Raw genomic sequence first — 548,439 nt, forward strand, 5'->3', positions numbered from 1 at the left:
GATTTGTGGCTTTTCTAGCCGGAAATTTTTTTTTGCTTCCATACAAGCTTTTGATCCTCAATAGGAATGGGATCGATTGGCATCAAAAAAAAAGTTTGTCAAAAATGACCTTTTTCTCGCACTCTGTATGTTTTTTCCAAAATCTGTAAAAGCCAATCTTCATTGATTTGAAATCGAGGGAAGGTCTTCTAAGACCATTTTCTCGTAGCAGCACGGGATCTGGTAGCTGCCCTCACTGACCCAAAAAGAAAATCCACCCTGTATATATATATATATATATATATATATATATATATATATATATATACTATATATTTCGATATATGCATATAAGTATGTATGTAGTTGTGTATCGTGCAAAAAATTCCGGAAGTCTGTTAGTTGAATTGTTATAATGTTTGCCCTAGGCTAGGTATATTTTACAAAATACTACCGTGAAACACATTTAATATTAGTTATTATGTTAATACTTAAATTAGTACAATATTGCCGGTTTGCTTTTGAATCCTTCATTGTGTACAGCTAGATTTCTATCACATTGAAAACTGTAATAACTTCTCTTGCAACATGTGGAAATGTATAAAGGGTTTCGGACATATGCGTCATTTTCATGGAAAAAGGGATTCTAGTGCCAACAGCTCTTATGTAGACAACAGCAGTATTTGTATAGGAATATTGTCAAAAACGACGTTAACGCCATCTTCATTTAAGGTTATTTTTCCATAAAAGTGATATAATTTACAAATAGGGCTTAATAATAAACACATTTTGCAATAACTCCTCAATTATGTGAGGTGTAAATAGTTGTCATTGTGTAGCGGCATCATTATTATCATAAAAGGTATAAAATGGATTATTTGGAATACTTTACACATTTGCAGTTTGGGTTTATAGAGTGACAGTTTGAATCGAGTGATTGCGTCAGGCCGTCAGTCACGATGAGTTTCATCAATTTTGTTGTTTTTATTACAGTGTGCGTTAGTTATTCGATGGTAACTACATATGTGACATGATTTTTTTCCTAAATGTAATAAATATTAGGTATTTCTTTTGTTTAAATGTAACAATTAGGTGGACAATTAATTATAACTTTGTTGCATACTTATTTACTTTTATTAAATAACTTGTAGCTTTGAAGAAAAGGTACCTAGAACTTATTCCATAGTAAAATGTAGGTCCTATTATCAGTAACGTATGCCTATTAATATAGAGCACTTGTAGCTTAGCCGAGTCACAAGTCTTTACGGCTTCTAAACTGGCGACCGAGAGCTCGAGCCACAGTTAGTATACCAATACCAATAAGTAGGTACCATCAACTTATATAATTATTAATCACATTGTTCGAAAAATATTTTTACTCGTATGTAGGAATACATAGTGAGAAAACCGGGCCAGCTTAATCCAAATTATTCCAATGGCTTCTGGGTTGAGAGTTTTTTTTTATATTCTTTAAAAGTGGTTCCTCCTCCTCCTTTAAAGATAGCGAGTCTAGATAAAAACTCGGGTTAGCGTTCAGAAAACGAATTTCTTTTAATATTTTGTATATATCTACTCGTACATATTTTGTTCGTGTAATCTTACGTTTTTTTGGAGTTGTATCACTATACATGTATGCTCTCCTGACCGATTTCGGCCACAGCGACTGTGTGCTCTGGAGTAGGCAATTTTTAACTGGTGTTATTAGAGTGTAGCTGATCCACTCTCTGGTGCGCCCTTAGGTGGCTCACGTACCCTAATATCTTCTTGCTAAATACTCGAGCGCATTTTGGGCACGTCAGCACACCACCTATATATTTGTAGGAAATTGTAGGAGTACCACCTATATAATTTGTAGTTTACCTTTTGACTTATCTGACTGCCTTTTCACTGGTAGAGAATACCTTTATGATGCACATGTACTTAAAGGCGTTTTTGTTCAGGAAATATTCATTAAATAAGTAAATCAACATTTTGCAGGCAGCCAACGTCACGGACTTAAAGCTGAGGTACCTCCAATACGTGTTGGAGTGTGCCACTGAGCACTCCGTGTCCACTGAAGAAATAAGGGATTTGGCCACACATAGGGTCGTGGAGGGAGACAACATCAAGTGTATGCTGGCTTGCGCCTATAAAAAGACAGGGATGGTAAGTTTTTACTAACATTTGCCTTTTGAAAAGTGTAAGCTTTTTACTAAACAAATCTTGTCAGTAGAAAAAGACGTCAAATTTGCAAAATCTCGGGTTAGCATCACTACGTTTGAATTGTTCGAAAATCGCATGTCATTTATATCTTATCTGTGGAACTGTTTTGTGTACATTTCATCGTTGTTCGATGTACATTGCTGCTTTTTGTTCGTTTCCTAGGGATACTATAGGATAGGTTTGCTTTAGGTACATTGGTACTGACATATCCAGCTTGACATCACTACATATTATAAAACAAAGTCGCTTTTCCCTGTCTGTCTGTCTGTATGCTTAGATCTTTAAAACTACGCAACTGATTTAGATAGAGTGATTCAAGAGGTAGGTTTATGTATTATTTGTTAACCCGTGCGAAGCCGGGGCGGGTCGCTAGTACTATATGTAAAGTTCTATCTTAGTGCTGCCATGATCGCAATTTCACTCTTATTTTTTTCTCAACATAAGCTACATAAAACCGGCAATTCGTTGCAGTAATAACACTAATAACATGTTTCAATATTATCTTATTCGCGCATCACAAGCTAGAAAATCACTATAGGTATTACTCAAGGTATACCAGGTACGCTAAGTAAAACAGTCCTTATTGTTTCATATAAAAGTCCAAAGTTCGAACTCATTATTTCACAAGGTCGGCATGACGGCAATTACACGGTGGTGAACACCAGACAATACGAACAGCATGGATTATTATACATTATTAGCTTAATTTTGCAAAAATATTTTTCTATTGGAAATAATGGGTACATGGTACTGTATCGCCAAATGTATATAACACATAGAGAGTTTTAATTTGGTTCCCGTGCAACATAATCTTCTATATACCTATTACACACAGGAGTGTAATATAGTATACACTTTTCTGGTTATATAAAAAATAAAAACGTTCCAAATAGTCAAATTATATATGATGTGTACCTATTCCTTAATGTTCCATTACTTATTTTCCACTCTTATATATAGATATAGTTAATATATATCCCTATGTTTTAACCATTTAAAAACTTAGTTTCAGCACTTTTTACTTCTCTATAATTTATTTACGTTCCTTTTAAGCTTTTGTTTGAGTTTCACCTATCCTGCCCCGTTGTCAGTATGGTATCATTGTACTTAATCAAATCTTGCAGGCTAAATTAGACCCACTCTTCCTATTTTTCCGTTGAGCTAAAACTTTATATGAAAGTTGGGAGCTGGGAGACAATGCAATATTAAGGCTGGCGTCCACTAGACTCGCCGAGTCGAGTCGAAGTCGAAACGCGTTAGCCGCAGAAATTCGCCTGACGAGCAATACGCGCGGAGATTCGAATCGGCGCGCCGCGGCTCTTCGTCAATGGATGCAGTTGCATAGAAAATATAGGAGGCGAATTATTGCGATTCGATTCGATTCGCCTCGGCGAGTCTAATGGACGCCAGCCTTTATGGTACTTACTATCGATCTGATCTGATGATGGAGACCAGACGTGGCCATAGGAAGTCTGCAAAAACAACGCACTTCATGGTATTTGAGTTTGCTAAAATTGTCTCGATGTGTATTGGTTGACTGTGGAAATAAAAGTACAGTTAGCAACAAAAGCTTGTATAAAAGAAAAAAATACAAAAGTTAGGCAGGCACTTTATTCGTTTCTTCTGCATAATATAATTTAAGGGTTAAATAAACGGAACCCTTATAGGATTACTCGTTCGTCTGTCTGTCTGTCCGACTTTCCCCCTCTCCCCCCCCTTTCTTTATCTAAATTTTGAAAAAAATACACAAAATAGTTCTTTACCTAATATAGATGACAGGAAACCTATTAAACCTATTAATTTACGGAACCCTTTGAACGCGAGTCCGACTCGTACTTGGCCGTTTTTTTTTAATTTCCCTGAAAACTGTCAATTTGCAGACTGATGAAGAAGGAAAACTGTCAGCTGAAGGAATGAAAGAGATTGCGAAGACGGCGTACCCTGACGATGAGGCAAAAAGGAAGAAGAGTGAGGACTTCGCCAGAACGTGTTTACATGGTAATCTTCGTTAATTATTACAGGGTATTTGACTACTAGTCAAATCAGTTTATTTTTTCGAACAGTTGAAACGATTTTGCTACTATGGAATTGATATGACGACGATATGTGACGTCACAATCAAATAACATACTCTTTATAATTTAAACCGGATTTTAAAATAGAAATAGTGCCTAAAAATAACTGCTGTCTATTAATCTCTATTAATCACCTGGTGCTTTAATTCATGCATGGTGAAAAATAATTTATTTTAAATACTGACAAATACCCTATTGCACAAGACAAAAGGTTTATTTTTGAATTTGGGGAAATAAAATAAATTAAAAACAATGATACGGACATTTAGAAATAACTACCAAACTAAATAAAGTTTCTGCTGTAAGAATAAGTCATTTGCATAATCTGATCTGCCTACCTATTTCCAAATCCTTACAGTATGGTATCACCAAGAATCAGAAAGAGTAAATTGACAGCACTTAAACTACTAAAATATTTTGTCATTTATGCATTCATGTAAAAGAATGCACGTCAAACTGAAATGTTTGATATATAAAACTATCATAAGGCCCGTACTGGTGTATGGCAGCGAGACGTGGGCACTTACGCAAAAGAACGTGCATACCATTCAAGTTGCCGAAATGATGATGCTGAGGTGGATGTGCGGCGTTACCAGGCTCGACAAAATCCGCAACGAGTACGTGCGAGGCAGCCTGGGCGTGCGCGACACCGCCGACAAAATGCAGGAGAGTAGGCTGCGATGGTATGGCCACGTAAAGAGGAGACCACCTGACTATGTTGGAAATTTGGCACTACGACTTTCTATCCCCGGTAAAAGAGGCAGAGGTAAACCGAAAACAAGATGGAAGGACGTAGTGCTAAAAGATATGATTGAGTGCAGAGTATCCGAAAGCGACGTCGAGGATAGGGCGAAGTGGAAGCGAAAGACACGGAAAGCTGACCCCATCACCATGTGGGATATATAGCTTGGAAGAGAGAGAGATGCATTCATGTAAATGAGAAGAATTAGAACAATGATAAAAAAAAGTAACATTTATAAAGAGTCTAGGATTAAAACTCCTATAGCACAATACTGGGCGTTAGTTTTTTTCTCATTAATGGATACCACTGTAAATGTAAATTATAATATAATTTCTTTCGCTTCTAATATTTTCCTAACATACGTATTTATCTTAACGTATTACATATATTTTAACATTGTATGTACTGTACATGTATTATGTATTGTAGTAAACGAAGAAGAAATCATTGAAGAAAGGAAGGAATGTGGAAGAGCAGCAAAAATCTTCAAATGCGCCATCGACAATTTTGACTCGTAAGTCGAAGATTTTAATTTCGTACCGTAAAATGGGGTGAGTAGGGTCAAAACTGAAATCCAAATCTCGATAACATTTTATTTTTACATATGAAAACTGAATGGTGTATATAATAAGTGTCCCGGACGTTTGTATTTTAGTTTTTATTTTATTTGACGATAAAGAGGAAAACCCACCTCACCCCGTGCCCCGTAGTGCCTCGTATTTGGGGTGAGAGGGGTTTTCATACAAAGGTGATTTTGGAAGATTGTTGGATCGATTTTTTTTATTATGCGTATTACTATAGCTCCATTTTAAATAGGAATACATTATTTTTGTAGCAGTAGCCTTAAAATCCCTTCTCACCCCCCTCTCAAACCTTCTCTCCCCATTCATAACCCACTTCTCCCCGCGAAACCTATTCACCCCGTTTTACGGTAATTTTTTTTTTTTCATTTTCCGTCGTAAATCAAAATATCAAATTTGATAAATTTATTTGGAATGTATGTACAACTAGAGCTCTTTCAAATAATGCTTTTATCTAGTAAATAATAGAATTGTTGACCCAATAATTATTAACTGTTCTTGTTTCAGCGCTGTGTGATTCAACGGTGGGAAAAAATGAAAACAAAGTTAATGCAATTATTTAGAAAAATAAAACTGTAGATTTTAGTACTCAGACTAGTTTTATTATTTCTCAGGATTCAATGTACGCCTACGCCCCGTGATATGTATTTTTTGTAATTTTGCTACTAAGTAAGTAATGCAAGCAATTAAATGAAAAAACGTGTGTATTATAGTATAGTATTTAAAATAATAGTGTAATCAATTCTCTTCCGATATTTATCAAAATAATTTCAGGTATTCAGATATCTCAGTGACCCCGGCATGGTCAATGCATTATGTAGATTTTTATCAAAATAAACTCACGGTACGAAACTCATGATAAGTACCTATAGGTAGTTAAATTGAGATAAATACTAAAAATTTAAATAATATCGACATATTATAATTATACTTTGAAAAAGAGTATGATGTCTATAATAATTACGATAGCATCTAGTTTTGAGGTATTATAAACTGAGCGCTGATATTTTTATATCAATTCAGCCTGGCTTTCTGTGTCTGCAGTTATCAAAAAAAAATATAGAAAAAAAATGTTTTTGAACATGCTGTTTGTGCTGGCAATTTGCAGTAGTCATGCTTACGTAAGTTTTTTTGTCTGTTATTGATTTATGTAATATCTTTCAGCAGAGAAGACTGTATATTTGGTATAGAGCCTTTGTCTGGCAGATATGTTGTGTAGGGTCACTTATTTTAAATGTTCTTACAGTCAGCCATAGATATTGTCTGGCAAAGTGGCCAAATGTATCGGAACACATTCTTATTTTTATACTTTTGTTACAAAGGTGTGTAATATATTTTTCACCTCAGCAGCTCGAACAAGGGTACTTTGCTTCTTAAAAACAGTGAGCAAAATCGCATTTTGCTCACTGAGTGAGACAAAATGAGCAAAATGCGATTTTGCTCACTGTTTTTAAGTAGCAAAGCACCCTTGTTCGAGCTGCTGAGGTGAAAACTTAATTGTTGGTATATTTTAAGAAAACATGAGTGAATAGAGGTAAGATGATGAAGAAGGAATAAATTTTTCGGGTTCTCTAATATGTTCTCACTGCTGAGGTGAAAAGTTTTGTGAACTACACGAGATCAAAGTTATTTACATCTCGTGCGCTTTTGAGTCCCTTACTACGCTCAAGATTCTAAATTAGATTCACTCGCTACGCTCGTGAATCTAATATAGAATCTTTCGCTTGCACGGGACTCAAAATAAGCACTCGAAGAAATATTAAACTTTGATCTCTTGTTGTACAAATAACTATGCCCACTTCCGCCGTCTCTATCTATTTGGCGCTGACTGTAAAATTTAGTTTCAATTCTGGACGACATCGTACTTAGTCACAGTGGTGTCTTAAATAAGTTAAATAACTGTTAGGCACTGTCATTGTACTAAGGAACGATGCGGCCTACAAATTAAACAAATTGGTTGACTGAAATGTACTGTTTAAAAGTAATTATTGACTGAGTGATTGACTGTATTGAGATTTGAGAATCACCATTGCATATGCATATTTGAATTCACATTTTTAGGCCGCCATGACAGACGAGGAGGTAAAAATTCAATTCACGAAGTTCATAATGAAGTGTCAGAAGGACCATCCAGTCGAGATGAACGAGTTGCTGGCTCTGCAGAGTATGAAAGTTCCAACTAATAAGGAGACTAAGTGCCTTCTGGCTTGCGCTTATAGGGCTGAGGGTTCCGTAAGTTGGGTTTTACAGTTTTCAATAAGTAATAAGTCTAACATTTTATTAAGTAACTAGATAAATGATTAAGCTGAAAAATCTGCCAAACCTTCACTTTATCGAGCTTATAACATTCGGTTTTTGTACTTTTTCCTAACTTATTAGTCGACGACTACATTGGGTCCTGTAATACAGGGTTTCCTAGATCAGGACACAGGGACGTGATTTACTATGTCTAAATTTATACAATAAACTTTTTTCATTTTTTATTTTCATTCCTATTTTGACCACAGTGCCAGCTAGTCTTTCAACATTGTTCTACCGATTGCCTTCTAAAATAGACCACTTCTGCATTTTTCATTTAATTTTGCATTTTTTTTCCGTCTGATAAGTTTGGTTGACTTGTCATTTTGACTTCCACCAATGCGAACAATTATAGCACTGTGGACCACATAGGAATGTGGACAAGGATTTAGGCATGTTGACTAATCAGCAGGCCTCGGAGTTTTTTTAGCACGGTAAGACTAAGGAGAGCTATGGAGTCTTTGTTAACATTAAAATTAAATTCATACTCATACTCATCCTCATTAATTAAGTTCGTCCGAATCGTTTTATAAATACTTAGACTGCTTATATGTAATTAATTCTGTTTACATATATTTAATTAAATGTTATATTATAAAAAAGTAATAATATGTATATGTGTATGTTAATATTATTATATTACCCATATTGCAGTGTCATCGCCCCAATATTTTATTTAAGTACTTAACGTACCTACATACTATAATTACTGTTAAGATAAGGAACTATACGTTGTCACTGGCCGCTTTAGATAATGCACTTAATGCACTGTCAAAGGACTACCTCGTGAGGCTATATCTCTTAAAGATGAAGGGATGAAATCAACTGGATATTGTGAAGATTGCTGCCGTCACTATTGGTGTCTTGTAAATGATGCCCATGAATGCGACTTACGACGTTTATACTGCCCATTATGTGTGAACGAACTGTTTTGTAGACGTAAGGAAGAGTAACGCATAACTATTCTAAAATATTGTAGCTCTATATCAACCTTAATGAATAATAAACAGTTTTAATATCTATGGAATATCGTTTTAATATGTCGAATACGTATTACCAATGTTTATAATCATAGGTTGCATGTCTTAAGTACTTTTTTAAGTGATAGGCCACTTATGATTAAACCTCTTTACCTAAATATGTGTATGAGTAAATCAGATGTCACATTATGTCATGAATATATAGTTACGTATTTCGTTATTGTGATGATCGCTGATATTTATTAGGTCTAGAGCTGTACATAATTTACTTGTACTTAATTAATGAGGATGAGTATGAGTATGAACTTAATTTTAATGTTAACAAAGACTCCATAGCTCTCCTTAGTCTTACCGTGCTAAAAAAACTCCGAGGCCTGCTAATCAGAACAGTGGATCAAATTATAATGACAAGTTAAGAAAGTGACGAAATATGATTGTGGATAGATTTATAGCTAACTAGCTGTTGCCCGCGACTTCGTACGCGTGGATTTGTATATTGGTGGTTATATATTCTACATTAGCTTAGAACATTATGCAGGAAGAGATTGCGGTAGGACGGTTAATCATTTCTTAATTATTAATATTATACAACGCATGAGACTTTTCTTTCACAACCTACGAAGTTTCAAGCCCCTAACTGAATAAAATTGTCCTCGATGTAATCCCTCTAAACCCCCTTAGAAGATTTTCATGTCCTCTATTTAATAAAACCTACTACCTAACTACCTATTTACGAAGTTTCAAGTTCCTAGCTTTAAATAAAATTTGCACCCTAAGGGTTGAATTTCCAAAAACGTTGCAATTACTTTTTTTGTAATCGGCTATTATGCCTTTCTAAGAAGTTTCGAAGCATTTGTAATGGATTCAAACTTTCAACCCCTGTTTAACCCTGTTAGGGGATGAATTTTACAAAACGCTGAAATTACTTTTCCTGTATTTTAATAATATCCCGAAATACAAAGATTCTTGGCCCGCGTTCGAAAAAATGTTTGATATCCATACAAACTTTCAACCCCTTTTTCACCACTTTAGGGGATGAATATTCAAAAACGCTGAAATTAGTTTTCTTGTATTTTAATAACATATATTTTTACGAAGTTTCAAGTTCCTCGCTTAAAATAAAATTTGAACTCCATACAAACTTTCAACCCCTTTTTAACCCTGTTAGGGGATTAATTTTACAAAACGTTGAAATAACTTGTCCTGTCTTTTAATAATATCATCAAATACAAAGATTCAAGTCCCGCAATCTCAAAAATATTTGATATCCGTACAAATGTTCAACCCCATGTTTTACCACCTTGGGGGATGAATTTTTAAAAACGGTGAAATTTGTTTTCTTGTATCTTAATTTAATACCTTTTTGCAAAGTTTCAAGTTCCTAGCTTAAAATAAAATTTGCACCCTATGACGAACTTCCATCCCCTTTTTAACCCCCTTTGGGGTTGAATTTCTAAAAACGTTACTTTTTTTTGTAATCGGCTATTATGCATTTCTAAGAAGTTTCAAAGGATTTGTAATGGATTCAAACTTTCAACCCCTGTTTAACCCTGTTAGGGGATGAATTTTACAAAACGCTGAAATTACTTTTCCTGTATTTTAATAATATCCCCAAATACAAAGATTCAAGTCCCGCACTCTCTAAAATATTTGATCTCCGTACAAATTTTCAACCCCTTTTTTACCACCTTGGGGGACGAATTTTTAAAAACGCTGAAATTAGTTTTCTTGTTTTTTAATTTAATACCTTTTTACGAAGTTTCAAGGTCCTAGCTTAAAATAAAATTTGCACCCCAGGACAAAGTTTCATCCCCTTTTTTAACCCCTTAGGGGTTGAATTACCTAAATCATCGCAATTACCTACTTTTTTTGTCATCGGCTATTATGCCTTTCTAAGAAGTTTAAAAGCATTTGTAATGGATTCAAACTTTCAACCCCTTTTTAACCCTGTTAGGGGATGAATTTTCAAAAACGCTGAAATTACTTTTCCCGTCTTATAATAATATCCCCATATACAAAGTTTCAAGTCCAATACTCACAAAAATATTTGATCTCCATACAAACTTTCAACCCCTTTTTCACCACCTTGGGGGATGAATTTTCGAAAACGCAGAAATTAATTTTCTTGTTTTTTAATATAGTACATTTTTACAAAGTTTCAAATTCCTAGCTTAAAATAAAACTTGCACCCCATACAACCTTTCATTCCCTTTTTAAACCCCTTAGGGGTTGAATTTTTCAAAATCGCTTCTTATCTCTTGTACACTTTATAAATTCAACCTAGTGTGCAAATTTCAACTTTCTAGCTTTTGTAGTTTCGGCTCTGCGTTGATGAATCAGTCAGTCAGTCAGTCAGTCAGGACACTTGCATTTATATATATAGATAGACTAGCTGTTGCCCGCGACTTCGTACGCGTGGATTTGTATATTGGTGGTTATATATTCTACATTAGCTTAGAACATTATGCAGCAAAAGATCGCAGTAAGACGGTTAATCATTTGTTAATTATTAATATTACAACGCATGATACTTGTCTTTCACAACCTACGAAGCTTCAAGCCCCTAACTGAATAAAATTGTTCTCGATATAATCCCTCTCAACCAGAAGATTTTCATGTCCTCTATTTAATAAAACCTACTACTTAACTACCTATTTACGAAGTTTGAAGTTCCTAGCTTTAAATAAAATTTGAACCCTATACAAACTTTCAACCCCTTTTTAACCATTTTAGGGGATGAATTTTTACAAACGCTGAAATTACTTTTCTTGTATTTTAATAATATATATGCCTATATACAAAGTTTACAACGATTAAAGTCCCGCACTCAAATGAATGTTTGACCTCTATACAAATCTTCAACCCCTTTTTCACCACCATGGGGATGAATTATCAAAAACTCTGAAATTAGTTTTCTTCTCTTTTGATGAAATACCTTTTTACGAAGTTTCAAGTTTGTTTGCAACTTTACAAACTTTCAACCCCCTTTCGACACTTTAAGAGATGAATTTTAAAAACGCTGAATTTACTTTTCTCGTATTTTAATAAAATGCCATTTTACAAAGACTAACAAAAATGTTTGATCTCCATACAAACTTTTTACCCTTTTTCACCACTTTGAGAGATGAATTTTCAAAAACGCTGAAATAAGTTTTCTTCTCTTTTAATAAAATACCCTTTTAAGAAGTCTCGAGTTCCTAGCTTAAAATAAAATTTGAACCCCATAAAAACTTTCAACCCCTTTTTAAACCTTTTAAGGGATGTACTTTTAAAAACGCTGAAATTACTTTTCTTGTATTCTAATAAATGCCTCTGTACAAAAATTCAAGCCCCGCACTCACAAAAATATCTGATCTCCATACAAACTTTTACCCCTTTTTCACCACCTTGAGATATGAATTTTCAAAAACGCTGAAATAAATTTTTTGCAGTTTTAATTTAATACCTTTTTACGAAGTTTCAAGTTCCTAGCTTAAAATAAAATTCGAAACCCGTACAAACTTTCAACCCCTTTTTAACCCTGTTAGGGGATGAATTTTACAAAACGCTAAAATTACTTTTCCTGTCTTCTAATAATATCCCCAAATCCAAAGATTCAAGTCCCGCGCTCGAAAAAATGTTTAATATCAATACAAACTTTCAACCCCTTTTTCACCACCTTACAGGATGAATTTTCAAAAACGCTGAAATTAGTTTTCTTGTATTTTAATTTAATAACTTTTAACAAAGTTTCAAGTTCCTAGCTTAAAATAAAATTTGAACGCTATACGAAATTCAACCCCTTTTTAACCCTATTAGGGGATGAATTTTACAAAACGCTGAAATTACTTTTCCTGTCTTCTAATAATATCCCCAAATCCAAAGATTCAAGTCCCGCGCTCGAAAAAATGTTTGATATCCATACAAACTTTCAACCCCTTTTTCACCACCTTACAGGATGAATTTTCAAAAACGCTGAAATTAGTTTTCTTGTATTTTAATTTAATACCTTTTTACGAAGTTGTAAGTTCCTAGCTTAAAATAAAATTTGAAACCCGTACAAATTTTCAACCCCTTTTTAACCCTGTTAGGGGATGAATTTTACAAAACGCTGTAATTACTTTTCCTGTATTCTAATAATATCCCCAAATACAAAGACTCAAGTCCCGCGCTTGAAAAAATATTTGATATCCATACAAACTTTCAACCCCTTTTTCACCACCTTAGGGGATGAATTTTCAAAAACGCTGAAATTAGTTTTCTTGTATTTTAATTTAATAACTTTTTACAAAGTTACAAGTTCCTAGCTTAAAATAAAATTTGAACCCTATACGAACTTTCAACCCCTTTTTAACCCTATTAGGGGATGAATTTTACAAAACGCTGAAATTACTTTTCTTGTCTTCTAATAATATCCCCAAATGCAAAGATTCAAGTCCCGCGCTCGAAAAAATATTTGATATCCATACAAACTTTCAACCCCTTTTTCACCACCTTAGGGGATGAATTTTCAAAAACGCTGAAATTAATTTTCTTGTATATTAAAAATATATCTTTTTACGAAGTTTCAAGTTCTTAGCTTAAAATAAAATTTGAACCCTATACGAATTTTCAACCCTTTTTTAACCCTGTTAGGGGATGAATTTTACAAAACGCTGAAATTACTTTTCCTGTCTTCTATTAATATCCCCAAATACAAAGACTCAAGTCCCGCGCTCGAAAAAATATTTGATATCCATACAAATTTTCAACCCCTTTTTCACCACCTTAGGGGATGAATTTTCAAAAACGCTGAAATTAGTTTTCTTGTATTTTAATTTAATAACTTTTTACAAAGTTTCAAGTTCCTAGCTTGAAATAAAATTTGAACCCTATACGAACTTTCAACCCCTTTTTAACCCTATTAGGGGATGAATTTTACAAAACGCTGAAATTACTTTTCTTGTCTTCTAATAATATCCCCAAATGCAAAGATTCAAGTCCCGCACTCGAAAAAATATTTGATATCCATACAAACTTTCAACCCCTTTTTCACCACCTTAGGGGATGAATTTTTAAAAACGCTGAAATTAATTTTCTTGTATTTTAATTTAACACCTTTTTGCAAAGTTTCAAGTTCCTAGATCAAAATAAAATTTGCACCCCAAGACGAACTTTCATCCCCTTTTTAACCCCCTTAGGGGTTGAGTTCCAAAAACGTTGCAATTACTTTTTTTTGTAATCGGCTATTATGCCTTTCTAAGAAGTATCAAAGCATTTGTAATGGATTCAAACTTTCAACCCCTTTTTAACCCTGTTAGGGGATGAATTTTCAAAAACACTGAAATTACTTTTCCTGTCTTATAATAATATCCCCATATACAAAGTTTCAAGTCCCACACTCACAAAAATATTTGATCTCCATACAAACTTTCAACCCCTTTTTCACCACCTTGGGGGATGAATTTTTAAAAACGATGAAATTAGTTTTCTTGTATTTTAATTTAATACCTTTTTGCAAAGTTTCAAGTTCCTAGATCAAAATAAAATTTGCACCCCAAGACGAACTTTCATCCCCCTTTTAACCCCCTTAGGGGTTGAATTTCCAAAAACGTTGCAATTACTTTTTTTTTGTAATCGGCTATTATGCCTTTCTAAGAAGTTTCAAAGCATTTGTAATGGATTCAAACTTTCAACCCCTTTTTAGCCCTGTTAAGGGATGAATTTTCAAAAACCCTGAAATTACTTTTCCTGTCTTATAATAATATCCCCATATGCAAAGTTTCAAGTCCCACACTCACAAAAATATTTGATCACCATACAAACTTTTAACCCCTTTTTCACCACCTTGGGGGATGAATTTTCAAAAACGCTGAAATTAGTTTTCTTGTTTTTTAATATAATACATTTTTACAAAGTTTCAAATTCTTAGCTTAAAATAAAACTTGTTCCCCATACAACCTTTCATCCCCTTTTTAACCCCCTTAGGGGTTGAATTTTTCAAAATCGCTTCTTATCTCTTGTACACTTTATAAATGCAACCTAGTGTGCAAATTTCAACTTTCTATCTTTTGTAGTTTCGGCTCTGCGTTGATGAATCAGTCAGTCAGTCAGTCAGTCAGTCAGGACACTTGCATTTATATATATAGATGAAGTGGCAAAAGGACCATCCAGTACCTATTAAACATGAGTGAGTTGCTGGCTCTGCAGAGTAGAAAAATTCCCATTAGTAAGGAGACTCACGGCCCGCGGCCACGATTCAGTTTTTCAACCAATGACGTCACTTTTGACACTGACAGATCGGTATCGTATCGGCGTGACATCTTATAAGCATTGTGCGAATTGAGCCGTAAGTGCCTTTCTGGGTTGCGCTTATAGACCTGACTCCTGAGGGTTCTGTAAGTTGAGTTTCACAGATTTGAACACAGATTAGGTAATATACTTAGTCCTAAGTAGATGTAGGGCAAACACATTTTATTTATTTCAAGATACCTCAATGCACCTTAAGTAGTTTGGTCATAGAGAAAAAAATACATAGATTGCTCACTCCATACATCAGTTTTAGTACCAAAAAGACTATTAGCATCTAGCATCGAGTAGCGGAACTATCAGTACTGCTACTTGACAATAGATGTAGCAGTACTGATAGTTCCGCTACTCGATGCTAGATGTAGACACTGAAATTAATAGTCTAACTGATGTATGGAGTGAGCACTCTTGTCTTACTATATTTCTCTATGGTTTGGTTTTATTGAGGTGTGCAATCAAGAGTATTTGTATTGTTGAGGTATGTATCGACACCGACAGAAATTCTGACATTAAGATGATCTATATTACGCCTTCATGTCGTTTTCTTTTCCAGATGACTGATAAAGGAACGTACGATTTGGAACATGGCTACAAAGTTGCTGAGGTGACGCAGAAAGGCGACGACAAAAGAATTGCTAATGCGAAAAAATTGGCCGATGCGTGTTCTAAGGGTAATTTGATTAAACATTTTTATCCAGAGTTTTCAGGAGCTAAGGTTGTATTTTTACAAGTTTTTTTTAAATGCTCTTATTTAACTTGCAATGTATATATGTTTGTAAGGGTCAAATCTTGCCAGTAAAATTTGACCCACCCACTTCCCAACTTCCAATGAAGCTGAAAATTTGCATACGTATATATAAGTCGGGTGACAATGCAATATTATGGTACCATCGAGCTGATCTGATGATTGAGACACGAGGTAGCCATAGGAACTCTGTGATGAAACAACGCAACCTAATTGTGTTAGGGATTTTTAGAATTGTCCCGATGAGTGTGGAAAGTAAAGTACAGTCAGAGAAGTACCTAATGATTTTTTTGCCAAAATAGCATAGTGTTTAATTAAGCACAAAAATTGCTAATATCGATTTTGATATATAGGTATGAAGATTTCTTCTGCTGAACAAAGTGGTTTTCACAAGGCTTTAGGGGCTTTCACGGGGTTCAAACTGATTTTGTTATTTTTAAGGGGCGAATGTAGTTACAGGTCATACTTCAGTATTAAATGAAAGATTACTAGGAGTAGGTACAGAGGTACCTAGTACCTACTAGGTATGGGGTATGGGGTATGGGGCTAATAATATTTAGGTACTTATACATAATTATAATGTTTCATACATTTCGACGTTAGATGTTTTTTAGATGTAAGTAGGTATCCGGTATTTATAGTAAAAAATTGTAACCCTTGAAACAATATTTCGTTTCTAGTTAACGAGGAGTCAGTGAGCGACGGTGAAAAGGGGTGTGAAAGGGCTGCTTTGTTGTTCAAATGTATCGCTGAAAATGCCCCAAAGGTACGCAAACAAAAAAAATCTAACAACTATATTAAAAAAAATATATATTGGGAACTTTTTACAGGCCAGATCTCTCTAATGGCATTAATGGCAATTCAGATCAAATTTATATACTTACATGATATTTACTGATAAAAAAATCTATCTTTTTGATTACCTATTGATGTTGTTTCTTTTACAGTTGGGCTTCAAAGTTTAAATATTTAAACGCGAGAGGAACCGAATGCAGTTTTGTACTCCTACTACTATTCAAAGAGGTGTTAATAATGTCTGTAACTAAAATAAAAACAATCATGACTGCGTATTGAATTTAATTAATTTTGACGACTTACATCCTAATCCTAAGCATAGAGAAAAAAATACATAGAGTGCTCACTCCATACATCAGTTTTAGTACCAAAAAGACTATTAGCACCTAGCATCGAGTAGCGGAACTATCAGTACTGCTACTTGACAATAGATGTAACACCGACAGGAAAGTCTTATCTCAACAGCATAAGACTTTCCGGTCGGTGCTACATCTATTGTCAAGTAGCAGTACTGATAGTTACGCTACTCGATGCTAGATGGCGACACTGAAATTAATAGTCTGAACTGATGTATGGAGTGAGCACTCTTGTCTTATTATATTTCTCTATGTCCTAAGTTGTTATTCAACTGTAAAAACTAGAACTTCACAGAAATACCAAATGTTTAAATTTATATTATTGTTTATAGCGCCATCTAGACTGGCATTGTGACATTAGGTTGTGGTTGAGGCAGTGAGCACAGTATATACCCGTTGTTGAGCTTGTCACGCAGCGTTTGATTTGTATTTATACCCATAGATGACACCATGGTGCTTGAATTGTAAACCGTCCCATGTTCTAGACGGAACACTGTATCTCTGTTACACAATGAAAATCGTATAATACTATGACACGTAAAATTCCTCCCGGCTCAAAATTGGCATTGTCGGTCGACGTACGTAAAACAGCTAATAGGCAGGTATAACACACTGCCTATTGAATGTTTATCCCGAAAACTAGGTAACTATAAGTATTTAACCATAAACAGTAACTAAGACTAAGCGGTAAGGTAATTATTATTTAGTTTAACCCAGTATCTTCTTAGTAGTTTGTGGTTTAACCCCACAACCTTTTACCAATTTAATTTGGTCAATAATTACGCACACATACTCACGCACACCTACATATCCTGATAGAGCTTCCGGACAAGTTTTTTCAACACCGGCGCGAGCGCAGCGCACACATGCAATTGCAAACAACCAACCAATCAGGTGCTAACTTCATTCAAAACTACACGCGACATGCAACTGTCTTGAACCCAACTTCACTCCTTTCGTAAGCTAAACACCGTATGATCGGTACGCGCAGATGACGTTCGCTATAACAATTGACAGTTTACAGTTTGTTTAGATCGTTTTATCGAGAACTGTTGACAAAACTGTGTGTGGCTACTAATCTGTTCGTGTTTTTATTTGCATATGTTTGTGTTATAGTGTGTGCATTGTGAACTTTTTAGTTTAGGTTTTGTGTCGTGTGTTTTTGGAAAGTGTTTTCGGTCTTTGAGGGAGTTAACTGAACAGTAAGTAATTGTAAAGACATAGTTTTCATAAGAATTTATTATTTTACAACAATTAGTTACTTCACTTAAGTATTATTTCCAGATTATCACAGGAAATTCATTATCAGTCACTAATTAGAGCTAATTAGGAATAACATGAGTAACATCGAATCGAAAGTACCTACTTGCATTCAGAATAAAATAAAGATTACAAAAAATGCAGTAACTTACAACTCACATATCCATCAATGTTCTTTATTAAGCTTAAGAGGTATCGGTACAAATCGATTAATTTTTTCCGATTTCGAAACATGACCAGGGACTTTCTTAGCAAGCGATCCTTTCTTGCGCTTTCTATCGACGCTGTACGGATCTAGTGGCCAGTTTTCGTCAGATCCCGATTCTCCTGATATCTCGACGGTGTCACGTCTCCGTCGTTTCCCGGAGACGACCCCAAGTTGAAGCAATACTGGGTTGGTGACCAGGGCGGCTGCAGCGCCGAGTAGGGCGATGCCTGCTATGGGCCATAGCAACGCTTTTGTGGCCAGCTGTGAAACAAGTGAATTTATCGGCAGATGTTCGAGGGATCAGCTGTCGATGTTGTTGGTAAAAAAACTAAGTTGATCCTTAGGTCAAGGTGACCCATTTTTAGGGTTCCGTACCTAAAAAGGAAAAAACGGAACCCTTATATGATCACTCGTGCGTCTGTCTGTCTGTCACAGTCACAGCCTATTTTCTCCGAAACTACTGGACCAATTAAGTTGAAATTTGGTACACATATGTAAGTTTTGTGACCCAAATACGGAAATGTAACGTAAACAAAAGAATTTTAAATATGGAGGCCACTTTTGGGGGATAAAAAATAAAGTATTTCAAACTATGTATATCGTGATATCAAATGAAAGAGCTCATTGTGAGAATCTCAGATATTTTTTTTTTCATAATTTTAATATAAATAGTTTAGAAGTTATTTAAGAAAATAGGCAAAAATGTCAATCCCGATATCTCCGAAACTACTGGGTCTAAAATTATGAAAACCTATTAGAAATGTGCAGTCAAGCGTGAGTCGGACTTAATTACTTAGTTTTTGATCCGACCCCTACGGGTTTTTAATAGACATTTAAATCATGTTTCACATAAAAAATACATTGTAAAAAATTGTGTAATGTACAGACCCCTTGGAACGCGAGTCCGACACTTGGCCGGGTTTTTAAGGTTCGAATTTATCTTGTGTGTAGGTATCTAATAATCAAAGTGCACACGTTCTTAATTGTGTTCGGGATATGTTGAATGCTTCGCCCGCTACAACAAAAGTAAAAAGTTTACAAGACACCCGTTCTGAATAAAGTATGTTTTTGTATAATTGACACACCAGCACCACATCTTTAAATAAACCATCAACCTTAACTTTGAACGTAAAACTAGACGGGTTGCACCAGGTGGTAAAAAGAGGATAGGTAATAAACCAGTTAAGTAGCACCAATAAAAATAATCTACGTACCGACGTACCTACTAAGTAGATAGATATATATAGTGTGTCAAAGGACTGTCCCATTTCAAACATAGACAGAGAGAATCATGCTATCTTTATCTAACACTAGTACTAGCAGCCAAAAGAAAAGGATGAGTATAGTTTTTTTGGTTCCTATTTACTGACAAATTGGTTTGACCATCTATAGATAAACACTTTATTCATCAGTCAGTTTAAGAGACCCGAGAAGTTAAAGACAGTAGAACTGGCTGCACATTGTTGTGTTTCAATGGGATAATGTCGTCGTAAATATTCGGAACATTGCATAAATACCGCCTAAACAGGATACTGTGTGGGATAAAGCAGCTGCATAGGAAGTTAGTGGGTAGCACTAACCGTACATTTGAATATAGAAAGGAAATTTTGGATTCGATGATTAGATTAAAATGGGGTTGGTAACTAACTGTCAAAGGTTCGCATAAATGGCGCTCATAGCTTGCTGCTTGCCCCTTTCTCTAGTTTAGTTCTATGAGATTTGCCTTAAAGGGCTGGTATGCCTGGTATCCAAATCCATTAAAGGAACAAGAATTTGACAAAATTCTAGGAATTCATAGGGCTATACTGGCGCCATCTGCTAAATATTTCGACCGGCCAACCTCATTCCCATTCATGACCTTTTTTAACTTATTTGTATATCCAATGAAATGAAATGTTATTATGACTCTTTTTAAATCCTGACTAATGTTATACTGTATCAGGCACGTCTTCATTTTCGTTCTGTTACCCTAGACTAGAGGTTCAGGGCTTTAGACGCGTAAGCTGAAGATGGTTCGAAGTTCAAATGTGGGCTTTCAGTTTATAACAACAAAAGTCGTTCTATAGATCGTAATTTTCCTAAGCCAAGTCTCCATAACACTCACACGGCGTCACATAAGCAACAAACCTATTGAGATAGCACGGATGTGTTGTCACAGAATCATGTAACAATGAGATCCTGAGCAATGAAGAGCGGAACGGTCACGCTATCTCGCGATACAATAATGACTAATGATTACAAAACAAAGAAGACAATATTCATAATAATCCAAGAGGCAGTAACAGCCAGGCTAGGCGGGCAACTTTTATTCAAACGGGATGAATCCTGGTTTTCCTGGCTGGTTTTTAGGGTTCCGTAGCCAAATGGCAAAAAACGGAACCCTTATGGATTCGTCATGTCTGTCTGTCTGTCTGTCCGTCTGTCCGTCCGTATGTCACAGCCACTTTTTTCCGAAACTATAAGAACTATACTGTTGAAACTTGGTAAGTAGATGTATTCTGTGAACCGCATTAAGATTTTCACACAAAAATAGAAAAAGAAATTTGGGGGTTCCCCATACTTAGAACTGAAACTCAAAAAAAAATTTTTCATCAAACCCATACGGGTATCTATGGATAGGTCTTCAAGAATGATATTGAGGTTTCTAATATCATTTTTTTCTAAACTGAATAGTTTGCGCGAGAGAAACTTCCAAAGTGGTAAAATGTAGGGGGGGGGGGACCCCCTGTAACTTCTAAAATAAGAGAATGATAAAACTAAAAAAAATATATTATGTACATTACCATGCAAATTCCACCGAAAATTGGTTTGAACGAGATCTAGTAAGTAGTTTTTAAAGTACGTCATAAATCCCAGAGGAAACAAATCTGACACAATTTTATTTGTAGACGGGTTTTGTATTTTTGCTCGAATACGACTTTCTAATTTTCTTGATTGGATAAACTTTTCACCGAAGCAAAAAGTTACGAAAAAAGGTGGATCTATGTGTCAAAAACAGTCAAATATAAGTCCCCAACTCACACAATGCCAGCAATTATATTCGCAATGGGGAATATAATTTATAAATAATAGTACATTACATACCTAGGGACCTCCCTAAAAAACTAATTCACCTGAATTCGTGAATGCTCCAGATCACAGCTGTTTGTGGCCCGAACCGAAGGTGAGGACCATAAATATGCGATCTGGGGGTTTACGAATAACTGCCCGTGGTTTGTCTAAAGTTTTACGTCTTGCCTTGGCCAGGAAGTGAGATTTTCTCCTCGCGTAGCGGGGAGACGTAAATATATAAATTGTCCCTTACATGATGATGGTCGTGGTGTTTATGATGTCCGTGTCCCAGATGGTGTCCGAAATGTCCATGCCCACCGTGCCCATGTCCGTGTTCATGGCCATGTCCGTGTTCATGTCCATGTCCGTGCCCGTGTCCGTGTCCATGTCCGTGTCCATCGTGATCGTAATCGTGGTCGTCGTGGATATAGGCGTAGCCGTGGCCGTAGGGAGAACCGTCTTCGTAGTAGCCATCGTGTATTCCGTAACCTGGAATCATAACAGCATAAGTATTTATGATTTACTATTAAAAGGATCGGTTGCACAAATAATCGACGTGAATAGTCAGCATAGTTGGACTTGTAAAGTCTCCGAATGACACTTGAAAGCTCTTCGATCATCTTTTTTTTTAGATGTTTTTTAGCGGTACATCTTCGGTGCCGTCGTCACTTGCTACCAGGTTCTCATCTGAGGTCAATAATTGTCTAATTTGTATTAAAAATAAAACATAGTTTGTATCTAAAGATCATGTTGACTTCAGCCCCACTCACGCCTCCCAATCTGGGATACCTTTGAAAGGCATACAATTAAAACATACCTACAATCGCCATCAGATATATAGTAGCGACTAGCGACCAACGTAATCACAAATATCTGAACAAAACCTCAGTTCAGATATTTTTGAACACCTTGACCGTTGCGATATATCTGATGGCTATTCTATACCTACAAATAAGAAGTTGGGACTTGAGACATGTCCGGATGTCTTGCCCCTGTATTATTTCGGGTTGCAAGGGATCTTGCGCTTTTTAGGCATTGACGTATATCTCAGGACGGGCCTTACGGGCACTAAAAATGGTACTGGTTCAGCGGTGTCACTCACGAATTCGATCCAATCGTGCAGTCTAACGCAACAAGTTGCGACCAATCGCGCGCGTGATGTGAACTCATCAACCAATCGCGTTGTAGCGGTGTCACACCGCTGTACTGGCCCCATTCTTATTGCCCGTAAGGCCAGTCCTGAGATATACGTTAATGTTTTTAGGCGTTTTATTCAGAACCTGTTCTCGTTCCTGTCGAGAACAGCTTCTGAACCGGTCGCTAAAGGATTTACATCGCAATATTTTTATTGGCAAAATGTACCAACATTGGTAATTGTAATTACGTTATTATAAGTGTAACTATTTAGGTTCGTAGGTACTTATTCATTTAATCACGCGTGAGAGACCATCTGCAATTATTATTCAAGAGATAAATTTGTAAATTGGAATGCCTTATCCTCCTACGTCCCCATGTCCTTTTAAAAGGACTAATTCAAAACCGAATTTTGAACTATAATGGAATTAAAAAAGATTTCAAATTCAAAACTGCTAAAATGACTCGGGGACTTAGGAGGTTGCTCCCGATTGTCTTCGTAATTGATAATCTGGATTTTCCCAAGGAACAAACATTCGTGTTGCATCTTTTTCCTTAATGTGGTAAATGAAAGTGACACACCCACACATACTACACAGACGTAAACCACGTTGATTCCTTCGACGTTTCTTTCAAGATCGTGAGTAGCTCGTGTGACATAGGTACAGGTTACATTCCAATTACGACTGCAGCAGTGATCCTTGTGTAGCGTCGCAGCAGCGGGTGATGTGGCTTCCAATTTCCTTGATAAATTGAGTTATTGACGTTGCCGCATTGTTGCCGCGAATGGAACGTTCGATTCAACTCCGTCCCTCATTTTATCATTTTAGTAGATTGACATTTCCCATTTCTCGCTGCTGTTGCAGCTATCGCAACCGGACTTAACATGGTGATGAAGAACTTGAAATAATTAGCAGCCATACCTTCATGCCCTCCGTGGTCGTGATGCAGCAACCCTCGGCTATAACTTGAACTGGAGAGAGCGTTGTCCGGAATCTCCTAAAACATAAATGTAATAAAACTTAACAACTCTAAAGCAGATCTAAAAATGACGAAAAACCAACACAATTATGGCCATACGCGAGCTGATGATTAGTAGATACATGTACATATATCATTCTTTCCACACGCTTTATCACAAAATCTTTCGAAAAGGCGCTAGACGTATTCCTCAAAAGACATTCGATGAAATTGAGGTAAACATTTTTTTTTTATAATTAAATCCAATTAGAAGGCTGGGCGGCACGGTTGGCTGGCTCGATACGATCGTCTGGGCACTGCCCCTTCACACGGCCCTTCTCGATTGACGGAATAGTCCCAAGGGCCGAGCAGGGCCGAGGTGTCTTGGAGACGCCTTTGGCATTGTTGTTCTTAATATTATGGGAATCGCCTACGCGCGCAACTGTTTCGCGTAGAAATTTCTTTTAATTTTCCGTTTTTACCCTTAAATAGTTGGATGAAAAGACGTCCTTTATATTGAGCTTAATGCTGGAATAGCTTGATTTACGAAATAATCGGCGTTCCCCACAAAATAAAATGTGACAATAGTAGTTTATGCAACAGTGATATAATAAGGGTTCTTAAAATTCAAGGGTCGAAGTTACAAAACGAGACGTAGTCGAGTTTTGTAAAAAAAGACCCGAGAATTTTAAGAACCAATTATGAGCTGTTGCATACATTACTTTTTCTATGACAGCGTTATTATTAAAAAAAAAGAGTTATTATTAAAAAAAAAGAGTTATTATTAAAAAAAAAGAGTTATTATTAAAAAAAAAGAGTTATTATTTAAAAAAAAATGAGTTATTATTTAAAAAAAAAAGAGTTATTATTGTAAATGAAAACATACCTCTTTCAATCAAGATGATCGGAACTTGTATCTTTAAAAAAAATAAAGCAGTTGTATTATACTCATAAGATGACTGCTAGCAGTCATCTTATGAGCCTATAGACAAAGCATTCAAATGACATTGCTTTAGATATCACTGTCAGTCATTTAATTGACACATTTAAGTGCTGGAGTAGAAAAATATCATTATTATTCATTACCTAATCCATTTACTTGTATGTACATGCATTTGTTTGAATGAGTACGAGTACAGTCACCTGCAATAATATGTTACACAACGAAGGTCGCAAAAATATCTGACACGAACTTATTTATAGAGCCATAAGAGCGCGTCACATATTTTTGCGGCCTTCGAAGAGTAATATATGATTGCAGGTGACTGTACAATATTGAGCACCTTAGTTTAGTCTCAGCCATTAGTTATGCACTCGTTCGTGCACGCTCACGATTTATGAATTCAAAAAATATTCTATTAATTTGTAGTTTAAAAACATACAAAATATCCCTTTTACAACATCTCCAAATTATTATACCAAACTTCTGTAATTAGCTGCATGCTTACATTCTATATTATTTATACATATTGCAGATACAAAATGTATAGAAATACGACGTCATAGTTTCCATAGGCATTAGGCTCCATGGAGTCACCAATAAAGGAAATAAACAAAAAATCAAGACCTTCCCTTTTTAGGGTTCCGTACCAAAAAGGTACAAAAGGAACCCTTATTATTATCATAATTGAAAATGATAATCTTTTTTTTTATTGTTTCTCAAATATCCGTTATCCTACCAGGAACCAATGAATCAGCAAGAGGTCATCTCATTGCCTTGATTCATCTATACCGAGAATCTGATATTGCTAACCGTTCGAGGCCGCCGTCACGGGAAAGTGTTCCCCGCTATGCCGCGGTGTGATCCCACTTAGTGCGGCAAATTGCTGTGAATGCTGAGAATTTACACATTACCTTACAATACCACCTAATTTATAAAACGTTTTTAGTTTACTGTGAGCCTGAGCAGCTAGCATAATTTGACTCGAAGATCTGTGAAGGATTCTCCCGATAACAAATTATGATTCTATTAAATAATTGTGTGGTCGCGTACCTACCTATAGATTAGATTAGATTTATTTATTTCACAATATATGATTACATTACAAATTACATTAATGCCAATTTATAAGAATCTATATTGTGATCGTCAGAAATACATTTAAATAATAGCAAGACGCTTAATCCAAATAAATTCATAATATTAAAAAAAATCACCTGAGAAGGATCGTCAAATAATAACAATAATTAAACGAAAACAATGTCAAAAATAGGAACGCGATTATAAATTATACAGTTATGTCAAAAAATTCACTTATTGAATATAATGGGTTGTCCAGTAAAAAGTTTCTCAATCGACGCTTGAATGTTGTATCGGATGTTTCCGTCCTTATTCCTGCAGGTAATCGCTATATGAAATCTTTTAAAAACGTCGACGTCTATCTGTTCATTTCCTACAGGATCCGAGCTTTCTATATAAAATAAGAAAAAAATATAAACCTTATTCACAATTTAAGCATCACATTAAATATATTTTAGTTAGATTATAACGGAAACTAAAGGGTGAACTAAAGGATTTTAAAACAATAATCACTTCATAGCAGACGTCGTCTGTGGTTACACCTGAGATGAGGATCTCAGGCACCTACTACGTTTAGGAGGATTCGGAGACCAATCTTGTACTGGTCAGTAAGACGCGATGCGTATACAAATATAATATAACTAGCTGTTGCCCGCGACTTCGTACGCGTGGATTTGTATATTCATATTCATAATTATATTCATATTCATATTTTATTGATAACGTTAATTACATGTTAGGAGTAAGTACATAAAATAAAATTACATTTCACCAAATGTAAACTTACTTAACAACAAATAAAAGCAGAACAGTACGGTTACCATCAGTTTGTCACTGACATAAACGCCGTCGGGAACGTAATTTACTTTCTATACATCTCTCTCGCACTCGCATATTCGTGTAAACGGGATGTATAGAAAGTAAATTACGTTCTCGACGGCGTTTATGTCAGTGACAAACTGATGGTAACCGTACAGAAATACATATGTCGTGTCGATCATAATTATAAACTTAAAACTAAAATAATTCCATGTTTCGTTAAATAATTTTAAATAGTTACATTAAGGCTTTCTAATAATCCATATTAAAATATCTAAATTAAAAATAACATTTTACAGTGAAAGTAATGTCCCATCATGGTCCCATCGAAACAGTGATTTAGATTTTCACATTGTGTGTATGGATCAATGACACCCTGTCGAAGAATTCGTCGATCGTGTAGCAGGCCATCTTTTTTTAATCTTTCTAGTAAATGTGACATCACTAAGGGCATCTCTGATTTCAGCAAGTAACGTGTTGAACAGTCTGACGCCTAAAACACCAAGGGATTTCTTAGCTTTAGCGGTAGTATGGGCCGGTACCAGAATGAGACTTCCACCGCGCGTGCTTCTACCCGACTGCTGCTCACGTGTTTTATAAGAGCTTAGATTGCTTCTTACGTACTTACACGTACTTATTGTTACGTACTTATTGGTGGGTGGTTATAAATTCTACATTAGCTTAGAACATTATGCAGCAAAAGATAGCAGTAGGGACGGTTATCATTTGTTAATTATTATACAACGCATGAGATTTGTCTTTCACAACCTGGCTACGAAGTCCCTAACTGAATAAAATTGTTCTCGATATAATCTCTCTCTCAACCCCCAGAAGATTTTCAAGTCCACTATTTAATAAAACCTACTACCTAACTACCTATTTACGAAGTTTGAAGTTCCTAGCTTTAAATAAAATTTGAACCCTCTACCAACTCTCAACCCCTGTTTAAACTTTTAGGGGATGAATTTTTAAAAACGCTGAAATTACTTTTCTTGTATTGTAATAATATGCCTGGGGATGCGGAAAAACTTACATGCACTGGTTCTGCGTTTTCCTCCTTATAGAGTCTCCAGTCTCCACTGATTCGGCGGCACTTTATTTTGTTGTATGTATACTTAATTATAGGGATCCCTTTGGTTTCATTTTCTTCAACACACAATATATCGAATCGAGTTTTATTTTACATGTATTGATGTGACATGTGACATTTTTTTCTCTTTTTATTATCGCCTTGCCGTCTATATTGAAAACCCGACAAGGAGGTCAGAATTCATAGGTTAAGTATTTAATACGTGGCGCAAACATTCCCCCGGCCTTGAAAGGAATAGCTTTCAAAAAGTTATTTAAAATAAATCATTTACTACATAATAGCATCCTTATTGCTCAGAGAAAACTAAATTGACATAAACATATGAAGCCTCCATAACTTGAGAGAGATAACTAAATACTAATAGAAATATGAAATTATATTATTGAGAAGGCAAAGGACATAATTTGACCAAAGGTCTTTTAAGTGTGCCTGATTTTGTTTTAACCAAAGCAACTCTGGCAATACCGTCCTTGCCTGGAAAGAGTTGAGTTATAAGACCTAACGGCCAATGTAGAGGCATAACATTATCTTGAAGGATGACTACAACAGTTCCTTCCTTAATAGGCTGAGAAGGAGTATTCCATTTTTGTCTGGTTTGCAACGTGTGCAAATACTCATCGCGCCACCTCTTCCAAAATGATTGCGTTAAGCGATCTAATAATTGATATCTTTGCAAAAGATGATCAGATGTTACCTCCGCAACAGACGCAGCTGGAAGATATTTCAATGGAGTAACATTAAGAAAATGAGCTGGCGTCAATGCGGAAGGTTCAGCTGGATCAGAGCTTAACACGGATAGCGGTCTAGAATTTAATAAAGCCTCAATTTCACATAGAATTGTCATTAATTCCTGAAATGACAAGATTTGTTTACCTATCGTACGAAACAAATGTGATTTGACGCATTTAACGTTACTTTCCCAACATCCTCCAAAATGTGGAGCACTGGGGGGAATAAATCGCCAAATTATTTTATTGGCTGATAGTTCAGTTTCCCAAGCGTCTCGATACTCATTCGCAAGGAAATTATGAAGTTCTTGCAAATATGTATTGGCTCCCTGGAAGTTGGTTCCGTTATCGCTGTACATATATTTTACAGGACCACGTCTGGATAAAAACCGCTTAAATGCTGACATAAAGCTTGCTGTACTTAAGTCAGTTGCAAGTTCTAAATGAATTGCTCGCGTTGTGAGACATGTGAATAAGCACAAATAAACCTTTTGACTCTTCACGCCTCTTCGTCGAACAGGTGTACAATACAACGGACCAGCGTAATCACAGCCAGTATGTATAAAGGCTTTCTCAACTTGATTTACCCTGCACGCTGGTAAATCTGCCATCATTGGGGAGTTAGCCTTTGGCTTGGTCCGGAAGCAGTAATTGCATAAATGAATGCGATGACGAATAATACATCGAGCTGCTATGATCCAGAATCGATGTCGTATAATAGATATAAGAGTTTCAGGTCCTGCATGTAAATGGTGTCGATGATAATAATCGACCAGTAGGTTAATGATGTGATCACGACGTGGCAATAACAAAGGATGTTTATAATCGTAATCTTCATCAGAATTACTGAGACGTCCTCCGACGCGAAGGATTCCATCTTGAATAAATGGCTTCAGGCTTGCTAAAGCCTTTGTAAACCCTTTTTTCAGGGTCATATCTAAAATATGTTGACTGAAATAAACTCTTTGTAGAGCTCGTACGATTTCTAATTCGGCTGCTGTTAAGTCATCAGCATTAATAGGGCCTTTAGGTAATCGTTTTATAAATTTTAAGATATAGGCAACTGTGCGTACATATTTAACCCATGACGAGAACCGTTTAGACAAATCATAAATTAAGTTGTCGTTCGAATTGTCACAAGTCACTAAAGAAACCGTTTTTTCTTCAGGAACGTTGACTTCGTCTGGTATAAACGCCTGAATCGGCCATTCGTTTTTCGGGAGTTTCATCCATGGAGGGCCTGATAGCCATAGAGGATGGATCACCAGTTGAGCTGGAGTTAAGCCTCTAGACAGGCAGTCGCTTGGATTTTCTGTTCCCTTAATATGATAAAAATGATCGCTTGATAAGTTATCTTGGATCTTGGTAATTCGATTGGCCACAAAAGTTTGCCATCGATGAGGCGACGAATGAATCCAACAAAGTGTCACTGTTGAATCGGAGAAGGCCAACACAGAGTCGATTGGGTATCTGGTTGAGTAGGTATCAACCACCCTTTTTATAAGTTGTGACAATAGCAATGCTGCGCATAATTCCAGTCTTGCTAGGCTGACAACCTTCACGGGCGCTATCTTAGATTTAGCGCAAATTAAATTAATGACACCTCGGTCATCATTAGGAAAAGTGACGTAGGCATAAACCACTCCACCATAAGCTCTTTCACTAGCATCTGAAAAGCCGACTATAGTTAATGAACAGTTTTCAATGACACCAATATGTCTGGGAATGCTAATGTTAGATAGTAGCGGTAGTTCACCTTGGAACTGTTGCCATTGGCGTACAATATGATCAGGCGGCAATTCGTCCCAATCAATTTTCAAAAGCCATAACTCCTTTATTAGAAGCTTAGCGAACACAATTACAGGGGCAACTAGGCCCAGAACATCGAATAGTCGAGCTACCGATGAAAGAATGTTTCTTTTACTACACGGTCGATCGTCGGGACTAACCTGGAACTTGAATACATCTTCACCAGGATACCAACGCAGACCTAAAATCTTCAACGTTGTATCATCGTCGAAGGTGACACTTTGGGATAAATGTAGTCCTTTCGGTATTTCTTTCAGAACAGCTGCAGAATTTGACGACCACTTTGCCAGTTGGAATCCACCTTTCAAGAACAAATCCAGCAGTTGTTTAGTCGCTTGCACAGCTTGGTCTTCATCAATAACGGAACTGGCTACATCATCCATATAAATATCACGAGATGCAATTTCCTTTGCGAGTGGGTATTTATCACCTTCATCAGCTACTAACTGTTTGACAGTTCGCAGTGCCAGAAAAGGACTGCTACGTAGACCGAAGGCTACCCTATTATACTGAAATACCTTTATAGTTTCTTCAGGATTAAACCTATAAAGTATACGCTGATAAGGACGATCCTCCCCCCGTACGTCAATACACAGATACATTTGACGTACATCAGACGTGATAGCAATACCAAACAATCGTAAGTTTAGGAGAATGCAGAACAAGTCAGCTTGAAGACTTGGTCCTGCGTGAAGTATGTCATTTAACGATAAACCGCTTGTGGTCTGTGCACTAGCGTCCAGCACAATTCTAACCTTTGTGGTTATTCTGTCAATTTTGACAATTGCGTGGTGGGGTATGTGATAAGCATCATTTGACTTATCATTTGGAACCTCAGATAAATATTTTTTATCAATATATTCACGGATAACTTCATCATAAGCTGGTTTTAATTCAGGTTGCTTGACGAATTTTCTTTCAAGCGCTAAAAATCTGCGTTCAGCAGTCTTGTAAGAATCGCCTAAATTGCTTGGGTCCAATTTAAACGGAAGTGCTACTTCATAACGTCCGTCTTCCAAACGATTGATTGTATTCTTGAAAATATCTTCAGCTTTTTTCTCGTCTGGACTATGAATCACTCCTCCATCCAAATCTTCAATTTCCCAGAATTTTTGCATTAAATTTCCGACATCAACCGAAGTAAAATACCCAGCTGCTGAGTAGGAAGCGTTAACTGCGGGAGCATCGCCTAGTATGATGTACCCCAGTGTAGTTTCTAAAGCGTCAGGCAAACCAGGCTCGTTTTCAATTTTATCTGACATTAACAATTTGGTGAATAACTTAACACCAAGAAGTACATCAATTTCACCTGGAATCGCCCAAGAGTCATCTGCTAGATGTAAATTATCAAACAGATCAGTTGCAGATTGATCAATATGACAGGTCGGTAAATCAGGCGTGATCTCATCTAAAACAAGCGCTTCGATAGTATATTGATGTTTAGGATCATATCTTGACCTAAATGTTAAGTTGACAGTTCCTCGGATGGGTTGTGTTATCGTTGTTCCACCTAATCCATTTATTGACGTCACTGGGCTGCTGTGTACAGGAAGACCTAAATTCTTGCAGCACTTCAATGTAACGTAATGTTTCTGTGATCCTGGATCCAGTAGACATCTCAAAACCTTGTCCTTGCCGTTACGCCCACTAGCGAGTACCTGAGCAGTGGCGAGAATTTCCGTCAAGGGTGATGTAGTCTGTCCCGATGCCGAATGAGTACATACAGAGGCACCGTTGTCCTTTACGGATGAACTTGTGCTAGCTTCACTATCATCCTTAGATGAAGACTTGGACTCGTTGTTATTCATTGCAGGTTTTGAGTTTTCGAAGTGTAACGTTGTATGATGTTTGCCTTTACATTTACGACAAGTTTTCTTCGAGGAACATTTCGATGCAGTATGATGCGTGTTCAGACAATTAGTGCACGCATGAGTTTCCTTAACGAAATTAAATTTTTCGTTAGGCGTGAGTTTCATGAAATTATTGCAATTATAAAGTTGCGAGTGATCATTACTCTTGCACATAGCACATGAACTTCCGTTGTCATGCCCTTGCGTGCTAACATACGCTTGGGGCGTGCGAGGGAGGGGAGCTCGCACGCTGCTAGTGTTGGCAGCGGAGCCGCTTTCAGCCTTAGTTGGCGTTCGTTGCGATGTCCGATATAAAATCTTCACTTGTTCCCTAACGAAACAAATGAATTCGTCATATGTAGGCATTGTAGAAGAATTCCGAATAGACATCTCGAAATTCTTTGTGGTATCTGAATCTAATAACTTAAGACCCAGGTGAATGAAAATAAAGTCACTTAAGTTTTCGAGCTTGAGTTGTCTTATTGCTGAAATAGTAGCAGCAAACGAATCAATTATTTTTTCTAAATTAGATGCCGAAGGACCGTTGATGTTGACAGGTTTCATCGAAAACAGCTGGTTTAAATATGACGTAGCTAATGCGCGTTTATCATCATATTTCGCGATCAATGCTTCCCAAACTGTGTTGTAATTTTCTGCGGCAGGTATAACTCCCGCACAGATCGACTTTGCCTTTCCTGTCAAATGACTAAACAAATAATGAACACGCTCAGAATCCGTAAGTTTTTTATTCTCATGTATGACACGCTTAAATGTTTCATAGAAGAATGGGAAGTTTTGAATATCTCCATCGAAAGAAGGAAGTTCAATCCGAGGGATTTTAATGGAGTCGTCCTTACATGAATGGCTCGAATCCCTGGATGTCGAAGGGCTCGGAGCAGGTGCATCAATTTTTGAAATTTGACATTTGATTACGCAGTAGAGATCTTCAAACGCATTCATTGCGTTGTAGTTGACGATGTACTCCGGGTCCAACTCCAAGTTCAGAAGATTGACTTCATCCATCAACTCTATAAATTCTTTTCTCAGTTGATCGACCAATCGAGCTTGCGCGATGAACTGCGAGAAAGCCTTCTTGTCACTGCTTAACTTTGGAATCATGTCATAAATATTTTGTAAACGCATGAAACATTGAGCACGTTTTGCTTCCGCGAGCTTAAGTCGCGTTGCCATGGTTACCTAGTTATTACTATGACAGCACGAAAAAATATGAACAATTTGTGCTAAGATGCACAAATAATTATAAATTATATTCAACTTGTATAATACCTTAATGCAAGTCGAAGGAAAATGAAGTAAATACGAACGTTACGCTTGTATAATACCTTAATACAAGTGTAACCTTCGCAATAGGTTAATTACAGTTTATGAAAAACTGAGGCTTTTAGAAATAATTTACCCGTAGCTTTCAGTTTAGTAGAGTGTATTTAGTAACTTAAAATACACTGAAATTATATACTTAACGAATATGGTGTGCAAAAATGTTCCGTGAAAATTATGTCACAATATGACAGTTACAAAATACGAAAATTATTTGTAACGCATTTATAAGGTAGCGTGATGAATAATCCCACACGCTACGCGTAAATGAAATATGAAATAAAAATAACAGACAATAAAAATAAATTAGTTTACTGACCGTACTTTGAAATAGAATTATGACGGGAACATTTTTTTGAAAATTAAGAAACCGAAAGGAAATCCGAAATTATATTTTGTACCTACGCGATTCAGTGAGCAACAAGGTTATTATGTAATATTTTTAAAGGTAAATTTGGAAACCGGTTCAAAGGCCAAAAAATGTGGACGCGGAAAAACTTACATGCACTGGTTCTGCGTTTTCCTCCTTATAGAGTCTCCAGTCTCCACTGATTCGGCGGCACTTTATTTTGTTGTATGTATACTTAATTATAGGGATCCCTTTGGTTTCATTTTCTTCAACACACAATATATCGAATCGAGTTTTATTTTACATGTATTGATGTGACATGTGACATTTTTTTCTCTTTTTATTATCGCCTTGCCGTCTATATTGAAAACCCGACAAGGAGGTCAGAATTCATAGGTTAAGTATTTAATACGTGGCGCAAACAATGCCTTTATACAACGATTCAAGTCCCGCACTCAAGTAAATATTTGGGTTCCATACAAATTTTCGACCCCCTTCACCACCTTGGGGGATGGATTATCAAAGACTCTGAAATTAGTTTTCTTTTCTCTTAATAAAATATTTTTTTACGAAACTTCAAGTTCCTAGCTTTAAATAAAATTATAACCTATACAATCTTTCAACCCCTTTTTAACCCTGTTATGGGATGAATTTTTAAAAACGCTGAAATTAGTTTTCTTGTGTTCTAATAATATGGCTTTATACAAAGATTTAAGTCCCGCACTATCAAAAATATTTGATCTCCATACAAACTTTCAACCCCTTTTTCACCTCCTCGGGGGATGAATTTTTAAAAACGCTGAATAGGTTTTTTTGTTTTTTTAATAAAATACCTTTTTACGAAGTTTCAAGTTCCTAGCTTTAAATAAAATTTGAACCCTATACAAACTTTCAACCCCTTTTGGACCCTTATAGGGGATGAATTTTTAAAAACGCTGAAATTACTTTTCTCGTATTCTAATAATGTCATTATACAAAGATTCAAGTCCCGTACTTACAAAAAATGTTGACCTCCATATAAATTTTCAACCCCTTTTTCACCACCTTAAATGTTGAATTTTGAAAAACGCTGACAATAGTTTTCTTCTCTTTTAATGAAATAACTTTTCACGAAGTTACAAATTCGTAGCTTAAAATAAAGTTTAAATCCTATACAATCTTTTAACCCCTTGTTAACCATTTTAAGGGATGAAACTTTGAAAACGCTGAAATTACTTTTCTTGAAATCTAATAATATGGCTTTATACAAAGATTCAAGTCCCGCACTCTAAAAAATATTTGATCTTCGTACAAACTTTCAACCCCTTTTTCACCACCTCGGGGGATGAATTTTTAAAAACACTGAAATCAGTTTTTTTGTTTTTTAATTTAATACCTTTTTGCGAAGTTTCAAGGTTAAAATAAAATTTGCACCCCAAGACATAGTTTCATCCCCTTTTTTACCCCCTTAGGGGTTGAATTTCCTAAAACGTCACAATTCCTTTTTTTTGTAATCGGCTATTATGCCTATCTAAAAAGTTTCAAAGCATTTGTAATGGATTCAAACTTTCAACCCCTTTTTAACCCTGTTAGGGGATGAATTATTAAAAACACTGAAATTACTTTTCCTATCTTATAATAATATACCCATATACAAAGTTTCAAGTCCCACACTCACAAAAATATTTGATCTCCATACAAACTTTAAACCCCTTTTTCACCACCTTGGGGGATGAATTTTCGAAAACGCTGAAATTAGTTTTTTTTTATAAAATACATTTTTACAAAGTTTCAAATTCCTAGCTTAAAATAAATCTTGAATCCCATACAACCTTTCATCCCCTTTTTAACCCTTTTAAGGGATGAATTTTTAAAAACGCTGAAATTACTTTTCTTGAGTCCTAATAATATGGCTTTATACAAAGACTCAAGTCCCGCACTCTCAATAATATTTGATCTCCGTACAAACTCTCAACCCCTTTTTCACCACCTCGGGGGATGAATTTTTAAAAACGCTGAAATTAGTTTTCTTGTTTTTTAATTTAATACCTTTTTGCAAAGTTTCAAGGTCCTTACTTAAAATAAAATTTGCACCCCAAGACAAAGTTTTATCCCCTTTTTTACTCCCTTAGGGGTTGAATTTCCTAAAAAGTCGCAATTACTTTATTTTATAATCGGCTATTATGCCTTTCTAAGTTTCAAAGCATTTGCAATGGATTCAAACTTTCAACCCCTTTTTAACCCTGTTAGGGGATGAAGTTTCAAAAACGCTGAAATTACTTTTCCTGTCTTATAATAATATACCCATATGCAAAGTTTTAAGTCCCACACTCACAAAAAAATTTGATCTCCATACAAACATTCAATCCCTATTTCACCACCTTGGGGGATGAATTTTCGAAAACGCTGAAATTAGTTTATTTTTATTTTTTTATATAATATATTTTCACAAAGTTTCAAATTCCTAGCTTAAAATAAATCTTGAACCCCATGCAACCTTTCATCCCCTTTTTAACCCTTTTAAGGGGTGAATTTTTAAAAACGCTGAAATTACTTTTCTTGAGTTCTAATAATATGGCTTTATACAAAGACTCAAGTCCCGCACTCTCAATAATATTTGATTTCCGTACAAACTTTCAACCCCTTTTTCACCACCTCGGGGGATGAATTTTTAAAAACGCTATAATTAGTTTTCTTGTTTTTTAATTTAATACCTTTTTGCAAAGTTTCAAGGTCCTAGCTTAAAATAAAATTTGCACCCCAAGACAAAGTTTCATCCCCTTTTTTAACCCCTTAGGGGTTGAATTTCCTAAAACGTCGCAATTGCTTTGTTTTGTAATCGGCTATTATGCCTTTCTAAGAAGTTTCAACGCATTTGTAATGGATTCAAACTTTCAACCCCTTTTTAACCCTGTTAGGGGATGAATTTTCAAAAACGCTGAAATTACTTTTCCTGTCTTATAATAATATACCCATATACAAAGTTTCAAGTCCCACACTCACAAAAATATTTGATCTCCATACAAATTTTCAACCCCTTTTTCACCACCTTGGAGGATGAATTTTCGAAAACGCTGAAATTAGTTTTCTTGTTTTTTAATATAATACATTTTCACAACGTTTCAAATTCCTAGCTTAAACTAAAACTTGAACCCCATACAACCTTTCATCCCCTTTTTAACCCCCTTAGGGGTTGAATTTTTCAAAATCGCTTCTTATCTCTTGTACACTTTACAAATGCAACCTAGTGTGCAAATTTCAACTTTCTAGCTTTTGTAGTTTCGGCTCTGCGTTGATGAATCAGTCAGTCAGTCAGTCAGTCAGTCAGTCAGGACACTTGCATTTATATATATAGATAACAGCCACAAATCATATAAACTGAAACTTTATTTCGACTGTACTTGTACAGTTGAGTCACGTTTCCGCTGACAAGTTATCAGGAATGTGGAACGGCGAATGATATTCCCACAGTTCTGCATTTGAAATGCGATGAATGGTCTAAGTGTGACGGTAATTACACCTCAAACCGCCGCTATTATAAGCCTACGCGAGATTCTAGACTTAATAACAGCCTATTTACCTAGGGTTAATTCCTTGGGTGTAATTGCATCCTTCAAGTTGCGACAGTTATTAAATTAGTCGCAATTAAGACTGGGATGTCATATTAAAATAAAAGCAAGTGGTGACTTACAGTTAAGCTTATATATACCTGTACAATTAGGGCTGCGGCTGGTACGTACTTGTAGATACGACTAATTCATTAGATTTAATTTATGAAAATACAGTTGTAATTTTCAACGGCCTGCCTATACGTTGTAACTACAATATTTTTATCAATTGTATGTATATAGATACAACTGATTAAAATACAAGAAGTAAAAGGTCTTACCTTAAATCGTATTGGGTTGCGAATCGGAGCAAAGCTGGCATATCTGCCTACCTCTTCTTTCTGCAGGGTTTTCACATTAGTCGAGTTCTAAAATAAATGCGTGAGCAACTTTAGAGTAACACTATTAAACTCAGAATATTAAGGCCTAGGCTTGGAGCCGATAATTATGTTATAATAAGTGAGGCTATTTTACATCTAAGTATAATCGTCGACTGAAAATGACTACTCAACTATGAGGCAACCAGGACGGTAGAACTTTGTTTTACTGGCCTCACAGTCACACCTTGGATGCCAACTATAATGCCACTTCTAGACCTTCGTTTATTTTAACATCTACACCTTTCATGCTATTGTTTCATGTACTTACATCATCCTCCTTCACATAATAATCTCTAATGTTTGCGTTGAAAACATTATTCGGAAGTTCCTCACATGTCACAAAATTGTTCTCAATGTACACAAAATTCAACAACAAAATTCGTAAAAGGAATTCCCCGGATACACCACACATAGTAAAGTCCGGTTCTGCGGCTGTAACTCACAGAGCACGACAACGCGCAAGAAATATTGCCTGGGATCACAATACATAGCGGGCTGCCACTTCATATTGTACTTTATAAAATGTATGAAAGAGGGGGTTGACAATTTGATAGGAGTCTAAACAATGGTGTCGTCCAAGCCATCGCTACAGCCCGTTGGGTCTTGCGTAGCCGTTTCACCAGCTTTGTTCGTAATTTATAATGATGGTCATGTTTGTCGAGATTGTTTCACGGTGGATGATTCGCGCAGTCTTCGAATTGAAAAACCGGATCTCAAGTATCTGATGATGATAGATTTGCTCAACTTGAAGAGGTTAATGCAATGCTTAGCTAGACGCACTGTTATCTCGATGAATCTGCGCACAAAGAATTTCCGCATATGATTATATCGATCGAGTGCAATTCATGCATAACGCTGATGTGGGATAAGAAAAATACTGAATAATTGCGACCGTTTAGAAAGCCGTGCAGTGCATAAGTTATGGGAAATTAATACATTAAAGCGATAAGGTTTTTTACCTAGTAGACGTAAGGTGCATTATGGCCTGTAACTTTAATGAGGATTACTTCTGTCATCGTTAGCGTACCTACAATACGATTGTAGCTTGCGCCGGCAACCAATTGTAATCAACTTATGCAAGCCACAGATACTAATTGGTTTACTGCGCCTTGAGTAAGCCCCGCTTGCTATGTCGAACAGTAGATTACAAAGTAAATATCATTACGATTGGTAGATTGGTACTAGATTCAGTTGTCAATAGAATTACTTACGCCTTTGTTGGAAATTATTGTGCCAACGCACTCGTTATCGTGAGATTTTCATGTAATGTAAACGTAACACGTAGCATCGACTACCATCCAGCAGTTATAAATCTGTCAATATTGATGAAATGATGAATGATGTTTCAATTGTGGAAAAGTTAGCCGCCATTCATGGATTGGTTTATAAACTACAACCGCATATCTTGCTTCATATACGTTACGTAGTTACTACTGTTACTAGTTATCATACATTCATTATTCATATCATTGATTCTCTGGTATTCGCTGTATATTTTTAAAGAGTCATCAGAAGAGGTCAAAGAATGCCATCGCATTAAAGACAAATATCCAATTCAGCTACTATTACATTGTAAAATTGTACTCAAACAAAGTTATCTCGACCAATTCCCTAGACTCCAAAAGCAATCTACTTTTAAATTCTAGCCCAAGTCAATAAAATAAATAACAACAAATTGCGGTACAATAGCTTTCTCAATTTCTGGCAAATCACGTTCGGGAGCCGAAATAAATCTAGATAGCCCACCACCTCAGCATTACGAGAACGAAGTCGGTTTTATTAGTTTTAAATTATTTATTTCGCCACAACAGATTTACGATTGGCACCACGATATATCAGCAGCCCGCCAATAAAATTCTATTTACCGTGGACATAGAGCGTCTGAAAATGGCAACATAATCAAACAATGAGCCCAATTTGTTAGGCACGACATTTATTTTAGTTCTAGTCAGGATACATTATGCGAGGAAGCTGCCAGCTCTTGTCGCCACTGATGTCGACCAGTCCACATATTAGCTTGCTCTTTCTTTGAAAAGCTGAATAACGTTAGGAGTGTTAGGACCCCACGGGCCAAGTATCTCAACCCCAAGTGGCATTGGGTTACATTACATTATGACTCTTAGTTCAATAGACAGTAATATACCGGTTGCCATAAGCCTTCTAAAGATATTTCCATTGTTATCTGGCATGTGTTCCTTTCCTCCAGCTGAATATAAAGTTTTTTGTTTTTTATTAATCGATATTACGTCAGACGTCAGTGCACCGACCTTAATTTATTTAAATTTTATAACTTTAATTTTAAATTACATAAAAAAGTACAAATGCCCAATGTAATGAACTAATGGATGGATTTAAAACTTTATATGTGAACATGAACATGTTACGATAAGGAGTTTACATAATTAAACTACAAGTTTAAGTCAGGTAGGGTAGACCGAGGCGAATCGGATCATTTCGTGTTTGACGGTAAATAAATACAATTTTTAAAGGTGATACTGTTTTTATTAATATTCAGTTGGACAAATTATTTATTAATTAACATAATCCAAGGTTCAGACATATAGCCTGACCAGTAATATATGATAATTGTCAAGAGGGCGCTGTTATTCTCATGTGACAATTCAGTGTAGTATGAAAAAATTAGTTCCAGTGAAATTCCGCAATATGGCGCACCCTCAATAGATCCTGGTTCACCTATACAATAAAACTTAAATATGATTTATGAAAAATAAAATACTAAACCTCTAAGAAAATCCGATTCGCCCCATTTTTAGGGGTAAATCGGATCAAAGAAACTGGGTCATAAAATATAAATTAATAATATTTAACAACGTTAAACATTTGATTAAGAATCACGAAGGGCAAATACTTGAGATCAACTATAATTGGTGTCTTTAATATTGCATTTAGCATTAATTTTATTGTTCCTTTCTAGTTAAATTTTTTATCACACCGCAATATAAAGCGCAACATAAAATCACTCCTATATGCTACTATTAGGTATATGTTTTAACAATAAATCTAAAACATGCTAATGGCCTTTTAGCAACAAAAATGAATAACTTAAATGAAAATAAACAAAAAAATTTAACTTTTGCATACCAAAACTTGAACATCACATATAACCGATTCACCCCATATCAGAAAATTGGTTGTTTGTTACGGGATGATAATTGCAATAGTCGATCGGCAAATAACTTCTCGGCGTCTCGGTTTAATGTTGGCTGTCCACCACGGCTTTTTGCTATGCTTTGAGACATTGTGACTCGCCTTTTCAAGCTCGTGAACGGAACGTTGTACAACTCAGCCGCTCGACGTAGGGATAGCTGTTTAATTAGAACTTTATCAGCAGCTGTAGTCATATTTTCTGCCGACCATTCCCCCTGGTGGGTCTTCTTTTTATACGTACGCACCATCTTAAACATGCAAGCATATAATAAGCTAAACAAAACCGTCCAAAAACCTTGTTTTACAATGTGATCCTAAACGCCCCCCATCAGATGATCCGAATAACCCCATATCATAGGTTTGAATTATTTTCGCTTAACGGAAATATACTTTTAAATACAATGAAAACAAAAACAAACCAGGAAACACTATACATGATTAACAATAAGTAACAACAATTACTAACATTTAACCTTTCGCGTTCACTTTTATCACGGAATGTATTTGCACATTTTTTACATCGGAGTCAAAATCACAATACATACGAGGGACTCATCGGGAACCGTCACCGTGGCTGACGCGTGAGCCTTATCCAAGGGCAGTAAGTAACTGTGGCGGCTTGCGTTAGGAACTGAGCTAACCCGGAACGCTGATTGGCTGGCTGTAACTAACCACGAATTTTCAAATTTGATAAAAATGTTTATTTTGATCCGATTTCCCCAGTGATCCGAATCGCCTCGGTCGACCCTAACTCAGGTACCTTAAACATGCGAGACGTCATGTCATACCATGAAATACTTGGACACTAAGACAAAACATTCTGTCCAAAATCCCTAATTCTCGCAATTAAATTTGATATTCGGTAATTAGACTAGAAACTTATCGGTCCACACTTCCACCAACGAAGCGAAACGAATGTGCAAGAGTGCAACGCACCAATAATCAGATTAAATTTATTTAAATTCAAACTTAATGGGGCTAAGCGCTGTCAATGGTTTTAATATAGAGGACGCCCTTGGATTATTTGGTGCAGGAATCGCTAATGCTGGGTGTTAGCGCTTGATTTCTAAAGCCTTGAAGTTAAAAGTTAAAAGCCCTAAAGTGGTACGTTTTGTTTTGACCCTCGGAAAATAAATCCTGGCTTGTATAATTTAAATTAAGCAAAATCTAAAATAGTTCTTAGCCTAAATGGGTTAATTTAAACACTGAAAGGTGCGTAATAGGCGCTAAAGCCCGTCTAAGATAACTGCGCTGTTTTGAACAGAAAATGAGTGAGTGTTATTACTTATTATAAACTTCATATTTTCATAGAAAATTTACATCAATGAGGACATGAATATTAATCATTAATGAGGACATTAGGTACTTACTACATTTTATGTCCTATATCGCTGAGTGCAAGCTCTTGTTAGCAATATTTACCAATGTCATATCTAGTATCTAGGGAGATACTACATTTGTATCCTCTCGCTATTTCTAGGCATCGCCCTGCAGGTACGGTTCAAGCCCCCTTTATTTTACGATCTTAAATTCTTCACAAGCTCCATAGGTGAAAAAACTGGTGTGTGTACGAAGGAAATTGCGAAGAGGGTAGCAAGGTAAATGGCCCACAAATAAATCCCAGGGGTGGATTAATGTGCCGTACGATTTTAAATTATTTCCTAAATTGTTTTTATTTAATTTATTGGTTTGTACTTATTGCTGTCAAGTGTTTGGAAGTTAAGGTATCGTATTTTACTTTCGTAATAAGTATTTAAGTATGACATATTAGATTTAAATTGCCAATATAACGTTTCTTGTTTAGATTAGGTATTTTCTCAAGTACCGTAAAATGGGGTGAGTAGGCGCAAAACTGACATTCAAACCTCGATAACATTTTATTTTTACATATGCAAACTGAATGGTGTATATAATAAGTGTTCCGGACGTTTGTATTTTAGTTTTTATCTTATTTTGGGTAGTTCCATTTCATAACTTTGACGATAAAGAGGAAAACCCACCTCGCCCCGTAGTGCCTCGTATTTGGGGTGAGAGGGCTTTTCATACAAAGGTGATTTTGGAAGAATGTTGGATCGATTTTTTTTTATTATGCGTATTACTATAGCTCCATTTTAAATTGGAATACATTATTTTTGTAGCAGTAGCCTTAAAATCCCTTCTCACCCCCCTCTCAAACCTTCTCTCCCCATTCATAACCCACCTCTCCCCGCGAAACCTACTCGCCCCATTTTACGGTATAAATGCTGTTTAATAAAAACACTGAGATTGGCAGAGATTATCTTTTACAAGAAGTGGAAAGCCGCGGTTTTGCGGAGTTTAAGACGATCCATTGTTGATCGTTCGTTTTTATGTTATAAGCCTATTCTTAATGGGTAATTCGAGGGAGTTTCTAATTAGTGATTAAGCTTTATGTTGGGGTTAACCGGCCTTAACTTCAGATATCTCTTGAAATTTTTCATTTTTGAACAAAACTGGTGGTGGTGAACGAGATCACAGGCCGCGTAGCCAACATGCCAATCGCTTACGCTTTGTAGCAATCAAAACGCAACTGTCAATGTCGCACTAATAAGGAAGAGTAGAGAGACACAAAGCGTTTCGTTGTCGTAGCAATAGCGATTGTCATGTTGGGTAGGCCAGCTGTTGATTCTGTCGAAACAAGAGCTTAGGGTCAAATGACTATCATAAAAACATCTTATTTCAATCAGTCACCTACTAAATGCTAATCACGCAAATTGAACACAATATATTGTTTATGTTATTGTGAGGTTAATGCATCAATTATGAAATGGAAACAACTCTCACAAACTCCATAATCGTTAGCTCACTCAACAAATCGAAGAACCGTGTTCTCAAACCTAATCCCAAGCATCCTTACATCGATCAATGTCTCGCGACATCAAAGTACACAACCGGAGCCTAAGCAGGTGCCGTGAGATAGATTGAGCTCAAATCGAGTATCAATAGCGTACGATTTACGCGATCCGAGATTGCGTCACACCATTTAGAAACCGTTTGGTTTGAATGATCGAATGCAATTTGGATTGATGGCTGTAAAGCTATGTCCACATCATCCAATTGATGGCTCCTCTACACGATGGGCCAGCGCCGACCACTCCAAGGGACGCAGCCATTCGGTACAATGAGATAGCAATATCACTTGCTCCCTCTAACGGTTAAATGCGTCCCTTGGAGTGGCCGGCGCTGGCCCATCGTGTAGGCTGTAGAGGAGCCATGAAATAAGAGAAGAGCATCAGCAACGTCAATTCCAAGCCAGGGATTTCTATAAAAACTTTACCTTATACTACTTTTATGAATATCACCACAACAGTAGGTACAAGTGTAGGTAGGTACTTACCACAAGTGTAGATAGGTATTGGGGTGCTTTTACCTAAATTTTCTTAAGAGACACAGATATTGTCTCTTAAGAAAATCTCAGCACGGTAAATTAATTCCTATATGTCGTCTAGCTACACGTCATTTTTATGCAAAACCGTGCGCTAGCTATGTTAGTTAATTTGCTCTGTCGTTTCAAGCAATACGTTGAAGAAAGGCGAAAAAGGAGCCTTAGCTTTGCCGGTGTGAACCTAGCTTAATGGTTAAAGGCTATTAAAATAACAGAGTTTGGTGGCATGTTAAATAAACAGATTATTATGTATGAATCACACTAAGAGTGTTTAGAGTGATCTGAGAGAGCTTAGTTTTAATTTTAATTGGGTTACGTTTCTGTTTTGGGAATTGTGTGTAATGTAAATGAGTTGTGTTAATAGCTACAGAGTGTGTTAGTCAAAAATAAACGGCATAAATGATAGGCGTACTTGTGTTTGGGTGAATCGTTTTTGTAAAAAGATACCCTCCGATGTATATTAATATTAACATATTTTGTACCAGAATAATATATAAATTAAAAATAACAATTTGGTTTGGTGGTGGTTTGGAAGAGGTAGGTATACGTACTATCTATAATTAAGGAAGGGATAAGTACTTTACCTATTAGTAGCAGTGAGATGTATACCTATAGGGATTGGTGTTGATAATGATACTAACTTCAACGAACCTGCTCGTGACCATGGAAAGAAAGTTCTAACTAAGTTATAAAAAAATCCAATTCTAAGCAGCGCTTCAACGAAGCTTACGTAACCAGGTATCTGCTAAACTTTACATACCAAAATCCAGTCCCGTACAATACTCATGCATACATATTCCGCCTAGATGACGGATGCATTTGCCGATGACTCCCCAGCAATATGAGTAATGTGGGCTGAAAAATGCCGTAATACCGAGCACTGGCATTAACGCATCTGAATATGCGAGGGTGCAAATGTGGGCTTAAAATAGAAAGGGGGTGACTTTGAGACCTCTCGTACGCAGCCGTTGCGGTGAAAGGGTAGGCGTGTAGTGTAATGGAAGCCGTTTTGAAAAATGGGTGTTGACTTGGTGTGAAAAGAAAGTATCTAAGGTTGTCTCTCAGGTGTGTCAGAGTTAGGGGCTATTGACTGTCGAATCGACAAAGAAAAGGGTTGCTAAATAACTATAGTTTAGTCATGTCAAAATCATATACATAGATATATATATTATATACATAGATATTTTTCAGACATGACGCCTTTGCCGGACGAATTATTACAGTCCAATTTTTCCATAAAGCAAAACCTTAGGAAAGTTTTAGATAGTCATGCTAGAGTGACTTAAAATTTGATCTCTTTATTCACGCAACAAGTGTCCAAGTTTGATTTATGAGCATCAACATTTCTTCGACCGTAGTTACTCAAGTTGACGTGCCATTAACTTAAACAAAGGTCACTGCCCAAAGCGACCCGTAAAAACACTTTACCTTTGCACAATCGAAAAGAAAAATACCCGGAAATTCCAGGAAAAATTACCCTCGTTAAGACCAGAGGAATTGGCGTTAATAAAAAACCCCGTGTAATTCGGAAGTGCGGGCGTTGACAAATGATCAGCCTAGAGCTCTAATGAGACGCACCCTGTATCACCTGATGGCAAATAAAATGGAATAAAATGCCTATCTGATTCCTCGCCACGGCACGCGGTTCTCACTTGTTTTTGGGGTGAAATGGAATTTTTGCGTGTTCCTCATTTAGCAAGAGCCGCGGTAATTTGTAAATTTCAAATAAGCTTTCGCGTTATACGTTGTCATTTGTTAGATAATCCTCGGTGGAAACAGGAGCAAATGTCGTGCAATAGGTGCTGATAAATGATGTTCGAATTACAAGCCTATATTCCAATATTGGATTATCTGGATTAGTCTAATTAATTACAAAATTGTACACTGTTCGCGTCGTGTTTTATTTACCGTATACCATTACTGATCCGCGGCTGAAGTAAAATCTAAACCTTATTGGCATAGTTTCAAAACCTAGTTTTCAATGATATAAAATACTATATCCGTCGCCATACAATACACTCGTACCGGTAGGTGAGAGCAAATAAATTGCTAAACCAAAATGACACCCGAACAATCCGGTAATCCGGAATTCGAACAGACCCGGATTCAAATTTAGACTTCGCTCTTGTTTGTCGGGTCTTATTTATGTGTATTACCTGCGTTGTATCGGGTCTTCTCGTCGATTGGAGGTATATAGTTTGTATGACGATCGATAGCTTCGGTAATGGTTACTAGTTTCATACTCATACTGGAGCAGTTTTTCTGTTCTTACCTGTGAGGATTTCTCAAGGAAGAGTTCTGGAACAAGTGGACTTAAAACCCGCAAACGAGGTTTCAAGAGTTCGTGAAAAATGAGACTAAAATGTCGGTTCTCTTCTCGAAAGAGTCGAAAGTATACCAAAGTGCTTAATAAAAAATATGTTCCGTTCTTACCGTTTAGTTTTTAAGTAATTAATCAAAATTCCGCGCGCTTCTACCGTTTATCGATGCAAAGCCAAAACGCACTTCACAACGATACAATATTGACATTTTAGCCAATAGGATCGTCCGAAACTGCTCGGACGACACGCTAAGGACAACGCCTCAGCAGCGCCTCTGTTGGCGAAAACGAGAACTAGCGAAACGCCGCGGCATACGTTTCGACCGCTATCGATTTAAATCGCTTTATATGTTTTAAGCCTCCAAAACTAAGTGTTTTAGTGATATATCGTGCGTGACAAAAGGCCTAAGACTATTTAACGTACCGCCGGCCGGTGTGTGAAAGAAGAAAAGGTGCTGAACGTAAAAGAAGAACCAGTCGCATCGAGAGGATTCCGCCATTGCTGCAGCATAAGGTCAGTCCAGTGCGTGATATCCTTTGGTTATTTTATCGTATTGTACCGTTTATTACCGGCGAGTATAGATATTTATGCTCGATCCTGAATGTTGTGAATTGGCATTGCATCTCATACCAAAACCGCGCCATTTTGCAACATATGTTGGTGCCGAAACCCGGGAACGACCTTTTGACCTCTATTCACACTCGGCCTACCAAGTACCAATTTCACTTCGTAACCTTTCTAACATTGTCGTTAATACTCGTTTAATATCCTTTCCTACCGTGTAAACGAATTGCAACGCCAATCTATCGCGTAATTACGAAGTTAAAATCATAGTCTTTGGTTCATGTTGTCTCGCTTACTCCAGCGTCTACCGAATTTAAAACTGCTTAATCATTTCACTAAAACTATCGAAATATACCGAATCATTTATAACCGAATTGTTAAGTACCTAATCCTATAATTTTGTAACGAAAACTACAACTTAGGTACAATATTTCCTACCTACGGGTATTCTGAGAATTAACTTCCCAGTGTAACGAGACCTCCGTCTTACGGAGTTTTGTACGTAGTTCAATCACGCGTTTCGTTGGTCTTCTCCCTTTGTTCAAAGAACCACATAACTTGACCCCTCGTCCGAGGCGTAGCATACGGCGACTCGGGTCTTGAGCGTGTTTTGTACACAGGTGTTCGGAATTCTTATAACTCGACTAATTTTCTTATTTCTTACCGCTCGACTTACCGTATTGGAAATTGTAATTATATTTTGGAAATCCAACTTATCGTATTAATAACTTTAACGGAAGATAGGTATTGTAAACGTTTAATTAGGTATTCACTTTAGTAGTTCCGGATTTCTAAAATTAATTTCTTTTTATAACATTTTTATACTGGACTTTCTTTCATTTTATTTTCTATCGACTTTACCGATTATCGATAACCGTACCGAGTGCCTTTTGAGTTCATTTTCGTATAAATTGACTAAATTGATTAATTTTACTACATTAATTCCGCGAACTCGGGGTGCCGGTTTTAATAGTTGCCGCGTTATACAAACATCGACGCTGTTTTTATTGTGCTATCACTGATAACGTATAGTGTTTTTAAATACGAGCTTGTTGTTTTAGCGTATATTATTGCGTATTTAGTAAACATTGTTTTCTAACCTTAAACAATGTCTTACCTAACAAGGCGTAAATCTAAATCCAGTGTAGGTAAAAAAGGTACTGATACAACTTACACTGTCAACAATTTACCGAGTTTACGACGTAAACGAACTATAGCGTATAACCGTATAGCGAAGGCTTTGGAAATAGGGACCTTAGCCAATACCGATGATTCACAAGTTGAATTATTTCTTTCATATTGTCAGGAGATAAAAAATATCGCTGATAGTTTTCAAGAGTCTCATCTTATCATTTCGGATCTATTAGGGGATGGTGAGGTCGACGACAGTGAGAACGAAATTCAGGAACGATTCGACGAAGCGTATTTTAACGTAGTGGCCTTACAGCGTAAATTTTCACCGTGTTCGTCTCAACAACCGGGTATTTCGAGACAGGACATAACACCGGGTTCGCATAGTAGTAATATGCGACTTCCAAAAATTTCGCTACCGACTTTTTCGGGTACTATTAAGGAATGGCCCGAGTTCATCGCGACTTACAATGCGCTTATTCACGAATCGACCCTTTTGAGTGAAATTGAGAAATTTCATTATTTAGTGTCCGTTTTACGCGGTGACGCTTTATCGTTAATCAGAACGTTTCCTGTTGCAAGTGAACATTATTCAAGTGCATACGAGGCTCTCAAGTCCCGTTACGAGGACAAACGCGACTTAGCTTTTACGTGTTGGCGTGACATTTTAGATGTCAGTTTTAAAACGACTAGCGCTCAAGATTTTCGACACGCGCTAGATACAATCGATGAAAATCTAACTATTTTAAAACAGTTGAAGTTACCGACCGAACATTGGGACTTTGTCCTATGTTATAATATTCTAGCCAAGTTAGATACAAAGCTGCGACGCGAGTTTGAGGAGAAACACACCAACGTGGAGATGCCTCAGTACAAGCAAATTAGGGCATTTTTACACGCGAAAAGCGAAGCTTTGTTGCGCGATACGCACTTTACCGCCGTTACTTCTAAAAACGCGAATACTTCTAAAGAGGCAACGGGAACTTTACAGAAACCGAAGCGACATAGCGTCACGCATACACTCCTCTCTCCTACCGTGAACCCCCTTCCAAAGGGTGGTGACAAACAAGAGGTGAAACCGAAAGTTTCGGGAACTCCGAAAGTTGTCCGAAAATGTTCCTTCTGTGGTGAAGAGCACAACATATCAGCCTGCAAGGACTTTATAGCTAAATCGGTGGATGAACGAATGGCTATTACCACGGAGAGGAAATGGTGCTACAACTGTCTTAACGCGTCTCATTCAGTGCGACAATGCACATCGATATTCTCTTGTCAGAAATGCAAGCGGAAGCACCACACTCTGTTGCACCGAGAGCAGGCTGCCAGCAATCCTGAACCTTCTGGTGAAAAATCAAGCTCAGTCGTCTTACTGGCTAAAGAATCGTTGACTCCGTCCAATTCACCTTCGAATACGACCGTGCTACTGGCAACCGCGCTCGTCCAAATTCGTGATGCTTCAGGCGAGTTTCAGACATTCCGGGCGTTATTGGACGCCGGGAGTCAAAACAATCTTCTCACTACACAAGCGGCTCAACGGCTAAAGTTGGAGCCTACACCGACTAGTGAGGGGCCCTGCGGCCTAGGAGGTGCACCCGCAACAGTGACTGGCAAGGTCACATGCGATATAGGTGCCAAGGATACCGTACATTTTCGCCTGGAAATGTTTGTTTCACCGCACATTTGTGATGAACAACCAATCGGAAGACTCAATACGAGTGGATGGGAAGAACTCAAAACATTACCGTTAGCTGATCCTGGTTTTGATATTCCTGGTCCAATTGATGTCTTGCTCGCTGCCGATGTCTTTGCTGAGTCACTTCTCGACCAACGTTTGAAACGCTGCGTCAATAAACCGCGTGCTCTCAACTCTGTCTTCGGATGGCTGATTGTCGGAAGAATCCGACTAGCATCGTCGTCTTTATTAAGTGTACCTACACCTAATAAGGATGACAGCTTAAACAATATCGTTCAACGCTTCTGGGAAATCGATACCGTTCCACATTCTTCCCGATTAACCCCAGATGAACAGCTCTGTGAAAATAGTTTCACAAACGAGCATTACCGTGACGAGACTGGTAGGTACGTCGTCTGTCTCCCCTTCAAAGATAACGCTGAGCCTGTGTTTGAAGGCTCTCGGGAGATAGCGTTACGACGCTTCCATGCTATCGAAAAGCGCCTTTCTCGTGATCCAGACTTGAAACAACAATATGTTGATTTCATGACCGACTACATCGAAAGTGGTCACATGACTTTGGTGCCTGCTAAGCACATGGGTCAAGGCAAGTTTTATGTGCCGCATCACTGCATTTTGCGCCCCGAGAGCGCCACAACGAAGCTTCGCGTTGTTTTTGACGCTTCAGCTAGAGATGCGCATTCCAAATCGCTTAACGACTCGCTATTAACAGGCCCAAAGTTACAATCCAACATTGCGGAGATTCTTCTTCATTACCGGGAGCACGAAGTGGTCTTTATGGCCGACGTGCGCCAAATGTACCGTCAAATTACCGTTGCTCCGCATCACCGGGATTACCAGCGTATTCTCTGGCGAGTTCACCCAGATGAGCCTCTTCAGGAATACGTATTGAACACCGTAACGTACGGGGTCTCCTCGGCTCCGTTTCTTGCTTGCCGAACGATCCAGCAATTGGCCAACGATGAAGGTCATAAGTACCCGAAGGCCAAAACCGTTCTAACTTCCGATATTTACGTCGATGACGTCGTTACCGGAAGTTCTTCGCTGGATGACGCTTGTGACATCAAGTCACAGGTTATCGCACTTTTCAAGCTCGGCGCTTTCGAGCTACGAAAATGGGTAAGCAATCAACCCGAACTTCTTAAGGATTTGCCCTCGGAAATGTGTCTCTCGGACGCCATCGCATTTACCGAAGCCGAAGACACCACCGTTAAGGTCCTTGGCCTTAAATGGGAACCCGCTTCAGACTCGTTCGTTTTTAACGTCCAACCTTCCAATCGACCGTGTACCAAACGAACGATTCTAGGTGAGGTCGCCAGAATCTTCGACCCTTTGGGTTTCTTGTCTCCATTGACAATCCAAGCCAAAGCCTTGAACCAAAAACTTTGGATTCTCGGCTCTTCGTGGGATGAAACTCCTCCTCCGGAAATTGTGTCCCAATGGAGCAATTTCTCTCAGCAACTTCCTCAAGTTAGAGATCTGAAAATCCCTCGCAAATTCACCATCGAAGGTGCTCAATCGTATCAGTTGCACGGATTTTGTGACAGTTCTGAGGTAGCGTATGGCGCCGTCGTATATCTACGTGTCACCGAGTCTGATGGATCCGTTCGCGTCCACCTCGTTTGCGCAAAGGCGAGAGTTTGTCCCCTCCGGAAACAATCTTTGCCCAGATTAGAATTGTGCGCAGCAGTCCTGCTTGCAGATCTCATCAAGTTCGTCAAGGACACGCTGCGGCTGCCTGTCGAAGAAACTTACCTTTGGTGCGACTCAACCGTTACATTGGCTTGGTTACGCGCTCCGTCCTCTCGTTGGGTGACATTCGTCGCAAATCGTGTTAGCCACGTGCAGGACATCGTTCCTACCGCTTGCTGGAGACACGTTCCCTCTGGAACGAATCCCGCAGATATCTGTTCACGAGGGCAGATGCCTCGGGAACTTCTCACCAATACGCTATGGTGGGCGGGCCCAGAGTGGCTCTCTCACTCACCGTCTGAATGGCCAACAGATCTATCGAAAGATCGCAACACCGATAACGTCGTACTTTCCGAACAGCGTCGTGTAACTCTCGTAACAAGCCAAACCGAACCTATCAAGCAAACGTCAATAATCGATCAGCTGTTAGAGAGATATTCGTCGTTGGACAAAGTCTGTCGCATTCTAGCTTACGTGCGTAGGTTTTGTACCAACGCGCGTAGCACCGCTTCACGATCTGAAAGCTTGCTCATAACGGACATCGAGCGCCATCGCGCGCTACTAGAAATCGTCAAGCATTTCCAAGATCGTCATTTTTCCGATGTCATATCGAAACTTAGGTTGCGAAAACAGCTACCTCGTAGTCTTCGCAAACTAAATCCGTTCCTAGACGACCAAGGCATTCTCAGGGTGGGCGGACGACTCGCGCGCTCCGGCTTAGAATTCGAACATAAGCACCCTGCCTTATTGCCTAGAAAGTGTGTACTTACGACACGCGTAATCGAATCCGTCCATCGGAAAACCTTTCACCCTGGTCTAAATACGACTCATTATTTAGTCCTGCAACAATTCTGGATCCTCGCGGCTAGGCGAGCGATACGACACCAGCTTTCGAAATGCATCCGTTGCTATCGTCTTCATCCGCAGCCTCTGCAACCGTTCATGAGCGACCTTCCTGACTTTCGAGTCAATCAGGCTAAACCGTTCTCTGTAGTCGGCGTTGATTTCGGTGGTCCATTTCGCATCAAACTCGGATCCCATCGCGGTGCGAAAATCGACAAGGCTTACTTATGCCTGTTTGTGTGCCTAAGCACAAAGGCCGTGCACTTGGAGGTAGTGTCAACGCTATCAACCGATGGCTTCATCGCAGCCTTACGTCGTTTCGTTTCCCGCCGTGGCCGTTGTAACGTCATACATTCGGATTGTGGTACTAACTTTGTCGGCGCGAGCTCACAACTAGCGGCATGTATCGAACGAGCCTCGCACGCAGAACGTATCACTTTCAAACGCAACCCCCCGTCCGCTCCACACTTTGGAGGGATATGGGAGATCCAGATTAAGGCCGCCAAGACACATTTATATCGCATCGTTGGCGACCAGGTCTTAACCTTCGAACAATTATCGACATGTTTCACCCAAATTGAATCGATTATGAACTCGAGGCCTTTGTGTCCTTTAAGTTCCGACCCTAACGATCTGAACGTCCTCACACCCGGTCACTTCCTGACATTAGAACCCCTGACCGCAGTGCCAGACTCTGACTACGCGGACGTTAAACTTAATCGACTAAACCGATGGCAGCTCATCCAAGCGTTCCAACAGCAGTTCTGGAAACGCTGGCAAAATGAGTACCTACACGCCTTAACTCTGCGGGCAAAATGGACCAAAGACTCAACACCGTTAACCGTAAATTCAATCGTACTTATCAAAGACGAGAACCGACCTCCTCTTCATTGGCCGTTGGGACGAGTTGTCTCTCTCCATAACGGACCTGACGGAGTAGTTCGGGTAGCTACCGTGCGAACCGCGAAGGATAACTTAGTTAAAAGGCCCCTGGTCAAACTATGTCCCCTTCCATCCGAATAATCGCTCCCATTAACAACGTTCCCTAGTTTTAAGATTAGTTTCGTAAATCGTATTTTTACCAATAGTTAAGTAACGTTTTCTTTTTCATTCGGGAAAATCCCATTGGTATTTTGGTGGGCGGAATGTTCCGTTCTTACCGTTTAGTTTTTAAGTAATTAATCAAAATTCCGCGCGCTTCTACCGTTTATCGATGCAAAGCCAAAACGCACTTCACAACGATACAATATTGACATTTTAGCCAATAGGATCGTCCGAAACTGCTCGGACGACACGCTAAGGACAACGCCTCAGCAGCGCCTCTGTTGGCGAAAACGAGAACTAGCGAAACGCCGCGGCATACGTTTCGACCGCTATCGATTTAAATCGCTTTATATGTTTTAAGCCTCCAAAACTAAGTGTTTTAGTGATATATCGTGCGTGACAAAAGGCCTAAGACTATTTAACGTACCGCCGGCCGGTGTGTGAAAGAAGAAAAGGTGCTGAACGTAAAAGAAGAACCAGTCGCATCGAGAGGATTCCGCCATTGCTGCAGCATAAGGTCAGTCCAGTGCGTGATATCCTTTGGTTATTTTATCGTATTGTACCGTTTATTACCGGCGAGTATAGATATTTATGCTCGATCCTGAATGTTGTGAATTGGCATTGCATCTCATACCAAAACCGCGCCATTTTGCAACAAAATAGCTAAGTATAATTTTGATATATCCATCTCTATATGTATTAGGGACAATCGACATAAAATTCTGTTCAATGAACATTAGAAAAAAGAACAGTATTGATTGTTATGATGACCTCCGCCTAATTAAAAAAAAATTTAAAAAACAATTGAGATGCTTTGGATTTGTAGCACGAAGATGAAGATGATATACACCGTAGGAATGCTCATTGTGAAGAACACGTCATTGTTGTTTTTTATATAAACCCCATTCACAATAACCATTTGTTATCCTTATGCTGTTCTGTTATCTCTCGGGATATGGAAAAATGTGTCACGGGACGGGCTATCTTTATCAATGCATATGGAATATGCATGCTAATTATAACAAACTGCATAAAAATTACTAAGTTATACTATAATATTTTATTCAGTACCTAGTTATTGAAATTTGAGATAGGTAAATTATAATTTCGTTGACAAACATAAGTAGGTGGTACCTAGAGCCTTTGGCCTCGCCTTTTATGGTTAATTTTTTACAGGCTTGTTTTTTATTAAATGTAGCTATGTCAATGGGTCATATTTGGTCAATTACCATTTTATATCAAACTAAATTTAACATCATTTGTTTCACGACCCGCCCCTACTTTTTGATTGTCTACATTTAATCCCACATGACAATTATGACACGTTTTGGAGCGCGCCTCTGAATCCACAGCGAGTGTCACCGAATAAGGTGTGCCGCGGTTTACCGATGTACAGGATTATTGGGGACCATCGATGATCTGCAAATATGTCCATGTTAATACTATACCTATATATATAGGTATAGGTACATTGTACAGACAGAATTTAATTTCCGACCCATTTCGTACCTACCTTGTCACAGTGACAATCAATTTGTAAGTCGCTCGCTTCATATTATTGTCACCGTAACAAAGTACAAAATGGGTGGAATCATTGTCAAAGTATTTAATTTCTTAGGTACTTACCTAAGAAATTAAATACTTTGACAATGATTCACGTTTAATTATCAAAACGGTAATAATATTTTTTCTACTCCCGTACTTTTATTTGTCATTTAAAGGGTCGTGCACACACCTTTAAAACCCTACCTTATAGATGTCAAGACAAGTCTTTAGTCTATGCCCCAAAAAAGAATTTGTGCATACACGCAGTATATTTATGGCGATTTTACGATACTTCGTATAATGACCACTTTAAAAATATTGAATGAAATACAGTGTTGCCAACCTTATTTTAAATGTCATCTCTGACAAATAAGTGAACCATAGACATGTTTTTTTTTTAATTTCATTCATTCATTCATTCTTTTCCCGCCCGTACCCTCCATTTTTGCTAATTCTTGAATTAAAAATATTTGTTAAATTTATAATTTTATTTCAAAGTAAGTGCTTGGTCGTAGAAAAAGTATTGTATGCAACGTTGTTTAACTGAGTCAAAAAATACTCGTGGCGTCTTTATTAACAATTTTCGGCTTCGCCTCAAATTGTTACTCACGCCACTCGCCTTTTAACAATTTGAGGCGAAGCCGAAAATTGTTAATAAAGACGCCACGTGTATTTTATGACTCAGTTTTCTACGACCAAGCACTTACTTTGAAATATGTAAAATTGTAAATTTAACAAATATTTTTAATTCAAGAAGTAGCAAAAATGGAGGGTACTGGCGGGAAAAGAATGAATGAATGAATGAAATTAAAAAAAAAACATGTCTATGGTTCACTTATTTGTCAGAAATGACATTTAAAATAAGGTTGGCAACACTGTATTTCAGTCAATATTTTTTAAGTGGTCATTATACACGAAGTATCGTAAAATCGCCAAAAAGATACTGCGTGTATGCACAAATTATTTTTTGGGGAATAGACTAGAGACTTGTCTTGACAACTATAAAGTAGGGTTTTAAAGGTGTGTGCACGACCCTTTAAATGACAAATAAAAGTACGGGAGTAGAAAAAATTATAAAAAAACAGAATGAGCAACAACAAAAACATGGCGCTAGTGCAGGGTGGAGGTAGACGGGCTAGGTATGGCTGCACCGTCATTGAGACCGAAGAAATGTTGGATGGGTTTGAATTTGTGCCGTGTCCCACGGATACACATGCTGGTGGCTCGGATTGACTGTATCAGGGTTACCCAAACTTTTTCAGTCACAACAATATGTCCCGTAGCTCTTATGTCAGCGAATTAAGAAGTACGGAACATATTGTTCACTATATTTTGTACTAGAACGAAATAACAGGAAAATGTTTATCTGAAACCCATTGTATGGCGCGGTGAGAGAAAAAACACGGTTAATTTCTTAGTAAAAGGGTCAATCGAATCGTAGGAAGGTTTCCTCAAATGACTGTCATAAAACGTAAAATAACAGGGTTAAGTATTATAATGAAAGGTCCACGTAAGATTAACAATAAAAATATATATGTTTAGCCTGTTAAGAAATATGTGCTTTATTATCAGAAATCACGATTTTTAATCAACGTTTATTTACGTAATCTACAAGGAATATAAAAGTTTAGAAATAAAGACATAGGCAGGTGTGCAAACATGAATTTACATACGCAAATACATATTTTTATGACCGTCATTTTCCTAAAGTAAAACTCCTTCGACTAAAAGCCTACATTATAAAACATAACTCATATAACTGGGGTCCCCTTCGCGGCCGCTTTAACAAATTGCCTCTAAGATTAAAGCGTTTATTACAAGCACCCAGCTACCCTTGCTCTAGTAATAAGGCCCGAATTCGTGGGTATGCGAAAGAGTGCTGGTTTTGCTAAAAAGCAAGTAAAGCAGCGTGCACATTAGTCGCAATACCATCTGATGGTAATCACTTACCATCAGGCGTTCCATCTGCTCGTTTCCCAGAAGGGAACCGTTTTAATGATATAGAAATATCATTAAAAAAAACCGGCCAAGTGCGAGTCGGACTCGCGCACGAAGGGTTCCGCACCATCAACAAAAAATAGAGCAAATCAAGCAAAAAAACGGTCACCCATCCAAGTACTGACCCCGCCCGACGTTGCTCAACTTCGGTCAAAAATCACGTTTGTTGTATGGGAGCCCCACTTAAATCTTTATTTTATTCTGTTTTTAGTATTTGTTGTTATAGCGGCAACAGAAATACATCATCTGTGAAAATTTCAACTGTCTAGCTATCACGGTTGAGATACAGCCTGGTGACAGACGGACGGACGGACGGACGGACGGACGGACGGACAGCGGAGTCTTAGTAATAGGGTCCCGTTTTTACTCTTTGGGTACGGAACCCTAAAAATGGAATACATATGGCTATTGAGAGCCGAAAGTCTGAAGCTTTGATACCTTATTATTGACGACGACGATTCGAACGACCGTAGCATTTCATATCATGACATAATCCATTGTCAATTCTTACCACATATCTATTCAGTATAAGATCCGTGTAAGAGTATACAATAGAAACGTAATTTCCATTTATATATTGCTTACATTTCTCAAAAGTGATTTTTCCTTCAAGAGCCAGGTGTTCCATGTGATTAGCTATAATAAAGCGTAGACAAATGAAAAATAGTCCTCAGAGGAGGATGAGAAGGAAGAGGCTATCTGGATCAGACTGTAAAATGAAATAGGAAACATAAAGCGTGTAGTTTATCTACTCCCCAAACTTAAAATTCTATTGCGCTAAAACCTACGGAGCGATGGAAAAAGAAAGTTGGTCTCGTAGAAAAACAAACATACACCATTGGAATACACTAAATAATCTCCGTTAATCAAGTAAGAATACATTTCACATTCAGAAAGGGTACCCATATGTCCAAGCCCTTAGTGAACGCAAACGTAAGTGTCAGTCGGCAAAAGGGCCTGCATCCGGCCGTGCGTGAGTTATGTAGTAGCCGTAAAACGGCGCCAATTTGCGTGAGAGCTTCACAGACATGTTTAGATAGGACGATGGGAACACTTTTTGACACATAAAGCTTGGGCTTAATCAAAAAGGTACGCCTTAATCATGTCACCCGATACAAGGGTAGGAACTATTTATATATTGTTTAAAGTAGTGTCCAGGAAAATTTCAGTGGCTTGCACTTACGGCTAAAATATCAAAGGTTGAATGGATAAATGACAGTCCTTCGCATCTTACCGATTTTCAGGGGCTATAAAAGACCGGGGTCCACTTTTGAGAACCTAATCCCAAGAACGGCAGGCGTAGGCTCTGGGTTTGAGGACACCGATTGACAGTCATTAAAACAAGTGCTCTAGGATGTAGGTATGACAGAAACAAGTCTGAATTCTAGAGGTATAGTTAAAGGCAGTGTATAATAAATAACGGAAGAATTCACTAAGCTAACATAATCTAATCCAAAATTATAGTTACTGTGGTTTGAAGCTTTACTATTCATTGTAAACGCACCACATAGCATGTCTATGTGTATTGTGTAGGAAATATGCGAATTTCGTGAGTGTTAACAGTGATAGGTGGCAATGGGAGGGGATTATGCAGGCGGTTCGCGGCAGGGGACAATATTCATCATTTAGAGATGCAGCTGTGAATATTAATATTTGCGCGGTCCGTATTTGGCCCTAAGTTACCACCAAATGTGACGTTTGCCTTTTTATCCAAACCAAACGTCACTGAAATTTGTATGCGAATTGCGAGTATTAAGGTTTTAATATCTGGGTGACCGAGCTTTGCTCGGAAAACATATAAAAACTCGAAAATGCGCGTTTTCCCAGAGATAAGACCTAGCTAGATCGATTTTCGAACCCCCGTATAGCAAATTTCATCGAAATCGTTAGAGCCGTTTCCGAGATCCCCGAAATATATATATATATGTCGGAGCGAGACACCAGAAGGACGTATTGCAGTGTTACAGTTCATAGCTTTAAACGCCTGTATTATTTGCTTGTAACGGAACAATAAAGTTGCGTAGTGAATAACGCCACCATCTACTGGCATATTGTTGAACTAATGACAGGTAGAAGGCTTTGGAACGTCAAGAGGTGTATCTTGAGTGAACGTAGGCACGAGTGGCAATTTTTGTCGTTATGTTGGTAGACTTGTCAGGCAGGTTTACCAACTTGAATTGGAGGCGGGAGCGGTTGGCTCCGCCGCTGGAACTGGCTTCCTTCTTCTTGATCGGACCGCGCTTGAGATCGGACGTTAGCCAAGCTCGTGCCTAATTCGCTACGTTCCTGAAGGCTTATACCTGAAGGATTATTCTGAAAGCTTATAGATTCTCACGTTCTTTAACCGTTTAGTTAAGTGTTTCCAAGAGTTATTTTGTTTTCTTATGTGCCATTAGAAGCTTACTTTTGTAAAATAAAGAAACTATGTGTTGTTTTGAAAAGATATGTCCCGCAGAGTTTGTTGCCGGGTTAAATCTTCTCGGGTCAGAGGTGTAGGGTTGGAGCCGGTGTAGTTTGACTTAAATAAAGATTTGAACGATTTCATGTGATCTTTTTATTTTAACTGAATCCGATTCCATCGTAAGATCGTTTAGTTATTTTGATTATTTAGTACTGAAATATGGTAGGCACTAGTATGGTTAATGAGTCCGAATGTTTATTTCATGCGTTGGTAGCATACCTACTATTTTGGCTGTGAAGTAATACATCGAGGTACCATGCCCACCACCCGCTATCAATAGCCCCACACAATTAGCCCTCTCCCTCTTCGACATATATATAAATAAATAAATAAATAAACAAGAATTGCTCGTTTAAAGGTATTAGATAGATACAGAGCGTAGTCAAAGCAACACACGCAACAAACGTAATTGTAGAAATAAAAAGTCTATCCTACCTTATCACTCAGACAGAAATTCACAGACATGTATAAAAAAACCCCTTATCTATAGATCCACAGACATATCTCCCCAGCCGGACAAAGAGCTAGTAATCTCCAGTCTCGCGGACAGCTCACGCGCGGACATTTCCATATTTATTGCTCACGGCCACGATACATAAATGACTAGGAAGTTCTAGCTAATGTTGGACCTAGAAGGGCTTATCAACAAGGACAATGTAAACAGTAGGACATTCTACACACTGTGTATTGCGTTTATTTTATTTTTAGTAATATCAATCGATCGAAACCGGAACGAAGCCGGTTTTTAGAATATTTCAAATTGCAAAAACACAAAAATCGTTATTGGTCTTACGAAAATAAAGGCTACATCTGATGGCGACTGCAGCAGCGTTAATGTTGATAAATGGCGTGGCTTATTTTATCGTTACCTCACTGCTATTGCGATATTCGCGATTGACAGTAAGATCGCCTGTTCTTACTGTTTTAATGTTGCAGCAGTAAAACTCAGAATGTAACCTTGAAGAGAAGAAAAATATAATATCTAAAACACGACTTTGTCGCCCTAGCATACAAAGTTTCATTAGTTATGTAGGTATCGTATTTACTTGTGGCTTAGTCAAAGAGGGTGACTTTTTAGTTAATTAATATCGAGTGGCTAGTCAAACACGATAAAAACAATTCATAACTTAAATAGTTTTGTATGACACACTGCGTTGTGCAGTTTCAACGCGCCTGCAGATTAGGGATCGTTTTAATTTCAATCGCATGCAAATTGAACGAAATTACTTTTGAACACACAAACTGATGTGATAAAGTCCTGGTCTAAGGCTGAGACAAGAGGTAACATTCCATTATGGAATTTTCAGGTAAATTAATTATCAGTTGAGTACATTGAAAAGAATCCCTACTTAGCATTTATTTTTTAACCGAGACTTTGACCAACTTGCACATCGTATTTATTTTATAAAAGGGCAAGATACGCTTCGATAAATAATTTAAAACTTTTAACTGTAAAATGAGACCGTTTAAAATAAACTTGGGTAGTTTATCAGACCCGCACCGTTGAACTTTAAAGTCCTTAACAGCTTGAACTATATGTCTGCAATACTTTCTCGATAGTTTCAGTCTTTAACTTTGCTTACCTTTTCAAGCTGATATTGTAGTTACTTGTTACATCAAATGAGAATTTAAGTACCTATAGATTAATTGCTTGAGTAAAACTATCTTCGGGAAAATAAAATAATACATTAGGTTTTATACCTGTTAAGTGATTTGAACCTCGCTACAAGCATGTGTCCGTTTAAAAAGGAGAATACTAGAATTAGAAGTTTAACTAACATAGACTCTTAACAATAAAGTCGCGTCAAGATCATTTTGAACACCTCGCCCGCTTACAACTATTGCTGCTGACTGTACTAACCTAGTTCGAAATGGCTGTTATTTAAGGAGTTTTGCTTGAAGAATTATTTCTCTAGTTATTCGAAACATCCGAAACCCATGCACACACGCATACACCAATACCCACTATTTGTCTTCACCAGGATGCAGGATATAAACAAGGATTTCAAATAGAAATCAAAATAGCTCAACTAATTCTATTAAAGCGTACGAAGGAATACGTACACTCAATACTTCCTAATGTTCTTGAGTTACACGATCCGGGTGTGGCGTGAATTGCTTATATTTGTTGATGCTGGCTGCCCAACTGGTTCCCACGATCTCTGAGGAACTAGAAGAGTCTAAGAAAGTAGAGGAGAGTAGTAACTAGACGTACGTATATACACACTCACCCGATAGGAATTTGATACGAACACATGTAGGTATTTAAAGTTAAACACTGTAACAATTTAGTATGGAGAAAAAAACATAACCGTTATTAATCATAATCACGATTTCCAATGGTCTAAGAGCTAGCCACGTAAATAGGTATGCAATTTATAGAGCAACGAAACCCCTCTAGTTATTATGCCATACTATCATTATTAATTAATCCGGGCGCAAGGCAGCTGTTTAGCGGTGGGTGAGGGAGTGAATGGGCAACAAAGTGGTTGTAAAATCAATTGAAGGTGTGCAATTTATAGAGCTCTAATTTTGGTGTGATATAATAGCTTATTATGTATTTAATTCAAATATAAAAATGCCAGGCGTTTTAATTGGGGGAAAAGTAGTGCCAGGTGACTTACAAGATTTTGCGAAAAAGTACCAAAATAGGTTTGCATATATAGAGCAACGAAATCTTTCTAGTTAGTGTGCCATACTATCATTATTAATTAATCCGGGCGCCTGGCAGCTGTTTAGCGGTGGGTGTGGGAGTGGATGGGCAACAAAGTGGTTGTAAAATCAATTGAAGGTGTGCAATTTATAGAGCTCTGATTTTGGTGTGCAATAATAGCTAATTATTTATTTAATTCAAGTATAAAAATGCCAGGCGTTTTAATTGGGGGAAAAATAGTGCCAGGTGACTTACAAGATTTCGCGAAAAAGTACCAAAATAGGTTTGCATATATAGAGCAACGAAATCTTTCTAGTTAGTGTGCCATACTATCATTATTTATTAATCGGGGCGCCTGGCAGCTGTTTAGCTGTGGGTGTGGGAGTGGATGGGCAACAAAGGGGTTGTAAAATCAATTGAAGGTATGCAATTTATAGAGCTCCGAGTTTGGTGTGATAAAATAGCTAATTATGTATTATATTCAAATATAACAATGCCAGGCGTTTTAATTCGGGGAAAAGTAGTGCCAGGTGACTTACAAGATTTCGCGAAAAAGTACCAAAATAGGTTAATTTATAGAGCAACGAAACCTTTTAGTTAGTGTGCCATACTATCATCATATTTTACAACCCCTTTGTTGCCCATCCACTCCCACACCCACCGCTAAACAGCTGCCAGGCGCCCCGATTAATAAATAATGATAGTATGGCACACTAACTGGAAAGATTTCGTTGCTCTATATATGCAAACCTATTTTGGTACTTTTTCGCGAAATCTTGTAAGTCGCCTGGCACTACTTTTCCCCCAATTAAAACGCCTGGCATTTTTATATTTGAATAAAATACATAATTAGCTATTATTGCACACCAAAATCAGAGCTCTATAAATTGCACACCTTCAATTGATTTTACAACCACTTTGTTGCCCATCCACTCCCACACCGCTGCTAAACAGCTGCCAGGCGCCCGGATTAATTAATAATGATAGTATGGCACACTAACTAGAAAGATTTCGTTGCTCTATATATGCAAACCTATTTTGGTACTTTTTCGCGAAATCTTGTAAGTCACCTGGCACTACTTTTCCCCGAATTAAAACGCCTGGCATTTTTATATTTGAATTAAATACATAATAAGCTATTATATCACACCAAAATTAGAGCTCTATAAATTGCACACCTTCAATTGATTTTACAACCACTTTGTTGCCCATTCACTCCCTCACCCACCGCTAAACAGCTGCCAGGCGCCCGGATTAATTAATAATGATAGTATGGCACACTAACTAGAAAGATTTCGTTGCTCTATATATTGCAAACCTATTTTGGTACTATTTCGCGAAATCTTGTAAGTCACCTGGCACTACTTTTCCCCGAATTAAAACGCCTGGCATTTTTATATTTGAATTAAATACATAATAAGCTATTATATCACACCAAAATTAGAGCTCTATAAATTGCACACCTTCAATTGATTTTACAACCACTTTGTTGCCCATTCACTTCCTCACCCACCGCTAAACAGCTGCCAGGCGCCCGGATTAATTAATAATGATAGTATGGCACAGTACTTTTCCCCAATTAAAACGCCTGGCATTTTTATATTTGAATAAAATACATAATTAGCTATTATTGCACACCAAAATCAGAGCTCTGTAAATTGCACACCTTCAATTGATTTTACAACCACTTTGTTGCCCATCCACTCCCACACCGTCGCTAAACAGCTGCCAGGCGCCCGGATTAATTAATAATGATAGTATGGCACACTAACTAGAAAGATTTCGTTGCTCTATATATGCAAACCTATTTTGGTACTTTTTCGCGAAATCTTGTAAGTCACCTGGCACTACTTTTCCCCGAATTAAAACGCCTGGCATTTTTATATTTGAATTAAATACATAATAAGCTATTATATCACACCAAAATTAGAGCTCTATAAATTGCACACCTTCAATTGATTTTACAACCACTTTGTTGCCCATTCACTCCCTCACCCACCGCTAAACAGCTGCCAGGCGCCCGGATTAATTAATAATGATAGTATGGCACACTAACTAGAAAGATTTCGTTGCTCTATATATTGCAAACCTATTTTGGTACTATTTCGCGAAATCTTGTAAGTCACCTGGCACTACTTTTCCCCCAATTAAAACGCCTGGCATTTTTATATTTGAATTAAATACATAATAAGCTATTATATCATATCACACCAAAATCAGAGCTCTATAAATTGCACACCTTCGATTGATTTTACAACCCCTTTGTTGCCCAACCACTCCCGCACCCACCGCTAGACAGCTGCCAGGCGCCCGGATTAATTAATAATGATAGTATGGCATAATAACTAGAGGGGTTTCGTTGCTCTATAAATTTCATACCTATATACGTGGCTAGCTCTCCGTCTACAATGTCAGCAATATCCAAATAACATGGAAAATTGTCTTAAATCTACTCGTAAATAAAATTACAACGTCAAATTTGACATGGTTTTGAGTTAAGAGTCTTACTCTTTGGTCTAACTGTTAGACCAAAGAGTAAAGTATTTAGGCTTGACCTCTCGTGTTAAAACGATAGGTTAAATACAAACTAGGTTAGTTTTGAAAAAGTTTATTTTTTCAGGTTAGGTTTCTTATTTATAAATGCATTATTCTACTCTTCGTGTTATCCTTTATCTGAAAGGTAAATAACCGTTTTAGCCTAGCTTTATACCTCCATTTTCTTGATTTGTACCAATTTATAATAAAATATATCAACTTCTCTAGTAAAATTTTGCAAGTTCTAATGTTCGTCCTCAACGCATTGCAGCAACAACGACTTATGTGTATATACAATTTTAGTATATTGCAAGTATTAAAAAGAACTTCGTCTCTTCCAGTTTAAATTATCGAGCATCCCCCATATTCAAACGGTAAACGAATGTTATGCAGATGCCGGCAAATGGAATAAATATAGGAAGAGTTTCATCTTGTTTGATGTCAATGTTTACAAAAGCTGATGATTAGTTAGTCCAATATCTAGAGTCTGTGCGGAAAGAGAAGAGTCGTGGAATGTATTGGGCCCCATACATTCCACGACTCTTCTCTTTCCGCACAGACTCTAACTTAAATATTCTTGTACGTTGCGGACATGGTAGAGGTTGCGGATATCGGAGGAATGTATTTTAATGTTTTTATATCTGGTTTAAAGAGGTCTGATTACTTGCGTCATTTGGCGTTGAAAAGGCCAGCAGTTTAAAGGTTTGACATTTAAGTGACATACTTGCATGAGTAATATATATAATATGCTAGAATTTTAATTTATTAGTTTAAGCGCATAAACTTAAGTTTCGGTTCAGTTTTGTCACTCGGGAAATCTTAATACTTAGAATCAACTGGCACGAAAAGTAGGGAGGCAGTGAGTGATGGTATTCTTTATAATATGCTTTGCCGTTTTATGTGGTGTTAGCTTTTCACTGTTACGAAATTTTATGTATTAGGTGACGTGAATTCTCTTGCATTATAAGTTTGAACTTTGGATCTATGGTGTCATACTCTTATTGATAGCTTTCAATAAACAGTTACAAAAAGTTCATGCATCATTCTATCAATGTGTCTAGATTGGAGGCTAGTTTTCTTAATATTTGCAATACATTTTTGGCCCGTTAAGCTTCTCGTTTTAATTTTAATACCCACTTTAAACCATATACGGCTCAAGATATATTGAATTTGTACAACAGACCATTAACAAACACTTTCTTTTCCAGGATGAGCGATGTCGAACATCTGCCAACGGTACATCAGGCGGCACTGCGAGGAGAGGAGTGGCGGCTCCTATATGAAGGTAACATAAATCGATACTCATTTAACTTCAAAAGATGCAAAAGATGCTTCATACAAAAGATGGCGCCGGATTTAATATGAGAATATTGATTTTCAGTTCAGTACAAACAGCTCTTACAGATCAGCTCATAGCTACCAAATAATACGCTAAAACTCGTATACGCGTTCTTGGTGTTATTATGGGCAAAACCAAGTTAAAGGTGTTCAGTTCAATGGGTTAAGGGCGTATCCTTTTCGAAGAAGTACTATTAAACTACTACTTATTGCTATTTTCAAACTCCTCGCGTGATATGGACTCATAAAGTGGGGAGATCGAGTTCTTGATTAGACGCAACTTTCTGCGTTATGGATGATTATTGATTATGCCAGCCTCTTATAGGACTTTCGTAAGTTTAAGTTTACGCAATATTAAACTATAACATAAACGTGATATTTACCTATATTATGGTATAGCCTGCAGGTACAGATTTATAGATTTAAGATCAAATATAAAACGATTTAAATTGTTTATATTTTTAAGGCTGTTCAAGATTACGAAAGCAAATATTTTTGCATGCAAAAGTAAGCAAAGCTCTTACTATTCTACATATCCAACATCCAATTACAGTAAAGTAGGTAGAGTCACTGTCTCACAGTTCAAAGACGTCACAAAGTGCCTATGATCAAGCCAAGAGTTGCTAACTTAAAAATCGTTTGTAAGTTTTAATCCATGATTATATAGACAACACAGCCCATTTTGATCGGTAAATATAGACCGCAACAGCTTGCACATGCGCGCAGTATTTAGCCTCGCTGATAGCTTGTGTAATTCTTCTCATAAGCCGCATGCATGTGCTTGACATTTCCATTTCCTGCGTCCAGCGCCGATAGACACGCGCTGATAATGCTCTGTCCATTACGCACGTGCTACGACTGAGAGCGGAGGTGAATGATTCTTAAAACGGCATGTTGCCGAGAGGAATATTAAAGAAGATACATTCATTAAAGTCTTTGAACATTACCTGGTTACCTGTAAAAAATAAAACAAAAAGACCCTCAGTTATATTCTACGGTTGCCAATGTTCGGGACCCTTTTAAAATTTCAACTCGACAGTTCGCCGTACTAGAGTGGCTGAGAAAATAGTAAAGTTTGTGAATTAGGGATCATCTTGACATGATATGTTTGACCCCAAATCTGTTGCAATTGGTAGGTCAGATAGAGCGAATAATCATCATCTTCCTCGCGTTGTCCCGGCATTTTGCCACGGCTCATGGGAGCCTGGGGTCCGCTTGGCAAATAATCCCAGTAATTGGCGTGGGCACTAGTTTTTACGAAAGCGACTGCCATAGATCGAATAATATGAATTAAAATAATCTCGACAACAGCTAAAACCTAGTAAGATGCATTCTAGAAGCATTTTGTCCTTTGGCAACACTTACGCTACTGCAATGCTTATCAAGGCATCTTGCTTACTGTTGCTACACTAGAAAGTGCCTCTAGTTAATACATGTTAGTGATTTCGAAGTTGGGAAAAAGCATACTAATTATTCCAACTTACTCAGAATCTTCTTAATAAGATACATTCCGAGCGACTCCGTTATGTCTATGCTCCATGGTTGCGGACAGGCATGTTACGTTACAACATACGTACGAGTACATGTAATAGGTACCACTCCATTTTGTACTGTACCGAGTAGTTGAATTCTGCCGTCAATATCAAATAGCCTTGCATTTCCCAGTACATCTTAGCTTTGCACTGTAACTGAACCCAAGAGAAGTGATTTTAGGTATATTTTGTAAATCAATAGTGTCATAACATCATAGCTAGCCAATAACATCATATTAGCTACTACATTTCTAATGATTTTATTTTTTATTTTTTGTGTACGTTTAATTTTGTACATATTTTAGTTTTGTTCTGTTTCATGTTTATAATCTACTTGTAAAATATGTGTTTTTCCAGCATACAAATATAATCGATTTATCTATCTATCTAATAGTACCGGTACGATTTCTCACTATGCAATATGCATCCTTAGCTAAGATTTAATTGGATCAGTAGCATCACGTCTGTACCTAATGCTGATTCGTCTAGCTAGGCATAATCTTCGCCATAATTACAGGTAGATGAGAGCAGCTGCGCTTTCCTACACATGTAGACACATGTTGGGTTCACGCATGTATTCACCTATTGTTTCAAACACGCAGACGCACGGTAGCTGTCTCTGTCTCAATACTAACAATAACTTATTAAGCGCCTGTTCGACTCCGTGTAGCAATATGTAAGATGTAAGAGGTGCTAATCCATACGGTTGGGCGCTTTTGTTCATAAATAAATATGTTTTAGTCTTAAGTTTCATTTTAAATACAGGTTTTTATTACAGACTATTATTCCTTGAGTACGTTTTGATAAAGTTGCTTTGCTTTAGCAGTAAGTGGTTATTAGTATTTAAACGACCAATTTACTACAAAGCCTGTAGAAACACAAACAAATCAAGAGCTTTTGATATTGAAAGATGGAAAGTTTACACTTGAAACCCAAAAAGTCACTTAGCGCATCCAACAGGATGAATCTCAGAGTTTGTCAACACTCAGGGGTCGAAACGAAACTCATAATTCCAATAAAATTAAAGACTAGAAGCGTTCCGGCAAAGTTCACAAAAGGATCATTAAAAGTTCGCGATGAAATCATGAAAATTGCCCATTAGCAGGGGTCGTCAACAGCCGTGAACGTTTTCTAAGAAAACACCAGTGCAGGGATCGGAAACTCTTATTCTTGTTTGACGATTTGAGGTCCTCGCTCTTTTGGACTTGGAAGTCACTTCATTAGTGTTTGCCTTTGAGAATTGTATTAGCTCGTTAAGATTATTAAAATTTTAATGGACGATTGTTAATTAGTGGATCTTCAGAACAATATGCTTTAGAAAATTTCACTGTTTTTGCACTTCTGTTGATAAGACTTTGCTTCTTCTGATTGAAGTAAGCTGAATTTAGCTGGCTTCCAAACTTCACGTTTTTACCCTCGATGCAATATTGCATAGTTCGTTTACAGTACGAGATGCTGTTTGACTGTACATAGTATAGTACTTAATTAATTTCAAAAGAGTCATTTTGATTGACGTTGTGAATAAACCAACAAAAAGCGGCCAAGTGCGAGTCGGACTCGCCCATGAAGGGTTCCGTATTTAGGGGATTTATGACGTATTAAAAAAAACTACCTCGTTCAAACCATGCAACTTTCGGTGGAAGTTTGCATGGTAATGTACATCATACATTTTTTTTAATTTTATCATTCTCTTATTTTAGAAGTTACAGGGGGGGGGGGACACATTTTACCATTTTGGAAGTGTCTCTCGCGCAAACTATTCAATTTAGAAAAAAATGATATTAGAAACCTCAATATCATTTTTGAAGAGTGAAGACCTATCCATACATACCCCACACCACACGTATGGGTTTGATGAAAAAAAAATTTTTGATTATCAGTTCTAAGTATGGGGAACCCCAAAAAAAAAACTACTTACTAGATCTCGTTCAAACCAATTTTCGGTAGAAGTTTGCATGGTAATGTACATCATATATTTTTTTTAATTTTATCATTCTCTTATTTTAGAAGTGACAGGGGGGGGGGACACACACATTTTACCACTTTGGAAGTGTCTCTCGCGCAAACTATTCAGTTTAGAAAAAACTGATATTAGAAACCTCAATATCATTTTTGAAGACCTATCCATCCCCACACGTATGGGTTTGATGAAAAAATTTTTTTTGAGTTACAGTTCTTATGGGGAACCCCCAAAATGTATTGTTTTTTTTTCTATTTTTGTGTGAAAATCTTAATGCGGTTCACAGAATACATCTACGTACCAAGTTTCAACAGTATAGTTTCGGAAAAAAGTCGCTGTGACATACGGACGGACAGACAGACAGACAGACATGACGAATCCATAAGGGTTCCGTTTTTTGCCATTTGGCTACGGAACCCTAAAAAGGGACGTGATGGGTGAAATCTGCTATTCATCTACCAGGCTGACATAAACAAAAGGCAGATAGTTAGTAAACGGTAGCGGCGCCGTTCAATTTCCGACCGCACCGCAGAGCGGCGCCGCGCGTGCCGGCATACGTGTTGGACACTTTCCAGTTTGAAAAAGTCTTAAGTACTCTTAAATTATAGTAAACCTAAGCTGTTGTAAAAAGGATACACTTGACTATCTACATCAAATGGCATGAACCATTTAAATGATGGAGGATACCTAATGCATTGTACAGTTACCACTTACTAGCAGTTATATTGGAGCGGACAAGGTGTTCTCAAACATCTGAACAAAAGCTCTATTATTAAGATGTTAAAGTGCAACTTAGCTGCTCTGATATATGATACAACTGATGGCTGTACTATTAGCGTAAGGTTAATATGGTTTTGACAAGGCCTTTACATCGGCCTATTTTTTCTTTCATCTTTTAGAAAGGAACAAATAAGCTGCAAATAGGTAAAAATAAGAAAGGATAAATTAAACATTGTTGCGGTTCTTAAAGAATCTGTTTCTCCTCTGTTAGATTTATTTTTACCATTCCAATCATTTGTTGAAGGTAGATATTAGAAGAATTTTCACCTAGAAAAAACTAATCACAATCGCCTAAGCATTTCTTTGTAAGAGCGTAATTAAAAATTCCGTCTGCCTTTGCATTGTTGCCTTAATAAAGAGAATAAACAATGGCGGGGAATCAATGGGAAAATAACAAATACCGAAGCAAATCAGACGTGGCTACATCGCTTGCAAGGAAAAGTGGGGAAAGCGCGCTCTCCATCGGTTCGCTAATTGTCGTTAGGTTCCGTATTTAAGTTTTTTGTCCGACAGCGCAACGCAAAGGTGTTTATGTTTATCAATATATGTATGTATGTTCCTGTGGCACTGCACTCTAGAGACCAAACTCGTAGGCCGATTTTGATGATTGATTTGACGAGTTTGATATGAAAGCTAAACAATCAGGCGTCATATTGCGAAAAAGAAAAAAAACCGGCCAAGTGCGAGTCGGACTCGCGCACGGCGGGTTCCGCACCATCAACAAAAAATAGAGCAAAACAAACAAAAAAAACCGGCCAAGTGCGAGTCGGACTCGCGCACGGAGGGTTCCGCACCATCAACAAAAAATAGAGCAAAACAAGCAAAAAAACGGTCACCCATCCAAGTACTGACCCCGCCCGACGTTGCTTAACTTCGGTCAAAAATCACGTTTGTTGTATGGGAGCCCCACTTAAATCTTTATTTTATTCTGTTTTTAGTATTTGTTGTTATAGCGGCAACAGAAATACATCATCTGTGAAAATTTCAACTGTCTAGCTATCACGGTTCGTGAGATACAGCCAGGTGACAGACGGACGGACGGACGGACGGACAGCGGAGTCTTAGTAATAGGGTCCCGTTTTTACCCTTTGGGTACGGAACCCTAAAAACGACTTCGAATCATCAAGTAGGGTTTTGATAATTCCTAAATAGCTTCAAGTCTTCTCAAACCCAACGAAATCTTGACATTATAAAATTGAGTAACATAGACAAAATTAATTTACGAAGCTTTCGATGATTCATTAATTTTCATTGAAATACTGAAGAAGTGGCTTGATTTATTCTGCTTATTATTTTATTTATTTTATTTGATACAATAGCAGCTCTTGAAGGTGATGCGTGTATATTGAAGCACTTGTATTTTATTTTGCACTTTTTAAAGTTCTAAAATGTGTCCCCAGTCTATTTTTGAAAGTGTTGACCGATGGTGCACTAACAACAGTTTCTGGTAGAATAACCAGATTATTAATAAAATAAACAGATTCAATATTTTTTTTAAGAAGTGTTTTCTAGGGTTACTAGTAGGGTTTGCACGACGGATCCGAAATGTATGGGAAGATCCGCGGATCCGGATCCAGATCCGGATAATTTCATACATTCCGGATCCGGATTGCAAACCCTAGTTACTAGCTTTTTGTGCTTAAGATTTGTGTTTGTGTTGTGTTAATCGAAGTTTGTACGTTCTGTAGTTACTTTGGTTATAATATTTAAGAAGCGTGTCGATTGAGACAACTGATAGTGTAAAAAAGGTTCATAACCAATGGAACCCTGCAAGCCTCCCGTTTCCCGTATTGAAAATCCCCAACGACAGGCATCAATGCAGAACTTTCTTCATTTGCACCGCTGTAAACAACACCGAGTTGCCTATTAGTTGTTTCCAATTCCCGCTTCAGTCGGACTGAGTTTGTTTTTAACTTTTTATCGCGATGCATGAACACGAGCGAGACGTGTATTGTAAATCACAAAACATACCTAGGTACAAAGGTTGTTGTAAACACAAAACTCAAAACATGCATTAGTACCTATAATAACTTCCCCAAAAACTTATACAGAATAGCTACAATTTTACAAGCCTAAATCAGCACTTTCCAAAATGCCCCTCGTCAGACAAGCGTTTGTTATGTATACAAAAATCGGGTTAAGGTATTGTAGCAAAAAAATATTTCCCGTCTCTTCTTTTTTTGGGATTTTGAGAGTTAAACATAATAGGTAATAAGTGCTCAAACTAAATGACTTTGCTCTTTGTGAATTTTAAGCGCAAAGAAAATAAATACAAAATAAGTTCCACCTATTATTGAGCAGTCTTGTATTGCTTATTTAACTCACGTAACCCGCCCCGCCCTTTCTAATTCCGTCCATTCTAAATCTATATCCAAAACAAATAGCCCGTTTATAATTAATTTTGTTCACAAAAGGATTGAGACAAGACAAGACCCGTTTGTCTCTGTTATCGAAATGGTCTTTTATCTGTTTCCTATTTGCAATTTTATGTCTTTTTATTGTGGACGTAGACGCCATTAATTTTCTTCTGCGAGTTGTTTTATTTTTGCGATCGACATCGTCGTTTAATTAAACTGTCAAATCGCAGGATTGGACAAACTGAAGAGGGGTCTATATTATTTGGCATAGCAGTACTTGTCGCGTCGTAAAAATTGTTCAGCTCTGTCTAGTCTAGGTACATGGTGAGAGAGACGTTCGTATTTAGCCGTAGGTTAAAATTCAGCCGTCGGGAGACTCTCACCTTCTGATGTTTTTTAAATGAAATAATCTGTACTAATAATCGATATTACATTTATTAGTCGCATATTAGAAGAAAAGGAAAGTGATACTTATCCATCCATAATATCAATTTAGAGAGATTTTAAGGTAAAGAATTGTCTAACATAACAAGCCTCTCGTTACTCTACCTTCCTTATCATCATGAGTTTCTACGTATCTGGGGGCACGGCAGTGCCCCCGCCAAGTCGAGCGCGAAGCAAACACTGCCGTACCATCCTTTACTGGAAATGTAGTACCAATTAAATGCAGTATTTTAATTAGCGTGCCGCATTTAAAGAGATGAAGTATCGAGGCTCGTAATATTATATAATACAAATAATAGTACACCAGTACTCAAACAAATGAATATCTCACCTTCCTCGAAATGCGTCCGGAAGACTTCAGCGATCGATTACCGTTTTATTTGTTTCGGGCATGAAAATGACACTTTACCGTAACGGAACGCATTATTCATAAGCCGGCGCGGGGTGTCCCGGGGGACGCAGTTTAATGTCCAAATTTGCATACCGCAGTATCTGTAGAGAGCACAGATGAATTCAGAACGCTTGTGTGTAAACCGCATCGACTACCTAAGAATGACACCAAGGAAATCTGTGCACGGGTGCACGGTTTTGGCTGTAAAGTATCTTATGATCCATAGCAAAAAATACCTGATGTCAAACTACAGTAGGACCCGCTTAATACGATTTCCCGCGTAATGTACCTACTTTACTCTGGTCCCTGAAACTTGTGTTAGCTGCGCTCTCTCGACGGCAATAGAGTTTTCAAGCAAATTTTGAGTATTAGTTACTCCTCTTACTCATCACTTCAACAAAAACCCATCTTTGAATCGATAATCATAGTAAAATCATGGTTTGATTCTCAGACCAAAAGGTTACCTACCTACTAAGTCAAACTGCCCCTCCACTGCGTTATCTCAACCACACCTGCATACTGTAAAATGAAATATCATCTCATAACATTAAATGGCGAAAAGAAATATAAGTCCCGCGTCACCCGTCCCCGGCGACACTTCCAAACAATTAGACGGAGCTCGTTAACTTTACGCCGATTTCCACCGGTTTTTTCCCGTTTTAGTAGTTCATAAAAAGTAAATTTTGCACTCGGAGACTTGGCTCGTTTCGGGTGATGGGATGGCTGGTGCGACTGTCATTTGTTTTAATTTTGTGCGATAAAAATGCATGCCTAAATACTTGAACTCGTGACGTCAACTCGTGAGTGTACTGGGTTTTACAAACAGACGTCGTTTTTAAATTGAACTTCTTAACTTTAGTAGTCCAGTTTTTTCCGTGTTAGTAGTTAGTAGTTCATAAAAAGATATTTGCGAGACTTGGCTGTTTTCCAGAGATAAAAGTTTTGTTGTCAATTAAACTTTTATTGCAAAATGATCTGTACCTTCTTAGACCTCATTCATTTTATGCAATTATTTATTTCTTCTTAGTGTAACCACCAAATAAATATAACAAAAAAAATAACCGTATCTAATACCTTTAAACGAGCAATTCTTGTTTATTTATTTATTTATTTATATATATATTTCGGGGATCTCCGAAGCGGCTCCAACGATTTCGATGAAATTTGCTATTTGGGGGTTTTCGGGGGCGAAAAATCGATCTAGCTAGGTCTTATCTCTGGGAAAACGCGCATTTTCGATTTTATCTAGATATTATCTATTTAACCGTTGATTATTTACCACTGATTGCGGCAAATCACTAACCAAAAACACTTTTTGTCCTACTTTACAAAATAGAACAAAGGAATCAATAAAAATAACCTCTACGGCGTAGATAATAAAATACAAAAAGTAAGTAAACATTTTGATTTAGTGTTTTGTTAAAATTTCCATGGCAACCATTTGTGTACGCCTTGGTTCGTTGAACTGTTGGTAGGCTCAAAGGAAACGATGACATACTTAGAAACACTTAAATTATTTGTTGATAACTTGATACATACCTACATAGTATAATTTACACGATGAGTGATGACACATTAATATGATAGACAATAAACAAGTCTGCATTAATTTTTCTGAGAAATATATAAGCCTAACTTTGTGGTCACAATCACAGGACAATCAATTAGCATTAACACTAGTTCCTGAAAATCTATAGCGACCCTTATTGTACGTACAGGGTGTGCTAATAAAGGAATCGTCATAACGCAGGGTGCACGCGCCACCGCCAGCCGCGAAAGATTTTTATTTGAGCAACTTTTTACCCAGCCACCCTGTCTGCGGCCTCAGCAAATACCTTTTAGTACACATAGCTAGTGTGCTTGACGAACTTTGGGTTGAAAAAATAGTTCAACTGTACTTACATGAAAAAAATATCGCAGGATCAATCACTTACTAATTATAACCAAGCCAAAAAATACCTAGTTGAATGTGGGGTTGATAAAATGTGAAATTATAAGTATGTCTGATTGTTTTCTATTACATTTGATAAATCACCAAAAGTATAGCTAATAGATTATCGTTCATCGTTTAGAGAGTAAAGAGAAAAATAGTTTATTTTTCAAGTAGGCATATTACAATGCGGTTATGAACGTCAAATAAAGTAGACCAAAAATCAACCCCCAAGGAAAATAACTTGAATGTGAGCAAAAGAAAAATGATGAGAGTCACCTCTTGTCAGTTATCCCTGTCGTTGAACTCCAGATTTTGCATTCATGCACAGTTACTACGCTGAAAGGAATTTGGCAAGAACTCTAGACCAAGTCACATTTACGAGTGTAGTCCGACTGGGTAGTTCGACAGCAGCGGCGCCAGTAACTTCCCAAATCAAATACCTAAACTGTCGGCTCCAACAAGGTTTAACTCGTTTCCCGGACACCGTCCCAATATGTGGTCCCGGGGCGAAGGTGAACGGATCGATCATTCATTCATTCTTTACTTGGATTCCGATTTCAAATTGGAATGGCGTTTTGAACAAGTGAGTGGTGAGGGCGGAAAGCTGGCGATTTTCGTTTTTGTATGACAACTTTGATGTTCAGGTGGTTGCTCAAGTGCCCGCCCTTTGATATAAAGTTTTTTAACGACTTATTGAAATTTAATGAATATCCCAATATTCTTGATGGATAAAAAAATAAAAATAATCATAAAACGCTAACTATGGAGATACCACCAGTTTGGCACTAACATAAACGCCATCGAGAACGTCATTTACTTTCTATGCATCTCGCTCGTACTCGCATATTAGTGCGAGCGAGATGTATAGAAAGTAAATTACGTTATCGATAGCGTATATGGCAGTTTTGACACCGTCAGTGATTCATGGTACGGGCTCTAATCACAAAAGTGATTTTTTGTTGTAAATGTTTATGTATATACATAAAGTGTGAGTAAAGTTATGTCATGTGTTGTAAGCTATGTTGCTGTGGGTATGTAGGGTTGAGTTCGAGAGTATTTCGGTTCATAATTATTGTTTTTTCTTTCGCAGTTACTGAACACCCTGTCTACGGATTTGGAGGAAATGCTGACGGAGCTTTGTGACGACAAAAACTTAGCCAGGTGAGTGAATTAAGCCCGGCTGGGTGGTGAGTGAATGACTGAATGAATGGGATTCACTGAAGATTTGCGGGCTTTTCAGCTGAGCATTTCGGTTAGAGATAATTGTAGCTACATTCCTCACTTAGCTTTGTTTGTCTTATAATTTGATGTTGACGTGAAAGGTCACATTCTAATGGCGACTTTATCCGCAGTAACGTTGCAACAGTAATTACAACGTTGCTGCTGCAACGTTGACGCGGGCGGTACTCGTATCACTGTAAATTTTCTTACTTCTTCATAAAATGTGGCAGTGTGGTACCTAATGCGGCAACGATACCCAATGTTTCATGATCGCCCGCGTCAACGCTGCAGCAATAACCTTGCAGCATTTGTATCCAAATCTAAACTTTAAATGGTGGCACTACGGCCCTCTAAGGGGGGCGTGAAACGGAAGACCATGAGTGCCGAAGGGGGCGGGACAAAAAAGTTCGAGAATACCTTCTGCTGAATTAATGTCGTAGCGTCAAACTAAAAATTCATTTCCCTTTCCAAACCTTCGTGCGTTTTGTTTGAACAGAGTATGCCATGTATGCAATAAGAGAACATGTTCCAACGAAAGGGCATGCGGCGCAGACGCGGATTAAGGGAGACCGCTGGAAAATTCGTTTATTAATCCTTTCAATTTACACGTGGGCACTTTGCTTTGTGTGTGTATGGTTAACGACTATATACTGGATTACCTATCACTAGATATTATGCATTTAAACGCAGAATATTCGTAATAATTATTATACGAATATTCTGCGTAGATAGTTCCAATACGCGACTTCCATTATATATGAGGTTGGTTACGTGATTTTCTTTTGCAATTATAATCGTTTAACTAACTAGCATGAAATCTCATTTTTGACTGTGCCGACATTTTGAAATGGTAATTTAAGCAAGTCTAGCTAGTAACTAGAGAAGGGTATATGCATGTATGTGCAAATATATGTCTGTAGACAGGTAAGCATAAAGATGTATTGTGAAATATATCTATAATGTAGTATATACAGGTAAAGCCGTGCACAGCACTCGGCACGCATAAAATCCACCCACGCAGATTTTGCATACAAAAATCCGCTGAAATCGTTCCGACACGCCATCGCATTATACAACGGTGCGTCATTATCATAAACGTACCGTATGTTATCACCCGCAGCTAAATCTAACAGCTACTCTTCCTTTATTTCGCACTCGAATCAAAACACTTATTTTAATACAGTTGAGGAACTAAGGACTGAATTAATATTCATAGTAGTCTATGATATTACCTAGATGAGAAAAGTTGGCTAACTAAAATTTAATCTACTTAAATTTTTTTTTTAAGAATTATGAACATTGAGTAAAAATTTTAATTTTTAACAAGTAGAAACGTCTGCGAACGATGCTATTAAGCTTAGAATCAATTTAAAAGTGGAAAAATTACTGTCTGCAAAATTAAGGTGCAGCTTGGGTGTCTTGGCCTGGGTGTACAGAGGCCGTAAGTTCAAGTCTCACCCAAGACAGTATTTCCCACTTCTAAATTTATTGAGTATACATATTTATCACCTGTATAATGTATCGAGGTATTGAGTACAGTAACGTGAATAAGACTGAGCACATTAATGTTCTATTATCAGAAATCTCTGCTGAACAAACAGCAGCAGCAATTAATTAAGAAAATCCTTTTTTGGAAGTCCATTGAAAACAACAACTTGATTTTACCGTCAAATTATAATTCGCTTCTCATATAGGTAACCCCAGTTTGTTAAGGATCGTTTATTTAGGACCGTAAAATGCGTTAACTGTACAATACAAACTCATTCGAACTTTAATAGACTCATATCTACTGTATTATATGAAGCGAGCCGTCAAAAACAACAGCACGTGTCCAAAACAGAGGCCCGAAGTTCCGGACAAAGCATTATGAATAATGAAACACCCTCTGTACAAAGCTCGACTGTGAGCCTATTCTCTAGATGTACAAGTACAAGCACCTAACTACAGCTCTCCCAGAATTTGCGGTAAAATCGTCGGTAGGGTGTCGCAGGGAAAAAAATGGGGACACAAAGTGTTTTTACGGCTTTAATACGAGTTTATTAAAATATTTAAAGCGGAACTTTAGCGCGAATTTCCCTGAAGACTGCCCCAAAAGGTCCCCCGTTTCTCGGTTATGGAACTTTCAGCTATCTCTTACGGAGTGATAAATTAAAACGAGGTGTATGAACGACATCCGCGTGAGTCGTGACAGTCTTGCGGTAATGAAGAAATCTCGGAATAATTGAAAAAGTTTAATCTATTGTGCTTGATTTACTGTAATTTTCAACTGCCGTCCTTTAAACAAAGGAGGGCGGTCTTTTGATTCAGAAGCACCTAGGAATTCTGAATAGGCTATTAGGTACAGAATTCAGACTCTCCGTCTGGTTTCGTCGACAACGACGATAGCGTTTTGAGTTCAGAGAAGAAATAGAGAATAGACTTAAAATATTTTCCACTCGAATTGCTTTAACCCAATCGTCTAGATTGCATACCACATTAAAAAAAGTTTTAAGATTGCGAACATGACCAAGTCTGAGTTGCTAAATGAAGCACTAAAAATGTCAGACTAATTCAAACTTTTAAAACGTACCAAAATCTAGCCAGACTGAATTTAAGTTTTAAAACCTGCCGTGATGTGGTTTAAGAGGTCTGGTGGCGTCCACACAGACGTTTCAAGTTTCGGGTGAGGAGAAAAGTTTTGTGACGTCTTTATACCGAGAATGCTGTTCTAACTAATTGTAAAGAGTTGTTTGATATTAAATTTATGGCGTTTTCTTGTGCGCGGGCGGAGTTCTAAAGGCATTCTCATTTTACTCAAGCTTTTGCACTTCAGTCGGGGGTCGTGGAGTCAGGGCTGAAGGAGTTTTACTTTTATGTATATGAATGTGCCAACATAATTAAAATTACTCTGAAAGGTAAGCAATTCAATCTTCATTGTACCTAATTTCATAATATGTGGAAGAAGAGACAAAAAGTACGTTTCATACTATGTGACTACGTTACGTAGACATGGGACTACATAATTATGAGAATTGATAAGATAACACATAAAAGAAATTACGGTGTTCAGACATGCTTATAAAATGAAACCAAATTTCAACAGATATTAAGAACTAGCCATTGAAAATATTTTATTGAAAGCAAATCCAACGTCTGCGCCCACAATGCTTTTGTGAGCTGCCAGTCTGACTACCCTTTTGTGGTTTTGTGCCATATCTCTACTTACTGCGCTTTTAGTTCTCAACCCCAAGCCTTTCAGTCGCAAATGGGGATGTTTGTGCTGAGATTTGAGATTTTATGAAAAATGTGAAGGATTAAAAAGTATTGTGTTGGTAACTTTGAACGAACTGGTTTTGTTTAGTTTGTTGGTGGTTGGTGTTAATATCGATTAAATAAGTGTTTAAAAGCTGACGGTAAAATTTGGAAAACCAACACTCTAGTAATCGATAGGTCGTTGTTATTTATTAAACTTACCTTACCAACATTCAACTGGACATTTAGATAGATACAGAGTACCTTTTCTCGACAGATACAGAGTAACATTTCTTCATTTTTGTATGAATTTAATAAATATTCGTCTATAAATAATACTCAGCTTATTCATTATCTTGTCTGCGTCAATTTGTCCAAGGTCACAAAATGGTTACATCGAAGGGTTGTTACTATAATAGTTATTTGTACAACAAGAGATCAAAGTTTGATATTTCTTCGAGTGCTTATTTTGAGTCCCGTGCAAGCGAAAGATTCTATAATACATTCACGAGCGTAGCGAGTGAATCTAATTTAGAATCTTGAGCGTAGTAAGGGACTCAAAAGCGCACGAGATGTAAATAACTTTGATCTCGTGTAGTTCACAAAACTTTTCACCTCAGCAGTGAGAACATATTAGAGAACCCGAAAAATGTATTCCTTCTTCATCACTTACCTCTATTCACTCATGTTTTCTTAAGATATGCCAACAATTAAATTTTCACCTCAGCATCTCGAACAAGGGTACTTTGCTACTTAAAAACAGTGAGCAAAATCGAATTTTGCTCATTTTGTCTCACTCAGTGAGCAAAATGCGATTTTGCTCACTGTTTTTAAGTAGCAAAGTACCCTTGTTCGAGCTGCTGAGGTGAAATAGTTATTTGTACAACAAGTGATCAAAGTTTGATATTTCTTCGAGTGCTTATTTTGAGTCCCGTGCAAGCGAAAGATTCTATAATAGATTCACGAGCGTAGCGAGTGAATCTAATTTAGAATCTTGAGCGTAGTAAGGGACTCAAAAGCGCACGAGATGTAAATAACTTTGATCTCGTGTAGTACACAACATTTTTCACCTCAGCGCAGTGAGAACATACCTATTAGACAACTTGAAAAATGTAATCCTTCTTCATCACTTAATACCTGCACTCATGTTTTCTTAAGATATACAAACAATTAAGTTTAATTACCGCAATGGAACACAAAAACAAAACGTAATAATAAATTCCAGTAAAATAATATAGAAATAACAAACATTAACTGACACTTCAATCGCCAACTTTGACAACAAAAAAAATCTTTGTAAGATACGGTCCGAATTGCGGATACGTACTATTTGTCAACTATGGTAGAAATTCTTAAAAGTAAAATAATTAATTTTGCGTGATGATCTGTGTATTTTTTGAGTTCGTTATTTTAATTGTACAATAAAATACCTAAAATATAGTATTTTATCAGGTTTTATGAAATCTTAAACTTTATTTTTATTTATTAATTATTAAGAATTCATACTCGTACGTGGTTTGGAACGATGCGGTCTGAAGTTTTTCGGGGGTCTATTATAAACCGTGAATATACCGTTGAATGTCGTTTTAACTTTTTTTTGTCTGTTTCTTTGCTAACAGTGTGAAAGGGACAGAGATAATAGAACCCAAGTATTTCGAACTTTTATTAGACCCCGCATGTTGAAATGACATTTGACAATAAAGGTCACTTGAATGTCATTTTGTCTCACTCAGTGAGCAAAATCGCATTTTGCTCACTGTTTTTAAGTAGCAAAGTACCCTTGTTCGAGCTGCTGAGGTGAAAATTATATTATACCTGGGTCACAGAAGGGCAGTAGAGCAGAACTAGTGAAGGTCTTCCTTTCTGACTGAGTCTGAGCGATACGATACAAATACGAGACTTCAGACAGATCTTCTCCACATTAACCTTATAAAAATATGTATTGTGCGTAACCAGAATGTCGAGTATATTCTCATCACTAGAGGTACTTTCGAGTGATTGCAGCAAACAATGCGGCGAGTCAATCCGCCATATCGGAATATTGTATGACTGCCGGTGTTTGTGCAACGCCGTAGCTTTCGCAATCAATACTGCAGCTTTATCCCCGGCCTACAGCAGTCAGCAGCAGAAGTTAATAGTTAAGCGGGCGATGTGTTCAAAATTACCTTAACACGCTTACCTTAACAATAAAGTCGCGTCAAGATCACTTTGAACCCCTCACCCCGTTTAGCAACTTCTGCTGCTGTATGAAGCTCGTCAAATTTGACAAATGAGCTGGTCTTACATTAAGCATATTTTACTACAGTATTTCGACTTTTCATAGTCATAATTTACACAATTACCACAATCTACATACATACTTAGATTACTTAATACTAGCAAAAAGCAGAGCTTTGTAAGGGCTCGCGGAGTTTTCCTACCTAAACGTACCGGACCGCGACTTTGATCCAGTCCGAGGCTTGTTCCATGATCGATCGAGTGGGCCCGTTAAGAACGCAGCTATAAGTGAGAGCAAGAAAGAAATATACTAACCGGACCCCGGTTGCTGTCTGGTACGCCTGTCTGTTACAGCTTTCACTTTGTCCATTAAAAACGTGTCCAGACGACAAAATCAAATTGCCAATATCATCCACATATAATATACAATTTCATAAGCGCTTATTATTACATCCTACATGGTCGCCCAGTACTTTTTGTAAGGAAGCCAACTGGCATTCTTACATAATGTTGGGTCAGCGAGCCAATGTCCTTGAATTTAATTTTTGCGTCCACACCACACAGTTGAGCGAAAAACTATCCCGTCTGGACACCTACTGGCGGTAATCACGCTGCTCCGCACATAAACACACACACACAGTTCCACTAGGTACATCCAGGGTTCAGCATCAGCTCTATCTAAGTGCTCATTAAGACGTGTCAGATGACCAAAACAGCGTGTGCCTGTTGCACCAAACCTATCTTGGGTACTTAATCTCCTAAGTGCAACAAACCTGAGTTCCACTCTAGGTACTGCCAGGGTTCAGCATCAACTCTATCTTGGGTAGGTACTGCTCTCCGAAGTGCTCATCATGATGAGTTGGTTGTCCAAAACAGCGTGTGTCTATGTTGCACCAAACCTGAGTTGCAATAAGTACAGCCAGGGTTCAGCATCAGCTTTATCTTGGGTATTACTCTCCTAAGTGCTCATCGATACGAGTCGGATGGCCAAAACAGCGTGTGCCTATGTTGCAACAAACCTGAGTTCCACTAGGTAGTGCCAGGGTTCAGCATCAGCTCTATCTTGGGTACTGCTCTCCCAAGTGCTCATCATGACGAGTCGGATGTCCAAAACATCGTGTGTCTCTATGTTGCATCAAACCTGAGTTCCACTCGGTACAGCTAAGGTTCGGCATCAGCTCTATAAGTGCTCATCAAGACGTGTCGATTGATTAAGACAGCGTGTGCCTGTGTTGCACCAAATCTGAGTTCCACTAGGAACTGCCAGGGTTCTGGCCATTTTGTTGAACTGCACGCCGACGTTGCAATTGGCGTGCAGTTGGCGTGTAGTTCCCATACAAGTTGCAGTGGTGTATATCGGCCCTAAGCCGCTGAAGTGTGTATTATAATTTGATCTTTATTTATAATTTATAATTTTAGCTGTTCCAAGCAATAGTAACACTAAAGGCGCCATTCATTGATTACGTAAGACCATTTTGGCCAGTTTTTGACCCCCTTCCCTATATGTAAAAAAATAATAAAAATAGGCTGACCCCCCTCTCACTCCTATATTAGCATATATTACGTTAGAATCTTAAGGAAAACATGAGTACACGTTTGGTTTGTTTTAGTGTTTATTATTCAAAAAAAATATTTTTATGAATATTTATTTGTACGTACGTTTGTACAGGACAAAGGTACTTGAGCTCGTTTAAGCTAACTCTGCACCGTGTTTTATAGCATAGAGTGTGGAAGTATTATTATTATTTTAAACGTCATAATTTCGTAGAAATTAAAAAAAACGCATCTTTGTGATCTTACTTACGTAAGAACTATAAAAACCCTCTCCCTCCCCCTAGTAAGAAAAAATTGCGACCCCCCCTCCGCCCCAAAATCATCTTACGTAATAAATGAATGGCGCCAAAACTGTTTCTCGAACTAAAAATACCCGATTTACGTTTGTTAACTTAACATGACTGATCAGTTCATCAGCGTCACAAAACATATGAGTAAATTGACCTCCGCAGTGAATATACAGCAAGATTGATTGTTCTAGTAGGTATTCACAAAAACTTATAGAGTCTGTGCGAAAAGAGAAGAGTCGTGGAATGTATGGGGCCCAATACAATCCACGACTCTTCTCTTTCCGCACAAACTCTATGCTAAATTGGGAATCAAACCAAGCGAAGCGAGGTGGGTCTGATTCCAAAATTTTAACCCATTTTTGTATTCATCGTTGTTAATGGCGTATAAGCACCATCGACATGAAATTGAAAACACCACATAGGTATCGTTGTCCGAGTACCCACAACACAAACCTTCTTGAGCTTTTCTGGGGCTTAGTCAATTTGTATTACGACGTCCAATATTTATTTTTTTACTACTAACGCCATCTGTTAGAGAAATAAATAATTAACATTAGCACGAATGTTAATTCATTATTTTGCCAACAGATGGCGCTAGTAGTAATACAAAGTGTTATTACATTATTTAATTTTTTTAGGTTTATAAAATGATATTTTTATGTTTGATAACACATCTAGACATGAATTTAAATTACTATGTTAAATCTCAAACCTAACAGTGCAGTAGTTTTTCCGTAAAGTGTACCACAAGAATGCATAGTTTGTCGAATAGTGATAGGGCTCGCTTCGCTCGCCCTAATTACCTATACTTATACACAATTTACACTCCAGAATATATCGAATCGTCACAATCATCGTGTGAACTTTGTTGGATAAATGCTTAATAAAAAAGTGCCTAATTTTCTTCTTTAAGTAATCCAGTATATATAGGTACCTAAGTATACACGTAATATAAAATTTCCGATATTCCGATGCTCATGCGATCACATTTTACAGGGCGGCGACGCAGGTTTTACTTACAATTAGAAAACATGAGTGGAAAAAGATGCTACATAATATAATTATGTTAATTATTCAAATACACGTACAATTGATGGGTGGTTGACACATTTAGGTACGTAGGTATACTCGTACATTTACACGTGGAGTTACACATATGTTACCATCATCTTTCACCTAGATGATGAATGACCGAAAAAAGTTTGCAGCTTTCCGCGTATATCCCATATCGTTGCATTCCTTCTATCCCATCAAGGGGAGAGCGGTAATTATTTCTAAATTAACCGCGGCTGGGGCAACGGCTGCGCTAAATTAAATCGAACGACGGCCCCAATGGTCAACGATCGGCGCGTTTACCCTGTAATGGACCATCAAGCTCTGCGTCTATGGCAAATGTGCGGCTAATGGCGTTTGTTGGGGTTTTTTGATAGAAGTAGAATGTAATTAAATATATATTAGTCATTAAACTTCTTTCCCCATATACGCGGCTTGTCGGTATATACATATAATATGCAATATATATAATATAATCTAATACCTTTAAACGAGCAATTCTTGTATATTTATTCATTTATTTATATGTATATACATTTTTCGGGGATCTCGGGAACGACTCTAACGATTTCGATGAAATTTACTATATGGGGGGTTTTCGGAGGCGAAAAATCGATCTAGCTAAGTTTTATCTCTTTTGAAAACGCGCATTTTTGAGTTTTATATGTTTTCCGAGCATAGCTCGGTCTCCCAGATATTATGTAATTATGTATGCAGTGGTGTTAAACTAATACTCGTAGTTTCTTAGCAACGCGCATCGTTACGATACGATTTATTTTATTGAACTCTTAAAGAATCCTACTTTACTTGAATGCTTTTGTCTTCAACCATTTACATTTATTTTCAACAATCCAAAGTTACCCACAAACACAGGGAATGAGAAACATTTATTCCCCCAATAAAAATATTAGGTCATAAGCCGCACCGCAAGTGTTGGCAGCCATTACGAAAGCGACAAAGACAACGGCCAATAACTGTAACACTAACCATAACATTTGTCTATGCCTCCCGGTATTGTTACAAGCGCTGGTGACACCAATGCTTACAGGCCAACCAGTGTAAGGGACAAAAAACAAAAGGGTTGGGTGGGTTCAAGCCTCGTTTGTGCTGTTTATGTAGAGCAGAAGAAATCGGGAAAGTTCTTTTTTAATTATTTATGAAGAATCAAACAGTCTTATAAAACAGATAAGTATATAAATTACCATCTTTCTAGTAATAGACCTATAGTTTCCTATATGTACCTATAAACAATTATTAATAAAAACTGAAAAGATGACTTAAAAATCGGTCAGGATCCTTTATAGGTACAAAAGGTTAAAAATATAATGAACCCAAATGCAATTTTAATGAAACACAATTTCTGATGAACTGGAATGCACAATGATAAGGTGAAATGGGTAACAATATTTGTTGATTCCCCATAACTGCACTTGCCGATGTAGATTCGTTATTCCGTATCTTATACTCATGGGGCCTAGCCAAATGATAAATTGTACAACGCCAAACGAAAAGAAAAATTGTAACGGGATGACAGATCTTACGAAAAGTCACGTGATTATTTCCATACTCCATACCTAGGCACATTATTTAAGTTTCGATCGGCGTTTTCTGTCAATGATTTTCATCTTGGCTAGACCCCCAGAGTTAGAGTCACCGTCAGATATCGCTCTCAAATTTTAATAATACGCTCTATTGTCAGAACATTATAAAGTACATTTTCAATATTTTTTATTACTGGCTGCCACTATATTTTCTTGTTCGTTCTAGCGATTGATTCATGCGCTTGGTAAGCATTTGTAATACACTGTTGTTGACTGCTACCAAGCCAATTCACTACCAAACCCAAACTAACATTTGCTACAAAATATATATTAGCCACCCGAAAACAAACTTTATAGCGTTGTTATAAAGGCTATGCAAATAGAAAGATTCCGATGTTGATAAATATTCTGGATTTTGCGAATCTGAATTAAGCTAATACCTATTCGTTTTGTTTTAATAATAGAGGGGCTTTAAAATTAATTAGACCTAGAAATGGAGTTGTGTTTCTTCCTTCGAACAATCTTTGTGGATGCACTAATGAAACGACGCCAAAGACGTTTTTAAACTATTTGACATTATTTCATAGAAACAAAGCTAAAAATAAAAATGTGTTTTTGATATCAACGGTAAATTTTGTGAACCATGGTTATGATCTTATGATAATATACCTACGTGAATGATGATAATTAATTCGTAAATATGCCAAGTAGAGTTACTTAAGAAATATTATGACTACGTGATTCACGTTGAATAATTATGAGTTCTATAAAGCCCTTTGTTTTTACAAAGAATTCCATTTTTAGAGAAAACATTTTTCCCTAATTTATCACCCGTCATAAACTTGTGAAAACAGTTGAAGAAGAATAAATAGGAAGATATTTTCAAGCGCACAAATCCATGGTAATCCTGCTTATATTATATATGTATACGTAGGAATCCAAGAATCATTGTGAACACGTACAGTTGAAATAATAATACAATACTTAAATAAGACCGTGTTGTTACAGGGGTAAAACACAACCCTTTATAATGGGCCTAGTTGAACAACTTCTATTCTATTTCTGTTCTTGTTCTATTTTTGCATACAAGAGTAGTAGTAAAACACTTTATTGTACAAAAATCAGAACAAAACAGGAAAAATAACAGTCGTTATTAGTACAAAGGCGAACTTATCCCTAAGAGAAGAGATACAATATCTTTACACTACGATTTAGGAGCACTAAGACTATAAATCCTAGAAGATACCTGTAAGATCGCTTATTCACCTACCGAAATCTCTCATTGGATCCCAGAGAATCAAAAACTAAGCAAACAGCAAAAGGCGTCAGTTAAGGAAAGACAATCTTCAAAGATACGTCAATAATTAAACCAATAATTTTATTTTTGTCGCATACTTGTTGATTTTTGTGCAGATCCCTAAAAACCACAAAATCTTGTAATTGTCTTCAATTCATAAATATATTCGGATTCGGAACAAAACATTGTTTTACTTAGGCCTATTGAATTTCTCTAAAAAATTAAGTATGAACTATATGGTAGTATCTCAAATTTAACTATTAGTATTATCTAGACTTATCTAGACCGGTATATGAACCGAACCGTGATTAGCTTTAGTATTGTGATTACCTTAAGTCTAGTGAAACTAACCGTGAATCATTCAAAACTGTTATTAGCATTATATAATTATAGGTTAGTATACACATATATAAATAAGAACAGCAGTAACTTTTTCCTCGAATGACTGTACCGGCTTAAGACAAAAAGCGATCCCTTCATTGTGAACGCACAGATGTGGTTGAATAATTACTCTTAGATACTGCGTGCGCCCAAAATATAAGGAAAAGATTTTTTTTTAGGGTTCCGTACCCAAAGGGTAAAAACGGGACCCTATTACTAAGACTCCGCTGTCCGACCGTCCGTCCGTCCGTCCGTCTGTCACCAGGCTGTATCTCACGAACCGTGATAGCTAGACAGTTGAAATTTTCACAGATGATGTATTTCTGTTGCCGCTATAGCAACAAATACTAAAAACAGAATAAAATAAAGATTTAAGTGGGGCTCCCATACAACAAACGTGGTTTTTGACCGAAGTTAAGCAACGTCGGGCGGGGTCAGTACTTGGATGGGTGACCGTTTTTTTGCTTGTTTTGCTCTATTTTTTGTTGATGGTGCGGAACCCTCCGTGCGCGAGTCCGACTCGCACTTGGCCGGTTTTCCTAGAATTAATGGACCCAATTTTTGGAGTCCGTGAAATTTATAGCATGGATAAAGCTTGCCTTGTTTACAATGTATTCGGAAATGTTTGGGTTTGAAAATTATAAGTGCAATATTAGGTTTAAGTAACTTTATACATATACTTATATAGGTACATATACTACGTCGGTGAAGGAAAACATCGTGAGGAAACCGGACTAATCCCAATACGGGCCTAGTTTACCCTCTGGGTTGGAAGGTCAGATGGCAGTCGCTTTCGTAAAAACTAGTGCCCACGCCAATTACTGGGATTAGTTGCCAAGCGGACCCCAGGCTCCCATGAGCCGTGGCAAAATGCCGGGACAACGCGAGGAAGATGATGAGGTACATATACTTATAATTAAGACTACAACTATTCAGACGAAAATTTATTGTAATTCGTACCGTCAGCACATCACTACCTAATATGTACATATATATTTTATGCTGTCGGTTGATGCAACTGGCCGTAGGTGGACCTTAATACCTTTGCAATAAGGCTTAACCCGTCTAGAGACACGGCAGTGTGTCAGCCAAGTTCGCAAATCAAAAAATAACAATTAACGGAGATACTTAACTTATAAAAACCGGCCAAGTGCGAGTCGGACTCGCGCACGGAGGGTTCCGCACCATCAACAAAAAATAGAGCAAAACAAGCATAAAAAAAAGCAAAAAAACGGTCACCCATCCAAGTACTGACCCCGTCCGACGTTGCTTAACTTCGGTCAAAAATTACGTTTGTTGTATGGGAGCCCCACTTAAATCTTTATTTTATTCTGTTTTTAATATTTGTTGTTATAGCGGCAACAGAAATACATCATCTGTGAAAATTTCAACTGTCTAGCTATCACGGTTCGTGAGATACAGCCTGGTGACAGACGGACGGACGGACGGACGGACGGACAGCGGAGTCTTAGTAATAGGGTCCCGTTTTTACCCTTTGGGTACGGAACCCTAAAAATAACTACTTACCAATCCTATTCCGGCGATTTAAAATGTGTATTCATTTTGTCACACATGTGGTTTTATAAGAGTTATTTATGTAGTGAGATTGAGGCATCAGAAGAAGCATTAAATCGTTTTGTACAAAATAAAAAAGGCCTATTTTTTTGTACAAAATTTAATTTCGTCTAAGCCTTCGCTCATGGGCACTTTATATACTAAACATATCGCTTAAACAAGGAACAAACTAGTCTCGAAGCCTATATTAGATTTCTCCCAGAAGTTTCGACATTAGATTAGTTCTCGGTCCCGGGGGCTGAGTGCATAGCCTTGTTAGACATGAGACTCCGCAACTTGCGAGTTGGCATACAATCGTAACTTTCTACTTCTAGCCTACCCTCAAGCGATGCGATTAGGTTGCGAATGGATCAGGTACTAAGGAGGGGGCTAACGCATAATTGTAGTTTTAAAATAAAATATTTGTTTACATGTTTTAATCAACGGCAAATGTCATGAAGGCAAATGCTATATTTGCACGTGAAGACTTAAACCAAAACCTTAAAAGATTAAAGTTGGCTCAATCTATAATAAATCAGGAAAAATGTTTACATTTCATTTATTTTCGATCGTATATGTTGTTTTGTTGTTACAACTGTTGTGTGTATTTGTTGTTACTTCTGTTTTCTTATTACCTAGGTACCAATATGGTACACAGGTAATATTATTAATGGGGTGTTGTGGACATTTGAGTGCCACGTCATAGAGAAAAAAATACATAGATTGCTCACTCCATACATCAGTTTTAGTACCAAAAAAACTAGTAGCATCTAGCATCGAGTAGCGGAACTATCAGTACTGCTACTTGACAATAGATGTAATAGCACCGACCGGAAAGTCTTATGCTGTTGAGATAAGACTTTCCGGTCGGTGCTACATCTATTGTTAAGTAGCAGTACTGATAGTTCCGCTACTCGATGCTAGATGTAGACACTGAAATTAATAGTCTAACTGATGTATGGAGTGAGCACTCTTGTCTTACTATATTTCTCTATGGTCACGTCGACCAAAAAATCTATGCATTGATGAATTTTTTCATGTTTTTCCAAAACTTATGCTTAAGGATTTCCACATAAGAGACTCGTGTATCAAAACACCATCCTCAAAAATACGATATAATCCCACCGTCATTCCCATAGTTCCTATCCAATTTCTGTTTTTTCCCCTTACTTAATGTATTAAAGTGTCAAATCGCAAGACGTTTGGGACAAAACCGAGCAAGGAAAGCAACTTACGGAGGCTTTCATGCTCGCCTCGCTGAGTCGTGTCACGGCTCAAGCACGAATGTAATATTCTTGGCCTAAATAAGAAACAGCTCAAGAATTTTCATTCGGCTGAGGGACTTGATCCCTTTAGCTAAATAAGTTCGCTACATCCCGTTCATGAAATCACTAGCTTCGTGACTTGTATAAGAATTATATATTATGAAATTTCACGTTTGTTTCAAATGGACAATCGTCACATTTGCATTTAAATCTTTCGGCTAAAATGTTTAAGAAGTTGGACTTTTGATTTTATTTTCATTGATTCAAATAGGTTGATATGTAAAAAAATTACATCTGTAAAAAATCAAGCCGTTTTCCTACATATTCGACCTTTTCCACGCGAATGTCGCTTACAAAATGCCTTTGCCTTGTAAGGCAGTTCTTAGTTTTATGAAAAATGTTTCGATAGGCATCTTAATAGTTTCTTTCGTAACCTATATCGGTAGCATTATTTTAACATAATACTTATATGAAATACTCTTGATTCGTGCAAGCGTAACCGCTTACTTCACGAGACATGAGCGAGCGCACCCTGATTCGAGCGTCACTCCGCAGATTTAAGGCTCCGTTAACGATTTTAGAGCCAAAATGTAAAATTGATAGATTTAGTCGTTGAAATTGTACTCCTTTTGTTACGTAATATCTAAATAACAAGTATTGGTTTCTATTAAGGGGACGGTATATGACGTTTTCGATTTAGAGCTCACTTTGTGCAATCAATTTGTTCAAGAAATGTTTAATAACTGCATTAAATTATACGTAAATTTGTTCACGAAGAAGCCGTGTACCGGCTCTTCACGGCATAATATTTTTTATTTGCTGTAATTCTCTACAAATCGACACTAAAAGTATCCAAAAATCAAAATATGGAGTTCCGTTTGAGCAACACGCATTACAGTTTTGCCTTTAACAGTAATTGAGTTGTTGTGTGATTTTGAAAGCTAGATAACTAAACTAGCAAATTATTATCTACTTATATTTTTACTCACAAATACAACACAGAAATTCAATCCCAAATGTAAACTTTCGTACAATTTCCATACATTGACGACATCACTCAAAATTCTTCTTCGAGTCAGATGGCCGCTGGCCTTGGATCGAAGCAGACGTGTACTTCGTTGTAGCTCGTTTTTGACATTATTTAGACATTTCATCATATACGCATACGAAAATGTATACCAGTAGATAAATTGTATTTCAAAAAATAGGGTAAATAAATTTATTTAAAATTTGATTTGTTGTTATTTACAGGTCGTAACGATCGAAAACAGCAGTAAACTATCCTAAAACAATACGATTACAATTGAATTTAAGTAACTTGTTCCTTCAAAACCCGCTTAAAATGAAAAAAGTTTAAAGACTCGTTTTACTGATTGGGATTGATTTTCATTATGCTGGTATCAATTTTGCGTCATTAAAAAAAGTATATGACTTCTGTACGTCAATGACATTTGATGTCAATTGTAATCTTGTATTTACGTTAGAGAATATTATATATTCATTTAAATATTACTTACCTATTAATACGAAGCGTAATTCGTTTAATACCTGAAAGTCTTAGTGTCTACACCTACTTTGTTGCCGTTCGTTCCGTCTATATGTGTGCGATTACGTGCTGTTCTCAATAATCAAGAAACAAGCCATAATCTTCAAGAATAAAATAACAGCAAGACCAGCATTTAGTACTAACTAGTTTTTGCGGATTTGGAGACAAGAGATGAAGCTTACAGGCTAATACCGCTGCGGTCTGGTTATTGTTATGTGTATATATCGAGTATTATATAAATTTACTATAAAATAACAATGTTTTATTTCAATGACATTATGTGTATGTAGGTATGTATGTTTCGGTGATTATAAGAATTTTGTCCACACAATAATTGTGCAAAGCAGAGACTGCATCATGCTTTCTTTACGGTATAAGCGGTATGGTACCGTTATTATTTATCAATACCGGTTCGTTTTGAAGGTAAAACTATACCGGTTGATATACAAAGTACGGTACCGGTATAAAATTACAGCAGGGACAACCATTTTTATAGGTGTACAGTCAGCTGCAGAGAAAAGGTACGACCAGATAGATAATTGTATGCAGGGGTGGTACCTTTTCTCTGCAGCTAGCTGTACCTAAACCATCATTGACCGAGCGTTGGCGAAGGTCTCCGTTTCAACTTGGGCAAAAATGCTTTCGTATGTCCGAATTCTTCTCCTTTGCATATCACATTTCTCAACTGATTCTCGTGAAAATTTGGTAGTCCGATATAATTATTCGGTTTCTTTTTTTTTTGAACAATTTAAAATAGGCAGAAATTGTCATAAAGGACTTAAGCGCCAGTAGGGTCTGTGACACTTAAGACCACTGCGATTATTAGGTACTTACTGGCCCCTATTTCACCACGACCACGGTGACAGGTGCGACAGTTGTCGACATCACTGTTGCTGACGTCACAGGCCTCCATAGGCTACGGTAACCGCTTACCATCGGACGGGCGATGTGCTTGTTTGCCACCAACATTTTAATAAATAAATAAACTCCATTATATTGCCACTAAAAAATTCTTATTTTGCGAAGCTAATGACAATTGTCACAAGAAACACGGCAACTGTATCGAAATTGCGACACAGAACTCATTTCCTGTCAAGACTTACCGAAAATTCTTTGAAAAATCTTGTGACAATTGTCACAAGATTTTTTCGCGAGAGAAATGTCTGTTTTATCCGATATAATAAAGTTTTTTTTAATAATAGGTACAATGACGGTGGCAAACACGAATACGGCCCGCCCGATGGTAAGCGGTAACTGTATTATTAAATTGTACAACGGGACTTAATCGCGTATCTAAGTTTTAAGATTTACCTCCGACGTTTCGAGGACGGCGTTGTCCCCGTGGTCTCGGAGAAGACTGGCTTAAGTTGACATCAGCATCTTCTAACCGCGCGAGTTTTTCGAACTACCCGCACTTGGTCTTGTTTATCCGCTTGAACGTCTTGCGGTTCCGTTGTACAATTTAATAATGTGTAAAAATCGTGAAAGTTTAAATCAGTGTTAGCGGTAACTGTAGTCCATGGATGCCTATGGCGTCAATAACAGTGATGTTTTTGTCGTACCTGTCACCGTGGTGAAATAGGGGCCAGATTACGCCGCGCCGCGTGGAACGTGAGGTGCATTGGGGTAAATGCATACCATTCACTCAAGGAAAATAATCTCCCTTATAAGATCACTCGTGTGTCTGCCATTTTGTTAAAGCCAATTTTCACCGTACCTACTGGACTAGTTCAATTGAAATTTAGTACACATATGTCAAGTAAGGAAGTAGTAAGTCGGTGATCCGAAGATGAGTAACGTAAATAAATGAACTTTTAACTTTGCGGCGATTTTTGGTATCATGTGACATATCAGATATAATACATAATTATAAGTAGGTGAGCAAAAATGTACCATAACCTAACTCAGAATTGTATTACATAAATACATATACAAAAAATAGTTCAACGCCAAAAGATTAATGGAAGACTTATGTCCTATAATAGGTGAGTTGGTCTTAAACAAAAAATATGCAATAAAAATGTGTAACTGTGGAACCCATAGTGAATCCTACTCGTACATGATCGGTTTTTATATTATGTACCTATAAGATATTTTCTACTTTATACTTTATAAGTGTACCTACATAATATTTACTTATAAGCAGTTGTCACGTAAAATATTTGTAGATTTTTTTGGAAGTATGTGTCACATCATCATCATCTTCCTCGCGTTGTCCCGGCATTTTGACACGGCTCAAGGGAGCCTGGGGTCCGCTTGGCAATTAATCCCATAAATTGGCGTGGGCACTAATTTTTATGAAAGCGACTGCCATCTGACCTTCCAACCCATAGGGGGTAAACTAGGCTCTTATTGGGATTAGTCCGGTTCTCTCACGATGTTTTCCTTCACCGAAAAGCGACTGGTAAATATCAAATGATATTTCGTACATAAGTTCCGAAAAACTCATTGGTACGAGCCGGAATTGCAATTCGCACGCTCTTACCGCTAGGCCTCCAGCGATTTTTTTGAAGTATGTATAGCACAAAAAAATATTTAGAAATGTAACATTTAAGGTAGGTAATTAAAATACGGTATAAACATTATTGGAGAAGACTTGGAGGAAGTGTCATAGGGATAGTTCTTTTGTCTAATTATAATCCATCGGCAATCACGCGAGCGCATAAAACGAAAATAATTTTTTTTTCACTCCCTAAAACTCCCTTAACCTAATAACAGTAAAACAAAAAATAAAATATAGAGGGTTACCAACCAGCCAAAGAATTATAAGTAGATATATGCACTTATCCCAACGCACCTCACGTTCTACTCTGCACGGGGTTCATTGCCGCTCCTACCGCCGTAAGTAACTATCAACACCTACATTATCAAGGCTACGATCGAAGATAATCGCTTCAGCACTGAAATAATACCGGTGGAATACCGGTATAATATTTTTTATTTTAATTGTATTAATTTAATAGTGAAACAAAAGGCGAATATACCACATAAAAGTAAATCGGTAAAGATATTAGGGGTACATTAGCCAACACTGTTTCCATATATTTTCAAATTTTATTTTGTCCGCCTTAATTAAATTTTGCACCCTGCCGGAACTTTATTTATTTAAATTCTCATTTAATTGATTTTGAGCCTTATGAAAAGTCGTATAGAGTAGTAAATAAAATTTTACATCTGACTTAATGACATCTGGTTTTATTCGGTTTAACTTTAGAAAACGCGTATCTCGACAAAGCCATAATGTAGAAAATTGTCAACAACCAAATGAATTATTAGAATTTAAATACGTCACGTGTGACATGAACAGACAAGGAAAGCAAGATTAAATGTATTGTTTCTCTTTCTTCTTTCAATGGAACGCTTTTCCTAAAAGGAGGCCACTAAACTCAAAACGCTATCTTAAAAAAAACTTGATGGGTCAGTGACCTGTCCCAGTAAAGTGAGGTAGTGTGCGTGAAGTGCGCTTGTGTGTGAAATGGGGTAAATTGACAGAATCTGAAAATTTACCCACCTCTACCGTCACCTTAACACGTCTTCTCATCTTGCCTTTTAATAATAAGGTCCCGAGCGTGCGTCACCGGCAATATATGACGAGAAGGGGCAGTTTTTAAAAACACATCAAAAAATTATAGTTATAAATTATAAAAAATGATGTATAAGAACAGTTTCAGGAAATGCTGTAGATTGTTTAAGTATCAAAATTACGTTGAAATTAAGTCGATTTTCACGAAAAATGTTCACTTGTTTTGAAGTAATTTCTGGTGAAAATTGATTTCGTCTAACTTTCATTTACTCTTGTTCAATATCATATAACAAAAAAGTAGTCTAGGCAAGTTGGAGTACAGGATATGTGTAATACAAAATTACCATTTTTAGCAGTCCAAACTTTACGAAATTTACAAATAAGATCGACTAAATCAGTGCTTTACGCGCGTTTACCTAAACGTCGATCAGAAAAAAAATCATTACTAATTTAGTGAGTCAGTTTTCAAAAAAATGATCTATACAAATGCAAGATAAGAAGACGTGCTAATAGATACCAGTACATGTTATTTCTATTACGTAACAAAAGGTGCACAATTTCATCGACTAAATCTATCAATTTTACATTTTTGCGACTAAAATCGATACCGGCCTCTTAATTAGGCCCTAATAACCGCGGTAATGTACCGTGAACAGATATCCCTTGCGTATATTCGCAGTCGCATATTATGTTTATTCTTTTGCACCTTTCTCCTTTGTAATAAGGCGGAAAATGCAATCAAATATTTGACGTCGTCTGTATATAAACTGATTTGCTCATTATATAACTAAGTCCAAGTTTTTGGATTTTTGTTCTTGTCGTACCTGCTAATACTCGTATTAGGCTAAAAATACAGTATTGTTTAGGCATACAAAATATGTATACAGTCAACTTTCACAAAGCATTTTCTTAATTTTTTTTAGCATTTGAAATGGCTGCTATATTATCACAAAATTTGCCATATCCGCATGTCCACTCCATTTTATATAAATCTAACTGAATAATTACTTCGTAGTTTTTCACATTATGTAAGGTACAGGCGCTCGACGCGGTACCAGTACATGTCATCTTGAAACTTAAGTCATTGTCAATAGAGGTGACAGCAGGGTGTCATCTATTGAGCATTAGCATGTCGAGCACTAGTACGTTTACCTTGTCTATATAATTTAAAGTTGAATTTGAACCATGTTTTAGTTGAAATAAATGGATAAATCTGGATGTTTTGTCCTGAATAGGCATGTTACTATTGCTGAAATGACGTACAAAATTATAAAATCATAATTAATATTAATTTCATACCCCCAACTCTAAAGAGCAACAAAGACATAATTTATATCATTGTAAGAGATAAAACAAATAGACAACCTGCCTTAACAACATTTAAACTAATCGTTTTAACACTCTAAAAAGGTTTTTCTACTCGTCGACTGCAATGCTTGAATTAAGACTTTGTATACCAAAGTGAAATCGCATACTTTTTTCACTATGGGACCCCAACTCAACTATAATATTTATTTCGATATAGTTTAGTCAACTATAATATTCATTTCAATACCGTTTAGTCAACTATAATATTCATTTTGATACAGTTTAGTCAACTATAATGAAATTGACCAATCGAAAGCGCGGAGCAAGTACCAGGGCCTCATGAGTTACGAGAAGGTGTCGTTGACCAACCGGCCGGGGGCGCGGGGCGCGGGGGCCGGGTCGCGTACGAGTATGAAGGTATCGCGGCTGCTCGCATCTTAGCTGTATACTTTTGGTTTTTTTACCTACATATATGATTCTTCTACTAGTTTTAAGTATTTTTGTTGACTCGTAGAAAAAGTATTGTATACAATAGTGATATAATCAAGCTTTTCAATCTCGTACCTTTACTTAGGCAACTCAGCAAGCTTCGTTGCCTAAACACGGTACTCGACTGAAAAGCTCTCCATTATATCACGATTGTATAAAATACTAATACGAAGTTACTACTGAACAATTTACACGTATACAAGCTTGTGCACCTCAATATTTAAGCGAAACGTCCGGCTAAGCTAAGTGAATTTTAATAACACAAAAGGGTTACAGAATAAACAACACGGAGATGCCTTTAATAAACCGAAGTGGGTCTCTTACGGACACTCCCGATGCTGAAATAAATTTCAGTTTCAGACAGCAGCTGTAATGTAATGAAGCGGTATTCTGAAACGAGGGTGCTACAGCTTTGTTTCATTATGAAGTTAACATTATTTTAAAATATTTCAATCACGGGAAAAACCCTTGGAGGATACAACTAAACGGAGTAGCCATTAACAGGCTTTCCCCTCTGTCGAAAATAGGCGGCCAACGGTCATACACAATGTATGGACTGACGTTTATCTGACATGGCTATTTTTACGTTACGCATACATTTGACGTTCCCCTCCCCCGCAAAAATCGGCAGACTGTTTTGTACAGAAAATTACAGACATGGCGTCTCCGTTTGATTATATCCTCCAAGGAAAAACCAGTACACACTTCAATTTCACGAAATATTGCTTAGTTTGAAGAGCTGAAATATCAGTCATTTTAAAATTACTTAAGAGCCCATCAACGTGCACACTAGCGCCACTCTAAATAATAGTGATTATTTAAATTTAACGAAATATATTTAAAAAAGCGGCCAAGTGCGAGTCGGACTCGCCCATGAAGGGTTCCGTATTTAAGCGATTTATGACGTATAAAAAAAAACTACTTACTAGATCTCGTTCAAACCAATTTTCGGTGGAAGTTTACATGGTAATGTACATCATATATTTTTTTTAGTTTTATCATTCTCTTATTTTAGAAGTTACAGGGGGGGGGGACACACATTTTACCACTTTGGAAGTGTCTCTCGCGCAAACTATTCAGTTTAGAAAAAAATGATATTAGAAACCTCAATATCATTTTTGAAGACCTATCCATAGATACCCCACACGTATGGGTTTGATGAAAAAAAAATTTTTGAGTTTCAGTTCGAAGTATGGGGAACCCCAAAAATTTATTGTTTTTTTCTATTTTTGTGTGAAAATCTTAATGCGGTTCACAGAATACATCTAATTACCAAGTTTCAACAGTATAGTTCTTATAGTTTCGGAGAAAAGTGGCTGTGACATACGGACGGACAGACAGACGGACAGACGGACAGACGGACAGACAGACAGACATGACGAATCTATAAGGGTTCCGTTTTTTGCCATTTGGCTACGGAATCCTAAAAAGGGGGCCGCTACGTACTGTATCTTGTATTAAAGTACCTTTTGAATACATCAAAGTGTGCACGTTGATGGGCTCTTAATGTAGGAAAGGAAATATGGAGAAAAATAAAGGAAATAATGATAGCCAACCTCCGGCAGGAGACGGCACCATAAGAAGAAGAAGGAAAGTAAGTTTAAATACGCCGGTGGTCAAGTTGTAGGATTAGTACGAGTGCGCTGTGACAGTATTACGCGCGAGATGTTCTGTCTTTTTTTTTCAAACTGTAGAGAGAGGGACGGGTATCCCGCGCGCGATAGGGGCTATTCATAAATTACGTCGTTTCAAATGGGGGGGTGTCTGGACATCGGATGATGGTAGCATGACGTAGGAGGAAACGGGGTCATTCGAAGCATGATTTTAGGGGGGGAGGGTGTCAAAAATCGTCAAAAATAGATGACGTAATTTATGAACAGTCCCAGTGTAGCGTTGCATTCGTGCTAAACTTACTGTTGTTATTGTTAAAATGTGTTCCAATAGGTGATGACAGGTTAACAAATAGGTAGTAAAGTAAATATAGTATATGCGGAGATAAAATTTTGCGTGATACCATTTTGTTTTTAAGAAAATATCACAAGCCTTATTTTTTTAAAAGCTCTCGTAAATATGGTTACAACCTTACGAGCCAATATCGCCCCGTTTTACGACGCCTCAAAAATATCGCCCACCTCGGAATAGGCGAACTCGGTTATTTTATGCTAATGGTATCCAACGCTATGAAATAATAATACCCACTCGGGAAAGTGGCGGATACTCTTACCTTTACGTTCTCTTATACGTGTTTTAAATTTGGCCGGGTTGTAAACAGGCCTTAATGGACTGCCTCCATGGATAACTGTTTTCCGCTTTTAGAGAGGCACGATGTTAGAGTAGGTAAATGGATTTTTGGAAGTTAGGATATGGTTGTATTACAGATATTTCGTGTCTAATTTGTTCTTTTTTAGGGTTCCGTACCTTAAAAGGAAAAAACTGAACCCTTATAGGATCACTCGTGGGCCTGTCTGTCTGTCCGACCATTCCCCCCCCCCCCTTTATCTTCGAAACTACTAGGTCAAAATTTTTGAAAAAAAAATACACAAAATAGTTCGTTACCTGTAGATGTCAGGAAAACCTATTAGAAATGTGCAGTCAAGCGTGAGTCGGACTTAATGTACGGAACCCTTGGAACGCGACTCCGACTCGCACTTGGCCGGTTTTTTCCAATATCCTTTCATTTAACTTTATCTTACGGAAACATATTACTTAGGAGACAACTTTTTGTGTTTTGTTTCGGAATATTTTAATATCGTCCGATATGGGTCCGAGATACAGGATTCAATATTATCGAATACCGGTAATCCACGCTCATCGTGTAAATAATCCTAATTAATGAGTAATAAAAACAACAAAACAGGTAAGTAAGTAATATAGAAAAATCGCGCCGGCATGCCAAAATCATACCATCTAATTAAATTAATGACACTCGCTTTGCTTTTAATCAAATTACAAACCTCTCGCGTCAAAAACCCTTCAGCGCCGCGGGCCACAAGCTTTTTCCATTACCAGTACTAGCATTAATACGCTAACCATGCACCTTGGAAACCTTACAGGACACTCCATAAAAACATTGCTCTAAAAATAAAACGTTCCAGTTACGGCGCGTAATTTATCTGACTCTCGAGAAAAATTGAGGTTATCAAATGAAATCCCGAGGAATCGCTGGGCGTTGATTCAGGTTTATGGGCGATCGTAACGTGTGGGCACCCTAATCGCGGGTCGTTAATCGCGTTTAGAGCGTGATGCGTAAATCGTGTCACTGACCTGCCCTGAGGATGTTTTGAGGAATAGATATTAATCACTGGCTGCTTTAATGGTCAACGTGAAATGGCGAAATGGAAATATACTGTGAGTTACGGTAAATTAAATTATCTGGCTAAAAGTTGACACTTGACACAGTAGACCATAAATAAAACGTACCTATGCTGCCATTAACAATTTAGTCGTATCTATTAAATTCTCACAATCTGAAATGAGGAAAGCAATTCGATCTGTTTCAGATATTTAAATTAAAATTATTGTAAAAAAAATACAGGTTAATGAAAATTGCCTTTGCCCAGCAGTGGGACACACAAATAGGCTAAGAAAAAAAAAGAAAAATTATCATGAATTCATCAACCATTGAAATCAAAATTCCCTGTAAACCGCAACTATACCCGTACATACTTTTGTTTCATGCTGTTTGTGACAAGCGCGCTAACACGTCATGGGGGCATTACGGGTGCATTCGCCTCACTGTGTTCACGTAGCGTGTGTCATTTGACTCAAATTGCCAGTAAATTACTGCTGTCCATCGCAGTCTGACATAATTAGCGCAATGGACTTGCAGGGTGTTATATGCGAAGAGAATATCTTGACCGTACCTATATTTGATTTGTATGATATGAATTCGTGACAAGTGAAACTTGTGCTGAAACGTCGAAAATGAAGGAAAATAAATAAACTCTCCATAGACCCGTTAAACATTACTATTAAGTATGTGTTCATAACGCGAAACTGGAATTATATTGGTTCATGCGTATCCGGGTTTTCTAAAGATAATTTGTAAACGGTTGTGGTCAAAATTATTCGTACCTATCTATAAAATTCATTACATTCATACTATGTTTAAAATCAGTAATGTAGTGGAGTGTGTGGAGTGGGAGTTCTCCTAACAAAACCAATGAATAAGCTAAAAGCACGATTTTATAGTACGAGTAAGTTGATACTTACGCAGTTAAAATTTGGTAGTAAAACGCTATAAAATACAATTGACTAAGTTGTGGGGTTACGGTTGCAGGTTTAATTGCCGCTTGTTCAGGTGATAAAACAGTTTTATTGCGTTTGGCGTGTCTAGGACTACAAACTGCACACTTTATGAATGAATTCCATTCAAAAATGGATAAAGTGGATAAGCACTTTTGTAGCTCGCTGTACAACCCGTGCTGTAGGATGTTCGGTAACTAGACGTCAATTATCTTTTAGCAGATATGATGATGAATATGATTTTTACAAACGATAGGTAGCTTAGTCACAAATCTGAAAACGCTGCTACGGGCTACGACGGCGTAGCAAACTTTAGGGTCGATGGTTGCAAGAGGTTAGAAAGTCAAAGAGCAAGTGGTGGCAATTGTTTTAGATGAGTTAACAATACTATGTTAGTATTGTCACGTGGTTTAAAAATGTTCAATGATAATCATGTTATTTCAATGTTATCAACTTTTGAAAGTGTTGCTCTGAATTCAAAACTAAATACTTAGGTATTACAAACATCAAAGCACCGGATATTTGATGAGAACAATACAAGTAATTCTACTAAAAACTAATCCTCCTATTCTGCTATAGCGACTCGAGATGTTAAAGAAAATGTGCCATTCAATACAGGAATAAAAGCAAATTTAAAATACTTCAAAATGGCGTGCACCGCTGTCTAAAAAGGAATTACGCTTTAGTTTTAGGAGAGCAGTTCACTCAAAACATTCTTGTTAGATCCACTCTTATTGAACCCATATCACAACGCACTAAGCCTCTGGTATAAATAAAGTTACGTATAAGGATATTTAAAAGTAAAGTGTAACACGTCAGACAACAGTTGGCAATATCAACCCTGGGTTTAGTCTGATAGGGGTTAAAATAAAACAGATATGAGTCCTCTTATTACTTTTTTATTCTGATTGATTGACATGTACGTCTAAAATAGGGTTCTGCCGCACGGGCTTGTTCCCACCGCGCACCGCAGGAAAGCATTCGCCTCATCACATGACCAGTATAAGTCTGATATCCCGTTAGATATTGTTGTTACTTGTACGGGTTGTGGTGCTGGCGATGAACGCACCGGATCTCATGGATCGAACGCCGTTAAAATGCGTCCATTCTCGGTAAACTCAATATTAAAGCGAGGCTCTCTACTATTTACAGTATTTACACCCTACGCGTGTTTCTTTGGCCGTCTTAGCACTCTGAGCAGATCTGGATTAGGGAGTCTGGTGAAGCTCATGATCACTAGACGCATGGCAAGGAAGCGTAGGACGTCTGGCCAAGCGCGGTCGGACATAATTACTTGGGAAATTAATTTAACATTACAGCTAGGGGGTCGTCCAGAAATCATGTGATCATATTTGGCCTATTTTTGACCCCCCGGGTTATATTTAGTGATATTTTTCTTACCCCCCCTCTAACCGACCCCTAGCAGGCACCGAGCCCAAGATTGAGTGGCGTGGATAGTGTTGGTGAAGGTTGGTCAGTCATCGGTCGTCGCGTCCCTCAGTCATGAGTATACAAAGGATATGACAAGGCAGAAGAAGATAGCTGTTGCGAGTCTGAAGGTCCCACTTACGCTGGTCGGGCTGGGGTAGGTAAGATGGGGGTACAGGGCCAGGTAACAATAGGCTGTGATTGCGTGCCGGAACCGTTGTGGTTGGGACCCCTCACCGCACCAGACGCCTTTGGGGATATTTAATTTAATGCCGTAATTAATCAGTCATTAGTTGGAGTTAAATAAGAGAGATAATTATGATGTGGTGGGGGTGGGTCCTCTGAAACTGAAATAAGTACCTATATATACTAGACGGATGTTCCATATTTTGTAGCTAAACATTTACACAATTCTACTTGATGGTTCTTAATTCAACATTTGTGTACTTTAAATACTAATACTATCGAAAATGACAAATTAGGCTTAGTTAGGGCCATACCACAACCGAAGTTGTGGACAAGGATTGTGGGACTTCGTCGATTTGTGTGAGTGGTCCCATAATAGTTTGTGATATTCTGCTCTGATTTCATCCTAATTCATTTCAATTATTTACAGCTTTCAATCCTCCGATTTTTCGTTCCAAGGAATGGCTGATATCTTCTGTAATTCTATAGAACTTGCTTGAGAACTATAAAGGTGCTAATGCAATTGTACTTTCACGGAACCTTTTAGCACTCCGGTCATCTTTATCTGCGTCCGACGTCCGCGAGGCAATTGAAAGACGATTTTTACACAGACGGGCAGAGGTTGCGGGCTTCGTAATTCAATTTACCCGCTACCCCACCAGGGGGCGCTCACAACGTTAATACAATTTGATCGAGCTACTTATTGGTCCTTTACCTTTTCATTACTGCTACTAAATTTCGATCAAATAGAATTCTTATCCCTCAAAGGGTGAATTTTGTAATCGCGTTCAGAAATTTTGGATTCTTTTCGAGTGTGAAAATGCTGCGCAATAAAGAGGACTTTACTGTTAACAATGAAAACTTTTCACTTTTCTCCCCTGACACCTGGAATAGCGGGACATGAATGGTTGCGTTTTGTTGCAAAAGTTATTTTCGCTTTTGAAGGAGGCTGTGGGGCCCTTTTATATTCGGGGCGATTAAAAACTGAGCCCTTTTGCCGAGGCTTTTGACGTGGCTTGGGATTGGGATTGAAAAAGTTATCATTTTGTTAGATGGAGCACGTAGATACTCACTTTAAATTTTTCGCTATACCTAATACCACAGAATAAATAATAGTACTAAGTACAGAAGACTTACTCTCTAACAAAACGCGTCTGTTACGATCAGCACAGATATGGCCGCTAGGTGGCGACAGCGCCACGCGCGGCTTATGGCTTTCCCCAAAATTGGGGCGGAACGGATGTACTTTTAGCTACCTGTAGCAAAGCGACGAAATCGCGGAGTGAGCCAAGCCTGCTAATACTGGCTATGTGTTATGTTCAAGGTCTTCGCGCATTTCAGCAATACAATGGATAGAGGTAAAAAACGTTTAGAAATTTTAGCATTTAATGAGACCTCTGTAGTGTTTTCATTTCTTTTTGGATGCCTTCTGAAAAAGAAAATGAAAATGAATCCACGTCCACGTACTGTAGTTACAAGATAAATAAATTAAAACTGAAACTGTAAAGGCATTTCTATAAAATGCGCATTCGATCTGGCGACTGTATTTAATTAGAACTTGTTTGTATTTTACGGATTTCCGCCCCAGGGTATTTCTCATGTAAGATGGTTGTTTAATGTTCAATTATCCGCGAATATTCAGTGAGTCGCAACAGTACACGTGTTGCCGTGTCCGAATGCCCTCCGGCTTCGTGCCTTCGGATACATTATTTATACCGAGTGCTACGGTCGTAGGGCTGTCCGGATCAAATAGAACAAGGGTAAAAAACTTTTCAGAAAAAGGACTTGTTACAATAAAGATATTTGTTTCAGGAAACTTTAAGGAAATATAAAATGCCAAACTGCGGCTCGCAAGCCACTGTATAGAGTAATACCTAGTATGTGTGCGTTTTTAACGCTATGAGTAAAAATATATCTTCAGGATTAACATTAGATGGCGGTAATAAATCAAATCGTTTTCCTAACTCTTACTGGCGGATTGGCATAATTTTTGTACGTTAGTCACGTTTACCTTTGAAACGCATCTCACTTTCATATCCAATTCGATCAAATTCAAACCATGTAAGATTATAAGATTTATAAGTAACGCCGCGTAGCAACCCTTACGTAAAGTAACGTATTGTCTACGTCAGTCTGGATATATTCTGACAATAAATTAATCACGGGGCAACGGGAAAAGTATTGCCGGGACCGACAGTCAAACTTTACCGAGATTGTTGTTGTCTTTGTTTCGATAACTCTTGTAGTACCTATTGGCAAGGTGCGCAGTCGGTGGAGGGGGAAGTGGCGCTGATCGTCACAAACACAGGTAATCTTATGGAATGTCTGACATTAGTACTAGCGGCAGCCGCTTGAACTCATTTTACTCCATAAGATTTAACGTAGAAAGTCTGTCAAAATGAGGGCAGCACCAGTCGTGCACCTAGCGAATAGTAAGTAAGTATGTTGCTGGTGTATTATGTGATTAAGAATTCCTTTATGATTGCGGGAAACTATAGTTACATAGTTTTTTTAGCATTAAAAAAAGTAAACAATCTTGACGTGCTTTTTTATTGAAAAACACCTGTTTTTTTTTAAGCCTTTATCAATTAAAAGACACGTCTAGATCGCGTAGTCTTTTTCTAATAAGTACTAAAAAATAATGAATTATAGGTCAGATTTTTTGTTCTGTCGTTCTTCGTTTTCTTTTGGACGTTTTTCACGGAAACTTTGATGAGCTTACTATTGCATATTATTCATTGTTGAATTAAAGAAATGTAACACAGCCTATTCTTCCTCCATTTATAATATCTTTCAACAAGAATATTTCACATATTAGTGTATTCCTTATACTTAACCCTAAGGCGTACCTAGGCGACCTCTACTCGTGAAACTGTTTTCATACCAAGATCTAGATTCTCCGACGCATATTAAAGCCGGTTCGGCTTTGGGTTGATTTAGGATGGCTTGAGCAGGGAACCTGCTGTTTTATGAGATCCACTGAATCTTACAGTTGCACAGTTTAAGTTTCATACGACAAACTTCCTAAAGAGCTCGCGTTGAGCGCTTTATATATGAGAATACAAAATATCGCGGTTGCCGCACAACGCAAATAATAACTTAAAAGTGAACGTAATTTTATACTACTATATACTAATACTTTACAGCTAGTGTGTAATTGAAGTTACTGCTACTATTAAAGATGCGGTGCATGTTCACTATTTTTTTTTTGGTTTACAGAGTTCCCGATTCTTTGCAACTGCGCCGCAATATCGGGAAATGAGAAATGATCATGTTAGCTTGTAATCGTTTATACTACACTGTGTAAGTGCCTTTTGGTTTAAGCCAGCAATGTTTATTTAAATCACTACTGGCAGGAGTTTTGTTTAGTTAGGTCAGTTACCGACTTCTCAAAAACCGACTTCTTCAAAGTCTAATGAAACTATAGCTGTAGCGTCGTAACTATAGTTTACGCTCTGTGATGCTGCCTTACTCTATTTATTTTTTTAAATCTCTAAATTTGATGCGCTCACTATAATAGGTAATTAGTTACCTAATGATTTATGGACGAGAAACACCGCCCTAGTCGTTGTTTTGGCAGTAATCGAAACATTAGTTTTGTCAAGTTCTTAATTTTCAGGAACAAAACAATTTAACACCTAAATCTATGTGTTACCCTCATTGTCCGCATACTGTGTTAGAGCAGTGTGTGTAATCCGGCCATTAGCATGCAGTGCAGCGTCAATAAATCTGACCGGGCGAGGGTCACGCTGACTCCGCAATTCTGCACCAGCTTACCAAATGCATGGCTTAGTTCCGGCACTTACCTAGAACATTGCTTCAGCAAAACCATTAATATATGGTCTACAAGATCCTTAACAACTATGCGTAACAGGAGACCACTATTATACTAGTTTTTCGGTGAGTTTTAGGAATGGCAGACTTGCGGAGCGATGTGTGTGGGTAAGAAAAGTGAAAGGTTGGAAGACTTGGAAGTTTTATGAACTATGGCTTTGAAAGAAGTTTCAGGATCTGAGATTTGCGTGGATTTTATATACAGATGTTGGCACATACTAAGTAATGTTTTAAATAATACATCTAGAGACACATGTGCGTAGTATTAAGTACTAGCTCAAAATGTGAACTTTCGTCGACCTAAATATTTATGTTATTGGATGTCTGTCAACTGACAAATAATTATCGTGGTCCATTGACGTCAGGCGGACAATGTACGTACAGGCCACTTGGTCTGGATATTTATTGGTATATTGTTGTGTAAAATGGTAATTATATTCAGGAGGTCACTATCCAGGGAGTGTCATATCCATCTCAGCCTACTAACCATTCGTCAAACTATAGGCTGTTGGGTCATATATCATATCAATTTAATTAATTCGAAATTATAATAAATAGTGAAGGACTCTTGCTATATCTAGCTAATCTTCAAAACAAAATAAATAGACTTGTACATGTCAACTTTCAAAATGTGAAACGTAGCGAATCTCATAGTAAAAGAAACAATTGTTTTGATAAAGCAAATGTCTGTTTGTGCGCATTTGGCCCTCGATCCTTATTTGTTTTACCAGTTTGGCAGAAGTGAGGAGGGCCAACATGTGTTGGTTTATTAAGCCTTGCGTGACCCGAATTCATTGTATTCGTACTAGAAAAATATCATCTTAGGGATACAAGAGATGAAGACTGGACTTTTTTGAACTTTATGTGTTTATATGTTTAACTGTTTAGTTTGCATAGCATTAGTAATATATACATGCACTGCAGCCTAAACAAAATTTTGAAGTATCTATGGGATGTCATAAGATGTGTCGAACTTAGGAGAGTGATATAGTATACTTACGCTGTAAAGTTTATGTTATACTAAATTAGGGCTTTCTAATTTCTTGAATTAGTTGGTATCTTGTATTTACAAATTGTAAAACGTTACTTATCCAAAGTTTACCACAGTAATAAATATAAAATTTTGATTACAGGTAATTTGAAACCGGTAGCAGACACTAAGGTAGGCTTACGAATAATGAGGTAATATAAGCTTAAGCTCATTATCATTTACTGCAAATTGCTGTCGTAAGTCGTAATACAAACTCCATTAAATAGTTTATATTTGTTTTGGTTAAATTGTTACACTCATCAGTATTATCTAACCACACAACTATGAGCACGGCTATCACATGCAAATCAAAATGACATTAAACCCCCTCAAAACCAACAAACGGTCCAAACGACACCAGAGCACCCACAGCCCCTGTGATTAATAGCACTGGCCAACCAACAATTTAAGCCTCTCTGGTCTCCATAAAACACATCTTTCCGTTTCGGACCGTCCGTCCGTGAACTTTCAGCGATTAAGATTTACAGGACCCTAAATAACTTAAATAGTTGAGGCTGTAAAGTATGGTTACTATAGAAAACACCCCAAGTTTAATAGATTTGGTGGCTGTCAGAGTCCTGTCGAGGTATCCGGATTTACGGTGGATTTTGTACTGTGAAGGGCCAATCGAAGAGGCGAGAGACAAATTGATTTGTAGTTTTAATTCCTACCTTATTTCATTGGTTTTATAGACTCTGGCCAGCAAGTTGTGCAACAAAATGATGCAGTTATTAAAGGACTCTAACCTCTAAATCAAAAAATTATTTGACAGTAATGACAGCTTGCTTCATTTGATAGGCAACATTTTTGCAATAAGTATTAAGAATTATAAAAAAATGCTTCTCTACCTCTATTTTGGTACTATTTGAATAAATGCTCAACAGAGTCAATAATTGATATTTCAGTTTAGTGATATCACTAAGTTCAATGAAAATTTTCTATTTATGTTTAATTCAGTTATATTATCAAGCTTTATGCAATGGGTGGTCTATTTACTGAGAATCAACTGTAACAGTGATACATAACAGCAGTCGTTTGCCTGTCTACATATTTCATTTACATGAACTCGAGCTGTATAAATTCTATTTTAAACCATTTTTTTCAGAGTGGAAGTGACTATATGAATTACAGTACCGCTTTCTCGACTCCTATAATTTGGCTACCTACTTTACATAGTTTCACGCAACTCAGCGCATATATTTTATCCTAATATAGTAATATCACTTGTTTCAAATGTGGTTCCACTCGTTTCCCTTTTTTCAGTGAATCTTCGGGAGCCGAAACCACCAGCGCGGCGGGTGGCTCTATAATTGAGTGCATAAATCTCACGCCATCGAAATGAGACGGTATCCTTCATAACTTACTCCTCCGGAGCACAATGTCTTAAGGGTCTTTATCTACCCGTATCACATTTACTGCAGGAAAAAGAGCTATGTAACTTTTTTAAATGAAAACTTCATTAGCGGCGCTGGGCACTTTTTGAGGTGGGGAAAAAATGATAAACTCGAGACAGCGTAAGGCGATCACGTGACCGTAAGGTTTAGATGGCCTCAGTGGCGGATTTGCAGTCTTTGCCGCCCTAGGCTCAGACCCTGTAGCCGCCCCTTCAGCATCAGCACCCATCATATTGACTACATTTAGGTCAGGCAACGAAAAGGTATAGAGGGAAATGCTTGGGACACATTTTTAACTTAGTAACTTTGTTTGGACTCGTTAGGAGGCGAAAATATCAAAAGTCCCCGGCCGTAGCCCTTGAGCGGGGGTAGGGGGGTTTGATTTGAAGGATCCATTTTTCGGTTTTTTGCTTATAATATCTTAGAAACTATGCGTCGTTGTGACATGATCATTATACAAAATGAAAGCTGATAAAATTTGCTACAAGTTTTATACAGTCGAATTTTTCGATAGGTATCTTGTTTAGTTTTTGAGATAGCCGCTCTTGAATGTCTATAATTTTGCATTAAATTTCCATCAATAATATTCACGGTGCTCACGAGGAAAGGAACCCGAAAGATTTTAACAGTGTAGCAGATCTGCGAAATCGACTCCCCTATACAAGCCCCCCTCCAGACTATTGTGCGTGAATCGCGGCGCGACTTCGCCGAGCGAACATATCGCGATGTTGACGTATGACCCACACTCGCAAACTTCTCGGTGATTTCGCAGTTTAGTTCGTGCCAAGATGGCTGAAAAGCATCAGCTGATCGAGTTTAACTGTCATTTATCTAAGGCATCATACTTGCTGTAGCTATTTTTCCATTTTGTTTTGTTGTAAAACCGTAAAATATAGCCGCTATATATAATAGAATTAATATTTATCTTGCAACTGATGAGCCAAAATAGTGTGTATTGTGGAATCTTGCAAGTTCGCGCTTCGCGCCTCCTTTGACGCTGGCCGAAAAACCGACAAAAAACGGGAAACAAGGCGCGAAGGCGTGAACAATCTGTGAAATCGACGCCACACTCGCGTTCGCGGCTTCGCGCCGCGATTCGCGCACAACTGTGGAGGGCCCTCAAGATATCGAAAAACTGTACTAAATAAAACTTGTAGCAAATTTAAGTTTCCGAGATGTAAGTGAAAAACCGAAAAATAGGACCTTCGAACCTCCCTCTTCCCCCGGCTCAAGGGCTACGGCCGGGGACTTTTGATATGTTCACCTCCTAAGTAGTTCAAACAAAGTTACGAAGTCAAAAATTGTGTTCCAAGCATTTCCCTCTATACCTTTTTTTGAGAATTCGTTGCCTGGCCTAATTTTAAGTTATTTAGGTTTAAGATTCTTTATTCTCATTAAGAATTTGACAATTCACTTATATGAGAACTTAAAACTACACAAATACATTTATTTCTTGTTATCATCAGCGATTTTTTTGCCACAATTTGCCGCCCCTAAAATCTCGCCGCCCTAGGCTCGAGCCTACTGTGCCTTATGGGAAATCCGCCACTGGATGGCCTCTCATTTAGATGGCATTTAAATCAATAAAGAAAAACTCAATGACATTACATGAAAAAGGTTCTAATCTTGTACGAGCTGAAATACAACGATCTCACAGTTACATTCTAACTTTATATCACTCAAATATAATTAAATAAAGCTACATCTTGATGAAATCGCTAATAAAAGTGATCTCTAGTACTGGTGAATAAATATCATGACCAAATATATTTAGATGCGAGGTCTGTAAGGTAACTTTACAATTTCGATTCGAATTTTAAACAATTAACGCTACAAATTTAAGCTCACTGGCCAGCAAATTCGGAACTAAAGTTTTTCAATAGAAAGGAGGATGGGTCAATTATACATAGTGCTGCATACTATTACTTATTCTGTGGTGCTGCAGAAATTTTGGACTAGTCATTGAGTTTTCACTTCTGTCGGCACTCCCGGAGTGCAACCCGTTGTTTTTTTTTCCAATATTGATGACCCGTCCGTAATTCCGTATGATAAGTATCGCGCACGAAATGCACGTGTCTAGATCGCGTGCTTCTTATATTTTGTGGCTTTATTGCATTTGTGGAAGTAGTAGGGTAATTAGGGTGTGCCTTATTGTCAGCACTTGGAGTCGTCAACTAGCTTGTTTTTTCTCTCACCCGCTCGTCCATCGTATTGAAAATGATACTCTTACTGCGGCGTTAGCCACAAATAGCGAATAACTTTAAACCTACCAACCCGTCTATTCATACAACACTGTGTACCTTAGATGTCCTTGTATAACTTGATCCCGGAGCTCATAAAACCTACTTTTAATTGGAAGTCAGGTTTACGCTAGACCACCTATATGGCCACAGCCAGCGTTATGAAGAACAGCAAACCAGTGCCAAATCGCTGTAAAGGGCCATCGCTCGTAAATATGAAATAACCGCTAGCACAGCTCGGCTGAGTTATGTCTCAATATCGCGCGACCCTTGCCACCTGCAGGCTTTTATCGCTTCCATACCGCTTCTATACAGCTATAACCGCAATCGATTCATTGTTAATAGAAGAGCACACGCGAGTGGAATTAGAAAATTTGTTTCACACGCTTTTGTGAATGTTTAATCGTACATAATTTGAAAGTGATATCCGTGGTGCTTCGTGGGAGGGCTTCGGAAAAGAAAAGTCATAATTTGATAAAACAGTAGATTTCAACTTAGATATATATTCTCAATTAATTACACAGAGACCGTTCATATCTTCGATGGTGAATTGGTGATTCAATTTTCACTCGCCTTTTTGCTTTGAGCATTGAATCGTCGGGCGCAAAGTACAAGTTAAATAAACGAACTTTATTTTATGTCTAGAAGAGTCCTGCTTTGACGGAAAAAAATTGGACTGTCCTTGTACACAGAGCTGCAAAAGTGCATACCCACTTTATGATTAGTACCCTGAATCAATACAAATCTCTGAGACCCATGAATTTTAACGCCATTTTGACATAGTTTCACTTAAAGTTCCTATAAAAATCACACATCGCCAAAAATACATCTCCGAAACCTACACCTTCAGTATTCCAATAAAAAATCACGTAGATAGGTACTGCGTGGAAACAGTGAGAAACCGAACGTTTTAACGGTGAAACTTTTGAAAATGGTACGTGGAACGTTTACCCAACGGATTTGCCATTCAAGAGCTTTTTTCAAACAATTTTCTAAAAGCACAACGAGCTGTACGTTTGTTGCGAAACATCGCTGCTATTATTCGTAGACCGATAAAATAAAATAGTACCGAATCTAATGAGAGAGAATCAACAAATTCTGATGAGTAGGATTTATTTAAAATCTGCTAATTTTATTCTTGTTTAAAAGATATGTCCTATAAATATTTTTTTTAGATCAGGAGGCGGATTCTAATTATTATGATTGTGATCTTTTTTAATGCGACGGTGCATCAAACTAAGATCAAAACCGTAATTAGAATCGGGTGCCTGATCTCTGAATTTTTCTCGTGTGTGTGTTTTGTTAAATTCACTCCGTAATAATGTGTATTATTCCCATGTTAGCCATTCATTACTCTAAACTACTATAAAGCGAATACAAGGAATAGTAATTGCAGTTTACTATGAGCATTAACCTTTATAATTAAATTCTAATGGGCAACAAAGTTCTCATTATTTACTCTAACGACGGCTCTAGGTCTATACATTCGTGTTAGACCGTATCATGTGATAATTGAAACAACCCGACAAGAGAGATATTTACATAATGCTGCCCGTACGACGGAACTTCTTGATAGGGTAACAGTTTTGGTAGAACTTTGAGTAATATTTGAACCAAATCGTTATTGATAGATAATTTATATGTGTAAATTAAGTACTTTGCGCCTTAACGTCCCGGCTTCGCCGCACAAAACAGGATGTCATCAATTTCTATGTTTATTATCGCTTCTATGTTTATTGTGTTAGCTATCAAACAAATACCTGAAGGTAAAATGAATTAGGTATCCAGAAGGCGAGGGGAACAATTACCAATTGATGACAACAACAGGAAATATACAAGAAATCTTCCGGGATACGAAAGCATGGAACATGCATGGAACTGAAATCGTAGATAATACAAATGCTTAATACCTTTTCTGTAACTAACGAATGTCTTGTTTATATGCCCTCAACATCGCTTTTATTACAAGTTTTAATATTAATAATTCGCTATAATTAAACGCTGCAACTGTAACATTCACTCACATACGTAACTTGAAGGTTCTACGTACATTTGCATTGTGGAAGCAACAGCTTTAGGCTAGTTGTGAAATGAAGTTTTAGACTGTTTTATCACAAGTTTATTCGAAGTTTGACACGGCCTTTCAAAACTGACATTCAATTTAGTCTTACGCAAATGGCTTGCAATTCTTTAGTGTCTTCTCTGAGGCTACTATGCTTATTATGCTACGCGCAATATTGTATTCCCGTTTGATAGTGTGCCAATCATTCTCTACCTATATTGTTATAATATTTTAATTCAGTTTTCGCAACGTAAGGTAATTTTTGGTCTTCGAAAAACTAACTTTTTACAGTTTCCTCTGTTTTCAGAATACCTCATAAGGTTTTGTACTTTGAAGTTTTGATCTGAAATGTTAAATTTTGTATTTGTTTTGAGAAACCTACCCACCCCAAAATTGTTTCCTTTTTTTAATGTAAAACACGCATACAGAAAAAATACAAAGTGTTCAAATGCAATAATCAATATCTGCTGTTTCATTTTGTCATTGGATGGACAAATGGATACTCTGTAGGTGTAGGTACCTACACTTATCCATATGTAAATAATTTATTTCAATCTCAACGAGGCAATTATAGAACACAGGTTTCCACTCATACCTACCTGTAATGTAACAGTAGCGGATAATGAATAGGTCCTTCATTACACTAGACCCGACCTACCCGGCCAATGTTCAATCAGTTACATAAGCGCGGACAAATCAAGTTCTTAACCTACCATTGCAACATGATCTTTAGATCCGTAACTACTGAGAGTGATAAGAGAGTGTTCTTAATTGGTGTGCCTAGCGTTCAATTCGCCTACATCTTGCAAGCAATTGCAATGAGACCTCTGGACCGCGAAGGGGCGGAGGCGATCTGACTCGACCGAATACGAACACGGAACAGAGATTGGGATTAAATGCTGATTGCGATATTATCACGTTACTGTTTCGGTAGAAATTACTTATTATTGTAAGTATTAGACACCTTAGTGTAAGGCCGGAGTGGGCGTCCGTGCAGCGTGGCGTCGGGCTCACAAGAGTCACAATTGACCTGCGGGCTCAGCACGGTTCCATTTTTATCGAGTATCACTATGCCCGTCACTTTCGCACTTACATACTTGTTAGAACGTGACAGGCATGGTGATAAACGATAAAAATGCTACCGTGCTACTAGGGCAGCGTGCACTACGGCCGCTCCTATATGCTTGCATTTGTTTACATGCACGCCGCACGCCCCGCCCCGCTGCACGCCCAACTCGAGCGTCCACTCAGGCCTTACACTTAGCCGATCTTTGTCAGACAAATAGAACAGGGAATCTTTTAGAATACCTAAGCCGGCCAAAACGTACAATGAAATGGGCGGGCGCGAGCGTTGATTCTTCATATGGTTAGCTAATTATGAGTATACATCATGACATCATGAGTATTCATGAGTCTTGCAGAACTATAAGTTTTTTTTTGTTTCCGAAACTAAAACAGCTGTCCGGATCAGCGAAAAACGAATAGCAAACAACATCAAACTAATAAGTGGATAAGCCGTATTGGCTTTTATTACACAGCGATGGGAACTTTTTCTGTAGTCATATTCTGAATGCGTTGATAATGTAATGTTATAAAATAGATGATTTACATCACATAAGCAATATAAGTTGACCGCAATGAGCTCTGCGGGCTCAGCACGGTTCCATTTTTATCGACTATCACTATGCCCGTCACTTTCGCACTTACATACTTGTTAGAACGTGACAGACATGGTGATAAACGATAAAAATGCTACCGTGCTACTAGGGCTGATCGTAAAGTCACGATGCTATTTACTTTTTCCCACGGAGCGAACAGCCATTCTCATGGTTGCAGTCATGTTGCAGTGGGCAGAATTAGATCATTTCACATAGTTACAATGGGATAATTCTACTTTAACGAATAATTTGCAACCGCTAGCTGGTTATGAATAAATTTATATTAACTCACATTTATAGACGGGTCTAACGCGAATTTTATTCACATACCTATTTACCGAGGTTTCGACATAAATGTGAGTTAATTTAATATGTGTTCAAAACGCGAAAGTTTTAAATATTATATGAATCAATTTATTTTTATATATTATTGGTTTGTTCTTACTCAGACCAAGTACTAAAGGTAGGTCCCTAAATTCCATTTATGCAGATTTCCATATACTATTTGCCAGAAAACATAAACAAAAATTATTGTAGGTATAACTTTTCTTTGTGCCGTTGTTTTGACATTAGGAAAAGTTTCACAAAACAAAACCCAAGTCACGCACACTTGTCAATGAATTGCACCAAAGTTCACCGAACTCGGTAACTTTATTATCAAATCTCCCGTATTCTCAGTGAGATCGAAAAAAATGGACCAAGTGCGAGTCGGACTCGCGCTACTAGTGCTCCGTAACTGAAATTGAGATTGGTTTTCGTAAGAATGCATAATCATGATACAATTTATTGTTTTACAATTTTTGGCTTGAGATCTAGGTTTGAGTTTATTTTTAGCATTTTTCTTTAAGGTTACGTACAGTCAATATAATTTACCATTTCGTACCTTGACCGCTTGAGATGTCGTATTGTCAATGTGACAAGTTACGGAAATGGTACAAAAATCACTTTCCTTGACCGTACTCATCGATAAGTTATGTCAATGTTTCATTTTGTCATGCACTTTGTTTTTGCCAGAAAAAATATATATTTAACATATTTTGACGTTTAAGAGAAAATACAAAATAAGTTCAAAAATGTAATGTTTATTTTATGAGAATCGCTCTTTAACGGTCATAACTTTATAATAAATATATGTGACATTATGTAAGGTGCGTTGGGGTAGGTACTTATACGGTACGGAATCCTGAAAAGGGAAAGATTCAGCCCTAGAGACCAGGTACTTTGCTGAGGTGATTAATTCCCACTACAATTGGCGTAGACGCTTGACGGACGTTACTTCGGCTTATAAACATAGTTAGGGTTGTCTAACAAGAATTCTAACGAGCATATTGAGGTACCTATTATTTATGTACCTATATTTTTACGAGCATCGCTCAGTAAAGGGGCCCACTGATTATCAGTCTGCCGTATCAGCCTGACAATTGTTCGGAACTGTCAACTTTTTGTTCTAACTCACAGGCTGAAGTCGTTTGACGGACTGATAATCAGTGGGCCCCTTTAAGTTCATTACAGTGTAGTGTAATAGAATACTAAAATATATAATAACTTTTATTTACATTATGTATGCTATGCCTATTAGGCTTTTTCCCAAATACCTATCAGGAAGCAAATATACACGACATAATGGTAAGAATCTTGGTCTCGCATAAATCAATAAAGAGGGAAAGAGAAAAGGATCACTGAAAATGTATGACATTAATCACATTTAATTACAGCTCAGTTAAACATGAGTTTTTATATTTTACATAACAAGTTAACAACCCATTACAATATTGTAACATGACTGATCACTTACCTACCATTAACTGATGGATGTTGAACAAATAAACAAGTGACAACCCTCGGAATTTTAACTGAATGAATAAACTATAGCCCCGCCGGCAAATAATACATTTGCCTTGAACCTTGTAGTATTCAAATAAATTCCATTTTCGAATAGCTCGATGCTGTGATATACTAGTGGACAGGGCAGCATTGTTATTCCTAATGTTTTCTGAGCACGAGCGAGTCAAAGGCTCAGACTATATAGTATAAGTTTTGTTAAAATGGGTGATTTTGTTACGTCTGGTCATACTCTGAAGGGTAAAGGAAATATTGATCTGAACAACTTTTACTATAGAGCCCCCGAAATCGTGAAAAAATCTGCTGTTCCATAGAAAACATCAGCTGATTCGCCAAAATGAATGAGACAGCAGATTTTTTCTTAGTGGTTTGCTCCAAACTAAAAGTTGTTCAGTATGACCTACATACTCACCTCTCATGGATGACATAGAGAAAAAAATACATAGATTGCTCACTCCATACATCAGTTTTAGTACCAAAAAGACTTCATCGAGTAGCGGAACTATCAGTACTGCTACTTGACAATAAATGTAGCACCGACCGGAAAGTCTTATGCTGTTGAGATAAGACTTTCCGGTCGATGCTACATCTATTGTCAAGTAGCAGTACTGATAGTTCCGGTACTCGATGCTAGATGTAGACACTGAAATTAATAGTGTAACTGATGTATGGAGTGAGCACTCTTGTCTTATTATATTCTCTATGTGGATGATCAGACATAACAAAATCACTGTAAATATAATCTTGAGGTTATGCTACAATGGTTAGTCCGAGAATACGACTCGCGCGTACTCACATTATCAATGGGAATAAGCAAGGGCTGAACACTCAACAAAAGCGAAATTATTCGGTGTCAGAATGATTAATTGTGACATCATGAACAAGTGTAACTCAGTATGATTTAAGTGGCTTTTGTAAATATTAACGGGACCCTATTACTAAGACTCCGCTGTCCGTCCGTCCGTCCGTCCGTCCGTCCGTCTGTCACCAGGCTGTATCTCACGAACCGTGATAGCTAGACAGTTGAAATTTTCACAGATGATGTATTTCTGTTGCCGCTATAACAACAAATACTAAAAAAGCGGCCAAGTGCGAGTCGGACTCGCCCATGAAGGGTTCCGTATTTAGGCGATTTATGACGTATTAAAAAAAAACTACTTGCTAGATCTCGTTCAAACCAATTTTCGGTGGAAGTTTACATGGTAATGTACATCATATATTTTTTTTAGTTTTATCATTCTCTTATTTTAGAAGTTAGGGGGGGGGGGGGGACACACATTTTACCACTTTGGAAGTGTCTCTTGCGCAAACTATTCAGTTTAGAAAAAAATGATATTAGAAACCTCAATATCATTTTTGAAGACCTATCCATAGATACCCCACACGTATGGGTTTGATGAAAAAAAAAATTTGAGTTTCAGTTCGAAGTATGGGGAACCCCAAAAATTTATTGTTTTTTTTTCTATTTTTGTGTGAAAATCTTAATGCGGTTCACAGAATACATCTACTTACCAAGTTTCAACAGTATAGTTCTTATAGTTTCGGAGAAAAGTGGCTGTGACATACGGACGGACAGACAGACGGACAGACAGACAGACATGACGAATCTATAAGGGTTCCGTTTTTTGCCATTTGGCTACGGAACCCTAAAAACAGAATAAAATAAAGATTTAAGTGGAGCTCCCATACAACAAACGTGATTTTTGACCGAAGATAAGCAACGTCGGGCGGGGTCAGTACTTGGATGGGTGACCGTTTTTTTGCTTGTTTCGCCATATTTTTTGTTGATGGTGCGGAACCCTCCGTGCGCGAGTCCGACTCGCACTTGGCCGGTTTTTTTTATTTCCTCGCATACTTATTTGTTGACATATTAGGAACTACGGAGGAAAAGGAGGAGGGATTGAAATTATAATTTAAATGGAGAGATATTATTGCTTGGAACTGGATCCATTACTCTCGATTAGATTAATTAGGTAATTAATTCTTCTTTTCCCAAATACCTAATGAATTAATTCCACATCAGTTATTATTTATGCATACAACTTTACGAAGCCCGCGAAGACTATGATTAGATTTATTTAGATACGGAAAGAAACGATATTAATGTGTTCGTTATTCGTAAGTTTACCTCCTCTATGATCCTCCGGACTCGAAGTTTCCCGAACTTTCCCGAAAGATAAAGATAGATAGAAAGGGGCATTATTTATACAAGCAACTTATTTGTTTCGCGCACGATAATACCGCGATATTAGTTCGTGTAAGTGTAAGGCCTGAGTGGACGCTCGAGTTGGGCGTGCAGCGGGGCGGGGCGTGCGGCGTGCATGTTAAACAAATGCAAACGTATAGGAGCGGCCTTAGTGCACGCTGCTCAAATCACTTGTGAGCCCGACGCCACGCTGCACGCCCCGCCGAACGCTCCGCATCGAGCGTCCACTCAGGCCTTACACTAACTAATAATTAATTGCTGTATTTGGTTGTACTTCTGTTCTAGATTCAAAAGGGCATAACAAGTTAGTGATTTGTGTGAGTCATGTGTTGTTTTTGTGGAAATGTAGTTATTTATTTAGGCAATCACTTTTGGGTTTCTTTGTGTTTGTTTGCTACATGAATTATTCTGCGGTTCTTGTTAAAAAGAGACTGAAGTACCTGTGTGTATGAACAGGATCGTTTCTACCAGTGTTTCTACTTATTTAAAATTTAAGTAATATTATGTAAAGTTTTGGCGAAAGAGCTGCTTTTAAGGTTGAAATATAATTGTTTGGCAGATTTGGCGCTATTTGGACAATGTTAAGTATAAATAAATAAATAATAAATAAATAAATACATAATGTACCAAACATTCAAGCACTATTTATCTTTGGCTATTTGATCTTCAACATAGCTGTATTTACTCGGAACATTTGACGTGTCGATTAGTGTTAAGGCCTAAAACTTCTGGAACTATAAAACGTAGAGATAACTTGTGTTCCATCCCAAGATCCCAAGCTTGAAGTAAACTTTTCATCGTACATAAGAACCGCTAGCGTTAAAACTTAGGTATCTCTACGTTGACAAGATTACACAATACTGTATGAATCACTTTATAAACTAATTACAAATTGCATAGCTGTTTTAATACTGTCATTTACCTTGAAAGAACATTGACTCTCCTAATCAATAATCAGATATATTTGCTGAACACTAGATTACATTCAAAACGGTGATGTCCTAACAATCGTTTATCTTTCTATAAGCACACAATCACAAACAGATGCGCCTCAAAACGCAAGGTTAAGTGCGAGTCCATTAGCACTGAAAACAATAATTTATCCAATATCGACCATTTGTCACAATCTCTCACATTACTTTCGTATACATTTGAAAGTGAACCTTAATTTAATTAGTATACAGTTAAATTTTCAATCATGTATCAGAATGAAATAAGAGTGCCGAGTCGCCCCCCAGCGCGAATCAAAACAATAGCCACAGAAGTGCATAATACGATTACTATATGTTATGAACACAGACAAGACATCCTCTAGACCGAGCATAGTAGCGCTACCCCCTCTGCCACAAATATACGGTAGTTTTACTCCATATTCGAGTCGAAGTGTCTTTGTGTGACGTCCGTGTCTTTGAACGGACCAATCACGGCACGGGACTCGCTCACCTCGTCCCCCGCACCCCAGTATTTTTGGCGGCATCGGTTTCATGAAATAATAGCTCTAAACTCCGTCTAGAGGATTCCTAGTCTATGGTTATGAAGCACCGATGATAGGGATAAGCGTCATAAGACTCATAAGCGGTATTACGGGTACACAGTAGGGTTTGCGCGGCCTGGCTTTTGTTGCACTTTGAAGGTAAAGTCCTGCTTTATGCAGTGCTTATGGGTTTTACTTATGGACTAGGGTTGTGGTACAATCGTCATCAGATATATCGGAGTGGCTAAGGTTTTACTAACATCAGAAAAAGCCTCTTTTACCAAGATGTTAAAGTGCCGGTTCAGGGCTATAACCGCGCGAAAAAAATTACTTTTATTTTCACCTCCAAAATTGGACCTCCAAAATATTGTCGTGTTTTTCAAATATATTAAGGTTTGTTCAAACATTAATTTAATGTAGTTTCTTGGCACCGAGACGTATAGATGGCGTTCTATAAATAACTGCACCTAATCTAAGTATTTATCAATTAAGGCAGAAATACGAGCAAAAAATACATTTATGTTTTCAAGTTTTAGAGTTTAGAACAGGAAACAATCGAGAACGGTGCTCTGATATCGTAGTTCTATGAACGCCTGCTCAAGTGGTCACACATCCGACTATCTTTTGTGTAAACTGGACAACGCGAGTGAATCATCACATTCCGACGAAGGTCATTGTTGATGCAAACCGTTGTTGGAACCAAAACATATTGTACGTGGGGCGTATTCAGATTATAACAAGTTAAATGTTTAACAACATAGCCTGGCTACGGATTTTTTTTTATATAAACTCCTTTCTTTTTGGAAGTCTGTATATGGGGCATTATCAATGAAAAGGGACCTTATTGTCGATGGCGCTTACGCCGCACAGCGTCGCGCGGCATTGTATTTATATCGGAGCATCGTTAATAATGGCGTAAGCACCATCGACAATAAGGTCCCTTTTCATAGATAACGTCAGATATATCCTGTTTCATATCAAAACGAATCGATTTACATCTTATCGAATAGCTCAGAAAAAATAGAAAAAATAAGAACATTTACTTAAGTAGTATCGGGGCGTTTTTTTTGTTGTCCCCTACACTTTTTTTTTTTCAAATTTGGGATTTTTTATGTTATTTCTACTCAGAATCACGAGCTCTTTCTATCCTAATAGGAGAAAAAAGTGTCCTAAGCTTTTTATTTCCATTACGTCACCATTTTTTATAGACTTCGTATGGCGGTCGCGGAATGGATAGATAGAAAAATGTATGGAAATTTTGGGACACTTTTTTTCTCCTATTAGGATAGAAAGAGCTCGTGATTCTGAGTAGAAATAACATAAAAAATCCCAAATTTGAAAAAAAAGTGTAGGGGACAACAAAAAAAAAACACCCATCGACGCTACAGTCGAACACAAGGTTCAAATAAACTTCCAAGATCTTAAATCCTTAAGTGTAAGGCCTGAGTAGACGCTCAAGTTCGGCGTGCAGCGGGGCGGGGCGTGCGGCGTGCATGTTAAACAAATGCAAGCGTATAGGAGCGGCCTTAGTGCACGCTGCTCAAATTACTTGTGAGCCCGACGCCACGCCACGCTGCACGCCCCGCCGAACGCTCCGCTTCGAGCGTCCACTCAGGCCTTACACTAAAAGGTTCATTATCATTAACTAGAATGGATAAAAAGTAATTTTAAGTTCAAATTGTACCTGTATGAGCCAAATGCACCTACAGTTTATTTAAAGGTAATAATCACACAATTAATATTAACTTCATCGTGTCATAAGGAACGTATTTATAAGCATGTAGGCGGGCCTATAAGGCAATAACGTCCATAATAAAAAAAATAATGACATTATGTATGGAAAGGTTGAGTCATAACATTCCGGTCCTTGAGATGCCGAGCCGGTCGGTTTCCTGACCTATAAAATTGTCTACTGATAAAGTACATATTGTAAAAATATCTCTCTTTGCTTGTTGATATTTATAGATGTGTGTAAACATTGTCAAGGCTTTGTACCTTATTGTTAGACAGTCTAGGGAATTTATATTAAGATAAATAAATACATACTAGTTAATTCAGAATTGAGATCAGTAAAGTTTGCCACTGTATTAAAGAGTTATAATTACTACAACAATATAATACCTACGATATCCTGAAGAGGTGTTAGTATTAGTGTATGCAGTTATTATCAACAAATAAGTTAATACATATTACCTATTGAAACCTAAGGATAATATGTATTATGTATAAAACCTAAGATCAACATTTTATATATAGTTGGTCAAGCAACACTTGACAGTAGAAAAAGGCGGCAAATTTGAAAAATGTAGACGCGTATTAAGTTAAGCGTCGTAAAGTCCCATAGAGAATTTAAAATTTCGCGCCCGAAAGTTATTTGACTGACTATAAATACTGCTCAATTGATCACAGAACACTCAATTTCATTTGATTGGACTGACATATTGTTAGTTAATCGCAATACCTGTATTAGGAATTTAATGTACCTATGTTAATACAATTTCTCTACTACGAAACGTAATGTTAGTTTCCTTTTCCAAACGGTATGTGACTGGCAATTCATTTCACTCTTAAAATTCTGCAAAAAAACCTAATTACATACTATAGCGAGTCAATAAATTCTTGATTTCATTTTTACAATCGTAATTTTTTTTTTGTTTGAATGAGAGTGTGACTGTGGATATAAGCAGATAATTGGCATTATGATTCGTATATTTTCAGAAGTGTATTTCTGCGAAATGACGGCTATCTTTTTTCCGTGATTTTACAGAGACAGTCTTACACTTCATCACGCAGAGAGAGACCATTTTGTTATAGAATGTCACTTAAAGTACTGTGTGCGTTAGTATTTGAATATAATTGTATATCATAGATAACTTGATTGGTATTCGATTTTTGAGTGTCCGTTTACATATAGTTTTGCTTCGGGTAGGTAATTTTCAAAATACGAGTAGTGCCATCTTTGATTTATCTTATTTATTTTCTCTAATTTAGAACAATTATGTTATGAGTATATTATACTTGTACTTATGGACGTCTAGTATTTTACTACTTACCTATGTTATGAGTATATACTTGTACTTATGGACGTCTAGTATTTTACTACTTAATTATGTTATGAGTAATAATGAGTATATACTTGTACTTATGGACGTCTAGTATTTTACTACTTACTTATTTATTTAATTCCGTTCTTTCACTCTCAACAGCTTTAAATGAAATTGAACGAGTACTATTACATAATTTAAATCCTTTGCCTACTACTTGTTAATCCTTTGCCTTAGATATAATTGTATATATGTGCATAAGTATATACGAGATACGAGAGTAACTGTACCTGTACACATGGTGATTAACGCAAGCTCGTATGTAAATTTTGCGGAGGCTATCTGCGTTCTCAACTTTCTGTGCTATGGTTAAGGTAGATTTTGCTTTAGCATAATATTAGATTTCCATGAGATATTTATGCGGTTACCTATCACTCCGTAACCTAAGCAGTTGTTTATCTGATGTTATTTATACAGCGTTTAATTGCACCAGTTCTGGGTACCTTTCGCCCACGTGTCCATGTCAGTTCCCTGTACTGGCTAACAAATTTATTACCGTTATGAATTTAGCAAAAATATACTTTAAGTCAATGGGTTAAAGTATTTGCGATTGTTTGGTCAATGTGGTTGGACTGTACCCGGACTGAGACCTGATTCGGATCAGGTACGGAATTATCTCGAACGCTGATAATAATAGGGTTGCTAGAGAGATATTGGAAGACGTGAGGAAAATTATATCGAAGAAATTTTTGTTTATTGTACAAAAAGGTTTTACTAAAACAATAGAATAAAAAAACGCATCGAGTAATAAATGTACCTACTTGCTAGTAAAAGTATGTGTTGTGTATTTGTATTGATTTCATGTTAAATATCTGTGTAGTTATTTATTTAGGTTAAGTAATCCTCAAACACTACAATCAAATGTTTACGCTTTAATTGTTAACTATTGAAACAAATTGACTACTTTATTGCTGTTTCTTATAATTGCTAACTACAACAAAATTACCGTGAACTCATAAACTAAACATTCGCCAATTGATTAACTCTTAAAGACAATTAGCTCACTTTGCAACAAAGAAGTATTAATTGTCTTTTACACCATTTTGAACCTTAGTACTTCTGCTCGTCTCTCAGTGGTTAAACTCGCTAGCATAGGTTTTCCTCTCAGTCTTAAGAAAACTGTCAAATTATTATTTTTTCGGTTTTTATGGTCTGGATGCTCTTTAAGCCATATCATAAGTAGGAACAATCAATCAATATGTGAGTTCTGTGATCGTTGCCAACCCCATTGGTAGTCTAAGACGGACGTTGTTTGCTGGGTAATTTCTTGTAATTTTTCACGGCTTCAAGTCCCTTGTCCGGTCCAAGCAGATTAGATCTGGTCAGTTCATCGCAAAAGGGGCCACTTAGCCTTACACTTCCTGGTTCCATTTGTCTACCCTGCACAATTAGACTTCCTATTATTTTGCCTGGAAAGGTGGTCGAATCTTAGTACCTATACAAGAGAGCTACTCAAAGGCGTTCATACGTCTCAATTTCCACTGGCTTTACCTATTTCGAGACAAAAGGACACCTAAGTTCCACAATGGAAAGATGTTGAAGCCAAATTAGCTCCTGCTTGCCTAACCGTAAAGTTCGACGCATCCCTACTGGTACTTAGAGCTTTAATAGAGTGGAGTATCGGTAAGAAAGCTTGATAGAGTCGGTATGAAGCCCGGTAGAGTCGCTAAGAGCCGCGAAATCGGTCCTCTCCACCAATTACAGCGTTTTAGCGTTTCGAGTCTCTCTAGACGGTAAATTAATTAAGGAGTGTCATAGAATTAAGAATGTACAAGATATGGATGGTGATTTCGGTATGAAAAGTATGATTCCGTGCAAATTTAATGTACCTAATGTCCGTTCAAACTATACTACCTAGATGTTTATGTATATTGTTAATACAAAAAAAACTAAGTGTTTGCGACAAAATAGTTTATTTTGATTAATAAAAAAAATACTTATCACTGTTTATGTTTAGGATTAGAAACATCTTATAAATAAATCAGAAACCAAAATTATACTGCATATGCATAGTGTTCTATCATCCATCTACATATCCTCATGCTTACATCTCCGGAGCTTTCTCTAATGCTAAAAAACTAGTATAGTTGGTAGCTGTAAAACCCAGGTTCCTAATAAATCTAGTAATGTATACGAAGTAAAATAGTAGTTTATGTGACTGTACATAATGAAGGGCATTAAACACGAGTGTGGGTTTAAGAAACGAACGAAGTGAGTTTCTTAAAAGGATCACACGAGTGTTTTAATGCCTAATTATGTACAGTTACATACACTACTTTATCTACCCACATATCATAAGCCGTCATGATGCATTCAGGAGCCGCATATTATGACCGGCATCGCGGTGTTGTTCAGGGCCACTAACAACAATTATTAGTAAAATAAAACAGAAAACAAATGCGAAAATGAAGAAATTGATTTAGAACAATAATGATTATTTACTTACAGTTTGGATGGTGCAATTATTATAATTCACTTGCCCAGCTCGGACAGAAGTATGTTTCTTTGTATTGTTTCCTTGACTTAGCTGGTAATAAGTCATTTATAACGTTAGTTGCTTTGTCACGGATATCAGGAGGCGTCGCCGAAATATCTATATCATCTTGATCACTCATTTTATGGTTTAAATTCAACAAATTGAACAATTTTATGCAACAAAACAAATTTTAACCTGTAATGGCAGTATTGAAAAGTTTTCTGGCAGCTGTCATAGTTTTTTTTTTATTCAGAGACAAACTAGAGTCTGCCCCAACTATCATATCGTTCGATATCTTACTTACGTGCGACATTTGTCAAATTTGTTTGAAAATTAACAATTCATTTCGAACTAAACGTCATCTCGACTGATATTAGAATAGAGGTCAAATCAAATTTCTTTGTTTTTCAAAGATGTTCCAAATTTGAATGCATAATATTATCGAAATCGATGTTATTATTTAGCAATAAAAATGGTGGTCATAATGTGTGGTTCTTGGACGCATCATGGAGGGTTTATGATATTTGGGTAGATAAAATTAATAATGACTGTGTCAAAAAAACCTTGGTCGAGCAGTAAGACACGACCGCCAAAAAGGTTACAAAACGTCCTCTTCTATCCATTTCCAAGTGCATAACTAAAACGAGTCTCAATGCAAGACTTAAGAGCAGTTGTTATTAATTATGCAGCCTCATTGAAGCTGTAATGCGCCAATATGTATTCATAGTCCAGGCTTCATTAGTGAGTCTCCCCAAAGGGTAACCTTGTTGGTAAAAGTGATATAATTTTCATTAGCTTTGGAGTGAAGAACTGTCTTTTAGACCGGTGTGCCCTTGAGAGGTGTTAGGACTTTCGGTTTATTTGGTGTTAAAAAGAAGACCCTTAGAACCTTTCATAAACCAAATAAAGTAGCAAAAAGAAGACGTCTGCGAAATAAAGTGAATATTTTAGGAGGTACCAGTGAAATTAAATTAAATAGTTCTTCTTTCTTATTCTTTGGTAAATGATTTTATGCCATAAACACAATTAGAGGCTTCCTGAATTCAGACCTAAATGCAGTTGTACACTTTATTTTCACATCACCTACTGCTAGATGGTTCCAACGTTCAGATCTTTACATCAAATATTTACCAAGGAGCAAAAATACAATGTTATATAAAACTAATGATACAAAAAACATCAAACATACCTACACGAATACTTAGTAAATACTGGCAGCATTACTGCGTTATCTTAATGTAATAATAGGCCGCATAAAGATTTACTGCATTTTAACATCGTATAAAAATAGAAGTCCATGAATAAATTTTACTTTCAGCGACTATTCTACGCAATGGACGACCCGCTCTTGATCTTTTTTGCAATACGAGCCACGATTGCCGCCATAAAAGGTTATGCCCAGATAACTTTATTCCACATAATGCGTCCCATCCCTTTGAAAAGGAAAGTTGTATAACATTTTTTAGAAATCACCGCCCTTTTAAGGCCACTGTGCTTTTTATTGGACACGAGAACAGGAAAATGGACGTCCTCGGATATCGAGTTTGAATCACAATATCCACAATAAAGGATTCGCCGACATCAACACACGGGTGCATATTTTGCTTTTTTGTGTTGCAAAAGGTTCCCTTTTGATTCTAGCTAAAGCGGACCGACGGTTTATAATAAAAAGTGTAATTTAATCATAGGATGGATACTTGTATGGCTGGTAAGATTATAAGCCTTGCGTATTGCATTAAGTACATTTTAGATTATAGGTAAAAGAAAACACTAGTGTGCTATTAATGCATTATTGGTAGAGTATTTCTCCTTTTTTAAGCTTCTTCTGTGCTTTGGAGTTCACTTGAATCTCGTCCTTTTCTATTTAGATAAAATAAGTAAAATAACGAAGGGTGAAGGACCTTTGCGGTATCCCAAATGGACATCAACAGCATCGCACATAAGACGGCCAAATTCGCATCCCGTTTGCTAATAAATTCCAAGTTCAAATTAAACCGTTCCGCAGGCAGGACTGTTTTCCACGACGCGTGCGCATCGTTTGAGCTGAACCAGTTTATTTTTGGTCTCCAATTACGTATATATTTAATAGATCTTGGTATCAAGTTGTACTAGTGATGAGCGCCAGTCGAGGTAATTTTGTGAATCAGGCAGCAGGACTCGGCGCGCGAACTCAGTGCGCTTGAGTCGATGTTTCCGATCGGACGATTGGATAGCGGCGCGACGACGCGTGCGCGAAATTCGCGAACACTTCATACGCGCCGTGAAATTTGCACAAGTGTGTAATCTTGCTTGCAATCGTTTGATATCAGTGAAGTTTACTGTGCGAAAAAAATCAGTGATTGTGCTATTGTTATTGCGGTCAAGCCAATAAACTCAATTGGTCAGCGTAAATCTAGCTCTGAGCTTAATTAAAGTAAAGTTGCACAGTTCAGTGACTTGTTGCACAATTCGAATTAAATCAATATCTTGTTAGGCACTCGACTATGTACTTATATCTACTTTAATATGATTCAGACATATTTTTTGCTAGCTTATAGGTAATGTGATGATCTAATTGACACCTACTCATCGCTAGTTTTTGTTAACGATTTACGAGGCATCAGGAAAACCTTTTGTCTAAAAATGGATTTGTTTACTTGATTATTATTTGAAGATGAATAAAATTAAAACAATTAACTTACCTGCCATTTGCCTAAGTAAAAGTGTCAAGTAAGGGATTTGTTAAGATTTTTAAACATTTATTATAAGAGTATTAATTGCGAAGTAAAGTTCATTATACTTAGATAACAGATGCCATTGTTAACATGAAAAAAACCTTCCTTTCGTTTCATTACAGACAGATCTAACGCGTTTATTGATTACATTATTTTTTGAACTTAGAAGTTCCCACCACTTAGTAGCCTATGTTGTTTTGAATCAAGACGCAACACATGTTATCCGAGCACGCTATAATAACGACACGAGTAATCGAAGATAGACAGACCATAGCATTTTGAGCAAACTGTGTCAAGAGCGTGCCCCATATCGGAAGTTTCGGAACGTGTTCCGTTTGCGGAAATAGACACATTATTTGCTAAACTAAGTATTTGGCATGACCCTATTTTATTACTCCTACAACCTAAGAAATTTGTTTTCTCAGCAGCGGAACAATTACGAGGATTGGCTAATTTTTGCAAAATATAAAGCAAGCGTTGTTAGAAGAGGACAAAAATGTAAACAAATTTATTTTTTGTTATGTTGGACGTCTAAAAACGATTCAGTAAATGGATAAGTATAGGATTCTTGGTTACAGTAAAGGGATAAGGATAAGACAGTTATTTTATTGAACGTAAAACGAATGAAGTTCTGATTTATATTCCTGATACTACTTAAATTACAGTTGGTTTGCCCAATCTAAATACTGCACCTTCTAATATGAAATCGTTTATACTAAAATTATATTAAGTAGTTACTATAATGGATTGGGTAGTGTAGTGGATTGTGCTATCGTACTGTCATTTTAGTAGGTAGCTTGGATATAAAAACAAAGCTTAGTAAATAATACCTAATAAGTGTATGAATTGTTAATTGGGATAACGATTGAACAAGTACATTATACATTGGCGATTTCTACTAATACGAATATAAAAACAACATTCTAAATTATCTAGAAAATGCCTTTCTCCAGTTTAATCATAATGTACGTTTACAATAACGTCAATAACGGACTTAACGTTTACCAAATACCAGACGTGACCTATAACAAGAAATGTCACCAAGTAATCGATGGAGCCCGTATATGGTCCGAGCCGTTTAAGACCCAACGGCTACAGGTCCAATTTAGCCTCGAACTTGAGGCTATTACACCATTAATTCGCATTACTGCGTCTGCTAAATACAGAAACGTGCAAATTGGTACACGTAGACGCATAAATTGCTCACGGGTGTTAGAATTGTGTGAGCTGACTTAGGTGGCTTTATGCATGTCGGAGGCAGATCGTAAAATCGGCCATATCGAGATATTCCTAGGCATACCATGAAATGCCGCCATTTCATGATCTGACTAGCGACTACCAGCCATATCGTTCAAACATCAACGTTTGACGATTTGCCTAGCGACGTTTAGGCATATCAAATAAGTAGGGTGTGATATTCCTAGGCATATCATGAAACGCCGGCATTTTATGATCTGCCTAGCGCGATCATCAGCCATATCGTGCAAACTCAAGGGGTGATATTCCTAGGCAGATCATGAAACGCCGGCATTTCATGATCTGCCTAGCGACCACCAGCCATATCGTGCAAACCTCAATGGGTGATATTCCTAGGCAGATCATGAAACGCCGGCATTTCATGATCTGCCTAGCGACGACCAGCCATATCGTGCAAACCTCAAGGGGTGATATTCCTAGGCAGATCATGAAACGCCGGCATTTCATGATCTGCATAGCGACGACCAGCCATATCGTGCAAACCTCAAGGGGTGATATTCCTAGGCAGATCATGAAACGCCGGCATTTCATGATCTGCCTAGCGCGACCACCAGCCATATCGTACAAACCTCAATGGGTGATATTCCTAGGCAGATCATAAAACGCCGGCATTTCATGATCTGCCTAGCGACGACCAGCCATATCGTGCAAACCTCAAGGGGTGATATTCCTAGGCAGATCATGAAACGCCGGCATTTCATGATCTGCCTAGCGACCACCAGCCATATCGAGCAAACCTCAAGGCTCAAAAGGAACGTAAACTTGTATTAAAAGGTACGATCTGGCAACACTGGTCACGCTGACGCAGCGCCACCAGTGGCAAAAAATGCAATTATTTTACGATGCGATCGGTATGAATGAAGCTAGGAATTCGACGAATACATTGCTCCCATCGATCTGCCGAATCTTTTATAAGACAGATCGTGTTTAGTCAGATCATGAAATGGCGGCGTTTCATAATATGCCTAGGAATATCTCATCAATTATTTTACGATGCGCCCGGTATAAAGCTAGGAATATCAACGAATACATTAGTCTGACCGATCTGCCGCCTCTTTTATAAGGCAGATCGTGATACGCCTGGGTTAATCTTAGTCAGATCATGAAATGGCGGCGTTTCATGATATGCCTAGGAATATCTCGATATGCCCGATTTTACGATCTGCCGCCGACATGCACATGAAGCCACTGACGTTGTGTTGAGCGCATTGAGCGATTAATCTTTAAAATAATAATGGTGTGTACCTAAGTGTAGTGTTAGCTAGCGTAAAACACGAAAGAGATAAAAATATTTCGTATCAGATTCATCTATAATAACTTTTACATGAAAATATTGCAAAAATTTTATTTCCACCAACTTCTCAATTGTACCTATTCTTGTTATTTTTGTTTACCCGTTTACTTTGTGGTTTATTTTCCTCGAGGGCCCTATACCGGTGATTATTTACGATCGGGTGCCTTACATTTGCAGTCTCCTGGGCTTACATATTAATATTAACATACGTTTGGTTTATTTATTTGTACGAGTTTCTTACTGTTGCGGACACATGCCAGTTTAGAAGGGAATTAAAAGTTAATACATCATAGTCATTTTAAACTGCATCGTTTGTCGTCGTAACTGTGTAGATAAGAGTAGGTACTTGAATAGTCATACAAGACAATGGCGTCATTGTATTTATTAGGACTTCCGAAGACCTTCTTATTCTTAACCTATCCCGGTCATGGTAAAGGAACGACGAAACAATTGCATTAGACGAGAATGTACCTAGGTACATACTTTCCATGAAATGGAAGGAAATTGATTCACAAACATTGTTTTCTTGAAACTATCCACATCCATTGCATTTTACATTGATCTATTGATCAGATCAGTCTACAGGACATCCCAAGACTATGGGACATCAAGGAAAAGTACCTTAAATATCGTAGATAGGATATTTTGCTGAAAGAAGATATTATTCTAATTTAAAAAACAATTTATACTGCATTCATAGATTTTTAAATAATTACATAGTTGAACCGGGAATCGAATCCGCTACACGAGATGATGTCCCATAGTCTTGGAATGTCCTATATAGAAAACAACGTGACCAAACGTAAACCGTCAACATATTGGTTTCAAATTAAATAAACGATATTGATATCTATTTGTATAAAAATATTCGTGAAAGATAATACAGTTGATCGTTTATGGTATAGATCGTAGGTAGGTAATAAATATACGAATGTTGCTGATCGTAGTCATTGTAGTTTTAATTGCAACCAAGAATAGAATCGCAGTAAGCAATCCAAGATGCACAATTTGATAGCATCGCTTGTTACGGCCTGCCTCTTGTATTCCAGTCAACAAAGATGATAATACTGGCAATACGGGCAGTTTCTCGTTGTTTTTCTCTTAAAATATTATACTGGCTGTAAAAAAAGTGTCCTGATGCCCAAGCCAAGATGACAAACGCCATACGAATCATCGGAATGACAGACGGTACGAAAAGTCACGTGACTATTTTCATTCATTATTGAAGTTTCGATTGGCGTTGTCTATGAACGATTGTCATCTTGTCTAGGTTTCTTGAACAATTGAACATTCAGCAAATAATTGCTTTCCATTTTGAAACATTACATTTTGTAATACGCACCACCATAAAAAATCGAGCTCAAATTTAAATATTTTCTTATCATTTTAGATAAATTTAGCAATGTCACGAAAGATTAAATGATCGCCAAGTTGCCCAAGGTCATTGCCATCGTTGACTAGACTACAGACGGTAATTATGTGAGATCCGAGCTACAGATAGAGATAGTCCAATCCGTTACCGGTAGACTGTGTTTCCACGCTCGGTTTGCGCACGGTGCTTTCATCTTTCCACGCTGTTTCATCTCAGAGTCAAGGATGACTCTTAAGTCTCTAAGATCTATAAGCTCTGGAAATAGCATACGTTTGCTTAGGGGATTATCGGTGTGCTTGGTAATTTAAAAATTGGTAGATTTAAATAATATTCAGCGTATTAATGATGAAAACTTCAAAAATGTTAAGTATTTCTCAAAAAGTTGTTATTCTATCACGAAATTGTAGATGTAAGGCATTTTTTATTGATAACATAATTTACATCAATGGCTTGACGACATAGGATGATAATAAGTCTATTTCGTGACAAGGCAACTTTTGAAGAAATATTGTAATTACACAAAATGTCATAAACAAGGCATTCTTGTTGGTTTTATTTTCGGAAAGTCCTAAACTCGGCTCAAACACCAAGTACTTAAGCGATACAGCGACTATTTCTACAGCGGATTGTTTATTTGCGCCAGGATTCGCTTGGTCAACGACCGTGCCGTTTCGTCTTTAATTGCCGTATCCTTTACACGAATACATTCCCGGCAGTTCCTTAAACGATTCATTAGATACAATTTTAGCTATTTATAGAATGCGGAATTGCCCATAAAAAATTAAAGTTTTTTTAAAGAAAGCAAATAATTAAAAAAGCTAGGTGCCATGTTTTTTTACTTTATTTAAAGCTATTGCGTAAGCTATTGCTGTTAAGTATGACTCAATATCTATTAGCAACTATATCAATATTGTCTAATGTCTATAATATTTAAAAAATCTAATATAACTTATTTTAATGAACATATATCGTTTCAATCTCAACCAGAAAGTCTGTAAGCTTCACGCCAAACGCCACTTGATATAATCAAATAATTAATATATCATGGGGATTCAATTAAATTTACTGTTTGAGTAATATCCGAAGGTAACACGACAGGTAGAATAGGTTACATTGGCTTTACACTGTAAACGCTCTTAGTCATATGTATGAATAATATTAAATTTAATGTTCATTGCGGTAGTATAATTTATCACATAATTTATTCAAAACGCTAAATAGGTTTCCCTATATAGGCACCTCATTTTACCCAATTATCCGTCGCCGGCAAAATATTCCACTTAATGCATATTCATGTGGAAATTTCCGCATTCCTGATTTAAATGTATAAGTCCTACGGTGTAATGTTAATCTATTTTGCTTAGAGAGTTGTCTGTCAATTAGTCTGTGTTTGCTGTCTTGATTCATGAAAGTTTTTTTTATTTCGTTAGGGCACATTCACACTAGGCTTTGTTTTGTAGCTCACGGTGAGACATCAGTCAGAGTCCACACGGCGACCACGAGCTGAAACAGATTTTTCGTCGTTGACTGTAAGTCGAATGTGAATGTGCCCTTATTCTTAACACTCGGTTGAACTTAAAAGCGTAGGAGTACATAATTCACAATATCCCGTTGTGCGGAGGGATAATAATCATGATATGTGATGTGGTGACCAGCGCGGCATGACGGCAGACGGATGCCGGGCCCGACTTTGTTAGTTCACTTGTTGCTTTTCGTTTAAAAACTTCCGACGGCTCGTAGAAAAACGTTCAAACTGCCTTTGTATAACATTGTCGAATTATTCGCGGAAAAGTGCAAAAACAGTGAGTTAAAGTGCAAGCGATCTATGTGCAACAGTGATCTAACAACATGTTGATAACGAAATACACAGCGGTTTTGCTGGAGAGCGCCCGGACGACGGAGGCCAGGAATTTGGCTTTGGCGCGCTCTGACAGCGGTGGGTGGTCTTCCCTGGACAGCGGCTCGAGGACTCGACGAGTCAGGCGGCGCCATCTTGGTTACAGGTAATTTTACTGCTGACTAGCAAAACTGATACACGCATTCGAGAAGCAAAATTAGCTAACTGGAAAAAAAATTGTTTGGTTTCTCTTCCGTTTCTTACTCTAAAGTTTTGCCAATCGTGATAAAAATAAGTGCAAATAAATAGTGGTTGCATATTTTAGCCGTTTGGGGTTGAGACAATGGGGCCTTGGGGGGAAAGCGCCCACAGGGTTTTTAACGAATGCAGCCGCAGGTTAGTTGAATTGACCCGTGACCAGAGGACTGGGTCATATCTAGCACAGCGGATCAGCATTGCCATACAACGTGGCAATGCTGCCAGCCTTCTGGGCACGCTGCCAATAGACGGCGATTTGGGGCAAATTTTACATCTATAGTTTATTTCTATTCTTAGTTTTTAATTTTCTGTAACATATTGTTGTTATTAACGTGTCAGTGTTAATTAAATATAATTTACAAAGTAAGATTGTTGCTGAAATTCGGAAATTGTAATACTTTTTTTATCAAAAAAAAAACATGGTAAACCAGGAAGAACTTCTTCGAGATCGTTTCATGGAGAAATCGCAGTACGAGTACATGTTGCCTCTGAAATGTATGTACATTATGCTTGTACCATTTGTACCTGATTGTACGCACGGCCACGGAGTCAGCAGGCGAGACCGTCTCACGCATTTGACTCTGAAACAAGAGGGACAATGTTCCTACTGTCTCGTCCACATGCTCTTGTCGATATTGTTACTTGGGTGCGTTTCGGATATTATGAAAATAAAACTTAGTGAATATCTATTATTTATATACAGTGTGTAAATCCAATACGGGCGAATATTTAAACGGTGGTTAGCATAGGACCTAAAAAGTATATTGAGATAGATTTTACTTAGAAATGCATTGGAAATTATAACCATACAAAATAATTCGGCCCGCAATGTAATACACCACACACGTTACGGGATACGAGCTTATTAAAGTAACTGTCAACGCTTGTTGGCAGTTACTATGAAAAGCTCGTATCTCGTAATGTCATTATCATCTTGTTTCTTAATGTTTATAGTACATTGCTGCTCGGTACATGTGGAAAAAATTAATCACGGGGTCATAATTAGGTGTAACTTAAAAAAACATCTTAATTAATGATAAGACGGGTAAATTCTATATCTGGTTTAATTTATTGCCCGTATTTGACTTACACACTGTAGTTTTCGAAGTCAGCTATAATTAGCCGTCAACCACATATTACTGCCGCTGCATAGCTATGTTTTTTCTCAACCATTTTTAAATTGATCCCAAACAGAGGCGCATTTAGCTGCTTAGTAAATCAGCAATTATCTGTCCAAATATCGGTCGCACATGTGTAAAAGAGGTGTCAATTCACTTTTAATTTATAGTTACATGGTCTCCCTTCTTTCATGGAACCAAATCTTACGCTCTTTCAAAATAATATACGTAGGTATAAGTAAAATGACGATGATTTATTTCTTCATTACAACATACGTTATTGCTACATCGTGATCATTCTATTACTATCCAGTAAATAGTAGCGTAGAGACAATGCTGTTTATAAAACGCTATTTTTGCACACGCCGTACTGTAGTACCTATAATGTATTGTATGTTGTGCATTTACTATTTGCGCAAAACAACTCGCCGCGACAAAGGATATTATTATTCATCGAATGCATTAGACTTGGTCCTAAAGGGTAGTTACTAACTTAAGATAGAAAAGCAGTAACCACACATATGAAGTAAATAAACATACTCCCTTTGGCATTGGGAGGCGATATACAGGCGAGACGCATTACGTAAATTGCATTTTTATTAGTTTCAATTGCATTGAGCCGCTTGGATTGACAAGACGGGTACTTTACGAGAATATAAACTGCTTCGTCGAGGGAATATTAAATTGATACTTTATCAATATCTTATGTGATAGTGATGGTATCAATGCCGGTTCAGTTGCTATTACGTTTCGCTTATTGATATGCAAATCATGGAAATATTAAGGATAATCTAGTTCTTGCACATTTGCCACCGGTAATTTTAAAATATCGATAAAACTGTTGGAAAATACCATTGAGTACATAAATATTATCGATGTCTGTGCTGCAACAAATCGTAACCCCTCCTTTGCCACTCGGATTACAAAATAACTTACTACCTACCTATGTACTATGTACCCCTTATACCTATATTTTATCTCGCGACATCTCAGACTGGGTACTTAAAACTTTTTAATACTTATACTTCTTATCTACGTTGGCTTTACTTAGCATTAAAAGGCTGCCTAAGTGTACAAGAATAACGGATACAATTTACAACAGTATAAAACCGTATAGGTTAAGGTAACCGTTCTCGAGGCGAGGAAATAATAAAATTTACGGAGCATGTTACTCGTATCGGGTCAGAAACGAGCCCAAATTGGACACTTCCTCGTCCATTTATGCATTCGGTGCGACTGCAGCTGCTATTGACCAATTACTAACATGTTTTAGAGTACCTAATACTCATGTCGCAATGGCAAGTAGAGTCTGGCAACTCTATGAATTACAAAGTTTGCCACACTTTGTAAGTGATAGAGTTGCCAGACTCTATTTGCCATCATTAATGTCAAATTTCCAATCAGAATTCATATATTCATCATCTATATGCGATAATCAGCGAACGGTTTTCTAATTTCATGCTCGATTCAACTCCGTTGATTTGGTAGCCGTGGGCAGTTAGCATTGGATGGTTATCGTGCCTTGTGGATGAGATCATTTCGAACGCCGTGATATATATATTATCTACTTGATAATCCTGATTTTTGTCCTTCGAAGCTGGACGTGAAAGTGTTAGGAGCTTAACTTTAAAACTGCTATTTCATACTGCCAATATTGGGGTTTAAAAACAAGTAACTATTTCTCAAATTTTCGGGAATTTAAATAATATTTTTTGTTACTTATCACATATCAAGTTAAAATTTATTTTAATTTTATAGTTAATAATTAAGCATTAATCAGTAATTACGACATTTACACAGTTAATGTTACTTAGTTTATATACAGATATTACTATTAAGTTTAACAAAAAGGTGTAAAGAAAAACTTTAATTAATTTTAATTGTATTCAGATTAAGTTCCAGCTTTCTGTTGAAAGAAACTGAGTGAACAAAACCTGTGGTTTTGTGCGCTAGTGTCCGTAGTCCGTACCTTTTTCGCACTTACAAATGTGCCGTGAAACAACGAATTTGTTAGCCTCCGGATAGCAATAAACAGAGTTATCTAGTGTCTGCACTTGACCACATTCGCGTGCATCACCATAACCCACATCAGCTCTTGCCAATCATGTGAAAATTTCCGGGAAATTGGAACTTACTCCTTTTGAAACAGGACTGATATTCCTATGTTACTGTCGAGATTAATAAGAGTTTGTGTAAGTTATTCACTCTCTATATCTATACACGTGCTTTAAAGGATTGCTCGTTTCGTAAGATGTTATCTGCGATTTCGAGGCACTCTCCGAAGATAAATCCGCAAGATAATGTTCCGGACAATGCACTTTGTTGCATAAGGCCCATGCCGTGCACTTTTACTGTGTCGCGAGTGCCACCGAGTCGAGTTCTTGGGTCAACCAGTGTATGGTGACTTCGTGGTCCTTAACTTATTCCGCTGCCGCCGTTATTCGGCTGAATTATGTCGTGACCTATAAAAAAAAACTATGTAACATCTGTTAACTACCATAATTCACGCAAATAAACGATATCTTATCTTATCTTATCTTATCTTAATAAGTATAGAGAGCGTCCATGAATTGTAAGGGGAGCCCCACGGGAGCCCCCTGTTTATTGAAGACACAACGTCACACAGGATAGAAGGAAGACTCTCCAACGAGTCCAAACGCGCAAAGTTACGTTCGTGATCTATATTCGGGAGAAGCACTGCACAGAACTAGGGATCTCTGCTAGATGTCAAAGTCGAGTTACTTTCGATTCAGGTCACAAGATCGTAGACTATTAGTATTAATGCGGGTGCGTGAACAGTAGGTATCAGCACAGTAAGTTTAGCATGCCCGCTAACGACGCGACTGTGCGCCATGTGTCAATTCTTACTCGATATAAAAGTCGCGCGACTTATGTCCGGAGAAGTCCCCTACTTATCGATGTGAAATGGAAATGTGAATTTATAAATTCCGACTAAGGTCAAATACGACATACGTCTAAACCTCCACGGTCCAGCGTAATCAGAGCGCAACGTACACTGGTCCGCCTGAGAGATCATCTCGTCCAAGCGATTAAAATCATACCCCAGGGCTTGTGCCGCGGCGATATCGGGGATATTGTGTTGGCTTTTTAGGGTACCGTGTCGAATGCATCGTCCCATTGCTTCGCCTAAACAGGATATGATTGCGAAGCGAAATAATTTGAAACGGCATCGACGCTCAGTTTACAATGTTTACAGGAATGGTTATGTTTGCAAATCTAAAGCGATGTTTCTAATTTCGCTAGACTCTTGAGACGCAGAAGTTATAGTTTTGTGTTTGAATTTAAAACCTTTTCTTAGTCTAAAAATATATGAATTTAATGCATTTTTTCAGTCCTTTTATTTGTAAATCCTTCGATAGTGAAAATAACAAAAATCGTATAAATAACTTGGTTAGAATACGTAAATATGTCATGAATGTCATGATTGTATTTTATAAACATGAGAAATATGTAACTAAATAATTGGAGCAGTAGCTCACGCTAGCTACTATCAACATTAGCATTATATACTTAAGAATGTGCAAGCAGTCATCTATCTTTCACCAATGTTTACATTTCTTATGGTCGCTTAACTAGTCAGATAAGAAGTAAGAACGTATTTTGTATGTCAGTGAAAATAGGGCGGCAAACAACTAATCTTGTGACAACATTAGATCATCTGCTGAAGATACACTCACAAGTCACGAACAATAATAACGGGCTACGTTGTATGAAGGATTCCGCAATATCCCAAAGACACCCATTTCTGAACGAAAAAAATGAACGAACTATGACTACGAAAAGTTATGTGACAATTTCCATGAATTTAAGTTTTGATTGGCTTTTTCTATCAACGATTGTCACTAGATGGTTTAGCTAGACCCCCTGACCGTGCCCATTCGTAAACTACGAGATGTACTAAAAGGACAGTTTATGTGATAAATTGATGATGCTGCACAGCCGGCTTGAAATTAGTCTCATGAAAATTACGGCACTAAAGATGTAAAAATAATCGGATGTTTTGCATGATACTCGAGGGAACCTGTATACCGCGATGAACTATAGTTGTCCAAAGTGGTATATCCACAATGTAGCCGTTTAACGCGTCGCTTATCCGAAGGACCTTATACGCCGGGTTAATAAACTGTGTGAGGCAACCAACCTTTACGCGATTTCACTTTATGCCTATTGAGGATGAGGATTCCGTTCAATATTATGTTAAATGTGTCTGTGATCGGCTCGTCGTGCTCAAATGCCAAAATTGACATTTGCTAGTCTTTTCAAAATCAAATCAAATCAAATCTGACCATCTAGCTAACTAGAGAAACTAAATCCTTTTTATTAAATAGTCTTGGGGAGTAAAAAAAGTTTGAAGTCGAGAGGTAGGTACAAGCACTTGCGAAGATAAAAATTATTAAAAGTAAAATCGTTTATTGCTTAGTATAATAAAGGGTAAGAATGAGCTAATCTGATTAGAAATGTTTTTTATAAGAAATACGGATTGACACTCGCGATTACAAAATACCTACTCTCATATATACCTATACATGTGGTGCTTCACTAAGGGAGTGTCTATCGTCTTTATGTTTTATACAGAATGGATAAGATCAATTTGTGTAAGAATGTCCTATAATATTTATTTATTTAATTATATTCTCGCCATAATAATAAATTACTACGGCGCCATACCTATGCAAATTGTATGCACACAGTGCAATATATCAACAATCTTATTGACTTAACAAAACGCCCAACTTATTTATTTTATTCCATTATAGTACATCATTCTTGGGCCGACTGTCCGGTATCGGCATGATAAAGGATGTATTTTTAACTGGGGCGGTAAAGAAATAATTTATGATATGTATTTTGTTTGTTTTTTTCTCAGCATTTATTCTGTTCCATCCTCAACTGTTTCTGTTTTCTAAGAATTGGTAGAATGCACATATCGAGCGGATACAGTTTCTTGTTATCTTATATAATTTTGAATTTCCCTGTTTTCTAGTTATTAAAAAACCTTTGACTGTGCTGTATGCTGTATCACCACTAGTGGCTTCCTAACTTCCTATGGACACTATAGGTTCACCAACGTGCATAAGATAGTTGCATACTTACAGCTCAAAAGTATTTGCTTATGACATGTAGGGCCACAGATCTTGTTCTCAATGGACATTGTCCAAAAAATAATCACTCTGTATGTCGTGTCGACAGTTATTTATCGGCCATTTTGTTTATCAATGCTATGAAGCTTCTCTCTCATAAATCTGCCGTGTAATTCCGCTTTCGTGATTTATCGTTGTCAAGATGTCGGTAATGAAATTATCACAGCGTCGAATTTAAAACAATAATTCACCAGTGAACAAGCTGGTTATTTGTTACTTCATGTCCGCAATAAAAATATATATTAAAATGGAAAATACCTACTAATACTATCACCTTACAAAGTCAGTATAAATGCCTCGTGGAAAGTGCGTTTTGTTGCCAATTAGTAAGAAAAGATAACAAGGAAAGCCGAGATGAGCTGAAACTGGCTCGAACCGGTTTGCCGGACTTGTTACAGCGGATTGAAACCGGATAATCTGTTGGAAACTCTCAACCTGACTCGTGTAAACACTTTAAGAACTTTTGTTTGTCTTTTTTTGGCATTTATTTATTTTATTACATAAAGATAAAGCTCATCAACTATAAATAGATTTGATCTAAGTACATTATATGAGTAGTTTATTACGTGCCTAATAGGTACCTAGGTATATAAAAAAAACATTTTATGTGACGTCTAAGAGACTAAGTACTTACTTAATAAAAACGTAGAATAACTAGATATTTTTCTTTCAGGTTGACTTAATCTTCCTCCAACAGGTGATAGTCCCAGGAATCACAACTTTAAAACATTTTAAAAGATTGCAAAAGGTCTTCGTTCGAGTTGGTAGTACAAGTTTAAAAGTTCACTAGCAAATCAAGCACTCCAGACGTGGTTGTGGAAATATAAACGACTCTATTCAGGTCCTTGCATTCTGCCTGTGATAATGTAATTCAAATTCATTTTATCAGTGCGTGACTTCATAAATTAATGAATAAATATTTTATTATTTGTCATTTATGACAATTTTATGACCTTGTCCCACAGTAAGCTCAATAAAATAAGCTCTTCATATTTTAGTTTCCCTTTGGTATAGCATGAACGTAGGAGCAGGGTGCCTTTGTCTCGTGACAGTCGTGACAACTTCTAACAACTTGTTCACTTCGACTGTACTTTAATGAAAAGTTGACTAAAGAAGAGTGTGTGTACATGGATTATTTCGCATTTCCCTTTGTATCTAAATTAATGTACCAGTAGGTAATAACAAGTATTTATTTACTATTACTTTACTACTAGCTGTACCTTATACTATTACAGTCAGAATTCGCCTCTAGAGTACTTGTCTAGTTGTCTACGTAGGACATGCATTTACCGCGGGATGCACCACGGAGCGGGCAAGATTGACAAGACCAAAACGGACGCTCATTAAGTGTTCTGTATCTGCTCATCATTTTTTGAGTGAAATACTGGCAACTGATAGAAATGAGATAAGCATAGAATTCCATTGGATTAATCGCGTATCTTTGTATGCTTTGAAAAAGTGCGTTTGTTACCTGAATGCATGAATGGATGATTTACATATTTGAAAATACAAATATGGTGATAGGATTTGATTTATAGACTAGGCAGGTAGACTCATTAAAGTTTTTCAATATGCCTTCAAGTATTTTCATAATTTATTTTCTTTCCTCGTCCTTTTTCGAGTAATAAGGCTCGCCAAACACACCAATCTTTCGTTTGATTAAATACCCTATAAAAATAAATTGAAAACCTCATAGTTTCCAGAACCCTAAAACAGTTCCGGCGACGGAATCGGCAAAGTTTAAATGGAGTGCCGAGCAATAAACTTGCGCCATTCTGGTGACCTGTTACGTGCGCTAATGATAACTTACTGTCCATGCGACGTCCTGTGCTGTTAGTGTCGGACTTGTAAAAACACCAGGGGCCCATTTCTCGAACAGTATTAGTCTAATAGGTATTATTAGTGTGTTGTCATGGTAACCCATACGACACATAACATTTGACAGTTAGTAGACTGATATTATTAGACTAATACTGTTCGAGAAATGGGCCCCAGGTTTTAGTTAGATTATGGGTTCAGTTGTTTGCAATCCCTGTCCCTACTAACATTACAAATGCGAAAGTAACTCGGACTATCTGTCTGTTACCTCTTCACGCTAAAACCGCTCAACCGATTTAGATGAAATTTTGTATGGAGATAGTTTAAGGCCATATGATAGTTTTTATCAATCATCATCCCACGCGGACAACGTCGCTGGCAGACTAGTAATTATATATTTTACAATCAAGTGCGCAAAAGTAACAGAATAGGGCCATATAATTACGAGCGCGTCATTTATTTTTGCGCGCTTATGCACCAAGCTAAATATTGGGGAAGACGCAACGGTGTAATTGATTAGTTTTTGTAACGATTAGTGTTCCAAAGTGACTAGGAACCCTTTTAATTTTTCATACCGAAAAAACGTGTAATGTATGCCTGTAGGTACCTACGTAAGAGTAAGGTTGCACATAAATTGCACATGCAGTAACATTTCAGCGGGATGGCGCTGCGACTGTGATTATTACGAGGTACCTAACATTTGTATGTATTTCGACATATAGGTACGGCTTGCAGCAATGGAATTTATATTAAACAGCGGGAACGCAGGTAGACTCGACCGATTGCAGTTAATGCAATGCAATTTGTACGTGCTATGTATTAAAATTACTCGTTTAATTATTTACATGGCAGTTCAGAAGCCTTGCTTGTACTCAGTACGAATTTTCATTTCTTTCCATTTTTCAGAATATCAGCTCACCAGCAGTACTAACGATTGCCATGGATATTTTGAGCCCCTGCCAAAAATTGGTTAGATGATACCTACAGGTTTACAGGTTATCTTTCCCTCCCTTATAAAAGTGTCCTTCCCTACTTTTTAAGTCTTTAACATTTATTTATTTTATTTTATTTATATGAGCCTAGTGTGTCCCACTGCTGGGCAAAGGCCTCCCTCTTCCACGTATCCCTGTCTTGACCCGTCTCCCACCAGAGGGCCTACCGCGAACCACGTTCGACGTGTTACCTCCCTGTCACATTTATGTACGAATTTACAAGTGCGACAGAGAGGAAACACGTCGAACGTGGTTCGCGGTAGGCGCTCTGTTCCTGTCAAAGGCGTCAAGGTCATCTCGCCAACGCCGTCGAGGTTTGCCGCGATCCCGGGTTTGATGTTATATATGATATATGTTATGTTATATATGATATTACATTTAAATAATGAACTACCGCTACGTACATTTCAACTACCTAAGCAATCATCTCATTTCAAAGGTAGGACTGTCTTTGTAACCACTTGCAATGATAGATATGATTTCATTTATATTTTATTAATGTTGAACTATGTTTGCACTGCGTTGCCCCACAATCCGAGCCACCTGCACCCATTTAGGTCTGTTCTTTTATCGAAGGAAATCAGTAATACAATACCGACCTCTTGTTAAATGTCTGCATTCACCCAAACCTATGCAATTGCAGTTGAACACCGTTATCAGCCTGAAATTATAAGCATTGAAATGTCAGTTTATATAGAAGTAGGAAATTTGATTAATAGTGCCAGGTGTTAATTCACAAATAGTGAGTGCTGCTCGTAAATGTGATACAAGTTTGCAGAGAAAGGTCAAAACGAACGTATAGGTACCTAAATAGTTAAAGCTTTAAAATAATTCTGCAGTTGAACGAAATGTTAAAACCTTATGGAGAAGTATATAGGTTATTGTATTAGAAATCAGTATTTAAAGTTATTTATATTTGCTTAAATAATAAGGAATAATTTGAAACTTGTAAGGCAAATTAGGGTACTGAAGGGCTATTGAAGTTACCTCCATGCACCTTACTACGAGTAAGTATGTACCTAGGTACTTATTTTAACATAACGATATTTTTCCACCGGTATAATATTATTCCATTTCGTTAAATAAGCTGCGATAATCGTACAAGCTTAAATCGACACATTTAATTATCATTGAACATTTAGGTCATCCATATCGCAATACTTCTGAGTCTTCTGACATTTCGCCGTCAATGCCTCCTCGTTATCGACACAACTTTCTGTGAAAGCAATGAATCGAATTTAACTCGATTGCTTATTTATATTTCCTAGTAGAGATTACATCACGATCAGGCAAGGCGTGATTATGTAGAATGTTAATAGGACAGCAGTTAACGATTCAGACTCAATCAAGGAGTTAGCAACTTTATGCAGTTCGAGACGAGATCTATCTAACGGTCGGTTGCAAAAAAATATTATTGCAATAATTACGCTGGGGTAGATAGATATATATTATAGAATACTCTTTATTGGCATGTTTATGCTATTCTAATACATTAAAACCACGTTTAACCTTTAGTGCTTTACGTGGCTCCAAAACCATTAAACCAGCACATAAAATACGCTCCTAAACCGTCCAACGTTGATTCCTACCCAAGAAAGTCATTCTAAATCAACCCGTGTTCGTAGGTCTTTAAGTACACTCATGTCTCACTAGACTAGGGAGGTCCTTAAGGTAAATAGTTTAATGGAGAGGACAGAATGGAGGACATGTTTATGGCTCATCTCACAAAAAGGGCACATCTTTCAACACAATGGATACATTTAATTTGCATTAGTAGACATTATCGCAGTGAATTAAGGTTCACAATTAAATGCTGAAGTGTTTGTCTACTTTGGTAAGTAAAGCTTTTCTAGTGAGTAGGACGGTTTAGGACATGAACTCGACTGGCACCTGTCTGGAGTTTGCTTAATTGTCTAAGTAATTGGTCCATTGTGAGAGCTACATAGTTTGAAGGGAAGTTCAGAGCTTCTATCATTTCATTGACAGGTTAAATTAAATATTTTTTTCTTTATTGAGTTTTCATGTTATACATGTATATGTAGGTATTTAAATATTCGAACCGCTTGTAAAAATAATCTTGTCATACCTTTTGTTTTTTCGAAGAAGTATCACGTAACTTACGAATTGTCACTAGCTATGATATTATATCATCAATTCAGCACTTTACCTACTTACATAAGAATATAATTTTATTTGTGTCATTTTTAAAAATAAGATCAATAGTTACCATACAAATGAAGATTAAGAAGTCTTCAAGTTGTTTAAAGAGTGAAATAGTAATTGTTAAGTATGGTTCTGTAGTTATTTCTTTGTTTATTTTATCATCAGTTTTGATTTCAAGCCAAGGGCACAGTGCAGACCTAAACACGATCAAAAATAATCGCCGTACAAATAAAACTCTGGTTATATTACACGAAGGAGGTTACTGGAATTGATGACAATAGCTCCGTCACGGCCAGTTATGATTCCCTCCGCCCAAGCGCATTTCCTTCGGTAAACCAATATAAGAGTAACTTCGTGATTATTATCAACTCTTCATAAACGGAGACCTCAATGACATTGGTCCTTCTTCAACTTGCTCAGTGAGTGATAATAACAGGCCTGTTGTGTGGGTGATTGCGGCGAATTATTAAACTACTATATCTGACCGTATATTCTCATTCGCGTCAAGTGCTTGGGCGATTCGAGCTCTTCGGCAAACCAATGTAACTTGACCTCGAGATCAGTAACAACTATGGGTAATCGTAGAGCGATCATACTGGTCTCATGAACCTTCCATTTGCCCAAGCTTGTTAAGCGATAGCAATGTTACTCCTGTTTGTTGTGCCTACAGATAAATAATGTGCACAATGTTTCTGCGTCGGCAGGATATGGCAGGACACAAATGATGTCATAGCTTTAGGAGAATGGTGATGGGTCAGGGTTAATTCGATTCGGATTTCGTGTTTAATAAGCAATATGAGCCCTTATTCTGCGACAACCTGATAAGTTATGGAAACGATTCAATTTATCTATTTGTAAGGCGTGATATAAATATGATTACCGAGTGTGATATAAATATGATTTTAGAGTTGGGAGTAGGTACACAGAATAACTAATGGTACTGGTGGTAGGTAGGTGGTAGGTACGAGAAAGTCCTGATTCAGAGCCTTAAGCAAATATAATAAAGGCGCGTTTACACTGATTGTTGCGTTTGATAAGTGTCTGATATAGGCATCAGTTTCACCAGAGGTAACCCAGTATGAATGTCATGTCAGAAGAAAGAGTTACAAAATTAAGTTGTATATAACTTATAATAAGTCATATATCGGGTCGAAGGAAAGTGTTCTCTTTGCTCCATTGCTTTCTTTGCTCTTAAGTAAAATTTACTATTTACATATATAGTAAAACACTGCGATCGCTACCACTCCCTTCCCTTATGGGGAATAGTTTATATAGGTAATATACACAAATGTATGTTGTTGTAAGCGTATTAAGTACCTACACAGGAAGAGTAGGCACTACTGCGTGTTCAAATTTGATAGTTCAAACCAAAATAAATTCACATGATGAAGACAAGCTTAAATATTAACTACTAATTTATATTACGTTCTCTAACTTTATAGGTAGCTAATTGAGAGTCGTGAAAGCTAACGCGTTAAACCCTAGACTAATCACTAGGTGTCTTAGCCTGTGTACCCTTCCAAGCAATTAACTGTAACCTCGCAAACACAGTCTATCTCATGATTAACTTAATTTGTCGAAATGCACTCAAATTTAATAATGATTGAGTTCCGATCTCAAGCAATTATTTCTTGAAAATCTTAAGGCTTCGCCAGAAAATTGAATCTGGCTAATGGCACTTCATCAGTCTCTGATGACAAGTTATTTGTGACAAGAATTCCGAACAAGAGGACTTGTCTGTTATGAATTTGGTTTAGAAATTTATTACTTGTGGCTTGTAAATTATGAGGAAGTTTGAGATAAAATATTATTAATTTATGAGTCATATTGAATGTCCGGAATTTTAAATATAGATAGGTATATCATTTTTATTTATGCTTTTGTTGTTAAGTACATGTAAACGTACGTGTACCGATATATTTGATCACGTTGGCCGGCACTATCTAATTGACGCGGACAGTTACCGATTTGTCTATTTTCTTCTCTTTGGCTAATGCTACCAGTAAAAAAGAACGATTGTAGAAGCAAACAAATATAAACAGGAAAATTTTGATTACACAAAAGTGAAATATTTCCTATTGCTAAAAAGCCAAGCAAAGCCTACCTTAATATAAATTTACCAACAATGTTTAATTATCACAAATAACAAAGTTGTTTTGATATCGCCGAGTGCCTTGCCCGTTCCCCGCAAATATTTGTTTCAATTAGCCGTCTCGAAGATGTTCTCCCGCCTCCCCGCGTCAAAATAATGATGATTGCCGGAAAAGGAGTGACATGTTTGATCCCACAGTAACTTTACTGTTGCTCAAAGTTTATTTAGCAAAGTACTTAAGCGAAACCCGTACTACAAATTGGACGTACAACCCGTACGTACAATTTGTAAGTAGAATGATATGCATGGGAGTTGGGGTGTAATCGATTCGTCAGAATGACAGGTTGTGATAACTTTTCTAGAATTAAGTATGAAAAGTAGAATTAATTTGACTATTTAGTGATCATGTAACAAAGAGTGATAATATGTATTAAATTAAATAATAACATAAACCTACTTAATGATATACCTATTCTGTCTGAGGACGATGACCAAACATTAATCTACATATTTAAAAATACTACTTCAGCATGGCAAGAATAATGAATTTAGGCAATCTTTAGGTATTGTTGCTCTAGGTTATATATATAATATCTAGAAATTACTAGCTGAAAATAAATGAGGTAAACAGATGTTGTTACTTATGTTCCTCTATGCGATACCTGCAGACGTGCGCAAACAAATGGTGACCCGCATACGCGTAGGTATCATAATTCTGGGTATGTTTGCCATCTGTGGTTGCATTTACATGTTAATTTTGCACATAAAATAAGTAGGTCAATGTATTTTTTTTTATTTTGCATAATTCGGTAAACATAAGTTAATAATTTGGCAAGACTAAAATACTTATATTTATCAGTGTTGTGAAGGCTTTACCGTAAGAAATAATTACAGTAAACAATGCAAAGCCATGCCTATACTTTCCGCTTCTTCTAGTGTTCTTCTACGATAGAAGTTCAGATGGTGATTTCTTGCACAGAAATTAGTGCCTGTGCAATTCATAGAAGCTGGTTGCCAAGCGTATAGGTAGGGTTACCACCCCGAATTCGTTCGAAAACAATTTCACTGCACGCTAAGTTGAAGGGAAAAACAGATGTGGAACGTAACCTACGTTTCCCACTTTTGTAAAATATTTTTCCAAACAATTGTCACTTTTTGCTCAACTCTTCTAAAATTGTTCCAGATTGTTTTTAAAATTTTCTCTTGTTTTTACAGACACAATTTTAAACTTCCATAATAGTGTTGCTCGAACGCAGAACAATAACGGACGGAACAGGAATATTATTCGCAAACTCTATGAAATATTTTTCACAAGCGTAGGTACCTACCAATAAAGGTTTGACCTCCGAAAACGAATATTTATTTGGATTCTCGGGGTCAAGTCTTGTTAGACTTGAATTTGTAGGTGAGAAAAAATATTTGTAAATGTAGGCAGGACGCGGAAGAAGATAAAAAAAAAGCGTCAGGAAGTAAAATCTTTCGTCTGACTTTCGCGCTCCGGCCATTATTATTATTATTTCCCTCGCAAGCCTCCGTGACCGGCCTGCGACAGCTTTAATTAAACAGACTTAAGACTTTAATGACTTTCGAGACATTTTTTACGCGACGCCTACGTTTTTAACCGAGTAACTTGATTAGGAATTTGTCTGGAAAGTTATAAGATATGGTACTGTTTCATGTTAAATAATTGGAGAAGTGGGTGTTAATATTTTATAAAAATATATTGTTGACATCTTTATTTTAAGTATTAAGTTGTAATTGTATAATTATCTTAAAGGACACTTCAGAGGCTTTGATGATGGTGGCGTGATGCCAAAAATAGTCATGCATATTCGTATGATATAAAAACTATCGATCGGTAAAAATAAATTCATGTAGATATTGTTATATGTATAAGTAACTGCCTTGGTTGTACGGGCCATGCGCATAATGCAGCACAATGGCCGTAACGCAACAGCTTGCTATGACGGAAACAGTAGGCGTTGCGTCTAGACCTAATAAATAGTTTAAGTATATTCTACTTAGATAATTGTTTCTCTGGCTTAGAAGCTGTAGCTGTAGGTAACTAGCTGTACCCGGGGTCCCAACCACGTAGTGTTAGTTATATCGCCTCTACATTTCACATATTTGTTTTTTTTTTATTAGCCTATATTGTGTCCCACTGCTGGGCAAAGGCCTCCCCTGTCTTTCGCCACTCGTCACGGCTTTGTGCATGCTCCCGCCAGTCGCCACAGAATGGACTCAGTTTTGTTTTTATGCCAAATAAATATTTTTCTATTGTAATATACCACTTTAAAACGGGATTATTACATAAGTGCGACCCCAAGCGTGCGATGCACGATTGTGCGACAATATTTTTTTAAGGCACTGCAATTCTGCGAAGTGATATTGTGCGACATATCACTATTCGACCAAACTATAGTCCGGCAGTATTTTTGATCGAAGTTAAATTGTGCGACATATTACGGCTCGAAAATACTTCTAGTGCACGACAGTATTTGTGGGTCTACGGGTACCTATTTATTTTTAACATGGTCTCAGTACTTACACTGTTTCTTCTAAAAAAACATTTCCTTCACAACTGAACTAGACGGAGCCCGGAGACGGAGAGCTTCGCGGGGCTCCTATTTTTGGGCGCTTTGCCCTTCGGGCATCTGAAGCTACCTAACGAACCTAACCTACCTATTGATTTAGTATGACCTCAGTGAAAACATTACACTTGGGGGAAATATAGGCAGGTAAAAGGTAGGTTAGGTTCGGCCCAGAAATAGGAGCCCCGCTTCCGGGGCTCCGTCTAATTAAGTTGTGAAGGAAATATTTTTGGAAAAGAAACACTTAGTGCGGTGGAACTGTGGTAAAAATAAATAAAAATAAAGTGCGACCACGGTTAAAACGCGAATATTTCGCACAAACGATATTCGCTCAAACGGCACATCGTATAGTCGTGCAACGCCTAATAATGTTTCGCACGAACAATAGTTCCCACAAATGACATGTCGTACAATCGTACATCGCGGATCGCCTAATCATACGTCGCACTAACAATACTTCGCACAAGCGTGTGTCGCACTCCCGTAGTAAACCCCTTTAAAACATGAAATATAAAACATAAAATAAAATAATATCCATCATTCGGGCTGCATGGTAAGCTTTCGTACATACCGAATCTAATAAAATTGGGCATCACGTAACATTAAAATTAGTTTATCAGTTTTCTTTGCACTATTTTAATGTACCAAAGAGATGATACTTATTTAATTCTAAACAGAATATGTATTTCCCAACTCGCTAATTGTGTATTCATTTAATTTCAGGTAAATTCGCAGTTGTTCAAAGGGAGACCTGTGTAAGTACGGCACGCGATGTTAATTTTAATGAGACCCGACCGAGCGCTAATGGGACTAATCACCGATATGAGCGAATGAAACCCTATTCATTGCTTTGTGTGGTAAATGTATAGGAAAATCGTTAAAAGCTTTTGTATGAAGGTGACGAGTTTAATTAAGGATTATTTCGTTCTGCTTCATTTTAAGATATTTTGAAATAATGTTCGTGTCGCTTATGACATTACGTATTTGAAAGATATCACGAGTGATATACCATTAACATTACACTAGTTTGTCAGGCCGCTTAGCCAACATGCCAATCGCTTACGCTCCGTAGCGATCGAAACGCAACTGTTACTGTCGCACTAGTATGAAATAGTGATAGAGATGTCGGCGGCAGATCGTAAAATCGGGCATATCGAGATATTCCTAGGCATATCATGAAACGCCGCCATTTCATGATCTGACTAAGATTAACCCAGGCGTATCACGATCTGCCTTATAAAAGAGGCGGCAGATCGGTCAGACCAATGTATTCGTTGATATTCCTAGCTTCATACCGGGCGCATCGTAAAATAATTGATGAGATATTCCTAGGCACATCATGAAACGCCGCCATTTCATGATCTGACTAAAATTAACTCAGGCATATCACGATCTGTCTTATAAAAGATTCGGCAGATCGATGGGAGCAATGTATTCGTCGAATTCCTAGCTTCATTCATACCGATAGCATCGTAAAATAATTGCATTTTATGCCACTGGTGGCGCTGCGTCCGAGTCCAGTGTTGCCAGATCGTAACTTTTAATACAAGTTTACGTTCCTTTTGAGCCTTGAGGTTTGGTCGATATGGCTGGTGGTTGCTAGGCAGATCATGAAATGCCGGCGTTTCATGATCTGCCTAGGAATATCACCCCTTGAGGTTTGCACGATATGGCTGGTGGTCGCTAGGCAGATCATGAAATGCCGGCGTTTCATGATCTGCCTAGGAATATCACCCATTGAGGTTTGCACGATATGGCTGGTGGTCGCGCTAGGCAGATCATGAAATGCCGGCGTTTCATGATCTGCCTAGGAATATCACTCCTTGAGATTTGCACGATATGGCTAGTCGTCGCTAGGCAGATCATGAAATGCCGGCGTTTCATGATCTGCCTAGGAATATCACCCCTTGAGGTTTGCACGATATGGCTGGTCGTCGCTAGGCAGATCATGAAATGCCGGCGTTTCATGATCTGCCTAGGAATATCACCCCTTGAGGTTTGCACGATATGGCTGGTCGTCGCTAGGCAGATCATGAAATGCCGGCGTTTCATGATCTGCCTAGGAATATCACCCCTTGAGGTTTGCACGATATGGCTGGTCGTCGCTAGGCACATCATGAAATGCCGGCGTTTCATGATCTGCCTAGGAATATCACCCCTTGAGGGTTGCACGATATGGCTGGTCGTCGTTAGGCAGATCATGAAATGCCGGAGTTTCATGATCTGCCTAGGAATATCACCCATTGAGGTTTGCACGATATGGCTGGTGGTCGCTAGGCAGATCATGAAATGCCGGCGTTTCATGATCTGCCTAGGAATATCACCCCTTGAGTTTGCACGATATGGCTGATGGTCGCGCTAGGCAGATCATGAAATGCCGGAGTTTCATGATATGCCTAGGAATATCTCGATATGGCCGATTTTACGATCTGCCTCCGACAGAGAGACACAAAGCGTTTCGTTGTCGAAGCGATAGCGATTGTAACGTTGGCTAGGCTGGCTGGTCTAGTCCTTACTTTCTTATCTAATTTCCACCGTCAGTTCTACTGAGCGCATACCTAATTGTATTTCTCATTGTTGGCCTGTTAATATAATTTGTGCAGCTTCTAGTTGGCACAATCTGGCTTCGCATTGCTAATTGTCACTTTCATAGGGAAACTTGGACTTGTTAAAAGGAAAATTTGTTAAAGTTTGTGGCTAAACTATATTACGAAGTTTTCTTTATATATTCTTTGTTGTCCATGAAATAAAGATTTTCTTTTTATAACTATACTGGTAGTTATTTATGACATTACTTTAACCTTTTAACCGCCGTAGACTGATATATAAGACATACAAAATCGGGCTCAATTCGTAGCTGTCTGATAAATAAGACAAATTTCGTGTAGGTAACTTCGTACTCCCCGGCGACACGAGCACGCTCGATGACGTATTCTATGGCGGTTAAAAGGTTTATTGGCAATTATTAATTGCCAATTAATCATGAAATTATCATGATGAAACAACCAAACACCGAATGTCAGAGTTCTAGAATTTCATACTATTTTCTAAGAAAAGTGCGTATTTTTTATATGACGGCTTTCCCGTACTTTCATGGGACAGCAAGATCTGCTGAGGCTAAACATATAAAATAAATTTTAATTATGTCAGCAAGATGTATCATTTGTATTTATAGCAATACCACATTATTCTACTATGATTTTATATGATTAAGCAATACCTAAAGTACTTTGCTAAACCGCACATTAACTCACATTTATAGACGTTTCGACATAGGTTTCACTGGTCGTGGTCGCGGCTAACTGATGTCCCAACAAAATGTCAAAACAGAGATTTGTGCAGCTACCCGACGAAAAGTGTATGAAAACGTTTGGGGTAGACATCACATTTTCACTACACCGATATTAAAAATAAAACGACTCATTAATCTACAATGGAGTAATCGCCGTTGGTATAAGTGTCCCCGCCCTGTAATCTGAAGGCAGCGTTTAAAATCAATGAAGTGCCTGCAGCCAACTTTCAGGGCGGACCCGCTACTTAAAAATAATTTAATGCCCCGCTCTCCCCTTCATTAGTCGATAAAATTTATAGAAAATTCCTCGTCGATTGTTTCGACATTATTTAATTTCAAAAGATTTCCTTTCGAATTCCATTGAGCAGGGAAGTATTGGTTAAAATGTTGTATGTGAGGCCTGATCTTAGTCGCATAGGCCTTTTCATTTCAGGTGGGAATAGATCTTGTGAAAATATTGTCGACCGGTTTCGTATTGCTACATAAATCAAACGGAGATGAAAAGAATGGAGAAATTTACGCTCGCGATATGAAGATACGTTACAGTCTGGGAAGGAATTAAATTTACGGTGAATTGTGATAAAAATTGCAAGGTTTGAATTTTCTGGAGAGTTACCTATATCACTTTCTTTGCTGAGAAAATATGTTTTTTTCTCTCAAGTGATCTGATTAAATAAACCCTTGTAACCCTTGTACTAGTTTGTTTGGGACATGCTGATATCAAAAGAAAAGTCTAAGCATATTTTTATCGTTAAAGTGGCATATGCACTTTATGACGTGGCGAAATATGGGGCATTAAGGTGAGTTCGGGTAAGTTTCGGACGTTTTTAGGTGGGTTGAGATGATGTTGGTTTTTTTTTTTTCTCAGCTTGTGGATAGGGTACGGACACGATTCAAGTACAGAATTGATAATAATGAAATTCTCTATATGATTGAATTTTATTATCTTGCTAGACGTCATAGTAAGCGTTTAATGACTGTTTAAATATAGGAAACAAAATAAATTTACAGCATTATTTTTTTGCCTGGTGGTGTAAGAACGGACGGGCATATAACTTCGGCCCTATTGCCCGTACCATAGAGTTTACTACTGCAAAATAACCGGTTTTATCCGCTGACTAATACATAGAAGAATTGGCCTAGCAGTCGGGCTATCATATCCGACCCGATTTTTATTTTTTTGCATTTTTTCCGTCCGATCTTACACCATGCGCTCAATATTCAAGAAATTATGGTTGTCAAACTTTTAGATGTGGGGTCAATGAACCCATGTGGGGTCAATGAACCACGTGGGTTCATTGACACCATAAGCGCGGTAGGTTGAAAGAAGGTGATGAAAGAGGACATATGGATAAAATAATATGGAAATGGAGGAATTAATACGACCAAATCTTAATCAACCAAATTTTAATCAGTCTGCTATTATTAAGATAGATTAAGAAAATTTAAAATAAAGAAAGCTCATACATACATGCAACCCTGAACGTTGAAATCAATACACTCATATTTTAGGCAGTTGTATAATTAATTAACTATGTTTAAAATTCGTTTCATAGCACTTAAACCTACTTCTCATTTAAATTTGCGGTTATGTAAATGTCTTATAGGCATTGTACTATTTATATCGGAGCATCGTTAATAATGGCGTAACCGCCATCGACAATAAGGTGCCTTTTCATAGATAACGTCACATATAAGGTAAGTAAGGTGAGTTCGACTAAGATCGGACACCGGGTAAGATCGTATGATTCAAATTTCTGCCTGTTGCGGGGCTTTTTTTAATGCTGGCAAGGTGATGCAATGCCCGGGACAAAACAGCGCATTGCATCACCTTGCCAGCATTAAAAAAAAGCCCCGCAACAGGCAGAAATTTGAATCATACGATCTTACCCGGTGTCCGATCTTAGTCGAACTCACCTTACACTATATAAGGCCCACTTGCACCATTCCACTAACCCTTCCACTTAGGGTTAGTGGGATGGTGCTAGTGGGCCTAACTGGTAGCTTGTTTTGATGTTGTCAAATAGATGAGTACGGCTTCATAAGTAGCAGGGATGTTGCGAATATCCGCATCCGCAACCGCGGAACTTCCGCATTATTTTCAACATCCGCATCTGCATCCGCATCCGCATAAAATCGTTGCGGATTTAATGCGGATGCGGATGTGGAACAGGTCGGTACAGGAACGTATCGGCATCATCGGCTTAGCATCGGCGTAAGTGCTAGACTGCTAGGTAATTTAGCCATTAGCCGAGAAACTTATTAGAAATTAGCAGTCAAGCGTGAGTGGGACTTAATGTACGGAACCCTTGGAACGTGAGTCCGACTCGCACTTGGCCGGTTTTTTGAAATAAAAATTACTAAAATGTAATATTTGACGTTTTTTATGTACCTATCTTGACATCCGCATCCGCGGATGTGAGCCTTTAAAAATCCGCATCCGCATCCGCGTCCGCGGATGTCAAAAAATCGGCATCCGCAACATCCCTGATAAGTAGTAAGAAAAAACATTAGGTTTATTCAAGCATCTCTCATCTCATACTCATAATTAACTATTAAAAGAAACTTACCTAAGGGAAGTTCAATAGTAATTATACGAGCTTGTTCTTCCGAGAGATTATTATAACTTGTAGTAGTGTTCTGGTACGGCCGTTGTCACAATATTTAGAGAATCCGTTAAAAAACGAATTTTTTGTAGGCGCCTACGTAAATTGAATAGCAAACTTTTTCTCCCCCCCAACCCGCACCAGCCGCCGCCCGCTTCATCGATACGTCACCTCGTCATTCAGTTCAAAGAATTAGTTAATCGGGTAACATATTTATTTTATTTATACATGGGGCTTTAATAAACGGGTTGGGTGGGACTATTCTGGTCTAATCTCTCGGAAGAACAAGCTCGTGTAGGGTTTTTGGTATTTAGCATACCTATTTAATTCGTTTTTAAAGTTACTGGTAGTTTGAAATAAGACCTAGCATACCTACTTAATAAGTTTTTAAAGTTAAGGGTAGTTTGAAATTGAAGACTGTTATTGGTTGGGTATAAAAAGAAAGACACTTGGCGGACAGCTCTCTTTGGTTGTTGAGTCGTGCTAGCAGGCGGTTGTCAAGAGAAGAGATTATTGTGAATTGGAAGAAGACAAGAAAATAAATGGATAAATATCTTCAAGGTGTTGTATTTTTTACACTTCAGAAGTGTGCAGAACGTAAGTACACGCCTACTGCTATTACTTATTGATTTAGTGAGATAACTGATAACATGACCCTTATTCTGAGCTTGGAGATAATTAATTAACTATACGAAATTCTAATGGATTACGTAAGAAATATGGTACTGGTAACATTTTTATTTAATTTAAATGAGTACCTGCATCATTTATTAATAATATTATGATGATTATGATTATAGGCTATCTAATTGCATATCAGTTAAACTTAGGTTAGTTTGACCCATAAATGTAATTAAATGGACATAATATCAATGTGTAATCATAAGAATATATGCGTCAGTTGGTCGAGAATTCAAAGTATTTAACCACCATGCCACCGACAGCTAGGCATAATAATGTTCAGTTAACAAAATCAAGTACACGTGTTCTTCTTAATAAATAGATACGTGACTGTAGTTATTAACTTCTTTGCTACTTACTTACCCACACACATGATGTGTTGGTTGGAGTATTCAAGGGTGCCTTAATTTTCATTATTTCTTCACTACGGCGCATAGTTTCAGAGATAAATTGATATTTATGATTTATAACCAGGTCTCGCAATTTAATTGAAGATTTTGAGTTTTGATTTTGATCCTTAATGTTAAAATTTGTGGAATATAAGTAGATGGCTTACTATGCAAACGGGGCATTGAATTTTCAGTCATTTTTTTTGCTACGACGCATAGTTTTTGAGATAAATGAATGTTTATAATTTGAACTACCATTAAACATTATTTTGTCATATAATTCCTTTATAGTTTATAAGGTATTATGATATAGTATATAGGTATATGTAACACCGGATACTTTTACGTTTCATGCCGAGTTGTTGGAGAATATGGCTAACGATGACTCATGATGATCAACGGCGCTTGCGAACACCAGAAGCCTCGGTCTTCGCGAAAGGGAATGTAGCTGGAATAACAGCGGCAGTGAAAAAGGAATCCAGACCGAAGCAGAGTCCTGTTGTGAAAGTCAGGAGTAACCCCGCTACGACAGCCTTAGCGAGAGGCACGCGCCACTGGACATCAGGTCATGTACACCTACTTTTACTATTATATTATGAATGATTTGATATGGTAATGTGTGTTAGATACCGTGAATTGCTTGACTTCATCCCGTTCATCGACATCTAGCACATAATTCAATAAATATGATAAGGATAAGTTGAGAAAAATAAATTTGATGAACCGATAGAAACTATTACTTGTGTACCAATTATGAGAAATTTTTGCCTAAATATGTCAATGCGATATAATAACGCGTATATATCTTATCTTACGAAATAATAGATACGATCTATGAGTGGTTCTCAGCCGGTCAGGCCTTTGACCAACTTTTGTGATTTCTATTTGAACTGCAAGGAAGCTCCACATTTATAATGCCATCTGATTATAAACAAAATTGGACAATAATTAGCTCATTAACGGCACATTTTCTGTGAATTGATTGATTTGTTGCTTTGTTTATTTATTGGTCGAGTATCGAGTATCGAGTATCGAGTATCGAGTATCGAGTATCGAGTATCGAGTATCGAGTATCGAGTATCGAGTATCGAGTATCGAGTATCTAGTATCGAGTATCGAGTATCTAGTATCTAGTATCGAGTATCTAGTATCGAGTATCGAGTATCGAGTATCGAGTATCGAGTATCGAGTATCGAGTATCTAGTATCTAGTATCTAGTATCTAGTATCTAGTATCTAGTATCTAGTATCTAGTATCTAGTATTGATAGTCATTTGGTTTATTGAATTATAGAGTCATTTGGGTTATTGAATTATAGTCATTTGGTTTATTGAATTATAGAGTCATTTGGTTTATTGAATTATAGAGTCATTTGGTTTATTGAATTATAGAGTCATTTGGTTTATTGAATTATAGAGTCATTTGGTTTATTGAATTATAGAGATTGGTTTATTGAATTATAGTCATTTGGTTTATTGAATTATAGAGTCATTTGGTTTATTGAATTATAGAGTCATTTGGTTTATTGAATTATAGAGTCATTTGGTTTATTGAATTATAGAGTCATTTGGTTTATTGAATTATAGAGTCATTTGGTTTATTGAATTATAGAGTCATTTGGTTTATTGAATTATAGAGTCATTTGGTTTATTGAATTATAGAGTCATTTGGTTTATTGAATTATAGAGTCATTTGGTTTATTGAATTATAGAGTCATTTGGTTTATTGAATTATAGAGTCATTTGGTTTATTGAATTATAGAGTCATTTGGTTTATTGAATTATAGAGTCATTTGGTTTATTGAATTATAGAGTCATTTGGTTTATTGAATTATAGTCATTTGGTTTATTGAATTATAGTCATTTGGTTTATTGAATTATAGAGTCATTTGGTTTATTGAATTATAGAGTCATTTGGTTTATTGAATTATAGTCATTTGGTTTATTGAATTATAGTCATTTGGTTTATTGAATTATAGAGTCATTTGGTTTATTGAATTATAGAGTCATTTGGTTTATTGAATTATAGAGTCATTTGGTTTATTGAATTATAGAGTCATTTGGTTTATTGAATTGAGTCATTTGGTTTATTGAATTGAGTCATTTGGTTTATTGAATTGAGTCATTTGGTTTATTGAATTGAGTCATTTGGTTTATTGAATTGAGTCATTTGCTTTATTGAATTGAGTCATTTGCTTTATTGAATTGAGTCATTTGCTTTATTGAATTGAGTCATTTGCTTTATTGAATTATAGAGTCATTTGGTTTATTGAATTATAGAGTCATTTGGTTTATTGAATTATAGAGTCATTTGGTTTATTGAATTATAGAGTCATTTGGTTTATTGAATTATAGAGTCATTTGGTTTATTGAATTATAGTCATTTGGTTTATTGAATTATAGAGTCATTTGGTTTATTGAATTATAGTCGTTTGGTTTTTTGAATTATAGAGTCGTTTGGTTTATTGAATTATAGTCGTTTGGTTTATTGAATTAGAGTCGTTTGGTTTATTGAATGATCGAGTTGTTTGGTTTATTGAATGATCGGGTCGTTTGGTTTATTGAATGATCGAGTAGTTTGGTTTATTGAATGATCGAGTCGTTTGGTTTATTGAATGATCGAGTCGTTTGGTTTATTGAATGATCGAGTCGTTTGGTTTATTGAATGATCGAGTCGTTTGGTTTATTGAATGATCGAGTCATTGGTTGATTGAATTATAGTCATAATTTATAGTCATTGGGCTTGAATTATAGTCATTGGGCTTGAATTATAGTTATTGGGCTTGAATTATAGTCATTGGTTGATTGAATTATAGAGTCATTGGTTGATTGAATTGTAGTCATTGGTTGATTGAATTGTAGAGTCATTGGTTCATTGAATTGTAGAGTCATTGGTTGATTGAATTGTAGAATCATTGGTTGATTGTATTGTAGAATCGTTGGTTGATTGAATTGTAGAATCGTTGGTTGATTGAATTGTAGAATCGTTGGTTGATTGAATTGTAGAATCGTTGGTTGATTGAATTGTAGAATCGTTGGTTGATTGAATTGTAGAATCGTTAGTTGATTGAATTGTAGAATCGTTGAATTATTGAATTGTAGAATCGTTGAATTATTGAATTGTAGGATCGTTGAATTATTGAATTGTAGAATCATTGAATTATTGAATTGTAGAATCGTTGAATTATTGAATTGTAGAATCGTTGAATTATTGAATTGTAGAATCGTTGAATTATTGAATTGTAGAATCGTTGAATTATTGAATTGTAGAATCGTTGAATTATTGAATTGTAGAATCGTTGAATTATTGAATTGTAGAATCGTTGAATTATTGAATTGTAGAATCGTTGAATTATTGAATTGTAGAATCGTTGAATTATTGAATTATTGAATCATTGAATTATTGAATCATATTTTTAATTCATAGGTTACTGCAGTTAATGTTGCAGCATTACATTGAAATGATTTTAATATGATGATTTTAATATAAGCGATAATGAAGAGTGCATGGTTGAACCTGTAGAACTCACCACAATTAAACCGAGATCGAGGAGGATTGATGGCCTCTTATTGGTTATATTATTATGTTTAAATATTATGTTTAAATTAAGACTTGATAAAAATAGATGTACAATAATAAACATTATCTCATTACTAGATAAGCTGATATATTAAATAATGCATGAACTATAAAAAACTCGTCAAATAATAGTAGATTACCATTGAGGCAGTTTTTAAAAGAGATAATTTAATAATAAGAGATATTAATTTCAACTGGGAGGTTATTAAAGACACGTATTGCGGTAAAGAATTCACTTTTATACTTTTACTTATTGCCGAACTTGAAATTTGATAATTATATTTATACTAGTGCGCAAATCGTAATTAAAAGATTTATTCTTAATATTTTATGTTTACAAAAAGACGAAGCTCCAGTATGTAGATCTCAATTAACGCAAGTATTTCCTTGAAGAAATCTCTGAGTGGATATTGGTGATAGATGTTGCGTGGGCAGTTTTCTTACAACCTAAACATAATTACAACGTCGTCGTAATCACCCCAGTAGTTAAATGATACCATATTTCAGTTACAAAATATGCGATTCCATGGTATACATTTTTGATTGTATTCTAGAACAAGTCGGAAGGTACGGATAGGTAAAACATCAGGTTTTTGCAGTTCTATCGTTTATGTCTGCCATGTAACATTTGAAACGTATAATTTATTTAATTCAACGTGTAGAGAAAATATTACTGGTCCTTTTTCTGCGGAAACACGCCTATTTAGGTGCTATGTTTATTCCCGAACTGCGGGATTTGGTATGCTGTAAAGACGTTTAGTGAATTAATATACTGTTCAAGTCTTTCATAAAACAATATGCATATTATAAAAAAATCTAATAGTCTGAAAATCCCAACGCGTCTTGCAATTGATGGACTAAGTACTTTGTCAGCTTGGATAAATCTAGAATATACGACCTTCTCTGAAAACATTGGGAGGGGAGCTATTAGGTATAGGTTTTTAGTACCAGATGATTAATGCATTGATAATGGGAACATAATAGGTCAAGTTGTACACAATAATTACTTAATTATCGCTGTTATTCATCATAGTAATATTTTATAAATTATAGTCAGGGTTAAAGTTACTGAAAGGTTCTCGGGAAATATTCCTGTCTCAAGAGTGAGGTTTATAATTGAAGATTTCTTGACATGATAATGGAAAATGATGTTGAAGCCACGAGAATTTGATTTGATTCGTGTGCTGACACAGCTAAGTACTACCATTTTAGAAAAGATTTGAACTGGTTCATATTATATATGGCAGGAAGATTGATAGTGCTTCAGTCACGAGAATTGAATTGGTTCGTGTACTCTGTTGTTTCAGTCACGAGAATTGAATTGGTTCGTGTACTATCTACCTGCAGATAGAGATGATCATTACTCATGAAAATCGAATAATAAAAGGCAATTAATGATCTGTTACCCTGAATTACTAGTCAAGGTGTACACTGTTGTGATTATTAACCCAATGTTGGATATTTTTAGGAAGTTGAGCGCCGCACCTCTACCGGCGTCCCCCGCCTCGCGCCGCCTGAGTCCGATGCGAGCCGTCTCCAGCAGGAGCCCGCCTCGCGCCGCCAGAGTCCGGTGCGAGTCCGGTGCGAGCCGTCTCCAGCAGGAGCCCGCCTCGCGCCGCCAGAGTCCGGTGCGAGCCGTCTCCAGCAGGATGTCTCCGGCAGAAGAGTAACAATTTTAACCCTTCGTATGCTTTAGTCAAAATTTACCACTGAATTAATAACCTTGAAACTGTAAATTCTAGTCCAAATTGTGTGGCAGGCATACGAAAGGTTATTTAGATGATGTTTTTGAGATTTTGACTTGCTGATGCCTGATTGTAACTGTTTCGTATCCTATGCGATTAGTGTATCCACTGTTAAGTAGTATACGTAGTCTGTCGGCCAAGTGTAGGGTTTCCACCTGGCACGTGTATGAGGACATACACGGAGTCAGGATGGACGAGTGTAGGGTTTTTGGTATTTAGCATACCTATTTAATTCGTTTTTAAAGTTACTGGTAGTTTGAAATAAGACCTAGCATACCTACTTAATAAGTTTTTAAAGTTAAGGGTAGTTTGAAATTGAAGACTGTTATTGGTTGGGTATAAAAAGAAAGACACTTGGCGGACAGCTCTCTTTGGTTGTTGAGTCGTGCTAGCAGGCGGTTGTCAAGAGAAGAGATTATTGTGAATTGGAAGAAGACAAGAAAATAAATGGATAAATATCTTCAAGGTGTTGTATTTTTTACACTCGTATAATTACTATTGAACTTCCCTTAGGTAAGTTTCTTTTAATAGTTAATTATACTTCACTTGTTCTTCCGAGAGATTATTATAACTTGTAGATGTTCAGAGTGTTAAATAAAATAAATTATACAAGAAATCAAATTTGATTTATTTGTAACATATGACAATTTAGAGAAATCATTCAATCATTCACTCGATCTGAGACAAAATTGATCTAGCAAAACTTTCCTCAACCTGAGTATCGTCAATGACAGGCCTGTTGTAAAACATTCCAAATACTTTAGATGTGCCGCTCCATCCAGCTGTTTTTCGAATTAATTGAAGGTTTACTCCAAACCTTTGTGCAGCTGAAGTGGAAGCATGTCGGGTGCTATAAGCGTTAAAGATTGTGGTGTTTATTCCACACTCTTTAAGCATTAGCTTCACCCACCGACTGAGTGTCTGTGACGATACTCGGGAGTGTGGTTTTTTGAGACCTATGAACAGTTCATCAACATTGTTGTTGTTTCGTAATGCTTGTGTACGATCTAAATAAACTGTTAAAGTTTTGGCTGGACATATCTCTGGACGTTCCAAAAAGAATGGTAAAACCAAAATAGGCTGAGTTCTATTTAACCCCGAGGTTTTTATAAAATCAGGAATTTTTATGCATATTTTGGTATCGGTCTTTTCAATATTGCAGACTTTTATAATTGAAAGAGTTTGCAAACGATGTGCAGTTACCAACGCGAGTAATGTAATCAACTTTTTTGATAACATCTCTAGTGATATAAGATCATTATTTAAATTACTTAAATAATTGAGTACAACTGAAGTGTCCCAAGTTGAATTATTATACCTCGGTACAGAAGGGACTCGCCTATAAACGCCTTTTAAGAATCTTGATACTAAATCGTGATTAACTTCATCACCTAATAACAAAACTAAAGCTGATTTATACGTATTTATTGTACCATATTTGGCACCGCGATTGTAAATCGATGATAAAAACTTTAAAATAATTGACGTTGATGCACTATAATAATCGTGATTATTTTGATTACAAAAGTTTAGCCATTCTTTCATACAACACTGATATTGTTTTAATGTGTTTTGAGATATCGAATCTATTAATATATCTAATGCTTCTGTAGGAGCTCCTCTTCTTACGAACGCTTCCCGCATAAAATTCCTGCCATCAAAGACAGTGTTCTGTGAAGCGGATGCGTGATTCTGGAAGGAGACGATAATAATCTTGGATTAGCATCCAGAATCACAAGTTCTGATATCAATAAACGATTGTACAAAGGAAACCATGGTTGATTAGGCCAGTTGGGTACGACAACAATCCCTTTAGCTTTGTCTGAAACAATTTTAGACAAAACTTTTAGAATCAAACAAAACGGAGGAAAAGCATAAAATAAATAACCTTTCCAGCTCAATGTAAATGCATCAGTTGCAGCTGAATTTGGGTCCCCGTGCCATGATACATAATTTTCACATTTATGATTTAAACGGCTGGCAAACAAATCAATTTCTGGTATAGCGAGTTTTCTTTTAATCATCTCATAAGCGTAATCACTGAGCTGCCATTCAGTATCATCATTTAACCGTCTAGATTCAAAATCGGCTACATTATTATCAGCTGATGTAATATATGAAGCAATCACGAAGTTACTTCTAGCTTCACACCAATCCCATATATCTCTAGCTACTTTGTTTAAATGGGGATACTGAATGCCGCCCATTCTGTTTACATAAGCAATAGCAGTTTTATTATCGATTCTCAAAAGTATTTGGGAATTATAATAATCTTTTCCAAAGATCTTCAAAGCAAAGTAAGCTGCGATAAGTTCTAACTCATTTATATGTTTATTAGCTTCATCATGAGACCAAAATCCGTTTGCGGTTTTATTGTTACAAGCCGCACCCCAGCCGCTCCGAGAGGAATCTGAATAAATTTCAATAGCGTATTTTTGATCTCTTATTAAGCTGATTGAAGTATCAATATGATCTAACCACCATTTAAAATCATTTTGTAAATATTTAGGAATGTTAAATGGTTTATCATAATCTTCATTTCCTTTTAACTGTAAGTATTTAACGCGTTCAAACAACTTTGTATGAGCCAAGCCATAAGTTACTGCTGGGCAAGCTGAGCCAAGTAACCCTATCACTCTAGCAAACTCTCTTACAGTGCAACGTGTCATGTCTTTTAGCTTTAAAAGTTCGGATTTTATCGAAGAGCGCTTGTTGTCTGGAAGAACAATAGACAGATCTTTCGAATTTAAAATAAAACCCAGAAATTTACTTGTCATTTGAGGTATCAGTTGACTTTTTTCATAATTAACAGTAAATCCTAATGATTCGAATAGAGTTAATGTGTCTGACAAATTTTCTTTACATTTTCTGTAAGTGTCGGCCAATAACAAAGTGTCGTCTAAATAAATAACAGACAAATGACCTTGTCTTCTTAAGTGTTGCATCACCGGCTTCATTAATTTCGTGAAAACATAAGGAGCTACATTAAGTCCGAACGGTAGCACTGTAAATTCGAATAATTTTGACTTGTATTGAAACCGAAGAAATTTCCTATAATTTTTATCAATACTGATAGCATAATAAGCATCTTTTAAATCAACACAACACATAAAACAATTTTTTGATAATAATTTTATTGCCGTTCTAAGATCTTCTAACTTAAAATGAGCTGTGTCAATAAATTTATTTAATTCTTTTAAGTTAAGTATCATTCGTTTGTCGCCATTTGGCTTGCTTAGCAAGAAAATTCTAGATACAAATTGATTTTTACAAGGTAAACATTCATTTATTACCCCTTTAAAAATCAGTTCTCGAATTTCCTTTAAAAAACACTTATCCTCGTCGGCATTATGAGGAAGAGTAATAAGAGGTTCATTTTGATGTACCTTTCGAGAAAAGGGTATTTTGAAACCTCTAACCCAAGACAAAATAACTTCATCAGTGGTTATTTGTTGCCACTGAGCATAAAAATACTGCAATTTTCCCGCAGACTGCATTACCTGAGAATGAGCTAATATCTCTTGGTCGATGTCGACGACGGGTGCCTGGGGTTCCGGTTGTACTGTCTCCGGGCTGGAGCAGCTGCTGACTGGCGACGGTCCCGATAGCCACCCGTCGTCATCGCTTGATACGCTGTGCGACGCGACGGGCCCCTCCAGTTTAAAGAGTTTGATGCAGTCCTGTGTGTGCTAGGCCCAGCTGTGCTGTCATTTGAACGCTGAGCCGACTTTGCAGGCTTATTTTTTATGTCCGATGCGGATCTAGAACAGGCTTTTATAGCCTTTAATGTCTCTGAAAGACTTTCGCCAAATAAAAGCTTGCTCGTGTGAGGTCCTTTACCGCATCCTTAGTATTTTTGTTAAGTCCATGAGTTAACAAGGATCTTCGTGTTATTGTGTCCAAATAATGTAAATCGCATAATATTTGTCCTGCTTCACCTAAATGTTTAACAATCAATTCGCGAGACTGTTTGTCTGGTATTTTAAAAGCGGCATCTAGCGCTCGACCTAAGCAAGTAATACCGGATCCAAGTTGAGACTGCTTTATGACTAATTTTTCATCCCGCTTTACTGAAGAATCTATAACAGCTGCCTTTATTTCTTCATTAAGCTTTGGAGCCTCCAAAAAAGTACAATTAGCTGGAGGTACGTACTTTTTTAATAAATCCGAGCGGAGTTCTTTTTTCAAACCCTTTGAAAGGATGTGAGTCCATCTAACGGCGAGATGAGCATGAATATCATCGCTGTATTCCTTATTTTGCGTTGGATCCTCGCCCAAAAGTGTAAATACGTCGTCTGTTTCGTCTTCATATTGTAATTCGTTGGCAACTGAAATTGAAAAATAAAATATATATTATGAGGGTAGACCTTATATCATTGCGTGAGACATGCAGTCGACACTTGCAACGGAATCTAGGTCATTTGGCTTTTTACCCTTTTAGTACGATCATTTTTTGTACAATTTTAAGTTTTATGCATAGTTGCGTATACCATTCAGGTAGTACTTGCAACTGGCAGATTTTTTTAGTTGCGTATGCCATCCAGGCGATACTTGCAACTACGTAACGGGCTGCTTGTTGCGTAAGCCATCCAGACAATACTTGCAACAAGGATAATATACGAAATATGAACTTACCGTTAATATTTTCGTTGTCAGGCTCTGATTCCGATGTGTCGGTAGAAATAATTCTTCTTCGACAACGCCTTTTTGGAGGAGAAGCACGATCAGGTGAAGAATCTGATCGAGATGGTGATCTTGTTCGCTTTAGATTTCGCATAAGATTTTCTAACTTTCGACGAATCGATGCCCTATCCATGATGAATGATGATGCGTGTGAACAACGGCGCACAAGAACAAAGAATGACGAGGTGACGTATCGATGAAGCGGGCGGCGGCTGGTGCGGGTTGGGGGGGAGAAAAAGTTTGCTATTCAATTTACGTAGGCGCCTACAAAAAATTCGTTTTTTAACGGATTCTCTAAATATTGTGACAACGGCCGTACCAGAACACTACTACAAGTTATAATAATCTCTCGGAAGAACAAGTGAAGTATAATCATCGTATGTGTAAGTACATATAAATATTAATTCAAGCGCTCCCATTGATTATGCGCGTAACTGATAATTAATTACACAGCTCATAATGAATTGAGACGAGGCAGATTATCCATACAGAGGCATACATTACATAAGCATTAGAACATTAATGGCCTAACCACCATAACCTCCGAACTATTTATGTCATTACGTGACTAAACTACCTCTACTAATGCGTTGTGTGCCTTATGTATGAGTACTAAGGGCTATTATTTAACTATTAATTAGTCTAGTTTGAGATATGAAGGCAGGACGCATACGTGAGTAGTTTGGTTCTAATTTATCATTCAGGGAGATGTGTTTGGCGTACGAATTTATATCAATTATGCCCCTTGGGATATTGTATTTGTTCTGCTATGTCTTGGAAACCATATGTCAAGCTATTGCTTCACATGTATATATTATAGTCTATTGACTATATTATATACTGATTATGAATGATTTGCATAATATAATACCTCCAGGGCACGGATATCAATAGCATTCATAAAGTATATAAACATAAGCCACCCAGTGAGATTCGAAAACGTATCCGTTTGCGTTTAACTTGTTTGGGCCATTTTATTTAAAGTTGTCCCTTACACTTTTTTTTCATAATTGGGAATTTTTATGTTATTTGTACTCAGAATCATGAGCTCTTTTGATCCTAATAGGAGAAAAAAAGTGTCCCAAGATTTCCATACATTTTTCGATCTATCCATTCCGAAACCGCCATACAAAGTCTATGAAAAATGGTAACGGAATGGGAAAAAACCTTGGGACACTTTTTTTCTCCTATTAGGATAGAAAGAACTGGTGATTCTGAGTAGAAATAACATAGAAATTCACAAATTTAAAAAAAGTGTAGGGGACAACTTTAAATAAAATGGCCCGTTTACAAAAAGTGAACTTACAGTGGAAACTTGACACAGTGTATCTGTATACCTACCCAATGACGGCGGTCTTATGGTTTGCGGTAAATGGCGAATAGAACGACAGTTTAATAGTGCCCAGTAATTTATCTACCTTTCTGTCTGATGATCGGCTAACCACATTTGGTGTATAGGTATGCGGCATCACGTATCAGAACCAAAGCCGGCCCCAATTGCAAAATAAAACAGACATACTCGTACCCATAATACTCCTATGTGACAAACACACTACTCCCATAAAATATGAATACCAAAGGGGCGATTGGGGTGAAATTTTTATAAAGCCTTGGGTAGAATTTATCATCGCTTGTGTGTTTCGGGCAAAAACAAAAATAAGCGATATGAAAGGGGAAACTTTTCTTTAGACTAACCTATCTCACGTACATACCTCCTTCTCACAAAGTCACTACTTCGAAACTACATACTTGTAGGGCTTGAGTGTATCATCATAGGCCGCTAAGTACATGCTGCCTCATTACGCATTTCCTCAAAATCTGGAGCAGAATTAAACTGGGTACGGCAAATACTGCGTCAGCGTCACGCCGTGCGAGTTCTAATTTGTAGTAATCATTAAACATACTACGTGTCGTGTATGTAGCGATGTGTATGTGTGCGTATGTGCCAATTTTCCGGTACGTTATTCGGTTAAGACAACTAGATCATTTTCTTTTGATGGAGGTTGTTGACCTGGTAACGATTAGTGATGGGACAATTTTATTATCAGGACTCTGATGTGTAGCAATGTTATAAGTAAATAAATAAATAATAATTCAGCCTTTATACGTCCGTCCGTCACTGCTGGGCACAGGCCTCCTCTCGTGCGCGAGAGGGCTTGGGCTATAGTCCCCACGCTAGCCCAATGCGGATTGGGGACTTCACATACACCTTTGAATTTCTTCGCAGATGTATGCAGGTTTCCTCACGATGTTTTCCTTCACCGAAAGCTAGTGGTAAATATCAAATGATATTTAGTACATAAGTTATAAGTAAATAATTAAAACAAATGCTTTTATTTTAAAAAGCTTAAATTCATGAATGGTACTTAATTGATAATTTGTTATTTATTTCGTGTAAGGTCTATTATTTTTGGAAATGTACGTAGATGTATATGTTTGTAATTGTTATACGTTCTCATTTCTATACGACTTATTAAATATTATTATCCTAACTATAATAAGTTGTTTATTCAAATACATACCTATGCATGAAATGGGTCGCGCAGTCGGCATATAATAAGATTTCTTGGAAAATGGACCTACTAGAAAAATACAGTTTCGCTTCTTTCTAGGCTAGACTTGTGATTAACCTCGTTCCTGTCGTAGATGAAACATGCATCCTTTTCACATTTTCCCACCTGCCAGACAGAGACGCCTGCTTTAATTATGACACGAACACGAAGCAGGACAATCATATATATATATATATGCAGAATAGACGACTGCGCACCCCGAACATTGGGTCTATCTAGAAAACAGGTTAGGTACTTACTAGGATAATAACACCAGTAGACAACCTAGAACTGACTAGATTTTCGTATATTTTTGTATATTCTAGACCGTAGCTAGCGACTATCACGAAATAATATAGCTTACTAGTGGGATGACTATTTAAATTTAAAACTACATCCAAAATATAAAGACTGTATGGTAGCGAGAGTAGCGAGGCCTACCGTATTTAATTTACTGGTTTCTTTTCTGAATACGCCTCTAGCTAGTCTAACAAAAAAATAAATCAAAATAAATCTAGACTCAAGTTGGCGCCATCACTATTACAAGTAGTCGCGAAGCCGAGTTCTAATTTACGATCGGCTCAGTGCCTCAGTTATGGTTTTACAACGTATTTATCGTTTTACGACTCGGGGGTTTCGAACTTCGACAAGTCGCGCAGTTTTTTGGCTTAGTCGTCGACGAAAAATTCTTCCGTTATTGCTGTGCAGTAAAAATACTGAGGCCTATGTCAACGAACTGGAACTAAAAAAAACTAATATACTTAGTTTGGAAAGAGTTGTTTGATAATGGAGCATACGAGGGCTGTTTGATAAGTACCCGTTTTCCAAATGTATTAATATCACGGGCCGAAAATATGTATACAATCGTTTTAAGCCATTTTTCAGAGGCGGGAAAATTTTAAAAAAAAACAGCATTCTTTTGTTTTTTTCTCATTTGACAGCGATTCAGTGAAAGCGTGAACTTAAAATTGTGAAAATAGAGAAAGAGCAGTATCGGTCTGTAATTAGATTCTTGTTTTTGGAAGGAAAAACTTGTGATGAAATAAAAGTAAGAATGCAAGCGGTTTACCATGAATGTGCTCCTTCTATGACAACCGTCAGATACTGGTTTAACGAGTTTAAGCGGGGGAGAACAACCGTCTTTGATGAGGATCGCCCAGGCCGCCCAATTGAGGTGACTACAGACGATATGGTTAAGAAAATTGAAAATATCGTTTTAGCCGACCGCCGAATTGAACTTCGAGAAATCGTTGATGCTGTAAATGTTCCAATCGAGCGGGTACAAAACATATTAGAAGAAAAATTGGGTATGAAGACAGTATCGGCGAGGTGGGTGCCGCGTTTACTCACGGAGGAGCAAAAACGGAACCGACTGACTACTTCGGAGCAGTGTTTGGCCGTGTTCAAACGCAACCCGAAGGAGTTTCTGCGTCGTTTCGTGACCGTAGACGAAACGTGGGTCACCACTACCCCCCGGAAATGAAAGGGCAGTCGAAGCAGTGGATTTTACCGGGTGAACCTGCACGAAAGATAGCAAAAATCGTTCCATCGGCTGGAAAGGTCATGGCGACCGTTTTTTGGGATTCGCAGGGTATTATACATATTGAGTTCTTAGAAAAGGGGAAAACGATAACAGGGCAGTACTATGCCAATTTATTGGATGAATTTGACGCTGGGTTGAAGGACAAACGACCCCATTTAAAAAATAAAAAAGTACTGTCTCATCACGACAACGCACCAGCTCATTCGTCTAGAGTTGTGATGGCTAAATTAACACAATTACGCTACGCCCTATTGCCTTACCCCCGTATTCTCCAGATTTGACCCCATGCGATTTATTTTTGTTTCCCAACCTGAAAAAATGGCTCGGTGGTAAGCGATTTGGATCAAATGACGAAGTCATTGCCGCCACAGAGGCCTATTTTAATGACTTTCCGAAATCATACTTTTTGGATGGTTTATTGAAGCTTGAATATAGGTGGAACAAGTGTATAGAGTTAAAAGGAGACTATGAAGAAAAATAAATGCATATAAACAAAAACAACTGATTATTTTTTCCATAAACGGGTACTTATCAAACAGCCCTCGTAAGTAGAACGCTTCGTACTTTTTTATGCTAGTACCTATTTTGTAATATCTCATCTCTATAAATAAAAGATGAGTATTTTTTTATTCTTCTGTTACAAAACTTGTTTGGCAGACTATAGTTATTATTTGAATGCTTTATCTTGTGCGGCATTCGAATCAATATCATTTGTAAAAAATAAAAAAATCTATAAAATGTGAGCATCCATTTGCCGAAATTCCATCGATTTCAGCATACATTTCATTTCCGGTTCGCATAACTTCCTATTAGGACTGCAAAGCTTTGCTAAAAGTTCAGTTTACGCTCCAAGTATGTATTCATAAACCTCAATGACTTTGAATTTATTACATTTCTCGACACACTTAATTGTTAACAACCCAATGCGTCTTCAGTAGGGTAGACTGGGGTAAAGTAGTAAGCTAGCCCGTAGTGTATGAGATGTAAAGGTAAGTTCACATGTGTTTAATGATATTGTTTGGCACCGTGGTGCGGGTGCTGAGCTGTAATAACGCTTCCGCTCTTTACTCGCTGTTTGCCGAGCCAATGCAAACATGAGAGCTTGTTCTGTGTGAAGAGACCTTTATGTTTATTTGCTGTGATATAATCGTATAAGTTTTTAATAGTTGATGGGGCAGTGAGGGGTCAATATTTGGTCGCATATTTATCAAATATCAACGACGTTTGGCATATTTTGTTGGATGTTACAAATTGTTATGATAATTTTAATCGATTAAGGGATATAGTTGTATACAAAATATACATTTCAAATGCTATCTAGACATCCAAGGTGTGTGTGTGAATCTTGGATCAATATGAAAAGTTATTAATATCATTAAACCCGGAGTTGAAAGCTGCACCGTGTTCCGGTACCTTGTAAGGCTTACCTTGAAACATGAGATAAGCTGATTTGACTTGCTGATAAGGGGGGTTTCGATCGAATTGATATTACCAGCGACGTGTAGGTAATAATACTGTTTATATATGACATAATAATATATCATGTGTCTGACATTTCCATTGTACTCAACCGTTCTACTCAGATGTAATTGGGCTGAAATGAAAAACAGAGATGGAAATACAGATACGTTAATCTTGAGTTTTTTTTTCAGAGTCAAGTCGTGAACAATAGACAGTCCATATCCAAATTCTGAACTAAAATAAAACGAACACTCCGGGTAATTGGCACCGAGCGAGAGTTTTAGTGGTTTACGAAAGTAATTTGGTGTTGTGCCGCTAGTTGTTACTGAAATTTCCAGGGCAGACGACTCGCACGAATGGGGTAACTTTTCTATTATTCCTGAATGAGGAATTTTGATGAAGTGAGAGATAAGTAAAATAAAAAATCATGCGAAGTTTCATGGATTTATATTATTATGTTTAAATGCGCGACAAAGAATCGGCATGCTTAAAAAAAACAATGGAAGTACGATGTGCATAATGATAAGTTGATAACTGATGTCGTAACATATTATGTTTGATGAATAATTATTACAAATCAATATATTTTATTTCAATGTGTCGGACTGTCGGTAAATGACTTGTTCTTCTTAATCTTAATCTTGCAAACATCAGACATCAGATTGTTTAACGTAGAACTATAAGTACTATAACACCCCCGGGCTCAAGCGAGTTAATATTTGCGAATAGTTGTTTGCCGTTGAGCAAGCGAAGCAATAAGTTTGTCTTGTTAAGCAATAGCAATTTTATCTTTATTTACTAATATTTACACGAGTTTACAACAAAACTGCTTAAAGTGCGTCACTCGTATGAGGATTGTTAACTTCTCCTGCCTTCCATTGTAAGCCATCAAAATTCATATTTATTCCATCATGCATAATAATATATCAACTTGCTGAAATGATTTTAAATTAAAACAATGACCATGATTAAAATGATCTTTCTATTACGCTACGCCACTTATTTTTTAACATATCCAATTGACACATTTTGAAGCCTAACTTAAATTATAATCACGTTCGTCAGTTTTGTGGCGAAACTTACCTAATGCCTTTTGCGGTAATCGCCTGTTTACCTCACACATATTTATATGATAATCAACTCGTCTGCTCATATTACGTCATGTAGTTATAAACTGTCATTCACCAAAATATAGAGAGGTAAAAACCGCCATCATTTAATAGGCTACATGACTAATTTTCATTTATGGTATCAATCGATCGGGTTTGTTTTTAGGACCAAATGTCTATATGGGACCCATTGCATTAAAGTAACACAAAAGTCAGAAATTGTAGTCAAAGGCCGACAGTCGCACTTCACTCGAAACGCCCTGTACAAAACGGCCAGGGGCCGTGACGTCATCGCCCATCTTGTAGTATGGACAAAACAAGAAAATTGCGTTTTTGTCGGTGAAATATTGCGTTTATGTATATAGTTGCTATACAATATTTTTTTGGATGAAATGTAGGGAATCGAATGGTACCCTTACTTTTATCGTTTTTGGAAGTTAAAAAAACTTAAATTTTGAAACTTTCATGGTCCTGTATTTTTGTAATTTTTCTATATTTTATTTTAATATCCACATTATTGTGATAAATTGCTCGTTTGCTATCTATTTTACTAGATTTTGTTATAAAATTCAACATGTGTCATCATCCCTATTGGAGCAGTCTAGGTAATGCCCGGGGCTTGAAGGCCGGTGGAGTAATAAAATGACGACAATATCCACTCCCTGGGGATCCGACAATGACGCCACTTTAGTTATTTTCATCCATAAGGCTGGATTTTACGGTAGGTATGTTGCAATTGCAACCTCAGGGGCTACCGCGAAAACCGAAATTCGCAAATTGCGGGGATCTTTCTCTTTTACTCCAATGAAGGCATAATTAGAGTGACAGATAAAAATGTCCGCAATTTTGCGAACTTCGATTTTCACGGTTATAGCCCTGTAGGTACATATATAGTTTTAATTAAATTACAGTAAGTCATAGGTTTACAATCTTTATTTGAAAGTTGCTAATGGGTACCTTGTCGTAATTACGCGAATTACGAGTCTATTCTCACTTAAGGATTCTAGTGTGGATTTCTCTTTCTAGGCCTGCTTCTTTATGGTTCTTCAATTGTTGTAGCTACTCCAAAGAGTAAAGCAAGTATATTAGGAGCTACTCACGAGTTTAAAGCTTAAAATATTATATAAATTAGCCTAGCGAAAAAAACATATCAGTATATTTACTTTGTCGTTCTTGATGGACAATATTATGCCAAAATATAATTTCTATGATTAGACAGAATTCCGAAAACCGTTAAGGATTGAAATGTTAGACGAACTAAATAAGTCGCGCTGTTGCGGCCAGAACTAGTATTCAACTGTTCAATATAAAGTCATACCAAAACGCGAGACTGAATTATAAACCGTTTGATAGACCTTCGGCGGTCGTTGTCTAGACCAGGCGTAATTATAAGGGTAATGAAGTAGGGGTAGTAATGACCTTTAGGTCTCTTAACTGCACTTTTCTTACTGCTTTGAGTGATGGCCGTTAAACGTTTTCTAAGGTGTTCTGGCTTTTTTTATCTTTTTAGCTTGCTCTGTTTTATCTTGAAGTTCTTGAAGTCTCGTTTAGATTATTAAATATCTAGTCGACCGAGCTTTGCTCGGTAAGTAAACATAAAAACTCAAACACGCGCGTTTTCCCAGAGATGAGACCTAGCTAGATCGATTTTTGCCCCCAGAAACCTCTGTACTTATAGCAATTTTCATCGAAATCGTTAGAGCCGTTTCCGAGATCCCCGAAATATATATAAATAAATATACAAGAATTGCTCGATTAAAGGTATTAGATTAGATTTGTGAGTTACCTCTTAGTAATTAACAAACGGTTTTTAGGGTTCCGTAGCCAAATGGCAAAAAACGGAACCCTTTTAGATTCGTCATGTCTGTCTGTCTGTCCGTCTGTCCGTCTGTCCGTCTGTCTGTCCGTCCGTATGTCACAGCCACTTTTCTCCGAAACTATAAGAACTATACTGTTGAAACTTGGTAAGTAGATGTATTCTGTGAACCGCATTAAGATTTTCACACAAAAATAGAAAAAAAACAATAAATTTTTGGGGTTCCCCATACTTCGAACTGAAACTCAAAATTTTTTTTTTCGTCAAACCCATACGTGTGGGGTATCTATGGATAGGTCTTCAAAAATTATATTGAGGTTACTAATATCATTTTTTTCTAAACTGAATAGTTTGCGCGAGAGACACTTCCAAAGTGGTAAAATGTGTGTCCCCCCCCCCTGTAACTTCTAAAATAAGAGAATGATAATACTAAAAAAAATATATGATGTACATTACCATGTAAACTTCCACCGAAAATTGGTTTGAACGAGATCTAGTAAGTAGTTTTTTTTTATACGTCATAAATCGCCTAAATACGGAACCCTTCATGGGCGAGTACGACTCGCACTTGGCCGCTTTTTTTTATACAATTTACGACAAAACAAGGACGGGGACTAGGACAGATTAAGCTAGTCTGTTCGGAAAGAGAAGAGTCGTGGAATGTATTTCAAAATTGTTGGTTTATATGTACTATCAATAGTACTAATAAAATATTAAATATGTTTTAGTCAACACCGACATTGGCAAATTCACCCTAGGCCAAAGTGCAGAGAGTAAGCCAGAAAAAAAATGTTTTCTTACGGTTTCGAGTAGTATGTTGTGTGTATTTTAATGCACTAAATGTAGTGCATTAAAATTTAAATAAAAATCCTTGCACATGAAATTTTAGCGTTTAGGGTTCCGAAATATTAGTTTTTTTTTAAATACCCGACAATAATAAACCAATTCAAGTGCTACAACACAGTAACACTACTTCTAAACCTATTTGTCAGCCACCTGAGAGCTTACGAATGTCGCTCTCAATAATCAGTGCTATACAGTTAGGGTTGCCAGATGGTCGGGATTTGGCGGGATTCTCCCGATTTTTAGCATGTGTTCCCGATTCCCGACCAAGTGAAAATTGTCCCGAAAAACAGCTTCACGTTATAAAACAATAATTTCATGTTCCGAACTATCGTCGAGCGAGCGAGTCGAGCCGTAATTGACAGAGCAGCTGACGTAGTGCCAATAATGTAAAATATCGTTGTTTTTAATACAATTACTTTAATTTGAATGTTTTTTTCCCGGCCTAAGTCCCAAAATCCCGAAAAATTTATTTATTTTCCCGATAATAGCGCTTTTCGATCTGGCAACCCTATATACAGTCGCGGTGGTCGAAACCGGCCAGCACGGTATGATGATGATGATGATGATTTCTAAACCCTGTATTCTTGTTCGCATAAAAAAATGCAATTCATTATATTGAATTGAACGACGTTTCGTTACACGTGTGATAGTGCTAATATGAATGGTATTGTTAGAACTTAGAACAATCATGTTGCGGTTACTTGTAATAAGGATTGTAAACAACGTATGAGTGTTTTGATCTAGCCATTGGAAAACGTAAGTATTGTTTGTGTTAGGGACTATGGATACAAGAAAGCAGTACAGTTTTTAAGTAAACTGGCTGTGACGTAAGTAGGTACAATAACAAGAATAGGTATGGTACTATTATACTTGTAGCACTTGTAGTATGAAATTATATGTAAATTTAAATGCAGCTTAGGAATGCTAATATTACACATGTCATTCTCAATAATATGCTTGCATAAAAAATCATATAAGCGAAATCGCGAGCATCGTTTTCAATAAATTAATTGCACTACGAGTAAGTGAATTTTAGGAAACTCAATTAAAACTGTAGCTTATCAAAAACAATTCTATAAAATTGGCCACTCGAAAGTGCCAAAGGCCGTTCTCAGCACTATAATCACCATTGTGCTTTGTTATTAGCAATATCTCGGTACACGGTGTCACTTTCATCGTCCCATATGCGTGACAATAGTGAAAGTGTGTTCACTTCGTATATAGTCCGGATGTCATACGTGGTCATACTTTCGGAATACAAATTGGTCTTGGGTTATGAAATAGAAATGCGTTGTTTACATTGCCAAGCTTGGTTGAGTTTAGTGTAATACGTGGTACTTGTGAACCAAATAAAGAATGGGCTAAAAGAAAAATACCGACATTATTAAATTTCTTAAAAGTTGAATGTACCGATGTCTTTTTGTACAAGCCATTTATGGCGAAGAATGCCCTGGCGGTCTAGCATGAGTTGCGTTCTCGCGCGCAACTCCATACATCTGGCTGGCGCGACTTCAAGTATGGACTCGCGCGCGAGTACGCAAGTTGTGCTAGACCGCCTCGCCTGGTCGATTTATAGGATGTACTTACTTTTGAATTACATTCGTACACAGTTTTCTTTGAACTGTTTGAAGTTCTTAAACATTGTTGCTTCAAAATTTGTTTTTCATTTGCCCAGCCATTATAGGTATAGCAATTTATTCTGTGGTATAGCTTAATTTTATCTTTCTTTAATACGTTTATTGCTAAGGAATGTACTTAAATGCAATTTGGTATTCGTTGTTTGTATTGATTGACATTACATATTTAGGTTTTTTATACGGCTCGTATATGGCTTTTACTTGAAAGTATAATTAGGAGATTTAGGAGCTGTTTTTATTTAGAATAAAATACTAGAGTGTAAACTTCTTTGGTTGTTCAAAATGTTACGTCAATTGTTGAATATAGAAAATAAAAGCATTAAATGATTGGTCTATCAATGCTTTTAACGATTTGAATGTAGAAAGTTTCACATTCTTAATTAATCGAATTCGTCTTACATTAACATAATTATACATCTTCCAGCTTCGTAATTCTACCTTCTTATCTCTAAAACCAGGCCCCTATTTCACCATGCCGACATTTGTCAGTGACATATGTCGAGTGACAATTGTCAAGTGACAGGTGACAAGTGACAACTTCGTAAACTGTTTTTGTATAGAAGTGCTTATAAACATGACAGGCATTTAGTTACAATTGTCCATCTTTCATTTAATGACAATGATTTGGTGGAACAAGAGTAGTTTTTATAAGTCGACATATTTGTAAATTTGTCGGTAATTCTTGACATGAGATCGGAGCTGTGTCAGGTTTGGGTGACACTTGTAGTGTTTTCGTTGTTAGCAAACCCCGTTATCATTGTTGCAGTTCATTGAAAATAAACGTTAGCAAAACTGTGTACCCTAATTTCGCCTTTAGGGTACAAATAAAAATGGCTTTAAATCGCTTTTAAATTTTTATGTACTAGCATTAAATCATAATTCCATTATAAATTGTAATTGTTGCCTATGAAGGCGTTTAGTAATTCAACATTTAGGATTTGGAATAAGTCTCAGTATAGTTTTCATAATTTAAAAAAATTATAATGCTAAGTTGGGGACCCGTAGCGTAATTAGGTATGTTTAAGTAGGTATTGTTTTTTTAATAATTTACTTAGGCGAAGTTGGGCACTAACAGTAAAGTTAGGGTTTTGGTTAGTTAGAAAATGAATCTCCGCGAAAGCAATAGTGGTAATATTCTTATACAAGGGAATATATAAAGTACGAATAAATTCCTACTTTGACGTCACTGACTTTGCATTTGCAGAAAAAATTACTTAAAACAAACAAAAAATAATGCTTTGACGCCTTGTCAACAAATAATGTAGGTATACGCTGCATTAGATGGGGTCGGGACACAGATGGGATCTCAATCAATATCATGTTAGTGATGAGAACACGGCACATCGAAAGCAATTAACGATCTCTTGTGAAGAATTGATAAATATGTCGACTAGTAAACATTACCCTAGTTTCACAAAATAGGTAATTGTCATTAAATTTAATATGGACAATTGTACCAAACTACCTGTCATGTTTATATGAAGTTCTATACAAAACAATTTACGAAATTGTCATCTGTCACCTGTCACTTGACAATTGTCACTCGACATATGTCACTGACAAATGTTGGCGTGGTGAAACAAAGGTCTGTCATTTTTTTGACAATTGTCGTACCTGTCAGCTTGGTGAAATAGGGGCCAGGTGTAGTGTAGAACCTGAATGCCGCCTTTGCTACGAGCGATGTTGCAATATACAATCACGATCGACCTTGTACGGTCAGTCTCTTTTCAACCTGGCCGCACCGACAGAAGATCCACAATTTTCTATTTATGGCAACTGAAAATAATGTTCCTTTTAATGATGGTGCCGGGAAATTGGTGTATGGAAATGAATATTGCCGTGAATGTGGAAAATGTAAAGGAAAATAGTTCCGGGCATGCGTATTGGAGCAGGACAGAGATAGTCGGTCGTTGGCTTTGGCTCAGCCGTCAGTTGGTGCCCGGCCGCCGCGCTGCGCGTATGCTCCGGCCCGTACGTTCGAAACATAGTACACATATTGAATTTCACGCGAAAATTTGATATCGTAGTCTATCTTGTGTTTTCAAGTGTTTGAAAAGTTCGTGCGTTTATGGTAAAGCTCGCTTTACTTCTGTGCTTGAAATATTTATTTACCGCTGTTGTGTTTTTGTTTGAGTGTTTTTAGTTTCGACGTTATGTTTTGGTAGAATGTAGGTATTTTTTTCTTATGTTTATTGTAATTTTTAAGTACCTAGTTTTATAACATATATTGTAGTGAATGCATTTTTAATAACATGACTATTTCTCAATATATGCCGCCAACAGAGTTGTTTTATCAATACAGATAAGTTATCGTGTTAATACATTACTTACCTATCGATAAATGCATATTACCTATTGAAGATGGCCTAGAACCAGTAGAACGTCGGACATTAAAGTTCAATGACCTTATTTTGCTAAAAATCCCACAATCATCATAAGTACCAACGTCTGCCTAATCATCAAATTCAAATGTAACGGTGTCGAACTCATAAACAAAAGACAACTTTAATTTAATGTTCTTTTTTCTGCGACCGGTAATGACAGCTAGCTAAGCAAGTCATTGATCGTAAGACCGTTTGAGAGCATTGTTGTGTGTATGGAACAAGACAAAAGGGATTTGAATAAGGGGGCCCTTGAAATTGATCGGGTAGTCCCCAGTCTCTGGTTAACCGTACCCCGAGCGCGATACAAATTTGATTTACTCTCGTGCAAGTCTTCGCTACGAGCTTTATATTAAGTCTCGATACCTCCCTTTGAAAGCATGTAGGTACAGAGATTATTCAATTATCTAAGCGTCGACTTAACGAATTTAATGATAATATATGGTTCTGGTAAGGCAAATCGAATCCGTATGAATCATGACCATTCTCTTGGGTGCAACTTCCGGCACGGTTTTATAATCTGCTGTTGGTATCTTTCTTGTATACTTAACAAAGTAAAACGTTGTGCCCTAGGTCACCACTCTGGAACCGCACTGCCAAGCAGTAAGAATTTCCTTACAATTCGTTTTGCAACGTCACTTTGACATAGTTCAGTGATAATTACTTACTTCGGACATAAACCTCGATAATCCCTAATCAATCATAAAATTGATGAATGACATTATTCCTCAATCTCTCTGATCTGCCTTGAGATTGACTAGAGCTTTTTGGCAAGACCGCTTTTTGAACGTTAAGGTTACCTACTCGTATTTTAGATTTTATACAATAAAGATAATATCATGTTAAATGTTGTTGAGAGGAATGAAGGTGGGTACCTATATTATACGACGATTATTCAACGATTATCTAACCGTTGAACCACATCGTTTCCTATACAAACAGGTTCTGGTATGATACTTCTGGTTTAATTATTGCGCGCGCTAACTGACTAAAAAAATGCTTTGAGTTGTCTATGATTGGCACTACATGAGCATGACAATGACAGCATTGACAACGTCAGGGTTCTTTGGCAGTTCAATAGGAACTTGTGATACAACTGATTTAACTACATTTCGATCATATGCTATTGAAAGTGTCGGCTGTCGTCGATTTAATAAGACCCGTAGTTCAAACTGAGAATCCTTAATCGGCTTTCAATAATTCCTTGCAGAATACAGCACGTTTCATTCACGCTCATGTTTAAAAACTTGAATTTTTTTAAATAGGTAAATCCTGAGGCTGATGGTAGGCTGCGTAATAAAAACCTTCGACAGCGGATGACAGGGTTGACGGAACCAGCTAAGCGTAAAAAAGTGTCGTAATATTAAAATTGTTTCTGCTGGTATCATTATTAGGTGCGCGTGCCAGATGTAAACCAAAAAATACTTATCGGCAACTCATTTGACCATTCAAGCGTCAATTTGGCCCCATAATGGTAAAGGACCCCTTTTTATCCGATCTTTTTGTTACCATCATAGGGTGCGAGGGTCGTTGACATTAGCCCCTTTTGTCATTTGGATTTGCACCGATATTTTTCATCGTACGTCGGATTAACAATATATCATTTCTAATCGCGTTTTCGATTATTACTTTCATTGGACTGAATGGCGTCTGTAATCCCTCGGACACGAGGATTTGGACGTATCTTTGAAACAATTGAAGCTCAGCTGCATTGATGAGATGGAACACTAGAGGGAAAGAGAGAGAGTAGCATTAATCATTGAAAACAATGACCGTGACGAATTAACAGATGGTCTTGCTCTTTTCTCTTTTTTATATCATGCTACGTTGGTGTCCAAGTAAGCTGCTTGGACAGCCAGCAAATAGTATCGTAGTACACTACCTACGTACGTAATTAAATAAGTGAAGTGAAAGGTTGTATTTATCTTATAATAATACGTTGGCATCTGAGCGTGGGCATCACCGCGCTATTAGATGCCCATTTTTTTAAGCTGATTGAAAAAACAGGTATCATGGCAAGAGAAAACTAAGGTTCCTAATAGATTTTATTATGCTTCATTAACGTACATAAATATAAACGTTTGGGATTTAACTTAAATTAGGGAAAGGAGTACATTACCTTACAGCGGCACCGGTAGATTTCTTATACAATGTATGTTATATTATATCTACAATGTACCACTCGTACTCTGAATGTGCAAGCAGCCGACAATAATGACGACAAACTGTGTCGAACCGTTTCAAATGCATTTGTCGCGCCCTGTGCTCCCGCGCAGGCTCGGTTACCATAAATCATCGACAACTAACGCTCAGCAATCCGGACAACCGTATAGATTGCAATTTATGCGCAATTCCGTGATAGTTAATACTGTATTAATTTGAGTTGAGTTATATCGTCTTGAGTCCACGTATGCTTTTTCTAATAAGTAGTGATCTTAATCGCTCTAAAACAGTTCTAAACAGGCGCGGCCAATGCTATCAGTACCCTTCATTGAAATCGGCGAAAATAAACAATTTTAGAGGAATCTGCAGCTCTTAAGAGCCAACAGGAGTGGTCATTTCTCCATACAAACGTACTCGACTGTTTCCTCCGTGCGTTTTGAAGCTAGAGCAATGATTTTTTCAACACAGATTAATATTATCAATATCTGTGTCGGACCGTTTTGCTTTTTTTGATATTTTTGCTTTTTAAGGCGCTAGAGCCCTTCAAAAATGGCCAAAATGGCCTAATTGACTATGCCGCAATGAGAGGCGTGCTATTCAAAACTGATATCAATTAGTCAAAAAAGTAAAACGGTCCGACACAGATAATGTCATAATCATTTAGATTTCCAAATTTGGTTATGATTGGTTAAGTTTTGGAGGAGGAAACAGTCGAGTACGAAACCTCGATTTTTGAGATTTATACGCAGGATTTTTCGCCTTGTCCTTATCGCACTAGTTTTAGGAGCCGCTTTCGTTAGCGAGACGGGTATATTTACCTAAAATATTTAAATCTTAGCTCCTGTTGGCTCTTAAATTAAAGTCCTGTATCATTGGCGTTCGTTTGATTCGTACTGAAAGCGACACTTTGTATATTTTTTTTATAATACGCCATCGTCATGGCCTAATTAGTAGCCGAGAATCTTAAGTAGAAGCAAAATTTGAGTCCCTGAAAGTAAAAGCACCCAGAAGATGTATATCTTAATGTAGATGTATATCCTATGTATATAGGTAAGTAATGATTTTGCATTTAATGACATTAAAACCAAAATTGGAAGCACTATACATTTATGGGAATAAACCTACTTTTTATGCATTATTGTATGCGGTTTATTAGTAGTTTTCTACTAATGAGATGAAGGTTAAGGAAATGACCGATTACATAATGTAGGTACCTACTTGGTAATTAGGTAGCATTTCCGATTCTTCATCGGGATCGGGACAATTAGAAAAAAATGCGATTACGTGATCGGAACTATTAACATTCTAAGAGTTTCTACGGGCGATCGAGGGCAAAATCAGATAAAGAATAAAAATACAAATTCAAATGAATCTCTCAAAATAAGTAGGTACCTAGTTACCTACTCAATAAAATGAAAAAATGCTAAACTTTTCATAATTTGCACGCGATGCACTACGAGTAATGGCAAACCAATATAAAATCAAAACGCTTGGATATCGCTTCTGAAGAGGCGCGTAGCGTAATGGCCGTACGCCGCAGCGCAGCCGCAGCTTGCAGCCTAATTGCAATAGTGGCTCGTGCTAATCCATCCGAGCGTAGAGTGACCAAAACAATGCGCTACCTGCCGGTACCTAACGGTACCAGAGGGCAACAATCTTTGATAACCATTGCGCAAGCGGCCCCGTTTTCGCACGTGTTTGTTGTGTGGCAATCGGTTATTACTTGCTGTCAGATAAAGTTACCTCGCTATATGTATCCGATTTCAATTAACCCATTCGGAAGCCGTAATGTACGATTTTATGACGAAATTTGAGACGCTGTTTTGAGGTTTCGATATTTTGAGAAGCGGGGTATACTATTTTCGACTGCCAAGGTATGATCCCAAATATAACATTCTACCTACTACTACTAATATGAGTAATATGTTCTTACCTACTTAAATGCCTTTCTTAAATAACATATATCTTGTACCTACTAAACAAAGTTTTGAGTGTATAGATATAAAAGTAAATTAAATATGTACATATGTCATTTATGGCATTAATTATTAGCAGGATCTGGATAAACTGAATCAGTTTATTATTTTGGGAGTCGAATGAGTTTGTCCTTCAAATTGCTTCAGTCAATTTGCAATTGACGGTTAATCTGTATGAGTAGATGTTCCCTTGTTTCACATTTAGTGATACGTTCAGTAGCAGTTAGTTCATCCTTAAACGTATTATCTAGCACCAAAGATGGGAGATATAAGTTAACTTGAAGGTTTATCTCGAGATTACCAGAGCAAATAAAGCGAATATCTACAACTAAAAAGATTAACGTCTTGTTGATACAGCCACTACAAATGTTTGCGTTTAACTGATCGTAAGATAATGTTCCATTGACTTTGAAACACTCCGTTGCACGCAATGCTTTTGCTAACATTCTCGCATTGATATTCAAGTGTATTCAATGCAACGTGTGCTGAATATTATTCGCACTCATTCATATGTTCGTTTAATTTAAATAGATGATTACATATTTAATTTTGTATATTAATTTCTTCTTTACTCAGTTTAACATTACTTGTTGATTTTGCACTTTAAATTCATTTTTATCGGAATGCATTTAGGTAGGCCATATAGCTATATATTTGGAAAACAATTAAGAAATATGAAACCATACCTGCAATAAATCGTGATGTTGTCGAGCATATGATTTCGTCGTAGCCCTAAATTCCCTTTTTAACTCGTGAACTCCTCCACGATTTAAGTGATCAGGTGAGTAGCGACTGTAGCGAGCGTCTCTTCGTAGCAATAGTTAGCATTCTATAGCGCAGGTCTATCCTCCAGGGGCGTTGCACCGAGCCATGGAATGCGCCCGATCGTGCTTACGAAACCACTCTCAATCGGACCTCTTGAATACGCAATACGATTGTCTACTGGATTAACTTCTCACACCATCTCATAATGCTACTATTATTAACTAACATTCCAAATTACCGTTCTGTAAGCACGCCGGCTTAGCATCATGGCTTTTTAATTACCCTTGTGTGTAGCGGAACATTTTGCTAATGCATTCCACTATACCTTCTTTGAGTCATATCTGACGTGTGCTATTATGAGAGAGGAACTCTATGTAAGTCTAATTAAGATTGTTATTTCAATTAAAGATGGAAAGCGATACGAGGTTTTAGAAGTTATATTTTGCGGGCGGTCCGGAACAACGGGGCCCATTGTTTTGTGCTCCTTATATTGCGGGTAGCGGACCACTTCATAGCCTTGCCGAGCTTAGTGCCTAAATTCTTAGAATGTCTGCTGAATTCAATTAGCCCCGTATGGTGTTCTTTAATGTTAATTAGCTCGCCGGTGGCGCCTTGAGTTTAACCGCCGCACGTACCGTCGTTTCAACAAGCTTGTATTTTTCTTTAAATTCTAGGCGGTCCTCGCATAACTTAATAAATGATTCTTAAAATGGCGATGGTGACTTTTACATCTAAATTATTCTGGCTCTGTCTGGTGTTTTTCAATGATGATGCAATATTACTGCAAGCTTGTTTATTTGATGGTTTTCGTAAACTTAACGACTGATAAAATTCCCGTACAATGGCGTCTTTTCAGCGTCTAAAAATTCATTAATCACAGGCAACCTCAAAGGCGGCTTAGTCTAAACCTTATCGGCTCGGCTCCCACTTATAACGTTAAAGACTGATGAGAGCGATTCGTCATGCTCCTCTCTGACCTACATGTGGAGGGTCCTGGCACTGGCATAGTGTAGGGACAACGACAGAAAACTATCTGCAGCTACTTGGGATTTTGTCGACGTTCAAATCTTGGACGCAACAACTACTTCTCCCTACGAGCGGTGCGTGTATCGTCAACTGTTTTTTGCGCGCATATGTTTGAAAATCGAATACTTTATAGTTTTATACAATTCTACTTTGGTCCTGGCTCCGATCGCGCAGATTTTTTTGCCAGTCTGTCACATATTGCCATTAGTGGCCCAGCGTGTGACCCCTATAAGAAATGTATTGGTACCAATTTTATTGTTTCGTTTCTCAAGTTGACATGTGAGGGGAGTAAAGTTATACGTTGATTTTTTTATGGAGAGGCGACCACACATATAGCTATTGATTTATTTATTTGAAACATGTAAGTTTTTGGATAACTTGAATATTTTATATACTAAAAATAAAAATATTAATCAAATGCAAATGGAGGGCTTAGATATTCCAATGTTATGAATGTTATGATGAATTGCATTCGTATCTTTATTTTCTCAGATTTTAAATCAAATATTTTTTTGCATTGCCTCTGTTTATTATACAATTCCGAGCACACTTCCTTTATCATAATAACAATCTTAACAAAATACAGTCTAACAATGAATATTGATAGCGCGTGCTCGGCCGTATAATGAAACTTTTTTGCACCATCTTCTATAAACTCTTTTCGCGTCAAGCTTTTTTTACATTGATTAATGACTGTTCCATTAAGGATGAGCGCCGATCGCTCCTAAACGTAAAAGCTTTGCACTTGATGATTAAATTCTTATTAAATTACCGTCACGTCACGTCTTTCTTTTTCGTCTTGTTTCGATACCGATTAATCATGGAAACGTTAATACTGAAAGTTGTTGAAAATTGAGTGTAGCAGCTTTCATTTTCGCATCGTTATTGCGTTATTCTTGAGTTGTTGTAAAATAGCACGCAACTTCTAATTAGATTCGCAGAATGTGATAATAAGAAAGTTGTACTGAAGTTAACAGTGAGATAATGATTTCGCTTCGGAGAGAATACATTCGGCACTGAGTCAACAAATAACAAATATTAGTTATTTCTGTTTACCACGCCTACATTATTACTCGTGCTGTACCGTTACTGGTCTGAATTTGAACACATTAAAAACAATTTTACGGTTTGTATGAGCTAAAAGCTTTTTTCTTTTAACATTTCAACAAATTTATGTACTGTTGAAGATAAAGTTGATGACATTTTAATGTTTGTCTTATCTTAAGCATTATAGTGAGCTTTACTGTCAAGGTTGTGGCCTTCAAGTGATGCATTTAATGAACTGTTTCCTTTTTAAATTACAATAAAGACGTCATTAATCTTACTCAATAAACACCCGCATATGTTTGTGCTACTAATTTACTTTTGCAATTATTACTTATATGTTAGTCTCGATCGTTGTTTGTATAACTTAGAGATCTTCATCGTACCATTCGTAGCTGAGTCCCGCTGAGTGGAGTGAGCTGACGTTGGCATACGTAATTTTTATACGATGGCAACATTGTTCAGTTCATTGATACTTACCGGCATTTCCGACTTCCCCATTTCATTAAAAGTAGTAAAAGTATTTTTGTTAAACGTCATCTTCGACTAAGAATAAGATATTTCCGAAACTGGGAAGTGGTAAAGCATGAAGGTATTATTTTCATCAAGCAACCATGCTACGGTACCTACCTACAAACAATTTATAAATCCACAACAGGTTTCGTAAACTACTTACCTATAACCACCAGACACTAACATTGTGTTTGACGAATCATCCTCTATGAGTCTAGTATCTATAGAATATGTAGTAAGTATATAAACAAAGACTATGGGTACAGTGATCGCACCTGCGCTCATTTGCGTAAGTTCCGCCCACACGTAACTAGATTTGCCCTTACATTAGTATTCCCGATCGCTGACACGACCCGCATCGTTTGCCTAAGTCAACAAGGCGTTGTTGGCCCAACCTGAGGCGCATCCTAATGTCTGTAGACAGTTACAATCGCTTTCCTGGAAACTTATGATAAGGGGAATCGATAATATTGATACCATCAAATATATAAATGTGAAATGAGAGCCAAGTTCAATATTAAGAATATGCGTCGTTGTTGACTTCGCCGGAAAAATAAGTGAGATCTAGGTAACATATGGGTGCCAAGTTTAAGTTCGCTTGGGATGTAATTAAAGTTCAAGATTTTGACTTGGCTAGTTTTTACGTACGTTCACGCTATATTATATTTGTCTAATGTTACTTTTCTAATATTTAGTTGGTTGGTATAAAACCGATAAACTTTATAACGTCCGCTTTATATTGTTAGATACTTAAGGCTCGGGTTTCAGTAAAAAAAAAAGATGTAGCCGGCAGTGGTTAGTTTTTGTGCCCTTGGCCTTGCCCGTGTTTTTGCGCGAAAAGTTTTTTATTGGCTCCAAAGCTTATAGTTGGTATGGGTGAAGTACTCTTAAGTTTATTACACTGTTTGTTTGAGCTCTTCAACTTGTTTAATTTAATGGTTTTATTAATATTGTTTAATAGCACTGTTTTCTTTGCGATTTCTGAAATATCTCTTACACTACTAAGCAACTGAGCAGTACTTAAAGCATAGAAGGCTTTCAGAATAGGATTTCAGGCTCTAGGGGACCTGTAGAACCAATTTACTATGTACATTAATTAACGAAACGTGAATTTATTTTTATTGAGTACATATAGGTCAATTACCTCTACGCCTAAACCAATAAGAGTCGTAAATAAAAATAATGCGAGGTAGTCGGAAGTTGCTAGCACCTTGTGGCTTTTGCGGTCCTGTGGCGCGCGCCGAATACAAATGGATTGTTATGTTTGGTTGGACCACTTCTTAACTAAAGCCCGACCAAAAATATATGATCATTGTCAAGAGGGCGCTGTTATTCTCATGTATGTGGTGACAGTTCAGTTCAGTATGAAAACTTAGTTCCATTGAAATTCCGCAATATGGCGCGTGATCATATATTACTGGTCAGGCTTTAACAATACTGTCTTTTCCTCCGTTTTTTTAAATAAATATCTTCCTCCATCCTCTTTAGTAAATAATCTATAACTTTCCTTATATTTAACGATTTAGGTATAATTAAAATCCATGCCAAAGTGAACACGAAAATAACTTCCAAAAGTGTTAGTTACATATTTATTAGGCAAAAAAATAATCCTTAACGATAATTGCCACAAAACACGTGCAACAATAATATCCCGTCTAAACTGCCATTCATAATTTCTTTATTATGCAAATGCTATAATCTATCTTTTGTACAAATTCATACAATGGACAGAATGGACACCCTCCAGAGTCCAGGTTGATTTTATCTATTATACGTTTCAAATATGGATTTTGATGTAAACAGTTCCTTTATTTGTAAAATATGGACAAAAAGTGCTTGTCAACCCATTTCAGAAAGTTGTTAAGAAAAGAAGTAACGTGTCGCGTGGTATAATATAAATACCTTTATAGTGTACATAATCATAGATACATTGACAAGAGCGTTTCAATCGAAATCAGGAGCGTAGAAAATAATACAATAAGGAACGCAATAACAAGTTGCCATATTTTATTAAGAAAGCCTTCTAAGAAGAAGAGCCTATTGTATGTTAGATAGGTACAGAGGATTACAGGTTTCAGGTTACAGCGTTACAGGTTTCGTCCTTGATGGTGAGAGAGAGGTGATTGCCACTTAGTAGGAAAAAAAATTAATTATTTTATGAACCACTGACATAAATCGAAATCACCCGACATAACCTTGTTAGACAGCACAGGTGTTCTGTAATAAAAAACAATAATAACGAAAAAGGATTGCAGTCGAGTCAGGCACGTATTAATAATCCATTACGGCTAGTTGCTTCCGGTTTCGGAGCTGTGTTTATTGTCTATGGAGCATCAATGAAACCTTTTGTTCAAACAGCCGAAGAGGAAGCGAGTCGAGCGAGGTGTAAAAATTTGAATTTGCGGCGACAGTGTCAGATTGCTAAAACTGTTTTTATGCGACAGTCAGGTAATTTTAGAGTTGAATGCTTGATTGCAAGAGAAGTTATAAAAACATCGTTTTATTGTATTACTCTGAATATACTTCAACATTGTTGTTTGTGTTTGTGTAGTCGAAATAATGACGAACTTTAAATTTCTTCGTGTACAGTACAATAGGTACCTACATACATTGTCCAACCCTGAGCGCCTGCCGCCAATTTCTTGTCACTACTCACTAGTTGCCATCATTTTTTAAGTTATTTTTAGATTAGCCATTAGCTAGTTTTATAAATTAACTAAACATGAATTCTTATGACTTGTGATAGTGATAGCCTCTTCTATCATTCATAAGCCATCAACAAAGTATGTTAGCAGAATTACTGTTGTTTCGTGACCCAGTTACCTATTGAATTCAAACGTAAAATGACAGTCCTTATCTGATTTTATTCGCTAAAGCTTGAGTAAAACCAGTCGCTGCTCCGGCGCACGTGCGTTTGGTTCCTTGGGTAGGTTGCGCAAGGGCTGATTCACTTCAATGTTGACATTCCAGTCTGAGAACGGAGCCTTTTGCTGGCTATTGTCTCTACTAAATATATAGGTAGCCGAGTTGTATTTAGACCACTGATTGTTGGTTGGATTACGGTTGCATGGTATAGCCAGTAATGAGGAAAAAATGTGTAATACATATTTTTAAGGACGCGTATCAAACAGATGTTGAAAAACAAATCGTGTTTAACAAAAATGTTGTGTTGGAACACTTGATTTTTTTTTCTAGGAGCTATCTTAATAAAGCTCCGATGATTTAAAAGGCCCAAAATGTAAATTTAATAACAAAATGCCTCAAAATTCAACTGATATAGCAAAGTGCTCTCTAATCTCACTTAGTTAAGTAGGTAGGTATACAAAATTCTAGAGAAAGCAATAGAAAAGTAATGAACAACATAATTACATATTTACCTGATGATGTTAATTAAAATACTTTTCAATAAATTCTTAGACTATCGCGGTAAAAACAAATATCCGTTATCCCACTTCTCCATAATAATGCAATTTGAGAGGCACGTGCTTAATTGTGAAGGCCAGCTTGTTAATTGCTATAATAACCCGATTGCCGGTAAAAGTCCAATTAGACTGAACCGTCCACCTGCGCAAACGCACCTTCCAGGCAGATGATCGGGACAAACTAGCTTAGCGAAAATTGAACTCAAAGAAACCGATTTAGTACGACCTTAAGCTCCATAAACAGTAGGTGTAATTAGAGCTCTTTAGCTGGTTCGTCGAGGTAAACGCACGCATGCCGTAAGATGCCATTGCCGTTAAGTCTAAACGCAGTTCCAAATTTAAATAATATCCATTTGTCCTTTTTCATTTTTAGGTTAACAGGGTTGACTAAAAGAGATAGCACGATAAATTATTTTCGATTTTTATCGATTTATATATGAACACCTTGTACCTAATTTGAATTTTGGTAACCTGTTACATTGTACATTGTGTTCTTTAAACAGACGTTATTTAAAGAGTTGGTTAAGTGTTAAAGTCATTATAAAATAATGAACTAGAACAACAATGGAGTTGAGTTAGGTTAAGTAACACTAATGTGAGTAAACAAGATAAATCAGAGTACTGTTGTATTTGTTTACTTTACAGTTTGTATAACTTAAAAAAAAATCATACCTTAAATTTTGAGTTTATACTGATATTTATTTGTAAATTCTTTACATCAACATAATACTTAATAGGTGATTACTTATTTCATTTATATAGAGAAACTCGTGTTCCTATTTATGGCTTTAGTTAGGAACTTAAAACGAATTATTTAATACGTTACGCGTAAAAAAACTAATTCAATAAACTATTATAAAATGTTTATTGGTTGTATAATAACATTGATAATAATTATAAAATTTATAAAGCTTATTATCCATAGCACTTGCTTCATCTATTCAGTCAAGGCCAGGTGTCATTACAATTGCTTCCTAAACTCAACGAGTCTAAGGCAGAGACGTACCAATCTAAAATACCTTCTCCGATTACTATAGAAGGTATATATCTGGAGGTCATGTTATACTAGACTATCCAAGAAGTCGATTCGCCCCTCATTTGTAAGTGCTGAGAAGTTGCCGAAACTACGAGGGCTGTTTGATAAGTACCCGTTTATGAAAAAAATAATCAGTTGTTTTTGTTTATATGCATTTATTTTTCTTCATAGTCTCCTTTTAACTCTATACACTTGTTCCACCTATATTCAAGCGTCAATAAACCATCCAAAAAGTATGATTTCGGAAAGTCATTAAAATAGGCCTCTGTGGCGGCAATGACTTCGTCATTTGATTCAAATCGCTTACCACCGAGCCATTTTTTCAGGTTGGGAAACAAAAATAAATCGCATGGGGTCAAATCTGGAGAATACGGGGGGTAAGGCAATAGGGCGTAGCGTAATTGTGTTAATTTAGCCAATACAACTCTAGACGAATGAGCTGGTGCGTTGTCGTGATGAGACAGTACTTTTTTATTTCTTAAATGGGGTCGTTTGTCCTTCAACCCAGCGTCAAATTCATCCAATAAATTGGCATAGTACTGCCCTGTTATCGTTTTCCCCTTTTCTAAGAACTCAATATGTATAATACCCTGCGAATCCCAAAAAACGGTCGCCATGACCTTTCCAGCCGATGGAACGATTTTTGCTATCTTTCGCGCAGGTTCACCCGGTAAAATCCACTGCTTCGACTGCCCTTTCATTTCCGGGGGGTAGTGGTGACCCACGTTTCGTCTACGGTCACGAAACGACGCAGAAACTCCTTCGGGTTACGTTTGAACACGGCCAAACACTGCTCCGAAGTAGTCAGTCGGTTCCGTTTTTGCTCCTCCGTGAGTAAACGCGGCACCCACCTCGCCGATACTGTCTTCATACCCAATTTTTCTTCTAATATGTTTTGTACCCGCTCGATTGGAACATTTACAGCATCAACGATTTCTCGAAGTTCAATTCGGCGGTCGGCTAAAACGATATTTTCAATTTTCTTAACCATATCGTCTGTAGTCACCTCAATTGGGCGGCCTGGGCGATCCTCATCAAAGACGGTTGTTCTCCCCCGCTTAAACTCGTTAAACCAGTATCTGACGGTTGTCATAGAAGGAGCACATTCATGGTAAACCGCTTGCATTCTTACTTTTATTTCATCACATGTTTTTCCTTCCAAAAACAAGAATCTAATTACAGACCGATACTGCTCTTTCTCCATTTTCACAATTTTAAGTTCACGCTTTCACTGAATCGCTGTCAAATGAGAAAAAAACAAAAGAATGCTGTTTTTTTTTAAATTTTCCCACCTCTGAAAAATGGCTTAAAACGATTGTATACATATTTTCGGCCCGTGATATTAATACATTTGGAAAACGGGTACTTATCAAACAGCCCTCGTAGTCAAGTAACACTGTACTTGTGTTTGAATAGATATTCGTGTTCAAATGACATTATTCTCTGTGCGACAGGCAAATAGTACACATACAAACGACAAATGTGATTTTTAACCTCAAATGTAACAATGCAACTTGCAATCTCCAGTAAAATAAAATTATAAAGAACCAAGTATTGCACATTAAATCGATTAATATGAACATAATAAAGCAGTCAAAGTGTTTTCCTATTCTTACGATCTATTTACTATTCTTCCCAGTATTATAGTTTTATTTTTAAACTAAAAAAATATTCTGAAGATATCAAGAAAGTGTGTAAATTCTATTTAGAAATTCAATGAAAAAGGAATGAATTAATTAGCTAATGGTCACTATCTACTTTACTGTAAAATGGAAATGGCTGTTGTTAAATTCGTTGTCATTAAATTCGTGATTTCTGCAATAAAACTAAGTAAACCCATAAAAATCAAACAGAGTAGCCCAAGGCAGGTAAAAAAGACTGTGACTAACTCATAGTATGGCGCGTCCCTAATCGATATTAGATAATCCGACGCTTTGGACACGCTCTTACGCTCTAACGTTACATTGACGGCTTCTATTACCGCTCTAGTGGAAAAAACAACGTATTTTATTATGTTTGTAACACTTTTCCAGAGAATAGAAAAGCATTTGGGTCAATCAACCTTTGGAAGTTGTTATTATTCTGTACAGGACCTAACGCGGGAAGAAATCTAGAAGAAAAGGATATTAGAGCATAGCCCCTGAAGAAATTGGTTTGTTAAAGTTTTTTATATGTAATTACGATTTACGACTTTTCTGACTTTGAAAAATAAAAAGCTTCTTTCTGTTATTCTTTTGCGGCAGTTGGATACAGTAGTAACAAAATTATCATAATATGGTTCCAAGTGAGATATGCAGTCATAAGTAAGTAGGTACTATTTAAAGTAAAGCGAGAGATGTCATCTTATTTCGTGTTTTCTTAAAACAGTGGATGTCATGTCTTAAAAAGCGGCTATCAACTTATTCATAATGTCCATTTTATGCTTATATATGATATATGACTCTTATGAGCTGCAAAGAAGTAAAAAAACAATTGTTAGTTAAAAATAAATTATTTTGCGCTGATAACTCTAAAAAAATAAATTTAATAAAATCTAAGTTTGAGGTCATTTCTCATATGATATAGTATGTAAGTGAATTCAATATAAAATAATTTATAATCGTACTAAAATTGCTCATATATAATCATTCACATTTATTGCAATTATATCCATTATAGATTTTTAAAGTGAACGGCCAACGCTCGATTACATGGATAAATCGTTGGATAACGACTAATGATCACTTTCGACATTTATCATACCAATACATATAAGAACTATTAATGTGCTGAACAATAGTACAATGATTACGTGAAACAGATAGCGTTAATATTTACATTAGAGACATCAAAGTCTTACCTACTTTTTATTGACACCACTTGTCAAGACAATAGTACGAAGTTCCCATTCGTTATAAAAGAAATTAATCTTTAGTATTCCGCCACACTTGTATCGTAAGATCAGGCAGATCGTAATGTTCCTGTGTAATGTTTTGACGATAGTGACATTAAACCAATATATAGGTAGGATAGGTTCGTGCTTTAGATGCCCGAAGGGCAAACTGCCCAGAAATAGGAGCCCCGCGTAGCGGGGCTCCGTCGACTCAGGGAACGGGTCAAAGATTTTCACGTTTCACGATATGCCTATGAATTTCACGATATGCCTAATCTTACGATCGGCCGCTGACATATACCTTGTTCCCATGCCATAAAATCTGGTTTCAAAGTTTGAAATTCAAACACATGTGAATATAATGAGCACCAATACACCTTACACATTCATCATCAGAACAAATCTTTACACTATAACGGAACGAATCTCTATTGAATTTGGTAATTATGTAAGTAGCCTAATGGTTGTGTAAGAGTGGCGTAACGTTGTTGCGCGTGAGTGGACCGGGCATGCAAAATTGACCGCGTCCGCCGGACGGAGCGCCGGCGAAATTTCTTCGCGGGTTCTTAGACGAGTATAGTATAACAAAACACTTAAACTGACCATGAACAGGCCTTAACTCGTTGCGATAAGGTTTATAAATGAGTAGTTACTTTGTCGACAACGCTATTCATTTCAAGCTTTTTGTTTAAAGATTTGGTTGTTTTAGATGCTTCTTGACAAAATAAAGTTTAATTTAGTTTGTAGCACGTGATAAATTCTAGTTTCCAAGTTTGCTTTCAGCATGCTGTTCACTAAAATAGAAAGTTGCCGACTGAAGTCGATACAAGTTTTATTTGCAATATTAAATCTAGTTTTCAACTCTTCACTGCAGTGCAGTGCGGACTGCAGTTTGGAAAAATCGGGCCGCAGTTTTACAAAAGTTCTTCTTTTCATGCTGACGTCCGTAACATATTCATTTTAATGATATTGATTCCTATAATAAGCCATTAAGAACGTATTCAGTTGATTTTTATAAGAGAATTGAATTTCCGTGAATAGATGTGAGAGCGGGTCAAGGTGAGGAAACAAATGAGTTTCCATTTTAATCTGAATGCAATGGGCAACAATGGGTGATATAGGACGCTACGTTTAGCATGACTATTAATGCTGTTGTACTTTTAATTATGCACCACTTAACTATGTTACTTCTGATATACATATGCTTTCTGCTTCGTTTTGTAATACCTAAATATTACTAGTTTAATCGCTAAAAACTCTTTCGTAAATAAGTACTTGATGTTTACTACGTCTATAGAGTCATAATGATATTGCGGAACACGAACACCTATTAACCTAAATTGAACCCTATTGTGCGATGGATTCTTCATTCAAACTAGGACTTGGCAACTATAGTTGACAAACATGCATTCATAACATTTATTGACGTGTCAGGGACTCTCAATTAGTCTTCATATTAATCAGTTCATAACTAGGCCATTTTCATTAGTAGAGATACAACAACTCTGGAAATAACTACAAGGTTTTGATTATTAGCGTCTAACATCGTTGTTTCTTCTTTGCAGACAAAAATGTAGATGTGAAAAAAGTTTAACCTACAGTTGGGACGATGTCAGTTGACCAGGCATCCCCTCTCGTGCCCATCAAGCCCCAAGTGTCTCTGCAGAACAGTGCGCTGATTAAAAACAGTCATAACAGGAGCAGTTTCTGTGGAGCGATCCCGTCGCCGACAAACGGCAATGGGACGTTCAAAACTTTCGCCGTGAACCGTAAGAGTTGGAGCGGGAACGTGACGATTCCACTCCAACAGTTCAGCCCCGACAACCAAACCCCCCAGCTCGGGACCTTCCGCTCCGGCACCGGGACGTTCCCGAGGAACAGGGAGCGGAACAATAACGGCTCCAACGGAATATTAACACCTAACGGGAACTCGGTGCAGACGTTTAGAGGAAATGAAGTGCGGAGGAGCGGATGTACTAACGGCCGGCGCTACGCTGAGATCGGAAACTGGAGTAAAAGGTTAGTACGGAAGCGTTGTCCTGTCATTGGTTAATTTATCTTTTGTTTTTCGTGAGTTTTCAGCGGAAAATCCAATGGCTGTTGCATTAATTTATAAGCTTGATCAAAATTACTTTTAACAGTTTTTTAACGTTGAGACAAATTAATTAATCTAAGCGCGTCAATACGATAGCAATTAAAAATCCTATTTATTGTGTATTACTGCTAAGAAACGGGATCCGCTTCCGTCGTCTGTATCTCCTGATAAGTACATAACAGACATTTTCAAGTAAAAAGCAAATATTATATTATTACGGATCCAATAAACTACATGCGTTACTAACCGTTACCAACTACTGTTGTCATTTCCAATCAGTCCAGGGTAAATTACTAGATTTTAAGCTTCAAAATTGTACTATGAAAGTAATAAAAGTTTTATTACTACCTATCCGTTACAACTACCAAGTGCAAAGCGTCTTATTAGATTTAAACAAATAGCGTCCCCCATCAGGTAAATAAAGTAGCTAAGCGTAGCTTGTTCCGCCAACTTTTACTAGAGCCTATTTATTTTCTCTTTTTTTTCATTTCATCCCGAGTAATTCTGTAACAAGTTTTTCCAATTTCTCTCTCGTCCCTTTCATTTCCTCCCTCTTGTCGTGTCTCGGCTCCTTAATATTACTTTTATTAGCTGAAAACGTTTAACAAACATTGGTTTTGGAATCTAATATGGATTGAATTTTATTTCAATAAAGGTTTAGATTACTCTCAAATGCAATTTTGATCGAGAAAGTGTATTAGTATGATTGTTTTTCAAATAGTCTTGGTTTATCATTTCTGATTCATTTGAAAGAGAAAACTTATTGAATCCAATGCGTTCTATTTCACCTGCTTCATATTACGTGACGCGATTGAAGATGGCGGAAGAATTATTGAGATGTTTACCACAAGTTTTTATCTAATCGTAATCTTCATTATGTTTAATTCGCGGCGTGTCGGAAGTTTGGCCATAATTCTTGCTCACTCAATTTGGGGCAGACTAAGTCGCTCGATAAGGCCCCGTCCAATAATCCGGCCAGTGCTAGGCCGTTTTACCGCAGTAGACTTTAATGAGCAGTAGTATTTATTACCCTAAGCTAGGTTTCAAAATTTAATAGTCACTGACCAATCGCGTATTTGTCTGCTAATAGTGCTGATTTTTCGCAAACTTCTAGATTAAAAGATTAATGGAAGCCTACACCCGAAGTTTGCGTTGCGTCCAGTTTACAACTTAGGAAACCCGTTTATATCCACTGACGTGTTCCTTAGAATCCAATAGAAGGACGAATGAATTATTTTAATTCACGGCAGTACCGCACATACTAATACTAGTAGACACATGTCACATGCCACAAAATTTCTTATAAAATAACTGTAGCCTACCGGATACTCCAATCCTTGTTATACTGTGATTCCAGGCCATATTATTAGGGGTTTATCGCGACATGATGCGTCGTCACTAGCACTGATGTTATCTCTCTGCTGTTTAGCGTATCCTTTAGCGTAGTCGTCCATTTACTTTGTGGACTTCGTTTGCTTCTTTATCTCTTATTCGGTTGTTTGTTAATTGCGTTTCCTTTAGCAAACGTTTGTAGTTGGAACGTTTTATATTATTTTTCACTGTAAATGTAAGCTTTACGTGAAACTTACTCCGAGCTGATCAGCAAATGCAAAATAAATTATCTAATTATTGACATATCTTGCACAAGCATTAAATATTAATACCAATACCAATTTTATCCACTTCAAATCAAATACCTAATTGTATTGACTTAAAATTTATAAAAAATAATAAATTTTGGTAAGATAATATTGAAAAAATATATTTAAAATGAATGTGAATTGAATTGCAATGCAACTGACCAGAAGCGGCATATCGCATATGGATACATAACAAGCAGATATCCCGCGAAACTAGTGATGAGTTCTCCTGTATGCTCAAATACATTTTGATCCACGTGGCACGTTATTAGTAATGAACTTTAAAGGGCCGTCACAATAGATCAATACTTGGTCGACGTGACACTCAAAGGCCCGATACCACCCCAATAATAATATAACGTATTAACATAGTATATCTATTAACACATTGCAAAGTTAAATTACTTAAAGTCTTCTAATTGAAATTCATCGCACTCACGCATAATCCGGCCATGCAAGGTTGTTTCTCAGCCATTGTCTCGTGTTGAAGATAATTTGGCAACGCTTTGCATAAAAGGGAAATCCACTTTTTATCGCAAGTTCTGTGGCTACATTATGTGGTTGTAGAATTAGTGTTTCAATCTTCCTCTTTCCATTTTATGGATTGGGTTCAAAATGTTGGACAACTATATTCGAGCATCATTTCTAAATATGAAACTTTTACTGTACTTTTGGAAACTTTTTTGACTCTTTTTTTGTTATTAATAAGTACCTATTTACTGTGCATACTTCATTCAAATCTCTAACATAAACTCAAGTATTCACTGAATGTGGTTGTTTATTGTCGGTTATAATAAATAGACAATAATTTGAATAAACACTACTCAATCCATGTTGGAGCCTCAATAGCGCGTATTTCGATAAATTTCTTTATATATTGACTGGCCTAACATAGCACTGATTTAAACTTTCACGATTTTTACACATTATTAAATTGTACAACGGGACTTAATCGCGTATCTAAGTTTTAAGATTTACCTCCGACGTTTCGAGGCCGTCGTTGTCCCCGTGGTCTCGGAGAAGACTGGCTTAAGTTCACATCAGCATCTTCTAACTGCGCGAGTTTTTCGAACTACCCGCACTTGGTCTTGTTTATCCGCTTGAACGTTTTGCGCACTAAGGATGTCACTCTGTCGACACACAACACTAACGATATTCGATTTATCGACTGTCGATATTCGTTAAAACTTAGATACGCGATTAAGTCCCGTTGTACAATTTAATAATGGCCTAACATAGGTCGCTTATACACAAGTAATTTGGCAACGGAAAGTTAAAATTTTCAGGGTGATTTCATTGTTTATTCTATGATGATGGCCATAGACAGAAACCGCAATTGTGTTTAATAATACTGACACGAATTGCTACCAACAACTCATAAGCGCATTTCGCAACCGCCGTGACTCATGACATGACTGATGGTCGAACCCAATAAAGATTCGTATGCAAAACCGAGGCAATGACCTAATTCCGCAGTATATTTTGAGCTTTCGTGACAATACAAATCTCGAATTAAAGCCGGTACCGGTGTTTAACAGGTAATCTTTGTGTTTTTATTTATACATTCAAATAATAATTTTGGTGAATGTTTTAGCTTCTTTACTTGGCTGAAATTTAAATCTGACCGTAAAAAATATTCTTTTACGTATTTGTCTTCATCATCATCTAAAACTATGTTTTTATATTATACTTATTATTTAGTAAAATGACAATTCAATTGCAAGCTTGGTTCAAAAAAGGATGATTGGGTATAAGGTGCTAATTAGCCAATTAATTTTAGAATCTGATGGGATATAAAAAAACAGAAAGTCTTGAATCTGGTACCTATATAAAACAGCTTATAAACATACCTGTAGGGCTAAGATGGCCGGCTCTTTATCATTTGTCACCATGGCTGTCACGTTCTAACAAATGTAAGTGCGAAAGTGACGCATAGCATGACAGGTGATAAAAATGCGACCATGATAGCTGCCCTAGTAAAGTGTCAATCAATAGAACTTGCTAACTATGTAAACAAAAGTTACTAGTAAATTGACATTTAGTGCCAATTTTAGTCCATACTACATTTACGTTTGTTTACATAGTTAGCAAGTTCTATTGAATGACACTTTAGCACGGTCGCATTTTTATCATTTATCACCATGCCTGTCACGTTCTAAGAAGTATGTAAGTGCGAAAGTGACGGGCTTAGTGATCGTCGATAAAAATGGAACCGTGCTGAGCCCGCGGTCTGCAAAGTTGTTAAAAAGCTAAATTGATGTATCACAATTTTTCAAAAAACTGCCTTATGGTTGTCATGTCTTGAGCCGTCATTAAAGACCAGTCGAATCGGCCTCCAGAATGATTGAACACTCAGTCATAGCGGAGAAAGTGGTTGTCAGGAATTGCTTGAAGATTTACTCGGTTTATTGATTCCATAAAATACGGGTTGCGGCACCGGAATTATGTAAAATGATTCACGGACCTATTCGAACAATACTAATAAGATGTCACAGCCATAGGATACTAATCTGTCAGTGTCATTCTTTCAAACCACGAACGTCATTTTTGACACTGACAGATCAGTATCGTATGGCTGTGACATCTTGTAAGCATTGTTCGAATCGCGCCGTTAGTAAAGCTCAGTACCAAATATTTGACGATATGTTCGTGTTTGGATCGACACGCAAAGGAAATGTGTCACTGCGAATTAAATAATAGAGCCTGAGGCCTTTTTCACCACGGCGACAATTGTCACCGTAATCTATAATCGTGATCGACCTCTCTATCGCTCTATCACATATTTGTGCGACAGAAAGGCAGATAACGCTTTTAGATTTTTCGACGTTGGCAGTAGGCCCTCTAACTAGAAATTTTAGGGTCGTCAACACCGCTGCTCAAGTGCTCAACCGCCGCTGTTGACGCAAAGGAAATCAACAAAAACGCAACGCATAACAATACGTTACTGCGTATACGCTGTATAGTGTACGCAGTTAAATTCAAAACACGCTAAAAAAGAGAGGAAAATTAATAGCGCGTAATTGCGCTTAAATCTATGCCAAAAAATGACAGCAACAGTTTTGCGCTCATAGCTATATTTAAAAAAAAAATCCATGTGTGCATACTACATTGTCTATATTATCAAGATTAAAATACGTCAATGTCATATTCCTTACGTTTTTCCTAACATGTGACAAGTTTGGAGAAGTTAAAGTCCAGCGGTAGCATAACAAGGGTCGTCCAGTTTAAAAAGGTTCTTTCAAGCGATGTACGCTTAAGTAACGAAGCGTCTATTTTCAATAAACATGGTTAAAAAAAGCGTAAGCGCAACGCCTTTTGGTCCCTTTTCATAAGGAGCGGCACATATTTCCCGCCCGCCATATTTAATCGGGCGCCGACAAAAGGTCGTCGGGAAAATAATTTTCTTCCGCATAGACAGGACGTCTTACTATTGTGAAAGGATTTCAAAGACCCTTTTCAATGTGAACAAGTTTTTAAAAGGGTACCTAACGTGCTCATAGGGTCGATAAACTGGAATACATTTAGCTTGAGACTTAAGTATTGTATCAGTTATGATCCAAATGTTATATGTTACATTTACCTACGTAGTGTTACATGTTACATATTTTAAAACGGGGCTTTTAATTTTAACGCATTTTACAATGCATATATGTTCTTAACTGAAATCGAATATTTTACTTAGTTGGAATACAGTTATTATACCAATTCGAGTGGAAATTTGCATTATGATCACATTATAAATTGAGTATTTTCATTTTTAGTTAGGCCGTAATCAGTAATGACATTATAGGAATATGCGACTTGCCCGCAAAAGTCAGATCCAGCTAATTATGAAAATGACTATAGCATAAGCCAAATCAAATCGAAATCTAATTTCAGATAAACGTGGCTCGTCGCGTTCAGTCTGATATTAATACTATACCAATTATTAGTCCTATCTAATGCCCACACGTTAAATTTTCATAGTAGGCACCAGGGATCGGATACCGGTATTTTTTGTATGGGAACGGAAACGGTATTTTTTCGTTCTTTGCTAATTACTTAATTTCTAATTGGGCAATCTAATAATACGAAGTCGTAACCTAAAAACACAACTGAGTCCTACATTTCGAGTATAAAATTATTCGAAAAATATGGTTATTTCTAAGTTTTTGCAAAAAACCGGTTCCGATCCCTGGTAGGCACTATTAATCAAGTATAATAATCCTTTCGGGAACATTACTGGCCTCTGATTAGTCGGAAATAAAGTTTATTTTATTATATATTTAATATATTATATGTTAAGTAAACACGCTCGTCTAGATAAAGTTCAATTAAGAATATGGCGTTAATTAAGAGACTTTAACGAGTGCTTTTACAGAGAACATAATATTAACATTCACGAAACGCCACTAAGTAAAATGGATAAAAACCGAAACACAATACCGTTGCAAAGTAACCACTCGAGTTGCTTATTCGTCCCAATTTACTTATATATCGTCACAAAAGATCGACACCTGACGGTAATGTTGACTCAGTAAATAACGTTGCAAATAACGAAATTCGGTATGCTTTTATATTGAATATCCGGGAGGCTGTCGCGGCCTCATTGTTTATTCGGGACGCGTGGCGGGGCATAAATATCCCTGTCCTCCTCTTTACAATAACTTGGGCCTGTTATGGACGTCCCCGGAGGCAGAAGCGGATGCCTGCCATTGGTAGTATTGGGCAGACTCGAGATCGCAAGCTTACCGCTATAAGCGGACCTCAAGACCCATAATAACTATGAGTAAAAGGAGAACATAATTATATTGGGTTTCTAAGCCTGCGACTCACTCGTGCTTAGAGAGCGATTGGAACGAAACATCTGATCCCGTGGGATGTCAATCACTTAGATAATGGAATTCTAGACCGATGGCGAGGTTAATTATTTACAGGTGAGGACGTGTTTTTCATTCATAACTCAGTTTGTAAACTTTTGTATACAAAAGTTACAATAACTTGTAAATTAAGTATAGTAGTATTGTAATTGTCCAATTATAATTGGAGAGACTTAATTCCATTTCCTTGTGTTGACAGTCCCATTGGACGTGTTCCATCAGCTTACGTGGTTAAAATCCGCCATCTATGAGGATTTTTCATATATTTATCAAACTAGTGTTACTTTTTTTTTTTAATTGGCAATGTCTTGCGGGTTGCGGGTCTAAATTAAATGATCACACTATAAAATATGTTTTGACCTTAATAAGAATATGGGGTATGAAATAAGAAAATAAAAAGAGACCCGTTTTACTTAAAAGTTGCGCAGTAAGGTTCACGTGACCCTTTTTAGGAAAGCAGGCACGGCTTTGTGCATCTAAAGAAGTAGATCGCGTAACAGTTAGTAAATAAAGAGCATACGAATTCGGCGTTACAAAGTCGATATCCATGCAGCTGGAAGCCACACGGTCTGGCGAGCACGCAGTGGACGTGTGCCTGATACCAAGCAACCCTGAGGGCCTACCGCGAACCACGTTCGACGTGTTACCTCCCTGTCACACTTACGTACGAATTTACAAGTGCGACAGAGAGGCAACACGTCGAACGTGGTTCGCGGTAGGCCCTCTGTGCTCCACGGATATTGTAGACTTGCCGAACGCATATGAGTCGAACGGTTAGGTGAACCAGCTTAACCCTTTGAACGCCACGCTATTGGACCGCCAGTTAGTTTTAAGTAGGTAAATAACGACATGTTACAGTTTGACCTATTTGTGGCCAGATCAGTCCGACTACCTTATATTTCACGTCATTTTCGTTATAAGGAATAAAATATGAAGGATTTTGGCTTGTTACTGAACTAGAAATAAGTAGTTTGCCTTTCATCTGCCTATTCGGGCTTGCGATGGATGGGATGGCTGGATGGGATGGCTGGATGGGAGACCATTAAATATTTTCCTACGAGTAATTAACATAAACATTTAATAAAATTTAATGCCAGACTATTTACCTACTGATTGCCAAGATAATGGCACACTGTTTTTCTTTTAATTTCATTACTAAGAAATTACGTCATGTCGTAACAAAAGATAAACAGGCGCATTTAATTATTATATTTTACTGAAAGAAGACGGCTGAAAAATAAGTTCAAAAGGGTTCATGTAAAACACTCCACTTCGAACTTGGCTGGACTGCAGTGTGTTGCGAAATCTTTTGTTTCATCCAACTGTCAGACTAGCCTAGCGATGGTAATACCCCTTGTGCACTGCACTTGTTTGTTATGCTAATTGGTCTGATTTGCACAATAAAACAAGTGAAATGTCCTAACAAGCACAAAGTGATGCGTTGTGTTAACTCGCCATAATTGTTCGAGCGGCCGCTAACGTCAGTAAATTGTGCTTGCGTGCTTCAAAAACGCGATATAGGTTATAGACTCCTGTTTGACGTCAATTCTAATCAGAAATGATTCGAATCTTAGTCTATTCAGCAGTGGTGGCCTGGTGGGACGCCCATATATCTCGATCTCGATACCCACCCTGTTGTCCAATTAGAGACAACTGACCCTTGTAAGTTTAAAGGCCAAAAACAAGCCAAATAATATCCGGCTTGCCCAACTAATACGCTCCACGCTCCACACCGCCATTGCTATATGCAATTATGCAGTGAGCTAAAGTTCCGAAATAAATTCATCTACGGATATGAGGCATTCTAAATGATTGAGGAATGACCGCTTTGCTTTTAAAGTAAATACCTAACCTCAAGAGCGATAGAAGCGATTGCAGCAAAATGTAACAAACGCAGTGCCCTGTATACATTGCTCTCGAGAGTAATTAAAATGGTTCATTGTACACTTCATTGATGACTGTTAATTAAATGGCGCTACGAGTACTAAATGTGGCATTCGATCGCTCGCCGAATACGAGTGAGTATTAATTAACTCACGCCAATTAGTATGAAAAAGCTCTCCGATAGCATATAATTATTACAGATTTCAATGTCTCGTTAAACTGGTTAGCCCAAGAAGCTCATACTCGTGCATCTAATGAGAATATGCAATCACTTGCTTTTGGTAGCCATGGCTACCAGCCGTCACCCTTATTACCTAGGCAATACAGTTCAATGAGAATATCAAGCAAGCGTGAGTAGATATGCGTCCATTTCGCTGTCCACAATTGAACCGTTCATTCACTGTCCATGACGCTGCTAATTGTAACAAATTGTTCGTTTAAATTGTCTCGATGTATGCCCCACTTAAACGCTGAAATACCAGCTTTTAACAAGCCCATTCTGTCAAGCGGCTTTTGAAAAGCGAAACGTTTTCACGCGAAAATTGACCGGCAAATGAGGAATGATTGTCCACTATTGTCTGCTAAAAGTATACTAGAACAAGTACGGGTAGATATCATTCAATTGTTTTATTTTCTATTACATAAACTCGACCTGTGCCGTGTTTATCAAAAGCTTGTAACTTGTAATACAAGTGGAAGTCTTTTTCTAACAAAAGCTATCAAAAAGGGACTTCCACTTGTATTACAAGTTACAAGCTTTTGATAAACAGGGCACTGGTATATATTATTTGCGACTTTCAATTTTAGCGTATCAATTATATTGTTGTTTACTTTAGTTTGCTACTAAAGCAATCAATGAGAATAGATTTGATTGAGTAACCATTCTTGGAACATTTTCCTAGTAACCTCAAGTTCCGTAATGACGTTGAGTAATGAAGTTGTTCGGACGAAGTTTGGAGGTAGGTACGTTTAATGAAATCTACGTAAATAAATATTAATGTTATTTGTGAAGAAACACAAAAACAATAGATTTAAATTTAAAAGTGAATTACTTGCGAAGACTGAAACTTACGTTAAGACCGAGTCAGACGCAGTCATCGCACTAGTAGGGTTTCCGTCTGCCGTCTGATTTGTGTGGTGACTCATCATATTCTTCAGGGTATTGTACTTATGTGTTTGAAGTGAATACGATACCTTACTAGTATGCGTGCTTGAAATTAATACTTTGGAACGGGTGATGTTCTTTTGACCCTCGCGTTTTAAATGTAATAACGCCTATATTAGTATAGCCACAGATTATATCATAGCCTCCTTAGACCCTGCGTACAATTTTTTTACATATTCCGCAATCTATTCTGAATTTTTTATAGAGTAACTAAGAGTTCCTAATTCAAAACCAAAACAACTGCTTTTGGGTCTTATTTTTATTAAGAAAGTTCCTGTTCCTTAGAGTCACCGTGTAGGTATGTTCGTCTAAACTCTAATCTATTCAAAAATGATAACCGTACAAAATCGAGAAGATTGAAGCAAAAACCGTTTCAACCTGTTTCATAAACCGATTGGAATCCGGACGTTCAACAACAAAACAATAGGCGCCAGGGCCGCGGGTACGGCAGGTCAATCAAAAGATAAAGGCTTTAGGCCTCGGGCCTTAATTAAGAGCCGATATAAGCGGATTGACACTGCCCGATTAATACTGCGCACAATGTCCGTAATTCTCTATCAATAGACCGTTATGGGTTTGGTTTGGTAGATGTAGCATCGTGTATATACTTACTATATGTATGAGTCACAATTAGATAAGTAAATACAGATTATTTGTTTTTTTGATTGTGATTTAGATAAGCGTTTCTAATTTTCCTGTTAATTTGAAATGAAATTCTAGTTTATTATCGTGTTGAGTAATACTTCAATTGGCGACAGAAATGTGGGGATTTCTCGAACTGATTGTAACAAATTGCCAGCCGTGTCATAGTCTTCTATAAGCGCGATAAGTAAACACACGCTTCCATTTAAAAACTTATGTCTAAAATGCAGTTAAACAGATGAAGAATACTGAAGTTAAACGTATATCCTAACAAGTACGTACTAAAGTAACCCTTACGAACTTTATACGGACTGGGGAGTCACCAAGGTAACAGCCTGCCGGGATATTCGCAGGACGTCAAATTCACAGTATTTATTGCAATTATCTCCGCTTTCCAGTCTACTGGGTAGTCTACATAGATCATAGGGTGTGAGCTGGTACAACGAAAATTCAATCACCGGTGTTAATTAAAATAGTTGAGGAATTTTCGACAGACAGACAACGCTGTAGTAAAGTTCGGCTAGGATATTGAATAAGTAATGCAAAAATCGAACTGGATAGGATTCACAATAATTATATAGTTAATTAGTTACTAAAACGATAGTTATTAGTTACATGATAGAATTAATAGAGAATTTAAGTTTTAATTTGATAATTGCGTTAACTTTTATTGTAAATCGGTTTTTGAAATTTTCTAACACCTTTAAAAACACGGTTGTTTTGTTCTTCGCAAACTTTTTGAACTTACGGGAAGCATTAGAAAGCAGAGATTTGTTGTGATATGTATAGACCATAGCTAAACAGATTCGCCATATAATAAGAGAGAAGCAACTAACTGTTATCTCTAAATGAGGATTAGGGAAAAATTAGGCAAATCGGAATAGGCAATCGGTGGAATACATTTGTTACGAGAATGCTTGAGGTAAATTGGCGGGAAGGAAGCTTAATAAGTATTGATGTGATGCTGGCACTCAGCCAGCGAGAAAACAATTCTAACGGAAATATTCCTTTTGCTTAAGTACAGTCCAACTAGCATGTACTCGAACCCGATCAAGGATAGTTTTTACAAATCTGAAGTTGTGGTTTGTTTGAGACTAGCATGGAGTGAGCAACTGGAATGACACATTAAACCACAGATGACAGCCAGTCTACTTTGCCAAGTGTAGACATACAAGCTTAGCTACCAGACAGCTCTTGCTGCCTTACGACGTTTTTCTGGGAGAGGGATAGTGAGATAAGAAGTCTGGAATAAATTTATGGTATAATATCATTGACGTATAATATCTAAGGACGGGCTAATGGGGCACTAAACATCGTACTAGTTCGGCGGTGCTACCCACGAATTCCAGCCAATCGCGCAGTCTAACGCGACTAGTTGCGACTAATAGCGCGCGTAATGCGAACTCGTCAACAAATCGCGCGCGTGATGCGAACTTATCAACCAATCGCGTTGTAGCAATTAGACACCGCTGTACTGGCCCCTGTCATGCCTCATTATTATTGGCCGTAAAGCCAGTCCCTAGATTCTATGTCAATGTATAATATACTATTCCTTTATCGTTCGGCGGAGTACAGAATTTAACGTAATTTTATGACTTCAAAGTCTTTAAACATTGAAGAAATTCGCTAGAAATACTCGTCAAATTTATAGATGCTTATAAAATTTACAAAATACGTTTTAAACGCAGACAGATACTTTTAATTAACAACAGCGCCTAGCGGCGTTATTCATAAACGGCTGCTAACTTAATCAGTTGATGATCGTCGTTTGTCCCTATCTGTCGTTATGCCAAAGAGAGGGACAAACGATGATCATCAGCTGATCATAACTTAGCAGACGTTTATGAATAACGCCGTTAGTATTTCCGAACAATCTTGTAAACTTGCAAATATGTAATTATAATAATTTTAAACGTATTATAAAACAAAATACACGAGAAAGGAGTTTGCGATTTTGTGAAAATCGCGATATTTACTGAAAAACTGATTACAGGAACTGAATAATCCACTGTAAGCTCAAAAGAATAATTTCCGTATACCTAATTGATCGCCGTTAAATCCGTTAAATTGGAAATGTTTTTATTTTGCCACGGGGAGATTTTGCTTTTATTGGATCCCTTGTTTGTGCTCTGTCGCCTGCGGGGCTAATTTTGAGAGCCGATCAAATTACCTCTATACACCAATCGACAGAGAAACTGATAAATAATAAAAACCCCAGTCAGGCTACTGTCCTAGCCCTGTTAGTCTTTTTTGGGTTTACATGCCAGAACAATAAGGCTACGCCGTTGTGTCGCCCTAGTGATGTTTTTTTCTAAGGTTTATTTTACATATAACATCTACCTATGGGCATTGTTGCCTGAAATTTAGTTTTATTTTTTACTTAGTGATTTGAAAATTTCAAATATTTTACGCTACTATATTCGTTCTTAATAATGTTAAGCTTTATGCGGTGTCATGTCTCACGATTTTATCCTATAGATAGATAGATAGATAATCCATTTATTTGTTTGCCACAATACACACAAGATATTCAAAGTTACAACAATAACATACAAAAAACAATCCAGAGAAAAATGGAAAATTACAAAGACAGATAATAGTCACACAGATTTTTACAAAATAGAAAAAGAAAGAAAACATACATAAAAACACTTTTCATACAAATAAATGCTGTGTGCATCGCAGCAAAACAAAAGGGTTCTGGCTCAGTATTACGCTTCACCCATAACCAAAAACAGTAACATTTTCGCATGACAGTGTTTTTAATTGGCTTCTGTTCGATTCGTTTCTTGGTGTACAAAGCCTTTTGGGCTCAAGGCAATTTGTTAAAAGAAAAACAAAAGAGAGCTTTGTAGCAGGAAGTTTGTTTTTTGTCTCCCGATGAGACGAAAATCGCTGACATCACGCCGTTATTGGCAAGAATCTGTCGCAAATATTTTTCTTTTAGATATTAGCCAACAACAACGTCGATGGTGTCATTAGTATCTGAATTTGATACTGACAAAGAGTAAACTTAGGCAGTGATAGTGATGAACTGGAAGAATTTTATGTACGGTTTGTATCACAAGTTGCTAAACGGGTGAGGTGTTCTATATATATGCATGTATTTACTTAAGTATAATGTTGTTTCCACATCTATTTAGTGACTTCTGCTGCTGTCTGTATTAGTACTTACTGTCATAAATAACATAAACGTTAATTAAGGTCATGTACAACATATCTACGATCAATTGATAGCACGATATTGTTTACCCTTGGCGGTAGATTTGTTTTTGACATTCACGTAATACTATTGCATCGAGAGTAAAAGCAATACAAGTACACATTACGAAATATCGAGGCGATCCAATAAAACGCCTCTCCGATACGAAGCCAGTCTGACGGTCTTTACAGCATTGTTATTGTCAATTGAACCTAAGTGCAGACGACTTTAAGTCTATTTTCTGGTAAATTGGCTTAGATCCAGTCCGTATTAGGTTACCGAACGCTTCGAGCCGGCTACCGTAAAGCATTTCGACTGATTGCTTTCTTAACCATGTTACTGTTTCCTATACTGTATTTAAAATTGAGCTTTATGATGTTACAGATTAAAGTTGCTTTTGGAACCAAATGTTTAAATAAAAAACGAGGTTGTAAAATTTTGAGTCTTTTTAGGGTTTCGTAGCCAAATGGCAAAAAACGGAACCCTTATAGATTCGTCATGTCTGTCTGTCTGTCTGTCCGTCTGTCCGTCTGTCTGTCCGTCCGTATGTCACAGCCACTTTTCTCCGAAACTATAAGAACTATACTGTTGAAACTTGGTAAGTAGATGTATTCTGTGAACCGCATTAAGATTTTCACACAAAAATAGAAAAAAAACAATAAATTTTTGGGGTTCCCCATTCGAACTGAAACTCAAAATTTTTTTTTTCATCAAACCCATATGTGTGGGGTATCTATGGATAGGTCTTCAAAAATGATATTGAGGTTTCTAATATCATTTTTTTCTAAACTGAATAGTTTGCGCGAGAGACACTTCCAAAGTGGTAAAATGTGTGTCTGTAACTTCTAAAATAAGAGAATGATAAAACTAAAAAAAAATATATGATGTACATTACCATCATGTAAACTTCCACCGAAAATTGGTTTGAACGAGATCTAGTAAGTAGTTTTTTTTTATACGTCATAAATCGCCTAAATACGGAACCCTTCATGGGCGAGTCCGACTCGCACTTGGCCGCTTTTTATTTTGTCTTATCGTCGTTCGCTATTTAATTGAGGACATACTGATCTGATACTGTTGTCCATGTTCTATGTCAATTGGGACTTTTCGTAGGGTTTAGATACTTTAGATAAAAGACAAAGGAATCTTTTATTTTTGATCACGGAAAACTTTTTATACTTATTTTTCACTGATCTCATTACCTAGTGCTTTCCTTGATTACAATAATTCGAACGTATTTCCTGGTACATAAAAGCTTTTTGCGTAGGTAGTGCAAAAAAATAAAATATATGATTATCTGCTTTCAACCACGATTCGCATAATACGGACAGGTATTGCCTGTCTCGCATCACTAAACGGCCTCAAAATATTTTCACACGTTGAAACTTATATGCACGCTTGTCATTAGTCAATCTTCTCACGTTACTCCATGTGCACCAGTAATTGTAAATCGGACATAGCAGTTTAATGTTTCCGATAGTCGATAATCGCGTGTAGGGTTACCTCCGGCTCGGATAACCACTGATTGACGGCTATATTCCCTGGACAACCCTAACAGCCCGCCCTCTTATTACGTGGAATTTAATAAACATAGTCCGACGGCACGGTACAAGTATGACTACCAGTATATTTTGCTCATCTTCATTCTACTCTTTATAATGCTGCTAATTCAAACTGTTTAGACGACCACGGTTTCACTCACTTGAATTTTAGTCGCTATTGGCGACATGTTTTGGGCCCGTCGGGGGTCCTTCCTCAGGCTCGAGTGCTCGCGGCGGCTGCTGTGAGTGAAACCGTTGTCGTCTAAACAGTTTAAAATATGTCTCACGAAAGTTTAATTTCGATTGCTGCTAATTCACTTCGTTGTTTGTTATTCGGATAACCCAAATATTTGTGTTGCATCTCCTTGTACAAACGAAACAGAAGCGTATTTACTACGCAAACCCATACGTCGCACCGCATACGTCGAAATGAATTGCCGCTATAAATTTCAAGTGTACTTATATAATATAGTACGTATTTTATAACTTCTGTTCATCTAACATGCGTTTAGCATTCGAGTAGCACGCGTTAAGTCTAGATACTGGCTTTTATAATTAGGCTGTGACGCCAGTGCATGCAGTGTTACTATAGTAGTTTATGCAACAGTGATATAATAAGGGTTCTTAAAATTCAAGGGTCGAAGTTACAAAACGAGACGTAGTCGAGTTTTGTAAAAAAAGACCCGAGAATTTTAAGAACCAATTATGAGCTGTTGCATACATTACTTTTTCTATGACAGCTGCAGAAAAAAAAAAAAAAAAAGTCGAGTTTTGTAAAAAAAGACCCGAGAATTTTAAGAACCAATTATGAGCTGTTGCATACATTACTTTTTCTATGACAGCTGCAGCAAAAAAAAAAAAAAAAAAAAAAAAAAAAAAAAAAAAAAAAAAAAAAAAAAAAAAAAAAAAAAAAAAAAAGAGAGAGTTATTATTAAAAACAAAAGAGTTATTATTAAAAAAAAGAGTTATTATTAAAAAAAAGAGTTATTATTAAAAAAAAAGAGTTATTATTTAAAAAAAATTGAGTTATTATTTAAAAAAAAAAAGAGTTATTATTGTAAATGAAAACATACCTCTTTCAATCAAGATGATCGGAACTTGTATCTTTAAAAAAAATAAAGCAGTTGTATTATACTCATAAGATGACTGCTAGCAGTCATCTTATGAGCCTATAGACAAAGCATTCAAATGACATTGCTTTAGATATCACTGTCAGTCATTTAATTGACACATTTAAGTGCTGGAGTAGAAAAAATTGTTTGCATTGCGTCGAGTAGGCTCTGATTGAAATTCCTAATGGGTTATTTGTAACTATGTATATAATCTGCTGTGTTGAAGTGATACGAGTATATGAATATGTTACTAATATTATGTTTTAGGTACCTACGATTTAGACATCTACTAGGTACACCAACTAAAATTTAGCTAAGTATCTACATAATGAATGGCGTCATATATGTACTCATCATCATTTAGAAACTTTAATGTCACCTATTTTCGTATTTTAGTGTCAATAAGTAGATTAACAGCATAATTGCCATAAAAAAACAATTTAAACTAACAAATGGTTTTTTTTCTAATTATATGTACTTTTGCATTCTATTCATTGATACACTATGTGTTCCTAGCAATCATACCTCTGCATAGTACTTAATACTAATGAATGAAGCTACACGTATACTTATTTCAATAGTCACTGATATTCCTAAACAAAAATCCAGCCCCTTTAGGTCACTTTGTGCGATCCGTAGCCGGCTTTGGGCTAAAACCTTTTATATTGATAAAGCCTACTCTCAGAATGGAGTGGAAAGTTGATTCGGTTTGCCGTATTATGTATTATTCCGTGTTTCCATTGTTCACAGTTACACGGATGTTGTCTGTTTGCTGGCCCAGTGTGAGAAAATAAACAATTTTTTTTTTTTTTTTTTTTAATTAGAAATAGGTAAGCATTTGACCACAATCTCACCTGCCGATGCAGTCTAGGATGGAACATGCTTACCTAAAAGATGTCTATTCACTCTCGATTTAAAAAGAATTACAATTACAATTACTTACGCTTAGTTATTTACGCGTGAGGTTCAAACATTGATGTCAGTTACTCTTACTGACTTTTTTTACGAAATTTCCATTAAATGAAGAACACTTCTTCAACTTCAACTTCAACATTTATTCAGCAAATAGGCCACAAGGGCACTTTTACACGTCAACATTGAATTTACATACAAGCAAAATAATTTTTACATCAACAATTATTAAATACAACTACAACTACCAAATCAAACTAACGTAATACAATTACTTAGAGATGTATAAGGTCTCTTAATGTCGAATTACATAAAAAAACTATAATAATAATATTAAAATAAAAACAAAACAGATACATGGAAAAAAATCTAAACGTATTTAGAGGTGTTAATGTCTCTAAGTGTCAGAACTAAAAAATAACATAGTTTATCAAATTATCCTTAGGCATGTATAGGGTCTCCAAGATTTCGTTAATTTCGTTGCGTTTTTTTTAGTGCTAAACAATCTAAAATATCAATTAAGATCCGTTCTAGGAGCACAAAAGATTCTGACTTGTATAACAAACCGAAGTCTTTCTAAAAGAAGAGTATGAAAGAAAAGCTTTAATAGGCATTACAAGTACCTAAAGTTTTCGTTAAACGGACCTTAGGTCAAAAATCTTTTTCCGTAATCGATTTGCTACTCCTTTTACGTTTGCTTTTGCTAACCTATTTAAAGTGTCATTCAATAGAACTTGCGAACTATGTACTTAAACAAAAATTACTAGTAAATTGACATTCAGTGTCAATTTTAGTATGGCGGTTTGTTTACATAGTTAGCAAGTTCTATTGAATGACACTTTAGGTGTCCCACTATTGGGCACGGACCTCTCTCCAGGATCTCAATAACTTCCTATTTTGTGCTTCTTCCAGCCATTTGCTAAGGAAGGAAGTCGTCTCGTCCGCCATCTCGGCCATCTCCACCTGAGCTTACCTCGACTACGCCCCTCTTCCGTTCTATTCTATCATTCCTAGGGTTTGCACGACGGATCCGAAATGTATGGGAATATCCGCGGATCCGGATCCAGATCCGGATAATTTCATACATTTCGGATCCGGATTGCAAACCCTAATCATTCCGTTGTGGTTGTGTCCGAGAATATTATGACGGGTGGCAGTGGAAACAAACTTGTGCCTTCTCTGTCCCCCAAGCATTACCGAATGCGTTCCGCAGAGGAATCCAATATCTGTTCACAATAATGAAATTGCAGTATGAATGCTGCCGTGATTTTGATTATTGAATCACGGTTCATATTTTGCAAATTGATATTGCCGGTTTTCTCTCCAATGCGGTGATTCTGTTTATTTTACTGTTGCCGCAAATGGAAAGAGGATTGGGCTGATGAGTATCGGTTTTTAAATTATTCTTATGTAAGTTTATTGTCCTTTCACTCTGTTAAAAATTTACTTATGTTTTTATAATATTAATTAATACTTGTGCATATAATAAACATAATTGTAATGCAAAACCAATAGGTTAGGAACTTTTCAAATTCTTCTTAATACACGTCTTTATTATAATTGCCTTCAATACCTCCTTATTGTAATCTCTCAATCACCTTGTAAACTAACCAGCATAAAGATTTGGCCTAGTCTGTAGTAGTAAATACCTTAAAACTAGCATACATATTATAAAAACATAAACTAAACACCAAAAATAACATTATGACTGCGATGCATTACGCAACCCCGTAGTGTCAGGGAGCCGGCCGCGGAACCACAACCCAATACCTAATCCAAATTGGGGGGTATTACCCAATTTACTTCAAAAACCTCCAATAGTAATATCGCCGACACTTTCACGGAATCGATTCACGTACTTAGTCACGTCTCACCACATTGGGGTCACATCAAGGATCGAACTCGGAACCTCGTGGGCGGGAGCCGTTGCTCGACACGTTCAACGCCTACTGAACCCTAATTAGAATCCATTGAGCACAACGAGCTCGTTTATAACTCTATTGAATGTGTTAATGCAAAAATAAATATGAACTAGGTATACCGGCCGACAGAATGTTTTAAAGTATTTTTTTAATGTAATGTTAAAGTTAATTTCCCCTACACAAGCATTTCTGAAGGTAGGTTGGAGTCAGTAACAATGTTCATGTTTAATATTATGTACTTTCGTCTATTTAAAATTAATACTTAGCCAACAATTGCCTGATTCTTCGCTTTGACAATTATATACTATTCGAGTTCTTATTACCTACAGATACAATATACCACTACCACCAGTTTGACACTGACATAAACGCCATCGAGAACGTAATTTACTTTCTATGCATCTCGCTCGTACTCGCATATTAGGGCAAGCGAGATAAAGTAAAGTAAATTACGTTCTCGAAAGCGTTTATGTCAGTTTTGACACTGTCAATGACTCATGGTACGGGCTCTAATCGAACAAGTTTGTTTCAAATAATAGACATACCAAATGTAACATTGGCTTCCTTTTGCTATTATCTAGAAACAATTGCCTATCGTCATAGTTTCATAAACATCTTCGTCACATAATACCTATGCTCGCAATAACAAATTACGATACGTATACAAAGACCGGGAAATAAGGGATTGCTGAGTTTGTTAACGTACCAGGCAGGCAATCACTGCTGTTGTAGGCCGACAATGTGGAAGATCGTCTTATTTGGAGTGACACTCGTGTGCCTAAAACATTTCACAAGAGTGTCGTTTATTAATTCTCAAAGAATGTTAGGATGCTGAGTTTAATTGTGACACTATTACATTACATTTCTAAGCCAAGCTAGGTATTTAATACCATCATCAGGTTCAGGCCTAAATTCGGCTACCTATAAGTGAAAGAAAAAACCCCACGCCTTTACAAATTTGAACTAAATTTAGATAAAAAAAAGCGGCCAAGTGCGAGTCGGACTCGCCCATGAAGGGTTCCGTATTTAGGCGATTTATGACGTATAAAAAAAAACTACTTACTAGATCTCGTTCAAACCAATTTTCGGTGGAAGTTTGCATGGTAATGTACATCATATATTTTTTTTAGTTTTATCATTCTCTTATTTTAGAAGTTACAGGGGGGGGGGGACACACATTTTACCACTTTGGAAGTGTCTCTCGCGCAAACTATTCAGTTTAGAAAAAAATGATATTAGAAACCTCAATATCATTTTTGAAGACCTATCCATAGATACCCCACACGTATGGGTTTGATGAAAAAAAAAATTTTGTGTTTCAGTTCGAAGTATGGGGAACCCCAAAAATTTATTGTTTTTTTTCTATTTTTGTGTGAAAATCTTAATGCGGTTCACAGAATACATCTACTTACCAAGTTTCAACAGTATAGTTCTTATAGTTTCGGAGAAAAGTGGCTGTGACATACGGACGGACAGACGGACAGACGGACAGACGGACAGACAGACAGACATGACGAATCTATAAGGGTTCCGTTTTTTGCCATTTGGCTACGGAACCCTAATTAATGGTGGTCAAATGACTCCAGCTTTTAAGGGAGTGCGATAAGTTGTTTAGACTTTAGAGTGTCCACCTTCAACATACAAAAGAGCAGCTATCACGTATGAAATTAACATACTGTAATCTGATACACACACCGTATTACTATCATGCCACTATAACTGTCTCTATCTAGGTAGAAAATACTGGTTTACTACCATCATCAGGCCTAAATCCGGCTACCTATTAGTACTTATCCTGCATAAGTGAAAAGAAAAAACCTTTACAAATTTTTGACTAAATGTAGATAAATTTCTCGGTGTTAAAATTACTCCAGCTTTTAAGGGAGTGTGATAAGCGATAAGTTCTTTTGAGTGTCCACCTTCAACATACAAAAGAGCAGCTATCACGTATGAAATTAACATACTGTAATCTGATACACACACCGTATTACTATCATGCCACTATAACTGTCTCTGTCCGTATATACTTAGAAATATTTATAACATAATATCAACTGCGAACACTTGCGATATAATAGTTATAAGTGTAATTACATCTTAAAAAATGTATAAATCGTTTTATTGCAATGCCAACCTAAAAGTAAAACACATCGCATAGCCTAACTATGTAAGTATACGCATGATGATTGAAACTTAAGTCCTTTTAATGCTGATATAGAACGGGTGAGTAATCACTCAAGTCGATCGTATTAGTTCCGTGTATGGTAATGTAGGTAAATACATGCTTAGTGAATGAACCCATGTACATAGTTGACTGTCTTGTCGCCTGTTCCTGCTTAGATTGACTTATGAGGCTATTTAAGCCCACTTTGCTACTCGCTAGTGATTGTTGTATGATTGTAATAGTTGTATTTACAATACATTATTTCTGTTACAAAACGATCGATTGCCTAAAAGTAAGAAATAGATTTCCAACTAAACTTCATAATTCATAATTCATAATTTATTGCATAATAATCATGATTGTGGTACAAAATAGATATTACATTAGGGTAAGTTCACACATGAACCCTGTTAGGACACAGCAAGTGTTTCTTAAAACTAAACTATAGCTAAGAGGTACAGTACAGGCACATGTGTACATAATTTAAAATAAACGCATTTTGATACTTATGTCTAGGGTTTGCAATCCGGATCCGAAATGTACGAAATTATCCGGATCTGGATCCGGATCCGCGGATTTTCCCATACATTTCAGATCCGTCGTGCAAACCCTACTTAATATGTCCAAGGAAGATTAAAAGCTAATATTCATTATTTTATATTTATTTTATTAATTATTATATGCTTATAATTTAATTGATATCTCCATAGACAAATAAGCGCGAAACGGAAGATCCAAAGGGTATCCTTATAATACCAAATTTATGGTTATATTATTCGGCGAGATCGTATTGGGTACCTTCCGTCGTATTAAAGGTTATCTTAACGCTACAGCCTCTCTCGAAGAAACTCCTACTCTTACGTTAAGTACGCAAAGTTGGCAATCGAATGATGCTCTGATTTTGTACCAATCGAGGAAGTCAACGGTAAATCAAACGTACAGATAATCCGTGAAAGGGGAATACATATTCAAATATCCATAATTATATTTGCGAATGAATTAAATTATTGGAATAGCTTGCGGGACTCGGTTGCAATTTCTAAACAACTTCCTCTTTTCTGCGTACAAGGGAGTAGAAATAAGAAAGTAAGTACGATTTTATACATAATTTTATACACGCGACAATGTTACTCCATAAAAACCTTCAAACGTATTTAATAATGAACAGGTTGTAATTATTTGCACCAAGCAATGATTTAAGTTCAGCGAATATACTGCATAGGTACGTTTGAAGGAATTCTGAAGACAAATAATAGGAAGTTAAAAAGTCGTTAAAAGTTCCTTTCTTATTCTACTTATAAAACTTATAAATTTTAAATCTCAAAAGCAATTCAAGTTGCTCGTTAAAAGAGAAGACTGATGATGATATTGTTTTTTTTGTTATGATTATTAGTAGGCCCTTTGTTAAATATCATGGAATTTTCAATAAGAAATAAATTGATCTATCTATCTATCTGAACGTTTTCCGATGCTTTGAATAGTGTGAACTTGCCCTAATTCGAATGAATAAATCATAAACGGTTCATTTATAAATTCATTGAATATGGTTCGATATATTTCCAGTACGAGGTAGATTCAATTCAGTTTGGCCGTTATTTCATGTGTGTAACATAAGTATTTATTTTAATTTAACATTAGTACACAATATCCGGCTTGCTAATTAATATGGTATTAGTTGTATTATATTGAATGAATGTAATGCGTATGCGATATTAGTGTATCTTCCCTGAACGGTCGGCAGTAAATATCGGTATTTAGTGCCGACCGATATTTAGTGAGTTCAATAAAAATCCAGTTTATATGTAATGGAAATTAAATGAATGAACCTAAACCCAGCATAATGAAGGCCTTACATTTTATTAACGAACATTTACGTTTCAGAGCGGTGGCTGAAACTTTAATGCAACTGAAACACATTGAACATCAGGTGTATCTAAATTGCAGAATCCTTGTAAATATTTAAATCGGATAGGTTAATAAAACAGAAGCGGTAGCGGTGAGCAAATGCAAGAATTTCCAACTCTTCTCTAGGAAAAAGAGGTTTATTTAACTGGGATGGCATAAGCACTAATAGGGAATATTACGCGAAAGTCTGCGTAGGGGTCGCCACTCCCACAATAAGTCACAATCTAAGGGTCTGCCGCAACCGAGAGAGTCGAAATTTTGTTATCTAACCTCTCTAGCACTCTTGCACATTCGAGCGATAAAGAGGCAGAATAGCTGAGTTTTGATTTCGCGTTTCCCGGTAGGCCCTTTGTAAACAAACCGCCTTGATGTATCAATGTCATATTTGATTGTCTGTGAAAACTTGTCAAATAACAGTTTAAGGTACAGTATGTATAACTTACTCTAAAGTCACTAGTGCTCAGCTAGTGCTGCACTCTGGCGGCAAATCATTGCAGTACTCCCTATTATTGACGCTTGTTACCTACTAGGTCAATTTAAAACTATGATTAATTAATCTATACAGATTCAATTTTCTAGACCTTACCTTACTGGTCAATTGGAGTTGATCGTCTTGCTGGCTCATGCCATTTGGACTTAGAAACGCACCGTCAAAGGACATCTGTTCATGAAGTGGTCGCCCTTCGCTCTTGACTGGCACGCGGTGCTAGGGGTGCCTACTATCGTCTGATGCACGCTCGGTCCATTTGGACTTAGAAACGCACCGTCAAAGGACATCTGTTCATGAAGTGGTCGCCCTTCGCTTTTGACTGGCACGCGGTGCTAGGGGTGCCTACTATCGTCTGATGCACGCTCGGTCCATTTGGACTTGGAAACGCACCGTCAAAGGACATCTGTTCATGAGTGGTCGCCCTTCGCTCTTGACTGGCACGCGGTGCTAGGGGTGCCTACTATCATCTGATGCACGCTCGGTCCATTTCCATAAAAGCCTCTTCAATCTCGCAAAACGTTTCGGGAATTTCAATTCGCGCTTAGCGTTTTTGCTCGGCCCTTATATTTTTTGCTTGGTAAATATTTAGCAGCGAAAGTTAATTGAATTCTGAAAAAGTTGCACATTGAAAGGTATACGGATGCGGTGATTTGATTTAAAAAATCCCACGAGGTTGATACCAAATAGGTAATATAATTACTAGTGTGAATTTGTATTTAGTATATTTTGTTGTACTTGTACGGTTTCAAGAAAAGTCTCTGTTAAAGTGACCTTATGTTAATATCTTGTTAAGATGGTATTCTTTTTGTGTCTTATATGACAAGCTATTTGACCATTAGAGCGGTTTCGCACTACGTCCGATCCGAATCCGATCCGAACCCGTGAAAATATGGGTCTAGAAAACTCGGACCGAATTCGGATATTCGCTTACGCACTAGTCCTATCCGAACCCGTGAAAATATGGGTCTAACTCGGACTGAATTCGGATATTCGCTTACGCACTATTCCTATCCGAACCCGTGAAAATATGTCTAACTCGGACCAAATTCTTATATTGGCTTACGCACTACATAGTCCTATCCGAATACCGCGCCCGCCCCGCTGTCTCTCTGCTCGTACGCAGCTCGGCTTTAACTCGGACACAGTGCGCGAGCGTTCATACAAATAATACTAAGGCTACTTCGGTCCGTCAAACATCTTCTCCGGAATGGAGATTCTAGAATGACGGAAAGAAATCGGACGACGGAGATCGAATGTAGTGCGTAAGTTACCATAGAAATAGTTCTACGGCTACAACGGACCATATTTTCACGGGTTCGGATCTGATTCGGATCGGACGTAGTGCGAAACCGGCTTACTGAGTGATATCTACTTTGATCAGAGACCATATTCGCAGTAACGTTTTGGTTTCAAGGAAAGTAACAAATGTTTTCAAAATATTGTTTATCCGATGTTTACGTTATATCATTCAATTCGTTTACAGCTGGATGAAATATGCGATATGCGAGCCGTTGAGTCCCGGTCTGAACCACGGTAATAACGGAAACTTCATGGTCTTTATGTCGTTGACAAAAGGTTTATTGTTACTTGTTTCTTGTCAGTCCATGCCTCCATGGTCCATCGGCTAAGTGCTAACGGTATTACATAAACAATGCAGTGAGGGCAGTGCCCAACTGCCCATGCGTCGATGTCGAATTAGGGCAGATTTACATCGATTGGTAAACATAAGTTTCGTTAGAGAATTGAACAAAGAAAGGGACGCAGTCTAACATGTTTTATATTTATCCTACTAAAATTACCAGTAATATGTTTATGTAAATAGTGCTTAACTTAGTATATATTTAAATTTAAGTTAAGAATATGATTCGAGCCCTACTCCCCAACTGAAGGTCACATGATGAAAAGAAGATGAAAATTATACACGCACTTATAAATAATAGGATTAATAATCCCTTCATGTTAATCATAAGTAATGATAACGGCAATTTCCCTCTAATTACTGACCACGACCACACAAACTTATCTAGCTTCGACTTCCTCACTCGTTTTAAAAAAAATTATGTACTTGTAATGAAGAACATTTTTAGGACCTTTTAGGAACAATTACATACTTGAGCTTAAAATGAAGGAGACTAGCTTGCAGTTTCATAATATCATCATATCCACAATCGCTTGGTTTGAAATTGAAATATTGACTTATATTGGTCTTCTGGTATTTTTATTGAAGTCTATCAGAATAATTTACAAAAATAAAGGTTTCACGGAAATCACAGAATTTCGTGGAATGATATCATATAGGTAAGCGTAAATCACACGAATAAAAAATACCAACAACTGATTAGTATCGCTGCACCGTTCCTGATACCATACCCACATGATAGCCGGTGCGTATCGGATCGACACAATTATCGAAGATCGTGTGCACACGGACCGGGGTCGGTGACCCGATGCGCCCGAATCCCGTCTGTCGGGGACATTAATCCACGCCTTGCCTCTGCCTCTGGTCTTACGCGAGCATGGTCCTTGGAAAGGGCACTGTTTAAAAATACACCCGCGGACTAGCGAGTGACCGAGATTGTAAATTGCTTGGATTCTTTATTGTCTATTAAGAGGAGGATTTATAATGCTTGGAAAGACAAAGCTTTCGGTGTAAAGCTGCGTTTTAAGTTAGAATAACTGATGTTAAATTTTAAAGGACTAGAGAGAACCAAGTGACATTATTTAAAAAAAGTAAAGCTTACAAACATCAAAAATGATCTGTTTCATATCTATTTTACTTCATTAACTTGCTCAAAATACCTGTATTAGTAACAATAAATGTCACCTTCTCTTTACGACTGGGCCGTAAAATACCCACTCTAAAACATAAACGTATGATTCTGGCCATAACACAACTTGATGACATACGATCTCTACTCGCTCTCGCTCCTGCTAACGTAGCGTTGCAGGCATTAAAGCCCGTTCAAAGTGATTGTTTGGATCGTTAATGAATCAAATTAACTATTACAGTCGATATTGGTTCGATTCACCACACCATTCAATTACACATGGTTCTAATATATCGCCTTTAGCTGAGCAAAGATCAAAACTTCCTCGTAAAATACCATTTTATGAACGGACAAGTGAAACAACTTCTAATAAAAATGTCGTGCTTTGATCTTTTATATTGCTGCGTATAATTTACTAGACGAAACGGTAAAAAAGCTGTACGATTTCAGACAATTGTGTCTAAATTCAACACTGGTTCTTCACGAATAAGATATTAGTGAAACAAGACGAAACGTTTCCAACGAAATTGCTTTGACCGCATTCACTCTTGGGCTATAAAGTTACCTGTTGAAAAGTCTCCAGGGAGCTCTCAAAGGGATTCTGTGAGAAGCTAAATTGTCTTACTTAAGTAGCGGCAAGTAGACATCAAAGATGTTTCGAACTGTGAAACTGTTTACGCAGCGGAATCATCCTGGAAATTACTTCTCTGCTCTATTGCGGTGCTGGGTATTATATTTCGTTTATAGTCGCCTATTCTCAAGTAATTATATTAAACAGGTAGGTGGCTGTCTCCTGTAGTACTAAACGCCTAGCCACGGGTTTGTTCTACCATAACAAATATAAATATTATGTTATTGATGAATATTATTTAATTCTGCTATTGCATAAAAAAGAATTTACTATGTTCAAGAAAACGATTATACACATACTTTTATATAAGTACATACTTATCAGTGCATACTAGGATCAATTAGCTTTAAGTACCTATGTGTTAAAGTTCCTTAATGTGACCGTAACTAATATACATTTTTGTTTTCCACAAGTAACTACCAACATTCCGGCACGTCGTGCAAGTATGTGAGTGTGAGTACGGCCTATTATTCTGAAGATACTCAGCACTCTGCTTCACCGTGGTCTATGGTGATAACTATAAAGATATCAACTCCAGCAATGTTGGCAAGGCATTGCCGGTATTTTCACTACCACCGCATTCAAGAATGAGTTTTCATTATCGTATAAAACTATACTCTAAAATGATAGGGAAAGTGTTTAGATTTGATAAACACTACTCTTTTAAAATGTTGTCTCGAGACAATCGACCTTGCTTGCTTGGAAATAAGGTTGAAACTACAGTGATATTACGATGACTGCATCAGAAGTGTCGCAACTTGCTATCGAATGTCACAGACATGCCCTATTCACATAAAGTGGCTAAAATAAGTCCTCTGATCTCGCAGGGCCGTGTAGGAAATGCATTTACTTTACACCGCTATCATTTATATTAGATTCTAAACTATCATTGAATCAACATCTTCTATTATTATCATCTGGTACGCCAGGAATGTGTAGAATTTCCGACAAAAGACATTTTCGTGATACAATTTATCGCGAACTCGAAATGCTCAGACGATATCGATCGCGATTAATTCTCGCAGTTTAAGTGCCTACCGAATTATAAATTATAACTTATAGAAATTAATTATGGAATACAGTAAAAACAAGGCGTCTGGAACAACCTCGGTCGGCAACTTGGCTATTTCTTATTCAGCTTTTTACTCTCTTCTACAAGAGCTAGTTCGCCCCGTTTTGCTTCATCAACATTTACTTGACTTGCAAATTTAATTTTAATATTTGATTTAACATTGTGGAACTTAAGTTTTTACTGAGGATCTGACTATGAAAACCACTTAGGTACAGTAAGACTACTTCTTTTATTAAGTTTCTTTAACCATTTTTTGTGCAATAAAATGTATATTCCGTCTTCTTTTTTGCTAAACTATTATTGAATGACGCCTTTTAAATTTTATTCAGTAAGAGATCCAGTGTCATGCCACCACGCAGCCCCTCATAGCCTGAGGAGCGTATTAGTTTGACGAAAGTCCTCGCACTCCCCATACCCTTTTACAATCTATTTGTAAGAAGATGAGTATATAATTTTCCCCCAACAAGGACCGAGGCGGCATTTTTCATTCCCTGAAGGCACAGACAAGACATCCTCTAGACTGAGCATAGTAACGCTACCCCCTCTGCCACGTATACGGTAGTTTTACTCCATCTTCGAGTCAATCCCGTGCCGTGATTGGTCCGTGTCTTTGAACGGACCAATTACGGCACGAGATTCGCTCACCTCGTCCCCCCGCACCCCCGTATTTTTGGCAGCATCGGTTTCATGAAATAATTGCTCTAAACTCAGTCTAGAGGATTCCTAGTCTATGCCTGCAGGCAATGCTGCCCCCGCAGGATTTCCATTCATTGCACTGTATTTGCTATGTGGGGCCCCAATATCTTCTTTTTAAGCTGTTTCTAGGCTTGATTTTTAGTGTCCCGTACAAAACTTTGTTCACGGAACACTTATGGGATCACTTCGGTCTTGCAAATCGGTTAAATGTATTTTATCATTAAAATGCACTTCATTATAAATGTCGTTATTATATTATTAAAATAATATCTTCGCGGTATACGACTGGTCATAAGCCCCACTAATTACTAAATGCGTGACTAAAGTTATCGATGGAAACAGCTAATACTAGTTGTGTTTATAAAACAAGTAAGTACCTTACACGACAAATAAACGATGGTAATACAACCAATGAACGTACAGTGCACATTTTTTATTTTACTCACGTTTCAATCAGCGATATACCTACGAGTCGAGACGAGTGATTTTAATCATACACTGTTTACTATACAAGCGCTCGGTCGTTCACCACAGGCTAATATTGTTTATATGGTGGTGTACATTTTTATCCTGTTATTGCTATTTTTAGTCCCGAGTAATGAAACTTTTTTATCACTTGTAATTTTGCGGCGATTAAGGATTTTTACAGTCGCTATCAGAAACATCCGAGCTATCACAAATATCTGAACACTATTGTCAGGGCGTTAGAGTGCGTGTTCAGTTCAGATATTGTGAACACTTTGGCCGCTCCGAAATATCTGATGGCGACTGTACAAACTCGTTTAGGTTCCCCTTCTTCATTAAGTCTACTTATTCATACATATGCATAGTAAACTAGATGTTATTGTTTGTTTCATCGTTAAAAACCATAAAACTAAATGTACACATTAGGCAAAGGACTATCTACTCGTACTTTAGGATATTATTCTAAACAGTTATTCTATAACATCTAAAGTAGGGGTTCCCAAACTTTTTTTAGGCACGCCCCCCTTGCTGCCTAAAATGAAGTCCCCACGCCCCCGTTTTCGCTTCGATGCAAGGAAACGGAGAACTATTTATTAGGCAATCGTATTCAAATTTCTCGAGGCCCCGCGCCCCCTTAGTTAGGACTTTGGGAACCCCTGATCTAAAGTTACCCAGATATTTTATTCAACAGTTTACACTCTTCAATAGCGGTCGTTGATGTTTCCTAATGGAACGGCGATCGGCTATGAAAACATAATAAACAAAGAGCAACGTCTAAACAAAATAAACCTTTCAATTTGATTTATTTTACAACTATCTTCACGCATTTCCGGGAGAAATTATGCACTTTACCGAGGATACATCAGTTTTATATTCTTTTTTATGTTATAATTATATTAGGGTAATTAAACTAATTAATTAAATAATCTGGAGTAACTATTTTTTTTAAAGAAAGAAGGAAATTATAGAAATAGATATTTCAAGCGTAATTTGAATACGGTTTATTTTCAGGCCAAATCCCTATTGATTTGAACTAGTAACTGTCCGATACGGTTGTCAAAGTTTCCGACGAAAAAGCGTTTATTCCGGTATTCTTGTTTTTTAATATTTAAGTTGACACAATGAAGTACAACTAATTTGAAAACTGCAATACCAACTCATTACCGTTCGATGGCATTTAAAAAGCGCCTTTCAACGACGAGGTTATCGTTGCCAAACGCCAGGTTTGCGGTCGACGCGCTCTAATAATCCCCAATGCGATTAACATTGAACCAGACTCAGCTGAATTAATTATTGAGGTCAGTTTAGATAACATACTGTAAGACACGAAAAACAGTAAACATGAGAGAATTTATTGCGAGGCCGTGGCGGACATGCGTAGCGCTATCAATTTGCCGCAAGCCATCTTGGTAATTGGTGTTTATACTACTTTATACTCGTATTCCATATTGCTACCAATTGCTTTTATTTTAGAAGACGCAGGATGTTTAAAGGGTATAGCCGGGTAAGCATGGCCAAACTGCCCTTAGCGAAAAAAACAATTTCCTTTTACTGGATTATTAACCTATATATAAGTAGTGCTTTCACTAAATATTAAGCCTCAAATGCTTCAGATTTAAAAAAAAAATGCAAAAAAAGAAAAATCATTTTTATTTTATTACAGCCAAAGTACTAATCCGATTTCTTTGTAATTTGGGTATGTTGTATATACAATTAAGGTCGCTTTCTGAAAAAAATTATATTGAATTATCTCTTAAAATAATAGTAAAAAATTGAGACGAAAATTTTCAGAAAAATAAAAAAAATACATGCGAGATAGCGACAGTTATCAAATTTACATATTTCATGTAGAATTTAATAATGTTTAACACAGATTTTTTTCAAAAATTAAAATCGGGATTAACAGTGTTAAAAACTCGAATTTGTAACATCCCATAATACCTTCTCTTCATACAAAATAACTTGTACGTTATACTAGAAAGTTATATTCCCAATGCAATTTGAATTTAGAACGCGACTTATTTTGCTGAGCGCGGACCTTAAACTCCGTGGCTGTATGCGGCTAGGGCGAACGGCATTCAGAGATTTAAAAAAAAACCGGCCAAGTGCGAGTCGGACTCGCGCACGGAGGGTTCCGCACCATCAACAAAAAATAGAGCAAAACAAGCAAAAAAACGGTCACCCATCCAAGTACTGACCGCGCCCGACGTTGCTTAACTTCGGTCAAAAATCACGTTTGTTGTATGGGAGCCCCACTTAAATCTTTATTTAGGTATCCGTGCCTCACTTGAACCACATTATGAGATAACACCCTTGTAACTCAGCCCTAATCAAGCGAATTCATCAACTAGTAGCGCCATCTATCGCACCACTCAAGTACTAATGTCGCCCGGTTGCCAGCGTTCGGCTGCTCTCTCTTCAGTACGCTTTTGTAACTCAGCCGAGCAACACGTTTACAAAGCATGTTTAAAAGATCGAGACATTTCAAATCGTGAACATATTTTGAAAACCTCCGACTTAATGACATTCCGCTCGGTGCCCATGGCCCAGCGACGAGACGCAGTGACCTTCCTACAGGCACCGTCATAAAAAGCAGCCTCATGGCGTCGTCCCGTGAGACGACAGGTCGTCGTCCCGTGAGACGACAGGGCGTCGTCCCGTGAGACGACAGGGCGTCGTCCCGTGAGACGACAGGGCGTCGTCCCGTGAGACGACATGGCGTCGTCCCGTGAGACGACAAGACGTCGTCCCGTGAGACGACAAGACGTCGTCCCGTGAGACGACAGGCGTCGTCCCGTGAGACGACAGGCGTCGTCCCGTGAGACGACAGGCGTCGTCCCGTGAGACGACAGGCGTCGTCCCGTGAGACGACAAGACGTCGTCCCGTGAGACGACAGGCGTCGTCCCGTGAGACGACATGGCGTCGTCCCGTGAGACGACAAGACGTCGTCCCGTGAGACGACAGGCGTCGTCCCGTGAGACGACATGGCGTCGTCCCGTGAGACGACATGGCGTCGTCCCGTGAGACGACATGGCGTCGTCCCGTGAGACGACAGGCGTCGTCCCGTGAGACGACATGGCGTCGTCCCGTGAGACGACATGGCGTCGTCCCGTGAGACGACATGGCGTCGTCCCGTGAGACGACATGGCGTCGTCCCGTGAGACGACAGGCGTCGTCCCGTGAGACGACATGGCGTCGTCCCGTGAGACGACAAGACGTCGTCCCGTGAGACGACAGGCGTCGTCCCGTGAGACGACAGGCGTCGTCCCGTGAGCCGACATGGCGTCGTCCCATGAGACGACATGGCGTCTTCTCGTGACAATTGTCCTGACAGACGACATTTTGTCGTATCGTGAGATATTAATGCGCAGTCCTATGAGACGATATCACATCGTCCTCTGAAATGACGTTGTCTTGTCAAAAACCGTTGTCTCATGGCCTACCATACGACATACGCTAGCGGACGTCTTATTAGTCACTTTATTGTTCGATGTCTACACGGTCAGACTCGCATTTAAGATCTGCTTGGTCATGAACGGTGCGACCCAGTTAGAAGACGTCATCATCATTGTTGCCGACCTAATTGTGTGCCACCTTTTAGAACGACGAGCAGCAGAATTTCTATTAGCGGGTTTGGCAACTTTGGCACGAAATTGATAACGAAATGCAGTTACAGTAACTATCTCAACCTGCCGGGAAAAAGGAAGGTTTCCGTTTTGGTCGTGTACAAATGTTGGCCTTGTTCGATAATAAACAATTGCCGGAAGATACCAAAACACCAAAAATATACATTCTGAGGATCCTAAACTGTATGTTGGCAATTAAAAATAGCAGTTAAGAAACTGTGAAAAGGGAAAAGTACAAAGCTAGCTAGCTAAAGGCCCAACTAGATCCAATACCAAAAAGAGAGAGGTGGAGGCAAGAAAATCGACGTTAGTTTTAATGAAGGAAAGAAGATTAAAACTTTCTCTCTTCTGAATAGGAATACCAATATACGTATAATGCCAATTCATTTACGGCTCTGTCATAGGCCAACAAATATATCTGTTTATTGCAGCTCTAAATTTGAAAAGAATAAAGAGTTTATGATATACATGAGTGGGAAAAATCATCGCACTTAATCCCTCTTTTGAATGATGAATGACTAGTCAGGTGGATAGTGAATTTAGGAATACTGAAGCATCTCCTGTATCCTCTCCAAATGTTGACCATTAGCTACAAAATAGCGGCCTGTCACAAAGAGAAATCATTGCGCTAGTCTAAAAATTATCTATACTTACTTTAACTCGTCTACTAAAAGCTCATCGTAAGTAGCTGTGAAACAGAGACCACTGAACTACGAGTAATACGTAGAAAACAGCAACTCCACCTTCCATCACATTCCGTTCAAGAGATCGAACTGACAAAAGCATTTATAATGCTCCATTCACACCAGTCAGGTAGAAAGTTGTGAAATCAGGTTCAAATGCTGTAAGTAATAAGCTCCACTTGGGAAGTTTATCTAAGCAGCGGGTTGTCAATCGACCTACCATTAGTATAACAATCATGCATCATAAAAGGTTGATCGCAAACGTTACCTTTTCCTTCGGAATTGAACTCCTACTAGTGATATAACTATGGGAAACAGACGGTATTTGTAGGAGGTCCTTTCACAGAATACAGAATGACTAAAAGGACCAACTAGTACAATATTAATTTAGTATGGCAATCCGCATTGTTACCCATGATTGATCAATAGGAGGTTAAACATCGGTTCCTTTAGTGATAAACGTTATACCTATGTATGATGAAGCGCCCCTCCAAGCTATGTAAATAAATAACGAATTTATGAAAAGATTTTTCGACAGTTCAGTTAGAATGGAGTTACTGATGCTGTGTATTGAAAAATCGCGAATTAAATTAGAAGTGAAGCCGACTAAGGGAACTAAACCGTCGAACCAACAGCCACGGTCCACGGCTTTGCATCTAAACGATGATTGTTAATTTTTTCCAAAAAGACAAATTAAATGAAATCACTTCAGAATCCTTGAACTTGATGTGGACTGCGGGGCAAGCCAATATAGGCACATACAAACGTACAACGTACGTAATCGTGCATACATGCGTAATATTTAGAAAATATTCAGTCAAAATAGTCAGCCACTGATAGCAGATACCTGATTCTGAAAGGGTCAGAAAAGAAATACCCTTCTTTCGATTTCCAGATGAGAGGTTTCCTTTGCAGATAAGGAAGTACTCACATGATTTTATAAAAGAATTACAACTTACGGTGGTTTAGGCAAAATGCACCCTTTAATGAAGATATGTAATATTTTCAGAGGAGTACCCGAAATAGGACATCCTTAAAAAGATGAATCAACTCCCAAATAAACGCCAGTGCACGGAATCAGAGGCATGACACTACTGTTAAAACACTTATCATCATCAAACAATCACGCAAGATCTAAGCGAAATATGATCCTTGTAGTTACTCATAACTACAAATCTGGTCGCCGGTTAAATACAGACTGCAATATACTCTGAAAATCAACACTTGTTCTGCGGTCATTGCCTGATCTGAGTACTACAAGCTTAGCTGAAAGGTAGTAGTCCAGGTTTTTACAGCATACTATTGTAACAGGTCTCGTAGGGCATGTAATTGTAAACATCATCGTCTATCCAATCAAGTAGAGTTGTAGGGTGTACTAGGTGTCTTGACTCCCTACAAGGTGTCCCTACAAAATCATCGTGTCTGGGTTATAGGACAGATGTGCTGCTAATCGAATTAAGTAGAGCATTAGTTGTGAAGACAACTACAATTCATATATTTATATATTCATGATTATATGCTTACATCATTAAATACAGTAACTATGAGATGCCAGTAGACATATGTCAGCGTTATATCAAGGTAATGACATAAATACAATATGTCGCATAACTAAGCCTTTAATCATCAAATAATTGTTTATTTGTGGGCATCATGATGCCTAATTGGCCCTAGGGTTCCCTCAAGATAATAAAATCAGTCTAAATTCAACTGATACACAACTTAATTGCACAATAGCTAATAAAGAACATACAACGTCTTTGTATTGCAAGATTTCTAATCAAAAATACAATTTAATAATAATAATAATAATTCTGCCCATATACGTCCCACTGCTGGGCGCAGGCCTCCTCTCACTCACGAGAGGGCTTAGCCTATAGACCCGTGCATGAACTACATATAGGGGGCAGCATAGGAGCCGTCAGATATTGGGCACGAGGCGTGAATGTGTCGTTTATGCTTCCGATGTAGCCCACAAGATGGCAGAACCTACTATGCACAAGGAAACGTACCGACGAGAACGGTAGATGGTAGCACTTGCTTTGGCAATGTACATGTGCACATATGTTTCCGATTCAGGCCACAAGATTGCAGACCCTCCAACGCGCACGGACCCTATAGTCCCCACGCTGGCCTAATGCGGATTGGGGACTTCAAAGTATAAATTAAGTAATCAAATTAATACTTGGTAATTAATGCACAGGTGTTAAGTTTTGACAGGAAATGTGCCACAACATCGACCGCGCGCGCAGTTGCTGGCGCATGACTTGAGATTAGATGACATCATGAGGCTTGACCCGTGGTTTGTGCCACTGCAATGGTATATGCCAAGAACTTACTCGTTCTGGCCATAATACAAATAATAATAATAATGTTTCAATTTTTCTGGGTGTTACGAAAGTTTCGCAATTGCTTTTAATACGTTGCACTACAATTTAAAGTGGATATGTCCACCTCCTGTACTCTTCCAAAAAGTATGTACCTATTCCATTCTCAGTCAAGAGGTGTTTACACTCTTATTAGAAGATCGTATGTACCTATACGAAAGCATTAAAAACTTACAAAGCCTGCTAAGTCTAACAATAAAGCATCGTACAATCCATTACCAGCGCGCGAACCATAAAATCTTCAGTTTGGTTATCAGCTCGCCACCAGAAAGAGTGACCATTAAACAACCTAGAACTACAAGCCTAAAAATTATAGATGAAGGCATTGGAATGATACAGACTAGGAAATCTTCTAAAATATTCTACTTTGTAGTCGTATCTTCAGTCAACGCACAATATCATGGAGAGATGTCATTCACAATAACTGGAGTTGTCAGCATCACTTTAAATTCACAATCATCGTCTCCATACGATTGTCACCTGCGTGTCAGTGATTCTTTTCATTTGTTACATTCGCTTGCATGACTGACAAGCATATAACCAACATATAACTAATATAAGCCTGGTTGACCCGGCATCAGCCTAATTGGCAGGTTGTCAGTTATCTGTGGGGAGTAGTAAATTTAGCAGTATAGTTGACACTTAAAATAGGTAGGAGCCTACCATTCCATATATGAAATAAAGAGCTACTCATGGCTCACTATGGTTGTTAGTATATGTGGTATTTATGGTTGTTTTTTAAAGCAACCCTCACCTAAAACCATTCAGTAAGGAAGGATGTATGATCGCTTCAGATGAAACTTGCTGCTAGGTAGTTGAGAGTTGTTACTAGTCAGTAACGCATACATTAAATCATGAAGTGTTGTACTTTCTTCTTCATTTTCGGACGCTACTTTCAGGCAGAGGGGTACTCGACTCGAAATAAATTTCAATTGCTTTCACAAATAAACACATCACGTTTATAATTTTTTAACACATTTACGGAATATGTTGTCCTTATGTAATGGACTATGTACAAATAAAGCTGGTATACCCAGTCAATAACTATTAGTATCTAATTAATATCAATATCGTATTCTAGTGGATACCTATACAAACATTCGGTTATTCGTCCACATTAAAACACATATTTCATTACATCTGACCTATGATGCAACTTACTAATTTACATTAAATTGTTGGAAAATACGATAACTCAGAGAGGACCCAAGCTCTTCCAATTAGTTACAAATTTTAAACAGTTTTTGGATGGGCCAGCAGTGCTATATTTGTGTTAAGCAGTAGATAAGTAGTATTTTGTTTTTTGTACAATAATATCATTATTTCATACAACAAAACCTTTTTATCACCTAGTGGGCTGTTGTAAGGAAAGCATCAGAGGTAGTCTGGACGGGGTTAATGTAAAACTAACTTGATGAGGTTCACGTTACACGCATCAGAACTATTACTTCAGATAGTGGTTACACTAAATATTGTACAACCTACAAGCACCCATTTATGTCTTTAATAATAAATTTAGGAAAAGTTTATCAATTAATAGACACACAGTTTTGTTCTATATAAAAATTAAGTAGTTAACAGTCGCAATGGATAACTTATGTTGCCAGTCAGAGCTAACAATTTTCTCATCTATCGATAATTACAAATAAGGAAAATCTAGTTACAGTTTGATGCAAACAATTATTTATTAGATTAATATGGGATAAATTTCAAGCCCATATTCTTATTATGTGATTTTTGCATAAATATAAATATTATCAGTCACAGTACGCCCGGGCCAGCGCCGGCAGAGGTTTAAACACGTCTCATAATGTGGTTCAAGTGAGGCACGGATACCTAAATAGAACCGTTTTTCCCCCGAAGGGTAAAAAACGGATATTTAGGTTCCTGCCGAAGCTTGAACCACACCTAAGGGCCTTGCCGGCTTATATGGTACTGAAGAGAGAGCAGCCGAACGCTGGCAACCGGGCGACATTAGTACTTGAGTGGTGCGATAGATGGCGCTACTAGTTGATGAATTCGCTTGATTAGGGCTGAGTTACAAGGGTGTTATCTCATAATGTGGTTCAAGCTTCGGCAGGAACCTAAATATCCGTTTTTTACCCTTCGGGGGAAAAACGGTTCTATTTTATTCTGTTTTTAGTATTTGTTGTTATAGCGGCAACAAAAATACATCATCTGTGAAAATTTTAACTGTCTAGCTATCACGGTTCGTGAGATACAGCCTGGTGACAGACGGACGGACGGACGGACGGACGGACGGACAGCGGAGTCTTAGTAATAGGGTTCCGTTTTTACCCTTTGGGTACGGAACCCTAAAAACAGGAACAGGAACGGGAACAGCGCGGGAACAGGAAAATAGGCACGAATTTTATACAGAGCGTTAACGATTGAAAAATGTCTGTTCCTTTGATGAATAAAATACGTCACATTCTAAATTCAAATTCGTAAAGACTGCGTTCACAATATACTTCATTCGTTTATGACTACTTAGCTTTGCTTGTATGAAGAGAGAGTATTATGGGATGTTACAAATTCGAGTTTTTCACACTGTTAATCCCGATTTTAATTTTTGAAAAAAATATATGTTAAACATTATTAAATTCTACATGAAATATGTAAATTTGATAACTGTCGCTATCTCGCATGTATTTTTTTTATTTTTCTGAAAATTTTCATCTCAATTTTTTACTATTATTTTAAGAGATAATTCAATATATTTTTTTTCAGAAAACGACCTTAATTGTATATACAACATACCCAAATTACAAAGAAATCGGATTAGTACTTTGGCTGTAATAAAATAAAAATGATTTTTATTTTTTTGCATTTTTTTTTTAAATCTGAAGCATTTGAGGCTTAATATTTGGTGAAAGCACTACTTATATATAGGTTAATAATCCAGTAAAAGGAAATTGGTTTTTTCGCTAAGGGCAGTTTGGCCATGCTTACCCGGCTATACCCTTTGTAATTATATAGATTATTAATTTAGGTATAGATGGTCAAGCAGATCTTGTCAGTAGAAAAAGGCGGCAAATTTGAAAAATGTAGGCGCGTAAGGATATCGTCCCATAGAAAATTTGAATTTCGCGCCTTTTTTTACTAACAAGATTTGCTTGACCAGCTATAAGTATTAGGCGCGCCACATCTATGAAGAATGAATGGTGATCGGATAGATTGGCAAGACACCGTCACCTCATTTGAGTTTAACCACACTCAAGTGAAGCAACCAAACACGAAACCTGCGTGAGTTTAATATTGAACGACGAATATATCTTATACGAGTATATCACAATAGAACAAATCGCTAAAATTTATCTCCATCCTTCCGTATTAACCAGAAAAGCGTAACTGCACAGGCGGGGATATGCCTTTTCTCACAGACAAAAGACTTTTCTCCCAGTTTCAAACCATCTGTATTTTGGTCTTATCTCGTGCAGGTCGTAAAATATTCAGCAACAAACGCCCAGACAGAACGTGAACCTCCGAGACGGTGTTTAAACCCGGTTACTTATGCCTTAAACTTACTGCGGCTTCCTTAAATTTCCTGCTTAGACTCCAATGACTGTTATTATTCTAAGAAACATAGCTTTGATGTTTGTGTTACCTAACTAGTTAATACCTTGAGCATGATAGAACTTTCCAGACTTGAAGTGCGGTAAATCTAAATGCCGAACTATCAGCTCAACAATTAGCTAAGTTTATTTTGTAAATACATTTTGGGTATCTCTCTCAGAATTAAGGACATTTGGTTATTTATATGTTGAAATACGAGTTGATAAATCGTAAATCGTCCAATTAAGTTAGATAACATTGTATACCACATACGAATACGGTTTATAAAAAACATTATATTACCAAGCACGTATCTTTGGAGTATCACTACATCATACAATTCAATTTTCTAGAAAGAGTTTGGTTGACAAGCTATTATTCTTGTGAGAAGTTCATAAAACTGTCCGTGGTACAGTTACCACGAGTTCACGTCGCCGGTCCCCGCGGGACGATATATTCTGATAGATACATCACTTAACATAAGTCTGTCGGCTGGGCGGTATTTATATTCGTTTCTTGTTTTAAGCGCCTATTATTTTACTATGTGCAACTGATGTATATGTGCCGGAGTACAGTAAAAGCCGCTAACTTTAGACCTGTTATATCTCTACATGGTCCAGAAAAAAAAAAGTATTTTATGCAACCGTTGTTTAAGAGAGGTCAAAAAAGGCGAGTGGCGTGAGTAACAATTTTCGGCTTCGCCTCAAATAGACGCCACGAGTATTCTTTGATTCAGTTAAATAACGTTGCATACAATACTTTTTCTACGACCAAGCACTTAGGTACTTTGAAATAAAAATGTAAATTTAACAAATATTTTTAATTCAAGAAGTAGCAAAAATGGAGGGTACAGGCGGGAAAAGAATGAATGAATGAATGAAATAAAAATAAAAATTATGTCTATGGTTCACTTATTTGTCAGAGATGACATTTAAAATAAGGTGGGCAACACTGTATTTCATTCAATATTTTTTAAGTGGCCATTACACGAAGTATAAGCACAAGTTCTTTTTTGGGGAATAGAATAAGCACAAGTTCTGTTTTGGGGAATAGACTAAAGACTTGTCTTGACAACTATAAGGTAGGGTTTTAAAGGTGTGTGCACGACCCTTTAAATGACAAATAAAAGTACGGGAGTAGAAAAAATATTGTACCTTAGCAACAAGTACCTGTTATAAAAAACTCATACTATTTAAACAATAATAATAAAACTTGCTAACCGTATATCAGTCAGATTATACTACCATTTATCGGAATTAAGATGCAACGTTGGCCTAACTGTTTGTTACGTGTAAATATACTGGGTCAACCAAATCTTGTCAGTAAATAGGAACAAAAAAAACTAAACTCATCCTTTTTTTTGGGTGCTAGTACTAGTGTTAGACAAAGATAGTATGATTCTCTCTGTCTATGTTTGAAACCAAACAGATCTTTGACACACTATAAGTAACAGCAGCCTAGCTAGGCTTTAAATTTCGTTACACATATTATGTATAAATTAACCATTTTTTACGTATTATAGTCATTGCAAATTGTTCGCGGAGTGTAAATAAGTTAGGCACCATAGAGCATTTTATTGTATTTAACGCGTTTCTCATTATTTTGTTAGGATACGGAGCATTGACCGTTGACTTACCTGCATTTTGTAATCCATTGTTATCTTTATTCACAGCACGTATGCCTTTGTTTCAATATTTGCAAATGCTTTACTAAACAATATAGCTACCTACTGTGGAAACATAGCATTTTCCCTGCTTTTTAACTTTATTTTATTTTGTAAAAGGTATTTGGTTCGCTTGTTATGTTGCGATATTGGGATTTCAGTATTTTATTAAATTCTCCGTATAGCAAATGGTTGTTGTTGGTTGTGTTGGTTATCCTCTGTCATGTAATATTTAAATGTTATTTTATTTCAAGTTTCATCCTGGTTTATACTATATTCAAAAGGAAGTCAAACACAGGCACTTGTTTATTTTATTTTTAATTATTTCATTAATCTTAGGAGGCTTATTGTTCCATAACTATGCTAACATATATAGGTACATACATAAAGGCAGCAGATTTCATTACAAGGCAGAATGCCTGTAACGTGCACTTACTGAAATAAATGCACGCGATTAAGTCCCGTTTCAGTTTAAATTATGAGCGACGATGTTATTTAAAATCAATATATAGAATTATGCCTTTCTAATTTTCTCCAGATATGGTTCGATTGTGTTGTATCAGACCGTGACGAATCCGAGCAATTTCCAAAACTATTTGGTTGCACGTACAGTCGCGGCGTGTGACCATACTTCCTACTTTCTTTACTAATAACTTTTTATTCGTATTGTCATAATGTCACAAAAATTGACATACTTATAGTCACTTACGTCCTTTTTTCTTTTGCTGAAATTGGGCTTAAACTATGATACGCGTTGCGAGCATTAATGATTCTTCCTACATATTTGTTATTCACCTTCTATTTGTTAACATACTGTTCGCCACTAATTCATTAATACAAGAATTCGAGCCACATGGTCTGCAAACGAAAGTCCTGAGTAAAGTTATTTTGCCGATGCCGTTGCGAGTGTCAAATCATCATAATCATATGCGAATAGATAACTGTGCAGTGTGCACCAAAGTACGACGCTTTCAACGGTTCAAGTCGTCAAGTCATATGTCGCATTGTTACCAAGGAAACCGGAACAAAAGCTGTACAGCTCCGTGGTTGTCATGGTCGGGTGACATTAACCGGGGGTGCCAGCTGGTATACTTTAACCTTTTCCACGCCGTGTCAAACACAAAAGCTGTCAGACGCCACATCATTGAAGTGTCAAAACTGAAGTTGAACTTTATGTATATACACGTAAAGTCTATTTTTTTATTCGGTAGACCAAGATGACAGTTCATAGTGTGAAATGACACATGATCTTCATACTATGAAATGTCATTTTAGTCTACCGAATAAAAAAATAGACTTTAGGTCGATGTTGCTCTGTGGTCTGTGACCGATTAATCGGTCTTTGGCGTTGAACCTACGGTGCGGATATATCGGTCATTGACGTCCAAAAGGTTAATGATAGGTAGTGATATCAACCACTTTGTATCATTGCGATAAACTTGCATGGCATGTGCTTTATCTGTCTATCACGCATACGCTGAAGCCTGGCTTCGCTATGGTTTATTGTTATGGGGAAATAGTACAGACTCTAATGATTTATTCATCCTCCAAAAGAAATGCATTAGAATATTAGTAAACATCCCACAGTTAGACACCTGCAAACCGCACTTTTTGACCCTAAACATATTGACTCTACCTTCTTTGTACATTCTGGAAATTGCTACCTTCGTCAGAAACAATATCGATATGTTTGAATTCAGCAAAAGTCCACGTAGAAAAGATAAAATTGTCCCTCCGGAACCAGTCCTAGACATATACAAAAAAGGTCCATATTACCAAGCCATACAAATTTACAACAAATTACCCTCCGATATGAAAAACATAGAAAGCAAAAACGTATTCATAGCTAAACTCAAGACACATTTGATAAAGAAAACCTATTATACTGTTAAAGAGTTTATGGAAGACAATTAATAAATTTTTTACAGAGTAGCCTCTATTGGTACAAATTAAAAGTACCTACCTAGTGCTTTCATTATGAAAGTAGTTAAGTTTAGTTTGTATAATTATGTGTAAGCTAGTTATAAGAAAAATTGCTACACCCCACCGGGGTCCATGTGCAACTTAACATAATTTGTAACATCTATGTAATACCATGGTTTGCAATAAAGATTTACTTACTTAAACTTGCAGCAGTGTGGTGTGTGATATATTCTCATTTTAAGTTCAATAAGTTGCTATGGACGGATGAAGTGAATGAGGTTCATTGATATCCTTACCAGAATATTTTTAATTAATGATGATTGCTCTCTAGAAGCTCGTTTCTAAGGCCCCATTTACGCGCCGCGAGAACTTGCATGCAATATTCCATACATTGCTAACTACAGAGTACAATGAATCCAGTCGATCGACCATATACCGCAATGTAACGAAAATCGCATGCAAGTTTGTCTAAGAGCTTAAGATTGATTATTATAATTAGCAGCCGAGACAATAAGTGACTTTTTTTCTTGAGAACGTTAGCCATAACCTCTAAACAATAAATAAGGAAAGCCATACAGTTCCGCGGTTGTCATGCTCGGCTGCCGACCGAGGGTGCCACCTGGACGCAACGGCCATGCACATGACATCCTGACGTGCGCCCGATCAATATTGTTCCTGTCAAACTTCCGTAACGTTACCATTAAACGGGCTTAATCGCTTGTTTGATGGCTTTTATTGGTAAACTTTAATAATGTACCAGGGTATTGTGACCCTTGATTCCGTGCTTTGGTGATGGAAATTGCTGATTTTCGTCTGGATCGGGCTGATGACAAGCAATCTGATATTAATGTATGCTGTGTGTTGCCAATGGAATATAGGATTTAATTGGTAGATAACGCTCTAATAGCAGCTAAGTGAGTGAATATTGCGTCACTTATGTGTTTAATCTGGATCTGTTTCTTAATAGACTGTTACGAATTTTTCGATTCCTCCACCTTGTCGGTTTGATTCGTAGAGCGATGTAACACCAGCAGTGCGCAAACATAGTATTTATTGACGCGTAAAAAGTTCCTAAAACAAAAATGCATACCTAACCTGTAGTGTTTATCCATTCGTAAACGCGAATCGACACCCGCACCCGTGCTAAGGTCGCATTCGCAACGCGTATTTATTTTAAACGCATCAGTACTTCGCTAGACATTGCGTGTGTTCCCGCGAGTCGCACGCTCTCATCTTTACGATCATTCAACATTCAACAACATTTGTACATCTAAAAATAGCTTCTAACTCAACGTGTTAAAGTCCTATAGAACTGTTTGTGTAAGCTTGTTAATCTGTATGTTTAATTACTCGACAGTGACGGATAGAAGCGTGCCGTGCGAAATTCCTTTGGTATCTTTAAAACTAATATCGTTCAGTCGCGAATTGGAGCTTCTCGTAGAAGCAATGTTTAGTTTTTTAGTGTCCTTTAAAAGTTATATGTGAGACTGTTAACTCGGAAAACAGTGGATGTTGACTTAGTGTGTTGATTTTGACGAGACTGTGTTAATTTGGTGTTTGAGTTCGATGATACCGTGGTAAGTAGGTCATTGCAGTTTGTCGGTTAATGTGTTTATAGTCTAGTGGTATTTGTAACTTGGAGGATATAATCAAACGGAGACGCCATGTCTGTAATTTTCTGTACAAAACAGTCTGCCGATTTTTGCGGGGGAGGGGAACGTCAAATGTATGCGTAACGTAAAAATAGCCATGTCAGATAAACGTCAGTCCATACATTGTGTATGACCGTTGGCCGCCTATTTTCGACAGAGGGGAAAGCCTGTTGGCTACTCCGTTTAGTTGTATCCTCCAAGATTTGTAATGACGTTGGGGAGCCGACGATGCTAAATGTGTACTTACTCGAGCGTCGTACAGACCTATTGAAATCGAAATATTAGATGATAAGAAGAAAAAAAAGTTATATTTAAAGTTTTTTTTCCAGCGAGCCGGAAAGCGTCTACATTTTTTTTTTAAATTTCGGGAGGTTGGTGGAAGGTTAAAAAATCGTTAAGCAGTTTGTGGGTTTGGTCGTTTTTCTCCACGTTAATGCTATATTTTTTCTATAACTTAATATAACACTTATTTGTAGGCATTTTCTTACTCTGACGAACACCAGTTTGACGCCTAATTTTTTATTTACATTGTAACCGTCAGATTAAGGAAATGCGTGCAAATAATTATCAGATTTAGTAATAGCACCATTATAGCGTTAATTTGGACTAAATATGACCAAATCCACAATCTGCTTAGCGCTAATTGCTAAGCAGATTGTGGATTTGGACCAAACCCCCAACAACCAAGGGCTCAACATAGATGGCTAAAAGGGGTAAAGGTAGACTACACGGGGTAGCAAGATATCACTGATATCTTAATCTGACGCGCTCGAGTAAACACAAAAATCCCCTCTTGGGCTCCCCTACTATTGTTTGATTTATTGAAAATCGATACACACAAAAACTTGAATATCACTACACCTTATAAAACAAAGTCCCCCGCCGTGTCTGTCTGTTTGTGTGTATGTATGTTAGCGATAAACTCAAACTACTGATCGGATTTTCATGCAGTTTTCACCTATTAATAGACTGATTCTTGAGGAATATTTAGGTAGGTACATACTTTGTAAAGGTTTTTGTAACCCGTGCGAAGCCGGAGCGGGTTACTAGTTTTCTAAGACCTACATTATGAGGTAGGTACCTACAACCGCAAGAAAAACAAAGGTTGATTTTAAAAATCTCTGGGGACATAGAACTGAGACAAATCCATAAAACTCTATGAGATTCAGAAATTTCAGAGTACTTTTATGTCAAAGTATTAGGTACCTAATTAGGAAGTTTTTTTTTTCATCAGTCAGGTACCTTGTCAGGTACTAATTAAAAAAAAGCGGCCAAGTGCGAGTCGGACTCGCCCATGAAGGGTTCCGTATTTAGGCGATTTATGACGTATTAAAAAAAACTACTTACTAGATCTCGTTCAAACCAATTTTCGGTGGAAATTTACATGGTAATGTACATCATATATATTTTTTAGTTTTATCATTCTGTTATTTTAGAAGTTACAGGGGGGGACACACACATTTTACCACTTTGGAAGTGTCTCTCACGCAAACTATTCAGTTTAGAAAAAAATGATATTAGAAACCTCAATATCATTTTTGAAGACCTATCCATAAATACCCCACACGTATGGGTTTGATGAAAAAAAAAATTTTGAGTTTCAGTTCTAAGTATGGGGAACCCCAAAAATTTATTGTTTTTTTTTTCTATTTTTGTGTGAAAATCTTAATGCGGTTCACAGAATACATCTACTTACCAAGTTTCAACAGTATAGTTCTTATAGTTTCGGAGAAAAGTGACTGTGACATACGGACGGACAGACGGACAGACAGACAGACATGACGAATCTATAAGGGTTCCGTTTTTTGCCATTTGGCTACGGAACCCTAAAAAACCATAAAGAAAATCATAAATAATATGCCAGTTTATTGTTTCCAATTAAATATTGTCTTCAATATGCACAAAAATGTTAAGTATGTACAACCAAATCGTCACATCAATAAAATGTTAATTTACTAATGCTAATTAATTTACTAATAACCATACACTATTATAAGTATTATCGTTATTATTACGTGTCGTCAGATGGTCGTTAGTGCCGTCTGGCTATGGTCTCGTCAGACTGAGGTGTCCGTACAAATTGCCTAGACGTGCTCTCATGATGGATGCATCAGGTTTAAAAAGTAGCGGGCAATTGCCTTGGAAATTCTAAGATAGTTTGATAAAACTGTTGTTTCTTCAAGAACATGCTAATGAATTCACTAATAATTAAACCATACAGTATCAAGTACATTTGTCGAATATGTCGTTACGGGGTAGTTATACTGCACTCGTATTTGCGTCATTTGACACATTACACTGACCTGACAACAGCAATAGAACGTAAAATATCTTGCAAATCGAAATTAGTACAAAGGAAGAAAATTGCACTGCGAACGTTTACGTTCTACGTCTTTTTTTTTAATTTAGGGTTGGCCGGACACCACCGTTATAAATCGGTAGTCATCTAAGTAAATCGATATAAATTTTTCATTTTATGTCGCAACAATTCAATTCAATGTTATATTCATAAAATATACATTTTACACGTCAAATTTTTAAACATTATTAAATTTAGGCAAATTTTGTTATAAATCATTCATATTACAATAGTTATTAGATATTTATAACAAAGCATTATTAAATTTATTATATCTTCTTATTATTATTTATTAACCATATAATTCTAGCTTTATTTAAATCTCAAATAAAAATTCATTATACGTCACAATTCTATACCTCAGTCTAGGTGCCATCCAATCGTAATCGCTTGCTGTGACAATCGATTTGGGTTAGTTACATCTCTATATACGTCAGTCATAATGTGTCAAATGACGCAAATAAGAATAATTCCACTATAGCGCCATCTGGCGATGGTCTCGTCAGATTGAGGTGTCCGTAAAAATTGCCTAGACATGCATGATGGATGGATCACTTGCATCAATTCAGGTTTAAAGAGTAGCGCGATATTACTTTGGCCATTATAGTCGTCTGTAAAATGGTCTTTTCTTCACGAAATTTAAGTTTTAATTTCTATGCGTCTTACTACTGGACATAAGGTCACCTCTCATTATACAAGAAGATTTTGGTTGCAGTCCTATCAATGCAATTTCATAGGTACATAAGTTCTGAGAATTTGTAAAGATGTTTTGATCTATAGAGGTATTTATTTATGAAATATTCTACATGGTAGTTATAATGTCGATGTCGCCGCCAAATTATAATAAAATAAATAAAATAAAATATTTTTATTGCCAAAAACCAAGTTACTAAGTGGGTTTTGAAGTCCCTGACTTCTGAGCTAGGTAAAGACCTGTGTTACAAAAGTCAGTGTCCTCTCCTAGACAATAGAAACTATATAAGGAACATCGAATCTAGTATGACTTATTTACTACATTTTGTTTTTGATTTTAAATTTAAAGCAATTAATTATAGGGCCTGTTTTGATACCAGAAAACAATGCCATTCTAATATGAGTGCCTGTTGGCGATGAAATTTATCATCCTAATCCTATCGAATGCACGTTAGATACCTACGTAAAAAAATGAATGAATCAATTCATAGTAACTCAAACCCCGTTTACCGCTAAACGGTATTTAAACTTACAAGACATTGCCATTTGATTTATTGAAATTGAATTCAAATTTAATCTCCATTGTTTACTTAGAGCAATCTTGGATTCCGAAAACGTTCAAAATTTTCCGGCCAATATATCATCCTTTGCAATATTCTGGAAAACTCGCCTAGAGGCTCGTTTAACATAAATATTTGCAATTAAAATTAAGGTGGAACACCCTATCCTTGCTATTATTCAAATTGCACGCCACAGGAGACCGCAGAAAGTTTCAAATTAATTAAGAGGGTCATAAGACGGGCCGTTAAGGAGGCACAATGGTAACCCCTTGGTTTGGCCGCAGTACATGTACATGCAGTACCTTAACGTGACACGATGCGGCTGATTTGTTAGGGTCTAAGAAAGCATGGGTATTGTCTGCTTCTATATATAATTAAGACCATTTGTAAAGGAAAAACTATGTCGCGAAACCTAGTGGCTTACACGGAAACCTGCTGGTAGCAGACTGCTGCGTTCGGCATTTTCGGGTGCGCTCGATACATCAATATCGATTTTCTTTATGTTTTTCTAGAATTCGTTAGGTACATTACGAGTACAGTAAAATTGCAATAATATGTATTAATTATTTACAAATATCTGGGAGACATATAAAAACTCAAAAATGAGCGTTTACCCAGAGATAAGACCTAGCTAGATCGATTTTTTGCCCCCGAAAACCCCCATATACCAAATTTCATCGAAATCGTTAGAGCCGTTTCCGAGATCATTGAAATATATATAAATAAATAAATAAATATGCAAGAATTGCTCGTTTAAAGGTATTAGATTAATAAATAAATATATAAATAAATAAATATGCAAGAATTGCTCGTTTAAAGGTATTAGATAAGTTCCAGTACTGGCAACTGAGATTTTACTGTGCGAGTGCTAGGGAGTTGAAGCCCATAACTTGGTCCGTATTCCTAATGGGCTGAGGGCTATTAGGAGCCTTCTTCCGTCACCTTCTGGCTTTGGACCCTCGCCAATATCTCATATTTGCTATCTGCTGTATACATTATTGTCACTTGCTGTGAAGATCGCAGGCAAACAATTCGTGTTAACTTAAATTTAAGTACCTTTAGAAAATCTACCCTAAGCGATATAACGTACGTATCTTAATTGAGTAATTCTACATATTCCTTAATTAACTTTTTCGAACCGAACGCATCTCACATCTTTTTTGACAATTTTTAGACCAAAAGAGCGGTTATATTCTTCATTTGTAATTTAATTGTCGTTCAATTTCATATTTAATTCTCCAACATTATTGGGTGTATTCATTATACCCACTCTAATTATTCTTATACTCTATAGATCACTCTTTTTCTACATTTTCATAGAATCTAAGAAATGTTATATCTACAGGATAAGTTACCGAATTCTTGTATGTTTTTCTGTCTTCGTACGTTTTTTATTCTTTCGTATTTTATATTAAAATACATTTTCTTCCATCACTTACGTAAGTATAACATCTGTATTCCCAAATTAAAAATATATAAGTAATGTATGAAAATGATACAAATAGTCAACACCTTGGAAAATTGAATATCCCTTTTAAAATTCACGTGGAAGATGCCTGAATAGGGTGACGTGTAACAAATATGTCCCGGGGAAGGAGTCCTTTGTGCACAGTGCACACCACTGCGCTGACGTCGCCTGCGAATTTATTTTTAAGACGTAATTCTCCGTGGGCGTAACGAATGCCAATAACATTGACAAAAGACTTGGTGCTGTGAAGATCCTTTCTGTGTGATAGGTAAGCATTGATCATAAAATTGTCTCCGGTCGTAGGGACTTTTCGCAAGACAAATGATCGAATTTAATGACGTATGGCCTGCGTATGGCGCACTCGTGGCTTATTTAAGTGTTGAACACTCACTGAACCGTATTTGAGTTGCATGTACTTTAAATAGATAAAAACAAAAAAAACCGGCTAAGTGCGAGTCGGACTCGCGCACGGAGGGTTCCGCACCATCAACAAAAAATATAGCAAAAATATCGTGTTTGTTGTATGGGAGCCCCCCTTAAATATTTATTTTATTTTATTTTTAGTATTTGTTGTTATAGCGGCAACAGAGATACATCATTTGTGTCATGCTATCGCAATAAAATTTCAACTGTCTAGCTATCGCGGTTCATGAGATACGGACGGACGGGCAGCGAAGTCTTAGTAATAGGGTCCCGTTTTTTACCCTTTGGGTACGGAACCCTAAAAAGAATCGAGTTGAATTGGGGATTAACAATACCAACTTCTTTAGTTTTCTTATAAACTTGTGCAATCAGTCCTCAAGCGGTGTTTACAGCATTTATTTCCCGGCGTGACTTTTGCAGTTCCAACCTCAAGAGCTTCGGCCTGCCCGACCGTATCTGGCAGGTTGCGGTCTCCCGTGTCCGGTGCCAGAAGCGTTAACAACCCTGCCACCAGGGACACGGCCCCAAATATCACGTTTGGAAGACCAGTCCAATACACCATCTGGAATGATAAACATTTATTTTAATAATTACAAGTCCTGATATACTGATGATAGTGATGAGTGGTTCAAATAATAAAGAAAATAACTTGAATAACTTATCTTGGGGTTGTTAACCTTCGTAATTTCCTAAGGAAAACGTGTTTAATTTGTTCGGCTATCGTATAATATCTGTGTGTACTTTAACTTTTGTTCTTGGTAGGTATTATTGAATTCTTGGTGAATATGTCATCACTAATCCAGATGAATATCATTAAGACGAGAAAAATGTCTATGATACGTCGATACGTACCAACAAAGCCAATTGCGGTGCTATTATAGAACCAATTCGGCCAATAGACGAGCAGAGTGCATGCATTGAGTTCCTTGTGTGAGTGGGGAACAATTCCGATGTAAAAATGTAAACTGTATTGAAGGCCATAGACGCCATTAGTTTTCCTGCCATGTACGTTGAATTCACAAGCCACAGGTCTGAAAATGAAATATGTAGTATATGGCAGCTTATTTTACGAGCTAATAAATAGAGCTTGTCCAGTCAGACCGTCACATTCTGACCTAACTGTTCAAATATACCGTAACACAATTACAATTTTACCATACTAATATAAGGATGTGTTTCATGTATGTTTCAGATAATTAATCTTATTGAAATATATGCCAGTGATCAATATGCAGCCTTTTCCCTCAATTTTATTGCTATTTTGTTGTGACCAATATTAGAGATTCTAACAAGGCTGCGTTATATTATAGTAATATTGTGTATACAATTGTAACTAAAATGTTACGTTTTACGACATAGTAACGGACACCCGCTTTCTATTAGTTAATAAGATCGACAAATATATACGTTCACTTACTGTTCGGTATAAATGGTTGCCCAATACAGAAGATGGCGCAAGCCAAGAAGGATATTGTCAATGGGCCTGTCCTGTTAAACTTCTTAAGGATGTATGCTCCTAAAATGTAGCTCAAGATGTCCATGACCGACGTCATTGCGAAATTTACATATTTATTTCCTTGCAATATTACTGAATTTAAAGACATTCCGTGGCTAACGAGAGTGCATGTTATCCACCACACGATACAAACGAAAACTCGTTTCAATATAGACCTCGATTTAAAAGTGTCTCTTAATGCGGCGAAAAAACTGGATTCGTTATCCTCTTCAAAAGATATCAAGTTAAGATTTTCTTTTAATTCTATTTTATTCATCTTGGCAGCGTTTCGAATAATCTCTAGCGCTGCTGATTTCTTTCCTTTGACCAGAAGCCACCTGGGGCTTTCGTCTAGCAAATAGATTAGGAATATGGAGAGTAGCCCTGGGATATAAATCACTCTTAGTAAAGTTCGCCAATAAGGGACAAGCCAGGCAAGCAGAGGCAGAACAAGTCCCCCTATTCCGTAACCCATGTTACATATAGTTGAAAAAGTAACACGCGACTTAGTTGCCACCATTTCAAGACCTGCAACAAAACATTCGGAGCTTATGATTTAATATCAAAACTTTAAAAAACTATTGTTTATCGGGTCAAATAACAAAGTCTACGTTGTGTTAAGTTCATTAGGGAGTCATAGCTTCTGTCGTATTGATTTTATAGTTTAAATATATCTCACCTAGCATGTATAATGGCGAACAAAAATCTCCAATTGCAGCTTCTAATAACTCAAGGGCTACATAACTCCAATATGACGACACGAAAGTCTTGATAGTCCCCAAGACTGCGCCTGCTATGCCTGTTACAATTACTAAAGATTTTCTTCCGAATCTGGAATAAATGAAATTCTTGACATATGTTACATATGTAACATATAGTTACTTAAGACAAGATGGAAGGTAATAGGTTCTGTAACCTCGACTTATGCAATGATTCAGATGTATAAACGCCCTGTTTAAAACTTGCCATTTATTATCTTTGACGTACCTGTCAGATAGTGGCCCGACAATGAGTAGACCAATCATGTATCCGAAGCTGTGCACGCTTCCGATTAAAGTCCTCTTCCAGTCTTGGCATGCCAAGTGAAACTAAAAAGTACCAACAGTTATATACTTAACGTAAATTGATTAATTTGACGAAATGAATGATGTCGATTTTTTTATAGTTATCTTGGTCAGGAAACACTATAATGAGGTTACCTATGTTGTGATTAGGTACGTTATCATCAGTGAAGCTTTCCATTTATATATGTATTTGCCATTAAGGTTACCTCGGCCACAAAACTGTCAGGGTCATCATAAATCCATTCGGAACACGACGAAGGATTTCTGCACCAAACTGCTGTATCATTGACTGTATTATTGGTATTAGCGTTACTTCTGTCGTCAGATTCCAAAGTATCATCAACGCATCTGTATAAAACATAATTATTGACGGTTATACTTACTGGAAACTTAATAATTTTGTTCGTATCAATAAGGACTATAACGGTAAACGGTGTCTTTCGTCCAGTGAAACGTGTTACACCTTTAATGAAGAAAAAGTTAACTTACCTGTGTCCTACTTCTTCGGTCACAAAAACGTAATTACAATACCACATCGTTTCAATACCCGCCCCTAATATTAATAACACACAAGCTAGTGCATGGTAACGACCATATACTTTAAAATTTACTAAAACATCGTCCAAATACAGTGTGTCTAATAAAATCGACATTGTTATCAGCTTATTTAAAATTATACTTATTTTAATATACTTCGTATTGCCGTCCGTTACCCACAACACCTTATATTAAACTGCAGATTACCATACGAATAGTGTTTAATTTATTGTTTTCTTGGGATTTTCCACATTTTCCACATTTCAACCGTTTAATTTAACAATACAATAATATGTCTGCCAATGCCATCCAGGTAAAGGTGTGGAGAATAATTTGTAGGCGTATGTGGTTTACGTGAAGGTCGTTGAATACTAATAATTTAATCCCATCAAAAACAGTACATGTAAAAAGGTGCAAGTCTCGCAACGCTTCTACTACAAAAAAGTTTTGAGATGTAATGTGAAACCAAGTCGGTTATTTTAATCAGTGCCAGGGGGTGTTAAAACCGTATCACTAAGATATCTTTAATTTGTAATACGTATAATGACTTGGCCTTCGCACGGCTGCATAATGACATGAGGATCATCGTCACCTATTAAAAATAATTCTAATTGAACATAACGCTAGCGCTATTTGCAGTATGAGCATTACACATATTTACGAGTACGGTACGAGTAAAGCATTATGTACGACTGCCAAGTCATTATATGTATTACAAATTAAAGATATCTTATTGATACGGTTTTAACGTCCCCTGGCACTGATTAAAATAACCGACTTGGTTTCACATTACATCTCAAAACTTTTTTGTAGTAGAAGCGTTGCGAGACTTGCACCTTTTTACATGTAATGCTTTTGATGGGATCTCATCTCTTTTTGTAGGCAGTCCTTCTTTTCGGGTACTCGTACCCATACTATGTATACATATCATAACTAAACACATCTTCATTCATACTCGCATCGTACATCGTAGTGTACCTTTACGTAACTTTGTAATAGCATATATATATGGGATTACAAACTTACTAATGCAGTTCTTAGATTTTTAAAACGTGACTGATATTGCAATATTTTTAGGTTTTCTATGGCTTTAATAAGCTGAAAACTACTTATGTTTAAAATTTGAAGCTTGTGGGTATGCTAGAAGTACCTTACCCTACGGCTTACGTAGGCGAACAACGCGCGAACGCGCGCGGCGCGGCGAGGATGAAACAAACCCTTGATACGTATAGGTGTGTCCTACTCGTACGTGAGCGATTTAGACGCGAAGCGGCGCGGCGCGGCGCGCCGCGTTCGCGCGTTGTTCGCCTACGTAAGACGTAGCGTTAGAATTATGATGATCGTAGGTGAGTGAATGAGTGAGTGTGTCAGTGTCGAAACTAAGGCACTTTGACGTACAATAATTCTTAAACTACAAGTTCAGATTTAATGTTTTTGAGAATATATCTAAAGCATGTTAAGCCCTATATGTCGCTGAAAATTCAGGGTTCTAGCTTCAGCCAGCACAAAATTACAGGACGTCGAAAATGGCCTGAATCGCTTCGAGAAAAGGATGGTACGGCCGTGCCTCTTTGTTTTGCTCGACTTGGCGGGGGCACTGCCGTGCCCCCAGATCGTGATATAATCATAAAGCTAAATGTAGTATTCTTCATTAATGGCTGTATTTGTTTGACATGAATACTATAAAAACTTAAACGTGCACAATTTTATACTAAGACCGACTTTCTGTCAAGATTTTAGCCTCAATTTTTTCGGCCTGGTAGACCGTGTCCGGCAGACTCTGGTCCGCGGTGTCCGGCACGAGCAGCGTGGCGAGTCCGGCGATCAGGGACACCACCCCGAACAACAGTGTTGGCAGACCTGACCAGTACGCCATCTATAATAAAAGTAGAAAACAAAGCTTTAGATAGTATATCCCTCGGTACATATTTATCTAAGGCATTCACGCTTTTGAATAATAACGTAACAAAAATATTATATTCAACAATTAATTCCTTTGTATAAAACTGTTACGTATATATTGCATAGATTTTTTATTTTGGAATATTTACCAATAATGGCGTTTGTGGTGCTAACATACAGCCTATCCTTCCGACGGCCGAACACAACGCATGCATGGAGTTTCTTGACTGAGTAGGAAAAAGTTCAGAGGTGAATAAGTAGATGATGCAAAAATTTGCACACGATAAAAGTAAGCCCACCATGTAGTTGGTTATCTCGAGCCAAAGATCTGAAAAAGTAAATGATTTACAATCCGTTCTATTTGAAATGCTGCTATTCAGAATTAATAAGTACGTTATAAATTATTTATAAGCTCACATTTTGGTAAGAACGGTTGTCCAGTACAAAGGATGGCGCAAGCCACGAAGCAGAATATTAAAGGGCCTTTTCTATGATACTTTGCAATTATGTATGCTGAAAATAGAATTCCCAAACTTTTCATTGCAGCTGAGAGTCCAAAATTTATATACTTGTTGCCTCCTAATAACGTAGAATTAACAATCAATCCAAAATTAACAAAAGTGGCTGACGCCCACCATATGCCACAAACGAAAAATCGCTTTAGTAAAGATCTAGATGTAAACGTGTCTTTTATTACTGAAGCAAAGCTGGGTCCTTTGTTAACTTCATAAGATATATTGTTTAAATTTTCTTCTATTTTCATTTTATTTCGTTTTGCTGCTTTTTTTATTATTTTCAGAGCTTCCTCCTTCTTTCCATTGGTTAGTAGCCACCTTGGGCTTTCATCAAGTAAGTAGACGAAAAATATGGCGAGTAGTCCAGGCGCGTATATGACCCTCAGCAATGTTCGCCAGTAGGGAATCAGCCAAGAAACAATGGAGAATATAATTCCTCCTATACCAAGACCCGTCATGAATGTAGTCGAATATATGACCCGTGACTTGGTTGCCACCATTTCTACAGCTGTAACGTTATTATCATTTTAATAACCTTTAATTCGATTTAAATCACTCCAATCTATAAAACTGTTATGCCTATAATTTTATAGCTCTTATAGTTTTAAAAGGCGTTCAATTTATACAATAATAAGCCAAAAAATATGTCCTACCTAGCATATATACAGGAGACATAGGGTCACCGACTGCCGCTTCCATAAACTCTAGAGCTACGTATAGCCAGTATGACGTGACAAAACTTTTCATGCATCCCAGCGTCCCGCCTGCTACGCATGTTACTATAGCCAGGGTTTTCCTGCCGAACCTGAAACGATAAGAACGAAAGATTGAGAAATTACGTCACTTTTATCATTGTATCTAATTTAAAAAAATTCAAAGTAAGTGCGTTAAAGAACTTGTATTACTATCTACTCGCATATTGGTGTATGATTTATGGAAATTAGGGCTTAGATTACAAATCTACAATTATAGTCAGTATATGTATAATTAGGTACCTATTTACCTGTCAGACGACGGTCCAATAATGAGAACCCCAAACATGTATCCTACAATGTGCATGCTCCCGACTGAAGTTCTCTTCCAGTCTTGGCATGCCAACTGAAACTATAAAAGGACAGTACGGTTACCATCAGTTTGTCACTGACATAAACGCCGTCGAGAACGTAATTTACTTTCTATACATCTCGCTCGCACTCGCATATTAGTGCAAACGGGATGTATAGAAAGTAAATTACGTTCTCGACGGCGTTTATGTCAGTGACAAACTGATGGTAACCGTACAGAAATTATAATGTACTAGCGACCCGCCCCGGCTTCGCACGGGTTAACAAATTATACATAAACCTTTCTATCTATTTAAAAAACTGCATCAACATCCGTTGCGTACTTTTAAAGATCTAAGCATACCTAGGGACAGACGGACAGCGGGAAGCGACTTTGTTGTCTACTATAAGTATGTAGTGATTCCTGTAATGTTTATTTAGTGCAAAAGATATGTAATTTGCGCATTATTATTTAGTACTACTTACTTCAGCAACAAAACTGTCTGGATTATCATACACCCATTCCGGACACGCCTCAGGATTTTTGCACCATTCTACTGTTGGATTCGGTATATAACTATTATTTGAGCTTTCACTTATGTTAGTTGGCTCCTTACACCTCAAAATAAACAAAAATATTTTAATATTGTCTTTTTGGACAATGAACTAACTACTTTTTTTAACAAATTCTCTTTTAATTGGTTTATCGAAAAATAAAATTAAAAATATAAATCAATAGGTATGCAAAAAAGAACGTACAAATTGTTCTACTATTTAATAAATTCTATAGGAGCGGTTCTATAAGCAACATGTGAATAAACATACCTGTACCCCACTTTCTCAGCTACAATGACATGATTACAATACCATACAAATTCGAACATGAGTGCCACAGTCAGAGATATTAGTGCCACTCCATGATAACGATCGTACACTTTAAACTTGACCAAAACATCGTCTAAATCCAATTTTCCTAACAGGGGGTTCGCCATTGCAAATTTATTAAAATTATCACCATCACAAGCCTGCTGCTCCCAACTATTGCCGCTTGAAATGAGCCTTCGGTAAACTTACAGGAGCAATAACAGGAATATATATTTGGTTTTATATGAGATAACAGACAAGATACTTTCGTTTCACATCATTTACGTTAATCACGTTAATAGACTAGAATTGCTTACAACTGTGATGTATTCTCTGAAACGTATTAAATTGCGTGTCTGTGCCACCGCCACCGTTGGCGCTAGTCGCAGCTGTAATGTTCAGCCAAGGTATGGTTGGACCGGACCGATACAATGTTGTGAGCACGATGCTTACGTAAGCATCGTGCTCACAACATTGTATCGGTTCACCACGTATATGTATAAAATATAGTCTTAATTTAATATAGTCGCTGTGTTGTATCTTCTTGCTGTGTAACTTTTTCTTATTTAATTTTATTTGTTCACTGTATGTTATTATCAAGGCCCCAACGTGTCTGTTTTCTTTGACGGCGCAGGAACTAGTATCACTTCTCTCTCCTCCCTCTTGTGAAAATGCCACTTGTGAAAAAAGGACAACTATACTGTTGACAAGACGAACTTCAAATCCAGTTGTTGTCATTTTGGTGTCTACAAAGCTGTGGATGTGTGCGTAAAAACGTCTATATGTGCATTTTTAGGGACGAGAAAAGTCGATTTTAATCATGTTATATATCGATGAACGCTACACAGCGGAACGGAAAAGCGATTTATTAAAGCTTCAGTTTCTTCGTTAAAAATAAACAAAATTGAAATGCTAATGGATTATGAATATATTATAATATAATAAAATGATTCAATTATTGCGGAACACATATTTTAGTACGTATTTATGTATTGTAATTAAAAATCGGAACTTTTCCTTCGTTCCATGCTGTGGCGTTACGATAAAATCGTGATCTGATAACCACGATAAAGAGTAAAAGCGTTTTTTGTTCATTTTAAGTATCGGTAAACTTAATTAAAATTCAAATTGCAAGAAATGTCGATAGTTTATCGATATGGCTTTATCGACATGGCCACAGCAAGGTGGTTACATATTGTTAATCGTACATAAAAACAAAGTGGCAACAGTGACAGCTCGCTTAGGGACCATCTTCACAAATATTATATCTATGGTTATTATTTTGATGTCTTTTTCTTTTTGTCTGTTACCCTCCGTGATTCTTCTCACTTGATGGTCTCATCGGAAGATCAGTGCTGAAAGCCACCAGCAACATGCTGAAATGAGGCCATTTCGTGGCACTTCAATCTTATTTTATGTTTTCTTTTATATTATGTATTGTCTCGTTTGTGTGCTTAGGAATAAATGTATTCTATTCTATTCTAATAATTATATGCTGTCAAACAACTTTGTCAGTAGAAAAAGGCGCGGAATTCAAATTAGAGAATATTCACAGTCACTTGGTATATATTTTGGACTAATCCATTTAACCATTTTCAATTTAGAGTAGTTCAAAGGCAACTGTGGATTGTCATTTATTTCAACGTTTTCTAATAATTTGTTAGACCAAGTATTGAAAACGTTACAGTATATATTTGTGATCTACTCACAAAGCCCTTTCATTTGGTACCCCACATGGTATGTTAAAAAAAAAGTTTGTACTGCCGATTTTATGACGTCACAGCAACTACTCCCACCACTTTTGCGCGTGTCATCTCATATATTTGTGTTCAGGGCATTACACTAAATGCATCGATACCATATTCATCCATATCTGAGACGACATGAACGAAAAGTAACCTAAAGCCTGTTCGGCCGGCCTTCTAAAACAACATTTAAAAGTATCATATTACAGTTCTCATATTCTTTGCATTTATTAAAAAGTAATGAAATTAAAATGTTCGCATTGATTTTTCATCCAAATTAAGACCAGAATGATTTGTTGAAATGTTAGTTTCCATTTTCTCGGCCTGGCGAACTGTATCCGGCAGACTTTGGTCCGTTGTGTCCGGCACAAGCAGCGTCACGAGCCCCGCCGTCAGGGACACCACAGCAAACGTCAGTGTTGGCAGACCGGACCAGTACACTATCTACAATTTAAAATTTAACTACATTTACTGGAAGCAGAAGTACGTTAACGTATATTTAGGTTTATGCATTTATACTTATGGAAAATATTGTGTATCTCACATAGGTAAATAAATCAAAGTTCATCTCAAATCAGCCGAAATACATTTCTGTTCAAAGGCCAATGCCCTAGGCTCAAGCTCAGGCAAAGGAACATCCAACGAGCGATCGTGTGAACCTTGGGGCTGCCAGCAAGGCTAATATGGTCGACTTTTTATCATCTATCACCATGCCTGTCTGTTCAAACAAGTATGAAAGTGACGCATAACATGACAAATGATAAAATATGCGACCATGATATCCGTGCTGATCATTAATCGACCTAGTTAGTAGATAGGTATCTCCCACTAATGCATAAAAATTTGTTTATAAATGTCAATATTTATTATTTACCAACAAAGGCGTTTGAGGCGATATCATAGAGCCAATCCTTCCAACTGCGGAACACAGTGCATGCATAGAGTTCCTTGACTGAGTGGGGAACAGCTCCGACGTGAATATATAAATGATGCAGAAGCTCGTACATGACAACAGAAAGCCCACCATGTAGTTGGTTATCTGCAGCCACAAAAGATCTGAAAAATGTATAGTATGTAAACAATCGGAGTTACGTCGTGTCATACAGTTCTTCGGGATTTTGAGTAGCCTAACTGTGAAGTGAGGCCCCTTTTTTATAGAGGGGGAATGCATTACGCATACCACCCAGGCGCGGAGACGGGCCTGGGATGGTTATATGGGACTCTCCTCCTATCCTCACCTCACTGCTATACGGCGAAGTCCCAGGAACGCCGAAGTACTCTTCCGCAACGAAGTGAGGCCCATGCTCCAACTCCACAGCCTTATTCTTACATATTACTCTGTCTGTAGGCTATATTATGCTGTTGTCCAGAATTGCAAGCGGCCTTAGACTGTAGTGTCGGGATATAAAAACCTAATAAGTGAATAATCAATTAATCGACCGAATTAACTAAATTGCTTACTTACTTTTTGGTAAAAACGGTTGTCCAGCGCATAGGATAGCGCAAGCTACAAAACACACTATCAGAGGAACTTTTCTATTGAACTTATTAATGATGTTTCCAGCACAAAAATTACCCACGCATTTCATTGTAGCTGTAAGTCCAAAATTTAAATACTTGTTGCCTTCTAAAAACGTTGAATTGACAATCAATCCAAAATATACAAAAGTTCCTGCAATCCACCATATAGAACAAACGAAAAGTCGTTTCAAGAGGGAAGTTGATTTGAACGTGTCTCTTATTACTGTCGCAAAGCTAGGCCCCTTATCTTTTTCGTACGAAATTAAGTTTAGGTGTTCTTCTTTATCCATTTTATTAAGCTTAGCTGCTTTCGTTATTATCCTCACTGCTTTGTCCTTCTTTCCATTGGCTAGGAGCCACCTTGGGCTTTCATCGAGTAAGTAGATGAAAAATATGGCGAGTAGTCCAGGTGCGTATATGACCCTCAGTAACGTTCGCCAGTATGGAATCATCCAGGCTGCCAGTGCGAATAATATTCCTCCCACACCGGCTCCCGTCATGCATATAGTTGTATATGTGGCCCGTGATTTAGATGCAACCATTTCAATAGCTGTAATAAAGTCATCGTACTATTATGATGATAAGTAGTTTTCATATAATTTCTTGTATACTACAGACTCCCTCACCTAGCGTGTATATTGGTGATATTGGATCACCTATTGCCGCTTCCAAGAACTCGAGTGTCACGTAAAGCCAGTATGACGTGGCGAAACTCTTGGCGATGCCTAAAGTGCCGCCTGCTACACCTGTCATTATAACTAACGTCTTCCTTCCGAATCTGAAAATTAATTTTAATACCATTTTTGGTTTTTACTGGCTGTCAAAGGGTGGTGTTTTGATCATAACATTTTTTTTTGTTTTTGTTGCATATATTTCATAAATTTACTCCGTATATTACCTATCAGATAAGAGATCGGATCTATGTTTGTTTAATTTGACACTGATTTATGTTTATTCATAAGTGTTTATTAATTTATTTATCTTCGCCTATCTTTCGGTGATTAATAGTACTTTTGTTATCGGAAATATCTGCAACTTCTCTTTTTAGTTCCAAATTAGGTAGGTACCTGTCAGACAATGGGCCTACGGTAAGAAGCCCCAGCATGTATCCGGAACAGTGCAAGCTTCCAACTGAAGTTCTCTTCCATTCTTGACATGCCAACTGGAACTAGAGAAAATCAATGTATAATTATGAAGGCACAGGCTCTAAAAGTCTCTGAACGGAACACCTAGATTTTGTACGAAAGTAATGTATAATTATATAGTTGTGTAATTTACCTCCCCCACAAAACTGTCTGGATTGTCATAGATCCATTCCGAACACAACTCAGGATTTCTGCACATACTTATGTTCGAGCTGCCACTATGGTTTCCCAACGTTGAACTGATGTTATTACATCTGTAAAAGGAGAGTTGTTTCTGATTGAATGGTTTAGTGATAAACAGGGATAAACTCAACAGCTAGAAAATAATTTAGAATTCATAATTATGCAGTTTTAAAACGCGTATAAGTACCTTAAATAATAAATAAAACGTCACACAAAGTTAAGTTACTTTTGTGGTTACTTATTTGGCAACAGCCAGTTTTAATTTTACAGTTCGTGTTTTTAAATTATTTTGGTCTCAAATACCCGTCTTCTAATCTCTTGCTCTGACCTAACCCACCTCCTGTCTAACCTGTTTCTTTCAAATCAAATCTGTTTTAAATGTAGATTCTGCAAATATTTTGGACTCTGCAGATTACTAAGTACTTTGAGACTATTGTGTCATAAGATGATTAGCATTGGAACAGACTTACCGGTATTCTATTTTCCCAGCAATAATAACGTGGTTAGTATACCATATAAATTCGAACATAAGCCCCACGGTTAGGAGCATAATAGTAACCGCGTGATAACGACCATTTACTTCGAACTTCCCCAAAACGTCATCTAAAGCCAAGCATTTCCCGTCTATTAAGGGGTTCGCCATTTTCATAGAACACTAATATATAGAGATTGACCTTATTCGCACAACGTGTTACGAACGACTGCTGCTTGACTTCACAAAAACTTTATTCGCACAACGTGTTATGAACGACTGCAGCTTGACTTCACAAAAACTATAAATAGCTATAGGTAAATATTGATACACCTGGCAACTATGTAATACGAGACTCAGTAATATTGGTCATACGATGAATATAATTATAATCAGAAATCGGCGGGGGTGAGCTTTTTCTTTAGTCGGTCCCTCAATACTGAGGATCGTGATATCATGTCCTTCTGTTGAAGACCAGTTTCTTCCATAGGGTTCTGATCCCCGCTAAGCGCATGGCCTCGTGCAGTTTTAATTGCATGGGTGCCGTAATTTGAGAACACCATCTAGTAGGGGGAGGGGCCTGAGGTCTCGAGCCTTCAACTTTGCCCGTCATTATCACTCTTTCCAGGCTATTAGGAGAGCGACGTGAGAGGTGTCCGAAGTATGCAAGCATTTGGTCCTGGCATATCGTTGACAACCGGCGTTTTATGCGTAGCTCCTCCAGTATGGAGTGATTGGTACGCATTGCTGTCAACGGAATTCGTAAAAGCCGGCGCCAACACCACATCTCAAACGCGTTTATACGCTTGGTCAGATTGTCTCGGATTGTCCATGTCTCCGAACCATACAGAAAGATTGGGAAAACCAGAGAACGCACAAGTCTAACCTTCGTCTGTCTTAATATACTACGGTCCTTCCAGATCTTATCAAGTCGAACCATAGGGGGTGAGCTATTTTCCTTATAATATGACGTAAGACATGTCAAATTATAAGGTAAATAGCTCACCCCCGCCGATCTCTGATTAAAATAAACAGTTCTTAACTTATAAGAAATTCAGATTTGGAGATGTTCTTTAATATGGAAAATTAAGGTAATTTCAATATGTAATTTTATTGTAGTGTTGTTAATAGCCACCTGGAAGGTAAGGGTAAGCTGGCATCGAAAAACTCGGTGTGCTCAATAAAGCGAGGCGATACTTTACTCCGGGGCAAAGACTGCTGCTTTATAAATCGCAAGTCAGACCCCATATGGAGTACTGCTGTCACCTTTGGGCAGGAGCACCTGGATGCCAGCTTGGACCCTTCGACATAATCCAAAGGCGCGCTGTACGAACAACAAACTCACAAGCGGTATTGAACCTTTAAGTCTGAGGAGAGACCTTGCCTCCTTATGTGTGTTCTACCGCTTGTACAATGGGCTGTGCTCTGACGAATTGTTTGACATGATGCCAACGGCCGCTTTCTATCACCGCACCGCTCGCCATCGGCAGGGTGTTCATCCACACACCCTAGAACCTAAATGGTCGCGTACTGTGCGGTTTAAGAGGAACTTGGAGGCTGTGGAATGAGCTCCTTCCGAGGTTTTCCCGAGGGTCTACAGTATGGGGTTCTTCAAAAAAGGAGTGTACAGGTTTTTAAAAAGGTCGGCAACGCGCATGTAACACCTCTGGAGTTGCAGGCGTCCATAGGCTACGGTGACTGCTTACCATCAGGCGGCCCGTATGCTTGTTTGCCACCGATGTGGTATAAAAAAATAGCCTTTCATATACATGCAGTAACTTACCTGATCTACTTTCCCAGCCACGATAACATGATTAGTGTACCATATAAATTCAAAAATGAGTCCCACTGTCAGGAGAACGATGGAACCCGCGTGATAGCGATCTTATAAATTAAACTTTGCCAAAAATTCGTTCAAATCCAACTTCCGTGCTTCCAAGAGAGATTTCTCCATTTTTTTTTTTTCAATTTGCAACCATCAAAAACAATATCACGAAATTAACGCCCTATTCTCATAATTTATGAACTGGTTTCGCATATTAAATTTTTTTGCATTCTTTGCATAAAACAAATCTATTCCACTGGTGGTCTTTCTGCTTTGAATGCTTAGAACAATACTCTTTCCAAGTTGATAACCGAAAATGTTTTAGTCTCTTTTTTTATCGTCTTGGGAACCGGTCAGACAAAGAGCATCATTTCACTTATGTCTGGAAAGTTTCATAAATAAATAACTTTAAGATAGATCATGTGGTAAAAAAGATAAAAGTAGATTAAGATAAATTTATACATATTAGTAAATTGTTTTTTACACAATTAATATGTTCTTTTTTTATTTCAGGTAATAATCGGTTCCGCCAGCACAACTTAACAAGCTCAATCGGAGCGCACTTGAGCTTACCCTGGTAGTTCAATCGTAGTAAGTAAAGTAGGTAACTGAATGAAATAAATGCTAGCTTATCACTTACAAATAAATTATGTTTTTTTGCAGTTATGGATAAACGACATAAACGTGTCACATTTTCACATAAAAATGTCATTTTACGAGTGTTTCATCTCATCAAGGCTGTAGTGTAGCTGTCTTATATGTATAACGCCGGGTGACAAGTAAAAGTCACTAACTAACATCATTGAAATTATTGGACAATAAACCGTGTTACAAGTGTAATAAAGTGCATTGTTACTTTAATTTTTTGATAGTACTTAGTGAGTTTTGCTCGTCACCCGACGATATTCTACCGCTGATTGTCGATTTAGTCGTATTCCTATAAACGTAATATGTATGAGCGGGCTTATAATGGTTATCGACGTGATAGCGAGATAATGACAGTATATGTTCGTAATGTTTGCCGCTAAGCTACGGCGGTAGGTCTACGTCGTAGCCGATGTCATGGGTTTACACGTATGTAGCGATAATGCTTCGTAGGGGCAAAACGACAACGTGTCGTGATTAGCGCTAAATGGGTAATACAAGTGATGGGGAAAGTGGTGTTAGCTTTGTTACGTCTTTCTCATCGTCCATAACATTCGGCCCTCTGGTTTTAAAAAGCGACTGGCCATATTCTCGTTTGGATTATTTTCTATAGAGTTGTAGTGATCACACACACATTTACTCGTATATCCACCTGATACTAAACCATGTAAACTAGCTAGTGTGCAACAAGGCCGCAGCGCGGTTTGTCTGAGACCCGACTCCTGAGTCATGTGGTCGGCTAGACAGATCTGCACTACGCATAACAGCCGTAACACTATAAACTCATTCAACCTGAGCCTCTACCATCAGTTGCCAGAGTATTTCTCACTTACTTTATGTGAATAAACGTGCCTCATGTCACGTTTTACGTTTCTTTACGGTCTAATGTGCCTAACTTCACTCCACTAGAAACGATGCTGTCCCTTTCTAAGTATACTAAAAAACAGTACAAGAATTATATCGGAGCATTGTACAGCGCCCAGAACCTAAAGAACTAAATATCAAAGTAACCTACCGAAAACATCGAAGTTTGCAAATTGCTGGCATCTTTCTCTGTCAGTCTAATTACTCCTTAATTAGAGTAAAAGAGAAGCATGCCCGCATATTGCGAACTGTGAAATGTTTTAGCTGTTTCTATGGTTTCTAATAGGGTGATCAAAAACATAAATGTGAAATGAGAGCCAAGTCCAATATTTAGAATATGCCTCGGTGTTGATTTTGCGGAAAAAAGAATTGATATCTAGGTATATGGGTGCCGAGTTCTAGTTCGCTTGTGATGTAATTAAATTTCAGGATTTTACTTGACTAGTTTTTACGTACACGCTATATTATATTTGTCTATGTTACTTGTCTAAGAATTTAGTTTGTTGGTATAAAAACTAGACAAGACAAATTCTGAACTTTAATTTCATCCCAAGCGAACTAGGACTTGCACCCAGGGTAATTCGCCAGTGACTGGCCAGCTGGCCACCTTAAACTAATGATGAATTCTATTCGCCTATAAACAGAATTCAATTTAGTAGTTTCAATAACTGATGGTCAGCTTGCAATAACTGGCCACCTAATACTAAAATGAATTCTGTTTATACGTGAATATAATTCATTTTTAGTTTAGGGCCAGTAACTGGCAAATTACCCCGTATAGGTATAGATTTCAATTCGTTTTCCGGCGAAGTCAACAACAACGCATATTTTTTATAAGTACCTAGTATTGAACTTGACTTTCATTTAAAATTTATGTTTTTAATGCGATATCATTACTTTTTGTACAGAAATTATTAGTAGGTATTCATCATAGTTGATTTCGAAACTAACATTTATTTCTATTTAACAATTATTTCTAGTTAATATAACACATTAGCCGCTGAGTCGCCAGTTCTCTTTTAAACTTGGCTTGACACGCTACCCGCCATTCTTGAATTTGTGCGAGCTATTTTGTCACTTTTTACAGATTCAACCTTCATTCTACAATTTTTAAAGATTTGACGTTGCCATAGTTACGAAAATATTAAACATATCAATGTTAGTAAACAATGTATAAACAGTGCTGTGTTCAAGAAAAAAATGCAAAATAATATATGATAAATACGTAAACACCATTAATAATCGTGTTAGAATTATACCTTTGCGTGTTAAAAAATATGAAGCAAATTATACAGGCTACTTTTGGCTACATAAATAAGATTATTATGTACTTATGTTGAAAATAGTACACACATGAGAAGAAATCTGTATTAAAATAGGTATGTATATATGTTAGGTCTTGCCCTGGCCTCGCTTTGTGTAGGTTGCTGTACATGCCGGCGTACTAAGTAAGTAACATTATACGGCCTTAACAGCGATCTAAATTTTATGGTACCTAAATGATCTCGATCTTAGCACTTTCAGTGCCAAGCGCCCCTTCCCAATACAAAATGAACCCACTCAGCCGGTTTTTGGGCAGTGAATGTGTTAAACCTTATTTTAATTTTCAGATTGTGAACTACCAGCAAAAAATGTTAAGTTTTATATTTCCTGTTGCCAAACTGACGAGACATGAAACATCATCACCACACACATGAAACATCGAACTGAACTTGAACATCGGGAAATAATATATAGGTACAGAAAAATAAATAAACTCACAGAACATTTGTATGTTTTATTTTATTTAAGATATAAAATAAATAGGTAATAATATAAAAAATACGTAGGAACTCTCTCTGTGTACATATAAACAATAGGTCTTGCAGTAAGTATGTATATTGTGTTACTATGTGGTATGTGCACCCGGCAACAACAACACAACATGCCTATGTAATGTACCGCTCCTTGACATCATCATCTTCCTCGCGTTGTTATCCCGGCATTTAGCCACTTGCCAACTAATCACTTCTACAATGCATACAACAATGAACGATCTGCTTGCACGCATGTACCGCTGGATGCCATCCGGGTTTGTATGGAAATGTTGTTTTCAATCATAGGTTCATGCCTAAAAGCAAAAACTGCTCGTATGTAGTGTGATCTTTGCAAATGTACTTAACTAAACAGCAGAAATAGGAGTAAATATAACTCATTACCTTTGTATCAAATCAGCCTTTTTTCGAGCTACTAATTGATTTATTCCGTATAGTTTTGCCTGGAGTTCACGTACTGATATAAATAAATACATACTACGTTGAAAATTGCAAAGATAATCGTGAAAAATATGTTTATTTGTTGTGTTTACAAGTTGACAGAAATGTAACGTCGAAAACGCACGTATTTTTCGATGACATCTGTCACGTTTATTCGCGTAAACGGCGTAAAGTAATTAACTTGTATAATTCTGGCTCAGTTTTCTTTACATAGTTAGAAAGAGAGCGTTTTAGGTGTGAAGTTAGGCATGGATAGAAAACTTACGTAAAAACGTTAGGAACTCATGGTACCAGTTGAAATTTTTAGTTCTTTAAGTGACCGGTAGAGGCACTGTACAAATACTCCATACATTTTCCTTAACGTTCTCACTATCGACTGTCATTTACGGAACTCATGGTAGTGCTTCTGAGGGCCTACCGCGAACCACGTTCGACGTGTTGCCTCTCTGTTGCACTTGTAAATTGTAAATTCGTACGTAAGTGTGACAGGGAGGCAACACGTCGAACGTGGTTCGCGGTAGGCCCTCTGTTTTCTTATTCACACGTAACAAATTCCAAGTTCAAACGGATTTTCGTAGAATGTTACGGCTAGTGTGGCAGTGATAACGAGGTAATTAGTGGCAATTATCTTGGATATATGAATAGTGATCACATTTTAGATTGTATTCTTAGGTAGATCACATTTCGTCTCGCACGATTTGGAATTCGATTTCCAGCAGGGGTCGGGTTTTAGATTAGTCTATCACCTTTATGTACTGGAAAGCAAGTTTGGATTAAAAACATTAAAAGAGCAAACATGAATAAAGTGTTGTGCACAATAATAAGTCATATTTTTACAAAAATAACATATAGTACTTAGCCTGTTGGTTGTTCAGTAGAAACAAAATGCCTAATAGGTTATTTACGAGTTTATTCACTCGAGAGCACTGTTTCACGCCGTAATCCCTGGATCTAAAGAGTTAAGTACTACTAACAACACAGGTTCCTTCCAATCTGTACAAAAACAGTCCTTATTAGTTTAAAATAAGGTGCACTAAGGACCGTTGTGTGGGTTAGTGTATACGGCGCGCGTTTGCCCTGAATTACTGCAAATAGGTTTAGAAAATATAGCCCTAAGTACTTTTTGCGCCTGAAGACTGCTGATAAAGACTGTTTTGTAAACCGCTTGAGAGATCTTGTTTATAGGTTTATCTCTTATTTTAGTTTATACAGTGCTTTAGATTATAAACTTTAAATAAAAATATTTTCTGAAAATAATTTAATTTGTTCTAATACAGTGCTTTAGATGTTTGATAATTCACTGTTAAAACGGTCAGCGGTCGTTCTGGTCTACTTAAGAAATTTATACTAGGAAGTCTGCGACGCACTGTCTCTGCCAACATAAACATTACTTAATCTGTCTAAATTACGAGTCCGGACAATTTATTACGTCGAAATGAACCCGACGGGTGAGTCAGAGCATACCTTTCCGATGTAGATGCTATTATGTTATATCTTCATCTAGTTTGGCGAAAGTGATCCCACTGGCATGCGGCCAGGACCACGACAGACAAAATATTCTAGGGGCAATACATTGAGCCTCGCAACGGCCGCCAGCGCGCATTTATAAATCCCACCACTATTTATAACCGTACTGCTAAATATAAACATTTGACTTTATTGCCCCACCAAATTGTTCACATATGGATAATAATGCTGCGGAAGTGGACGATTTGGTCAGCGCGACCTCCCGGATTTTTACGATAATCGAACGAGTTTACGTGATTTTTACCGCTCTATGGTAATATTATGTTTCCGGCAATATTTATTCGCGTATTCAGGTCAGATGTCAGTTGTGTTATAAGGAAAGTCGTTTTATTTTTGAACGTCGAGATACGAACAATCTTTCGAAATCGTTTGGAATGTCACGAGAGAAGTGTTTTTTTTTCGGGAGCCGTTGGCATTGGCACGAGGTACGAGTCTTGTGGTTATTCTGACACATATTTATGTACTTACGGTTATCTATGCAGATTACTGTGCCATATTATAAATATACATATTATTTAGAATACGGTTACAAAATCAATGCAATATGTTTATTATTATGTTGGCTACAGCCAACAGGGTCATTTTGACCACGTCCTCCGCATAACTTTTCTTCTGTTGACTGAAAACTACACAACCCTGGGCCCTGGTACAAACATATTCTCTCGTAAAATACACACTTGTGTCTCCTTGCATGCTTGCAGAAGTGTCATCACGCAAAGAGTACGCGGCGCTGTCGGCACCCTACATTATCAGCGCCACCGCAGATATGAATAACTTTTAAATGAGTGCCGACACACGTTGCGCACACAAACACTTTTTTTATGCAGTAGGTAAATGTTTATCTTATCTTATCGACTACCGTAGGCTCAAAGGGCGTAAGGGACCAAATGACGAAAATGAGTTATGAATGCACAGTTATAGTCAGTATTTTTTTCTCTATCGATTGGTATATTTAACGTCTCCATAACTTGAAAAAAATGTCCTTTAAGCCCTATGAAAAATCAATGCGTAAACACAATTTTCCAACGCATTTTGCCGTATCTGCCAATTCAAATAAATGTTGAGACATTTTGGCGTAACTCCCAAATTTTTGTACGATACGCCCTTTTGCATCGGAAATTTTATTAAATTTGTGCTAATTTATTGACAGTTACGCCTATTTGCAGTAGATTTTTGAGTGCTAAATGTACGTTACGCCCACAACTAGTGGATATTTATACGAGTGTTAGAGAATTCAATGTAAGAGATACGCCAACATACTATGTACAATTTCGAGGTTATTAAGTGGGATGACGTAGTACTTTCCTTGTCATTTTTTTATTAAGTAGGTACCTTGCAGTACCTGCTCATGTGCTCATTAATGCTTTATTTATAGGGTTACTAAAATTTGTCAATTTAAACTGAACTAGTGGGTACTTTTTTCATCAGTTTTATGAAAATAATAAAACAGGACTATATTCAAATGATAATTATGGCGATTGATTAAGATTAGACTGATAACTTTTGATTTTGTATGTGACTGGGCCATTTGCAATTTTGATTAGACGTAATATTAATACTTTTTTGTTTAAACCCTAATTTATAGGATTAACCTTATGAAAGTTACTGTCTATAAACGTTTACATAGAAGTACGTAGACCTGGCCATTTGTGTTTTTTGCTACCTACTCTGATGTTATATTTTAAATAATCACATAATTATTAAGTTTTACTGAACAGACATACGAGATGTCAAAACTACTATTGTATTATGATATATAAAAGTAAAATTTATGATCAAATTAAGATTACAAACAGAAATAACTCATACATACTTTCTATAGTAAAAGTAATTGTTATAAATTGTTTTGATATAAATAGATACAGATGGTAGGACAGAAGTGATTAAATGTTGAAGTAATATAAACAAATAAAAAAGAAAACATTGGTTTAAGTAGGTATCCAAAATAACTAAAATGGGGAAAAAACTTAACAATGAATACATCTCTATTAGTTTTTGAAAAAAAAATGGTAATTATAGTACTTAGAAGTATAGTGTTCCTTAAATGCAAGTTACCATATTGCAACGAAATTGTTGGATTTACGCCAAATGGTACTGAAATAGTAGATTTTTTTGTAAAAAAGAGGCGTAAGAGACGCCTTTCTTAAAAACAGTCGGGTTTTTTGGCGTAACGGACATGCTATTTTCGCAACTAAGCATTGTATTATAAGTTCAAGCAATCAGTTTAAAAGAGCTCAAAAAGTTAAGAATAAGCCACATACAGGCATCAGTTTAGTGAAACAAACAAAAAAATTATGATTTTTTTTCTCAAAAAAAAACTGTTTTTTGGCTCTCCTGAAAAATCGCGTTTTGTCCGTTAAGCCCTTTGAGCCTACGGTAGTCGTTATATTATCTTAACTTCTATAGAAAAGAAATACTAGGGCCGTGAAAAACCTTAGCTGGTAAAGTTGAACATCCAGCTTGCAAATTGTAAATTTTTAAAGTTTTTTTTCCCCTATTTTAAACTACCTACTTACTTCAAAACATTCTATCTAGACGTACTTAGGAAAACTGCTGTCGTATAATGCAAGCGTTAAGGAGTCAATGCAGAAGGTCTGTAATTTTCTACTAAATTAAACCCTAGATTGATATAATTAAAGTTCAATTTCAACTAATGGAAAAAATCCTTTTTACATGTTTAAATAGTGCGACCAATTTATCTTTGCCAGCAAAAGAGACGGCACTGCAAACAACTATAACGAATTTAATATGCAAGCCACGGCAGTTGCAGTTTTGACTGCAGCAATAAATAAGTTGGTAGCTTTATGTTGCCGCTCTATCTAAGGTGCATTATGTATATCACGTAGGTACCAAAGGGTTTGCAATTCGAATGTTTTCTCATTGTGACCAATTCGGATACACATTGTTCTTTAAACTGTTCAATTAAATTATTGAAAATACAAGCTCAAAACGGAGTACGAACCGTTTTGTGAAAAGGCATTTCAATCACGGGTCCCCCAAATCTTCGAGCCGTTTTGACACGAAACGAAGTCATTACATTAAGCCAACTGACCCGGATAGGCTTTGAACGCTGTAAAGCCTTTGGGTAGGTACTCATACCTTAAATATGTGTGTGAGCGTTGGTAGTTTTAGTACAGTCAGCAGCAGAAGTTGCTAAGCGGGCGAGGTGTTCGAAATGATCTTGGCGCGACATTATTGTTAAGAGAATAAGAGCGTGTCAAGGTCATTTTGAACACCTCGCCCGCTTAGCAACTTATGCTGCTGACTATGTAAATAAAAAATGTTACATAGTAGGTAGAAAGGGTATTTAAACTTCTTCCTTGTCAATATTATCGAAACTTCATAATATGTATATTGTTTGGTATTAGTTAATATGAATAATCTACACTGAAGAATAATGCTTTTTCAGTGAAGATTAGGTGTATAATAATGGCTTTGTTTTATCCAAAAAACAAGCGTTTTTTCATTCCACCATAAACAAATAAATAAAAGACTTTTAAGATCTCTTCACCGCTCAGATTAGGATGTTACCAATAAAATACACATGGAACATTTGCACCACATAACATTGTGATTTGCACACAATTTGAACGTAGTTACGTCTCACATGCGACCCCAAGAAGCTTTCGGAGGGTTGATAATGAATCCCTCACAGTACATCCTCCAAAGGAAATGACTGCAAACTGTTTTTCTATTTTCCCGCCGAACGGGGGTTGAAGCCAAAACAGCGCCTTTATGGACTCCTTAGGTAAAAGGGCTTACTTTGAAAGGTTAAAACTACTACGGTTTGCTTAGCTTTGGATATAATGCTTAGCTTTGGATATAATGTGAGCAGGCAGGTACTTAATTTTAAAATCCAAAATATGCGTGAAAAATTCCCTACTTAATAGTTATTAAACTAAGCTAACCTAAGAGTTAGGAATTGTAGCATGCAGTTATCAATTATCATTTATAGATTTTATAGTATATAGGAAATATTATATTACATAATGATGCACAAAACCTTATCTGAACCTCACCTTATCTTATTGCTTATTTACTTCGCAGACTTCCCAAAATAAAAATGTATTTACATGTCAAATAGAAGTTACTGAGGTTAAGTTATTACCACTGGTTATTTTATTATTAAACATGTCCCGCCAAAATATCACAAAAAAAGACATATTTCTGGTCTCAATGTAACAAAATGTAAAAAAAAACAACGGGTTGCACTCAGGGAGTGCCGACAGAAGTGAAAACTCAATGATATCTTACGTCTTACGCTCTCGCGAGTTTAACATTTTTCCCCCATCACAAAAAGTGCACAGCGCCGCTAAAGAAGTTTTCACTTCAAAAACTATAAAAAAAGAAAATACCCAATACACCTGCTTTTAATAGGGCATAAACAAAAGGCTATCTATAGCCATAACTAATAAAATCTGTTATATCCAGTGAAGGGAGCATTCCTTCAGAGACATTTCGGGCGTGCAATGGCGCAAGACGGTTTATGTTCTGTGAAGGCGCGTTTTGTAACAATGGGGCTGCAATCTTTGTCTCCGACATCTGGAATATCTGGATGTTATTATTGAAGGAAAATTCTTTGACAATGAGGATATGAGGTGTACGGGAGTTATGGCACTTTGCAGAATAAAGTCATAATGATATTTGAGTTATTTTATTTATTACGGATTTAAACACCAGAGAGTTTAAATTCCTTTCGCCAGCTGCGCGACCTTTGTTATCTATATTAACTCATTTATATCTTACGCTGCCTTTTACTTTTTAATGTGGAATTAAGCATTTCACTCACAAACGCCTAATAATTTATGAATGAGATATTTTTTGCGTAGAAATTCACTGGTAATCATAAAATACTCTGGCGTGTTTGTTATAAATGAATGAACCCACGCACTTTCTTCATTCCAATTCACACACATTGGCAATTCACATTGCCAAGAAACGTAGAAAACTATGTAGGTATTCCAAACTGTGCGTATTATATGTAGGTTGCTTAGAAGTGTACCGCCGCGTTATTGGAAATCCCAAGGTTAGGTATTAGAAGCAATGGTAATTATTAGCAAGCCCTTTATTTTAACATCATTGATATATTTGAACCAATCGTTATACCGCAGTTATTATGAGTTATTGCGGTAGCAGAAAAAACGCTTTTTTTTTATCAATTTCCTGAAAGTTAATTCTCTTACTCCCAATGGTTACAAAAACTCCAACGCAACGATACATACATTCAGTTTACGTCTAACCTTCTAAGCCCCAAAGTAATTTTTGAATCTTTTTTCATTACAATATAATTTAAAATTCACTGGGAATTAACTGTCCTTGTAAAAGCACATCGCGCCGATAGGAGACTAAACGCGCTGTTTGCGACGTCCGACCATCTCGTTCAATCCACTAAACCAACATGACACAAGACGTGACGCAAGACGTTAAGGCGACAGTAGAGGTGGGTAAATTTTCAGATTCTGTCAATTTACCCCATTTCACACACAAGCGCACTTCACGCACACTACCTCACTTTACTGGGACAGGTCATTGACCCATCAAGTTTTTTTAAGATAGCGTTTTGAGTTTAGTGATAACCACTGACCTCTTTTGAGGAACAGAAACTGTAAAAACGTTCCATTGAAAGAAGAAAGAGAAACAATACATTAAATCTTGCTCTCCTTGTCTGTTCATGTCACACGTGACGTATTTAAATTCTAATTTAATTCATTTGATTGTTAACTATTTTCTGCATATTACGGCTTTGTCGAGATACGCGTTTTGTAAAGTTAAACCGAATAAACCCAGATGTCATTAAGTCAGATGTAAAATGTTATTTACTACTCTATACGGTTATTCATAAGGCGAAAAATCAATTCAATTAGAAATTTAAATAAATAAAGTTTTGGCAGGGTGGAAATTTATTTAAGGCGGACAAAATAAAATTTAATAATATATGTCGGCTGATGTACCCCTAAGATCTTTACAGATTTACTTGTACGAGTATCGTATATTCGCTATTTATTTTGCTATTAAATTTATAACATTAAAATAAATAATTAAATATTATACTGGCATTCCACCGAAATAATAGATTTCAGTGCTGAACTGATTATCTTCGATCGTAGCCTTGATGATGTAGTTGTACTTACACTTACGGCGGTAGGAGCGGCAATGAACCCCGCGCAGCGTAGAACGAGAGGTGCATTGGGGTAAGTGCATATACATATAATTCTTCGTGCGTCTGTCCGTCTGTCCGTCCGTCTGTCACAGTCTATTTTCTCCGAAACTACTGGACCAATTCAGTTGAAATTTGGCACACATATGTAAATTTGGCACACTAATGTAAATTTGTGACCCAAAGATGGACGTGTAACGTAAATAAAATTTATTTTAGAGAATTTGAAATACGGCAGCCATTTTGGGGGGGGGGGGGGGGTAAATGAAAAAAAAAATGTTTTTTAAACTATATAGTGTTACATATCAAATAAAAGAGCCCATTGTAAGAATCTCAAATAATTTTTTTTTTATAATTTTAGGATTAATAGTTCAGCAGTTATTCATGAAAATAGGCAAAAAATTATCATTCTCCGCCCACCTTCTCCGAAACTACTGGATCTAAAATTTTGAAAAAAATACACAAAGTAGTTCTTTACCTATATATGTCAGGAAAATCTATAAGAAATGTGCAGTCAAGCGTGAGACGGACTTAATATACGGAACCCTTGGAATGCGAGTCCGACTCGCACTTGTTTTTGTTTAGCTCTTATTAGGTTTAAGGAGTTTTATGAGTGAAAAAAGAAGTTTTTTGTTTTATGTGCCCGCGTTATTGCCGATCGATTGAGTTTTAAACGATAATTAGACAAAAAAACTTGTTTTTCACCCAACGAATGTAGATCCCCATGACACTTCTTCCAAGTCGCCTTTGGATAGGCTTAATTTTAAAAATAATTGAAATAATGTTCTATATCATACTTGCAAAAAAAATCTAAAAATAATTTACGTGACCAATGCTTATTATTAGTAAATATCTTATAATTTAATATCTGATATATCACACGATACAAAAAATGGCCGCAAAGTTAGAAGTTCATTTATTTACGTTACTAGTCCATCTTTGGATCACCGACTCTTTGTCATATGTGACAAATGTGTACCAAATTTCAATTGAATTAGTCTATTAGGGGCAGACACACGAGTGATCTTAAAAGGGATTTTTTTCTTGAATGATTTGTATGCACTTACCCCAACGCACCTCACGTTCCACGCGGCGCAGCGTAATCAGTAAGTACCTAATAATTAGTGTCCGACCGAAACACAAATTTCTGTATATATAAATATTGTTGTCCTACTTGCTCCCCAACTTTTGGTCTTTGTCACATAGTTTAGTTTCATAATACGAAGTACTATTTCGTATGTTTCGGCCAGGCCGAAAGATTCGGCCGTTTTTTGGCCGATGCCGAAACTACGGCCGAAACATGATTTTATGGCCGAAACTGGCCGAAACCGAAACCGAATCTTCGATCGGACACTACTAATAATCACAATGGTCTTAAGTACCACAGACCCTACATTCGCTTAAGTCCTTTATGACAATCTCTGCCTATTAGAACTTATAAAAAAAAAAGAAACCGAGTAATTATATCCAACTACCGAACCTGCTTACAAATTTTCTCGAGATATTTGAGAAATGTGATATGCAAAGGAGAACATTCGAACAAACGAAAGTATTTTTGCCCAAGCTGAAACGGAGACCTTCGCCTACGCTCGGTCAGTGATGGTTTAGGTACAGTCAGCTGCAGGTCACCCCTGCATAGAAGATTGTATGCAGGGGTGGTACCTTTTCTCTGCAGCTGACTGTACACCTATAAAAAATAGTTGTACCTGCTGCAATTTTATACCGGTACCGTACTTTATATTTCAACAGGTATAGTACCTTCAAAACGAAGCGGTATTGATAAATAATAACGGTACCGTACCGCCTATAAATAATAATAATAATTCAGCCTATATACAGGGTGGTCCAAACCTTGACGTCCAAAAATTGTTTTTTAGATTCCTCACGTCGTGGGCTATCAGAATATACCCCATGTATGTTAGCCGATTTTTCGTAGTTATCGAGTTATGATTTTTTTTTACTTTTAACTTTTCTTATGAAATTCCGGGGTTTCCATACAGAGTGGCTAAAAAATAACTGCATTTCCGTTGCCAGGGAGGTTTTGGGATTATACTGAGCAACTTTTACAATGGGGCCAACCCCGAAACCGCGAAAAAAAATTACCCTTCCATAGAAAATGGACTAGCCAAAATGTATAAAAAACCAATTTTTTTTTCGCGATTTCGGGGTTGGTCCAATAATAAAAGTTGCTCAGTATAATCCCAACACCTCCCTGGCAACTTTTCAGCCACTCTGTATGGGAACCCCGGAATTTCATAGGAAAAGTTAAAAGCTTAAAAAATCATAACTTGAAAACTACGAAAAATCGGCTAACATACATATGGGGTACATTCTGATAGCCCACGATTTTTGGACGTCAAGGTTTGGACCACCCTGTATAGACAATAATCTCAACGCATTGGGCTAGCCAATGCGGATTGGGGACTTCACACACAGCTTTGAATTTCTTCGCAAATGTATCCACTACGAGTATGCAGGTTTCCTCACGATGTTTCCTCCTTCACCGAAAAGCTAGTGGTAAATATGAAATGATATTTCGTACATAAGTTCCGAAAAACTCATTGGTACGAGCCAGGATACCAATGAGTTTTTCCTTACCGCTTATACCGTAAAGAAATAATGCAGTCTCTGCTTTGCACGATTATTGTGTGGACATAATTCTTATAATCACCGAAACATACATACCTCTACGCACAGAATGTCATTGAAATAAAACATTGTTTTTTATAGTAAATTTATATAACATTCGATTTATACACATAACAATAAGCAGGCCGGGCCGCAGCGATATTGGCCTGTAAGCTTCATCTCGGTCTCCAAATCCGCAAAACTCGCTGGTACTAAATGCTGATCTTGCCGTTATTAATTATCTTGATTCTTGAAGATTATCAGAACAGCACGTTACGTAATCGCATACATAGACGGAACGAACGTCAACAAAGTAGGTGTAGACACTGCAAGTCTTTAGGTATTAAACGAATTACGCTTCGTATTAATAGATGAGTAATATTTAAATGAACATATAATATTCTCTAACATAAATACAAGATTACAATTAATTGACATCAAAAGTCATTGACGTACAGAAGTCATATACATTTTTATAATGACGCAAAATTGATACCAGCATAATGAAAATCAATCCCAATCAGTAAAACGAGTCTTTAAACTTTTTTTCATTTTAAGCGGGTTTTGAAGGAACAAGTTACTTAAATTCGATTGTAATCGTATTGTTTTAGGATAATTTACTGCTGTTTTCGACCGTTACGACCCGTAAATAACAACAACTCACATTTAAAATTTGACTCGAGCTCGACGTGATTATATTTATTTACCCTATTTTATGAAATACAATTTATCTACTGGTATACATTTTCGTATGCGTATATGATGAAATGTCTATAATAATGTCAAAAACGAGCTACGACGACGTACACGTCTGCTTCGATGCAAGGCCAACGGCCATCTGACTCGAAGAAGAGTTTTGAGTGATGTCGTCAATGTATGGAAATTATACGAAAGTTTACATTTGGGATTGAATTTCTGTGTTGTATTTGTGAGTAAAAATATAAGTAGATAATAATTTGGTAGTTTAGTTATCTAGCCTTCAAAATCCCACAACAACTCAATTACTGTCAAAGACAAAACTGTAATGCATCTTGCTCAAACGGAACATATTATTTTGATTTTTGGACAGTTTTAGTGTTGATTTGTAGAGAATTACAGCAAATCAAAAATATTATGGCGTGAAGATCCGGTACACGGCTTCTTCGTGAACAGATTTACGTATAATTTAATGCAGTTATTAATCATTCATTGAACAAATTGATTGCACAAAGTGAGGTCTAAATCGAAAACGTCATATACCGTCCCCTTAATCAATGGACTAATCCGTGTTATCGCTGACCCACTTATGACAATGGACGTTTGACGAATCAATCGCTGGATAGGATTTGGGTGACGACATTGATTTTGCTTGGTAAATATTGTTTTACGTAAGTAACGTATTGATTTTTATTAACACGCATTATTAGGTAAATGAAGAAATCAAATTTATTATTAACTTTATCAGAAATTCTATAACTTTCATATGTTTTTTTCATAATATAAATAAACAGATCGTTGGTGAAATGCAGGAAAGAAGTAGACTGAAAAACTTATCTTAGATTCAGGGCAATAAATAAAAGAACATTGTCTTTTTCCCACGATCTTTTTTACGCTACAAAATGTAGTTTTTATACTTACAACAATTTTTTACGTTCTTTTTGTCTCAATAAACTATTGTGCGTAAAAAGACAGCAGTATTTTTTCATTAAACCACAAAAGATTTAATATCCGCAGTGGCAGAAAGCCTCAAAGAAACTCGAAACAAGTCACTATCTACGCTGCACGCTACAAAGGAATACCCTCGAGCGTACGCCGCTCCGTGAGCCGTATTATATCAATGCCAGCATTGTTGTATAATTAATATAATTGGTATAATCACGTAGTTTGCGAAACTATTCACTGCAGAGTTCAACAACCTCAACCTTGATAATTAGACTATAAATCACGTAATATGTTTTGAAGAATATTCTTGATTTATGAGAGCATTTTACTGCTTCTCTGATGTAGGCAATTAAGACAGTGATTTACAAGCAAGAAGTAGAACTTTGATCTCTGAATTCTAAACTGACACCGATCCCGTAACCATCTTGATAGTGAAGTCTGTCTTAAATGTCCCTTTGATTGTATGCCAGTTTCCAATCATGGCTGCCGGTTGCCGGGGTCTATTTGAGAGGTTATGCAATCCTAGATAGTGTAGTGCCCTTCCTTTATTTGTTAACTAATATCCTGTCTCTAACCAAGCTTAACATTTAGTACCTTACCTAGATATAAATGACATCATTATAAATGATCTATACTTGAGAAACGTAAAGGTTAAGCTATCTTAGCTTTAATATCTCTTTCGCCAGCAGCAATCGATGGTATTACTTCAAACAAATAGGTATGTAACTTTGTAAACGGAAGCAAACTTAAATCTGTTTCGGTATACACAAACTGACGAGCTGTCATAACATAGTAACGATCAAACGGGAAATAGTTGCAACCGTATTACCACATGTCGCGCAAATGGAGTTGGCAATTTAATTTTAGCCGCACTGGGTGTGACATACATTCAAATTCCAAATTTAGACTAAATTGTCCGTTGAATTCAGTTAAACAATTTGCTAAAATTCATATTCCCTGTTGGTTTAAATTTTAAAAATACCTATTCGAAATCACGGACTGGCCATTTATAAAACCTAATCTTGTAAAATGATAAAACACATGCGGCGCAAATTCTAATGAGTTTGTACATTATTAAGGTTTAGAATAAAAATCAGCTTTCCAGTTTTAATAAAGGATAATGGAACAGCGCCATATTGTGGGATGCAAAATGGATGCAGCGCACTGAGTGCTCTATCTCGGTGCTCCCTTTTAGAGGAAGATTTTAATATGCCCCCGCGAGTGTAGTGCTTTAAGATTTTTTCTTTCGTTTTTCATGTTTTTGTACTTCTGCATTTTTTCGCATTATGGTGGTAAAACATTTTCAAACTTCACGACGTAGATAATTGCTAGAATAGTAGTCTACGTGTCGTAGGTATGTTTATTTATTTTTGTATGTATGTATTTGCAAATTGCACTTTGACTTTATCACTTTAATGCTATTGCTAACCTAAACTAAATGATCAGACTACACTAATAAAATATAGAAATATGATTTTTTTATTCGTGGCAAAAAACAGATAAAAAGAGAAGCACAAGACAAACTTAGCCACGAAATTTTCCCGACTCAGCATGATGCTGCTCCGAAATAAATATGCTGTTCCGAATCGAAAATCAAGCAAGAAAACGTTTAAAAGTATCGATATAAAGTAAAGTTTTAACCCTTAACGTCTGCGTTTCCCATTTAAGAAGCATTGGAGTGTAAGGCATTCAATCCCGGAGTCGCCGAGCGACTAATGCATCTCCTCTTTGAGAGCTCAGTTCGACGGGGCCCGCATTTCGTTCGCTATTATTTCAAATACTCCACGGAACTTTATACGCGAGGCTTTTGAAATGAATCGTGGTTTAACATACTAGGATATATGTACTTAGTATAATAGGTATTATAAAATATATATGATATAGAGTAGGTTTGTAGTTATATAGTTGTGGAGGAATGGCCCAGGAGATGCTTTTCAGGAGAATTGAAAGATCTATCACTATCACACATTGTTTAGTGCGAGTTCATACATTATCTACTTACTTGCTGCGTTTAGTGAAATAAATGAACTCCCACTAAACACTAATGAATGTATAATCTTTGCTACTGCGGACGTTATATTAGGGATTAGCTATCAAACTTGAGTATTAAGTAAGTGCTACAATCATTTTTAATTAATAGATGATGAAAATACCTAATATACCTATATTCAAAACATAGGTCAAAAAATGTATTCTCGAACAGGCGTTCTACGACCAGAGGGAGTTATTCTCTAGTACATAATTGTAAGACGCTCGAATAATAACTATGTAATTTGTATATCTTAATGTTGACATGTAATTGAATACTACCAATAAGAATAATACCAATGAATATGAATATATGAAATATACTGAATGAAGCCACTATTAGTAGGTTTAGCGAGATCTCGATTAATGCCAATCGAGGAATAATACACCCGACCAATAATTGAAGGCATTGTGTAAAGGTCAACCTTTAGCCGCTAATGCAGGGCTTAATAAATTAATCTCAACACAGCAATTAGAGTTTTAACAGAACTTGATACATACACATTACGTATCTCGATTGGCTTGCTTTCTCGGTTTTGGCACGCATCGAGCGCGAGCCAGCCAACAGTCATGGATACAGCAGTTTAGCCAGTTCAGTTACAATGTAAATCACATGAAACTAATCCTATTACCACTAGGTTGTCCTACGACTAGTTGTCTATATTACGACTATGATTTGCAATGTAAATTTTACATACTTATTAACTTATTTCAGAAGAGGTTTACCAATGATTAACTCTTCGGATTGCTTAAATTGGTAAATTAGTTAAGTATGTGTTTCTGATAGTATATAGTCTTATTTTTTCACTCATAATATAGAAAATATGTGGCACCCTTTTTATATCTCGTATGCTGCCTGCATTACGGCCAATCTAATAGCTTTAAACGAGCAATTCTTGTATATTTATTTATATATTTATATCTATATATATTTCGGGGATCTCGGGAACGGCTCTAACGATTTCGATGAAATTTGCTATATGGGGGTTTTCGGGGGCGAAAAATCGATCTAGCTAGGTTCTATCTCTGGGCAAACACGCATTTTTGAGTTTCTATATGTTTTCCGAGCAAAGCTCGGTCTCCGAGATATTCTTAATTAAAAATAATAAAGATAAGTTTCCTTTAAAAATATTGGTGCTCATACGATCTGGCATTCGAAATCAAACTTATTTCTCCAGTATTTTGTCTCCAAATTTTATCAAAATATAGTTTTAATTACTATGGAAACGTAAACATCTCGTAAATAAAAATATGATACTGCACCATAGAATACGATAAGAGTTCAATATGTCCGTCCCTAACAGCGTCCTTCTAAAGATACATGGCGATATAAGGCTGGCATCAGTCAACTCCACCTGTAATGAGCCGGCTTCAATCACTCCTGTCAACTGTTATTATCATGCCGCGATCAGAAAGGGATTAGAAATAACAGATTTTCATACACTTACGTCAAAATCAATATGGATTGACAGCTATCTCAATCCCTTTCTAATCGCGATTCAGTAATAATAGGTCGTTGCAACCGCTAAGCCGTCTTTTGTTTGTCCCCGCTATATAACAGAATCGGGGTACAGTAGGCGACAAAGGTCCGTTGACGGGAAAAATTAAGATGGAAACATATTTTTATAAATATGTATAAGTTATTTATTTTACGGGACAGTTCTCCAGGATTTTACAAAAGGCACTTGCTGTCCCTGTACTTAAAACTTTACTTGTTGCTAATTCATTGTGTTGAAATCTTATTTATTTCAATGTCAAATAAAAAATGCAATATAGATAATTATTGTAACAAATAACAATTTTTCACTTCGTTAATTCCGAACTCGTTACTCATACATGTACCTAACTACTTTCTTTCTTCCATGTACCTTTGTTTATTGACCGTCTATTAATAATAAGTCTAGCTTTCTGCAGTGCCACAAGTTTGTCCTGTCGTGTCGCCCGGTATACGGCACGGGGCTGCGGCGTCATTCCAAACGCTTCAAAAACCAAAAGCTCAGACTGCCCATTATAAGTGCACTACATAGAATAATAGAATAAAAGATCTCGAGGCGTACACTGGTTGCACAAAACTTGAGTCACCCGCGCTCGTCAAGCAGTAGTATTCGCACGGGCTGATTGCAGTAATTTGTCTGCGGGCCGCAGAGGCGGGCTAAGCTGCAGAAGCCGTGGTTTACTGTTGAGAATCATTTACGGACGCTAACCATGTTTATCCTCCACTCCAAGTTGCTTATAGGAAGTACAGGGCTTAGGCGAATTTTATACTTAATACTTACATTTTTAAAGCGATATTCGAGCGACATAAGAGCTGTTTCGCACTACGTCCGACCCGAATCCGACCCGAATCCGTGAAAATATGGTCCGAAGTAGCCGTAGAACTATTTCTATGGTAATTTACGCACTCCGTCATCCGATTTCGGTAAGAAATCAGACGGATCTAGTGCGCTACTTCGGACCATATTTTCACGGATTCGGATAGGATTCGGATCGGACGTAAAACCGCTCTTAATAGTCTGTTAAAGCGATTTGTTTGAAATGTCATCTTGGAAGGGACTAGGTAATTATAATTTATTGTATCGTATACCAAGAACAGGATCACTGGTCGTCTTAAAATTTACATACACAGTATTAATCTTCGCATTGACAAAGACATTAATAACCATTTATATTATTCAAAATGTTTTTTTTTTTCATTGTCTTTGCGCTTTTTAATTAAACTTGTTGATTCAACATAAATCATTATAATTAACGTAGCTAATCTAGTGTCTAATTTTTGTTCATTACCTTAAACATCAGAAACAAAACTCAATTTATATGCTATGCAATCGGAAATTAGTATTACAACATTGAATTAGAGAGTCCAACATAATACGGTTACCAAAAACCGAGCCGCGAACATGTTTACGAAAGCACAATACAAAGAACAGTTATTATACGAGAAAATTGAAGTGTACGAGACATAATGAGGATAATTGGGTTTCCCGCTCAATGTCTAATGGGCATGCTGGCTTCGTATTTACCTTGGCAACGGATATGTTAGATGAGAAAAAATGAGAACCCGTTTGGAAACGGTTCAGAATGTAGTACGGACTACGGGGTTATAGAAAGAGGTGCCTTAATTAGGGGTTTACAGGCTGGTTATCTTTTTCTTCTATGAGGATTCTATTGACTTTTGAATTAGGGTGTAATATCTATGCGCATGATTTCTGCCTACAGCCTTAATTTCTTTATTCGCGATGTTTTACAATAGCGAGGGGTACAAGGAATAGGTAATTCATAAGTATAAATAGTTTTTTTTTTAAACTTAGTATGTATAGGTAAATTATGTGCTTTAATATTCGTTTGAATTACCTTTGTCGAGACTACTTATTGTGTCGAAGGAATCACAAAATAAAAGTTTGTAGTAACTTATAAATTTATATCTAGTTTAACGAAAGAAATTCGCTTAAACCAAATCCAAAAGAAATTTCTCGTCTTCAAAAGTAAATGAAACGGGATTCCAAGAAACATTTATATTCAGTAAATTAATGTAAACACGAGCTTTAAAAGGAAGCTCTCATTATATATTAACCAAAGAAGGGATCTTCCCATTTGCCTTCCTTTGATCGCCCCTCCTAATCTGCCGGATTAAGACTATCTGTTGACGTCTCACTTTTGCATAATTATTCGGTTTATCAGAGGAAAAAAATCAATTTCTGTGTGTTTCTTGCACGGAGTGACGCGATTATGAGTTAGGGCCCATTTTGCGAGTTCTCGCATCGTCTAAATGAGCCCTTAGTTGAGGGTGAAATATTAATTTTATTACAACCGGTAGTTGCTGATATAAAGCAATACATATCTGCGAGACCGAGCTTTGCTCGGAAGATATTGGAAAAAAAACCAAAAATGCGCGTTTTCCCAGAGATAAGATCTAGCTAGATCGATTTATCGCCCCCGAAAACCCCCATATAGCAAATTTTATCGAAATCCTTAGAGCCGTTTTCGAGATCCCCGAAATATATATATAAATATACAAGAATAAAGTAATATAGTCTAGTATACCTTTACTATCTTGCCTTTTAGCTTACTTAATGGATATATTCCTTACTGACCTAAGCACTTTAAAATTTCAGCCCAGTCCTGAAGCCTCTACCTACGTCCTCTTTGTAATGTTAATGCCGCATAATGGACAGATAATTTATTCTTTACTTTCAAACTCAAAGAGCTGAGTGAAAAGAACAAACTTATGCGTAACTCGTAAGAACGAACTTTTATATTTTCTGTCTAACCTACATTTTGAAGGGACGACCATCGACCATACCTGCGATTTGACACAACTTTCCGTTACGAGTATTGTGTTGTATGTTACTGGGTAAAGACTGCGTCAGTGGTAGATAAGTTGTCGTAACTTATATCGCGTTATCAAATAATAAGTTGACAGCCTAGACTTACAAAGTAATTGATATTGGTGTAATAAAATTCAACTTTCGCTCGTCGCAAGGTATTAAGCGCGTAATAAGCACCGATGGATATCACAACCCGCACTTCCCGTAGAAAGTGTACATTTCCAGTATGACATTAGCGGGGGAAACTCGCCTTCCCGCTGCCCACGCGACTTGTTGAGGGATCCGATTATTGTTATTGCACTCGGTGAGAAAGTGAGGACATGGATAAAGTTAACTTTATAGCATTCTGTTGTTTTAGTAGATTCGTAGCTCAGTTTTTTACATACGCAACGCGAATCCTAAGAGATACAATATAGGGAGACCGAGCTTTGCTCGGAAAACATATAAAAACTCGCATTTATATGCGCGTTTTCCTACAGATAAGACCTAGCTAGATCGATTTTTCGGCCCCGAAATGCCCCGTATGCCAAATGTCGTCGAAATCGTTAGAGCTGTTTCCGAAATATATATACATATGTATAAATAAATATACAAGAATTGTTCGTTTAAAGGTATACGATATACTTAAGCTACTTTAGTAAAAACTTGGCAAACGTCTTCGATGGGTTATACTTATATGCTATTCGAACTCAAGGAAATTAATATAACTTTCAAGTCTAAAGCCGATTTTAGGATTTCAGCTGAGAAGCGCTTGCGTTTCGAAATATCATGATCCCGTGGGTGTCGTGAGAGTTCAACAGAAGGATTATTTGAAAGGCGATGTGGGCGATGCGATATCATCCTACAATATCGCATTGTTCACGTCATTGTGTGCTTTATGTGGTCTTTGATATACTCTTACCATAGACGAGTAAAACAAGGAGACTGACAATGTCATTACACAATGGTGTTCCTTCGATATTATAGTGTGTCAAAGGACTGTCTCATTTCAAACATAGACGGAGAGAATCATACTACGATCTTTGTCTTACACACCACCCAAAAGAAAAGAATGAGTATAGTTTTTTTGTTCCTATTTACTGACAAATTAGTTTGACCAACTATACACATCTCCGTCTATTGAACGGCAGATGAGTTATTTGGCCGAACTAAATGGATAATTCTGAGACTGGATTTTAAACGACTCATTTTTCGTGAACCCAACCTGAACTCGAAAAAACTAGAGGTCTAATCTCGAAATAAAATGTATGGCACTAATACCTGCTGCGTTAGTGACGCCATCTAGTAATATGCCTGAATATATTGGATGGACATGATTTTGTATGGAAGTCAGTCTATGTGCTTTATTCGTCCATGTTTTATGAAATATATTTGTGCTTGATTCAGCTTGATACCCACATATTCTTAAGAACAAGTTGTAAACTACATATGTCGGATGATAAACCGCTTGTTTTACTACTTTGAAGGAGCTAAGACGACGTTTTCTTGTGCGGCGAGTTGTGACAATCGAGGACACTTTTATATCCATAATATAGTGACTTTAATTGCATTTGAGAAGTTTTTGATGGGTAATAATATAAGTAGGTAGTAAGTACCTACTGTAGTATTTTTCAAACAGGAGGGGTACGCTGAATAGATGTCATCTCAACTCATCTTAATACAATTTTGCGAGATTTGGCGTTTTAGGTTACAAATTTTATGGAGATGACTCTTCCTGTTTGAAAAATACTATACAACCTACCTTTTACTGTTCATGTCAATTAAAAAATATAGAGAAAACAATAATTAAAAAATATTAATGTTAATTTTATTTTTACACCTTAAACTAATATAATTTTAACGAATTAACTTATTTAAAATCGATTATAAATAAGTTAATTCGTTAAAATTATATTAGTTTAAGGTGTAAAAATAAAATAATTAAAGCTTATAATTAAAACATGTACGTGCAACGTTACACACTAAGTACTGCAATTTCATGTGTTCATTATTTTCATTTAACATGAAATACAATTAGGGCTTGCAAATATTCGAAACTTTCAGATATTCGAATATTCGACTTTTTCTGACGACGTATTCGAATATTCGAATAATTATTCGAATATTATAAAAAATAAGAAAAGGAACGAGAAATCGGTTTATTATCGTTTTATTCAAAAGCTTTTTTCACATATTGCTAAAACTAAGGATATTTGGCAGAAATCCACTTAATTGACTAGATTTATCATCCTACTATTTATAAGATGCCCACATTTATAAAAACAAGTAAAACGCCAAAATTAGACGTATTTAATATTTCTAGATAAAACTTATTATAAATGCGTCGTTGCGTGAAATAATATTACTTTAACCATCCAAACACCTAGGTATGTAAGATATTTTTTTAGTAGGTAATTATTTTCCGATTTAAATTAACTTGTAATCACTCAGAGGCCTGTAAAAAGGCCTTTAATTTCATTGTATTTTGAATATTTATTGACTTTATTTGTTTTGGCAAGTTACTATTCCTAATGGTCGGCTAATTATATAATATTGGAACATTTAAGGGAAAAAGTTAGTTGAGTACTGGGTGAATTATTCGTCAGCTAAAGGTGCATGGTTAGATTACCAAGTTGGGCAGGTTTGGTATGATTAAATTTGAGAATTGCGATAAGTGGCAAGGTTTAGACTTCAAAAATTCGCTTAACGTACGCTTGTACTGAATAAACAGAATGACCCTTTAACTTAAAACTTACGCACCGTAAAAATAACATACTTTTTGATTTCGTTTTCTTTTAAATTGAGTTAGGTTTCACTGTATTCACGAAGAGGAATACAGTAAAAATATTATTTCCTTCGTATTTGGGTACCTACCGTTCCTCATTCACTGTAAATACCCGTAAAACATACAGAAACTGTAACTACAGCGGATGACATAGATTTTTTTATAGTAATAAAAAATATTCGAATATTCGAAACCTGAGCGGCCGAATATTCGAATATCAAAACAGGTCGAATATTCGACAAATTCGAATATTCGAATATTCGAATTGCAAGCCCTAAATACAATACATAGATGCCCTAATGAATTTTCCCAAACAATTAACCTTTTAACCGCCGTAGGCTGATATATGACATGCAAAATCGGGCTCATTTCGCCGCTGTCTGAAAAATAAGACAAAACTTCGTGTAACTTCGTACCCCCCGGCGACACGAGCACGCTCGATGACGTATTCTATGGCGGTTAAAAGGTTAATAGTGTTTAACAGCAATGCTTGTTGCATGTCCACTTGTCCAGCGCATGCTTCCCAAATGTCCGGACCACCAACGTTCCATTTACGGGAGAAACTTCAATCCTACTAGCACAACATGCTTACGTACTAAATATACTAAAATAAGATCATCTTTGAAAGATGACATTTTACATAAATGATGACGCACGTACGATGCAATTATTTTATATTTTTCTCTGAAATTATGCATGTTCTACAAATTCTTCATTATTCAGAAAATGTGACCTGAAGTGTTTCCAGCATGTAAATCTAGTTAAAACGATGACTGGCAGCCTGAAAGCCTAAGTATAATTTTATATGAAGGTATATTAGGTATATTAGGGGTATTTAGGTTCAGTTCAGATATAATCGCCTTAGCGAGGCGTTGACTGCTACAGGATTATAAAGCCATATACAAAGCTGTTACAGGATTTTAAAGCTCTTTGAACGGTTCGTGTCATAATTATGTGTACATTTTTTTAACTAATTACAATGGAATAAGGTGCATAATTGATATAAACTTGACACTGACTGTACAAAATGGTAAATGCTTAAATAATTCGCGACGTTGAAAAAATTACTGAGATAATAAGGTTTGGCGAGCTGCTCTCATCCGATTTACTAAATCAGGGAGTAGAGTTCTAGGTAATAGAAATACTTAGGTAATGTAAGATTTTACCAAGTACAATGCTCTTATTTGGAAGAATATACAACATAAAACACTAAACCATTGTTATTCACAAGTTTAAAATGTCGTGTAAGTAGATTTTTCAATTTATTTTAGTAAATAATTCATCGTAAGATAGGTACGATTTAAAAATTACAAAATAATTCTACAAAAGCTAAGAAATTTCGTGCCTAAATGTCGATTTCAGACAAATTAGAACATCCCTTGGGGTTAAGATTGCGCACCGCATCGTTAATTACTTAGTTACTCCCTTCATTACCATTTGTAACTGACGAGCAGAAATCGTGATTAGAAACTATCAATCGCACACCCCTATCGGAAACAGACGTGACCTGAATTCTCGAAATTGTACTCTACCTTTTTGCACATAAGGTTAAAATTTAAGTAAAAATACAGTGCAGTGCCAGGGTCTGACTATAATGCTTCAGTGCAAGTGCAAAGTGATCAGGAGTGCCACCCGTTATCGGTTCATGGTAGAAGCGCCTCTCAATGGCACTTGAAAGTAACGTTAACGCTTAAAGTTTACGGCGCGGTTCTATCAAACAATTATTATCGCCTTTATTTTAAAGAGAGAGAGTTGAAAAGTGTCAAGAAGATTAGGTTTAGTGATGTGAAATGCGTCTTTACAGGTCGATGGGCAAAGGGAAGTGATGTGATTACAATTTTTTTTTCAACATGTGCCAGGGCAAAAAAAAAGGTTTAATAAAAACAAACAAACAAAAAATTCAATTATTGTTTTTTTTTTATTGAACAGGTTCAATTTTTAAACCTTTTAAACCTGTATATAAAAACAAGAAAGCAAATTCAACTTTTAAATAGTGGTTTAAACAAGAAAGCAAATTCAACTTTTAAATAATGGTTTCTTTAGTTGTTCGATGTGATCAAAAGCTAAGCTTGAATGTTAAAAGTATTTCGTTAAAACATCAAAATTTCGTGAGTGCGGTCATATTTACACAAAGCGACCTTAAGAACAAGAGTGGTAATTTCTCCATACAAACGTACTCGACTGTTTCCTCCGTGGGTTTTGAAGCTAGAGCAATGATTTTTTCAACACAGATTAATATTGTCAATATCTGTGTCGGACCGTTTTGCTTTTTTTGATATTTTTGTTTTTTAAGGCGCTAGAGCCCTTCAAAAATGGCCAAAATGGCCTAATTCACTATGCCGCAATGAGAGGCATGCTATTCAAAACTGACATCAATTAGTCAAAAAAGCAAAACGGTCCGACACAGATAATGTCATAATCATTTAGATTTCCAAATTTGGTTACGATTGGTTAAGTTTTGGAGGAGGAAACAGTCGAGTACGAAACCTCGATTTTTGATATTTTTACGCATGATTTTTCGCCTTGTCCTTATCGCACTAGTTTTAGGAGCCGCTTCCGTTAGCGAGACGGGTATATTTACCTAAAATATTTAAATCTTAGCTCCTGTTGGCTCTTAATAGTCCCATAGTACGCTCAATAAAACTTGTACTATTAATTGTGGGTACTAGACGACGATAAATATAATACAAAACTATATTAGGTATAGTTGGTCAAACCAAATTGTCAGTAAATAAGAACAAAAAAAACTATACTCATACTTTTCTTTTAGGTGCTATTACTAGTGTAAGACAAAGATAGCATATATGATTCTCTCTGTCTATGTGTGAAATGAGACAGTCCTTTGACAAACTATATATGTGAATACTTATATACCTACATAAAAAACATCCATAACTCAAGAACGAATATTTGTGATAAACACACAAATAAATTCCCTTATCAGGATTCATGTCACTATCAGGGTTACTACCGACTAGGCTAGGAGGCCGATATATAAACTACCAAGGAACATTGTAGAATAGGCCCCCAGTAAGCTTGTTGCAAGTGTTGCAACCCTATTTGTAACCAGAGACTCGTAACTCTCGTAACTTGTGCGGTTTCGCGTCGACCATTTCCGATGCATTCACTACTTGGAGGGATGCTCTGACAGATGCATTGAAAACATTTCCTTATATATGTAGGTACCTACTATAAATGTCGGGAAGTGCGGGATTGCAAGTCGACTCTGATAAACAGACACGTTACACGAGCATTCCTGTTCCGATCAATGGAAGAGTTTTATTCTTAAATAAAAGTACCTAGTACTATTATTTATTCTGTGATGAAAGGTAATTTACCGTAAACCGTAATAATGATATACCTACTCAGATAGCATTTCATAGTATTAAGTTTGTTACAAAATATGTTTTGCATATAGGAAACTATAGGTCTACATTATAAAAAATTCTAGCTGTTTAGCTTATTTACCTACATGTTTATAAGACTGTTTGTTTCTAAATAAAAAATAATAATAATAATAATAATTTTAGCCAAAGGCGTAAGGCGACGGCGATAAGGTCGGTTTTAGTCCAGTAACTGAACAAAATCAAGTTTCGATATTATTGAGAAAGAGAGAGAGAAATTAGAACAGTTCTTACCAGGTAGTTAAAATACTATTTTCTCTCTTCTAACGCGTGCTCTACGTTTTTGCTGTGCTTTGCACAAGGATCTATTTTTATCCTACCATCCTACACACATAAATAAACCCATTTCCAAAATTACAATTATAGAAACTTCTCATTCAAAAATCATGTAACTTAACTGGAGTGTCTGCATTGTTGTTTTTCCCCGCCAAAGTCGAGTTGTTTAAAAAATGCATTGCCTGCGTCTTTTACTGAGGCGCGATATTTGGCGGTCTATTATTACGAATAGAGTACGATATTTCTACGTATTTCAGAAAACCTTATTTACATTTCCACTAAATATATTCCAGTCCTATATGAATTCCAGGCGCTATGCCACGCGACATTTTATGCAAACTACAAAAGTGCTACAATAAATATGAAATGAATAAAACTCGAATCGATTCATCTTGATACTTGATACGTTCTGGAAATACGCTCTTTGTAGCGTTCGTTTGAATTTTTATCATCTCGTATCGATAAAATGTCTTCGGAAATATTTTGTGCCAGCTTAAAGTTATCGCGATTGTGACAAGTTTTCAGTCAGATTCGCTTTCGTATATCTAAATCAATTGTAAAAGAAAAATGGTAGCGTTGCTGGGTTTGAAAAATATTAGACAATGCGGTTTTTCTCACAATTGTATTTTAGTTAATGAAGTGTCCTTTACATTTTCATTGTAGAAAGAAAACTTTCTTTCGCAATGTATTATATTAACCTAAATCCCTTTTATGGCGTACTGAGGATTCTTTTGTGTAGGGAAATAACAGCGGAGCTCTCGGGGCAGTGACTAAATGAAGAAAAACAAAAGCCGACCATTAGGGTTGGCACCGGCCTATGACAAACAATGCCACACAAACATGGCGGCCTAGGGTTGTCCGCGAAAGTGTAATCCTAATTAAGTGACTCGAAGAAATAACAAGCAAATAATACGGAGGAAAACGAAGTTTATTTTGAAAGCTACTTAGTAGCGACACTTTACTAAACAAATATAATTCATCGTGTTCATAAATTACGTGTTATGATTGTCTTGATAGATTAAGTATGAAAAATAGTGTTTGTATTGGTATTTATGTAGTACATACCTATTTGGTATATTATTATGTTTAATTAGTAAAGAAAAAAAATGCTTGTACAAATTCCGTCTAAGGCTCTTTATCGCTATTTCGAAATGCGATCATTTCTCCTTCTGAATCAAATATACAAAAGTCCTGTAATTTTCAAATACAACGGGAACCCTATCTGGAGCGAAGGAAATACCTTTTTTCCTGTAGCGGGCAAGGAATGTGCAATTAATCTCCTGATTCCGGGCCTTGTGAGTAAATAATCTGTTGCTTTAGTGTGGTGTGGGCGAGGCTTGATTGTAACTACGCTGCGATTATGTTTGTACTTCATGGCCTTTTAACATTATGTGACAATAAACTTGATAACGCTTATAATTGTGTCACATTATGTGACAATAAACTTGATAGCGCTTATAATTGTGTCACATTTTTTACGGTGGGAGATTTTGGATCATAGTCATCTTTAAAATCTTAGCTTGAGTACTTAGACACAACATTCAGGACGTTAACACAATAATTCAATTCTAGACTTAGGTACAGTCAGCATCAAATAAATGGCGATAGTCAAAGTGGCCAAATACATCGTAACACACCTTTGTTACCACAGAAATAAGGATACGTTTCGATATATTTAGCTACTTTGGCCATCAAGGTACTTTTAAAATTAGACTTAAAGAGTAATGTGATGTGGCTGATGTGTAGCAGTTTTCATTATTTTCCTACCATCACATTTCACACGAACAATGTTTTTCTCGTCAATATCGAAGCGCTCGATACTCATGCATATTAAGAAATTCTGCCAACCCGACACCAAATTATTCATTAAAGCTCCACCTGTTACTGTGTTGGCTTCGAATATGATGTTTTAATTAATTGCGTGGGTCGTCATCCCGTCCTGTCCGTGTAATTTCTATAGCGACGCGACCGCACGCGAGTAATCTCTAGAAAACCAATGTAAAGGTATCTCGAGATCCCTTGGTACAATTCTATATCCAAAAGGCCTCTAACACTGGTCTCTCTGAACTTTCCTCTCGCCCGTTCTCGCTGAGCGGCTACAATGACGCTCCTGTAATGACCACGGCGTCATATGAATATGACCGAATGTGACGCGATGATTTGTCGCCGCCTTTGGGACACATGATACGATTAGATTTATGGGATCCTTTCCGTAGGCAGGTATCAAATTATATAGGTACCTACGAGTCGATGCTCCTATAAAACACTATTTTTGTTCGCTTGGCTGTTGTCAGATTTGAGCATCTTACTTTACATCCCTGGAGGAAAAACAATACCACATTCACTCTGGCTTAAGTACGAGGGATATGTTTGACATAGAGCCATTGATATACGATGATTTGGAAGTTTTTTCTTAGCTTTTCCGTGATATTTCAGCATATTGCTTGTAGTTTATTCAATCTTGTACATATTTGAACATTACAAAATATGGACAGTAGAACTATTTTAAGCACTTTGTTATGTGGTCGTAAGTTGTATTTAACTGGGTCATAGAAAATTGAATTTTATTTGGCATATAATAGGGTTTATCTTTGCATGGGTCGCCGAGCTTGGGCCGACGAAACAGGCGGCATAGGAGTCAACTTATTCGCGCGGTTGACTAACAGCACCGACGGCTTAGCGGTATAACGTTAGACTTGCGATCGGATGGACGAGGGTTCCAATCCCGGTGGCAAAAGATGATGATCTTTTTCTATATTTTTAAGGAAATTCACCTTACTATTATTGATGCATACCATTCGGCAAGTCATTCCAGCCAGCCTATTATGGATAGCTTTATCCATCTTTATCCACGTGATAAAAAAACTGTCACTGTTTAACACCGTGGGAAAGAAAGTGACGGACACCGTTTTATCACGCTGTCACGTAGACAAGAACGACCATCATATCCGTACAGCTCAAGTCTTCGAAAGATAAACACGTTTGTTGTGCAAATAATGTATCCGCCATAGCAATAGATATTGCAAATGTAAAACTAGATGCAAAATGCAATTTAAAGCAAATTATAAGGAAATGATAAACATTATTTATTGTTTTGTTTGTGAGTGACATTACAGCGAAGGGGTAAGTGCTAGTGGCTAAGCAAACACTCAGACAAAGTACATTTTTAATAAAATAATATCTATAAAAGGTGACCGGCATCATAGTTAAAGTTAATCCTTTGTTTTAGCCTATGGACATGCCCTTTAAGATCGGTTTTAAGCACCGTCTCGAGCTTAGCATAGCACCAGTATTTACGCTAGCCGGCGTACTTTCGGATTAGCAGGAATCCCCAACCGTCGAGGTTTAAATTCCTCTTGGCGTCCAACACTTAGTTTTAACTTAAATATAAGCAATCTAGCATTTAGTGTACTTGTGTGTTTTATTATAGTTTATATATTGGTAACCGGCGTTTCAATCATTATTCCCTGGCTTCAACACTTAACAACTTGCTCTTACGTATACGTCAAGTGCTTATATTTACTACGCTACGCGTAATAACCCTATACATATTAAAATCCAGCTAACTTTAACATGAGTGTCAACTCCGCGTCATTGCGACAACGTTATTACAGCGATTTTTCATCGGAACCGTTATTCTCCGCAACGATCGAACACGAGCTTCGTCAATCACAAACCTCTAAAAACGACTTTAACACGGTTGAAAAAGGTTTAAACTCAAATGTAGCAAAGTCATATTAAAAGGCAAAGCTGTTGTGGCCACTGGTACGAATTTGTAAACGAAATCCATCAAGCGATCGTAAATCTACTGACAGAATACGACAGCCTACAGTTTTCATTTACTAACAAGACCGAATCATTTATGTATCTCGGAATATGTGTTTCCATTCGAATATTCGAATGCAAAAAGTATCAGATAGAGATAGGCCCAAAAGCACCTGCAAAAAATAACGCGGTGAACTGGCAACATTCCGCAAATTACGGACATACATAGACACATCGCGTAGCTTCCTATTACTATTTGTCCTTTAATTCAATTTTAACTTTACTGCCACGGCGTACGGTTCAGTTTATTAATGTTAAATTGCATTAAGTAGGAGATTTCTAAAGTGATTTTTCACCGAGTAAACGCAGTCGGTGTTGCCATCAGCCGTGCAGAGGTTTTTAATTAATACGGCGTCGGCTGTGGCCCGGGAATAAATCTTAGTTAATGTCCCTTTGGTCTGGTCAGCGCCCCATGTGTCTACGCAAACCTTCCCTGTAGCTGTGGTCGGATATTTATTTTTTATGATGTCGGCTTGTATATGGTATAAGGAATATATATTGCTTTACATTAATCTACAGACAATTATTGTTAAATTCATAGACAGTCAATTTCATGTCATTCATATGAAGGTAAGTTACAGGGCCTCAGTGTATCTTCGTATCTACCATTGTAAAAAGCTCCAACAAAGTAGGCGCAATGTAGACGACTACAGGCTAGTTTAAATTGAATTGGTTACATTTACTTGCGAAATAGAGTATCCTATAGGTATATGTGCCTGACCGCAGTAAGATGAGGTGGAGTGGAATACTGAAGTTCCCAAATTTGAGCGCGACAGGTGGTAAACTTTGCCGTCTCTCGGGTTATTAGACACACGTAGGTACAGTTTGCCATTTAATTAAAATGTTGTTTGGCATAGCTCCAACTCAAGGTCATAATTATGTTAGTCTGAGTCATAACGCTACGATACACAACGGTATATAAGTAGGGTGTGGCACAAATCTGGTTACAAAAAAGTGAACCAGTACTTTTTCTGCATAATTGGTATATACAATATATACATCGGTACCGCCGTATCAGGTTTTAAGTCTTCGTAAGATATCATTCAAGAGTCTTTTTTTATTGTTTCAGAAATGCGACGTTCCTCGAACCTCACCTGCAAGGCGTGAGACGGCGGGACAGTAGGAGCTCAGACTCGGAGCACGATGAGCGCTCCACGGAAGACGACGAGCGGTCCCTCATCCGGAGCTCGCCCCGCACGCGGCTGCCCCCTCCCCCGCCCCCGCCGCCCGATGACGAGCCTCCCCCGCTGAAGCCCAGGGAATTCTTCGAGAGACTCCAAAGCCAAGCGATGCGTGAGGCGCAAGAGCGCAAAAGGAGGGATCTATCGCTGAAAGGGAGCCAAGTGTTCCGGCCGGTCGACGCTGATGATAGTCTTGGGGACAGTTTAAGTCAGGTTAGTTTTGAGATATTGGTACTTACAAAAATTTGCTAACTCACCACGGATTGACCTGAGTCCCTCGTGATGAAAAGTGACGATAGGGCCAAAAAGTAGGTGTGGCATGTGATCTCGAAATATGTAAACTGTATAAACTATATTGATTGCCATTACTTTTCGTATACTTTTTCGCTACGAGGGGCACGCTTACTATCGTGCACGTTTGGAGCGTGCGTTCCGGGATCTCTGGTAACTGCTAGCTAGGATTAAGGAAACCAGACGAGAACTAATGTACCTGTTGGCATGTTCTTACAAATTTATTTTCTGCGGTTAAAATCAACTGTTAGTTAGGAGTATAAAATCCTCTCTTAAATAGTTTAAAAGTTGTAAATCGCGGGCCTGGAACTTTATTCTCTGATCTAGACTAATGAACCGCATCGCTCTCCGGTCTTGTTCAGTTTTTAGTTTCGCAAACTTTTCTACGAGTTCTTTTCGTTGTGCCGTTTCGCTATTTGCATTACCGAAACGGAATATTTACAGCGATCTCATTTCCGAAAGTTTGTTTGACGTAGGTACCAAAATTTTATTGAAAATATAATTATACGAATTCTCCTTCACACGAACAACACAACACCATATGTGAAAGTGTAACACACTGAAAATGTATGATGAATTTGTTTCTGAATACTATCCCAGAATCCGCGAAGAATATCGGGCTGAAATTAGATTTGGTCGTTTATTTGTAGAACGATGAAAAGGGTGTTTTTGAATACGAGTCAGATCGAAACGCTCCTTCTATTTTGTTCCATTAAGCTGAATAGGATGGAAATAATGTTATATACGCGTTACATCTTCCAATACATTTCTTGAAATCACATTTGCGGCACAATCATGCTATTTCCTCTAAAAGCCAGTGCTTTTATTTTGTTGAGTCATATTTAAATGTGCAGAGAATTCTTCAAAGTTATATCCATATTTACGTGCTATAAGTAACAACAAGCCGAAGGCAATTTAAAAAGTTTAAATCCCTATTACGGAGTCTTGGTTTACACATTTTGTTTTCGGTAGCTATAAAAGTTTTTAAATAAGTCCGGACAACAATTGAAATAACACAGAACGTCGAACAGCAACATAATGAAATGCTTTAGCGTCGTGTAAAGTTGCGTTTCACGTTTTGCTTTAAAATTGCATTGTTTTGCCGCAATATTTGCGTAAAAACACGGCTGCACTCTGTTCAGTCTGTGACAGGAGAATCCTTGAGCCGCAACACTTCTCAGTCAATTGCGAGTGTTGCTTTGTATACTTGAAACCCTTCCGAACTCTTCTCGCCCTCGACAACTTGGGAGTAAATGGAGTGAGCGGCGACAATTGTTTACGATACCGCCTTTAAGTATTTGGAATATGGTGAAAGTTTCGAATTGTTATGTTAGTTTATCGGTTGAACTTAGAGGAAATTTACCTCTTACAATTTAAAACTTAACCTCTTACTTATAGTCACCGGAGCTCACACGTTTTTTTTTACATAATGTTGAATCGTTATCGTTTATTTTTTAGATTACATATGTAGTTAATTATGTACTGATAGGTAATTTCACATACAGATATGCCTCTCTAACATCGCTAGTACTGTGTATTTAGATGCTAATCTTATTTCACGAACTTGAAGTTATGCGTAAGTAATAAATTGCTCAAGCATCTCTAACTTATAGGTGTTTTGATGGATGCCTAGCTCAGGATACTTAATTATCCTAGGCACGGTTACACGATGAATGGTCTTGTCTGACTGTAAATAAATCCAGAGTATAAAATTAAGATAATTGTAGCTTTACCACTAGGTAATAATTAAATATTTTCAAAGACTAAACAAAAACTTCATTTGGGTCAATCAACTATTTCTTGTTGTTATTCTGTCCCATCAGCGAGGAGACAATAGTAGCATAGATTGTTAGAAAAACTGCTGTACCATGTTCTAATAACATGCTCAGTAGATGTCCCATTACGGAAAGGTCTTCTAACTACCATAAAATGAAAGTTTGGTTCATTTAAATACGAAAAACATAGAATTTTAAGAGTGACTCAGGAGACCGTAACCATAGCAACGTGTGACAAGAAAAAGTTGATTAAACCATTTACAAGCATAAATGAGAGACACGACCACAAACCGCGTGCGCTCCTGTTTTGCCAACATTATTGATCACTAAATTCATAGCTGCCATTTTGGCGACCGAGCTGCGGTTCGAAAAGTTAAAGGGATGTTCTAAAAGCATAATATTCATTACACTACACTTAGCAGTCGGTGGGGCCGACAATTAACCCTCAAATTAGGATGCTTGGGCCCAAGTTAACTGCGTCCTGACCGTAAATGACATGTGCGAACGACTAAGGTTTTTGCGGACACCCTTTAATGGTAATAATGGGGTTGTTATGTCTTTTGTGTGAGTGAAAAGTCACCATAGTATATGCTAAACAGGCAATTTCCTTTATGTGTGACTTGAAACACCCCTTTTTAAACATTCTTAAATTTAGTGTTATACTAGGAAATGAATATTTTAATTCATACACGAAGTAATACCCTAGGTAGACTTCATTGCCTATGTTTATGATTTTGCATTACCGCTTTCGGGGAGTTTATGCGAGTACTATTATGTTCCGAAACAGCATAATTTATTAAAGCATGAATACAGCATCAGCTTTGAAGCCTACATTAACTATTATTCACGTTAGTGTCCGTACATCATTATAACTGGATACCCTACTCCGGCTTACCTATTTTAAAGCAATGCATAAAGCAATTCTACACGCTCATGAAAAAACAGGAAACCTAATTAGAACGAGTTTTTCTATGGGTAAAACCTTTTTGATATATATATATTTTAAATAGTAAATATTTACTCCAAAAGGAAACGCTAATGACAAATCCACGACCCTCATTTATCATAATTTTAATAAACAAATCGGCGAATTCACTAATAATTATTCGTACCCAGGAAAAGCATTTCTCATTTTACAAACTAATTTTCAATTGCCCGTTAATCGGAAAAGCGCTGAATTTAATGGTTTAAGTTCGCTGGCAAATGAGCTTTGGAACATGAACGAGTTTATGAATTTGCAATTCCTGCATAATCATTGGGTACATTTTAAATGTACTTGTAATTTAAATGTACCATTAAAGAAAATAAAACTGAACTGTATTTAAACTACTCCGCATTATCAAACTGTGTTATTTTGTTAGAGAATAACCACCAATCACCAGATGGCTCTACTAAATTTTAGAGGATTCTTTATTTTTAAAATTTTAGTTCTACGAGCAAGCTTGCACTTGCACCCACTGACTACATAAGCAAGTTTAAATCTAATTTCAGTGTTCCGACAGTAGGTACGTATTAGGTTTTATGAATTACTTTTTTTGAATTCATACCACCCATACTACATCGCCTCTAACGCCTGTCTGCATTTTATGCTCCGATTAAATTTCACAAAGGGTGACATTTCGATCGCATAAATTTGACGCACAATTCGACGCTCGAAACGTGAAATCTGAAATGACTGCAGAGTGAATGCACCCATTGTCTCGTAATCGATTGCCTTTCAGTACAGTTCGGTGGAAATTAAACCAGGGCCAGTGTTTTTTTTTAATCGGAAGCGATTATGTCCCCCGATGGGCGTGCAGGGAGCATAAGTGCTGGGGACAGCCCGATAAATTAACTTTTATAGGGATTAGAAGTAAAAGTTGGTCGATTTGTCGCAACGCCTTATTAGCTCAAGATTTAATAAGATTATTCGTTCAGCCTTGTTTCTTACATAATTATCATATTGTATTATTTTTGTTGTTTGGTACTTTATTCCTATTATTCAACACTTCTACACGCAATCGTATTACCTGTAGACATATTCAGAATGCAAGATTTTTTTTTGTATATTAAATTAAAACGATTTCTTAAGTACTTACTGAAACTCACATCCACGCGTTCGTATATCATACGGGGTTCATATAGACGAAACTTTATGACATTGTGAAAAAAAAAGCGGCCAAGTGCGAGTCGGACTCGCCCATGAAGGGTTCCGTATTTAGGCGATTTATGACGTATAAAAAAAAACTACTTACTAGATCTCGTTCAAACCAATTTTCGGTGGAAGTTTACATGGTAATGTACATCATATATTTTTTTTAGTTTTATTTATTGCACAATAAGTGTTATAAAATGAATATAAAACTAGAATTAAGTACAACTAATACTAAAGCTAAAAAATTAAAAATACCTATCAAAATTTTGCGCCTTTGGTAAGGTGCCCATCACGCAGGCAGCGTTCCCGCGCTGGATTGCTATGGCCAATCTTTGCGCGAGAAAGCTGCCTGCGCGAGGGTCACCTGTGGCCTGCCTTTTTTAGTTTTGTCATTCTCTTATTTTAGAAGTTACGGGGGGGGGGGGGGGGATGACACACATTTTACCACTTTGGAAGTGTCTCTCGCGCAAACTATTCAGTTTAGAAAAAAATGATATTAGAAACCTCAATATCATTTTTGAAGACCTATCCATAGATACCCCACACGTATGGGTTTGATGAAAAAAAAATTTTTGAGTTTCAGTTCGAAGTATGGGGAACCCCAAAAATGTATTGTTTTTTTTTTCTATTTTTGTGTGAAAATCTTAATGCGGTTTACAGAATACATCTACTTACCAAGTTTCAACAGTATAGTTCTTATAGTTTCGGAGAAAAGTGGCTGTGACATACGGACGGACAGACAAACGGACAGACGGACAGACAGACAGACAGACAGACAGACATGACGAATCTATAAGGGTTCCGTTTTTTGCCATTTGGCTACGAAACCCTAAAAAGGAGCCTAGTATGTACGTAGTAAAAAATATGATTTCTTGATAAGCAATACAAATGCACGCAACACTACAGACGTAACGAATAAGCCTAAGTTGGAACCCCACGATCGCGACCAGCCGGTCTCACCCCAGCCCAGTTTCCGGCTCTCATTATAATAATGCATCACCAAGCATGCACCGGGGGTGCATTTTCCAAAACGAATAAAATATAGGGGAGTACGTTAATATAATTTTTTCCAAGTCTCTTACTTAACCATGATGACATTTTAATATAGGCTTTGATTGATTTCAAAAGAAAAATTTGATTATTAGTAAATAGTTTGGATAATTTCGTTGGGCAGAGTTAAAGGGTTAAGTAAAGATTGAAATTGTATAGGTATTTAATGCTTAATAAAGTCTAAAAATGCAGCCGGTGATAAATATCGTAGTTCGGAAAACACACATATGATCCAAGCCATTAAGATTGTGTGGCATAGTCGAGTAAGAAATGACACTATGTTTAGTAGGATTGCAGATTATACTCGTAATAGTCGTAGTAGAAACACATGAATATTTCAACGTTTTTAGGGTTCCGTAGCCAAATGGCAAAAAACGGAACCCTTATAGATTCGTCATGTCTGTCTGTCTGTCTGTCTGTCCGTCTGTCCGTCTGTCCGTCCGTATGTCACAGCCACTTTTCTCCGAAACTATAAGAACTATACTGTTGAAACTTGGTAAGTAGATGTATTCTGTGAACCGCATTAAGATTTTCACACAAAAATAGAAAAAAAAAACAATAAATTTTTGGGGTTCCCCATACTTCGAACTGAAAGTCAAATTTTTTTTTTCATCAAACCCATACGTGTGGGGTATCTGTGGATAGGTCTTCAAAAATGATATTGAGGTTTCTAATATCATTTTTTTCTAAACTGAATAGTTTGCGCGAGAGACACTTCCAAAGTGGTAAAATGTGTCCCCCCCCCCTGTAACTTCTAAAATAAGAGAATGATAAAACTAAAAAAAAATATATGATGTACATTACCATGTAAACTTCCACCGAAAATTGGTTTGAACGAGATCTAGTAAGTAGTTTTTTTTTAATACGTCATAAATCGCCTAAATACGGAACCCTTCATGGGCGAGTCCGACTCGCACTTGGCCGCTTTTTTATTAGAGATGGTCAATGAAATGTGATCAGCTGCAGCACCGTTTTTCATGTAAATAGCGTTCGAAATTAAATAGTTATCTGTGCAATTAGCTACTAAATTCGAAATTATACCTTCTTTTGACAAATTTAAAGATAGGGCAACAACAAACAAAAAGAGGGACCATTCACAATGAATAAATAGTTTAGCAGTAGCAAGCTAAGTGTCAATTGGATAATTCGCAGCCCTGTCGAGCCGGCCGACTTATTGATTTTTAACCCCGCGTGAGTCATGCACCCCTCGCATCCCAGGACCACAAACACTGTTTGCTCTCTTTGATTGAACTTGAAGAAAACTAAAGGGTCGCCGAGTAAGTTTGTTTGCCAAGTAATAACGGTTTTATTCGGTGCCCGTTTCAACTCGCTGTATATTTTGAGTTAAGTTTTTTTTACTGTTGCTTGGACGCTCGTTAAAAGTTCCAAGTTGCGGAAAGTTCTTTTGGAATATTGAATAAGGTTTTCGAACTTGCAGTTTTGAACACGGTTTTGAAAGTTTCGAAATTTGTTTGCGTTTCGTTTTGTACATTTTAAATTCAATTTTCTGGGAACTTTCACTGGACAAGGATACAAATAATGTTGATATTTTTAGAGCAGGTTGCACCATGCACAAATGACGATAAACGATTACGTCCTGTTATTTTTATTTTGCAGTTGTTGCAACCCATTGACAACCGACAAGGAACCCACGTAATTAAGCGTAACTTAATGCTTAAGTCAGCAGACGGTTTAGTGTAACACGCCTTTTCACCCCATTTATTTAAGGAATTTCCACTCTATGTACACTTCACTTCGGCCGTTGCAGTCTCATAGACTGACGATATAACCCAATAACCTCCCCATCGTCGAAGGCACAGGTGGCGCAGCCACCGGCTAAAACATCTCGCCCATTCCGGAACTGGGAGCACGTGCTCGCACTTGGCACTTAGTTGGCAACTCGCGTACACGCGAGCGCGGCGACACTAAACGTCAACTGCTATATACTTTTATGAGTCTCGGCCAAGACGCAGATGTCTCTTAAGAGATTACGGGGGGTTTTGAGATTATGCACCCTGTTGATGAAAATTTGTTCGCGTTTGAATTTTTTATTCGTTTCGTTTTCAAGTTTGGTGGGTTTTACATACCTAGGTTTGAAAATAAGTATCTCGATTTTGTAATTAATTAATAAATTATTTGGGTTGTAATTATATACGATTCGATTTTAGATTTTCTTGTTTCCAATGTTGATGCAAGCTGAAGAAGGTATGGGCAATCTAAACATGTTTAGGCTTGAGCTCCATCTTTCTGGTACCTACTTACAACTAAGCAAAAAAAAAGATGTGTTTCAGACTCAGACTGATGAGCCCGTCAAGTTCATTATAAGTTATTGTGCGCACCCATCTGGTGATGCATGGATGGTTGTCATATAACTAAGGTCGATGAAAGCAACCCAACTGTTCACATTCAGCATACTTTCATAACAATTTCGGTTTCCCAAACTCCGGTAAATCCAACTTATAACATGTCAGTACATTCCCTTAACGACCGCTTTCGCCGAAGAAAACTAATTGCAATCTAACTTGGCACATAAATCTCAAAGCACATATTTGAGGTGTCGCTGGCGTCCCGAACGCGGTTCTGGACTATTGTGCCCTTAAATTTAACACCTTGGCTGCCGCGCGGGCCTTTGTTCCGTATGATTCATGGCGCCATTGCCACGTTTGTTATTGTAACCGATTGTGAAATTAATTTCATCGTCTAGATTGTCGCGTTTCCGCAGAATTATTGTCGTGTTAAAAGCCCCAAATTGCTTCGGATTAATTATCATCGTGTCATTTGTTTCAATTCAACGAACGCAGTTAGCGGTTAAATAAATTAAGGGGGAATTGTCAGCACGAATGTTTCGACGTGCTTTACCTGCTGGTCATTAATTACCTATAAAATTTTAAACTGAGTAATGAAATAAAAGCAAGCACGAAATCTTTATTGACTCTTTAATATTAAAGTTACCAAACTTAAAGATATTTTCTGAAATATGCAACGATTTATGAACGTAATTGGAGTTCCTAAGAGGCTTGTCCGAGGCAGACTGCTGACTTAATCGGCTTACGAAGTGTGTTCGGCAGCGCTGGTTTATTCAGTTCGGTTTGAAATATTAATTATTGGTACAATAGCCGGCCGGCGGCTGCATGCGACTAAATATTAATTTATAGACGGCTGGAGCTGGGCTAAATATCGTATTGAGTTCCGATTTGTAATTCATGTCTATCGCTGTAGTTGTGCAACCTCTTGTAACTTTAAAACATAAGTAAATCTTATTAATAACCCGGCTTGTAATTTAAACAAAAACCATGAAAAGATTCGTTACAACTGCCCTTCCTTGTTCACCGCTTGATTAATAGTTTATAAAATTTATAAACTATTTAATGAAGAAATTGTTCTACAATTATTTCTTAATTCTATCGGAGTATTCTAAAGCCTCTGCCTCACAGACCGTGTTCGGAAGGTTCTTGTTCCCCGTGTCGGGCACGAGCAACGTGGCGAGCCCGGCCACTAGCGCTACACCACCAAACATCGCTGTTGGTAAACCAGACCAATACGCCATCTGGAAAGCGGAAACATTATAGATTTACCTGACAAAATTATTCACTTGTTCGATAGGAAGATCGGTATCAAATAGGGCTTTAAAAGCAAAGACGATTCTTATTCTTTGAATGACCATCAGTCTCGAAGTAGTTTTTACATGTAGTATGTCTATCTCGCTAAAATTGCCTGCTATATTATATAATATTTGATATTAACTGCACATAAAACTGTCACTATTTGCATTTGGTGTTTTAATTAAAATAAAATGTAAGAATAGTTACTAAACAAGTTGTAGCTGTTTCAACCTCAGAAATACGGACGAACTCTGCGTTAACCCACAACGTAATTCTGTAGTTTTTCAAATTGTAAGTATTTTAATACTATATTTACCATCAAAGGAGTTTGCGTAGCCGTTATAGAACCTATTTTGCTTATAGCCAAGCACAATGCATGCATAGAACTCCTTGTTTTCGTAGGAAACAGCTCGAAAGTATAAATAAGGGCAGTATTTAAGCACATGGACGCTGTCAATTTGCCCGCCATATACGTCAAAATCAGAAGCCATAGAAGATCTGAGAAAGAATGTAAGAAAATTAATTTAATATTAAGCTAATTTTACTATACCTAATTTCAAATTTGTATGCCTGTCGGCGAAACATAGCGTTCTCAAATACTTTTTGTACCTATCCAACACTGTTACCTATGTTTACAAATAAATAATTTGTCTTGTCTTGTACTCTAAAAGAACCAAATGAAAAGTAAGCCTAATGCGCGAAATAAGATGACTGTAGTAGTATTTTTACTTACTTTTTGGGATAAATGGTTGTCCAATACAAAGGGCAGCGCAAGCCATGAAGAACAATATTAAAGGACTTCTCCGATTAAACTTAGCAATGATATACCCTGACAAAATACTGCTCGGGAGTTTCAAGCCAAACGACAGTGCAAAATTTGTGTATTTGTTTCCTGACAATGACACTGAGTTAATAATCAATCCGTGACTCGCGAAAGTACATGCGATCAAACAAACACTACAAACGATAAATCGTTTCAATAGAGACTTTGATTTCAACGTGTTTCCCAATACTGTGAAAAAGCTCAACCCTTCATCCTTTTCACAGGAAATCATGTCTATTAGGTTCTCTTCAATGTTTAATTTATTTTGATTAGCAGCCTTGCGAATTATATGCACAGCTTCTTCCTTCTTTCCTTGAGAAAGGAGCCACCTAGGACTCTCGTCTATCACATGAATGTAGACTATGAACAGTAATCCCGGCGCGTACAGCACTCTCTGAAAGTGTCGCCAATAAGGTACAAGCCAGGCAATCAAAACAACCAGTAGTCCCCCACTAAAGCCCACATTGCATATTGTTGCGTATGTGACGCGAGACTTGGTTGCCACCATTTCTACAGCTGTAACAAATTATCTTAATTATAGATCATATTCTCAGAAAGTGTTATTTAGTCTGTTTATTTAACTTTTGAATTTTGGCCTGTTACTTTTTAGAGTTGGTTATCAAATATTACATTTTCTTATAGGTAAGGTATTAAGGCAACATAAGAAACGCAAAGTTACATCTTAGACTTTTCCCACCTAGCGTGAATAGTGGTGACGTTACGTCACCAAATCCAGCTTCCAAAAATTCCAGTGCAAAGTATAGCCAATAGGAGGTAGAGAAGCTCTTTGCCAGGCCGAGTGCCGCGCCCGTCACTCCTGTTATGACAATTAAAGTCTTCCTTCCGAACCTGCAAAAAATATGTGTATTGTATTCATAAAATAATGTACCTACCTTAACAACACCAAAATAACACGACGAACATATTTTATTACCTGTCCGATAATGCTCCGATTATGAAAGAACCCAGCATAAGTCCAAAAGATTGCACTCCTCCAATCAAAGTTCTTTTCCATTCTTGACATGCGAGTTGAAACTAAATAAAAAATCAGGGATTGATTTATTTAACAATACTACCGCTAAATATATTATCAATTATACAATCAATCAACCACTTGTTGGTTACCTCAGCCACAAAGCTATCTGGGTTATCATAGACCCACTCGGAACACACCGCTGGATTAGCGCACCACAAGGTGGTACTCGCATTTGCACTTGTGTTATTGGGTAGCAAATGATCAGCGCATCTAGAATATGGTACAAAATTGATTGTTTAATTCAAAAGAATCAAATAGGTAATTTGTCAAAGACGACATCTGCGTCACAATGGAAATTGCGTCTTTTAAAAAACAAATAACAGAACACGAGAATTCTGAGTGGCTAACGATTTTTATTCCACTTCTGCACTGCAATTTTGTATGAATAACATTAACAAAGTAGTTTAAATAGTTGTTAAAATCATTTTAGAACAAATGTTGGTCTGTTTGAGGAGTACAGCCTTTAGTTTAATTTATTGCTCCTGTTACAGGAAGCTCCTGTTACAGGAAGCACCCTGTATAATTCCACTTAAGAACATAGTTACATTTTCTCCATCAAAAGTGAGAATCGTAGCAGCACTTAATATACATCCTTTTACAAAATTGTTGTCATTAAAAACCTATTAAGCTGTACTTTCACTAATTTATTTCATGTATTTTTTTAATTCAAAAGTTAGAATTTTTTAAGACGGTTAAAAATTTCGCGTAATGCACTCACCTGTATTCAACTTTTTCAGTTACAAAAATGAAATTGAAATACCACATGGCGTTCCAAGCCATCCCCAAAACCAAAAAGATGCCAGAAACAGCGTGGTAACGGTCAAACACACCAAATTTGTCCAACACATCATCCAGATCGACCTTGTCCATCAGAAACTCCCCCATTACAAAAGTAGGTATTTCATAAAGTAATAAAGCGTCTGTATTCTCCAAAACGTTATGGAAGAGTGGTTCAATAATTTGTATACACCAGAAACCAGAACTAAAGTAATTCACAGCGAAACTAGGGAAAATTGAGTTTAGATTTTTTGTCATCAGCAATAAACTTGAAATTAAAATTTCGATCGTAAAGCAGATTCGCCATTTTGGAAGTTAGTGCAGGTGAATAGCTACTGAAATATTTAACATTATTGTTGTAACAGCTGTTGGTTATATTAAACCTTACTTTACTCAAGCACGTAGGTATGTTTCCGGATTTCTCGAAAACGGCTGGATCGATTTAGTCCTTTTTGTACAGTTGGTTCTATTATATGCTTATCACGTAAGGATCTGATGATAGGATCCTGGAGAAATCCATATATTATCGGCACACCTTTGGTGCCTAATTTGTACCTATATATTCTATTTGTAGTATGGTGAAATAGAAATGTTGACGAAGATAAAGTGATGACTGTTTAGATAAGTCGGTTTTTGTTTTGTTAAAGAACAAGTAACTTTTACTCAAGCTGGATGTTCCGTTTAGGCTATTCCTGTCGCGCGTGGCGCGAGGTCTTGTTTCGTGCCTCAACAAAATCAAAATGGTTTATTCTCCTATACCTTATGTACTCAAAATGTTCCAAGTCACTAACACGGTGACTTTAGATTGGTAACCATTTTAGAACAGCACACTTTCTAGTAATTATACCTGCAAGAAGTTTTTCCCTGCAAATTATGTTGCTTGAAATGCACACTAGCTAATTTACGCCTACCAAAGGTTTCTCTTTCAAAGTAGTTCTGACTTAAAAGCCAAGTGAAAATGAATCTGCGGCTTTGACTACTTAGATGAAAGTCTTACATAGCCACCCGCAGGATCGTAGGTGCCTAGATAATATCAGTGATTTTCTAATTTAATCTGTTTATCTTATTTTTCCTGTAGGTAATATAACTGTAAAGAAACCTTGAAAAGTTAAATTGAGAATACAACTTTTTGGCTCAATGGGTTTTTTTTCTTTTATGAAGTACCGGCTGTTAATTTAGTCTAACCGTCTAACGGTTTAATTTCTAAAAAAATACAGTTAGGAATCATCCTATATAAGAACACGCTTGGAGGAATATGGAAAATTTCTACTAGCCAAGGAAGTTTCATGAAATGAGGAGTGGAAAATTGGGGTCGGCTTCTGAGCGTATTCTTTATATTTGATCTCGAGCCGCTATCATGATTTCTGGTTATATTACAGGCTTATCGGAGGGCGATGACCGGCGGAAAAGGGTAGACGACTTTACGGCAAAATATGCAACTAAAATAGTGAATATATGTGCGGGACACATATGAAATTGGGTGCCTTCTGCCTTTGTACCTCGAAGAAAATCGGGTAATAATATTTCCAACTCTGTGAACAAAGCCTTCTCTGTTTGAAGGGGCGTTTTGGAAATTGTGTCTAAGTATTTGAACCACCAACGCGTTTTATTCCTCTATTTGTTTAACAAATACGTGTTCAGTGAAGTAGATGTTAAAAAAAAACGACGATGACTAGCAATTTAAATAAGAAGTAGGTAGTAAATATTTTTGGAGGTATTCGGGGAGATGGGCGGGCAAATATAACATTTAAATTACATTTTGTATAAATAAAACAAAATCGCATCACATTAATTTGAATGAGATGCTGAAGGAACATTATAATTTATAACTTTATACAAATGAACATTCCTGTACATAGACAATTTTTTTTATCGCTTGGCTGCAAATCCCTAAACATACAATTATGGTACCACAGTCATAAATTCACAGTTTACTGCATAATTTTGCAACACATTATCTTAATAGCAGCATCGTTTACGCGTAGAAGACAAACAACCGGCAATATAATTTACTTACCGCAGTATCCTCATAAAATTCACTTTATTTTAAGCTTTATACACACACGCCGATCCCTCAATGAGAGTTGAGTCCGGGTTTACCGGGCTTATTTTCCCCGTACAATCATTACAGAGGGACTGTTTGTATGATATTCCGTAAACAAAACCAGGGGCCGTCCTAATTAGGAGGCCGTTAAAGCTTAAAGAATATTAGGTTATTATTCTTGCTCTGTAGAACGTTTATATTAAATTATAAAGGCGCTTGTAGTAATCAAGATGGAATATAATTAAGTTGCGTCGCGTTAAATGTAAGTCATACCTAGAAAACTAAGAAGCAGAAGTGGCTATTAAAACTAACTGCGAGATGTAATATCCTCACAATAGAGCCATGTGCAGAACCTTTTCAGCAGCTACATATTTTTATATTTGTACAGCGAGCTGCAAAATTGCACCGAATTCATGCATAAAGTGAAGATTTTTAAGAACTAAATTAGGAGCGTAATACAATGTTAGTGAAAACTAAGTCAAATTGTGGAGCCTACGGATTGTTTTTACACCCCTCTAATAGTTCATTAAGTTTCAAATGAATCAATCTCCAACTTCCTTCTAACATGCCAATTTAAACACGGTAAAAACGAAATTAATTTTCTAAGAATTTATATACCAACGTAATTATTAAAAGACGAGTAGGCGACGGGTCTCTATTGTTTCCCAAATAGTTTTAAGCCATAATGTATTGTTTGCCCGAATTTTCGTTAGTCATAATTCATTTAATTCAGAAACGCGTCACTTTTCAGGATTGCCATAAAACAAACCTAACCTAACCTGTCTATAGGATAACCTAACGAAAATCCTGAAATGTTAACGGTTTCAGTTTTATGACTAATGATAATATGGCATACAATACATTATGACTTAAAACTTTATGGGAAACAACGGGACCCCGTAGGCGACACAAGTGACACAACCTTGCAAAGCTTCGTGGAATGTAATCACGATAACTTCTTTACAGAGCCGAGAGAGCCTCTCATCTGACGGCGAAGGCGTCCGCGGCGACTGTTCGTCAGTGGATTCATCTTCAGGCTCAGAGGAGCAGCCTCCGTGTGACATCGGCCTCCTGGAGCGACTGATTAGAACACACCCCGTCTGGTTCCTGCCTGGCATCCAGAGGGCCGGGGCATTCCATCTTCTTCAGGGGAAAGAGGAAGGGGTATGTTTTCTTTATAAACTTGTCTACTTTTAACAAGGCTAGTGGTTGGTCATCGAGCTCTATGAAGCAAGCGACGTTGGTTATTTGGCGCGACTTATCGGTACAATACTTCTTTTCGACTCTTGTCTGGAATCATTGTTGTATCTGTTGTGTGTAAGTAAGAAGGTTGGATTACAGTTTCCTAATCGTCCTTTATTCGAAATTGTATCTGAAAAAAAAATTTTTTTTAGTTAATATGTTACGGGTTGACAAGTGGGTTCAGCGAATAAAGGTCACAAATAATATCTAACTAAGTTTATTAAAATAACTAATCCTACTATAAAGCTAACTAATCTAAGTTGGACGCCAGGTGAGTTTCCGTCTGGTGACCGACGAGGTACTCAGCCAAACCGCTGCCGATGTAAAGGCTAGCTCAGTCAGATATCGCTTTTCATATTAAGCCGTACACCAAAAGGGCATGACGATACGCTAAAACAAGACATAAATCTACTTTATTCTCCGCTACTAGATTGACTAAGTAACGTCAACAGCTAAATTATACAAAGCTAATCCTAGCTCCTTCCTTGATAGGTACTAAAACTTACCCCTTTGGTGTAGATGATTTAACACTCACAAAACAACAAAATTAATGTTACATCCACTGGTAGGATTGTCCAGATTTAAATTTCAAATTATTTCCATAAATTCCTTTTTGCAATCTTAAATCACAGCACCAGTGTAGAATACATGTCTACATGACTTGCTATTCCAATTTCAAGTGTCGGTTACAATTTTTCTCGACATGACCGCAAATATTATTCTATTATATTCAAACACACAAACTAAACATACAAAAAGTTACACGTTCCGAGAATCGATCCTCGGTCCTCCAACTTACAAGTCAAGCTTGCACGCCACTGGGCCACCAAGACTCATGACTAGCGGGCGTAAATAGGCCACCAGTTACAGCGCACTTAAACCATTGCACCTTATTCCAAAGACATAAGGTCTATTACAGAATGATGTCGATTATCTTATTTTGACTTAGTGACATCATAACATGCCCCGTCCCTCATTAAAAAATAAATAAATATCATTTATTTATTTTTTATAGTATGGTTTCATATCCTTAATATGCCAAACACCAATATTCTTTCCGTGTGCATTATTTAACCTGAATACAATATCCGACAACTTTTCCACTACGACAGCCCTGTCAAATTTAGGAGCTAGCTTTGACATAAATTTATTACCTGCATTAGACAAATATTTGGTTCTTCTCCAGACTATATCGCCTACCTCAAAGGTTGCCAGTCTTGTCCTTTGATTATAACGAAAACTACTCTTTACGTGTGCGTTTTTTATTTTATCTTGCACTTCTTTGAATATTGCCCCTCTTTCTTTTAAACTGTTCAGATAAGGTCCCGTATTTACGGAGATACTATCTGTTGGAATAATTAATGGTTGAGCAGAGGGTAAGGGTATCATATTCGAGACCGTAGTTTCCCTACCAAAAAACAAGTATGATGGGGTTCGCCCCGTGGTTTCATGAACCGCTGTTCTAATTGCATGGCCAATTTCATCTATACTACTATCCCATTCATTATGCTTCTTTGACGTTATATATGAAGAAATCATTGTCCCTATTACGCGATTTACCCTTTCGGTTGGGTTGCTCTGTGGATGGTAGTGCGGGGTGTAACTAATTTCTATACAGTACTTTGAAGCTAAGTCTTTGAATAAATGTGACTCAAACTGTTTCCCATTATCACAAACAATAACTTTTGGTGCACCGAATAATAAAAATATTTTTTCTAGAGTCTCGCACATCTTATCCGCTTTACCCGTACGTAGAGGAAATAAAACTGTGAATTTACTGAATAAGCATGTTACCACTAATAACATGGTGTTACACTTTTTACTTTTTGGAAAGGGACCCATAAAATCCATAGCTACTACTTGCCAAGGCCACTTTACTTCTCTGTGCTGTCCCATATGTCCCAAAGGTAATTCTTGGGAGACTTTACGACTGGCACAACATTCACACGCCTTCACATACAGTTTCACATCTTTAAGCATGTCGTGCCAAAAATATTTCTGTTTCACCCTGAAATATGTTTTCCTTATGCCTAAATGACCGGACGTCGGAACATCATGACACTGATGAAGCACTTTCTCCCGCAACGGCTCAGGCACAAAGAGTTTCCATACGTCCTCTTCATTAGGGAATTCCTTCATAGGGACTTTTTTAAAGAGTAGACCATCGCTAACCATCCATCCAGAATTGCTAACCTCATTGGCTACCTTTGTTACTTTATTCTTGTACCACGTATCTTTATGGCTATCCAAGATTTCAATAACATCCATCTCACACTCTGGCTCAGGCACACCTCGAGATAAAGCATCCGGGACAACATGGCATTTTCCCGGTCTATGAATGATGTCGAAATCGAATTGCTGGAGTTTCATTGCCCAACGAGCCAATCTTCCATGCGGGTCCTTCATCTTATGAAGCCAAAGTAGTGCGCTATGATCCGTAACAACCGTAAAATGAGTGCCATCAACGTACGGCCGAAATTTTTCTATTGCAAACACAACACTCAATAGTTCCCTTTCCGAAGCTGAATATTTTACCTCTGTATCGGTTAGCTTACGACTTAAATAAGCTACCGGCTGGTCAACTTCGGCCACTCTCTGACAAAGAACAGCTCCGATGCCTGTGCTGGAGGCATCACACTGAATGACGAATGGCTTCGTGTAGTCGGGACATGTCATCACCGGTGTTGAAGTTAACAAGGTCTTTAGACTTAACCAGGCTGCTTCAGCCTCCTTAGTCCAGACCAACTTCTTCTTCTTCCCCTTGGTTAAATCGTGAAGAGGAGCCGCCACCATTGCAAAGTCCTTAACAAATCGCCTGTACCAACTTGCAAGCCCTATAAACCTCTTTAATTCCGTGAACGTTTTGGGTCTAGCAAAGTTCAATATGGCTCCTACCTTTTCCGGATCTGTTCTAAGACCATCCTTGTCCACGATGTATCCAAGGTATCTCAAATTAGACCTAGCGAATTTACACTTATCCACATTAATCGTTAGGTTAGCCTTCTTCAAAACCGCCATAACTTTCCTCAAAAGGCGTAAATGCTCTTCAAAGGTCGGTGAACATATTACAATGTCGTCGAGATAGGCCCAGACTTTGCCTTCCTCCGCTTGAAACAGGATGTCCATAAGTCTTTGCTGAGTCTGAGACGCGTTCACCAACCCAAACGGCATCACCTTAAAATGAAATAGCCCTCTGCCTGGAACCGCAAATGCTGTTTTCTCTTTGCTACCGTCCTCCAGTTGTATTTGCCAAAATGCAGATTTTAAATCGATGGTACTTAAAAATTTAGCATTACGTAAACTATCTAATATATTTGCTACTCTAGGCAAAGGGTATGTATCTCGTTTCGTTACCTTATTTAGCTGTCTGCTATCTAAACACAATCTATTTTCGCCATTAGGCTTTTTAACGATGAGCACTGGCGAGCACCAAGAGCTGTAAGATGGTTCTACTACGTCTTTGGCCAGCATGTCATCTAATTCTTTTTCAATAGCCTGTTTTACAATAGGTGAGAAATTGTATTGCTTTTGATGAACAGGTTTACTTTCACCAGTGTCTATACTATGTTTTAAGAAGTCCGTTCTCCCTAACCCATTTCCGACTGTGTTCTTCATTTCTTCTATCAACTCTTCCAAGTGCCCTAGCTGACTCGGAGTGAGATTTTCTCTAGCTATGATCACCGGTGCGTTTCTTACAGTAATCGCCGCAATTTCCACCTTACTATCCAAGCTTTTACCCCTAAACCGATACCCAATGCCGAACTCGTCAAAAAAATCTTGCCCTAAAACAAAATCTTGTTTTAAGGCTGGCATGACCATAATCGGAATTACTTTAAACTGATCATCGAATTTAATGGGCACATCAATAATTTCCGTAATCTGGTGTGCAACCCCATCAGCCACCGACATCTCAATCGGATCCCTCTTAACCGACTTTAATCCGAGTCTCGTAAGAGTCTCTGCAAATCGTGCATTAATCACCGTGCGACATGCTCCACCATCGAGCAATCCTACACAATCATAACCTAAAATACTTAAAACCACATATTTTCTATTATCATTAATCTTTCTTACTACTAAAGGACACAAAACATTATCATTATGGGCGAAAAACTTCTTTACTGTATCCAACCATGTTTGCCACTCACAACTTTCACGTCCTAGGGAGAAATTCAGCTGGCAAGACTCGAACTTCCCCCTTGCTCTTTTCCCTGACAAATACAATCCTTGGTCGTTACTCCAAACTTTCCACATCTGTAGCAAAATAATCGCTGTTTCGGCATCGGACATTGCCTGAAAACGTGGCCCCCTTCACGACAGTTCCAGCACCGTCTTACTGTCGGAGCCGGATCCTGACCCTGTGCCGTCTTGACTTCCGCAATCTCGCCTATCCGCTTATCAGTCCCCTCTACACTGTTCGCCACACCCTTATACGCCAGGTCCGGCTCCAAAACATTGACCTTCACTTTAGGTTGCTCAAAACTTTCGCAATTAATCTTTGTTCGTTCCACGATTCTCAGCACGTTCATCATATCGGAAACAGAATCAAAGACATCTCTGCAGATGGCGCGTTGATAGTATGGTGATAAATTTTTCTGAATAATCAGTACCTTTTCACCTTCTGTAACCCTACTAGGCAATCTGTTAAACATATTTTGCATGACAGAAATATATATTAATACCGATTCACTACTGCCTTGCGTCCTTGCCCTTATCTCCGCTAATAACTCCTCCTGATAATAGGGTCTCTGGAATGCACGCTTCAAGAGAATAACTAATTCATCCCAGCTAGTAGCGTACTCTCTATTGGCCCTGAACCAGACTAATGCATCCCCTTCAAAAAAGTCAATTGCGTAACGCCATAAGTCCAGGTCAGTCGCATTTCTAGCCTCTTTTAATTCACTAACACGTTCTAAGAAAGCGTCCACGCTCATTGTATTTCCCCCCGTGAATTTAAGACCCCACTGATGAATCGGCACTAATTTCCGTTTTGGTAATACCTCATCATCAACAACGGTCGAATAACGCATCAACCTGGGCCGACTATCCTTATCCTGTTCCCACCTACTATCTGAGAACACCACACTCCTGTCGCACCTATCCAACCCTTCCCCGTGCTCACGCCCCATATTACTCGTAGAAGCGCCCCCTATGTCCTTAGAACCACTAACCTGACCTTCCAACCTTTCTATGACCAAACGTCCCAATTCCCCTAAAGTGTTCTGTAAAATCTCTTTATCATCTATAGTCAGGTTTTCACCCTCGACAATGTCGTCCTGCCCTTCTAGTTTATCTACCAGGACCTGACACTGCTGTAGTAATCCCTCCTTACGGAGACCCTCATCTTCGGTCGCCTGTGCCACTAAAGATAACCTGTTTTGAACGTGATAAAGCCTGGAGATCAACCGTTTAAACAAAGTCCTATCTGGTTTGCCAGTCAACTCTGCAATGTAATTTGACAGAACCTGCAATTTTGCCGAACACACTTCAAGGTCATATTGAACCGAGTCCGAATTCGGTGCCTTAATTTCTAACCCTGAACCTTTGTCTAGCTCTGAACGCACCAGTTCAGACAAGAGCCGTTTCAAGACCGGAACTGTCGCTGATTTTAAAACAATACCACGGCACGCGAGCTCAAACTCCAGTTCATCCTTCAATAAAAATTTTGGATCCATTCTGAACACAATTAAAAAAATAACAAAAATCACTAATAAAGCCACAAAAAAACAGGTAAAACAATTTGCTAATTCCTAAATCATGAAAACATACATCAAAAACAAAATTGATTGATACCCAGATTGACATCAACTTTGGACACCCAAATTCTTAATAATCCCCCAAAACAAAAACAAAAAAATACAAACCCAATATAAAACTAAATATGAAATAAAAATGTTACCTACAGTTACTACAATGGAACACGCCTAAATTACCTACTTAACTATAAACATAAACTATTTTTATAACCAATAAAACACTAACCTTACACCAAATAAAACCAATTCAAATAAACTACACACTAACTATAAAAAACTATTACAAAATTATAACTATAACAAATATTACACCGCAAGGATTTCGATGCAAATATTGCAATTCACCTCAACGACCTTTGGACCTGTGACGACCGCTTGCCAAACAACCGCTCCTTTTTTTTTTACGTTAGGCGCCAAATTGTTACGGGTTGACAAGTGGGTTCAGCGAATAAAGGTCACAAATAATATCTAACTAAGTTTATTAAAATAACTAATCCTACTATAAAGCTAACTAATCTAAGTTGGACGCCAGGTGAGTTTCCGTCTGGTGACCGACGAGGTACTCAGCCAAACCGCTGCCGATGTAAAGGCTAGCTCAGTCAGATATCGCTTTTCATATTAAGCCGTACACCAAAAGGGCATGACGATACGCTAAAACAAGACATAAATCTACTTTATTCTCCGCTACTAGATTGACTAAGTAACGTCAACAGCTAAATTATACAAAGCTAATCCTAGCTCCTTCCTTGATAGGTACTAAAACTTACCCCTTTGGTGTAGATGATTTAACACTCACAAAACAACAAAATTAATGTTACATCCACTGGTAGGATTGTCCAGATTTAAATTTCAAATTATTTCCATAAATTCCTTTTTGCAATCTTAAATCACAGCACCAGTGTAGAATACATGTCTACATGACTTGCTATTCCAATTTCAAGTGTCGGTTACAATTTTTCTCGACATGACCGCAAATATTATTCTATTATATTCAAACACACAAACTAAACATACAAAAAGTTACACGTTCCGAGAATCGATCCTCGGTCCTCCAACTTACAAGTCAAGCTTGCACGCCACTGGGCCACCAAGACTCATGACTAGCGGGCGTAAATAGGCCACCAGTTACAGCGCACTTAAACCATTGCACCTTATTCCAAAGACATAAGGTCTATTACAGAATGATGTCGATTATCTTATTTTGACTTAGTGACATCATAACAAATATAAAATTCCGATTTTTCTTTATGTTTTTATGACAATATCTTATATTAATATTAACTTTTAAGCTACCAATAGGTAGCTAGGTAGGTAGGTAGGTACCTTTAACATAACTAAAATTGGTGGTCATTAAATTCTTTCAATTATTCCATTTACACAGCAAACATGACTGAAAAAATTATGAAGTACATACCTAACATGTACATGTTGATGATATGGATGATGGATGTGATGACACATTAATCAACATAAATAACTTGGGAAGTAATCGGTCTAGCCCTTATCACATAAAACGAAAAAAAAAGCGGCGTTTTTACTTTAACTTTTAAAGAATTCAAAACACGTGCAAAAAGTCTCACGCTGCTTTATCAAAAAAAAAATACTTTGTGCTTCCCATTTTCCCCTAAAGTCCTACGAGTAGGGGAAACGAGTCGACCGGCACCGAAAAGTTCCGGTCGTTTGGCACAATTTTTATTGGAAAATCAGCACCTCTGTCTTGAAATATGTAAGGTTAGGTTAGGTTAGAAGAATAGTGTCGCCAATACCTTACCCTATTTTATCATTTTATTTGTAATGTTCCAGAACTTCGTGGTTCGGCAGTCGAGTCAGCCCGACACGATGGCGATCAGTGTTCGGTTGCCGGCGGACAAGGGGCCGTATATCGAACACTACTTGATACAGGCCTCTGGGGGTCGCATAGGCCTCGAGACCTCGCACAACCGATTCGATAACATCCCGGAGTTGATTGCGCATTATTCTCAGTGCTGGTAAGATTTGTGTTTGATTTTGTACTTTTGAGTTTTGTTTTTCGGTGGTATTTATTTTATCACCGCGAATTTTCAAAGATGATAATATCAAGTCTTTACAATAATAGGTACAATGTGAACGCAGCCCAATGGGTGAAGAAACTAGACTAGATATTAAACTATAGTACCTATTCAATAAGCAATTAATTATGAAGCGACCAGTTTGTAGCCATACGATTAAATAAATAAATAATAGGTACTGCACTGGTAGAAAGGTGTTGTAGGATACGGATGTTTTTCATACTTACCGGAATATATTAAAAGTCATTAGGTATTAAACTTACCCACCCACATTTTACACAATTACTTATCCAAGATTTTTCTCCAAAATGAGATTACCTAAAAGGTATAGGTACCTATACTTTGTCTGTTATTTGGTCTTATTCCTGACTTTTGTATTACTTTACTGCAGTTGATCCCATATATATATTTGATCCTCGTTAGAATTAGATACGATTGACACCTTTAAAAATATCAACAATAGATAAATAATTAATGTGTACTGCGGAATGTAGTATTGAGACAAACCTTACTGGTTTACCGATACTTCTGTAATTTAGTTCAGATATTTAGTTTACTTCCTTGCAGCTTATGCGCAGAGTGACAAAAGGCTGTTTTTCTATTTCCAGCGATGAACTACCAGTCCAGCTCCAATTACCACGGCCCCTCCGCGAAGCGAAGAGCAGACACCAGCTCAGCTCCCTGGCCTTGTTGGGCCAAGAGTTCTGGGGCTATCCCATGGCTAACCCAAAGAACAACCCGCAGAATCTGCTCTCTCCCAGTCAGTCAAACGGCGTCGTGCCTATGGCTGTGACGCCTTCTGACACGGGATCTAGTCTAAGCAGTTTTAATGCTAGTAAGTAATGAAAAATTCATAGATTTATCTGTCTACAGAGAACTATCAATTGATACAAACCGATGACATACTACGCCCATGCGCCCATGATGAAATACTACGGGACAATCTTACACTTTAACTTAGTCCCACAGGAAGCTCAATAAGACTTCTATTGGTAAAAAGATAAAACGAAAGATTACAGTGTGAGGAAAATTAACTTATTCCAAAAATACCTTGGACTAGGATGAACATGGCTTTAGTCTGCTAGGGTGATAACACAAACATAAGAAGACCCTAATAAAGAAATAAACAGTTTTGAATCGGGTAGCAGAATACTTATCTAGAATATGTATTTTTAATGTTTCCAGGTATAGGAACAAGCTCAAGAGAACAGATACTCAGTCCAGAGAAAGACCAAAATGTCGTGCTTAAGATGTCATCAATAGATGCATCAGGTTCCCCTCCGAGTCAAAACCAGAACCTCAGCACATTTAAGGGCAGACAAGCCCCGTCACCACCAGCGAAACCCAATGGAGCATTCATTCGTGCTCCCAGGCCGACCCCACCTAATACTTTAAGCCTCATGTCTAGTACCGTAAGTATATCTCTTTTAAGAATTAACAGCCGCTTGTATTTGACTACATTATTAATGCGTTACCTGTTTTTCAGGCTCATATAACACAACCTCATACATTCCCTACCACCAACACGCAACATTCACCCACGCAGCTAGGCAGTGCTAAGACCACTCCTCCACCGCCGCCTCCTCGATGGGCTAAACCTCCTTTCCCAAAATCCCTGTCACCCAAGAACGAGATTTCCGCTTTCAACCCCATTAACAAAGCATCAAACGGAAACATAACAGTCACGACAACAGTCACGTTTAGCGTCAATAACACTCAGATCCACAATCACCAAATAAACGAAAGCATTCGGAGTGACCGGCTACAACTAACGCTTGCGTCTAACGCTATCAACAATAACAGTACGACGGATGTGTTCACCATTATGGACGATGCAAAAGCCTATGACGAATGCAACGAACAGGTGAGACTTCTAAACGGCGTGATTTTTGTGTGTACGTTTTCGAAATGCATGCTTTCATGTTACCTGGCTTGAAAATAACCAATCCTAACCTCATCAATAGTTGATTGTAATTTATGGTGTTAAAATGTATTTACTAAAAGGAACCCTATATTTGTCCCGTATAGAACTTGATGCACCGCATGTCGCCAGAGGGGGAGTGCATCAGTACCATGGCAGCTAATTTGCACGGCAGTTTAAAACGACAAATGATTGAGCAGAACACTGAACCTGGATCGCCGTTAGAACCGCAATCTCAAACAAATACTTCCGATTCCGCCGACCCGCTCGGCAATAGTTTGACTAAATCTAACAACAGTTTTTCACCTAATCAGTTAGTTTCACCTAATGGTACCAATTCAGTTACCAGTGGTATTTTCTCTCCTACAAGTCAAATAAATTCCCCAGTATCTAACGATACTATTTCTTCCAAAAGTGGTGTGTTTTCACCTTTAAGTCAAACGAATAAAAGTGAGATTTTCTCACCTGTTTCGAGAAGTTCTCCTTTAACGAATAAGCATGTGTTTTCCCCGACGTCAAATCAGTCTATGGTCTCACCAATGAACGGGAAAGAGAGAGATAAAGTGTTGTCCCCGAACTCTAATACTACGTCAACTACGCCGTCTGGTCGATCCAGGAGGAGTAAGCACTCCCTGCGAAAGGAATCCAGGCATTATCAGGTAGGACGGTAAACCAATATGTACTCATGTGTGTTTGGGATAGCAATTACTTTTGAATGGTCATAACTAACCGCACGTTACATATCAAAGGAAGCCTGAATTTGGATATCTTTTACCTTTTTGCTGTTTTAGTAAATTTTTGTGTATAGGCAAAAAATTTAACAAAAAATATTTCGCAGGAATCTGATATCTTGGAATCACCAGGCGTCTATTATCGAAGTTCGTTGATGGATAAAGTATCTGATTATGAAGATATTTGGGGACCGGAAAGCAATAATTGTTCTTCTTTCAAACCTTTGAAATCAGAGAGCGACAATAACGTACACAATGGACTAATGAAGAGCAAAAGACCTGATCTCCTCCCAGACACATTACGTAAGTATATTAAATGTTCCCGTTACCGTAACACATTGTCATTCATCGAATTTTTCTAATTGAATTTTTTTGCCTTTTCAGCAAAATTAAACGCGGCAAAAAGTACACAATCTATTCTCGAAAAGGAGAATATACATATACTCAATTCAACCGAAAACTTAAGTGAAAAACGAAAACTGTCTGAAACGTCACTTAAAAACAGTTTCAACGGTTCAAATGAGCTGATTGCGACAACCAACAGCAAAGGAGATATAATACCAAAGAGGCCAGATAAACTTAGCATTTCTATGAACATGAATAAGAAATTGACTGAAGAAATCGAAGCCACATTCAAAAATTCAGGGAATCACAATACTGAAAGCATGGAAACGGTGAAATTAGAAGATGATTGCGTTAAACAAATGAATGGCGATGACTCTGATAAAGATAATGCTGGGAGTCCATTCTACGCAGATCCTGTGGATACTCTAAAAGAAGTAAGTTCTCCCAAAAGGCAATTTAATGATTATAGTATAAGAAACAAATGAGGGATTTTCCAATCAGTCCCTGTCGACCATACCCCCCATCAGAAACGAACTCTACATAGTTTGAAGTTGAACATTAGTGGTATATTATTGTGAGTAATACTCTTATTAGTCTTATTACGACGCTGGTATCCTGTATGGTTTAGTTTTCTGCTTTATGTGCAATTCTAATAGAACAATTCTAAAATCATTTTTTATTTTCAGGCAGCGTTACCACAGGTACAACGTCGTAAACTCCTTCGAGTTGGCGTCAGTTTATCGCAGCGGTACTCGGAGCCACCTCACAACCACCCATACTACCCGCTTCGTGATATGCATAGCATAGAGGAATTATCACGTAAGTAATAATCCCACTACTCATTGTTCATAACAGTCTGGTTATTTGATTTATTCAATATTTTGCGGTTTTTGTTCTATCTGCTGGCCGTCAGTGAAAAATTTATTCGTCGTTTCGGGTCACGAGAGGTTAATACCACTTTAGTACCAAGATGATCATGGGTTTCTTGTTTTATCACGTAAAAATACAGGACTATTTGTCCTAATGCTTTTCCAAAATTAACCTTTTCGACGCCGTGTCAAACACAAAAGCTGTCACGCTGACGCCACGTCACCGAAGTGTCAAAACTGAAATTGAACTTTATATGCATATGCACGTTGGTCTATGTTGCTCTGTGGTCTGTGACCAATTAATCAGTCTTTGGCGTTGAACCTACGGTGTGGATATATCGGTCATTGGCGTCAAAAAGGTTAAGCGTTAACAGAATTGAATAGAAATCAATATCCATTCCAGCTTCATCCCCAAATACTTCAACGTCGGTGGACAATCTGGTATCTCTACGGAGTAAGCCGAAGATTAAACCAGTGCAGCCGCCTCGCGTCGCCAACAAGCCGCCTTCGGGCAAAACTGATACATGGACTGTAGACGCCAGCTGGGAATTCATTAGTGAGTCACCTAAAGTTATATAGCTCTCCCTACAGAGTACCTTAAATAAAATATGAATATAATTTGCACCATCTACAACTATCGGCAGCGGTGTTGTAGGTACGGACGTTTAGACTGTGTATTAATTGGCTTCTCTCTCGTTTGCAGATAAAAACGACGAGGGTTCGAACAGCGAAAGCGGAACGTTTCCATCGCTGGCCGAGCAGGAGACGAGGTTGAGCGGAGTGGACGACGGGGCGCAGCACTTGACGGTGCATCAGGTTGTTGCTCAAAGGTAAGGTTTGCTATGAAATGAGATTTCTGCACTATGACGTCACAAACTTCAAATCGTGAAAAATGGCACACTGCTGGTTTCCTGTTAATGAAATAGCATTATTTATAGAACTTGATAAAAAAATGATAAACCAGTTTTGCCCGACTAACTGCAAGGGTGTGTTCCTCCGTAGCGTCGGAACTTCTGAGCCAATTTTAAGGAATGGTGCCAATCGATCTGATTGATATTGACTATAATTGCATTGGCATTGTCCTTTACAAAAAAAGAAAAGGAGCCCAGTAACCTTTTTAATCCAGGAAACATTTCCTGAAACTTATGTACAGTCAAATATCACTTGATATTTACGTATACCTTTCGCCTTTCGGTGGCGGAAATCACTGTTAAGAAACCGAATCGATCTCAGTAATTTTCCCTCTGGGTTGGAAGATTCACATGCTTTCATAAAAACGAATGATGGCGTCAATGATTGTGATTGATAAGTTGCCAGACTGGTCCTTTTTCTGTGGCGAAAGAGTCAGGGCAACGCTAAGATGATCTTAATTTAATGGTGGTTGTTTTATCCAGGTTTCCAGAGCTGCACCTGAACTCGGAACCAGTGGCGTTGCCCGAGGAGCGCGCTCCGCCGCGCGCCTCCTGCTATGACAATGTACATGATCTCAGACCGTTATCCGAACAGGTACACTCGTAATATTATAGTAAGGGCATAGAGAAAAAAAACCGGCCAAGTGCGAGTCGGACTCGCGCACGGAGGGTTCCGCACCATCAACAAAATATAGAGCAAAACAACCAAAAAAACGGTCACCCATCCAAGTACTGACCCCGCCCGACGTTGCTTAACTTCGGTCAAAAATCACGTTTGTTGTATGGGAGCCCCACTTAAATCTTTATTTTATTCTGTTTTTAGTATTTGTTGTTATAGCGGCAACAGAAATACATCATCTGTGAAAATTTCAACTGTCTAGCTATCACGGTTCGTGAGATACAGCCTGGTGACAGACGGACGGACGGACGGACGGACGGACGGACGGACGGACAGCGGAGTCTTAGTAATAGGGTCCCGTTTTTACCCTTTGGGTACGGAACCCTAAAAATACATAGATTACTGTCCCTTACCATAGATAAATATAATAAGACATGAGTGCTCACTCCATACATCAGTTTTGGTACCAAAAAGACTATTAATTTCAGTGTCTACATCTAGCATCGAGTAGCGGAACTATCAGTACCTACTGCTACTTGACAATAGATTGTAGCACCGACCGGAAAGTCTTATGCTCGACAACATAAGACTGACACTGAAATTAAGTCTTTTTGATACCAAAACTGATGTATGGAGTGAGCACTCTTGTCTTATTATATTTCTCTATGGTAAGGGACAGTAAAAATGGTTGGCTTTGATAACAATACTACATTCCCGGGAACAAAAGCTCCTCTCTGGTATTTGTTTTCTTTACAATAATGAAATGGCAGAAACGGTAACTTTTGGTACTTTTTTTTAACAGCACATCATTCTTTTTTCCTCTTTTCTTTCAGGCAAGCGATGACGGCACAGTTTTCTCAGAGCCTTGGGATAGCGCACAATGGGATGGACTTTTGCCCTGCAACGGACCTCAATCCCTTGATATGGTAAGTTTCGTTCAAAGCGTTGAATGCTAGTTGTGGGCACCCTGCTGCCTCTAGCGCATACAAAGCCATATAAGGCAGTTATAATATTCAACTCTATTGACATTTAAAGTTCAAATTTAAACGAATAATTTTGTATGACATGCTTCATATCTCAAATGAAATGTTCGCGTGTAGGTACTGATGAAACCCTCAAAAGAGATTCGCAAAAAAATTGACAGCGCTTACTCTTGTAGGTAATGCTCGAGTTGTAACGCCGACATGGGGCTGTTCATAAATTACGTCATATATTTTTGACGTTTTTGACCCCCCCCCAAAATCATCCAAAAATCATGGTTCGAATGACCCCGTTTCCTCCTACGTCATATATGCTACCATCATCCGATGTCCAGACCCCCCCTCCCCCCAAATAGAAATGACGTAATTTATGAATAGCTCCCATGTATTGTTACAAGTCAGTCTCCACCTAAGATCCTAAAACCTGTATGTTTTATTACAGGACGAGCCTTGCGAATGGGAATCCCCTATCCCGAGACGAGCGCCTTTGGAGGCGACGCGGGCCAAGAGCTTTAGGGATCGATTAGATCCCCTATTAGGTAAGGCCTTACGAATTATACTTACGCAAGTTACATTAGGAACAAGCCGATTCGAGTAAGGATTTTTTTTCTAGTAAGTAATTAAGTAGTAGTTACTAAAGTCTATTTTTTTATTCGGTAGACTAAAATGACATTTCATAGTATGAAATGACATTTTATGTTCATACGAGGGGCGTTCAAAATATTCTCGGTATTGATATCTTACGACCTCTTCTAAAATTTCTTTCGTTACTGGCCGCTAAGGTTTATTCATTGACATTAAAAAAAAGTATAATTCGAACCGAGATAGTCTTTTGTTTTTCTGCAATTGCTGAACAAACATGAACATCCTGTGCGAATTGACAATGTTAACTAAATTAGAACATCGATGCGTGATAAAATTCTTGACAAAACAGGGTAAAAATCAAAAAACCATAAAAGAGGAAATGGATTGTGTTTACCGTGAGTCTGCTCCTTCTTTATCTACCATTCAAAAGTGGTCAAGCGAGTTTAAACGCGGAAGGGAGAGTATTGAAGATGACCCTAGACCTGGCCGGCCTGTAGTAGCTACTTCACAAGAAAATATTGATAAAGTGGAAAAACTTATATTGGAAGATGGTCGAGTGAAGGTAAAATCTATAGCACAAGTAACCAATCTCTCTATTGGTACCGTACATGATATTATACATGACCATCTTAATATGTCAAAAGTAAGTGCAAGATGGGTTCCGCGAATGCTGACTCGGCTTCAAAAAGACATGCGTGTAGCTTGTTGTTCCGATTTTATTGACCTGTGCGGTGAAAATCCTGATGAGGTGCTGCAAAGAATAGTTACTGGAGATGAAACCTGGGTTCATCATTATGACCCAGAGAGTAAACAAGAGTCCATGCAGTGGCACATTAAGGGTTCAGCTCATCCCAAGAAGTTGAAGGTCATCCCTTCAGCTGGCAAGGTCATGGCCACGATATTTTGGGATTGTGAAGGAGTATTACTAATCGATTATAAAGAAAAAGGTGTAAATATCACAGGACAGTACTACGCTAACATTCTACGTCAATTAAAGGATGTAATTAAAGAAAAGAGGCGAGGAAAGTTAACCAAAGGTATTCTGCTTCTGCATGACAACGCCCCCGTCCATACTGCTCATATTGCCAAGGCAGCTATTGTTGAACGTGGGTTTAAAACTGTTACTCACCCACCGTATAGTCCGGACTTAGCCCCCAGCGACTTCTTTTTGCTCCCCAATCTTAAAAAGGATCTGCCTGGAAATAAATTTTCTGACGATGAAGCATTGAAGGCGGCAGTGGAGGAGCATTTTTACACGAAAGATAAAAAATATTTTTACGAGGGATTAAAAAAAATAATTGATCGATCTTTTAAGTGTATGAACATAGGGGGGGAGTATATTGAAAAATAAAAATATCAAACTTTTCGTACTTGTTTGTTTTCATTCTCATACCGAGAATATTTTGAATACCCCTCGTACTATGAACTGTCATTTCAGTCTACCGAATAAAAATATAGACTTTAAGTAGGTAGGTTTATCTGGAATTACGAAACGTATCGTCTTCAATTAATTACTCTGGCAATGCAACAGCAACGTTTTTTGGCTTTCGTGTTGACTGCAATGTCTCTAATTTACTTTTAACCAAGTTAAAAATATGTAATAGGTTTCATGTTAGTTTTCCTGGCAATTTAGATGTTCTCTTTTATCAATAAGTACCTATGTTTTTTTTTTTTCTCACAACTGAAAGGGCAAATTAATCCAAGGACCGAGGACTCCGTCCCTTATTTATTTTAAAACAAACTTGCCCCAGTTACCTTCAGACTGACAGTGTGTAAACTATAACGGAGATAATAACAGTTAAGTAAATAAGGATTAGCTTCTTCGCTATAAGCTATAATTGACAGAAATATGCCAAGGGAACAAGTTGTGGAAAATGCAAATGTTACATGCAATTTTTAGTTACCTACTCGATGCAGTTTATTTGTAGTCGTCAATTATATCGCCTAAAACCGTCTCTGAAGTTTTGATCTGTAACAAAATTTAGGACAATAATTTCATCGATGTTCCTAATTTTCGATAACGGAAAGCTCATATTAGAACTAAAATTTTGTAGAGTTTTTTTAATTTCTTTATTAAACGTCAGTTAATAAAGTTACTAACCCTTCTTTTGACCAATGCGTCTCTAGTTTGAGCTCTTGTATTTAATTATATTTTATTTTTCTTATGTGAAGTACCTACATAAGATTGAATATGTGGCAATAAACAATTCTTATTCTAGTAGAGCCGAATCATATGATACGTTGTGGTCTCTAGTTATAGGACGAATGCCACTACATTCATTCTAGTTCTCAAGTTAAGTTTTTTTTTCAAAGCCCCTCGTCGAGGTTTTAGCTTTATGCAAAGGCTTGACTTATTTGCTCGCTAGGCAATTTTCCATCATACCACTATAAAACCAATACGGAAGCCTAGGAGTACGAAATGCAGGTATACCTAAGGGAAGCGATTTTGCTCTAAAACTGTGCTTATGTAAGTGGTATTTAATTAACATCAGGCAATAATAATTTCTCAACTGAACCTTAATTCAAGATATACATACCTACATTACATCACACGGCGTCATTTCATTGTTAGGTCACACATGTGCGAGATTTAGGTAGTTATAATATGTCACTTACTACGGGTGTGACTGCCAAGCCGATAAACTTTAAACGATAAATAAATTAAAATCAATTACAACAATGGTTCAGCAGCTGTCATTAAATACGGGCAGATAACGAAATGTGCGCCGGGAAGCTTAACTTTACTATACATTTGCAGTGTAAGTACGTTAATTACGGATAAAGGGTAAAGGTCTACGCGTGCCGTAGGTTTACTCACAACCAGATACATTCAGTAGTTCTCACTCGCGGCGACACGACGCTCGTGTGTGCAGTTATCGTTATTTGCTAGCGCGCGAAAATATCGCGATCGACATGAAGTGGCTAAAAAAATTATTCCGCGGAAAATCCGCAAGATCAACTGACAAACCGAGTTCCAGTAAACAGAAGCTTGACGCACTTAGTAATTTTATGCCGCAGAGTTCAGTAGCTTCGGAAGCGCTTGGAGCTTCAGAGCGTTGTGACGGAGTGGTGGCTTTGACAACGATCAGAAACTTCCGTACCGACTCGTTAGACGACTTTGCTATTGAGAGTGATTGGGTTTTCGCTACTTATGAACAATTGCATGAGCCTAAGTTCCAGCACCGCTTGGCCAAGTCCAGCGCTTTGACGCAGCTATGTAAATCTTTAGCTGAAAAAAATGTTAACATGCGAAGAGCAGTTATAGTTGCGACACCGCCGCAGTGCCATTGCAAGGATCTCAAAAAGTCGGAACAAAAAACGAAGATGAAAGGAGCGAACCCTTTCCGTCGTTTCTTTAAAGCTGTAATTAGATTCTTTTGTGGCGTCTGTAGGAGATTTAAATGCAAGTTTTGTGCTAAGCAGTCCAAAAATAGTGTGACTGAACATGAAGAGTTGATGACATCAACCTGCACTAAAGCTTATTTGTGTAGGTAACTATAATTTCTGAAAAATAACTGCTCATTCCTCCATTACATCACTGCTTATGCTGCACTGCGTAAAATCTGTTAGAATGTTCTATTACTGTTTTACACCTAATATTGTCTCAACGTATCTACATTTACAAATACGTATTAGATATAATATCTACCTACACGTTTCTCTAAAGGTTAACGTACTTCTTCACGTGAAATAATTATCTAATGTAAACCTAATTAAAGTCACATTATCTTTGTTTAAATGTCACCTATTTGAATATGTCTTCCGGTTGTCCAATTATGTTTCAATCAATTTTCTAAACACTTATCATAAACTACAAACTTAACACTCCATTTAACTTTAATAAACCAAGTCTGCCATTCGGGCATTACTCATCTGCACATGATACGTTGTAATTGTTTAATAAATTTTGCAGTATTAATAATAATTAAAGCATAATTGCATTGAAATAGCTGTTATCATATTCATTAGTCATTTCGTCCTACATCTTCAACAGATGGCATACATTTAAATTATATCAAGGATAATGCGAAACTGCGGGGTCTAGAAGTAAGATAGATAACTAAAATTATATCATTCCTACGCATGAATGCAATTGAATAAATTTTTAACTCTTTCTCTAACGGGAGTAGGTAGGTACATAACTATTTTAACAAAAGCTAAATGTATGTAGTCAAAAAGCTATGTTAGGTACCTATATTTTATATGATGTATTGTCTCGTTAATTTGTTCTTACGAATAAATGATATTCTATTCTATTCTAATATTCTATTTTAATTAATTATAATATCCGATTCAAAATGTCAAATTGGTAGACCAATTTTTTCCAACATTGCCTAGCGTTGCGTAACTCCTTTTAAACTAAAAATATTTTTTTACATAAACTTACGGCACGAAAGAGCAACTTTAGTGGTTATACCAATATTAACTTTCGTCAAACATGGTTATGACATCTTATAATCCTGTAATGATATTGAGGTATGATTATGACTCCACGTGTTGTTATTCTAAGTCTTAACAAGCTCAACGTTATTGTCGTACGTTGTTTACTTATCTTATCAAGGTATCAAAATCGTTGCTAATTACTTTACAAAGCGTTTGTAATAAGTAATAACATTAAAACCCGCAATGATGATGTCTTATGTCAATATTCTTATGATATTCCACAATAAAACTTCTTACGTTGTTTAATTACGATTAACTACGTCCCGATTTAACTAAAATTGCTAATCCATAGTAAAGCAGAAAGAAACTAGCCAATGGAAGCCTGATTGTTAAGAGTGGCCAATTACTTACTATGTAGTGGCCAATTCATAACTATAGCAGTCCCTACGCTACTTATTCATTCAAAAACTATCACATTTAAGCTTAACTTTTAAACAAAAACCAAATAACGTAGCCGTTGCGTTAGTATCCACACCGTGTTTAAGAAAACTAAGTGGCATAGCAAATTTTCAAAAAAAAAATTATCTTCGTTCCCATTATAGGATACTTATCACAATTAATATTGATACTATTAATACAAATAATAGGTTTAGTAATATAATGTCACTAATGATTAAACATTTTCTTTCGTTGTCTATGTTTATTTACTTACGTGCAGATTATTGTAATTGCGACCTTTAAAACGGATCTAAATTTTTTTTATAACAATACAAAATCAGGTCATACACAGGCAAACATATGTCTTGACTCGCTATGTTTAGTTCTTATACCCATCTACAAAAGGTCGGTGTCAAGCACTATCGGTTTTGACTGCAAGAAGCTCACCCGATGACATATCATTTGAAGATTTTGAAGCTCTTAAAGAAAAAATACATGTGTTTCAATTTTCTTTTTTTTTCAGCTGCGGGTCGCGTGCGCGCACTTCGAGGTGGTCGCTCAACGCGCGGCGCGGGCGCAGCGTTGCGCGCTTATGCTCTTCACCTGGCGCAGGACAAGAGCACAACCTTCGCGCAGAATGTCGACAATTTCATCGCATGCACTCTTGACTCTAAAGAGACTTGTCCGCAGGTAAGAAATAGTTATTTGTACAACAAGAGATCAAAGTTTGATATTTCTTCGAGTGCTTATTTTGAATCTTGAGCGTAGTAAGGGACTCAAAAGCGCACGAGATGTAAATAACTTTGATCTCGTGTAGTACACAACATTTTTCACCTCAGCAGTGAGAACATATTAGAGAACCCGAAAAATGTATTCCTTCTTCATCACTTACCTCTATTCACTCATGTTTTCTTAAGATATACCAACAATTAAATTTTCACCTCAGCAGCTCGAACAAGGGTACTTTGCTACTTAAAATCAGTGAGCAAAATGCGATTTTGCTCACTGTTTTTAAGTAGCAAAGTACCCTTGTTCGAGCTGCTGAGGTGAAAATTTAATTTAATCTAGTGATTTATGCTTTTGCTATTAAACTTTGAAGCAACTTTTATTTCTTTTCCTATCTTGGAAAAGTAAATAAATCTACCGCCACCACATTTTATTTGCTTTATTTTCAGGTGATGATGCGCAACATGAGGCAGTTTATGTCTGGAATGAAAAATTATCTTGTGAAGCACGGAGAGCGAGAGTTTGAGAAAGAAGTTGAAAAAGAGAGGCTCAAGGTAATAAATCCAAATTGTATGTAGGTATTTATTAGTCAGAATGGAAATGAACCTAACTAAGTACACTAGGCAACAAAAACATCTTAGAGTCTGTTCGGAAAGAGAAGAGTCGTGGAATGTATTGGGCCCCATACATACTAACGTGAATTCCTTTTGATTTTTCTGTGCGGAAAGAGAAGAGTTCTTTTCGCACAGAAAAGTCAAAAGGAATTCGCGAGATAAGAAAGTTCTAGAATCATTGCATACTCGTTAAGATAAAGAAAATTAGAACTTATCCACACGCACGCACATACACATACACACACACACACACACACACACACACACACATGCGCACGCACACACACACACACAAATGCATGCAAGATTTTGAATAGCCTTTCCCGCTATATTATTGTCTGCACCTAAACTAGATATATTATTATATAATTATAGTTATTGTGCCATTACTTTTTATGTTACAAATTAAGTCTGATTGTTCTATCAAATTCCAAATGATTATGTAATACGGGCAACCACTGGGGCTGCAACACAGTGTAAACTAACGCAGTCTCCAGGACTCCAACTTCATTTATGTAGCATGTATGTTTTGAACAATAAAGATTTATTTATTATTATTTATTATCCAGGTGGTATGTTCGACTTGCAGCCGTCCCACAATGCTTTCGCGACTCATATTTTGAAGAAAATGATAACTAATCTTAATCTTTTCCAGTTGAAATCGACGGAGTTCCTGAACCTGGACGCCATATTAGAGGGTGTGATGCACCGGCTGGTGGTGCGGCCGCTGCGCGCGCGCCTGTACACGCTGCTGGCGGCGTGGCACGCGCCCGACGTGCGCCGCCTGCACGCCGCCGTCGAGCGCGCGCAGCACGCCACGCCGCTGCAGCTGGGCGTTAAGGTAGGACGGAGGTTCAACCAATGATTTATAACTCAAGATAGGTCACGGGCGTTCCAAAATTGAAGCGCTTACCTTGTGACAAATTAGACAAGTTGCCTTTAGTCGCGGCTGGATAAGCAAGATGTGTGCACGTGCTAACGAGCTCCCGCACACCGAAAGAGGAAGAGACGACCTTATGTTTAACAACGAGTGTGACAAAGTTAGATGGAATGAGAGAATTAATTAAAAATAACACATTTCTTCGTAGGCACCGAAATAAATATGGAAGTATTTTTTGTGCTCCTCAAGTATGAGTATAACCTATCTATGGTTATATAATATCATTGGGTTCAACTCGACGGACTCGATGTTATTTCGCGTGACCAGCACGCTTTCTTGATCCTCGTCTTTGGCTTTACACAGAATTTCGGCCTTAGATTTTGCCGAACTCGGCGCTTACTCTCGTTGTTTTTTAATTCGCTTAATTTAACATCATGTTCCGCGAAAGGGCCAGTTGTAGTAAATTCCATAATTTCACATTAATGACTAGTATTCAAATTTTTAAACCAAGCTATCTGTCTGTAGGCCTTTCGGCCTCGCTATCTTCTCTTTCGCCTCAATTTATAAAATGAGAATTTGTTTTACTTCCAGGAATCCACTAAAGTCCCGTCTTCAGCGGTCTTGGCAGTGATTTCGAAGCACTTCCTCAAGATGCAAGAGGCGGACTCTCCGTTGGATAAACTAGAAAACCTTCTCGCTGCGATATCTGTTATGTTCAATGCGGTAAGCATCAACCCAATGTTCTTTACATTCCCTGTTAATCTAATGTACCTTTTGGCCTACCTTGAAAGTGGACCCGTTAGACCCGTTGCACAATAAAGTTGAGGCGTTAACAAGTTATGAATGAACTGATGTCTTTAACTAGACGTCTTTTCCACGATTAACTTATGATATATTTAACTAGCTGAAAAGTCAACCGTGGTCGGCCACCGCGCCCGGGCGACTGATCGGCGCAAAGACACTCATGCACCCCTATGGGATACGGGTGAGTTAGGGATAACCTATAAATTGCTTATAAAAGCCGTATAACTTGTGTCATTGGCGCCTATAACACCTTCAAATGTATGCCCCTCAAACGTGAATCTTTTCTTCAAACTTGGTATGCCAGTCTTTTAAACGCGCTTGGTTTACTCCAATAAAGTTAACTGACTGCATCGCCACCGTGCAAATATTGCGCATAGATGACATTATGCTATGCATGACCAAAATGTTCCTGACGCTTCCAAAACTGCTTAATGCATCAGATCATACCGTGCCATAAAGATACTTGTAGCCTGGTTTGTAAATAGCAGCATTAACCACGTTTGATCGCGTTAAACTAATCCATAAACTCAATCTACTTAATCATCGGTTATAGGCTCAGAAATATGCGCATTCCGAACATCCTTCTTGAACAGTCTTGTTGAATGTTATGAGGCAAAGCTAAAACTTCTTGAAATGAACCAGTTCTGTAAATTATGCAACGGTAGAATAATTTTAATCTGATTTATCAGATTCGTGGGGAGCGCGCGCTCGGGGCCGACGATCTCCTTCCGGTGTTGGCGTGGACAGTGGCTCGTTGCCGACTCGTCTGCGCCGAGCTAGAAGCTGAACTCATGGCTGGACTCCTGCCTGCTGCGTTGTTGGCCGGGGAAGGGGGATACTACCTCACTGCGCTGTTTTCTGCTGTGGCAGTGCTGAAGAGATTGGCACCGGAGCCTGGTCCAGATAGCGCGACACCGGTAGGTTTTGTTGTTGATACTCAAGTTAGCAGCTATCACAATGGAAGGTAGTTTGCTGTTGGCTTGTTTGCGCTGAGCTAGAAGCTGAACTCATGGCTGGACTCCTGCCTGCTGCGTTGTTGGCCGGGGAAGGGGGATACTACCTCACTGCGCTGTTTTCTGCTGTGGCAGTGCTGAAGAGATTGGCACCGGAGCCTGGTCCAGATAGCGCGACACCGGTAGGTTTTATATCTGTTGTTGATACTCAAGTTAGCAGCTATCACAATGGAAGATAGTTTGCTGTAATGTTGGCTTGTTTGCGCTGAGCTAGAAGCTGAACTCGTGGCCGGATTGTTGGCCGGAGACGAAGGATGCCGTGCTGAAAAGATTGACACCGGAACCGGACCCAGATAGTGCAACACCGGTGCTTTAGAACGGTAAATCTGTACGCAGGGTACTTCACTGACGGCTCGCTTGCTGGTTTGATGCCTGCCGCATGGTTGGTCGGAGAAGCAAGATGGTACCGGGTCGTATGGCGCTATTCTCTGTTATTATAAATGTTGAACAGATCCTACCTACCTCATTATGAACAATGAATCTACCTCATTTTGCCCAAGATTATCCTTCAGATGGGAGAATTCGCGTAAGATTGCTCGCTTCCGATGCTATCACGGTCCCTATCGTGTCTTTTTTAGGGTTCCGTACCCAAAGGGTAAAAACTATTACTAAGACTCCGCTGTCCGTCCGTCCGTCTGTCACCAGGCTGTATCTCACGAACCGTGATACCTAGACAGTTGAAATTTTCACAGATGATGTATTTCTGTTGCCGCTATAACAACAAATACTAAAAACAGAATAAAATAAAGATTTAAGTGGGGCTCCCATACAACAAACGTGATTTTTGACCGAAGTTAAGCAACGTCGGGCGGGGTCAGTACTTGAATGGGTGACCGTTTTTTTGCTTGTTTTGCTCTATTTTTTGTAGATGGTGCGGAACCCTCCGTGCGCGAGTCCGACTCGCACTTGGCGGGTTTTTTGACTGAGTTCCGTATGTGTCGTAGTGGCGGCGAGGGTCCTCGGAGAGCGCTTCGGGCGGGTGCTGCGTAGTGCGCGTGGCGCTGCCGGACGAGTGCCGCGGCTCCATCCGCCGCGTGGCGCTGCCGTGCCGGCCCGGCGCACGCGCCCGGGACCTGTGCCGCGCGCTGGCGCACGCCGCCGCCATCACCAACCCGCAGGACTACGCGCTCTTCGCGCTGCACGACGAGCAGGGTGAGTGTCCAGTGTTCTCTCTTTCTTACCCTCGATGTTCTAAAAGTGCCTTTAGTCCGGAATAGTTTTATAAGGGGGCAAATTTGTTTTTTTTTTTATTTATTGAGGAACAAACAGTCTTAATAAATATATGAGCAACTTAGCTAATAGCTACAAATTGATTCCTTTATAGACCTATAGTTTCCTAATTTACAAATTGTATCGAGGTACAATTGAAAAATAATAAAAGTGTAAACTTATAGTAGGTACCTACTAATTGTACATAACAAATGCTTAAGCAAGAGAAAATACTTAAATAACAAGTGCCTACTATCGGGTTGCTTGCAACATTACACCCTCATTTTAATAGCGAATATACAGTCCTCTCAAAGAGACTTAATGAACTGCCAAACAAATCTGTGTCCATACATTATTCATTGTACTGTTTAACCGCTCGTGCTAATATTGATACCCGAGCGAGCGAAAGATTCCAAAATTTAACCTAGCTTAGCGAGTTCTTCTCGAGATTTATAAATGACAAATACCTACAGGAGTAGAAATAATTAGATTTTTCCCTTTACAGAAACGATGTTGAACGAGAACGACTGCCCCCAAGAAGTTATGGCCGAAAAGAACGGACAGAACTTCATCCTAGCTTACAAGAGAATAGACGCCAAAATCGCGTGGCCACAACAGGCGCTACTTTCCTACCCCTAAGCTGGTCGAACAAGCCAACCCTGTCTAACCCGCTGGTTTTGGATAAACTGCGACAAGGACAGATATATACGTTGACCTGTGCAACGTCGTAGCCAGTGATTTAATTCAGAGTTTGAGCAAATGGTTTTCGGAACAGTAACAAACGCTTTTACTGAAGCATGCGAGTGAAGTGAGTCTTAGTGTTGCCACTATTAAATAGAGTTCTCTATCTCTATCCATCAAATCCATGACCGATACAGCTGGAGTTACCATATTTAAATCAATGCTGCCAACACTAGTACGTACTCGAAAATTCTGAAAACCCTATGTAATTACTCTGATCTAAACTCTTGGATGAAAGACAAAATAATCTCTTAATCGAGGAAAAGGATCTTAGGACTAATATGTGCAATAGATAAGTGAAATAGAACCCCGAAACTCTCAGTACCAATAAGTATGTCGTGTTTACAGGATACTCATTCATAACATAACAAATAATCTATATTTATAACATCTTAGCGATAAAGTGATATTTTCTAACGATATTACCCAGCTAGAAACATTAAAGCTTACCTTAATGCATAAGTACATAATTTGTTTAGACAGTATTTTTTAAATGCTACTCAACCATAAGCGTATTGTCATTTAATAATGTAGCTTTTTTACCCACTCTTATTATGTAAGTAATGTTTTATACACGCCTATAAAAGGACTGAACAAAATTCGTTGTCTTGAAATACAAATTTTGTAAATTTGTATGTGTGGTTTGGTTTGATTCGATGTGTAATGTACCTATAGGAAAAAATGTTTATAAAATATTATTTTCTCCATATTCTCTTGTGTTATATTTATGTAACTTTTTCCATGTAAAGGAATTATGTAGGTATTTGTTCCTAAATTTTAAGTAAACCTGAGTACGCTAATATTCTTACCAAATTGTTATTTGAGTTTTAAAATTTATTTCACTAAAATTTCTAGTTTCAAATTTTACTTTTGAAATATATTTAACTCTTTAATACTAACTTGTTTATGAACTGTGATGTAATTCGTATTAGTAACTTAAGGATTTGTATTGATTTTGTATATTCGTAGAGGCGTTTCGTAATATAATTTATTTATACTTAAATCTTAAGGAAATGTGTTTAACGCAGTGTTGCAAGTCTGTGGAACAAATTAGCGAAAAAAAAAACAGTCGCTGGTATTTGTTTGGAAAACTAAGAAAGTCTAAGATGAGCTAACTTTACCTTAATGCCACAGACAATATTTTTATAGTTAGAGAACCCAGTAGATACTATCGTTTTATTATCTGTGGTTGTGGTAGGCGACGATTCTGAATAATGTGACGTTGATCACACCTACATTTTATATTTATTGCAGTCTTGTATTTTTAACGTTAGTCATATAACACGTATATTGTGTTTTGATAACAATTTCAGTCACTTGTGGAGAATAAACGAATTTTTACCAAACTCATAATTTTTGTTTTATTATTGTAATAATTAGGTAGTTGCCTTTCCTCTTTTATTACTTTAACCCAAGTAGTTACAACAAATACACACACACAGTATTCATCTTAGGACCCGATGCCCTTTGCTAGAAGCTTCTATAATCCTAATTCTGTAAAAGGGTCACAGGATACGCGTGTTCACCCTATATATTATCCTACATATGCTTGGTCGAAATTAAGCTATAGGCACACGAAATTAAACACGTACGAGATCAGGATTTTAGTCCCCTAAGTTTGTTGCTATGACAACAAGGCAAGCATTGCTGATTCATACAACTAAATTAGTTATTGCTAACGAAATAAACAAATACATTTGCTTGGATACAAACAACACTGATCAAACGACCCAACGAGGAAGGTATCAAAGTACCTAGTTTACTTTTGTCCATTGTGATCAAATTTTACATAGAGTAAGGCATAAATCATAATGCAAGCTGAATATCCGAAGAAAGTAAATCCTCCTTATTGGGATAGAGTTCACGTTCAGCCAAGAGTGAGGAAGTTTCCTGATACAGGGGAGTCTAGCGAAACCATCCGACGGAGGTGGCGACCACCGCCTGAAGTGGTACAGGAATTGGTGAGAGGCTGCTTTTCTTTAACAAATACCCTGACTAAAAATATTTGGGTAGTAGAATTAGAAATTTCTTATAAACTGAGGAAATGAAGGTACAGTCGACATCGGATATATCGGAGCGGCCAAGGTATTCACAATATCTGAACAAGCACTCTAACGCCTTTACAAGAGAGGCGTGCTCAGATATTTGTGAGCACCTTGTCCGCTCCGAATGCTCCGATATATCTGATGGCGACTGTACTATAAGTATATTGCATCACAGACTTGCACATACAATACATAGGTATCGGTACCAAAGTTGAGGTCCAAGGTAAAGTCAATTGTAAATGTTTTTTTTTTAATTATCTGTCTACTTATAACAAGTCCAACAGCAGACTAGAAGAATGACACCATTCTTAAACCGTTTTTTTATTTTTGACACCGATGACTGTTAATAATAAATGTATAGATGGTCAAGCAGATCTTGTCAGTAGAAAAAGGCGGCAAATTTAAAAATATAGGCGCGAAGGGTTATCGTTCCATTGAAAATTTTATTTTCGCGCCTTTTTCTACTGATAAGATTCGCTTGACCAGCTTATACAATCTTAACAGAAAGCGCCAGTTCCGGAAGTGAGGTTCTACGACCGAGATTACAATGTGACCAGCCAACTGAGCCGGTCACAGACTTGCGAGGACTTCAAGTACAAGGCTCCAGAAACGCGTAGATTTAACAAACATACTGCTTGTACTGAAAATCAGTATATTTATCCACCTAGTCGAAGGGTAAGTGTATCTAGTGTAGTAATGATTTAAGTAAAATACCTATGTAGTTAACTCTAACTCTTAATCTAGTTTAAGTATAAACACTCTCATTCTAAAACCAACAAGAATACGTCAGACTAGAGGGCCTACCGCGAAACGGAATCTGCCTCTATCACTTACATTTATTCAAGTGATGGAACTTGGAAGTTAGGCAAAACCTCGCAATCTCGCATTACAACCAATTCAACCGCTAATTATTTAGCGTAATGTACCGAAACTCGAATGCGAGATCTCTAACCTTCTTAGTGAACCTCCTGAACCTGAACTTAACCTAAAGCAGAGGCAAACTTATGAACTTTTTATTTTGATATAAATATTTTTGCATTATCAAAACTGACTCTTTAAATACTTTCAAGCTAACAGACCAGCCCCCGATGTGCAATGCACACGACACGACGGAAATGCGACATGCATACAAAATACCGCAACATCCACCGACCCTGGTTACTGAAAAGAACCAGCATAAGCATCCTGCCTGCCTGCCTGACCCAGTAAGTAAAATTTATGTTATCTATGTTAAAAGAAAGTACTTATCCTTAACAGAGTAAGGTACAACCGGCAACACTCTTAACCTTATGCCTTTTGTAATAAGGTCCACCGATGGACAGTTAACAGTGTTGGCGATCAGGGCGATGGTACAGCGAGCTGCTAAATTATTGTATGGATGGGCACAATATGAATGGGATTCATTTACAAACTGGAAATTAACTGGATACCTGGATATCACATTGACCTGGTATGCAAGCGCTATATAAGTGCATAGCACTGTCTCGCTCACTCACTGCAGCGACGTGCTCGTCCGCACCAATGTGAAGACCGCCTTATATAGAATGAGCCTCACTGGACCCTCATACCCGTACCTAACAGCATATAGTTAGTCAAGCAGATCTTGACAGTAGAAAAAGGCGGCAAATTTGAAAAATGTAGGCGCGAAGGGATATCGTCCCATAGAAAATTTGATATATCGCGCCACAACACAACACGACAACTGACAAGATTTGCTTGACCATCTATAAACATATTGACCTTTTTTCTCGCTTTTATGTTGTTACTTATTTCCAGCCAATGATAGATCCAAGTTGGCACAAAGACTTAGAACCTTTGGACACAACATACGAAGGATATGAGAAGTACCTAGACCCTTATCTCACAACGAGCCGGCTGCATCATAGGCCATATACAGCAGAGCAGCTGAGTAGACGATCTGTAACAAAAGATATTGTGACCTATCACACCTTGTCCAAAGAACCCTGGGTGAGATTTTAAGCCCCCTCCAGTCTATGTGCGTGAATCGCGGCGCGAAGCCGCAAACCTGAGTGTGGGGTCTATTTCGCTGTTTGCGAAAATCGATTCCACACTCGCGTTGGCGGCTACGCGCCGCGATTCGCGCACGAGTGTGGAGGGCCCTTAACACAGTGATTGAAATCCAAGCACAATGCATGTTATTCTAATCTAACCATCCTTAGTCATAACACACTATCACACCGCACCGTGACCTTGGTACGGTGTGGTAGTGTGTTAAGGCTTTAAAAACCGCTTAAAAAGTTATTTTTGTGACGTTGGCAGCATCGTAAATAAAAAATGGTCTATAAAGCTATGGCATCGGTCACTTCCTGTGTGAAATAACCATGAAATAACAGGAATTTGATTTCATTCGTTCGTTTCATTCATAGATTTCATTCATTTCATTTTCGTTTCGTTCCGTTCCGTAAATTCAATCAATCATTCTTTTGTGAAGTGGTCGAACATGTTATGACGTTTTATTAAATTACAATTTATTCCTTGATAAGTAAAACATAACGAATATTGGTAAGTAAATTGTTTATTTGTTTAGAATTTATCTTTATTGATATTTAATTAGATAAAAAGTTTTCACAGAACACGCTAGAAAGATTTGATGATCAAGGACATTATTGTATTGTAAGCCGTAAGGTTCATGGTTTGTTTCGATGCTTATAAAACAGTACAATGTTGCAGAAACCCAAAATTGTAAAAATATTACTTTATATTATACTCGTGTCTTACGTGAAACAGTATAAAATTGCTGATGTTACGGATGTTATTCTATACAAACCTTTAAGTATCTCAGTTTGTATCTTGTGAACGAACTCAATTCACACACAAAATACAAATTTCACAAAGTACTACATATTACTAAACGAGTAATGAAATAATGGAAACCTAACATGTATCACGGTAAAACATCATTTCCTTTTTTTCCAGATCATGGCTGATTCAACAACAGAAAACAATGCTGCTAATGTAAACGAAGTCCCCAATAATCAGGAAGATGCTCCAGCAAGGGAACCTGCACGTGAATTATTTTTTGACTGGCCCATTAATGTTGTTGTGTCCGAACCTAAGATCCTCAGCCCAGACCCAGATATAGCTCAACAGGGTAAAAATGTACAGAAACTAGGCCCGCTATGGAAAACCGTCAGATATGCAGATACAAAGAGACAGTTTGAATCTACGGCACCTTTCTGTGCATTGCTTGTGAACCATGAACTTGAAAGTTTGACTCCGAGATGCAAGTCATTTGACATGCTGCAGAGGTTTGATCAAACTCTTGCAGCTATAACACATGGGCTTCTGAAACAGAGGAAAGTACTACAAAGTGCTTTAGATTGTTTACCTGCAGAAGCGAGAAATACTGTTCAGAATGCTTTGCAGTCAGCCGATTCGCAGTATAAAAAGATTTCAGATGATTTACTGCAATATGTTTGTGGAAGACGGTCTCAAGTCATTCAACATAGAAGGGAAATGTTCTTGCCGCGAAAAATTGGAGTCCGCGAGGCTCTGCACGCTATACCACCAACAGATCTTGTCTTGTTTGAAAGTAGAAGACTGACACAACTTGTAGAGGCCTTGCCTGATAAAATAGATAGTTTTGTCCCTAATACAGACAAATGCAGATGCTGTCAATTTCACAAGCAACGCCGCAGGCAGTCATCAGAAGAATCTCAAGAAGATGAACCTGTGGTTCCTGATAGAAAGAGACACCGCAAACAGCGCAGGCAAAGGAATTCTTCTGATGATCAAAGTTCAGAAGACGAGGCTAGGTCTCGAGGAAGAAAGAGACAACCTGAGCAACGTAAGAGAAGGCATACATCAGAGGCACGTAATTCAGGAGACGATTCCCGTCCAAGGAGAAGACGCCGCTAGAGCTTTGCTACAGTTTTAAGGTTTTAACCTCTAGCTAGCGGCCCACCATACAATTTTTTTTTAATCAAACTACTCTGCTCCATTTTATTATGATTTAAATTTCATTGTAAGTAATTAGTACTAACTAGTGTTAGGATATTGAACCTCAAGAGGTTAGGATATGCATATGCATATGCATAGACTAGGAATCCTCTAGACGGAGTTTAGAGCAATTATTTCATGAAACCGATGCTGCCAAAAATACTGGGATGCGGGGGACGAGGTGAGCGAGTCCCGTGCCGTGATTGGTCCGTTCAAAGACACGGACGTCACACAAAGACACTTTGACTCGAAAATGGAGTAAAACTACCGCATATTTGTGGCAGAGGGGGTAGCGCTACTATGCTCAGTCTGGAGGATGTCTTGTCTGTGGGTTAAGGTAACATTTAGTATGTTTTATTTGTTCAATTTTGCTGTTTATTCCAATCTGTTAAGAGATTTTAAAACATAAGTTACTTAAGGATAATGAGTTATCATGTGTTTATTGTTATAATGTTACAAGTAAGTAAACATTTAAGGCTCTATAATGCATTCTTGTATTTAATTTTAATAATCCTGGATGACTACATACAAAGAAGTGATGACATGCTACTAACATTAAGTTATTGATTGTAGAGACAGGCCAAGCTACAGACTGTATGTTATCTGCAATGACATAGTGTGGTCTTGTCATTATTAATTAATATATGAAGTTTATAATCGCACTTTGTTTTTTCCAAGTTGCTGCAAAAGTTAGCTGACACAGACTAGAAGATAGTCTTAAGAGCTGCCCCGTAGTTTGACAGCTGTAATAGATGGCACTATACTGCACCTTGTTTTGTGGTCACTGGATTCTTAACCTTTTTGGACGCCAACGACCGATATATCCGCACCGTAGGTTCAACGCCAAAGACCGATTAATCAGTCACATATCAATCACAGAGCAACATAGACCTACGCGCATATGCATAAAGTTCGATTCAGTTTTGACACTTCGCTGACGTGGCGTCGAAAAGGTTAAAGGTCAACTTTTGAAAACCAGAGTTACCAATGTTACCATAGTTAAAATCTATTTTTTTATTCGGTAGACTGAAATGACAATTCACAGTATGAACATAAAATGTCATTTCATACTAAGAAATGTCATTTTAGTCTACCGAATTAAAAAATAGACTTTAATGTACGAAATTATAATTATAGCGCCATCTACATTTGCAGTCAAACTCAGCAGAAATTTGTCCTAGACTTTAGATATATCTATCTACTTTAGAGTCACTGTTTTACCGTGATATAGGTCATGACTAAATGTGCATCACAACGCAGTTAACTTTTTGGAGCAACTAATATGTTACCGTGTTACTCCACAAAAGTTACCTGTGGTGTGAATGCACCTTTGAAATTCTCGTTATTTTACACAGGTCAGAACTCGCAAACCTTCGGCAGATGATTGGCATTTGCCATTAGAAGGATGTAAAACTAAGTATGAAAGAGAAAGCATCAGAAAAAATTCCACATTTTCCCTCCCAAAAGAACACGTGTTTAGGGAAATTATCACTCATAATAAGCCTAAATGGCTGCCAGGGTAATACATACTACATACATATTATATTCCTTATCATAACTTTCATCTTGGTAATCGTTTAGTAGACAGTAACTATTACAATTCTATGTATGTTACAGTCATTATTACACATGCCTTTTCTGGTGAAAATAACGCCTGATATATTTGGCCAAGCAATCCGCTCCTTTGAAATAAATTTATCCTTTGCTAATGTAAGTACGTTTAAATGGCATTTAAGTATCAAATGTCCGAAAATGGCGGCCCTAGCATTTTTTAGGTGGTGCGATGTCTGTCTTGGTCTCACCACCGTAAGCGGACCCCTGATCTTATTGTGTTTAATGATTTAATATACATTTAATTCCAGCTCATTTCGTACCGAAGTACGAGACAACTACGTATCACCAGCTAGCCAGCCCGGCTCTAATATTCGCGATCTTGAAGAGCAAGTACAAACATATTACCAACGAAGCATCGCGAATTTGCAAACGAATGCCCACTACGAGCACTCTACTGTAAAGGAGAAGTTTGCTTCTGAGACATCGCAGATAGGAACGGGGAAACCTATTTGTTCCGTGTTGGATCAATTCAAGGAAAAGAATAAGAGGCTTCAGTTAAAAAATACGAGAATTAGTTAAGTTTCGATAGCACTAAGCTCTAACGTGAATTTAGAAATCCTTACCTATATCTATAAGTCTAAAATAAGTTTGAAAATTACCTCCGACGTTTCATAGAAGACATTGCCACTGTAGCCCCGGAGAAACACTTTTTTATTGAAAATATTACATAAAATATGGATAAGGTCAACAATAAATGGAGATTCTATACTTTCTGTTGATTTTTACGGCACTCGGATATTGCGTTTACCTGTTGGCACCTTACTGTATCACTATACTGACCATTGTAATAATATACACACTGTACTCAATTGTACTAATGATAATATAAGAAAAAGTTATGAAGTTGTCTCTGGTTTCATTTTATTAAGACGAATATTTAGGTATCCGCCTAACTCCTAGAGAGAATATGACGATGCCGCCGTTGCCCGTTCTTCTGCCGTTCCGTGCGGTGGTGGCCTAGTAAGTAGTGGTATGAACGCCCAGCGCCACGTAGGTAGAGCTGGTAGAGGCTTTTTGGGCTACATGATCCAAATTGTCATAATGCGGGTTTTTGACTTTTAGAGAGTATTTACACTGAGTCAAATGTCACCAAACTTTGAACGTTTAACAGTCGTCTACCCGTATTTTGAATTCAGTAGGTAATCCTAGTTTAAATGAGGCCTGAGTGTCATTGATTAAATAAGATTATCCTGTCCATCGGAATATAAATTATAGAATAAGTGTAAGCGAGAGTTGTCCCTCGTTAAGTAGCAAACTGGTGCAGTTAGGTACTTTGCAAAATAGTCAGCTACTGCATAATACTGTAGGTAAGTACTTGCCTACCTACTTAGTAGTTGCGCATGTGATCCAACAGGTTTTGCGACAAGTGATTAGGTCTTACGAAAACGTTATCAGAGAATAGATTCCGTGTTCGACAGAAAGCTATTTGTACAAAAATGAAATTAATGAAATTAAGTAAAAATAAATATAACAAGACTTCAATGTTGGTAGATTAGGTTCTATGTAGCAGTTTTATTAAAACACCGAAATCACCGCGTTCCTCCGTAATCAACACAACAACAACTCATCAAGCATAAGGAGATTGCGGCACATCACATGTAGCGACCATCGTCTACACGCTTTAATCCAATTAAAGTCGGTCTTATCAAAGGATGTTTCTTATTATGTTATTATCCCCGTAAATAAGAGATGTCAACACTAAAATATAAAAAATTAAATATAAGTGCCGGCAGTTATACTCGTAACTAGTTACACGTGTACTTAATGAGTAAGTTACGAATTTATGAAGTTCGACTAAAACCAAATTATCATCAGTAGGTAGGTAGACATCAAATCAGCTGAAAGACGTCTGTTACCTATTGGACAAAGGCCTCCCCCAAATATATTCGGAACAACCAAGTATAAGTATCAAGATTACAGCAAGAGACAAATAAGTAACACTTAACTTTTCATAGGTCTTTAGCTTCTACAGCTTTCTTACTAGAATTCTGCGTATTTTCAGGGTTCCGTACCTCAAAACGAAAAAAGGAACCCTTATAGGATCACTCGTGCGTCTGTTTGTCTGTCTGTCCGACCATTCCCCCACCTTTATTTTCGAAACTACTAGGTCTATAATTTAAAAAAATATTTCTTTATCTATAGATGACAGGAAAACCTATTAGAAATGTGCAGTCAAGCGTGAGTCTGACTTAATGTGGAACGAGTCCGACTCGCACTTGGCCGGTTTTTTATATTTTTTATATGCACTCTACATGCGGCTACCATACCAAACACGCAAAGGCTCTTTTGCTCACTCTTGATTAACAAAATGACCCTTACATTCATACGAATACAGAACAGAATGTTACTATAACTTGCGTGTAAATCCATAAAACCAGATTGGCGGCGTTATAACAACATATCACCACCAGTAATTGTACTATTCACACGTGTTATTTACACAAATGGAGCAAACTCAATGTTACGTCAATTTCAAGTGCTGAAATTAAAAATAAGTTGGACAGTTTGTTAAGTTTTTGGTGAAAATGGTGTTTTGTTGGTGTATCGTGCTTGTTTTGGTTTTCGGGATTCTGGCTGATGGAGATAGAGGACCACAAAAGGTAAGATAAGATTAATTTTTAGCCTCCAGTCCTTATGTAGGTATTTTCCTTCTGTTTTCACAAAAATATCGAGTAGTAAATTACTTTTATAAGAGAGGACGGGCGGGTATAATATCTAAAGTGATTCGTAAGTACTGTCTAGGTCGGAGCAACAAATTGGGCACGTATCAACGTTAAACATAATAATTATTAAACAGTTAATATTTATTAAAAAAACACATAAAGGGAAATAAGAAAAACTCGCTGAAGCCATGTGCGAGATTCGAACAGGCAACTACGGCACAGCGCTCTCCCAACTGGGATTCAGTTGCTATTGAGCTTTGCTCGGAAAACATATAAAAACTCAAAAATGCGCGTTTTCCTAGAGATAAGACCTAGCTAAATCGATTTTTCGCCCCTAGAAAACCCCCATATAGCAAATTTCATCGAAATCGAAAACGTTGACTTATGTCCAGCAAGGTTTGGTGGGGAACAACAAGTGGTATTTAGGACTTTTCTGATATAGGAAAAAATTAAAAGTGTGACTAGGACAAAAAACGTTAATAGCGCTTTCTCTGCTAATCCTATCCAATTGAAAGTTACATAATACCATCCCTTTTCGACCTTATGATGGTACCCACCTATTATAATGACATTACTTTGTACTTTATTCATTTGTTTTCTACTCCCGTACCCTTCGATCAACACGGAAGGGATGCGGCATTCGCACTATTTCCCCTCTGCCTAGGTACAAGATCAACTGATCTAGCGCGGGTAATAAAACTCGCGCGAGTGAACACAGCAGCAGAAAAAATGCCTAATTGCTCGGTTTTTTGTTGTAAAAAGAGGTCGGGGACATCAAATTCACAAAAAGAAGGTGTTACATTTCACACGTAATATTTTTTTTACATGTCATACGTTTAATTATATTTAAACACAATTATTATATTTTAGTCTCATGCAATTGCTGGATTTATCGATTTTTCTCGCCCAGTACAAATTGCGGATCGGTCGAGCAACAAATCCGACTTCTCATCTCTTGACGAAAATGTGTTAGTGTGCGTACTGTGCGTGTTGTGACACTTGTGACTCGTCCGTACACAAAAACAGATCCAGGTGTGCATGATTTGTCTGTGTAGGGTGTCATTTTCTATGTATTTGTGTCGTCATTACAGATTGGATTTTGTATGCAAGTGTGTGAGAAGTGCGACTGTGTGCACGTTCCCCCCCGCGAAAAATGGCAGAATGATTTAAATGTCAAGATATCGCTTGGGCCTATCCCTTCCGACCTGTCGGAAGCCCGTGTTGATCGAAGCCCGTACCTTTATTTGTCATTTAAAAGGTCGTACACACACCTTTAAACCCCTATGTTATAGTTGTCAAGACAAGTCTTTAGTCTATTCCCCAAAAAAGTATTTGTGCATACACGCAGTATCTTTTTGGTACTTTTACGATACTTCGTGTAATCACCACTTAAAAAATATTGTATGAAATACATTGTTGCCAACCTAATTTTAATTGTCATCTCTGACAGATGAGTACTAAGTGCATTGCTGCCAATTTACAAAATATTCATTAGGTTCTATAGTAGAAACAATAAAATTGCTTCAGAAGTCAGAAACGCGCAAGTGACACCCGTAATATAGAAAGATCCATAGACTACGAACACCGCTTAGCGTTGCTTGTTAGTCTCCATAGGCTACTGTGGCCAAAATCGAGAAAAAAAACTATCCAAAATTGTAATTTAACTAAGAGCAAGTACCAGGGCCTCATGAGTTACAAGAAGGTGTCGCTGACCAACCGGCCGTGGGGCGCGGGGCGCGGTTGGTCAAAATCGAGAAAAAAAACTATCCAAAATTGTAATTTATAGTTGGTCAAACCAATTTGTCAGTAAATAGGAACAAAAAAAAACTATTTTTATCCTTTTCTTTTGGGTGCTAGTACTAGTGTAAGACAAAGATAGTATGATTATCCCTGTCTATGTTTGAAATAAGACAGTCCTTGACACACTATAACTAAGAGCAAGTACCAGGGCCTCATGAGTTACAAGAAGGTGTCGCTGACCAACCGGCCGTGGGGCGCGGGGCGCGGTGGCCGGGTTTGGTTTGTTTACCTACATATATGTCCTTTATGATTCCACTTGTTAAGTATTATTTTTGTTGAATGAAAAATATTTGTTAAATTACAATTTTTTTTCAAAGTAAGTGCTTGGTCGTAGAAAAAGTATTGTATGCAACGTTGTTTAACTGAGTCAATAATACTCGTGGCGTCTTTGTTAACAGTTTTCGGCTTCGCCTCAAATTGTTACTCACGCACTCGCCTTTTTTGACCTCTCTTAAACAACGGTTGCATAAAATACTATTAACTTCGTGTAAGTAATAACATTTGTCACTGAAACCTTTAAGTATAATATTTCGGACGTATGTGTAATCAGAGATGGGCATTAATCGATTAACTTTTTATTCGAATAATTATTCGAATAAAAAAGTTAAACGTCAAATTTTAATTGCGATTAATTTAATCGCGATTAATTTAGTCGACCTAACATGCGATTGTAATTGAATTAATCTGCTAATTAATCGAATAAATTTTCGATTAAATCTCGATTGAAAGTTGACAGTGGGTCATTTTTGAACGTAAAAAAAGATGCCTTGCGTGCAGATGTCTACCGTGCACTTTGACAAAAGTCGTCATAAAAGTGCACGGCAGACATCTTGGATTCCAAAACTGTCATCATTTTCGAAACCGGCACTCCCTGGAACCTATAAAACAACACTCATGACGACTTTTATGTCAAAGTGCACGGCAGACATCTTGGATTCCAAAACTGTCATCATTTTCGAAACCGGCACTCCCTGAAACCTATAAAACGACACCCATGACGACTTTTATGTCAAAGTGCACGGTAGACATGTTGGATTCCAAAACTGTCATCATTTTCGAAACCGCGCGGCACTCCCTGAAACCTATAAAACGACACCCATGATGACTTTTATGTCAAAGTGCACGGCAGACATCTTGGATTCCAAAACTGTCATCATTTTCGAAACCGGCACTCCCCGAAACCTATAAAACGACACCAATGACGACTTTTATGTCAAAATGCACGGCAGACATCATTTTCTAAATCCGCAGTCCTGAAAACCTATAAAACAACAAAGACCTTATTACAAAAGGCATAAGGTCCACCGATGTACAGTTAACAGTGTGGGCGATGGTTCCTAAAATTAATCGAGAGAAAATTAGTCAAATAATTATTCGATTGAAAAAATTAACGCGGAAATTAGTCGACGATTAATTTAATCGCGACTAATGTTAATCGAAGCTCTTCGAATAAAACTAATTAATCGTCACTTTTAATCGTCGCTCGCGATTAAATGGGTTAATTTTAATCGTTATTCGATTAAATTTTGCCCAACTCTGTGTGTAATGTTTGTTTAAATGTATATAAGTACTTACATAAAATTTGTGTACCGACTATTGAAGCCTAATTGCCGTAGCGAACAATCGAAAATTTACGAGGTGACGAAACACATTGTTAAAAACTCTGAATGCAGACAAATGGCAATGATGGGTGGATGGCTGTTTTTAGGATAGGTAATACCTTATAATGGAAGTCTCATAATAGTCATAATGTTTGTAAATCACTGTTTTCGGCGCTTCGGTAAGGCACAACATTGCTTGCCTACGCCGACAAAGCCGTATATTATTTTGGTAGGTGTAAGTGCCAAGTTGATGTAGATAAAGTAGACGATTCTAGGTGGCCAGGCCAATTCAAACTTTACGTAAGTTTTACGAGTTACGTAAGTTTTTAAGTTGTACGTAAAGTTATCAGTCGCCCGCGCATATAAATTAACCCCAATTAATTACAAACTAATTATTTGTAAGGAGGAATGAGGATATCAGAGGCACAGAAGCAGCCGCACGTTTTGAATAATACTGTCCTAAACATACAAACTACCAGAGGACATTTTCGAATAGTTATTAGGTTAACAGCACATGTTGACCGGTAGGCCTTCAGTATGTAGAGCATCGAAAGTATCTACTAGATACATGCTACTTGTAGATGTATGGAAGCAAAGCCTTCGTGACTTGTCGGGATAAATTGCGCGGAATAATGATAAAATCGTAACTTAAATGACCTACTAACTCCACTAGGTACATTATATGTAGAGTGCAATGCAAATAAAAGATAAATAAGCTACTGTACTAGTACTATCACCCTTAACAGTTTTGAATGATTCACGGTTAGTTTCACTAGACTTATAATTATATCGACCCTACACACACACACAACTTTGACACCCATCCGCTATCTTCAGTTTATACCCGTGAACAAGATGCATGTAATTGCTCAAAAACAATACAAAAGGTAATCACGGTTCATATCCCGGTCGATATAAGATTAAGTATCACCCTTGTTAAGTAGGTACCTACTCTCCGTACTCTCCGTAGAGGCCCTTCGTAAACTCTCTCCACGCTTTTCTGTCATTAGCAACACCTTTTGTCTTAGTTACGATTGTCGTCTGTCGGTTGTTATCCAAATCATGATATCGTCTATTCAGGCCGCCTAGACAACGTGCCAATCGCTTACGCTCCGTAGCGATCGAATCGCAAGTCGCAACTGTCACTGTCGCCCTATTTTGGAAGAGTGATAGAGAGACACAAAGCGTTTCGTTGTCGAAGCGATAGCGATTGTCAGCTTGGCTAGGCCGGCTGATCCGTTTACTTCGCCTTTATTTTTAGTGATAGTTTTTATCTATTGACCGTATCGTGATTTTCCACAGGTGCTTCTGTCGGTGTACTACGAGAGCCAATGCGTCGACAGCAAGATCTTCGTACTGCAACAGCTGCGGCCCGCACTGCAACTGTTGGACAAACACATCAAGCTGCAACTCGTTCCGTTTGGGAAGTCGAGGGTAAGCTTTCAGTTGAGTTTAACTTATTTGGCAAGGTATGATACCACACGTTGCATCGCACAATTCGTTCGTGTTCAACAAACGATACCTATAGGATAGATGGTATCACATAGTTGTATTATCCTATTAATAAGCTTGAGAATCTCATCCTATACTTAGAAAAAGTAGCGCATAAAAGTAAGTAGATATGCCGTGATCGAAGTAACTTTAACTTAACTAGGCTGATGTGCCGTTGAAATGTTAGGTACTGTTATAGTTTTCAGAAACTTCTCTCAATTTTTGTATCAGGAAACATTCTTCATAACATGTGTCTAGAATTTTCCGGTTACATGTATATTTTTCACAATTTGTACATCTATAGGTACAGTCAAGTGTAGAAATAAGGGTGCATACAACATACTCAGAAATATGTCCCATCGTTCTTAATTCGCTGACATAAGAGCTATGGGACATATTTTTGAGTGTGATGACTACACCCATATTTTTACACTTGACATCTCGACTTTCACAATAAACATTACACTCTAACTTACAGAGCATAAACTACGGCGACAACGGGTTCGAGTGTCAGCATGGTCCATCAGAGTGCCTGGGCAACAAGGTGCAGGACTGCGCGCTGTATCAGATGAGGCACCGGTCTAACCTGGAGCAGCTGGCTTACGTCACCTGCGAGGTGGAGAGTGAAGCGGGGTCCAGGGGAAGCTTGGAGGTAATTTGAAGTTAGAGCAATAAATTATAGGATCACCTTGAAAATTACGCTTTTCCAATAGGTAACAACGAATTAATCAAATCGGACAGTAGAGCTCTGAATTACATAAAAATTGCCACACCCGAACACATAACCTCTTCTTGGAATGGAAGTCGGTAAAGTCGGTTGAAAAGAGGAGTTGACAGATTTTTTTTGAGAATATGTCTGCGGGTGCGTCTAATTGCCACGACTCTGTTCATACATTTTGCATGGGTCGCACCAATTAGACCGCAGACATATTTTTTTAACAATGCCCGTTTAGCAGTTCTAGTTCCATTAAAAGCGTTCAGTGACTAAAAAATCAATTTCATTATTTACAAAACCTATTGAGAGCTGATAACGACTTAATATTTCCCGAAACTTTGTCTGATAGAAGTAACTACCTATATATTTTTTTCGCATTAAGCATAGAAAATCATGAGTAGTTTGTTAATTACTGGGCGCGCTTTTTATGTGCGTTGGGGGAAGCATAATAAAGTAAATAAAATTTCAGTGTGTCCGACGAGCAGGGCTACATACAAGTTGAAACGTGCTTGAAGACTAGACAAGGAACGGAATTGCAGCTGGACTCCGAATATCTGACGCTGCTGATAAAACCCAAGTTCATACCCACTGTCGCCATAGACTCGGTAAGACTGTCATTTATTCCCGTCCTTATGGTACAGATGTAACTAGTGCATAATTATTCTCCATCGTATTTTCACTTAAGCTAAGTCTTCTCGTCGTGCCGCATACATGCGTTGCTTGCCACAGTTGCAACTCATGATGCAGAGCCTTCCCTCGACGAGCAAAACCATTCTTTCATACTCAATGCGTGCTCGTAATTAACGGCCTTTTGCAAACAGACGCATTCGCCAGATCTTGATGCACTTTTATAGCAATTACCAAGCAAAAGACCTTATACTCAAACTGTGCAAACGTATTTGCACATGATCCGTCTAAGCCATTATTGTTAACATTAGTTGAGGCTTGCGGCACGAATTATGAGATTGAATGGCTGTACGGGTGATGCTCTTGAAAGTAGCTCAACAGGTGTGCTTTTAAGGGAATCACCCTGCAGAAAAAGTTAACTGCAAACGGCAACTTATAAAATGTTAATGTTATTTCCAGTTATTCGATCAGCACGTGCAAGACAACGCGCTGATCGACCTGACGGACACCCTATGCGCAGAGCCGGTGCTCGAGAAAACCGCCGCCTGCGCTCACTATTACAACTCCCTGGCGTTGAAACATCTGTTCTCATACCCGCTCGACGAGCCAGAGAACATACCGCTCTACAAGTATCAGACGTACTTTTATATCGATTAAAGTTTTTGTGGATCAATGTGATTTTATTTGTACTATAAGTAGCCTCGCTGGACGCAGCTGAACCACGATGATCCGCACCAATCGCACCATACATTGAAGAGAGTATCGATAGATCAGATAGTGTGGATCATGAATTGGCAAATCTCTTTGCCTTCATTTCATGGTCTTTTCTCTTCGCGGCTCATAAGGTCTTAAGTGTGATATAAGTCGTTTGTAGCTGTATTCACTATGCGCAAAACCAGTGTTTGAGAAAACTGCTGCCTGTTTCAACTACTACTGCGATACCTCATCAAGTTTAACGTTTTATAACAAATGCTAGCTCTGATGTTAATGTTTTTATTTTGTTACAGTTCTTCAGTATTGTTAATGATTCTGTTGTACTTGTTGATCAGGAAGGCGAATTGTCGACGATCCATTTGTGGTAGTGCGCGATGTTCGTGTACACGCTGGGAACGCCCTCACTCCCACAGTTTTCTGACCCGAACGACACTATGCCCACCTGAAAACCGAATGAGTAACCTTTGAATGTACAGACGCTATCATATATATCGGAGCAGCCAAGGTGCTCACAAATATCTGAACACGCCTCTCATGTCAAGGCGTTAAAGTGCGTGTTCAGTATTTGTGAACACCTTAGCTGCTCCGATTTACCTGATGGCGACTGTACAAATGATGCTTAATAAAAAAGTTTTCTTTGCGTGTCAAATCTGATGCAAGCGGTCACGTACTGGTAGGTACGAGGGGCGTTCAAAATATTCTCGGTATTGATATCTTACGACCTCTTCTAAAATTTCTTTCGTTACTGGCCGCTAAGGTTTATTCATTGACATTAAAAAAAAGTATAATTCGAACCGAGATAGTCTTTTGTTTTTCTGCAATTGCTGAACAAACATGAACATCCTGTGCGAATTGACAATGTTAACTAAATTAGAACATCGATGCGTGATAAAATTCTTGACAAAACAGGGTAAAAATCAAAAAACCATAAAAGAGGAAATGGATTGTGTTTACCGTGAGTCTGCTCCTTCTTTATCTACCATTCAAAAGTGGTCAAGCGAGTTTAAACGCGGAAGGGAGAGTATTGAAGATGACCCTAGACCTGGCCGGCCTGTAGTAGCTACTTCACAAGAAAATATTGATAAAGTGGAAAAACTTATATTGGAAGATGGTCGAGTGAAGGTAAAATCTATAGCACAAGTAACCAATCTCTCTATTGGTATCGTACATGATATTATACATGACCATCTTAATATGTCAAAAGTAAGTGCAAGATGGGTTCCGCGAATGCTGACTCGGCTTCAAAAAGACATGCGTGTAGCTTGTTGTTCCGATTTTATTGACCTGTGCGGTGAAAATCCTGATGAGGTGCTGCAAAGAATAGTTACTGGAGATGAAACCTGGGTTCATCATTATGACCCAGAGAGTAAACAAGAGTCCATGCAGTGGCACATTAAGGGTTCAGCTCATCCCAAGAAGTTGAAGGTCATCCCTTCAGCTGGCAAGGTCATGGCCACGATATTTTGGGATTGTGAAGGAGTATTACTAATCGATTATAAAGAAAAAGGTGTAAATATCACAGGACAGTACTACGCTAACATTCTACGTCAATTAAAGGATGTAATTAAAGAAAAGAGGCGAGGAAAGTTAACCAAAGGTATTCTGCTTCTGCATGACAACGCCCCCGTCTATACTGCTCATATTGCCAAGGCAGCTATTGTTGAACGTGGGTTTAAAACTGTTACTCACCCACCGTATAGTCCGGACTTAGCCCCCAGCGACTTCTTTTTGCTCCCCAATCTTAAAAAGGATCTGCGTGGAAATAAATTTTCTGACGATGAAGCATTGAAGGCGGCAGTGGAGGAGCATTTTTACACGAAAGATAAAAAATATTTTTACGAGGGATTAAAAAAAATAATTGATCGATCTTTTAAGTGTATGAACATAGGGGGGGAGTATATTGAAAAATAAAAATATCAAACTTTTCGTACTTGTTTGTTTTCATTCTCATACCGAGAATATTTTGAATACCCCTCGTATGTTCTCGCGTAATTAGCAATTACCTTTGTGGATGCATATTATTTTTTTCCTTTCGGAGCGATTATTTCCGAAAATATTCACGTCATCCAAAAATAGTTCTTGAAGACTCGTTTTTAAAGAACTATCCAATAATACCCCATACCATAGGGTTTACGCAAAAACAAAAATTCATCCCCACTTTACGTCTACCTAAAGCCCTGAAAATTATTATTCTTCTAGTTTTTTATTTAACTTTGTCGGCGTGATTGATATAGGTATACCTATGCCCATGCCAAATTGGAGCTTTCTAGAACTGACAATCCGAGGGCAAAGCTGCGGACAGACAGGCAAACGGAAATGGCGAAACTAGTTCCTAGGTCACTACGGAATCCTAAAGATAGGCACATATGACCATATTGTGTTACTACTAATTTAGGTTCATGAAAAATGATATCTAATTAGCGTAGATACCTACGTAATAATACTGTCCAACACGATCACCGCTGAGCAAAAGCGGTGCTCCTCCAGAGCAGGCATCTCTGCCTTATTCCCTGCACAGTTGACTTTTGTCAGTTTTGTGGAGGTCGGAACCGGAGGAGTCTCCAAAGATAAGTACGCTCATGAAATGAAAACCAGCGGAATTTTCGTACCTGGTAATATTGTCCATCTCGGCTGAGCAAGAGCGGCGCCCCTCCAAAGCCTGAGCAGGCGTCTCTGCCCTCTTCGCCGCCAGCGCACAGTTCACCTTCTTGGATGGGGACCGAGTCTCCGAAGACGCGCTCACACATCGACAAGGAGACAAGAGGGACTTCTAGTTGTTGCTGCCGGGTCACCTAAATGTAAATGAAAGCTAAATTGTTTAAAGCTTGAATGCGGGATTCAGTTCTATGATTATGAAGCCCTTAAATGAGCCAATTTCAATTTCAATTTCTTTATTCATAACGTAAGTTACATGTCAATTTTATTATACATATTTACATCTTATGTCTATTTTATATTAACAATAATAAGTATCTCATTTCAATAATCACATATAACATTGTTTGGATTCGTAAATTCATTAACTGAGTACCTACGCCTTATCTATTAGATATTCCATTAGCTTTCTAATAAACATAATATTGTCTGATAATTCTGGTGACTTTAAATTATTTGGCAAACGATTATAAATTGTTGGACCTATTTGGACACACATTGTTCAGACTTTTTTAGTCTGTGCCGGTTAGGGAGGAGATTATTTCCATTTCGGAAGTTAGGAGCACGCATTCTAAATGCATTAAGAGTTTTATAGGTTGCAGATAGTTAGACGCAAATAGTGGCAAAGGTACGAAGTTTTCTGTGATTCAAAATGTACAAAAAAATCAAACCCTACTACAATGCTTCATTTGATGAATGATGATTACATTCAATTAATTGAATTCACAATAACATGTCACTACATTTTTTTCGCGTGTGACATCCAAAACGACACATAAGGTCGTTGAGTTTAAATCAATGTCCATCATAGATAATCGCTTAACTCATGATTATAATAAGCATATTCAACTGTATTATGAAGCAGTAAGGTTTAGAGTTGCTTACCAAGTTGTTCTGTCCGGATAATTTGCCCCATCCGACCAGCAAAGCGCGTTCATTTATTACGACTTCCGGCCTGTCGTTCAAGCAGATCGGTGCTACAGATACTGAAATAAATAAAATAGTAATTAGCGGTGACATTGACTGGGTCATTGAAAATTGCCTTTTTCAATAATATTCGTGACATCATTAATGTGATAAATTTGACCTACACGTAGGTCAATACTGCGATGGTGGATTACATCATCATCTTCCTCGCGTTGTCCCGGCATTTTGCCACAGCTCATGGGAACCTGGGGTCCGCTTGGCAACTAATCCCAGGAATTGGCATAGGCACTAGTTTTTACGAAAGCGACTGCCATCTGACCTTCCAACCCAGAGGGTAAACTAGGCCTTATTGGGATTAGTCCGGTTTCCTCACGATGTTTTCCTTCACCGAAAAGCGACTGGTAAATATCAAATGATATTTCGTACATAAGTTCCGAAAAACTCATTGGTACGAGCCGGGGTTTGAACCCGCGACCTCCGGATTGCAAGTCGCACGCTCTTACCGCTAGGCCACCAGCGCTTCTTCCAGCGCGCGATGGTGGATTACATAATACTTGTTTAGGGATAAAAACTAAGTGAGAATAAATACATATAAAATAAATATATAAATTAATATTATATGGACAATCTTACACAAATCGGCCTAGTGCCACAGTAAGCTAAGCTCAATAAGGCCTGTGTTGTTGATACTAGATGACGATACATCTAATACTTAGATACAATGATACAAGAGATATATAGAAAAACATCCATGGAACAACAAAATATTTGCTATAAACACACAAAAAATGCCCTTACCAGGATTTGTACCGTTATGCTACACAGTTACAAGCAGAAATCTCCTGTTTTGCAGATAATTTTAAAATAACTTAGGAGGTTTGACAGACATGAAGGCATAAGATTTGGGATAAAAATACTTTAAAATCTTCTGGTTCTGCGCACTGTTCTCCTTCGTTCTCTATTGCTTCTCCCCTGTTCTGTAAATAAAACGACATCCACTGCTGCTTTCTTTATTAGGGTTGGAAACCGTTCTGTGACTATGACTTTCACATCTTTTAAAATTAAGTTCAACTTGTGTACGAGCTTTTTCACTTTTGTCTGTCTCATTGTGAATGCAAGTAAGTTTTGATTTAATTAGAATTTTGTGTGGCTTGTTACATTGTTTGGTGTTTTAAGCATGTTTTAAGGTTTGTTGACAGGCTGTCATTTAGTTTTCAATAGTATATCTGTCATGTAATGGTCATGAAGTATTTTTCTTTGTGTTTCATGTTCCACAGATCATGTCATAAAAAAACGAAACTTTTTATTGTGGTATGCGCAACGGTTAGAGTTAAAGAGAAGAGTCGAGAAATGTATTGGACCCCATACATTCCACGACTCTTCTCTTACCGCACAGACTCTCTTTGTGCGCAATTGCAATTTTTTTTTGAAAAATTCAAACAAGACTTCTCTTTGGCTCTCAATTTAATGTATGATACTCGACTGAATACTGACAAACTTAGCAACTTGATGAGGTCGAGAAGGTCTTTGACCACTATAAATGCGATGCGGTAGTTCCCATAATAATCTGAGGGGCTACCGCGAAAACCGAATTCCGCAAATCCCACGATCTCATCAAGTCGCCACCGCAACGTGGTCTATATATATATGTAGCTAGGGGTGCCACTTACCAGAATACTTAATGTCTTCTTGGAGCACAATCAGCGCGATGTCATGTCGGAAGATCTTCTTCTCATACCCGGGATGCACGACCACGTTCTCAACTTTGATTGCCTGCGTGGGCGGCGCGCAGAAGAACTCGCTGCAATCGGGGCTGCGGGCCGTATCATACTCTCCCACCACCACTGTTGACCTATAAATCGGAAGGTAACTTAATGTTTGTGTCTCGGAAGGACCAGGGATGACAGCTTTGGTTGTGGGACTTGGGGGGAACACGACGCTAAATAATAAAATTCATTGCTAAGGCGGAGAGGTTTTATTGAATCTTCATTTAACTATAAAATTGGGTGTCACAAATAAACTTTACATGCATATAAAACTACTTATAATAAAATTAAAAACTATACTAATCTAAAATAAAATACATCTAAATAAGGCCCCCGCGGCATTGTGCCAAAGATGCTGGCAGCATTCCCTCGCTGAATGGTAATACTTAGAGGTTTTTGAGTAGCGACCATAAACTTAGGTGAATACAGGCATAAAGATCTCAATCTCAGGGATGTTTTGGTTAAGGCAAAGAGTTACATGTCTTTGGTTAAGTTAATGACAGCTTATGGGCGGGCGATATAATGTGATTTGGTAGTATTCGTTTGTGAGAAACGAGGTTATTTCACGACATGATAACAGTTTCTTACTTAAATATGTGGGCACAGACGTCGAAACTTACAGTTTGTACCCCTCAGGCTTGGCCAATGCGCAATGAGCAGCTGTAAGTACCACCCGTTTTGATATCACAGAGCCGCTACAGGCAAACCTTACGATGCCGCTTTCTTTCTCTGAAAATAGACAACAATGCACATTATACGAAGCGGAACTCACCAGGTAAATATGATGATGAAATTGCAATATTTTATTTTAATTATGGCGCAGGCAACCTCTACGGATGCGTTTCTAAACTTTTTGACTACTGAGCCCCCACTTTTTGGTGGCGACTTTTTATAGCCGCATTCACAATTTGGACAGCAAGTGCAAGAGATACTTCGTATTAAAGTACCTATTATAAGGAGTTTCAGGATCTTGGTACAAAAGGTTTTGGTAACTTACGCGTGAATCCAATCCTAGCAACCCACGGGTGTGCCCCTAACCCCTTATATCCGACTCCCTGCACCATACTGCGGCCGCACTTCTCCGTGCCGTCCTGGTACACTTTGCCGCAGTCACAAGACGGGCAGCAGACGTAGTCCTCTCCGTTCAGCTGGCCACACGTCAGTTCGTTCAGACGGTGGAAGTATCTGAGGAATAGGTCAATATTTAAACTAATAATAGGTATCTATGGGACTTGAGCCGACCACCCTAAACACTTGCACTAACTTTCGACTATTGCCAGTAAGAATGCATCATATACATTTCCCTATAAGTTTTATCTTTGACGTCGCACTTGGCATAAAAGCTTGGCGTAGTCTGACTATTGGCAGTTTTGGTACCTAAAATGCCCGAACACAAATTGGCTTACATTTATGCTGGGTATTACAACTTTGCTGTATTTATCAAAATAGGATTTAACGTGCCCTCGAAAAACTATACAATGATGTGGCAAAAAACTGACTTGTCTGATGAAAAGCAGGAGAAGTCCATTAGATCTCCCAGCAGTGGACACATGCTGATAGGCACGCATGTGGTGTTTTGCGGACATGGCCCCTGGAAAAATGACAAAAATTTCAAATTTTTGGTTACTATAATATTGATATAACGTTGGGTTGGGATTAAGAAGGAATTAACTTAACTTATAACATATCTATATACCTACTTATAACATAGCTACATATCATACATAACACATAGCATATAGCGTATAACATAGCTTATACTTATCCTAATAACATAGCTACATTAGCTACTTATATTAACTTAACTTAAATTATCCATTTACCTTAAAATCAAAAGTGCCTTCGTCACTTTTTTCTTCTCCCATTCCCACACCGATGGATATGCCTGAAAAAGAGACATAGTAACATTATTACCTATGCTATTCTAGTTGTATAAGGCTTATAGTTACTATTATTGTCGACCTCACGTACATTTTTCTATACCAAAAAAATAATAACACCACAACATGCCGTCTACAACGCGAACGATGTTAAATGTTGTCCAATTCCACTGAACTGGCAATGATGGACATGATGGTATAGTGTCATACATAATGTTGATGAGCCGCCGATATCGTAGTTGCAGTAGGAAAGCAGTATTTTGACTACCGAGTTGTGTGAGCAAAATCACTACATAGTATAAAACAAAGTCGCTTGCCTCTGTCTGTCTGTCTGTATGTATGCTTAGATCTTTAAAACTACGCAACGGATTTTGATGCGGTTTTTTTAATAGATAGAGTGATTCAAGAGGAAGGTTTATGTATAATTTGTTAACCCGTGCGAAGCCGGGGCGGGTCGCCAGTAAAATATAAAATTTAATAACGCTATTGCGTGATACTTATTTTCAGCTTAATTCGGCTCTACAAGGTAAGTAGAGTCAAATGAAGGTAGGTAGAGTATCGTAGTTGGGTACCTATATAAATCTTGCCAAACAGTGGAATTAAATTTTAATACAAAAACTACACAAAACTAAGGATTGGTGTGTCGTTACTCAAATAAGGCAATGCCTTAATTTAACACTTCCGTCGGCTAGGTATATGTTACATATACAAGTATACATATAGGTACTGACTTGTCATCACCAATCGATCACTTGAAGTCAACCTTATGTTACTCCACCAAAAGGAGGTACAGTCAGTTATATATACAACGAAAGCTGCAAAAATATCTGACGCGATCTTATTTGTAGAGCCATAAGAGCGTTTCATATATTTTTGCGGCCTTCAAATAATAACATATTGCAGGTGACTGTAGATATCTAACATAAAATAAACAATAGTTATTTGTACAACAAGAGATCAAAGTTTGATATTTCTTCGAGTGCTTATTTTGAGTCCCGTGCAAGCGAAAGATTCTATACTATAACTTTGATCTCGTGTAGTTCACAAAACTTTTCACATCAGCAGTGAGAAAATATTAGAGAACCCGAAAAATGTATTCCTTCTTCATCACTTACCTCTATTCACTCATGTTTTCTTAAGATATACCAACAATTAAGTTTTCACCTCAGCAGCTCGAACAAGGGTACTTTGCTACTTAAAAACAGTGAGCAAAATCGCATTTTGCTCACTGAGTGAGCAGAATCGCATTTTGCTCATTTTGTCTCACTCAGTGAGCAAAATGCGATTTTGCTCACTGTTTTTAAGTAGCAAAGTACCCTTGTTCGAGCTGCTGAGGTGAAAAGTAAATTAAGATACTGGTTTAATATTTTCCTGTGTAAATATTGCATGTATGATTTCGTCCTTGCTGCAGATAATAATCGTGTTCAGTACGCCGACTAATCGAGGCTGCGTATTGTGTTGTGCAAATTATTGGCCGCACGCGCATGATCTGTCATCAACGCTAAAAGTTTGATCTAGGGATTCTAGGGCTTTGGCTGAAGTGAACTAAATTAAAAATTAATTTACTAGTGTTAGTAGTAGTGCTCGACATGCTAATGCCCAATAGATGACACCCTGCTGTCACCTCTATTGACAATAGGGTGGTCAGATCGAAGGGCGCTATTATCGGGAAAAAATATCAATTTTTCGGGATTTTGGGACTTAAGTCGGGAAAAAAAAAACATTCAAATTAAAGTAATTGTATTAAAAACAACGATATTTTACATTATTGACACTACGTCAGCTGCTCTGCCCATTACGGCTCGCCGCGGGTCGCTCGCTCGCTCGACGACAGTTCGGAACTTGAAATTATTGTTTTATAACTTGAAGCTGTTTTTCGGGACAATTTTCACTTGGTCGGGAATCGGGAACACATGCTAAAAATCGGGGGAATCCCGCCAAATCCCGACCATCTGGCAACCCTAATTGACAATGACTTATTATGTTTCAAGATGACATGTGCTGGGAGTGCTGGGACCGCGTCGAGCACTAGTACGTTTACCTTAATATACAGATGAATTCTCTCAATGCGAAATAGTTAATAGGTACTTAGGTACCTACCATAACGCCCAGTGTTTTAGTTTAGAAGAACAGAATTTCTAATAATCACTATTCTTCTTGGACTCACATTGTTTTTTTAAATTAAAAAAAAAACCCCGCTAAGAAACGATTCATTAAAATAATGCTTACCTATATATAAAACTAGCGACCCGCACCGGCTTCGCACGGGTTAACAAATTATACATAAACCTTCCTCTTGAATCACTCAATCTATTAAAACAAAGCGCATCAAAATCCGTTGCGTAGTTTTAAAACATACAGACAGACAGACAGCGGGAAGCGACTTGTTTTATACTATGTAGTGATGATCCATATTTGGGAGATTTTGGACTAATTTGGACTTTAGGTTTTAGGATAGGTAGGTAACTAATTAGTAGAGGTACCTATACCTATTCGTATTGTGCATGTATTGGAGAGATAAAGTTGAATACTACACTACACACATTGAATTCTACATTGAGTGTACAATAGTAGTTATTTACGATACAAGTGCAAAAAATAGGAAATTCGTAACGAGTGGCGAATTGTAAAACCCGACCGAATCGTACGTTTTACAGTAGGTACATAATGTAATATGACCCTTTAAATTTTCGACTTAGTTACGTAATGTGCTTATTATAGCACCGGTACTGGTGTCGTAATGTAGCACCAAATGTATTGTAAAATATCGTAATAAACAGTGTTACAGCTTACAGCGGTGTAATTCATAATACGCTGTCCGGCTCGAAGGACCACTTTGTATACAGTTACAGTATAAAGATGTTGGTACTACGTCACCAGTCATTTATTTGAATATAATATGTATGTAAATTTCTTATATTACCAAAAACAACCGTTATCCAGTGTGCGTATAAAAACGACATGTTTAGAAACATTGGAACAACAAACTAAACTTTTATTCAACATTCATTACCTACCTACTTAATTAATCAAGAATTAGCATTTATATCATATTTAACTATTGTAGTTTACACAAAAAAAACCGGTATTTTACATTTAAAAAAAAATAGCTGCACTTACTTCCAAACTGAGCTTGAACAGTCCACTTGAGCACAAAACCGCCGAACAAGAGGAATACTTCCGCGATCATGCTGCATTATCTGACACACTGCATTTGTTCGTCTGTCATTAGGCCTCTTGGGCAAAGTTGTGTGGCGGCGCGCGGGACCACAACAAAAATGACACGGTACACAAAGGCTTTGATTCGTCAGGCATGATGCAGGGGTCGACAACTGTTCGAATACCTATTTTGGTTGGATATCTATAATATTAATGGGACTAATGAGCTTCAGCTATAAATTGATTAAGTACACGAAACTGTATTATGTACATAGGGGTTGTGCACAAATCACGCGAGGTGTTTTCGGCTACGTTTTGACACCTTGGTGAGGTTTTTGGCTACCCCTCCCCCACATAACCTCACATGTATTTTTTTCATTCGACCGTATTTTAAGTTACGCGCTCCAAGATTTCGTAAAATAAGATAATAGCGAGCTATTTTGAAGTGCGTAGTGAGATTTATGATTAACGAAACCAAGAAAAAGTATCTACCATCTAAAAGTACCATGGCACTGTTTAAAAAAACACTACCAATTATTTTAGTTTGAATCTTTGGCTGAAGTAGTGTTGTATGTCACATTTTTTAATTGAAGTCTTGGTTCAAATGGTTGTGGACCCCTGGCGTTGTGAATCACCGCTACAAATTGTTAACTTCAGATTGGCAGGGACCCCGCGGTAATTAAATACGGTAAACGAGCACCTCACACTATCTTTTGTACTTTAGTTTGTAGGTACCTACCTACTTTGTATAAATAAACTTACTTCGTGAAATGACACGGATACGAAATACGAATACACTCGTGAAAATTAAGACTACGAGGGGTATTCAAAATATTCTCGGTATGAGAATGAAAACAAACAAGTACGAAAAGTTTGATATTTTTATTTTTCAATATACTCCCCCCCTATGTTCATACACTTAAAAGATCGATCAATTATTTTTTTTAATCCCTCGTAAAAATATTTTTTATCTTTCGTGTAAAAATGCTCCTCCACTGCCGCCTTCAATGCTTCATCGTCAGAAAATTTATTTCCACGCAGATCCTTTTTAAGATTGGGGAGCAAAAAGAAGTCGCTGGGGGCTAAGTCCGGACTATACGGTGGGTGAGTAACAGTTTTAAACCCACATTCAACAATAGCTGCCTTGGCAATATGAGCAGTATGGACGGGGGCGTTGTCATGCAGAAGCAGAATACCTTTGGTTAACTTTCCTCGCCTCTTTTCTTTAATTGCATCCTTTAATTGACGTAGAATGTTAGCGTAGTACTGTCCTGTGATATTTACACCTATAATCGATTAGTAATACTCCTTCACAATCCCAAAATATCGTGGCCATGACCTTGCCAGCTGAAGGGATGACCTTGAACTTCTTGGGATGAGCTGAACCCTTAATGTGCCACTGCATGGACTCTTGTTTACTCTCTGGGTCATAATGATGAACCGAGGTTTCATCTCCAGTAACTATTCTTTGCAGCACCTCATCAGGATTTTCACCGCACAGGTCAATAAAATCGGAACAACAAGCTACACGCATGTCTTTTTGAAGCCGAGTCAGCATTCGCGGAACCCATCTTGCACTTACTTTTGACATATTAAGATGGTCATGTATAATATCATGTACGGTACCAATAGAGAGATTGGTTACTTGTGCTATAGATTTTACCTTCACTCGACCATCTTCCAATATAAGTTTTTCCACTTTATCAATATTTTCTTTTGAAGTACAGGCCGGCCAGGTCTAGGGTCATCTTCAATACTCTCCCTTCCGCGTTTAAACTCGCTTGACCACTTTTGAATGGTAGATAAAGAAGGAGCAGACTCACGGTAAACACAATCCATTTCCTCTTTTATGGTTTTTTGATTTTTACCCTGTTTTGTCAAGAATTTTATCACGCATCGATGTTCTAATTTAGTTAACATTGTCAATTCGCACATGATGTTCATGTTTGTTCAGCAATTGCAGAAAAACAAAAGACCATCTCGGTTCGAATTATACTTTTTTTTAATGTCAATGAATAAACCTTAGCGGCCAGTAACGAAAGAAATTTTAGAAGAGGTCGTAAGATATCAATACCGAGAATATTTTGAACGCCCCTCGTACGAGTATAAATACGGCAATATTTCTCCTAACCCTAATCACGAGGACTGTAGGGCTAAGATGGCCGGCTCTTTATCATTTGTCACTATGGCTGTCACGTTCTAACAAATATGTAAGTGCGAAAGTGACGCATGGCATGACAGGTGATAAAAATGCGACCATGATAGCTGGCCTGAGGGTCTAAGTAGGTAGTTAAGAGTTCTAGCTTGTTACGACTTTGGAAAATTAAAATCAAGAAAACTAGTGAGTTTATTTGAAACCTAGGTAAGCAAGTATGCAGTTAACCATATGGTTACGATATTAGGTGCAATTATTTTATATTTATTTATTTATTTTATATTACTTAGTCTATAAATAAAATAGTATAAAAGGCAATAGCAATAGTAATAGTATAGTAGTAGTTTTGACGAAACCTGAGGTGGATGAGCTTTCTGTATGATGACGAAGCCTGCGCTGTGGATCTGAAGGTACCTATGCTGTTATTATTATGTTGGTTTAATAAATAATTTTTATTCACGTATAAAAAGTAAGTAAGTAGTTCTTTGAGTAACAGAGGCCCGTTTCTCAAAAGCTTGTACCTCTTGTATTACAAGCGGATGTCACTCTTTGACAACTTTTGTTAGAAAGGGACTTCCACTTGTATTACAAGTTACAAGCTTTTGAGAAACGGGCCCCAGGTGGTACATACAAAATGCTCCAGAACACAACAAAATATGCAGTTTGCTTCGTCCAGAAATCTTGTCAACATTCAAATATTTTAACCGACCACTCGTGCATGGCTAAGCACTGGTGCCTTTACCCTATTTAGGTATTTTTACTAGACTCTGATTTTGACCATATTTTTTCTAACATTTCGATTGCGCCATTGCGGGATCATCTGCCTGTCCCGCGAACCGTGGTTAGCTAATCGGCGTCCGCGATCTATTTTTTACTCCTTTATTGTAGTTTTTGCGGGTCTGATGTCATGAGGCGTTCGCACCTCGCTGCCGGCCACTAAACCCTAATGACCCTAAATTAGGTTGCCTAATGTTTTATTTAATTACAATATCAATTTCACATTGTTTGGTGATTCAATTATCTGGGTACTTATCTAATTTGGTCATGGTTCATGCTAGCTGTTCGTGTTGTCGCGCGCGACGCCGCAAGTCATGCTCAGCATGATTAGTGTTGTAGCGCGCGACGCCGCAAGTCATGCTCAGCATGATTTGTGTTGTGGCGCGCGACGCCGCAAGTCATGCTTTAGCATGATTTATGATGTCGCGCGCGACGCTGGAAGTCATGCTCAGCATGATTTGTGTTATGGCGCGCGACGCCGCAAGTCATGCTTTAGCATTATTTGTGATGTCGCGCGCGACGCTGGAAGTCATGCTCAGCATGATTTGTGTTGTCGCGCGCGACGTCGCAAATCATACTAAGCGGCCTTATTGTTAAAAAGGTGTTACGTTTTCATACACACAATTAAACGTACAGGCTAGACTCGCTTTAGTCTAAAGTAAAAAAAGAAATATTTTATAGAAAAATTATAACTGAATATTTTCTTGTTTGCCGATGAGGTAGGTAATAAGCCATCGTCTAGCTTCATCCACGTATTTATCAGATCACAAATGGACAAGTACATATGTACAATTTAGCCTTAACTACCATTGCCCTTTATAAAATAGATTTATATGTAGGTATATAAAATTCCTAAATTTGTTTTTCTGAAATTAGCCTTGATTCAATTCAAATTTTGCTTGCAAACAAGAAGATATTCAGTTTTAATTGAAACATTAACTTGATCACTATACCTAGTCGATAAAAGTAATTCTCAATGATCAAATCCCACATCGCACCAGTATTATTCATATTCATATTCATATTCATCATTTATTTGCATAAAAAACACAGATATGCATGCAAATACAATTTTTAAAAACACAGAGATCGCAACAATACATAAAACAGAAATAATAAAACACACAGCTATACATAAGTCAAACAGAAAAAATAAAACAATAATACTAAGTCAAATTTCAGGTACAATGGTCAAATACAACTTCTACGACATAACTTAAACTAAGGCAGATAGGTTTAACAGTAATAAAAATAAAAAATATAAAAAATAAAAATGAATACTATGTCCAAAATAATAATAATAAGTCAATAGAGAGAGTGAAGATATCAGATTACGAATATATAATAAAACATTAATTTAATAGAATAGCATTACAGAGATGTCAGGTACATTGGTCAAAAAACTTATCATAGTATTCATTTATGGAATAGAAAGGACGCCTCAAAAAATATTCTTTAACTGTTTTGTCAAAAGTTTTAAAATCTTTTATATCTTTAATTTCGTCGGTCAATAAATTGTAAACTCTTATAGCCGTATTATTTAAGCTTTTGTCAAAATTTACATAATGTGATTCATTTAAGAGTAACCTATTTCTATTTCGCAGTTTGTAATTATTGATGGTCGCACCCTGTTCCGCGTACAAGTGTTTGTTGTTGAACACATAAACACATATTCTGTATAGGTACATAGAAATCACAGTCAATATTTTGTTATTTATAAATATACTACGGTGCGACTCAGGTATAGTACGGCATCCTTCGACTATTCTTAGGGCTTTCTTTTGCTTAAGCAGAAGTGAATTTGTATTAGTCCCGTTTCCCCAGACCTCAATGCAATATCTAATTATGCTTTCGAAGTATGAAAAGTACATAGTTAGTAAGACTTCCTTGCTTGCAATGTTCATTAGGGTTTTCATAGCATAACAAGCCCCCGCTAATTTTATATTAATCTTATCGATTTGATCATGCCACCTCAAGTACGGATCAAGATCTACGCCTAGGAATTGCACACATTTTGCTTTACTGATTGGGATATCACAGTCAAAATCAGGACTTGTTGTGCTCCTACGAAATGCCATATAAAAACTTTTACTGCAGTTCATTTTCAATCCGTTGGCTGCAAACCATCTAGTAAGCTGCGTCCAGGAATTTTGCATGTGTACATTTAAATCTTCAACGGACGTTGCACTTAAAATAACACTTGTATCGTCAGCGTAGAGATATGGAGTGCCATAGTTTAACATATCAGGCAGATCATTTATGAATATTATAAATAGTAACGGCCCTAGCACTGATCCTTGTGGAACTCCATATTTAACATATTTCTCATCGGATCTTATTGCAGCTTCATTTGAAATATTATTTAGTTGTACATATTGGCACCGGTTGGACAGGTATGATCTCAGCAAGGCCAGAGCAATGCCACGTACCCCGTAGAAATCGAGTTTACTTAGGAGTGTTTCGTGATCAACGCAGTCAAAGGCCTTGGTGAGATCACAGATGATACCCCCACACGTAAGTCCTGTATTAAGGTTCGTCATAACTTCTGTTACCAATTTACTCACTGCCGCCAACGTGTTTCTAATAGGTACATATTTAATCGGCATAATTTTCGATTTAATTTGTCACTCAATACAAACATCCACATACGTAGATACAAATTGAATAATCAAACTTATATATAAGCTGTAACAGGCCTTATGGCCCCTATACTGTAAGTATAGTTTTGTTTGCATCTCGGCACTGTTAAGTTGGTTACTTCTGTAAATTAACGAAAAGAGAATAGTCGTAACCACGTACATATTTCATTAAGACTTACGACATTTTTCAGTTAAACAATTGGACGGGGTCATAATTCGTGACACCGTGACATGGCTTTGTCTCCGTGAAAAATTACTTCCTAATCAGATAATAGGCTAATTTCATACAATTACACGTTTTAGCGTTTTTGAAATTGTTGTAGCCGGGTGACCTTTTCTAGTTCTAGTTTAGCTGTACGAATCAAGTAGGTTCATAACATTTGTGTATTTTAAGTATTTTAATTACCAGGGGCCCGTTTCTCAAAAGCTTGTAACTTGTAATACAAGCGGATGTCACTTTTTGACAGCTTTTGTTAGAATGGGACTTCCACTTGTATTACAAGTTACAAGCTTTTGAGAAACGGACCCAGAGCCCCAGAGGTAAAACTTCCTTAAAATGGTCGTGATACAAAACACGATCCCCGGTGAAATGAAGAAATCTTATAAATTGTCCACTTTCTTAGTCTGCAATAGAAATAATAAGATTTTTTTTTTAATTTTTTGTAAGTATTCTAAAGGTATTCTAGGATATTATTTATTACACAAATTGACTAAGTCCTAGAGTCCCACTTAATAAGGGTACAAACTTAGACAACGATGTATAGAGTCTGTGCGGAAAAAGAAGAGTCGTGGAATGTAATGGGGCCCAATCCGCCCAATACATTCCACGACTCTTCTGCTTCCGCACAGACTCTTATGTACCGTGCAGTAAAGATTGGCAAAAAACTTTCAAAACGTTTAGATACCAATTTAAACTTCTTAGGAAATTCTTTTGTCATTATTGGCTCATATTATTTTAGAATCAAAAGAGTAAAATTCAATTTACCTGTCAGTATGACTGCATCAAGAATTCTGTTTCGAAATAATGGATCTAGTATTTAATTTTATTTAAATATATGTTAGTTTCCTTGAAATGTAATATTTAGTCTACACCGAGGCATTTGGTGATCGGAAAATGCCTAGCACAACGAATAATTAATAACATCGTGAAGAAATCACAAAAAATATATAAACGGGACATCATATATTATCAAAATTTAAGGTCAGTTATAATTTATATGACTTCACCTTTTGCCTCTCTTGTCTTATGTCATCCACTGTCGAAAGCCAAGCCAAGCCAAAGCCAAGCCATACCAAGCCAAGCCAAGCGTTGATTTTTCTTGGCCATAAGACCAGGGCAAATCAAAACGAAGGGAAGTCTGATTTAAACAGGTCATTGATTAAAACATGCTTAATTATAACTTCGTTTCAGATGACTACACAATAACTAATTAATCCTCTACAATGTCGACCTCTAATCAACTGTTAGGCAGCTATTCCGTACCAAATGTGAGCTTGGTGTATGTTTGCCTCGTGGGCAACATCACCCCAGGAAACTCGGGAAACAAGTCCACTGTTGACTGTGAGTCGGGACACAGTCGACCGTCGCTTCACATTGAGGTAATGATCTAATGAATAATGATATACATGGAGCATTACTTTAACTAAATGAAAGTATAACAAATGCTTAGTTGCTTAGGCAGGTATTCTAAGTAAACTCTTATTTTAAAGCGCAAAGCGAATTTAGCGAATCTGGGTAGATGTAGCAACAAAACAGTTGGTACAATTATGTCTTTGATCTGAACACTGTAGCTCACAATGTAAAATTGGTTAATCTTTTTATAATTCTGGTGGAAATTCTATTAAGGTACCTACATACCTACTTAAATAATATTTAAATATCTGGGAAAAATCAGAAAGGCGCGTTTTCCCAGAGATAATACCTAGCTAGATCGATTTTTCGCCCCCGAAAACCCCCATATATAGCAAATTTCATCGAGTCTTTAAAGCCATTTCCGAGATCACCGAAATATATAAATAGAGGTATACAAGAATTGCTCCTTTAAAGGTATAAGGTATGCTTCATTTGGTCTTCCGTTTAAATAGGTTGGCACTAGTAAAGACAACGACACTGTAATAGAAGTCCAAAGATCCGTAGCATTTCACGAACTTATCGAGAGCACTGGGAAACTTGGGAACCTCGAATATTTTCCCGAGAAAATTGAGGAAATAGCATCGGAAACAATACCTCTGGTAATTTTATGAACACATACCGTAGGTACCTATAATGCAAGTAACGAATTTGTCAGACGCAAAAATAATTAGACTTTGTCTGAATATTGTCAGAATATTTAAATCATGTTAAAAAAATTCCCGGTCGTACCAAACTGTTGTTCTGAGAAAAGGAAGTTGAAGAAAAAAAGAATCGATAAATGGATCCTGTGGGATCCGATGCAGCAGCTGAGGATGTAACCGGGATAAACGTTGTACCTAAAGGGACCCACTGATTAAGAGCCAACAGGAGTGGTCATTTCTCCACTTCCGTTCTCCACTTCCTCTCTCTCCTTTCTTCTCTTTTGCTTTTTTTGATATTTTTGTTTTTAAGAGCCCTTCAAAAATGGCCAAAATTGCCTAATTGACTATGCCGCAATGAGAGGCGTGGTATTCAAAACTGATATCAATTAGCCAAAAAAAACAAAACGGTCCGACACAGATAATTTCATAATCATTTAGATTTCCAAATTTGGTTACGATTGGTTAAGTTTTGTAGGAGGAAACAGTCGAGTACGAAACCTCGATTTTTGAGATTTTTACGCAGGATTTTTCGCCTTGTCCTTATCGCACTAGTTTTAGGAGCCGCTTCCGTTAGCGAGACGGGTATATTTACCTAAAATATTTAAATCTCAGCTCTTGTTTCGTCTTAACAGTCCGCCGGACGATATCGACTTGTCAGTTAGAACAAAAAGTTGACACTTCCGAACAACTGACAGGTAATCAGTGGGCCCCTTTACGAACGTGTTCAAAATAGAATAGTTTCAAAATATCTAGTATTTAATGAATTTTTTATTGAATTTTAGCCACCCCATAAGGAAGAGGATAGCGAGGACGAGAATAAATGTGGTAATCCAAAAATTCTGAGCCTAACCAAAACCAAGTGGCTCAGTGAGAGTCGAGATGGATCTCCTGACGCAAGGTGGGTGGACAACATAGTCTGAATAGCTATAAATATTCGGGAGACCGAGCTTTGTTCGGAAAACATATAAAAATCAAAAAATGCGCGTTTTCCCAGAGATAAGACCTCTTAGCTAGATCGATTTCTCGCCCCCGAAAACCCCCATATAGTAAATTTCATCGAAATCGTTAAAGCCGTTTCTGAGATCCCCGATTGGCAAGGTGCGAAGTCGGTGGAGGGGGAAGTGGCGCTGATCGTCACAAACACAGGTAATCTTATGGAATGTCCGCCATTAGTACTAGCGGCAGCCGCTTGAACTAATTTTACTCCATAAGATTTAACGTAGAAAGTCCGCCAAAATGAGGGCAGCACCAGTCGTGCACCTAGCGAATAAATAAATAACAAGAATTGCTCGTTTAAAGGATTAGTAACTATAATAACTTATAAACCTTGTGTTCACCTGGCTTGAACAAATGTTTTGTAAAATCCCTTTTAAGATTTCTACACGAAATGTCGTTTCTTCTTGATTTTATATTTGTATGACAAATGGCAAAACATAGTGTAACATAATAAGTCATTGTATAAGATCTATATTCAACCTATATTTACAAATAAATAAATTTTGATTTTTGATTGGTATCAGGTAGGTATTTTGTTGTTATTGTTATCTTTTTTTTACTATACTTATTGGTGAAAAACAAGCTTATATCTACTGTTTGCCTAGCCTTAAGGGCTTTATCAGTTGGTTCTATTAGCAACAGATTCGACCAATCTTACCACAACGAACTATATAATACGACTATATAAAGACGTTGATAAAATTGCAAGTGCGTATTGTAGCTGAAAGCAAATGATTAGATGTGGTATCCTTGATATCCTTCCAGCAAAGTAAATGCACTAACTGGTGCCATGGTTAGACGTACACGAGTATCAAGGTACAGACAAGGAGAAATGTAGTAAAGGTAAATTTGCATTTATAAATAATTCTGGAAGATGTCTAATATTTATAGGTTTCCGATTATCTATTTGGCAGCAATTTTGACACTGTCTAAACTTTGTATCCTTAATGAACTAAACAAAATCTTGAAAATCTAGCTTACAATGAAAGAATTATTCTAAAGAATATATATGCTTTGCAAAATCGGTAGGTATCCGTTTGTTTATTAGGTACTATATAAAGGTAAGGTAAGGTATTTAAAGGTAAGGTAGGCAAGTTGTGCAATCTGCGATCTAAATTTATATCGTAAAATCACAATGATATTATTGATTGTAACTTGTGTAAATTTTTAGAGAGCCACTGATGCAATCCACGTCAGAAAGCTCGATCGTAGAAGATCTGCCTGAACATCACTCTACCCGTAAAGCCCTATCGACGGTCCTAGCCTTGGACAAGGAACACAATCTGTTCGGCCTGTCTAACACCTACATACAGCTGACGAACTCAAAAACCTGGAAGAAGATGCCCAAGGACAGTAAAGCTGTCTTCCATCAGACTGCCATCGTTCAAGCTTGTTACAAGACGTGCTGCAGACGTAAGGTGATTACATTTATTTATTTACTAATACTTATAGGTCACCGCGAAACTTATACCTACAAAGTTTTTATGATTGCGATATGTCAGTTGATAGGTACCTCATTTATCCTTTCTTAAACAGGATTTTTTTCTGCTTAATATTTGTATCAATGTGAATCACTCTACATGCTACTAATGTCGAAGAATACAAAAGGCGCCATATTGTTTTATGAGTTGATTGGTCACATCGATTTTGATGTCATAGGTCTTGATTGTAGTTACCTACTGACTGAATAATTCGTTTGTTTTATTATATTACAGAGCAAAACAGACTTACCATCATCATTGAAGGTGAGCTTGTCTTATACATCTTTACCCCACAATCTTAACCCCAAATTTTTTCATTACACTTTTCGTCGGGTAGTTGCACAAATCTCTGTTTTGACATTTTGCTGGGACATCAGTTAGCCGCGACCACGACCAGTGAAACCTCTGTGTCGAAACGTCGGTAAATAAAGCGAAAGTTTTAAATATTATATCTTAAATCTCAACTGAACCAATAAAAATCAACGTTCAGTAAACTTGTCATTCGAAAAGTTGCTTTACCTATCTTTCACTTTTTCTTTTTTTAAACCTTGTCGTGTCGGTGACAAACACGCGGTTACCTTCGGTCTTCAGAGTTATCACACGCGCGTTGTCGAGGCTTTACAAACCTTTACAATGTGTTTGATAAACTCCATACTGTAGTCCATCGATAAACGTTGTATTTATTATTATTAAATAAATAATAAATATCTTTTAAATTGTCTTTTAATTGTACATCTATCTGTTTCCAGTCGGATGTCCACAGGCAAACTATTAATGGCGTTATTCATAAACGGCTGCTAACTTAATCAGTTTACGATCGTCGTTTGTCCCTATCTTTCGGTATGCCATAGAGAGGGACAATAAACGACGATCATCAGCTGATTAACTTAGCAGACGTTTATGAATAATAATATAACGATAACTGAAATATTGCCGACATAATGTTTATAGTGCGGAGGCTGCAAGCCAAAATGTTCCTGCGCCAGATGTCGCTCATGCACCAGTTGTACGTCGCTATGCCGATCCTCGTGCTCCGCGTGTGCCATACCCTGCTCCACTCCTTGCTCAGTGCCGTGCGGGTCACCTTGTGTGGTGACGTGTCCGTTGTTTTGCGTAAGTATCTGTAATGTTACAGCGCCAGATGTCGCTACTTCACTAGTTGGACGTCGCTATGCCGATCGTCGTGCTCCGCGTGTGCCATCCCCTGCTCCACTCCTTGCTCAGTGCCTTGTTTTGGGTAAACATCGAAAATCGTTTCGAAGCGGGGTTACGAAATTTCATATTCGCACAATTTCATATCAACATCGAAATTCGGTCTGATGCACGTGTCGCATATAAGTAGGTATAAATAGCATGTAGAGCGTGATGTCTTCTTAATACGTCTTATTCTCACGCTATCTATTATGCGTTTGTCGCATATATCATGTTTATATCGATGGTGTTACTCTCCTTTTATTAAACTTTTTTTTTATTGCAGACCAAACCGTGCTCCCCTAAGCCTTGTCCATCGAAGCCCTGTCCAAGTTGCGTGAGTACAGTTGATAACTTTGGCGTTATTCATAAACGGCTGCTAACTTAATCAGTTGACGATCGTCGTTTGTCCCTATCTGTCATTATGCCGTGGAGAGGGACAAACGACGATCATCAGCTGATTAACTTAGCACTCGTTTATGAATAACGCCGTTAGTGTTTATATTCTTCAAGCGAATATAATTTTTTTAGGGACAGGTTTTAACCTTTTGAACGCTAAAGAACAGCTAAAGTCGTCGTTATACTAGTCTTGCCCACAGCACCAAGGATAACTATAGGTGTTATAGCTGTCAAAGTACCTAACCTTCACACTTTCAAGTAGGTGGTTCACATTAGCTCGCTTGCGCCTGGGACCTTGGCGTTTGAGTGATGTTTGTGTTTATGACATAAATATGGCGTTCAAAAGGTTAGGTTAGGTTAGGTTAGCCTTTATGGTTTAACCTTTTGAACGCCATAAAGCAGTTTCGAATTGGTTTCGAACGTCATTTTTCTGTTTTTACAGTCATGCTGCTGGACGCCTGCCTGCAGTAAAGAATGCCCACGATTTACTGGATTTCAGGTGAATTGTGATCAGTATTAAAATACAATTTATATAAACTGAAATGCATAAGTGTAAACTGTTTAGATGACAACGGTTTCACTCACTTGAATTTATAGTCGCTATTGGCGGCATGTTTCGTGCCCTTCGGGGGTCCTTCCTCAGGCTCGAGTGCTCGCGGCGACTGCAACTCGTGCACTGATCGCGCCGCCCGCCTTGTCGCAGTTTAAAATATGTCTCACGAAAGTTTAATGTCGATTATTGCATAAGTGTATGCTATAATTAACAATGACTTAAATTTTTCAGGTGTCAGTCATCAAGAAGCCAAAATATGATCCGGTATATGTAAGTATTTCACTATGATTTTTTTAAAGTTATTAGCATTAAGAATATAGATAACTAATTTGTTACTTCATGTGTCTTTTTAGAAGGAAATCGTGCCAAAAGCGAGCTGTGTTCTAGCAAAAGTAAGAAAGCGTTAACGTTACTTAATTAGTGTCCGTAGCGTTATGTAACTTATACGTATATGTAAAATCAGACACAAAATATTGCTTACTCTTGACTTGCATTATGTGGTCTACCACATAGCGCTAGGGTTGTAGGACTTATAGGAAGTAGACCTAGCTTAATAAAACGTAATGCTCAATTATTACTTGAAACATGAAAACTGCAGCAAGCTTTGCCCGAGGCTGTAGAAAGTATCCTTTGGAAGGATCCATTGGAGGCCGCTTCAGTTGCAGGCATGTACAAGTTGAACAAAAGGTTCCAAAACCTTGGAAAAGGATAGAATCAAAAGTTTGCACAAGTCCACAGCTCAAATAGTTTTCTCGTGGTATTACCTACATGAAACGACTTAGACTGCTTAACCACCCTTGATTAATTGCTGTTATATTATCGCAGTCATTCCTCTCCCGCTCATGCAACCACTATTCCCACTATACTGCCATTCTCCTGTTTACCCTACCATGAGCCCTATTTCTGGTGCACACTGTTTGCTAATGAATTTGGGTATTTTTGCGAGAAGAGATCCAATCAACTTTTTTCCTGAAATAGGTAAATTTAATGTTTTTTTCTACGCATAATCAAATCACGAGCTTTTACGATCCTTTTTTTTTTGGATTAGAAATTTGGTAAACAATCTTGATCTGTCTTTTAATTGAAAAACACTTTTTAATAACTATTACTTATGAAAGCAGAAGACTATAAAAGATCGTATTAGATTCATAATTGTTACATATTTACCGTAACTTATTTTTAAAATGTGTTTTTCAATTAAAAGACACATCAAGATTGTTTACCAAATTTCTAATCCAAAAAAAACGAAGTATAGAAGAAAAAAAAGCGTCCCTAATTTTTTTTTTCTAATCCGTAACCATTTTTCAAACACTTTGTACGGCGGTAAAAAAATGGAGAGTAATCAAATTACAGATTTTTTTTCTCCTACCTTTTTTTATCCTAGATCCTAGATCTAAAGAGCTCGTTACTCTGAGTAGGGAAAATATGAAAAAAGTTGATTGGATCTCTTCTCGCGAAAATGCCCATTTGCAATTTGAATTGCCATCACAGCCACTCCTCGCCCGCCCCTGTACACACCGCCCCTGCTGCATACCGCCCTCGTCCTGCTTCCCTTACCTCATGCCGTGTTTCTGGCCCTCACGCTCCGGAGCCCCGTGTAGTGAGCCTTCACAATGCTTCCACAATCCACCGTGCCCGAGGGGCCGCACGCCGAGGGGCAAAGTGCACCCGCTAGAACTGTGTCCTCATGTGAGTTTTTTGTTCTTATTACCACCGGCCAATTAAAGTAACTGTCGCGACCAGGGTTTGCACGACGGATCTGAAATGTATGGGAAGATCCGCGGATCCAGATCCGGATAATTTCATACATTTCAGATCGGGATTGCAAACCCTAGTCGCGACTATTTTTATAGGTTTCGGGTGCATTATTGCCACTGACTGCTGTTCAGCCACCAAAAGAGGCGTCTCCCCAGTGTTACACCATAAATTGTGTGCTTATAGATGAGTGTCAACGAAAGAAATTAATGAACTGACTTTTTATACTAGGGAAACCAATGAAATTGGCAAGATAATTGTAAGAGTCTCATAATCTATTGCCCCGAAAACCAGTGCCTTGGCTATGGCTAAGGATTTTAGTCATCGACATTCGGCATTAGAGCGTTTTCAAATTGGCATCCATTTTGGTGTTATGTATTATAATAATTAAGATGCACGGTTAAGTTTCTTGTTTAACACTGAATAAACAATCATTTCTATTATTTGGTTTAAATTAAATTTTAATGCTAATTATTGTATCTAGGGCCAGACCTGCGTCGGAAAGGACAAAAGCGCAAAATGTGAAAACTATTCTTGCATTGGGGTAAGAATTGAATCGTTGTTAAACCTTCTAACTTGACCATTTAGCGAAAAATTCTAGGTCTGTTAACTTTAACCTTTTCCACGCCGTGTCAAACACAAAAGCTGTCACTCAGATGCCACTTCATTGAAGTGTCAAAACTGAAGTTGAACTTTATGTATATGCACGTAGGTCGATGTTGCTCTGTGGTCTGTGACCGATTAATCGGTCTTTGGCGTTGAACCTACGGTGCGGATATATCGGTCATTGGCGTCCAAAAGGTTAACTGATTATGTATCCATTTTGAAAGTAATTCTCTGCGAGTATGTTTACGGTTGCGTCTACTTGCCACGACTCTTCATACATTTTGTAAGGGTCGCGAATCGCGGTAATTAGATCCCAGGCAATTAAAGTGCTAATAGGTATGAAAATACGATTCTAAAGTGTAATACCTACTTTTTTTAAAAGTGCTCATAGGTATAAAAATACGATTCTAAAGTGTAACACCTACTTGTTTCAGCGCAACAATGAAGCATTGGCAAAAGCGTTGGCTACGTTAAAATGTAAGTCTTTGTTTAGGTACATGGTTTTGTACAACTAATTTAGTCCTAATGATTTCATTGACGAAGTTCCTATTAAGTTTAAGCCCTCGTATATGCGTATGGGTACCTCGTTTAAAAAAAGTGACCGAGCTTCGCTCGGAAAACATATAAAAACTCGAAAATGCGCGTTTTCCCAGAGATAAGACCTAGCTAGATCGATTTTTCGCCCCCAAAAACCCCCATATAGTAAATTTCATCGAAATCGTTAGAGCCGTTTCCGAGATCCCCGAAATATTTATTTATTTATTTATATATATACATATATATATATATATATATATAAATATTTATATATATAAATAAATAAATATATAAATAAACAAGAATTGCTCGTTTAAAGGTATTAGATTCATGCTCCTAGATTAGTATTAAGTAATAACCCTTTTCCAGGCCACAAGGTTAAAAAATCTAAATATATTCCAATTATTCTAGCTTTGATGATTCATTTGAAGAAATGGCGCTTTTTCCGAAAGTGCAATCTAATTTCAACCTTTAACCGGAACGGTAAAATTGAAATCCTATTGGCGCATATGTGGTAGATAAATCGTAATAGCTATGTCTGGAAAAGCTATGTCTGGAAAAGGGTTAAAACGACAAATCAATATGAACAAGGTACAGTAGGTACCCCTACGAGGGCTGTTTGATAAGTACCCGTTTATGAAAAAAATTATCAGTTGTTTTGGTTTATATGCATTTATTTTTCTTCATAGTCTCCTTTTAGCTCTATACACTTGTTCCACCTATATTCAAGCTTCAATAAACCATCCAAAAAGTATGATTTCGGAAAGTCATTAAAATAGGCCTCTGTGACGGCAATGACTTCGTCATTTGATCCAAATCACTTACCACCGAGCCATTTTTTCAGGTTGGGAAACAAAAATAAATCGCATGGGGTCAAATCTGGAGAATACGGGGGGTGAGGCAATAGGGCATAGCGTAATTGTGTTAATTTAGCCATCACAACTCTAGACGAATGAGCTGGTGCGTTGTCGTGATGAAACAGTACTTTTTTATTTTTTAAATGGGGTCGTTTGTCCTTCAACACAGCGTAAAATTCATCCAATAAATTGGCATAGTACTGCCCTGTTATCGTTTTCCTCATTTCTAAGAACTCAATATGTATAATACCCTGCGAATCCCAAAAAACGGTCGCCATGACCTTTCCAGCCGTTGGGACGATTTTTGCTATCTTTCGAGCAGGTTCACCCGGTAAAATCCACTGCTTCGACTGCCCTTTCATTTCCGGGGTGTAGTGGTGAACCCACGTTTCGTCTACGGTCACGAAACGACGCAGAAACTCCTTCGGGTTACGTTTGAACACGGCCAAACACTGCTCCGAAGTAGTCAGTCGGTTCCGTTTTTGCTCCTCCGTGAGTAAACGCGGCACCCACCTCGCCGATACTGTCTTCATACCCAATTTTTCTTCTAATATGTTTTTTACCCGCTCGATTGGAACATTTACAGCATCAACGATTTCTCGAAGTTCAATTCGGCGGTCGGCTAAAACGATATTTTCAATTTCTTAACCATATCGTCTGTAGTCACCTCAATTGGGCGGCCTGGGCGATCCTCATCAAAGACGGTTGTTCTCCCCCGCTTTTACTCGTTAAACCAGTATCTGACGGTTGCCATAGAAGGAGCACATTCATGGTAAACAACTTGCATTCTTACTTTTATTTCATCACATGTTTTTCCTTCCAAAAACAAGAATCTAATTACAGACCGATACTGCTCTTTCTCCATTTTCACAATTTTAAGTTCACGCTTTCACTGAATCGCTGTCAAATGAGAAAAAAACAAAAGAATGCTGTTTTTTAAAAAAAATCCCACCTCTGAAAAATGGCTTAAAACGATTGTATAGATATTTTCGGTTCCGTGATATTAATACATTTGGAAAACGGGTACTTATCAAACAGCCCTCGTAAATAACAAAAAAAATATCGTGTGAATGAAAAAGAAAAGACTAATTAAGCTCCGGCTTCTGTAAGTTTTTTTTTGCGCTTCGCTACAGTAGCGATCAGTAACTGATAAGGTATATCGTTATTGTATTTTATATAATATGTATATTGTTTTTCATTTGCTCCTTTCTTTCCCTTTCAGAACAAGGTCCAAGAAATCGGAAAACACAAAGAAGATTTCAATCAATATACTTTTATAAACATTTACAATTTCAAAATAAACTATAGTTCAAAATCTCTGGATACGATATAACTTTCCTTGCACGGTTTGTGCGGCTTGACGTGTTTTATCTGGTCAATCACGGAATATGGGGGTGTTCCCTGGGCTATGTGGCAGTAATCGCTACAATACATGAAGGGGGCAATGTTGGTCTGGTAGGGGTTGGGGGGGAAAGGTGGCAAGTCGAATTTCTCCCCGTGTCCCCAGGAGGCGAGACTGGAGATGGCGAAGGGTACCTTGAATTTCCTCTTTGTTTCGGATTCGAAGACTCTGGAACATAGAAGTTCGTTTAATGTAGATAGGTATATGCTAATATAAGATAGTGTGTAACTTTTTTGATACTTAAGACAGATGGCGTTCAAAAGGTGTAAAATTGATAGGTCCAAGACTGAACTATTAGAATATACTCATTGCTAAAGTTGGAGGACAGGGGGTTTAAAAGTTGAAACCTCTATTGACCACATTCGTGCGAGTAGCGAGGTACAATGAGGTTCGGTCCAGTGGGTATAGTTTGTCAAAGGAAGTGTTTCATTTCAAACATAGAGATATGAACTCCCACCCGTCCTTATTAAAAAGTGTGCAGACGAACTGTCCGAACCCTTTGCCTTTCTGATAAATCAATCCTTTTCCGAAGGCATAGTCCCAGATTCACTCAAATTATCAATCATTAAACCCATTCATAAAAAAGGTAAACACACTGACTGTAATAACTATCGTCCCATAGCTCTTTTGCCAACCTTTTCCAAAATAATAGAAACCGCTATGTCAAAACGACTCTACACTTTTTGTGAAAAATACTCTATATTCAACGAAAATCAAAACGGATTTAGAAAAAAACATTCCACAACATTGGCAGTATATAATTATATAGATCAAATATTAAACATAATAAATAACAAACAATATGCTGCAGGACTATTATTGGATATGAGCAAGGCCTACGATAGGGTATCCTATGATGTGCTGTTGAAGAAATTGAACGGTATTGGGGTAAGAGGAACTGTACATAAATGGTTTGTCTCTTACCTCAAAAATCGAGTGCAATTCGTAGAAATAGAGCATTATAACAACCACACAGGATTGATTTCGCGCATACACTCAAATACAGTAGATGTTACTCAGTCTATTCCCCAAGGTAGTGTATTAGGTTGCTTACTGTTCCTTATATACATTAACGATTTGCCCTACTCTATTAATACACCTAGTATCTTATTTGCAGATGACATTTCAGTAGTATTTCCGTGCATAGATAACATCAATCTAAAATCAACCCTTACCCATATCCTGACTGAACTAGATTCCTGGCTAACCGAGCATAACTTAAAATTGAATTTTACCAAAACAAAATTGATGCAGTTCAGACCATACCAAAAACAACCGTTATGTATAGATTTCTCTTACAACAATATAAAATTGGAACAAACAGATACATTTCCCTTGTTAGGATTAACAATTGACACAAACGTTCATTGGAAAGACCACATTCAGAAAGTTAGCAATAAACTATCCAGATTTTCATATGCCTTATTTGAATTAAAAAAAACAACCGATTTAAAAACTGCCATTTCCGCCTATTATGCTTACGCCCACTCTATACTCCGCTACGGCATACTCCTTTGGGGTAATAGCACAAATGCCAATGACCTATTTATTTTACAGAAAAAGTGCATCCGAATTTTAGTTAACATAAAACAATGGGAAAGTTGTCGACCATATTTTAAAGACCTAAGAATATTAACACTTACCTCCTTATACATTTTTGAAGTTTGCACTTTCGTCAAGCAACACAGCTCTTTTTTTCTACAAGCAAAAGACCGCCACACAAAAGCATTAAATCTTCGCCACAATAACTACCTTTCCTTGCCTATTTCTAGCTTAAAAATATTTCATTCCGGACCACACACGATGTGTATAAAAATCTTTAATAAAATACCCCAATCAATAAAACAAATCGAAAACCCAAATCTATTCAAAAGATCGCTTAATAAATACTTAACAGAGAAATCGTTTTACACGCTTCAGGAATTTTATGATGAGGTATCATATTATTATTAGAAATATCTATAGGTATCTGCACTTAAACCATTTTGTTTCATTTTATATTAAATAAATGTTATTAATATTATGCTTAACGTAAGCAAATTAGCTCTTACGATACATTAATGTGATCTCATATATATAATGTTATGTAAGTCAGAAGAAACTACTGTAGTACTTAGTTTGTTATTTATTTATAAGATTGCTGCGCCCTTGCAGGGTCCATATTATGTATAGGTACCTACCTAATATTATGTAATATGTTTGCAATAAATGCTTTTGACTTTTGACTAATCATACTATCTTTGTCTTACACAGTACCAGCACCCAAAAGAAAAGGATGAGTATAATTTTTTTGGTTCTTATTTTACTAACAAATTGGTTTGACCAACTATATATACTAGATTCAGCAGATGTTTACTTACCCCTTTATATTATTGACGGGGTTGTGGCACGCAGCCACTTCGTGGTACTCTTTTTTCACGTGGATTCTGTCGTATACGCCTCGGTGAACTTTGGCTGTTAGAGGCATCCAGATCTCCTTGAGTTTTGGGCCAAATCCTCGGGTCTATATATTAAAATAAGAATTGGATTCGCTTTTATTTTGTTAACTGTCAAGATCTGAAGCTAAGAACAGGTGCCTACAGTTGTGTGACCTTATATCCAAAAGAGCATACAAGAAATTCCTTTCACTTATTGTTATTATGTCCGTATTTACACCAGAACTAGAATATTCTGGAGTGGATGCAAGTTTGTGGATATTCCCCGTCATACTTACTCGGGAGGTGTTTGTGTCTTTTGTTTAGGGACTTGGATTATGCTATACCTAAGTAACTAGGTAATGGTAATAAAACAATTTAGGTAGGTTATTCTCTCTTAAAATATTTGTGACACCACATTTCCACTAACCTTAGGAGTGTTAAATTCAGTATAAAAGGTGATGTGATCCTTGGCGCCGATGCCGTACTGATCATCAACGGTGAAGGGCTTGTGGTAGTGCCGGTACGTGGACACGTAGGGATCCATCAATCTACGGAACCCGGTAGCCGTGTCGAATATAGGCGTTTCCTCGTTTCTGCCGGAAGCTACTACCTGTCAAAAAAATCTGATCAAATCTCTGATCGGTATCTTTCTGAAAGGACTAACAACAACCGATGAAATAATGATCTATTCTAAAAAATAAAGGTAGTGTCTAATATCAGCTCTGAATTGGTGAGAGTCCTTATTATAGGGATTGCTCCAGGTAGGTACTAATAGAAAAACAGGACCTGGAGTTTTGGACCTAGAAATTTCTTTAGACCTCATTATAATTTTATCGCATATCAGATTGCTCGTCGCCTTCAACTAAAATGTAGATAAGTGACTGTTGTCTATCATTTATAGAAGACTCCAATTTACATTTAATACGTTCACTGTCCGTGCCCCGTATATGGGTCACGAAGCCTCTATTACAAAGCCGTAATGTTAACAATCCAGATTGGGACAGTGAAGGTGTTAAGTAATCTTTGGAAGTGTCAGCATCAGATCTGTCACCCTGATACATTTTCACTTTTTGATTTCATAATTTTGATTTGGACAAGACAGGAGTTTAACCATGCGGAATCAAAGCACAGGGAAAGCTCGGAAGTGATTTAAATACTAACATCAAATATATACTCCGGGTCAGGCGGTTTGACGGTGATTTCCGGAGGCGCTAGCGGTGACCTGGGGATCCCACGGAAGGTGTCTTTCATTTCCGATAACAGTGTTGGCTGGCGTATTGTCTGCCCTTGCAACTGCAACGTTAAAAATTACAAACTTGGTCAATTATCGACTGACTAAGTTGAACATTAGAATGTGTTCGAGGTGAAAAAGGATTGTGAAAATGACATGCCAAATACCTACGTAACAATATTAAGCTTTTTCGCCATAACCGCCATAGAATACGTCATCGAGCGTGCTCGTGTCGCCGGCGGTACGAAGTTACACGAAGTTTTATCTTATTTATCAGACGGCGGCGAAATGAGCCCGATTTTGTATGTCAATTATATATCGGTCTACGGCGGTTAAAAGGTTAAATACCTCCAGCCAGAGGCCTATAAAAAGGTCTCCCATTCCATTCTATTTTATAAATACTTATTTTGGAAAATTTCAATTGAATTTGTATTGGCAAGTTTTGACGTTGGGGCTATTTCAATGAGAATGTGAGCCACCAGCCTGATATTGTGTAGTCATTATCAAAAACTGTTCGAGTTAGTACGCTGAGACTGAGGTATTGATGAATGAGGTGTCAATTGATATAATATATGATTTGTACTATTTTGTGGTCGGGGTGACATAGGGAGCATTTTAAAATAACCATTAAAAAGGAGGAGACGAAATAAATTGTATGCGGGTTTTCTGACTGATAGGTAATACTTACCTACAACAAAGATGGGGTTGCCTTCAATAATGACAATGGAATACCTACCTAGAAAAATATAAACATGTCATGCTGTGTAAAAAAATCTGATGGGAAATATTAGTACCTTTTTCTCAACTCCGGTCATGAATATGACTCTGCGGCAGTTGATGGAGCAGTCGGACCGCTCCATGGCCTTGTTCGGGTTGGGCTTCACGCAGTACTCGCCCGTCGTGGTCCTGTAGCTCTCCTTCTCCACCACCATGTCTCGGCCGCAAAGCCTTTCTGGTAGCGGTTCATTGATTTTCTGGAAATACATATAGCGTAACTTGTACGAGTAGGTACATCTTAACTCATTTGTCTGCATCCCCGAAAATAGGTAGGTTAGGTTAGTTAGTGCACAATAACTTTACTAAATAACAAACCCACCCCCAATTACACATTTTCCCCTTGTGGTTGAAAGATCCGCCTATTTTTGGATTTAGTGGGAAAAGCGTTGCGCGCCTTTCGCTTTTAGCCAGTTAGTAGGTACCTACCTATACCTACCAGGTAGGTATGTTTTCTATCTTATCTTTAGTCAAATTAAGGCCATCACTGCTATCAGTCTAGGTCGATGTAGTTCGATGCTGTTGTACGCATCAATCTGATAATGATTTATTATACCGAGTATGTACAGCCAGCAGCAGAAGTTGCTAGCAGGCGAGGTGTTCTTCTGCTGCTGGCTGTACTGACACCAATCTGATTATTTTTTACCTATTTTACTATAAGTAGAGCCAGTTGTTTAACCCTTCGTATGTATATTAAAATATTAAGCACTGATCAGTTCGAACGAATTTAAACCTATTGTATTAAACAATCGATTTAAATTTGTGCGTACTGACTGATCAGTGCTTATGATTACTTATGACTCCTCTACGCGATGGGCCAACGCCGGCCACTCCAAGGGACGCAGCCATGCGGTAGAATGAGATAGCAATATCACTTGCTCCCTCTAACGCATAAATACGTCCCTTGGAGTGGCCAGCGATGGCCCATCATGTAGAGGAGCCATTAGACATACGAAGGGTTAAGAATCTAAAAAGTAAGATATGTTCATAATACTTACGCAGTCGAAGGCATAGGGTACATCAGGTATATGGCGATGTCCAATGCTAGTTGAAGACCTGGTCTCAGTGCTAGATAACCTAAGTGGTATATTATACTGAACGTTACCCCATGTATTGACATTTTTTATTAGCAGATTGTCTAATTCTAAGGGTTTACTTGCACATCCACTTGGTGCATCACCTGCCATATTTAAATAAAAATACGATTAAAAAAATGTTATTTAGTGTAATGTCAAAGTAATATCTTACTTGACAAACAGTGCTGTCAGCCGGAGCATAATAAAGTTTATTTATATTTTTACTACATGCTTGTAAAAAGTTTAAGCCAAAAAGTTTAGTCAATAGATATTGTAGCATAGACGAAAATACAAAAGGGTGCGGGAATCTGTGGTACCAAAGTGTAGTATAATTTATCCCGAATATTTCGATTATTTAAGTACCTATGTGTTTAGTTTGGAGTGTTAACATTCTTCTAATTCAGGTTTTCAGAAGAAAAGACAGGTTTTATATCATTAATTTATTTCCAACCAATTTATTCATCTTTGAAGAAACGTGACGTAACTTTCTTTTCCTTCTTGTCGTCATCGAAGGCAGGATGGTAGCCAATGTCGTGTTGGAAGTCTGGCTTCTGCCAGGGCTGGTAGTACATGGGCAGGAGCAGGTCGTTCTGAGATACCCACTCGAGGACGTACGCCGCGATGGCTTCCACGTGCGGAGACTTCTCGAACTTTGAGCGGATAGCCGACTGCAAGTTATGATTTATTAGTAATCTGGAGAGTAACTAAGGATTTAAAAGTAGTTACTGAAAAACTGCATATTGTGTCATTGGCCGGGCAAGCTGCTGCCGTGTGCTTAGATCTAGATGCCCTTTTTTAGGGTTCCGTACCCAAAGGGTAAAAACGGAACCCTATTACTAAAACTCCGCTGCTGTCCGTCTGTCTGTCTATCACCGGGCTGTATCTCATGAACCGTGATAGCTAGACCAGGGGGGTGTCACTCCGCAGTTTAGGTACATTTGGCCGGCGCGCCCATCGGACAGGCGTATGGCAGTGGGCTGCCGCTCGGCGTGCACGATAGTCGTGTCACATGGCGCTCGCGCAAAATTGAAAATACACAATGGCTTCGAAACTTACTTCCGCGAGAATCAGACATGCTATCTTCGGATAAAAAATGTATGTTTACATAATCAACGTTTGTAATTCCTACATATTTATCTTAAAAACAATAAATCAGTGGGTATAGGTATAAAAACTTGTCAAGTGATAACCCCGTGCCGACACTCACAGCTCGGTCATAAAACTGCGGCGCGCAAAGGAGATTCACGGTTCGTGCGCGGTTATAAGTTTCAATTTTGCTTGCAGGCGGCGATATAGGTGTAATTTTATACCTAAACCTGACTTTTGTGAAGGAGTGAATTTTCTGTACGGTAGTACTATTAGTTATTCTGTGGCTAGACAAATGAAATATTCACAGATTATGTATTTCCGTTGCCGCTATAACAAATAATACTAAAAAGTACGGAACCCTCGGTGGGCGAGTCCGACTCGCACTTGGCCGCTTTTTTATATAATAGTGTTATGTTCCTGGAAACGTGGCGCTATCGGTATACACGTTGTTTCCGGGTGTGCAATTGTTCTAGGTGTCTCTACAGTTAAAGCGGAATTCCACCAGTGTGCGGCACAAGCATATTGAGTACAACAATGCTTGTGCCGCACAGTGGTGGAATTCCGCTTTTACTAATAAAAAACCACCAATTAATCATAAGCCTGAACAAAATATGCGGTCATATTATACTCGAACTTTAGCTAAAACTAAAACGTAAGAAAAACAGATCTGAAACAGATGGTTCGGTAAATTACTGCAACACTCACCGTCTTCTTGTATTTTCCGTTGGCCTCCGTCAATGCTTCGCTAAGGGTTTCCCCATTGGGTTTATTCTGTAAGTTACAAGTCAATACGTTCAACACTACAATCGTTAAGTAAAAAACTAGGTTAAATTAATTACAACAATAACTAAGTATTTTAATTACCAGAGGTAAAATTTCCTTAACAACTGCAAACAATTCGTCAATATGGTCGTGATACAAAAACATGATCCCCGGTGAAATGAAGAAATCGTATAAATTGTCCACTTTCTTAGTCTGCAATAGAAATAATAAGATTTATTTCCTTTTATTGAACAAAATGTAATTCAATAAATAAATAAATAAGTATTGCAAATTGATTAAGTCCTACAGTCCCACTCAATAAGTGTAAGGCCTGAGTGGACGCTCGAACCGGAGCGTTCGGCGAGGCGTGCAGCGTGGCGTCGGGCTCACGAGTAGGGCATGCTCCCGGGAATTCCCGGGAATATGAGAACCGTTTTATAGTGTCAAAAGAACCGGTACTGAAGACCCGGTACCGGTACTTCTCGGTTCTCATGATATGACTATTTATTCCCATTTCAATAGTAGTAATGTTTAGTACTTTAGCTCGAGACATTATATAACATTTAATAATGGTGCTATGAAACGGGGGACCCAAATAACCCGACAAAGTAACCTAGTAAAGTAGACATTCGTGCAGGCAGGCGGTGCCGTCATAGTGCTGAGTGCATCGACTACGCTACGGCCGTGTGGCTCGGCCCAGGCGGAGGCAAAGTGTGCCGGTTAATTTCGTAAAATAGGTTGTAACGCCAATTAAGTGTTTATTTATAATAAAATAAGTCATTTATTAATTCTTATGCAATTAGTTATATGAAAATAAGTCATTCATAAAGATTGTACGCTAACACAAACAATTTCTTAAAAGTAATCAAAAGGTGCCTTGAGAACCGGGAAGAACCGGGAATCCCGGTTCCGGCCATGCCCAGAACCGGGAAATGAAATTCTTGGTACCGGGACCGATACTGCATGCCCTACTCACGAGTAATTTGAGCAGCGTGCACTAAGGCCGCTCCTATACGCTTGCATTTGTTTAACATGCACGCCGCACGCCCCGCCCCGCTGCACGCCCAACAAGAGCGTCAGCGTCCACTTAGGTCTTACACTAAGGCTTGTGTTATTGGTACTTAGGCAACGATATATAGAGTCTGTGAGGAAAGAGAAGAGTCGTAGAATGTATGGGGCCCAATACATTCCACGACTCTTCTCTTTCCGTACAGATGTACTCTACCAATATATAAACATTACAATTAGGCGGTGCATTTTTCCCATTTTTCTTTAAAAATAATATATATTCTTGTGTCTGTCTTGAATGGACACGTAAGGTAAACTACCCTATTGTCGGTGCCTCGCGAATGGTTGGCACCTTTTGACCATATTATATACAAAAATAGGTGCCAATGACTGATACTTTCAGTACCAATAGTTGGGTAGTTTACCCTACCCAAAGAATAATGTCGACTTACAGTGTATTTTACATGAATATTGTTCAGTATTGTTGCAGGTTTTCCAAAAAGAGCCTTAAAGTGTGCGATGGAGTATTTCGCAGGGGTCAAACACGTCACGCCGTCCACGACAAAGTTTGGGGTCATGTGCAACTTGAAGTAGCCCTTTTTAAATGTCTCCATTACGAAGCCCTGAAGAAACAATTATGGAGTAATAAAACTGGTATTTACCAAACTTGTGATTAAAATTAGGTATGCGTAAGTATATTAATAGTTGCTAATATTATCAGGCTTATTGAACGCATTTATACTTTATATCGTGGACGCCCACAACACTAATCGTTACTATAAAGCGTGTTGTTATCCTGAGTGACCACGGTAAATGATAAAACCTTCTTTTTTTTACCCTATCTACCTATCTAACTTCTAAAAGTTATGCCAGTCCGCCATACAGGCTGATGATTCTCAAAATAAGAATATAGAGTTACACCTAGAAAAGTCTGCAAGGATTTTGATAGCACACGCAGTTCAAGTGTTATTTTAAACGTCAAACTTCTATGAAATTATGCATTGCACTGCGTATGCTATCAAAATCGTTGCAGACTTTACTTGTCTAACTTTACCGGTGGCTTGTAAGTGTCACACTATCTTATTACATAATTCGATTTCGAATATGCACTGCCAGCCAATTCTTGCGTATGACTTGGTCACACTTAAAAAGCTACTAAGAGTCAAGCTAATGACACTGGTTAATTTTATACGTACATTGAAGTCCAAAGACTGTACATAAGGATGTGGTATCTTCAGCCCTGGAGCCCTGACCTCCAGATATTGTAATCCGCCTGGCATCATGCAGTACATAGAGTGGGCGTTCTTGTACACCGGCAGCCGGTCGTACTCTCTGCCTGGTTGGTGCTTTGAATCACGCTTCAAATTCCTACAAGGTTGACAGTTGACTTTAAAATTATATTATCCGCAAACCAAACTGATGACCGGGGTTGTAAAACTTCTCATTCAGTGATGGTCGTATAGTTCGTTTTTTTTAGCATTAGAAAGAACTTGAAGGAAGGTAAGCGTAATTTTCTGGTCCATGCGATATCAGATTCTATAATATGAACTGCTGTGGCTTTAAGCACTTAAGGGATTCCACCAGAGTGCAGCACTGTGCGGCACACTGGTGGAATCCAGCCTTTAGTTGCATTATGAACTCTATTATGCACTGAATGTGTTAACTCTGCAGTGATACTTAACGATTTATAACTGTAGAACGACTCCCCAGCATTTTCAGCGAATATTCTTGCAGTACTGGGATAAATAGTAGAATCAAAACTAACGCTCTTCACAGAGGTCTGCATCGATTTTCTACAATTAGGTTTGTTCTCCGAGAACAACGGATCCAGCTGGTTTCTGATTTGTATTCCAAGCTAAAACAGACACTTTTTTAACTGCAAAGTAGGTACTATCTACATCTAAATTAAATCAGTACCTAGGCCATCGGTAATTTGAAGACAGACATGGAAACTATTCCAAAACGTCGTAAGCCTCAAGACAATTTTTGCTAAACTTACTTTTTTTAGGGTTCCGTACCTCAAAAGGAAAACCGGAACCCTTATAGGATCGCTCGTGCGTCTGTCTGTCTGTCCGACCATCCCTCCCCCCTTTATCTCCGAAACTACTGGGTCTACCATTTTGAAAAAATACACAAAATAGTTCTTTACCTGTAGATGACAGGAAAAACCTATTAGAAATGTGCAGTCAAGCGTGAGTCGGACTTAATGTACGGAACCCTTGGAACGCGAGTCCGACTCGCCCTTGGAGTGTTTTAAATAAAAGTTCATAATTCGAATTTAATTTGTACTTGTACAAGTACGCGGGGACTTACTAGGATATAGGAGAGCTTAGGGCAACTGTACCTTTTCACCGACTTCAAAAGAATCGTAATACTGATGGTCCCTCATCTCGGCGAAGTAGCGCTTGCTGTACCGCGTGGCTGGCCCGGCGGCGTAGATCGAGCGGTTGTTGGTGCGGCACTCGTGGTCGATCAGAATACCCTCGTCATACACTAAACTGCTTTTATGGATTGCTAGTTGGATATAAAAGGAATGATTATCAATTAGAGCACTCGGCGCTTCACTACATAGCATAAAACAAAGTCGCTTCCCGCTGTCTGTCTGTCCCTATGTACCTATGCTTAGATCTTTAAAACTACGCAACGGATTTTTATGCGTTTTTTTTTTTAATAGATAGAGTGATTCAAGAGGAAGGTTTGCGTATAATTTGTTAACCCGTGCGAAGCCGGGGCGGGTCGTTAGTCTTTAATAAACACTTAATACCTACCACCAGGGATTGGATAATACAGGGAAGATGCGAGAAATCTAGGGGATAGAGCCTTACCTGTTTATCGACGCGACGCGAAGTATTGCTGTTCAGTTTAAGATTTCGATTTAGACTACAAAGTGGCAAGCTTTCTATCGCGCAAGAGTGCATGCGTGATAGGAGCCAGCACTCAAGTTTCAGTTTTCCATTTAGGCTACAAATGGGCTAATACAATAAGCTAGCAAACCCTCAAATGGCACTGTCCTAATGTATTGCAATAAAAAACGAATACTTAAGATATTTCTTTCTTTTAGAATAGCTTGGGACTATTAGCGGTCTACTGTTACTAGGTCATCCTGTCCATTTTTACAGCTCCGCACAAAACTGTTCGCGGAGCTCTTATGAGATCACTTCGGTCTTTTTTATATTCAATATTAGATATTTACTTATGTTTTATTTTACCTTGGAAGGCATCGGCATCGATGCCTTGTGTGCCATAATAAAACAGCGCAGCACACTCCAGCTCAACCATTTGGAAGTGCGATAGAAAGCTCACGTGGGTGACCACGTTGCGATTGTCGGTCTTCCAAAACTGGAAGTAGTATGAGCGCAGCACTTTTATGCCGAGCTCTTCAAGGACTTCAGAGATCGTTTGGTCAACCTATAGGTGAGATTTATTTTTACTTTTTTTTATGGGCAAAGGGGAGGGGACACAGCAGTGGGCTCTGGATAATAATAATAATATTTTTTTATGATATAGGAGGCAAACGAGCAGACTGCGATCACCTGATGGTAAGCGATTACCGCCACCCATGGACCCGCAACACCAGAGGGGGTTATAAGTGCGTTACCGGCCTTTAAGATGGGAGTACGCTCTTTTCTTGGAGGTTTGAAGGTCGTATGGACACATTGTAACGATTTAGGAGATTCTTAATTTCTTACGGATCCTTTTCCAGATTGATTACCGTTGTTTGAGCCTACGAAGATAACCTATATGTTTGTTTCTATTTTTCCCTTCTCCACTGCCTTTCCTTCTCCCTTCATTTTCTTTTTTCCTTCCCATATTAACGAAAATCTACTTCTGCTGGCCATACTTCCTCAAGACTCTTTCAGTATAATAACGTCCTCGTCTAGTATAAACTCCCATCATCACAAGATTGCCGGTTTAAAAAATACTCATTGTGTATTATGTTATATACATTCGCCATCAGATATATCGGAGCTGCCAAGGTGGTCAAAAATATCTGAACACACTATAGCGTCTTCATAATAGAGTCGTGTTCAGATATTTGTGAGTACCTTTGCCGCTCCGATATATCTGATGGCGACTGTATGACTTACATAAACGTTATTAAACATGGGAACTCTGGTCTCCCGCGGGTTTTCGGACGGAAATGGTTCCACAAATACGATTTTTTTGCTCGGAATATTCATTTCTTTCAGCGCAGCTATGCAGCAGTACACTTGCAGTGAAGATCCGTACACTATTATTTTATCTAAAAACAGACATACCTACTTACAATAAAATTATATAAGTTAATAAGTACATAATTTATTTCGCAGTTTCCTGAATTCAGAAAAGGGTTAAGACAAGTTTGTTATTTCATGTCTGTTCATTAAACTTTTTGTGAAATAGGTATATTTGTGGTATAGTCAGCATCAAATAGATAGTGACGGCCAAAATGGCCAAATATTCTCCTAAGGCCCCGCCATACAAATGCAAAACCCATTGCCACTGAAATTGAACCTATAGTGCAGGGAATAAAGTTGATTTTTATTTGTTTGAAAATTTTACAACACAAAGGAAATGCAACTCTGTTCCAATTGAATATGGTTTAAATTTCATGGAACTGAACAACTATAGGTAGGACCTTGGGTCTTAGGAGGGTAACACACCTTTGTTACCATGGAATAAGGAGGGATGTGTTCCGATCTCTTTGCCCGTCGTTATCTATTGGAAGCTGGTTATACAATATCTCCTGACTGAAAAATAATAGCCGGAAATTCCACAGTAAAATTTTTTGTCACTAAAAACTGATGATGTTTCAGTGAACATGATGAACATGATGAGTGTTCTGATGAACATGTTTCAGTTAATAAAGTAGATACCTTTGTTATTCATACAAGTTAAATTGGTGATCTGCCGCAGCACTCTGGTCGCGTCAGAGATTGTGTTGATGATGAACACGTTCGGGGGTGTGTCGTAGCTGGTCTCGATCTGTGGCTCCCCAAGAGATGGTACATCCAGACGCGTGTACGATAGGGTCATTCCTTGTCTACATGTTGGATGATTGTGAATCAATTAAAAGTGCAAATCTTTGTTACGATTGCTTAGTTAACAAAATATGGACCAATTCCACGCGTAATACTAAAGCTTGGATACATTATATTTGTAAAAAAATAATATCATGGCGACCTCGCCTCTCGGAAGCACCCAGTCGATTAGTTCCATGGCGTGATACACGTGACAAGTTAAGAACCACAGGTTTGTTGACTATATTTAAATTTTAGACCTAAACATAATTAAATAGAAGAAATGAAAAAAATACGCACTGAAGATCCCTTTCTCGCTCTAAAACGGCTTTCAGATAGTCCGGGTGTTGAAACTGCTGGCCAAACATCAGGAAGAGTTTGTCGTAATAATATCGCTGTCCGCTTGCTACCGCTATGTATTTATCCTCCCTGTTTTGATATAAGATATAAATTATTAAATACATTGTTCGCAAAACAACACAATTATTCTATTCGCATTCTATTCTCCAAAATCTGTCTAATCTTAACCGTTACTCCCGAATGCACCCTCATTTACTGTTTCGAATACCTTTGGCTGTCCAGCCAGCATTTGTCGGTCTTTCCACTTCTACCGAGCTTCTACGGCATAGTGATAACACACGCATGCCCACATAACTAGTCTGTTTTCACAAAATCTTGGTACTGCAAAACTCTTACGTGTTAATTTCCACCATAGTTCCTTGCACCACGTTGACGTAGTAAGTGTAGGGCGTGCTCTGAAGATAGTTCTGCGTGGTAGTGCGGTGGCGCGGGAACATCATTTCCGCGCAAGGATCAGGGTGCCGCACGTACGGCAAGCCGTCAGTCGATACGAGGGTCACGCTCGTGAACGTCAGGTACGATGACGCGTCACTGGAAACCAGCAAAAGTTAATCCTGATGACGCGCTGGCACTGAAAAGTACGTCATTGGCACAGATTTTTGTTGCAACGTTGTTGGCGGCGTTTAATGGCTCTTCATCTTCCTCGCGTTGTCCCGGCATTTTTGCCACGGCTCATGGGAGCCTGGGGTCCGCTTGGCTAATAGGATTAGCGCTTAGCGCGATTAGCGCGAGGTTAATAGAATAATGAAATGATATTATTGGTAGTTTATTGTCATTTTAGTAAGTAAGTAAGTAGGTAATTGTATTAATTTCCTTTGATCTTCGTGCTTTTCTTACTTTATCAAAAAAACAGCTGGTTTTATGGCTAATTTAGAGTTTTAGATAAATGATTATCAAGCTTACCTGAACAAAAGTTTGCTTAGAAATCCCATAGCCGTTCTCGACGCTCCGACAACCACGATCCTTGTATCAACATTAAGCCGGGTCACAGTGGTTAGTTTCTTGCTCAGAAACCACGAACTAAACGCCATGCTGGGGGAATGAAGAAGAACTAACATCTATTCTTATCTTATTTTTCTATGTAATTTTGTCCCCTTTGTTTTACATCAAGACTCCCGAAGCCAGGACACTGATAATAAACAGGAACGGAGTTAAATTTTGAACTGGGTTGCGGGCCCAGGGGCCTTATTCGACATGCCACTTTTGACGTCGCATGTTGAAGTTCATTTGAATCTGAACAATCATGGGTTGTCGAATAGGTAAAGTGTGTCACCTGTCAGTGAATCTCATGTAAACAAATCATTTCATCGCTAGACTTGGTTGTCTATTGGTATGGCCGCCATGTTTGGATTTATGACATTTAAAAGGGGATTCTATGGCATAGAGTAAACTGCATTTCTATTTTCTATAGTTTTTTGATTCCCCTACTCGACGCAAGATGGAGTTAACAGTCAAATTTCGATCTTGGCGTTATAAAAATAAACCGCAAGAACATGACATGCAGTTGCGTTGGTGTAGATCTATCATGAAAACGAATATATGACAATTGTCCAGAATTAAAAAAAACTTGACAATAAACATACAGCAATACATATACCACTAAATGTCAAAAAGAAAACAGATTTAGTATAATTACTAGGTAACAAATTATATATAAAGTTTAAATTTTAAACCAATCGTCGTGGGTCCTAACCCCGGCTCTTAGCAATGAACTTCTTGTAACTTGTGTGAAAAATATCATTTGATATTACACCAATTACTTTATGGTGAAGTAAAATATCATGAGTCATGAGGAAGACGGAGTAGCCAGTAGCCACAATAAGCTATATTTTTGTCCTCTGGGTTAGATGGCAGTGAAATAGGGAGAGATAGTGAAGAATGCGGCAAAATAAGCATTTATTGTGTTGTTAGTAGTTAGTAGACTAGTTTTTTTTTCTAAAAATGAAAATTGACGCAACAGCAAGCTCATAGCCCCCTATGAGCCAGTCTGTTAGGTGCAGGCTTAAGGGCTAATCCCGGGGGAAGCGGAGCGTCGGCGACTAGCTGGTGCATCTACTTATTAACCTCTTCTCACTTTTACCTCAGGTCCTTTCATTAATAAATTAAGGTAAAATTCGTAAGAACTAGTGCCTGTGTCATATTCTAAATTGGACGCTATGCCTAATTAGTTGTTATAAATTAAATACAATAATTATTTATTTAATTAAATTTATAACAACGCAACGTGGGGTTATTCATGATGAATTTTAATGGCTTATATAAGACAGCGGTCGTATATTGCCTCAGAAATTTGGATTTTGTCAGTTTGAATGAACAGCAAACTGGAGACATTGAGATTAATTTTAAACTTATTATTTTAGGTGTTCGTAAGAAATAAGGTATTGACAGACATTGACGGAAAATCGCGAAAACCCGGCCAGGTGCGTCGGACCACGCAAAACGGAGGAGGATTCCATACTTACTTCTTCTACCATGTATCCATATGCCAAAATAGCAACAAAAAAGCCGAACAAAAATACCGTTTCTTCGCAGCACTAGATTTCAGTCCTTTTTTTAGAAAAGTAATATGTTTAGGTACATAATATATATATATATATATATATATATATATATATATATATATATATATATATATGTAAGTAATTTTGTTATGTGAAACTTATATGTTGTGTTACGAGACTTACGAGTAGGTAACTTTAAACTTTAACAGCCTAACAGATCCCAATAAGGCCTAGTTTACCCTCTGGGTTGGAAGGTCAGATGGCAGTTGCTTTCGGAAAAACTAGTGCCTACGCCAATCCTTGAGATTAATTGTCAAGCGAACAATAGGTTCTCATGATCCGTGGCAAAATCGAGATAACGCGAGGAAGAATAACTTTCTCACAAGAATATTTGGCCAAATATAAATCCTTACTCTCGTGTATTTGACCTACCTACTCGTATTGAGTCGTATTTTGCCACCTAGTAGCCTCGAATTGGTTGTTATATGTGGCTTTCCATAAACTAAGGGTCCTTATGCTTCAATAAGGACGTTTTCATGGGGTCCCGTTGTTTCCCATAAAGTTTTAAGTCATAATGTATTGTTTGTCATATTATCATTACTCATAAAACTGAAACCGTTAACATTTCAAGATTTTAGTTAGGTTATCCTATAGATAGGTTAGGTTAGGTTAGATTTGTTTTATGGCAATCCTGAAAAGTGACGCGTTTCTGAACCAAATGAATTATGACTAACGAAAATTCGAGCAAACAATACATTATGGCTTAAAACTATCTGGGAAACAATAGAAACCCCGTTTTCATCTGAAGTTGCAATAGAAATTGAAAAAGCCACATTTTTTCAAGCTTTTACTAAGTTTCATCTGTCCCGTTGGTTGTCTGTCTGTTCCAATGTGGTTCCAATCAAATCATGCAAATTAAATCCCAACAAAAACATAAATGTGAAATGAGAGCCAAGTTCAATATTGAGAATACGTGTCGTTGTTGACTCGCCGACAAAAGAATTGAGATCTATATGGGTGCCAAGTTCTGTGCTGTGTAGAAAATCCTGAAATTATAAAGGATTTGTCTTGGCTAGTTTTTACGTATAGGCATATAGGTAATATATATTTTTCTGTTAGTTTTTCAAAAACTTGGTTTGTTGTTAAAAACTAGCCAAGACAAATCCTTTATAATTTCAGGATTTTCTACACAGCACAGAACTTGGCACTCATATAGATCTCAATTCTTTTGTCGGCGATTTAACAACGACACATATTCTCAATATTGAACTTGGCTCTCATTTCACATTTATGTTTTTGTTGGGATATCATTACTTTTTGTACAGAAATTACTATAGTATTCATCATGAAAGCAGTTTGCCTAAGCTGAAAAGGAGACCCTCGCTAACGCGCGGTTAATTGTCAAAAAGTTTCAGTTTCACATTTTTTCTTTTGTATACGCCTTATAGTCTACTTTCATTCCAAATATCAAGTTTCTAAGTAATCTAGAAGTGGGTTAGGTTTTTGGTCTATAAGTATTTTTTTTTTCCATCGATATATCAATAATTTCCAGTTTTCAGATTTTTCCCTCTATATGCACCTAATAGTCTACCTTGATGCCAAATATCAAGTTTCTAAGTCATCTAGAAGTGGGTTAGGTTTTTGGTCTATAAGTATTAATTATTTTTTTTCCATCGAAATATCAATAATTTCCAGTTTTCACATTTTTCCTTCTATATGCACCTAATAGTCGACTTTGATGCCAAATATCAAGTTTCTAAGTGATCTAGAAGTGGGTTAGGTTTTTGGTCTATAAGTATTAATTATTATTTTTTTCCATCAAAATATCAATCATTTCCAATTTTCACATTTTTCCTTCTATATACACCTAATAGTCTACCTTGATGCCAAATTTCAAGTTTCTAGGTCACCTGGAAGTGGGTTAGGTTTTTGATCTATATGTCAGTCAGTCACAAAAATGCCGGTTTTTAAAGGTTAATTTATCAATAACTGTTTGAGCTATGTTTATGAAATAGTGTATTTTGAACAAGCTAAGGGACTTGAATACATGTGCCAAATTTCATGTGTGTAGGTTAAGTAGGTTTCAAGTTGTGAAGGGGTCAAAAGTAGCTCGAAATGGTTCGTGTAATATTACACACGGTTGCTGCGTCGCCAGTTCCTTTTTCTTTGAACTTGGCTGGACACGCTACCGCGTGTCTAGATTTGACCCACTTCTCGGGTGTTCAATGAAGCTGAAAATTTACATAAGTACATAATATGTAATATGGGTGACAATACAATATTTTTATGGTTACCATCGAGCTGATCTGATGGTGATGATACAAACAGTGGTCTTTTAAGTCTTTTTAACTTTGTGATAAAACAACGCAACTTAATTATATTTGAAAATATTTAAAGAAAAATACAGTCAGAAATTAGAAATTTTGTTATCTAACCTCTCTATCACTCTTGCATATTCGAGCGATAAAGAGGCAAATAGCTGAGTTTCGATTTTCGCACTTCCCGATAGGCCCCTTTGTAAACAAACCGCCTTGATGTGTCTATGTCAAATTTTTAATTGTCTGTGAAAACTTGTTAAAAAAAAGTTTAAAACAAAGGCGTAGGCAAAGAGTAGTATAATATGTATATAGCTGGTCAACCAAATCTTGTCAGTAAAAAAAGGCACGAAATTCAAATCTTCCATGGGACGATATCCCTTCGCGCCTACATTTTTCAAAATTGCCGCCTTTGTCTACTGTCAAGATCTGGTTGACCAAGTATACCTATATAGCGCTGGCGGTACACCGAGAAATTCAGTAAAATGCTGCAAATGATGTTAAAGGTATGAAAATCGGTACGATTGATCTGTAGAACATTTGAAACAATTTGACCCGAAGCACCAACAAATAAAAAGAAAACGAGAGGAGTTATGACGTCATCTTTTTTTGTAAGGAATAAAAAAATATTGTTTAAAAACCTATCGTGTTTGGTATTAAACGAAAGGGCTTTAGGAGCCGATTCCAAACATATATCACATCATTACATTTCAGTATTTTTTTTTTATTATAATATAAATAATTTTCAAAACATACCAATTAAGTTTGGGTTTCTCCAGATACAATACGGCAAATTTTTTTTTGAAAAATATACCTCTAATCTTATACCTAATATCCTCATATCTAACCCTAATAAAGCAATTTTGAAATTATATACATTTAGGTTTTTTTTTTATTTTTCAATTTTACATAGTGTGATCTATGAATCTCTCAATTAAATATTTAAAAAGAAAGCATAAAATTAATATATAACGGTTTTTTTCAGAAAGTCGCTTATATCTCGGAATCGGATAAGTCGTAGTAAAAATTGTCTATGTAATAATTAAGAAAGAATTAACCGAAAAAACTCACCTTTAACGTCCCCCCTTTCCCGAGTTCTCCGCCCCCCACTCATCATAACTTTTTCTTACTTAAAGCTTAGATATTACCAAAGGAACATGTAATAGTATTTTATGCAACTGTTGTTTAAGAGAGGTCAAAAAAGGCGAGTGGCGTGAGTAACAATAACAACAAACAACAACCGAAAATTGTTAATAAAGACGCCACTAGTATTTTTTGACTCAGTTAAACAACGTTGCATACAATACTTTTTCTACGACCAAGCACTTACTTTGAAATGCAATGAAATAATAATAAAAATGGATGATGATGATTGTTTCATGTCCTAATGTGATAGGTTGTTCAGTGCGTGGGATTCTTAAGGGGAACGAAAATTTTATTATTTTTGCGCTACGACGCACGGTTTAGGAGATACAGCCCTATAAATATTTTTCTTCCTCTTTTTCTTTTTTTTTCTTTTTTTTTTCTTTTTTTGTGTTTTTTAAATCTTACTTAGGGGTTCCTTAAAGGGGAACGAAAATTTGATTATTTTTGCGCTACGACGCACGGTTTAGGAGATACAGCATTATAAATTTTTTTTTGTGTTTTTTAATCTCTTTTTTGTGTTTTTTTTAAATATTAATTAGGGTTTCTTACAGAGGAATGAACATTTTAATATTTTTGCGCTACGACGCACGGTTTAGAAGATACAACCCTATAAAAAAAATCTTAATTTTTTTGTTTTTTGTGTTTTCTAAATATTACTTAGGAGTTTCAAAGGGGAACGAAATTTTGATTATTTTTGTGCTACGACGCACGGTTTAGGAGATACAGCCCTATAAAGATGAAAATAATCGTACCATTAACCAAAACATGTATATGGTTTACTCATCTGTCAGAAATGACAATTAAAATTAGATTGGAAACAATGTATTCCATACAATATTTTTTAAGTGGTGATTACACGAAGTATCGTAAAAGTGCCAAAAAGATACTGCGTGTATGCACAAATATTTTTTTTGGGGAATAGACTAAAGACTTGTGTTGATAACTATAAGTTAGGGGTTTAAAGGTGTGTGCACGACCCTTTAAATGACAAATAAAAGTACGGGAGTAGAAAAAGCAAGTTTCAATACTCTTATTTTACCCGAATGACATTATTACTCGTATTGAGTAATTCGGCAGGGCTATTATTACACTTTGTAAAATTGAAAAATTAAAAAAAAAACCTAAATGTAAATAATTTCAAAATTGCTTTATTAGGGTTAGATATGAGGATATTAGGGATAATTTGAGGTATATTTTACAAAAAAAAAATTATGGTATTGTATCTGGAGAAGCCCAAACTTGGTATGTTTTGAAAACTATTTTTATTATAATTTAAACAAAATGACTGAAATGTAACTATGTGATATATTTTTAGCATTGGCTCAGAAAGCCCTTTCGTTTAATACCATACACGATAGGTTTCTAAACATTTTTTTTTATTTCATACAAAAAAACATGACGTCATAACTCCTCTCGTTTTTTTTATTTGTTGGCGCTTCGGGTCAAATTGTTTCAAATGTCCTAAAGATCAATCGTACCGATTTTCAGACCTTTAACACCATTTGCAGCATTTTACTGATTTTCGCGGTGTACCGCCAGCGCTAGAAGTGGGCAGCAAAGAGTAGTATAATATATAGAACAGTCGGCAGTCAACGTTTGTTCCTAATAAATATAACATTGATGAATCAAGGCGGTTTGTTTAAAGAGGGCCTGCCGCGATACCAATTTCGTTATCTGCCACCATTAAATTTCGCTCGTATATGCAAGAGTGATAGAGAGGCAGATAACGAAATTTCCCCCCACCCCCCTTTGGATGGTTCTTGTTTGAGTTATAATGTCACTGTATTGAGGACTCAACCTTTCCATTTTTAAAGTGTTTTTATATCGACATGACACTGGCTACTGTAGTAAATGCCAAAAAAGAAAAAAAAAACGCTGTCATAGTAATCGTCAATCGAAATAAACAACGTACAAATATCCAAGAAAAATTTGCAAAATAGTATATGATAAATATGTAAAACATCATTAATTATCGAATTAAGATTACATACAACTTTGTGTAAAAAAAATTGAGGCAATTATACAGCCCGATTATACGGGTTACATCTTGAAAAAGATGATTATCTTGGAAAGAAGAGTAAATATACATAGGTGAACATAATGGTGAACAAAGGTATAGTCAAATAGGTAGGGACATAATTCAGGGTTTGCTTGTCTGGTCCACGCATGCTGTACCTATCACGACCACGGCACGGCCGTCTCCTGCTAACTTTTCGCTATAATTCAAAAAACTTTAATGATCCCAAAGTAGTTCAGCTATTATACATTACATTAGTTAGAACTAAAATTGAATCGGGCTCTTTAATCTGGAACCCGCATGAAAAATCCTACACCTTGCTTTTAGAAAAGGTACAGAAAGCTTTTCTCCGCTTCTTGTATAAAAAAACTTACGGGTATTACCCCTTTTTATACCCAACCAAATTTTTACTCGGTATGCTACGCTTTAACTCCCTCGAGATAAGGCGTAATGTTAATCTAATGTCTGCTATATCTAAAATATTAAGGGGAGAGTCAGACTGCTTAGACTTGGTGGCGAAAACGACTACCTTGTTTGTTCCCGACAACTACCTACGTTGTCGTGGCCATCGCCTCCTAGATAATGGAACCTTTCACACGACTGCACACCAGTACTCTCCAATTGTCCGTTCCCGGACACTCCTTAATAATCTTTTATCTTTTGCACCTGACTGCGACTTGTTTGCCGACCAAAGTCGTAAACTTTTTAAAGATATTTTACGTTTTTGCGAATTAAACATGCAATAGGTAGCTTATTAATCGCTTTATTATTACTTACTTAATTTTAATACTTAATTTTACAGTGCATTGGTGTTAGCTGTAATGCTGTAAAATTTGTTTTCAATAAATATCAATCAATAATAGTAAAATCATAGGTCTAATACCTATGATTTTAATATTATAGCGAACAATATTTCATGTTCATGATCTCGAATTTAAGACTTTAGCTTAGATTTATGGCGTGCGGCCTAGCGCGCGTTGCCTCTATGAGGAGCTGTCAAAGCGCTTTATATCTGTATGCTTTTGATGATGCGGATCAGCATTCTTATCCAGCGGGGCAAGCGGGCAGCCTGGAGAAGGGCACCCTACCGCACTTGGTAGGTCACTAAACTCACTACCAGGATTTAGGGCTAATAATTTATTTATAAGTTTTTAATACCTTTAAACGAGCAATTCTTGTAAATTTATTTATTTATTTATATGTATATATATTTCGGGGATCTCGGGAACGGCTCTAAACGGATTTAGATGAAATTTGCTATATGGAGGTTTACGGGGGCGCAAAATCGATCTAGCTAGGTTTTATCTCTGGGAAAACGCATTTTTGGGTTATTATATGTTTCCCGAGCAAAACTCGGTCTCCCAGACATTAAGTTTTTAATTTAAGTGTTTTTATCATGTTTCATATTTAAACTTACAGATGTGAATCACCAGCAGAGTTTTTGGAGAGGTGTGGTTTTCTTATTTCCTGTTACCAACCTGAAACACCATACCTACTTAAATATCAGAAAATAATAAAGTGAAGAAAATTAAATAAAGTTGAATGCTTAAAAACTTTAATGTTTTATTAAAATTAAACGAAAAAAAATGTGTAAACTGAAATAGATCTAATTTTTTTATTTGTAGTTGAATAACATATATGTATTTAATCTCCTTTAATTAAAAATCATCTCTGAGTAGATACATATTAAACAATAGGTACTTTTAGGTCTTGGTAGTAATGTTAGGTCTTATGACCTACTGTATTTGACTATATTACTTACCAAGACCGAAGCCTGACCTGTCAGTCACCAACTATTTTGATGCTCTTTGTAGGTAGCATCAAAATAGTTGGTGACTGACAAAGTTACCAAGTTACTAAGGTAGTAGGTACCTATATAGTAGGTAGCAGTAGCGCAATATTTAGTCAAAATATTTTGACTAATTTAGATTACTTTTATGCCAAAAAAGTAATACAAGCTATTCATGTTCCACTTAGTAATAAAATACGGACTTTTCTGAATATGTGGTTTACGAAATGTGTTAAGAGCCAACAGGAGTGGTCATTTCTCCATACAAACGTACTCGACTGTTTCCTCCGTGGGTTTTGAAGCTAGAGCAATGATTTTTTTAACACAGATTAATATTGTCAATAACGGTGTCGGACCGTTTTGCTTTTTTTGATATTTTTGTTTTTTAAGGCGCTAGAGCCCTTCAAAAATGGCCAAAATGGCCTAATTGACTATGCCGCAATGAGAGGCGTGGTATTCAAAACTGATATCAATTAGCCAAAAAAGCAAAACGGTCCGACACAGATAATTTCATAATCATTTAGATTTCCAAATTTGGTTACGATTGGTTAAGTTTTGGAGGAGGAAACAGTTAAAAGTAAACAGGAAACAGGAGGTTTCGTACTCGACCTCGATATTTGAGATTTTTACGCAGGATTTTTCACCTTGTCCTTATCGCATTAGTTTTAGGTGCCGCTTCCGTTAGCGAGACGGGTATATTTACCTAAAATATTTAAATCTCAGCTCCAACAGGAGGCTCTTAAGGTACAACTTGTGGTTTATTAACGTGGTTTAGAAATAGGCAGCTTGAGTTGAGAGAGGTGATGAGTAAATTGTTTAATTTTTTTACAATTTTGAGCGTTTATAGGAGAATGTGTGGAGCAAGCATTATTTGACGTGTAGGTGTGGGTTCAACAAAAAGATCGCTTGTCAATAAGGCATTCTTGCTGTTAAAATTCAATTATTAATAGCCTTTATCGACCATCAGCAATGTAGTCCCTTTTTGATTGATGGAAATTGTCACGTAAGTTCCACTACTCGCCGCCGCATCGCCTACAGCGCATTCGTTGGTCTATCGCTCACAAGATGTCATTAATTCATGTAAACTTACGTACTGAAAAAAAAAAGTTTTACTCTTTGCTATAAATTACCCTTTCGCACGTCAAAAACTCCAAGATGGTGCCGAAGGTCATAGAGAACCAAGTCTACCTTTGGAATCATTACTTGTCAAAATTTGACATTAGCAATCCACAGTTAGGTGACAACCAAACCAAACCATTATAAACCTTAAAGTAATAATAAAACAAAGTTGTTTTTTGTTAAATTATTGTTTGTACCAAATGAACTTCAGCACTTGATGAACTTCAAATGAACTTCAGCAGTTGAATTTCAAATGACGCGAAATCTGACAGTTGCACATGTCGAATAGGGGCCCAGTATCTCAAAAGCTTGTACCTTGTAATACAAGCGGGTGTCACTTTTTGACAGCTTTTGTTAGAAAGGGACTTCCACTTGTATTACAAGTTACAAGCCTTTGGGAAACGGGCCCCAGGACTAGGTATAAATCAATAAAATAAAAAAATAAATTTTCTCGCACTACGAAGAAAAAGCCTGTGCCTATAAGTAGGAAATCTGCAATTATAGAGCTTCCGACATTTTGTTAATAAAAAGTAAAAATAGTTAATTAATAGACTCACACTTTCTGGGCCAATTTTCCTATTTTTTTCAACTCCGGAACCAAGCTAACAACGGGATCCCATTGCCTTGGTTTAAGCGGCACCATGGATAAAGCCATAGAGTTAGCTTTGTGGATTACCTAAAACATATTTTTCATGCCCTTATATTTCATTAAAGATCGTTTAGCATTACCGGTAGGAGTAGGACCCATGTCTTGAAAAAGCTTTGGATCCATAGAGGCGTCTATCCGGAAAGTGGAAAATCATGCAACTTGCAGATGCTTAGTGTAATTATAAAGCAAGCTAAACATTATGGCGGACCCTTAGTCATATCATAAAGTAACGAAAGAGTAGTTGTTTCTTCTATATCTATATCCACAGTACAATTTAAGCCAAAAACGCTGACCGAAGAGACGACCTCTCAAAGTTACGTTAGGAGCTTACCCATTTGTTCCTATACCCAGTAAACCAAATCAGCGTATCAGCCCCTGACAGCCTCATAATCTCTCTAAGGAAGAACCGATAGTGGGCTTCGAACACTGGGTAGACCAAGGCAGTCTTAATGTTGGCGAAACCGACATGCAGTCCTTGGCCCGAGTAATGGTATTTCGGAATACGAAAGGCATCCATGTCGAAGCGCGCTTGTAAGAAGTTGATTTGTTCAGGAGGCCTGCAAATATTACAGAGTTTAAACTAACTAAGGGTATACCTACTTAAAAGCTTCGATTGCGTTTTTTGTCAGACTGTACCTATAGTGAACTGGTTTTTGATAATTTTGCTTCTATATTAGCAATAACTGGTGGTACAGACAGGACCATACAAAACTTTATCCGATCAGGTTCCGCAATAGAAAATCCTAATTGTAATCTAAGCAGGGATTCGACATCCAATCCAACTCTAATGATTCAAATAAATGGATTTCTTAAGAACAACTATTGTAGTTGGTGCTGTAATATACCATGCCCATGCCCCGCTTGACTCATTTGATCTAGGTACTCATAGAACAAACCAAGCTGTACAAGCTGAATTACCAAACGCAACTGTCACTATCACACTAATATGGAACAGTTATAGAGAGACACAAAGCGATTCGATGGCGAAGCGTAAGCGATTGTCACATTAGCTAGGCCGCGGATAGATAGGTAGGTACATAAAGAAGGGGACAGTTACTTTTATGTAGGTACTAGGTAAGTAGATACTTACTCCAATATTCCGAAGCCCACAATATCAAGTCCACAAACGAAGACATACGCCTCATGCCGTTGCTTTCCCATAATGCTGTTCTCGACCAACCACATGGTCTCCTTACCGTCCAAATTTTGCAGCAACCTGGATATCTGCGGGACATCTACCATCTCCGCTTTACGGACGGTCAATTTACTGCAAAAAATAGTTGGATTATTATATTATAAAGGCCGGGAAATTATTGTAGCCTTAAATGAAATTTCAAACGGGCTGTAAAAAGTTTATGAATTATTTCCGTTCATAAAGTGGGTATACACTTTTGCAGTTGTATGTTTGACGCACGAAGACTACGCAAAGTTAAATCACCTTCCTGGCTTAGGCCGGTAAAATTGTATGAAATTCCATTACTGACGTCAACGAGGTATAATTTTTAACTAAGTACTTCCCCCAAAAATATCATCTCAAATACCTACCTATATAGGGTAGGATTTAATAATCCCGGCAAATAAATGATATACGAGTATATGAAGATACTAACCCTAATACAGAGCTCCTGTGGGCGATATACAGTGCATAATCACTGCAAAGTTTATCTTTACAGGGCACAAACTGAAAGTTAAGATAATGTTCAGTTACAAATATGGTCACCACTCTACAATATCTATATTATAGTGCGTTCTCGTGCATGTGCGTGGTAGATATCTATCTAGCAAGCTACCTCCACCGCAAATTTACCACAGATGTTTCAAACGCCTGGATTCAGAGCCTGATAAATTTAGATCCATTGGTGAACTATAGACTTAATTTATTAGATCTTTTAAATGGACATGTATTAGATCAGTCAACTATAGATCTGAATTTGCCAGATTCAACAGACAATCAAGCTCTAAATTTAGGCATAGGCTTCTTACACAAAAATGTCTCAGCAAAAACATAGACGAACTGGTACAAGGCATTCGGAGCAAACAGTAGTCGTAGTCTTTCATCAATTCAAACGCTGCGTGCAGCAAATCGTAGCCTTTTCTGGAATTTACAATACGTATTATTTTTCGTTACAGTAGTTTAGTTAGACCAGGGGTCGGAAAACCGTACCTTTAACCTCGTGCCGCCCACCATACAAAATTATAGCCAAGGAAGTTTCAACCTTGTTGTATTTTCAATTAGGTTCAATTTCATTTGTTCTAAAATTTACGAGACAAATGAAATGCTACCTAATTTGTTTTTAATTAAGGTTGACATTCCATCGAAACTGAGTGTACATCCTAATGTACATTGGGCGGCACGAGGATAAATAAAACTAACTAGGTCTGACCTTTCGTCAATATCATCCCGTAAAGCATACAGCTCAATGCTAAACGCGTTGGGCTCTCCGCGATACTCCGAATCGTCCATTTCGGCATTATTGGCCTGCATGGCCTTTAACAACAATTTTCTTTGTTCTGAAAAACAAAAGAAGTAGGTACTATAAACAAGATATGCGTAATAGTGATTGTTAGGGTTGATTCAGACGGCGCGCGAATTCGTATACTTACGATTTAATTTACATTGTGGACCATTGAGGTTACGTCAATTCAGCCGACCGGTCAAATGACGCAATGTAATGAAACTCGCATGCGAGTTCTCGCACCGTCTAAATGAGCCCTATAGGGATCAGAAGAAGTTTAAGATAAGTACTTACTTTTTAACCTTTTGGAGCTGATTAATGTGGATCGTTTTCTTGTTTTGTATCGTTTTATTTTCGCATGAGAGTCCTGTCTGAAAGTGAGTACATTCAGCAGTAGAAAAAATAAGTCTTTTACAATGGTCTGCATCCTTCTAAAGGATAAATCACGTTGAACCGGCCCGGGGCCGGGCCTGAGCTTCCGGCGCTTCGTTTTCTATGGAAAGAACCACGTGATCACCGAAAACTGTCATAGAAAATGACATATCGCATGCCTCGGCCCGGTCTAGTGTGAATTATCCTTTAGTTAGAGGGCGTACAGATTAACTGAAAAAATAAAAGGAACAGCTATAAATTATATACGAAGAATAAGTATAATATATACTTGGTCAACCAGATCTTGACAGTAGAAAAAGGCGGCAAATTTAAAAAATGTAGGCGCGAAGGGATATCGTCCCATAGAAAATTTGAATTTCGCGCCTTTTTTACTGACAAGATTTGGTTGACCAGCTATATATACGCACTCTTCCAGCCACAGAGAAGACGAAAGCTTGCGCAGCGGAAGCGGAACTTCCGGTACCGCCAGCAGGCTGGAGTCAATGTTGACTATGTCGTAGTCGAACGGGTCTTCTTCCAGTATCACGCTGGGGCGGAGAGACATGTTCGTGGCCATAGAAGGTGATGGAGATGGAATGTACACCTAAGATTATGATGTCTTAATGCAACCAAAGATTCGTTAATAGTTAAAATGTTTAATGTCAAACAAAAACCGTTCCCAGAATTTGACTGCTAAAGAAGATGGCGCTGTACAGTGCTTTGTGTTTTTGAGTAATTGAATAATCAAACCTCAACTTTTGAAAATACAGCGCCAACTACATTCGTTGGCAAAATCAAAGAACGATTGATCTTAAATCAAAGAGAATAGAGTGTATAGAGAGTTATTTGTATTCATCATCTTCATCTTCCTCGCGTTGTCCCGGCATTTTGGCCACGGCTCATGGGAGCCTGGGGTCCGCATGGCAACTAATCCCAGGAATTGGCGTTGGCACTAGTTTTTACGAAAGCGACTGCCATCTGACCTTCCAACCCAGAGGGTAAACTAGGCCCTTATTGAGATTAGTCCGGTTTCCTCACGATGGTTCCTTCACCGAAAAGCGACGTAAATATCAAATGATATTTCGTACATAAGTTCCGAAAAACACATTGGTACGAGCCGGGGTTTGAACCCGCGACTGCAAGCCGCACGCTCTTACGCGCAACGGCCACCAGCGCTTTTTTTTATAGAGAGTTAATTGTATTGTCAAAATAAATTTTTTAGTCACAGCTGTCACAGATAATCAACAAATCTTCCATTTGTTGCAACCCATTATAATTGTATCCTGTTCTAATCATGGTGTAAGTAAACTGCAGCGAAAATATTTAGCTAGTCTGGCAAACTATCGAGTCACTCTGTAAAGGTACTTCTGGAACATACTGCACAGGAACGGATACAGGTGGCAATAGTTGGAAAAGGACATATGTGAATTCATTTAATAATCAGTTAATCACCTTATCGCTGTAATCATCAGAATGTTTGTTGAAGAACAACTGATCCATGCTGCGCCTCATGGCTGCGTTCTTCTTGAAGAAAACGTGGCTTGAAGTTTTTCGTGGCCTGGCTTTTGATGTTTTGCATGGGATCTACAAAACAGAGTTACTGTATAAAAGCGAAGGTCTTGTAGTTCAGCATGTTCTGTTTTCCTCCATATCTTACCTCGTTTATGTCAATCAAGTCAGCGACACTATCGAAAGGATTACGTTTTCCAAGCAATATAGGTTCTCTGCGGATTAATATCTTATTAGATACGAGTCTAAGATTACAAATTAAACAGATTTATGATGACGCAAAAACGATTAATTAAATTAAATTGTGGTAGAGTCTGGCTAATGAAAGTTGAGCCTGAGATAACGCGGGAATTTCAATAAAAACCGCACCTGGCAATAAAATTACTATGAAATTAAATGACAGCTTGAAACTGACAGCTTATTTGATAGGAAAAAAAGTTGCCATATAAAAAGTTTTAAATAAATCTCAGGCTCAACTTTCATTAGCCAGACTCTATAATGCTTTCCACACAGGCAAAAACCGCAATAACTAACTTTCAATCTACAACAGGTTTAGTTTGAGAGAATGTAAGGACAAACGCGTCATTAAATTAAATCTGAAGTAAAGTTAACTGCGGTCAGATAGATAGACAAAATGCCTCTAACCCGAAAGCGAAAAACGAAGAATTAGCTTTCCACAGCTCTTCTTTCTCTTGCCCTGTAGCCTTCCTCAGGCCGAAGTATGGAGCAATATCATACGTCTTCGACAGAGTTTGGTAGTCAATTTGTGCGTTGAGACACATCACTCCGACAGCCTCGTCGTCTTGCTAGAAATATAACTGCACTTAAGGGATTTTATAGCAGGACCTCTGTAACTTTGACTTTCATCAACATCTAAGGGCGTCGGCTAGCGAGGGCGGGTGCACAGTGCGGGCGCACGCACGGGTGCCATTTGTAGGTAGGTAAAATCCGTCGCACGCATCCGCGCCAGTTAGTATTGCCAGAGACAAGGGAAAATGCATAGACCGTTATCTCCTTGTCTTGCAAAATTAACTCATGAAAATATCGGTATATATATTATAAAGAGAACACTGCGTATCTACTTAATTTTCTTTGGCGTTGCTGATGAGCCGGCGCTAGCTATCGGACCCTAAACCGAGTCGCACAACTACGGAAGCAGCCCACGTAGTCACCTGGATTGACTAAAATAAGATGCATTCATCAGTGCCTTACCTTACTCTTAGGGAGGAAAAGAAGGGATCCCTTTGTTTCGGGTGCTAGTAGGTACCTACTAGCGTAAGACAAGGACAGTATGATTCTCTGTCTATGTTTGAAACGAGACAGTCCTGGGCCAAACTATGCATAGATATACTTGGTCAAGCTGATCTTGTCGGTAGAAAAAGGCGGCAAATTTGAAAAATGTAGACGCGAAGGGATGTCGTCCCATAGAAAATTTGAATTTCGCGCCTTTTTTTACTGACAAGATTTGCTTGACCACAGCTATACCTGTGCTACGATGATTTTCCTCGGGCTCTCCGGGTGTCGTCCGATAATCTCGCTCACGTAGAACTCCCCGTATAGCTTCTTCATGCTAGGGTGCAGTTTGTCCAGGATCTCCACTATATCGTCGTTATCTTCTTCACTGATTACATTTACAAAACTTATCATGTTTTAGTGATAAAGTGGACGGGGCCCCCGTACAGTTAATTCTGCATACATAAGTTCAGTTGTTCAGTACAGGCAAGTAAGTTTGCGGTTTTAATTTCAACCTTCAGGTGTCGGTTGAGCCGATCCGAACATGCCGAATGTTTTTTTCGCTCTTGCGTGGACATAAATTGTAAATATGAACCCATGTTGACAGTGTATGATCAGTACCAATAAATAAATCTATCTATTTATCTATCATAAAGGTTTTTTATATTAGTTGTTGCCGATTCCTCCTTGCGTCCAGTGTGGGGAGAGCTCTTTTTTCTCAATAAGTAGTTACCTAAATATTTTGCGAGGCTGAACAGCGATTGTCCGACCATATGAGCCACATGATTAAAATTAACCTAATAATAAAGATTTTACATGTGTTTAAATGATTATTCATTAACCAGTCAAACTAGCATGTAAGTACAGGGTAAATGGGAAAAGCAATAAAAATCGCGAGCGCAGCGAGCGCTAAATTTTTTGTGAAAAAATTGTGAAAGCGTGTTAAAAAGGCCTAAAAATCCGAAGTTACCCAGTGAGGTGAGCTTTCATGCTAGGTCAAAGCCGTGCTTCAGGATAAGCTCAGCTAGATCACAGACGACAACCAATGTCCATTGTATTAATAAGCGAGACCGCAGGCCGAGCTTGGCGCAGCGAGGCCAAAGGCTAAGCTGAAGAAGAGATTTGGTAGGCGAACCAAAAATTGAGGTAAAAAGTGAGGCTGAAGGTCGAGCCCAGCAATCTCCACATACTTAACAAGCCCGAAGCGTACTTAACCAGCGAGGTAAGCTTTCATGCGAGGCAAAAGGCTAAGCTTCTGAAATCAATGAATCAAAGTAGCGCTCTGATACGAACCAATCGTCAAATGTTACTCAACAATAATATATGTGTCATACAAGAGTTACTCGGAGGGCCGAAGTTTCATTAATGAGGTTTTAGGCCCTCGGGAGCATGAAATTCGAGCTCAATTTACAGACTTTAAAAGCTATAAAATAACACAATTTACATAATCATTTGATGATTGTGTGTCTGAGAAACTGATATTGGACATTAGGTATAAGTAGGTAACATAAAAAAATATTTATGAATTTTGGCCATATGCCAAACTTGGCAAACACATTTTTTTTAACGCGCGCGGGGCCGCTGGGGCCCCCTAGCCGAGGCGGGGTCCATAGGCTGTTGCCTACTCTGCCTTAGGGTTAATCCGGCCCTGTAGGTAGGTAATAGGATATAACATTCACTGTCGACGGGTAAGCCTCGGTAGCTTAGTTGGTAGAGCGGTGAACTGGATTCCTGGAGCGAGTTCTCGAGCTCAACCAATTTTCCTTTATTTCTAAACGATAAAAAAAACTATATCTGCTCATTACAAAAGTAAAACTCTACTAATCACTACCATAGTATTAAAAAAAGTCGCTTCCCGCTGTCTGTCTGTCCCTATGTACACTTAGATCTTTAAAACTACGAAACGGATTTTGATGCGGTTTTTTTTAAATAGATAGAGTGATTCATGGGGAAGGTTTATGTATAATTTGTTAACCCGCGCGAAGCCGGGGCGGATCGCTAGTAGTAGATATAATATAATAAGAATAATAACTTACACAGCCGCACGTACGGTGAGGTCCGGATAGAAGTCATCGCGATGAGCCAAGTACATGTAGAGTCCCGCGTCGTCTTCTCGCTTTGCGGGTATCCGCTTTACTACATGCTTGCGGAATGGTTTGTACCTTGAGAGCATGTCTGAAATATGACATTTTATTAAAATAAAGTTCCTGCTCCCGCCGGGATAAGTAGTAGTAGTAGTAAACTCTTTATTGTACAAAAAGACATAATTAAAAATAACATACAATAAGGTAAGCATAAGGCATGCAAGGGGTAAGGGGTGCATAAGGTTGGCACTAGCAGACGGCCTCCTTTAGGCCCGAGATATACTTGTAAGTTTTACTTACTTTAGTAGGAACAAAGCTATTATTTTATTTTTTTATTCTGTAGTATACCATAGCTGTGTCCCTACTTACGTAAGTAAAATTTACAAGTGTATCTCGAGTCTTAGGATTAGGATGTCAGGTGCACGTTCGAATTGGCCTGTAGAACCAGGAACTAGACTAGTATAGGTACCTATAACTAGGTACATACCAAACGTGCAGGTCGGAGGCGGGATAAGCACAATATGCTGCAGGTATTCGTCATTGCTGAAGACAGACGCGAAAGCTTCGTCCAGAAAGAAGTTATTGGCGGCCTCGGCGCAACACATCATGTGTACGAATAAAGTGTTGTGGGGGTGCAAGTTACGCCTGCAAGGAATTCATGGCAACCTTATAGCTTAGTAACTTTGATAGTAAACAGGGTAAAAAATCCGTTTTCCAAAAATTTTGTTAGTGCTATCTATTTAAAAATTTAAACACGAAATTTAACAAAAACTGTATGGGTCTGGGGTCCTTATCCCAAGAAAAATCTTGATAGTGCGATTCAGGATTATTACTACACGAAATAGAGCCATCTAGCGTAGAATATTGTAACTTAGGGGTCTTTATCCGAAGAAAAATCTTGAAAGCGCGATTCAGAATTTTTACTACACGGAACAGCGCCATCTAGCGTGGAATATTGTAACTTAACAAAAATTGCACGGGGTATCGGGTCCTTATCCAAAGAAAAATCTTGATAGCGCGATTCAGGATTTTTACTACACGAGATAGTGCCATCTAGCGTAGAATATTGCAACTTAACAAAAATTGCACGTGGTATGGGGTCTTTATCCGAAGAAAAATCTTGATAGCGCGATTCAGGATTTTTACTACACGGAACAGCGCCATCTAGCGTGGAATATTGTAACTTAACAAAAATTGCACGGGGTATCGGGTCCTTATCCAAAGAAAAATCTTGATAGCGCGATTCAGGATTTTTACTACACGAGATAGTGCCATCTAGCGTAGAATATTGCAACTTAACAAAAATTGCACGGGGTATCGGGTCCTTATCCAAAGAAAAATCTTGATAGCGCGATTCAGAATTTTTACTACACGAGATAGTGCCATCTAGCGTAGAATATTGCAACTTAACAAAAAATGCACGGGGTGTGGGGGTCTTTATCCGAAGAAAAATCTTGATGGCGCGATTCAGGATTTTCACTACACGGAACAGCGCCATCTAGCGTGGAATATTGTAACTTAACAAAAATGCACTGGGTATGGGGTCTTTATCCGAAGAAAAATCTTGATAGCGCGATTCAGGATTTTTACTATACGGAACCGCGCCATCTACCGTGAAATTAGTAAACTAAGTAAAAATAAAAATCTCTAAAGCCATCTAAAAATTTGCGCGTTTTGTATGTAAAGGAACTATCATCTACTTATAATTTGATAACTAGAAAAAAAGAGTAGATATAGATGGTCAAGCAGATCTTGTCAGTAGAAAAGGCGCGATATTCAAATTTTCTATGGGACGATATCCCTTCGCGCCTACATTTTTCAAATTTGCCGCCTTTTTCTACTGAGAAGATCTGCTTGACCATCTATATGTGTTTTAACTCTTGACTGACAATGTCAGTATCATAGATGGTATGATCAGTATGAATGTGTTGTGCGTTGTGCTTACTGAAACATGTTCTTCAGCCAGTATTCCCAGGCGGCGGGCGGCACGCCCGGCACGTTGGGGTGGTCGTGGAGCGCCATGAACCCGATCACTCTCATCTGGTCGTTTATTAGGCATATAGCTAGGGTTGCCAGCTCGCTGAAACCAGGCATTTAGCTAAGCATGCAAGCAATATTGCTGTTAATAAAAAAAAAAAAAAAGAATTATCAATTTTTGTAATTGTAATACTAGCTCTGCTCGCGACTTCGTCTGTGTGGAATGATGAATATCCCCATGCCAAATCTCATCGAAATAGGTTCAGCGGTTAAAGGGTTACTTTCGTATTTATAGTGTTAGTAGGGATATAGAAAATATTCAAATGTCCACCATTTACATACAATCCTTTCAATTTTCACAGTTATCATTGACACTTAAGCTTTGGATTCCTCCGAAAGCGGTGCCGTCATATAGCGGCCGTCTCCATACTAAATTATACGGCTAAATATGGATGTCGTAGTATTTGTATGGAGACGGCCGCTATATGACGGCACCGCTTTCGGAGGAAACCAAAGCTTTAGCGAGCATGTTCTCATTGTAATGGGGACTTTATTGTATTTTTGTTACGGTAGAAAATACTTGGATTCAAATTACTGTATATCTGTAAAGCTTTGGATTCCTCCGAAAACGGTGCCGTCATATTACGGCCGCTATATAGCGTTGACTGACGTCACTAGAACGTTGTCTATGTAAACAAGATGGCGCGGTTTCCTAGACGGCGTTACGTTACGTTGATTGTCAACGTAACGTAAGATGACGGCCGTCATGACGGTGTCGATAGTTTCGTGAACGTTTTATTAGATAGCGGTGACGCCATTTTGAATAAATGACACGAGATTTGAATAAATGATTCCGTACTACGATTATTTTCCTCTTCTGATGATATTTCATCCTCCAAGTAAATTATAGATGATCAAGCAAATCTTGCCAGTAGGAAAAGGCGCGAAATTCAAATTTTCTATGGGACGTTATCCCATCGCGCCTACATTTTTCAAATTTGCCGCTTTGACCTTGGTGGATGACGGTGTGTTATGACGCCGTGGTACTTTCCACATGTCGCCACCGTAAAGACGGCCGTCTTTTGCAGCCGCTATATGACGGCCGTCATATGACGGCACCGTTTTCGGAGGAATCCAAAGCTTAAGAGGTCAAGTAAATTGGGGAAATCCAACCTACGATTATTACGTGTTTCGCACGATATATTTATACTAGCTTTTGCCCGCGGCTTCGCACGCGCAGTTTTTTTTAATTTTGGACCCCCATTTCACCCCTTTAGGAGATAAATTTTGAAAAATCCTTTCTTAGTGGAACCCTAGACCTTATAAGGAACCTACTTGCCAAATTTGGACTTTCTAGTCCCAGCGGTTTGGGCTGTGCGTTGATTTAAGTCAGTCAGTCAGATCTTTCACGTTTATATATATAGATACTACTTACATGAGTGCACCAATATCCACCTCTCCGAATATAGCCTTGATGTGCTCCTTATCCATGAACAAATCAACCTCATGTTTATCCAAATCTATGGCCCTTCTGAACTTTCTACCACCAGGTTCCACGTGGATATCAAAGAAAATCGACATTATTACTCCTACCCAGTGACAACTGAACTAGCGGGCTATGGACATCAAATAAAACACTTGTTGGTTTAAACTAAGACAATATATTACAAATTTAAAGCTACTAAGGCCCGGATAGTCTGTCGGATTCCTTTGACACAGCTAAGCATGGCTTTAGGCAGATATATGGCATCAGCCTTAACAACCTTTAAAACGTATGTCCTATACACATTGAATACTGAATATTAAGTACGCTACAACCATAATATGAAGCAATACCTTAACTAAAAACTGCTTTTACTGTAACGAGACTTCAAATTATCGATCAATTCCAGTTGATCGCGTTCATCATAATGGCATAAACATATTGAAATAATTGAACATGATATCCACGCATAATAATCTATAATCCGAAATACAATCAATTCAAAGTCAAAAGTAAAACGACACAAAATTAAACATTATAACTAACTTAATTGGACTCATAAAACAAATTAAACTTCTCATAATTAAACGCGTAAAATTATAATAATATTAAATTATTTCAAAATTAATAAGAGATTCAAATATTTACATCAAACATTAGTCAGAAGTTAAACGTATAAAATTATCACCATCTACATCATTTTAACTCTATATAAGGCTACAATTACGACGTGCAGACGCCATATTTTTATAGTTACATTCAGTACAAAATTATATGTGTAGACATGCTCACTGCCATCGTATCCAATAAACACAGTTGTGTGTGTCTTTAGGATGGTATATTAACAGTATTTTAAACAAAAGGCTTAGGCGTTCTCACTAGACCCGCCTGTGGTTTAGATCGCAACATATTGCTAGGCGTGTTCTTGAAAGCCAAGTTGTTGGTGGAATTTGTTCTGTGAATGTTTTGCTTGGCGGCGCTGAGCGGCGCTCGGGGTGTAGCGAAACCATCATTATTCAGTTTTAAAGCCGATCTAGTTAGTCTAGTGGGAGTGTACACAAGATTAGTCTTAGGTGTTAAAGGTACAGCGTGTTGTTTATTTTCTTTTCCCGTTTTTGGGGTCATGGGCGCCGTTTTGGTTGGACTTTTTTTTTGAGATTGGGGGGAGTTTAGTTCCTCGATATCTTCGCATACGATCATGGGGACGCTGTCTAGGGGCTTCGGTACCATGGAGCTGCGGCTTATTTTTTTCTCATCTATGTCTTCCTGAAAGACAAAATAAAGTTTTACTATAATCTGTAGTTTATGATATTTCAAGGAATGTAAACATACAAAGACGTTATCGTGACTTATAGTTCGTTTTTTTAGCATTAGAAAGAACTTGAAAGAAGGTAAGCGATTTTGACATGTCTTTTAATTGAAAAACACTTTAAAAAAATCAATAACTATTACTTATGAAAGCAGCGGGCTCATTACGGTTCCATTTTTATCGACTATCACTATGCCCGTCACTTTCGCACTTACATACTTGTTAGAACGTGACAGGCATGGTGATAAACGATAAAAATGCTACCGTGCTACTAGGGCAGAAGACAAAAGATCGTATTAGATTCATTATTGTTACATATTTACCGTAACTTATTTTTAAAATGTGTTTTTCAATTAAAAGACACATCAAGATTGTTTACCTTATTTCTAATGCTAAAAAAAAAACGAACTATAGTCATTCAGTCAGTGAATAGATAGAACAGGTTACCATAATTGGCTAAAGCTATGGTATTAACTCATTCGCTGGCAGAAAAAAACTAAGACATCTTTATAATTTTGAAAATATGTAAGTGTTATTCCAAGAAACCTGCCTACAAATTTTGCGCTGTCGAATAAAACACCTTAGTTTAAGGCATAATTAATAACCCAGCACCCTTAGCACATGATTGACGCGATAGTATCTGATAGACTACCTGTCCCTCTTTTTTTAACATAGAAAAAGACGGGTAGCCTATCTCGCCGCGAGATACTGTCGCGCCAATCCTGTGCTAGCCAGGCAGTAACAATGAAACTTTTTTTTGTAGTTTTGTCAGAATACTTATTTGAAATGTTACCTTGAAGTCAGTGTATGATGTGAGCTGTGTGGTCTCCATAAGAGGGTTCTTTTTCGCATGCACGGCGTGGGTGTCGCCGCGGCCGGTCGAGCGCCGCCCGCCGCTGCGTCGCTTGCCGACAGACTGGTGTGAAGCAGACCCCGTTAGATTGTTATACTTTTGTTTACAACCAAGGCTCGGAACCGGTTTTTTCTTCATACAAAAAATACCGGTATTATTTCGTTCTTTTGCTTATTTCATTTTTTCTTTTTTAAATATTAGAGGACATTTTACACAAATTGACTAAGCCCCACGGTAAGCTCTAGGCTTGTGTTGTGGGTACTTAGACAACGATATATATAATATACAAATACTTAAATACATAGAAAACAACCATGACTCAGGAACAAATATCTGTGCTCATCGCACAAATAAATGCCCTTACTGGGATACGAACCCAGGACCGCGGCGTCACAGGCAGGGTCACTACCCACTAGGCCAGACCGGTCGTCAAATTTTTAATGGGACAATCTAATAATACGAAGTTGTTACCTAAAAACATGATTTAGTCCTACGTAAAGAGCATAAAATAATTAAAAATATTGGGCTATTTTGGGTTTTACAAAAAAACCGGTTCCGAGCCCTGTTTACAACCCGCCACCCGAGGGATGAATGGACATTCATGAGGTGCGAGAGACTTGAGACCATGCGATATAGTGGGAAAACTGGGTTAAGGGCTAAACCGGCGTTACTACATAGTATGAAACAAAGTCGCTTTCCGATGTCTGTCTGTCCTTATGTATGCTTAGATATTTAAAACTACGCAACGGATTTTGATGCGGGTTTTTTTGAATAGATAGTGATTCAAGAGGAAGGTTTATGTATAACTTGTTAAGCCGTGCGAAGCCGGGGCGGGTCGCTAGTCCATAAATATATTAGGATAGTTTGATTGACTGTATGACGGTAATGTATTCGTATAAAGGTGTGACAAACTTATATCACAGTTTTGATGACCGTTATGTTCACAAGAATAACGGTTAATGTCAAAGACCATGTATCGTCTCAAATCGGAAAGTTAGACGTGCCTTTAGTCAGTAAATTTTAATTAGCTGTAGAGATCAGTCGTATAATTCGTCAAGATAAATTACCCAAGTTAGGATCCAACCCGCGATGTGATAGAGAATGCAATCACATAATTTAGGTATTGCACATGACGCATGCACATTTCGTAAAAAATACATTTATTTTTTATTTATTGTTAGATAAAACATCGTAAAAGCAAAAAAAAACACACAAATTAGTGGTTAATTAGTAAAACACCAAAAGTCACACTAACACACCAGAATTAAACAAAAAAAAATCAAAATGATTTATTTTTTACCAGAAGTAAGCTTTGTTAATTGTTATATAATATATTAGTTAACGTATAAAAAAATGTTAGAAAACGAAAACAGTGTTGTTAAAACATGCGCAAGTTAACGGGCGAAGCACAAATTTTGCAGGCAGGTTAACACGTATAACATTAACAGTAGATTTACATTGACTAGCTGGACTGATGTAATATTACGGAAATAGGTTACGTAGGTAAATGTATTATGATATTGTACAATATGAAAAAAAGTAAAGAAAACAGTATCAATAATGTAAGTAGTCAATGTAAACCTATACCAAACCAACACCATCATCAAAACACAAACTGCTGAATTATTTAACTCGATATTTTACTAAATGTAACGTTTTCAGGTACCACATTGACGTTTCTCGATAACGGCGAATTCTTATCGCACCCTTAAGATCGGTTTTCCTAGGATAGCGGTGCCGTCATATAGCGGCCGTCTCCATACTAAATAATACGGCTAAATATGGATGTCGTAGTATTTGTATGGAGACGGCCGCTATATGACGGCACCGCTTTCGGAGGAAACCAAAGCTTTATGGCTGTAAAGCCTTATTAACGAGCTACAAGTTACCTTTTGCGAAAACGGAACAAATAGCGTTAATGATTTCGACTGTAAAGTAAAGCGGGCGGTTGTTTTCTGTGATAATCGCAGCGTTAAACGCGATGCGGTTGCCGCAACCCCATTTTACATCAGATAAGCAGTGGTTCCTAACCTGGGCGTAATTACCCCCGTGGGGGAAAAACTGGTATTTTACGGGGGTAATAAGATAACCTAATATAACATTACAACAAGCGTACACGTTTTATTTTTTATTACCATTGGGAGGAGGGGTAAAATCAGGTTCCCTAGTTAGTCATAGGGGTGACCGGACTGAAAAGGTTAGGAACCATTACATTATCTTAATGAGCATAGGTACATTGTTTTACGCGGTAAAAGCAGCAGTAAGCTCATTGCCATTTATCCTACATTCCGTTGATCGCATGCGTTCAACGCTGCTTTTATCGCATAAAACAACCGCTCATTTAGACGGCGCGCGAACTCGTATACGATTTTAGTTACATTGCGGACCATTGAGGTTACACCAATTCAGCCGACCGATCAAATAACGTAATGCAATGAAAATCGCATGCGAGTTCTCGCACCGTCTAAATGAGCCTAAGTCATAAGTGTAAGGCCTGAGTGGACGCTCGAAGCGGAGCGTTCGGCGGGGCGTGCAGCGTGGCTGTGGGCTCACGCGTGATGTGAGCAGCGTGCACTAAGGCCGCTCCTACACGCTTGCATTTGTTTAACATGCACGCCGCACGCCCCGCCCCGCTGCACGCCCAACTCGAGCGTCCACTCAGGCCATAGACTAGGAATCCTCTAGACTGAGTTTAGAGCAATTATTTCATGAAACCGATGCTGCCAAAAATACGGGGGTGCGGGGGGACGAGGTGAGCGAATCCCGTGCCGTGATTGGTCCGTTCAAAGACACGGACCAATCACGGCACGGGATTGACTCGAAGATGGAGTAAAACTACCGTATGAGTGGCAGAGGGGGTAGCGTTACTATGCTCAGTCTAGAGGATGTCTGTGACTCAGGCCTTACATTAAGTTGTGGACATACCGAGCGCTTGTGCTGGAGAATGCTGCCGTTCGCTTTGGGCGCTTTGGGCGCCTTGGGCACTTCGGCGCCGTAGTCCAGCTTCCTCTTGACGGTGGCGCCGTGGTTTTCCGCCTTCGCCACTATGGCCTTCGTGGCTAGTCGGCCGCTGACTCGCCTGTAATACAATCCACGGTGAATATAGCCATAGATAGATAAAAAAGCGGCCAAGTGCGAGTCGGACTCGCCCATGAAGGGTTCCGTATTTAGGCGATTTATGACGTATAAAAAAAACTACTTAATAGATCTCGTTCAAACAAATTTTCGGTGGAAGTTTACATGGTAATGTACATCATATATTTTTTTTAGTTTTATCATTCTCTTATTTTAGAAGTTACAGGGGGGGGACACATTTTACCACTTTGGAAGTGTCTCTCGCGCAAACTATTCAGTTTAGAAAAAAATGATATTAGAAACCTCAATATCATTTTTGAAGACCTATCATAGATACCCCACACGTATGGGTTTGATGAAAAAAAATCTTTTGATTTTCAGTTCGAAGTATGGGGAACCCCAAAAATTTATTGTTTTTTTTCTATTTTTGTATGAAAATCTTAATGCGGTTCACAGAATACATCTACTTACCAAGTTTCAACAGTATAGTTCTTATAGTTTCGGAGAAAAGTGGCTGTGACATACGGACGGACAGACAGACGGACAGACAGACAGACAGACATGACGAATCTATAAGGGTTCCGTTTTTTGCCATTTGGCTACGGAACCCTAATAAATCACACTAGACGCAATGGAGCAACTTACAGTAGCGATGGCTTTAAAAGGTAAACTAGATGGCGCTGTACGGCGCCGTCATAGAGAAATAAAGACAAGAGTGCTCACTCTATACATCAGTTCAGACTATTAATTTCAGTGTCTACATCTAGCATCGAGTAGCGGAACTATCAGTACTGCTACTTGACAATAGATGTAGCAGTACTGATAGTTCCGCTACTCGGTGCTAGATGCTAATAGTCTTTTTGGTACTAAAACTGATGTGTGGAGTGAGCACTCTATGTATTTTTTTCTCTATGGCGCCGTATGCTGAGTGAGAGGAACCGGGATTGCCAAGGGTTAAAGTTTGAGCTGTGTGGTTATTATTAAGCTAATCAAGTCATAGCCACCACTCCACTAATTCCACTATACAGGGTGTTTCGACCTGCCATATATTGCGAGGTGAATATATAGGGAAGTACAAGGAGAGGAAAACCGATGTTCGTCGATCAGTAGTCGATGTTTTCTATGGGACAGTTGCCTAGTTTGACCTATAAACACACCTCGGCGAAATTGATTAAGGTTTGAAAATACCTCGTATTTATTTAGGCTCTATGGTCGGATCTAACTAATATGAAATTATAAAGAAATATTTCGATGGCAGTCCGTCGGAAATCACTTCGGCGTACGTATTCAGCGAACTTCGATGCGATACTTCAAAACTTTATTAAATTGTACAACGGGACTTAATCGCGTATCTAAGTTTCAGTCTTCTCCGGGACCACGGGGACAACGCCGTCCTCGAAACGTCGGAGGTACATCTTAAAACTTCGATACGCGATTAAGTCCCGTTGTACAATTTAATAATGTGTAAAAATCGTGAAAGTTTAAATCAGTGTTACTTCAAAACTAGCTCAACATGAACAGTATTACTCATTCCTTTTACGATATTACAAAATGCAATAAAACTACTGAGGTAACTACTAATTATTGTGAGACTTGCCTCGCGCCACGTCGTTATGCATGCATTTATTGGCCGTTAGCGAACTGAAATTGGCAACGAGGAATGAGAAATACTACGAAAAATACAATACATAACATATTTCAACAATTCACACCTATATTTTTACTTTATTAACCCTTGGTTATTTTTGTTCTGTAACATAGTTAAATATTACTTCATTAGCTCTAGTTTACTACTAACTAAACACATTCAGTGCCGAAAACCCGACTATCGGGTATTTTATTTATGATTTCGTTACCAGGCCGGAAGGACAATTTCTGTCTGGTGACCTAGCCAAGGTGACAATCGCTTGCGCTTCGCCATCGAATCGCTTTGTTTCTCTATCACTCTTCCATATTAGTGTGACAGTGACAGTTACGGAGCGTTAGCGATTGGCGTGTTGTCTAAGGGGCCTGGTTATCAAATAATAATTACAAAAATATAGGTATGTAAAATAATGTGACGTTATCTATGAAAAGGGACCTTATTGTCGCTGGCGCTTACGCCATTATTAACGATGCTCCGATATAAACACAATGCCGCGCGACGCTGTGCGGCGTAAGCGCCATCGACAATAAGGTCCCTTTTCATATATAATGCCTAGTGATCGGGGAATTCTATGCCACTTGGGGTGAATGACCTCAATCATTATGCTAGTATGGATATGCCGCGGGATTCCGGGATTCGTGTGCGATATAGGAGAGTGTTTTGGCATGTTACTGTTAATCAATTAATCATGCATTGCATATATTATTAATATTAATAATTGAAAATTTGATTACAGACCAATTGAATATATCAATAAAACCACGAAGCTCGCATTGCCTTATCAGTTTTGCATTGCCTTTCAACGACCGAGTCGAGACCCATGTTTTTTACAGTCCTTTATTTTATAAACGAATTACCAACACTGAAATAGCGTTTACTTTTCGAACAGTTTTGTTCCTATCGCGGGCCAAGTGGCGTATCCATATTACCATTTCGACTTGATATCCCGCGGTGTGGCATAGAAATCCCCGATCACTGTTGCCCCATATACGCTACCTCTTAACAGTAGAAATGGCTGATCTCTTCAACGCAGACAGATTGTGAGTGAACGCCGACACGGCCTTGGTGGCGCTGCCGGTGATCAGCTGGCGCTTCGAGGCCGGCCTACGGGGTGAGAAAACTGTTTGTAGTCAGACGGTCTATTCTGTTCTATGGTATAATGTTGAGGTCACTGACAATCCAACCTCTAGACTGAGCTTAGGCCAATTCTTTCATGAAACCGATGCTGCCAAAAATACGGGGGTGCGGGGGGACGAGGTGAGCGAATCCCGTGCCGTGATTGGTCCGTTCAAAGACACGGACCAATCACGGCACGGGATTGACTCGAAGATGGAGTAACGCTACCGTATGTGTGGCAGAGGGGGTAGCGCGACTATTCTATGTCTAGAGGTTGGATTGTCTGTGGTTGAGGTGAATGCTAGTGTTCGGTTTTTAAGGGAATTCTATTCAAAGGTAAAGCATTTATTAAATTTTAATCTTTTTATTTTCAATAAATGGTTCGGTAAGCAAATTTTGCTGCTTATTTTACTTGAATAAGTGGTGTTTTTTTGTTATTTTGCTTCATTTTTTTGTTTATGTCCCTGGAGGATTTTGACATTTCAAAGTGATGGAATTCGAGGAGTTAACGAAAATTCTTCAAGAAGGAAGCATTTATGTTATAATGAATGGTCGATCTCTCTTATGTCTGTGGGCGAGTATAAAATGAACACATCCCAGAAAGATACGTTTGCTACTTCAATTATAGAACAAAACCAACAGTTTTAATACGAATATTTAGAGTCTGAAGGCCTACCGCGAACCACGTTCGACGTGTTGCCTCTCTGTCGCACTTGTAAATTCGTACGTAAGTGTGACAGGGAGGCAACACGTCGAACGTGGTTCGCGGTAGGCCCTCTGTTTACCTGTTCCTCTCTGCGGTGAGCGCGAGCTGCGCGGCGGTGCGGTTGCGCTTGCCGAGCGGAACAGCGGGTTGGTCGGCGTCAGCGCGTGCTTGCGCGCAGATAGCTTGTGTTTACCTGTTCCTCTCTGCGGTGAGCGCGAGCTGCGCGGCGGTGCGGTTGCGCTTGCCGAGCGGCGACGTGGCCAGCGAGCGGAACAGCGGGTTGGTCGGCGTCAGCGCGTGCTTGCGCGCAGATAGCTTGTGTTTACCTGTTCCTCTCTGCGGTGAGCGCGAGCTGCGCGGCGGTGCGGTTGCGCTTGCCGAGCGGCGACGTGGCCAGCGAGCGGAACAGCGGGTTGGTCGGCGTCAGCGCGTGCTTGCGCGCAGATAGCTTGTGTTTACCTGTTCCTCTCTGCGGTGAGCGCGAGCTGCGCGGCGGTGCGGTTGCGCTTGCCGAGCGGAACAGCGGGTTGGTCGGCGTCAGCGCGTGCTTGCGCGCAGATAGCTTGTGTTTACCTGTTCCTCTCTGCGGTGAGCGCGAGCTGCGCGGCGGTGCGGTTGCGCTTGCCGAGCGGCGACGTGGCCAGCGAGCGGAACAGCGGGTTGGTCGGCGTCAGCGCGTGCTTGCGCGCAGATAGCTTGTGTTTACCTGTTCCTCTCTGCGGTGAGCGCGAGCTGCGCGGCGGTGCGGTTGCGCTTGCCGAGCGGAACAGCGGGTTGGTCGGCGTCAGCGCGTGCTTGCGCGCAGATAGCTTGTGTTTACCTGTTCCTCTCTGCGGTGAGCGCGAGCTGCGCGGCGGTGCGGTTGCGCTTGCCGAGCGGCGACGTGGCCAGCGAGCGGAACAGCGGGTTGGTCGGCGTCAGCGCGTGCTTGCGCGCAGATAGCTTGTGTTTACCTGTTCCTCTCTGCGGTGAGCGCGAGCTGCGCGGCGGTGCGGTTGCGCTTGCCGAGCGGAACAGCGGGTTGGTCGGCGTCAGCGCGTGCTTGCGCGCAGATAGCTTGTGTTTACCTGTTCCTCTCTGCGGTGAGCGCGAGCTGCGCGGCGGTGCGGTTGCGCTTGCCGAGCGGCGACGTGGCCAGCGAGCGGAACAGCGGGTTGGTCGGCGTCAGCGCCTGCTTGCGCGCAGATAGCTTGTGTTTACCTGTTCCTCTCTGCGGTGAGCGCGAGCTGCGCGGCGGTGCGGTTGCGCTTGCCGAGCGGCGACGTGGCCAGCGAGCGGAACAGCGGGTTGGTCGGCGTCAGCGCGTGCTTGCGCGCAGATAGCTTGTGTTTACCTGTTCCTCTCTGCGGTGAGCGCGAGCTGCGCGGCGGTGCGGTTGCGCTTGCCGAGCGGCGACGTGGCCAGCGAGCGGAACAGCGGGTTGGTCGGCGTCAGCGCGTGCTTGCGCGCAGATAGCTTGTGTTTACCTGTTCCTCTCTGCGGTGAGCGCGAGCTGCGCGGCGGTGCGGTTGCGCTTGCCGAGCGGAACAGCGGGTTGGTCGGCGTCAGCGCGTGCTTGCGCGCAGATAGCTTGTGTTTACCTGTTCCTCTCTGCGGTGAGCGCGAGCTGCGCGGCGGTGCGGTTGCGCTTGCCGAGCGGCGACGTGGCCAGCGAGCGGAACAGCGGGTTGGTCGGCGTCAGCGCCTGCTTGCGCGCAGATAGCTTGTTGTGACGCTCCTGAACATTAGATGAGAACATTTATTAGGACCTTCTTCACTACAATGATGTTTAGGATTGAACTGAAGTTTGTGAGCTTATTTTTCAAGAGGTTACGGCGTTACGGTATCCTTCTAATAATTATATTATGATTTACAGTTGCTTTAAGTGTTCTTCATACATGATAATTATTTTTTTATTTAGGAAACAAAATGCCTAAATCTCGAAAAAAATCTTAAATTGCTGTCTTTTCATTCAATTCTGAATGTCACTAAGTCGGTAACCTTAGAAAAAAGTCTATTTAGTATCACAAAAAATATTTAGTATTTAGGGTTCTTACCCAAAGGGTAAAAAGGGACCCTATTACTAAGACTCCACTGTCCTTCTGTCTGTCTGTCACCAGGCTGTATCTCATGAGCCGTGATAGCTAGACAGTTGAAACTTTCACAGATGATGTATTTCTGTTGCCGCTTTAACAACAAGTACTAAAAAGTACACCTCGGTGGGCGAGTCCGAACTTATTTTATTTTATTATTTTATTAAAATTACTTACAGCTTTCCTCGACTCCTTTTCGTCCTCGATAAGCTGCAGGAGAGGCGCTCCGTCCACGGTGAAGGTGCTGCCGGTTTTCGCCTCGTACTCTGTTACTACCTCGCGAAGTTGGGCCTCAATTTTAGGGAGCTAAAAATAGAGAATGGTGTTAATACATCATAGAAATTACAGGACTTCTTATTTAAATACCATCGGAATATGCAATCACGTAAGTTATTAATAGATATTTTTTCTACTCCAGCACTTAAATGTGTCAATTAAATTACTGACAGTGATATCTAAAGCAATGTCATTTGAATGATATGTCTATAGGCTCATAAGATGACTGCTAGCAGTCATCTTATGAGTATAATACAACTGCTTTATTTTTTTTAAAGATACAAGTTCCGATCATCTTGATTGAAAGAGGTATGTTTTCATTTACAATAATAACTCTTTTTTTTAAATAATAACCCTTTTTTTAATAATAACTCTTTTTTTTATAATTTTTTTTTTTGCTGCAGCTGTCATAGAAAAAGTAATGTATGCAACAGCTCATAATTGGTTCTTAAAATTCTCGGGTCTTTTTTTACAAAACTCGACTACGTCTCGTTTTGTAACTTCGACCCTTGAATTTTAAGAACCCTTATTATATCACTGTTGCATAAACTACTATTAAAATTATTGGTTATTTTTTTAAAGATTTGCTAAATTGGTCGAAACCTGACAGCACAATGTAATTTATTGTAATATAATATTTACACCTCAACATAAAAGTTACACAAGTGATCATCCAATACTCTGGCCAACTGACCATGAGCATCAACCATATACTACCCATTTCTTTCACTAAAAATCTCTGAAATTCGCGTTTCGCAAGGTTTTACTGACAGAAATAAATCCAAATTTTATATTAAAGGAAAAAATGGAAAAATTACGCATCCGGCAGGACTTGAACCCGCAACCTCCGCAATCCGTGCGTTAGCTCTGCCAATTGAGCTACGGAAGCCCACCAGAATCTTGCGAATTTTTCCATTCCTTCCCTCATGCATACACGCCTTTGGGGTGGCGTATAGCGACATCTACCGAGAGACGATTACATCTTTTTAACGGCACCGGAGTCTCAAGTTGCATTGAGAATTCACCAGTAACAATGTGCTAACCCGTACTAAATCAAATTTTCAAACATGCAGATTACGTCTGCGAGCGATATTCCAAATTTTATATTTTGCGAGCGATATTTTATAGAAATAAATCATTGGCTTTGGCCTATAGATTTTGTAAATGGCTTAATGTGACTTACATTAATTTCGATAGCTTTCCTTTCCTTTTCCTCTCTCAGCAGATTCCCCCCGCGGTTGTGGTAGCGGCCCGGCTCGGAGGCGCGCGCGTCCATCTCGGCTTGCTTCAGCCAGAGGTTCTTACGCGTCACCACCAACTCGAAAATGTGCCTATTGACCAAATAATCATGTGTGAATTTTTTTTTTTTAATTGAGAAACAAACAGTCTTATAATAAACATAAGAGCAACTTAGCTAATAGCTACAAATTGATTTATTTATAGACCTATAGTTCCCTGATCTACAAATTGTATCGAGGTACAATTAAAAAAATAATAAAAAAGTGTAACCTTATAGTTGTACATAACAAATGAGTGAACAAGAGAAGATACTCAAAAAACCAGTGCCTACTATGTGATCTGAATAATAAGGAATACAAGGGGTAATTATTATTTAGACGTGATATAAGTTGCGGCAAAATTTACGCAAAATTCACTGCCAGGTCTACCAGCCCTACGATCGTAGCCGATTACGTGGTTTATCCGCTTTGTAGCGAATGGCACCTACAAACAGAAAACCCGCCTTGTGGGTACTGAATGTGTTGAGGTTTCCAGAGAGTATCTATTCTTCATTTATTAGTAGTTACACAAAACTTCTAGTTAATATTAGGGTGAGCTTTTAATAAGTTACTTTTGACTTTAATAATGATGTAACTGCACAATGTGACAATACTACAATAGGGATGATGACCCATGTTGAATTTTATAACAAATACTAGTAAAATAGATAGCAAACGAGCAATTTATCACAATAATGTGGATACTAAAATAAATTATTGAAAAGTTACAAAAATACAGGACCTGAAAGTTTCAAAATTTAAGTTTTTTTTAAACTTCCAAAAACGATAAAAGTAAGGGTACCATTCGATTCCTTACATTTTATCCAAAAAAATATTGTATAGCAACTATATACATAAACGCAATATTTCACTGACAAAAACGCAATTTTCTTGTTTTGTCCATACTACAAGATGGGCTACCAGAGACGACGTCACGTTCCCTTGTCGTTTGTATAGGGCGTTTCGCGAGTGAAGTGCGACTGTCGGCCTTTGACTACAATTTCTGACTTTTGTATTGCTTTAATGCAATGGGTCCCATATAGACATTTGATCCTAAAAACAAACCCGATCGATCGATACCATAAATGAAAATTAGTCATGTAGCCTATAGCCGTGTTCGTCTATTCTGTTTTTTCTATGTTAAACTAAAATAAAATTAATAGCTTACTTGTGCTCATTGTAGTAGTTAGTAATCTTGTCCAGATAAATTTCATGCAGTGTGAGTGTGTCTTCAGAGAAGATGTCCTGGTAATAGTGGACGAACTCCTCTCGCTGCCGGCTCGAGTACATGATGTTGTCCCACATGAGCTTGATCTTCGTACGCATGTTCGCTACAAACACCTGGGTAACAAAACAGTTGTATGAGCGTTAGAACACCAAAATGTGTGTGGAAATATTTAATAAGTTGCCACCTGACATTAAATGCTTGCCAATTAATAAATTTAAGAAAACCCTACATGAATGGCTATTAAATAAAATCTTTTATACACTTTACGATTATTTGAATATCTCGTAATATAATGTAGTACATAATGTAATAAATACTTATTATACTTAGCTTAAGAAATACAACAAATATTTGCATGCTGTTTGTGGACGGTTGAATTAGGAGAAGCTATGTATAACAACTGTAATCTGACCCTATTCACGCAAATAAATAATTTATGATTATGAATAGGTTTATGAAGCTACCCTATAATAAATAAATAGAAATAAAATAAGGGATTAAGTACATGAAATGTATTTCTCTATTTAATTTCTCACACCTAACTAGCGGTTACGAAAATTGTGGACAGCCATGTCCACAATGTTCGTAGAAGTATTTCATGATTCTGGGCATAAATATTCTGGTGTGGCGACTATAAATAATCATGAGGTAGCAACTAAGGGTGCTATTCAACTTGTCCAAGATCTTTGTCCAATGTGCATTGTGTCTCACTTTTTTTAAAGCAAAATTTGAGACAAATACATATTGGACAAGTGAACACCACCCTAAGGAAGGCGCCTAACAAGGTAGTCAGAGGATCTGGTTAAGATCATAGAGACCTGTTACAAGGCCAGGTCATGACCTGTTGTTGGGGGACCCTTGCGAGAGGCCTATGATAAGCAGTGACATGATATCTTACGGCTGATATGATGATGATTTAACTACCTGAATCTTCTGCTTCTTGATCTGCTCACAACGCTTGATCTCCTCTTTAATTGCGGTTTCAGTGGCCGGATGGCACCCCGGGTGGGCCTGCAGGAAGTTGTCTCGGTATATCTGGTCTTCGTCCAAACACTCCCACAGCTTGGACAGGCGCTCGCGCAGTTCTAATACCTAAGGGACAGGAAGAAATGAAATTGTAAATTCCCCTTTAGACATTACAAGGAGACTGGTGAGCTTTTTACTAATCAAATCAAACCAGTGCAAGATCAACTTGATGACATAAATGTTTTGTTAAGAGCCCTCACAATGGTCTTTTTTTATAAATTAACTAAAAATGAAAGGAGACTGAGTATGTGTACATATTTTCGTATATAGTAAGCATTTTTTTTTACTTACATTTTATGCCAAAAAATGCCTTTTTGAAAAAAAAAACTGATACTTTTCAAACTGCTGGATTGATTTCTATCAAACAGCAAAGAACCAGAAACTCGCTTTCACGTAAAAACAATCCCATCGAAATCGGTTCATCCATTGGAAAGCTACAATGCCACAGACAGAGACACAAGAGAGACAGACATTGGCATCAAACATATAACATCCCTCTTTTTACGTCGGGGGTTAAATATACCCTAACCACGCAACTTACCCGGTTGTTGGTCTGGTCATACTTCTCCTGCAAGTCCTGCCGCAGCTTGGCCAGGCGGTCCATGTTCAGATCTGTCACCTTGAAGTCAACAGACAGGGAGCTGACCACCACATGCTCAAACTTGCTCTGTGGTCTGATTTGCAGTTTGTCTGTAAATGGAAAACATTTTTATATTTCAAAGGGTATGAGTGAATGCAAAGCAGAAGTCTTAAAAGTCTAGAAGTCTTAAAAGTTTAACCAAGACAATAAGTATCTGAAATTCTCTTCTTCGGTGTTTGTGTTGTGAATAAATTATGGGGTTTGTATTGCCTAGCTAGAGCCAGAATATTGTTAAAAGTTGAAGTTTGCTTTACTAATTCCATAAACTATATATAATAGTTCTAGCTAGAATGATATCTGTTAAAATAAGTGATGTAGCATTGTAAGTCCTGGCATAAGTATAAGTACAAATTAAATTCAAGTTTTGAACTCTTATAGAAATAAAAGAAAGTTTCTAATTGTCTTCAAGGCTAAATGTCTCCTAAGAAAAAAGTCAAACCTAAATAATAAACACACCATGTTTTGTCACAAAATGAAAAGTTAGACATATTTGAAACAAAACTTTAATCATAAAAAGCAAGAGTAAAAATCATACCCATGATATCCTTAATTTCAATCTGCGTGTGCAGAAATATCTCAGATCGCTTGTCCCTCTCTGACTGCAGCACTTCAAGATGGTTCCTCAACTTGTCCAACTCGTCTTGGGGCGGGAGCGGGATGTCCTGCAGCTCGTGGAAGGTGACTCCGAGTTTCTCCGTCAGATCATGCTGCCATTCCAGCAGGCGGTTGATTTCAGTGCGCCGCTGCTCCATCTGTTCCCTATATCTGTGACATAGTTTTGGTCAGTCTGGTGAGCCAACTACTAGTTTACAATGTATTCAAAAATATATTTATTTGTTTTAATTAACTTGAAAAGGAGTGCATGACATGAGTATTGAATCAGAAAAATTTGCTACAAAGTGGTTCAATATACCTTTTCTCTGTAGGTATAGTAGGTGGGTTAATTTTGAATAACAAACTTTGAGAAGAGGCTTGATATAAAGCATACATGTTCACTTACCCCATAATCTGGTCTTCCAGCTCTTTCTTATACTCAAACAGCATCATGTCATCCTTGTACTCCATAATACTGATGTCAACAGACAGGTACTGGCTCAGTTTCTTGGTCTCGTCTTTTAATTCTACAACCATAAACAATTATGCTATATTTTATTATACCAACAACGTTAACAATTATTAGATTAAAAATGTTAACCATCCCGAAACTCAAACTTGAAACTCGATGAAGAAAGCTTCGTAAAAACTTATAACTTGTAGTACAAGCTAAAGTATTGTATCAAATATTGGAGTTTACAGATAATTCTGCTTATAACTTACAAGCTTTCAAATATTAGACCCACCCAATATTAAAATTAAGTTTACTAGAATAATTATTTACCTTCAACTTGCTGTTGCATGGTCTTAAGTTTCTGTTTAGTCTCATCCAACACATCACTGTGGAGGTCCTTCTCAATCTGCACCAGCTTGTATATGTTTTTCACCTTCACGTCGTATTCCACACCGACGTGGGACCAGTTCAGCCATAGCTGCTGCATTAGGTGACGGACGTTTCGGGATACTTCCTCTGTGACGCCATCGCTGGGTAAATGAAAGTTTATAAATGACAAACTGTGTTTGGGCGCGGTTTAGCAACAGCAGCAAAGTTGCTTTTACGGCACTGTGACAAATTATACCTAGAAGGCATGGTGTTTTATTCACGTACGTGTTATTTTATGTATTTTTTCGGTGAAATACTTACAATAATTTGTATACGTCGTCCGTTAATGCAATCATCGTGAAGATTTTTATCAATAATAAACTATCATCCGTCTTCACGTAAGTATACAGCACAAATTTTATAGATTACAACAAACAAGAATGTACATATATAGATTTATTTAACCACAATTATATTCTTATTAAATTAACACGCACAAAACATTGAAACACTGATTTACCAAAGCACAAATGAAATGACGAACGTTGCTTGTGGTTATTTTATTTGAAATACAAACGTTACAAAAATGAAACCGTTTGATCGGTGCTGTGATTGGTTGGCATTAAAGCGCTTCGTTCGGAAACGCGTCAAACCATAGATAATAAATGTGAAAGTTTTGTTATAGTTGGCCAAACCAGTTTGTCAGTAAATAGGAACAAAAAAATATACTCATCCTTTTCTTTTGGGTGCTAGTACTAGTGTAAGACAAAGATAGTATGATTCTCTCGGTCTATGTTTGAAATGAGATAGTCCTTTATCTGTCTTACAAACTGTTTATTTATCGCCTTTTTCTACTGACAAAGTTGTTTGACAGGCTATAATCAAAGTATTTATTGTTTGAAAATCTCTGGCTTGGTCTGGCAAGCCATTTCCGTCTGTAGAAAAAAGCGGCAATACTTTGGGCAAATAAAAAAAAATATAGACGTGTACTGGGTACGCACGACTTGCAGGCCACGAACAGACAGGCATTTTTTTATATTATAATTTATAATTTGACGATACACTAATTGGTCTTATACGAAGACTAGACTTCCCATTTATCTGCTCAATCAACATCTAAACATCACTATGAAATAATATAATAATATTAATATAGCGCCGTATTTTTATGCTCAGCATAAATTATTATCTGCTTAACTTGACTCGTTTAAAACTTGAAGGAGTTTTCTAGAGCTGTAATAAACTCGAAAGCTTTAAGGCCTAGACACTATGATGGTCAACCAAACCTTGTCAGTAGAAAAAGGCGGCAAATTTGAAAAATGTAGGCGCGAAGGGATATCGTCCTATAGAAAATTTGAATTTCGCGCCTTTTTTACTGACAAGATTTGCTTGACCAGCTATAGATAATAATATACATCTTTATAGTTTGTCAAAGGACTGTCTCATTTCAAACATAGACAGAGATAATCATATTATCTTTGTTTTACACTAGTACTAGCACCCAAAAGAAAAGGATGAGTATATATAGTTTTCCTGGTTGTTACTGACTGACAAATTGGTTTGACCAACTATAGTTGCTGGGACGTGCCAAACATGTAATTGCACCATTGGTAGGTACCTACATATAGATTTATGCGTGTAAAAATTGCGGACTAGACTTGGATGTATAAAAATATGTGACGTTATCTATGAAAAGGGACCTTATTGTCGATGGCGCTTGCGCCATTATTAACGATGCTCCGATATTAATACAATGCCGCGCGACGCTGTGCGGCATAAGCGCCATCGACAATAAGGTCCATTTTCAAAGATAATGCCCCATATTGGTATCTAGCCGATTAGGTACATTTTTCCTTTTTACTCTACTCTTTGGCAGGGACGCTATGGGTTGGCAGTTTTTAAAGGGCTGGGCGGCAAGCTATTGGAAGGACTCACGGTTGCTTTAAGTGTTCTTGTGAGGTCCATTGTGACAAGTGAGTGGCTACGTTGCATTGCCTCTAGGTCTATTGTTAAAGTCCTAGACATTATGACCTATAATTTCAGCGGCATGTTAAACACTTGACAGTACCAAGGATATTACACAAACAAACGCGCCGCGACGGCAATTAACAATTAACCAAACTTCCTCAGGAGATGGAGATTGCAAACATTCGCTTCCACTGATGACATCTTTAGGACGTAACTTACTGCCAACGCTAGAAGCCAGTAGCCAAAGAAGTTTTGTTTAGACTAAAAATATTTTTACATTTAAAATAATCTAAAATGCCACAGATCGGCTAGGGCATACGTACCTCGTCGCTTAACCCAATCTCCCGTCACGAGTTAAGCATTTCACTGTTGCGACGAAAGCTACGTATAGGTATGTCGCAAGAAGTTGCAAGGCATTTTGCTCCACTTCAATATTGTACGTACGTAAGTACGTTAAATTTGATCGCCATCAAGTAATACATCGAGTAAAGCGCTCTCGTACATTGTCACTGCTAAGTTGATGCAAACGTAGTTTAAACCGGCTCTACTTATTCATCCCTTTGATTATATTAGTTGTAGGTATGTACACGTTTTTATTTTATTTCATACGTCAAAACAGTCGAAATGTCCAATTTTCTTATAGGTAACTTACCTATAAATTAAAAAAAAGTGGCCACGTCACGACATGTAATTCTGACGAGTCGAATTGACCCCCAGTGTTCACCGTTGTTGCGATGAAAGTCACGTGATGTATGTCGCAATACTCGCAATCAGATGCAGGCCATTTCGCTCCACTTCAATAAGCTACATACTTTCATTAGTAGCCGTATACTACAATGGTAGATCGCGATTCTAAGTTGAAAGAAACGGTCTGTATACATTTACTAGCTGTGCCCGCGGCTCCGCCCGCGTGGAATTCGGTCTGTGTCAGTAAGCTAATTCATCCCTAATTTCTCTTTCCCCTGGAGGCGGAACTTGAAGTAAAGTTGACAGATGGATACGATTAGGGGACTGAAGTCCAGATAAAATATTTTACAATTAATAGGTAGGTACTTACCACTAAACAAAACTACACTTCAAAACCAATAGTTTTTTTTCGCCCTTATTCCAATATTAGACGTGATTTAAACGACACAGAGTTATAGTAGGTGTATAACGGACAATACAGTACTACTTTTGTATTTTTACGTTCTTGACTGTACCTATCCAAATCATGTCCATGGCAAATATCATCCAATTCTGTCCTCCAGTCAAATCATTCTGAGCATGAAAAATTAAGAATTATACACATAGAAATCCATACTTCCTAACAAACTTTCGAATTTAGGTCTAATATTATATTAGTTAGAAGTAAGATTAGAGGAAAGGAGAATATTATAGATATCAAAAACTTGAGGCCGAGTATTTACACTTTATTTACAGTTGTTTATGTATGCATAACTAAATATCTACATATATGTATGTACCGGGGATTACTTTTAAGAGTGTAAAAAAATGTTTAATTATAAATTGGCCTAAGTTGTAGTCGCTTGGTAGGGTGCCCAGAATGCCACCTTTATCAAAGTAGGCTTAACTTTAAAAGTTAAAAACGCGAGCGTAGTGAGCGCGAATTTTTTTTTTGATAAAAAAAAAATTGAGAGATGAGAGAAATGTTGTCAGGGACACAGCCGCAATGGTTTACGTGAAACGTTGGTGTGGACATCTAACGCGAAAGCCGAAGGCCGAGCTCCATGTAGGGCCGAAGGCCCGAAGCTTCCAGGCTGTCAGTGCTTAAGCACAGAACAATAGTATCAGTGTCTAAATGCGAAGGCCGAAGGCCGAACTCCGCGTAGGGCCAAAGGCCCGAAGCGTCCAGGATGTCAGTGCTTAAGTCGTAGTAGTAGTCGCTCGGTAGGGTGCCCAGAATGCCACCTTTATCAAATTAGACTTAACCTTTAAAATCGTATTAAAAACGCGAGCGTAGCGAGCGCGACTTTTTTTTGATAGAAAAAAAATTAGAGATGCTATGTCAGGGACATAGCCGCAGTGGTTTACGTGAAATTTTGGTGTGGATATCTAATGCGAAAGCTGAAGGCCGAGCTTCATGTAGGGTCGAAGGCCCGAAGCGTCCAGAATGTCAATGCTTAAGTCGTAGTAGTAGTCGCTCGGTAGGGTGCCCAGAATGCCACCTTTATCAAAGTGGGCTTAACCCTTAAAATCGTATTAAAAACGCGAGCGTAGCGAGCGCGAATTTTTTTTTTATACAAAAAAAAATTAGAGAGGCTATGTCATGGACATAGCCGCAGTGGTTTACGTGAAATTTTGGTGTGGATATCTAATGCGAAAGCCGAAGGCCGAGCTCCATGTAGGGCCGAAGGCCCGAAGCGTCCAGGATGTCAGTGCTTAATCACAGAACAATGGTATCAGTGTCTAAATGCGAAAGCCGAAGGCCGAGCTCCGCTTAGGGCCGAAGGCCCGAAGCGTCCGTCGTAGTAGTAGTCGCTCGGTAGGGTGCCCAGAATGCCACCTTTATCAAAGTAGGCTTAACTTTAAAAGTTAAAAACGCGAGCGTAGCGAGCGCGAATTTTTTTGATAGAAAAAATTGAGAGAGGCTATGTCAGGGACACCGCCGCAATGGTTGAATTTTGGTGTGGATATCTAATGCGAAAGCCGAAGGCCGAGCTCCTCGTAGGGCCGAAGGCCCGAAGCGTCCTGGATGTCAGTGCTTAATCACAGAACAATAGTATAAGTGTCTAAGTGCGAAGGCCGAAGGCCGAGCTCCGCGTAGGGCGGAAGGCCGAAGCGTCCAGGCTGTCAGTGCTTAAACACAGAACAATAGTATTAATGTAGGTTAATGTGTGTGCTGGGCTCTCCAGTATCCGCTGATGCACCACAGTACTTACCGTCGAGCGCGTCTGTCGTGCGAATCCGCTGAGCGGTCAACCGCTCTTCGCACTGCGTGAACGTCTCCGATTCTTCCTCAGATTCCTGAGACCGTGCTACCTTGTAACCTCAATACGTTGCGAGAATTTCGCGAAAAATTCGTTTTTTTTCGGAAAGGTATGGTAATGCGTTTAAAATGCAAGTCCCAAATTGTTTGACATTTACAAAGACTTAATACCTATTTAAAATTTAAAAACTTTCGCGTTTCGAACACATATTAACTCACATTTATAGACGGGCCTATCTCGAAATTTATTTTATTACCTTTATTTACCGACGTTTCGACACAGGTTTCACTGGTCATGGTCGCGGCTAACTGATGTCCCAACAAAATGTCAAAACAGAGATTTGTGCAACTACCCGACGAAAAGTGTATGAAAAAGTTTGGGGTAGACATCATATTTTAAACCACCCACTTCACATAATGTTAATTATTGTCAATAAACCCGCGATAGACCCGTCTATAAATGTGATTTAATATGTATTTGCAAAGACGTTTGACATTGACTAAGAAAAATGTTGTTTTTTTACAAAGTACATACCTACACAAAAAAAAAGTTTACACCACTTTCTTAAGTTAGCGCCATAAGATTCAGGTGCAAACATAACTTAATTGAGTGTAGTGGCCACCCCCCTTTTAGGGGTTGAATTTTTCTAGCCTAAAATAGGGCCAGGGAGTTTCTTGACAGATTAGTAAAGTTTGCATCAAAATCCGTTCAGCCGTTTTCACGTGATGCGCGGTCAAATAAACAGATAAACAGATAAACAGATAAACAGACAAACAGACAAACAGACAAAAATTCTAAAAACTGTTGGAACGTGTTCTGTTATCGATTCTAAGTATCCCCAACCAACTTTTTTTCGAATATCTTCCATGTACAGACTTTCGACCCTCTTCAGCTTTATTATATGTATAGATAGCCCGAGAGGTAAATTGACCGTAGCAAAAATAATTTAGTTGTCGTCTCCGGCTAAAAAAACCGGCCAAGTGCGAGTCGGACTCGCGCACGTAGGGTTCCGCACCATCAACAAAAAATAGAGCAAAAAAATCGTGTTTGTTGTATGGGAGCCCCCCTTAAATATTTATTTTATTTTATTTTTAGTGTTTGTTGTTATAGCGGCAACAGAGATACATAATTTGTGAAAATTTCAACTGTCTAGCTATCGCGGTTCATGAGATACAGCCTGGTGACAGACGGACGGACGGACGGACGGAAGGACGGACGGACGGACGGACGGACAGCGAAGTCTTAGTAATAGGGTCCCGTTTTTTACGCTTTGGGTACGGAACCCTAAAAAGGAGTAAAATGACATAAGAATGTTACCTGTGACCGTCACTTTCTACTTTTGGCATAATTATAACTTTTACTCATCTTTGTGCTCACTAGTAGATTCAAATACAAATAGACAGAACAATAAGCTATAAAGCTTTCTTGGAAAGGTAATGCGTGCACAAAACGTGTAAGCTATAGCTTTACAGTCTTATGAGACTACAACGATTGGAATCAAGTGCACGGTCCGTCCGGTGAACGAGTTCCATACCATATACCGAAATTCGAGTTTAATACATTTATACTATATCGGTGGCAAACAAGCATACGGTCCGCCTAATGGTAAGCAGTCTCCGAAGCCTATATGCCTGCAACTCCAGAGGTGTTACATGCGCGTTCCCTATTTTTAACCCACTTTGCAAGGGATCCTCTGAAACAGTTCTGTAGATACGTTATGGACGAATTCAGAACGAAGTGGTTCGCGGATAGCCTTAAGGTTTAGCTACCGATTAGGTTGAGCTCAGATACAATCGCCTGTACGGGGAAGTAAGGCATAAGTAATCAAACAGGGTAATATTATTACTTTGTGCTTTGGTCTAATGATCACGAAACACTCTGTTACCTATAACTTATAATTATAAGTAATATATTGGTATCTATTGGAACGTGAAGCATAAAGCTGACAATACTTGTAAGTCCATCATAGGCCTAGACACTTCAATATCACTTATCGTTGCTCAATCACGTTATTCCGCACGCACTAAACACTTCATTAATCACGTACGTTCGACATGTGACCGCCAATTACTAACATTACCTATTACTCGAGCTTCATCCAACCGAGTCAACCTGTATTACCCCTTTACTACAAAAGGTCGTAAGTCTCAACAGGCTGTTTAAGACTTACGCCGTTACGGGTGCTCGAAAACTAACATAGTAACATTCTTCGCGGGCTAACCAGTGCCTGAACTTATTAGTGTGTCCAGCTCCAGAATCACGTAACGGATTACGCTTTAATCGGATATATTGAGGGTACTTTGATTGGTGGAAAGGAAAGAATATAATATAAGGCTATAGAGGCGTAGTGTAGGTACGTAACTCGTTAATTGTGATGACAAGAATTAGATACCTACAGATACTTTTAGGGTGGGGTGGACACTGATATTTTAACTAATTAACTGCTGCGGGTGTGTATTAAATGAGATTATCGCTTTATGATAGAGGTCTTAAGGTGGCGGTTCGCGCCGCGACAGAGACAGAAGACCGCGACCGACACGAGACAGAGACGTCTCCTGTCTCGCTCGCAAACTGTCGCTTATATAGCTGGTCAACCAAATCTTGTCAGTAAAAAAAGGCGCGAAATTCAAATTTTCTATGGTACGATATCTCTTCGCGCCTACATTTTTCAAATTTGCCGCCTTTTTCTACTGTCAAGACTGGTTGACCAAGTATATGTTGCCTACCGTCAAGTGACGGTCGCGGTCTTCTGTCTCGGACGCTTGTCTCTGTCGCGGCGCGAACCACCACCTCTTATAAATTAAAGTTACGTTTTCTTTAAATACATACGACGCAACCCGGCCCGGACACGATTTTTAGTGTACCGTACAAAACTTTGTTCACGAAACAATTTTATTATGAGATCACTTTGTTTGTTTTCATCTTAGTAAGTTTAATATGAATATTATGGTGGTTCCCATTCCCATACGAATAAAAGCAAAACAAAACCATAACTACTCGTATAAGATAGTTGTATGTGGAAACATTTAGTCAAAAAATGTTTTACGACATCAAAACAGCGTCGCTTGAGTCGCTTCTGCTTCTAATTTATTGGGCGCAATAAACGTTCAGACCCTGTCCGTATTGTCATCGCTCAAGCTAATCAAGTCCTCATGTTCCACCAATATAGCGTGACCTGGGGATTCATAACAACAACAGGTGACTGGAGAGCGCTATTATACTGGGCTGAAATATAAACTTGCCTACGATTGGCCATTGCAACAACGCCAGTATTATGTCATATGCTTATCGTCAAGTAAAATGAACCAGATTGGTTAATCATTCAAGCTGCACGCTGGTGGAGAAAGGTGGAACTACATGATATGATTAGAATATTGATTAGCGGTTGTAGTTCTAGACATTACAGTTGTTTTTATCACTGGACAGACGAGATAATAAATGTGAGAGCGTTTATTCTAATACAGATATTAGAATGTCACTTGTCTGTATAAATGATATGTCGCATGATAGATAAGATAGCAAAAATGTATAATTTAAATCATTTATTCATACCAAAATACATCAAAATACATCTCAAGTCATAGATATTTAGCGCCACTAGTTAAAAAGACGATTTTTATGTGAGTACACCCAGCTCCAAAAAGACATACCCACTTTATGAATGAATTCCATCCATAAAGTGGGTATGCACTTTTGCAGCTTGCTGTATGTAGTATAAATAAAGTTAAACGATAGCGGCCACTAAGTATAAATGTACGTCATTTGTTTTTTTTTTTAATTGTGTTATTTTGTAATTTGCTATAATTACATTATTAATAAAGTAATATCTCTCTTAATTCTGTGGCGAAAATCCAGACCTTCTGTCCTTATTATTTTGTGACACTACTTAAAACGTTTAAAATCATCAGTACGGCTACCATCAGTTTGGCCTGACACAAACGCCGTCAAGAAAGTAATTTACTTTCTATACATCTCGCTCGTACTCGCATATTAGTGCAAACGAGATGTATGAAAAGTAAATTACGTTCTCGATAGCGTAAATGTCAGTTTTGACACTGTCAGTGACTCATGGTACGGGCTCAGCACCCAAATCTCGAACGCACCTTGCAAAAGACATCAACGGGCACCAACCGCAATTTGTGAATTTGCCAACTTAAAAACCGGCCAAGCGCGAGTCGGACTCGCGCACGGAGGGTTCCGCACCATCAACAAAAAATAGAGCAAAACAAGCAAAAACACGGTCACCCATCCAAGTACTGACTACTGACCCCGCCCGACGTTGGCGACGTTGCTTAACTTCGGTCAAAAATCACGTTTGTTGTATGGGAGCCCCACTTAAATCTTTATTTTATTCTGGTTTTAGTATTTGTTGTTATAGCGGCAACAGAAATACATCATCTGTGAAAATTTCAACTGTCTAGCTATCACGGTACGTGAGATACAGCCTGGTGACAGACGGACGGACGGACGGACGGACGGACGGACGGACGGACGGACGGACGGACGGACGGACGGACGGACGGACGGACGGACGGACGGACGGACGGACGGACGGATGGACAGACGGACGGACGGACAGCGGAGTCTTAGTAATAGGGTCCCGTTTTTACCCTTTGGGTACGGAACCCTAAAAACCAACAAAACGATTGAATCAAAAGCAAGGTCCATCGTGCAACCGGTTCCAATTCAAGATCAGTAGGTATATGAATCATGTGCATTTCTCACAAAATAATCTCATTTGCAAAGAGATGAGACTTTGCCGCAGCAAGCGAATGAGTTGCGATCAAATGAGTTTCATCGTTTCTTTACTACGATAAGGTTACACAGCGGTTTGACACACGTTAGCTTACATAACTGTTGCTTGCAATTGCCGTTGAACGTTTTGTCGTAGTTTTTGTTTTTGATTTTTGGAATGATTTTAATTTGCGATGCTAACTATAAATAATTTAAGGAATGGACATTCTACTACTTCATTGCAAAATGTGTGTTAAATATTGTTTTACCTTTCTTTGAAATAATACCTACACTCAAGAGTGTGGGGCAATTTATTTTGCATAAAAATGACAATATGAAATACCTAATATTTAAAACTTTCTCGTTTTGAACACATATTAACTCACATTTATAGACGGGTCTATCGCGAAATTTATTTAATTACCTTTATTTACCGACGTTTCGACACAGGTTTCACGGGTCGTGGTCGCGGCTAACTAATATCAAGGACCATAACCAAAATATGAAATAATCCATTATCATACCTAGCTCTTAACTGTACCAACTTTGTATACCTTAAAATGGGGTGAGTAGGGTCAAAACTGAAATTCAAACCTCGATAACATTTTATTTTTACATATGAACACGGAATGGTGTATATAATAAGTGTTCCGGACGTTTGTATTTTATTTTGGGTAGTTCCATTTCATAACTTTGACGATAAAGAGGTAAACCCACCTCACCCCGTAGTCCCTCGTATTTGGGGTGAGAGGGGTTTTCATACAAAGGTGATATTGGAAGATTGTTGGATCGATATTTTTTTATTATGCGTATTACTATAGCTCCATTTTAAATTGGAATACATTATTTTTGTAGCAGTAGCCTTAAAATCCTTTCTCACCCCCCTCTCAAACCTTCTCTCCCCATTCATAACCCACCTCTCCCCGAGAAACCTACTCACCCCGTTTCCGGTACCTACTTACCGGTCAATCACGCGTAGATACTTAACGTCAATAATTTTCTAAACCGCCATTAGCGTTTCGAAATAAATGTTACCTATCGAAAGTGTTCTAAATTCATAACGCAATTTCAAAAAAAGGTAAAACACCAGTCGAGATTGCAAATTTCAAAACAGCTAAAGTCGATATGGAATTCACATTGACTTGGTGTTATTTAATTAACGGGGTCAATAATTGTTTGATTGATTTGGACGATGACTCAGCCAAATTACTTAATGTAGTTATCGACCGCTTACTTTAAGTTATTAAGTTCAATTTTGAATGATGACAATAGTTGGCCAATGATACATTACGACCGGTCTGGCCTAGTGGGTAGTGACCCTGCCTGTGAAGCCGCGGTCCTGGGTTCGAATCCCAGTGGGCATTTATTTGTGTGACGAGCACAGATATTTGTTCCTGAGTCATGGTTGTTTTCTATGTATTTAAGTATTTGTATATTATATATATCGTTGTCTGAGTACCCACAACACAAGCTTTCTTGAGCTTACCGTGGGACATAGTCAATTTGTGTAATAATGTCGTATAATATTTATTTTATTTATTTATTTATATTAATTTATATTTATTACATATAAAATCTAACCCTAATCGCAATTTGCCCGTAAAAAACTACGGGCTTGTGAATTCTTCAACTGCGTAATAATTTCAGATGCGTAAAATTATATTTAGAAAAATCATGAAAGAAAATTAAAATTACAATACAATGCTTAATTAATTCATATTAATCGAAACTATTAGAGGATAGAAGAGACAAGATATCAGAGGGCTTATAGCGAAATAGTTATTTGTACAACAAGAGATCAAAGTTTGATATTTCTTCGAGTGCTTATTTTGAGTCCCGTGCAAGCGAAAGATTCTATACTAGATTCACGAGCGTAGTGAGTGAATCTAATTTAGAATCTTGAGCGTAGTAAGGGACTCAAAAGCGCACGAGATGTAAATAACTTTGATCTCGCGTAGTTCACAAAACTTTTCACCTCAGCAGTGAGAACATATTAGAGAATCCGAAAAATGTATTCCTTCTTCATCACTTACCTATTCACTCATGTTTTCTTAAGATATACCAACAATTAAGTTTTCACCTCAGCAGCTCGAACAAGGGTACTTTTTGCTACTTAAAAACAGTGAGCAAAAACGCATTTTGCTCATTTTGTCTCACTCAGTGAGCAAGATGCGATTTTGCTCACTGTTTTTAAGTAGCAAAGTACCCTTGTTCGAGCTGCTGAGGTGATAACGAAATTTCGTTATGATACTAGGTATTTCACTATCACTCTAGTGATAGAGAGACAAATAACCAAATTTCGATTTTTCGCGGTGGACCCTATGTTACCTGTGTGTCATCTCTTTGAGTTTTTGTTTTGTAGTTATCTACTAAATTAAACAGGGCCCGATTCGGATTTTGTAATAGACATCTATTAGACATCGCCAAGATACGATAACGATATGTTTAAGATCTAACCTGTCAAATTTGACATTTCCGCGATTCTGGAGATACTCTTGAACGATTTCCACAAGATATTACTTAGAGATCTAATTCACATCTAATAAATATCTAACACGATCTATCGTAAAAGTGACATTGGTTGCCCGAATTGCGCTGCAAAAGAGAACTAGTTGAAATCTAAACTATAATGTATCTAGAATGGATCTAGTACGTGTCGTCTTTTGTGAATATCTTGAAATTCGAATACGGCAGATAGTCTCTGTAGATACATCAGCTGCAACGTTCTGCATTGTAATGGTTATGGTCGAATAGTAGACAGGAAAGTGTGGTAAACCAACCAACACGAATTAGCATTGATGTAAGGCGTTGAAAGATTCCAATCCAATATATGACTGTTTTGCATACTTCTGTATCTACCAAACGTCATAAATGTGCGTGCAGCTATGAACCATGAAATGTAAATGAAGCGTTTTTTTTACTTTAGCACTTTTTCATACATTGCAGTGGCGAGGCGTCCGTAAAACTCTATTCCCACAGACGATTGAGCTAACTGAGCTAAGCATACTGATATGTCTCACAGAAAAGAAGTTTGAACGATCTTAAGCCCGGTCTAGTGTGAGTCATCCTTAACTCGGGCTTGCTTACCAGGACGTCTGACGCCACTACACTTTGGTAGTTCAAAGTATTCCATATCAATCTAAATTCGTGAGTGAATGTAATTATTAAAAATATAATTAGGTATGCGTAAAATATTCATTGAGACATTTCCGACACCGCTCAATACTGATGTAAGTATGTTTTATCTCGCTGGTACCTATCACACAAGGAAAGCAAACATAATACGAGTAGCAACTTTATCTCCACGTCACCAGGTTTGTGATCCGTATTCGATTTACTCTCTCGATATTTCGAAGTCTCCAGATAAAGTTTGACATGTCTTGTAGAAGTCTATGTTCGCAATAACTGTAACAGAACGATGTAACTTACGACAGGTTACATGGTGTGTAATTATTATGCAAAAACAATACCGACACGTTGTAATTTGAGCTAGTATCTGCCGATCTGAATAGTGCAATGGATCCGACGGCGTTGCCAAATGGATCTACACAGGGATTGATGGTGATTTTATCTTTACTTTAAACCAGCGGTCGGCAACCGGCGGTGCGGCCCGCGAGCCTCTCACTTGCGGCCCGCGAGCCTCCCTGGCTATTTTGTATGTAATACTGACAAACGACAATGTCTGATAAAGTCATAAATATTAACAAAGTGCGGCCCGCGTCAACTTCGTTAGCTACTATATGGCCCTTGGCTGCTAAAAGGTTGCCGACCGTTAAAGTTTAAACGATATTTCAAAATGTTACACTCGAGTGAAATTTGTTTTTAAATTGTTTTGACATAAAAATCATATGATATATTACTTATACAAGGTAATACAGTATTACAGACAGTATCAGATATGTCGTAGCGAACGTTGCGCTCAAAAATAACTAAACAGGAATATTTTGCCAATTTAAAGTGCATACCTAGATCATTTAGAGCACTGTATAGTGTATAGTACACATATTTTTGATGACTACGTACAAGCTTACACTTTAAAAAAGGCATATTCATATTTCAACAATAAGATACCAACATGATATTGTATCTCGATTATTCTCGATGTGTCTAACTGACCCTATTTGATAAATTCATCCGAGAAGCACTAGAGAGAGATTGTATTATTTTAGTATCATATTTATAAAATAAATATGAACACATCTATTGATAGGTATTTCAATCGTTGCAAGGTTTTTAGCACCAAACAAAAGGATTGCAAGATGTGCAATGGCACATCCTTAGTCATATTATTTACGATACTGTTAGACCATGTTACCTATAATATTAGTAATAGTAGGTATACCTACGAGTTAAATGTACGAGTATTGCTACTGCCTAGGTCAGTATTACACAATGTTCTTTCAGACAGGCTTATCGAAGCATTATAATGTATATCGTATTAAATAATGACCCATATAGAAATTATTTATTTACAAACAAGATATATATACAGTGGTATTACTAAAAGAAATTAAAAACTAGCTTAAATCTAAAATAGGCCCTTGAGGCATTGTACCAAGGATGCTGGCGACATTTCCTCGCTGTATCGCAATGCTGATACGTTATGCGAGGTAGCCGCCAGCTCTTCGGTCACCAGTTACGTCAACCAGACGCTTTACGATTTCTGCAAACAACTTATGCGCACTGGGACCCCATGGTAGGTCCATGGGGTCCCAGTTTCAACTCCAAATGGTACAAAATGGTACTCTCTACCTAGGCTCTTATATTTGTTAGATTATGATTTCTAAACATTTTAAATACGCTCCTAAATTTCAAAATTACCTGTTCAACTATCTAATTCTGATATCAGTATTTTCCGAAAATATATGGATGAAGATGTTTTAATGTAAGTATATTATATTAATATGTTTTTGGCAAAAATTTAATTTTTGGTACAAGCTTTTATCGCTGACTGTACTTTTCTTACGACAGACAACTAATACTCATCGAGACAATTCTAAAAACCCCTAACACAATTAGGTTGCGTTGTTTCATCACAGAGTTCCTATGGCCACCTCCTGTCTCCATCATCAGATCAGTTCGACAGTACCATATTATTGTATTGTCATCAGAACTACATACAGCTGCCAATTTTCATGACGCTACGATCCTTGGAAGATGGTTAAATTAGTTACCTTAGATTCCATTACATTTTAGTTACATACAGGTCGAGAGTTCCTATGGCCACCTCCTGTCTCCATCATCAGATCAGTTCGACAGTACCATATTTATTATTGTATTGTCATCAGAACTACATACAGCTGCCAATTTTCATGACGCTACGATCCTTGGAAGATGGTTAAATTAGTTACCTTAGATTCCATTACATTTTAGTTACATACAGGTCGAGAGTTCCTATGGCCACCTGTCTCCATCATCAGATCAGTTCGACAGTACCATATTATTGTATTGTCATCAGAATTACATACAGCTGCCAATTTTCATGACGCTACGATCCTTGGAAGATGGTTAAAATAGTTACCTTAGATTCCATTACATTTTAGTTACATACAGGTCGACCTAATAAAAGCTTGTTAAAAATAATTGACCCCCGCCGTTTTTTAAAAAACAATTATGCATGTATTGTAGTATCGTAGATATCGTGATTCCTTTATGATTAAATAATATGGCCGCAATCCAATATTAAATTGCATGACTTCTTAACCCCGTTAAACCTTACAGATATGCCGCGTGCCGCTCGCTCTATTCACGCCTACTGATAATTAAATTTGATCGTATCGGTCTGCTTCGTTGTCTGCTGTACTTACTAAAAAACTATATCCCAATCATAGCTTGACTTGGGTTTTGAATATTGTTTTGCTTTGATCCAATCCAAATAAGTATATGACATAAGATTACCTAAACATAGTCCAGCCATCGTGACCATTACCGACTTTTAATTTTTTTTTCTACTCCAGCACTCTTATTTGTAGATTAAATGACTGCCTCTACTCGTATGAAAATAATAATCAATTAAATCCTTCCTTTTAAAAATGTGATTCCATTGAGGCGAGTAATATACTTAAAAAAAGCCAACAATTGGCGTGTCAAGATGGTTAATTAACAAGCTACCAGAAATAATGGTATCTTCCTTAACGTTTTAATTCACGTATTTACAGATTTCAGGCAAATAATAGTCAGCGACGAATCCGATTTACTTACCTACCTATTTAAAAATCCACTCAGTAATAGGACATATAGGTAATAATATATGTAGCATCAATAACAATACACCTTATAAAACACCGGTTGTGATAAACTCAAAAACTACTGAACGGATTTTCATGCGGCGTTCACCTATCTATCAATAGTGATTCTAGAGGAAGGTTTAGGTGTATAATTTGTTAACCCGTGCGAAGCCGGGGCGGGTCGATATTATAAGAATTCATTCAAAATATTTGCTAAAGAATAACTACAAATTCTATGAATTTTATTTTTCCCACTTTCTAGGGTTCTATTGTCTTAGTAGTTATTAGAATACCAAACTTACAAAAACTACTTACAAAACAATGCTACCAAGACACGCAATTATCTGAGTAGGTATAGGTATTCTAAGTAAATCAATTTGAATAAGCGCCATTATGTATGCTAATCAGGTTCTTTCGATTCTATTACGGAACAATTACACTACAAGTAAGACGTTACATGATAATGGAAGCAAACTCCTCCTAATGTCTTTAATCGACTAGTTTTTCCATAAATCTCTCAACATTTTCTATCTATTGTTTCGCGACGCTTGACAATTCGAGCATACGTAACGATCACTCACACACTGCCGCAGAGAAACCAGGTATATAAGCGATGCAAATTACAAGTGCTAGCATTACCCACCACCCTCTCGCACAGTAAGGTCCTCCAACCAGCATGCAGTACCACGTGCGTAACTCACAATCAGTGTATTCATTAAAGTGCCAGTGACGGTCGTGCAATCTAAATCGGTTCAACCGTGTTGTGAAACAGCCAAAAAACATGTCGATCACGAGCCTACATACATATCAATTTGACATAAATTAGCATTAGCACTAGTGACTTCGTTATCGAAATTCATTTATGTGTGGATTCCAAGTGGTTAGAATACAATCTTCCTGATCGACACACATTCGAGTTTATAGGAAGCCTTTCCTTTCTCGTTATGTAACGCTTAGGGTTCCTTGCACTTCTCAGTGGTGCAAAACTGGTTTCGGTATTATAGCCGCGCTCTGTTTGTTTAGATGCATCAGACTGTAGAGGGAATTCTTGGCTTTTACTAATTAGTAATTCATTATTTCCAGATTTTCTTGGGATTCCTGGCCGTGGTGGCCGCTTATCCCGGCGTAATCCACGAGGAAGCACCTCAAATCGAGGAGAAGTACGACCACCACGCGCTCATAGGCGAGTCGGAGCACACCCATCATGTGCAGCACGAGCACGCTAAGTCACATCAGTCAATCAAGTTCGAGCATTTCCACCCCGTTCCCGTGTACGTGAAGAAAGAGCACAGCCATCTGCTGAAGCACCCGCTCGAAAAGGGCAAGCATGAGTCCACCCTGAAGCAGATCCACCCTGAGACCGAGCACAGCCATGGCCACGGTCTCGTGCTTGAAGACCACAGGTTCGACACTGAGCATCTTGCCGCTGCCCTTGAGCACGGCGGTCTTGAGCATCATGGAGGTTTCGAGCACCACGCCGCCCTTGAAGGTCATGGACTTGAGCATCAAGGCGGTTTGGAGCACCATGGTTTCGAGGCTGCCGAGGGTCTGAAGGCCTACGCCGAGGCTCCCGCTTCCCACGAGGGTTACTTCGCCGAACATGCGCACGCCCTTTCTGAAGACAGCGGTCACGGCTACGGCGGATACTAAACTTTAAACCATAGGTGATTCCTTAAAGGCATGTCAAAGTGGAACATTCCACCGACTGATATATTTAATTCTATCTTGCCTGTTGATTATTAAACTAAAATCGTAGCATTTAGTTGCATCGATTCGGCTTAAGCTTTGATAGTACGGCTTCGAACTCTGAGTGACAAATGTACCTGACGTAGATTTAGTAGTAAAATTATTAAGCGTTCCGTGAATTCTTGAGATGTGATAGACATAACCAGTTTGTAAAGTTACAAAAATATTTGCTAGTTGTTTTAAAGTGTAAGTACCTAAATGAAAAAAAATAACTCGTTAACCTGTAAGTTGCAATAGGCTTTAGAAAGTCCCCGAACCCGGCCAGGCTTGATCAACTGATTGATGTGTCACTATCTGTAGTTGTTTCTGCGCTTAATACTCGTTAGTACTTAATTGTATAACTTGATGCGACCTTTGAGTCTCAGTGAAATTGTGATATTAATAAACTGTTGGTTTTTTTAATTGCTCTTTTATTTGGCATGATAAAGTTTTTAAGACCACTTCAGGGTTCAGAACAGTAACATCCCACAAAGTATATTTTATTTTAGTCTACTCCTTGGGTCTATCTACAAAACTGTATTTTAACACATTTGGGGAATTTTATGTTATATAAAAGGGGGCTACTCAAATTAAGAGATTTTTCGGTCTCCGTATATTCTATTCGATTTATCTGAAAAGTTATAATTCTAGTTCGTATCAGCATTGCGATACAGCGAGGAAATGTCGCCAGCATCCTTGGTACAATGCCTCAAAGGCCTATTTTAGATTAAAGCTAGTTTTTAATTTATTTTATTCTAGTTACGATTATGTTATTAAATAATACCACAATCAGGAATACATAAATAAACAACCCAAGATAGCCTATTAAGACCATAATTACTAATTAACAATGTTTACGGTCGGCCAGTCTGTTTAGTATGGACATAACTCGCCAGGAACTCAATCATGTAATACCAGTTCGTTATGTATAAAGAAATGATTGAGAGATAAACATATTTCTAATGTAAATGGCATATTAATTATCTTGTATTTTAATTTAGTAAATTTCCTAGGTAGGTAGAGTCTGTGCGGAAAGAGAAGAGTCGTGGAATGTATGGGGCCCAATACATTCCACGACTCTTCTCTTTCCGAACAGACACTACTAGGTATTAAATTTACAAAAAAAAAATACACAACGAATCCCAGTTTACGTACAATAAACTTAATGTTTATTAGCAATTTTATAAGAAACTAAAACACTTTAAACGCTCAACATACCTATAATCAAAGTTACTATGAATAATAAAACAATTGGATTACATAAGATAATGAAATGAAATAAGTGTTGGAGAAGAAATTGACCAATTTGCTTTTTAAACCGTCTCGATTTGGCCGGTAGCATGGAAAGCTTGATATTGCCCTACGGTGTTTTCCGAGAAATCTCTACCTAATAACAAAGAAACAGCTAGAAATATTATCTGTGTCACTGAATTAATTTTTGTGACATTACTTTTTAGTTACTGGAATCGATTACCACTCAGGTAAACATGGTACTACATAACATATTGGTAATAACTAATATTTATCCACAGACTTGTCATTTTCGCGCTCGCGCTTGACAGACAGCTGAAGTGTGCGAAAGGGAAGCCATCACGTATATGAACATACCATGAGTGCGAAAGAGTCAGACTACCAATGAGAAAACGTGACCACTTTTGACTTTGACGACGGCCGCGGACGGCCAAGAGCGTATCACAGTAATTTTCAAATTGAAAAATATACACGGATTAGGACGAAAAGTATTAAATAAAGTAATTCAGTGAAGATTGTGTCTTGTAGTGTGCCGGATTTCAGTGTTACAGTGCCAAATAATCCAAGCAAACACTAATTTCAGAGGATTTATGATATTCCTAGCGAAATTTTCATAACGATATTTTGTCAAATTAACAGCGTAAAAAGTGTAAGAAGCCGGTTTATAAAGTTCATTATAAGTTTTTCTTCCTTTGTGTGCTAATATTTTATCATATTAGTCTATAATTTAAAATATTTTGTGTAAAAACATGACCTGTTACTTTACGATAGGGCTTGACAAAATGTTCATATGACAGTATCGATAACTTGTCGGTATATTAATAGCTATGTAATTATTTCTTCACAAGACATCATTAAGATACTAGCTTTTATAACCGACTTCAAATAATAACGATTGTTATACCTTTTTGAAGGTGCTCATGTTTAGCGGTAAATTTAAACTTCACTTTCCAACACAGTAAGAGTTACATTAAGATAAGTCTGCAACGATTTTGATAGTACACGCAGTGCAAGTGTTATTTATACGTCATAATGTCGTAGAATTTTAACGTTTAAAATAACACATTTGAAAAAGTAGTCGATAAAGCAATCAAACATCGACAGATTATTAATATGTTGTAACATGACATCACTATTTTCGATCTCACATAGACAATTTACGCACACACTTGCATTTCATTTTTGGTCGCACTTTTGAAGATTGACAGTTGTTCTAGTCATATTAATTCTATGTATTTATCGCACCATTTCATAGTGCATGACGACCCTTGACACGTCTTAGATAGGTCATAGATAGGTAACAAACATGTCATACATTATCCAACGCAACAATAATTATTCTGTCAAGTTTATGACAGTTACCTCTGTTCTATGGTTTGTCAAAGGACTGTCTCATTTCAAACATAGACAGATAATGATACTATCTTTGTCTTACATTAGTACTAGCACCCAAAAGAAAAGCATGAGTATCGTTTTCCTGGTTCTTACTGACTGACAAATTGGTTTGACCAACTATAACTACCGTACATTTAGTTACACTACAAGAAGTTGACAAGTAAACCGCTATCGCTTCGCCATAGAATCGCTTTGTGTCTCTCTATCACTCGTCCATATTAGTGTGACAGTGACAGTTGCGTATCGTTCGCTACGTAGCGTTAGCGATTGGCATGTTGTCTACGGGGCCTGTTTCTCAAAACGCAACATCATTAGAACAATACAGTCAGTTGGGTCATCTTGGCCTTCATGCTATCGTCGGATGGGCGCACGCATTGGTCCACATATCCAACAGGCAATTATTGTAAAACGCGTTTTGCAAAACACATTGTTTATAAGTACCTATATTACAACAGCTAAGATTTAGAATCTTAAATGTGTCTTCTTTGAACTATTTTTCAAAAAACTTAAATATGTAATCAAATGTGCATTTGAATAAAGACCAATGCGCGATTATAAGTTAAATTGGAAGTACGTACAATATATATTCAGTAGGTACCTACGGAGTAAAATATGTGAAAGTGCCTATTTCTTATTTGTATTGTCTAATATTTTATTTAGACAAATCGAAAGTAAAATGAACTAAGACTGACTCGTACTTTATTTACTTACCCAAATGCGTATATCACAAATATCAGATCTACCCACAGAGAGAATTGAGGAATTAATATACATACCTAATAAATTTATAGAAATGTAACAGTTAATTCAATTTAAGGAAATTGTATCACGCTTATGAAATCAATAGAAAATTGCAAGACGCAAGCGAAAATTATAGCACCCATAATCTGGGTCATTTCGTATGCCTCGGACTATTTGCGCAATATACGACTAATACACATCTTAAATGTTTGTTTTGAGAGACATCTCGACTTCCTTGTAACGATTTTGTATGCTGCTAGCAATCCGAACTTTCTATACAATACTTACCTACACTACTAATGTATTTAGCTTGCTTAGCAATTCAATTAATCGGAAGGAGGATGAATTGAAGCAGTAGCTGAAAAAGTGACCATGTACTGGCCGGTATTTTGTTATGACACTTGATTGATAGGTATATGTGTCTGTGAGTTACATAGATGGTAGTATTTCTATAGATGTGGCCTACCGCGTGCCCCCGTAAGGGATAGACATAGATGACGTCACAAACCCGGGGATACCATATAATTAAAAATTACCCCAATATTATCAAATATTGGGGTAATTTTAATCACGTTCGCGAGTTGTTCGCCTACGTAAGACGCAGCGATAAATAAAATATCAATGGGCCAATTTTCTTTTTTTTTTTTTTATTTAGAAAACAAACAGCCTTTTATAGGTGAACCAGGATCTATTGAGGGTGCGCCATGTTGCGGAATTTCACTCGAACTAATTTTTTCATACTACACTGAATTGTCACCCTATACATGAGAATAACAGCGCCCTCTTGACAATTATCATATATTACTGGTCAGGCTATACAAATAAGTCTTACAAAAATGACTAAAAATAGGCCTAAAGTTTCATACGTTACTAAGTTGACTATTACAATGAAAAGTAAATAGGTTACTTAATTATAAATTACCCGTAGGTATAGTTGTGAGTACAACACGCAAATAAAGTAAGAAAACAATGCAAAATATTTACTTGAAACAATTTTTCAATTACTAGTAAACAAAATATGTCGAACTTTGTTCTTGAAAACGGACAAACTATGAACAAAAATGCCTATATCATTAAGCGATTCATTATACATATTACAAGTACGCCTAAAGAAAGAATTTTTAGCATACTGTGTGCCACAGGAAGAAATAGAAAAGGTAGGTTTTCGTAATATGCTTTGAGCATATCCGGCAGTTTTGCGTCGGTGCCCAGTTTCTCCTTCCGGTTGCTAAAATCCATTTGGCACGCGTGCCTGCATCTTGTGGAAATCTGGAGGTAATAAACGAAATATTCATTTTGTAATCTGTCACTCTTATTGCAAAATTAAGAATTAGTGCCTGCAGCATATCAATTAGATTCTCTGAGTCGTGGCAAAACCCCCTATAACGTTAGAAAGAATCCGTAATGCTTAAATAAATATAATTTACATTCTAATTTAAACACAGTTCAATTTTATTGTTCGTATTATATGTCCAGTTCTACAGCAAAATTATTTATAAAAATGTTATTAAAATACAAAATACCCGAATTTTGGGGTAATTGTATGCATCACGGGCTGGTATCCCTCGACTAATAGCAATGCGACTAAATTGAATACACGTTATTAAAAGGGTGACGGCTTACTGTCAATATGCGTACGTAATTTGGTCGGTTAATTTATCAGGAAATATTTATAGGTTAATTATTTTACCCGAGTTATTATTTACTGTAAATGCTTTTTCTACTCAGATTTTAATTGATATAGATTGTAGGATGCTGTTACTAAGCATGATAATGTGACCGAAGTATAAAATACTGTATTTACCTGTGAAATGATACGTTGTCCTGTTTTTGCCGGCAGTCACTTGTGCAGCGCAAAACTGAGCAATTCACCATATTTGTTGAATTGTTAAGTACTACTACATGCACACGAAACACTGATTTCAATATTTTTCCTGATAATCTTTGCACTGTTCATATGTTTCACACCAATTTGACGTTTACGCATTGTTTGTATCCCACCATAAACTACGGTGGGGAATAAAAAAATATGAGACTGTGACAAAGACAAACAATAATAGCGCTTTCTCTGCTACTCCTAGTGAAAGATACATAAGACTATCCCGTTCTGTCAGTTATCCCCACCACTCATGCCATGCCCTCGGTGAGTTACGACTGTTACGAGTTGTGATGTGGATGTTGATACAGTACTTGGTATTATAATGTTTTTACCTATTCAGAATGTGTAAATTAAACCCAACCTATACCTATACCTAGTGATTATGTTTAGAAAATATAACTTGATTGTGACGTGTTATTATGGAATATGACTTTGGCCTACCTAATATACATTTGAATTGTAGAATGTAATTTCGAAGGTGATAATCACATATGATAAGTGCCTACAAAAATGAACTCGACACAAGCTGCATGAACAAGCAGTCGGCTAGTTTTTCCGTAGGCGTCAGAAGCTTGGTAAGGCAAACTACAAAAACATTTTAAGTCTTTTATTAGATCAGCCTCAACAAAAGCAGTCAACTTAAATACTATATAGCTTATCTATAAATTAATGTTTCCAGACGTGTCGTATAACAGTGAGTTTTTCCGGTTTATGAACAGGGATCGCAACGGGAATCTCTTTCCTAACTTCAACAGGAACGATACGTTCTACGGTGTATGGTTTTTCGACAGGGACGTAGACTTTTTTCTCGACTATTTCTGGTACATGTTTCTCCACTTCATATGGCACGGGTTTTTCCACTTCCACTGTTTCAGTCTTCACTATTGGCACAGGAACGTGTCTGACAATTTCCACCGGTACCGCGTAGGGCTGGGGCACCTTGACTTCTACGTGCTTCTGGACGGGCACGAAAAACGGCGCTGGGTATGGAATATTCACGTGCTTGATTACATGAACGGGGCGGCGTTTAATTATGCTAATGTCTTTATGAATAACAACAGGCGGTGAATTGGCAATATTTTCTGCGTGGATTTTTGCTGCTTCTCTCTCTAATTGAATTTCCTGAATTATCTTCTCAAGATCAATGTTCTTAGTGAGACTAGTGAATTGTGGAGCATATTGGTGTTGATATTCCTTTTGAGGGTTAATGATGGGGCGCCACGGTTCTTCAGCAGGCACAAACAGCTGTTGCTGGATTTGCTTTTGGCCCTGCTTGATAAGGTCATCTCGTACTTTTTGCTGAACATTTTGCTCCGCGATATATTCATATGGGATAAGTTTAAAATTCTGACGCAGTAAAGGATCTTGCTGAATTTCTATGTTCTTTTCTTTTTGCAGCCTTAGCTCTTCATCCAGATTTATAGAATAAGGTTCAGGGTGGAATATCTGAATTTTTTGTAGATTATCTGGCTTTTGGTTGGAGAAGAAATGAATATAAGCGTCGCTTTTAGCAATCTGTTCCTGTTGTTTTTTGGCTTGTTCTATTAATTTATTTTGTTCTTGTTGCTGCTGCAGTTGCTGCTGATGTTGTTGTTGTTGCTGTTGTTGTTGTTGTTGATGTTGATATTGATGTTGAAGTTGCTGTTGGTGTTGCTGTTGCTGTTGTTGATGTTGCTGTTGTTGCTGCTTCTGCAGAAGCTCGATTTTAATTTTTTCTTCATTTTCAACATTTGGCTCTACGATGGGTCGGATATCAGAATCATGATCTTCTTCAGCTCTCGTTATTTCAAGGTTAGGATTATTTTCCTGCGCAAGATGAAACTGCATTTTATTGGCTTCTAAAATGTCAAGTGTGCTTTGGATTATTTGTCCTTCTTCGTCATTAATAGGTATCCCTGTTGCTGGGTTCTGCTGTGTATAAATAAACGTAGGAGCATGTTGTGCGACTTGTTCTTGTTCGTATTGGGCCTTTAGAAGCGCCTGTTCTTCATAATTTATTTGTGGAATACCATGTCCTGCCTCATAATTCTTAATTTGCGTAGGAGTTAGGTACATTACCACTTCTTTGTACCTCCGGGCATATTGTGGCTGTGATGCCTCCAATTTTTGAGATCCCTTATCTGGAGGACTGGCCTGAGCAGCCCTGAGGCATAATATTGACAGGATCAACTGGATCTGAAAAGTACCATATAAATATTTTTTTAAATTGTATTGTTGTACTTATTGCCTAAAATTACAACAACAAATTAATAAAGCTATATAACACCCGCGGAGCATCATTGTTCCTTTTCTAATATTACAAATGAAAAACATTTTCCAGTTCTTCATAAAGTGCGCCATAACCATAAGCTACACTAATTGTCAGCAAAACTATACGAACCAAAGTCAATTGAATCATTTAATTCTCATCTCTCAATATATTAACAAACTTACACCTAGCCGTCATTAAATTTGTTGGTATACATCCGACTTATCCAACTCTAGGTCACTAACTTTCTTGCCTTGACTAAAAGTTATAAAATTGATTTGACTAAATGTTAGGTACGCCTTGCCTAAGTGTCATATCAAAACATTCAAAACGATGCATAAACCTTTTCTCAGTTGATAATATAGAACAGACTACTTGCTAAAAAAACTACAACTCCAAAATACCATAGCTTTCCTAGGCTCCGTTTTTTAATAAAAACTTTGTTTTTCCAAGGATACTCACGGAGATGTCCATGGCTGCAGCGCGGATGATCCTGATGGTCGGGGCGCGGCCTAGCGTCTGTCGGAAGTAAGCCAAACAAGAAATTATATACACCGCTTCTGTATTCGAAAACAGTATTGGGATCGTAACTAGCTCTCCATTTGAGTTATAGTGCCGTGATCGTGTCGATGAAATCACTGAGTGAAATTAAATCGACTGTTTATGGTAATTTATAACTTTAAATACAGAAATTGGAGTGGATATAATCAAAATTGTGAAACGTATTGAAATGTTTTTAATACGGAATTTACCGTACCTATATAGGTCCATCTCGTGTCTAAACTTTAAAAAGCTTTACACTTAGTGTAAGTAAAATTACGTAAAAAATAATTTTATTTTACATTTATAATGGAACAGTTATTTAAGTAAAATCCGTGATAAGATTAAAAATCAAAGAATCTCTATACCTTTCCTATATTTTGCACATTCATTTGCAAAATTTACCGAGAATGTTCTAAGCTAAACCACGTAAAGATACTGTAACGTACTAAAATCATTGATTCGGATAGTATTTTATCATTGGTTTATCGATAACTATCGATATTACTATCGATATTTTCCCAGAATATCTCTTTATACCATAGATTTTACGTAATATACGTAATAAATGCGTTTATGACGCAATTTTCATTAATTGACATCATTTCCCACTTCACAAAAATCTACTTAATATTGATGAGGGTTAACTAAATGAATAATTAAAATTGCCATAATCTTTATGACCAAAGAATCTAGTGCATATAATTAAGTTCTCTATTTTGTGCCAAAATTCTTCATTTGCAAGAAATCGTTAAGAATTGACTGTTGTACGCTGTTTTTTTTAGTCTGTACGATAGTCCTGGGGTTCCTAGTCAATTTTTTAATAGCGTGTTTCGTGACTAACAGCAGGCGTATCTGGATTTTAATGATTACATCTGGATTAGTTACGGATCTGGTCTAATTATTATTTATGTATTAAAACCCGAATACTTCTTAAAATTACGCATTAAGTTGAAAATATGCAAGTAGGGTACAAAGACAGTGGTTTTATAGTTTTATACTGATATTGCCTGCTGGAATCTACATGCACAGATATAATTATGGCATAATACACCGGCATTTTGAAATATCTGTCATCGCGTTGCTAATGGAACGCAGATTCTGTTAATTTGAGGTGAATCTGCCTCCGCGGGGTGATGTAGGTCATGTAGGCTACGATGTAAGTACCTAGGTGATTTAATTTGGGGCGAGGTGGTTCTCGGTCATTATCAAATTAAATACTGTACTTAACAATATGGTTCTAACTATTACATTGTGGTACTAATGAATCACCACTTTTATAAGGAGTTAAAGTGTCCTATACATCTAAATATTCTAATTGTAAGTACCTATATTTCAGAATAGAATACGAAGAGACATGACAATAGGCATTTCCGATAGGTAGTCATCTTCAATGTATACATACAAACAAGAGTCAACGGTGAAGTGGAATTGAAAAAACATTCTTCACAGTGTTCACGTTGAGAAGTGATTTTCACACATTTGTGTTAACACTGTTAACCCATCAAGCCGGTGCTGTCGAGACTAATTTCAGTAAGGGTTAGGTTGTTTTATTTTCTTCTATGTTCCATTAGGTATAGGTACTTAACTAACATCAATTTGAAATTTGAATCATATAAAAACCGGTCAAGTGCGAGTCGGACTCGCGTTCCGAGGGTACATTACTAAATTTTTAATAATGTGTTTTTTATGTGGAACGTATGAATGAAATGTCTCTAAAATCCCGTAGGGCTCGAATCAAAAACTAAGTACATAATTAAGTCCGACTGACGCTTGACTGCACATTTTTAATAGGTTTTCCTGTCATCTATAGGTAAATAACTATTTTGTGTATTTTTTCAAAATTTTAGAAATCTCGAGCGGATCTCGGAAACGGCTCTAATAATTTCGATGAAATTTGCTATATGGGGGTTTTGGGGGGCGAGAAATCGATCTAGCTAGGTCTAATCTCTGGGAAAACACGCATTTTTGAGTTTTTATATGTTTTCCGACCAAAGCTCGGTCTCCCAGATATTTATGTTTGATTGAACTCATCGATTCCTTTTTTGTGTTAAAACTTCCAAAATTTTAAAACAATATATCGGCGATTCCGGGCACGCACACTACGCACAGCTATCTGGCTCAAGCTTACGCTCAGTGAGAGTGAGAGAAGAACCTACGGGGCCTTAACAGATTAAGTGCCAGTTGCAAAAACCGGCTGCCACTGTTAAATTTTATTGTAATCGAAGTTTCATAGCTCACTGCTGAGTAACGTTGATCAATCTGTCAATGTCGATGTCGTCAGTCTCTCTGTGGTTGGTGCAATTGGTCACAGGGGTATAAGCCCAAAAAATCATCTCAAAAAATTTCAATTTCAATTTCAATGTTTATTTGCAAACAAGTAGGCACAATAGACTAGATTAGGTCAATCTAGATTTTATTAAGCTTAGAATAAATTTAAAAGTGGAATAATTACTCTTATTACGTCATTTAGACAGTCATTATTCCACTTTTAAATTTATTTTAAGCTTATATCATCGTTCGCAGACGTTGCAGATTTGCAATGATTGTTTATTCATTCTTTCTTTCAATAAATAAAAATTCCAACTATTATAACTTTTCGCCCTAAATTAGCCAAAAATGTTGACTATAAAACTGAGTTAGGTATATATTAATCACTCACACATATTATTATCACACGGAATAATTTCCCGACAATATTTGATTACATAGTTAATATTGAACTTTGACTTACGCCTTCAGCGGGCTCAGCACGGTTCCATTTTTATCGACTATCACTATGCCCGTCACTTTCGCACTTACATACTTGTTAGAACGTGACAGGCATGGTGATAAACCATAAAAATGCGACCGTGCTACTAGGGCAGAATACTTTGTCGAGTGATAAATCTCATGGAAATTTTACATAGCTTAATACCTATTTTATTTCTGCCCTCTGTGTTCATTTTTTATAATTCTTTGATATGTATATTATAAAATGACTGAAACTAGTTACTTCCTAATAAAAACTGCGAGACAATGGTTTAAGGTATCTTTTATTACGTAGGTAGGTATATGTACATCTTAAAACTATTTATTTACAGGATTATTGACTATTTGGCATGATCACGACTTACATCCTATGGTTGTAGTTTTCACCAACCGCAGCACTTCTTCTTTTGGTAGTGGGTGACGTGTTTGATGATGTTGATGGGGTACGGCTTCCAGACAGCCACTGGGACATGGATGTGTTTCTCGATTGGTACATGGATCTTCCTGATCACTTCATAGGGTCTATCGACCGGCACTGGCACTTTCCTGATCACTTCAACGGGCACTTGTCTCACAACCTCATAAGGCACGCGCCTCTCTACCTCTATGTTTTGCGTTTGGTACACATTGTACGGCACTTGTCTGGGGACCTCGACCTGGACTGGGTAGGGCTGGGGCACTGGCACTCTGATTTCCTGACGAACGGGCACGGCCACGGGTTGCGGGACCGCAACTTGGACGTGACGCACTACTTCGATCGGGACGCGACGGACGACGTTTTGCACGACAGACTGGAGCTCGTATCTCGTGGCCGAGGCAACGGGTCTGCCCACTTGCACTGTCGATCCGATGACGCGGGGCTCACCCAGATTGAGAGATCCGCTCGAAACTGGTGGTGCTGCCGGAGAGCGAGTCTCGTCGAGGAGGAGGCTGCCTTCCTGGTCAGACGGCGGGCCGTAAGCGGGCTGTGGCGCTGGTGGCAGGTTCTGTCCCAAATTCAAACTGCCTGAAGAAAATGGAACACCATATGACGTCGATGGAGGGCCATATGAGGCCAATGATCGTGATTTTCGTGATCCATAGGAAGCTGACGGGGCGGACAGGGCGGATGCTGAGTATGAGTCGTGTCGTAGCGGGGCCTCGCCTCTACATACGTAGACTAATGCGGTGTAGAAGAGAATCTTAATCTGGAACAGAAAAATATATATAACTAGTTATTATTTAAAATACCTTAAAATTGTGATGGAGCTTAAAATATGTAATGTTATTTTATCGCTCCGTGACAGAATTTCAAATAGGTATCAGATGATAAAGATAACATTTTTATAGTGTCATTAATCATCAACTTACTATAAACGCCATGGCTTTTAGCTAAACGCTTTAAAAGCCAGCCTAAAAAAATAAGTTGTTGTTGTCTCTAAGTTTCGGTAGTTTGTGATGAGATAACGCGACTGTCCTCATATTTATACAACAAGAACTTCTTGGCGGTGATGCGACATCCATGAATAAATTAATTGGTCGGATATTGTTGCGTCCAATCGTCATCTCTGATGGCGGGCGAACCAAGTCCGGGCTACCTCAAACATGTGTTCGCACTTGTGCATCTTACGTCGTTGTAATAAGGCGAAAATTGTATACATATTTCTGGCATCGATTGTTCATAAGTAGGTAAATCTGTTTTCAATAGGGTCACCGTTTTTCTAAGGTTATGCAAGTGACTTGATTTAAACATAAAGCAGACTAAAGCTCGGTCAACGTTGTCATCTGCATTTTAGGGACTGGAAGTTTTCGGAATATTTAATCTGCTTTAAATCGCTATTATGGTTTTTCGTAATAAAACCAAATGTCGTGGAAATCTGCTGACATTTAATTCAACTATTTTATATCAGAAAATGGTGATACTAAATGTTTTCACATACTTACCTATACATGCATAATTCCTCATTGGAAAAAAAGAGCTTTCATTTTTAACACCGTCCTACATAGGTACTAGAATGCCATTTTTAACATATTTTTGAAGTGAAAACTTCTTTAGCGGCGCTGGGCACTTTTTGAGGTGGGGAAAAATGATAAACTCGAGACGGCGTAAGGCGATCACGTGACCGTATGGCCGATGGCATTTAAATCAACAAAGAAAAACTCAATGACATAATTCAATAATGCTACATCTTGATGAAATCGCTAATAAAAGTGAACTCTAGTACTGGTGAATAAAACTCAAAATATCATGACCATATTTAGATGCGAGGTCTGCAAGGTAATTTTACAATTTCTATTCGAATTTTAAACAATTAACGCTACAAATTTGAATTTCGAATTTTAAACAAGCTCACCAGCAACCAGCGACCAGCAATTTGGGAACTAAAGTTTTTCAATAGAAAGGAGGATGGATTAATTTATACATAGTGCTGCAGACATTTTGGACTAGTCATTGAGTTTTCACTTCTGTCGGCACTCCCGGAGTGCAACCCGTTGTTTTTTCCTAAAGTGAATTCAAATAGACAGGCCATCAAATAAATATATCGGATACACAAATATTTGCCTCGTTCACTGAGGTCTCATTGCATATTTTTGACCACCTTGGCCACTTCGGTTAATCTGTTGGCGACTGTACAGACCGAAGTTGGCCAGACGTCATCAATTTAGTTTCGAGAAGTCAGTTGTTAAGTTGTCATAAAGTTAATTTAATTAGACTATAATAGAGTTGGAAGCCGAGAGCGCAAACGTGGGACTGGAAATGAACCTGCAAAAAACTAAACTTATGACTAATTATTTAAAACCATCAATAAAAATAAGGGATGAAAGTCTTGAATATGTGGATACTTATATATACCTTGGAAAACAAGTCTCATTCCATCGTGATAACAATCTAGAAGAAATAACTAGAAGAATAAATATATCTTGGCAAAAATACTGGGCGCACAGAGAAATATTAAAAGGAGATATGCCGCTTACTGTGAAAAAGAAAGTAATGGATAGTGGCATCCTCCCCTGTTTAACGTACGGCTCACAAACATGGACATATACAAAAGAAGCAAAGGAAAAAATCAGAATATGTCAAGCAAACATGGAACGATCCATCCTAAACATTCGAAGAAAAGATAAGGTACGCCATACAAAGATAAGAGAATTAACTAATCAAAACGACTTCTTACTCCACTCTATGAGGCTAAAATGGAAATGGGCTGGACACCTCGCCAGAACAGAAGACAACCGATGGACGAGCCGTACTGTAGCATGGAAAGGACCCAAAGGGAAAAGAAAACGGGGAAAACCATTAAGAAGGTGGGTCGACGATATTAAAGACATAGTAGGAGACAAATGGCAAGAAATGGCAAAGGATAGGAAACAATGGGCAAAATTGGAGGAGGCCTTTACCCTACAGAGGGGTTCTCATTACAAATAAATATATACCAATAACTAAATTGATAAAAATAAATTGAACCTTAGACATATATTAAATTATAAAAATAAAAATAAAAATTAAGATTTCATAAAATATTTTCTGAAATAATAAGAGATGTTTAATAATTATATTTTGAATAAATAATAATTGTATATGGATAAAAATGAAAATGTATAATATTTTTTTTTGTTGCATGTAAATGAAATGTTATACTGCATGTAAAATAAAAGGCTTATTTATTTATATTTATTTAGAGTTGGAAGGTGCCGATAGGTAGGACCCCTAAGGGTTGAGAGTTGAGACTCGTTAGAAGCATCTCTAGTTTTACAGCGCTAGTTTCACAGGGCATGATAATGTCACTATCATCATTTTATTTCGGTTGAAAGTTCAATGTTGCTTAGTGTAAAAACATACATACCTACATATTAGTGTTATTTACGCAAATACACAGAGTTGAAGAGCGGGCAAAACGCCACGGACCTCTGTCTCGATCTTGTTCTCGATCAAAAGCCTTAAAATGGAACACATAAACAAAATTAGGCTTTGTCTGTTCGCATATGTCGGCGGCCGATCGTAAGATCAGGCAGATCGTAATGTTCCTGTGTAATGTTTTGACGAGAGTGACATTAAACCAATATATAGGTAGGATAGGTTCGTTAGGTTGCTTTAGATGCCCGAAGGGCAAACTGCCCAGAAGTAGCGCGGGGCTCCGTCGACTGGGAACGGGTCAAAGATTTTCACGTTTCACGATATGTCTAGGAATTTCACGATATGCCTGATCTTACGATCGGCCGCCGACACATATAAAAGACATCAACGCATCAAGCCGTCGAAACAAACTCAACTTCTAACCGTACAAAAAAAGTCTTATTATATATCAGATCATGTTGATCGCTTTTTATGTTTTTAACTGTACTCGTTTATAGAACTGTTACTTGGGCCATTTTATTTAAAGTTGTCCCCTACACTTTTTTTTCAACATTGGGATTTTTTATAAATTCACAAATTAAAAGAAAAGTGTAGGGGACAACTTTAAATAAAATGGCCCACTTAGGTACCTATTCACCACACGTTTCGTTATAATCATAAAACTATAATGCGCATACAAATATGTATCAACATTTGCCTATACAGCGCATATAAATGAATCATAATCAGATTGCGTTTTTTAAACGGTTCAGAAACGTATAGTCGACATAATTTACGGTAAACTCGAAAAAATAAATTCCTGGTGCGCGACAATTTGAAAACAATTTTTAGGGTTTCGTACCCAAAGGGTAAAAAAAAGGAACCCTATTTCTAAGACTTCGCTGTCCGTCCGTCCGTCCGTCTGTCACCAGGCTGTATCTCATGAACCGCGGTAGCTAGACAGTTGAAATTTTCACAAATGATGCCGCTCTGTTGCCGCTATAACAACAAATAATAAAAATAAAATAAAATAAATATTTAAGGGGGGCTCCCATACAACAAACACAATATTTTTGCTCTATTTTTTTGTTGATGGTGCGGAACCCTCCGTGCGCGAGTCCGACTCGCACTTGGCCGGTTTTTTTTTACAAATTCGCAGCAATAGTACTTAAAGCGGAAGGTTTCCAAATTATCTGCATCTCATGCTGACAATATCATGTACAGTCGACTACAAAGAGATGTATCCACTTTTTCACCTTACTGCCTTGTAATAATTGTACAGATCATTTTGAGTACAGTCAGCAGCAGATGTTGCCAAGCGGGCGAGGTGTTCAAAATGATCTTGACGCGACTTTATTGTTAGGAAAATAAGAGCGTGTCAAGGTAATTTTGAACACCTCGCCCGCTTAGCAACTTCTGCTGTTGACTGTACAGTCAAGGTATTTAATTTCAGTACATACCATTTTGTACCTAACAGTATGACGATAGTATAGGCCCGATTTTTATCTTCAAATATTTTATGTATGTAGGAATGTATATGTAACTTTATTACACAATATATGGGAGACCGAGCTTTGCTCGGAAAACATATAAAAACTCAAAAAGGCGCGTAATTACAATAAAACCTAGCTAGATCGATTTTTAGTCCCCAAAAACCCCACATAGCTACAGTTGGTGTAGGGCTCGAATCATATTCTTTTATTGACTCCTGCCGTGGGCAGCTTCGGTAAACTCCTCCCATCCCATGCCTAAATACTTACACGCAAATATTTGATCATGTATGTTAATGACGATATTGTCTAATAACCTAGTTGACCCTAACACCTCATTCTGTTCGATCGATATTGTCAACTTATGAATTGGACACCCAACATATTATGTATGTATGTAGGTATATACTTTTCACCTCAGCAGCTCGAACAAGGGTACTTTGCTACTTAAAAACAGTGAGCAAAATCGCATTTTGCTCACTGAGTGAGACAAAATGAGATTCAAATGACCTTAATATTCAAATGTCATTTCAACATGCGGGGTCTAATACAAGTTCGAAATACTTGGATTCTATTATCTCTGTCCCTTTCACGTCTTTCGCAAAAAGAAAGAGACAAAAAAAAGTTCAAACTACATTCAACGGTACATTGACGGTTTATAATAATAGACCCCCGAAAAACGTCAGAACGCATCGTTCCAAAATACATACGAGTATGGAACCTTAATAATTAATTAATGAAAATAAAATTTAAGATTTCATAAAAACTGATAAAAACACTATATTTTACGTTATTTATTGTACGATTAAAATAATGAACTCAAAAAATACACTGAATATCACGTAAAATAAATAATTATAGTTTTAAGAATCTCTATAGTTTACAAATAGTAAGTATTGTTAGTATATCTTAAAAAAGCATGAGTGAATAGGTAAGTGATGAAGAAGGATTACATTTTTCAGGTTGTCTAATATGTTCTCACTGCTGAGGTGAAAAGTTTTGTGAACTACACGAGATCAAAGTTATTTACATCTCGTGCGCTTTTGAGTCCCTTACTACGCTCAAGATTCTAAATTAGATTCACTCGCTACGCTCGGGAATCTACTGTAGAATCTTTCGCTTGCACGGGACTCAAAATAAGCACTCGAAGAAATATCAAACTTTGATCTCTTGTTGTACAAATAAGTAACTATTGTTGGACATAGAAATAAAATCACGAGAAACACAGTTCCAGAGTAAATTAAATCCAACAAAGGCGAACTTATCCCTGTATGGGATTTATCCCATCATTATCATCATATTGTTGACGTCGACTGTATAATACGATCTCCATTTGACCTACGTAAAATACTACACTTTTGATATATAGCGTGAGAAATCGTTGCATCACACCATTAATAAGGCCCTCCGAATCGGAGGCAGATTATGCAATGATTGTCACTTGTTTATTAATAGGCCCGCTTTGGTATTATAATTCTTATTTTTTAAATTTCACTAGCATTAGGTATTTATGTCATCGACATAAACCTCGAGTTGACCGAGTTTGTCGGATAAGATTTCTTCCGTTTTCGTTTGTTTCGTAATTATTACGAGGATTAGCTTTTTAGTGAGCTTTCCATTGATGTTATCTTGGGTCAAATACATTTTAGAAAGAGGTCACTTCTGTGGACAATGGACAATACAATAAAAGTTAACGACTCTGCTACATAAGGCTACATGTATGCATCCTGTTTTTCTTATTTGAGTCTTAACTAAGTACTGAAAAAATGTATCGCGTATGTAGAATTAAGCTTTAGATTCCCTTAACTTTGAGATGTCTACAGGAAAGCCGCGAACAAGTTAAGTATAGTATAAACTGTGCATGATCCTTTTATTATTTAGGGTTTTATATTATTGGAAAAGGTTGCCATAAATAACAATCAACTAAAATAAAATAAAAATTCTATTATTAATTCATTAATAAATATTGAAATGCTATACGAATAATAAATTAGCACGGAGCGGTGTATTCTGAAAAGGCCTTTTAGGTTTTTCCGATACCTGTTAGGTTTGTAAAAGCAGCCCTATATATGCTCTATATACAAAGAATTATTTAACACTATATACTGTGACTTTTGTAAAAACAATAAATTCACTATAGTTACGGTAGCCCTTTTCCTGAATCCAGACTATCCAGAGCATAAGAAAAGTTTGCGGAAGATTTAAATCAAAATAATATAGCCAAGAGCAATACGTACATTGATCGCCCATTTGATTGTCAATCTGCTAACCAGCACTGATATAAAATTTTATTACTTAAGCCCTTATCGTATATTATCTAATGTGATTTCAAATGTTTGCAAGCTTGTTTTACGGTTGAATAATTTCGTTCGTGACTAAACCTTAAACAAAAATCTTGTTCAGAATCAGTAATTGTAATTCAGACACTGTAATTTTGAAACCTAATGCCGTTTTATTGCTTTAACCCGTGGAGCGCCTCAGTATCATAGTAGGTAGTATATAATATATAGGTATGGGACTCCTATACTAACTAGTATAACACAAATTAAAATCGAAATCTTGAAGACGCGCTCGCATCCATTACAACTACTAAAACGAAGACAATTATTCTTTTATCAATTTCAAAACACTAATAACTTTATTCGCCATGTTTTCATGCTCCAAACTGAACTCAACATCCTCGTAATATGTATTCACGAGTTTTATAAAATGGCAATAATGTGACGAATGATAATTACAACCAAATTCTGGCACTCAAAGTGATATATGTAAGTACTTACCTCTTAGTTTTGATGTTTGAAATTTGAAGACTGTCCAATTAGAATTAGATTTGACGACCGGTCTGGTCTAGTGGATGTTAGTGAACATGCGTATGCACAGTGTTGTGAATAACGCTTATTTTAGGCTTAAAGACTCGAGCCCTCAAGACTCGTAAGCCTTGAACACGACTATATTTGAGAATTGTATTTATTTATTATACGCGTATGGGTGTAAGAAATTTCTTTGCCGCTTTTGAGTCGTTAAGCCTCGAGAGTCTTAAGGGTTCGAGAGTCTTTAAGCCTCGTTATTCACAACACTACGTATGCATCATTGTTTTCCATCGTATTTTCTCGGAAACGATCGTATTTGTCATGCTACTTCAGTCAACGTCAGTACTTTTTGCACCGAGAGTCGGTAGTCTCGGTAGACTGACTGAAATCAAGACACGTTCGTATGTTTCCGTGAAAATATGATGGAAAATCATTATACACTACAAGTATATCTAAACCTAATATGCTCTGTCAACTACTTCTCACACTTTAGCCATATTAATAAACCACATAGGGACATTCGTACATTCCGGCTCACGAAATATTGTTTTCTAGTATAGGTAGCTTTATTATTTGTCGGGTTTTCCATGTTGGTTGTTGGGTTATTTATTAATGCTGTGATTTAATGCCTGATAAATCACAAAGTCTTAGAATGTGACCCAGCCAATTATCTCGATATTACATATAGAGCTGCAATATTGTAACGTTATTTTTCAGGATCCATCCATACCGTATATCAGATTTTAAAAAATTAGGACGATTAGAGGGTAACAAGATGTAGTCATCCTTTTAATAATTTAGTTTATAGGTATTTATATATTATCCACACTAATTGTGGAAGGTGTAGGAACATTTAACTCGTGTGAGGGGACAATTCTTTTTTTTTTTGCCAGTATCTACTCGTCATAAAGTCTGGTTACTATTTTATATTATGTTTTTTAATTTTTCCTTTTCAGATAAACAAGTGGAACGAAACTCAATAAGTGTAGGTACTTAGGTTTTAAAATCTGTAGTCGGTAGTCGGGTAATTTAATTACTTTTTATGCAATAGGTACTGGGTTTATATCAAATAATACTAGGATTTCTTTGGATAAATTGTTGTATTACAGTAATATATCCCTTATATTACTAAATATTTACAAAACTTTGTATTATCCTAATTAATGACTTAGTTATCACCCTAGAGTGCAGCCCCGATGAGCTCACGTTAATTGCAATGATATGAATATTTACAAAACATGTACCTATAACAAAAAATGAGGTTCTTTAAACTTCAGTCTTCATGCTATGGAGAGACCTCTGAAAACTAATGAGATTCGATATTTTCTATTTTAGTTCCAGCCGTGGTGGTGGTGGTCGATTCCTTGGTCGAGTCCGAGGCTGCCGTGGTCGTGCAGGTCGTGCTCGTGATCATGGATATCGAGGTGGTCGTCATGGCCATGAAGATCGTGATGGTCGTGGAGATCGTGATGGTCGTGATGGTCGTGGAGATCGTGATGGTCGTGATAGTGAGGTGGGGGAGCGTGCCAGCCGTGAGAGTGATGATGTGCCACTGCTTTGTGGTGCACGGTCTTGAACACAGGGACTGGGTACTTCTTAACCACATGATACGGCACCTTGATCAGCTTAACAACGGGCACTTTCACTATTTTTTCAACAGGAACGCGACGCTCCACAGGAACTTCTACTACCCTCTCTACGGGTACTCTGACAATCTTTTCGACTGGGTAAGGTACTGGCTTGTCAACCTTGACTTGTTGGATCTTTACAACGGGCACTGGGACGTCCTTATACACTGGTACTTGCACGGGGTAAGGCTGTGGGACTGGGACTTGTACAGGTTGCGGCACGGGCACGGGCACCGGCTGGGGTACTCGGTGGATTTGTTCCCTGAAGACTTGGTAAGGTTCCTCTCTGACACTGTATCGGGTCGGGGCTCCATTGCCATTAGCCAGTCCGTGAATTGATGTGATAACTGGAGCCTTAGGTCCGGGTGGTGGAGGTTCGCCGCCTGGAACGGTGGGAGCGGACCCATCAACCGCACCTGCGTTTGAAAAAGATCCAGTTGCAGGCAGAGGCAGAGATGGAGCGAGTGGGGCGGCTAAGTTTGATCCGCCGATTCCGGAATCAAAAGCAGGTGCGCTGAAAGAGCCGCCGAGGGGTGCTCCCAGCGAGCTACCTCCGAGGGAACTTCCAATTCCTGATCCAATACCTGGTCCGGTTCCAATTCCAGATCCGATGGAACCTCCAAAACCAGACGGAATGGAGCTACCTAGGTTGCTTCCTCCAAAAGATCCCAGATTGCCACTGCCGAGTGATCCGGTGTAATGGGATCCTCCAAGGCCAGAACCTCCGATGATGGATGATCCACCAAGGCCGCTTGAACCGATGTTACCCAGGCCACTGGATCCAAGAATGCTAGATCCCAGACTGTGGTTGATATCTCCAATGGATCCGCCCGAGCCGGAATATGTAGCTGAGGGTAGAGATCCAGCGGGGAAGCTGCTCGGTGAGAAGCTCGAAGTGGCAGGCAATGGTGGGGGAGCCGAGAGTCCACTGCTATACGAGCTTCCATGAGGGTAGTGGTATCCTCCGGCATGGCAGCTGCCTACTAGGATGGCTAACATAGCCAATTTCTTCTGAAAACAAAGTAATAAAATTTATAAGTGCCGTGACTTCTCAACTCGCTATTCCATCAAACTGTATTTTTAGGGGTTTATTATTTGATACTTACATAAGTAGCCATATCGATTAGCTAATCGCTGGCCACCCAAATTGTTGTGTCTTCTACAACAAGCGGAGCTTGTATGTACGGTTTTGGAGATTTTCATCATATTTATATAAATGTCGCGATAAGGCGCGGGACGGCCCAATATGCAGATCGAGACCGTAAACTGGTTTTGATCATCTCTCTCGTATTTAAATCCATTCATATGCATTTGAATTAATTGTGTCGTTGGTGACTTAACACATGGGAGCATTAATGGTGAAGTAGTTAGCAGAGATATGGCTGAAAGAAGGACAAAAGATGTCCCATAAGGTATTAGGTTTAAAATTTCACCCAGGCCCGATTTAATTATTTAAGTACATATAAATAGTAACATAGAGGATGCATAGGCCACGAGAATATGCAAAATAATATCCCTTGTTTACAAGCACCCATCTAATCTTCCAAAACAATGCGTGTTGTCGCAATATAACAATATAACCAAAATTATATACCTATATTGATTCATATTATACGAGTGTTTTGAGCATCTAACGTTTAATTGATATAATACTTAGTACTTGCAAAATTACAGTTTCGATAGCTGGTACCTACTACTTACTATACATTATTTTGAATCCCAAATCATTACTAAATTAATATAATTATTAATTATGTATACTCGTACAAGGTAATTAAAAGATTTTTGAACAAAATTTATCAACTACATTTTCAAGTAGCAAGTATAAAGTACCAAATGAAGCGCTGGTGGCCTAGCGGTAAGAGCGTGCGACTTGCAATCCGGAGGTCGCGGGTTCGAACCCCGGCTCGTACCAATGAGTTTTTCGGAACTTATGTAGGAAATATCATTTGATATTTGCCAGTCGCTTTTCGGTGAAGGAAATCATCGTGAGGAAACCGGACTAATCCCAATACGGGCCTAGTTTACCCTCTGGGTTGGAAGGTCAGATGGCAGTCGCTTTCGTAAAAACTATTAGTTGCCAAGCGGACCCCAGGCTCCCATGAGCCGCGGTATTTTGCCGGGACAACGCGAGGAAGATGAAGTATAAAGTACCAAATTAAATTATGACGTTATTAACAATCATATACAATTATACCAAACTGCTTTCTTTTATTGGTTCTACCACAGTTCTACTATAAATCATGTTTGCTCTCGTCTTAATTTAGTTTATAACACTAGTCAAGGCAGACGCAATGAACATCTCGACAGGTGTTCGAAATACTAAATTAAGAAACAAGTCGATGCGTTTCATAATTTGATTTGATCGTAAAATCTTGGATGATTGGTAACAAAAGTATGGGACTCCGCGGGCAGAAAGCGCGACACACGCGATGCATAGACGCAACGCGAGCCGTGATCGAAGCCGTATTCAACAACATAAATTTACTAGCAATATAATACCAATTGAGAATCATTGCTTCGCACTTGTACGTGGATGTGCTCTAATGCAAGCAAGAGCTACGCATTTTAGATAGGTATCTTTTGTGCTACTATAATACACATTTAGGAATAAGGCCACATTTCGCTAGACCAAGCTAATGGGTAAATATCAACAAGATTGTTGGGTACATGTCAAAACTGACACCTCGTTACTTTAATTATTTACATTTATTGCCTTCAATTATTCTTCAGCGAAATCTATATGATGCGTGCGAAATGTCCAGGTCTACGATCTATTCATCGATTACGTAACCTTGAGGACATTCATCTTTGTAATCGATCATTAACGTTACTTTAGTGAAATCAGAGGATTTCTCAGCCTAGTGGAATCTTAACGTGATATGATGTCATCTCATTTCACTAATTAAGCTTGTGAATCTAATTAACTGCGTTTTTAGTGGACGCGCACGCAATGTTCGATACGCTGTTCTATTTTCTCGCATATCTTTAGTTTTATGCTTATCAGATTGTTTTTGTAGCTGATTGAAACTAAAAACAATTTTTAACAATTCATTTATTCAACAAAAATGTAAAACTTAATACAACAAGGTACACAACTTACATAATACAAAATACTCATAACAATGACTTATCACAATACTTAATATTCGTAAAACCCTTAATTTAGATGATATTTACAACTTATTCATTATTTTGTAAATAATCGTTTATAATGTAACAGTCGATTTGGAAAACAAATAGAAAATTATATTTACAATACGTTAATTTCAGTCTTAATGTAGGTAGTCGTTTTAAGCGAGTCCTTAAATTATGTAAATGCCAATCAAAAACCATATATTCCTACTTATTGACATTACAAATTATCTGAACACAACAAACAAAACAACATTACGATTATGCATACAATTACACCCTATAAGAAACTAGTAGATACCTATCGAATACGTAAAATAAGTATAAATTTAAGTAAAGCACCAAAGTGAATTAATTAAATAAAAGTAGCTTCTTATTTTCTACGTACTTTCCTTCTCATTACTGAAATCATCTGATTTAGCTTCTATAACAGGGGCTGGAGGTCTTAGTAAAGTTGTCATTGCAGTATCTACTTCCTCTTTCGAGGTTTCAGCTTCAAACATTGGTTCCGTTCTCAATATTCTCGTAATTTTAGGTTTGTTAATGCGTCGTTTGCGACCGTGCTTACTATGGCTTCTGCCTTTGGAATGTGATGGAGGAGGTGGTTTTAGCAGTGGGTAGGGTTCTTCAACATCTTTAGGATATTTTCTTGGTGAATGATGACCAGGTAAAAGCGCATTTGGATGTCTCTGCCGATCTCCTCTGGTTATGTGCGTTAAAGGTCGCTTAGGCCTATCTTCTGTAAAACTATTTAATGTATCACCATTCTGTGCCGTTAAATCGATGGTAGACATGCTCTCGTGACCATTTTCATCTGTTTCTATGACTGCACCAATTGGGTAGTTATTTGAACCATCTGCAATAGGTAAACTTTCCTCCTCTTCTTGACTTCGTGAGTATTTCACACCTTGATAAGGAAATCTGCCGTTGTTATAAATATCAAAATAAGGGCTACTGTATGCATTGAGATTGTCACTGACTGCTGATAGGCCACCATAATTATCATTTTTAAGCAGAAGCTGCTGTAGTTGCGACATGTCGAGCTTGATAGGCGCGGGTTTCGTAAACTGATCTCGTAATCCCAACAGATGCGTGTCATCGCCTGGTGTTTTTCCTTTCAGCATTTCAGCAACTAATTTAAGATCAACGTTGAATGGGTTTGCAACTCTAAAACCATTTATGGTCGATAATAATCCACCAGTTTGTGCATCAATATCAGGTCTATTTTGATTGTATGCTGACTGTTTGGCTATTAGTTTACTGAGTATTTCACTACCCACATCAATTTGGTGAATACCAACATTTTGATTAAGTCGTCCTGGCAGTGGGGTTGGAATGTTTGTCTGATCATAATTATTACTGTGAAGTCGTAAAGTATCTGGAGATAGTCCTTGGGTTAATTTGTATGGAATATCATTTAATTTTAAAATACTAGCTATATCTGTCGGAACTTGACTTTGGGGGCGCTGGACGTTAGGGTTATTAGCGGATGACTGCAGATTGTCTTGATAATTGTTAGATGCCTGAGATGCGTAATTTATTGCAGTTTGTCCATCTATGTATCGCTTGTTGTCATGATTATACGACGGAATTTGCGTCGGTTGTTTACCGTAATAAGGGCTGTTTTGTTCTAACTGCTTAAGTTCATCTATGACATCCTCCGACTTGCTGCTTTTTATGTTGTAACCATAACCAGTATTCTTATCTTTGTAGTATGCGTCAGTTATTTGTTTGTAATATTGTTTCAAATTATGTTCATTTATATCTTTGTTATAGTTTTGTACAGCGTATCTGCTATTGCCGTCAAAATGTTGTGGCGTTTTCACGTTATCGGAATTTGGAACTACATTAGATACATCAATAGGCACTATATTTTTTAAAGCTTTAGCATGGTCAAAAGGTTGTTTCGATTTAGATTCAACGTTATTTTCTCTTCCATTTTGGTAGTAAAATGGTGACGCCGTAATAAGATCTTGTTGATTATTATTACCATATGGGCTCGGCTGTGAAGATTTTTTATCATTAGTGTTGTAGTATGTATTCCCTTGATTATTGTTATTAAACGCCGATTGATAAAGTCCATACATTTGTTGTTGTTTTAGTTGTTCGTGGGCTTTAGCAGCGGCTTTTGCAAATTCTTGAGAGTCATAACTATCAGGAGCTGATTTCGAAATCTGATCATAATTGTATGGTTTCCCAGTGTCCATATGAAACGTCATTTGACTAACGGCCTGTTCAGGCTGTAACCCCATAACTTGCTGCCTCGGGAAATTCCCTGATGGGTAATTGTCGTGAGAGGCGAGTTGTCTCTTATCCCCCATTTTCCACCCATAGTCACCATGGGAGTAGTAGCCCGGCTGTGCAGTTTCTTGTTCAATATCTCTGGTCCGACTGCGTATGTTATTTAATGCCTGGTAATCGGGTTGTGCGAAGTTCATATACACATTATTTGCTGATGCTAAATTGCCGATACGGTGGGTATCACTATTCGTATTCTCGATATTGTCGGATAAACCATCTTGTTGGTTATTGTATGGTGAATTATTATACTGCGATAGAGAAACTTCTTGTAATGATTTAGTTAGTGAATTGACCCCAGTATTTAAAGCGCTTTGCCAGTTGTCGCGGACTGAATCCGGGTAAGGAGACGATGATGGCGATGAAGTGGGTGTTTGATATTCGTTCTGATACTGTTGTGGATTAGGGTATCTGATTCCATTTGCAGAGTTATCATAATGATCAATTTGCATTTTTTTATTTAAATCATTATTTTCATAACTAAAGGGATTGCCTATTGTAGATGTAGGCCTGTTATTGTTGTAATCTAGGGAGCTGGATTGAATTGCGATAGGTGATGAAACATATTGCTGTAAATTAGGTTGGCTGGAGAGAAACACTGGCGATGAGCTAGAAACGTAAGTGTTTGCTGGGGTGCCAACATATTGATTATTAGGTAAAGATGTCGATACATATGAAGGGAGGGGTGAAGGGGTGCTTTGCACACCGTCATATGAATATGAATTCTGACCGTTATATTGAAAAGGATTATTGCTGGAGTGGTACTGCGAGTGTGACATTTTAGGTTCTAATTGTGGTATTTGATTAGGACGATTATTTTCATAATTAGAGGGATTGATTGTCGAGTACTGGTATTGGGGTTGCGGAGTTACAGTGTAACTTAGATTGGGAGCGGGAGTAGATACATATTGCTGCTGCTGCTGCTGCTGGTGTTGCTGCTGTTGTTGTTGTTGTTGCTGTTGTAAATATTGGTTCTCTGTCCTCATCTGCTGTAAGAACTCCTCAGGGGGCAGAGAGTACTGCATTGCCGCATACTGGTTGCTAGCCCCAGAATCGCTGTCCTGTAGAACTTCGTTCTTTTGCCCGTCATCCTGCTCCAACTGACGTTGAAAGGGATTTTTGATGCGATAAACTTTCCTAGACCTTCCACGATCTGCTCTGTTGTATTCTTCGGTTTTCTGCGCGTCGTCTGTCAGGTGGTACTGCACACTGACTGAACTCATTGACTGGCTGCTCGGGTCCCTCTGGATGATGTTGGTACTGTAGCTCGTGATCGTCTCAATTTGACCATCGTTGGATGCGAGTTGCTGAAGACGAAGTAGATCCTGATCGCTAAATCCATCCTGACAGCGGACGTTCTCGATGATTAAACTGGTTATGACTAGTATCCGTATCTGAAAAGAAGACACAACTGTTAAATAATGAGTTCGAGAAGTACTTACTAAATGAGCTAAAGCTGAAAGTATATTAAGTACGCACTTAAATACAGTAATGATTATAAAACCCACGCTGTGAACTGAACAGAATCCAGACTAACCAGTATTCTAAATGCACCTAGATCACATAAAAAGACAATTTAAATGAGTCACCTGATTCCTATGAATAAAATATGATTCCATGAAAGTAGTAGTAGGTATCAAGTTAGACAAGTGGCCCATAGCAGTCCGTGGGTAATTAGTTGAGCAACTCTCAAAAAGTTACCAAAAGTGTAAGGAAATCTGGTAACAAAAAGGAATGTTTCTTAGAAACTTTCTGGGACATTTTGGGAAATATGGTGGAAGTTGTTCAGCTTCATGTACTTTACCAGCATACCAATTTTTATAGAAATCTAAGATGTGATCGAAATGTACAAACATTTTATAATTGCTCAGTTACATGTTGGTAGTTCATTTTGAGATAGTTCACAAGGTTGGTTTACTAAGTTTCTCTTTCAGGTTTTGCCATGTCGGGTGTAGCGAGGTTACGCTAAGGTCTTACGCATCACAAGATAGCAATTAGGAACTAGTTACACACTTTCGCTCCTTGAATTTACACATTCATAATGATGAGTGAATACCTATAATAAAAGTTTCGATGATTTTAAATTCAGTGGGTATAATTTATATGCAAAATGGACACAACTGTTTATGGGCATTAATAATATTATATTTTACCTAGGATTTACATTAAATATTAAAATTAGTTTAAAGTACCTAACTACCAAGTAATACCGTAACACACAGTCACCGACCTACCACATACTTATTCCATATATGTAGTTAGAATGAATATAATATGTACCTAATGTATACGTAATTAGAAATTGATAACCAGCCCGGCATTACGATACACATATTATTAATCTTTATTTTTAAGAATAGTTAATCATTCATTTACATTTCAAAGCTCTGATATTATATTAGACAGGATATTAACGGGAGGAAAAATGTAAAAGTGCGTATATACGGTGAGTGACGCTCTGGAATGTGGGATTGGCATATTGTAACACGATAGTGACAAGCACCGTACCCCCTCAGCCGTAACTCCAGTGATCTCATTACACTGTGATTTATGACAACACTCACTGCTATTGTCCTAATCAACGTAAATCAAAATGGTTTTTGAAGTGAAAACTTCTTTAGCGGCGCTGTGCACTTTTTGAGGTGGGGAAAAAATGTTAAACTCGAGACAGCGTAAGACGATCACGTGACCGTAAGACGGTTACGTGACCGTAAGACGGACACGTGACCTGATCGAAAAACTGTTACATGTAGGTAATGTCACTGAGTTTTTCTTTATTGATTTAAATGCCATCTAGTGAGTTTCGCTCTAACTGGTATTAATATAACTAGAGTACTAACAGTGATGTGTTTAGGGGTTTCAAGCAATTAACGCTAACGCTAGATGGCGTTAACCTCAATTATACATAGTGCATTTTGCAATAGTCATTTGAGTTTTCACTTCTGCCGGTACTCCCTGAGTGCAACCCGTTGTTTTTTATTCTACCTTAATGGTAAACGAACACTACTTACTAACATGTTTCCAAATCTACCCTATCAAAGGTTTTAACTTCGGCTGGTTGTCTATATTGAGTTTGTAAGAACGTTAGTGCAACATTACCGTTTGATATTTTTGTACTAGCTATTCTTTAGAAATGATATAAATAATTATAAAATTTATTTATATTTTAATACACTACAAGTTTAACATTTTAAAATTTGCATGACGAGTACGTACGCACTCACTACTCTGTATTTAGTATGTACGTATACTTTGGCATAAGATGCTATGACAGGTGAAATATAACTGTTATCTATTTAGAAAAATAAACTTGCCCACATACGGTTAAAAATAATTTGCCGTTATTCTCAAATCACAGGTAATAAATTTAAATTAATTGTCTTATTCTATGAGTATCTCATTAAAAATAAAGATCATCCAGTACGAGCATAGACTAATGCCCCAAGAAATTTATAATAGAATTGTAGCGATGAATCGTGAACGATCCGCATAATGGGTAGAAAGTAGAATTTAATGTGCAGCGTGTACTTACGAGTATCTATCGTGCGGGTCCGAGGTGAAAGGGCAAGTTGCCAAGTTGTCACCTACGCGATTATACCGTGACTCATTATGGCATGTTGAAGCATAGGTTATGTAATGGTACATTGATTTTCTCTATGTAACCTATCATTAAACCTGAAGCTGAAAGGGCAAGTTCTTGCCTACGCGGTTGCACTACGGTGATTCATCATAGTGATTGCTAGAGGATTAGATTATGCAATGGTACCAAAATGATATTCATTATTAAATTTACTACTTGTAGGTATAAACGTGAAAACGAACGAGCAGGGTAGGGTTGTGGCCTACGCAATCATTCTTTAACTTATAATGTTAAAAACTAGATTACAATAAGTAGTAGATATAGAGATACTGCTAATAAGTGAAAAATATTAGATTATAGGTAATTTAAAAAATATCAACGAATGTGTTACAATTTAGAAATATAGGTAGGTAGGTACCTACATATTTACTTCCGTATTCTATGTTACTGTTACATTGGTTGGGTGCTCTACAATCTACAAATTATATGAATAATTCTCATTTGACATTGAATTTCGAAAGAAATACTATTATATTTTTATATTATTGTCATTAGATAGTTAAATAAACACGGACTTTCTTCTTAGTAAAAAGGCAAAATACTTAAAAAACATAATTTAAAATACCTACGAAAACGTTGACGAAAATAAATATATTTACGATTAAATTTCTACAGTACACTGATTTAAACTTTCACGATTTTTACACATTATTAAATTATACAACGGGACTTAATCGCGTATCTAAGTTTTAAGATTTACCTCCGACGTCTCGAGGACGGCGTTGTCCCCGTGGTCTCGGAGACTGGCTTAAGTTGACATCAGCATCGTCTAACCGCGCGAGTTTTTCGAACTACCCGCACTTGGTCTTGTTTAAAACTTAGATACGCGATTAAGTCCCGTTGTATAATTTAATAAAATGTCTACAGTATCTTAAAAAACTGCTCAATTGAAAACTTACAACATTATGCATAATATGTATCTAATTCTTATAAATAGCCATTAAATATTCATTTAATTTCAAATCAGCTTATAAATCATCATCAACTAGCAGTCTTTCTTAATCATAAGCATACTCAACGTATCTTAGAGATGAAAAATACTATTAAAATAGAATAAAATCTAGATGATCTAGTGATATAACACCTGAAGTAGTCTAACAACTCAGGTGTTCATCTTTTATGTTATTGCATATAAATGCGATTCAAATTATTTCAAGTTTTATAGCTGCAATATAAAGCTAAAATCGTAAACAAATTATAGTCTACATTAACCTCTAACCCTGAGGTCTAGTGCAGACGTGTCGGAGACACTAAGTTCCGTACGTGCATGCTAATCAATTTCCCATTTGATGTGGTTCAATGTGCATGCAAATTTCAATAGACATTAATAGTTGTGTATAATCTGAAATACTCTGACGGCCTAGCATAGAAAATATGCTTATCATGATTAGTGTAAAGCATAAATTTAAAGCTTAATAAGCGTATGTAAATACGGATTTAACTTTTATATTATTTGAAAACTTTTGGATTTAATTAGGGTTAGGTACTTACATTTTGACTACATTTATAGGTACTTAACATTCCAAAACTACATACACTTTTAGATTTCACGCTTCTGGCCAAGTCTACTACATCCCCAATATCTGACCTCTGCCTCAAGCCTGGCCTGTATTCTTCGAATTGAGATTTGAGATAATATGTAGGTATATTATATCCATCAGGTGAGATTAGTTGAGTAATAATAAATTAAAATTAAATTAAATTTATTTAAGACCAACAAAGGATCAATTTCGTTAGTGACACATTTAATCTTACAACTAATGTTAGTAGGTACACACACACAAACTTATTAACTAACTACATTAATCATTATATTTTCATATTTATTTATTTATTTATGCACATATGGAGTGCACCACAGTGGTTCAGGTAGGCCCCATCAAACCTACCATCATAATGTTTTATTTTTTTTCTATTCCAAAAATATGCCAAATGACACGCGAACGATTAAGTAAGTCAAGTTATTTGCATTAACAAACAGCCAAAGGAAGAAAGGCTACGAAATCAACTGGTTTTCGTTGTGACATCTGGCCTAGAGCGACCGGATTGGACGTAACAGTGTTGCTATTAATTTATGACATGCTTGAATAATGTAAATCAGTTCCGATGTACCAAAAAAGACGTGTGCTACATCGTAAGTAGGTGTGTAGAGGAGCGATTTTTATTGATTATGATTTTGTTTTTAAGATTTTTTTTGGTAAAGTTATTTTACATATTAGATCAAATTAAATTATTTTCAGATAATATTTTAATTTGTTATTATTTCAAGTAGAAACACATTATTATTATTTCAGTTTAAGGTTATTTTAACAAATAAATTGGAGAATATAACAACACCAATTCGAATTTCAGAATGATTTAACTATCTCATATTATAAATAGTAACCTAAGCAAACCGTTCGACATATCGTTCTGGAGTGCCCACTAACAAAGTACGATGGCCCAGTGGAAGACTTTAAGACCATAACGAGAGCAGCCATTACTTACTTGGAAAGATGTAGATTTAGATTATAAACTATGTAACTATGCATGAATGAACAGTGTAAAATAAATGCCATACGATAAATAAATAATAGTAATGTAATGCTAAATCGCAAAACCATTTAATAAATATCGTCAACTTTCGCTGCCATTTTATAAATTAGATAATACATATAACAATGCTATCTTCACATCTTCCCTTAAGGGGCATACCTATTACGAACAGGTTAGCTAACTCATGAAAGCCTTACGGCATCCATTATTCTGCAGTCAGAGGTCGCGAGACAGGGACGCGGCGCGGGCGCATACGGGATGTTTCTCTGCCCTTTACTGGTCACGTTTCACCCGATGCGCGCGCAGGGAAAGTGGCTTCCGAGCCTTCTCGCTACCTTCCTAGGTCTTTGACATTGATGGAACGTGGGAAGAGGAAAGGGAAACCTATGGGTTTCAGCTTTGTCTTATGTAATCTGATGACCTGGCATTTGCGTTTCCGGTGTATAAGGGTTAGCTAGTTTAGCTACCTACGTTGCGCGGATATTGCGATTAATTTTGCAATTATGGATATATTCAATTTGACAATGATGAATAAAGTAAGTTGATTAAAGGATATGCTGGCTGTTTAGTGACGAAGTAATTTGATTTGGTTTCTACCTACATAGGACTCTCATAAGTCACAAATGGCTATTTACGGAATTCATAGAAACTGTCTAATCTTAGCCGCCTTGTTTTTTAGGATAGATCAGTTATCGATAAAAACTAATAACATTAACCGATAAAAACTAATATAACGCATAAATCATTGACAAAATAATTAGGTAATTCATTGTTTTCTTTATCTGGCTCTCACTAAATGTATTTTCTAGTACGTATTTAGTAAAATTCAGAAATTAATTGAGCATATAAATGTCACCGACCACACAGCCTTAATACCACGCAATTGACGTAATACAACGGTACCTATTGTATTACGTTGAGCACGCAATTGACGTAATACAACGGTACCTATTGTATTACGTTGAGGTACGTTGAGGTTGGTACTGTAAGAGTCAATGTATGCGTAGCTGTGTGGTTTCATAAGCGGACTAAAGATCCTAAGAAACCGGGTTCGAGACCGATCAAAGCATTAGAATCTTTGGGGGAGCATCGTGGTAGAATATTAGTGACCTCACGATGCTCCCCTATAACGGCAGAGAGGGTAACGCCGCAGGGGTTTTAGTGGGTATTCTCCTCCCCTCCCTCTGATTAGCAGAGGGAGTTACGGGAGGAGCGAGTCCCACATACCACCCATAATGGGAATCTCCAGCCCGGGGTGGATGCGTAAATGCATTTCCCCTGCGACAAAAAAAAAAAAAAAAAAAAAAAGGTACTGTAAGAGTCAATGTTATGACTCGTGCGGTAATCGACAACGATGTTGCGTGTTACGCACAGTGCTCGGGTCAATTGAGGTCTAGGGTTGTAATCTTTTGCAAAACGAAATAGATAGCGCCAAACTAGAGGTTTTTAAAGCGTTTGCATGTAGGCTCTATAATAACAGGGTCCAAACACCTTTTTTGTACAAAAAATTAATGTAAATAAACTTCCAATGGTTACATATTTTGACATATTTGTTTATGTTTATATCCTGCACTAACTACACGTTTCTGTTGGCCTACTGGTTACTGCTCGAGAATGCCTTAAGGCATTAAGTCCGCCAATTATAGATTTAGATATTTATTCTCATAATATGAAATTACATTTACATGCTACATGATTTTTTTTTTTTTTTAGTGTAATAAAGCTTTAGTTTTAATATTTTGATAAGTATTAATATTTTATATACAATTATGTCGACCGAGCTAGCTCTATTCACTTATAATTTATTATAAATAATATCGAACATAGTGTAGACAATTTTTGAAAAACAAAGATATAATATTTTTTAATAATGACGCTGACATTTAATAATGTAGTTGCATTGAATTTTCCCTCTAGTTAAGTTGTTAATAAAACATAAACTATAAATAATACTACTTTATTCGAGTAAGCGATAACAAATATACCTATACATTTACTCGCGTGTTCCCAATTTAACAATAAGTTTCTGTGAATAAGTAACATTCAAACTTGCTGTCACCCTGGCAGTACCTAGTGGAACTCATGTTTGGTGCAACATAGGCCCATGCTGTTTTGGTCATCCAACACGTCTTGATGAGCACTTGGAAGAGCAGTACCCAAGATAGAGCTGATGCTGAACCCTCGCAGTACCTAGTGGAACTCAGGTTTGGTGCAACATAGACACACGCTGTTTTGGTCATTCGACACGTCTTGATGAACACTTGGGAGAGCAGTACCCAAGATAGAGCTGATGATGAACCCTCACAGTACCTACTGGAACTTAGGTTCGATGCAACATAGACACACGCAGTTTTGGTCATTCGACACGTCTTGATGAGGACTTGGGAGGGCAGTACCCAAGATAGAGCTGATGCTGAACCCTCGCAGTACCTAGTGGAACTCAGGTTTGGTGCAACATAGACACACGCTGTTTTGGTCATTCGACACGTCTTGATGAGCACTTGGGAGAGCAGTACCCAAGATAGAGCTGATGCTGAACCCTCACAGTACCTACTGGAACTTAGGTTCGATGCAACATAGACACACGCTGTTTTGGTCATTCGACACGTCTTGATGAGGACTTGGGAGGGCAGTACCCAAGATAGAGCTGATGCTGAACCCTCGCAGTACCTAGTGGAACTCAGGTTTGGTGCAACATAGACACACGCTGTTTTGGTCATCCAAGACGTCTTGATGAGCACTTGGAAAAGCGGTACCCAAGATAGAGCTGATGCTGAACCCTCGCAGTACCTAGTGGAACACAAGTTTGGTGCAACATAGACACACGCTGTTTTGGTCATTCGACACGTCTTGATGAGCACTTGGGAGAGCAGTACCCAAGATAGAGCTAATGCTGAACCCTCACAGTACCTACTGGAACTTAGGTTTGATGCAACATAGACACACGCTGTTTTGGTCATTCGACACGTCTTGATGAGGACTTGGCAGGGCAGTACCCAAGATAAAGCTGATGCTGAACCCTCGCAGTACCTAGTGGAACTCAAGTTTGGTGCAACATAGACACACGCTGTTTTGGTCATCCAACACGTCTTGATGAGCACTTGGAAAAGCGGTACCCAAGATAGAGCTGATGCTGAACCCTCGCAGTACCTAGTGGAACTCAGGTTTGGTGCCACATAGACACACGCTGTTTTGGTCATTCGACACGTCTTGATGAGCATTTGGGAGAGCAGTATCCAAGATAGAGCTGATGCTGAACCCTCGCAGTACCTACTGGAACTCAGGTTTGATGCAACATAGACACACGCTGTTTTGGTCATTCGACACGTTTTGATGAGCACTTGGGAGAGCAGTACCCAAGATAGAGCTGATGCTGAACCCTCGCAGTACCTAGTGGGACTCAGGTTTGGTGCAACATAGACACACGCTGTTTTGGTCATCCAACACGTCTTGATGAGCACTTGGAAAAGCGGTACCCAAGATAGAGCTAATGCCGGCTTTATGGCCGGCGGGAGTTAGATGTCGTAAGTTTGTTTACTTCGATAGGCAGGTGTATGAGGATAAGAAAATAACGGTGCGATCAGCTGACAAGTCTCAATTACCTATTTAAGAAACAGATATATTATGGCTAAAAGTTCTCAAATAAGAATAAGAATAATAAGTTTTAACTGTAAATCGATCACCCGTTCAGTAGAGTGTGTAAGACAGTTATGTCAATCAGCTGACATTGTTATGCTACAAGAAACCTGGTTGCAGGCAGAAAATATAGGATTTTTGGGCAGCATCGACTCGAACTTTGAATTCACAGGAAAATCTGCCATTAACAGTGAAATTGGCCTCTTGCGGGGGCGGCCTTATGGCGGGGTCGGTATCCTGTGGAGGAAAAATGTGTTTGACGCGGTATCGGTTGTGAAGTGCAATAGTGCGCGTATAACGGCTATTAGAATACAATCGGCTGGGCGTTCGCTAGTGTTATTCTCTGTTTACATGCCTACCGACTGCGCGGAGAACGTTGCGGAGTTTACGGAGTGTATGGGCGAGATTACGGCCGTAGTGGAGGAGTGCAAGGTAGACTCAGTGCTAGTAATTGGTGACTTTAATGCGCATCCCGGTAATAGGTTTGGTAACGAGCTTAAGAATTTTTGTGGCGACCAAGCCTGGCGTTGTGCGGACATTGAGATGCTGGGACAGGACTCGAACTCATATACATACGTGAGTGATGCACATGGTACGACGAGTTGGCTGGATCATTGTATTGTATCTGAAGCGGCGTGGCAAATGATAGTGAACATTAGGATACAATATAATGTCTTCTGGTCGGATCATTTACCTCTTGAAATAGTATGTGATTTTAATGTATTAAGAGTTAAGTCAACAAATGAAATAAGGGAACCGAACAAGATTGTATGGGGTGAAAGAAAGCCGTGTCAAATTGCTCTGTATCAGGAACACTGTAATAGGGTACTAAGATGCATTGATTTTCCCCATGAGCTAAGAGACTGCTGTGATCGACTTTGTACTAACACAGATCACAGGCGAGTTATTGATGACTTATACTCTAGTCTAATAGATGCTTTAAAACATGCCGCATCTGTGAGCTGTGAGAGTACAAAGGCGAAGGTCTGGAGAAAGAAACAAGTGGTCGGGTGGAACAAGCATGTGAAACCACTTCATGCGGAGGCTCGACTTAGTTTTCAGACTTGGGTTCTGCATGGTAAACCTAGGTCGGGGCGCTGTTTTGACGTCATGGTAGAAACAAGGAAAAAGTTTAAACAAAAATTAAAATGGTGTCAGGACAACGCGGACCGGATTAAAGCGGATATTCTTGCTAGACACCATACAGACAAGAATTTTAGCAGTTTTTGGAAGCAGACGAGTAGGATGGGTCCTGGGTCGAGCCTTCCCGTGAATGTGATGGGTGAAAGTAAGCCGAAAAGAATAGCGGAACTATTCAAAGCCCATTTCAAGGTCGAGTCGCCGTTGGGGCCATCAAGGGATCCGCCCATTTCGGTGCAGCTTGGCTCTAGAATGCTTATAAGGTTTGCAGCCGGTGAGGTGAAAGCGGCAGTGAAGGGCATGACCCGCGGAAAGTCACCTGGGCATGATTCCCTTAGTATAGAACATCTCCAGTATGCCGGGGATCATTTGCCTAGGGTACTTGCCATGCTCTTCACTCTATGCATTGGTCATAGTTACTTGCCTGACGAGATGATTAAAACGGTTGTAGTACCTGTACCTAAAAACCGTACAGGCGACTCGTCGGATATAAGTAACTACAGACCAATCTCACTGGCGACCATAGTAAGTAAGGTGTTGGACAGTATGCTTGACAAGGCGCTGGAGAAGGTTGTGCCGCTTCATGACGGCCAGTTTGGGTTTAGGTCAGGTCTATCAACCGAGGCTGCGGTTCTGTGCCTCAAGCATACTGTCCGATATTACACAGATCGTAGAACACCAGTTTACGCATGCTTCTTGGACTTATCCAAGGCATTCGACCTGGTGTCCTACGATCTCCTATGGCAAAAGCTAAGCCGAGCTGCGGTACCTGGAGAGCTGGTTGAGCTGTTTAAATTTTGGTACAACAATCAGAGTAACAGGATAAGATGGGCGGGTTCGCTGTCTGACTCCTACAAATTACAGTGCGGGGTAAGACAGGGAGGCCTAACTTCGCCAAGGCTATTCTGCCTATATATGGACCACCTAATTGATGAGCTTAGCGGTACTCGAGCGGGGTGTTCAGTCGGAGGGCAGTGCTTCAACAACATCAGCTACGCTGATGATATGGTGTTACTTAGCCCTTCGGTGTGCGCACTGAACAAGCTACTGGCCATATGCGAAAGATACGCAGGGGCACATGGCCTCAGGTACAATTCTAATAAGACTGAGTTACTAATTTTCAAAGCTGGCACAAAAACATACAACATAGTACCACCAGTCATGTTAGGGGGCGCTCAGTTGAAATTAGTAACCCAGTTTAAGTACCTGGGGCATTGGGTCACTGAGTCTCAAAATGATGACACGGACGTAGAGAGAGAGCGCAGGGCACTATCAGTAAGAAGCAACATGTTGATCCGCAGGTTTGCAAAATGCACAACAAGTGTTAAGTTAACCTTGTTCAGATCGTATTGCCAAACTTTTTACACTTGCAGCCTGTGGATCAACTACACAAAGAAAGCTTATAGTGCGCTGCGCGTCCTCTACAATAACGCGTTCAGGATGCTGATGGGGCTGCCGCGGTACTGCAGTGCTTCGGGGATGTTCGCGGAGGCACACACGGACGATTTCCATGCCATTATGCGCAAACGCGTCGCGTCCCTGATGCGCCGTGTACGCGGCAGCACCAACGGGCTCTTGAGCGCGGTCGCAGGGGCCCATGAGAGCCCAATATTTGGACACTGGGCGAAATCTCACGCGCCACATGCGCAGTTTAATTTAATTTAATATAGTTTAATTTATTTAGGAATGATTTATTTAATTTATTGTATGTTAATGTATTGTGTTAATCTTTGTGTGTACCCTCATTGTTTGTTTGTAATTGTGATATGGATATCTTGTCCGAAATAAAAGCTTTTAATTTAATTTAATTTTAATTTAATGCTGAACCCTCGCAGTACCTAGTGGAACTCAGGTTTGGTGCAACATAGACACACGCTGTTTTGGTCATTCGAGACGTCTTGATGAGCACTTGGGAGAGCAGTATCCAAGATAGAGCTGATGCTGAACCCTCGCAGTACCTACTGGAACTCAGGTTTGATGCAACATAGACACACGCTGTTTTGGTCATCCGACACGTCTTGATGAGCACTTGGGAGAGCAGAACCCAAGATAGAGCAGATGCTGAACCCTAGTAGTACAAGTGGAATAGACTTGGTGCATCATAGGCATACGCTGTTTTGGTCATCCAACACGTCCTTGGAGAGCAGTAGGTACCCTAGATAGAGAAATCATATTCTTGGGGATCGTGTAGTTTCTGATTTAATACAAAATTGAAGAAACTTGATCTTAAAATTCTTCCCGCCGTGTACCGATATGTGTATGTGGGTCCGGGTCCCAGCCCCAGTCCCAGTCCAAGTCGAAATCGAAATCGCCAAACGTGTACTATGCGTCGTTGAAGAGTTCTGTTCTGATCATCATCAGCAGTTCCACTTCAAATGCGACAGTTTTTAATGAAAATGCTTGATTTTCTGATGAAAATCCAAAAGTCTCTATACGCATGCCTTTAAGATTTGAGGAGTTCCCTCGATTCCTCATGGATCCCATCATCAGAACTCGAGCTTGACAAAAGTGTGGCTTAAAAACTTAACTTGCTTAACAAACATAATGAAGAGGACAAATCGCCAAACGTGAACTATGCGTCGTTGAAGAGTTACGTTCTGATCTTCATCAGCAGTTCAACTTCATCAAATGTCACTTTTCTGAATGTATATGCTTGATTTGTAAATAAAAACACAAAAATCACTATATGTATGCCTTTAAGATTTGAGGAGTTCCCTCGATTCTTCATGGATCCCATTATCAGAACTGACCTCTCTCTCTCATCTCATCACACAATAAAATAATTGAGCATGCGTTCACCTTTGTACAAAATATTTTAATATGTCTAAAACTAAAAACCCTCATAAGGTACCTTTTCCCATGGGACGTCACAAATCTACTTAATCACTGTTTGAGTATATGTAACGTGGATTTAAAATAGTTATCGTTCACCTGTCATATGGCAAGTGAATGACGCTTCATTCACCTGCTATTGCATCATTCACCTGACTTTTATGGCCAGGTTAACGAGACGTAAGACAAAAGTACACAAATTTGAATAATATGCAGCTTTAACAGACAGGATAGTTTTTATTCCTAAATTACCACACAAAAGCGATATAACCGCTATACAATTATATAGTTACGAGTATTAGTTGTGGTATCAGTGACATTAACCTGCCGCAAAATCTCATCCACCTGGCAGTTTTAGCCAGGTGAACGATATGCAGGTGATGGGGAAAATGGCAGTTATATCGCAAATACACAAAATGTATTAGCTTGATGAACTCCATACTTAGGCATATAAAACTAAACTATTGATTACGTTACATATCTTAATAGTAATGCGATAGGTCACCCAATTAGCAAGATATCCACGCCATGATAAAGAGAACTTACCCATTACAAACTCCAATTTCCGATACTTTCTCGTTTGTGTTTTATTTGCGGAGCACAATAACCACGTCTTCGTCCTACCAGGAGATAGCTGATGACTGACGTCTTTGGCTCGTGCGGAGTAAGACGGGAAAGGTGCGGTGGGGGTTATACAATCATCGTGAACGTGACGCGACAGGTGAATGTCAAAAATTGCCTTGGACAAACTTTGAAGCCGAATAACTTAAAATATAAGCATAATATTGTTATGCGATAGTAATACTTTAAAAGTTAAGGATATATGTTAATAAAATCCGGCAATGACGTTAAATTACGTCAATAATTTATGTGGTTTTCATAGCTCGGAACATCAGTACCTCGCGTTGGGACACGACAGGTTAGCGGATAAACGTAGTTACAATATTTTTTTTTGTAATCAGTATTTATTAAATCTTTTTCAAAGTATTAGGCCTCTGTGTAAAAAGTCTCTCTAAATATGTGTTAAAATTTTATATATTAAAATTATACATAATGAAAAAAAAGTTCTAACATAAACCTATTGACAGGTGGCGGTGCCAACTTTTTGAGAAACGACCTCATAGTGTTAATATTCATGTTTGTGCACTAGGCCGGCAATGTTGTGAGTAATGTGCGTAATCCACGAAGGGGAAAGAGGAAGAGAACCAGTGCAATTAACGGATAGGAACTGAGAGCAACCTGTACTTTAACGACAACCATGATCGTGTAGCTAGTTTGTAGGTACCTGATTATTTAAATAAATGTTAAGTAATGAGAAAACTTGCTGGTTATCGTAGCTGTAATAGTTATATGGTCGTAAAAAGTTTACATGTTTAGATGAAAATGGAAAGATATTTTTAACAGTTATTGGCTATAGATATGTTGCCGTTTGGTGCCTTCGCATATGATTTTTTAATGAAGTGACATTAAACAGAGAAAAGCCTGACTATTTTACTGTAGCAAAGCGACATTTTGTCTACCTATTGTATAAATCTACAAAGCGTTTTTTTTTCGACCCGCCGTTACATAAAATCGAGAGTAAGATTATAAAAAGGAAAATATGTAATTTCAACTCTTTTGTTTGCAAATGTAACATAAGCAGATATCATCAGTAAGGAACGATAACACACCTTAATTACGTGTGAAACCGAAGAATAAAATTATAACAAATCATACTACTTATCGCGTTCATAATTCACTGTTTAAGATTATATACCTTGGAAGTTAGAGTATGCGACTGCAACTGAACCTTTAACTTCATAAACAGCTTATGTCTCTTGAAATTATATAATGCGTTAAGTTGTTTTATAATCAACCGACTCAGTAAGGTTCAGTAATGACACTTGATTGATGGCCACACGTGTATTACTAATCGATGAGTTTAATTCAATGTCTGCAGACAGTAATCCATGTATCGGGTCATTGCTCTGAAGCTAATGACTTTAATGGGCGCTTGTCACTCTAGAGCGGTTATTTACAAGTTATTTAGTATTTCCGAGCATTACGCTGCTATTGAGACTGTAGGAAGCTTGTAACTGTCATTTTCTCTTTTGAAAAGTATAAATGATTACTATAAACATGATTGGTTTACTGCTGTAAAATTCCTAAAATTTTTAGACGATGTATTTCATAAACATGTATCTTAGAAAACACATTGTTGGTCCGTTTATAATTGTCAGTTGCGTTTGACTTCCGTATGTAATTTCATGTAACAGATCTTTGTTTGACTTCCTACCGTATTGTCATTGTCGAGTTAATTTGAAAGAAAACCATATACAATCTAAGGAAGTGTGTTATTATATTTTGTGGTGCTAATCAACACATCCACAAACCGTTAAACAGTTTAAGTAATTAACCAAATAATACTAAGTAAATAACATAATTCCATCATCAGGAGATAGTACATTAGTACAAAGCTTGGGTAAATAAAGATCGATGATGAATATTGGGGGTAAGTAATTATAATTAAATTGATTTAGTAATCAAACATAGAAACAAATGTATGTCGTCACAATTAATAAAATTTGTATCTTTACTTTTAGCCGAAATTCGTGGAGACTTTTAATAAATTACTCTTTCTTGTCTCAATTATTAAAAAAAAACCTCAAAGATTGTTAAAGTCGTCGTAATGAGTGACACTGACAGTTTTGCTTTATGGGAAAGTATGTACCTAGTTCTTACGTCTATGTGTCGACTGGCATTTCAGCCGGCCTAGCCAAGGTTACAATCGCTATCGCTTCGACAACAAAAGCTTCATGTCTCTCTATCACTCTTCCATATTAGTGCGACAGTGACAGTTGCGTTTCGATCGCTACGGAGCGTAAGCGATTGGCATCTTGGCTACGCGGCCTGTGCTTCTTTAAACGATTACAGTTCTTACCTTGCCACGGAATCTTACACGTAAAAATTATGAAAAAAGGAATTTGAAGTTATGTATTACATGCAGTGGGATATTAAATCTAAGTTAATGTTAGTTTAATGCGTAAAATCAGCGCGTCAAATCAGTTATGACAAATTACCTACTTACGGCCATGAGCAACAACCCAACTAACATTAGGCGCTAAATACATATAAGAGGTAAAAGAGATCTATATAACCTTTCGATCGCTCCTTTGGTTCTATTGATGTTCTAAAAATAGGAGTTATAGCCGGCTATAACCCCGTAATATCCCCGGATTGGGCACAAATTTTAACACCTGAGGTTGCAAAATGGCGCTACAACGGCTTTACAGGTTGAAATAAGAGACAGAAGAGCTTTATGGTAGTGCTATAATAGCATTGCTTAAGTACCCTTTTCACGCAAATAAATGATTTATGGTTTATGATTTATGTACTTAGGAGTTAAAAGGCTGCCATTTAAGGGACTATTACCTATTTGAGTAGTAGTATGGATCTATATAGATGATATTTTCAGCTTTAGATGGTATATTGGCATTTCTGGTCAACATTTGTAACACTCAAGAAGCTAAATGTACATTATTTTCCTTTGTCAGTATCTTCTTTGGTTGTACATGTTAACATTTTTGTATTGTTGTTCTTAAGCTTACCTTGTGACAGCTTGAAGTGAAATTTAATGGCGGATAAATAAAAGGAAATATTATTATAGTGCATTGGTACCAGCGCTATCTGCAGATTTATGACGGCGAAATTAATTACACTGTCAATTACTATATGTATTATTAACAAAATTTTAAAGGGCCTCTGATCCTTGGCTATTTTATCAAAATGTAATAGTTCTTTAATTGTGGTCCATCGTATTTAATTTTCGAAAATTTTTAAATTATCCGTGAACTCCGGTTTTAAGTATAGTAATACTGACATTAGGTCAATATTGAGTAAACCTATGCATTTTTATTCAGTATTTACGTTCTAATTTATAGTTTTTGATTTGCTCATTGATTCATCAGCCATCTTAACATGGCGCTATAGGCTTAGCTTGTAAATTAGTCTCTAATAACAGTATAAGATATATTATGTTACTGGATAACGCTCGTCTGCGACTAGATGATCTATAATAGCGACTAATAACTTCTCTATTCTACTGTAAGTGTTACAAGGGAGTTAAGTGAAGTTAGCGATACAAGGAACTATAAGAGACTTTTTATCGCCTGTTTAGAACCTTAAGTGCAAATTGCAGCTGCTTATAACTCATAGATTCTAAGGTTATAAAATTCACTTTGAGCTATAACACTAGCTGCTTAGCATGCATTATAGCGGTTAAAATAGTTATTATGGCTCTTAAAGCTATAGCTAAACCTCTTAAACACTTTCATATCACCTCAGCCTGTAGGCTAAGACTATGCTGCTATTGTACCGCCGTTCTATGTCTTAAGGTTATAAAATAGGTGCTAATTGTCGCCTAATTGTTTGTTGGGAATTTTATGTAAAATGTGGTATGACAAAAATACAATATTTTGTCACCACCATTGTTTTCCTACTGGGGGACCCGCTGCTTTACAAACACTCCAAAATCTAAGACTTAATCAAATATCGAAGTAGGTTACAATTATAAATTAACAACAGGTTAATTGACTTCTGCGGGGTCTATTTGTTTTTATAAGCTATTATTTAAATTGCAATGTTCAAATATGTATGTACTATACAGTGTGTGGCCTATAACGCGGGCGAAAAATTAAAACGTAGATTCTACTCCTCAAACAATAAAATTTTTGTTCAACAACTTTTTGAAATTATGTCTTAAAATTGTTCCTTTTTCAAACAAACTAAATAATATTTTCAATGTACTTTAAATTCCGTCTAATTGACATTGCCCGTCAGTCTTGTCAACGTACAGGCATAATCAATTTCGTAATACATTGCGTGTTCGATTAAATTTTAAAGTGTTTTAAAATACAAACCACAAGTTATTTTTAAAAGTCGCTGAACAAACATTGTCTAGTTTGAGGAGTAGAATCTACGTTTTAATTTTTCGCCCGCGTTATAGGCCACACACTGTATAGTATACCTAAGTACAAAATTATGTTTTATGCATGTTCCCCGATTTCTCGAAGACCGCTGCGCTGTTGATCTGATTGATAATAATCTATTACGCTAATGACGATCATAAAATTATGGCATTTTAATAATTTTTCCTCGATGTTTGTATAAAAGTTAATATTGGGTCAATAAGTATAATATCATTCCTAATTCGTAATATGTGGGAGAAATTTTCCTGCCACTAGAAACACTAAAAAACCTACATGCCCAATTATTTATTTCATAAGCTATTCTATACATGTATGTATACCTATACAACTACATAAATTACAGCTTGATCGGCAATACTTTATTTACCTGTTCCATATCATCAAATAACAACAAAATTGAAATGCACTATACCGATTGCAGTATTTGATAATAAGCACAGCGTGCCAAAAAACCTCACCGTTTGCAGTACGGCCTTCATCTTCACATGTAAACAACACTATCTCCCAAACAGTCCAATCACATATTCCGCACTTCACGAGTACTGAGGACAAGGAACGTGGTGGCAGTGCAAATGAAGTTCAAGGCTAGTTTGCGCCAGGCTTATATACGGGGGTAGCGGAGCGTGAGGCCGCGGCTGTGTGCAGCGGGTGCATGGGCATTGCACACTTGCAAGCGGGCTGGTGGTGCTCAAAGTGTAGGGGCGAGGCATTTGTGACTATAGCAAATATAAGTACCTGAAACGAGTAAACAGTTTATTTATTTATAATAATTTAAATATTAAACGTCAAGATATGCAATTGTATTAAGCACCCATGACAATGGATAGTTATCAATGGGTTTACTGTGTTTTAATTTAATAACATCAGTAATTTTCAGGATTGTCATTCATATTTGCATTATTATAAAGGCTGTGTTTACATTCTACCGTTTTCTCACTTGAAACTCGATGACTTTTATCCCTGGCAATACTTTCTATTATCAACTCACATTTTATTAAACAGTCACTTTCGATTTGTGAATAGCTGAGACCCATCTTTCCAGTTACGGAAACCGTCGAATTTCCTTGATCGTGGAATGCCCTGTATGTTTATGAACATGGGAATGTAGTATCGTTGTTGCGAGAGGATCTGCTTTTGAGATAAATAGCTCCTGCCTAAGTCAGGCGATGCATAAAAGGGCGAGGAGCATATCCAAGAACAGCAATTGCTAAACACATTTTGGAGACTGGTACAATTGGCTACTTTCCTACTAGTCAAATCAGCTTCTTTTTTTAGAACTGTCAAAACGATTTTCTAATATGGATTTTATATGAAAACGTGTGCAGTGACGTCACGGTCAACTCGCCTACTTTTTATATTTCAATCCAATTTATTAAATAGAAATAGTATTTAAAAATAACTGCTATCTATGTTTTTCTAATAATTATCTGGTGCTTTATTTCGTGCACGGTGTGAAATAGATTAAAATAAATTATTAGTAGAGTAGAGGAAAGTACCCAATTGGATTCAGTTGCACAACTCTCAACCTTCGTGATAACCTCATGACATTTTCAAATATCACTAAAACTTTTTTAAATATCAAATGATTGATACGAGTGCCGAAAAGCCAGGAATTATAAAATCACGCCGTGTCCTAAAATATTTTTGTTTATGTTTAATACAAATGTTTTTCAATGTGTAACGTTGAAAAACATACTCATAGCTCCTTTACAAAGTTTGACAATCACAGCGTATCAGACAGACAGTGCGAGTTACCCCCGAGCCAGAGCAAGCGCTGCATAACCCTACCCGTTTACACCCCTGAAACTGTCTCTCTCTACTGCTTTTCCACTGAAGAAGTGAAGACAAGTAAAACATAAAGACTGGTAGCCCAAATACATTGATGCGGTCATCATTGTTTCAAAACTTTATTTCCGTTAACATTATACTATTTATTTTTAAATATTAGCGGTAACTAGATATTGTAAAAAAAAGTCTTAAATTAAAACCTCGCTAAGAAATACGTGCCGGCATTATGAAATTAAAGCCATATAGTAACATTAGTAACACGATTTATGAGTTTATTTAATTTATCTATACATGAAATATCATTTGGTATTTACAGATTACTCTTCGGGAAGGAAACCATCTTGGGAAAAACCAGTCTAATCTAAATTTTTCTCTGGGTTTGCAGTGCAGTAGCTTTCGTCCTTACGCAAAATCTTCAAAGTATTGCCCCTGCAATACTTTACTCCTTGGAATCCTTGGCTCCTTGGAATAGCAGCCAGATACGTACTTTCGAGGAGACGGAATCGTAAACAATAATAAAATAGGATTAAGATAACGTTTGCCATGTAAATCTTTATCATGGACAATCTTTATTTTGACAGACACAAGCGCTTCTGTTACATCTTGTAGTAGCCAACGTGAGGTCAAAGATCGGTAGAGTCGTGACCGGTAAAGCAGTATGATTTCATTTATGTTCGTTGGACTTTTATGGAACAATAATAACTTTATTAATCATTTTAACACTCAATATCCTACTTAACAAGCATTTTATTATGTTTTAGCTTATTTAATTGTTATTTAATTAAAGCTAATTAACCAACTAGCCGATGACTAGCCGAGCGTCTGTCCGTGGGCATATTAATATCTGCTTCCAGTTCCCTGATATAAAAAAAGAAACATATTGTATTTATGTCAAACCATAGAGCAATATGTACAATTGTGCTTATTTATCTATGGTCAAACATAACTCAGCAAAATAGTGCGGAAATACTTTATTAACCATAGCTATATTCAGAAAATAAAAATTGTAACTTCTGTTGCCGAAAGTTACGGATATATGAGTATACAGATGTACTAATAATGCAAAAATTTTAAGTGCTCGGAAAATTAAGAAAACTTTCATTTTGGAAACCGAAAATTTCGACCCAATTTTCCAAAGTCACATCATACTTAATGCGAATTGAGCCTCATTTATTCTTATTTTTCGTTGTGTGACATACACCTGTTGGCAGTGTTGGCTACATAAAATAAATTAAATGACATTTAATAGGTACCTATAGATTTTTACAGGTTAAAGGACGCTACTTACTTAGTTTACACACACGTGACACACACTCCTACTACTAATAACTTATCGTTAACTATTCAGGAATAACCTGAAGCTTTGAACCCTGTTGTGCAATAATCGGTCTCTAACTCTCAGTAACGGCTTCTTACGGCTTGTTTATGTTGCAGGAACAACCCATAAACAACCAGAAAAACTATCATAGAAGTTCCCTTAAAGCTTGAGCTGTAAAGTCCACTTTTGCACCAACATTTTCCTGTAAAACTAATCGGAAATACATATATCAGAACCCTATTATTTAATAAAAGATGTAAGCGCCATTAGAATGCCATTGATGTTCACCTTTTTAAAGTAGTATGGCGTAGAAAGGGAAATTTGTACTCCATCACGATGGAACGTATTTTGCATTACTGTTATAAAACCATTGTCTTTGTTATTGATGGGCAATGCGATTGTTTAGTTATCTTTTTTCTCACATAATAATTATGTGCAATTGAGTCAGATAAAAATAATACCAGTTGATTTTTATATCGGAGCTTTATAGCCTAGGAAATCGATCTAATACCTTCCTATTATTTTTACCTATCTTTGGAATAATAATATAGTCTTATTTATTATCTTAGAGTTTATAGTTCGTAATTATTAGGTATCCTATGAAGAGAAAAGGTTCAGTCCTATTGCGGATTTTATACGTGTACTATGTTTGTCAGCACTTAAAACATTTTTTTATCATCATCATCATAACTTAAGAGCTTTGCTCTTGTCGGTGGAGTAATCGCCAATCATTTCTTTCTTGTGCCAGTCTTTTAATTTCCTCATATGACGTATCATTTTTTATTCGGCTAAGATAAGTTATTCTAGGTTTCCCTTCTTCTCTTTTATCATAGGTTTCGTATAAAGGATTTTAGGGTAAACGGAATCCGTATAGTTTCATCACGTTTGTAATTCGAAAACTATTTTAATGAAATGTGGAACATAGGTGTATTTTGTAAGCTGCTTCTTAATTTAGAAGTATTTTTTTTATTAATTAATACATTAATATGTCCCTACATGTAACTAAAAGTAAAACAGAAATATTCAGTAAAAATATTGCTTCGAGTGACCCTAACTTATGTATGGTGTGTGAAAAAAAAACTTGCAGCTTAAAAAATACATTCCACAAATTTTTTTTTAACGTGATCGGTTGAGCCATACTGAGTTATTTTCAAAAAAAACACGCAGTGGGCCGGTTTTTGATATATTGGAGCATTCGATCGATCGATTTGATTCGTTGCACTTAGTTGTTATGATGTACTCGTAAGGTCTGTGAAGCTCTTAAATGTCGCTGTTTTTAAGAATTTATGGTGTTTGTGCAATAATGATTTTCGCAATTCAAGTTTTCAGCGTTACCCGTTATATAAACGTTGACATCATATCTTACAGTAACTTTTTCTACTTACTTTAGTATCGTAACTAAGTATAGACTAAGTATTAAGCATGAAGTAAAAAAACGACGCGAACAATCAATTTAACCATAAATTCATACCTAACGGCAATCGATAAATACTACCACAAGAACTCTCGTTAAATCTTACCATTAAATGTTGATGGGATTAAACAGGAAGGCTTGCCCAGAGTTATAATGACGGCATATCGCAAAAACCTGTTCATGTGTTGTAACACATGCCTTGCAGCTCTAAAAGCCTTTCGATTTTACTCTTTATTCCCAAGACGGAAGGTCGCAATTAATGTTAATAATTTTATGGTGCCGACAATCCCTGCAGTCTTAATTCATAGATAATAGGCCTATGTGTTCGAAACTTCCCGTATACATACGTCTTTAAACGTTTGCGCGATACAGGTACCGAGGGGCTGGCTTAGTGTCAGCATTTTCACTCTCATTTCCCAGCTCATTTTCCGGTATTCCGGTATAAGTGACCGGTTGTGAAGAATCAGGAAAAGGCGCGTCTAAAGTCTAGTGGAAGTTCTTATTAAAGTGAGGACACACGGGCTTGTTTTGTGACGATGATATTTCAGTAAAAGATATTTGTGGTAGTCAGAAATGAGTACGCCGAAATATGTATGGAACATTCACTAAGTTGCTTTTTATGACAGTGAGAAGTTTATGACAACTTCACAATCCTGAAGCAACGAAAGAGAACATGCTGAGCGTTAAGGAGGAACATCATGATTTATTGTGTCAATTGTTTTTGTTAGATTTTTCAACTGCTGTACGAAGTACATTACCTAATATCCTAATAAATATTTTGGACTTCATATTGTTTCCATTATGGGCTCTTGTTCTCTAAAATCATTAAACAATTTGGTGAATCAACTTTTTCTTGTCACTCGTTGCCATGGTTACTTCTCCTGGGTCACTCTCTAAAACCTAATTTTTAGGCATTTAAATTCACCAAACACGCTTTTTTGTGATACTTATAAACCCTTTCCATTGAGGGTCGTCTACCAAGCGTGTCAGAAGAAGGTGGTGTACACTGTACAATGTCTTCTAACAAACTATGCTACTATTGTCTCTTGGCTGACCGGACAGAATAACAACAAGAAATAGTTGATCCACCCAATTACAAAAAATGTATGCAAGGGAAAAGTCAACGTTTCCACAAGTTCCCTCGCACTCTTGACTGTTTTAAAGTTATCCATATTGGCCAATGGAATTCAACTGTTACATAGCATGGCTGACTAGCCCTTGTCGCAATGCTCATCCGTGTATTTACAAAGCTTAAAGGGAAAACAACAGGAAATGACACGCTTTGGTCAATTACGCAATCACCGATCGGACAGGAGTCGATAGATATGGCTAAGTCGCTAATTATGTTCCTGAAATAAGTCAACCGTATGCGACATGTGTTTAAGTAGGTATACATTTTGCATTGCAGCTGTAATTTTTCATTTGAGTTCGCTTAAAGTAACTTCTGATTTTTTGTATACTTTTATTAATTGGGTAATATATTGACCCTTAATTAGTAATAACTAGTAGAAGTGGTAGTCTCTTACCTACTTGTTCAATGGTTCGAGTTTAACTCGAGAAAACTAAAACTACAATAACTTATGTTACTTATGTTATGCCACATGTTAAAAAAATTATGATTTTTCACTTTTTTTGCTCTTTTCCAGAAAAGTTAGCTGAACCTTAATTTATTAAGTCACAATATTAGTGATTGTGAGGCCTAAGTTTCTTTATTTTCTCTTATTTTGGGAATTCTCAACTTCGTGATTTCCTCGGAACTGTTTGAGCTGCAGTTACCAAGAAACATAAAATTGACTTATGTCGGGATTCGAACCCACTATCTCCGGTTTAGAAGCCGCACTTACGGAAAGCCGCCACGTAAAATATCAACCCTAACAATCGATGTTTATCTTATGTCTACCCCTGAAATGTGGACGTATTTGACATGGAAAATTTACATCTCACTGGCGGAACAATGAAATTAATTATTGAAGTACTAGTACTTTTGCCACTAGTTTTTGCTATTCGCATGTGTAAGAAAACGCATGCATTAGCAATGGACGCATACCTTCATACTAATTGTGCAAGTAATCACTCTACATTTGAGATAAATAGACAGAGACATGCTAACGGTACTTGACCACTAATTTAATCTTGATGATTGTCATGATAATCGAATGCATGCACATTTTATGTTAATTGTATGCTTTTTATTGCTCTAAAATATTTTCTAGTAAAATGGGGTGGTGTAAGATAATTTGGCTTTAAACCTTTTTATGACGCAACACTCTTAATAAGACAAAATTTTCGCAACCCTCTACCTTCCACTGTTTGTAACTACTATGATGAGTAAGACAACTGCTGCCATCTGTTTGATAAGGTGAGAACTTCCCACAAGAAATTCGTACTGAAATAGTTCGCACGTAGCGCCATCTCTTCATTAATCTAAGCATCATTTGACTTCGTATCAATAGTTTTTGAATTGATTGCATTCTAGTCCATAGTCTATAGATTTGACTAAACAAATTGTTCGTACCTAGATATGATCGTGATCTGCCCTTCCAACTCGGTGTCAAAGTTACTCTGGTATTTGGCAACTTTGTACCTACCTACTGACGTGCCGTCAGAAAGTTTCGAAAATTGCAAAATTTCCACATAGATTAATTTCGATAGCTTGTCTTAATTTTGCATGGGGAACGGAACGATCTGTTCCCTGTGGCAACATACTTTAATTTATTGTGCATTTTATCTAAAATTTCCGAAAACTAAACTTTCGAAACTTTCTGCATTTATCACATCTGTATAATTCCGTTAACTACCAAAATACTTTATTATTTAGATCTCACTGTAAAGTAATAAGGGACATACTTACTTGTTAATAAATGTATGTCTAAGTTTCCAAATTTTCACCATAATAATTATGATTGCTTAAAATATTTTGTTAATGTGAATATTCGGGAAACAATAATTGCTTAATTATTGTAGTGTCCTACAGGAGAAGAGATAACTTAGTTTGAAAATATTTATGTAAAAATATGTTGCAACAACTGGAACGAGGAATATAACCAAATTGACAATAATTGTTAGACAACCAGTTACATTCTATTATTAGAGGATAATAAGGCACTTTATTTATTGTAATATTTTATTGAACCCTTATTTCAATATATTGCACTCTGAAACAGCCATAACAATTTTGTATGGTAATATTATAATAAAATAAATAACAGTTTAATTTTCTGAAATACTAATATTGCATTTTCCTTGTCCAATTTGCATGTAAATCTTGCCCCGCCTTTACCGCTCCTGGAATTTTAGACTATAAACAAATATTTATTCTCCTTACTTTCGCATACTTGTATGATGCCGTTAACTTTTCAGCGACGCATTTCGGATGAATACTAATATTTGTATCACATTTTTCAATCCCTTACAAATAATTGATTAAATTTTTATATTATCTACCTATTCTCAACTTAACTGTAAAAAACTTATTATTATGTTTAACGCTATATTTACAGAAGTATTTAAACATTTAAATAGGCATAAGGATTGCTACTCTACGATGATTTCTTTTTGTTGTTTTTGTCGTTTCGTTTCCTCGAAGATGATGACGGTGAGCTCTCTGGTTTGTTCTCTTGTTTCACCATTCGCTTCGGTTGACTGTGGTAGTTTCTTGGGAAGGAGGGAGCCTTTTGTGAACTTCTATCAGGTACTTGATGGAGCCCGCTTGTATACTCCTCTTCAAAGTTTTGTTGTGACCCACTTTGAAGGTAGTGCGCGGGTAACGAGTGAGAATTGACATAGGATACTTTCTCATTGGATGCAGTTGCACCTCCAAGAACTGTTTGTGGAACCATAATGTTATATCTTGACTGGTATTTGGAAGAAAATGGCTCAGGAGTAACGTAGTTTACAGATTGCATTGATTTGCTTGGTTTTGGCGTCGTTTTGTGGAAGGGTAAAACGGTAGCAATCGTGTGAGCTTGGCTGGGATAATTCTCCGAGATGACGATAGTTTTGCTGGCAGAATCATCACCAACTTGTTTTTCATAATAGTAGTTCTGTGAATGACCTGATTGAGGATCGAATTGGTATCTTTGTATCGTTTGACTCTGTGGAGATGACGGATAAATTGCAATAGTTTCCTTTTGAATGGGTTCTTTAGGAGAGTAATATTGCTGCTGTTCTTGAGGAGCTCCATATTGCGGTTTAGGCGTACTGTAGGAACTCACAGATACTTTTGTAGGAGCATCATCTTTAGGAACTTCTTTGGGTAGCTCATACTCCGCTTCCGTTTCATATTGCTGTGACTGCAGCTGTTGTGGTCTATATTGAGATGACTGGGGGACTTCATGTGCTTGCTGTTGGGCAGCCGCCTGGGATTCCTCGTACTGTACATGAGCAGGAGCATGTTGAACAGTAGACTCTTGGTCTACTGCTGCTGCAGTTTGGCCATGAGTTTGACTTGAAATATGCTGATAATCAGGATCAACATTATCAACGTAATATTGTTGATATGATGCTGGGGATTGAACATACTGGTATTGGTACTCATACTGCTGGTTTTGCACAGGTTGCTGATGGTAAACCGCTTGAGCTGGCGTCATATAATACTGAGGAGAAGAATACTTTGAAGGATATTTAGCCATGACAGGTTGAACTGCGGAATATTGAACTCCGGAGTAATCTGCTTGCGTATAAGCTGGTCGCACGTACGGGTTCGCATATTGTTGGGGTTCGTATTGAGACGCAGGAGACGAGACTGGCGCGGCAACCGCTGCTGCAGACACATGCGCTGATAAAGGCGAATGGTTGTAAGACATAATTTGAGGTGCTATTGAATATCCAATCTTAGCAAAATACTGATTGACTAACTCTTGCAAATTAACATTGTTCAAATACTGAGATATCGGATAGTTTTGTGGTAAGTTAGCATACAATTCAGCTGATGGATTCTTAAGATACGAGCTTGGGATCCTCAAAACTAGTACAGGAACCACTTTTTGTTCTAATTGAGGTCCGTGTGATCGGATGTAATCTGAAGTTAAGCCAGCACTCTGGTATTGAGGGCTTTTAAGGAGTTGAGATGAATCTACGAAGAAGTTAGGCATAACTGAGGGAAATTGTCCACTCAATCCAGAAAAATGATCTCCATTGTATGTTGTGTATAAAGTAGAGGGTGAAGACTGCGATGATTTGTATGGCAGCGGTGGAGGAGATTCTAATCCCTCCACGTTTTCATAGTTTGATTTATACTCAGTCGAGGGTTTATTGTATTCATAAGAGTTCGTTTGTTCTTCTTTAACTGGAACGAGTTCATAAGCCTGGGACGGCTGGATCTCTACATTCGGTGAGGCCGTTGTATAACCTCCTTTCATGTATTGGTTATTAGCACGCGCTGGAGGAATATCTTCCTGCGAATATGGGTATAACACGAATTTTCCTTTTTCTTGTGGCTTTCCAAAATAGGAGTAACTATAACCAGTGTTTGTTCTGTATCCGTACCCCAAATTAGCATCGATGGTCCTTTTTCCTTTTCCCTTCGAGTCCGTATCGTTTACTATTTCAATAGCGATAACCGCAGGGAATGGCAATTTGGGTAAGTCTCCTTTGGGTGGCAGTTTCGTTGTTGCATTGTCAGACTTATTTTTCTCTTCGTCTACAGGCACATCGGTTTTGATTCCGAATTTTGCTTCTACCTCCCTCAGGAATTGCCTTTCTTCATTTGTGAGGCTCGAATTTGTTTTGGATTCCTTGACTTCGGGCTTGTACTTCTTGGGTTCGGGAGCGGGGCTCGCTGTAGATAACGCAGCGAACACCAATATCTGAAATAATGCAAAGATAATCTATTAACATACCGTTTATAGTGAAGTAAGAAAGTGCTATGTCGTAATGCGATTTTAATGGTATATTTCACGTCATGATAATGAGAATAGTAAATAATAAATTACACACATTTATTAAGGCTAGATTTCAAATTATTTTTGATCACGCTAATATATATCATGTTGCAGCTCATTATTTTGCTTCTAGTACTGTAAGAGGCAAAAACTCTAAATTTAAGTACATGATTAAAAAGTCATGCAACCTAACCAATAAATACCTGCCTGTAATATTTATAGCGATTGTTACGTAAATACGAAAATAAAAAAATATCCTGACCGAATAAATACGGAAAGTTGCTACAGTAATACATGGCGCATCCTTTTGAATCTCTTTAATTTTAATAATCTTCTTAGCCATGTTACAAAACTTTCATTTTAGTAACCGTATAAGTATGATATGATAAGATTGATAAGTGAGAGCATTTCAATTGCTTGCTGCAAATATCTTTCATAAAAAAAAACTATTTTAGATTTTCTTTACATGATACTTATACGCTAATGACACTTCCATAATTAATACAAGTCTAACGACACCTAATATGTTACAATACGGCAAATCACACTAACTAAGCGTGTAAAATAAATAGGCTAATTTGCATAGTTACATACATAAATACTCATAAATATTGTAACTTCCTACAGTTGAAAAGAAATGCCATTGTTATTTTGTTCCAACTAATGAATAACAACTATTTTTGCAATACATCTGTTTTAAGTAAAATCTCATAAAGTAACATATAATCGATGTTCTCGCGATGCGCAACTCGACAATTCCTCGCCAAATACTAGAGAATCGAACGCTCACGTCAACCATTGTACCCGTGGCCTCGATATCCGTAAGCTATACGTGATCAGAAAGCGTATTTATGCTGATTTACATGAGTGTTCGATTCGCCAGCGTTCAGCAAGCGGCTTGAATAGCGCAGTTACGCAAACGCCATTTTCTCGGCGCGAGTCGCGACCCTCGCTTTCCACGACCTCAGGATCTCGTGATAAACTACCTCACTAAAACATTGCCATAGTACGTGTTACATAAATGTTACACAATTATTTTGAGGTTATAATTAGGGATATGTAAATAAGATCGAGATTCCGCATCATTACGTATGTTACGGAATGTTTTTAGGTTATCTTATTTTAAGGTATTCAAAAGCAACACGCTCGATTAATCTGCGGTCAACGTAAAGTATAGTTATGTGATAATGTCATGGAGATTTATACCATCTTATAAAATGTTCTTACGTATACAATGCATCTGACTTACGAATTATACTCAAATTGCCTCATCTTTTAGAATCTGTAATTCTGCGTGTAGAGTTACCCCACAAAGACCAAGTCAGGTGTAATACAATGAGACTTCCTCAATAAATTCGAGTCGGCTTTTATTGGGCAGGTTAGAGTTAATCTAGAGAAAGTTAAACGGTGGATTCACGGGGTTGTGAAACTTCCTGGCTGAATCCCACCTAATGTGAGTAAGGAGTCGTCGTCTTTAAAACTGGTACTTATCGACGTTTTTCAGACTTTAATTAGAAACTAGAGTTTTCCGTAGAAACTCGAGGTATTTTTTTTACATTTTTTTTGGCAATATTCTGTTGCTTATATTGATCTGGGACGCGTAGTTATTGGATAGAACTGAAAGTTTAGATACATTTTTTTCCATGTGTAAGTATTGCTGTCTTATATTCTTCAGAACTGTTAATGAATGCTTTTAATAGGATCCCAGTCACATGTAAAGGTAAGAGTTAGGCAAGGTCAAGGGATACCGTCAAAATCACAGATGACACAAATTGCTTTGAAAATTGGGTAAGTAAGTACGATGCGAAGCTAAATGCGAATTAATTGAGGTCTTGAGATGTATTGCGAAACGGACATTTTGCGGAAACGTGTGGCTGTTAGTCTTTTGTTTTGTTGGAAATAACGAGATATTGTGTGCGTGTTCGCAATGTCCCAATCTTGCTTTTCTCGTTTTATGATGAGCGGATTCTGACATATTCTGAAAGGTTACCTACAGGCCTACAGCAACTTCGATACAAATTTTATCAGATGTTTCATTTGCCACTACAAAAAAAAATATGGTCAACCAAATCTTGTCAGTAAAAACAGGCGCGAAATTCAAATTTTTTATGGGACGATATTTCTTCGCGCCTACATTTTTCAAATTTGCCGCCTTTTTCTACTGTCAACATCTGACAGACCGCGCGTTAGACCCGTCTATAAATGTGAGTTAATATGTGTTCAAAATGCGAAGGTTTTAAATATTATATTGTCAAGATCTGGTTGACCAAGCATAAAAAATAATTAAAAAATTAAAAATTATTAGTTAAATTGTCATTCCGGTCACAAGATGCCTGATTGTAAAAAACATGTACCTACTGATAATTTATAAGACAAAATCAATTTTATTGTATATTTACAATGCACATCAAATCTAAGCCAATCTTTAACAAAGACAGTGACATTTCAATGTTTAACTCGCAATCACGATGACTCGCAATCAGTACTAAGATTTTTTTACTACAGATGTCAATCGTACAGCGAACCATAATCGAAACCGAGACATTGAAATTAAGGACTGTTAATCTCGCAACGTTTGATTGCACCGTAAGTAAGGACGGCTGTTATGTATAAAAGCACGATGGTAACCGGCAACCGGTAAAGAAGGACCAGCCGGCCTAGCCAAGGTGACAATCGCTATCGCTTCGCCATCGAATCGCTTTGTGTCTCTCTATCACGCTTCCATATTAGTGTGACAGTGACAGTTGCGTTTCGATCGCTACGGAGCGTAAGCGATTGGCACGTTGGCTACGCGGCCAGTAGACCTAACGAAGGGGTCGTTTGGTTTTTTTCCATTTTTTACGTAAGAGCAGGAGATATAAGAAACAGAAAAAATACGTAAATTTTTTTGGAAGCTCCTGTATAACTCTTATAATAATTAAATCATTGAAAAAATGAAACGAAGGAGGCATAGTTGTAGTAAATTATATATGTCAAATTGTGTATATATTTTCTATAATTATATGAAGAGAGACAAATGGAGACTACGTTTATATGTAAAAGCGATCGTCCAATATACTCTTGATAAAAAACGCCAGTTCTTATAGAGGCTACCAGTCTTTATTATTCACTAATCTCCGGCGCGAGCCATTACAAATCGCGCTTTGAGTGCGAGATAGTTTCAAAACAAGGAACTTATAGTTCATTAAACATAATCTCGCATGGCATTTGTAGTGAAGTAATAGTGTGTTGGATGTTAATAGTGGTGCAACTGGTTACTGCCTACTGCCTAGTAGTTAGGTTTAAGCCGTCGTTTAGTCGGTAGGAAATCTTGCAAATAGTTATAGGTAGTAGGTAGTGTAGGTACTTGTAGCTAACATATTGCTACAGTCTAATCGAACCCATTTGATAAATAGAGTCTAATCTCGAAGCGCTGTCAACTTGATAGGGTGAGTTGGAGAGTAAATAGACACCCTAATTTAAATAATTGTTAATGAAATATTTTGTTTAGATAGTGCTTTGAATACTTACTTATTATTTTTATATATTTGCTGATAGATGATCTTTCCTTATATTCTTGCATGAAAAAAATAGCAGATTAAAAGTATTGATGAGGTTGAATATTTACGTAATACAATACAACCCTGTTTCTGCAACAACTGCACTTCACAATGATAGTGTCAATGTCATGTCCTATCAGTCCTATCTATATTAATTTTATGCTGTGCTTCACTCCCAACCAACCTGATCATCTTGACAGTGCGACGAGATTGCGGAGTATAGGTATTGATAAATAATACCTACCATACAGGATGTGTTAACTTGATACTCTCTATTGCGTTTGCGTACATTCGAGCGATAGAAACGTTTTCGTCTTTCGCGTTAGGCCCTTCTGACCCTACAAATTGACATTTTACTAATCGAAATATCCAAAAATGGAATTTAACGCGAGACGTTACTGCTACGTGCCTGATACATCATAGTGTTTTTTATATTCGAATTCGAATATAATACTGTAAATTGGATTTATGCGAATAGACTATTGCTAAAGCTAATGGCTGTTTTATGTAGATAGGTACGTTGATAACATTAAAAGCAACTAGAAAGTTTATTAAAAAGTTGAGTGTAGCATTATCAGTAGAAATAGGGCGTATTTACAGCACAGGTTGCTTAACATTAATAATAAGGTTCATCATCAGTTAAATAACAATAAAACTCACACCGGTACACTCTCTTACAAAATTTTGTAAATAATCCTTCAAAATGTTCTTTATCTAAATTGTAATTATGCAAAATTAAATGAATTAGGTATCGAAATAGGTCGGTGTAATATACAAACGTCTTTAGTAAATAATTAAATTAATACGAGTGTCTGTCCGCAATATCGCCTGCGTAGAATGACGAGATCCGTGATAAAAAAATATACTAACTATATCTTTCTCCAGGACTCAAACTATCTCCATGGCAGATTTCATCTCAATCATTTCAGCGATTTAAACGTGAAGAGGTAACAGTCAGATCAGACAGGCAGAGTTACATTTGCATTTGTTAATATTAGTGCCTACGGATAAATGCCTGAATGATTGGACATATTAATGGTTAAAGTACAGCCAGAAGTCATCCAAGCTATTAAAAGGTTATCTGTTATTTCACTATTATGCATTATTTATGACCAGAGGGACTAGCCAAGATGACAATCGTATATAGACAAAAGCCAAACGAATAGAAAAAAAATTATGTGAGAGCTTACCGCGAACCACGTTCGACGTGTCGCCTCTCTGTCCCACTTATGAATTCGTACTTAAGTGTGACAGGGAGGCAACACGTCGAAGGTGGTTTGCGGTAGGCCCTCAGAATGACGCTACGAAAAGTCACGTGACTGTTTCCATTAATTATTTAAGTTTTGATTGGCGTTTTCTACCAACGTTGTCATCATCATCATCAGATCACTATCCTCAGGTCAGTGCCGGCCCGAGCCCTTGATCAGGGTAGAGCGAAATAGGCTTTTGGCGCCCTTCGCTGAAGTTTTCAAGCGTATTTTGGGCCCCCGCCACGCTCGCGTCCTTTAAAACTTTTTTTTTCTCATTTGCCATTTTGGCGCCCCCCTTGCCATCCGGCGCCTAGAGCGGCCGCTCCACTCGCTCCACCCTAGCACACCTCGGACACTGGCGATCAAATGTATGAAACAAACGCGTTCCTACGCACACAGCCTAAGCTCGTGTAGGTGAACGCGTACCATGCTTGCGTGAGTGAGATAAGACATTGTAGGGTAACTGTGAGGTAACCGGGAGCGGGTGGGCGGCACTTTCAACGGGAGGCAGGGAGCGTCCATACTGTACGCTAGTACTCTTTATTATACTGTGACTAGGGTTTGCAATCCGGATCCGAAATGTATGCAATTATCCGGATCTGGATCCGGATCCGCGGATCTTCCCATACATTTCGGATCCGTCGTGCAAACCCTAACTGTGACCCTAGATCCGGGCCTGCCTCAGGTAGGTAGGTAATAAAGCAGGACAAAGCAGTGTAGTCTGTCAGTATGAATACATTAACCCAGTTACACGTGCATGCAATTTTTACAAAATAAAAGTATTTACCAGCGCAAACCACCGCATCCTGCGTCGACGTCGGTCTCCTTCTGTCAAAAGAAAACAAACCGTTTAGGGCCACTTGCACCATTCACTAACCCGGAGTTAACCGGCTAAACCGAGTTATCATGGTTACCAGTACAATTTGATACTGGGTTAACGGTTTAACCGCTGAACCCCGGGTTAGTGGGATGGTGCAAGTGGCGCTAAAGTCTGTCATCCATCACGTCACAAATCACAACACTATCACGAGTCACAACACTAATTATAATATTATAAGGCCTCATAATGTAGGCTTAATTGTAAGTTTGACTTATGTATTTGTATCAATAAATGCAATAAATCTATAATGATTATGATTATTTTATGATAAACGTTTCACATACATGCACTGTGGGTCTGGTATATGGCCGGAGTACCGGTGGGCAAAGCAATGGATCCACGTAAGACTATGTTCGCTTCTTTTATACCTCGGAAATGTTCACGAGATGCGCCCGCGATCGCCGGCCAGAATCACTCACACAGGCAGAGCCGCGGAGGACGTACGGCTGATTATGGTGCACACTTTCACTAGCCATTTCTTAGTAGAGCCCGTACCATGAGTCACTGACAGTGTCAAAACGCCATTTCTTAGTAGAGCCCGTACCATGAGTCACTGACAGTGTCAAAACTGACATTTACGCTATCGAGAACGTAATTTACTTTCTATACATCATCTCGTTTGCACTAATATGCGAGTACGAGCGAGATGAATAGAAAATAAATTACGTTCTCGACGGCGTTTTTACGATGGCATATTAATTGAATTTAATATGTTAAATATATGATTATATTTTTATTAGTCGTTGAAACCGTTGGACAGTGTTTTAATTATGTACTTTCAAGTATGTTTGTGCAAACTACACTATAAGTACTATTTTTCAAGCTCGATGGGTATAGTGACAGGTGTCATTTCCATACAATTTATAACCTTTAAATGCCAAATTTTAGATGACATCTGTCAGCGTACTCTTCCTGTTTGAATGTATAGGTACAAAGTTGAATTTATCTATGCCAGATCATTTTGTAAAGACTTTCCAATTTTTTTGGAAATTTCCACAAAAGGGAACTTATCTAAATGTAAGTGTATATAGAATGTAAAAATAATAGGTAGTTACTGACTCTTGTCTCTGCTCAATGATTAATATCAATGTAATTGAGAAAAATTGATTTATTCCCTTTTATTTACAACTTAATTCATAAACTCAAAACAATAAATATTAATTACTCGATTTAATTTCACCACGATCAGATTTAAAAAAATACTTATAAAACAAACTGATTACCATAAATCGTTTAAAGAACATGTTCTTATTTAAATTTAAACAACAATAGTACATTATTGCAGAGGCCGGGAAAGGGCAATTCGTGGATGATGGATGGATGAGTTTCGACAAAGAAGACGAATCCACGAATTGCTATTCCATCCGAGGCATATATAGTGCTTTTCTCCAAACATGCGAGGAAATAAGGTAAAATAATAATTATTTAAGCATCACTCAAGTCGAACCTTCACATCAAAAATGTCAAAAACCATTTCATTTGTTTATTTGTTTATTTATTAGGATCACCAATAGAAGATACAATTTACATACGAGTATACGTTACAAACTAAGAGGGCACATTTATTATTGATCCCCCACTTAAAGGCAATCACAGCATGCATTAAGTATTATAATGTTTAATTTAAACTGTAAGTTAACTCTCAGAAAAAGACTAACTAAGCATAAATTACAATAATTTAGAAAAAGTACCTATAAAATACTAATTAACAACTTAACATTAACAATAAATTTTCCACACAACGTAACTAAGGTGAGTTAGACGAGCTAGCTGAGGTTGCCAACAGATAATAATTTGTTTTTAAATAAGGCTTCACTGTCGTGAAACACATCCAATGAGGGGACATTGTTAGCATGCTTGTTGTATAGGCGAGCCAGGCGAGGCAAAGGGGAATGAGCTAATAGGTTAGTTCGACTACGACGCACATAGAGTTAGGTACAAGGGTAACGTGGCAAACGAGACGGCACTTTCAGCCCTATCTGACTAACCATATGGTTTACTAATGAATGGGCCAAAAACGTTTCCCAAAATATCACATCCCAAAGTATGTTTCCCAAATTATCATTTCCCAAAAAAATGTTTGGCAAAACAACTTATCGCAATTTTTCAGTTAGCAATAGTCTTTTTTGGCAAGTTATTGTTTAGCAAATATTTACTTGGTCAAGTTTCATTTTACCAAGTATTATTTAGTCAAATGTATCATTAAGCATAACTTACATGTCCCCAAAATATTACATGGCATACAATTTACATACCAATAGAGGCCTGCAGTATTTTTATTTTTGCTTTCATTTGAAATACTTTATCCCGACCTTGGTTTTTTTATCATTTTGGTTATGTTTTACGGAAACGCATGTAATTTGTTGAACCATGAATTCTATGCATTTCGCTCTTACTGACATATTAGTGCGAGCGAGATGTAGGTACTATAGAAAGTAAATTACATGGTTACGTACCTATATGTCAGTGTTGACACTGTCAGTGACTCATGGTTCGGGGTACTGAATGGTAACCGCAAAGTTCCAATTTTAAAAGGCACGTATTTAACCGGTCAACTAATTAATCGAATTTGGGTAGTTTAAAAAATAGTTTGGCAACAAAAACGGAGGCTTAAAATATATCAATATGAGTTGTATTTTAATGCCGTTACAGCTTTTGATTATTTTTAGGCAGGTACCAAGTATTTATTTGGCAACTGAATTAATATATTGGAGACCATTTATGAAGCACATTTTAAAAAGAAAACGGCTATCTATTAATTAAAAATTAAGTTCTTTTAAAATATTTTGTTTGGTCATTACACGGTCAACCTAACACGCTCCTCCTCGCTTCGCTCGTCGTCGCACCTATCTGTTGACTCTAGCAGAACACAGTGGTAACTATTGAAATTAGTAATTAAAAATTTAAAGATCTGATGGTATAATGGCCATTAGGTGTTTCATTATTAGAAATTTCGACTATAAGTACCTATACTGACCATTGTTGCGTATTGGTAAATTCATTTGAGGTGTTTTGTGTAAAAAGTGACCAATATTCATTAAATTTAACTGCTTTCGTGTTAAAATACTACCTAGCTGAAACGATATGCTTAGTTATGATTAGTTGATTACTTAGGTGTGAACAACTAGATGACAACTAAATATTATGATCGCTTTACAATATTAGTTGCCAATTTATTATTTTAGACGCCAACCTATCACTTTAAGTGCCCTATAACTTTTTTGGGTGGCTTGATTTTGCTGCCAGTTTTTTTAATAATATGTTGCTTATATTTGAGGCTAATATATATTTTTTGGCGCTAAAATATGAACGCACAACCAAATTATATTATTATATGCCCAATGAAAGTTCCTGTTTAATATTTTAGTTGCCCGGTTAATAATAAGCCATTTTAAAACGTATTTATGTGTGGGTTGTTTCACGTTTGCCGTAGTTCGGCAATACGACAACGTTAATACGACAATTGATGTAAATAAATATATTATGATTTTGACATTTTGATGATTAAAAATTTAAAAAACATAGTAATTTTTTTGGTACTGCATTGTGCCTACCTACTATAACTTAATTTATGAAGATTACCCCCAATCTGCATTACACAGAACTGTGATTTTTTGTATTATTTCCATACGAGAAAAAAAGTGTCCCCAAAATTTCATACAAATGCAGCAAAAACGAACGAATGAATTTAGGTTCAAATTTAAATAGTGATACCTATTTGCCAAATTTGCGAAATAACAATTTGAGCAAACATCTTTTTGGAATATAATATCAGTCGATAAAAAACGTTTGCTAAATAAGTCTTTGTCCTAATAACATTTGACAAAGTTAAATCATGCCAAATGATAATTTGACCAAATAAGTTATATGCGAAGTGTAAACTTTGCTAAACCTTTGGGAAATGAAACTATTGCGATAAGTTTGTTGGGAAGTGAAATTTGGCGAAATGTATTTGGGCCAAACGGAAGTACACCACATTAGGTCCAGCATAATACGCCTACTACTAAGAGATATTAATTTAAATTGTTTTAGTCTTGTATTATATCCTTGGCAGCCCGTTCCAAAGCGATACGCAAGATGTCTAGTAAACCGTTTTTGCAATCGTTCAATCCTTTCAATATGTACTTTATAACTAGGATTCCAGATAATGCTACAGTATTCTAGTTTACTTCTTACAAAACAGTTAAAAAGAGTCACCATTGTTGAACATTCTTTAAACTCCCTAGCACATCTTAACACAAACCCTAGAGATTTAAAGGCAGCATTTATTGTCTTATCTACATGACTCACAAAACGTAGTTTGCTGTCCATTGTGACACCCAAGTCTCTTATTTCATTGACTTCCTGCAAAGCTTTGTTAAGAATGATGTACTCTGATGGAATAGGATTTTGTTTCCGATTAAATTTTATGTGGTAACATTTACTGGGGTTAAGTACCATTTTGTTAGTCCTACACCACTTTACCAATACGTCCACGTCCTCTTGTAACAGATGGACGTCCGATAGATTTTTTATTACTCGTACCAATTTTAGATCATCCGCAAACAGCGATACGGCCGAATTATTGAATATACAGGTAATGTCGTTAATAAATATGTTAAAAAATAATGGCCCCAAATTAGACCCCTGTGGTACACCCTCTAAAATTAATTTTTAAAAGTTAAGGGCACAAACTTATTCTGCCATTCAGTACCATTCAATATTCGTTCATTCAATATAATTGTGCAATATAGTTGGTCAAACCAATTTGTCAGTCAGTAAGAACCAGGAAAACTATACCCATCCTTTTCTTTTGGGTGCTAGTACTAGTGTAAGACAAAGATAGTATGATTCTCTCTGTCTATGTTTGAAATGAGAAAGTCCTTTGACAAACTATATAAACTTTACGTATGTACACGGATGAGATCCTTAAAAAAATATAGAAATAATCTTTGATTTTATTAAGCAGTATTCGCACGATCATACACGAGCACAACGGTCTTGTAAGAACGAGACAAGTAAGGTCGTTTATCTTACTATTTCACTCTATCCTATAGCTTGAAATGATAGCTGATCGGGTCGTGTAGACGCGGCTCGCGGCTATAATAATTGGCTGTTTGCGTTTTTTATTTTTAAAAAGTAAAAAACACTACAGTAATAAGTTATTACTGTAGTGTTTTTTTCATTCCCGTCCGCTAGAACAGGACAGCGATAGTTTGATTTTTTTTAATTAGAGTTCGACAATAACGAAGAACTTCCCGTACTATTTTTGCTACAATAAGGTGAACATTTCCGAGCATATTGGAGAAAAGTAAATTTATGTATGTGACTATGTATATTGTCATTGTGATGAATTATTTATTTAAACTGATAAATGTATTAAAACAAATAGTCGATTCATTGCTACAACAGCTTGCTACTTTTAAAACTGTAAGTAATATTTTTTTATGTGATAGTGTATCTGAGAAAAGGGCATCTAATACCTTTAAACGAGCAATTCTTGTTTATTTATTTATTTATATGTATATTTATATATATATATATATATATATATATATATATATATATATATATATATATAAGATCCCCAATATATATATATATATATATATATTGGGGATCTCGGAAACGGCTCTAACAATTTCGATTAATGAATCTGAGTTATAACCTCGAAAATCGAAGTTAGTCAATTGCGGGCATTTTTCTCTGTCACTCTAATTACGTCTTAATAAGAGTAAAAGAGAATTATCCCCGCAATTTGCGAATTTCGGTTTTCGCGGTAGCCCCCTTGGTTCGGGGGTGAAAAATCGATCTAGCTAGGTCTTATCTCTGAGAAAACGCGCTTTTTGAGTTTTAAAATGTTTTCCGAGCAAAGCTCGGTTTCCCAGATATTGACTTTTATGAGTTGAATAATGTCTGTCGATATCAAAGACTGACGACGCACCATATTTCGTCAAACGGTCTGCAATGTAGTCGGCGGCGCTTTCGATTTATTTGCATAAAGTTGGGCCAGACGTCGGCTCGCTTTACCGCCTGTTCAGACGATGTTAATGTGTTTAGTAACGAGCTTATAATTAGCTACCGCCACTGAGTATGTTGTTGCACAAAATATAGGTCACTTGGAGAGTATCATCAATATAAAATGGGACACCTTGTTTCATATTACACTATAGTTGGGCGTTTTCTAAAATAAATATTGAAAACCCGATTCTCACGGATCCTGGTGTTTTTGGGCTCTTTCAACTCAGAATCACTAGCATATTCAATCCTGATGATAAAAAAAATGACCAAAAATTTGTATGAAAATTGTACATTCCACTACGTCACGTCCATACAAGTGAAACATTTTCTCATAATAAAACGTGACGTAATGGAATGGACATTTTGGGACATCTTTTTTAATGGAAGGGTGGAGAATGCTGTCGATTCTGAGTAGAATGAGCCCGAGAATGTCCAGATTTGAAAGAGTCAGGTTTTCGATATTTATTTTAGAAAACGCCAAATTATAATGGTCGTATTCGTCTACGTCAGTGTGATAATGCTGTCAGTGACACTATTTTATCACGAGGTTAAAGCCCTCATTTAATCAACTTTGTTGTTTAGTAAATTGGAATGAATTTCATTATTCAGACAACAATAAAACAAAAGAAAAGCTACTTTACTTATATTAATGCTTTCATAAAGTAAAACTAGATTGAAACGAAGTGTACAGTCGCGATCAGATATATCGGAGCGGCCAAGGTGCTGTAATATCTGAACACGCCTCTATTGTCAAGGCGCTAGAGTGCGTGTTCAGATATTTTTGAGCACCTCGGCCGCTCCGACATATCTGATGGCGACTGTACATTAAAATGCACATCTGGCCTTACTATTTTAAGGCGCACCTACTGACCAAAACACCCTGAACCGCCAAGCACTTGACCGGTTTTTTTAATTGCTTCATTATGTAACCATCCTTGCGAAGTTTCCCTTCCAAAAAGATGTTATACCGCTTTTAATGAGTTTACCTACTATTTATGTAGGTAAAAGCTTGGTTCGAATCAAGAAATACCGCCTTATTATATTTCGTAATTATATTTTCCATTTAATGACTTCAACGTTTTCATTTAATTTGTATGTATTCTTAGTAAGATAGTAAACTGTCTAGGTAAAATTACATACCAATACGAATAGATAGGACTAAGGTACTTGTGCCTAAGGGTAACATTCCATTTCTAACCGCAGCTGCACTACTGGTACTGAACGCGTCGCTGTTACTGTCAATTTCCATAGTAAAATGAACAATAGTGCAGCTGCGGTTGGAAATGGACTGTCACCTTAAGATGCCCCATCGTTATTTTTTTTTAATATGAACTTATAGTTTTTTATATGAAACCTACTAGCGAATATGGACGCAAAATTTTAACACATTCAGCTTACAAGTACCTTCTAATTAAATGCTTGTCGTCCTATTATCTATTATAATAAGGGCATCGGATTTTTATTTGTAATACTGACGGTCTGACGCCAATAGGTAGAAAATCTATCAGGTTGGCTGCTCGTTGATGTCTTTTCTTCCCATAGTCTGGCTACCAAAAGTTGATAAAAAAGTAAACGTGATGTGTTCCTCCTTAAAATATTTACATCCCGCCAAAAACATTTCATGTAAAGTGTTGCCAAGACTAGGCGCATAAAGCTTTTACACTAAAAAGTTATCAGATCCCATAGTAGGTACCAAGACTTTTACTCTGTAAGTCCTAATTCAATGGACAATCCCGTAATGGCACTTTCAGAATTTGAAAGATCTGACAACAAGTCCACCGGGGGAGTGTTTGTGTGACTGCAACGAAACGGCCAAGCCGTACTGTTTAACCAAGATGTTGGTTTTATACAGTTAGAGCTTATAAAGTTAGGACTTACAGAGTAAAAGTTCGCAATCCCTTCCTGTTCCCAATTAAGGTATCTATAAAATTTTAAGTATAATAGGTAGCCTAATAAAACTTGGTGTTTTTGATTAGTCTACTAACTACTTAGTATAATAAAAATTTCAGCTTTCTAGCATTATTCTAGCCGAAACTACGAGGGTTCGAAAATACGACGTGCCGAGAAAAGATATGTACTGCCTTTTGCCCTTTGTCTCGTCTTGGCGGGGGCACGGCCGTGCCCCCAGATACATTGAGAGATTTGTCCGCCAGACACATGCATACCAGTTTTACTACGTTGAGTAAAAATATTTTCTATAATGATAATATCCAGAGAGGAAAATTTGGACTATGTTTGTATGGAGCGGCCATTCACTTTCCTCTTAAGACATGTGGTACACTTGGATATATGGTTATTAAATACTTAGTTTCCCCATACATGTGGTCTTGTGGTCCTAATTCTATAATGACGGGGTCGTAGGTCGCCATGTTTAATTTCCGACCATCTCTCGGCTCAGGCGAAATTTCCTACAGTCTCTAATAAGGCGGTTAATGTGAAAAGTGTTAATCACGTGCTCTCTGACCTTACTCAACGGACTTGGATTGATTATCTGTGCGATGATGAGATTTTATATTACATTTAGATAATATTAGGTAGGTATTATATATACATATATATCCATGATTTCTAGTTAGATTATACAGGGTGGTCCAAACCTTGACGTCCAAAAATTTTTTTTAGATTCCTCACGTCGTGGGCTATCAGAATATACCCCATGTATGTTAGCCGATTTTTCGTAGTTTTCGAGTTATGATTTTTTAAACTTTTAACTTTTGTTATGAAATTTTGGGGTTCCCATACAGGGTGGCTAAAAAATAACTGCATTCCCGTTTCCATGGAGGTTTTGGGATTATACTGAGCAAATTTTACTATGGGACCAACCCCGAAATCGCGAAAAAAAAAAATTGCCTTTCATACATTTTGGCTGTGGTCCATTTTCTATGGAAGGGTAAATTTTTTTTCCCGATTTCGGGGTTGGTCCCATAGATAGCTGGGCATATACAGGTCAATCCATAAGACACAATATCAAAATCGATACGTGCTTGAACGTGTTGAATAGGTTTGAACCTTCGACCTCTGCTTTGGAAGCCTCACACCATACCGCTCACCTACCTAAGCTTCATGCTAAAATTATTCCATCTTTTGAATATCACTATACTGATGTTATTTATCAAATAAAAATTACATAATTTGCATAAGCTCTCGACACTGACGCAGATGTCATGAATAAATGAATGATTGTTATAAAAACTAAACTGGTCTAATCTGAATACGATTCGAATCCCTAGTTGAGGTTCCGTTTTTTGATAATTGATCAGGTTTTTCTAAATTATATTCACCCTGTCATACAATTAAATAACGAAATTAAAAAATAATTACTGTAGAGGATTGTTATACAACCTCTACAGTAGATACTGTCAAACAACTCGATTCCTGACCCACTGTGAAAATTATTACTGTAAAAATGTTCTATTTAATTATGGGTCACAAATCAGTTTGCTCGATTAACATAACTTTACGAGTAGGTAGACGATGTGTGATGCAAGCAATAATTTGTCAATAAAAATATGTAACGTACTGTAAGTTTTAACATAGAGATAAGTTTCAAATTTATAAACGGATAATAAACTGAAGATTTCGTCGGACGACGATATAAATAAGTTTAAGTACTTCAGGCAGCCTAGCCAAGGTGACAATCGCTATCGCTTCGCCATCGAATCGCTTTGTGTCTCTCTATCACTCTTCCATATTAGTGCGACAGTGATGGTTGCGTTTCGATCGCTACGGAGCGTAAGCGATTGGCATGTTGGCTACGCGGCCTGATACTTCATACAGATCAGTGTAGAATAAACACACAGGCTTGGGTATAATAGGTATATTTCCCCTAAGAAACCCTAGAACCGATTTGCCTACAGTGGAGATTAACTTGGTAATTTTATCATCATAAAACAAATATTACAAAGGCACCCAACATGTCAGAGTTAATCGAAATACATAAACAATGACGGGAATTCTTATATCGTTGCGCGTCGGACGGTGAAATTGCCGCGCGTTCGTGAAACAAAGAAGTTATGCAATTTTAAACACTGGAAATTAATTAGATGAAACAAATGTGGCGAGATAATTTCCGAACGGACTAATAATACTTTTGAATGGTAGAACAACACCTAATCCAATTGCATATTTGGTGATGTAAGCTGTAAGCTAGATTTATACATGCATACAGCTGTCAATACGCATAACAACTTAGGCAGTATAACAGGGTGTTATGCGTTGAATATGCCATGCAGAAAAAAGTGCGAAAGTTTGACAAATTAGAAATTTGTTATTCAATCAAGCTACCATTAAAGGAATCTATTAAAATTATCTAAATGAATTTAAATATGTATTCTGGTCAAACGAGGCATATTTTTTATGTTAACTCAACGGCAATTTTAGTAGATTCTATTTGAATGTAAGAACAGCGCTTTTTACATAATATATTTTATTTGTTGCAGAAATGGCGTGGGGACTGCATTTGACCTTATTGAACCGGAAATCGGTAAAATTATAAAGAGAACAATTGCTCTTAATTATTATCATTCAATTGTTTTGGCGCCAAATGTGCAAGCTATTGTTCATTCTTATGCAACGTATTCATTCTTGCAGATTAAATTTGATAATTTAGCTAACTCTATATTATTAGAAGCACAAAAGTACTCTAAATTACGCAATCATTTAATACATAATGATGCCAACGCCATGGAGATGGAATGTTGATCAACCGATGGTTGTCGAAATGCGTATTAATTATTATGTTCGAAATACGCCAGACGGACGCCATTACGCTATCAAAAAACAACAATAAAAATTTGAGTTTGATGAATCACGGTTGCATCGTAGCAAATCATCTTCGCGATGTCATAGAGAAAAAAATACATAGAGTGCTCACTCCATACATCAGTTTTGGTATTAAAAAGACTATTATTTTCATAGTCGACATCTAGCTTCGAGTAGCGGAATCAGTACTGCTACTTGACAATACATGTTGCACCGACCCAAAAGTCTAATGCTCAACAATTTTCAGCTAATAATTTAACCGGATTAGCCGGAACTCTATTTTTAACTCCTTCTGCTTTAATATTAGTTGTAAATTGTTGTTCAATACAATTTTCGTGAGCCGCGACTCACTAGACATCTAGTATCAAGTAGCGGTAGGTACTGATAATTCCGCTATTCGATGCTAGATGTCGACTACGAAAATAATAGTCTTTTTGGTACCAAAACTGATGTATGGAGTTAACACTCTATTCTTACTATATTTCTCTATGGCGATGTTAACGAATGGTGTTCCTATTTCCAAACGATATGAGAGCAAGTAGAAATGAAATTGAAATTAGTAAATCATGTATCGTTTTAATCAACGATTGGCACATGTTGTACATATCTGTATCATTCGAGCTTATGATACAAAATCACTTTAAATAATTTTCGTAGGACATAATGAATACATAATGATTTTAAAATTTCTGTGTCTGAGACAAGTTCAAGTCCATTAGTACCCTATTAATATTTTTATAATGACTACATTTTATCATCCTGAGAAAGGACATCTAGCCTTACGAATTTAATAACAACTGTAAATGGGTTAGTACTTAGTAGTACCTCGACACCACTCCCTGCGATAATTATTAATAGTGTTCCCCGCTATAAAAATATACTTCTATTCTCAGTGCTAATTTACAACGTGTAACAAACGAACTATTAAAATAAAAAGAGGACAGACGATTGCATTGAATTGCGTATAATCCTACTACAACCATTAAAATATTGATTTAACTAGTGTAACACGAGTATTTGTGCTACATAGCCACTTAGCAACGGTTAAATAAATATTGTCAGTCATATTTGATCAAGATTTGAATATATTGCTCGTATGTTAAATCACACATCAGTGATGTGTTTCAATATTCATAAGATAATTTTCCGGCTGTGCATCGAGGAAGTTATTAACATTAATTTAAATTGCCGATGAAATTTGACATAACACTCGACCCGATTTTTAGGACTTAGCAAGAAAACGTAGCATTATTTAAGTTACTTTGTTTACTAGTATTTTATACCAGACTTTCATTACCTTAATATCGAAAGTAACTATAGCTGGTCAACCAAATCTTGTCACTAAAAAAAGGCGCGAAATTCAAATTTTCTATGGGACGATATCCCGGGAGGGATATCCCTTCGCGCCTACATTTTTCAAATTTGCCGCCTTTTTCTACTGTCAAGATCTGATTGACCAATGTACTTATATACTAATAACAAAATTGATACATTAAAATAATATTATAAATTAAGACATTTCTAGTTGCCTCAGTTGGATAATTCAGTTTCTTAATAGTTTTTCATTATTATATGACTTAAATTAATTGTGAACTTAAAACGTTGTATTTAATAAAAACCGGCCAAGTGCGAGTCGGACTCGCGCACGGAGGGTTCCGCACCATCAACAAAAAAAGCGGCCAAGTGCGAGTCGGACTCGCCCATGAAGGGTTCCGTATTTAAGGGATTTTGACGTATTAAAAAAAAACGACTTACTAGATTTCGTTCAAACCAATTTTTGGTGGAAGTTTGCATGGTAATGTACATCATATATTTTTTTTAGTTTTATCATTCTCTTATTTTAGAAGTTACAGCGAGGGGGACACACATTTTACCACTTTGGAAGCGTCTCTCGCGCAAACTATTCATTCAGTTTAGAAAAAAATGATATTTGAAACCTCAATATCATTTTTGAAGACCTATCCATAGATACCCCACACGTATGGGTTTGATGAAAAAATTTTTTTTGAGTTTCAGTTGTAAGTATGGGGTACCCCCAAAATTTATTGTTTTTTTTTCTATTTTTGTATGAGAATCTTAATGCGGTTCACAGAATACATCTACTTACCAAGTTTCAACAGTTATAGTTCTTATAGTTTCGGAAAAAAGTGGCTGTGACATACGGACGGACAGACAGACGGACAGACGGACAGACGGACAGACAGACAGACAGTCATGACGAATCCATAAGGGTTCCGTTTTTTGCCATTTGGCTACGGAACCCTAAAAACCAAACTTGTTTTCCATGATCTTACGTTGCGTCGCATATTTCCTAAGATAGGATAGCTGTTAGTAATTAAATCATTATTTATGGAATCATAAAATTTACAAAGATGTCATTTGACCTAGTTTTAATATGTTTACGTACTAAAAAAACTAGTAGGCTTTGGCAAGATATGTAAGTTCTGGCTTAGTCAACAGTCGGTTGAAATCAAATAGTACATACATGTGTTAATGATTTAGTCCACAAGTCAATATAATACTGCAAGTCAGGCACTCATGATGGCATTCAAAGACGTGACCTACTCACTAGATGCGTATTTTCTTGTTTTGTGAACTGTTATGCATGTTAAAGCAAGTTATTGCTAGAGCTTTGTTTGTCTCAAGTCTTTAAGTATTACGAAAAATTTAGGCAGATAAATGCACTTGACTTGTTTATTATTTATTTATTTATTGATCAAGTAAGTAACACAGCATTACAGTATAAAACCAAGGCAATGTGAAACTACAACATAAAATAAAAGACAAAGAAAAACAATACACATAAAAAAAATAACTAAACATTAGATTTTGGCGGCGACGTATAATGAAATTAATAAATTCAATAAAAAAGCCGTCCTCTAAGATTACATCATATTCATAACAACTCATAACACAAAAAATATAATAATGATTTAATTACTCATATAAAGTGCAACCGACCGTTCAAATTCCTATCATATAATTATTGCTAACATATTTCTAGTCTTAATGGCTATACCATAAACCACCAGTTAATTCTTCGATCGCATAATCACATATATTATTAAAGTGATTAATACTAAGTGCTCTCTGACTCTCTCATAACATGAATCATGTGTCTTTGAGAAGTCGGTTTGCAAAATGAGTAACAAAGTAGTCGGAGAAAATCGAGATTGTAATAAGTATTCATTTGCGAAGCAATCAGACTAATGTAATGGCTTGGCAATTTGGCAGAAAAATACTCCTAAGTTACGTGTGCATAATCCTCCAATATTAACAGCAGTTTAAACAAATATATTTCAAATTAGATTTTTTATGTAAAAAAAAGAATAAAATCATCCATAAAAGGTCTTTTATGTCAAAAAAATCATTCATATTTTATCTCTGACTGTCCTTATTTCCGGCGTTTTTTGAATTACCTCAAGATGTTAAATTATGTCCCTACAGAGTATGCTCTCTATTGCGTCTTTCCTGAAATCAATGCCTGTGAGTATAGCAATATCCATCGCAACATCGATATCATTACTAGCTAACTCGTATACGAATAATATGGCACATATACATACAGACGTATCCGTCAGATCTGATTGGCAAATAAATATGATATTTATGATTATGTCACGGTAGTTTTAGCTTCATCATACTCTAAAAAACAACTCATTAATAGGTACGATAGCAAAACAACTCACTTAATGTGATTACACTTGAGTGCTCAACTACTCAGTTATTAATGTTATTATCACATCCTAACGTAGGTTATGCAAAAATGACATATTTAAGTGTAAGCGTCGAATAACCTCAAAAATCTCCGTTCTCACCGTTTCACAAAAGACAATTGCTAATTATATAAAAATGTAAAAAGAGACAAACACATAAATTATATTTAGATAGGTATAATGGGCACAGGTGTGCAGATTTCCAGTGTGTCTAAATAACTAAGTGATGTTTTATGCTTATGACTTCTTTCAACACTCGTATATATATCTAAAATAAATACGGAACAGAAACTGAAATAAAACGCACAACCGCGTCATAACTAAGAGACAAGTAAATGGTAAACTCTTAAACTTAGTTGTATTAAGAGCATTTTATTTAAAGTACACTACACTTTTTCTTTTAATTAGTGATATTTTATGATATTCTACTCATAATCACGAGCCCTATTAATCCCAATAGGAAAAAGTGTCTCTAAATTTCTATACTTTTCCGTTTCTTCCATTCCGTTACCGTCAAGGTCATACAAAGTTTATGAAAAATGGTAACGAAATGAAAAAAAAAAACTTGGGGCACGTTTTTTCTCCTATTTGGATCAAAAGCACGCGTTATTCTGAGTAGAAATAAAAAAACCCAAATAATAAAAAAAGTGTTTTGTTCAACTTTAAATAAAATCATACTGTGTGACAAGCATTTGCTCTCTCAAAGTTCATGTACAGAAGGAAGCCTTGCCAAACCACATCACCACCAGCACCACCCACTACAAAGATGACGAATGCGCTCTACTAGACATGGAGATTAACAGTAATTATTATTAACTCGTCTTTATCATCATAAAACATATAAACATGGTACCGGAAGCGTCACTTAATGGTCTCTAGAGTAGTTTTTTTGCTATTTTAGTAAGATTCCGCAGCTGCATCATTTCCAAGCAATGTTACGTAAGGAATATGAATATGAAGTAATGAGAGCATTCATTATAAATAACTAATTTCTGCCTGCAAGTTTTATGACGTTTAATTAACACTTGCACAGTCTGTGCTATCAAAATTGATGTCAACTTAGCTTGGTCTAACTCTAGACTCCGTGTTTTTACCTATCTGAACCCATAAAACTCAATTTTTCAACAGTTACTTAGCCTAACTCGCAAGGTAGGCAATAATAAGTTTTTGGCAAAAAAATAATATTTGGTACAAGCTTTTATCGCTGACTGTACTTTTCTTTCCACGGGAAACTATTAATAATACTCATCGAGTGAATTCTAACAACCCCAAACACAATGACATAGTTTGCGTTGTTTTATCACAGAGTTATCCCATGGCCACCTCCTGTCTCCATCATCAGATTAGCTCCAAATCACTATAATATTGCATTGTCATCCAATTTACATACGTATGCAAAATTTCAGGTTAATCGTAAATCGGGATGTGGGTCAAATTTAACTTGCAAGATTTGACCCGTATAAACATATAGTTACATAGGTACACACAGTGGCGTAGCGTGAACTAATCTAGCCGTGGGCGAAATCGCATCTGCGAGGCCCTTTTCTTTCACTGTGCCCGAAGGGGCCTCGCGCGAGGCTTCTCTTGGGGCGCGAGGCCCTGGGCGACGGCCCACTTCGCCCACGCCTAGTTACGCCACTGGGTACACACTTACATTGTAAGTTAAATAAAAGTTTGTAAAAAGATGTGTATTTTTCTTCGTTTTCGAAGAGGTCGAATACCAAATTGTAACCGAGTATAATACTCCCCCTAAACGTGTGACGAAATTTTATTAATGGGTGACCCCTGAGAAAAAATGCCACTAGTATTTTAGCACTAGGATTTTTTTTCAATTGTTTCCAGTGGGAACAGGTGGGGAAAAAATCCCAGTTGTTACCACTGGTGACAATTTGGTGGTAACTAGTGGGAAATCACCGAATTAATCAGACACAACCATTAATAACAGTATTTAAAATGTATCTGAAACGAAAATGTGTCGTCGTAACTATAGACGGAGTGATGCTACTATGGGGCTGACCCCGCACTTTGCTATTGTTATTCGTATAGCTCCTAAACTACTTTGCGGCCCACTATTAAATTTTGCGTAGAGTAATAAACATAATATAGGCTTTCAAAATAACAAGCAAAAATTTTTTTCAAAAAATGCGAACTATGTAAAAAAGTAAAAAAAAAATATTTTACCTTTTTTTTATAAAAAAAAAAGTTATAAACGAAATCGAAATATGAGGTAATAAAGGCAATTTAAGGGTTAATTGAATGTAGCAGTTAGTTTGGTTCACTATACTTCCTCTAACTTAGTCGTGACATTTAAAGAAGTGTAAATCTCGCCTTAAGTCAAATCTTCTAAGACCCATAATTTATGAAATAGGCTTCCAATTAGGCACCCATTAAAAATATTTTGTGGTTGTGTCGAGAACTCATACATGTGTAACATACTCAAATATAACCGAAATCGGAAACCTCAACCATTTTACCCTGTCCACTTCACGTGAAATGCCCCTATTATAATTGTAGCAGTGTAGTGCGGGGGTGCGGCGGAGTCGGCGGCGGGATTGATTTTGTAATAAAAATAAAAACGAATATACTACTTACTGTTTTCTTTGATTCCCTGGCAGATTTATAACCATTTAACCACATTAGTTTAGTCAAATACCGTATTATAATCATATTCCTAGTAAGATATAATTATAATAATATCCCTAGGGTTATAACTATATAACGGCTTTATCTACCGTACTGCGACATATACATTTGTATGAGAACACTGAAAATATGCATTAAATCTAATCAATATCGTCTTAAATTGCGATATTAGTTATTCATATATTCCGCCGAAGAAATAACTAACAGCATGAGATACTTTATTAAACGCACCATACTAGGAAAGAGCAAGAAAGTGGTCTTGAAAATTTTCATTTTACTTTCATTTCAACTGTGACGCCTAGATAAACGTTTCTTTTTATTCCGTCTTTAAGGAACTAATCAACCAAAACCAAAAAGTTTAGGTAGAAATTTTACTTCGCTCAAAAGTTACGTTTTTAGGGTTCCGTAGCCAAATGGCAAAAAAACGGAACCCTTATAGATTCGTCATGTCTGTCTGTCTGTCTTTCTGTCTGTCCGTCTGTCCGTCTGTCCGTCTGTCTGTCCGTCCGTATGTCACAGCCACTTTTCTCCGAAACTATAAGAACTATACTGTTGAAACTTGGTAAGTAGATGTATTCTGTGAACCGAATTAAGATTTTCACACAAAAATAGAAAAAAAAACAATAAATTTTTGGGGTTCCCCATACTTCGAACTGAAACTCAAAAATTTTTTTTTTCATCAAACCCATACGTGTGGGGTATCTATGGATAGGTCTTCAAAAATGATATTGAGGTTTCTAATATCATTTTTTTCTAAACTGAATAGTTTGCGCGAGAGACACTTCCAAAGTGGTAAAATGTGTGTCCCCCCCCCCCTGTAACTTCTAAAATAAGAGAATGATAAAACTAAAAAAAATATATGATGTACATTACCATGTAAACTTCCACCGAAAATTGGTTTGAACGAGATGTAGTAAGTAGTTTTTTTTTATACGTCATAAATCGCCTAAATACGGAACCCTTCATGGGCGAGTCCGACTCGCACTTGGCCGCTTTTTGTTTGTTTATTTCTCACTACACCCAACTTGACGCTTTTCTATTTTGCCCTATAGTTGACTGGTAGAGAATGCCTATAGTGGCAATTGTGGCATTCAGTCCGCCTGTTGTTCTCTATTGTATTTGAAATAAGGCTTAAAATAATAATAATAGAACCAAAACATTTGTAGCTGAGAAAATATGAAACTTGACGATAATCGAGACTATTTATTAGAATAATGAAGACAGATCATTATTATTGGAGATGCGAATAGCGATAACCACGTTTCCAAATATTTTGTATATTTGATATGATACTGATTATAACCTCATCAAGCGAAAGAAATAGTATTTTTCACCTCAGCAGCTCGAACAAGGGTACTTTGATTCTTAAAAACAGTGAGCAAAATGCGATTTTGCTCACTGAGTGAGACAAAATGACATTCAAGTGACCTTTATAGTCAAATGTCATTTCAACATGCGGGGTCTAATACAAGTTCGAAATACTTGGGTTCTATTATCTCTGTCCTTTTTACACTGTTAGCAAAAAGAAACAGACAAAAAAAAGTTAAAACGAGATTCAACGGTATATTCACGGTTTATAATAGACCCCCGAAAAACTTCTGACCGCATCGTTCCAAACCACGTACGAGTATGAATTCTTAATAATTAATTAATAAAAATAAAGTTTAAGATTTGATAAAAACTGATAAAATACTATATTTTAGGTATTTTTTGTACAATTAAAATAATGAACTCAAAAAATACACAGATCATCACGCAAAATTTACTTTATTTTACTTTTAAGAATTTCTACCATAGTTGACAAATAGTACGTATCCACAATTCGGACCGTATCTTACAACGATTTTTTTTATAAAAAAAGTTGTCGATTGAAGTGTCAGTTGATGTTGGTTATTTCCATATTATTTTACTGAAATTTATTATTACGTTTTGTTTTTGTGTTCCATTGCGGTAATTAAACTTAATTGTTTGTATATCTTAAGAAAACATGAGTGCAGGTATTAAGTGATGGAGAAGGATTACATTTTTCAAGTTGTCTAATGGGTATGTTCTCACTGCTCAGATGAAAAATGTTGTGTACTACACGAGATCAAAGTTATTTACATCTCGTGCGCTTTTGAGTCCCTTACTACGCTCAAGATTCTAAATTATAGAATCTTTCGCTTGCACGGGACTCAAAATAAGCACACGAAGAAATATCAAAACTTTGATCTCTTGTTGTAAAAATAACTATTAAAACATCTTGTTGACGGAGCGTTACCGAAGGTCTGAGTGTCAGCTTGGGCAAAAATGCTTAGTTTGCCATGAATAAACGAATTTATTCTTATTATCCTTATTCTTTCATATGGATGGATGTTCTCCTGTAGAAGTGGCTATTCTCACCCAACTCTCGTGAAATTTTGTAAAGAGGGTTATAACTTATACCTAAACGCGAAAATCGAAGTAAAGCAAATTGCGGGCATCTTTCTTCGTCACTCTAATCACGCCTTTATTGGACTAAAAGAGAAGGATCCCCACCATTTGCGAATTTCGGTTTTCGCGGTAGGCTCCCTGGTTCGATTCGACGAATAAAGTAGAATTCAGTTTTTGGACATTTTTCAAAATGGCGGAGCCATATATTTATTGAGTTTTAAACTATGGTCGCGAGGTCTACAGCTCACAGAGCCACTAGTATAAAAACTCTCAGCTTTTACAATGGATGTGTATTCATAGATTAAGTATCTAAGCTAGTTCACTTTCAATTCAAGCCAGCACAGAGCAACGACCGCCGCTGCTCCGATGACCAACAAAAAGTGCAACGCTATGCATCTCGACCGACCGTTACCTTGATGGGCTCTAAATCTATCACAATAAGGTCGAGATTAGAATTAATTAATGCAAATTGATAGTTGGCATTCTGCGGGCGAACCATTGTCACTGCCAAGTGAAAGGCATCTCACCGACATTTGTGCTATTGTTAAAATTAGGTTGTTCGATAAATTAACTAAGTAAATGATCTGCATAGTTAAAAAATCTGAGCTAGACCCTACTAAAGTGCAATCGTTGCCAAAAAAACGCCAACCAAAACCTAAATAATGTATGGAAATAGTCACAAGACTTTTCGTTTGACGTTTTCTATGTTCTATTGTCATCTAGCGGTCTAGCATGAGTTGGGTTTTCGCGCGTGACTCCATACTTGAAGTCGCGCAAGATGTATAGAGTCGCGCGCGAGAACGCAACTCATGCTAGACCACCGGGCTAGACCCCGTGAATAGACATATTTATGATTAGACATTGTCGCACCGCCTAGCTACGTGACTAACATAAACCTACGTATAGTCGATACGATACGACTATTATTAATTCTAAATGAGCATTAATTGTTACATGATACGTTCATCTCAACCGTTTGTGCGCATAATTGCAGTGCAATAAATAAAATAAAAATACTTTGAGCACGTATAATTACCTTCGACGAAGACAAGATAATTATGATCGAACTTCACTTATGGTAAGTTCGTTTGATCATTCGATAATTTGTGGTCATATTATATTAATCAATACTTAATTTACATATATTGATTTATTCTCACTTTTACATGTAATGGACTTATTGTTGGAGTTGGAACCAATGTAACATGACCTTTGTAACGCTATTGCTTTTAAGGCCTTTTACTACAAATAGATGTAAACATAATTATATTGTAATTGACTCACTTTGATTTCAACTATAATTGCATGTGTACGTAGTGAAATACCCGGCATAATATGAGAGCGAAGTACACTGTTTTGCCTGAGCCTACGGCTCGCACTTGCTTGGAAAGCAATTGAAATGACACCAGGCGTGTCTCACTCCGCGATTTCGTCGCTTTGCTACAGGTAGCTAAAAGTACATCCGCTCGGCCCCAATTTTGGGGAAAGCCATAAGCCGCGCGTGGCGCTGTCATATCTGTGCTGATCGTAACAGACGCGTTTTGTTAGAGAGTGAGTCTTCTGTACTTAGTACTATTATTTATTCTGTGATGACACGCACTGTATCGTTGGCAAATTTTCACTTTTCTCAGCGTTGTTGTCCATCATTTCGGGTGTAATAACCGATGACGCGCTTCATGCATTATTTATGAGCACATGTTGTTGTCTTGTCAGATCTCACGAAATTTTCAAATCGCGACGTCCTTATGTAATGTGATCTCTAATTAGATGTTAACTAATGAACCGATAGTTTTTGAGATAAGTAGGCCGACGTAATCGTAACGCTCATGAGTTAAGTTTAAAGAGAGTAACTGCTATTTGTAACATAATTGAGATATAAGATTGACCGGACTGATAGCCCTTTGTTCTTGTTTAGAAATTAAAATAAAACCTAATAAAGATTTAAGTTAAGACTGGTTGTTTTGTGTGAAACCACGTGTGAGCATTTAATCTGCTATATGTTAGCCACAAATTTGTTTGATAATATTTCCAATGCCTTAAAAAAAAGGAGTTATAGTAAATGGACGTATCAAATCAAAACGCATTAATCTGATGGTGAAATAATTGTCGCTAAATCGTTTATTTCTATTTTAACTGCCATCTGCTGTCCACACTTCGTACTAACCAAGTACCTAATCAAGTAGTATGTTTTGTAAGTTGTAGCATTTGCTGCGCCATCTATGATGCGGGCATGGCATTTCAAGTGAAAGGTTGCCAATATTCTATATTATTAGTCTAGGTAGAAATAGCTTAGTTGGCTTCGTCGCTCATAGAGTGCGCAGGACCTGGCCCTGAAGCCCCGCGGCGCGGCGGGCTTTGAACTCTTTGAAGTTCTATTCGAGTGTTATTAATATTTATCATACAATATGATAATGACTTGCCCATTATGTCATTGTAGATTCTTGTATATTTGTGTGTATAAGAAAAAAAAACTTTAAAAAATGCAGGTTGACTTACGAAGGTAGTTAGGTTAGATTTCCTATAGTAGTAATCTAATACCTTTAAACGAGCAATTCTTGTTTATTTATTTATATATATATATCTATATATATATATATATATATATATAGATATATATATATAAACGGCTCTAACGATTTCGATGAAATTTGCTATACGGGGGTTTTCGGGGGCGAAAAATCGATCTAGCTAGGTCTTATCTCTGGGAAAACGCGCTTTTTCGAGTTCTTATATGTTTTCCGAGCGAAGCTCGGTCACCCAGATATTTTACATGATATTACATGATATAGAGTCTGTGCGGAAAGAGAAGAGTCGTGAAATGTATTGGGCCCCATACATTCCACGACCACGGAGGAGCATGCATTGTATGTAAAATTTGAGCTCCAGGGGGGGGGGAGGGGGCAGCTGCCTGTATCTGCCTATGCCCATGATTATCTATGCTGGGATCTGTGACTAGCTAGACATATAGTAGAGAAATTGGGACTGGTTCCGCCGTGCGAGGTGGCCTAGGGGTTCATTCATGGCGTTAGCCCGTTAGCCCGTTAGCCCGGATAGCTTGGTTTAGCCTTCACCACTTTGTCACTTTCTCTTTAATATATGACATCTATTTAAGTTTTCAATTATTAATATTTCAATTAAAACAACCATCGTAAAAGTTAGGTTATATACGTTGTGCTGCGAGTGTGACATATATTTCATGATTGGTTAGCTGTACGCATGGACCTAGAATATTACGGACAGACTGTCACCTAAGACAAACTGTGACACTGCAATGGCGGACGGTTTGAATGTGTGCGTGTAGACGAGTGTTACCATGTAACACAAATTCTCCCCTAATGGTGAAACAATTATTTTTAATATCGTCCTTGTTTTCAAATAAAAAAATTAGGACAGTTTTACGTTAGACAATAAGAAAGGTGTGTACGTATCTGATTTTATAGGTCTTGAAAATGCGCAATATTGCACAATTACTTTGTGCAAACATTATTTTCAATACCTAATAATATTTAGCATCATAATGAAATCAGTTCGTCATGTTTTTTTAATTTATACATTTAACTTGAAACATATCTGGTTTTCAACAAAAAAATTATAATACATAACAAACAAACATTAAGTATCGCTCCTTAGTATCGGGAAATTACCATACCGACCTACTTTGAAATGCACAATCAATAATTTAACCATTTACCTAAATGATCTCTTAATACATAATGATTTAATAAGACCGGTATCAATTACCCTACTTTCGGGAAATTACCCTATTCATGTTACTGGTCACACTCCTGTTTTGCAGTTCGATAATTTATAAACAACAAATTATCGTGATTTTACGTACTAATTGATAAACTTAAGTATGAAAAGTTATTCCGTGACTTTTTTTCTTTCGATCGGTACAATTCTAGCAGGATTTAACTACGCATGCCGGCATATTTTATATTTTTCTTCGACATGTTTACTTCAATGACGTTTCGATTCGTCTGACGGCAAACTGGTGGATGTGGGCTGTCAATGTGTGTGTGTCACGCGTAAATACTTAGAAACTGGTGGATGTTGGAATCACAGTTGTGTTGTAAGCGAAACTCTGTCCGTAATATTATAGGTTCATGGCTGTACGTCCAATACGCAGTTCGTCCAAATGATATTTCAATTCGCATTTCGTCCAACACGTATTTGGTCACATTAGCTATTTTCTAATTTTTAAGTTTGAACGTTACCAGGATGCGGTTACAAACTATTATCAACGGTATGTTAGATCTGACATAGGTTTATAAATAGGTATAATGCCATAATGGTTAAATTTAGATCCGATGTCGACTGCGGCAGTTTAAAGGCCGAGCCACACCGGCTGCGTGTGCAGCACACTGCGTGGCGTGCGCTGCGTGACGTGCGCAGCACCCCTGTCACACCGGGTGACGCGCACGTCACGCAGCGCACGCCACGCAGTGTGCTGCACACGCCACGCAGGTGCACGCTGCAGCTCAGTCATGCGTGCAGTAAAATAAAATACTCCTGCGACAGTACCTACCTACATCATGTGACTCCCGTTGCAAATGGAAGCAGCTCACCTAATGCCGCCATTGCAATTATTACACATATAACATGCCTGGTTAATACCTAACATCGATTTGTTCCCACAGGCCAAATTATTTATATAAGACGTATTTTTTTGTAATCTTTGTGCTATGTTGTAAATATACATTCGTATTGACGAAAGATTTTAATTAGTTTTTCTTTTATCACTGAATCCATATTAAAAACCAGCACGCGTACCGAACGAGTTGTAAATAAATACAAGCGAGCTGCGCGTGTACACGCACAGCACCTATGCAGCACCGAGCTGCAAACACAGCGTCCGCGTCAAGGCCGTAACAGTAATGACACAACAGTAATGCAGCTGCAGTTTCCATCCGAGCATAAACGACGCCTAAATTCATTATTCAAAGCAAAGCTGCTGCAGGAGCCATCTGAATGTAACTTTTACAAATTGTTTACAAATTATGTGCAGCGTTAGGTACTGTCGGCATTATATACAGAAAAAAAATTAATTTATAAGGACGCCGATATTGATTTTAAAACATTTGCCGCGTTCAATGTCGATGCAACAGCAACAGCAAAATCGATGATTTCCTGGATAATTGACATTTTCTACAGAAGCAATGTTGTCGGCAGTAATGCTGCACAGCAAAGCTGCGACAGTAACGCCGCGCCGGTGCAGTCTGAATCGTAATATACTCGTAACCTTGAGACTAGTTGAAAAACAACTAAAATAGTGATACCTATTCATATACGCATTTTTTTTTTTCAACCAAACCAAGTTTATCTATCGTTGCTAAAACCTATGCACCTATATAATTCACACGTTAGTGGGAATTACTTATAGGTACAAGAGATAAGAGCCTCTTAGGGTTCCGTGCCAAAAAAAGGTAAAAAAGAACGCTGGTCTCATTGGCCGACTGTCTGTCTGTCCGTCACATCGCTAAATATCTCGGGAACTATTTAAGCTATCAAATTGAAATTTGGAATAGTTATAAACAAGTCTATTCGAGACGCAAAAAAATGTTGTCCTGGATAATGCCCAACACGAGTGGGAGTACAACATTTCAGTCAAGTGGAGAATCCTTGACTTTGCTTTGTCAAAATGAAACATTGATAAATACTAGAGCCGAAAAGTTTCAAAGGAAGCAGACAATTAATACAGTAGTAACTTTATACATTTAGCTTTTGCGTCAAACCCTGTAGTTCTGATTTTTGTAGACTTGTTTATGATGTTGACCCAATGAATAATCCAAGTTTGTGACATCGAGCGCCGGACGCAACTTTGTCAAAAATCTAAAATATCGCGATTTTTTTTAGATTTCGGTGATTGTAACTTATAACCCTAAAGGACGAAAGTTTTTGATAGTACCTTCTCAAGACGTTTTTAAAGTAGACTAAATTTGCTACAATACAAGACTAGCATTGTCTCTATAGATCTAATAGTGTCCGAGATTTAGCTTTTCAAAATTTATAATTTTGAATTCGTAGGCTATGTGAGTGCAGTGAATATGCGCTTTTATCTCAGGCGTTGCCGCTTGGCACGATTGTTCCCAAATTCAAACAAAGCTGATTTGGCCCGGTATCCACGAGATCGTACCGTGCGTACCCCATGCGTATCCCCCAAAAACGGGAAGGGGAAGGGTCTGCTCCCCAGGTCCAATCCATGCTATATTTTTTCCTGCTCAAATCAAGTTATGTTTGGGCATTTTCATATAATTGTGGGACAAAATCATTATATTCATACTTTTAAAACGCCAAGTCAATATATTTTTTTTTTACATTTTTAATCTTTGACTTTGGCTAGTTTCCGTGTGATTTTTTATGCATTCTTATAAAAACGTGTAAAAATTCAATATAATAAAAACTATAATTTTTCGTTAATCCCCTTTGATTCATATTTAATGGGATAATAGGGATGGGGGAGCGAGGGAAGTATGATTCGAAGTTATAGTTGCAAGAGAAAATTTAAAGTTTGTACGGAACCACATGGAACCGTGTGACTGGTCGTATGCCTATTACATACCTAGTATTAACCTAATTTGTTCATTACAAAACACACAAACTAGAAAGAAATACCTTGAATACTAAAATCCCTTTCAGTCGCGTATTTCATGCATGATTCCAATGAATAATGTAACAATTACAACTTGAAGTGCACGTTTCGTATTTCACCACTTGTGGTTTCATTAAATATATAACCCACTATAAATTTTTTGCTATTTAGATTAATAACTTGCGTAAAATAACTATCACAAGTTGAAACTAACCCAAATATGTGAACTTTTGGCATTAGAATGACAGTGACATTGACAGCGTGACGTTCGGTCGTATTGAAGTCTGAACTCCTAGTACAGAGTTAATACAAACAGTCCAAAACGCCTAAGATTTTAAACTTCCCGCTATGTTTTGAGTATGTTTGCTACTGGTGAACGTAAAATACTTCCACACAGGAGTGTTTTTCGGAAAGAGACTAAAAATATCCCAAAGGAAAATAATGCTTGCAGGTTCGTGCGTGTAGAGGGGCCATAAAGCGTTCCCTTTTATTATAATTTAGTCTACTCAAACTGACTACCCGATTATTGCCTGTGAATGTGTGCGTAGACGTCATTGAGAATATCTCCGTCTTTCTCTAAGACGCAAGCGTGAAAGGGATAGATCTTGGTAGCATCGAACTTTACGACTTTTGACCTCTTCCTCGGTTATGGTAGCCTGGTACTTTTGGTAAACATTTGTCTTGATAAATCACTGGTCGTCGGTTGCATATCGCTAATAGGTACGGGGCAAATGACCTCTTCCTCAGTCATGGTATCCTGGTACTTTCTGATTAATGTTTGTCTCATTATGTCGCCGTTATGTCGCCGTTATGGCGCCATTATGTCGCCATTATGTCGCCGTTGTGTCGCCAATATGTCGCCGTTATGTCGCCAGTATGTCGCCATTGTGTCGCCATTATGTCGCCATTAAGTCGCCGTTATGTCGCCGGTATGTCGCCATTATGTCGCCGTTGTGTCGCCAGTATGTCGCCGTTATGTCGCCGTTATGTCGCCGTTATGTCGCCGTTATGTCGCCAGTACGTCGCCTGTCGCCAATATGTCGCCAGTACGTCGCCTGTCGCCAATGGGTCGCCAGTACGTCGCCTGTCGCCAATGGGTCGCCGTTGAGTCGCCTGTCGTCAATAGGTCGCCAGTACGTCGCCTGTCGCCAATATGTCGCCAGTACGTCGCCTGTCGCCAATGGGTCGCCGTTGAGTCGCCTGTCGCCAATATGTCGCCAGTACGTCGCCTGTCGCCAATAGGTCGCCGTTACGTCGCCTGTCGCCAGTATGTCGCCGTTATGTCGCTTGTCGCCAATAGGTCGCCAGTGTATCGTAAAATCACCAGTAAGTCACATGTCGCCGTTATGTCGCTGGTATGTCGCCGTTATGTCGCCGTTATGTCGCCGTTATGTCGCCGTTATGTCGCCGTTATGTCGCCGTTATGTCGCCGTTATGTCGCCGTTATGTCGCCGTTATGTCGCCGTTATGTCGCCAGTACGTCGCCTGTCGCCAATGGGTCGCCGTTGAGTCGCCTGTCGTCAATAGGTCGCCAGTACGTCGCCTGTCGCCAATATGTCGCCAGTACGTCGCCTGTCGCCAATGGGTCGCCGTTGCGTCGCCTGTCGCCAATATGTCGCCAGTACGTCGCCTGTCGCCAGTACGTCGCCTGTCGCCAATAGGTCGCCGTTGCGTCGCTAATAGGTCGCCAGTAAGGGGTATAAAAGGCGGGTGCGCGCTGCGAGCGATGCTTTCATTCTTCAACCATCGGACTAGCAGTGACTCTGGTTCTCGGGCGTTTAATATTCGGTAAGCAAGGTTCCTCTACTACTGTTACTATGTTTGTTTTCGCTTGGAATTATCCTGGTGAATTTAAGCGTGGAAATGGTGTCTGTGTTTGGTTTTACGGGGACAATATCGTCGTAAAGCTGATCTTAGACTTTTGTGGAGATTCTTTGTTACCGTGTACGGGATTTAAATATAGTGAAGTTTCCTACGCAGTGTTTTTCTAAGTGCCACCACGTTATGCAGGGACAATATCGTTGCATAGCAGGGACTTGGAAAGCGTGTCTGTGTTTAGTTTTGCGGGGACAATGTCGTCGTAAAACTGAACTCAGGCTATTGCGGGGATTCTTTGCTGCTTTGTGTAGTTATAGTGAAGTTTTCTACACTGTGGTTTTCTGAGTGCCATCACGTTATGCAGGGACAATATCGTTGCATAACAGGGGCTTGGAAGGCGTGTCTGTGTTTGGTTTTATGGAGACGATATCGTCATAAAACTGAACTTAGATAAAGGTGTCTAAGGAAATTTCATTTCTGTGTTTAGTTCGTTGATTTTGTGAGTAGTTTGGTTCATAAAATAGAACCTAGTTATTTTAGTGTTTTACTATGGGGTCTTTTGCTATATATTTTAAAACCAGATCATTGTTTGGACTGACTGTTTGTCCGGCTGGACCGCTCACCCCTTGCGGTGTTAAATGTGAGCTGTCTAGGAGTCTTTTTGTTCCAAGATGAGGGTTATCTTGGCGCCTTCTTTTTACCAACATAGAAGGTGAAAAACGTCTCCCTCCTTAGCTCTCCAATGTCCAGCTGTTAGATGAATAGTGGGGGTGTCACATGCGCACCATCCGGAGTAATCTGGGCCCATTTGAAATCTACAGTATTTGGAGGCTTCGTATATTAAATATATTTATTTATACCACTTATATACATAATAGGGACCTGTCTTACCCATGTTGCCACCCTGCCTCTGTGCAACCCGCCATGGGGGGAGACAAGCCCACGAGCTGTTAGGTTGCATTCTCGGAATCGCTCGCCGAACTCTTACAGTTTCTTAGTAGGGATACACTTGCGTATATTCCAAAGTACCAGGTCGATGGTAAGTACGAACTGTGCTTTGGTTATACTAGAGTAGGGACAAAGGGTAGGTTTAGGGTAAATTCACACACAATTATTCGGAATTTAGGGTTCATTTTAGTCTTGGTCTGTAAAATTGATATATTTCTCCTTTTAAAGAACTTCAACTACGGTCTCGCTATACTAAAATTGTGCGTAAATGGGTATAGGGTTTCAGTTGCTTAAATCTTCCAATATTTTAATTTATTTGGGGAAAATAATTAATGTAAAATCTTATCTCTATTTTTATTTATGAAATTCTGGTTTTCTGGTGTAAAGACGAGGTACTGAGTATTACAATCATGTTTCTAAGGTATTTACACAATTAAATCTTAAATATCAAGTTGGGATTAGGAACACAGTCTATTCGGAGATAGAAAATCGACGTCTAGCTGTTTTAGGGAACCTTTGGCAGGCAAGAGTAATCCAAAGGATATTTTGAGTGAAATAATGCTCATCTTGATATTTCAGTCTCATAAAATATAGTATATTTTTAACAAATAAACTTAGTACTTCGTTCATACTTCTAAAAAACTAGAAATACAGTCTATATTTTAGTTGCTGGGGAATGGAAATGGGATTCGCATCCCTAGTTTTTGAAATAAAAAAGAATAGTAATTTTGATGACTGATGGATACTTTGACACTTCTTTCCATAGCCATCTAGGTACGCATAGGTTCCGAAGTGTTGGTCATAGCCCGTCTGGCTAAAGAGGTAGGGTAGGAGTTCCAATTGACCTTGCTGATTGGACTAGGAGCCCCCAATCCTGCATCGAGCGTATGGGTAGCATATTTCGAATAGAAGCTGGTAGATAATAATATTAAATGCTAGGGTGTAAATGGGCTTACCCCAGGAGTGCTACTCATATGTTATCCCGGAGGCTTAATAGATTGTAGCAGGCTTTTACCAACCCCATTTTTAAACTCATTTTACCAAATATATTTCTTTTATATTCATATTATCATATATGCTGCATTTACCTAAATAACATTATTTGAAGTAAAATATAACAACATTTACATTACAATAATAAATTCTGGTAACTTTCAGTACTATTTCTGTATTTTAATAAATTATTCTAGTAAGTTACTCGTTAACATCATAATAAATGTGCTTCCAATTTCATAATATATTTTTCCCAAAGTCCAGGTAATTGTAAATAAAATCAGAGTCCAAAATTTAGCTGATACTCATTAAAGAACCTAGGGTACCGCGGTTCACTTCGAGGGGTCCTAACGCTAGACTAGACGATCACGACTAAATTACTTGGCCATATTTCAGGGGTAGATTAAAAGGGGGGTTTATATTATGGTAAGTAAGTAAGTTAGGTAGTGGAAGGTTACATTTTGGTAAGCCGGTGACGCAGGATGTAGTTTACCTGGGTTACTATGGTTTTTCAGGATATATGTATGTAAAAGTAGCCTTTACGGCACATTTTGCTGACCGTGAATTGGAGTGGGTACACTTAATTTTGGACTCTGCTTTTATTGTGGTATAAATAAAAGTCATGAAGCAATCTTTATTATTCAATAGTCACTACGCATTGAAAAATAAAATAAATAAATCCTTAAGAGTTACTGTTTAATAAAAATAAAAAAGTTTTATTATTTTCATTCATCATTCTTGCCGTTGGTAGGGATTCCTTTTTATATTCATGAGTTAGGATGATTACCATCAGAAAAAATCAATTTTAAGTCCATCTTCTTGCGTCATTGATATCTGAAAAATAAAGTAACAAAATTAAAGCCATGTAGTATAATTTTAGCACTTACAACGGTTATTTTAAGTGAATACAATCAGACATTTCCCATTGCGTCATAGATTCGTTAAGAAATTAGTTTTATCGCCAGTATCATTAATGAAATAAATAAATAAATATATCGGTCAGGACAATCTTTCACATATCAACCTGGCCTCGGGCTAGGCAGTGCTTGTACTCCTGGTACTAGGCGGCGCAGTGCAAATTTGGATGGATAAGTATGTACATATGTATGTCAACCATAACGCGCGGGTAGATGCCTTTGTCTGGCAATATTCATAGGCAGGGTTGCTATAGATTGGGCTAAGAGGCTGTTGCCAATAATCTAGACATAAGGCTACCTAAGTTAATCTAGAATGTGGTTAGATAAGATATCTAGTTGTGTAAGAAGATATACTTAAGTTGAGAAATCATGGGGGCGTAAATTGGTTCATTTCACGTAGAATTTCTGGAAATACTAAGGAACAGGGGGCGTCCCATCTTAAAAGCCAGCAACGCATTTACAACTCTCTGGTTTTGAAACAGTAATCATTCACTACCGGGTAAATTGCCTGTTCTTTTGCCTTCTATATCATAAACAATAAGTAGCTACTCACAGCGTGGGTCTAAGTGACAACCACACATGCTAGGACTGAGCCTAGTTAGTATTTGTGTACACACAAACATGTATGTATGTACGAACAAGGATTCCAGTGGATACGCCTGACAAATAGTTATCTATCACACCTGTTAGGACATTTAGTTTAAGAAAACAGTAATAGTATCATTATTCATCTCATCCGAAAGACTTCCAATACTGGACTAAGGCCTTCCCCAAGGATCTCCACGACCATTCATTCACTGCCCTCAACTCAAACAACAATTATTATTACTAGAGGATTAGTAGAACATACATTGTATTTGAACATTTACCTACATACTCTACGGTACGGGACCCTAAAAATGTCACAATGTCTGTCAAGAATAAGAATAGCACTGAAATATGTATAATTACTGTTTCATTGTTTTAGCGTTACTTACAAGGGCTCCTGCGAGCTGTCTTGTGTACCTCAGTCATTTGATAATGACTAACTACTCAATCAATTTCATGAAAATCGATTAGAATTTGTAACGAGTTAAGCACCTGGGCGAACAGTGTGCATACATAAGCATTTTTGTAGTACAAAGTGGTACCATGTTATCATAGCTTGGCTTAGGATTACAGTATACTATTCTGCTGACGGCACTTTGCTATCATGTTCTGATTACTATCAAATAATAGTGTACAGAAGGTTAAGTTAGCGTTCTTAGTACCTAACATGAAGGAAAATCATGGTATTTCATTTTTTCGGTAGTGTTCTGTGTAGACAACAGGCACAGCCATGGTTGCAGCAAAAGTCTAGAGACAAAGCCGTCGAACAGGCGTCTTGAAGTATCAGTAGCGGCAGGGCCCTTGTTAGTCTGAAATAACATAGACAAGTATTAGGAATTTTAGTTAAAATAAAGTAGAATAAGTAGCTGTTTTCTTTTCCTTAGAGTCAGTTTTAGCTGGGCAATATGTCAACATTATTCTTAAGTCATCCAGTCGCGGGGGCGCATTATTATTTTTAATACATGTGCAGTATACTGAAATACGAGGGTACTTCAATAAAACCAGTCTGGATTTGTAATAACAATGTATATCAATGCATCCATGCAAACTGGCGTGCTCTTGTGTTGGAGGCCAAGGCTCATTTTAGGTCATTAGGTCTTCATGCCGGCCAAGTAAGTAAGTAATCAAGTAATACACCCATGGAAATGTTAGGCTTCACCGAGTAAACTAGGCATTAGTTACTTAAGTTTTCCAAAATCCAAAAAGTTTGAGAATCATTGCTCATACAGGGCACATTTCCATAAAGTTAGGCCACCAATAAGGTAGTTTTATGTTTACTAAGTCAACAGAATTAGAATAATGAAAAGCAGAATACAGTTTTCATATCCCCGCTCTTTCATCGAGAACTCTCTTTAAAATATTAGTGACAGACATAAGCCATGAGTTATTTAGCTTATAGTAAGTTTTGTATTTATATAATAAGATCAAATACCTTTCATAAATGGGAGCAGTCAGTAGATGTACAGTGAAGGCAGTGTTGACACTGTGGCACGGGTAGTTCACCGGGAAAACACTGGAATTGAAAGTGTGAAAATGTTAGCTAAAGTAAGGTGTATTTTTATGCCTCATCAAAAGTGTTAATTATCTACTGCAAGTAGGGTCTTCACAGTAAAAAAAAAATTGGAAAATAATAAATAATTCAGAGATTTTTGAAGAACAATTGAAAAAAAAAATTAAATATATTTATTTTCTAAGTGGGATTTAGTCTAAATAATTGCTGTCTAGTGGCACAGTAGTTATACTTACTAGGGAATTGGCGAAACATACAGAACAGCCCATGGAGGCATCAACGGAAATTTGCTCCGCTCAGTCGCTCATTGACGACTAGGTATCAAGCAAGCCATCAGAGTTGTTTTTGGTCACTGAAAAATTAAATCATCTTGTAAGGTTTATTGCAATAAGAGGAATATTTATGACTGGTCTAAAGTTATGCCTACATATTGTATCAAATTTACCGAATGACAGCGGGATCATTTTCAAGAGAAAATATTTTTTTTTTAACAAATGTTATCAACACGCAAGAAATCTTGTTTATTTTTAGCTGGCGTTATTACATAATTACAATTTTTATAATATATTGCACTTCCAAATTCAAGAAGCTAGTATTTTAGGTCAAAAAAAATGAGAGTATCATTCTTCTAGAACAACAACATTTTTCAAATTCCAAGTACAGTAAGAACAAACTCTAATTGTATTTCTATGGTAACAGTCGTTCTACTTACTAAAGGGTTAGGAAAGGGTCTTCAAAACCTGCAAGGGTAGTTCACACAGCATAATTTCAACTTCTTGTTCTTCGGTAACAGGTTATGTTATATCGGACACCGGGAATCATTTCAGTAGTTGTCAGCTTACTGAAAAGGCAATCGTAGTTTATAAGTATTATTGCAATATGAATAGTGTAGTGAAGACCTAATAATATGTTAGACAGCATGAAACAAATATCAACACGTCATTTTTTAAATACCGGGTATTACTTTGATCTCGTTCAGTTTTTCAAACAGAAATATGGTTGTTGCTGTACAAAGAGTAAAACTAGTGCAACTCACATTAGTCATAAGCATTATAAGTAGAATCATAACAATCTAGGAAACCCTTAAAAATGCTAGTCGGTGACAGATAGGATCGGTCAGAAAAGTAGATACAATAATCAATAGACCAAATTGCGACCGAAATAACTTTCCGTTAACTATCTATGTATAATTACAGGGCTTCAATAGCAGTGAGTCGTTTAAAGAAGGAAACTAAAACATAATCTTACCTTGTTTGCAGAAGCGATCTTCAAACTTATTCATTCACTTTGACGAAGGTTAGACACGTTAAATAGCCTTTGTTTTAGATTGTAAATTCATTTGTTAACACGAGATACATCGTCGAGTTGATGAGACAAGTAGAGAACACATGTTCATTCGATAATTTTGTTTTTCCATTTCATTTGTTTTGTGGTACGCTTGTCAAATTCCGCCATTGATTGAAAACATATAAAACTTTAGGAGACATTCTTTGCGTTATAGTTTTGTTCTTAAAATTAGTTTAGCGATTTAATTTAGCCATCGTAAACTTCTAAAGCGTCTTCTTTAAAAGTTTTGAAGAGAAAACACAGAAAAAAAGGTACGAAATACAACGGAACTTAGAAAATTGACAGACACTAAAGTTACTATAGACAAATGCCTTCGAACGTTCCGTATCATTCCGATTTCATCAAATATTCTGATTTTCTAGTTGTAAAATGTGTCTATTAATAT

General features: G+C 37.5%; 21 protein-coding genes and 1 pseudogene across 31 annotated transcripts; 8 read left to right on the forward strand and 14 right to left on the reverse strand.

Annotated features, from left to right (window-relative positions):
• The first annotated feature begins 779 nt into the window (after positions 1-779).
• Positions 780-6,111, forward strand: LOC134653443 (general odorant-binding protein 19d-like). The gene is made up of 5 exons (XM_063508809.1): positions 780-992; positions 1,957-2,124; positions 4,062-4,179; positions 5,428-5,512; positions 6,087-6,111. The coding sequence occupies exons 1-5, from the start codon at positions 939-941 to the stop codon at positions 6,094-6,096; spliced, it is 435 nt and encodes a 144-aa protein (XP_063364879.1). The 5' UTR covers positions 780-938; the 3' UTR covers positions 6,097-6,111.
• A 507-nt stretch (positions 6,112-6,618) lies between these two features.
• On the forward strand, positions 6,619-16,872 carry LOC134653441 (uncharacterized). Its single transcript, XM_063508806.1, has 5 exons — positions 6,619-6,700; positions 7,641-7,811; positions 15,678-15,795; positions 16,550-16,635; positions 16,817-16,872. Exons 1-5 carry the CDS (start codon positions 6,650-6,652, stop codon positions 16,832-16,834), a joined length of 444 nt encoding a protein of 147 aa, XP_063364876.1. The 5' UTR covers positions 6,619-6,649; the 3' UTR covers positions 16,835-16,872.
• Positions 16,873-18,321: 1,449 nt separating this feature from the next.
• LOC134653634 (zinc transporter SLC39A7-like) lies at positions 18,322-38,725 on the reverse strand. Its single transcript, XM_063509029.1, has 5 exons — positions 37,872-38,725; positions 37,505-37,591; positions 23,597-23,672; positions 21,793-22,028; positions 18,322-18,749 (listed from the first exon to the last, which is right to left on the reverse strand). Exons 1-5 carry the CDS (start codon positions 38,013-38,015, stop codon positions 18,447-18,449), a joined length of 846 nt encoding a protein of 281 aa, XP_063365099.1. The 5' UTR covers positions 38,016-38,725; the 3' UTR covers positions 18,322-18,446.
• Positions 38,726-65,849: 27,124 nt separating this feature from the next.
• On the forward strand, positions 65,850-337,149 carry LOC134653399 (protein sprint). Of its 10 annotated transcripts, none has more exons than XM_063508739.1 (23): positions 65,850-65,939; positions 76,480-76,550; positions 296,720-297,044; positions 311,330-311,527; positions 319,165-319,349; positions 320,018-320,244; positions 320,595-320,821; positions 320,896-321,273; positions 321,438-321,989; positions 322,169-322,364; positions 322,446-322,840; positions 323,093-323,225; positions 323,679-323,831; positions 323,979-324,105; positions 324,670-324,781; positions 325,639-325,731; positions 326,228-326,324; positions 331,715-331,881; positions 332,367-332,471; positions 333,187-333,372; positions 334,003-334,134; positions 334,316-334,396; positions 334,905-335,184. In XM_063508739.1, the coding sequence occupies exons 1-23, from the start codon at positions 65,871-65,873 to the stop codon at positions 335,181-335,183; spliced, it is 4,488 nt and encodes a 1,495-aa protein (XP_063364809.1). In that variant the 5' UTR covers positions 65,850-65,870; the 3' UTR covers position 335,184. The 10 variants fall into 10 exon arrangements, with proteins under 10 accessions (XP_063364809.1, XP_063364806.1, XP_063364808.1 ...); XM_063508736.1 differs by lacking the exon at positions 65,850-65,939 and adding an exon at positions 198,408-198,861 and having other exon boundaries at positions 76,532-76,550; XM_063508734.1 differs by lacking the exons at positions 65,850-65,939; positions 76,480-76,550 and adding exons at positions 181,519-181,812; positions 198,408-198,861.
• On the reverse strand, positions 250,410-252,095 carry LOC134653635 (solute carrier family 22 member 1-like). Its single transcript, XM_063509030.1, has 5 exons — positions 252,049-252,095; positions 251,766-251,937; positions 251,483-251,583; positions 251,175-251,326; positions 250,410-251,023 (listed from the first exon to the last, which is right to left on the reverse strand). Exons 1-5 carry the CDS (start codon positions 252,093-252,095, stop codon positions 250,410-250,412), a joined length of 1,086 nt encoding a protein of 361 aa, XP_063365100.1.
• On the reverse strand, positions 253,787-256,577 carry LOC134653253 (solute carrier family 22 member 3-like). Its single transcript, XM_063508578.1, has 7 exons — positions 256,382-256,577; positions 256,043-256,175; positions 255,517-255,617; positions 255,167-255,318; positions 254,416-255,021; positions 254,148-254,326; positions 253,787-253,972 (listed from the first exon to the last, which is right to left on the reverse strand). The coding sequence occupies exons 1-7, from the start codon at positions 256,546-256,548 to the stop codon at positions 253,808-253,810; spliced, it is 1,503 nt and encodes a 500-aa protein (XP_063364648.1). The 5' UTR covers positions 256,549-256,577; the 3' UTR covers positions 253,787-253,807.
• Positions 258,397-260,864, reverse strand: LOC134653254 (solute carrier family 22 member 1-like). The gene is made up of 5 exons (XM_063508579.1): positions 260,754-260,864; positions 260,313-260,464; positions 259,631-260,236; positions 259,040-259,221; positions 258,397-258,609 (listed from the first exon to the last, which is right to left on the reverse strand). Exons 1-5 carry the CDS (start codon positions 260,789-260,791, stop codon positions 258,412-258,414), a joined length of 1,176 nt encoding a protein of 391 aa, XP_063364649.1. The 5' UTR covers positions 260,792-260,864; the 3' UTR covers positions 258,397-258,411.
• On the reverse strand, positions 305,461-308,427 carry LOC134653636 (solute carrier family 22 member 1-like). Its single transcript, XM_063509031.1, has 7 exons — positions 308,261-308,427; positions 307,632-307,752; positions 307,441-307,541; positions 307,204-307,355; positions 306,411-307,022; positions 306,000-306,181; positions 305,461-305,628 (listed from the first exon to the last, which is right to left on the reverse strand). The coding sequence occupies exons 1-7, from the start codon at positions 308,425-308,427 to the stop codon at positions 305,470-305,472; spliced, it is 1,494 nt and encodes a 497-aa protein (XP_063365101.1). The 3' UTR covers positions 305,461-305,469.
• Positions 337,150-338,988: 1,839 nt separating the features above from the next.
• LOC134653695 (uncharacterized) lies at positions 338,989-345,320 on the forward strand. Its single transcript, XM_063509088.1, has 8 exons — positions 338,989-339,139; positions 339,728-339,898; positions 340,294-340,428; positions 341,000-341,191; positions 342,161-342,658; positions 342,843-343,031; positions 344,539-344,702; positions 345,046-345,320. The coding sequence occupies exons 1-8, from the start codon at positions 338,990-338,992 to the stop codon at positions 345,314-345,316; spliced, it is 1,770 nt and encodes a 589-aa protein (XP_063365158.1). The 5' UTR covers position 338,989; the 3' UTR covers positions 345,317-345,320.
• Positions 341,656-343,119, forward strand: LOC134653423 (uncharacterized). The gene is made up of 2 exons (XM_063508786.1): positions 341,656-341,746; positions 342,161-343,119. Exon 2 carries the CDS (start codon positions 342,164-342,166, stop codon positions 343,100-343,102), a length of 939 nt encoding a protein of 312 aa, XP_063364856.1. The 5' UTR covers positions 341,656-341,746; positions 342,161-342,163; the 3' UTR covers positions 343,103-343,119.
• A 1,838-nt stretch (positions 345,321-347,158) lies between the features above and the next one.
• LOC134653256 (GILT-like protein 1) lies at positions 347,159-354,361 on the forward strand (annotated as a pseudogene).
• A 310-nt stretch (positions 354,362-354,671) lies between these two features.
• On the reverse strand, positions 354,672-364,897 carry LOC134653391 (venom protease-like). Of its 2 annotated transcripts, none has more exons than XM_063508724.1 (9): positions 364,757-364,897; positions 361,580-361,641; positions 361,256-361,347; positions 360,754-360,941; positions 360,377-360,485; positions 359,661-359,842; positions 357,949-358,049; positions 357,018-357,200; positions 354,672-354,850 (listed from the first exon to the last, which is right to left on the reverse strand). In XM_063508724.1, exons 1-9 carry the CDS (start codon positions 364,824-364,826, stop codon positions 354,740-354,742), a joined length of 1,098 nt encoding a protein of 365 aa, XP_063364794.1. In that variant the 5' UTR covers positions 364,827-364,897; the 3' UTR covers positions 354,672-354,739. The 2 variants fall into 2 exon arrangements, with proteins under 2 accessions (XP_063364794.1, XP_063364793.1); XM_063508723.1 differs by lacking the exon at positions 364,757-364,897 and adding an exon at positions 361,728-361,802.
• A 6,912-nt stretch (positions 364,898-371,809) lies between these two features.
• On the forward strand, positions 371,810-380,136 carry LOC134653696 (uncharacterized). Its single transcript, XM_063509089.1, has 12 exons — positions 371,810-371,965; positions 372,452-372,598; positions 373,423-373,538; positions 374,808-375,054; positions 375,352-375,381; positions 376,069-376,230; positions 376,595-376,645; positions 377,492-377,530; positions 377,614-377,652; positions 378,752-378,949; positions 379,500-379,559; positions 380,056-380,136. Exons 1-12 carry the CDS (start codon positions 371,810-371,812, stop codon positions 380,134-380,136), a joined length of 1,326 nt encoding a protein of 441 aa, XP_063365159.1.
• A 2,151-nt stretch (positions 380,137-382,287) lies between these two features.
• LOC134653257 (uncharacterized) lies at positions 382,288-388,077 on the reverse strand. The gene is made up of 6 exons (XM_063508580.1): positions 387,838-388,077; positions 386,860-387,039; positions 385,996-386,127; positions 385,262-385,444; positions 384,778-384,920; positions 382,288-382,585 (listed from the first exon to the last, which is right to left on the reverse strand). Exons 1-6 carry the CDS (start codon positions 388,024-388,026, stop codon positions 382,318-382,320), a joined length of 1,095 nt encoding a protein of 364 aa, XP_063364650.1. The 5' UTR covers positions 388,027-388,077; the 3' UTR covers positions 382,288-382,317.
• A 287-nt stretch (positions 388,078-388,364) lies between these two features.
• Positions 388,365-418,943, reverse strand: LOC134653401 (cilia- and flagella-associated protein 61-like). Its single transcript, XM_063508744.1, has 29 exons — positions 418,737-418,943; positions 417,270-417,404; positions 415,812-415,969; positions 415,277-415,415; positions 413,493-413,628; positions 412,653-412,813; positions 412,156-412,222; positions 411,951-412,082; positions 410,927-411,102; positions 410,421-410,497; positions 410,055-410,181; positions 409,654-409,765; positions 409,281-409,351; positions 408,761-408,937; positions 408,002-408,227; positions 407,579-407,697; positions 397,038-397,166; positions 396,471-396,665; positions 396,075-396,203; positions 395,631-395,797; positions 394,863-395,017; positions 393,984-394,182; positions 393,119-393,288; positions 392,457-392,629; positions 391,971-392,142; positions 391,227-391,397; positions 389,869-389,979; positions 389,710-389,775; positions 388,365-388,583 (listed from the first exon to the last, which is right to left on the reverse strand). The coding sequence occupies exons 1-29, from the start codon at positions 418,880-418,882 to the stop codon at positions 388,371-388,373; spliced, it is 4,209 nt and encodes a 1,402-aa protein (XP_063364814.1). The 5' UTR covers positions 418,883-418,943; the 3' UTR covers positions 388,365-388,370.
• A 599-nt stretch (positions 418,944-419,542) lies between these two features.
• Positions 419,543-435,958, reverse strand: LOC134653449 (protein regulator of cytokinesis 1-like). The gene is made up of 14 exons (XM_063508815.1): positions 435,746-435,958; positions 435,386-435,585; positions 435,008-435,128; positions 434,543-434,772; positions 433,909-434,057; positions 433,266-433,433; positions 432,282-432,454; positions 431,020-431,167; positions 429,738-429,866; positions 429,069-429,205; positions 426,663-426,770; positions 423,872-424,025; positions 420,887-421,009; positions 419,543-420,050 (listed from the first exon to the last, which is right to left on the reverse strand). Exons 1-14 carry the CDS (start codon positions 435,778-435,780, stop codon positions 419,637-419,639), a joined length of 2,289 nt encoding a protein of 762 aa, XP_063364885.1. The 5' UTR covers positions 435,781-435,958; the 3' UTR covers positions 419,543-419,636.
• A 15,773-nt stretch (positions 435,959-451,731) lies between these two features.
• LOC134653432 (histidine-rich glycoprotein-like) lies at positions 451,732-453,215 on the forward strand. The gene is made up of 2 exons (XM_063508794.1): positions 451,732-451,971; positions 452,367-453,215. Exons 1-2 carry the CDS (start codon positions 451,960-451,962, stop codon positions 452,931-452,933), a joined length of 579 nt encoding a protein of 192 aa, XP_063364864.1. The 5' UTR covers positions 451,732-451,959; the 3' UTR covers positions 452,934-453,215.
• Positions 453,216-458,906: 5,691 nt separating this feature from the next.
• LOC134653258 (bromodomain-containing protein DDB_G0280777-like) lies at positions 458,907-461,054 on the reverse strand. The gene is made up of 2 exons (XM_063508581.1): positions 460,985-461,054; positions 458,907-460,449 (listed from the first exon to the last, which is right to left on the reverse strand). Exons 1-2 carry the CDS (start codon positions 460,994-460,996, stop codon positions 458,941-458,943), a joined length of 1,521 nt encoding a protein of 506 aa, XP_063364651.1. The 5' UTR covers positions 460,997-461,054; the 3' UTR covers positions 458,907-458,940.
• A 3,055-nt stretch (positions 461,055-464,109) lies between these two features.
• On the reverse strand, positions 464,110-465,175 carry LOC134653698 (uncharacterized). The gene is made up of 2 exons (XM_063509090.1): positions 465,164-465,175; positions 464,110-465,000 (listed from the first exon to the last, which is right to left on the reverse strand). The coding sequence occupies exons 1-2, from the start codon at positions 465,173-465,175 to the stop codon at positions 464,197-464,199; spliced, it is 816 nt and encodes a 271-aa protein (XP_063365160.1). The 3' UTR covers positions 464,110-464,196.
• Positions 465,176-473,258: 8,083 nt separating this feature from the next.
• On the reverse strand, positions 473,259-474,776 carry LOC134653699 (fibroin heavy chain-like). The gene is made up of 2 exons (XM_063509091.1): positions 474,662-474,776; positions 473,259-474,566 (listed from the first exon to the last, which is right to left on the reverse strand). The coding sequence occupies exons 1-2, from the start codon at positions 474,671-474,673 to the stop codon at positions 473,259-473,261; spliced, it is 1,320 nt and encodes a 439-aa protein (XP_063365161.1). The 5' UTR covers positions 474,674-474,776.
• A 2,266-nt stretch (positions 474,777-477,042) lies between these two features.
• On the reverse strand, positions 477,043-498,444 carry LOC134653403 (putative mediator of RNA polymerase II transcription subunit 26). Its single transcript, XM_063508747.1, has 2 exons — positions 498,197-498,444; positions 477,043-480,382 (listed from the first exon to the last, which is right to left on the reverse strand). The coding sequence occupies exons 1-2, from the start codon at positions 498,215-498,217 to the stop codon at positions 477,071-477,073; spliced, it is 3,333 nt and encodes a 1,110-aa protein (XP_063364817.1). The 5' UTR covers positions 498,218-498,444; the 3' UTR covers positions 477,043-477,070.
• Positions 498,445-505,637: 7,193 nt separating this feature from the next.
• LOC134653409 (uncharacterized) lies at positions 505,638-513,777 on the reverse strand. The gene is made up of 2 exons (XM_063508763.1): positions 513,717-513,777; positions 505,638-508,065 (listed from the first exon to the last, which is right to left on the reverse strand). The coding sequence occupies exons 1-2, from the start codon at positions 513,732-513,734 to the stop codon at positions 505,798-505,800; spliced, it is 2,286 nt and encodes a 761-aa protein (XP_063364833.1). The 5' UTR covers positions 513,735-513,777; the 3' UTR covers positions 505,638-505,797.
• Positions 513,778-548,439: the final 34,662 nt, after the last annotated feature.

This window comes from Cydia amplana, chromosome 13 (genome assembly GCF_948474715.1).
Source record: "Cydia amplana chromosome 13, ilCydAmpl1.1, whole genome shotgun sequence".
NCBI lineage: Eukaryota > Metazoa > Arthropoda > Insecta > Lepidoptera > Tortricidae > Cydia > Cydia amplana.

What these genes read in the sequence shown, in the direction of transcription:
- LOC134653695 (XM_063509088.1), top strand. Translation starts at nt 338,990, where the DNA reads ATGCAAGCTGAATATCCGAAGAAAGTAAATCCTCCTTATTGGGATAGA. An exon ending in CCTTGTCCAAAGAACCCTGG is followed by an intron (nt 341,192 to 342,160) that starts GTGAGATTTTAA and finishes CTTTTTTTCCAG; the next exon opens with ATCATGGCTGATTCAACAAC. An exon ending in AAGCCTAAATGGCTGCCAGG is followed by an intron (nt 344,703 to 345,045) that starts GTAATACATACT and finishes ATTTAATTCCAG; the next exon opens with CTCATTTCGTACCGAAGTAC.
- LOC134653401 (XM_063508744.1), bottom strand. Translation starts at nt 418,882, where the DNA reads ATGTCGATTTTCTTTGATATCCACGTGGAACCTGGTGGTAGAAAGTTC. An exon ending in ACTTGATTGACATAAACGAG is followed by an intron (nt 412,083 to 412,155) that starts GTAAGATATGGA and finishes TCTGTTTTGTAG; the next exon opens with ATCCCATGCAAAACATCAAA. An exon ending in CAGCTCCAAAAGGTTAAAAA is followed by an intron (nt 410,182 to 410,420) that starts GTAAGTACTTAT and finishes TTTGTTTTTCAG; the next exon opens with AACAAAGAAAATTGTTGTTA.
- LOC134653443 (XM_063508809.1), top strand. Translation starts at nt 939, where the DNA reads ATGAGTTTCATCAATTTTGTTGTTTTTATTACAGTGTGCGTTAGTTAT. An exon ending in TGTGCGTTAGTTATTCGATG is followed by an intron (nt 993 to 1,956) that starts GTAACTACATAT and finishes AACATTTTGCAG; the next exon opens with GCAGCCAACGTCACGGACTT. An exon ending in CGCCAGAACGTGTTTACATG is followed by an intron (nt 4,180 to 5,427) that starts GTAATCTTCGTT and finishes TATGTATTGTAG; the next exon opens with TAAACGAAGAAGAAATCATT.
- LOC134653635 (XM_063509030.1), bottom strand. Translation starts at nt 252,095, where the DNA reads ATGTGGTATTGTAATTACGTTTTTGTGACCGAAGAAGTAGGACACAG. An exon ending in CTGACAGTTTTGTGGCCGAG is followed by an intron (nt 251,584 to 251,765) that starts GTAACCTTAATG and finishes GGTACTTTTTAG; the next exon opens with TTTCACTTGGCATGCCAAGA. An exon ending in GTCGGGCCACTATCTGACAG is followed by an intron (nt 251,327 to 251,482) that starts GTACGTCAAAGA and finishes CATTTATTCCAG; the next exon opens with ATTCGGAAGAAAATCTTTAG.
- LOC134653636 (XM_063509031.1), bottom strand. Translation starts at nt 308,427, where the DNA reads ATGGGGGAGTTTCTGATGGACAAGGTCGATCTGGATGATGTGTTGGAC. An exon ending in ACTGAAAAAGTTGAATACAG is followed by an intron (nt 307,753 to 308,260) that starts GTGAGTGCATTA and finishes ACCATATTCTAG; the next exon opens with ATGCGCTGATCATTTGCTAC. An exon ending in GTCACCACTATTCACGCTAG is followed by an intron (nt 307,023 to 307,203) that starts GTGGGAAAAGTC and finishes AATTTGTTACAG; the next exon opens with CTGTAGAAATGGTGGCAACC.
- LOC134653449 (XM_063508815.1), bottom strand. Translation starts at nt 435,780, where the DNA reads ATGATTGCATTAACGGACGACGTATACAAATTATT. An exon ending in GGAAAGCTATCGAAATTAAT is followed by an intron (nt 429,867 to 431,019) that starts GTAAGTCACATT and finishes CTCTATTTTTAG; the next exon opens with CTCCCTAAAATTGAGGCCCA. An exon ending in GCCATTTCTACTGTTAAGAG is followed by an intron (nt 424,026 to 426,662) that starts GTAGCGTATATG and finishes ATTGTATTACAG; the next exon opens with GCGAGTCAGCGGCCGACTAG.
- LOC134653391 (XM_063508724.1), bottom strand. Translation starts at nt 364,826, where the DNA reads ATGATCGCGGAAGTATTCCTCTTGTTCGGCGGTTTTGTGCTCAAGTGG. An exon ending in TCCTGCTTTTCATCAGACAA is followed by an intron (nt 360,942 to 361,255) that starts GTCAGTTTTTTG and finishes CCTATTCCTCAG; the next exon opens with ATACTTCCACCGTCTGAACG. An exon ending in GAGATGGACAATATTACCAG is followed by an intron (nt 354,851 to 357,017) that starts GTACGAAAATTC and finishes TTCGGTTTTCAG; the next exon opens with GTGGGCATAGTGTCGTTCGG.
- LOC134653696 (XM_063509089.1), top strand. Translation starts at nt 371,810, where the DNA reads ATGTCGACCTCTAATCAACTGTTAGGCAGCTATTCCGTACCAAATGTG. An exon ending in TGACGTGTCCGTTGTTTTGC is followed by an intron (nt 376,231 to 376,594) that starts GTAAGTATCTGT and finishes TTTTTATTGCAG; the next exon opens with ACCAAACCGTGCTCCCCTAA. An exon ending in AAAACTATTCTTGCATTGGG is followed by an intron (nt 379,560 to 380,055) that starts GTAAGAATTGAA and finishes TACTTGTTTCAG; the next exon opens with CGCAACAATGAAGCATTGGC.
- LOC134653254 (XM_063508579.1), bottom strand. Translation starts at nt 260,791, where the DNA reads ATGCTGGGGCTTCTTACCGTAGGCCCATTGTCTGACAG. An exon ending in ATCACCAATATACACGCTAG is followed by an intron (nt 260,237 to 260,312) that starts GTGAGGGAGTCT and finishes ACTTTATTACAG; the next exon opens with CTATTGAAATGGTTGCATCT. An exon ending in CGCCTCAAACGCCTTTGTTG is followed by an intron (nt 258,610 to 259,039) that starts GTAAATAATAAA and finishes TTTAAATTGTAG; the next exon opens with ATAGTGTACTGGTCCGGTCT.
- LOC134653423 (XM_063508786.1), top strand. Translation starts at nt 342,164, where the DNA reads ATGGCTGATTCAACAACAGAAAACAATGCTGCTAATGTAAACGAAGTC.
- LOC134653441 (XM_063508806.1), top strand. Translation starts at nt 6,650, where the DNA reads ATGTTTTTGAACATGCTGTTTGTGCTGGCAATTTGCAGTAGTCATGCT. An exon ending in TTTGCAGTAGTCATGCTTAC is followed by an intron (nt 6,701 to 7,640) that starts GTAAGTTTTTTT and finishes TCACATTTTTAG; the next exon opens with GCCGCCATGACAGACGAGGA. An exon ending in GGCCGATGCGTGTTCTAAGG is followed by an intron (nt 15,796 to 16,549) that starts GTAATTTGATTA and finishes TTTCGTTTCTAG; the next exon opens with TTAACGAGGAGTCAGTGAGC.
- LOC134653634 (XM_063509029.1), bottom strand. Translation starts at nt 38,015, where the DNA reads ATGTGTGGTGTATCCGGGGAATTCCTTTTACGAATTTTGTTGTTGAAT. An exon ending in GCAACCCAATACGATTTAAG is followed by an intron (nt 23,673 to 37,504) that starts GTAAGACCTTTT and finishes TTTATGTTTTAG; the next exon opens with GAGATTCCGGACAACGCTCT. An exon ending in AACACCACGACCATCATCAT is followed by an intron (nt 18,750 to 21,792) that starts GTAAGGGACAAT and finishes CTTGTTTCACAG; the next exon opens with CTGGCCACAAAAGCGTTGCT.
- LOC134653257 (XM_063508580.1), bottom strand. Translation starts at nt 388,026, where the DNA reads ATGGCAGGTGATGCACCAAGTGGATGTGCAAGTAAACCCTTAGAATTA. An exon ending in TACCCTATGCCTTCGACTGC is followed by an intron (nt 387,040 to 387,837) that starts GTAAGTATTATG and finishes ATGTATTTCCAG; the next exon opens with AAAATCAATGAACCGCTACC. An exon ending in CTGAATTTAACACTCCTAAG is followed by an intron (nt 384,921 to 385,261) that starts GTTAGTGGAAAT and finishes TTTAATATATAG; the next exon opens with ACCCGAGGATTTGGCCCAAA.
- LOC134653253 (XM_063508578.1), bottom strand. Translation starts at nt 256,548, where the DNA reads ATGGCGAACCCCCTGTTAGGAAAATTGGATTTAGACGATGTTTTGGTC. An exon ending in GTCTCCTGTATATATGCTAG is followed by an intron (nt 255,022 to 255,166) that starts GTAGGACATATT and finishes ATAACGTTACAG; the next exon opens with CTGTAGAAATGGTGGCAACC. An exon ending in ACAACCGTTCTTACCAAAAT is followed by an intron (nt 254,327 to 254,415) that starts GTGAGCTTATAA and finishes TTACTTTTTCAG; the next exon opens with ATCTTTGGCTCGAGATAACC.
- LOC134653403 (XM_063508747.1), bottom strand. Translation starts at nt 498,217, where the DNA reads ATGAAGGCCGTACTGCAAACG. An exon ending in TGAAGGCCGTACTGCAAACG is followed by an intron (nt 480,383 to 498,196) that starts GTGAGGTTTTTT and finishes TCTTCTTTTCAG; the next exon opens with ATACGGATACTAGTCATAAC.
- LOC134653399 (XM_063508743.1), top strand. Translation starts at nt 198,452, where the DNA reads ATGTCAGTTGACCAGGCATCCCCTCTCGTGCCCATCAAGCCCCAAGTG. An exon ending in GCGCATTATTCTCAGTGCTG is followed by an intron (nt 319,350 to 320,017) that starts GTAAGATTTGTG and finishes TTCTATTTCCAG; the next exon opens with CGATGAACTACCAGTCCAGC. An exon ending in CATCAGGTTGTTGCTCAAAG is followed by an intron (nt 324,106 to 324,669) that starts GTAAGGTTTGCT and finishes TGTTTTATCCAG; the next exon opens with GTTTCCAGAGCTGCACCTGA.